Raw genomic sequence first — 576,716 nt, forward strand, 5'->3', positions numbered from 1 at the left:
AAATTGGTGAGCAAACAGATCTGTTGGTCACTGCAGGATTTTAAGCCATCGGTTTTGGAGACCTTGTCTAGCTCACAATAAGGAAGAGAAGTATGTTCTCATTTGGCAACTCATCCTCTCTCAGTGAAGTCTCTACTTCCTGACATCGTGTATGTAGAACTGTACGCTGCTTCTCCTTTTCCCCAGATCCTTTGAAATGGTCCCTTTTACGCTCATCTGGCAAGAGAAAGAGGCCTATGGCTGAGCAGTATGCATCTGAGTCATGACACTCTTAGCCTTTTGTTATCGAAATGGACTCACAGATTTTTGTTTCATTCAATGATGTCATAATTGATCACCACTCGTGTTTCTTCTGATGCTCAGTTTTCTCAGACTTAACCACCGGATGCTCCTTGAAGGTGGCTCTGGTGTCCCTTAGATATGTCTCCAACAGTTCTTGAGCACTTACATGTTTCCTGGCACAACAAAACATTCTGGGCTCACCTTGTTTTTCTGCCCCATGCCTGCAATCAGCCACCTTCCAAGGTTTTTCTTAGCGGAGACTTGTACTTAGAAATCAAGATCTGGGGCGCCTGGCAGCTCAGTCGGTTAACCGGCTGCCTTCAGCTCAGGCCATGAACCCATGATCCTCAGATTGAGCCCCGCAAGAGACTCTCTGCTCAGCAGGGGAGTCTGCTTCTCTCTCCCTCCCCCTGCTCATGCTCTCTCTCTCAAATAAAAAAATAAAATCTTAAAAAAGAAGAAGAAGAAAGAAATCAGGATCTAGCTGCTAAGTGTGCTTCGTTGTACAATAATACCATTGCTTCAATGCCCTTTCAGCGGAGACAGAATTTTGCCAAGTCCAGCCAGATGAAGGACTGGCATTGCTTTGGCTTTGCTGCCCCCTCGTGGCCACTATGAGGTATAATAGGCTGCCTCTAACTAGCCGGCAATGCCGGAGCGGGGAGAGGTCAGCGGTCCCAAGCACATCCTGATTCCCCAGCGCTCAGGCGAAGCCACAGTCTGTTTCTAATGTGCTCCCTGGGATAGTGGTGATGAGCCACATTAGGAAACCACTGAGATAGTCCAATTCTTTCATTAGACAAACAGGAGAACTATGCCCTGAGAGTTGGCAGGTCATCTGTAAGGCAGACAGCCAGGGTAGGACCCAGTAACTCAGGTCTCTAGACCCCAACACTCTTTCCACTGTGTCCTGCCTGAAGCAATCCCACCAGGCAGGCTAACCTCCAGAGACCACCTGGACTCACCTGCCAACCAGGGCGGGAATCCCTGGTTGGACTCCCATGATGATGACGCACTTTCTATCTTAAAAAGCAGCCTCTTCCCTGTTTGTGACCTTAGGAAGCTCCCACTTGTCTGGAGCCCGGACCCACCTCTCTGCATCCTCCCCTTTCGGAGCCAGTTCCATCCTCTGAAGTCCCACTGCTCCAGCTTCTGACACAGCAGAGATTGCACGGCCAAAGAAATCCGCGCTGGGAAGAAAATCGAGGAAGTGCTTCATGGCGTTGGCACCCTCTGCACACAGCGCCTCCCTGAATCCTGCAAGACAGGTGCCCTTTAGGCCCATTTCACTCAAGGGGGGTTGAGACATAGGGAAGCGGCATTGGCCTGTGCAAACTCACACATCCGTTCATGTCAAGGTGGGTGTAAACCGTGCCCTTGATTTATGAACTGAGGAACTGACTTCTGAGAATCCCAACCAGGAGCTAGTGGTGGAATCAGGGGGCCGAGTGGGCAGCCTGGGCTAGCGTTTGCTTTCTAAAATCCTTATTATGAAGAAGAGCACTCCCAGAAGAAAGTGCACAAAAAGCGAAGACACACAGCTCCATGATCTATTACACCAGCCACGTCAAGAAATAGGACGATGCCAGCAACACAAGGCCCTTTACCCCTCCTGACCACCGCCCCTGCTCTCTTTACAGTTTCTCATCTACACAAGCACCCAGCCCTGAATGGAAGTGTGCCCTTTCTAGAAATGGAATCATACTTTTGCATTCTTTTGGGTCTGACTGCGTTCACTCAACATTCACTCAATACCTACCCACAAATATTTTCCCTACTGTAGGACACTGACCTATCACAATTTTATTGGTCCTTCCATCAGTGGATGTGTGGGTTGTTTCCAGGTTATAATGAATACTAGAACTGCTATGAACAATTATGTACGTATTTCTTGGTATATGTATTTGTGTGTGTGTGTGTGTATGCATTTCTGTTGGGTTTATAAGTGTATTGATTACCTAGAGCTGCCACAACTAAGTACCACAAACTGGGTGGCTTAAAATAACAGAGAGGTATCCTCTGACAGTTTTAGAAGCTAGAAGTCTCAAACTAAGGTGTCAGCAGGTCTATGCTCCCTTTGAGACTCTAGGGAGAATCTTGCCTCTTCCCAGCTTCTGGGGGAAGCAAGGAACACCCATGTTAGAGCTCGTCGGCTTACAGCTAGGCCACTCTGACCTCTGCTTCCATTCTCACACGTTCTTCCCTTGTGTCTTCACACGATCTTCTTATAGGGACACCAGTCATATAGCATGAAGGGCTCACCCGACTCCAGTATGACCTCATCTTGATTAAGATGCTATTTCTACATTAGGTCACATATGGAGGTTTTGGGGGTTAGGACTTCAACATATCCTTCTAAGGGGACACCATTCAATCCATAATAATAGTTAAGAGTGGAACTGCTGAGTTGTCTTATCAGAGTCTGAGAAAGGACGTGAGTGTAGAGAGCTAACTGGTGCTGTGATGTCAGGAAGCAGGACTGAGGGCAGCGCTGGGACCAGGGTGAGCTAAGAGAGGTGTCAGTGATACAACATTCAAGGCAGACACTCTCAGGGCTATGTCCTTGCTGCATCATCCTCGTGCAGCTCTGAGGGAAGGAGTAGACAAAATGCGACAAGGAAGGGAGAAAGCCAACAAAGAGCTCCTTGATTGTCATTATGGGCAATCAGGGCTCAGTCCCATTGGGAGCCTCTAAAGAGCCCGGTAGACCGTGCCTCCCACTTGTCCCACAGAAAGATGGGAATGCCGGGCATTCTTCCACTAAAACTCCTGTGCCTTACTGGTTTTAAGTCGTCCCTCAGGGCACTAAAAATCTCCTGTGGGCTGCTCTGAAGCAGCTTCCATGGCACTGGAGAAAGGTCTCGGGCAGGGAAGCAGGGACACACGGGGGCTTGCAGGGGGATGCTGTCAGCACGCCAGGTTCCACGGCAGGCTCAGATGAAGTCAGGGGTATGCACTGAGGCATCGATGGTGTCTGCTACAGCCCGTGCCTTGCAATGCTCAGACCGTCCATTTGGTGCGTCGCGTCTATTCCGTTACTGGAAGTCCAGGGTAGTTGCTGGTCAGATCTCCAAAGAAAAGACTCTGAATGGGAGAGTTAGTGGAACAAGCTAGTCTCCCTTGCTACAGCTGGTCCCCGGGCCATCACTGATCCTCAGCATCTCTTTGCTTAGTCCTGCATTCTGTGGTACCCTCAGCCAGTACTTCGTTCCTGACGGCTCTGAGCAACTGTCTACCTTGGCCTTGTCGGGCTGTGGTGGCGGCAAATGCCCATTCACGGTTATCACCAGGCATGGAAATAACCGAGAGGTATCCCGAGAATTCCCCAAGGTCCATACATACTCGCCCCTGCTCTCGTTGTGCAGCCCTAGCTCCTGAGCATAATCAGGGTCAGTGACCCTGCCAGCATCAGCAGTCCCAGGTCATCCTGCCGCAGATGTCGTTTTAAAGGCAGTGGTAGATGTGCTAGAAGAAAAGTACCCCTTCTCCTGCCTTCTTGCCCACAAGCAGCAGGGACAGGCACCTCTAATTTTGCAGAGCCTGAAGTTGTAGGACAGGAAGCAAAAAGTTCCCCAGGTGGGTTGCTGGAGGGGGTCATTCCTACCTCCACTGCTCAGTTCCCAAACTCATGCGTTCTAGTTGTTGGGCACCCAGGAACAAGTAACGGCCAGTGGCTGAACGTGTATTGTTTCCTGGAAAACAGGGCTCCAACACAGAGTGTCTTTCTCAAGCTGGTGTCTTGAGTCTTTAAGAGGACAGTTCAACTCCAGCTTTAGAATAGGAACCAGTGGATCCCACTGTCATGTGTCCTTGGTCAAGTTCCCTTCTCCATGAAATAGGTCCTTTGGTCTGAGATGCTGCAATTCTATGTAGTGAAGCAAGCGTGTGCTGGGTTTTTTGGGGAATGTCTATTCTATCTTCTTGAACTGTTGTCGGGTTCCTGTATCACTGTCTTTGTCCTAATGAGCTTGAGGGTTAAGTCTTGATATCTGGTAGAGAAATCTGTTTACTTCTTCATCGGCTATGCTTCCACCATTTGCATTTTTAAATAAATGTAAAATCATCTTGTCAATTCCATAAAACTATGTTGGGCTTTTGAGTGGGATCGCATCAAATCTACAGTCCATTTTGGAAAAACTGACATCTTTACAACACTGACTCTCCTAATCCACAAACATCATATGTAGCTCCACATTTCTTTGGGTCTTCCTCAACTTCTCCCCACAGTGTTTTATATATTTCTGTGTAGAAGGCTTGCCCATCTTATGTGTCATTTATTCCTAGGTATTAGGTATTTTTGATGCCCTTAAACTGGTACCTTTTAAATTCTTAAACTTTGGCTGCATATAGATGTTGACTGTATTTTTTCTCAAGTAGACTCTATCTCTACTGTGGGGCTCGAACTCACAGCCCTGAGATTAAGAGTCGCATGCTCTACCGACTGAGCCAGCCAGGCGTCCCTGTTCAGTTGATTTTCATGTACTGATTTTTGTATCCAGCTAATGTATTCAACTCATTATTTCTAATAATGTCTGAATTCTTTTGGATTATCTAAGTACATAATGTTATCTGTGAACAAAAACTGTAATTTTTTCCCCTTTCCAATCCTCTTGCTTCACTCTACCGGTCAGGGTCTACTGTGATGTTAAGTGCTGACAGGAATCACCTTTATCTGCCTCCTAATCTAAACAGGAAAGCATCTGACCATTTATCATTAAGTATGATGCTTTCTGGAGCACCCGACTGGCTCAGTGAGTGGAGCGTGCAACTCTTGATCTCGGGCTTGTGAGTTCAAGCCCTACGCTGGGTGTAGAGATTACTTAATAAAATAAATGATGCTTTCTATAGTTCCTACTTCTAGTATTTAAATATTTAAGACCTGCTGATTGCAGCCTTGTGAGAAAGTCCCAGTCAGAAGACCCAGCTAAGCCACATCGACTACTGCTTCACACAGAGAAAAAAATGTTTGTTGTTTTAAGCTGCTAAGTTTTGAGGATCATTTGTTACACAGCAATAGCTAATGGGTGTAGAAGGGATGCATAAGCCTTCCCTCGAAGTCCAACCCAAGGAGACTGTGGCCGAAAGGGTGTGGGTTTTAGAACCGGATATGGAGGTTTTGAAGTCATCCTGCCCTTTACCTGTGCTGATCCTATTTCCTCGAGAACATCAGAACAGACTGTGTAGCTATGGATAGAATATCTGACATGGGAAATCTCAGAAATTCAGGGTATCTAGCTGCCGAACCATTGCTCCAGCTCCCCTTCGTTCTTTCTGACCGGCCTTATAAACTGTTGAGCCTCTGGATTCTGTCTCCTTGGCTGAGCCACGGTGGTGCATGGTAGGAGCTGGGCCTCTCACATCACTGGCAGCCGAGTCCACAGTGGAGGATCAATTTCACAACAAACCCACAGGCCTCACTTCAAGCCTTTTAAGTTTTTGTTGTTGCTGTTGAAAGTGAAGGCTAAGAGGTGATCTTCTCGCCCACTGTCCATGCCCTGCGATGGCCACCAGCTGCTATGTGGAGCGGGGCCCCTAAGATCAGAGGCAGCCCAGCAAGGCCAGCTTTGGATTTGGAAGCTGGGGCTGGACCTCCCAGCTACCACCCCTCTTAGCGGACAGGAGCCTCGGGAAGTGGTTTTCTCTGAGCCTGTTTTGTTCACTTGTAAAATAGAAGTCGCAAGATTTACCTCCTCAGGGTCCTTTTGCAGATTATACTGGAGCATTTGGGAAAGCAATTTGGCTATTAATAGGTATTTGATACATTAAAATAAAAAAACAAAACCTTTGTCCTGTGCCAAGGGGTCGATCGGCAGTCCACCTGGACACCGATAGAGGCTGCTGTTCCCAGCGTGAAGGGCCCAGAGCACCAGCATCGCCTGGGAGGAGGCTAGAAACCAGGAATCTCTGGCCACACCCTGGACCTACCCAGGCAGAATCTGCATGTCTGCAGGATCCCCAAGGATTCATAAAATTTGAGAGGAGTCCGAAGTTGTGCATTTCCAATAAGCTCCACACAAGTAGCAACATGTTAGAGGAGAAACGGAGAAGGGGAGGATGGATGTCGATGGTCTCGTGACAAAGGTAGGTTTGCTCGGCTTCAGGGCTCTCCCTGTTTGCTCTATCCAAGGAAGAATGGCTTGGTGTTGGCATGAAATTCAACTCCAACAAGGACTTGCTCGAGCACAGAAAAGCCAAACCACTAATCTGAATAAATAAGCATCAATTTTATTGAATCATGAATAATTTAAGACTGGTACAATCATCAGGTTTATTCTCTATGACGTGGGGCATGATCTCCAGTAGATCATTGGCAAATCCAAAAACCTCATGACAAATGAAAATTAAATAGGGAGGGTGGGAGGGAAGGAGGAAGGAAACATACCGTACACAAAATACTCAATTCCTAGTTTTCTCTTTAAAAATGGCTAGAAAAAATTCATCAAAATGCAGCACTTTAATCGATTATTTACAATTTCTATGTTACAATGAAAAAATGTACATCTTATAGGACATATTTCATAAACTGCTCCACTGGAAACAACTAGATTAAAACAGCAAACCTTCCATTTAATATCCACAAAGCTGGATTATTTTTTTTTTCCTTTTGAAGTAGATTCGCCACAATCAAATTTGAGTACACAGAATTTCGAAGTTGAAGCATCGACAGTGAAATAAAAAATGTCCCCAAGACACAACAAAGGTCTAGGCAAGTCGCATTCCTTGTCCCACCCCTCCCCCACCCCCAAACTTAAATTAAAAGATATTCCCATCTCATTTATGGCCTGTATAATTCTTGGCAGTTTGGGAAGAAGACTTTTGGCTTCCATTGGTAACTCAACATAAATGTTGCATAGAATTTCATACATTTCAAAATTAGCCTAACTGTAGAAAAAGGCAAAATGGAAGCATTTCGGACAGAGCCCTAAATGAGTACAAAGTCACTTTGTCAAAGGTGAGTGACACTAAAGTAAAATATGACTGAAATAAGAAATGTGCACATCAGACAACCCTGCTTCCCGAAACTTTAGGAAGGACACGGAGTTGTGAATCACACAAGGGCTACACTACTTGAAATCACTGGTCACTAGTTAGGCAGTACCAGGGACCGAGGTCTTGGTTCTGAGCCTGGACCCAGTGGGAGGGAAGTCTGTAGGAGGGGAGACGACAGAAAAGGTGTCAATTAAAAAAAAAAGGGGGGGTTTCAAACAATATTGGCAGGTGTCTACTCACAAGGTGACTGGGAAAACTGCCCCCAAGGAGAAGTCCATTTTACCTCCTCCCAAATTCACAGTATGAGCGTGTAAGGTCATCGTTGGGAAACAGATTGAGAAGGACCAGTCTTCAGGTTTACCAGAAGGCTCAGGGTGTGGCCCGTGGTCACAGGCTAAGTTCATGGTTTAAAATTTTTATGAAAAAACAAAACAGAACAAGACACACTCACACATCCAGATGGCTAATGAAGGCTGCACGCAAGAGAGTCTGAGTTTATGGAGATGAAAGCAAGGACAGCACGGAGAGCTTTTCCATTCACCAGCTAGTGGGACACATTTCTCCTTTTCCTCTAAGGAGGAAGAAAATGGTGTCATCCAATGTCATGCGAGCAGTTTCAGGTCAAGTTCTTGTGGTAAGTGAATGAAAAAAAAAATGTACAGAGATGCACCTTCAGAAATAGAAATGTGAAAGGTGGAATAAAAACCCTGATTGTTAACAGAGGCACCCCCACTGGGGTCCGATGAAGATTCTCTTTATAAAGCAGAAACAAACAACTTAGAGTTTTAGCACTCTCTATAAAGGAAATACCAGTATGTTGAAGACACATCCTAGCAGGGTATGCATCAGCAATGCCTTGCGGACTTGCAGCAACTTTTGCCTTTTCCTGCATCAGACAGATCACTGTCCAGGCAGAGTGTTAGCTGGAGACTGATAAGAACCTAAAAAAAAAAAAAAAAGCATCTTTTTTTTTTTTTTCCTTTTTCATTTTACCCATGGTCACGCATCCACACAAATGAGTCTTTTGGATGAGAAAAGTCACAGCAACTTGAGTCCTCCTAATGAGTAGATGACTTTTTAGCCCTCTTTGCTCTGATGGGGAAAATAAACAAAAAAACTAATGGACCCCAGGCAGGCACAACACTCGTAAATGAACACGGTTAGTACAAAACCAGTAAGGCATCGCTTTGGGAAGGTCAGCACCAAAGAGGTCAGGCAAGACTCGTCCGGACGGGGACCGGGGCTTCTGAAAGGGAGCGGACTCCGGCCCCTTGTGGAGTTGTGTCACGTTGGTTCTGAGGAAAGTGCAAGTCTTGTGCGAGGTGACCTCAGCACCCCACCTGAGGTTGGGGCTGGCACGCCTGAGGTGTTGATGTGCGTTCTGAAGCCTCGAGGACGAGAAGGAAAGGCAAGGTCCCCGCTCACCCGCGCGTGGAGGATGGGGTCCTGGTCCACTAGAAAGGACGCGACCCGCCCCGCCCCCCCCCCCCCCCAAGCAGGGCGCGGCGAGGTGTAAAACCGTGAGGATGGACAACTGAACAACCAGAACTCAGCAGGACCAAACCGAAACTCAACTCCTGCGGTTCTTTCTTTCACCAAAGGACTGATTCTGACCAAAGGTGGGGGGGCGGGCGGGGGGGGGGGGGAGAAAAAAATCTTCAAAATCAAAGAGAAAAGGGGGGAAACTCAACCTCATTTGCAAGGGGGTAACCAGTTCTCCAAACAGACCAATTCTCACTGTCCACAGTGTTTGCAGAAAGAAAAACCTGATTCATTGAGACAGGAGGGGGAAGCAGACACGGGCCGTCTGCATCGTGGCCACATCCGCTCGCGCACGTCCCACTCACGCTCAGGATCGACTGGAGGCTGACGGGTCTGGAAGGTGGGGCTGCACGGGCACAGGCAAAAATACCTCTCGGGTAAGGAGAGCACCACTTACGAAGCACAACAAAACAGCGAGCGCGCTTCGCGTTTCCCTGCGGTGTCCCTGCGTCGCAGCTGCGCAGTCAGCCGAGCGGGACCCAGCGGCGCCCGCCCCGTTAGCACCAGCTGTCTGGGCGGCCGGCTGCGGGGAGGCGCGGGGGCGCGGAGGCAGGTGCGGGCTGCTGGCGGCAAGACCCAGGCCCAGGGGGGAGGCGGTGTTGCCCGCATTTCCAGCGTGGCCCCAGTCTCTTCCGCTCTGGGTAGCTCGCCGCAGGATGCTGTTTGGTTTCAGAAGCTTCCAAGCGCGTTCTGGGTTTGTTTTCTTTAGAACCTTTTCATTTCGACGGTGACGATCGTTTCCCGAGAAGTACCTTCAGTGTCTTAGGGAGGTCACGGCAACAAGGCAAACGATGATGAAAATAAACAAGAAGGTAGTGCAGGCAGGTCTCCCTGTGGAAGGGAACGGTGCCAAGGCGGCTGGCCTGGGAGGCCCGCACCCAGGTCGAGGCTGGAGGAGGAGGGGTCTGGGCATCCCTGCAGCTCTCGCGCCGCGGCCGGGGGGCTGGCTCAGGAAGGTGCGGGGCACGCAGGTGGGGCAGGGCAGGGAGGGGGGAGGCGGGCAGGCTCCACGGCTGGCCCCTGTCACAGAGTCGACTCCAGGGACGAGTCCAGGATGTCGTCGTGATGGCTGTTGCTGTTGGAGTCGCTGTCGTAGCTCTGGGGGCTGGAGTAGTTGGCCGCCTCCTGCAGCCTCATCAGCATGTTCATCTGGGGAGAGAGGAAGAGCGTGAGCGGCTTTCAGCCTGGCAGCCGTCCACCTCTGGCCTTTTCCAAGCTTGCGCTACGTCCTCCAGACGCACCCCGGGTTGCAGCCCACAGCGGAGGCCATAGACAAAACAAAAAAACAAAACAAGAAAACCAACTGTGGACTCCGGTCCAGGCTTCCAGGGTTCCAGTCCTGTCTCTACCACTTACGAGCCGCATAACCTTGGGTAAGTTACTTAACCTTTTTGGGTCTCAGCTTCTTCCTCGTCCACATGAGAACCATTGTACCTGTCCTACGACGTTGTGGGTATGGATTGAGTGAATATATGCCAAGCACAGAAAAAATAGGAAGTCTTCTAGGAATACAGAATTTATTCTTTATTTGCAAGTGACACAGATTACCCCTTACCCAAGCACAGCCTGCAGACGGCGTAGAGATGCCAGTCAAGCTGGCTCGGCCCCGCTGACATCTGAAGCACACGGCTCCCCCTTTGGGGAGCACCAAGCCCGCGGGTATGTCTGACTCTGGCCAGAGGGCAGCCTGGAGCCGGCTGTGCTCCCACTCCTGCCGAGGCCACCATGGGGAGGTAAAGGACAGCAGCAGTTACAAGCAGAGCCATGAAGCACAGAGGGGCCTGAATTCCAAGGCAGGAAACTCCGGGCAAATTACCCACCATACCTGAGCCCCCAGGTCCTCATGTGCAGAGCAGAGAGAACAAGAGCACCTGTATCTCACAGGGTTGAAGGAGGCGATGAAAGGACAGGATGTGCATTAGACCCTCAGAAGAGGGCTTGGCGTGTAGGAAGTGCTCAATAAATGAGATCTGCTATCATCATCATCATTTGACTTTAAGAGTTTAAAGAGTGTTCTGAGACCTTCCCAGTCTACAGTCTATTGGTTATTTGTCTGCGAGTGAAAGGGAGAACTAGGAACTAATTTTACTTGCAACTTTAAATTCTGTCTTTTATATTTTACATAGCAAGTAAGTTAGAAAGTAGGGTCTCTCTGAGCTGAGGCCAAGACATGATGCAGCTGGGCATGGAATCCAGCTGCTTCCTAGCCAGCTGCCCCTCGGGATGCCTTGCGGTCTCCTTGGGTGAGCCAGGGCGCAGAACCACCATCAGCCGTGCCTATTGGTGTAGCCATGACTGGGGAAGAGGTGGAGCTGAAGTACAAGGGGCAATCCTTGGCAGCCGCGATTATTCACTCATCAAACAGCCCCAGTGTATTTACAGTGTGTGTTCTCGAACAAAAATGAGTCAGTCCTGTTCTCCTGGAGGTCTCGGTCTCATGAGAGAGAGAGAGACCAGTTAACAAGAGACCTCGGGCCCTGGGGAGGGAGAAACACAAGTATCTATTTGATAGTGGGGGTACCTGAGCTGGCACAGCTCACTTCGGGGTACCTGGGGCTGGAGGGAGAGTTTTGTGTAACTATTCCAAGAGCTCCAGGTTTCACCTAAATGCCCTTATGTTTAGTCAGTGACACAAATACTCCCGGGTAAGAGAAGAGGGTCTGGAGATGAGGGAGCCATGCTTTCCTCTAGAGATCTCCTAAATTCTATTTTTATGTAAGGAAAGAGCTCATGAGCTTGCAACCACAGAAACATCTCCACGACTCTGGCTTTAGCCATAATTCATGTTAGACATGGCGTTTTCAAGTCTGGTCCTTTCTTCTGCAGAACCATTGTTGTAAACACTGTACATTAGGTTGTACATAGTAACATAACAACTCCCATTTAAAATACAGTTCCTATTTATAAGAAAGCTCAACAGGACCCCAGCTCCTTCCTGCCAGTGAGGAGGATGGCAGACAAGCCAAAGCAGCGATGATGATGATGATGATGATTTTTATCTAGCAAATCAATTAGTCATCAGGGAAAGAACAAGTCAGCTGTCTTTTAATTCTGCTGCATCCCTCATGAATATGTTCTTTCATTAAGTAATGCAAGTCATATTTTCTGCTGTGTTTTTCCTCTTGCCTTAGCTGCCAAGGGAGCTCAAGGGTAAATTGAAGGCATGATAATGGTCACTTAAGTATGGGAGGCTCTGGGGTATGTGCATCCACTTTCTTTAATAGAGCTTCTGATTTATTAGGTCTAATCTTGCAGTATAACTGTATATGGGTCTTGGGTAGGCAGAGAACACTATAATTATAGTGTTATCGTCCCTGGTCCAGGTTCTTCTCAAAGGGCCTTTATTTGCTTTCGCAATGGTGGGGGTAAATAAGAAGCTCAGGCAGTTACACAGACTTAACTCAGGTCGCTGGCCTTGGGACCCGTATTCAGGCTTCCCTGTCCTCTGAGAGTCCCTCGTGCCCTGAAACCTCTCCCTGCGTGTGCATCTGATCAGTCAGTTTGGGCTTCTGCTCCTTCACAATCTCCGCCTTTGCTCTGGCACTAGTGGGAGAGATGAATGGGGCAGGACAGTACGTGATAAAGTTGGTACTCTAATCAGAGGACAAAGAGTGGGACGGGGGCGTTTAGGTTGGGAAAAATCACATTCGTAACCTTTTATCTTATACCGGAACAAATTTCAGAGGGTTAAAGGCCATAGTGAAAAACTGACCCCATGGGAGATAACGCTGCCAAAGTGCGACTAACCTTGGGGTGGGTCCAGCCTTCCAAAGAGAGACCCTGGCTCAGTCACGTCTCTATTCCCAGCATGCCTTGCGTCATGCCCAATATACAGTAAGTGCTCAGTAAATGCTGAGCTGCTCTGAGAGCAGAGACTTACCAGTGGGTCTCCTTCAGCATCGCTGGGGGGCATCTGCTTGCTCGCAGACCCTTCCCGAGGCATGGAGTAGCCGTCGAAGCCGACATCCTCAGGCCGGAGCTGCAGCAGGGGAGGCCACTCGTGTTGCTGTGGGCTGGCTGCCCAGGGGTAGGTGTCCATCACCCACTTGGCGGGATCCTCCCAGGGGGCCCGCCTTCCATAGAGCTGAAAACAGGCAAAGAAGGAATAGTCTGGGACTGGCCCGAGACCTCCTCTGCAGCCCTGGTTGTGCAGCCTTCGGAAACTTCCTCAAGCCCAGCATCATGCCTTCCCTGATGGAGTAACTGCACTTCCAGAATTCTAAGGAAGGAAGCCACCCGAGGTACCCACAGCTTGATGTGCCAAGACTGAAGGCAACGTGACCTAAGGGTCAAAGGTGCTGGCTTTGGAGTCATCATCTGACCTGGGTCCCCATCTTCGCTCTGCCATGGTCTCACCGAGTCACCCTAAACTCTACGCTTTGCTGATCCAATCTGAAAAGTAGCCGCTTGCGGGGAGGGACCCCAACCGCATGATTTGAAGCATGTGCCAATTTCTGTGGGGTAAATACTCCTCCTATGGCCGATCTTAAACCACCAATATGGTAGCACTGAACTTGGGAGTTGGAAGGAGGTGCTGACCCTCGGCTCACATGAGTCGGCTCTAGTATCCCATTGGGTGAACCCCTGAAGATGACCTCCGACACCGATCGTGCGCCGGGCATCAACACCACAGTGGAGTGGTGCCCTGGTTCAATAAAACCCCATCTCCTGAAGCAGCTCAGACTCTCAGAGCCCCTCACAGCAGTGCTGGTCACCCTGTTAACCGAGGTTACACACGGGTATTGGAATTTTAAGTCTTTCAACTATTATCCTTCAAAACTGCCCGGAACAACTGACGGGAAACTATGTTATCACTTAATTTAAGGCCTTTTTTTAAGACTTCACTATTTAATGATAAGATTATTATAGTGGATTTTACCAGCAATGTCAAGAAATCTATTCTCTCTTCCAAGGACAGAAACCGGGCCGCTGCCCGTCCCCAGGTGGGGCTCTGCATAGGATACAGTCTTCATCTTCATCATACCGTCTGCATCTTCTCTCTGTTAATGCCACCACGGCTGCCCCATCTTACAGCTGATGGTGGGTCAGCAGCGTTTTACAAATACTGCGCAGAACTGCCATGTGACTCCAAGGGGGAGCAGGACTGCCTGAGTCTCCCAGATGAGGGGGACAAGCCCAGGGAGGAGAGGCAGAAGAACAGGAACCCAAGTCTGTCCGCCTCCACGCACCACTGAGTCTGAGACGTGGAAGGTGTGCTTGCCCAGCACTGGGGAGTACCCCTTCGACAGGGGACCATGGGGTACACAGACCAAAGACTCCTGAACCACCACGTCTGCAGGGCAGCTCCCTCCGCCCTCCCACAACTCCTACAGGAGAGAGGGGAGAGAGGACTTGCTACCAGAACAGAGCTGAGCTCTGACTGACCAGATCACACCTATCCAGGTCCTAGGCTGCCCCAGCTGGAAGGAACTGGAGTCCCCTGGCCTTGTTTACTGGATGGGGTCGTTGGGGTCTAAACAGGAAGGCCAGCCGTGAAAGGTTATGGAGTGGAGCTGGATTCAAACCCGGGACCTCAGCTTCCTTGTCTGGGCCTTTCTTCCCCTCTCCGCCCCTCCTGACCGAGTCCACCTGGTATCAGCAAGAGACAAGAGCCATGACTCAGCCAAAACCAGAGTAGGGAGAGGCAGACCAGGCTATTCACCAGACAAGGGTGTGTCAGCTGGGTGATTCACGGGGGCCTACGGTACCTCTGACCTTGACGTCTGATTTGTCGGGGAAGCCACCCACCCTGCCCGCATGGCCCAGGGGCTTACCCGTCCCTCCCCATTAGTGACTAGCTCTTCCTGTGCTCAAGACACGCACAGCCTCCTGTGACCTCACTGCTTTCTCAGACGCCTGCACCCCTCCCGTCTAGCACCCTGACCCTGTCTGTCGCTAAATCTTCCTTCACCTGGGGCAGCGGTGAGTCTTGGGCCTGAGGATTCAGTCTGGTGTTCTAAAGGCTGTTCCTGGTCCGAGCGAGAAGGGATGACGTGAAGGTGAGGGCATGTGCACGTGTGTGCAAGCCAGGGAGGGAGGGAGCACACAAGCATTTGGGGCATATTCAGAACTGAAGAAGGCTGCTCTCCATCAGAAACATTCCTGCAATTTTAGAAGCTTCTCCCTCCAGAGGGAGGTTTGGGCCACATTTCCCAAGCCAGGCCTCATGCGTGAGGCTTACTTCCGGAGCCAGTCTGGAAGAGGAGAGGCTCAGGGCTGCAGAGCAAGAGGCTGGGATGTGGAGCTCATCCAGTCCTTAGACATAATATGGCCCAGAGGTTTTCAAATACTTGCTCTTCCCCTGACCCTACCACTGAATAGCCTGAGGACCTTCTGGGCTCCACAGAAGCCAGCCGGAGAAAATACTCTTCTAGTCTAAGCTGCTCAGATCACAGACAGGGAACCTACAGACAGGAGACTTGCCCAGGGTCTCAGAGCAGGTTGGGTCATCCGATAAATGGCCCAACGCTCTTCCCCGCCCACCAGGAGAACACAGGTCCTTTGAGTTGCTCTATAGACTTCAGACACTTTGGCAAATGTTTACAATGATGGCTCCAGAGGGGAGCAGGACTGGGAACTGAGTCATAAGATAAATGTACATTGGGCGCTTGTGAACGTCATCTGCAAGAACAGAAAATATTTTTACAAGCTTCCGCGCTTGCCACTAGACATGTTCAAGACCAGGTGATGAATGGTTGGGTCAGGACTATGGCAGGCAAAGGAATTACCATAAAAGCTCCTCGGCCCCACTGCAGCAGAGCCCTGAGGCAGCTCTGGGAAGCAGCAGAGACAGCTGGACAGAGAGACAGGCAGACGGGACATTCACCTTCCCCTATGGCTCAGGAGCTGTGGGCTGAGCCAACAGGAACAAATACCGGGGCCTCTGTGAGCCTCCTGACTCCACAGAATGTGCGGAGCCACCGGGAGGCCATGCTTGCCTGCTCTGAACCACAGTCCCCTCACGGCCACTCGCTCCCCTCACAGGGTCCCGTAAGGAGTGGCCTCACACAGCATTCAGCACACAGTTAGCAGGGACTCAGGGTAACACAGGGGGAGTGGGGAATCGAACTTTTTTTTTCTTTTTTTTTAAACAGAGGAATCCTTTTGTTAAATGAGATCTTCTGTAGAAAACCACCCTATGAAACACAATACTTCGTTCCCTGAACCACCTGAGGCTTCTGGAAGTTAGGGGGTCCTGAGGACAGCTTGAAAATCCCAGAAGTAACGGAGGGGTCAGCCAGACCTGGCCCCAATGCTGGCTCATCACACCCCAGTGAGTGACCTTGGGTAACAGTAAAAACTCTTGTGAGCCTGGTTTCCTCGTTTATGAGGTACTCTTTGAGCTGTTAGAACTAAAAGAGATCGTGCACATCAGGCCCCTCACAGGGCCCAGCAAGTAGCAGACCCTCAATCAACGTCAGCAGACTTTCCTTCAAAACCAGGGGCCTGAAGAACACACCAGGTTTCCTCAGGAATCAGTAGATTCTGGGGGTTTTCCTGGGCTCCTCAGGATGATGAGGTCACAGGTTTGGAGCAAGGTGGCTCACTTTTGAGCAACTTGGTAAAATGCTAATTCTGCTGCCTCCCCACCCCCACTTGCTCCCACACTCTTGAAGGATGGTCTTTCAAATGACCTCACAGCGCAGGGAAGCAATGACTTATTTTTGCTTCACGCTGAACTGGTAAGTCCCATGAGATGGTGGTATGTCTCTGTTCCCTGCCCCAGACGGAACGTTCTATAGCCATCCCCAAATCCTCCGTGCTCTTGGTGGGAAAGAGCCCCAGGAAGGGCATTTGGACTCCACCTTTATGGCCGTGCCCAGAAGGCTTTCTTTGAAATTCAAGTCGAAAGGAGCAGGGTCCTGGCATGTCCATCCTGGGTGAGGACCGACAGGGGGCCAGCTGATATGTGTAGTTCAAGGCTGGAGTACTCCTTGTGTCTCCCCACTCATGGTTTGTGCTTCACTGCGCAAGGGAGGCCAGCCCTTAACCAACAGAGCCCATGGGTTCTTCCAAGCACGCCCTGAGGTCACTGCCTATCCCTCATCACAAAATACATTTGGAGCAAAGAAGCAGCAGATGAACAAGTGAGAGGAGAGGCAGAAATAAGAGGAAATGGCGCACTTCCTCTAATTCCCTTACTTCTTTTGAGCAGCATGGGGGTCCCCCGGAGGTGCCGGGCATAGCACAGCCCCAGGAAAGCCACTGAAGGAGAACGGAGGAGGGGGCTTCTGAAATGAAACCGACTTCAAGAATCCAGCATGTGGGAGATGCCTCCACTGGCCCAAGAAAACAGGAATGACTGCACAGCTCCTTGGGTTTGCGGCACGGACAGATCATCTGATTAAAGACTAAACTAGGGTCCGCTGACCCAGGTCAGTGAATTTATCTACCTAGGGAGATCCTACTGCAAAGATCTGAAATCCCTCACACCTTGCTTTACGAAAGCCACGTGACACAGGAGAAAGGCTGCCGTCAGTGACCGGTCTTTGCGTGTGACTAACCAATGATTTGGGGCTGACCAAGGGACTGCCTATCTGCTTGCTAGTCTGCCTTCAGGTGCACCTCGATTGCCCCAAGGCGGCCTGCATTTGTGGGACAGCCGTGCTCCAGCTCGGTGAGGCAGGAGCTGCAAGAGGCACGGTACGTTCCTTTCCCAGTTCTTGCCGTCCCGGCAGCCTCTGAAACCACAGGCCGCTGCACGGCACCAAGCGGCTACACATCCACCAGGGGCAGCGACACACACACTGCGGCCCCGAACGGGCTGTACCCCATACACGCACGTGGGTGTGCCCCCTCCCGTGCCCTCCACCGGCCCACAGCAGCCTCCTGGGTCTCCAGCTGCCCAGCGTGGAGGAAGCCAAGGAGCCCTTGGGAACCCGGCTGGTTCCTGGACTCTTCAGCTGTGCCTGATGCCTGCTCATTACTCAGTGTACGTGCTGCAAGCCTAGAAACTTCTACAGCCGCCTCCAGACTCAACCGTGTCACTGGTGCAAGCTCCAATTTAATGCTAAGCCCGCCCTAGCACTCAAGGCTGGGCTGAATGAGAAGTGAAGGATGCTGCCTTCCAGCCCCTGCAGCGTAGGGGCTTGCAGCCCCGGGGGCCCCAGGGTCGTGGGGGGAGGCAGAGTGGGCGGGTGAGGGTATCTGGGTGGCAGGTAGTGAGTGCTATGGGGCCGAGGCCTCAGAACCTGGAATTCGAGTTAGGGGACTGGACTCCAATCTCAGCTTCTTCAAGTGTCCTTTTTATGACCTTGGGCAACCCACTTACTCTCTCTGAGCCTTAATTTTCCCCTCCTGAAAAATGGAGACCAAAAAAAAAAAAAAAACCCACCTCTGCTCAAGTCCCAGGACTAAAGCAGGCTTGAGTCAAAGAGCAGAGAGGAGACTACTTCGCAAACTGCACGCTTCCATTTCTTGTGCGCTCGCTGTGCTGGGCGCTTTATGGCCATGACTGCATTTAACCCTCGCAGTAACTGCTTGTGGTAGAGGATGGTCATTCTCCTCTTCTATCAGCCAGGGCACTAGGGCACAGAGAGGCTGAACAACTTGCCTGGGGTCACACATGAACAGTGGCGGAGCCAAGATATGCAGCTAAGTCGTCCTACTCTGTGCCAGACTGATGGCCTCCCCCATGAGGGGCTGTCACCCCATGTCAGTCAGACGTCTAAAGGAGGAGATACAGACAACTCATCGGGTCACCAGAACAGTTCCCCCGTCCCGCCCCCAATTCTGAGGAGGCCTGTGGCAAGCACGCTCCTCACCTGGAGTCCTTCTCTGACGGCTTCCAGGAGATAGGGGATAATCGAGTAGTTCCACAAGTCGGTGAACCACACCCTGGAGCCATCCACATCGATGGGGCATGACAGGAAGAGCCGGGGGCCTGGGGACCACAGGGAAAGTCCATCAGAGCTGAAACTGGGGGGTTAAGAGAAGCCACGGTCTGAACAAACCCCACAGGAGGGACCCTGTGATTTTCTGAATGACAGCAGAAGTACCGCTTCCCTGGGATCTCTCTCCCCTCCCAGGAAGTCACCCAAAAGAGAGGAGAGGCTTTATGGAGAGAGATGTTCACTGCAGTAGGATGAACCCTGACCGCTGGAAACAGAAGTGCACTCAGTGTCCGAGAAGAGAAATGGTTACGCAAACGATGGTACAGCCACTTTGATTACTCTGCAGCCTTTGGGAAGGACTGTGAAAATGGAGTAGCAACACAGATGCTCAGGGGACAATGTGAAATAAAAAAAATGAGCATCCTGTGTGCACGCTGTATTTGCAACTACACAAACCTACATGTCTGGACAAGGACAGAAAACAGAAGTTCAAATTAACATTCTGTTAAGATGGTGGGATGATCAGCAGTCTTTTTTTCTCTGAACCCTAAGCTTTGGGAACATTGATAGCATTTTATTTTTAAAGTGGAGCCAATGTGGCCAGATGGCTTGCGCTTAGGGGAGCCCTGCGCTGGGGGCTCTTCACAGAGCCGGCAGTTTTTGCATCAGCCTGGGCTGGATGCATCGCTCTGCAGCTGATCAGCCCTGGTCCGCTGTGCAAAGATGAGGACAAGGACACAGCACCAGATGCAGATGACTGGCAGTCCGGGGGTCTGCCCTGGGCTGTGATGGTCCCGGTGTCCCCTTCTCACCCGTGTGGACAGTGCAGCATCCAGCTGACTTGTGCCTGCCAGGTGCTGTCCCGGCCAGGGCCCCAAGGACACGTGTCTGAGGCGGCCAGAACTCCAGGAGCAGTGCCTGTCCCCTGCCTGGCCTCCCACCTACCTATGGTGACGTCTGAGGAGCTGTGAGCCTCCAGGAAGCGGTTGAGGTGATGCCAGACCTTGGGAATCCAGTCGATGATTTTTACCAGCTCCACATTCCGCACTCGCCCACTGATCTCTGTTTCCATGAGCTTCCGCCTTAGGAACCGGCCGAGAAAGCCCTTCACGGGCTCTGTGTGGTTGGCACAAAGCACCCACCTGGAGGAGAGTCAGCAATACTTTTCGGTGATGATGACTGATAAAAACGATGCCAGCCTCCCCAGTCAAAGCTCATTAGATCTGGAGTTACTAGGACAGGCCCTATAGTGCACCCAATTCGTTGTGGCGGCCCTGTGACAGAGCTACGACAGCCATCCCCATTTCACAGATGGGAATGCTGAGGCACAGACAGGTTGTACAACTTATCCAAGATCAAACAGCTCTTTAATATAGAAGGGCTAAATCAGGACGAGGATGGTCCATCTCCAGAGTCTGAGCTCTAACCACTGGGCCTGCTGCCTCTTGTGCCATAAGTCAGGCTGTGGCTGGCCTCTGGAGCTGTAACAAAGACTAAGACGCAGGCCCTGTTCCCCAGAAGCACACGGTCTAGTGGAGGAAGTAGATAAGCAAACAGAGGAATGAGATGTGACAAACCCCAGGGAATCAGAGAAGCCTCCCAGAGGACGAGATGTCTGAGACCAGGAGGGGGCTGGGGTCAGGGTGGAGACCAGGCTGCCGCATCTGCAAAGGCGCATGGGGTGGTCGGGGAACCTGCCAGAGATTCAGTGTGACCAGTGTAATTCAGTGTTCGGACCTGCCAACCTACAGAGTCTGATTCCATTGTGGAGGCCATGGGGAGCCCCTGAAGGAGTTTAAGCATGAGGGTTTTCTGGTCAGATCTGAATTCTAGAACGCTCACTCAGCTGCCACTGGCACAGCAGATGGCCTTCAGGGAGCCGAGCTGCGGGCAGGCGCTGTGGTTGCAGTGACGGTGTGCTGGGAGCCGTGGGGGGGGGGGGGGCAGGAGGAGAAAGCACGGACGAGACAGGACAGCCTGGATGCAGAGGCGGCCATGATCTCGGGCCTGGGGGAGTCGCCATTTCTGATGATCACAGTTCGGGTCTGCTCTCAATAGATTTCCCTCAGAGATGTCTGCAGATGGCCAGTGGAAGAGCGCCAGGGACCTACCCCAGAGTGGCTTCTCAGCCGCATCCCAGGGCCTGGGGGGCGGTGGGGGGGGGGTTGCAGTCACCTGGGAGGTGGCGCAGGGCAGAGGACATCCAGCCATGGCAAGGCCAGCAGCAACGGGACCTTGCACGACCGAGCTGGACAGTGCCTCCCACATCCCAGCAGTGACCGCACCCCGGTACAGGGCCAGGGCAGAGGGACTCCCAGCAGCTGGAGTGCAAAGGCCCACAGCTCTGAGGGGACACTCATAAGCAAGAGCTTGCACTGCTCATGATCATCACTTGGGGCGGAGAGATGCATCACCGGGGACGTGAGGGGGATGGGCAAGCCCAGAGCCGCGGCCCTGACACGGCTACCCCAGGGCGGAGACTCAGGGAGACCTGGGCTTCCGTCTCAGCTCTGCCACCGACCGGCCAGGTGACCCCGCGTGAATCAGTTCTCTCAGCCTCCCCGCCCCCAGTTGCAAGATAAAGCTAGCTAACTCCTTGAGGCTGTCGTGGGAGTGAAATGAGTTACGCCGGGGCAAACGCTCAGCACGACGGCCAACATGGGCGCCCGAACAGCCGTGCCTTACCTGAAGTTGTGATGAAGCTGCAGATTGGGAGTAGATGAGGTAGCCTGGTTCATTGTGCCGATTATGTAAGGGCTGTGGGGACAGGAAGGAAGAGAAGGCCCTGTGAGTCAAAGGCAAGCCAGGGAAGGTGCTCACGGAAGCCCGTGGCACCGGCAGGTGCAGGCAGATGGCTGCTTGCCTCCCCCGCCCCCCACGCGGAGCCCGGGCTGTGTGGGCACCGTGCCCGTGCAGCACACATCCCGTGGCCACCGTCCTCTGGGGGCCATGGGGTTGGGAGCTGCCCTTTACCATTTATGGTCCTTGCAGTTGAGCAGCCCATTGAAGATCTCGCCCAGGGAGCTGACGTGATGCAGGTTGTCGAGGATGATGACGAGGGGCAGGTCCACAGCGTTGTTCTCGCTGGTGCACTGGTCAGCAAGGTTGGACAGGTACTGGCGCAATTCCTGGGGAGGCCGGGGGAAGAATAAGTGGGTGAATGCACCCCAATAAAGATGCACATGCTCAGAGCCTTCACTTTGCCCAGGTCAACACAGGCGGAAAGGCCTTTCAGTAGGCCATGTGGTGAACCTGTATTGAGTGCCCATCTGCTACACAACATCATCCGGAGGGGGTCAGGAGATGTAGGGTGGGCAGGGGGTGAGGAAGGCCTGGGTCCTGCCTCTTGGAAGGCACTAGGTAACAGAAAACCTGCCTGGGGCAGGAGCACGGCACTGTGGGGTGCTGAGGCATCGTTCTGCATCCCTGTTCTAATCACTTGTCTACAAGTGCTGTCATTTTTCTTGATATTGCTTATTATGCCCACCTTGCAGTAAGCTCCCAAGGGCGGGTGCCTTATACACCTCTGTACTTCCGCAGCACCTGCGTGAGAGCCACTTATACAGAAGCCCTCGATGAATCGACACAGCAAAGGACCGCCCCCCGCCCCCCGCCCCCCACCCCTGCACAGGCTTGCACCGCTCATCAGTGCCATCACAGCCAGCCAACAGTGCAGGGCAGAGGGGTCAGCATGCAGAGGGGGCCCTGGAAGGTCTGGACTGAACTGTGGAGAAGAGGTCGGGGATTGGCTTGTGTTGGAACTAGGATGCAGCCCAGCCCGGCTGGGGTGAGGGATGTGTGTCAGAAGACGAGGGATAATGGTGCCAAAGAGGAAAGGCCGAAACGGTGAGCGGAGGACCGGCCAGGGACCACAATGCCTGCCTGCTAGTGTTACCATCATAGCAATGGTGGTCAGGGACTTAGAGCTTCACACACACAATCTCTGTAGCCCTATGGGAACCTTCTTGGGTGGGCACTGGGATTATCTCCGTTTTACCAATGAGGAGGCTAGGGCACATCAAAATCAGGTGCCTGGCTCCAGACTCGGGGACTGCCGCAGTGCGGGTTCTTTATCACATCAGACGGTCCTAGGCGCTAGCCTGAGAGCTCACAGGGTGATGCTCCCTCCACCTCCTACAAACACATACACGGGCCTCCCTCTTGAGTCAAAGTGTGGCTTGCTAACATCAGAAAAAGCCCCATTTTTAAGTTACTAGTAATTTCTTTTTCCTTTAGCCCCTTCCCACCAGGGATTCGTGGTCTCAGGCACCTGAGAAGGACAGAGTTTCCAGAGCCTTCCTTCCCCTGCTGAGGCTTGTGGGGTATGGTTGGTGAGCTGTACTCTGCAGAGGGTGCTGGTCAAGGGGAACGTGAGAGGGGGATGAAATCTAGCCTGGGCTCGATCCCCAGCCACATGCCTAGGGTCCTTCTCTCACTGGTCCTGGAAGAGGGTGCCTTCCCTTAGTAGGCTCACACACAGAGACTCTGGGTACCGGCACCCTGACGACTTCTCTCTAGTTCTAGCCCAACATCAAAATCACCCAGCTAACTGAATGGCGCAGATTCCGGCCTGCCAAACTTACTGAAAGCCGTCATCTGGGAATGAGATCCAGGAATCTGTATCTTTGAGCATGCCAGGTGATTCATAAGGCAGAAGAGTCATTTCCCAATCGCTTCTGACTCACCAGTCCCCTTGCTCAGGGCCAGCCCGAGCGAATCACCCATCACCTCCCACTGCGTGAACAGTGAACAGGTTTGAGAAACCACTTCACGATCTTCGCCCGGGACCAGGTCCAGACGTCTCCATCAGTCCCCATGAAGCAGGACTGAGCCTGTTTGCTGGCTCTGGAGTCCAAGACGCTGACTTAAGCCCTAGTCCACTGCTCTGTACCATCCAAGGGCTCCTAGGCACATGGCCACCTGCCTCGAGCCTCAGGTCCCTTCTCTGTGACAGGAGAGTAGCCACGACCTCTCTCTTGAGGGTACTATCGTGAGGTGGCCAGTTTGTTGGTCATGGGCAAGCAGTCTGTGATGTGAGCTGATATTATGAGTGTCAGCACTGTTCCTCAAGAGGACGTTTGATTTGGGAGAAAAAGAGCAGCAAGTAGGCACACGACAAATTCTTGGTAAACTAAAATGGATGCTTCTGGGGTGATCCTAAAGGACTCCTAGCACTGAGCATCACAGCCAGCTCAGAGCGGGCAATGAGAAATGAACCAGCTCGCCTAACAGATGGCACTCCTCTGCCATCCAGTGAGTTCCTCACTGGAAGTTTTGGGTTCAAGCCTTCCCTTCTGCTACCCCATCCTGACTTCCGCCACCAGGCTTTCACAAGCCCAAGGGAGAACACCCGGGCAACACTGCTTTCCCATTAGGGCGGTGGTGGCCTCGACAGTCCTGAAAGGGCCACACAGCACCCCCTGGCTGGGTGGCAGTCTCCAAATGACCTCCTCACCTTGCTGGACTTGTGGTCCACGTTGAAGGTGGCGATGACACCATCCGTCAGCTCCCGTCCCTCCCGCAGCACCAAGTACTCGGACAGCCGGTTGGCCAAGTAGGTTTTCCCGGTGCCGCTGGGGCCAGAGAGGATGATCCGCCGGTGCTCCACCAGCAGGGAAACGTAGCGCTGCAGGATGGGCTTGGGGATCAGGGACTCGAACACCAGGGAGTCCAGGCTGTTCTCCGCGAGCCCTGTGTTGGAGAGGGACAGGAAGGGTCTGAAGCCCTGTGGAATGGGTAGCTCTGCGCTTGCCACCTGGGTCTGCCTGGCTCTTTCCACGGCGGCCACTCATCTGAGACGGCTGCCCACCCGGGTACACGGGAGGCTGAGCGCAGGCAGCCACTGCAGCCTGCTCACGAGCACGGTGTGGTCTAGCACCTGGCTCAGCCGGCTAGCCCAGACTCAGACTCCACTCTAACACCCGCCGGGCCCGAGGGCCCTGTCTGTCCTCTGCAGAGTTCCTAAGACTCTGGGCTCTGCTTGTCTGTCTGGATTTGCCGTGCTGCTGGTGTCTGCCCAGCCCAAACCTGAGTCTCCCGTGTCTGCCAAGACCCTGGGGTTGCCTGTCACCCTGTTGTCTCTTGTGCCCTGTGCCACCGCTGCCCACACTCAGATATGCCACAGAGGTGGCCACGCTTTCATCCTGAAAGCAAAGAAATGCCATTTGATTCAGGTATGTGATGACTGGTAGGCGAAAGCTGAGATGCTATCCACCCAGACCTCTGAGCCTCAACAATGTCAAGAGGAAACGTATCTTTCCTCTTTCCTACGTGGGACAGCTCCACCCATCAGGGCTGTTGGGTTTTTTTTTTTTTTTAAGATTTTATTTATTTATTTGAGAGCACGAGAGCAAGAGAGAAAGCATGAGCAGAGGGGAGGAGCAGAGAGAGAAGCAAACTCCCCGCTGAGCAGGGAGCAAGACACAGGGCTCGATCCCAGGATCCCGGGATCATGATCTGAGCTCAAGGCAGCCACTTAACTGACTGAGCCACCCAGGCACCCCAGGGCCGTTGGCTATCTACTTTTATTTTATTTTTAAAGATTTATTTATTCATTTGTAGTGAGAGAGAGAAAGAGAGCGTGTGCAGGAGCAGGGGGAAAGGCAGAGGGAGAGAAGCAGACTCCCCACTGAGGGTGGAGCCTGACGTGAGGCTCAACCCCGAGACCCTGAGATCATGGCCTGAGGCAAAATCAAGACTCAGATGCTTAACCTACTGAGCCACCCAGGGTCGTTGGCTTTTTAAAAACTATTTTCTTGTGGGCGCCTGGGTGGCTCAGATGGTTAAGCATCTGCCTTCGGCTCAGGTCATGATCCCGGGGTCCTGGGATCGAGTCCCACGTCGGGCTCCCTGCTGAGCGGGGAGCCTGCTTCTCCCTCTGCCTTTCTCTCTCTCTCTCTCTCTCTGTCTCTCATGAATAAATGCATAAATAAATCTTTAAAAAAAAAACAAAACTATTTTCTTGATATCATTCTCAAGAGAAGATCCACCCAAGGTTACTTGTCTAAAACCTAAAGTAACTCTGTTAAAACTCACCTTAAGAAAACTAGTGTATGTAGGTAAAAAATATATTGAAGAGCATTTAGTCTACTTTTTTTTTAAGATTTCATCTTTAAGTAATCTCTACCCTCAATGTGGGGCTCGAACTTACAAGCGCGAGATCAAAGTCACATGCTCTACTGAGCCAGCCAGGCACCCCCATTTATTCTATTTTATAACAGTATCTTCCTTTTACATAATTATTCACTGCAAACAGACCCCACAAATGCACTTATATGCTTGTTTCTAATCCCCCCCCCCCAACCGAGAATGGCCCCTACATGCAGGAGACTATTCCAGAATGACCATGATGAAGGTTTCTAAAGGACTTATCTTTCGGGTACAGGCCTAAGACTCTCCTGGTACTGAGCTCAGTGTAGCCTACACTGGTTGAAACTCGATGCGAAGTGCGGAATGCAGGGTCTCTCGTCTAAACTTAGTAACGAGGAAAAAACCCACAAAAACATCTCTCTCTACATATACGCTGCTCTTTTGGTCTTTTGCCCTAAAACCCCCTGGGAATGACTATTCTGCAGATGAACTCACTGCAGGACACGCATTCAGCATTCCCGCTAAAGCCAGTTTGGGGTAGGTTCCCGTCACTTGCACCCAAGGCCACGTGTGTGCTTGCTGGTAAGATAGGCTGTGTGTGAGGCTTGAGCAGTCACGTCAGGCCCGTCAATGGCAGAGCAAGGTGTGGATTCCTGCTCCTAAGGAATGGTGGGGTGCTTATGGAAAACCTCCCAACCAGGAAACAAAGCTTGCATCAAACAACCCCAAAAGTGCCCTGTTAAAACTACAGTCAAAAGCTGTGAGTTACAGGGAAGTAAGATGGGACAACCTGAAGGGTGAGCTTCGCACAGTGTTTATTAATCTATTCTTTGGCGGCGGGAGGTTCATAAAATAGAGGGAAAAAAGGGCTTTTGCAGTCAAATACGTTGGTGTCAGACTGGATTCAATAGCCTTCTTACTGACCGGAGTCAGCGTATCCGAGGCTGGAGTTAGTGCACCCAGCACCCGTACACTCCTTGTCTTCCTGTCCCCTGAACACAAATGGGTCTAATGAGGCAGTTTTCTAGACTTATTTGGCCAGGATTCTCCCCCCACAAGAATACTTTGTGGGCCTAGTGTTCCCTGGAACACACTTCGGCCTGGGGCCCAGCATCCCTAGGGGATGAGGCACCTGGAAGGGCCAGCAGCGCCGTGCGTGGGCACGCGTGGCCCTCGAGCACATCGCAGCTCCCACCTGTAGAACGGGACCACGTCCAAGGCCGGCTGGCAAGAGCAACCCGTGGGTATCGGCGGAGCCCCGTTTCAACAGGGCTATTAAGATTCCAACACCTCAGAGTCATAAGGCTTAATGGGACCTTTTGTTATAGAACTTCAGCAATAAACTAAAATTGTTTGCTTCCGGTGGTGTGGAAAAAGCTAAAGGCCATTGAACTTGCTTAGGTAAGAAGGACTGTGGTTGCAGAGGTAGAGAAACCTACCCACACACACGTGCAAACAAAACTGTGGCCATGGTTTCTGACGCCAAGTCACAAAACAAAAACTGCAAGTCCTGAAAACTCCGACCTCCACCGTCGGCCAAATTACCTTTGACGGTCACAGAGATGGTCGTGTTCTCGCCAACCAGATAGCCACAGGGAAGAAGCTCGGGGGTCTCGGAGGTGTTGCTGCGCTTGATTTCCCCAATGCTGTAGCCCAGAACACTATCTGAATTCAGCCCCAGCTGACTCACGGGGTCGACGTGGATGATGTATTCCTGGGAAGAATAAAATCAAGACCCCGTCAAAGATGTGGCTAGAAATCTGCCCATGACTCATGTTTTCCTTGGGTGATTTATTATCATCTTCTCTCTCAGTTGATGCCTGGGTTGAAACCGAGCTGTGGAACAAGGAGGGGGAAGAGCTTTCTATGGGGATGATGACCAAGTATCACAGGCCTCTTCAAGTACAGATTTATTTGGTTAGTGATGTGGAGGGAGCCTAACACAATCGTGAACGTTTAGTCTGGATGAACCAGGCAAGGAAAAGTTAGACTGCTTTTCTTAAATTCAGCTGAAGTCCTGAAGACACCAGGGCCTGTGAATAGTGCTGGAAAATTCATGAGAAAGTAATTCGGACAAGAAATCTTCCCTTGGCTCACAGCAAACTATACACTTATGATAAAAGGAGCAAATCCCAGGGCTGCAAGAAAAAAGCAGCTTTTGGTCTTTAAACAGGAAAAACTGTGTTTAATTTGGAAAGTATGCCCTCTGAGGTGAGTGACCAAAAGGTTTTAGGTCAGTGAACCTGCACCGAAGGTCCGTGGACGAGGAGGTAGCTGGATGATGACTGACGTGGAATATCAAGAACAGGCCTCTCTACCTTTAATGGTCTCACTTCCTCACACGTGACGCCCCACAGGCTCTTTTCAGCCCAAACTGTTGTCTTTTTAATCTAAGATTAAACTGCCCTTCAGCAGAGTTCAGGTTTTGGCTCTAGGAAGCAGGATTTGTCTGCCCTCAGCCATTCACATCCCTTGGCCAGTCACATTTCCACAGCCTGCCAAGATGGGGAAGATCTTTGGCCAGAGAACAGAACACAGGGCTTCCTGTGGGTGAAGCCACCTGAATCTAGATGCTAGAAAGAGACCAGAGTGGACTGGGTAAGTCAGGTTTTAAAGTCAGACCAACTCAACTAGACCAACGTGGTTGTGTTCTAGCTCCATGATCTTGGGCAAGTGAGCTGACCCTTGCTTTCCTCCTCTTTAAGTGGGAAAATAATAGGACCTTCCTCACAGGCCTGGAAATAAATTGGGGTAACGTTAGCATGGTCTCTGGCACCAAAAATGCAGGCTACCAATAATGCTTAGGGGATATGATTAATGAACGCTTATGATTGCTGATTCCCTTCAGGACAGTAGGAAAAAAAAAAGGTACAAAAAGCTTCTTCCAAACCACCTTGTGCTTGCAGGTTCTCCTCAGTACTCATGAGTTATTTCTCCCGTGACAAACATCCACACTCACTCCAGTGATGTGACTAGAACAAATACGAAAATAACTATGCCATCATCTTTGACTCTGGACATTGATCAGATGTTAATGTCACAAGAAGCACAAATCATAGACTGTGAAGTGTTGGCCAGGATGCTGGGCAAGTCAGATCAAATCCCCCAGAAATGAAGAATGGAAATTTGAGGTCTTAGCCCTGGCCACAGGGCACTCATTCAAAGTATATTCAATAGGACACAATTCTAAGGTGAAGAGAGAATTTGGATATTAGCAGTTCACCATGCGAGGCTCAAATAACTGCTTGAGGCCAGGGAAATGACTCTCACTGGCTGGCCAACCACTGCCAAGGGTAGCCAGGAACAGGCTGGCCAATCACCAGTCTGTTCTCACCATCCCCGTTACCGGAGTGCCCAGAGACAAGTACCAGCAACACAAGGGTGGGGGCAGACCCAAGCAGTGGCCACGTTCAGGACACAAACCGCCCCTTCCCTCCCAGAGCTCAGGCCCCCACTTCAGGCAGACAACCGTAGCCGTCCTCTTAAGACACTTACTTTGAACAGTCGTCTAACCACCCCATCGAGCACATCCCACTTCGTCTTGCCACTAACTCCAATGCAGCCAATAAGAAAGAGGTGTGGTCTGGAATCCTAAGGGTAAGGAAATGTACGCAGGTGAAAAACAGGCGGATCTTTTCTGACACAGTTTAGCAAGGACTCAGATTGCCTTAGGACTCCACCAGTGGTTTGAGAGGGGGAATAAAAGTCCTATTTGTTATTAACACCAAATACAACGTAGATGGAATACAATAGTCTTAAAAACTTTCCCTGCTCTCTTGCAAAAACAGTAGTCCATGGGTCAGGAAGAGAGGATCTCCTCTCTGGAATCTAGAACCTTCTACTACAGGTGTGCCTTGTATAGTGCATAGATCACATGCCTTGCCTGGAATGCTCTCCCCTCTCCTGTCTGCCATCTCTCCCTTTCCAAACCTTGCTTGCAAACTCACCTCTTCCAGGAAGCCTTCAATGATTAACCCACCAGGCGCAGAGCTCACATTGCTTCACCAGTTCTGTACATAACTGATATATTATCATATTCTGTACTTGTTTATTTTTAGGTATTTATGTCTTATTTGTATATCAAGTTTATCTCCTTGCTAGATCTTAAACTCCTTCAGAATAGAATATGCTCAATTATTTTCTTTTTTAAATAATGTTTATTGCTTTTCTGCTAATTAAAAGTTAAAACATACTCAAATCAGAAAACAAGTAAAACTCTGCAAAGTTCACAAAAAATACTTTTTCTACTGCTTTTGAATTTCACCCACAGGGCTCTCTGCACAGGGGGGGTTAACTAATCACAATGATTAAAGAAAAATTAATAGAATATTCCATTTGGTCGCATTTTAAAATCTTAGCTCTGACATGCTCAGAAGAATACAGAATTAGGAGAGTGGCAGCAGGCAGTGGGGGTGTATGTGGCAGTTAAGCAAAATCAGCAGAGAAAAGAGCACCAGTTTTATGGTGAGAAGATCTGGCCTCACCAGTTGCCTTATAACCTCAAGTAAATGATGCTTGGCGCTAGGTTTCAGTTGTAAAATGGAGGTAACAACGTCTGGTCGACCAATTTCATCTGGATGCCATAGTGATCCAGAACAACAGAGTTTTTATTTTTTTTATTTTTTTTTTTATTTTTTTAAAGATTTTATTTATTTGAGAGAGAGAGAATGGGAGACAGAGAGCATGAGAGGGAGGAGGGTCAGAGGGAGAAGCAGACTCCCCGCCGAGCAGGGAGCCCGATGCGGGACTCGATCCCGGGACTCCAGGATCATGACCTGAGCCGAAGGCAGTCGCTTAACCAACTGAGCCACCCAGGCGCCCCAGAACAACAGAGTTTTTAAAAGGGACTCAAACTTCTGTAAAATGTAGAATCTACCTGCTCCTGTTGAGGATCATTGGGTTAATGCACATCCCCAGATATCACCTGAATTTTTTGTAAGAATGTTCTAAGAATGAATTTTCCCTGATAGTCCTATCACGCCACTACTTAAGCTCTGAAAACAGACTTCCTTATATTTCTTTTTATATGTAAAAGACACATATTTTTAGGTTAGATGAGGAGATAATCACTGGCAGCTCCAAACTCTGGGCCTCCCCACCTTCCACAAGACTAGAGAGCCAGCCACACAGTGGAATCCTCTAGCAAAGAGAGTCTGGCTGCAGACAGCTCTGCTGTGGTGGGCACGGCAGGGTTCCCTGGCACTCCTAGGCGACAAACAGCGTGTCGGCAAGGATGCTGAGAAACAACAAACAAAGAGCTGAAGAAGGACTTGAAATAACCCCTCGTGAAATCTTCCTCCGCTTATTTGAGAGATGGTTGTTAGAGCATCATGTGGATTCAATCAATGGCCAAAAATCAACTCTGTCAACCCCCATCCCCTACCCCCAAAATAGTCCCTAGTGTGGGTGTGGCCTCCTCAGGCTCTGGAAGAGAACAGGAACCACTCAGAAAACTCAAGATTCCTCAGTCTTGGGGAGTCGGGACGCCCCACCGGCTTCACGTCAGCCACCTGTGTGGCTCGGCCCCGTCGGTGTCCCACCTTGTCCGCGGTCTCTGAACACTGGACAAGACTGGTGCTCTTGGTCAGCTGCATTTGGTCAGCTTGCTTCTGTGCCTTCTGCGCTAACTGTGCTTAGCTGCCCCTGAAGGGCTTTCGGAACACATCAAATTCAGAAAAGCCGTTTCTGACCGATGTTAGTGTTTAGTTAGTTCTGTGCAAGGGCGACATGGGAGTATCTTTAGTACTCTTTATTAGACTTTCCAAACGCGAGAGGGAGGAGGGAAGGGCCGTTTGCTTACTTTAATCGTGTCAAAATGCTGCTGGGGATCGTGGTGGTTAGTTAAGGAAAGTGTTAGTAGTACCTCCGAATCACCTTTGGTGCTGAGGTGATACGCTCTGACGATGCCATCTCTACACTAGGTAGGGACAAGCAGAGCAGGGAAAGGGATCCGACTAACCTCCTTCCACTTCATTTCCTCCTGAAAGCTGACAACTATCTTAACATGCCTGCCTCCTTCCTTCCGAGCCGAGCATTCACCAGTGTCATCCAGCAACATGTCTGCGAATGGAAAACATCAACAGCCTTAGGCACATGGGGACAGCAAAGCCGGCTTCCCGACACCCCCGCTGCTTGTTGGCACGGCAGCGGGACAAACCAGGTGTCGGGGTGCAGGGAAGTGGGGTGGGGGAAGGGGAGAGGGCAGAATGGAGAATGCAACCACAGAAACCAATGGTGGACCAACCAGAGAACCAGCAGGCTGACGATGCACTTTGCCAAATGGAAGTGCGAGGCAGAGGCTCAACCAAAACAATAGCAACGCAGCGTCATGGGTAAGAAATCAAAGTGTCAGCCTCAATATGCTTACAAAGAAAACCTACGTCATGTTCGCTCATGATGGTGCTGGCCAGGAATCCATCTTGAAGGCAGGAAGACCACAGACCAAGCCATTGCCCCAAAGGGGACCTGCTACTATGGGGTTTCTATGCAGCATTCGGCTGTAGGTCAGCCTCTTAAAATGGATCAAACAGAACTCAGCATGGTGGACAAGAGGATCCAAGCTAATGGCCTGGAGAACTGGGGGCACTGGAGCAAAGCATGACAGCAGTCTAACGGCTGAGCTCATGTCGGTAGCAGACGCACGCCCAGACACACACACACACCCCAAGTGCACGCACGCCTGTTGCCTCGCCATTTGACCTTTTCATCTGCTTCTCTTGGGACTCCTGCGCGGAGAGTGGAGTGCCGGCTGCAGGCCCTGGCCTGCCCGCAGCCCCGGGATGCCACTCACCCAGGCTGGTTGACTCCGTGAGGTTCAGGCTGTGCTGGGAGAGGCCCATGGACTGCCTAGGGGAGGCCGAGAGGGACACCTGGGAGGGCGCCCGGCTGCAGCCACTGCCTTGAGACTCGGACTTCAGCCGGTCGTTCTCAGCTTTCAGCTTCTCTATTTCACTCTGCAAAGAGTAAGGGAGAGGCTCGCTCACCAGGTGGATGGAACACGAACAAGCATCTTCTGGAGGAGGGACGGGATAGTCCCGTGCAGGGATCAGGCGGGAATCCAAGCCGAGGCCCGGCCAGCCACACCATCGGCGAGGTCCGGCCGCGCTGGCTGTTCTCGCGTGCACACAAGACCCTGTCTGGCGGGGCATCTCCCTTCAGTCCTCTCCTTGTGGACAGATGGCCTTTGAAGACCTCAGAAATGCTTCCCAGAGCCTGTTGCCTGAGTCTTTTTTTTTTTTTTTAAAGATTTTATTTATTTATTCATGAGAGATAGAGAGAGAGGCAGAGGCAGAGGGAGAAGCAGGCTCCCCGCGGAGCAGGGAGCCTGATGTGGGACTCGATCCCAGGACCCTGGGATCATGACCTGAGCTGAAGGCAGACACTTAACCGACTGAGCCACCCAGGCGTCCCTGTTGCCTGAGTCTTAACTGAGAAAGAGTCTTACCATCCGAGAGGTTCGCGAGACTCTGGGCTTGACAGGTTTCTTTCCCGTAGGGCTTAGAGCCTTTAGGAGCTCCTCTGCACGGTGGACCTGAGAGGAGGCGCAGAGCGTGCAGCAGTCCTACACACAGCTGAGCCTGGAGCTCTCCTTTCAGAGCCTCTCACGGAACAAGCACTCTATGGAACCTCCTTTGGGAAATGTTGGTTCTCCAGTGACGGCCCATTTGGCAGAGCCCACAGGGCTCTTTCATCTCTACACTTCTACAGGGAAAAACCTACCATGTGCACAGCATCGGGGCTGCATCCAGAGAAAGGGATGCCCAAAAAAGAACAGCCAGAAGACCCAAACGCCTTCTAGTCCAGGGTGGTAGGTGAGAATACCTCTAGAGGAATTCAGATGAGGGCACTAACTCACAGATGCAGGACCTGGAGAAGCTTTGTAGAGGGGGAGGCTAATCCTTGAGGGAAGGATCCAGTTCGGCTGTGCAGAAGGCTCTCCCCGCAGAGGGAACACAAGGACTATGACACAGAAATTCCTGGCGCCGGCAAAGGGAGCGGTCAGGGGCTCCCTCTGGCTGATGAGTCTGGGAAGTGGAACTGCAAGTGGGTGGGTGGCAGATTCCGAGTACAAAGGATCCCACAGAAGCCCTCGGCAGGGTGGGGGGGTGGGAACCATGGTACGCGGAGCCACTGGAAGTCACACCACGGGGGGAGGCATGGTTCTGTCTAGGCTTTGAAAAGATTCGTCTCTGAGCAATATCTGAGAGGGCATGAGAAGAGAAGGAGCCTTGCTCCTCTGGAAAAGAAAGAGCAAAAAAGAGAGGAGGAGAGAAAGAGGCTCGCAAAGCAGAGGGCTGACACTTTCTGTGGACCCGGGGGCGTGGCGGACAGCAGTGCTCCTTCCCGGACAGCCTGGGGCTCGGCCCGTGCTCCGGGGCTCACCTGCATCCTGTTCATGGCCTCCCGGAGCTGGTCAAGCTGGTGTGCGGAGCTGAGGGCTTCTAGGCGGATGTCTGTCAGCTTCATCTCCTTGTCTCGCAGCTCATTTCGGAGCTGCATGACCGTCTCGGCTTCACTATCAATGCACTCTGAAATGCTAGGGAAGGAGAGGTATTAACTGATGAGAGCAGCTCTGAGATCATTTCCCTTCAGTCCTCCACTGACCACCGGCCCATGTCCACCAGCAGGTTTGTTCGGCAGTCACCCTGTCTAACCAGCCGGCCGGGGCTTCCCGGAGGCGATAACACCAAAGCTCCTGAAATTCACAGACCATATTGCTTCTCTATGCTCTTTCTTTGCAGAGCTCAGGCGATCAGAATGGCTTTGGTGTACCTTCAGCAAAATTCCAATAATCTGGGATAAACAGGAGTCGGCAAAAGGGAGTAGTAACCTTCGGGGTTTGAAACCAATCCCCCCATCCCCATGTGTACACAGTTGGGCCCCTGTAATGACACCGCATGGCCCTTGAGATCTAAACCCACTCAGAGAAGGAGGGTCAACTGTCTGTTTTAAAGATTAGACACTCTAAGGTCAAATAGCTGAGGGGTGATTTTTATTTGCCCCAAAGTGAAAGTAACCAAAAGATTCTCGTGGAAGGAGTTAGTCTATTTTGGGTTACATTCTAAAACTCAATCTTTTAAAAGTGTCTTAAGAGAGCAACATTCTTTCCTTCCCCCCACTTGCCCAGACTGCTTAAATAAGCTCATGGCAAGGAAGAGAAGCATCTCAGATCATCAGAAAGCAGACAGGAGGATATGACACAAAAGTCCCAGTTTTATGTGAAAACTGAACAGTTGTGTGGGGCTTGATGTCTTTCCAACTGCATGCCAGATCGGGGGACCCCAGGGCCCCGTGGAGTCCCTCTGTCTTAAGCGGTGGTCCATCTAGGCTGGGTTCCTTCTGTGATTAGTTAGGTTTGCTGTTCAGATACCTGACAAGGCAGCATTAAATGGAAGATCAGAAAAGTCATGATGAATCGCCATGTTAGAAAAGAGGGCTCTCTAAAAAAAAAAAAAAAAAAAAATTAAAACAAAAAAAAAGGGTCTATTGATTTCAAAGATCATTGGATCCAGGGTTAGGGGTGATCCAGAATGAGTAGCTTTCACATTTCTTGGACTGAAGATAGAAAAAAAGGAAAAGAAAAAAAAAAACCCCACGTTCATAAAGTTACAAAGCTGAGGTTGATTATCTCCGAAAGACATGGTGAACATGTGGTCTCTGCAGAAATAATCGTGTAGCCCACTCTCCAAGACCAAATCCTGGATTTGAGGCCAAAAAAAGCCTGACCTGTAAAACTGGTTGAGGGTGTGGAAATGTTCATTGCCAGAGGGAAACCATTTATAATTGTTAAAAGAGATGTAATTGTATTTTGGGGGCAGAAAGGACTAGAAGAAAAGTTTAACACCTGAATGGCCAAATCTTTTCTGTTGTTATTTTCTCGACCTGCACCTGAATGGTTTTCATTTGAGAGATGCAAAGAGAGGAAAACTACCTCTGATTTTTAAAAGTGGTTAACAGCCAAGGAAGTTTCTTGGCTTCAAAATCTTCTAAAACCTCTAACAAACTCCTAAAAATGTTACAATTATTCCCACCCTATGCCTGTGAGAAACTGAGGCTAAAAGATCTGGGATAAGAGGCTAGAAAATATCTTTAGACTTCAGATCCTCCTATTGCTTCTTGGCCTTTTGCCTAAGATCAAATGTAGACTTCAGATCCTCTTCTCCCCACCCCCCCACCCCTGTGCTTTGACTAGCCTAAGGTTTGTAAGGTTTAACTATATGGTCATGCCTTTTCTGGTTTGCCAAGGTTTGCAGAGGGAGCTCGCAAACACTGGCTTCTTCTTCAGAGAGGAGTATGGTTTCCTGGTTTAAATGGAGTGTAAAGTCTGAACCAAATTCCATCGTGACACTCCAATCTTTGCTAAACCGCGCCCTGCATGGACCTCAGAGGCTCCAGTTCACTGCAGGGAATTGTTGGCTTCGATTCACACCATCAGTCTGGTGTGTCTGGCCCTCTGCGGCAGGCGTCTTGCCCCAGTCTCCTTCACAGGGTCTGTACCTTCCCCCTAGAAAGCTTTCACAGCAAGAGAGACAAGACTTCTTCAGCACCTGCTTTGTGGGATATATTACATGGGCTACTTCGCAAAACCTGGCCAGTGACTTTACAAAGAGAAGCAAACTAAGATAAGGCTTGTGTTGAGAATAAGTGCACCAAGAGTACTATGCTCCCCCAAAATAGCCCAGTTCTCAGAAACACTCAACTGCAAGATGACATGGGAGGAATATCCTACTCAACAGAGATGACGTTGAAAATTAAATTCTTTAAGATTTAATTTTCTAGCAATCTCTCCACCCAATATGGGCTCTAACTCAGAACTCTGAGATCAAGAGTCTGGCAGAATCCACCGACTGAGCCAGCCAGGTGCCCCAAAATTAAGTTCTTCTGCAACAGTCCCAGCTAAGTTTTAGTCTCTAACCCTAGTGCCCAAGGCAGCACCTTTTCCCTTGGTTCCTTCTACACTAGCCTTCCGTTAGGTCTGATAATTTGGTTGCGCTTAACAGGTTACCCCCTGCATGGCTGCTGGCTGTTCCAGGACCAGGGTTCTCGGCATCACTTCCGGTGTCTAATCACACTGGCTGATACGTAATAGGTGCTCAGCAAATGCTTACTGAATACATGAACAACTGTGCCAGGTATCTGATGTATATTATTTAATTTACTCCATCGTGGAGATGTATTACAATTATCCCCTTTTAACAGAGGATCATAGGGGAAGGGAGGAAAAAATGAAACAAGATGAAACCAGAGAGGGAGACAAACCATAAGAGACTCTTAATCTCAGGAAACAAACTGAGGGTTGCTGGAGTGGTGGGGGTGGGAGGGATGGGGGCGCTGGGTGATGGACACTGCGGGGGGGTATGTGCTATGGTGAGCACTGTGAACTGTGTAAGACTGATGAATCACAGACCTGTACCTCTGAAACAAATAATACATTATATGTTTAAAAAAAAGAAAAGAAAAGAAAAAGAAGATAATAGGAAGGGAAAAATGAAGGCCGGGAATCAGAGGGGGTGATGAACCATGAGAGACTATGGACTCTGAGAAACAAACTGAGGGTTCTAGAGGGGAGGGGGGTGGGGGGATGGGTTAGCCTGGTGATGGGTATTAAAGAGGGCACGTATTGCATGGAGCACTGGGTGTTATACACAAACAATGAATCATGGAACACTACATCAAAAACTAATGATGTAATGTATGGTGACTAACATAATAAAATAAATTTAAAAAAACCCCAAAAAACAATTATCCCCTTTTAAAAAGGGGGAGGCTGAGCCCTAGAGAGATTAACGTGACCATTAAAAAAATCAGGATAACAGAACTGGGATAGAATCTGGTGGGTCTCCCAAGTCTAGAGTCCATGCTCCTGAACTATATCCAGCAGGCACTCAATACATGCTCATCCACTTCATGGACTACTTACTGAAGCAACGTGATGCAGATTTTTTCCGACTCAGTCCCTAACATGTTACTCCCATATTTCCACTGTCTCGGCCAGATGCAGGGCTGGTGGCATACCTAATTTTCAACGCCTCAAGTGTGGGAAACACTGCCTTCCCATACCACCATTCTTTTCGCCCACAGGGTAGGAACTTTTCTGGACCCCTGACCCCCTCTGCCTTGGGTTTCTTCTTTGAACTTCCTCTCACATCTAGATTTGTACATTCTTACAAACCCTCCAAAGTTGGAAAGAAGCATTTGCTCTCTGCCCACACTCTGGAAAACCAGACCCAAAACAAACACCTCCGGTGCGCCTGGATGCTGTGGAACGCCAGAGAAGGGCAGCAGCGCCCAGAGTCTGCCCCGCCCAATCCCTACGGGGAGAGCGGGCTTGGAGGCAGCATTCTCTCGATGGCCACCGGGAATGCTGCACAGCCAAGTGCACCATCCACTCTCCCTCATCCTCGCCGGCTGCCCGGCAGCACTTGGCCCAGCTACCGCCCCCCTCCCAGCAGTTTCTTTTCTCGGCTCCCAGGTTCCTCCCACCTCTGCCCATCCCGTTGGCTGTTCTCCTTGCTCTTTCGAGCACCCAGAGCTCAGTTGTTGGCCCTCTGGCTCCTCTCCATCTCTATCCAGCCCTGTGGAGAATCCTCCAGGTTCCCAGCTTTCAGGACCACCCACGAGCCCATGTCTCCCAGATCTATACCTGCAGGAGTCCCAGGCTGGCTGGTGCCTCCACATGGATGTCTCCTGAGCAGCTTGGACTTAACAGTCAAGCCAGAGCTCCTGAAGCCTGCCCTGCCCTGCCCATGCCTCCTACCCTTTCCAGACACATACCCAGGTACGCAAGTTACAAATCTAGGAACACTCAAGGATTATTCTTCTCTTTCCCGCACACCTGACATCACCACGTGCTGTCAACTTTCTTCTAGAACACATCTTAAAGCCACCCAGGACTCACTACTACTCTGAGTTACCATTTGTTTCACCTAATCTTTGAATGTCTGCAAATCCCACAGGAGCTACCCCCATGTAGCTCATACTGTATTTTTTTGGGTGGCGGTGGTGGTAGGGACAAAGAACAAAGAACTAATAACTTGAGGAACTCTACAGGTCAGGTGGTGACATGTGCCATGGTGAAAAACAGAGCATGGGTCAAGGGGGTGACGGGGAGTGTTGGCTGTGGTGGGGGTGTTATTTTATGCAAGGTGTGCAGGCAAGGCATCAGTGAGAAGGAAACATCGAGCAGGGACCTGAAGAGAGAGACTATCTAGGGGAAGAGTGTACCAGGCAGAGGGCACGGAAAGGGCAAAGGCCCGGGGGTGTGTGACTGGAGTGTTCAAAGGACAGAAAAGAGGCCAGAGTGGGATGGACGGCGGGAGAGCGCTATTAGCCTTTTATGTGGTTGCCATACTTTTGCTCCCCCGAATTCCTTATCTGCAGAAAGGAGACTGATCTTTGTGAAACATGAATTCAGATGATCTCACACTCCTGCTTAAAACTCTCCAATGCATGGGGCACCTGGCTGGCTCAGTCAGTGGAGCGTGTGGCTCTTGATCCTGGGGATCATGAGTTTGAACCCCACACTGGATGCAAAGATTACTTAAGTAAACTGAGAAGAAAAAAAAAAACCTCTCCATGGGGTGCCTGAGTAGCTCAGTCTGTTAAGTATCCACCTCTTGATGTTGGCTCAGATCACGATCTCTCAGGGTCGTGAGATCGAGCCCAGCATCGGTCTCCGTGCTCAGAGGGGAGTCTGCCTGGGATTCTCTCTCCCTCTCCCTCTGCCCCTCTACCTCCACCCCTTGCTGTCTCTCTCTCTCTCTCTCTCTCAAATAAATCTTAAAAACAAAACAAAACAAAACCTCTCTCCAATGGCTGATAACCCATCACACATAGAAGCAGATGCAAATTTATTTTGACTTCAAAGCCTCCCAAATTCTGGTCCTGCCTGCCTCCATGGCCTCCTTTCCTACCACTTTTTTACTTCCCATCATGCAGCAGCCACGCTCGCCACCGGCCAACCCTCTTTCCCAGACACACCCAGCCTGTCTCCACCTTAGGCTCCTTGAGATCTGGGGGTCAGGAAGGCTGCAGGGAGCCTATTTCCTTTCCCTCCTGGGTGCGGAGATTTCACTTCTTTCCTTGTGGGTGGGAGGGCCCTGCGCAGTGGACTGTGGGAAGAGGGGACATGTGTCTCCCCAGGCCTGGCCCATAAAACTCTCCTGCACACTCTCTTCCCTCCCCCCACCCACCTGCTGGCTGGACACAGAGTACTCAGCAGAGAACTCCGGTCCTGTGGGATGGCTGGTGCACAAGATGGAAGGAGCCTTCCATGGCAGGCCGCCTGCTCACTGACGAGGAGTATCTGTGCTGGGTTCAGAGTGAACCAGAGATAAACAGTCCTATGTCAAGCCACTGAGCTCTGGGACTGTGTATGTTACAGCAGTCAGTGCTATGGACCAGAACTAACCAGTGGTCCCTCTTATCATGCAGATCTCAGCTGGAATGTCACCTCCTTTCCTGACCACCCTGTCCACAGTTGCTGCCAAGTACTCTGTATCCCAACATACTATTTTAATTCCCAGCATAAACCCTTAGCTGATTGTTTTCTAGTTTATTCAGATTTGTTTCATGTCTGCCTTTTGCCCGGGGTCTACCAGAATTGGAACTTCATCCATCTGGTACACTGTTGTACCCGGTGCCTGGCCTGGAGCGGGAACAGAAGCTCAGAAGTGAAATGAGCTATAGTGCGTTGTCCCCACTGGTCCCTAATCCCCAGGGGTGGGACTCCGGTTAACATCGGCTTTGGTCTCTGCAGCACATCTAGAGCAGAGCCCTGCTCACGTGGGTTGTTACATCCAACGTTTAAATCCACAAATAAAGAATAGGGGAGGAGTTCCTTTTTCTCCTGGTCAGAGAAACTGAGATGCTCTGGGATGATGGATTGCATACGTCACAGGCAACCTTTCCCTTATTTACCTCTCAGGCTCCCTGTAGGTCAAACAGGACTCACACTCTCGGGTATTTATGTAATTCTTTACACAGGAGCACAGACTTGGGGTGGCCACTGCAGGGATGCACTGCCGTCCCATCCTCCGTGTCCCCCCACCCACCCTGGTTTGCGCCTCACCCATAATGAAGTACACGAACCTGCGGCCATCCTCTTACCAGGGTGCTCCTCAAGAGGAGAGGAGCTGCTAATCTAATGAAGTGAAATGGAGACCCCCCAACAGAGCCATGCTTCATGGGTGGGTGGGGTTGCTGAGAAGTCGAGGCTCTCTGCTGTTTCCGGTCTCCCACTTCCTGTCTTCTGTGGTGTCCAGGCAGTTGGTGCGCTGCAAAGACGCAGCTGAGCCCCTCGTCCACACTGCCCGCACCCATCCCGAAAGTCGGCCTTGGGAGACGTGTGCAGCTGCTGTCTTCAGCAGGGTGGCCTGCTGCTTAAGTGGACTTAGGGACAGCTCCCTACACCTGGCCTCCTGAGACTGAAGGAGAAGAGGAAGGAGGTCCTTCATGCACAGTATCTGCCTGGGCCCTCACAAGAATCCACGGAAGGAGATGTAATTAATCTCACTTTCACCCATGATGAAACTGAGGCATCTACAGACACCCACTTTCTTGTCCAACCCCAGCCACAGTGGCTGTCTTCCGGCCACTGTCTCATCTCACTAAGTGTCCCTGCAAAGCACTTGAGCTGCCGTTCTTCTTTCCCTCTTGGCCTGGTATACCATGGCCTCTCAGGGAATTCGGTCCTATGGGGCAGCCCCAATCTTTCTCACAGCTGCAGGGAGCTGGCTGTGCCGCCCTCTGAGCTGACACCTGGGTCCCCACCTGTCGATCTCAAGCCATTCCTGATGCGCTCCTGCCTCCAGAGTCTGGGCTTTCTGTTTTCAGATGGGGCACAGGACTGTCTCCCTACACCCCTGATGGAGCAATGATCAGTGGGTGCTCACTGGAAATCATGGGAGGTTGGCTGGGCAAGAGAAGAGGACTTTTGCCATCTGCATACCTAGTTGCCAAGGGGAATAGCACCTAAGCCAATGTCCCGTGAGCAAACACCTGTCTCACTTAACAGAAGCAGCTGTGTTCCCAAAGAGCTCTTTACAGACGGACTCGTTTAAAATTTACTGGGGAGTCCCTGGTGATGAATCATTTTACCAAATAGAGAACCCTTTGGTAAAGAGAATTATCACTGAGTCTTCTCCATTTTTTAAACTTCCAATTGCTGAGTGCTGACCTCAGAGAAAGAATCACCACCAAATTTTGATCAGAGAAGAATGGTGAAATCTCTTTAAGTCCTATCACAAAATGAACTAAAATTTCAGCAAAAACTGTTAACATTCACAACACTATCTTCCCCCTCTCAGCAAGATGGTTGTAGCTCTTTCACATCCATTTATCTTGTCTGATCCTTAGGATAGGATAAGTAGCCAACAATCATTATCCGAGTTTGACAAATAAAAAAATGGAAACAGAGGGGTTAAGCACTTGCCCATGGCCACTCAGTGACACCATCAGAACAATGTAAGATTCCTTTCTCTTTCAACCTCTCCAGTCCTAAAACACTGGAAGAACATGCCCAGTCCTATGAAAGCATGATGTACAAAACTCCAAGGAGAAAATGAATGGTTAACAGGACACCTATCCATTCCTATTTGGGAGGGTTCCTGGGGGCCAAAGGCATCGTCTGACCCACGTGTGTCCCTGACAGACAGACTTACAGGGAGTTGGAGTGAGAGCCCCTCAACAGTGGCGTGGAACCTGTGGAACCGTTGTGTGGTAGCTTTGGTGAGGAAGGCAACGAAGAATCGGTCATCTCCTCGATGTCTGAATGAGAGGACGCAGACTTGGGGGACTTCTTCTTCCCGAAGGCTTGCTTGAAGGAGCTGCGTAACTGAACATACAAGACTGTCAGCCAGGCAGGGGCGGCAACCAACACTCAGGCCTTGGCAAAACAGAGACATGCAGACAAAAGAGCAATTAATTCTCCCATGTTCCCCCCCCCACCACCACCAATGACAAAGGTTCCCAACAGCTCTCTTGAATCAGTGCAGTAAGGGAAGAAGAGTTATCTGGTGCTGACAGCTCAAAGGACTGGACCTGTGGGTGACATTCCATGCCTACTCCTGCTTCGAGGCTAGATGCCAACAGCAAGACAGAGCCTGGCTCAGCAGATGGATGGCGGGAGGATGAGGTTACACAGCAACAAAGCAGGATGCTCAGACATGGTGACGGATGCAGAGGAGATTAGTCATATCAATGGATGGGTTAGCTTGGTATCTGATATTAACGTTGGTCTTGCTTACCTCATTGACCTGCCAGGGCAAACGCAAGCAAAAATGGGGAAGGGGAAGGAAAAAAGACAATTTTTAACAGAGAAAGCCAGTGACAGGGAAAGCCTTGGACTTTTCAGACATAACATGGCCAATAGTAAACACCACACATAGAGGAGGTTGCCGGTAGGAACACGAATCTTCCAGAGCATTAGAGGCATCTGCCTTCACTATGAAAGGAAAGGAATAGCGCTTCTGGAAGTCCCTACAATCTGAGCTCTTCCAGCTTCTTTGGCTGAAATGACTGCCCCCAACCTTCCTGTGGTTCTCACCCTTTTGTCTCTTAAGGCCTTAACTTTGTTTTTTTTGGCATGTCTGTGTCTTCTTTTCTGAGAGAGAATAGCTTCACTTCTGAGCTAGTCCCAACACGGCTGTAGAGCCTTCGGAGAGATCTACTTAGGAGTTCCTGCTGTCCTTGGGTACACATAAGATGATAGAATAAGCAGGGACTTAGCCGTCTCACTTGTTACTCAAAAAAAGTAGGCATTTGTAAGAAATGTATTAACTATATTGGGAAAAAGGAACTGGCATATCACAAATTCCCCAAATCATGAGCTGGATCTGAAAACTCTAATGAGAACATAAAGAATTCAAGTACAGGGTCTTCTCTGAAAGCCACAATAAGCACGTATATTTCTAGACCAAAAAAATTAAGTTTTGTCTTGAAAAAAGGTCTTTTAAAAAGTAATTTCTGTTTTACTAAATCTTTCTTTCCTTCTGAAAACATCCTGGAGGTTTTCTTAGCCATTAAGAAATTCTGAAACAGGCCATTCTGAACTAGTTAATGGGATTTTTTTTTTTTTTTAACCCATCGGCATTACATCCATAAGGAATGGCATGTCCCAGTGTGGCTGATCGAGATCCCATTTCCTACTTTTCATCAAATTTCCAGGTACAGAAACAGAAGGATCTGGCACACAAACCATCAACCTAAAGCCTCTGGTAAAGGGCCAACTGGAAGAGGAGATTACAAGGATTAGACAGAATTAAGTTTTGAGATCACCTGAAAAATGCCCATTATCCAACTTCCCCAATTCTACCGATAACCAAGACCCGTCCTAATGCAAGTAAGTAAGTTTTAGTTCTTGAATTGGAGAATGGATCAACACTGTTTTTCATAGAAAATAATTCTCTCTCATCACTTTGATAATCAAGTCAGACCATATTTTACCAAGAGTATATTAGAAACAGCAACATATGTTAATCCTATTTAAGGCATAGCGAATGAGTTGACTAAAAGCCATTAGTAACAAAGAAAAAACTTCATCAGAATGATGAGAGGGTCACACTGAACTGGCCTTATAGTCTTCTAGTGCAAGTCGTCAGTAATTGAAATTACTCAAACCTCAAGTGCTCTATTACTAGACCTCGCCACCCATCCAAGATAACACAAAATGAGGGAGAAGTGTATGGAATGAATGAGGACATTGAAGCTACTATGGAAACACGATGTTGTCAGCACTGAAGGATGGGGCCCTGTGAGCACTAGCCCACTCCAGATCAACCTGGAATATCCCTGCACTGAAGACAGGGAGCAGCAAATGTCAATCAGAGCTCCACAGCCTCGACACCACTAAAAAATGGGTGGGTACAAGGGTGCCTGGCTGGCTCGGTCAGTGCAGCATGTGACTCTTGATCTCAGGGTCGTGAGTTCAAGTCCCACACTGAGCATAGAACCTACTTAAAAAAAACTGGGTGGGTGGGTATAATATTCCCAGGAGAATGGGAAAATACTGCTCAAGACACCACTGTACAGAAATTCAAGTGGCTCACTGGGATTATGGAAACATGGAGAAATAATGCATTGGAGACCAGCTCTACTAAACTTGCCATTTTGAAGTACAATGCACCAGTTTAAAACCTTTCACTAACTCCTAATATCTACATCATAAAGCTTTTACTTACAGGACATGGTCAAAAATTGTTCAAAGAAAATTGGTTTCATGCTATCATATGGAATTGTGTGAAGAAACAGATAAGGATTATGGATAATGATGGGATAACTAGCAATACACACTCCAAAAAAATAAATAAATAAACAAGAAGAAACCACTGAAGAGTAATTTTGCTCTAGTACCTGGAACTCTGTGGCTAACGTTATGAGGAGGATGAAATGACACGTATATGAAATGAAAGATGAGTATGTCACAGAAAGTCTCATGAAACGGAAAAACTCCAAGATGGTGGTACTTTCGTTAAGTCCTGGTACTTGAGCAGCTGAGCACAACACTGAGTTTAGTGGAAACCTATCCGTAAGCTTCTGTGGATCCACTCCCAAAGGTCTATGCTTTGGGGGGAGACACACTGGTCTGTTAGTACCCACAAGGTCTCTGGATGCCTACTCACCCAATTCTTTCTCTTCTTCTTCCTGGCGTCACTCTCCATGTTGCTGCCCACGCTGGAGTGGCTGGTAGTGCTGTTGATGCTGGAGACACTATCAGAGGAGTGCTGTCTGCGGATGCGGAGGTCTGTAGACTGCGAGGTACCGCTTCCTGGGGACCCAAGGCAGGAGATCAGCGGCTGCCACCTTCAGCCCACTCCTCTGTTCCAGGGAATGACTCTCACAGCTAAATCTGCACCCCTGAGGACCGCTAGGTATTTCCCATTCAACATCACCTTCTGCTCTCAGCTGCTGGTTTTAAGATCCTTGAGCAGGTACACGTTAGGCCCTCTTCAGTCAATTAAACCAGGGCCCAATTTTAGCCACTCCACCAAAAAGAAGTCAGGGGAGGCTTCGAGAGAGAATTCCCAACCCCCCCCCCCCCCCCGCCAGCTCTCTTAAGCTTGAGACAGGCACCGATTAGGTCTCTGAACGGTGGCAGTCACCTGTGTTGTCTGGGCATCCCCCCCCCGGCCCCACTCTGTTCTGTACGCTCCTGCCTCACTAGCCTTCTCTTGGCCCCTTGGCAATGCCGAGCCCGTCTCATCTCAGGGCCTTAACGTGGGTGAGCCCCTCCTCGCTTACTCGGGCTGGCCAAATCTCGCTAATCCCTCCCATTTCAACTCTGTCGTCGCGTTTCAGGAGGCCTGATATCTGAAATAACGGTGATGCCCAATAAAGGGTATGGCCAGTTTCCTGCGCAAGCACAGAACAAAACCCGTAGCCTACTCTTTAAGAACACGGGCTGCAGAGTCAGAGAGACCTGGGTTCTAGCCCCACTTCTCTATCTTATTACCCTGCGACCTCTGGATGAGACTCTCACTCCCACAACCCAGTGTTCTCCTCAGTCCCCTGTGGAGAGGACCAGCACTGCACTCAGAAGGTGGTGTTGGAAGGAAAATGAGATCATGAATAATTTACAACACGGAGCAGAGTGCTTAGGACAGTGAGAGTCCCGTAAATGCTGGCTGTCACTGTGACTTCTATCATCACGAGGTGTATCCCACTACAGCGGGAGGGCTCTCGTCCTCACAGCCCCATTTGGCCCCCCGGGGAAGATACACAAGCACGAAGCAATTGACTCAGAAATACTTCCCTGGACGAACATGAGATGCTCGTTTCAGGTTGGGCTGCATCCACATGTAAATATCAGAGCCTGATAAATCAGGGCACAGGTGAAATTAAGTGAAACACTTTTGATACTTTGCCAATAGACAGATTTCCTTCCGTTTTGGAGATACATTGGGGAAGAGGCTGAGCTTCCTAGGGGCCTGGATTATGGACTGAAAGCGTCTGCCTCCCAGGACCCGTCCGACTGACACGGACACGCACCCCGGGACAGGGAGGCTGCACCCCATGTTGTCAGGGGAGGGTTCCTAAGGGCAGGCAGGTGGGGCTGGAGACTGCCCCTCTTTCTTTTACCTTTGCAGTTGAGCTCCGGTGTGTTAATGACCCCATTAATGGCAGCCTGGGCGGCTGCGTTCTGTTTCTTCAGCAGCTCGATGGTTTTTCTTAACTCATTCAGTTCTGAATCCTGAGGAACAGCAAGAAATACTGGTCATCCTACAATCACCCTGTACAGAGTTCAAATGAAGCGCAACTCGGTTTCAGCATGGCAGTGTAGGCAACAAAGGAGTTCCACAAAAGCTCTTTCCCATGCGTTAGGTTGGATCAATTTTCAGCGGGCATAGAAGCATACAAAAGCAGCAGAAATAGGGGTGCCTGGGTGGCTCGGTTGGTTAGGCGTCTGCCTTGGCTTGGGTCATGATCTCAGAGTCCTGGGATCGAGCCGCGTGTGGGGCTCCCTGCTCAGCAGGGAGTCTGCTTTTCTCTCTGCCCCTCCTTCCTGCTTGTTCTCTCCCTCCCTCTCTCTCAAATAAATAAAATCTTAAAAAAAAAAAAAAAAAAGGCAGCAGAAATAGGGCTGTGAGATGTGGAGGGTTGCTGCCACTCCACCACCCCACCCCCATCCGGGCCGTATTTGCACTCAACAGGGTGCAATTCTTTATGATTCGACTCCAAGAGTTCAAATACACTAAAATCTATACCGTTCTCTGGGGCAAGAGGGAGTCTGATTTGGAGGTTTGCTGTTAATTCTAAGCAGGGAGGAATGCTTTACCTTTTGCTCAGCTGTCATGGTCAAACTCTGGAGCCTGATTGTCATGTTTCCAAGACTCTGTTCAAAGGCTGCCACCAGGTGAGCCTGGAGGAGGAAAGACACAGCCTTAGTTAGATTACCTTGCAAGGCAAGAGGGCCCAATGGGTGCTGGGTCTTAAAGGCTGAAATCCTCACTGGGGCCATGTGGGTTAGCTTCCGTCTACTTCTTCAGCCCCTGGAGCCCCACTCCCCACCTCTCTTTGAGATCCAGTCACTCCAGCTTATCACGTCCTTAAAGATCCTGTGCTTCTTCCCGCCTTAGGTCCTTTATACCTGCCTTCCCCTCTGCCTGGAATGCTCTTCCCCCACTACCTCCCTGTCTGATTTTTATACATCCTTCTCAACAGATCTCAGCTCGTGGGTGCCTGGGTGGCTCAGTTGGTTAAGCGACTGCCTTCGGCTCAGGTCATGATCCTGGAGTCCCGGGATCGAGTCCCGCATCAGGCTCCCTGCTCAGCAGGGAGTCTGCTTCTCCCTCTGACCCTCCCCCCTCTCATGCTCTCTCTCTCAAATAAATAAATAAAATCTTAAAAAAAAAAAAAAATCTGATTTAAGAGATCTCAGCTCGTATCTTCATGACACCCCCAGATGGGCTGGTTCCCTCGTGTGCACTCGCAAAAGCATGTGGGCTGCTGGTCTATGTGCATTTTGGTGCCATAGAGACACAGGTACTCTTGCGACTGCTGCCTCACGTCTGTCTCCTCTGCTTCCCTGTGCTTTGTTCACCAAGTGCCAAGCTCACAGGAGAGGCTCATGTCGAGCATGTTTGTAGAAGGGATGAACAAAGTGGCTGGCATATTTTGCTTGTTCTAATCCTGGTTAATAAAAAGCCACTGAAAGGCCCATCTGCTACCTCCTTGGAGAAACCTTCCCCTGTTCCTCCAGGGAGTTAGGACTTTCCCCCAAGGCCCCTCTGTACTTTTATACACCTCTGTTAGAACACATCAGACACCACTATTTCATATAGTACTAAAACATCTTGAAAAATGCTGCCAATTGTAATTAAAATATGCATCCCACTTTCAGAGATGTTAAAAATGTGGGGGAAAAACATGTATCTTAGAATTGAGAAACGGGATGGTTTTCTGTCTGCCCCTTTCTCTGCAACCCTCTTCAAGGACAAGATGCAACCTCATGTCCTAACATGAAGCCTTTTTCTTCCTCTGCAGAGCAGCAGGTGATGCATTGGTTGGTTGACTGAGGGTCCTGATAATATGGTTAAAATCAAGAATAAAGAATGGACAAGAGAGCTAATCCTACTGGACTGCAGTTTCTCCATCTTAAAATGGGTGCAGTATCTACTTTCCTCCCAGGGTTATTGTGAGCATTAATTAAGTGAAACAATACAGGTGAATATAGGTCTATAAACATAGGAATGAACGGACACTGTGGGGAAAGGAAAGGAAGAGGTTTGGGCTTGAGAAAGTGACAAAAGATAGGATGAGAACACAGGTGGGGAGAGATCAAGAAAGGGTTCTAGGAGAGGGGTGGGCAGATACAGGATAAAGAGAAGAGCCAGCAGAGGAAATGGGAGTCTTGGGAGGAAGAAGTGAGATCTGATCGTGTGGTATGTAACATTCTAGAAGAAAAGACGACTGATGTACTCAGTGAAGAATCAAAGTAATGGAACAACCAGGGGGCAGGTGGGGCATTGTCCTGGGTTGTGAGGGGGGTCAGCGGACATTTGAACTTAAAGAGGAGAGATCGGAGAAGTGAGTCAGAGGCCTGTCACTAGACTCCATCATACCAGAACAGTTGAGGGTAAGACGTCTCTAGCATAAACTATTGGGTCTTTCTTCCAACAGCTGTAGGAGTTAGCAGGGAGCAGGACCTCTTGTAATAGAAATGTTAAGTGGACTGCCCAGTTTCTTTCTGAATGCATTCTCTAGCCCTATTAAAAACAGGAAAATGCTGTTGCATTTTGAAATCAAGAGATATGCTTTAATTTAGTTTGCCTAGGAGAATATGGTAGAACCAAAGCCAATCAGTTCAAGACAGTTTACATAGAGGATGAAGGAAAAAGGGCCAGGGCAAGGATGTTGAAAAGAATTACTGCTAACCTTGCATTTCAAAGGAACGCCACGGTCAAATTTAAATGACCGAATTTCCATTTATTTCAATTCTTTGATTGCCACCCAGGATTCTATTTGTAGGCACTCATACTTTCTATTTGCTTAAAAACAAAACCTGATCCCAAGAAGACTGCCATCAAGAAAGTGTTTTTACAACCTCAAGAAGAAGCCACGTTTGCGCTGAAGAACCAGAGGTTCGCATTTTGCTGTCGAGAGAAAGGACTGACTTTGGGTCACGAGCAACTGTGAAAACACAGGCTGAGAGGCTGGAGCCTGGTTCAGAGCCACACAGCAGACTTCTTACCAAGTGCCATTCTTACATTCCCAGGAAAACAAACACGAATGGTATAAAAACACCCAGAGAAGGTGGCTTTGAGTAGTTTGTCCTAGAAAAACAAACACAGCTTGGCCTGGGAGGAAGATGGCAGACAATAAAACACGTTAGCGAGGCCAGTGGTGTGTGGTAAGACTAAATATTTACTTTCAAACAATACTGGATTCAGTGGCTTTGGTGAGGAGCAAAACATACTTTTGGAATAATAATAATAATATAAGGGATCTCACTCAGACTCTTCTGGAACAGAGGATAAAGTTCCAAATGGCCCAATGTAAGGTCCTTGGGGCAGCACCAGGTCACTGGAGGATTGAACCCCTGTTTTTTGATAAGTAAACTAATGACTATTTTTTGAGTAAAAGGGCACCAAAGGACAGACAGCGGTAATTTTTTTTTTGATTTTTTTTTATTCTTATATTATCCCCATACATTACATCATTAGTTTTAGATGAAGTGTTCCATGATTCACTGTTTGTGCACAACACCCAGTGCTCCATGCAGAATGTGCCCTCCCCAATACCCACCACCAGGCTAACCCATCCTCCCACCCCCCTCCCCTCTAGAACCCTCAGTTTGTTTTTCAGAGACAGCGGTAATTCTTAACTAGGGGAATAGCTCCAAACCACTTGGGATGGGGGTTGCAGTCAAACCTCCCATTTGGATTATATCCAGATTGGCTCACTGGGTCTGGGGTTGGTCTTTGATGTGAATGGTACCCAGATGAAGACGATTTATAGAAGAATACCTCTGGGGATTTTTTTTTAAAAAAAGTAAGGCCTAAGCTTTAAAATTCAGATCTTTTGATAGCATTACTGACGGTAGAAGAAGCAAAGAGAATAAAGAAGGATAATGATATCACCCTAATACAGGAGGGTGAGAAAAAATTCAAAGACTCTCAGAAATGTGAGAGAACTCAGGAGAATGAACAATAGTGAGAGAAGTTACGAGTTATTGAGCTTGTAATTAAGGTCAAGTACTGCACGAGGCACTTCATGTGCAGACTTTAAAGAGAAATGATTTCCTTCAGTTGACTCAGGCTTCAGCCAGGAACGACCTGGGCAAAAACCCCAGGTAAATGATTCATTCACGTATTGACTCAGCTTCCTGGTCCAGGGAAGACAACCTTTTGAAGTTGCTTTTCATTTTAACAGCATATTATGGGGTCGTGCAGGCTGCTTTTCCACAGGCTCACACACAAGTGTCTGGGGTCTCAGACTGGGCTGTGCGCTCCCGGCAGGACGCCTTGTCTCAGGAGCATCTCCTCACCTTCCAAAACCTCAGGCTCTGCCCTCCAAACATCAGCCCTCACCAGCTCACAGCTCTGCAGCAGGGCTACTTTGCAGACCAGAAGTCTCTGCCTCTACTCTGACCCCCTAATCTTATAACCACACCACGGTCAGGAAGCTTTGTGAAGAGCAAACCGAACCGCCTCACTGCTCTGCTTAAAACACACCAATGGGGCTCCCCTAACTTCAGTAGGAAGCCCAAACTCTCCACCTAAGAGCTGAGAGCATCTGTGATGTGTGGACATGCCCCTAGCTTTTCTTTGATGCCTCTTCCCCATATCCAAGCCACAGATTCTAATTACACACTGAGCTACTTAAGGGTTTCCAAATGCACTAAGATCTTCACCCTGAGCTTTTGCACAAATACACTTTGCACACTGGTTAGAATGCTGCCTTCCCATGCATCCTCTCCTACACAGCATCCCTCAGATGCCACCTCCTCCGGGAAGTCTTTCCTGATCTCCCCCCACACGTGAGACTGAGTGAGGTGCTCCTCCTTACATATTCCCACAACCTTCTCCCTTTCTCTCTCTCTTAACAGTTACCATGTCATAGCAAAACAGTTTTGTCTCTCTGAGGTACCAGAGAAAGCACACTAGGATGACAGTGATCGTGCTTGCTTTGCTGTTGAACCCATGGTGCCCGAGGCATAGTTGGCACTTAAACAGTTGTTGAATTCAATGCTGGTTGGCAGCACTTCCTGAACACGTAATTGTGTATATTATAATTATAGAACAGTCAGCTATTTCTTTGGAGCCTTAGATTTCTTTCTTTTTTCTCCCCCTCCCGCCCCCCCAGCTGAAGATGAAAAGTTTCGGAAAGAGGAAGAAAAGGGAAACGAACATTTCTGAGCCCTTAACACATTCCAGTACCAACCACACGACAACCCGGAGAGCCGAGGCTTACCGTCCACCGCTGCACAGAGAAGTCAGTGCAGGCTCAGGACTTAAAGACGCTGCCCGGAGCGCAGAGCCAGGAGGCACCAAGAGTGGAGGCTCACACTCACGAGGCTAAAGCCTCCCACGGGACTGCTTCCACGGTCCGCAGGGGCAGGCGGCCTTGACGTCACGGCAGAAGGGAGCAGCGGCTGCCCCCCGCCCGTGGCTAGCACCCAGTATCTGTACTCACGTTTGCGGTCAGCTGCGTGGTCAAAGCTGAAACCTTTTCCTGGGAGGCATCCAGCTCCCGCCGCAGTTTGCGAATCTAAAGGCGGCAAGGGACAGAGTTGCTTAAGGAGCCCATTCCCAGGTTGAGCGGGGCGAAGTAATGGATAATAGCGAAGGAGGAAATCCAACCAGCAAACTGTTCCTTACCTCCGACTGGCACTTTTCTTCTGGCTGTAAGGAAATCATAAGGGAAATTAGACCAGTTGAGGAACAAAGAATGGGGCAATGTAGCCTGTGGGGAACACCAGACTGGGATGCTTACAGCAGTCCTGAAGAGTTACGAGTTTCTTTCCTGGTGTATTTTTCTGGATAAACTGGTTCAGTTAATTTGACCAATCAGAAAGGCCAAATACGAACAGCATATGATTATAAGAAATCAAGAAGAATGAGAACACCACTCTGACTATTTTGGCTGTGAGGAACCCCCTTGCTCCCATGCGGAGATGAAAAGTGGTCAGGTGCTCAGCAGGAGGTGTGACGAGAGGGGCTGAGCCAAGGTCGGGATGTCCAAATATAGCAAATAAAAATACAGGTTTAAGTCCATCCCATGCTACACTGGGGACAACTCATACTAAACAATTATCAGTCATCCATCTGAATTTGTAACGTGACTGGGCATTTTATATGAGGTGTGGTGATCCTAGCAGGAGGACCACTCATGGGCCAAGCGCCCGTTTTACCCCTCCCTCTGTTCTCTCTGAGGCACTGCCCCAGGAGCAGCTGCAGGGCAGGAAGGACTCTCGAGTGAGGGAGGCTGAGAGCCCCCATCAGCCAGCCTGCTGACTCCCCGGGTTGTGAGGATCTTCCCGCTGCCCCACCTCACGGCCCCCAGTTACCTGGGACTCGGGGAGGTATGGGTGCAGCCTGCGGGCCCTCTCACTGGGAGAGTCCTCCTTACTGGGCCCTGTGTATGCGCGGACACAGCTATTTGCCAGCCAGGGACTACAAGGCTACCCCTCTCCTCCCCGAGGGGGAACCCACAGCAGGGGGAACCTTTCTTTTGTTCTCTTTGGGTTCTCATAAAAGAGGACACCCCCACATTCTGGGGCAATGTTGCAAGCGTTCCTACCTTCCGTCTACTCCCCTGCCCTCCATTTGCACTTCCCCGGGGGTGGGGCAGTGACCTGGAAGCCAGGTAGGCAAGTGAAAATCAGTAAAGACTCTTTTGTCCTTGGGTCCTAGATGTGTGTCCTAATCCAATGCTACCAGTGACAAATCCATTACTTTAAAAAATCAGCATCTGACGCTGGGGTCTACTTCTCCATTAGCTCAGAATGCAGAGTGGTAGGATTCATTACACCCCACAGACCCTACACCCATCAGCTGTGGCAGGTGGGGGGCTGGTTCCTGTCTGATCTCCCTTTGCCCCCTGCTCCCCACCCCACTGCCCTGACTCCTGATCCTGCCCAGGAGGGCCCTCCCTCCAGCTGGCTTCTAACAATAGCAACTGGTTTTTAGGAATACTGGGGCCGAATCATTTAATCCTTGCAAGAGCCCTACAGAGTAGGTTTGTATTCCTTCTGAGGCACAGAGAGGTCAGACCTTGCCTAATGTCACACAGCTGGACAATCTCCTCATCTAAGAAACGTCTTCAGGAGAACACTGGGAGATGTCCTCAGGGCTTACTCTTCCCTCTCTGGGAATATTCATCCATCCCTCTTTGTCCATCTGTGTTCATCTATTCGTGCCTACTACCACCACCTATCAAACATTTATGGATATCCTACTATGTGTCATGCACTGTGTTAAGAACCCGGGGTACAGCTGTGAGCATGACCACCAAGTTCCTCACCTCAGGTAGTAAGTGGCATTTATTGAAAGCTTACCACGTGCCAGAGACTGTTCTAAGCCCTTTCTGTTCATTATTCATTTAATCCTCATAACAACCCCGAGTAGGTACGAATACTATTCACTTACATTTTGCAAATGAGGTAACTGAGGCAAAGTGAGGTTGAATAATTTGTCCATGGTCACAGCTGTTACGAGGCAGAGCTGGGACGGGACTCAAGGTAGTCCGGCTCTACAGTCTATCACCTTAACGAGCACATTCTCCTACTCTTTTACTACAGCTACATTCTCATGGTGAGGCCTTCCGGAAATCAGGCCCCTGACTTCTGAGTCTGACCCAAAGGAGAAAGTTAATGGTGAGAACGTCATGGTGATCCAATGTTTGGAAGGCTAGCGGAGGTCTGTCAGCAGGCTGAACCATCCATACAGGATGAGCCCTGCCTCTAAACACTTGTGTCCACGGGCCTAACACCCCTTCCCCATACCTCTGCCACTGTCTGTCATTCTCCCCGCCTGTGTCTAGGGTTGGGCCCCTGGTCAAGACAGCAGCCTGGGAAATCATGTGTTTTGTATCTTACCCGCAGTTGCTGCTCTTCTGTACATCTGGGAACTCTAAGTGAGGCCGGGAGCCTCCCTCCCTTCAGCAGTTCCCCCAGGAACTCAGTGGCCGCCCCCTACCGTCCAGGAAAGCCAGTCCAATGCCAGATGTGGCCCCTAGATTTTTCTCTACTCCAAGGGTTGGCAATAAGCAGGCAGTTGTTTACCAACTACCAACGTGTGGCCTTTTCTTTCCTTTGTAATTAAAATTAAAGGCAATTTTTAGCCAGAATGAGCATTCTTGAATATCCAAGAATTAGGTATCAGGGGAAAAAACCCTATTATTATCCAATAAGGGCCTTTAAGACACTGAGCCATTAAACAGGCTCTTTGCCACAGGTTGGTGGCAGCTTAGGAAACCCCAACAATCTCTTTTTAGACAACAAATAAGAACTTGTTCGCCTTAACATTTACAAAGGTGCATGAGTTTCAGAACGCTATCATTGCCGAGAGATGAATAACAGATAAGGGACCCCACGCCCATGCTGGGAGGTAGCAGTGTAGCCAGATACGGTTTGGAATCAGCAGGTTGCGCTAGCATGGAAACATTCCAATGTTGGACTATTTTTTTCTCATAAAAGCCTACAAAAGTAACCTATATGCTCAGAGAAGGCACAGGTAAAGGAGAACATTCGATGCGGCGAATGTCAGAGGTTGTAGGCACCCCAGAGACCCCCCAGCCCCCGAGAACAAGGACAAAACTGACAGCTACCCGGAATAATGAGGCATTTGTACAAAGTCACACAGCGAGAAAAAACAAAGATGAGGCCCTGGGTCTCTGGCTCTCTAGTTAAACATGGAATTGGAGAATTATTCCTAGGTCTCTGGTAATGTGTGGATTTCTATCAACTCAGAAAGAACCATTTGAAATTTCCTGTCCACACACCCAGGGCGCCTGGGTGGCTCAGTCGGTTGGGCAACTGCCTTCGGCTCAGGTCATGATCCTGGAATCCCTGGATCGAGTCCCGCATCGGGCTCCCTGCTCGGGAGGGAGCCTGCTTCTCCCTCTGACCCTCCCCCCTCTCATGTGCTCTCTGTCTCTCTCATTCTCTCTGTCTCAAATAAATAAATAAAATCTTTTAAAAAAAAAGAAAAAAAAATTTCCTGTCCACACACCCAGAACAGGAGCTACGGAAAGGCGCCTGACTACAAGGCCTTGCAGTGGTCTGCACGAAGGCAGTATGGCCAGGAAACACCAGGGACGGCTTCCGCCATCTGAATTCTCACAGCGGGAGAAGCTCAAGCTCTCTCCCTCTGAGGCTGGCTGATGCACGCCAGCCCCTGTTTTTCACTCTTCTGAGAAGAATCTACCCTCTCTGTGTTGGCAGGAAACTCTGGGAACTCCACTGGGAAAACAAGGGGCTCGGGCACAGCAATGTCTGCCCTAGATGCTCTGCACCAACCCTGTGAAGGTAGAGTCTCAGAACCCTAGGTGTCCTTGAGCGCCTCTGGTTTCCTCCTTCAGAAGCAGGCTCCTTTCTCCACCTACATCTCACCCTTGGGGCTTAGCCCAGAGCCCGGCACAGACTGCGGGCCAGTAAATCCTGTTCAAGAAGTCAACCTGGGTTTGAAAGTACCATCTTGGCATCCATGTCACAGATTTCCCCTCTTGAAGAAAGGACTTAATGTATGGACTAACTGACAGAAAGTCATCTCTCTATGCTTTCTCAGTAGACAAAGGCTTCAATAATCTCTAAGAAATGAAAAAGTGAGGGTTCTGTGATGACATTTCAGACAAGATGACTGGCTGAGGAACGAGGTGTTCTGGATGGGGAGGGGCAAGGTGGGTAGGAGCAGAAGAGATCATTTCAAGGTCCTTCAAGTCAGACCATGTCAGCAATCCCTGAAGTCTGTTTGCTCGTTATAGGCCTGAGAAAGAACAGTCAGGCCCTGGTCTCTTTCACTTGATTCCGGGATGGCCTTTAGCTTCTAAGGGGCCATATAGTTTGTCCTGCTACATATATATATAGCCCAGGAACCTGGCATTACCAAAAAGTGAATTACTAAAGCATCTGTCCTCCATGGAATTAAGGGCTAAAGAATTTCCAATTCTCAATTAAGAAAATGATTTTTTTCCAATAGGAATTCCCAAAGTAAAGTTTTTAAGATAAACAGTTACACATATAGCTATAAAAAGGCAAGCGCCCCTGAATAAATCCAGAACCATATTTGCTATACATGGCTTTTGTTCCATAGACGACTCATTGATGAGAGCCCACACTAATAAGAGCCAACGTCTGCTCTGTGCTGTGTGTACACCATATTCAGTGCTTCACATGCATTTTCTTATTGCATTCAAGCCTATTTTTTGAACATCTACTAGTGCTAGGCTTTGTCGTAGGTGCTTGGAATAAAAACAGAAAAAGTCCTTGTCCTCAAAGACTTTATATTGTAGTGAAATGTCATCTTCCTAACACTGAATCCTCACTACAACTCCACAAGGTAGGGGCTGCTATTCTTTCTACTTGACAGGTAAAGAAACTGAGGCAGACAGAAGTTGTTCAAGGCCTTTCTTTTCTAAGGCTACCAGCAGGTGGCCAAGGCTTCTTACACATTCTAACTAGTTACCACCCAAAGCACAATGCCACTTTAACAAAGGAGTCAGTTCCTGATTTACTGGTTGATACATTATAATCAAAAGCTCTTTGTGAAATTTCAAATCTTGTTCCCTAATTAATCGAGCCCCTTACAATGGACATACTTTCTCTAGGAGAAGCAATTTTATTTTACATTTTATTCTTGACACACTTGATAAAGGAGCCCCAGTTCTCATGGTCATAGCCACAGAGCATTGATTTATACTCACTGTAGAATAAATCGATGACGTGCTGGAAACCAAGGAGAGCGAGGATCCGTGAACTATTAAAAAAAAAAAAAAGGTGAATTGCACAGCTGGCTACTATGGAGACAAAAAGGGAGAGAGGAGGAGAAACTCAGCACTATGGGATACTACCAGGTAACTTAATCTCACCTTGACCCACCTTTTCCTGATTTGGCGATAGGTCAGAGTCAAATAAGGAATAATTTGCTAAGGGAGTCTCTTTTCCTTTACCTCTTTTTTTCCCCTACAACCTCTACGTACTTTTTTCCCCTATGAAAATAATACATGATTACTAAATAAAAATTTTCAAGGACAGGAAAGTGTTAGGAAAACATATTCACTGCCACAGCCCACATGACTCATAATTCTATTACCCACAGGCAGCCTGTGACATGTTCCACCCCAGCACATTTTACTCCTTTCTTTTATTCTCCTGTATTCCTCTAGAGTTGCGACTGCGTTGCATATATGTTTTATGCCCCGCTAGCATCTGTCACGTGTGTTGCAAAGATGAGCCCATTATTGTGAACAAGGAGGCTGGCTGTTGGCCACAGTCAACTTATTCTAGATGAACATGTCATGGAACACTTGTTTAGAAAACATTATCTACTGAAATAGAGATTCTTATTTTGATTTCTACCATGTGTACAAAATGACAAGTGGTGTCCTCTTTTCTGTTTCTGACTGGTTCTTTTAACTTAGAACCATCTTCATACCCTCTTTGCACCCCTTCCTGCCCCCAGCCAGTGGAGATATTTTATTATTTTTCTGTAATTTTAAATCGTGGTCTTTTCTAGGACTAAGTATTCTGACTTGTCTTTCTGGAAACCAAATTCTTTAATGACATTTTCCTAGTTATCTCTTGACAACTTTTTGAAAGACAAAAATGTGCCTGTGGAGACATCAGAGGCGCTTAATTGGGCACAGCTTTCCTGACCACAAGTTGAACACTCTACCCCCCACACTAGCTATCCCCTGTGGTCTGAGAGTGGGAGGCTTGGGAATAACTTTCCACGTGCACCAAACGGCTTACACTTACCACCCAAGAAGTGAACTCAACTTGAATGAGCTTTGGGCAGAAGCTACCTGCCCACGAGCTATCTGACGAACAGCTCAGCCCACCACCCAGGTGCCTCCACACTGTCTTCCCATAAACCTCCTGACCTGCTCTTCCTTTATGTGCTCCTATCCCATTCTGAATCCTGCACTCCTCTCTCAAGCATGCCCTGCCTAGCACTTGGCCTCCTCAGAGTCTCTCCCTGTACTGTTCCCTTTGTTTAGGACGCTTCTCGTTTCTGCCTGTCCAAATCACCGGGATCAGCTTAAACAACGCCTCTCCATGGAGCCTTTCCTCGGTTCCCTTCCTACCTGCACTGGATGCACTTCCTCCCTCTCTGAACCCACCCAGTTCTTGACTTGCCTGTCTGGCCCTCTTCTCTCCTGGAAGGTGCCTGCTCTTCTGAGGCTATCGCTACACCATCACTCACAACCATCTTCCTTAGCAATGCCAGGGTTCTAGATCTTTTCCTCCATTCTTCTGCCATCCATGACCTCTCTGGCCCACGCCCCGTAAGAAATCAGTTTATGGCATTAATGGCCAATAATGGCTTTCCATGTTAATACGCAGACACATTAGCAGACGCCTCTCATGCCCCAACCGAGTGGCCTAATGTTCTAAAGGGGTAAGTTACTTTAGCCCCATGACACGGCCAGTAGGGGCAGATTATACTGGAAGCCAACTGGGGGAAGAGATGTGGCTAACATGCAGCTACCCTCCAGCTACACCTTTCCATCACATCACCTGCTCAGCCGGCAGAGGGCTGCCACATGGAACTAGGCTGCTGGAAAGTGGAAGTTTGTCTCTTCTACCTCTCCAGCTCATACGCACAAACTTACGGACACTGCCCTCAGCAATATCCCGGTGCAAACCCGGGGACGCAGGCGAAGAGCGCATCTGGCAGGCTTCGGTGGAGGTAGTTCTTTTTCTCTGTAATTAACCCCTCTCACTCGGTGAATAGCAACAGCAAGGCTGTGGTCCAAAGAAAGATTCCTTGATTTCCAGTGTCAACTCCAAACTGAATGTGGCTTGCCTGAACCATTGCAGTGGGCCTTGCTCCAAGTGAGCTGAACCAAATCAGAACGTGGGTTTTGTGGCTTGCATACTTCTGGACAGCAAAAGGCACACAAGCCTTACAAAGCCAGAACGGCAAAGCACACCATGCGTTTTCCGCCCTATACGTATACCTCTAAAATTGTGAAGCTATGAGGAATCACAGAGACTTGTCTAGGCCATCTCTGCACCTGAGGCATCTGAAATCCAGAGAGGTTAAATGGTCTGCTTAAGGTCACACGACGTTCAGGAACAGGATCTGCTGACCAGAAGTATGGAGACTGTTTTGCCCTTGAGAGACCTGATTTAAGGGTTTCTGGGTTGTTTTTGTTGTTGTTGTTTTTGTTGTTTTGTTGAAGCCTTTTGGTATGTTTTAAAATGGTTTACCCAGCCCCTCGTCCAATCTACACAGACACAAAGCTGGAACCAAATGAGCAAAAAATTGCATGTTTGAGAAAAACATGTTTTCACCCCTAAGGTACAGGTGATTAGACATACATGCTCTAGACAGAATGAAACAACTGGGCATCTTCCAGCCAATAAAGCAACCAAAGGCCTCTGATGGCACACGTGGCATCTCACATATACCTTCAGCTTCATACTCATCAACGCACTTTCTCATGTATGCTATTGTTGGAAGTGATCCTCATCACTTCAGAAAATTTATAGGTAATATTCCCAGACAGGGCAGGGGTTTGTACCACTAATACACAAGAGAGTAAATTAAGACCAGAGAGGCTAAGTGAAGCGGCCAGGCACACACAGCTGGTTAGGAGCAGAGAATGTGCATCTGGGCACGTATCCTAGTTCTTCTCCACTGCCGGTACTATCAGAGGTACTAGAAGTAAAGGACCTCCCTCTGAACCAGCAAAGGAAGCAGAACTGAAAACAGAGAACACACTGAGGAAGGATCTGAGTCCGCCTCACACAGGTAAGAAAGCCCAACAAGGCAGAACCAAATGTCAAGGTAGGACTGAATAGGAAAACAGAGGGCTGACAGTCAAGAGTTTAGGACTGAGTCCTGGCTGCACGAAGTCCCCAAGGCACTTCTTTGGTCTCAGTTTTGCCATAAACAAAACAGGGATGTAACGGCCCTTGGGGAGAAGGAGAAAACAAAACATGACAATTTTAAGAATGGCTACCATTGACTGACTACTTACCATAACCTCTTTCAAAGTCATTTTGCATTAGATGCTTTCCGGGGATTTATCTCACCTAATCTTCACTTCAATCCTCTGAAGCAGGCACAATTATTTTCTACCTTTTAGTGAACAGGAAATAGGCTGAGCAGGGTCAGGTCCCTTTCCCCAAGTCTCTTTGCTAGCAGTAGACATGCCAGGATTTCAATCACAAGTATAACTCAGGGCCTAGAAACCCAAGTGAGTTGCAGATTTATTTATTAATAAGCTGCTCTGTTCCTATGGATTCCATATGAACTGCTTAAGATTGCACTAGCAATTAGGGATGATTGGTAAAGTCCCTGGGCAAAGACATCCATTTTCAAAATGCCTCAAGCATCTCCCTAAATGTATGCTATTAAAGTTGACTCTAAGATTGCATAATGTATCTGATGGAAATTAATTTACCTGAAATAACTTTGAAAGGTTGCATCTGGGCCATGCCTGTACCTAATCTACATATTTATGACTCCCACTTCCTTCAAAATGGAAAGTGCTAATTAAATCCCACAAAAATCTCACCCGAGTACTTGTGCTAATTCTTCTTAAATTTCTATCCTGCTTTCTGGCGTACAACATACCTAACTGACTCTTATAAGGAGGTTCTGTTTTGTCCAAACATGAGATGTGAAATTTTCCCCGTTTCAATAACCCTGGGAGTTAGAAATTCAAAAGGGGGGGGCGGGGAAGCCTTCACCCAATGGAATTAAAAACACCTAATTGCACGAGCTCTATTTTGTTTTTGTGATGTAATAGCCCTGGAAGGAATAAAAGCAATTTGATGCAACATTCCCAAAAGATGAAAATGTTATGTGTTCACAGTATATCGACAGCAGTCCCTACCCTCGACCCCCCAAATTTGATTTTTACCTCTGCCCTTTAGTTCCACGTCACCATGAATCATTAGGGTTTACAGAAGTCTAGACACTGCTTGTGGGCAAGCACTTTTAATCAACATCACTTTGACATCCCAGATATTCCACAGTGGTGCTGCCTGACAGCTTGGTTCCAGATGGAATAAATAAAAGCTCTCTGATGATGATACTGTAATGGTCCCGGATCTTTATGAGGCGAAGTGTGCTTGTTTGGACAAGTTTCAGTCCTGAACACGGTTCACTCAGGTACACACATGACAGAGAAGATGAATATGGCCCAGGACACACTCCATATGGGAGTCGTCACCAGGCGGGCTGGGGAATGCTCTGTGGCCATGCTTGGCTAGCTCACGGACTAGAAAAAAGTTCAAGACCAACTGCCTACACCTTCACCTTCGGGTCAATGTATCCACCACTATGACCGCCCAGGGTGGTTACAGCACGCATTTCTAGCTCTTAAATCCAGAAGAACACTCTTGGTAACTCTGGCTCCATCCCTCCTTAATCCTGTGTCCCAGCAGGTTCCATATGTGGATTTGCAGACTTGCTCACTGTAGCTCACTGGGTGAAAGTGACACATAAATCAGGGTGAAGGGAGTGACGTCGCTAGGAAGATGGACCAGGGGGCAAGTGCCCTGTAACTAACCCCTTTACCCTTTTTATAAGCAAGTACACTGGGCAAAAGCAGAAGCCTTTATTCTGTTTCTTTCCCTCTCAGCTTGTGTAGGGATTTCTTAAACAAGACAAGTTTGGGGGCACCTGGGTGGCTCAGTCAGTTAAGCGTCTGCCTTCAGCTCAGGTCATGATCCTCGAGTCCCGGATTTGAGCCCCGCATCGGGCTCCTTGCTCAGCAAGGAGCCTGCTACTCCCTTGGCCTGCCACTCCCCCTGCTTGTGCTCACTTTCTCTCTTGCTCTCGCTCTCTCTCAAATAAATAACTAAAATCTTCAAAAAAAATAAAATAAAACAAGACAAATTTGTTCTCTCCTTCCAGGAGGCAGCTGGGCTTCTATTTCCCCACTCTCACAGGTGCTGGGAGCAGAGGGAAGCACCCAGTACTCCCTCCCACATTCTCCCCCATTCTCGTCTGTCACTGGCAATAAGGCACAACTAGGGCTATGCCCATAGCCCGGGCTCCAATTGCTCTGAGAGTCCCCATCCCCTGGCTGGGGAGTCCCAGCTGCCAGGACATCACTGTTGATGCTGAGTCTACAGGCTAGGACATGTAATGACATTACCTGGTGAACGAACATTTATATCTGTGCCTGAATTCTCGTAATTCCAGGAGCTGGGTACTATTACCATTCTCATTTTGTCGGTAAAAAAAAAAACCAGAGATGGGGCGCCTGGGTGGCTCAGTCGTTATGCGTCTGCCTTCGGCTCAGGTCATGATCCCAGGGTCCTGGGATCGAGCCCCGCATCGGGCTCCTTGCTCCGCGGGAAGCCTGCTTCTCCCTCTCCCACGCCCCTTGCTTGTGTTCCCTCTCTCACTGTGTCTCTCTCTGCCAAAAAATGAATAAAATCTTTAAAAAAAAAAGAAAAAAAAAACAGAGGCACAGGGAGGTGAAGTAACTCGTCTAAGATCATATATCGAAGAAGGGGGGAACTGGAATTCAAACCCTGGTAGTGTTACTCCATATGCTTAACCACTAGTCAATGAGTACTGACTCCAACGTCCTAGCGTTCCCAACTTCGGGAAGCAGTTTCGGGGGTGGGGCTGTCCCTCCACAGCGTTTTGACCGCTTGCTTCCCTAGCTCCCACCCTGAGTGAAGGAACAAAGGGAAAGAGAGATGAACCAAATTAGGAAGAGGGCTGGCAACGATGCCCACAGCTACTTTCTCCCAATATTCTGATTAAAATGAGCAAAACAGAAAAATCCAACCCCAAATATTCACAATTAGTGAGCAAAGAAGGAAAAGGGCATACCTGAAGGAAAAGGATGTAACTGAATAAACTTAAAAAACCTGGTGCTTGAGAAATAGAAAATTCTGGAGTGGAGAGGCCGGCTGCCCACAGGCCCCCAGAGCTACACGGGTAGGTTAGCACAGGGAAATGAACTAACTTTCCAGAAACTCAGTCTGCCAAGATGGTGAGCCAGCAGCTGAACCTCAAGATGGAGGCACATGCCAAGAAGCTGTGGCCCAAGTCCAAGAGGGAGAAGCCTAGAGTGGAACTCGGTCAGCTCCAAGTTCACTCATGTTTCTTCAGCAGCCTCTTCCCCCTACAAGGTGAATGAAGAGCCAGACCCTGCTATTCAGAGTTCCCCAGCCCCAACCCCCAGAGTGAGTGAGAGAGGTAGAAACACTTACAGGTGGGCTCTTGGGTCGTGAACTCGGTAGGGAGGGCCATTAAGACACTGCGTAACTTGAGACGGCAACCCTCCTTGCTTACCTTCTTCAAATCCATCCCGGAAGGAGCCCGAGCGGCTCATGGTTCTGCTCTTCTCATCCAGGGACATGGAGCTATTCCGGAATCGGCTGTCGGTGTATGGGTCATACTGCCCATCGGCATTGGAGAGGCTGTGGGTCCTCAGCATGGTTGGGTTGGACAAGCTCATCTGGGTAACAGTGGTGGGACTCGCTGGAAAAAAAGAAAGGGAACTGAAAGGCTGGAAATTCATGTCTCTGTTCAAATCCTGGACGGGGATGACAATGGGACTGATTAGTATCGGCCATATCTGTCCCTGCCAACTTCTCTCCCTTGTCCGTTTTCTAGAAGGTTGTCACATCAGCGTTTGAATAACACACTGAGAGCTAAAAATAAGGGAGGCAAGGTGGGCCATTTCCAAAGCAAGGCTCTAGGCCTCAGCTTTCCAACTTGGCACGTTCTGACAAGCTAGTGTCACCTTCCAGGCATGAGCTAATTACTCCCTGGACTCATCTGGAACAACTCCCTTTAAAGCCAAAGCCCAAAATAGTCCAACTGGGCTTTTGATCAGATGGGAAGCATTTGTGCATGACAAGAAACTCTTGCCTCAAAGAGTTACGGCTGGGAAAGAACAATATGAACACAGGTCTCACTGCCTCCAGGGGGGCATGCTTGTAATGGCACCTAAAGAGCTTCAGGGCAAAGGGGCACAACCACCTTGGCCCAAACAGGCTTTTTTATTAAAACCCTATCCATTTCGGGGTGCCTGGGTGGCTCAGTCGTTAAGTGTCTGCCTTCGGCTCAGGTCATGATCCCGGGGTTCCTGGGATGGAGCCCTGCATCGGGCTCCCTGCTCGGCGGGAAGCCTGCTTCTCCCTCTCCCACTCCCCCTGCTTGTGTTCCCTCTTTGGCTCTCTCTCTGTCAAATAAATAAATAAAATCTTAAAAACAAAACAAACAAAACCCCTGTCCACTCCAATAATATAAAGTATTTCCAAAGTATCTACTCAATTAAAAGGGAAAAGTTAAGCCTTACTTGATTACAAGCCACACACCTGTCCTTAAAGATATTGTGAATGATAAACATATCATTCACAATATTCAGAAAAGGCCGCCTTTCTAAAGAGCAAGACGAGAGTGGACAAGATTTTTTTTCCCCCTCTATCAGTCTTTGAAAGCTCAGCTCCCATCCTTCCTGGTAATTCTAGCCAGAATGGATCTTCCCTTTTTCTAACTATATATTATACTTGCTACCTGATCATAGTCAGTTTTTACATGGTTTCATATAAAGCTTTGGATTGTTCTCTTCTACCCTGTTTATGAGTCTGTGTGGGTGTGTTTGTCTCTCTGAAAAAGAATCCATTAACATGTCAGCAGGGGCTGTCTTACAAATTCTTTTCCTTTCCCCACTGTGCCAGTCAAAGCATTATGTCAGTAGTAGGCATTTCCAAGAATACTTGTTCACTCAAAATCGTATCTTTATTTTCCAGCTTAGTAGAGCAATGCAGAGGACCAAACTCGGGATATGCTGCCACTTCTTCAGATATAAACCTATGTCTTCAGAGGTCTTAGAAACAATACATTCTTCTCAAAAATGGAATGGTTTGCTCTTTGCTATGAGCCTACCTACATCAACCACATAAATAAATTACTGATTAGAATAACAAAACCTTTTCTCTTTTCTCATTCTTTTGCTCTCAACTGCGTATAATCAAACTACATTGCTGAGGGCTGATCAATATGGAGAGTGATGTGACCGCATGGCAATGACCACACGCCTCCTTCAAAATACAAGATTAATCTCCGCCCCACGGAGCTGATCCCCACAGCTAATTATCAGTGGCTACTCACCAAGCTGGGAAAAGTTGAATCTTGTTCCGGAGGGAGACGTTACACTGGAGCCAGAGGAAAAAGGGGAATTGGCAGCGGGGTCCTGCAGGCCTCCTGCAGAGTGGGACCGTAACCATTCTTTTGCGTCTTCTTGGGTGCGAAGCTGGGAGGTGGGAGTATACCTGGATAGACAGAAATTACGCTGGGATTAACTATGAACGACGCTTATGAAAATGAACTCCGGGGAGCTGATGATAAATAGACAAAAAAGAAAATACAGATCCAAAGATTATTATTAAAAAAAAAAAAATCACATCACTACACATCCTGAAACTTATGAAGTTTCTCCAAACCCTTTTTTGCTACTTGGCTGCCTTTGGGGAAAACTGCAATTCTTTTCAGTGTGAAGGGAATACATAAAGGGAGCAAGATCGGTAAATGCTCAAAGGAGCCGTCCCTGGGCGTATCTGTAACATGTTGATTCATGATAGTGTCATTTCAAAGCCCCCACCTTGACAGGACTGAAGCAACAAAAGGAGCTGCCGTCAGAGCTTCGAGGAAGTTTTAATTAGATAGCTCGTGGCATCTGCATTCTCGAGCGCACGTTAAGCGGGCGCAAGTCCCAGTGTATCCGAAACCAGCATGACGGAAGGCGTGAGGACACCGATGCTTAGGTTTGCTGCAGTGTGGCATCAGCACGTCTCCGTAACAGGAACCCCAAATCACTGGGTGCCACAGAAGTCATGGGGTCCACCTCCTCATTTATTAGGTCACGTTATCTGGTAATGGTGTATTCAATGTCTCCAATGTGCTGGGTGCCTTCAGAAACATCTCGTCAACACCTCCCACCCACCCAGCAATGCAGATGCTATTATTCCCGTTTCACATTCAAAGAAGTTGGGGGGGGGGGAGTTGCCTCAAATCACGAGCTGAGATTTCAATCCATTTTATGTCTGATTCCAAAATCCATGCTATTCTCATCATGCCCGCAGGCAGCATCTCAAATTTCTGAAGCGCCCAGCGGCCAGAGTACCTTTGGACTTAGACACAGATTACCGTGGGGCGACTACTGATTATGGAACCAGAGGGATTCTTTTGACTCAAGAAAAAGAGTCGCTGGTGTCTTGGCATTGCACATGAATGTGTAGGGAGGGAGGGAGCTAGAAGGGAGAGACAGAGTGAGAGGGCGCAAAAAAAGGTTTCTCCCTTAATGTTTCTGCTATAGGTGATGGACATACAATTTTCTAGGTCACATCAATTGCACAAAGAGAGCCTAGCACATATCTCTATTCTGAAATTTTAAAAAACAATTTTAAAAAGCCAGAGCTACATCATTTTGATAGACTAGAACTACTGAAAAAAATATGTATCTATAACTTCAAAATGTTCCCATTTAGAGGGGCTAGCTTCCTAAATAGTTACTATTTAGAGGCAACAGCGGGGCATTAATGTCAAACTCATCTTGAGAGTGGCCATGATCTAAGTATTAGCTTGGGTGCTGACAAGAAGCCCTCACAGGCACGAAGAAAACTTAAGCACAAAAGGCCCTGCCACCTCCCCTCCTCCATGGCCTCAGTGCTGAACTTCCTCCCGCAGGACGTCTGATGGAGGATTTTCAATACTTTTATTCTTAGATTCTCAGAATTGGCTTTCCTCGAGTTCCTACTGAAAGGCAGCATTGATACCTACCTCCCATTACTGCTCAAAATGCTCTCAGCCTTAAGAGCTGCAGGTTATTAGCTACAGACATACATGACAGCAATGAAACATTTCATTCCAAGTCCTTTTTTTTTTTTTGGTGAAAGCACTTAATGCTTAGTGCAGGGTGAAGCAAATGCTACGAAGAACGAGGTGTTTAAAGAGCAGGAGAAATGACAGCCGCAACCATCATCCAGTAGGACCATGGGGCAGGCATTAGAACTGGAGTCCCTCCGGTTGGCAAAGTGAAGGAGATGGCGCGAGCAACGGGGACTTACGGCATCTTGCTTAACCAGGACTTGCACCAAAAATGAGCCACGACTTACGATGAATGGAAGGACATTCCCTCCTGGTAGGCTTTTCTTTACACCAAAGCCAATCACACCCATGTCTTGTCAAGGACCGAAAATTGACACGTTTTTCAATGAGAATATTTAGGAAGGGCCAAGCATCTGCCTTTAGTAATTTTCTGTGGCCCGAAAAGTTAAATATTTTCCAATGTGGGGGGAGGTATTTCTCTCCTTTGTTCATGTCCTGGCTAACCAATGTGCTCTAAGTCACGTCCTTTCTTTTGGGAAGACGGCCGTGAGCAGAATGGTCAGGGTGAAGAGCTCGTCGACTGAACCCGCTGGTCCCACGAGTAGCAGTCACTGCTCTCTGGGCTTGCCCAGGGATGTTCTTCATGAGATGGTTTGCGCCACAGTAAGCCTGAAAAAGCACAGCCCCTGCCCAAGCAAAAAAGCCAACAGATGGAGCGATGAGAATGAGAGGGGGCCGGGGGAAGCCCCCGTTTCAGAGGGTCCTGCTGCGGTGGCCAAAGCGGGGACCCCAGCCCAGCCCAGCCCGAACCCCCACCAGCCATGAGAGTCACGCAGCCAAGCCCCAAAGCCACACCAGATGGCACGGATGGAAGGAGGAAACGCAGATACCTGAGTCCTTTTTTAGGCAAAGTGTTCCTATCAAGGTGCGGGTCACTGTAGGAAAGTTAAAACAAAAATGAGAACTTCAGAGAAGCACAGGGAAAGCAGGCAAGGGAAGGAGGGAAAGGCTAAGGAGGGGCCGGAGATCTGCAGCAAGAGACTCACGGCACCAGGGAGGGCTCCCTTATATCCAGCTGCGCATGCAACACATCCACATCCACGGAAAACAAGAGAAACCTGATCCTGGGCCTGGCTGACACCACCGCATACCTTACTCCGAGGCACCAGGAGGCCTGAGCTGTCCACTGGGCCCCAACTCTTCCTCCTTTGCCATAGGTGCCAAGCAAAACTCAGGGGTTGCCCCAGGTCAAAGCAGCGCCCACACCTTCTGCTGCCCAGTCACCCAGCCTTGTACCAGCACCACTGCTTCTCAGAGAGAGAGATGCCAGGTTCCCTGCACCCCTACCTCTGGCCCACCCCCAAATGCCATTGACGAGGACTTCCCGTGAGAGAAGGGACTTGCTGGAGGGTGTCAAGAGGCCAGCAGTTCTGCATATTTGGAATTCATCTGTAACAACATGAATTCCAGGTCCCTCTTACTTTGCTGTAGCTCGGAGCTGAGCCCTGGGCCCGAATCGGGGCATGTTACGACTTGCTGGCTGATAAAGTCAAGGCATTTGGATTTCCAAAGAATAAGGGTTTAAAGGCTTGGTCTGTGAATCTGACAAAAACAAAGTTTTTGCTGTTGACGGGGTGAAGAGGATTTTCATTAATTTTTTTTTCTAGCATGAAACAACATCTGGTTATTATGTTTGGCCAAGCTGTGGCTCCCCCACAAACCGGAGGTCAGTGTCCATCTCTGAGGCCCACCCACAGGGCAGCTAGGGGCAAGCAAGCCTCTTAGTCTGTAGAGCCTCAACCCTCCACATCCTTTTTCATTATCATTACAGGAAACGGGCACACAGAACACAACAGCCTGCAAGACGCAACAGCCAAACTGCAGGAAAGGACTTTGGAAGGGAAGAGAGCCAGCTGCGTGGGGAGTAGGGGTGGGGGAGACAAAGGTGAGGGCTGTGCCGCACAGTGGGTGGTAGATCATTTCTGGGCTGGGAGGGAGAGGGGAGAGAGAACGGAGAAAGGATGGGAAGCCGGGGAGCTGGGAAGCGGGAACATGCCACAGGAAGGCAGAGATGCAAGTGAGGGCGTCTGCCGCCCCAGGTCAAGCAGCTGAGCTTCCTTCCCAAGCTGGGGAGGGACGGGCCGGCCTGACTCTACCGCTTCCAGGGCTGGCGTGGACAGTGGGGCAGACCCTCATTGGCATGTCTGGGGTCACAGGGTACATCAGAGCCACGAACACAAGCGGAAGCCTCAGGCCAACAGCCTCACACAAGACGTCTAGCTTGACACAGATGGGCAGAGGAACCCGGAGGCTCGGTGGGGTCCCCAGCCTACAATGTCATTACCTGTCCTGTTTCCTGGGCAGAGTACTTCTGCAGAACTTAGGGCTAGCAGCAGGGGAAGAGAGAGGGCTAGAAGTCCAGGCAGGTAGAAAATAAGAGAAGGAACATTAGATGGGAAGAAAGGAGAGGGGTCGTTACACACACAGTGATTAGAACATTTTTCTCAGTCCCAGTGCAGATCCCAGCGTTCTCGCCTACGTGGAGAAACACGACACACAGCACGCTGCAGTGAAATCCGGGGCTCTGAGGCTGCTTTGAGTTTCCTGATCACTCTGGCTGGCAGCCCTTCGGTAGGAGGGTGTCTGCCATGATGCCCACCAAGTCCACCCTGCTGCCTACAATGCTTCCTGCCCCCCACTCTGCCTGCACAAGGACAAGGGGAGGGGAAACAAGCAGCTGATGAGCGCACAGGATAAAATGGAAGGACCTCCAAGGAGGAATGCCATTTCAAAAGGGAGCATTAAACCTGCCCCCCAGAGACTGCCGGCAGCTCTAAGCACTGAGAATAACCACGATGGAAAAGGTAACAGGAAGGAGAGCCGAGCTGAATTCCATCCCGACCTGGCTTCCCCACGGAAAGACAGCAGTGGTTGGAAAGAGCGCCATCTCCCAGGCAAAGGTGAACGGACATCTGGGATCCCTAACATAAACCCTCTGACTTGCGGAAGGGTGTCCTCGGAGAGATGCGAGTGCACGGCACCAACCTTTCCGACAGCGTGGTCTTCACGCTGTTGGTTCGGACGAAGGGTGTCAGGGAGTCGTCTTTAGAGGAGGTGATGAGGCCCGTGGAGGAATTGTGACTCAGCCCCCCTCCACTGCTGAGGGAGATGTCAATGGACTCGCAGCTGGTGTGGAGGCTGCTGACGGACTGGAAGCCCAGGCCGTCCTTGCTGACCGCGGACGAGCTGCTGGGGTTGGTGCCCCAGGTGAGGCTGTTGGAAGGGCCCGAGTGGGCTGAGCTGGGGCTGGAGGCTAGAGGAGACTGGTTGATATCCAGATTCTTACTGTAGAGAGGACTGCTGCTCCCACTGCTCAGGACGCCGCTGCCTGAGGGGGACTCTAAGTTACCTTGCTGGGTCGAGGTGGCATGAGGATTGGAGATCACCACTGAGTTTTTCATGGTTTCTGCTGTGGCAATGGGCACTTGCTTGGTAGGCTTCCCACCAAAGAGTCTGTGAAGAGACAAAGGGTTGTGCAGGTTGAACAGCCAGCGACGAGGGGCGCCGAGCCGTTAAAGTATGAAATGGCTAATGGTGCTCCACTGGGAAAAGCCACCATGCAGGGGGCCTGGACACCAGTGTATCACAAGGCTCTAGCTTCAAGTTCTAGGCTGTAGCCGAAACCCCAAGGGCAACACGAAATAATGTTCTATAGGCCTAGCCATGATGGTCCCAGATCTTGCTTCCCTTTATTTCCAAAAATCGGGTAACTAGAAAACTGTCCCGGCCCGGGAAACATCTAGAGGAAAAAGAGCTGTCTTAGCCGTCTTTGTATCCGAGACCCTGGACACAAAGCAGTACTCAGTTTATGACAGTTCAATTCCAAAGGTTTTGGTTGCTTTGGTCTCTAAGGATGACATGAACAATCAAGAACACGAGTCTAGACCTGGATGGGGCCTGGGAGAAGTATCTTCACGGATTTCTCCTCAAGTGAACGCCCATATGAAAGATAGGAGGCTAGTCCTACCCAAGGATCTACAGAGAAATCTTGCTGGAGTCATGAGATGTAAGATCAGACACACTGGGTCTTGGAGACAGAAATGTCATTCCATGTCATCCCCCCTGCTGATGACCAAAAATGTGCCATCTGAAACACTGGGAATGGCACATGTGTGTCTCTCTTCCTTTGGCAACAGGACTCTCTATGAAGAATGGCAGAACTGTCTTAAAGTCCAAGGACCGGTACATGCTCTAGGAATGCAAGTAATTCCAGCCACCAAACCCTCGTGGAATGTGCATCTCTGCAGTGACAAAACTACTACATATCTTGAGAGGCAGGTTGCCTTGCACCCAGCTACTCCACGGCATGAGTCTGATTTTTGTTCTCTCCTGGGAGTCCTTAAAAATCCCAATTATTGTAAGAACAAACATACATACACATAATCAATCCTCACTACAGTATCTGGTGACAGATTAGAAAACAATCTTTTTTGCCTGATGACAACCAGAGAATGATCTAGATATCTTCTGGTAGGATCTTGGCTTTGGCGTGCTTACATACTTCCAGTTAACAGGAACCTCACTACTTCTAAGGGTAACTCATTCCATTGTCAAGCGCTTCTAATCACTAGAAAACCAAAATCTGATCTATCTTCTTTACTTTTTCTCATTGCCCCTAATTCTCCTCCAGGTAACTACACAGAAAAAGCCCAATCTTTTGTCTGCTAGTCCTTCAAATCATTTGAGGAGAGCTATCACTTGATCTAAGATTTCTCTTCTCTGTACTAATGCACAAAGAGGAAATTGAGAACACCTCTTAATGATTTAGGAAAAATGTAATTAACAGGAATTGGCTGAAAGTTGTTCAATGTCAAGACTAAGAATCTGCATGCATTTTCATGTATTCTATCACGGTAGCCTAAGGGTCCAGTAAAATACCTTTGTAGTTACTAAAGGAAATCTATAATACCAACGAGTGAATATTACATATAATACTTGAGGCAAAAAGCAGAGAAAATTTTCATTTACAAGGCAACCTGTTAAAACAACAAAGAGCAGCCCAACAGGACCTTCCCCTGAAAAAATAATCATTACTGAAATTCTAATAATCAAGTCTAGACAAAGAACAGGGAACTGCTTCATTACACATTTCACATGACATGCTTCTTCTGAAGTCTTTTCAAACATTCCTATTCACCCCCAAATATGTACATGGGGGCACATAATCTTTATTTTTCACTACTTAATTTTCTATCCAGTACTTATACTCTTTCCTAGTTGATAAGCCATTTCCTGGGAAGGTAAGATAAGCTCTGTCCTACACAGTTGCAGTTTGAGGATGGTCCAGCAGATATGATAATGAGATAATATGAGCAAGCAAAAGCTTATACATTTAGAAAGGAACTGTTTAAAAAATAACACTGTTTTCACATAAAAATTTCCATTCAGTGTGGAAATGCGGGAAAATGCCTTTTTAAGGGAGTAAGAAATCAACTTCTCTTTTTCAGAAACACTCCTGCTTTAAAAGCTTTTTTTTTAAGAAAGCTAAAATTTCAGAAACAAATTTGGAATTAAGCATGCAGTATAAAAAAGTATGTGGCAGGGGGGATACTAGGCTGGTTGAGAGAAGAAGGATCTGGCTGAGCTCACGGTCTGGCATAATGATGAAGAATCTCAGCCACAGAATTAATAAGACAAGAGGAGGGGAGGAAGATCTTCTGCCTTCCCCTCATATACCCACCTGGGGTCTAGGGGGATTATTAAGATCTCATCTTGGAGGGTGGCCAGCTTTGACTGAGCACCTACTATGGGCCAGATATGGCTATGTAGGTTAATCTTCACGTGAAATCTCAGGTAGGTGTTCCCATTTTACAGATGAGGAAGCCGAAACAGAATTGTTAAGAAAGGATACATGGTGGCTAATTAAGGTGGACTCAGGATTCGAACCCAGGATGACCGATTCAGACACTTAGGTTTTTCCTCCCTGTGTGGGGAAATAATCAGCAGACTACAAAATCGCTGGCAGGCTCTGACTAAACAGAAGTGGAGAAACACAGAGGCTGTTTTCACCGAGGAACAAAAAAAAATGATTCACTCGGGACGCCATTCCACGTACTCCAGCTCTGCTCAGCACCATCGACCCGCTTACCTGCGGAGCGTGGGAGAGGCCACGTCGGGGTACTTGGCGCCTGGCTGGAGCGTCGCCTGAGCCGCACCAGACACAGGCTGGGCTGCCGGGTTCACCTTCACCGAGTTACAGGAAGCCACACTCTCGTTGTCAGACGAGATGCCTTTCTCCTTATCCGTCTGGTTGACCAGACCGGGCAGAGAGCTGCCCAGGGCCGTTTTGGAAGGCTCCCTCAGCTTGGGCACCGGCAGGCCCGCGGACTTACTGCTGATGTTGGAATCGATGCTGCTGGTGCTAGACCTGTTCCCGGCCCCGTTGCGGCTGGTGGACTTACTGGGCCTTGGCAAACTCCGGTACTGCAAGTTGGTCCGGGAGCTGAGAGCCAGGTACCCATCGTCCTGGTTCTGGGCCCCATCCATGCTCGTCTTCCGGCCAGCGGACCGACCGACGAGTGCGGATGACTTGGGGATCTTGCCCAGTGTGGCTGACCTGCTGGTGATGGTAGCCCCGCTGGCTGTGATCATGGCCAGCCCAGCGGCCGAGCCGCTCTGCTTCTTGAACCCAAAACTGTTGGCGTTGGCAGTGGGGGTCCTGGAACTGCTGGAGAGGGGCTTTTTGGACTCGTCACCGCTGCTGCGGCCTGCGTCTGATGGGGAGCGCCTCACCTGGGAGGCTTTGGGAGACAGTCTTCCTTTCTCAGACACCTTTGCATCATCTGTTTTTCCTAAGGGAGAAAGCAGTGAGGTTAGCATGCACACCAAGAAGCGTACAGCCCCATCTGCTTACAATCCTCCCCTCCTCCAAAGAACTGGTTCACTTTTTCCTTGGGGAAAGCTGTAGCCTTTTTATAAAGATAATCGAGCCTACTACTGTCACCGTGAGCCTTCTAGGAGATGTCAATGATTCTACACATTTGCAAAGCAGCCTAAATTTACCCAGAACAAAGTGAAGCCAGCCAATCACTGATATGTCTGGGCAAGAGATCCTGCCTTCTACTGACCTTTCCTCCCTGTCCATTAAAAGGCTCTCCTTAACATTTTCAGGGGGCACCTCTGCCTTCCTGCAAAAACACTACCCTTGTTTACCCACATCCCTAAATCATGGGCAACACAAACTGGACATAAAGGCAGCTCGTAAACTCATGCTCTTGAGCAGCTTACACGCGGGTGTGTTGGCTCTTCCCTAGTGCCTGGTTAAACCCATTCCGTACACCTCGGCAGCTGAACCATCTTCGGAGTTTGAGGCTTGCACACTTACCTATTTCCACTTGGGAAAAGGTAGGGATGTGAACCTTTCCGAAGGCTAGTTATTAGCAGAGTCTAAACTCAAAGAAGAAATACCTGAGCACTGATGGGGACTGAAGCTCTTGCTCGAGTGACTGCAGGTTTTGGATTTCAGATGGACAAATGAGATGCAAGGCAGCGCAGCCTCTTACTCACCAGTTCCTGGGGTCTTGAGCGGGCCTGCTGGGGCAGCCGCCTTCGTCCTCGGCATGGTGATGCCCACCTGCGCGGTCATGCCTCGCCGCCACGAGCCCGTCTGGGAGATGACCGGATTCTTCTTGCCCGACGTGCTTTTGTCAGACTCGTCAGACACGTCCGAGGGATTCCGTCTCCACTTAGACCCAGGCTCCATCTTTATGCCGCTGTCTGAGCCTCCGTCTGACTTCTTGACATCATCGCCCGACCACAGGGAACCCCTCTCCACCTGCGAATGCTTCTCAGCGTCGGTCTGTGGATGAGACGCTGAATTAGGCCTTCCAGAATCCCAGGCCTGGAGCCGCTCAGCCCAGAGCGAGAATGCCAATACAATGACAGATGACTACTTGAAAGTGTCCGGGCCTTTACAGTCTGGTTATCTTGCTAGAAAGCCTGATTTTTTTTTTTTTTGGCTGGAGGAAAGTACAGAATATAACTATGTCCTAGAAGGGAGTGACGAAGGAGAGTGGGACGGGCTGAGAGGGAAAGGGGGACAGAGCCCCATGGAGGAGAAACGTGAGCAGACAGAGACGGGACGAGAATTCAGCGACCAACTCTCTGTCACTTGGCAACAAACGCCTCTAACTCCAGAGACCTCTCTTCAACCAGCATGCAGCCTCCTGGCCTGTTTCCCTTTGTTCTGCCGTCTTCCTATCACTCCACTAGCAGCGAGATCTTTGACTACAGCACAGCGCCACAGCCTAACACGCAGACGGAGCAGGCGAGGGCGGCTGCTAGTTCCACGCGGATCAGGGAGAGAGAGAGGGGCCGGGGGAAAACAAATCCTCAAAAGCCAGAGGTGCCTGCTCCCGCCCGGCTCCATTTATATGCCACTGCTTCGCTCCTCTTGTGGGATTTGGTTCAGACAAGGGATATAATTAGCTAGCTTTCTTTGGAAGAGCCCTGACCCGCTGACCATGGAACCCAGGAGGGGACAGAAGCGTGATGTTAATGATCCACCGCAGTGAAAAGGCACAAAGCTAACCAGAAGGCTTTGGGGGCTTCCCTAGGGGGCCGGGGCCGGCCCAAGAGGATGCCAGTAGGGAGAAACAGTGCAGTGAATGCGGGTGGGAGTTAGCAACACTTTAGGGCGGCCACACTGAGTGACAAGGCCTGTGTTGGCTATGCTTAACTACCAACAGTGGGCAACACCAGCAGGGCAGGAAATCCGAATGATTACCCAGCAAGAATCTGGCCTAATGCCTTTCATCCAAGAGCAGTAGTGGTATCGATGCTTTCCTCTGTGGATACACCGCTGTATGGGACAAAGCTGAATACAGACAAGCAGCTCCAGTTAAGTCACCTCTCGGTCACCACCACGGCCTCTCTCTCCCCCCTCAACCCCGCACCCCCCCCCCCCCCCCCAAACTCCAGTCCTCCATCACGGCAACCTGACGGTGCCTTCACTTGTTCAGTCATTCCTCAAACACATACTGAGTTCCCTCCGGGGACCAGGCACCAGAACAGGAGGGGGACAAAAGACTCACTCCCTGACTGCGGGCATCCCCCCGTTCAGCTGTGGCAAGGGACACAGACGGGGTGTTCCTGCATCTGAACACAGAGCAGGAGCTCCATCAAGGCTTGACGAGTAAAGGAGGGAACCAACGAACACATGCTTTTCAAGCTACAGCACGGGCTTCAACAAAACGATCTCTGATTCTGACCACTCTCTGGTTAAGGAGCGTCACGACAGTACATAGTATTGCCTTCATTTCAGTTTTATAGATGAGCGGAGACTAAAGTTACCCACTCCCTGTCCCAACTACTCCAGCCCGTGTTCCTTCCTCTAAACACTTCCAGTAGATTCCTTCAACCAGACCTCCTCAAAGCCCGCCATTTGCCAGGCGCCATGGAAGGTCTGAGGATCTGCGGGTCTGATTAAGTCCCATCCCTCCTGGAGTTTACGATCCAGTGACAGAGGCAGAGGTTGAAAAAATAAATACAAATAAATGAGCAATTATGAATTATGAAGATTTTATAAGAAAAAGGACAAGGAGTAAGAGAAAAAAATACGCTGATGTAATTTAGCTGATGAGGAGGAGGATGGGGGACGGTGGTCAGGTAAGTCCCCTTTGAAGAAGTAACCTGAAGAGTGAGAACAAACTTACTGAGAAGAGTTTAGGGAAGAGCATTCCAGGCAGGGGGAAGAGCACATGCAAAGGTCCTGAGGCAGGAAAGAGATTGCCTTTAGAAGCATTCAATCTGCAGGTATTACCTGGGTGCCACCATATGCCAGGCAAACTCATGGGGCCTGGGACCCCACTGTAGTAAATGAATAAGAACAAATACAAGTCATTAACTTCCTGGAGTTTATGTTCAAGTATATTCTGACACATTCTAACATACTCCAGGAGATACTGAAAACTTAGCACTTAACTACATTCTGGGTTACTATATTAGTTATTCTTTGCATGCTCCCATACCTTATTCTCCCTAATCAAATTGTAGTCATGCTAAGAGTAGTAGCAGTGACAACTACATTTATTAAGCACTTACTATGTGCTAGGCACTGGGCCAAAGTGCTTTTCATTTATTATTTAATTTAATCCTCACCAAGAATCCATGAGGAAGTTACAGTTCATATTTCAATTTTACATATGAAAACTAAGGCACAGAGTAGAAAAGAAAATTGCCCAAGACCACACAGTGAGGAAATGGAGATCCAAGGATTCTAGGGAGTCTCAAAGGCAGAGCCCAGATTTTAACCACTATGCCACACTGCCTTCCTGGAGAATAAGTCCAAGGACATGAGACATTTCTGCAGGCCTAGCAGCACCTCACACAATTCCTACACCCAGTAGATTCTCCTTCTGTTCCCCAACTCCAGCACTGAAGCAGCTCTAGCCTACCCTCTGGGTGTGACCCCTAGAACTCTGATCCTAGAGTCCTGGGATCGAGTCCCACATCAGGCTCCCTGCTTGGTGGGCAGTCTGCTTCTCCCTCTCCCTCTGTCCCTACCCCCTCAGCTCGTGCTCTCTCACTCTCTCTCACTCTCAAATGAATAAATAAAATCTTTAAAACAAAAAAAGATGAAAAATTCCCAGCCTCTCTGTTCCCAGAGCTGACAAGTGAAGGGTAGCAGGGCAGCTGCCTGGGGAGGTATAAAGAGCTGTATCCTTCCCTTGGCTCCTCATGCCTTCATCAGTTGTTCTCATTTCAAATGGCACCTAATTTTGGCAAGATTTTCCTATTGCCCCTAACTGGAAGTCCACTTACTCATTCAACATCCCAGAGGGAAGGTAGGGAAACAACCAAACATAGGTGGGGAGAAGGCCTGAAATTTTGGAGGGTTCACCACTGAGGGCCCAGGTTGCTCAGGGACCACAGAAGGGAGGCTGATCTGAGAGTGAGAGGGTGGAACCAAGGTGGGCCACGTGGCCTGATGTGCTGGGGAGAACACGGGCTTGGAGTTTGAGTTCAGGTACTGGGTGCTCCCTCCTTTGGAGGGAGTGGGTTACCTCCTCTAAGGTCATGACCTGTGCATAAAATGGAGATGCAACAGACAGAGGAGTCTTAGAGGGTAGATAGTTGTCACTAAATGTGGAGGGACTCACACAGTGGCTCTTTTGTCACCAACTCTCCCACCTCTGAAAACCTCCAACACTTGGTTGTCTTTATTCCATTTTTGTCCTGCATGAGGGTGAACAAGGTACTCGTCTTTCCTGCTCTTGGGCCACAAGCCAGGACGCTACCCTCTTCACGCCCACATCCTCTGCTGATCAAGATGCTGAACTGGCTCAAGTTGCAACTGCAGTCATCACAGAAGTAATTATCAGCATCAGCATTATCTCCTGCCACTTCTCTTGCTAGGTCGGCACCGTGTCCTTCTGCATATATTATTAGCTCATCTAATCCTCTGAGCTTGTACTATTATCCATATTTTACAGACCAGGAAAGTACAGGCAAGTAACTTGCCTATAGTCATAAGCAGCAGCACCTAGCAGGTGGGCAGAAGGGGCATCCCTCCCTGCTCCCAGCCAAACCCTATCCCTGCATCCAGACCAACATCCAGAGAACAGCTAGAGAGCTCCAGGCTCACTCGAGGCCTCACACAGGACAGGGATCCTTGCCACAGAATTCAGAATTTTATTTCCTTGAGTAGCAAAAATTAAACTCACATGGAATTATCTTCCTCCTCTCGTATATTAAAACTTCACAGGCAGTGAAAATGAAAGGAATTTTGATACAGGCTTCTCTGTATCTTGGCACCTGGAATGGAACCTTCCACAGACTGAGAGGAAATACTGAATGACCAAGGACATGAATGGACAGATGATTACGTGGGGGAGAGAGATGTGTTTGTTACAAGTCCTCTGCCCTAAAAATAAAATGCTGCAAAATATAAAATGAATTGTAAGATATATTAAGAACACAAACTTTGGTTACTGACATGAATGGAGGGAGGGAGGCAGGGGGACAGGTAATCCAGAGGAAGGAAGGAAAGAAGGAAAAGGAAAAAAAAAAAAGAAAACTCCTGAGTACCTACCAAGAATGAAATACCACGAGAGCACATTCAGATAAAGTATTTCCATGTCACTACCACATTCCTCCTTTGAGACGAGTCTAACTGCTGTGATTTTACGGACCAGGAGGCAGAGGCTTGAAGAGGCTGGTTAGCTTATCCGAGGATGCCACAGAACCAGGAGCTCAACCCCTTCTCCCTGACCCCGCAACCTGGTTTGGCTGCCCAACTGGACTCACCAGTCCTCATGGAGGAAGTCCGTCGAAAGGCTGTCAGACCTCAAGCCAGGAGATTCTCTGCCCAGCTTGGGAGCAGTGATAGGAGGCCTGGTGCCAGACACCTGGGCATGTGCATCCCGCCGAGGGCACCCTCAGTGCCCCTCCATATCCTTGAGGAGATCAGTCACTCACAGACAAAGGGGGCTCTCATCTCTCAAGGACAGCTCCCCTGTGATCTGCTTGGCTAACAAGGCTGCTCCTTGGGCTTCTGGACCACAACTTCCCTGTTCCTTGGATGGATTTCCTTTTAGCAGTTCCTCAGCAGCTTTTCCAACAGCAAACCTGGCCAGGCAACCTGTCCTCAACCTGCTTTCCCGGCAGACGTGCTGAGCTGCGGCTTCCTGCCTCTCCCTGCCTCGCCTGGGATACTGCGCACTCCCCGTTCGATGGGGGAAGCCAGGCTGTGACAGAAACCTGAACGAGCCCCGGGGAATGATGGCAGCGCACATCTTCCCGTTGCCTGGTGCTGCTCTGAGAGGAGTAATGGCCCTTGGCTTTCCTCAGAGTGGGATGAGGGGAGGAGGGGACGAGGCTGCAATTTACGCTGATTCAAATATTTGGAGATACTCCCTGGACAGGAACAAAGGGATGCCAGAGAAACCACCTCCCTGGGAATCTTTGTAACTATTGGTGCAAGTCCGCATTTATTGTATTCCAAGACCTACTGGCTTAGTTTTTATTTAAATATTTTAAACTCAGGCAGTTTTATAGCAAAACAAACAAACCAACCAACCCAAAAAACAAAAACAAAACAAACCAACCCAACAAATATTAAACCCCTTCCATCCCTTGAAATTAACCTTCTGAAACTGATCAAAAAACATGTTTGTGTCGTATTCGTGAACTTTTTCTGATGTGACATTTTCTAGACAAAGGCAAAGAGCTGGTCAAAGAGGAGGGGGCACTGGCCTTAACCAAATCTGAGTCTATCAGACGAAATCATTTGTAAATCCCCGATGCTTACTCTGTATCAATACGGAAAACAGATGCCAATCCCACCTTTGTGGGAGGGAAACAAAGACAAGAGATTCTTCTATCAGTGTTTTGTTGGCTCAACCTGCATCTTAAAAGCAAGACTACCTCCAAAAGTAGACAAAAGAGAAACCTATTGATATTCATCTCTCCCTCCCTCCCCCACCCTCTTTCTCCCTCTTTCTCCACAAGCCGCCCCCCTCAACCTGTCTGTCCCTCTCCTCTTGGTTCCCCACCTCTGTATCTAAGGAGAGTCTAAGAGCTTGTTATTGTTACCCTGAAATTAAAAAGACTCTCAGAAAAAAAAAAAATTAGTGTCCACGAGGAAAGGAAAAAAGTTGGCAGGGGGTAGGCGGCAGGGACACAGGCTGGCTGTGTTTCTAACTTTTGTCTAAACACTGATCAAACAGTGATCACTCTCAAGCAGCGTGGCTTACGTATGTTTTTTTTTTTAATTACCCTTTTAAAATGGGGTATAGCATTCATATATCACATGCACAATGTTAAGTATATAGCCTGAATACGTCTTATAAAATTAACCTACTTCCATAACTACCACTCAGATCAAGATATAGAATATTATCAGCACCCCCAACACCTTGTGCCTCCTTCATTTGGGTTGTTTTTTTTTTCACCACTACCATCACAATTCAACACTCACTCAAAAATAATTAGAAATTCTGGAGAAAGTGCAAATTCAAGAAATCACAGGCAATCCCAGAGGCGACACCCAACATATTTCCTCAGGCAGTCAACGTCCACATTTCTGTGGGACACAAGTACTCCCACACTCTGACACGTTCTTTATTTAGCCCTGTCTTCAAAAAAAAAAAAAAAAAACTTTTGAAAGCATAGAAATTTCCAAAGAACCTCCTGTCTCGCAGAGAAACAAGTGAGAAAGGAAGCTGGCGTGGAAGGGAGTGAAGGAAGGGGACAAGTGTCAGTTCTGCCCTCCCCCAGGCTCCTCTGGGAGACTGTGTCCCAATCAGAGCTTCACGTAGTTTCACTGGAGGCAGCGGCCCCCACCGGTGGGAAGGACCCATCATGAAAAAGATCCCAGGCCACATAAGCCAGGGCCACCAGAGCTGGCCAGTCCTTGCACAAGTCAGTCCCAACTTGGGGACTGGCTATGAGGATGGCACCTCACTCTTCTCCTAGCAAAATGGGATTGCTAGAACCAACCCCTCTGCCCACGAAGGAGCGCTGCGAAGGTGAGTGAAAGCACCCACATGAAACCACTTTGGAAGCAAAAGAAGGGAGAGCACAGTATCCAAGACATACCGTCTCAGAGTTTTAAAGTAGGGGTTGAAAACTCAAGCACCCTGGGGTCTGACAGGTATATTGAAGGGGGCAGCTGGTCAGGAGCAGTTGGGGCACGCTGAGACAAGGGCTCCCTGTCTGAAGGGGGCAGACACTTGGACGCCTGTTGATTGTTGCCACGTGGAGAATATAGGCTCAAGAAAGCAACATATTCTGATCTTTAAGCGAAACCAGAATCTCATTTTCATGTGAAATAATGCAATTTTTAAAATTTGACATGGAATCAGGGGCGCCTGAGTGGCTCAGTCAGTTAAGCATCTGCCTTCGGCTCAGATCGTGATCCCAGGGTCTTGGGATCGAGCGCCATGTTGGACTCTCTGCTCAGCGGGGAGTCTGCTTCTCCCTCTCCCTGCTGCGACCCCCCTGCTTTTACACTCTCTGTCAAATAAATAAATAAAATCTTTAAAATAAATAAATAAATAAAGATAGATAGATATAAAACTTGACATGGAATCTGGTTTAAAAGAAGGGGATACCATAAGCCAACGGACAAATATCAGCATGAGGACGTGACTTTCAGACCAACAGTTCCCAACCTCTGGTCAGGAGCTATTGGTCTTCCAGGCCAAGGCTGTCAATGTTTGCTCCCACCCCATCACTTTGGGGAGATCGGCATGTACCCTAGACAGAGGTGGCTCGCTGTGGCTAGGAGAGGACACACACTCCAGGCTAAGAATGACCAAATGAGTCCAGCATCCTCTTTAAAACAAACCAAAAACAGATTCTGAAATGCAAGTCCAGGAAGGAAATAGGTTTTTATCAAGACCTTCACAGACAATGGTGAGGCCTCCCCATTCCCGTTTCTAGTGCCCCATTGCCTGACCCCCCTTTCTCTGCAGGTGGAGGCCAGGGCTAGTGAGATAAGAACACAGGCAGTGAGCAGGTGATCAGGCCTCATCTCATGGACCTGGGGATGCTGCTCACCCCAATGGCCCCCCTGGTCCTCAAGCCCGAGGCTCCCTGCTGGCAGGGGCTGCGGGAGGAGGCTGTTGCTTACCTGCACATCCAGGTTTTTGCGAGAGGAGGCAGGTGTGTTGGCATAGGAACTGATGGAGGAGCTGGTGTTGATGTCATCGGTGCTGAGGTTGTCTATGGTGTCGCTGATCCCGCTGCTGACGGAGCTGCTGTCATCCCAGCTGCCGAGACAAACACATCCTGAGCACCCAAACCTCATGCTGGGTCAGCTCAGGCCAACAATACAGACAAGCGCATTCCAGCCCCGAAGGCGCCTGTGTCAGAAAGCCCCAGACGAAGCTCTTTTGCCTCTTTTGCCTCTAACGTGACTCACCTCCAGGGCACCGTCTATCCTTGCTGCTCTGGATTGGCAGCTGGGGGAAGTGGCTGAGACGGACCGTCCCCCACATGGAGCGTGCTGTCCTGAGCAGAGGGAGCTGAAGACCCTACCTGCCTCCTACCCCATCCTCAACTCCATCTTGGCAACTCTGCGGAAGCCAATGGCTACTTCGCAGACCTAGTGGCAGAGGAAGAGCGGTGGGCTTGGGGACTACTGCTGGAAGCAGAGAGAGTCAAGAGTGGCACTCTCCCCGGGGTCAGAGTGCAAAGATGAGCTGCTCTACGAATTCTCTGGACTTCACTCCTGGAGTGAAATGCCAAGGGAAGGAAAGCCCCAGAAGTCAGCAGACACCTGTCGATTCGACTAGCGCTTCTAACTCTAATAGCATCCCAGCATACATTGAAAATAGAGTTCATTTCCCAGCCCACAAATCCACTGAGGCCACGCCTACCGCTCAAGTCCAACCTCCAAGCAATGGTTCTTCTTTCTCCTCATCATGTCCCACCGCCACCAAGACTTTTAACCCATCCCCTGGTCCTACGGCGTCTACCTGCAAAATGTATCCGCGCGTGCCCAGCCCTCCACCTCTCCTGCTGTCTGCACTTCCAGCTGGTCTCAGCTCTGCCTGGGCGACTGCGAAGAGGCCGCTGGGCTCTGTGCCCCACTTCTCCCTAACAGTTCGTTCTCCTCACGGCAGCCAGGACCATCATTCTGAAACATGAATCACATCCTATGGCTCCACCGCTTACTACCCCTCCAGGGGCTTCTCAGGCACTTAAAGCCCCACACTCCTTCCTCTGGTGCTCAAGAGCCTCTGATCCGGCCTCCCTCTCCAGTCCTGCCTCGGGCCCACCTCTTCATCGCTCACTGGCTCCAGTCGCATGTGCTTCTTCTATGCCAACAGGGTTCTTGTGTTCAAGACTCTACAGTTGTTGTCCCTCTTCCTGGACACGCCCCTGCCTCCTTGTTAAGCGTCACCTCCTCAGAAAGGCCTCCCCTGGTCCCTGGGCCTACAGTGCTTGCGTCCCACACCCCAACCAAGCCTGCCGTATTTTCTCATTTGTTTGGTTGCAGGGTGGCGGGCACAGAGCAGGTGCTCAGTAAACACTTGTGAATTTAAACTCATGGGAGTGAGAAGTCGAGTGAACTACAAAGTAAGCATCCAATATAAATGTAATCTGATCTACTTGATATAGTGGAAAAAGGTGAGTATTCTTGTTTTCCTATTGTACAGGTGGAGACACTGAGGCTTAGAAAGGTAAGAAAGGTGGGGTGCCCAGGTGGCTCAGTTGGTTGGGCACCTGACTCTTGTTTCGGCTCAGGTCGCAGTCTTGGGGTCATGGGATCTGGCCCAGGGTCGGGCTCCTCACTCAGTCAGAACAGAGTCAGCTTGAGATTCTTCCCACCTCACTCTCCCTCTGCTCCCCTCCCCACCTCACTCACGTGTGTGCTCTCTCTCCAAAATAAAATCTTTGAAAGAAAAAAGAAAGGCAGGCAGGCAGGCAAGGTTGCACTAGGCCAGACAGCCAGTAAAAGATGGAACAGCACCTGGATCCAGCCGTTCTGACTCCAGAGCCACCTTCTTTACTGTGATGCCAAATGGCTTTCCGCCATGTCAGCCTTCAGGGCACACCAGATTGGGACATGGCTCACTTTCTCCGGAGGAGGCTGAGGCTCGGAGGGTCTTATCCACAGGCCATCTCCGCACTCCCACCTCCACCTGCAAGGCGATGCTGCAGCAAGGTCAGCCTCACCCCTTTGTGAGCCATGTCCCCTCTACCTCCAGGCGCATAGTACATGCTTATCCAACCCCTCCGGGCTGAACTCCTATGCAGAGGAAAGACAGGACAAGCTCCCACAACAAGTTACCACCATCTGTGGCCTCTGAGCTCGGCCTCCTTCTCCCAGCTCATTCTTTGACAAGCCACAACTCCTAGGCCTCAGTTTCTTTATGGGGGACACGTGGATGATACCACTAGGCTGGCAACCATGTTAAGCTCCACTGGAGAGAGCATGACCCAACAGATGAAAAAGGACCCAAATCGGCTCTCATGATGATTAAAAAAAAAAAAAAAAAAGTCACAGGAGTCTTTAATTTCATCTGCTCTCTGGGGTTAGCAATTTAATATATCTAAAATTTCCTATAATCCAGTGAAGAAGAAAGAGGATTGAAGAGAGGAGTGTGGCTGGCAGGGAGAAGGCGGGAAGTTAGTAACAGATGCCCATGAATCCAAGCCCCGGAGTTTTTGCTTTGAAATTGTACCCGCTCCTCCCGTATGGCCTTTCAACACCAAGCTGTTATTCCAGAAGGGCATGTGGCGCTTATTGTAAACGTGATGCTTCCCACATCGGTGCCCGCAGCATCTTGGGGCTGCCCTGACTGAGCTGGCCCGGAAAGGGAGAAGCCAGGGGCTGCCGCCACAGAAGGCGGGCGTGGGGACCCCAGGGATGAGGATGCAGTGACACAGAGGGCAGCCCGGGCTGAGCAAGAAGCTCTCTTTGTGCCAGAGACCAGCCGTCCCTGCATATGGAGAACCAGCCATGTCTCCCTCCCTTCTGGATCTCTTGGGATACTGGCAAGTCCGTTTGGATGTAAAAATCAGTTACTTCCAACTTGTCCTTTCCCCCAAATTCAGGCTGTAAGGGATCACGAGCCACCAAGATCAGAGTCAGTGAGTTCCAAGATGGGACTTGAAGGTAAAGTCCTTGCAGGAGCTGCCCTGGGATAACGGTGCTGCCCTAACAAGGGGACGTGGGGGCTAGACGCTGGCTCTTCTGGGCCCCTCTCAGATACTCACGGCATCCATAAACTTCTGAAGAGCTGTCAAGTGCCGGAATGATCTCTTCTAACTTGGCCTAAAGACGGCACTCCCCCAGCCTGCATGACCACACAGGAGATGCGGAGAAGAACAAAGCACACCTCTGGAAGAGATGCAGATGGAGCCTGAACCTCCAGGGGCCACTTCACCCTCACCTGCCCGAGAAGGCAGCTAGCACAGAGGGAAGCAGAGTCGAGAGGAATGACTGTCACATGAGCGCCTCTATCCAGCCATACCTGAGGCTCTGGGGAGACAGAAGCACCCCCTGGGTGGCTGGAAGTGAGAATTAATAAATTCCTTTCTTTTGTTCAAAACTAGTTTGCTTCAGTTTCTGTCACTTGGTATATTCATGCTACCGAACTGGGAACTGCCATTTGTTTGTAAAATGACTCCAGACATGTGGCTGAAGAGTCAGACAGGAAAAATGTAGAAAGCATGCAGAATTCGTTCAGGCAGGAAGAACATTAGTTGCATCAAATCAAGTGGCAAAGGCAATTAGGTACAACCTGCACCCGGGGTGCCAAAGTCCACTGACCCAGGTCCGGGTAAGCAATGTCGAAAGGGCTTACAGAAATGGATTACAACGGAAATGTGAAAGGAACACAGAGGATCTGTGTTTGCTGCATGGTGAAATGAGATGCCAGCTAAGAGGCTCAAAGGACCCAGGGTACACAGAGGAAAGAACTACAGTGTATTCAGCTATGGCTCTGGAACAATCATTCTGAAATACGATGTGACCATCCCTGCGTCTTGCTCTTGAACCCGTACGGTGGTTCGGAGCCCACTGGAGATGACAAACCTATTCCCCTTCATTGGGAGCAGATGACTTTAAATCCTTGGGAAGGTTTAAAAAGAGGAGGGGAGCTGAGGGAGTAAATCACAATATGAATGCTTAAGTACAGGATGAAATCTTTGTGATCACTGGGATAATCTCTGTATATTTATAATACTTAAAAGAATATGGGGCATATTAAAAGAATCTAAATAAAAACAGTCCTCTGATTTCCATTTTAAATGACTCCTCATTTCTGGTTTGAGATTTTTAAGATGAAAGGTTTAAGGACTGGGGGTCAGCCTGTAAAAAAAGAATTACAGTGTTTGAGAAAACTTAATTTATGACATTTTAACTTTAGTTTATTTGATTTGCAAGAGTTAAGTGCTTAGAAAGATTTTGCTTGTTAGGCTGGTAAGTCCACCCTGTCAGATGTTTGAAGAACTTGAGGAAACCAGGCATGTTGAACTTATGAGTCTAAAATATTTAAGGAAACTTAATTATCCAAGTTTCCAAACAGTACTAATTGTCAAAATTCAATTTGTTCAATCTAAATTAACAAAGTACTAATCAAATAACAAGTGGAAATCATCTTAATTTATACAAAAACACTTGGTTTATAGGTGAGATTTATAAGAAAACCTAGGTTTAAAAATCAAAGCTTTAGTAAATTGAAGAGTAAAACCTAATGAATTCTAAGACGTTCCTTTTGAGCACGAGAGCACTCCTTAGACATTTAGAAAACTATTATGGTAGAATTCGTTTTGTGAATGAATGAATGATTTTTATATGGGTGACCAGAAGAATAAATGAACCCAAGAGAGCACACCTCCTCTTTTTACTAGTTTTCCCCCACTCCAGTTCACCTTTGCTCTACATTTTAAGACTTCCAAAGCTACTCCACAAGTGCTCCCCAAATCTCACTGTATCCGACATCCTGGGGAGAGGAGCAGAGCAGAACCCCAGGCCCTCCTCCTGCCTCATGGGCTGTATTATAGGAAATTCAGAAGAACATGGGATACAGAGCCTGGCTGGTTTCCCTTTTTTTTTTTCACGACAGCATATCATGTTTATGCCCTATAAATTCTTTGGCAGAGACAGCTAGAGAAATGGCAAGAAGATGCTTCGAACGCATCAATGCAAACACACCGCTTCGCAGGCAGATCAGGCGTGCACCTTTCTCTCTACTCAATGAAACGCCTGCCACTGGCCGTCAAACAATGGCACAACAGGAGTGACAAGTGATTGGAACGGAAAACAACCTTCACCTATTTGTAGCCAATGGGTGGCTGGAAGGAACTCCATCAAACATTTGCCCTTGTTCTTCAAGACTCTTAAACTCACGATCTTTGGATCCTGAGCCAGGGACCTTGGATTCATTTGTTCACCTTACCCAGTCAGTCAGCGCCCTCTACGTGTCAGTCATCGTGCAAGGCAGTATGAATGTGGTGATGACCCCCAGGTGTTCCTACCCTCGACAGCAAGGCCAGGGGATGTGAAAGGCAAACACAGAGCCCAGACACAAACGGAAATGTAATGCAGGGAGATGAGCAAAGAGAAACTGCACCAACTAGCAACTGCACGGGTTCCAGACATTTCTACAGCCTTTGGTACCCCCCCCTCGAGCCACCAGCCGGATGCCAGCACAGGTAATAGTGACAGTCTGCAGTGTGCCAGATCCCAGGCCCACCAACGCTCTCTGCTGTTCCACACTCTCCTTCGAGGCATGGAAGTGGTGACATCAAGGGGCCAGAAGAGCCAGGCCGTGACCCCAGCCCTCCCCAGAACTACTTCCTGTTTGAGTCTGGAGACCTCATTTTCTCTCTAGGTCCCAGACGTCTGTAGAATGAGGGAGCTAGATGCAGCCATCCCGGAGGTTGCTTTCTAACTGACATCCTAGGAGTTTAAGCTCATAGAAAAGTTGGTACAGAGGCAAATGGGCATATGAAGGTCCCTACGGGTCTCAGAGCATCTCCTCCCAGTCAGTAAAAACTGCCCAAAAGGTAACTGGACTTTCTAGTCTTTGGGTTTCTTCATTGCTAATTTCACCCCTCCAAATATTTTTTTAAGCCCACACAATCTTTTAAATACTTGGAATAGGTGCCAATATCTCATACACGGGAGATAATCAGCTAGCCCTGAGTAGCAGCGGCCCTTTTTGGACAGAGACACGCTTTCCCATTTGACACAATCCCCACCTGAACCTCTTCACTCACCTGGCTGGCCCTGCAATTTGAATTTGCAGACCCTCCTATAGGGGCAACAATCCAAGTCACAATATAGAGTTTGCATTAGACCGCACTATTTATCCACAAAGGAATAGAATGCTATCTTACCTAATATTTATAGCCACCACTGAAGGTGTTTACCAAAAGCCAGGTACTGTACTAGGCACATTACATGTATTTTTCCACTTTCATTTTCCACTGGATAAAACAGAGGCTTAGGGCCCAGAGGTCATCAGAAGGGTGGTTTTCAAACCAGACTCCATGCAACCTTCTAGTTCATCCAAAATCGAGTACATATAGATCGGCTTGGAAATCTGTCTCCTAGCAGGTCAAATCACAAAAGAACCTCCACCAGCTGACAGCAGCCAAGTGCATCAAGAAGAGACCTCATTTTGACCACAACCATGGTTAGTCTACTTGCCTGTTTGTCTACTACCTCTTTTTTTTTTTTCCAATTATTTATTTATTTGACAGAGAGAGAGAGCAGGAGCAGGGGGAGCGGCAGGCAGAGGGAGAGGGAGAAGCAGGCTCCCCACAGAGCAGGGAACCCAATGCAAGGCTCGATCCTAGGACCCTGGGATCATGACCTGAGCCGAAGGCAGACGCTTAACTGACTGAGCCACCCAGGCACCCGTCTACTACTTCTTGAAAGACAGATGTGAAGAGAAAAGATTCTCCAAAAGTGATCAGAAAATCCACTCAAAAATGGAAATGCCCATAAGCAGGAGGATCCTGTTTCAGTCTTACAAGACATGCTGACATCACTGTGTCAGGAATTCAAATGCCACTCAGAAGGTTTAAAGCACAGTTTTAACAGCCAAACAAACACAAGCTATCTGCTACGAAGAACGCAGGTGAAAGCATCATAAATTATCTTAGCCCCTCACACTCCTTGTTTTCCTCCCTGTTGTGGGGAGTGCGCATTCCACAGAACCAAGGAGAGAAACGTGCCTTCACCCGTGCACCCCCTCCCCGAAAAACCACCTCTAATCTGGACACATTTTTAATATCAAGCTCTTCCAGGGAGTACCCAGAATGCAGCAGGAATTTGTAATGGTCCTGAATTAATGTGATTTCATATTTATAACTTCATCTCCCATGAAGCAAAAAAGCAAAATGGAATCCCAAGGTTAGGGGGATGATTAAACGGATTTTTCCACTAGGATTTACACACCCATGCGTGAGGAATCCTGCGTTTCAGCAAAAGACTCCAGCTCTGAGGAGTTACTGAAGGGTCCAGAGGGTCATTACACTCTTCAAACGGACTCCCTGTGAGATAATGTTGTTTACTCAAGGGAAAGACGTGCTAACCAATGTTGTAAAAAAAAAAAAAAAAATCAATCACTGTTGTTGCAGATACATATTCGTTCTCTGCTCAGTGATAAGCCACAGCAGGTTAGCTGGGAGGAACTACTGTAACTATGGTTCTTAAAAGCAGTCTTCACAAGCAGCAGCTGCTAACACCCTACCCCCAAACCGCAAAGCCTGGTCCACTTCCAGAAGGCCCTTCTTGCCCTCAGGAGCAGCCCGGGCCAGCCCCGCTCTCTGCCTCTCTCCTGGTGGCTGAACGCACGCTACAGAGCCACCAAGGCTGTGTCCGGGCCTTACCTGCTTACTTTTCCAGTTCCGCCCCAGAATCACAGCAGAGCTCACTTTCAAGGCCCCGTGCCCCCCGCCAGACAGCTGTATTCAGTTGCAAAAGCCCAGACTGGTGGAACTCGTTTTCTGGCTATTGTTCAAGGCAATTGTTCCCGTGAAACCCCAGGGCCCGAGCGGAATGAGATCCTTTGGTGTGGATGAGTGAGCAAGCCCAACTGTAGGCTTAGCAGTAACCCCTGGGGAAGGGAAAGGGTTTGGCTACCTTCATTTCCCACCAGACAGGTATGTTAACTATTTCCCTCCCAGGAGGTATTCTCAAGAGCATCACCTCCTCCAGCCACTGCTGGGGTCTATTAAGAAAATCCACCTTCAAAGACTGCAAGAGCACTCCTGCAGAACCCCACCTTTCCTTGTCTATCTGGGAATGATAATAATAGAACAGCCAACTTTAAATGAAGTTCAAAGTGGTGCTAGACCTCATGCTAATTACATGCATTATTTCAGTTAATCCTCACAACTCTATGACACAAATAACACTTACTGATGGCTTACGTATGTGCCAGGCCCTGTTACTTACATTTTCTCTGGGTACCATGAGATAGGTACTAACATGATACTGATTTTAGAGGTGAGACAACTAAGGCCTGGAAAGAAGTCCCAAAGGTCATACAACTAAGAAATGCTGAGGCTGGGGTTCAAACACAGGTCCCAGAGTGTGTAACCAGCTGTTTGTTTATTTATCTGATGCACTTTACTCCATGCATATCATATGTACTGTATGGGCTTCAATGTTTTCCACACCAAAAAAAAAAAAAAAAGAGTTACTCAAAAAAAGCCATAAGCAAGCCTCCTCTCTCTAGATTTCACCCTCTGAGATCAGCCTCCATGGTCTGCAAAATGGCCCAGAACTTGAGTTTGAATGAAAGTAAGGGCAGGGCGCCTGGGTGGCTCAGTCGTTAAGCGTCTGCCTTCAGCTCAGGTCATGATCTCAGGGTCCTGGGATTGAGTCCCGCATCGGGCTCCCGGCTCGGCAGGAAGCCTGCTTCTCCCTCGCCCACTCCCCCTGCTTGTGTTCCTGCTCTCGCTCTCTCTCTCTCTGTCAAATAAATAAATAAATAAAATCTTAAAAAAAAAAAAGAAAGTAAGTAAGGGCAGACACAAATCCCAGGGAATGCAGTCTCCTCTAGCAGTGGGCCAGGGGACCACAAAGCCCGGGAGGCTCCAGAGGGAGGCAGCACAGCCCTAGAGAGAAGAGTAAAATCGATTTATTTGAACCTTGGCTCTACCATTGACTTGGTCAGAGCACCTCCCCCCACCCGCACCCCCCAGGAGAGCCAGGCTTCCTCTCCTGCGATAGGGTGCTAACACCAGGCCTCAGGAGCCTCTCGTGGGGGGCCCAAACCAGATCTGCAGGCACTCCGGAGATAACCAGCTCCTGTCCGCTGCAGTACAGAAGCCCAGGAGCCGGGGAGAGCCACAGGCCCACATTACAAAACTGATGATGAAGTTCTAGGGCAAGAACTTGCTGCTTCTCGCTGCCAGCGTCCCAGGGGAGAAGCAGCCTCTATAGACGGTGCCAGGTGCAAGGCCGATAGTTTGGGGTGGAGAGAGACAGAAACAAGAGCCCCATAAAGAGGGCTCCCAGGGGATTTAGCAGCATTCAGAATGCCAGGGGTTGAGTTTCACCCTACAGCACCTTTGTCCCATTTTGGTAACTCATTCCTTTAACAAGTAGGTGGTCCCCAGAGTAAGCGTGAAATTCCTCCCTTTGGCTCCAGGGGCTGGGTCGGGCTGGAAAGCCCAGAAGGATGCCTTATGGCCTCATTGTTACAAGAGGCACCAGCGTGTCTGCTGACCTCAGCTACACAAAGCCCTCTCTCCTTCAAGGCTCCTCCAGAGAGGGCTGCTGATACTCGGTCCACTGCCGGTCAGCTTTGGCCAAAAGACCTCCTCAACAAACCCGTCCTGGTGTTCTCTTTACCTGAAGATATGTATACCCTGAACACGAACAGAATTCAGCACATCATATATAGCTAAGGCAAATCACAGCAAACACACAAGGTGACAACTTTATAGTGAGATTCAGGCACCCTCAGTTAGTAAACACACGTTACTCCACACACTACTATTACCCTACAAAGCACAAACTATTAATGTTCCCTTTTCATAAATGTGGAAACCGAGGCTTCCAGAGGCTAGGCAGTTTGCCCAAGATGCCAGAGCTAATAAATGGAGCTGGACTGGAACCTAGATCTGCCCGATTCTAAAACTCAAGTTCGTCTTAACCACATTAATCCAACTTAAGAGCAGAGGGAAGGATACTTTTTTAAAAAAGATTTTATTTATTTGGGGGGGGGCACATGAGGGGCAGAAGAAGAGGGAGAAACAGACTCCCCGCTGAGGAGGGAGCCTGATGTGGGGCTCAATCCCAGGACCCTGAGATCATGACCTGAGCCGAAGGCAGACAACTGACTGAGCCACCCAGGCACCCAGGAAAGGATACTTTTAAGTAGATCCCAGTCATATAAGAACTTACAACTCCCACATGTTATCCTAAAAGCCCAGGACACTTTTTAATGCAATCAAATTATTCCTAAAACATCTCCAAGTAGGTGAAGAAAGGTGGGAAGGGGCAAATTCCAGACAGGGCATTGGCTGGCTGCCTTAGGTCTAGAGTAGGTGGAGGGGGGATGTGGAATCCCACCATTCCCATTACCTACCCAGACACACACACACACGCACTCTCTCTCTCTCTCACTCTCTCAGTTCCCAATGCATCTTAGAGGTCTGGGGCAGCTGAGAGAGATGGCTGTACCCCCAAACCAATCCAGCCTCATTTCGCAGTTTGTCAGGGGCCTGCCCTTAAAAGCTACCCCTTCTGGGGCAACGGGGAAGGGAAGAGAACTCAGGTCAAGAAACAACCACTGGCTGGTTCAGTCAGAAGAGCGTGCGACTCTTGATCTCAAGGTCATGAGTTCGAGCCCCACATTGGGTATAGAGATAACTGAAAATAAAAATAAACTAAAAAAACAAAAACCAGAACAAAACCCACAAAACCAGAAACAACCACTCAAAATCAGCTTTGCAACCCAACAGCAGTTCAGCCCTAGCTAATTAGCCAACCCCAGCACACATGTGAGCAGCTAGTGCCAAGCTTGGGTCAGCATTAACATGCCGGGTGTACCACCTCTCCCTCCAGGACTCAGTAAATCCAGCCTCTCAGGAGGCCCCCTGAGAGCTCCAGGGCACAGTCCCAGCAGCCCAAGGCCAGCTCCAAGGCCATCAGCTGTCCCAGGTTTGACTTCCACTTAGGCTCCTGCCCCGCTGAACCAGGTACAAGCACAAATCCAATCACAGATCCATCCACCAGCCTGGAAGCCTCAGAAAGAGCAGAAAACTGCCAGGTAGGTCTTGCTGCAAAGCAGAGCTGCTTAAGAGCCGCCCCCCCCCCCCCCGCCCTGCCCAAAAATAAGCAGAATCTGGAAAGCCCAGACAGGCCATGCTTGCCAGTATCCTGTGCACTTCAGTGAGTCCTCTGCAACAAAAAGTGTCCTTCCTCCAGCTGAACCCACGTTTCAACTTGTAGATAAAGCCATTCCGACAGCCATCTGCCAAGCCCAACACGGAAGGCAGAGTGGTGGGTAAACCTAGGTTCCCATGCCGGCTCTGCCTCTTATTAGCCGTGTGACCTTGAGCAAGTTATTGAACCTCTCTTAGTTCCCACGGCCTCACCTCCAAATTGAGGATAATGTTGCTGGCTTTGCAAAGAACATGAAATGAGACAATGTCTGCTAGGTGCTTGGCTAGCAGTAGGTGATAATGAACATTTGTTTTCTCTTCCTCTTGTCTGGCTTAAAAATAGAAATGTTTCTCTTTGGGCAGCTTTATAGCAGCCCTAGCTAACAAGAAAAAATACTCATACTTAAATCTCCCATGCTATCTCTGCTGGAACCCAGTTTCCAGAAAAAAAACCCACCCAGTAATTTGCAGTATTAGTAAATACAACCGCAAGTTCACCCGGCTTCTTAGATTCCAAACAAAACCTCCAACTCCAAGTCATTTTCATGAGGGCCCTCCAAACCACTAGCAGCCCTTGCCGGGGCCCACACTGCCTCTCTCCAGCTCTCCCCCCCCCCACCTCCCCCAAACTGAAAGGTCTTCCCCCAAAAGCCCGGAGTAAGGATCTAAGACAGCTGGGTGGTCAATACCCAGTTTTTCAGTCTCAACAGCCTAACCTGATAAGATGGTCTGGAAAAGATTGACATTACCCAAATGTCCAGGTGGACCAAGGACATTTGGGCCATGCTCCAGCTTCCTCCAGAACTCTCAAGGTTAGAGTGAAAGGAGCTGGGGGTGGCAGGGTAAAGGATGCTGAAGTCCTGACCAGCGGCTCCCCCACCACCAAGCCCACGGGGGATTTTGGCAGCGGCACCCGTGGTTGCTCCGCTGGCCTTCCAGTATCATCCGAGGAACGACAAGGCAGGACACGCAGCACACCCCACCCCAGGCCCCAGAAATTTTAAGAAATCATCCTACCTGGTAAGGTTTCCAGGCCAGAGCATTTCACTACATTGTGGTCCTTAGAGAAAGCGGACAAAGAAGCCGGATGAATCTCACAGTGGCAACTCGTCAGCCAGCCAGCTGAGCCAGCCCACGTTGGGCCAGGGAAACCCGGGCACCCAGCAGCTCTGCTACTAAAGGACCAGTCAGACAGGGATCACTCTTCCCCAGCCCAGGAAAGAAATCTGATCCGCCAACAAAATTAACCCCTTAAGTGCTGAAGGAGCGAGAGGTCAGGCCCGACTGCTAGTATCAAGTCAGCTGTGAAAAGTTTCAGCGAAGCAAAAGCGAACACCAAACTCTGAAACCGCTACCGTAAAGCACCTAGTAGGAGAGCCCTCACGATGGTCCCAGGGGAATCTGCAACCATGGGTCACGCTGAATAAAATCTAAACGTGAAAAAACATTTAAAATCCCCATGGACTGGGCCAAAATGTTGGAAAAAATCCTTTCAGCCAAAAGTGCTACTATTAACAATGACACACAAAAAAATCACTGATAACCTGTCTTAGCTTATTCTATTGACAATTGAAAGCAAAGCATTTGATTGAAATGATTAGCCTACAGAGATAACTTCTGAACCTGAAAGGGAAAAGATACCTATCTCTACAATGAACAATGACGTACATAATTTCTGGTGATGTCAATTTTGATACAGTGCCAACAAAAATACACATTAATTCCTGATGCTTTTTTTTTTTTTTTTTTTTAAGGAAGTTCACTCTACGCATCACTACTGTAAACATTACGGTACAAAGGCTGGGAGGGGAGGTGGGATGGGAGAGAGTCCCAGTTCTGGGTTGGGAAGGGGTTGCACCGACTAATCCCTATTAAAACCTGTAATCAAGGAATTCAGAAGGAACTATGTAAACAGATGCTGTGAACAATGAACAACTGTTTTCCTCTTGAAAATTCAAAAGCAAAATTATGTTATAGCCACAAGCTTTTATTTTAAAATGAAGAAGGATTAAGATGCTCTCCAAAACCCCAACTCCCTCTCCAAAAATCCTACCAGTTGGCTCCTGGCAACTTTCAAAGACTTTCTCTGAGAAAGGCTCCCCCCCACCCCCCCGCCTGGCTTGGGCTACCTCTCCAGAAGGATGGGGGCGTAGGGGATCGCGTGTGTGTGCTGGGGGTGGGGTAGGGGAGGAAGTAATGACTGGCTCCAAGCAGGGTCTTGTGTGGTCAGTTTGCTCAGCAAACAGAAGCCTTTCAAAGGGGGAATGAACAGCCAGTCCTCCCCCAACCAAGAAGGAGGGAATAAAAAGGTCAGCTCAGAGAGGAAACAGGGTCTAGTGGGGCTTCCCAGGTGAATGTAAAGGCAAACGTGCCCAGGAGCAGAGATTGTAATCTGGAAGGAGTCCCAGCTGAAGTTAATCATTCACATCTCATCCCTCAGGGCCCTCCCTCACTTGAAAAAATGCTTAGAGCATCTGCAGTGGGGAGTGGGAGGCAGAGGCCAAGGGGGAGTGGAGGGTGAATTTGGGGAGGCAGTGTGGCTCAGATTTATTAAGACAAAAAGTCAGAATGGATCCAAACTCTGTCTGACAAAGATGTTTTAAACCATTCCACATACCTTCTGCACTGTCCCTGGAACTGAATGTATCTTTATAACATGACCTGAGACTCTGGCTGACCTCTGTGTTAATTTGGGTAGAACTGGATGGTGACTATATACAGGGAGACCTATAGATATGGATATGGCTGTGTATAGACACACACATACACATATAAAAATTTTTCCCTGTTTGCTATACTTGTTCCTTGTCCTTGTTTTAGGCAAATACAATATGTAAAAATCCAGATTAACCACCAGCATAAATTAAGGGCTGCCTATCCATTCATTTAGTCATTCATTCAACTAACTGATATTTATTCAGCACTTGGTATATGCCAAATCACTGTTCTAACTGCTGAGGATACAACAGTCAAAAAAAAAAAAAAATATATATATATATATATATATATATATAGTCAAAGAATTCCCTATATTAATGGAACTTAGCTTTTAGTGGTAAAACCATAAAATAAATGAGACTAAATGTAAATTATATAGTATATTAGGGATAAATGCTAAGAAGAAATAGTAATAGAGGGAAGAGGATGTGATTGGAGGGGGGGCGGTTGTCTGAAATTTTTCTTAGAGTGGTTGGGGAAGGCCTGCTGAGGGGATGATTGTTACTACAGACCTGGATGAAGTATGGAAGTTGGTTATATGACTATCTGGGGGTAAAGAGCCTTCCAAGAGAGGAAATGGTCAGTGCAAAGGTCCTGAGACAGGATACAACTTGCACTTTCATTCCAAGAACCCAGAGCCTGGTGTGGTTAGAGCAAAGAGAACAGTGAAACAAGGGAAACCTAGGAGGAGGTCAGGTCAGAGAGGCAAGGGGTAAAGGGAGGGAAAAGGGTGCTTAAGGAGAGCCTGGTGAGTTGCTGTAAGCATCTTGGCTTTTTCTCTCAGAGAGGAAAATATTTACAAGGGCAAAGTTTATTGCACAAGACAATGTGCTTGGGGGCGGGTGGGGGGATGTCTCAGTTCTCCTTCTGTGGTTAAAAGAATCATATCTTCAACACGAAACACTCTGAATTCTTTGTAGCTAGAGGTTCAAATTTAGCTAGGGCTTTCCCATGCTATGAAAGATAACAATCAGTGTGGCTAAGAGATCCAACAACAGAGGGAGGGGAAAACATGGAAGGTAGGCCAACCAACTCCCTGAGAGCAGATGCCCTTTGATGCTTTCCAAAGAGCCAGTCTTCCCCTGTCATTTCTGACCCTGACTTCTAAACAGGCCAAATTCCAAAGACCTTCTAGAATTCATAGCATTTTTCTCCATAGGAACAATGTTATCAATCATATTAAGGTTCCCAGGTCAATTCATAGAGCCATGTTGTAAACCAAAAGGGAGCTGATAAACTCTGCCCAGGTACCAAAGAGTAGAAGGAAATACTATTCTTGGGCTACGGTATGTACTTAGAGAAAACAGAATACCGCTGAAGTAAATCTAAAAAGATGTTCACTTGTGTCTAATGAGTACTTTATTAAAACAACAGTAATAAAAATACATTGCTCTTTCTCCTCCAACATCATCAGTTTCTCCCTTTTTATGGACTCTTTCCCATTGGCCAATTCACCAAACAAAACAAAATCTTCTTTAACCCCATGTCCCTGTTCCCCTCTGTAACCATGCTAGTCTTTGCTCCATGTTATAGCAAAACATATTGAAGGAGAGCTCTCAGTACTCCAACTCCTGTGGCCTGTTCTCTCTTCAATCAGACTTGAGTCCCCACCACTCCAATGAAAAAATGTTTTGTTTCTCCCAAGAGCATCGATGGTTTAATTGTTGCCAAAGCCAATGGTCTTGATCCTATTTGAGTTTTCATAAGCACCTAGCATGGTGGGCAGCTTCCTCTTTGACTGGGTCTCTTGTTGGGTTCCCCCTCCCGTATCAGCACCGAGTTTCTTCCTCACTCACTGCCTGTACCTCAGTCTCCTTTGCTTGCCCTCTTCCTCTCCTCTCCAGACCTCCAGGGTCCTGGGCCTCCATCCCCTCTCTTCTCTACCTTGTCTTTTCCTAGGGGATCGCGCCCAGGGCTTCAAATACTAGACACAGACGGGCAACTTTCAAGTTTGTTTCTCTAGCCTGCTCCTCTTTGGGTACTTGACGCATCTCAAATCTACCGCACCTTGTACAAAACTCTTGCTTCTAACTTCCAGCTTGTCTGCACTCCCTCTCCCAAAGTCCTCCTGTCTCAGCCGATGTACAACTATCCTCAGCCATCCTCAGTTCTCTCTTCCCTTACTGCCTCCATTATAATCCATTAACATGTCCTTTAGGCTATACCTCCCCAATATACCATGAACCTGGTCATCACTCAGTATCTACAGGAAGATGGCTTTGGTCCAAGCCACCACCATCTCTCTTCCAACAGCCACCTCCCTGGCCATTCAGCCTTCCCTCTTGCCCTGCTGGGCTCCATCCTCCACACAGCAACAACAATCATCTTTTTCACGTGTACATCACATTGGGCTACCTTCTGCCCAAAACCCTCCAATAGTCTCCCAGGGAACTTGGAATAAAATCCAAATTCGTTTAGAAGGTTCTATATAATCTGGTTCCTGCCCACTCCCTCCGCCACTCTGCCCCTCTCCTTCATTATGTTCAAATACAAGATCTGGGCCCTCGAATGTACCAGCCTCTTTCCCTTTCATAGGCCCTGTGCTGGGGTTCCTTCTGCCTGGAATGCCCTTCCCCATCTCTCCCCATGGCTGCCTCCTTTTGGTTCAGGTCTTGATTGGGATGTCACCTCCTCAGCGATATCTCCCTAGACTCTGGCGCAGTTACTTTCTACCCCATGATACTTCCTGGCACTTACCAGTCAGCACATTATCTTCTTTACTGGGGAGGGGTGTTTGTATTTTACAAAAAAATAAGTAAGCTCCTTGAGGACAGAAGGGCTGTCTGCTTTTGTTCTGAGTGATCTCCTCCCAGTGCCAATGGTACCACTGATGTGGCCTTGGACCAACTGGGTACAGGAAGACAAAGCAGAACTGAACATTCTGTGCAGTCACCTGGGGACTCTTGGTACTTTCAAGGACTTTAGCTTCATGGTTCTTAATCTTTTATTTGGCCAAAGACCCATCTAAGAATCTGATAGAGGGGAGCCTGAGTAGCGCAGTCGGTTAAGCATCTGACTGTTAGTTTCAGTTCAGGTCTGATCTCTGGGTCGTGAGATCAAGCCCCATGTTGGGCTCCACGCTCAGCACAGAGTCTGCTTGATTTTCTCTCTCCCTCTGCCGCTTCCCCGCTCTAAAAGAAATAAATAAATCTTAAAGGAAAAAAAAAAAGAATCTGATATAAGCTCAGGTCTGCCTCCCTGTAACAAAAATGCATACAGACAACATTTTGCACACAATTTCAGGGGATTCACTGACCCCCTAAAGCCTGTCCATAAACCCCAGGTTAAGGGCAGCTGCTTCTGAGTTTTATGGCACTGACTTCACACAAGGTCTAGTCCCACATTTATATTATGATTGTTTCCTTCTTTCAGGAGCCAGTCTCAGATGCATCTGGGTCACTTTCTATTGGCTTGCTAATAACAAAACAAAAAGAGAAGGAAGGCAGGCTCTTCTGGATGGATGAAAAAGAATGGGAAGAGGTTAAGAGATCCGTGCCAACAAGAAGCATCTCATTCCTGCTGTGGAGTTTTACCAAGTGTGATCTGCACTAGATGATGGGAAGCAGAGAAATATCCCCGGGGGCTTTAGCGCAGCCTTCGAAGTCCAGGAATTAATACGAGGGAGTTTGTGATTGTAACAAAAATCATAAGAAACCAGGTAAAGCTTTGGGGTAGAAAATGAACAACATTCAACAAATAGCCACTGAGTATCTAACCTGCACCAGACCAGACACTGGGAAAAAAAGAGGGCAAGTAAAAGAAAATGCCCCAGCTCTGATGGGGCCACTTACTGGGAGGAGACAAACAAGGACAATTATTCTGGATGTTATGGTAAAAGCGATGAAGGAAATAAACAGGGTGCTGGGAAACGGAGGTACAGGAGGCCCCTCCTTGAAACAAAGCGGTCAGGAAGCGCATTTCCGGAAGTGATATTTAAGCTAAGATGTGAAAGATGAGAGGGAGCCAGCCAGCCATCAGAAGAGAGAAGCCAGGTGTTCCAGGAAGAGCGGATGTCAAGTGCAAAGGCCAGAGGGAGAGGAGAGCTGTGTGTCTGAGGAACTGAAGGGTGGCTACCATGTTTTGAGAGTGGGTGGGGAGGTGTTAACGGAAAAGAAAGCTCATCCCCTGGGGAACTCCAAACCCATTAGTATCAAGTGATCCCCGTGAGGCGTCCATAAAGAACTTTGGGGATGGAATCAGTGTGCCTCTGGCCCTCCAGCCTTCTCTCTCCACTTCCTCAATTCCTTTCCGGGGCACAGGATCTGTAGCATACATGGGAAATCCACCTTTCCTGTTGAGATGCTTGTGCAGAATCTCTGCTTCCATTGCTCCTGGCCCAGCTTACTCTCTGCCTTTAAACACACTGTGGGTCCTGTCCTCCAGTCTTCTTACAAAGACGGTGAGCTGCATTTCAGCTTCAAATCTTTTGTCTTGTGAGCTTGTAGTTTCTGTTACCTTCAACTGGTTAATTCTTGGGATCATCTGGGGCCTACACTTGTGGGTCCTCACACACAAAAGCAAACCTACTCCTCCATCTTTAAATAAAAGGCTTGGTTCATCAGGAAGAGTATACAATCTGTTCTCAGTGTTTACTCCCCACCCATTTCAAATCTAAAACCCAAAGCTTGTTAACAAACCTTGGACAGGGGAGCCTGGAGAATGTGAACATGGGTGTCGTCAGCATCTTCGGCCTAAAATCAAAATGCAGACTTTGCATCCTCAATCCAACATCAGAGATGCCTTCTCTAACAGCATGTCTGTCAGTCAACTACAAATCCATTCCAAAATGGCAGCTTTTCCAACAAAGGACATCTGAGGCCAAAGTTATTTTCAATGACAACAACAATTTGGATTTACAGACTTTATTGCCTGTTAATCTCATCTAATTCTCACAACTATGCTAATATGTATATTAGAGAAAAATAAGCTGGAACTCAGAAAATTTACTCATAGTCATAGAGCTGCTAAGAGACAGATTGAAGACCACGCCTTCAGATGCTAAATCTTGTTTGACTTCTATGACACCACACTGCTTAAGGTAATGACCACCTCCAATAGATGCCAACAGATTCCACCAACACATTTAGTGGGCCAGGGCCATCGACAGGTTATCTTAAGGTCCTTTAGCTGCTTCTAAAACTTCTGGGCTTGGTCCAATCTGGATTTACTCTTTTACCAAAATCTGTGATATCATGGCTTCTACTATATTTCCAGTTGGCTGTTCTCTTTAAGATACTGGCTGGATGTTGACATTTATGTGCCAGGCACTGTGCTGGGGAAACAGTGGTAAGCAAAAGAGAGGAGGTCTCTCCCATTATCCTCATGAAGCCCGTAGTCTGGTATGTGTGGGAGTGTCAGGCAGTCAAATAAAAACCATACACATTTCACTGCAAACCATGAGGCATGCCATGAAAGTGAAAGCTGTGAGAGCACCTGATAGGGGAGAAGAGAAGATTCTTATTCATAATGTCAGAAAAATGTGTGCCTAGGCTCCCTGTACCAGAATGGTGGAAGTTGACCATCTGTGAAAATGTCCACATTTGTGCCTAGATTGAGCTTTCTGCCTTGCAAAATCTAGATTATCCCATCAAACCCCATCCAAACACCCTTGGCTAATGACAGCAGCTACAAAGTTTCCTGTGTCATTGTGTCCATGGCCGATAGGAGTAAGAGCAGATCAGAAAGTTAGTGTGTCTGGTGTTTAGGAAACAGTTTAAAGCTAAGGCCTTCCTCCAACTTTGATAATAAACGTGGTTATTTAGAAGAAAATATGAGGGACGCCTGGGGGCTCAGTCGGTTAAGCATCTGCCTTCAGCTCAGGATCTCGGGGTCCTGGGATCGAGCCCCACATCATGGGGCTCCCTGCTCAGCGAGGAGTCCACTTCACCCTCTCCCTCTGTCCCTCCCCTCCCCTCCACTCTTGTTCTCTCTCTCTCAAACAAATAAACTCTTTAAAATAAATAAAAATTAGAATTAAATTTAAAAAGAAGAAAATATGAAAAACAGAAGCCCAAAGAGGCAAATCCATGCAGCCATTTGTTCATTTAAGAAACAGAAAAACGAAAGGAAATTTAAAATCATATCATTGGCTATAAGGAATTGTATTTATGTAATGGAGTTATAGGTGCATGGGGAGAATCCTAAGAGTTCAAATATTTATTTTTGCAGCTACAAGATTATCTCTATTAGAATGGATGGGTAATGAATAAAAGTATTTCCCAAGTCACCCTTTGGCTTTTTCTAACGTGGCTCCGGCTACAAGGACATCCTTGAATGTGCCCATGGCAGGAGGAGATAATGAGGGAGAGGGGTAGGCAGGCCTGGGAACAAGACTGGAGAGGAAACATGGAGGTACTAATCATGGGCAACCTTGAGCGGAGTGTGATGTGAGCCAGCAGCCTTTGACCGTAGCAGCTCTCACACTGTGGAGGGGACTGCAGAGCAGTGGAGAAAACACCAAACGAGAGCTGGGCTGGACCAAATCACTTCCTGACTATAGCACTCAGACTGCTTGTCTGTTCAATGAGCTGGCTGCCACCCCAAGACCACCCCAGAGGTTCTCTAACCCCCCTCCAAGCACCTACGCTTTATAAGTCCAGATCCCTGTTGCCCACTAAAATTCCCTTTCAAAAGAAAATTCATTTGCCTTATGAATTTGACCGATGTCCCATCTGTCCCCTGCTGGGGACAACAGCCCTTGAACTTTACTGCAGACCTTCTAGGTGTCAGGTGTTTTATCAAGTGATGTAAATACCTCATCCCGCAGAACCCTTCCAACACCACCATGAAGTAGTAGTCCCTTGTAAGGAAACCTGTTCTATACGTTAGCTTTGGTATTTCATTGTTTCCTTTGTGAGTTTATAGGGGCTATAAAATAGGTTCACAAAACCTTCCACAATCTCTAAACCACAATCTTGTCTAAGTCAAAAGAAAAAAAAAGTTAGTTTGGCAAAGAGCCCAGCTCATTCTAGGTATTTGCCTAGTCGTGACACTAGCTGAAAAGTTACAGACTGGTTAAGAATTAAACTCCTTCTGTTTGACCACTAATTTCTAAGAGAAAAACTGTCCTGAATGAGGGAAGAAAATAAAACAGAGTGACTGGCGCATAGTAACTGCTTACAAATTTTGCTATGGGTATTGAAAACCAACTGTATGCCAAGGGTCATACAGTGCTGATATCAAAACTCACAATAGCCCAGTGAAGATAGATTTCATTATGTCCAACTCACAGATGATCTACAACTCCAAGAGGTTAAGTCAGTGGCTCAAGGTCACATAGCTAATAAGGGCTAAAGAACAAGTCTGCCTGATTCATAAGTCGGTATCCTTTTTGGATTTTTTTTTTAAGATTTTTATTTATTTATTTATTGACAGAGAGAGAGAGAGTACAAACAGGGGGAGCGGCAGGCAGAGGGAGAGGGAGAAGCAGGCTCCCCACTGAGCAGGGAGCCTGATGTGGGGCTCGATCCCAGGACCCTGAGATCATGACCTGAGCTGAAGGCAGATGCTTAACCAATTGGGCCACCCAGGCGCCCCTGGATTTTTTTTTTAAAGCTCTCATTTTCACTGAGTTCTTATCATGGAGGTTACTGTGCTAAATTCTCCGGTCTTGTTTAATCCTTCTGCCATTCCCTATGTAATAGCTATTATCATCCCCAGTATACATGAGGATATTAAGAAGCAGTGGGCTAAGTAACTTGCCCAAGGCCACACTGCTGGTAAGAATCCTAAGCTGAGTCCATGACTGAAACCACCTTAATCATCTCTGAATTTCTGCCTTGCGCCAAGTATCTGGCACAATGGGGACAATTTCCACGATCTCACCAAAAGCCACTTAACTGGTGGAGCATTAAGCACGCACTGACAACCTTTACCCCTTGGTTTCCTTCCCTTCCTCTTTCTGTCTCTACAGGTGTAGGTGACTCCATGGGTAGGTAACATCACAGTTACTCCTAGTTCTTACTTTCATTTAAGTTCAGAGCAAAAGATAAAAACTCTCATTCAGTTCAGAGCCTAGTGCAAACTGATGCGACAGTCGTAGGTTCAGCTGCAGGCAGCTAGCTGGACTTAAACAGAAACTCCATTCTTCAGCCAACCTTCTCTCTCAAACATGGTACCAGGAACAATGGAGTATGGATACAGAAAGTGTATGAATGGTTCAGGGCAGCCCTGTCACCAGTAGCCAGAACATACTTGAGACTATGTTCTTCTTCAGTGCCTCAAGAGCATCATCTGCACACACAAATGTCAGAATTATTAGGAAAATATAGAATACGGGCTTTATTTGCAGCCCAAGCTAGTGTGCATACATTTAGCTCCAAGAATAGTCTTTGCATTGTTGTTTATAAGAACAAAAGGAGTGGAATATCGTGAACATCCATCAGGAGGGAAGGAGTTAATCCAATTGTGGTTCCTCTATAGAACAGAATACCACGTGGCCATTAAACCTGATATTGATAATCCTGATATAAAGATGCTCATGCTGCCAGGTCAAAATACAAAAGTAAATTTTAAAACACTTCTCGTTTTTTTAGAGGCTGTGTAGTGTAGCTGTTACAATTAAGGACTATAGAGGCATGCTCCCTGGCTCTGCCACTTCTGGCTGGCTGACTCTGGACATATTCCTCAAGCAGTGTACATATCTGTTTCATCATCTGTACAATGGGTTCTTACTCCTAGAGTCACTGGAAAAATGGAATCAGTGTACATCAAGAGCTTAGATCAGTGCCTGGCTCATAGCAAGTACTCAAGAAATTTTTGATCCTTTAAAAAATAAAACATGTAAGTGCTAACATGAACAGGAAATTGTCTGGAAGGCACCAAGGTGCTAACAGTGGTCACTACATCCTATGATATGACCTTTTACTTTTTCCCCTGTTTGCTTATCTGTATTTTCTATTTTTCCATAATAAAACAGAAGCTTAGTTTTTTTTTCTTTAATAAGAAAGAAACTCACATTTAATTTTTTAAAAAAAATCCTAAGCTTTCATGAGAAACAGAAACCTCACCCAAATCTCTGTGTTTTTTTTTTTTTGTTTTTTTTTTTTTTAATTTGAGACAGAGAGACTGAGAGACAGAGAGCATGAGAAAGAGAGAGCACATGAGAGGGGGGAGGGTCAGAGGGAGAAGTAGACTCCCCGCTGAGCAGGGAGCCTGATGCAGGACTCTATCCCGGGACTCCAGGATCATGACCTGAGCCGAAGGCAGCCGCCCAACCAACTGAGCCACTCAGGCGCCCCCAAATCTCTGTTTTAAAAAAGCTGTGAATCAGGCCAGGTAATGCAAAACCTGGAGTCTGGGGAAACTACATGGTATTTCCCGGTCCTTTTCTAGTTTGGTGCCCTAAAAGCAAGAAAGAATTTGCACCCTAGCACCTTGGCCCTGAATATGCACAGGCAGGGCTGGGGAGAGGAAGAGAGCAGAGAGACGGGGGAAAGCCAGATTTCATTCGTAGCAATCCACTTAGTTTAAAATGTCAGGAAGTTTAGCGGATTAAGGGTATTACGGCCGTTATTCATAAAGGTGTTTTGTTAGAACTTCCAAATAGCAATCTGGTGAAATAAGACTTGCACAGCCTTAAATGAAAGCCTGTTACAGTACTTAAAGTTTCCTAGAGAAGAAAAAAGACCCCCAGGTATTAATTTACCTAAAGAGCAGCCGCCTGGAAGATACTGTAATGTATCCTATGTAGCCAAGCTATAAAATAGGTTATCCGTCACAGAGCTAGGAGGTTGGAGCCCAGATCACGCAGGGGTAGAGCTGCAATTAGCAGGAATGAGAGGCACGTCTGCATTCTGAGAAGAGCCGCAGCTGTACCCGTATTATAGACTTGCGTCCCTTAGAAAATCCAAGGACATTCAAAGCTGCTGGAGGAATCCAAGAGGCAGAAAGCGTGTTTGATTTAAAAATTCACAACATTTTTTAAAAAGCGGCAGATGCACTTATCTCACAAGTGCATCTGGGATGGGACTGTCGTAGCAAACTCTAGGGAGAAAATAAACAGAGACTCCCTTCCGGAGCCCCCAGCAGCACGGCACGCCCTGCTAAGTCAATCGATGTAAGACCTCAGTCTTCCAGACATGGGGCAAACAGTCTTGTCCATGAGGCTCTAAATCACATGTCTGAGAAAAATTCCATTTTCCCCCACTGCTTCTTATGAGATCGTAGGAGGTACCGAGAGACAAGACTCCTTCACAATCAGGGGCAGGGGAGAGGTTTTACAGAGCGTAGGAAAGGGTTTGGTCTGGAGATATGCAGACCTGGGGGTGAATTCTGGCTCTTTAAAGAAGAGGAGCGGTGTGACATGGAGCTCATCCACCTGTCCCGGCAGTTTCCTCATTTGGCCTCAGTACTGAGAATACGATGGTGATAGGGCAAGTCCTTGCCCTCAAGATGCTCAGAGTATAGATGAAGGGAGGAGAGAGCAGGCATTTATAATACCATGTGTTTGGCGCTATGATAAGGAAAAGTTCAGGAGACGACATAAGCAAAGAAGAGGGTCACCCAATCTGGTCTTGGGGATTGGGGTGGTGAGGGAAGGCTTCCTGGAGGAGGTAACATTTAATGTGGGATCTGAAGAATCAAAGCCATGCTGTGGGTGGGATGGGATAAAGGTGGGAAAAAAAGCATTTTATGTAGAGGGCACCTCTGCAAAGTTATGAAGCAAGAGAGAGGACACTTTTGGGGGAATAACAAGTAGTTCAGCGTGGCTGGAGAGAGGGAAAGAAGGGCTAAGAAATAATGGAACCAGATCTCACAGTAAGCCCAGTAATGGAGTTTGAACTTTATCCTGAGGGAGACCAGGGAGCTCGGATGCATTCGCTCCTTCTGGAAAAGCCTCGGGACCCAGGGATGCAGGCGTACCAAAGGAAAATGACCTCAGCTCTGTTGCCCAGGTCAGAAATTCCCCCTACTGTTTGCATTTTATCTCATTCCTTTGACAACCTCAGCATTTTTCAAATTATTACATCTATCCCATGGAAAGCTCCAAGTCACACCACTATCACAGAGTTCATCTGCTGTAGGTTCTAGAGTCTCAGACACCACTGATCTCAACAAGCACCTACCTCCATGCAATTTATTTTCAATCATCAGACCCCAAATCTTAAGCAGGTGGCTATCTGGTAAACTGAAGTGACCCTAGAAGTTCAGATTTTTTTTTTTTAAAGACGTTTATTTATTTATTTATTTGAGAGAGAGAACACAGAGGGAGAGGGAGAAGCAGACTCCCCACCGAGCAGAGACCCCGATATGGGACTTGATCCCAGGACCCTGGGATCATGACCCAAGCCGAAGGCAGATGTCCAACCAATTGAGCCACTCAGGCGCCCCTAGAAGTTCAGATCTAAAAAGAAAATTTAGGGGCCGCTTGGCTCAGCTCCCTCATTTAATGAGTGAGTTCAGGAGGAGAGCAAGTTCCTTGCATGAGGTCACAGAGTTCAGTAGTAGATCCAAAGTTAGACCTCAGATTTCCAATCCCTGACTCATGCTTTTGTTCTGCTCCCCGCTCCCTGCCGCATCTTTCTCCATTTAGACCAGGGATGCCAAATTCCCAACCCAGTGTCAGAGAGGTCTCATACACACCTGTGCAGCCATGGGGGGACATGAAATCTCATTTGCCAGTAAACACACCCGGGAAGGAACGGAAAAGATGGTTGAACAGGATAGAAATGATAAGAAGGGAAGCTAGTTAGGGTGATCTTATCCACTAAAAAAAAAAAAAAAGCAGTAACATCACAGCAGTTGAAGAAAAGAATCAATTCCATTTACGCCAAGTGCTTTAAGGTAATGAAAAGTGCTTCCAGCATTACCCTATTTCAAAACATTTATCAGATGCCAGGGAAATTAAGCATGTGCAGGCATACACACCATTCTGTGCAAACGGTTTATCTAGCAAAATAACCAGGGGGAAGAACAGATCTGAGGAACTTCAATTTTCAAAGGCCAAGTGGATCAAAGACAGCAGCAGAAAAAGAAATACTAAATTTAGTCATCCCCCACGCCGGGTAGTTTTTTTCCAGGTCTGAGTCGGCTGTTGCACGGACACAGCCATGGTGTGAATGATCTTCATCTGAGCCCCGCTTTATCTTTGCCTGAGCAGAGTCCAAAGGGTCAAGCTGGAGGTGCTGATCGCAAGCATGCTGTGCTTGTGTCCCTGAAATGTCTGTTGGCTGTCGGGGGGTGGGGGTGCAGCGCAGAGAAAGCTCTGGAAGTTTTTGGACCTCGAGAAATAGCTGAGGAAAGGATAATAAAGGTGAGAGAGAAAAAGAGAGCAAAAAGACAGACACGCGCCCATTTTAGCGAAAATGAAAATTCACTATGAGAGAAACATTGAAAATGTCAATAAAAATGTAAATAGAAAGGTCTAGTAATGGAAAAGCCGAGTGACTGATTTAAGCTGAAACTACAGGGGCTGAGAATTCTGATACGCATGGGCTCCTCTCCCTCGACTCCTCCACAAAACAGGGTTCCTGCGTTGAATGGTCGTACAGGACATGCACAAGGCGTAAAGCGTCACGATGCTCTTGTCCCGTTTTGTGGACATAAAATCTTTGGACAAATTCTGAACAGCACCGTGAAACAAAGGTGCGGGGCTGGGTGTAACAGGCAGTTGTTCTGATGCTGGCTGATCTCGGGAGATGGTCACAGCAGCAGGGCTGGCTGGCAATAGCTCTGGCCCCGTGCTCCGTGTTCCTGCAGCAGCTGCTGCCCGGCGGGCTCACACCCCAGGCTCAGTGGACAGAAACGTTCACTCCGACCTACCTGTCAAAGGAGAACTGATTCCTTCAAGGACTGGCTTTTGTCCTCCAGCCAACCTGTCAAACCTATCTTTCTCCTGGTGACCACGGATACCCTGCTGGCTAAATTTAGACTGTGAGAGCATTTTCAAATCTGTCATTTCACTCCAGAAAAGGGCAGAACAGTTTCTTCCATGAAAATGATATGGCCATCCCAATCAATGGGGGGAGAAGAGGCTAGGCCCCATGGCGGCTCTCAGGTTCTCTCATCTTCACCCTACATCTCCGGGAGAAATTCCTTCCCCACGTCCTGGGTATACGGACCGTGAGCCTCATTTTAAGGACTTCTGGGAAAGGAAGTGCTGCCATTTTACTTAATGACCGAATTCTTCTGTTTCAGAAAGCTCATCGCTACGAAGTCCTTATACCAATACCTTCCGGGAGACAAGAAGAAAATGATCTTTGGAGACCGGGGTACCAGCCTCAGCCACACCTCTAGTTGTGTGCAAATTATTTCACCTTTTTGCACCTCAGTCCCCTCATCTGTAAAATGAGAATACCTCACTGGGTGGTCAACTAAATGAGCAAATTTGGGGGAAGTCCCTGGCTCGTGGTGAGTCTCACACCAATGGCGGTCGCTGTTACTACTGTTCTGACCACTGCTACTGCTGCAGTTATTATTTTATTTTTTTATTATTTATTTATTTTTTTTAGAGAGCGAGCAAGCGAGAAACAGCATGAGAGGGGAGAGGGTCAGAGGGAGAAGCAGGCTCCCCGCTGAGCCGGGAGCCCGATGTGGGACTCGATCCCAGGACCCTGGGATCATGACCTGAGCCGAAGGCAGACGCCTAACCATCTGAGCCACCCAGGTGCCCTACTGCTGCAGTTATAACCTCAGTTTCTCCGGCTGTCTGGCCTCAAGCACGCTCACCTCTCTGAGCCACACGGTAGTTTCCCAACTGAAAAGTAAAGGTCGCGCTGACTTCGCCGGAAGAAGCCCTGCAGGGTGAAATGAGGTAAAATCCTGGGAGCATTTCACCCACTCCCAGGCACAGGAGAAGTGGTCAAAAACGTCAGTTCCCTTTGCCTGTGTTCCTCTCCTTATTGAAAACTTCTCTTGTTCCACATGGGAACCATTTCCCCTGTTCTGTTGTTAAAGAATGATTCAAAAGTAAGCAGAACCACTTGGGACTGAAATCATTCACAAACATTTACTGAGTTTCTAGTACGTGATGCTTACTTCCCATGTCCTGGCTTTTAAAGTGTTCGGACAGACGGACAGGGTCTCTGTTGTCAGAGAGCTTAGCATCTAGTGAGACTAAATCAGGAGACGCTCCTGTTCCTGCCCTGCCCCGGAGCTGAATCTTCCTTCGGAATAATAGCTACCATTTATTGGCCTTATCACACATAGGCCCCACACCTACCCCACGGAGAAGGGCCTCTGTTATCTAAATTCATTCTCTATAAGTCATTTGGTTAGTAAGCGGCTGAGCTGAGATTTGGTTATTCCAGCCAAATTATTTGGGGAAAAGTCTATTCCAGAGTCTCTGTTCTTCACCACTGTGCTATATTGCCTCAGGTTCAAGATCTTGCATCAAAAGAAGCACGAAAAGAAAAAGAAAGGCAGATGAGAAATTCTGACTCCCCAGAGCCCATCTGGTGGCTTCTGGAACAAGAGCCATGGCCAGTGCCGGGCAGGACCGTGGCTAATGCTTGGAATTTGAAAAGCAACCCAGCGGATCCAGAAGCTATCTTCCTTCAGCACCACCTCACAGGGAGGGACTGGAAGGCACAGGCAGGGAGAGGGAATTTGGGAGAATAACAAGGCCTCGCCTCTCAGGGAAGGAGGGTCTGAAAGAATTAACTGTAACCTGATTAGAACATCAAAATGGCCCAGCATTTGAGCCCAAGGCTTCATGTTCCAGTATGTTCCACCATTTCCTCAGTGGCAGCAGGGGTGCTCTGGCCAGAGCCCTGCATTTGCAATGCTGCCCGGCTCCAAGGGGTGCAGCAAGCTCCACGGGAGGGGAAAGGCTAAGACTTCTGTGCCCATTTCACAGAAGGAGAAACTGAAACACAAAGAAGGTGTGGATTGCATGAGAAACGTGGATTCTGAAACTCAAGGTTCTATCTTCAGGACCTTGCAGCCCAGTAGGCTCCCCCTTTGACACACAACACAGAAGGTACAAATTCAGCCTTTCCAGGTGCCATGGAGGGGCTGTAGGGTCAGTGCAAGAACAACAGCCACTGGGAATTCTAGGTGAGCTTCTGGATGGCCTACACGTGTGTCCACCATTGGAGTTCAAAGAGCCCTGGTGTTTCAGAACCAACTTTCAAGGATTCCTGGGGTTCGCCAACAAGCATGGCTGCCAACTCACTCAGACTAGACAGAATTCTAGGTGTTTTCTTTTCAAATTTTCCTTAATGCCGCACAAGCTCCTCCATGCCCTCCAGTGGCCTCTAGATATTATTATTAACAATATGACAAAACCAGAAGCTAACAGAATGGCTGCTTTCCTCATGAAGAATGGGAGCCTTGGATCCCAATAATTCAAGATGGCTGGTGACAAGTGAGGGCTTTGTTCTCATCCCTGGCTTTCAGAGGCTAGTGAGAGTCTGCTTCACATCCATAGCCCTGGATCATTTATTTGAGAGAGAGAGTACGCAAGCAGGGGGAGGCGCAAAGGGAGAGGGAGAGGAGAAGCAGACTCCTTGCTGAGCGCAGAGTCCACCACGGGGCTCAATCCCAGGACCCTGAGATCACGACCTGAGCTGAAACCAAGAGTCAGATGCTCAACCAACTGAGCCACCCAGGAGCCCCAGGAAGAGAATATGGGCAGGTAGGTGGGCATGAACCCCACACCTCTCCTACCAGTAGGGCCTGGTGGCCTCCTTAGAGTCAACAAGCAGAAGCGGGTGTGATTCTTTTACCAGTTGGACTTAAGTGCAGTTAACTTAAAGATGGCAGAAGTGGGTATAGATAGAGTAGGAGAGACAATGTCCCACATCTTGTACTTTGAGTCACTTGACCCCTGGGAATGGCTAGGGGACAAAGTATAATCATTGGAGATAATGGAGCAGCTTATGTTAGAGGGTCAGACAATTGGGTCCTAGTCCTGCTTGCCATGTGACTCCAGACAAATGACCTAGTCTCTCTGGGTCAGTTACATCATCTAACTTGAGGATGGTGGTGATAGTTTTCCCCTCATAGATGGGTATGCAGATGAAATGGAACAGCAATACAGATCTTGTTTGAATCCAGGCCCATCAATTCCTAGTTCTATCTTCCCAACTCTGAAATCGAATCCAGCAGGTTGTGATGTATACTAAGGCACTGCATATTTCGAGCACCTGGCACAGGGGAGGGGAGGAAGGCACTTGTTCTTTTCCACTCTCCATGACCTCAGAACCCCAACTCTCTTCTCCCTGACCTCCCTCCTGCTTGGGTACTTGCTAGAGGGTTTGTTGCTTAGGGCAGAAAGCATTTCTCCAGCCTCACTTCCTCCCAGCTCATAGGACAGCTGCTCCCACCCTGGTTTACAACCCATTTATGGTGGGACACTCCAGTCCTTCGGTGTTTGTGTAGTGTTTAATCATTAGGAGGTGCCCAGCTCTAACACCATGAGCTGCAGAGCATCTGCGAATAAGTCAGCTATTTGCCTCAGTGCCTCAGTGCCTCAGTGTCTGTTTTCAGGAGGCTTCTCTTGAAGGACACGGGAATAACCTCTGACGCAGCCCGGAGCCGGGAGAGGTACTTCTGAAGGGCCTGGTGGGCCATGGCTACCAGAGGTGAGCCTTTACTGTCAGACGGAAGCACCTACCAGCCTGGAAAACACAGTCAGCTTTCAGAGATAGGACTTCCTTGCCCAGAGATGAAACCTCTAGGCTCTCCTCTTTCTCTCGTCGTTTCCCTCCCTGCCACGCCTGGACGGCTCTTTCTCCTCCTCACCACTCACAAATCCCAGGTGTTTCCCAAGATGCACCTCAAAGTTGCCTCCTCCAGGAAGCCTTCTCAGTCTGCCCTCTGCCCTAGCATGCTCATTCTGACCTCCGAACCAGAAGGCACGGACCTTCCGCTGTCTGCACTACCCCTTCCCTCAGTTGCCCATGACCCGGTCTTTGAGATAAGGGGGAGAGCTTTGGTATTTTTAAGGAAGGCTCCACCCCAGATCCCTGTGTCCCCACGGCACTGATAGAGCACCCCATACACAGTAAGTTTCCGGCAAGTGCCGCGTCAGACAGAGGGACAGCCACACCCAAGTCATCTCAGCCAGACTTGCTTCTGATCCTCACTGAAGACCTACTCTGTGCCATCCACTCTGCTAAGGGTGAAACCAGCGCCGAGAGTGAGAAAAACAAGGGTGCTCATAATGAAAAAGCTGGGGAGACATGACTCATCTGGCCCAAACTGGGGTTCAGTTCAACAAGTGTTGACTGAGGACTACTATGTGCCGGACACCATATTATTAGGTCCAAAAACCCAGTGATAAATAAGATAACCCCTGCTTTCAAATTTAGCATAGAGAAAATAGAAAAAAAGAAAGTCAAGATTTTGCTAGAAGTTGAAGGATTGTATGGGGTCCTTTGGGAGCACCAAGGAAGGAAACTTACAAAGTCTGAGATGCCCAGCTGGGTGACATCAGAACTGAATGCTGACAGAAGCCTATGTGTTAGCCTGGCAAAGCAGGGCAAGGACATTCCATGGGCAGAGAGCCTCAGAACACCGTGGCGTATGCTGGAGACAGCTAAAAGTTTGGCGTGTGGATGATGATGATGTGGGCAGTGAGGCCGGTGTGGCAGCAAGGGTCAAGGCTGGGGGGACCTCTGGAGGCTGGCACTCTGTCCTGTCTGCGATGTGGGGCCCCAAAAGATTTTAAGAAGGCAAGTGATGCACACGGTCAGATCGCTGTGTCTACGTGGGGGACCATGTGCCGAGGAAGAGGAGAGTGACAGCACAGCAGAGGGACAGCGCCAGGAACCACAGCACCAGAGAATATGCCAGGAAGTGGGGGGATGAGGGACAGAGAAAGAGTCCCAGCGCTCTGGCTCCGGCGCTGGTGGAGCTCAAATCTGAAATCTGGGAGCTGACCTCAGTGGCACCAGAGTGGCTGAGTCATTAGCATGACAAGTGCTGCCTGTGTCCCCTACAGACTTCCTGCAGGGACATTCAAGGCCAGGGCCCGCATTAGCCCCACCAGCTTGCTGGCTTTGCTCTCTAGCCCTTTATTCCAGATCATTAAGAGCACAGCCCTCTGGGAGGCTACCTCGGGCCTCTGTTTAAAGTGAGAAGCAAGGACATTTAATTGCCTTGGCTAGACACCCCGCTTGACTCCCCTCTCCCCTCCCCCCGCCATCCCCCCTGCCCGCTCAGTACCCCAGACCCTCCCACAACAGCTTCATCATCCCACAGCATGTGTCTTGAAACAAAATCAGAACCTGATCCAAGGCCCTCCTCAAATTATGGCTCTGATCTTTACTTCCAAAAGCGAGTGGGAATTATAGCTTGGCTCCAAGAGATGTTCAAATCCACAGGGTCATAAACCCTTTCAAGTTTTGTTTCAAGACCTTTGCTGGGGATTTTCACAGGTTTGCACCTCTGATGTTGTTACACGGTGGTTAGTCTGCTGGTTCCAAAGAGTGGGACCTCCTGCCAGGATGCGGAGCGTGTACTACTTCAGCTCCTGCCACTTACCCATTGGGGTCTCAGGCCTTAAATGGCATCTTCTGCTTTTTCTCCTGACAGAGTATCCCAAGTACAGGAGAAGTAGGGGGACCAGAGCTGGGTGAGGAGAATCACAAAGAGAAGGGTATGCTGAGGGATAGAGGTACACGTGGCCGCAGTGCTGGACCTGGGGCTAGCAGGACCCATACTTCCATCCTGGCTCCTAAGTTTAGGCACCTGCACCTTTCTGTGCCTCGTTTTCCTCATCTATGCATTCTAATTCTGTGCTACATAAAACTTGCTGCCATCCATCAAGGGCGTGTACTGGGCTGACACTGTCCCCGCATCACCCTCATTCACACTTCAGCAGCTCCATGAAGTGGGCTCATTATTTTTTAATTTTCAGATGAGGACACAGGGGCTCAGGATGGCTAAGTTAACCAACCTCTCATGCAGCTGAGAAGTCACATAGCTGAGAAGTAGAAAAGCTGGAGTCTGAACGTGTCAGGGGGGGGTCAAAGTTTGAAATCATTTTTCCAAAAAAGGTAGGAGACTGGGTCAAACCATTCAGTCTCCCACAGGAGAAGCTCCTGGACACCAACAAACCCATTTTTTGAAGGCAGGCTGGGGCCATGGCTAACTTCTTTTGAGGACTGGATGAGGACTGAGTATAAGCCAGAGCACCCAGGTGAATTCTGTGCCATCCATGAGTTGTTTACTGCTGCCAGTGCCTGACTGGCAAGTGCCCTGGTCTGGCTGGGCAGTGTCTTCTCCTGTTGGGCGGCGCCTGTATCACATGGGTTTACATATTTTGCACATTAACCCTGCACCACAGAGCTGGATAGTCATTCGCCCATTCACGGTGCACATAATGAGCAGCCCTCTGAGACAGGCACTGTGCTAGGAAAGAGAGTCCCCTGCAAACAGAAGTGACTTAGTTTGCTTTACTGATGCTTATGGTCGAATGGGGAGTCATAATACACAAATAAAACTACGGGATGTGGGGCGCCTGGGTGGCTCAGTTGGTTAAGCGACTGCCTTCGGCTCAGGTCATGATCCTGGAATCCCTGGATCGAGTCCACATCGGGCTCCCTGCTCGGCGGGGAGTCTGCTTCTCCCTCTGACCCTCCCCCCTCTCATGTGCTCTCTCTCATTCTCTCTCTCTCAAATAAATAAATAAAATCTTTTAAAAAATAAAAAATAAATAAAACTACGGGATGTGAAACAGACTCAATGCTCTAAAAGACACTAACAGCTGAGACCTTGTTAGATAGAGTGGTTGGGGACAGCATCTCTGAGAGGAGGGTGATGTGTGAGTTGACCCCTGAAAGACAGGGTGAGTCAGCCTTGTGAAGGCAAAGGGAGAGGGGTGGGGGGCACAGCCAAGGAGAGGAAACAGCATATGCAAAGGGTTTGGCAAATTCAAGGCCCTGGATGGAGGCATGAGTCAAGGAGAAGAAAGTGGGAGCAGGTGGGGCCAGAGAGATGGGCAGGCACTAGAACATGTCCTACCTTGGAGGCCATAGTAAAGAGTCTGGGTTTTATTCTACGTGCAGTGGGAGTCCACTGAGGTAAAGTTTTAGGTGGGGGGCAGAGGGGATCTGACATATGTGTTAAAGAAGATCACAGTGGCTAGAGAATGTACCACACAAAAGGCCACAGAGGAGACAATGAGCCCAGTCAGGAGGCCACAGTGGGAGCTCAATGAGAGATAAGGGCAGCCTGGACCCATGGGATGGCAGATGTGGGGGAATGGGGGAGGGAAAGAGAGAGAGAGAGAGAGAAGGAAGCAGAGAGATTTGAGAGATCACTTGGAGGGACTATGCCCAAGACTTGCCAATGGACGGGATGGAAAAGGAGAGGGAACCTAAGTTTTCAGCCAGACTTATTAATCCTTAGGATAATGTTAATTAAATATATAGCAACCATCTGCTACAGTATATGTCAGGCTCTGCAAAGCCTGGGAATGCCAAGAAGAGTAAGATATTCTTCTGGTTCCTCTCTCTTAATTTAGCAGAGGAAACCACACTCCATGTACCATATATTTCTTAAGTAGGCTCTATGTCCGACATGGGGCTCAAACTCATGACCCTAAGATCAAGAGTTGCATGCTCTACTGACTGAGCCTGCCAGGCGCCCCAAAGGAGACCACATACCAAAGGCATGTTACGTGCTACCAAAGGTGAGGGGGAGACCCTGGATAAATGAGAGATCCCCAGAGGACCCTGCTGGGGTTAGGGAAGAGGGAATAGGGAAGGGAGGCTTCTCAGGGAAGGCTGGAGCCGGTCTTAAAGCATGAATGAAAGTTACTTGGGTAGGAAGTCTGGAGGTTATTTTTTTTTTTTTTTGAGGTGGGGAAAGAGAGAGAGAGAGATGGAGAAGGGCAGAGGGAGAGGGAGAGAGAGAATCTTAAGCACTCTTCATGCCCACGCAGAGCCAACTCGGGGCTCAATCTCACAACCCTGAGATCATGACCTGAGGTGAAATCAAGAGTCAGATGCTTAACCAACTGGGTCACCAGGTACCCCCTGGAGGTTATTCCTGATTATTCCGGGAGAGAGCTGGATTCTTGGACTAACTGTCATTGGCACACCCCCACACCCAGCCCCCTTTTAGAGATAGGCATCATGATGTCCTAGAGAGAATATTGGCTTTGAAGTCTGACAGACCTGGGTTGGAATTCAAGACTGCCTGTGTACCCCTGGGCAAGTTGCTTAGACTCACTGACCCAGACTCCTCATCTGTGAAATGGGGCTAACTCCTGTCCTGTTGGGTCCTTGGGACATTAAAGCAAATACAGAAACCATCTGAGAGAATACCTGGAACACAACAGGTGCTCAAGAAGGGGAGCTGTGGCTGCTAATGAGACTCAGAGCACAGACTGCAGCCTCCCAAGGAACCTCCATCCCAGGGATGCCCAGAGCTCTTGTGAATTGCTTCCACACTGGCCATGGAGAAATGGATCCCTTCTCCCCACAGGAATGCCTACGGTACAAGGCAGAGGGTGCCTGGAGTCCACCCTCATCTGCCCCACAGTACTCAGCCAGCCAAGCCAGCTCTGGCTAACTGGAGGACACCCAAAGGGGCTCCTGTGCTCCCCTCTAGTACACCTGAGCACCCAGTATGAGGCGACAAGCCAGACCCCTTCCAAACCCAAGCGCCCTGTGGTTCTGCCGCACATCTTCCTCGGCCGCATGCTCATGGCTTACCCACAATGCACATCAAGACAGCCCAAAGCAGCGGCCAGAGAAGACGGTTTTTTCAAGCCTCATGTCGCCACTGGTAGGGCTATGAGTCCCTGTCCCCAAATCTCAGGGGAAGCTAAGGAGAGGCGGGGGTCTGAGCCCACCGAGCCATGCAACCACCTCATTTCCCTCAGCCCCCTTTCATCTCTGCCACACAACCTTGCAACATCCCTCAAAGTGTCAGAGTCTCCCTTCAGATCTCATTTCAGGCAATTTTACAGTGCTGAGCACCACAGATTAATGAGGGAGATAAATCAGAGTGCACAGTGGACGAGGGGAAACAAGAGGGCTGCGGCGGAGCAGACAAAGCCCGCCTCCTCTCTGGGTAATAGTGAGACATAGCAAAGCCCCGGGGGTCTGCGGCGGAGGCCGCTCCCCAGGGAGGGCGGCTGAAGGCAGACCTTGAGTCCAGGTGTGATCAATGCGACAATGGCAACTCGGAAGACTCTGCTGGAGGTTCTGACACTGAAGTAGTGAAATGCTCTCCAGGGGAAAATAATACACCCGCAGCTTCAGGAGGCCCTAAAATCCTCCTTTCTTTAGGAGGGACTGGCCTGGCCTGATGTTGAGCTGCACTCTGGGCACCCCTCTCACTGAGCCTCCAGAGTGGGGGAAATGAGACCTGGGAAAAAGACGGTCTTCAAGGTCAGCTGTCCAGAGGCTGTCACCTTTGCAAGAACCTAGACTGGTGCTAGGCACTGAGAAGATGCCCCGCAATTACTCATGTAGCTCCAAGTGACGTTCACCTTCTGAAGGGCTGGAAAGCGAGCCTTTGAACAGAGGAGGAGGCTGACACAAGGACTGAAAGCAAAGGTTTTGTGCTCAGAGAGACCCGCATTCAAATTCTAACTTTGCCCCGTATGGCACCGTGCCTACGGCAAAGGAATGTCACCTTTTGGAGCCTGTTCCCTTATATGTCAAACCCATAGTCTTCTTGTATGAACCCACTCCAAGTGCTGTTCAGCTCTCCAGGACGCTGGTGTACCTTGCGAAGCCTGCCAACTGAATGAGAAATCACAGCATAGGGAAGTCCCTCCAAGTCCCCGACACTGCCTGTTCCCAAGGCTGACTGCCCCCTCTCTGGAAGGCAGCTCCCACTCTTTGTGCAGATTTAGGGAACAATGTACATCCAAGTCTAATTAAATCCTAAGTCAAAACACCCACCCAAACAAATATAATTCACTATTTATCAGTCACTTGGGATTTTATCTCAATGAAAATAAGACTACAATCCCATAAGCTTCGACTCCTAATATAATTTTGGTGATACTCCAAGTTAGAGCAAAATCCGTTGCAATGTAGGACAGCAGAATTCCTCCAGACCATCAGAAAGGTCCACGGCCCACGACTCTCATCCACAGCCCTGTCCACCCCGTATCCCCCCTCTGGAAGATTTCATTCTAGTCCTTCAACTTTGGACGTTCCTCTGGACCCACCTCAGCAACAGCTACCCTCCCTCTCCCCCTCCTCTAAGTGCATAGCAGCTTAGAACAGGCCTAGCTTTGAAGTGCAGTGAAGACAGATGCCTTGAGGCTTTCACTCCTCCGGAAGAGGTCTGCTAGCAGAAATGGGGGCCCTCTCAGTCCACTGGATCTGCACACACCAGAGGCCTTGGGCAAGAGCCACACTCTGCAATCGATGCACCATCGTACGATGACACCTGTCATCATGAGCATCAGAGATGAAAAGTTCCTGGGATCCCTGCCTGTGTGGATGAGCTACATTCACGAGTCATTTTGTGAACGCTGCCCTTCAAGTGACAAACACGAACAATGACTCATAAGAGAGCTTGGGGACATTAGAATCAGCCGGTCTGAGCGCACGCAAAGAACTGGGCGTAGGTAGGAGAAGCATCTTGCCCAAGATGTTCAGCGGTGGCCAAGCCAGATCTAGGACAAGGTCTCCTGGTTCCTAGTGCACTCCTTCCCTTCCTACATGGGCTCTAGTCATCATCATCACCAAAGAGATAATGTACTTTCATTAGAGTTGCTTTCTCAAGTTCATCCTTTCCAAACTCACACTGAGATGACCCTGTTCCCTGAAGCCTGGAGGACAGAGTGGTCAGTGGGCCACTAACAATCTCCCTGGCTTCAGTTCCCTCTGGTGAAGGGAGAGGGCTGCAACTGGTGACTCTGAAGTTCTCCTTCGCCCCAGTTTTGCTCTGTAAGCTCTATTCAACGTGGACTGGCTTGGGAGAGGTGGGTCTGGGGAAAATATTCACATGCAAGGTAACCTTGAATAAAAACCCTGGGCTGGCACAGCCGTCCAGCGTGACCAGTGTAAAGGTGACACTGTAACCAGACACACTTCACTGGCCAATGTGAGGGCTGCCTTATCCACGGGGCTTATTTAAATCAGCTGTTGCATTTCAGTAACAGAAGTCAAGGCTAGGTTGCTCTTCAAAAATGATAAAGGACATTAAAGGAAACAAAAAGAAAATCTCAAACAGATGATAAGATGAGAGGGCCTCTTTTGACACTTGGGTAATGTTTATGAAGGATCTTCCAAATCATCACCGGCAGGAAAAGAAACCTCCCACATTCTATTATGATAAGTTTAGGAAGACATTTAGCCCCCAGGGATACTCCTGGTCCTTCTTGCTCCCATACCACATGGTGAGAGTCTCTATGGCACCCTGCACAGTGAGTTATGATGGCTTATTTGGCCTCTCACCCTTCCATGTGATTGCAAGCTTCTTGAGAACAGGGAGCAGGGACTATGTCCTACTCATCTTTGGATCCCCAGGGCCTGGTGCATAGTAGGTGCTCAGTAAGTATCAAATAATCATCAGCATTTTCCATCAGCTGTCACATAGCAAAACACAGTCCAAATACTTTGTTGAAATGCACCTGAGTACTCGCTTCGGCCACACATATACTAAAACTGGAAACACAAATGACCGATAGCATTGGTTACAATGCCTTAAGCAACTCAGTTATCATATTCCTCATCTGCTCGTTCTTCCCAACCCAGAGGAGCTACTGAAGGCCATCAGTCTTACTGGGTGCCACAGTGCCTGGCAATGCATAGGTATAAATATGACGAACTGCATGATACAGAATTGGTTAAATAATGGGGAGGAGATGGTATTAAGCTAGGGCTATCACTCCATGTAATAAAACAGTGATAGTCACTAGTACAGTTCACCATATATTTTCTGTTCTCATAAGCACATGGTAGAATTCTACTTCTAGTCACCTTTGAATTTAAGCGTAGCCATGTGACATCTTTCGGCCAACAACAAATCAGTGGAAGTTACATGGGCCATTTCTGGACAGAAGCTTTAAGAGACAGTGTGTGGCTCACCACATTCTCCTTCTCTTTGCTATGGTTTGCCAGTGCTTTAAATGGCTAGTGCTCTGGCACCCTGGGTCCTAGAGTGACGATGATGTACAACATAGACTCCTACTGAGCGGCAATGGCCAGACAGTGAGGAGGGTGTTTTGGAGTTGTTTGTTACACAGCATAAATGATCCTACGCTGACTAATGCAAAGACTTGCCCAGGTACCTGGATTAAAACACATGATGCCATTTTCTGTTACAGGGGACAGATGCAGTCAGATTCTGACTTGGGGTTGGAGGCCTAAGCTTTGGGTTGCTAAGGCAGTTAAGCCCAGGAAAAGGTGCCCCATTTAGGCTTTTCTCTTTGACCTCCCATTCTTGCTTTCATATTGCTAAATGTCTTCTCATACTTGGAACAACCATTAAGTCTACAAATTACCTGTAAACAGCTACTGGAAAGGCACCAGTTTTGGGAAATATACTTTGGGAGAATGGCCGTGCTCCCCACTCCAACACACACACACACACACACACACACAGAGTCAGCTAGCTGTGCTTCTACTGTAGTGTAACCTGGAACACAGTTACAAATCATATTCCAAAGTTACAAAGTTGGGCAACACTGGGGAGCAAGATTCTCATGGGGTCACTATCCTGCCTTTTTTTTTTTTTTAAGTGAAAACACTGCATGCATGTGAAATGATACTCCACAGACTATTCACTCTCTTCTCTGCACAACCCCTCTGGGAGAATTCCTTTGTGGCTTAAAGTGCAGATGGTTTGCTTCCTGTCAGCACCACCCTCCTGTTCAGCACAGGTGGCCCCCTGCCCACTCATTCCACAAGCAGCAGCTCTTACTTAAAAAAGAAGCCAGTGGTACCAGCAGCAAAGAGGCCTTTGGGAAAAGCCAATGCAGTAATTACTACCCTGTTACCACGGAAATAGAGATTTGCCTCTAAGGCTCCTTTTATGAGCTTTCAGATGAATGGAACTCTCACTCTCTCCTACTGTGTCTCCCTTTGCTGTCCACAAGCAGGAGAGAAGGGGGAGAGGGACAGAAGGGAAAAGCAGTGAGGATCATGGATGTTGGGTGTTGTGCTGGAGGCATCTTCTTGTCCCAAAAAGACGAGTATAATGCAGAACTAAGAAAATGAGCAGGGGCATTCGTAGGTATAACAGGCAGTCAAAAGGGGGAAGGCAAGGACAGTGAAGGAGGGAAGATGGGAGACAGAGAAAGAGATGGAGGCGAGGGAGAGATCAGCCAGCTGGTCAACCCAAGCAAAAAAAGATAAAGGCAGAAGGGAGGGGGGAAAGCAAGACAAAGTTCATTTCACTTAGGCTGGTAGGAAGCTCAGTGCTGAACTACCACTAAAATGTGCAACCGCAGAGGACCATATGGTAAGTTTATCTGTATTCTTGGCTCTCTTCCTCTCTGACGTGTCATATTCTCACTTACCTCCCCACCCTCCACGGTCCTAATGCTTCACTGCTTTTACAATTGTTCTTCTAGTATATGTGGTTACTCTACACTGTTATGGAAAGAAGAGGGCTTAATTACTAGTTAATTAATTAATATAAAGAAAAGAGGGGCACTTGGGTGGCTCAGTTAAGTGTCCAACTCTTGATTTCAGCTCAGGTCATGATCTCAGCGTTGTGGGATCAAGCCGAAGTCTGCTTGGGATTCTCCCTCTGCCTCTCCCTCTGCCCCTCCCCCCACTCACACTCTAAATAAATAAATACAATCTTTTTCTTTTAAAATTTTATTTATTCATTTGAGAAAGAGAGAGAGGGAGAGAGCATAAGCAGGGGGAGCGGCAGAGGGAGAGGGAGAAGCAGGCACCCCGCCAAGCAGGGAGCCCAAAACGGGGCTCGATCCCAGGACCGTGGCATCATGACCCAAGCTGAAGGCAGACGCTTAACTGACTGAGCCACCCAGGTGCCCCTAAAAAATAAAATCTTAAAAAAAAGAGAGAGAGAGAATCGTGGAGAGACAGAACCCAGATTGCTCCGAATGGCTTCCAGGACAGAGGAATACTCAGACTCTTTTATCTTTGCTTGGTACCTTACAAAACACTTTCACCACCTTCACCTCGAGTATTCATCACAATGGTCCTGGGAGACAGGTGTGAGTACTGCCCTTATGTTATAAACAAAAACCTCAAAACTCAGAGAGTTCAGGGACTTGCGTGAGAGTGAGGACAGGAACCAGGGTCTCATGACTGCCAACCCTGCCTCTTCCTTTCACTCCACAGCTGCCTTTTGAAATGTAACTAGGTGATTTCTATAAAGTCCTGTCCAAAAGCACTTCCTACAATGATGGAAATGTTCTGTCTACACTGTTGGGTAGGGTGGCCACAAACCACATGCAACTTGAAAGCCCTTGAAATGTGTGGCTAGTGTGACGAAGAAACCCAACTTTTAATTTTTGTTAATTTCACATTTCAATGGCCACACTTCATTAGTGGCTCTTATATTGGGCAGTGCCGAGCTATACTCTCTCACTCCCAGCACATGATTGTAGGGGAAATGTGGTTCAAATACTGACACCTAGAGATGGCATGAAGTGAAATTAGTGGTAAAAGAAGGAAAAAGTCCCCCTTGCCTTACTCGTGAAGAACTCACAATGCAGGGCAGACACAGAGGAGAGACAGCGAGTAGAGAGGGAGGGAGGATTGGGGGAGCTCCTTAAATTATGGTCCAGCCATGGAGGCTTGTTGATCCCTAAACTCTGGGTAGAGAAACTCCAGCAATGCCTCAGGGACCACAGAGTGGTTAGCCAGGACCAGGAAAGGGAATTTTACAAATGACTGCAGAATCCCTGCAGATTCTGGGGGCCCCCGGATTTCTTGGATCACTAAAGGGAAGCATCGGTCCTCACCTGGGATCTTGAAATTGTGGATTCCTCCCCCTAGCCAACAACACAAGTTTAGAAGAGATCAGAATTAAAAAATGAGCACCGCTGGTCCAAACCCGCAAGGAGGCCATGGAGCAAACTGGCTCAGTTTTTGTATAAGAAAGGGCCTTTTCCTTGAGGTCTGAGACCAGTGATGGGAAAAGGGGTGAGGGCAAGCCCATCTGCTGTGTCCAGGGGCCAAAAGCCTGGGTTGAGGGGAGAGGAGTCATAAAATATCCCCCTTTCCCTCTTTTTTTTTTTTTTAAAGACTATTTATTTGAGAAAGAGAGAGAGAGAGAGAGAAAGAGCGCGAGAGAAAGAGAGCGAGCACGAGTCGGGGGAGGAGCAGAGGGAGAAGGAGAAGCAGGCTCCCTGCTGAGCTCGGAGCCTGACTTGGGACTCTATCTCAGGACCCTGAGATCATGACCTGAGCCGAAATCAAGAGTCAGATGCTCAAGGGGGCGCCTGGGTGGCTCAATCAGTTAAGCATTTGCCTTCAGCTCGGATCATGATCCCAGGGTCCTGGGATTGAGTCCCGCATTGGGCTCCCTGCTCAGCGGGGAGCCTGCTTCTCCCTTTCCCTCTGCCTGCCACTCTCCCTGCTTGTGCTCTCAGGCTCTCTCTCTGTCAAATAAATAAATAAAATCTTAAAAAAAAAAAAAAAAAAGAGTCAGACGCTCAATCCACTGAGCCATCCGGGTGCCCCGTGTGCTTGCATTTTTAGTGACTAGGGGCTCATTTAAAGAGAGGACACCAGGATAAGGGCCCGGAGCCAGGGAATGGAAGAATCTCTGCACTGAGGGTTCCCTAAAGAGGCAGTTACATGAGGTGGTTAGAGCATCAGGACGGTCTGGCAGGCCTGGGTTTCAATTCCAGTTTGGACACCTGCCAGGTGTGTATGTAGCCTGCTGCATATTTACTGACCTGACCCTCTCAGGACACCACTGCTATGTCTATGAAACCAGGATGATACCTCCTCTCAAAGGCTCAGGGTTAGGAGGAAACAACATCATATCTGTAAGGTGTTTGGCACAGTTCCTGGCATATAGCAATCCATTGGGAAATGGTGACTATTACTGTTTTTATTTTCTGGTCTGTATTAGTTGTCTATCGCTGCTGTAACAAATTATTATAAACACGGCAGCAAAAAACAACACAAATGCACTATCAGATCTGTGAGGCAGAAATCCAAACTGAGTCTCATGGACTGAAAGCATGTGTGGTGGCAGGGCCGTACTCACTTGGGTGGCTCAAGGGGAGTGTCCGTTCCCTTTGCCTTTTCTCCTTTGGAGAGGCCACGGCCATGGGCGCGCTTTGGCTGCGGCCCCACCCTCCGTCTTCAAGGCCAGCAGGGCAAGTGGGGTCCTTACAGCCCATCGCTCTGCCTCATCTCCCACCCACCTCTTCTACTTTTAAGGACCTGGTTATCACACTGGCCCACCAGGATAGTCCAGGCTAATCTCTCTATCCAAAAATCGGCTGATAAGCAACTGCAGTTCCTCCCGGCCATGTGGTGTAACATATCCACAGGTTCTGGGGGATTAGGCTGTGGACCCTGTGGAGCCATTACCCTGTCTACCCTCTCTCTACCAGGGGCTTGGAAGGGAGGGCAAGGGATTGGTTCCCATTGGTGCTTCCTCTCATCTGCACACCCCAGCAGGGGCTCGGTCGAAGAAACACCTGGGTTGGGGACCTACTACTTGGTAAGGGCTCTCACGAATTTCATCTGCTGGCTGGGGACCTCTGGCCTGGATTCAACTCCTCTCTGCAGGTCAGGCCTGAATTGGTGAATACACTGCTTGGTGCCAGGAGGCCGCCTTGTTGCATACAAATCACAAAGCCCAGCAGTGCCCTGGGCTCTTGGACATCTTGTGGCACTCCCGGTGAGGAGGAGGATTGGGCTTGGCAGGCTGGTGAAATACCAGGTTGCATAGTTACATCCTCACACCGTGGGACTCTCAATTCAAGCTGAAACTGGGACAGCTCTGAGCACCAGGGTCTGGGCCCCAACCACAGACGGTAAAGCTTGTACAGTGACTCTGAATCCTCATTTTCAAAGTGCAATCTCAATACCTAAAACATTCAGAGCTTGGAGGGCAATGAAAACCCTGTAAGAAGAAGGAACAGAAACACTTTCCTGCTTGGCTTCTTGGCATGACATCAGAGGGCCCCTGTCATTTGGTTCAAGTCTCAGGCTGACGTTTTACTGCACTGCATTCTCGCTGCACTATTTTTATTACCACTTCAGTTAATAAGGGCCACTGGAGGTCAATAAATATTCTAATGGTGTAGAAGAAAGTAACCAAGTCATTCCAAAGCCCTCCTCCCGACCTAACTGTGCACGACGGGCCTGAATTCTGTCCTTGCGCCCTCAGTGACACTTGCATGACCGGGGGATGCCATTTAGAAGCAGCCTGGAACTGCACGTCGGTGACGTCAGCGAGGGCTGCAAACAGCAGGGCAGTGCTGTGGAGGGACAGAGAGAGCTCCTTGGGAATGGAAGCTTTCCCAGACCTGAGCTTTACACTTTGAAAGCACTCAGCTCTCAGGAGTTCAAGAACTTTTGATGGGTCCTGAGGGGACAGCATGCAGGAACTGGCAGGAGTTTAGCAAACCATCTGACGGTCTGTGAGGCCGGCCTCCTGGCTCCCTGGGGCACTCCATGCCGAACCTCTCTGTATTTGCCTGTTATCTGGGGCCAGTGACTTGGAACAAGCCACCTCCGTTTGTCCCTTTTGATCCTGTCCCCTCAGCTGGCTGGCTCTAGTTCACTGGAAGGGGCCACTGATGACTATCAGGTAAAAACTGGAGCCCAGGGGTGGCAATCCTGAAGAGTGACAGCAGATCAAGGGCAGACTTGGCATTGTGGATTGACTATCATCCTTTCTTATTTCTCAGATGCTGGCTGGTGACATACAGGACTCTCAGACTGACATGGTCCCTATCTCCCAGGCTCCAAAGGTACCTATTCCTATCAATTCCTTTTAATAGCCCTGAAGATATCCCAGCCACATCCTGTTGCTAACAGCCACGGTTTGTGTGCTAGGTCAGCGTCCTTCAGGGCCTTCCCCTGGAAGAGCTCTAGCTCCTGAGCTGCACCGCTGAGATTAATGATTTTCCTGTGGGTATGGTGAGGTGATCTGCTCTCTTACGCTCCTCTTCTCTTGGCTGACGTCTAACCAGGCCTCATCCCTCAGTACTTTTCCTATTTCCTTCGTAGCACGCATGCAGTCTGCGGCCTATGCGTGAACCCTAAGGACTGGGCTGTCTTTTTATAAAGAACTTCCGGGAAATATCTCAGCTCTGGGACCTTCTTTTTTCAGCTTAAAAGGGAAGAATTCTGGAAAGGTGCTGCATTTTTTTGTCGGTATTTTTTTCACTTGTCTAATTTAAATAATTTAAAGAACATATTTCTCATTATAGGGACAAGAATAGGATTACCTTGTCTGCAGCCATTTGCATACTACCTTAAAAAAAAAAAATACCTGCACACCATCTGTGATATTCTCCTTTGATATTTCACATTAAATTGTCTCACGCCAACACTATTCTTTACCCGAAACAATATTTGTAAAATCTTGGGTTTGATGTACTAGTTATACATTTTTTAATATAATTAAAATGTAAAAGAAATATTTCCCTGTCTACTATCTAAAATTATTTCCGGGCGCCTGGGTGGCCCAGTGGTTAAGCATCTGCCTTCAGCTCAGGTCATGATCCCAGGGTCCTGGGATCGAGTCCCGCATTGGGCTTCCTGCTCAGCAGGATGTCTGCTTCTCCCTGGGGTGCTTGGGAGGCTCAGTCGTTAAGCGTCTGCCTTCGGCTCAGGTCATGGTCCCAGGGTCCTGGGATCGAGCCCCGCATCGGGCTCCCTGCTCAGCAGGAAGCCTGCTTCTCCCTCTGCCACTCCCCCTGCTTGTGTTCCCTCTCTCGCTATCTCTCTCTGTCAAATAAATAAATAAAATCTTAAAAAAAATACATAAAATTATTTCCTATACCACTACTGTTTGCCTCCCACTTTGGGAAATACTCATCTAGAATATAACAGTTTTTGGAAGAGATTTGCATGAAGAACTTTACAGCAACAAATCTACTACAATTTCAACTTAGCCAAAGATGAAGCATTTCTATGGTCTGTTTACAGTAACTTTAGAGATGAATGAAGTTTAACATATTCTAGAACAATGGAAAATATCTCACTGCCTACAGATCAAAACTTGTATGAAATAGGAGATTTATAAGCATTATTAGATCCTAACTTAAAAAAAAAAAGCCACCTGAATTCTATCTTTAAAAGCTGGTCAGTTATCCTTTCAGTCTTAAATGATCACATCTGAGCATTCCAGTCTTGGGAGAACCAGAAGACATTGCTGTCCAATTGGTCCCATCAAAGAGGCTGAGCTGGACAATATAACAAACACTATCCATCTTTCCAGCCCCCACCCCCAGTCCTCCACCTCCAAAAGCAGGAACAAGCTCAGCTGTGATCTATAATAATTCCATTAACCCTGCAATGAAGCATTAAATTAAACTGCCTAGCACAGATTCTTCTTTTGCTATAAGGGAAAATGTACCTTGTAAAGCCTGAATTTCATGCTAATAGATTAACTAACCAGCTACATGTTTACAGGAGAATACAAATAAGCAAAATAACTAGGCAAATTGTGAAATCTCCAGTGGGGTGTTACAACAACAGACTTTCTCCCTGATAATATTTCCTCTGAAGAGTTTAGTTATAGAGCGTTCCAGCCTTAGAAAGAGCAGTTCTCCGGGGCGCCTGGGTGTCTCAGGGCTTGTGTCTTTCTCTCAGGTCATGATCTCAGGGTTGTGAGATCGAGCCCCATGTTGGGCTCCATCCTGGGCGTGCAGCCTGCTTGAGATTCTCCCTCTCCCTCTGCCCCTCCCCACCCTCCCTCTCTAAAAAAAAAAAATAAATAAAAATAAATAAAAAATTAAAAAAGAGGGGCGCCTGGGTGGCTCAGACGATTAAGCGTCTGCCTTCGGCTCAGGTCATGATCCTCGGGTCCTGGGATCGAGCCCCGCATCGGGCTCCCTGCTCTGCGGGGAGCCTGCTTCTCCCTCTCCCTCTGCCTGCCGCTCCCCCTGCTTGTGCTCTCTCTCTCTCTGTCAAATAAAAAACAAAAAAATCTTAAAAAAAAATTTAAAAAGAGCAGTCTTAAAAAAAAGAAAGAGCAGTTCTTAAGTGGTTCACCTTTCTATGGAATTCTCAAACCAATACTTTTAAACAAATTAATTACAGGAAGAAAGCTGACTTGAGCTGACACTGTGGTGAAGAGCCTTTGTCACCTCTGGCATAAATCACCACCCTGGGCCCTGGGAGACTCTGAGAAGGGCAAATTCAAGTTCGTGGCAGAGCCTGGGCCAGCTTCCAGGTTTCTGACAACTAATTCGGTGTTCTCCACACCAGCACAGTCTTCTCAGTCTTCCCAGAGAAAAGATGAAGATTCCTCTTGAGCAAATTCCATTCCTGGGGGTAACTTCAGCGTGCCCTAGTCAGCGTGCCCTAGTTCTCTTAAGCCAGAGAACCACAGACATCACTTAGCTCTTTGTAAAAACTATATCCAGCTAAGAGAACAGCAAGAAGCTGGCTTTGCGCTGCAAATATGTGGCTTTCTGGCCCATGAGGATTAGCACCCAAAAAGGTATGGTGACTTCAAGCACACACATCTAAATGCCATGTTCTGTCTCATCAACACACATGGGGAAAGAGGTCAAGTATACCAGCAAAATAATTCAACAGTCAGATCATTAAAGGGTATTGAAATCTAGAAATACAGCACATCAGAGCTGGAAGGGATCTGGGAAGTCATATAGTCTGAACCCCTTCTTTAATAGATTGCTCAAGGCCATAGAATCCGTTTGTGCCAGAGTAAGGATTACCCAATAGCCCTCTAGACTGTAATGTTCTCTGAAGCTCTTTTCATCTCTGACGTGGGCTGTAATGAAGACCAGTCAAGTGCTGTCATGTCAGGTCCTCAGCATGTGCTGTATAAACTACATCCTTAAGCCTTGCTTCCCAGTGCCAGGCCACAGGAGACCCACAGTGAAGCCTGCTCAGCCAAGGCCAGGAGCACTCCCTTGGGCACCCAGGCCTTCTGTGCATCACCAGGGACTGTGTTCCCAAGTCCAGTACCTAGAAAGCTGGCTAACAGAGGAAGTAAAGCAGATCCCTGGGGCCCGGGGAATCGACAAAGATACAGGTAGCAACAGTCAAAACAACATCCCAAATTACGCAAGCCTGAATTCCCTCTATTCTTGCTGTCAGAAGCGCCACCCTAACCAGAAGCAGGACTCAAGAACCCTTTGGCAGCGCTCTCCTACCTGCTGAGCCAGCTCCTGACCCCAGGTGTGGCGTCAAGGCCTCTCACCCCCTGCGTGGGTCACGGCAGTGCCCATCGTTCTCAGTATCATACCCTCACTTCTCAGGCCACTCTGAAATGAGTTCTGCACCTGGTCAGTCTCAAGCAGAGCAAACTTACCTGTCAGCATCGCCAAGGCCCAGGGAGGTATTTCTTTGCAGGGTCTCCCGCACCACAGCCATCCCATCGGGGAGCCGGTTCAGGCGACGAGTGTAGAGGCCAAGTCCACCATCGGTCATGTACCTTCAACAGGAGCAGAGGATGATGCAAAAATACGGTCAAGAGCAATTCATGTACAGTCTTGTTGTTCACATCTAGGAGCCCTGCATGGCCATCTTGTGCTCTAAGGGGGAAGGAACTGAGGCTTTCCCGAGGCTCTGTCACTAATCACAGCCCAGGGATAACTCCGCTGTTAATTCAACCCAAAGGATCACCCACTTGCTAGCAAAAATAGAACTCGGCTTAATTAACCCAAACTCACAGGAATCTATGAAGCAGAAGGGAACTAGTGAATAACACTAACCGTCAGATGTATTCATGACATTCTTTTTAATTTGGCAATTATACAAGCAGGTGTTTTACCTAAGTAATGGGAGTAGAACTGACAATCATTAGCAAAGCATAGGGAAAAAAAATATGACAGAACAGTGCAATGGAGAAAGTACGCAAGCTTTTAAAAGAGGATGGAAAGGAAAGACAGAGGCCAGATGAGCCACCTTTGTCATCACGGGCAAGTTGCTTCTCTGGGTCCTGGGTCTTTCATCTGAACTATGGGAATATCACAGCCTTCCTGCATCCTCAAGGCAGACATGAGAATTAGCCAGATAAGGCATATGAAGGTGCTCTGCAATTTGTGTAAGACCCTATACACGGAAGACATTATTAGGGGTGTCATTATCTTGAAGTATCTCCAATGGTGAATTTCACCTTTGATATCGATGCTTTAAGAGGGTTGTCACAAAACTCTCCAAACAACACTCACGCTAATTTACTCTGCCAGATTTCTTGGTGAGTCCACAAAGCTATCTTCCAATGGAGTCGGTGTTATCAGGGGAGGGGGTACCCCTGGAGCTTCTTCTGTATAGATAGCCATCCGTTACCCAGACCAGTTCCTGAGAGCTTTGCCACCAGCAGGGGGTAGTTCAGGTACAAAGCAGCTTTACCTCATCTACCCTGCCTCCTTCCAAAATCCCATAAGGGAGACTGCTTGTGCCATCACCCCCATCTTCAGAGGAGGACAGGAAGGCAAGACAAAAGATGGGCAGAGCAAGAAACCAAACTCGGTTCCCTTGAATTCTCACACGGGCTCCATCAGATAGACCTGCAAGGTGTCTGAAGATGCAGGTGTCTCACATTTCAAGTGAAATGACATTTATTTAAAAGATTTTATTTATTTATTTGACAGAGAGAGACACAGTGAGAGAGGGAACATAAGCAGGGGAAGTGGGAGAGGGAGAAGAAGGCTTCCTGCCGAGCAGGGAGCCCGATGTGGGGCTCGATCCCAGGACCCTGGGACCATAACCTGAGCTGAAGGCAGAAGCCCAATGACTGAGCCACCCAGGCACCCCTGAAATGACATTTATTAAGAAGACCCATGAGTGGTGATTTTCCTGAGACAGTCCGCTGAGCTACATCACACAAAATGTTTCACTGCATTTAGTATTTTAGCTTTAGAATATATGAAGTAGATTTTGAGGGTTGTCAATTCTGGACTTTCTTCTACTTCGAGTTTGGGTCCTTTCTGGGATGTATTCTTAGAAAGATGGAATTACAGGATGCTGTGGAGGTTGCCCATGACCAGTACGTTTCAGTTAGGGGCAGAGAAGACAGTTCTCACTGGCGCATCTGGGGTAAGAAGAAGTTTCCATATGCGTCAAAAGAATTCTCCTTTAGGGCAGCTTCCAGGACACCACATCTAAACGGAACTTCTCTGATGTCCCCTCCCGCCCCTCATGACATTAATGATCAGAGGCAATGCAATGCCAACATGATGTAAAATCTGTTGGAGCAGTCAAACCAGTTGGGTGTGGTTGTACCAACAAAATGACAACAGATGAGACTGAGTTTTTCACTCCACTGTGTCATATGAAAAACAAAGCAAAGGGGCGCCTGGGTGGCTCAGTCTTTAAGCACCTGCCTTCAGCTCAGGTTATGGTCCCGGGGTCCTGGGATCGAGCCCCGCATCGGGCTCCCTGCTCAGCGGGAAGCCTGCTTCTCCCTCTCCCACTCCCCCTGCTTGTGTTCCCCACTCTCTCTAGGTCTCTATCTGTCAAATAAATAAATAAAATCGTAAAAAAGAAAACAAACACTGTAAATATACTAAAAACCACTGCATTATATACTTTAAAAGGGTGAATTTTATGAATTGTATGTCAATAAAACAACAAAAAAGAGGGATTACAGCTACAGTTTAATAATTATTTGTGTAATTACTTTTTAGTGCTTATCTCCTACACTCTATGGTAAATTCCTTGAGGACAAGGGCTATTTGTACTTTGTTGAAATCTATATCCCATGTGCCTGACACATAGTAAGTGCTCATGACAAATTGTTTGTGTTGCATGAAGACCAAAGACACAGGCATAGAATGGGGTTTAGCAAAAACTTTTGGGGAGGACACTGATTACAGGTTAGCTTTCCTCTCTTTATTTTTTAAAGATTTTATTTTTTTAAGTAATCTCTACATCCAACCTGGGGGTCAAACTCACAACCCAAGATAAAGAGTTGCATGTTCTAACGAACGAGCCAGCCAGGTGCCCCTTCCTCTTTTTTTTTTTTTTTAATCAATTCTTTTTTTCTTTTGAAAGTTTATTTACTTATTTATTTATTTGGTAATCTCTACCCCCAGTGTGGGGCTTGATCTCACAACCCTGAGATCAAGAGTTGCAGGCGCCACTGACTGAGCCAGCCAGGCGCCCCACGTTTTCCTTCCTCTTAATTGCCGGCAAACATGACACCTAAGATATATGGAAAGGCAAACTGAACTGTTTATCTGCCGGTCTACCCACCCATCTGTCCACCCAACCAGCCACCCATTTGGTGTAACCCAGGTTCCAGTGGTGGGCTCCGTGTACATATCCTACAGCCAGCACGAGGAGAAAAAAGCACCCACCTAGATCAAAATGCAGTGACTTCGCCAGAGGCTGGAGTTTCTAGCTCAAATGTCCTTTCAAGGAGAATTCAGGGGAAGCTCTTCAAAACTCAATCTGCTGCACCATTAAGCAAGGCAGTTAATTTTGATTTTAGCAAAGCCCACCCAGCTATATACACGAAAACTTTTCAACTGCGGGGATCTTGTCAAAGGACAAACAAATTCATTTTCACATTCATTTCCCCGCTGGATTTTTATAGCTGGTGAAACAACACTCACAGTTGGGCAATTACACGCACCCAGGCGTGTAGATAAGGCCCCCAGGTACACAGCGTCCGCCTTCTGCAGAGGCGCGGGGCAGGGCCTGGTCCACAGACGAATGCTGAGACGCGCTGCAGCCCCCAACCCACTAACACCCGAGCACGACGTGGTTCTGTCAAAAATGAAAACCCACACCGGTGGGAGGGCCCTGGAGAGATGGGACTGCATGTGTTACCTCGGCCTATTGACTGCTACGGGGAATTCTGATTTCGTTCAGGCCAAGAGGAAAGGCAAGATAAATCAGATCCTCTGCCTTTGCAAATGGCACAGAGAACTAAAGAGCCTGGGAGTTGAATGCAACTAATCTGACTGTGACCCAGCTTTGCTGCAAATCTATTTCATTTTTTTATTTTTTTATTTTATTTATTTATTTATTTTTTAAATTTATTTATTAGAGAGAGAGAGAGAGTGAGAGAGAGAGCACAAGAGGGGGAAGGGTTAGAGGGAGAAGCAGACTCCCCGCCCAGCAGGAGCCCGACGTGGGACTCGATCCCGGGACTCCGGGATCATGACCTGAGCCGAAGGCAGTCGCCCAACCAACTGAGCCACCCAGGCGCCCTATTTCATTTTTAAAAAAAATATTTTATTTATTTGAGAGAGAGAGAGAGAGAGACAGCATGAGAGGGAAGAAGGTCAGAGGGTGAAGCAGTCTTCCTGCTGAGCAAGGAGCCCAACGTGGGGCTCGATCCCAGGACCCTGGGATCATGACCTGAGCCAAAGGCAGACACCTAACAACTGAGCCCCCCATTCGCTGTGTGTGAGAGGGGTAAGGTAAGGAGGGTAAGGGATTGGGGGTGGGGTGGGGAGAAATGGTGAGGAAATGGGGAATTTACATCTTTTCCCAGACATTTGCAAACCACACATATCCGATCATATATAGTTTTTATAACATTCTTAAAAATAAGTTCTATTTTATGTCCTCTCACTAGGAGACAGCTGTCACTACAACCAGGCTCACACTCAACAATCTAATGTAAAATATTTATTTTTAAATTATTACCCACTGATTCCAACAGCCTCATTTACAAAACGCTCCCTATATGTTTTTAAATAACTCTTCTACTCTCAATGAAAAATAAAATTTTGGTTTGACACAGATTTGTGTAGGAACTAGCTACTGAATATATTAATATAGACTGCCTTCATCAAGTTAATCCCTTAAGAAAGCTAATTTACAGGTGAAGCAGTCACTGGTGCGTCCACCTGAATCAGCGGCCCTTGTCCAGCAGGGCTGAGAAGGCTTGTGTTCTGGATGGTGGGGGTGGGGGCAGGGGAGCCAAGGCCATGCCCCATCTTTGGGAGCTTTAGCAAGGCTCACACAGGGTTAGCTTGAGGTCACAAGAAAGGAAGCAGCAGATCCAGGGACTGGATCCTCTAGCACCAACACTGTAGGGTTCCTTCTCCTTGGGGAAATAAATAACTAGTGCTGGAGCCTAATGATGTGTCAGTAACATCCTAATGTTTGCTTGGTGGGGTCCTGACTAAGCCACCAAGCCGCTCAACAATGTCCACATTACCATCTCAAGTTCCGCAGTGATGGGTGCAGGGGCCCTGCCTCCGCCTTCCACAGCCTCCCTGGAGGCCCCCCAATGGAGCCTGGGCTAACGACACAAGGTGTGTGTGTGTGGAGGGAGTGCGTTTCTTTTCAAGGCTGGGGCACCATGGGCTGGCCCACGAGCATAAGAGTTAGCATCAGGGCTCTCTTGTCAGAAAGACCTGGATTCAAATGTCTCCTCTGCCCCTTGCTGGCTCGGGGACCTTGGGTGCATCATTATTAATAAGAACTAATGGTTATGGAGGCTACCTGGGTACTGTGCTAAGTGCTACCCATAAGTCATGACACTGTACCTTCAAGGCTCTCATCAAGTGTATTATCTGTTTTTCAGATGAGGACAATGAAATTGTGGTCAGGATCACAGTGCAGGTAGGTGGGTTCAAACCCCAGCTTTGTGTCACACTTTTTGGTGTAATTCCTTTGGGTTTCATTTCCTCAGCTACAGGGTGGGCAAAACTACAGGTTAACCTCACAGGGCTGCAGTGGGCACGGCCGTATACAAAGTCCAGGGCCTGGGAGCACTTCAAACGTGTTAGCTGCTGTGACCATCAGCAGCAACTGCCCGTATCACAGAGCAGTGACTGTGCGTCCCCTCCTCACTTTTTAATCGCACAACTAGTAGGTACCAGGCTCTGTACTAGGCTGGGGTTACAGGGGTGGAAAGACCTAGTTCCTGCCCTGGTGAAGCTCAAAATCTACAGGGGACTCCGACATTGAACAGATAATTCCACTGTGACATGAAGAGCGTGAGTATTGCAGATGGATGTAGGACAGGCTCAGAGCACCCTGGGGGAGAGTCATAGAGGAGCTATGTAAGCTGGCCTTTAAAGGGTGCATAGGAGTTTGCCAGCCACAGGAGAAGGATCCATCTAGGCACATGGGTATCATGTACAAATGCAGGGAGAAATGGAGAGGAAGGTTCAGTTAGGAGGATGGGAAGTAGATCACTGTGGCTAGAGCATCAGGAATAGACAGGAGCAAGGTGGCACGGGGACCGGGGCTCACTCGGGGAGCCAGGTGGGTTGAGACCTCTGACTTTGAGCCAAGGAAGCTAGCTACAAAGGTACTAAGCAAATGACTAGCAGGCTCTGGTTTCTGTGTCAAAGAGAACACTGACATTTCAAGACTTCTATCATTTAATACTCCAGTTGGGGTGAGCATTTTTTCATCAGAAATTCCTTCTACAGACTTTTCAAAATGCACCACTTGTCTGAATCCTCTCTGTGTCATCTCAGACCTTTGGGGGAATGACCAGACTTGTAGGGTAGACTCACCATCCCTCAGGCCAGGAGAGATCTGTGAACACCACATGCCTATTATGAAGAACTTCCTAGACAAAATAGGTGCATTCTATGTAACTGACACTAGCTATGAAAAAGCTTTGGAATCTAATAGGACCTGTTAGAACAAATACACCAGATTTTGAATCCAACGTTTCGCCAATAGATCTCTTCTTTAAACGTAATGAGACAACAATGTGAAACAAGTGAAACTGGCTTTGTGAATCACCTTCAGAAGGAGGGGAAGGTGGCTCCTCGTGCCCAGAGTTCACAGTTCAACGTAGCTTGTGTTAGTAACACAAACTGACTTCCACAAAAGAAATCACCTTCTTTTAAGGACTGGGGGAGCAGGGAGTGGACGGGAAGGGAAGAAATACATACTGACCTCATCAGTCTCCGTGCATGTCTAATAGAGCATGGCATGAAAAGACAAAACAGAACAACAACAGAAACACTCAAATGCAAGAAATGAAAGTAGTACAAAACGGGGGGTGGGGGGTGGGAATCAAGCCTAGGTGATTCTTTTTTCTTCAAAGCCATGTCAACCTGTCTATATGATTTGGATAAACTTTTGATTTAAATGTGAAGATAGCAAAGAAAATGGAATACAAGAAAAAAATATATATACACACACACACATATATGTATAATTCCTTGCCAATAGCAATATAACTAGATAAGCATATATGTCAACACATACTTTGTTGCATACGGTTAAAGGAAAATGCTGTGGGCTGATGAAAAGTACCTGCAGATGAGCATCTCCCCAGTGTCCAGGACCCCAACAACGTATGTTTTCCCCAGCACCCCTCTGCCTCACAGCAATGCTGTACAGCATGTACTCTCTAGGTTTATTAGCATGTAAATTGAGTTTCTGGACAAACCCGTACAAGAGGATGCCTTTAGTTTAGGGCCTCTTAGAAGTCAGATGAATGAACTTCACTGGGTCACAGAAGGACAAACCGACAAGCCAGTCTAACAAAGCTGCCTACACCCTTTTGAAGAAAGCTGATCTCTAGGACCCAAAAGAAGCTGTTCCATTTGACTTAAGGGAAGAAGGGAAAACATTTGCATGCAAAAATAGGATGCGGGGGAGGGGAGTGGGTTTAAATTTTCAGGGCTAATTTTAAAACTGTAGTATTAAAATTTATTTATTTATTTTTATTTTTATTTTTTTAAAAGATTTTATTTATTTATTTGACAGACAGAGACACAGCAAGAGAGGGAATACAAGCAGGGGGAGTGGGAGAGGGAGAAGCAGGCTTCCCGTGGAGCAGGGAGCCCGATGCGGGGCTCGATCCCAGGACCCTGGGATCATGACCTGAGCCGAAGGCAGGCACTTAATAACTGAGCCACCCAGGCGCCCCTGTAGTATTAAAATTTAAGCAAAGACTTAAGATTCTACTAAGAAAACATTTGGAAACCACTCTGTCCTCAAAGTTTTTAGGCACCAAAGCTGAGGCAAATATGGTATATTTCATGTACCCACCACCACCCTACTCACACCCTCCACCCCAATGACAACTACAGAGACACATCACCGAGTGACTCTAATACCCTCCTCATGGCATATCTTTAATATTTTATTATTCTTTTATTTTTTAAAGATTTAAAAATTTTTAAGTCATCTCTACACCCAACATGGGGCTTGAACTTACAACCCTGAGATCAAGGGTCGCATGCTCTCCTGACCAAGTCAGCCAGGCGCCCCTATCTTTAATATTTTAAAATCAAATAAAGGTGAGCTCTAATCAAAGCACATGGTGCAGCTTCTTCTCTATTATGGGTCATCTCAAACTACCACACAAGGAAACAAGGCCAACAGCCACCTTTGGAGAAAGTCTAAGGTTTGCATGTCTTTCTCAGTTAGGGTTCTCTGCAACAACAGGACTTTATAATTAATCTGGGCTAGACAACACAAGTAATCCAGAAGCATTTCTTTGGCTTTCATGGCTTTTGGGGAACTCCTCCAATGACTCTGCTGGCAAAGACAAAGGGGAGATGTGGACCCAGAAAATCCAAGCCATTTCCTACCTTTCTACTTGATGCAGAGTTGGGGTACCTTTTAGCACCGTTCCCCACGGGAATGTGTTGTACGTTGCTGGCTCTTCAAGACATCACCAAGATGGTACATCCGTCTTTTTAGTAGGATGTGGGAGTTCACTTCTCATCTCCAGCAAAATCTTGCCTTATTCATTCAAGCCTGGTGCAGCCACCGGAGGCCGTACCATGAGCCACCTTGGCTCAGAGCACAGAACACGGCCATGAGCCGCCAACTGGGAATCCCCACAGCTCAACGGGCGCTAGCCCCTTCCCTGGCTTGTCTGCATTTCACTTCCATTGCACCGAGTCCTGGTTGTAAGGCGAGCCGGATGACTGGGCAGACCCGGCTGATCCTGATACTCTGATCCTTGCTGCGGCAGGAAGTCAAGCTTGCTGCAGAAGTAAACCGGGCTCCGGAGGCCTGGAGTCTGCTCTGGCTAGCCTAGTCACCAGAGCATGCCTCTCTGGGGAGCACTATGAAGACGTTGCTAAGCTAGTCAGACAGGAGCTCAGCTTCAGCAGGCCACGGGGACAGAGGAAGGAGCAGGAAAAGGCAGGCCTGAGTAAAGGAGGAGACAAAGGGTCCCAGGGGTCCCCTTTAAGCCTCACCAGAAGAAATGGGTACCACAGATTTTATTTCCTAAAGCTAGGTGCTGCAAAGCTGCTGGAAGAGAACAGAAGGCACAGTGGGGAGGTTCTTGCAACAAAACTCAACACACGCCTCGAGACCCCACTTGCCACTCATAATAGGGGCCATGGACCAGCAGCTTCACCATCACCTGGCAACTTTTAAGAACTGCAGTATCCCAGGGGGCACCTGGCTGGCTTCGTTGGTGTAGCTTGCAACTCTCGATCTCAGGGTTGTGAGTTCAAGCCCCACATTGGGTGTAAAGATTACTTTAAAAAAAAAAAAAAAAAAAAGAACTGCAGTATCCCAGACCTCCTGAATCAGACTCCCCAGGTTCAGTAAGACCCCCAGGTGGTTCTACTGCACATTACAGAATGGGAAGCACTGGTCTCAGGCAGCGGTCTCTGCAGTGAGGAACATAAGACGACCGACCCATAGGAGCAAAAACTAAGGTGCTTCTATTTGTATGTGTTTCTTATCATGTCCCTTTTAATTCCTATGTTTTGTGCAGGTTTTATACTGTATGCAATATTTCAGTGACGCGAACATACATTTTAAAAACAAACACAATAGATAATGCAGGAACAAGCTCTTTTTTTTACACAATCAAAAACAGGTTCGAGACCACGATCCAAAGCAGAAATTCCTAAATCTTACGTTATGGACCCCAATCTTACATATGTGTAAAATGTGCACCCACTCGAGTCAGCTCAAAGGCCCCTGCCAGGCCCCATGTGAGCAGTCCCTCTGACTTAGCGCAGAAGGGGATCCTGGCTGAATCAGTCCCTTTAGCATATTCTGCAAGTTTTCACATAGCAAGACTTCTGCTGTGTTTGCTATCAACTGACTCAGCAGGGGCACGTGGCATGGCTGTAACTCACACGTCACCCTGAATTTTAGCACACGGACTCGAGCTCACCACTGCCGTGGGTTTGTGCTTGCTCTCACCAAACTCCTAGCAGGAGTGATTCATTAAGTGGGAAAATGCTTGCAGGGTGAAAAACATGCTGCCAAGATCCTTGTGTCTTCTGCAAAATGCAGTGTGAATATTCACAGGTTCCACAAAATTCATCTAGCACGAATTTCCAGGGTATTTTGGTTTAGCTTACCTAGGATGCTGACACGTATAAACTCCATAAACATTTTAAAGTAAAAAAATCCATAATTTGCTAATAAAATACATTCGATCCCACAGAGCCAGGGATTATAACAGTGGATTTGTCACCCCTATTTAAGTAAATACACATATGTAAAATTTTCACTATAATCCCTAACGATGCTTGTTTAAAATGGGAGTTGGCAGGGCATCTTTCTGAAGAAAGGCTGCACACTTTGGAAATCTGACAGTCCCCTGTGTCTGGAATCTGGTCTGGCCTGAATTATCTTTATTGTGGTGCAACTGTCAGTGTGGGATTGCAGCAAGTATTTCTAGCACTGGCAGGAAGCTTTTTGTCCACCTACTGAAAGATGAAACACACTCTCACACACAAGAGACAGTCCTCTAGACAAAGCCCCTTTAAGCTCTTTCTTGGAACGAAACAGATGGTGAGAGGAGACTGACTTATATCCAGGAATTCTCCAACCTTAAAATACACCTGAATCATCTGGGGACCTTAAGACAATGCAGATTCCAAGGCCCCAGCTTCACAGATGCAGGACGTCATTCGTGGGACCCAAACCTTGCATTTTAAAATAGACTTTTTTTTTTTAAGATTTTATTTATTTATTTCACAGAGAGATAGCGAGAGCAGGAACACAAGCAGGGGGAGTGGGAGAGGGAGAAGCAGGCTTCCCGCTGAGCAGGGAGACCGATGCAGGGCTCTATCCCAGGACCCTGGGATCATGACCTGAGCTGAAGGCAGACGCTTAATGACTGAGCCACCCAGGCGCCCCAAGACTTTTTTTTTTAAAGAACATTTTGCGGTTCACAGAGAACTTGCACAGAAAGCAGAGTTCCCACAAACCCCCTTTCCTCTGCTACCACTTTCCCTATTATTAACACTTCATATTAGTGTGGTCCACTTGTTATAACTGATGCACCAATACTGATGGATTATTATTAACCAAACTCCAGAGTTTGCATTAGGGCCCACTCTGTGTTGTATAGTTCTATAGGCTTTGACAAACACATATCATGTATCCTCCATTATGGTATCATACAAGAATAGTGTTACTGCCCCCCAGTGTCCCGTGTTCCCCTATTCATCCCTTACCCTGAACCTGCATTTTTAACAGATATGTAAGTAATTCTCCTGCAGGTAGTCAGGGTCAGACAGTGAGAAATGCTGCCTTAAAACTTGAGGCTTGGACGGAGGGAACTGTGAGCTAGACGGTCCTCAGTTTCCCTAAGAGTTAAAGAGTCACTGCAATGTGACTACAGTATAATCGTAATTTACATTTCAAATCCTAATAGCTAGTCGGACCCTCAATATTAAGGGGACAGTGTCCATGTTAACAGTACCTGGTCCCTAATGGCCACTCCATGTCAGATCAAAGCTTGATAAGAGTTGTTAGAACTCCAAGCCTCTACTGAAGTACCAATTAACTCCTGGCCTTGGACTTACAGGTCTGCGTCACTGTGTAACTGTGGAAGCCCAGGCTGGGAGGGGACGTGAGAGGACAGTACCAGGCATGCTGAATACAGGGGATCATGGGCAATATGTGGGTTATGGGAGGTGCCATAATCCCATGCCCCTACCCTGCAAAGCCTTCTGCTTTGCCTAAAGAATCCTTCCCCCCAGGCACTTCTTATACATGGAGGCATGCCTGCGAATCCTTTGGACACTGCTATATTTTATCATTCTTACGATTTTTTTCTTTTTTTTTTTTAAAGATTTTATTTATTTATTTGACAGAGAGAGACACAGCGAGAGAGGGAATACAAGCAGGGGGAATGGGAGAGGGAGAAGCAGGCTTCCCGCGGGGCAGGCAGCCCGATGCGGGGCTTGATCCCAGGACCCTGGGATCACGACCTGAGCCAAAGGCAGACGCTTAACGACTGAGCCACCCAGGTGCCCCTCTTTTTTCTTTTTTAAAGATGTATTTGAGAGAGAGAGAGCGCGCATGCTTGCACATGAGCAGGGGGTGGGGCAGAGGGAGAGAATCTCAAGCAGACTCCCGGCTGAGTGTGGAGCCCAACGTGGGGCTTGATCTCACGACCCTGAGATCATGACCTGAGCCGAAATTAAGAGTCGGACACTTATCCGACTGAGCCACCCAGGCGCCCCATCATCCTTGTGATTTCTGATATGACTCCCCAACCCCGAAGTGCTCTACGATGCAAGTTCACTTTTCACATTAGGTCAGAGGAATTTATGTTGGCATTCGGGATTGTGTGATCCCTTCTGAAGATGACTAGAACCTCAGGGCGGAATCAGACATCCAGTGTCTCCTTCTCTTCTGGTTTCACAAGACAGCCCCAGATCATAACCACAGTCATTACCAGACCAGGGAGAGGCCAGCTGGCGCTTTGGTTCAGGTCTGCGCAAGTTTTGCCGTTTTATCTAGCCTGCAGCTGAAAGCAATGTCAGGGTGCCCTGAGAATAGACGGAGGAAGAAAGTAACCAACTTGTCAGTGGGAGACAGACCCCTTCTGCAGATGGAGGCATGAAGCAGGCCTGGGGAACGCCACCCAACATCCGCAAACAACTTGGTTTCTGGCAGCAGCTGGGGGCTGCAGGAAGCATTGCACCCAAGTCCTGTGCAGGCTGTTGGTCTAGAGATGGCCCCCATTTTGCGGTGTTGGCCTGTGTGAGACACATTTAGGCAGCCCCTACTGCAAGGCAGGCCCTGGCCTGGGTGCTAGGGATGGGAGAATCAGACTTGGTCCTTGGCCCTGAGGGGCTGAGTGCAGACATGCGGATGTTTGCATGGGGTTCAGCAAAGGCCTGAGCAGCGAGAGGGGCCGAAAAGACTTCTGAGAGTAAGCACTATGCAAGGGGCATCCCGATGGATGAGGTGTTTGCCAGGCAGCCTGGAGTAGGGGCACGGAAATTAGATCGTGCATAGAGATACACATGTGCAAATACAAAGGATCGAAAAATGTACAGTGAATCCATTGTGTGGCCTCAGATGGTAAAGTTCTACCAGGTAGCATTTTCATTAAAAAAAAAAAAATCATTATTCTGGGGGCACCTGGGTGGCTCAGTCCGTTCAGCGTCCGACTATTGATTTCAGCTTAGGTCATGCTTCAGGGTCCTGAGATCCCTCCAGTCAGTGTGGAGCCTACTTAAGATTCTCCCTCTTCCTCTCTCTCTTCCCTCTCCCTCTCCCTCTGCCCCTCCCCGCTCCTCTCTCTCTCTCCCCCTCTAAAAAAAGAAATCATTATTCTGGGCATTCATTCTAGATGGGATTCAGTAAATGTATTCCAATTCAAAGAAACAGATCTGCAGGGCCTCTGGCTTCAAGGGTAGGGATTAAGCCAAAACTGGGTCACCACAGGATGCTCAAATTACCTGCCACTAAATCCAGCAAGACCAGGAGACACAACAGCTGACACACAGATGCCTGGCCCCGTTCACTTTTCCATGTATTCATGTGCACCAGGTCACCTTCAGACACAGCACTCAGGCAGCTGGGAACACTGTCCTCTGTGGGCATGGGCCCATCTCGGGGACAGGGCGGGAGTTTGAAAGTGTATATTTCATGTTACAGAGTCACCATTTTAAACAAACAAATAAAAACACCCACTGTTTTTTGTAATCTATTGTGTAAAGGTTGACAAAATCCTGGTGGGGAGGTGCATGAGTGGCTCAGTTGGTTAAGTATCCAACTCTCAGTTCTGGCTCAGGTCATGATTTCAGGATCCTGAGATCCAGCCCCATGTCGGGCTCCGCACTCAGCAGGGAGTCTGCTTGAGATTCTCTCCCCCCACATACACACACACACACACACACACACACACACACACACACTGCACTCTCTAAAATAAATAAATAAATCTTTTAAAAAAAATCCTGGTTGGTGCAGAACTGTTAAAGATAAAATGATTCTCACACCTATTCTTACCCTTGCCACACCCCCTTTTCAAAAAATCAAAGTGTGAGGTCTTTATACTAATCAGGAAGGGATTAAAACAAAGCTTGCAAAACAGCCATTTTTCCTCCTAGAGCTCAGACTCTGGACTACCTAAGCAGCAGGCCCTCCATATTAAGAGACTCTCCAAAAATGTATGGCGCCTCCTCAGAAGGGGCATAGGCTCTATTCCTGCGGGAGGGAGGAGGCTATGGTTGTGAGTGCAGAGAGGCCCACCTGTGCTTCAGCCAGGTCCAGCTGATCTCACAGCTGCCTCTCTGGGTCCCAGCACCCCCAACAGCTGCACTGCATAACTCTGGTAAAATAAGTTATGGTGGAAATTCTGAAAATCTTAAAAATGCAACAAAATCCTAAAGTGAAAAGGCATTCTATGCAAACCAACGTCCACTGGAAAAGGAAAATCAGCCCAGCCTCTAGCTGGGCACATCCTGAGTAACACCTGAGACCTTTTCAGGTAAACCGGAAAAAAATGCCCTTTTTCTACCAAGGCCAGTAAAAGTGTGTCCTACTCCAAGAAGTGCCTGTGGGGGCTGACATGGTACAAATCCCAAAAAACAGATGATGCGCTTCTCAGTGACTAAACACTGTGCTCATCTGCCCTGACATGGGGCGTCCTCAGTCCGAATGCTCTGCCTCACCCAGCACGTTAGCGCTAAAACACAGAATGCCTTTGAAGACTATGCCCCCTACCTCCCACTTAGGATAAGGTCGCACCTCTCAAACTTCACCTTAAATGTAACTGAACATTACACAACATACCAAAAATAGGCAGGCTCACAGGACTATGGGATATTAGATCTGGGGGGAGAGTGGGTGATTCTCGAAGATAAATGACTCGATCTAATGATGTTTCTGATGTAGAACTGAGATTCACTGAGTTTAAGTGATGTGTGCAGGGACGTACAACTAGAAAGTAGACACTGATGGTTGGTTTCATTGTAATGCGGTGTTGGGTTCAGTAAATTCACTGGGCTCAACAAATTTGTCTTTCATGATAAAATAGAAGCTTGACTCCTTTATTTTACATTTTACTATAACTGCCTATCTATCTCCTTGTGCTCCAGCCTCTCACCCACCAAGTTCAATAAAGGTAAGATCATTGTTACTGTCACTATTATTTTAGGACCGGCATTTTTGCTTCGATAGCCCTACTCCCTAGAACTGTGCCCAGAACTCTTGAGATAGGCACCTAAAAATGTTTTTGGTGGACTGAGTGAAAGAATAAACAACCACCAAAGAGTATGATTGCTTTTATGTCTAACATGCGTGAAGCATTCGGGGAAGAGAAAGAAAAATAAAACATTCTCTTGCATCTGTTCAGAGATAAGCCAGACACTATTAATAGTGGGCTATGTAACCCTAAAGGCTCCAAGGAGGACTCCCAGGAAGATGGGGGCCTTCCAGGCAGAGGCGGCGAGGAAGAAAATGCACAGAGGGAGGAGTCACAGGTCCCATCCGAGAGACAGTAGGGCTTGAGCAGAGTCCCCCATGGAGGGAACACTGTCAGGTCCATACGGGGTGGCATCCCAGACCCAAGCTGACTGTAGTCTCGTTGCCCGTGGCTACATTCCGCACCGTCCATGATTTTTAAAAAGGGAGCAAAAAACAAAACCAGTAGAGCAGGGAGTTCAGTGTGAAAGGCAAAAACCGTGTTTCCCCCCAGAATTTTGACATGTATGGGCCTGGACGGGGCCACAGGCACGTTCACAGGAGGGACAGGCGTGGCATACACTGTTGACAAGCACGACTCCCGCGTAGCGAGGCGGCTGCTGGAGGCCCCATGTAAGGTGGGCATGACACGCCGCAAGCCAAGTGGCCAACGGGCTGGCCTGCGGCAAAGAGCAGCCCGGGGCGGGGTGAACTGGGGGTGGCAGCTGAAGCCCCCCGGCAGGAAGGCAGGCTAAGAGGGAGCCGAAATACAGGCCAGCGACCTGCAGACTAGGAATCGCGCAGAAGCTGTTGCCTACAGGATCCTCAGGCTACCTTCCATCAGTGCCGTAGGAACCACGGGACGAACAGTGGCCGCTGCCACAGAGACAGAAGAACGGGGCCCCTGACTTCTTCTCACTCGTTTCCACTTGCACGAGAACGGGACCTGGATCAGCTGCAGTAGTCACTCAAATGGGGCAGGGGCAAAGCTAGATTCCCTAGACCCTGCTGCCTAGTGAGAGTGAGCATATCCAGCATTATCACACTGGTATGGTTTCAAAACCTACTGTTTTCCTTAGATCACTACAGATAGCAACAGTCACTAACATCTCGGCCGGGCGGCACACCCCGGGTGTATGGCGATTCTCAAGAGCCACAGTGCCCTCGGCCTCCAAACCCCTACATCATCCAGATCAGAGCCTGGGGCAGGGGAAGGAGGCGTGCACGATTTCTGTGTTTATTAGAATGGGGTGTGGGGGAGAAAATTTGCAGAAGAAACAACTTCAGTACTATTACCCCAAGGCTGGTGTGTGGAAACCTGGCTGGCCAAAGAGACCTCTTCCTCCGCAAGCCAACGCCCAGCCCCTCAGTTTCTTCTACGGAAACCTGGGCGTCCTGGGTCTTACTCCTGGAAGAACTCTGAAAGGTCTCCCCTCTCAGCTCCTCACCTCATGCCCGAATCTCTTCTCCAACACGTGGACACAGTTTTCTACATCCTGCTTGATTATGCTCAGGAACAGGAGGCTCATGCCTTTGCAAAAGGGTCCAGTTACTCTTTTGCAGGTCTCATTTCCAGCATATTTTTTTCCTAACACTGAATGAATGGTCACCTTGGTGTGTAGCAAATGGAAACTCTAAGTCCCACTTCTACCTACAGTTCAAGCTTGGTCCTCTGGAATCTACTGCTTTTCTAAGTATTTCCCATGCCAAGAATATCTAGTTTCTACAAACATTTCCATTCTGTTTTGGGTTTTGAACCCTTAGCCTTCCCGGTTACCGTTCCCTAAACAAACCTCTGCCTGATTCGGAACCCCTTAAAACTGGTCACCGAGAACAAAGCAGGCACCGTCTCTACCTAGCGGCTACTCTGTTGCTTCCCACATTACTATTCTCTTAATCCAGTCGAAGGTTAGGATTATACAGAGCTCTCTAACACTTAGAAAGATCTTGGGGGTCTCAGAGCCTAAAGCCCAGCCAATGGCAGCACCAAAGGGAAGAGGTTTGGATCCAAAGGCAGAGTGCTCAAGCTTCCCTAAATTGGCTGTACCCTTTAGCAGCTGTATGGCCTTGGACAGGTGACTTCTCTCATTTCCACTGGCTTGCCAAAGGCTGGACTCCCACTGACTTCTCTGTTTGCACGTCCATAAAATGGGGATAACAACATGTTATAGGCCCTCTAGGATTTCTCTAAGAATTCAAAGAGATAATACCTGAAAAAGCACTCCACGAACACTGGCTCCCATTAGTACTATGAATAATTACTATTAATAGCAGTCCTGCTATTACCACCTTCTTCCTTTCTCCCTTCATACCACACCCATCACTAAGCATATACAGCAGGTCTGGAAGAAGAAGTTAAGAAATGTAGGAATAAAAAGACAGAATCCCTCTGCTCAAGGATATTCTGGTCTAGGAAACAGTTGTACAAACAAAGCAAAGGACCTGAGAGGAAGGTATTACCTTCCCGGGAGGTATCACCAGGTGCTCGGGTGGCCAGGGAAGGCCACCTTGCTTTAGCAGACTTTTAAAGGACTATGGCAGGTGGGTGGGGATGGAGGCAGAGGAATCTGTAGACAGATGGATACATGCAAAGGCACAGAGGCATAGTGCCCACATCAAGGAAAATGCCAGTGGTCCAAGTCAGGCCTCGCATGCAAGTTAGGGAGAGGGGTGGACAGTGAAGAAGGAGGAGATGACAGGAAATGAGGCTGGGCAAATGGATCACTCATTAGCTGCCCAAATGTAAACAAGGGCCTACTATGTGCCATGCTCTGTGCTAGGCACAAGAGACATTTAGTAAGATAGACAAGGTCTGTGCCTCCGCAAAGCTTACAGTCCAGGGTGGGGACCATGGAGGGCCTTGTATGCCATGCCAGGCACTAGAGGGGGTAAGAAGTGGCAGACCGTACCTTCCAGAGATGACCACAGCAACATCTCCCATCCCACAGGCTCTTCTTCAAGGTGACCTTGCCACCTTCCCACTGAGAAAGACATCTATGTTCCCTTCCCTCCTCTTGAATCTGGAGGACTAGGACTGCTTTGACCAATACAGTACGGTCAATATGGTGGAAGTGACTCCCAAGGGTAGTGCATAAAAGATGATGCAGCTTGGCTTTGCTTTGCTGTACCACTTGCCCCTGGAGCCCTAAGCATCCAGGGTCAGAAGTCTGCCAATCACGTCGTGAGGAAGCTAAGCCACATGGACAGGCCATGTTTGTCCTAGCCTTCAAGTCATCCCAGCCCAAATGCCAGACGTGTGAGGGAACAAGCTTTGGGATGACATGGCTCCCCGCTATCAAACCGGCTCCAGCCCTGAGGCCTCCCAGCCGAGGCTCCAGACGTGGCGGAGCACAGACAAGCCACCTCCACTGGAACTTGCGCCAGTTCCTGATGCAGAGACCCTGTGAGCATAATAAAACAGTGGATTCAAACAGCTAGATTTTGGAAATATTTGTCTTACAGCAACAGAAACGAACCCACCGAGTCTCCCCAGCAGGCAATGTGGAGCCATTGAGGAGTTCTATGCAGGCGGCAATGTAGTCAGATACGTGCTCTAGAAAGATTCTTCTCACTCAAGTGTAGCATAAATTTGTTGGACGGGCCTTGAGGTCAGAGGTAAGGAAAGCAACGAAGGGATGCATGGGGAGAAACAGGAGCTGTGAAGCCACAGAGAACCACGGCGTGGGCTACTGCAGAGAGAACCCACCACACTCAGCCACTGGTGGTCCAGGAGCGAGGAACTGAACAGTCCGAGATGCTTTCCAGGTTCCGGTTGTGGAAGGGAATGGATGTGGAAACAGAGGAGGAGAAACAGGGTCGGGGAAGAAGTGGAGTTAGATTTCCGACATGTTTACACGGCTCGAGTGAAAAGCCTGGAACACCGCGGCTGCCTTCCTGCTCTGCAGTCAGGCTGTGTGCCTCGAGTCTAGGCTCCCGAGTTCACCAGCTCGGTGACCTTGGGTGTGTTACCCATGCCCTTGGGGGTCCCACCTCCTCATCAGGGATGGGAAGAAGAGCACATGGACTAAAGCGAGGGTGAAATGAGATAATGCATAGAAAGTGCTGTACACAGTGCCTGGCATTCAGAAATTCTCCATAAGTGGGCTGCTCTTGTTATCACAATGACCATGATTATTTTTTTTAAAGATTTTATTTATTTGAAAGAGAGAAAGAGAGAGAGCATGAGCAAGGGGAGAGCAAAAGGCAGAGGGAGAGGGAGAAGCAGGCTCCCCGCTGAGCAGAGAACCCGATGAGGGGCTCGATCCCAGGACCTCGGGATCATGATGTGAGCCGAAGGCAGACGCTTAACCACCTGAGCCACCCAGGCGCTCCACAATGATCATGATTATTAACTGTTACGCATACTGGGTCAGAGGCTAGACGGGCTCTTCATACCCAGAGGGCCCGGCAGCAAGGCAGTGAATGAAAGTTGTTCCCAAGGAACATCACACACATCTCTGGTGAATAGTTTATTCAAATGTAAAGTCTGTGTTAACTTCTAAAATAGCTACACAGCCTGCCAAGGAGGAAGCCAGTGTGTGAGCTGTCCCCCGTCTTTGTCCTCCTTCCTCTCTCCCAACTCAACGGTTGAGTGCTTTTAATTAACAACTCCCACAGAGTAAGGCAAAAGTCCCTCGATTAATAAAGCTCTACCTTGCCGTGCGTGGTTCTGAGGTCTCCGGGTGGCACGGAGTTTGTAATTGTGTGTTTTGTTTGGGTTTGCTGTGGGTGGGGGGCCACAGGAGGAGAATTTCCTGGGAGGAATTCACATATCACACTGACAAAGGCTGGAGAAGGTAGGTGAGTGAAACACCCACTTGGGTGAGCTCTAACAGCAGGAAGCCATAGAGTGGCAAGGCACTTCGAGAAATCACGGTGCAAAACGGACTCCAGCTCTGCCCTTCCTGCCTCTGACCACCTCCTCAGTCCTCCTTTTCCAAAGCACACAGAACAAGTTTTGCCCCCATTCACTTTCTGCCCAGGCACCTGGGGAATGTTGACACAAATGTTTCCAATGCTTCAGCAGGGGCCTGTGACACTGAATAGAAATGAAACACATAATAATGCTTTGGAGGCAAAGAAAGGTATCTATCTGCCTTCACCCCTGCCCCAGCCAGCTCCACGGTTCTTGCTCGAGCATTCACCAAGTATCTACAAGTTCCCATGCAACTCAGCCCTCTAAGCTTGACCCTCCTGAACCCCATCTTCCATCTCTTTCTCACTTCCTGACATGCACAGGGTGGGTACTTGGGGCTTCCAATGCCCAGAGGGTGCCCACGTTTCTTTTTTGGTCTTGCTTTCCGTCTGTTCAGAGCATGGGATCCAGCCACAATGAAAAGCCATACTACAGAGTTCTTGGAACACAGGCTTTGAATTCAGCCTGATCAAATACTTGGTTCCAGTAGTGACTACCCATGTGTTCTGCTTCAAGACACTTAACCTCTCTGAGCTTGGTCTCCCTCACTGTAGAAAGAGGATGAAAAACGGCCTCCCTCTCAAAGCACTGATGTGAAGAGTAAGTGAGACAATGCATGGAAAGAGCTCAACACAGTGCCCAGCACATAAAAGAGCCACAAATACAGTCTAGCTTTTATGAATTTCTGTTCCACTGCTGCAGGGTTGGCAAATAGACCCATGCTAGTGGGCACTGTGAGGCGACTTCGCTGTCCTGCCCCCTTCTCTGCAGAGCCAACACCACATTTATTCTGTCCTGTTTCTGACAACTTGAGTTGACTTTGCCCTTTAAACTTCGCTGCTCAAGTACGTGAGATTTTTCATTTCAAAACAGATGACTGGGTGGTTCCAAGCTCCACGCTCTGGGAACGGGGATCTGGACCATGTGACACGGCAGAGACCACAGATGCCCTTCTCCCACTTGTCCCAAGATCAAGAAGTGAATGCAGGCTTGATTTGTAGCTGGAAGACTCTGGAGACAGACTTGAGCCTCTCCTTAGACTTGGAATCTTATTTCAGTTTGGGGTCTCAAAAATCATCAGCCCTCTAGCCCAGAAGTGTTCGTGCCAGGGCATCAGTCTCACCCCGAAGTTATTGGAGGATTAAGAGAAAAGGTCAAACCCTCCATTTCTCAGGGAGGTTTCTTATCAGGACCCTGGGGAGTCTAGAAGGGATGCTCGGATCCTTCCAAGGCATGCAACCTTGATTTGTGGTCATATCCCAGGCAGGACGCATTAGCCTTGAGTCCTCACAGATGTTTCTATAAGCTGATGTGTTGCTCTTTGTCTCTGGGCCACAGGTAGCTGCCTCCTGCCCCCAGATGACTCACTCCCACTGATCCTACAAGGCCTGCTTGCAGACTGTGATGGTTAATTTATATGTCAGCCTGGCTGGGCCATGATACCAGATATTGGGGCAAACACTAGACTAGACGTTGCTGTGAAGGTACTTTTTAGAGGAGGATGAACATGGAAGGCAGTAGACTTCCAATAAAGCAGATTACCCTCCATAATGGCGGTACACCTCATCCGCGCAGTTGAAAAAAAGAGAAATAAAGAGAAATAAAGGCTGATATTCCGCAAGGAGGAGGAATTTCTGCCTCTAGGCTGCCTTGGGACTTGAACTGCCACATCAACTTTTCTTCTGGAGAACACTAATACAGAGATCAACTCCGACACAGCGAGCAGAAATGTGATCACTGCACTCAAGAATAAGAAACGGCAGGAGATCATCTTAGTGAATATTCTTAGTAGGGAAAAAAAACGAGTAAGGCAAATAAATGCAGCTAGTCTGAGAAGGCTAAAGGGAACTCCCATTCTGTGTGTCCAACACTTTACACACACACTCTCTCTTTTTCTTTCCCACCACATACCTAAAAAGTAGGCTACTATCTAACACATGGCAAGAGGCTCAGGAAAGGAAGCAAACCTCCGAGGTCACACAGCTGGCAAGCAAAGAGTATGAAATCAGGTCCTCCGAGTCCAAAGTCTGAAGTTTCTTCCATCATACCATGCCTCCAGAGGAGCGGGATGAGAGGATCTCGAATTCCCAAGGAAATGTCAGTTCCTTATCTTGATCTGAGTAAAGGCACATATGCCGCCCCCCGCCCCCCCCCGTTTTTTTTGAGTCTTTCAACATGGGCTTACTGTCTCAGGGCCAAAATACTCCCAAACTCTCATCCAAATGTTTCTTTTCATATTCACCTCAACTCGAACTTCGTCTTCTCCAACCTCACCATCATAAATCTATTGAGCCACTCTGTAGCTGCTGGCCCTGGAAAACGAACTGGGAAGGGTATTTTCAGTGATCTATATGCTTTAAGATAAAAATAAACATGGACTGGGTTTTCTAAATGAGAGCCACATAAAAGCCTAACAGGAAACCGAGGGGACCTTTGGGTCTATCTGTGACTCCTGGCTGCTCTCCATTCAGGGTACAGCAAAGAGGGGGGTCCTGAAGGTGCAGGACCAAATATCCAACTATAGCAAAGCAACAAAGATGCCAAAGTCACACTGAAATTCCAGCACACAAAGGGAAAGAAATGACAAGATATTAGGCCATCTTTTCCATCTCTTCCATGGGCTTAAAACAATTAAGTAACAAGATCCTCTCGGGTCTTCGTTTTCCTTAATAGTAAAAGGAAAATATCATATAAAGCCCGAGTTTGGGGAATACATAAGACTCAGCAATTCAAAGAGTGCTCTACATGTTAGCTCTATTCCCTGGCATCTTCTGAGAGCTACAGAGTTGGAATACATTTTTCTTGTATGTGTAAGTACCCCTCGGTGAATGTGAGCTCATGGGTCCTAGGTTTACCCTGAGAAGGACCTACAAGGATCAAAAGTGAGTCCCCCAAATATGGAGTACCCAATGGTCCAGCCCTGAGAACAAATCTTGCTGGTCTACCCCAGAGCACAACTCAGGGAGGGGGCACTTGCTAAATATTTGTCAGCTTGAGAAAACAGTCTCTCCTTAGTGCTGAATAAAGTGTCCGAGGCAGAAGTTCCCTTGGTTAAACACCTGGGGTCAATCTGAGTAATACCTAAATATGCCGCTGCGTGTTTTGTTGATGCTGCTTACGAACGAAGAGCCTTGCGAAGGGCGGGAAGTCTGTTCTGACGAGACAGCAGACAGTCCAGATAGTGGGAAGGAAAGGAAGGAGTGCCTTGCTCGGCCTGATTCATCTCAGCAGGGTGCTCTCACCTGGCACACTGGTTGTCGGCTGGAGTGTTTAGGGGTATTCACATTTCCCATGTGAATATCAATTATGGTCTCGCCCCAAACCCCATGAATCATGAGACGTCTCCCTGGGGTTTGAGGATGCATAAGGGTGGAAGAGAATGAAACACAGTGAACACTTTCACCCTGCACCTGAACTAGGTATTGTATGTACATCATATCCCACTGAACCTTAGCAGTAGCATCGCTACTAAGAGGACGATCTGGAAGGATCCACAATGCCCAGACACCCTACCAGCATTCTTCATGCCTTACCTCGTTCAATCCATGGCAGCTCTGGGGCATGATGATTCTCATTTGCAGATGAGAAAAGCTGGCTTCCCAGGCGGATAAAGTGAGAGCATAAAAGACTCCTATAGGACCTGCTCTATTCTCAGATCCAACTTGGGAGCCCTCACATTTCGCTTCTCAATGCTAACACTGATCACCACTTGCCTTGGGTTAGAATTAAGTGCTGACCAACAGGGCACTCTCCCCCACTGGGCCCTGAGCTATCTCAGGGCAAGGATTGGAAGGCTGTGGGGCTGGCATTTTCCTAAAGTCCCCAGAGGAGCATTATGTAGGCTGCCACATTATCTGCTTAAACACTCAGCCAGCCCTGTTTTGGAGCTGGCTTGGAGGCTGATGCAACGTGAGGGCCCTGGGTGGGTGCCCACATGTAAGAGGGAAATCTGGGATGGAGGGTGCTGAGGACAAACGTCAACTCTTTCCCAGCCAAACCTGGAAGTTGTCCTGGCGCCTTTATGCCCTTTGCCCCACTAGCCCCCAGGGCAGGCTGAGTTCAATGTGAAGTCTCTCTGACCCTTGTGATTGTCTGGACTTACCCAGAGCCCTGTCACTGCTCTCTGTGGACTCTCACAGCTTCTGACCGGAGCCCACCCCTTCCTGTCTTCAATCTCCAATCCATCATAAAAACATACCCATGCCCATATGTCATCATGCCCTTGCTCTTGACCTTGGTCTGGCTGCTTATCTTTTTTTTTGTTGTTTTTAAAGATTTTATTTATTTATTTGACAGAGAGAGAGATAGCCAGAGAGGGAACACAAGCAGGGGGAGTGGGAGAGGGAGAAGCAGGCTTCCCGCCGAGCAGGGAGCCCGATGCGGGACTCGATCCCAGGACCCTGGGATCATGACCTGAGCCGAAGGCAGACGCTTAACGACTGAGCCACCCAGGCGCCCTGGCTGCTTGTTTATCTTACAAGACCCAGCTCACATGTCCAGAAGGTGCTGCAGGTGCTAGGCGCTGTGGTGGTGAACGTCCTCTGGGTGCCGGTGTGCCATCTCAGGGAAGCCCCACGACACCGCTATGGGAGGGGCACGGGGAAACGAACAAGCTGCTCAAGGACACACATTGACAAGCGGTGGAGCCAGCTACGGAATCCAGGCGGGACTCCACCGCCCACACTCTGCCTGCTGCCCCTACCTCACAGGCTACTCTGTATTCTCCATTAGCGGTCCCCACAGGACCCCCTGCTTCCCCACTGCTCTCCAGGGCTCTCCGTCTAATGACCTCTGCATTTCCCTGTGCCATGAGCTTCCCTCCATGATGGTAGGATCTATGGGACTGGGTCTTGTTCATTTTTCTTGACCTCAGTGCCTTTAGCATAGTCTCTAATACAGAATAAACTCAATAAACACATTCAAATGGAATTTTACTGCCTTTTACCCAGAGCCTCCTCAGAAAGCAGGCCAATGGGGGCTTTCCAGTTTCCAACTCCATGAGAGCCCATGCTTTGGGAAGCTCTGGGACCTGTGGAGAGAGCAGGTGGTCAGAGCCCCTCCAAGGACCCTTCAAGAGGTCTGAGGTTGGGCTTTCTCCTCCCAAAGCACCCATTTTTGTTCCCTTTTCCCTCTCCTTCCCTGCGGGAAGCTGGAGGTAGGGAAGTGGGGGAAGTTGGAAGAGATTCAAATCCCAAAGCAAGCTAGGAAATTCTCAAGAAGTCAGGGCTTGGTTTCTTGAGAAGACAAGACACCCCTTTTCCCTCTCTTCCCCATAAATTACCAGGTCAACATTTGCTATGAGTTATGAGTGGCAGTCTAGGCTGCCCTTGCCAAAGTTGGACCACACGTCATTGCATGGAGCTGTTCCCAGTAAATCTTTCTGTAATCCTGGTCTCTGCCCGCTCAATCTATCGTCACCCACAGTGGTTGAAGTAGGCTTGGGAATGCTGGGGAATTTCTCCACTTTTAGCCTGTTGTCACCTTGACTGTTCTTTCTTCTCGATAAAACTGCCTACCCAGCTGCCGATAAGGGCTGATGGATTTCCTACACTCAGTAAATCAAGGGTGTCGAAGGCGCACAGAAGAAGTACACAGCGGATGCCTCCCCTGCCATCAGCGACATCTGATATTGGTAGCCAGAGCCATCAATCTGTCAAATGGCCCCTGTCAGATGACCTCACAACCACGCGGGGAAAACTGTCACTTGTTCTGTAACACTTGGGGAAATTAATCCTGCCCCCCCGCACCACACTCTGTGTTCGCTTACTCTAAAGAGAGCTTCTTATGAAAACTCTAAAGAGAGCTTCTTATGAAAACAAGGGTCACTGGACTTGCCTGGGATATTTAACACCAGGGAAAGTATCAGACAGGGAAAAGTATTTATGGTTTCTGTGAATTCATATACCATAAAAAAAAAAAACAAAACAAACAAACCTGTCAGCGAGGAAATGCTGAAGGAAGCAGAGAGGAATGGAAAGACCCCTACAATAGGACCTGGCCCAGCTCCATCAATAGCCCACAGGGCTCCTCTGGGGCTTGTGGCTTCAGGCTGGAGCTCTTTGTGTATATAGGTGCGTCCATGCGCATTAAGATGGCAGTGCACTGGGGGCTACTGACTTGCCCAGGGCCTTAAAGATTGATCTGCCCACAGAGCTGAGTCTTTACGTTTCCAAGACAGTGTGACCCTTCTAACGCCAGCAGGACCTGCCCAGTGGCTGACCGGCAACCTGGTCTTCCCAAGCCTTCTAAGAGCCTTACGAAGCAAGATCATGGCAGAGGGACCAAACTGGAGAAACGAGAGTCCATCCTTTTCACATCCCAGAGGTGCCTGCCACACCCCGCCATGACCCAGGGCCTTTGAGGACAGCCCCACTTAAAATCATTTATCTTGGCCCCAGGGCGCCTTTTGGCTATAAGGAGTAGTTCGGCTTCCCCTCCTACCAGTTTGCCAGGAACAACAGCCCTGCAAGGTCACTTCAGGTCTGGCCTGGAGAGGCCATGAGAAACATTTACCAGATAAGCAAGGGCCTCACGCTCCTGCTGCCACCTTTTTGACCCATGGTGCTATCTGCTGTGATCTACACTGACCTGGTGAGAAGGATCTCCCCCCATCTGCCCACGATGGTCAATGAGGAAGGAAGAGAAGAACAGGGGTACCTCCGTCTCCACGACCCCCATGGCACATGGCCTTCATGTTCTGGGCGGTCTCCCTTTTCCTGTACTGTCAGCGTCCGGCTCACCGTGACAGAGGTGGTCAAAGTTGTGGGATAATCAGGCGGCACAAGACAAGGCCAAGGAGAGGACAGACTACATGGCTGGGCCTTAAGCTCAAGGGGCTTCCCTCTTTAGCACACATTCACTTAGGGGCAGGTGACTGGGCTTGCTTCGCTGACGATCAGTTGTAGCATCCATTCAACAAATATTTACCGACTACTTACTACAGAATAGGTGTCGTGTCAGCCCATGAAGATACGGGAACATCTAAGACAGATCTGACTCTAACCTTGAAGAGCTTGGAATAGGTATGGCTCTGTACCTTCTTCACAGTGAACACACTGAAACTGTCTAAAAAATATTCTGTATGGGTGCCTTGTTTGATTTTATACACACACACCTATTTATAATAATTCCAGTGTAGTGCTGTCAGCACTATTAAGGGTAAGTCAAGTCCAGAGGAAAGAATCACCACCTCTGCTTGGATGGAATCACAGAAAGCTTCTGGGAGGAGGTGACCTGACAGCAGTGATGGAGAAAGCAATCTAAGCACAGGTGTTGCACATGCAAATGATGTGTGCGAGCATGAAACACCTGTTACAGATGAAACGCTGGTCTTCCTAACCCCCGCCAATTCGTACGTTTGTATGTGGTTCACATGTTGGATGACCTCTGGGAGACAAGTGGGTTTAATGAGGTCATGAAAAGGGCGGGACCCCCATGATGGGATTAGCATCCTCATAAGAGGAAGACATACCAGAGCCTCTTCTGTCTGCCATGTGAGGACATAGCAAGCCAGGAAGGGGGTGCTCACCAGAACCCAGCCAGGCTGGCGCTCCGCTCTTGGACTTCTAGCCCCCAGAACGGTGAGAAATAAATGTCTGGTTTAAGTCCCCCCATCTATGGTATTTTGTTAGAGCAGTCTGAGCTAGGACACGCTCTGATGGACTTACGGAGCTACAAGTAATTTGGCAGGGGTGGGTTCCTCTGCTTCTGAAGAACTGAGTCCTCCAGTAGGCACCAGTCATGTACACTACCTGTTGATGGAGAAATCCCCGACACCTAACAGGGAAGACCGTAGCCATTGCGAGGCCAGCTCTGAAGACTACCTAACTCACATCCCTGCTTTCTCTCCCCTACCACACTACTGGTCAAGCCACATTTGAAAGACAAACCATCTGCTACATTTGCCCCGTCCTCAGCCCTGAATAACACCAGCCCTGAGTCCTAAACCAATAGAAAACAGAATTAAAAGCAATCAAAACCACAGCGTCCCAGCCTATATTGGCCACTAGATGGAGCTATGCATCGCACCAAAAAGACCAGAGGTGAAGCTGATTTTCTCCAAGTTCTGCATATAGAAACTTGAGTTTCATAGCTGGAGAAAGCAAATTATATAAGCCCAAGGTCCTGAGAGGGTAGGCATGGAGAACAGACCATGCACAAAGAGTCATTCAATACCTACTTGTGGTCTCTGAGTTTAGAAAAATAATGGGCACATCATGCCTTCCAGGAGCTCCACCTCTGATGGAAGACAGAGTGAATGACAGTTCTTGAGCACCCTGGACTCTGCCAAGCACTTTTCAAGTTCTACTGCTAAGTCCCAAAGGTTAAGAACTTGTCCCAGTTCACTTGGCAGAGCCAGGATTAAATCTCAACTCAGTTTGCCTTTTAAGACTGTTTGCTCTCCTCAACACCAGCCAGCCTCTCTCAAACACTTCCCACACCAAGTGAAAAGTTCACATGTAAGGTTGGGTGTGAACCAAGGCCACCAGAAACACACGGACAGAGATAACTCGGGCTGGGGACTTCAGGAGGGCATCACAGAGGAGGTATTTCTTTTATTATTATTTTTTAGGAGGTGTCTGTTTTTTGGATCAGTCAGATGGTACTGAATGGCAGGTAGCCCAGAGCAGTGGGAAATGTGGGGCATGTGAAGTAGGATGTGGCCAGGGTTAGGGCAGGGAGGGCAGCTGATGAAAAGACCATAAAGAGCCTCCCATGTTCAGTTGAGATCTGTTCCCCCAAGACATGGGAAGCCATCAAAAGTTCTTGGAAAAATTTCTGACGTTACATTTAAATGATCATTTTTTTTTCCAAGAAGGGATGTATACTTTGGAACGTGATACAACTCAGTGCCTCCTTTGAAAAGAAATAAATCATCTTTCCAAACATATGGATGCTAAGTCTGTCCCTTTAATTTTATTCTATACCATATGGCACTTTGAATTTTTAGAAGATCAGTAAACGGATTGACTTCACAGATCAAAACTTAGCAAGAGACATCTTCGTCTGTTATTTTCATTTCTTTTCCATTAAGGACAGCCAAAGCCCAATTTATCAGTCTAATAAAAGGAAGTGGTAAGGTCCGGCAACAACTTGTAAAGTACTTAGACATGCCTAGTACCTACTAAGTGCAATGGAAAAGTTTAATACACACTCCAAAAGACAAAAGGCATTTGTTACTAGGTTCTTAGCAAAACTCAATGGAAATAAGGTAATTTCAGGCGCACCTTAGGGAGAACTGAATGATGCACACAGGTGCACGTGCGCACATAGCCAGTGGAGACAATGAACTAGAGACAGCAAAAAACAGCTGCTGTATACCAAGCTGGGGTACAGTGTGTCATTAAAAAAAAAAAAAAAGTCACAGGCTTTCAGAAACCAGAACTTAACTTCCATGTCAGGCATTCTAAATAAACTCACTGTAAACTTTCACAAAAACTCTCCTTAAAGAGTACTCAAAGGGATTTACATATTACTCATACATCAAGGCTGTTCCCACTAAGCCAAATAAGCATTTGGATGAAAACTTGAATCATCTCACTGTTTCCAAGTGTCTGGATGTTTGAGGTTGATAAGACATCTAGACCTTGTCTGAAACTCTGTCTTCATCAGATATTTGCCATTAATCAGATACAACCTCAAAGAGAAATATCTAATTGTCGAAGGTTAAAGACCATAGTAATTGCAGTGCTGTAAGGCTTAAGGGAGTGAAGTGATGGACCTAATGTCACAGAGCTTGCAAGGGGCAGAGCAGGGCTCCAGCACCGCCTGATATCTCAGTCTGTTTTCTACCACATCAATGGTTTCAGCGAAATGACTTATTTAGCAGATACTGAAGCACAGAGCAAGAGCCCAGTCCTTCAATACCTACATGTTGTCATGTGTGTAAGAGGAAAAAGGAGTGAGTACAAAGGACGTGAAAGCTGCCCTGAACTCAGCATATGAAGGCAAACTGGTAACGTGGCCCCGAGCAGAAACTCACACGCATTTCCATACAGTGGAGTCCTACTTAACTCGTGTTCCAGAGTGTTACAACTAAAAGGAGCATTCGAGGCCATTTCGACTCCCCCCTCCTCATTTTGAAGGTAAAGTTCTACATTAAAAGAAATGGGGAAGAAAAAGCAGACCAGAGTTCTCCAGTTTCAATAATTGGGTGGTTTGCTTACATTTCCGCACTTTTATCTACACTTGCTCCGAGTGTATCTCACTTGCTCAAAGTGTAAGCTTCCCGAAGCAGGAACTGGAATGTAAACATTTGTGCTGTTTCACAGGGATAAAGGTTATGGCTTAAGAGCTAAAAGAAAAAAAACTGCGAATGTCTCACAGGGACATCACTAAGGTTCAGTGGATGGTGTTTCAATGTCTCCACCTTGTGGAAATGGTCAATACTGCATCAAGATCAGACACTGACCACCTATTGAGGATTAAGACTGACTTGACAGTAAAATTAAGTATTATAAGATAAAAAAAAATCTCAAAGTAACTCAAAAATATTTTGGTAGCATATTACAGTGGGAATGGCTGGTAATAATCTTGAGGCCATGCTGGATACCAAAAGTCTTCTAAATAAATAAAAAGGCAATTTAATCTTAGTAATAGGTGTGACTATTTTTTGTGCTTATGGAAAACCAGAAACACAAAATGATGCTCTCAGTTGCCCAGATCATTTCTAGTCCATTAGCGTTCCCAGCCATTCTGGAAAGTAGAAATTTGTTACATTGTAAGGGTTTGGTGGCTCTTGTCTTCCAAAGTTTCACTCACCAAGATGGTTCTAAAAGTGACAGGCAGAAAGCCAAAGAACCTTTATAGCTGAGGTTTTCATTGAATAAAAGAACATGCCTACTCAGGTAAAACTAAGCAAAAGTAATTTTGAAATAAACTCCAGCAGTTGGTGCTAAGAAGCAATAAAATATTGGGCAAGATGGTGTAAAAACTCCAGCAGTTGGTGCTAAGAAGCAATAAAATATTGGGCAAGATGGTGTAGTGCTAAGAAGCAATAAAATATTGGGCAAGATGCTCTGGCTTTGAAGCCATGAACCCTGGGCTCTGCCTCCTAATCACTTGCCATTTGGGACCTTGGGCAAGTTATTTAACCCTTCAGAGCCTCAGTTTACTCATCCATAAAATGGGAATTATGATATCACCTGCTTGCTGTGAGAACAGAACGAGGTTATGCATATAAAGCCCTGGCCCAGCGCTCAGCACACAGTGGGAGCACATTAGCTATTATTAAAATTATGAAAGTACTGACTCACCCATGGGGGTCCTGATCACTCTGTTCGTGGAAAGGAGCAGTATGATTATTCTGCCCGATTTCTATTATCTGCAATTTTGTCTGCTAGCATGGGAGAGGAGGAAAAGACCATGGGGGAACTTCCGTACAAGTGAGGCTAACAGATGGAGAAGTCTCAGGCAAGCGAAATAAACAGAGGCACCTTCTGTTTACACTGTGATCTGGAAGTGCAGCTAAAACCAGGCAGCCATGCCTCGCGCCACACACAGCCGCAATGCGGCTTAGACACCATCCCACCGCTCCCCCGAATTTCACATGTGAGTAAATGGATCACAGGGAGGCTGGGTTTGTTCCTTCATCTATCGAGGCACATGTTCATTTATTTAGCACGATGTCTAAGCCCCTGTACCTAGGGGGCACTGGGGATAAGGTGGCGAACAAGCCAGCCAATGTTCCTGCTTCGTGGTGCTTATTGTGGGGTAAGCAGGAGGGGGCCGGAAGTCCATAAAATATAAACACATCATCAGGATAATTTCAAATAGTAATAAGCTTTCAAAGGAGCCTAAGACGATGATGGAGAGGACGAGGGCATGGGGCAGGCCACATAACTACTTCAAGCTGAATGGTCAAGGAGGGCTCCTCCAAGGAGAGGCCAGTGGAGCAACAAGGAAGAACCAGCCATGCCGAGATCAAAGACCAGAAAGATCAGAATGGAGGCTGACAGTGCACAGCCCGGGAGGTAGTGAAGAGCTTAATGAGACTGAGGAAGAAAAGGGGCAGCCACAGCCGAGGAAGCAAGGCGGGTGGAGAACGAGGAGCTGGGAGAGGAAGGTGAGGGCCAAATCCGATAGGACCAGGGAGCGCAGGCTGAAGAGTCTGGATTCCATCTTAAGTGCAAGGCTCGGTTTAAAGGACCAACACAATAGGTTTGTTACCAGCTGTCGCTCTGGCCGCTGCTGGAGCCTTCTAGACCTCCCAGCAAGTTCCTGGCTAAGTCTGGACTGCAGCCCACGTCTGGTGACTCTCAGCCCAGAAGGTGCCCCTGCACACCACACAGCCTTTGACAGAGCAGAAGGTGAACTAGACAGTTTGATCTCCATCAGAGAACTTAAACAAAGCCCTACGAGAGAGACACCGGCTGCCAAGCTGCCTCCCGTTCTTCGAAGAGAGAGAAGCCCCAGGTACTCACCCGCTGGTGATGTCATCCGTCCGGATGTTCTTGCTCAGAACATCCCCATCACTCATGTAGCCGGGGGCATCCATGCTGATGCCTTCCAGGTCCATCTCGTCTCCTGCCTTGTCTGAGATGTCCACGTGGCACACGCTGTTTCCCCTGGAGGCGAGCTGCCTCCGCAGAGGGGCAGAGTACACGTAGCGGCCCGACTCGGTGTTGATGAACCGGCTGGCATTGGCTCGAGGGGGGTACCCGTTGCCCATAGAGGGGGCATCTCCCGCTTGAAGCCGAGGGCTGGACTGGCCGAGTCTCCAGGACAGGGGAGTGGGTCTGCCGCTCAAGCTGAGGATACTGCGCCCGCTTATCTCCGTGGTGACGTTGCTGTCAAATGTGGTTTCCAATGTGCTGAAAACATAAAACCAGCCTTGGCTTAGACAGACCCTCATGTGCTTAGTATCCCTTTGCAGTTTATATGTTATGTTCTTTAAATATTTTTTTTAGGATTATGAAATATTTCCTATATACAAAATAGGATCAAATAATAGCCACTGATGTGCCACACGGCGTGTTTCCTCTGTGAGAAATGAGAAGACGGAGCTGCAGAGTATAGAACACTCTGGAAAGCCCGGAAGAGACTTTCTCCCTAAAACATGGTATAGGATACCCACTACCAATTCCTCTCGTTAAATGATTTTAACTTTTAGCATCTTTTTTCCAACCCAAGAAAGGAAAGAGGAAATGCCGAAATGATAACGAGGGGGCGTAACGTACCCGCAGGTACACACCTTCTCGCACACTGTGTCACAGCTCCCCTTTCTGCTCCGGAGCTCCCAATGTCACCTGTCACATGCTCAGCTCCCATGAGACCAAGCAGGTGGGGAGAGCCCTCTTTCCCCAACACTTTTGCTTCTCCCACATTTTCTCCAAAAGACAGCTAAACTTTGGGGGGCAAAAGGCTGAGAGTAGTATATACCCAGGCTTGAGGTCCAGAATAAACTAAATTACAAGGATCTGAACCTGCCAGGCAACTGAGCTCATCCCTGGCCATTGGAAAGACTCCTGCGTCCACTCTTTCTGGCCCTGCAGTTGTTGTGGCCCAAGCAAGCTGGTTAGTGTATCTCCGCAGAGCACACTGGGGTGTTCCGACTAAGCAGAGAGGCTCTTTCCTGCAGAAAAGCCATCGAAGGGCTCCCTGATGTCATCATGACCATCCTAGCCCACACCAAGAAAGCCACTGAACAGTCATGTCCCCCAGCGAGTCAGTGTCGGTGATCAGGGTGGAAAGAGGATGTTTCATACTTGATCACAGAGTCCCAGGGCCTAGCAGCTGGCTCCATGCTATTACACAGCTGAAGGTTTGGTGGGGGGGCACCCCACTACCACCCCCTAAGTTGACTGTCCTCTGGAAGAACCAATTTGGTGCCTCAACTGCTTTATTGTTTCCCTTCGATCCTAGAAACAGCCTTACTATCCTCATACTGGGGACCTCTAAGGATCAGGCCCCTGTCTTATTTAAGATAGAACCCAGAGTGCTTCACCCCAATCTGCCAAAGCCGCCAGGAATGGGGAAGCCCTACTGTCTCCTTGTTCTATTCATTTATCAAAGAGACTGAAATCAGAGAACAGGAGACTCCTTGGGAGTTCACTGGGGTAACTAGGACTCTGTCTTCATTATCAAAGCCCAGCATAAACCTTAAAGCTTGGTTCTGCCAAAATCCACTAATGGCGTGTCTGAGGGTTGCATCCTCTTCAACTTCTTGCTCAACAATGAAAACAACCTGATGAATGTTTCCAATGTAATCCTAGATTTCATCCAACTAACTCATAGTTTAAACATGATCATAAGTTTTTATAAATATTTCCTTACGTGTTTTATACATGGGCATGACTAACAACATTACAGAGTGTTGTGTATCAGAAGACTGGGTAGGAATTCAAGTTATTCACTTTATCACACAGGTCAAATATAGTTCACCTGCTCATTTTCAGAGCACAATACAGGCTTGGAAAATGCAAGTAAAGCGAAATCTAAATGGAACTGGTCCACAACATCTTCTGTTGAATGGATTTAGCAACCATCTGCTTTGGGGAGGAACCAGTCTACACTCATTTTCACTCCTTATATTTCTCTTCTGCACATCGCATGGCCCTCCCTGTGAGTTCCAGCACATTTGGGGAGCGAAGTTATTTATTCCATTATTAGCCAAGTCGCTTTGCATTGGCATGAACACACACAGGAGAAGCTGCATGAAAATCAAGTTGCTGCAATTTGGTGAAGAAATTCACACGGCAGATACCTGTGTGTGACCTGAGTCCCCCGTAAACTAGACATGGTCTCCTCCAAATTCTGCCGCAGGTCGGCGATGTTCTTCACGGTCCGCAGTCGCCGAGCCTCGGGGTCTTCCCCTGGAAAGATGAAGGTTAAGACTTTTAATTCTCTGATTGACCGGGAGCTCCGTGAAACACACCATGTTCCACGCTCACCAGGGGCGCTTAAGGATTTGAGAACAAATGGATGGATGTAAGCCCAAAGGAAGTTGTTAAATCCAAGGAGAGAAGTCTTTCTTTACCCTCCAGGTCCCTCCTGAAACAGGTAAACTCTAGCTTGTAGGAGAAGCAAGGCACCTAGTCTGAGGGGTAAATACATTTTCAAATGGTCTCCAACAAAGACACACACAAGTTAGGTCTGAGCACTCCCCGCGAATCATCTTCTGCCCACGCAAAAGCAGGTGAGGCACTGTATCTTCTCATCCACTGGTGATAACACGCTGCTCTCTACCAGCCCTACTTCATAAATGGGACTTGCACAGTGGCTAACCGATCTTTACTTATTAATCACAAATACTTCTACAGAGTGAGGTCTGCCTCATTCTGTTAGATTTACTGTGACATCTCAAATTCTGGTTCCTCTAACTCATTGGCTATGGGATTGGGGGGAAGGCGCTGACCCACTCTAGCCTTCAGATTCCAGAGTATTAAAATGAGGATAGTGACAGTACCGACCTCATAGGACAGCTGCAGGGACTAAATGGGATGGGGCCTGGAGACCCCTGAGCATAATGCCCACCTCAAGCACTGACTCATGCCTGCCGGCGCTGCAGGGAGGGAAGCCGTCAAGAGGATCGAGGGCTTCTCTTTGGGTGACAAGAGACTTCCATTCTCGGGGCAAGATTTTCTGCAGGACACCTGGCCAGGCAGAGGTGAAGCAGGCACAAACATACCAGGAAAAATAGGCCACACACAAGCTGGGAAACCACGTGCCCTCAAGAGTAGCCTTGCTCTGGGTTCTCTGGCTATCCTGCTTTGTTTGGGCTGAGATGGCGCAGAGGAGATGGGGCATCACTACGGGGATGATGAAAGGAAGCAAGTGTCTTTCCTCAGAGAAATTCCAGGGAGGGCTGAGAAGACCGCAGAACCACCATCAAGGCTTTTTTTTTTTTTTTAATTCATTTTTTAAAATTTTATTTTATTATGTCAGTCACCACTCATTACATCATTAGTTTTTGATGTAGTGTTCCATGATTCATTGTTTGCGTATAACACCCAGTGCTCCATGCAGAACATGCCCTCTTTAATACCCATCACCAGGCTAACCCATCCCCCCCCCTCCCCTCTAGAACCCTCAGTTTGTTTCTCAGAGTCCATAGTCTCTCATGGTTCATCTCCCCCTCCGATTTCCCCCTCTTCATTCTTCCCTTCCTGCTATCTTCTTCTTCTTTTTTTTTTTTTTTAACATATAATGTATTATTTGTTTCAGAGGTACAGGTCTGTGATTCATCAGTCTCACACAATTCACAGCGCTCACCATAGCACATACCCTCCCCGATGTCCATCACCCAGCCACCCCATCCCTCCCACCCCGCACCACTCCAGCAACCCTCAGTTTGTTTCCTGAGATTAAGAATTCCTCATATCAGTGAGATCATATGATACATGTCTTTCTCTGATTGACTTACTTCGCTCAGCATAATACCCTCTAGTTCCATCCACATTGTTGCAAATGGCAAGATTTCTTTTTTTGATGGCTGCATAATATTCCATTGTGTATATACATATATACACACACACACACACACACATATAAACACACACATATATATATACACATATATATACCACATCTTCTTTATCCATTCATCTGTTGATGGACATCTAGGCTCTTTCCAAAGTTTGGCTATTGTGGACATTGCTGCTATAAACATTGGGGTGCACGTGCCCCTTCGGATCCCTACATTTCATCAAGGCTCTTTAAAAGCCTGTGACTATCTCATGCATCGAGCAATATTTTTAAAGAAATCTCCACACAGAACACAGCACACATGGGCAGCAGCGAAGAGGATTTACATCAGACACTAAGGAGAACTCCCAGCAGTCATCATTAATAAGGTAATAGGCAGCTAAGAAATGTTATAGCAGTGACTTTCTTTCTGAGACAGAATGGCTTCCACAGGTTGTTCCTGACATGGTGGTGCCTGGAGGCTGGCAGATGGACCGAATGATAGATGTGTGATTTTAGGGAGGAAATTGGCTCTAGCCAACTCTCTTGTCCTTGAAAATGCCAAGTGTTTTCAATTTTCTCCCCCTTTTGAACCAAGAGAAAGTTGGAAGGCGATTTTCTCTTATCTGAAAAGTGGTCCAGCTTGCATTTCCCACCCAATTCTTTAAAAATACATACATGTATGTGTTTTGAAAGGAAAGCAGTGATGAATGTTTACTTACCTCCCCTGAGTGGTGCTGGAAGAATGTAACTGCATCTTTCTCCTGGGGCCAACAGGTAAATATCTTTTGTTGCCAGTTTGGCCATATTCTATGTAAGAAGGCCAAAAAGGAACTGACCCTTTGGACAGGTCTAGGCCCTGCAGTACACATTTATCAAAGCTAAATCTAGGTACATGTTTTCAAATTAATTAATCACATGCCAAAGTATAATAATTATACTTATTTCTCGAAATCTCTCCTAATTGACATGTTCGCCTGCTTACTTTCCTTTAGAAAGTCAAAGATCTTTGACATGGGATGGTATCTCACCCTTACTCTTAGTAACCGTCACACAAATCTATAGATGCCTGAGATGTATCTCTTGTCCAAAAATGTTTGGTCAGTGTCCAGTTAAAAAAGCACAGACTATCTGCATTTCGACAGATAAAGGCTTGAATCCTGGCACTGCTGCTGATTAGCAACTTGACTTTGAGTAGGTCACTTATCTTTCTGAATGCCAAATGTAAAATGGGGATGAAAACCTTCTCTGAGGGGTGCCTGGGTGGCTCAGTCGTTAAGCATCTGCCTTTGGCTCAGGTTGTGATCCCAGGGTCCTGGGATCGAGCCCCGCATCGGACTCCCTGCTCTGTAGGAAGCCTGCTTCTCCCTCTCCCACTCCCCCTGCTTATGTTCCCTCTCTCGCTGTGTCTCTCTCTGTCAAATAAATAAAATCTTAAAAAAAAAAAAAAAAAAAAGAGGGGCGCCTGGGTGGCTCAGCCGTTAAGCGTCTGCCTTCGGCTCAGGTCATGATCCCAGGTCCTGGGATCGAGCCCCACATCGGGCTCCCTGCTCCACGGGAAGCCTGCTTCTCCCTCTCCCACTCCCCCTGCTTGTGTTCCCTCTCTCACTGTGTCTCTCTCTGTCAAATAAATAAATAAAATCTTTAAAAAAAAAAAAAAAAGAAAGAAAGAAAGAAAGAAAACCCTCTCTGAAAGGGTTGGTCGGAAGATCAAATGAAGATGCATATGATAAGCCTGGCACAAAATAAGGGCTTGTTGGATTTGGGTTTTCTGTTTCCCCCCAAGGTGGGGTGTATGCAGGGGGGTTTCTTCTGGGAAATGTCTGCTCCCCTCAGAGCTCTACACATACCAGATTCCAAGAGCAATGCAGAAGGGCAAACCAGGACCCCACCTGCCTTGCTTGGGTGATCACATTCTGAATTGCCAATTCTACCTCCTCAGATGATGTAAGACTCCCCTACCAACTCACAACCTAAACAAAATAAGAACACAGCCATGCTCTCGTGGAAAGAGAGGCTCCTTCTGCTCATATACAGAGATGTTAAGCTATCCTGTGGCTCTCTGCAGCTCTCCTATATTTGCAAGGTCAGCCTCCCTCAGGCCACTGGTCATGATGGAGAGAACACCACATTCTGATCAAGTACAGCTGAGTCTGGAGGATGTCAGGGTGTTACAAGAGGAACATGGAAGGAACCTGGGATTTTTATTTGGGGGAAGGAGGTTTAAGGAAGAACCTGTTGTATGACAGAGAATGGAAATTATCTGTGGGCTACAGGAGATGGATTATATCCAGTGATTAGAAACGAAAGAATAAAGAATTCTGTTACTAGTTAGAGTCAACAAAAAATGGAAGGGCTGCCTTACGGAGAAGTAACTTCCTGTCACAAATATCCAAGCAGAGACTGAAAGACATTTCATCAGTGATGGAGAGAGGGATTCATGGATTGGGTAATAAACAGGTGTGTGTGCTCCCTTCTAACTCTACAACCCAAGACGCAGGTCTCAGCTGTAATGCTATGCTAATGACAAAGCACCATGGGAAAATCCACCCAATTCCCCACCTAAGGAGAGGAAGAACAAAGCAATTGGTCAAATAGTCTCCTAAATGTCCATTGTCCATTTCCTTTTTCTTTTTTTCCAAGAGAGAAAGCGAGTGTGGAGCCCAACGCAGGGCTTGATCTCGTGACCCTGAGATCATGACCTGAGCCAAAATCAAGAGTCGGACACTCAAGTGACTAAGCCACCCAGGTGCCCCCTAAATATCTATTTCTAAATACACTTACTATTCATTATCATTTCAAGGGATCAGCTATGGATAAGTTAATTTAACCTTGCACTACTATTCATTATCTCCCTAATTCACAGTATAGTCACACATTTGATTTCCACTGCTTGAATGTAAAGACAATCCACTCTGATTAAGCAACTCCCATCAGCAAAAGAAAGAAAAAGGAAGGAAGGAAGGAAGGAAGGAAGGAAGGAAGGAAGGAAGGAAGGAAGGAAGGAAGGAAGGAAGCAGGGGGAGGACGGACAAAATTCCCATCAGCAACCCATGCCATCAGACTTCACGAAAACCAGAGTGCTTGATCAGGCAAGCCTGGTTGCACAGGTCTGTCCCCCACACCAACTACAGCATCTCAGGCTCCCTGAGCTCTTCCTTGGCTGTACAGGCTTGATGCAGAGGAGACACATGGAGAAAGAGAAAAACTGGTGAAAGATCATAGGCTGTAATCTGTCACTCTGAAATTTAAGTGTGATGTGGAATGTTCTCTAGCTGCTTTTGCTTTTCAAACGTGAATTTTGCTGAGCCTTGGTGTCTGACATGAATCCACGCTACTCCACGGGACACACATCTGATACATGCCGGGCCCTTGGAGTGCTGGCCCGGCTCCTTTGATGTGTGCACATAAGAACACGGTCTGGAATGCGTGTGGAGACCTGAGCAGTCACTGAATGCCACGCCCTTCTCATAGCGGGCTCTTTAGCTGGGCTATCCGTGTCCTCATCTGCAAGGGGGCTACAGAGCTTGGTGAGAAGGAAGCACAAAATCAATCCCAAATGTGGGGCCCTGAGCCATGGCAAGATGGATCACTTCAAAATGGCTTCAATACACTGCCCCATCACTGTGCCCAGCCAGCAGAACCAGAAGGAAATAGTTAAATCGCTCAGATCCTCTGAAATTAATATTCAGAGTTAATGGTGAGATGGGTACGATTCCATCACGTGGGCTGCAGACCAATGCCACAGCTGTAATGTGGCTATTAAAATGCTGTGGTCATGGATATTTAGTCTAATAAATGGATTTTAAACATGGATTCAATTTTTAACCCAACTCTGGAAGTGGTAAGATATGCGAAGAATAATACAACCACAGCTAAATATGTGGTTTACCACTTACTTCCCTGATTAGAAGTTGCTGGAAGAGAGGGCACAGAATTGGGGAACAGGGAAGACAGACAGAGGAGGGGGTAACTCTGAATGCACTGAAGTAGGAATCCTAACTCATATCTAACTTTTCTCCTTTAAGAATGTGACAGTGTAACATTGATAAATCAGTATCTGTGGCCTTAACTACATGACACTGTGGATTTTATGTTTTCACATAACATAATACCCTTTTAATCATCATCGGCTAGGTTATACTTAAATAAAATTTAGGTTTGCTCGTTTGTTTCTTTTTGGTAAAAGAAGCATGCTGTATTCTTTCTGATTAATGGAGGATGCTAAGAATGCATTTTCAATCGGTGCTTCCATACAGGAAAGAAAAAAAGACAGTATTTTATAGCTCCAGATCTTGTTTGAAAGTGACTTTATCTGAAGAGTGAACAAGGAGGTTCAAGGTTAAGTGTCAGAGCACCCAGACCCCCTACATGAGTGAAATGGAATATTTATTAAAATAGGATCTGCCAATAAGTAAGAGACTTATTTACAATTCTGGGGACAAGGGAGTAGATTGTGTGAGAGAGGACTGAGAAGAAAGAGAAGAAGGAAAATAATAAAATAATAAAAAAGAAAATAAGTTTGTTTAGCTCATCCATCAATGCAACAGTAAAGCAACTTTGAGTCAAGCTGGGTTTGTGCCCTTCCAGCAGGTGGTCATACGGGAGGCCTCATCACCAGCAGACACAGACTATCTGGGGGCTCCGTACTCACCAGTGAGTTCTTCCAGAGCAGGCTGTCCACTCTTGGTGTAGTGGCTGGGCTCCATGCTCACACCCGCGGAGCTGGATTCAGCAGTAACATTCCCTTCGGTGTCTGTCTGGGACCTTCACACACAAACCAAAGCAGACACACTTGTCACGAACAGTAGCTACCACATCTGGACCACTGTGGTCTGACCACAGCACCCACCACCCACAAGAAGCTTTAGAACAGAGCAGACCAGCAGACTGACTCTAAATAATTCATCAGCACATGTGGAGCAATGTCCTAGAAAGAGAGAGAACCACCGAACTGTAAAAGATGAAATATTCATTGCCCAAATGGAGGGTCTGCAATCCCTCACTGGGGAATGCTTCTCTGAATCCCCATCAGGGAGCTAGGTCTAGCCAGAAAAATGCTGGAGAGTACCGCGTGGTTTTGATCATTTAACCTCTGCCAAAGAGCAACTTCTAAATACTCAGCAATGCCAGCAAGTCAAGCATAAAGAGGACTCCATTAACAGCCCCACGGCCCTCCCCAAATCTTCCTGACATGGCTCTCTCTGAAAAGGTGACTATAAAACCAGTCAGGAGTGGGTGCCAAGCAGGTGTGTTTGCCCTCCACATCTCTGATTCAGAGCTCAGATCTTCTGAGATGAAAGGTCTCATTGATCATTATTTCAACACTTGGCTGAAATCTGTACTTCCCCAAACCTTCTCTGTGCCCTCATTTGTCAAGCAAATCAAGGCAACTGCTTCGTGCAATGTGTTCTAGCCACAACTACTGCTGACTTAGGCATGGCATGCGAATGCGTAATTGCACTCAGATGCATAACCCTGGGTGTAGCATTATTAATTCATTAGCATCCTGAGCTCATTCAACCAGATTTCACTCTCTGTGAAGAAAGTGGTTGCCAAGAATGTGAACTGTCTTAAATGTGGGGGACGTACTGAGAAACCTCGTCATCTATTCTGCCCCGCCTTTGCCCTCCAAATGAAGCCATCAGTTCCAAATGCCTGCAATCTCCAACCGTCAAGCATATTTGGATTCCCACTGCTCCTCTTGACCCCCTGGCCAGAGTCCAAGCTCTCATCATCTCTGCCCTATAAGCACTGTGTAAACAGGTACACTGCCTTTAGCCTGGAGGTTACAAATGGCAGCCAAGTATTAGAACCAGCCCATGGATTCTTACTGGTCTGTGTAGTATTTTAACACTTTTTGAATTCATTTCAACATTTTAAAACTGGGAGATTTTGCAAGAAATATCTGGATTTCTGCCTTGTCCCTTTCTCTTCTTTTTCTTTCAGTAAAAACAAGAAAGTCAATCAGGACCTTGCCACCTGCTGGTGCCAAGGGATGGTTGCTCCCTCCAGAGAGGCCTAGTCCCTCTGCCCCAGTCCCATTACCTCGAGCCGCTGATTTAGGTTACCTTTTAGGTCTGAATCAGGCACCTGAATCTGCGCTCTCTATTCGAGACCGCTTGTAGGTCTGGTCTCCTCCCCACACCATCCTCCACTGATTTTTGTAATGTGATCACATCACTCTGATGAAAGGCCTCTGATAGTTTCCATTGCCCACAGAGAAAGTTAAGTCCTTACTGTGGAAGACAATGCCCGAAGTGGGGATTCTTCATTTATCTCCAGCCCTGTCTCCTGCCAGTCCTGCCCTGTGTTCCACCCGTGTCTTCTCTCCATTCCGAGATCACATCATGCCCTTAGCAGTTTTGTCTTTGTAGTTACGGTGATCTGTGCCCGGAGGCTCTTTTCCTCTTTCTTCCTCACTTTGCTCCCCATTTGCCTTTAACATGCAGTTCACACGTCATCTTGGCCAGGAAGCCTCCCTGGGCGGTGCTAGCGGATGGCTCTACCTATGTGTTTTGACAGCGCTCTTACTCGCCTGACGCCGATGTATTACAATGGGATCTAATTAATACATCTTCCCTCAACCAGAGAGCTCTCTGAAAGCAAAGACTGGCTTTTTTGATACGTACATACAAGAACCCGAGCTGATCAAGTTCACGTGTAGAGCAGACACTTAGGCAGGGTGCGGTGAACAGACAAATGAGAAATTTTTAAGTCTAGAAAGATGCCGGGTACGGGAAGGAGCATTAGACTCGGAGTCTGAACCCTCTGAGCTGTAGGAGTGCAGCTGGCTGGAGGTAGCCATGCACATCTGAGAAGTCACTTCATACCTCGGACCCTCAGGGCCCCCCATCTGTGCAGCAGGGCTTACAACAGCGACCTCCCCTGATAGGATATAGAAGCATCCAGTAGAGCTTCAAGTGGTAGATATACAGTGTTACTTCTGAATTGATAAACAATTCATTCAGAGTGATTTTAAAAGATGATTTATCTTTCTTTTATGCCTTGGTAACATCACTAACATGGACAGATTCTGGGGCTGGGGGGAGCACTGCAAATTATCTGCAGTGAGCCATGAACTTGATCGAATTTTAGAGCACAAGGGGAGTTTAACCCATTTTTAAAAATCCCCTCATTTCACCCAGTCTCCTCACTCTACAGATGAGGACAATGCAGTTCAGAGAGACGCAGTGGTTCAGAGAGTCAAGACTGTTTCATGCTTAAGAACTCGGTCCCTCTAGTTAGACAGACTTGGGTTTAAACACCAGCTCTTCTAGCTATTAGCTCTGGACTTGGTGCAAGTTAGTTAATTACTCTAAGCCTCAGTTTGCTCACCTACAGAATGGGGATTTCAAAAGTAGCTAGCTCATGGAGTCTTGGGGATGATTATATGGGCTAAGGCACAAAAAGCCCTTAGCTGGGTCTCTGCACATACTTGGTGCATATTCTCCATGGCTGTCCTTGCAGGCAGGGCCCAAGACCACACAGGGAGTCACAAGCTAATAAAAGACAGAGCCCAGGCGTCCCGATGCCCATCCTGGTTCACCTGACAAGGAAAGGCACATCAGAGGGGCCAGAAGGACATCGTACGGGGTGAACGTGAAAATGAAAATGCAGTTTGACAGATAGCGTGACATTTTCTCGTTCCTCCTATTTGTCAGACATTTGCTCTTTCATTAGGAGTTTTCCTCTCATAGAAAAGCTTGAAATTTTAAAAGAGGTTAAATGTTTTACAATCTTTCCAGTGACTCCAGAAAAAAAGAAAGAGGGAGTGAAATTGATGGTGACCAAAGACCATCCTATATTTTCATTTCGAAAATGCAAATCAAGAATCTTTGAGCAGGAGCTTGAATATGCGTGACCTCAAGACTATTAATGTTATTGGAATGATAAAAATTTCATGGGGAGCAATTCAGTTGCCTCCATGGTTCAGTGAACAACTGAATTCAAAGCCCTGCAAGGAGACTCTGCATGGAGTGCTGAGTCATTCATTCTCTAAGCCCTGGCACTCTTCTCCAACGGTTAGCTGAGCTGATGACTTGATGGAATAAAGAGATGACCTCCTCCCAATTAAAAAGCCCGGGCTTGACCCCTGCTGACGGGGAGGGTGAGCAGAAGAGAAGGAAAGAGGGACGAGGAGAGGCCTGGCATTCCCTCACTGGCTGGCCCTGCCTGGTTTTGCTCTGAATCACTCAGGCCAGTCTTTCCAGCCGCTGTGGGCAGGGATGGTAACAAAGCCTCCCAGAGTACCACTCGGGCAGGGAGAGAGGGGATATCCAATTCTCTGGGGAACCATATAAACACAGGAAGCTGAAGGTGTGGGTATGAGTCTATGCACATGAACAGGGTTGTAAATACACGTGGGCATACGCACACTAGCATTTTGTAAAGGAATAAGAACTTGTCTCCATACTTGTGACTATCCATGTATGTCCATGCCTATGGGTGCATGAGTGTGTGTATCGTGTATATGTGTCTATACTTAGGGCAGAAGCTGTACAATAAGTGCCTGGAACATGGCATTCGATCTTTGGGCCCCTTTTGCTATGCAGGGGGTATTATTAACATTCGGCTGTGCAGACTGGCCAAAGGTACTACACATCTTAAGTATACGATCAAGCTGAGCACTATGAGCAAAGCTTTGGGCCTCCCTTAAAAGCAGCGCTAGGGGTGCTTCCATCTGCTGGAGAGGACTCGTCAGCACGTGTCAAGTGCCACCAAGAGCCAGCAACCTCCGTGCCGCAAAGGTGTGCGGAGCAGGCTGAGACACACGAGGACTTTGCGGGCCACCTGGCTCCACGTTCTCTCCCGTGGTCCCATGGATGTGCCGTTAAGAGACGAAGAGGGACCGGGGGACGGGACGGAGTCAGACAAGCAAACCTCCAGGCTTGTCTCAATATAATCTGGTTCTTTTTGTTCTTCTAGAACCGGTCCCTTCCTCCCGTTCCCGCTCTCCTCTCAAGAGTCTAGTACACAGCAAGGACTGAAAAAATACTTAATACATGTGACGTAGTAAGAAACCATGAGTGTCTGGAAGTTCAGGATAAACCCCTCTGTGAAAAGAAGCCTCAGGTATTCAGCAAGGTGATTTCCGTGGTTTTCATTTTTTGAAGTATGTTCAGGATCCGTTAGGACTGACGCTGGGGCCTATCGTGTCCAGCGACACCGAACCACCCACCAGGTCTCCTCGTGCTGCAGCTGCTTCAGTAAATGCCCCCCTGGGGCCCCACATGCCTGGCAAACTCCTCCTCATCCTGGGGGCAGCTCGAATTTTGCTTCCTCTCTTCAGCTTTCTCTCCCCGTCCCCGCCCAAGCCATGCCGGGCTAACTGGTCCCTCCAGCACACGTGCACAGCTCCATCAGCAGCTGGTCAAAGGGTACCTCAGCTGCTAGCCTTCCTGCTCCCGGAAGGCAGGCCCGATTCCTGCCCTCAAAGACCTAGAATCTACCAGAGAGGCTCCCTGGCCCATGGCCCAGCACGGGCGGGCAGGCGGCCACACCTACCTGTACAGGAAAGGTGCGACGGTGGCCGTGTTGGGGTGGTTGTATTGCTGCTGGGGCTGAGGTAGCTGGACACTGACGGTATTGCTTCCTGTGGTCTGGGTGGTCCCGACGGACCCGCTGACAGTCTGGCTGCTGATGCTGTGGTTCAGGGTGGTCCCTCCGGGGCCTTTGCCTTCTGAGGACGCCAGGCTGGAGGAGGAACTGGAGTGTCTGCCGTCCAGCTGGGGCTTCTGCTGGGGGAGCCCCGAGCTCGGCTTCCCACCCCGGCTCCGCTCCACCTCCTTGGAAGGCGCAGGGGCACTTGGGGACTTCCCGGGCATGCTCTTCATTCCTGGTTTTGGTATTCCACTGTGGGAAGGGGCTGTAGCCTCCTTCTTGGCACTGTTGAGCTTTCCCCCTTTGGGGATGAAGCTGGCGATCTTGGAGGACTTTTTTGGCATCTCGGTCACCACCGCCCCACTGGGGTCTTCCTTCGGCCCCTCTTTGAGGTCCGGCCTTTCCGTCACAGAGGCTCTCTTGGCGAGGTCCTTGCTTTTCTCCTTTTCCTTCTCCCGCTGTTGTTTCTCCTTTTCTTTCTCATTGGCTTTCGGGGAACTCTTCTTGTTGGTCAGCGCCCGGCTAAAAGTTCTCTGGGCGATGCCCTTGAGCGCAATCTTGGGGCTGTTGGAAGCGGGACCCGCCGTGGACAGCGAGCGACCGGTGGCCTCCATCTCTTCGCTCTCTTCAAAGCTGGGCAGAATCTCGAGCCGCTCGCAGCTCGTGTCCCGCGACCCCGGGCCCTCGCCTGCCTTGGAAGCCCCTTTGCTGTTGAAAAGCTTGAGTTTTTCCAGCATGGACTTCTGATTGTTGGGGGCTGGCTTCATGGCTTCAGCTGGGGGCCTGGGGGCCTCGGGCACGGGCTGCTTGACCGAGAGCATAGACGACGTGGCGCTGTGCTTCACGCTGACCGACTTACTGCGCCAGGGCTTGGAGGCTGCGCCGGGCTGTGGGATAGCTGAGGAGGTGCTGCTGTTAGCGGGGCTGGAACTGCAGCCGCTCTCCAGAGGAGCAGGTGCATTTTCGCTCATTCCGGGGTGGGCGGAGGCTGGGCTCGCCAATGGCTCTGCAGAGATGGGGAGGAGAAGGAAAGCCGAATTATGCCTATGGACCTGCAATGCCGGTGAGGGAGGGTGGGCCATGGTTCCACGGCCCATCACTCTCCACCCAAATGCCAGATGGCGCCACCACCCGCCTGGTGCATTACCTGTGCTTCCAATTTCAGATCCTACCTGCCAACCGCTCTCCATCACACACCGTTCACATTCGCCGGCACATTCCGGGATATGCCGTGCAAATGCACACTGATCTTAACACCAACATGCGCAAAGCACAATTAAGCATACATTTACGGAAACACAAACTAGCAAAAACCTCCATCACCACTATGGTGTGTAGGAAAGATGTAGGAAATGCCTACTGTTTTAAATTATTCAACCCACAACCCAAGTTCCCAGTTATGCGAAATAACTGGGAATTAGCCGACTTTAAGAAAATGTAGGAGAGACATTAAAACAGGACGAAAAAAAAAAATAGAAAAAGAAAGAAAGAGAAACCAAGCATGATCTTTACAGAAGAATAATTACCCGAGAAAGTCGCTAGGTCCTATCAAAGCATATACATTTTTCTGTGCTGACACTCTGAAAGAGATACAAACATGATGCAGGCAAGACTTAAAAAAGATTTTTTAGCTTCAGAGTATCACCCGCACATGGCTGCACCGTAGGCATGAAAACACACAGGTTATCACAAAGTCAAGGCTTCCCCCTTGGCGCTCGCTCGGGGAGCATTTCCCCAGCCAGACTCTCTTCTCAGAATAAGCCTCAAGATATTTCCAAACTGAGAATCGGAGTGATTCTGAGAAGGGCGGGTTCCACACTGGACTTGTGCTCGCCACCAAGGGGGCCCATACCCCAGGAATGAGGACCGTGACGCCCTCCTCCGGGAGCTCTCAGAACCACGCCACTCTGTTGCCCGCATTACGGTAGCTGTCAGAAAGTGGCCGGGAGGGCACGTCACGGCTGAGCCCGGTGCCACGCCACCCATACCCCACGCCCGCCCACTGCACGGGACAGACGGGACGCGGCACTTCAGCCCCCAAAGGGCACATCCGCGTCTGCAAAGTCACCCTGACATGACTTACCTGGCAGCAGCTACTTTCTCCCGCAATGGTTCCCCAGGAAAAATTCTCCAACCAGAGAGGCTGCCCTTCCAATTGTCACAAGTGTTTTCAGTTAAACTGCTCATGTTTCTAATTAGCTTTTGTCATCCGCAACTGCTCCAGTACCCAGAAGCCTGGCGGGATTAACGGCTGCTGCTTCTGCCTTTTTTTTTTTTTTTTTTAATACCTATGTTCCGCTGCCTTCTAGCAACAGAGTAAACTGTGTATAGAGCGGCGTTTTATGATTTAAAAGTCAACGGCCACCGAAGCTGAGCGCAGGCAGCCCCTGTGTGGGGCAGGAGCACCGAGCCCCGAGAACTCCCAGCGGAGGAACTGCTTCCTTCCACTCACTCCCAGTTGCTCCGGGGAAGCCACAGCTCCAGGGTGATCCAAAGCAGACCTCCCAATGTTTTAAAACACATACATCTTCCTGACTTACTGGGGATTTGGGTTTGGAGCGGGGGGTGCTGCCCAATCCTCCCTAACAAAACTCACGGGGCGTTGTTGGATCTTTTCCTGGGGAGAGCTGGAGACTGGCCGGGAGACAGGCTCACGAACCCACCCACACAGCTGGCCTTTCAGAGGGTCTCCACAGGCCGGACGCTGCTTACAGAGGGCCTCCTGGTATCAGGAGGTGCAGTGCTAGGCGCGCCGTGAAGAGGGGCTCAGTGCCCCTTTTTTATGAGTCGGGAAATGGAGGCTCAAGGGAGGGCTAATAACTGACCCGAAATCACATAGCTAGACGTGGACGTAGCTGGGACTTGAACCCAGGGCTCCTGACACAGTGCTCTCGGGACTGCATCATCACAGCTACCTCTTTTGATGAAGGGTATATTCAAACAAGAGCCACTTGAGAGTGCTTTTGAGGCATCAACTTTTCCGTTGCTTAGGTGTGTTCAAGGCATCCTTGGTGGGGCGCAAGCCAACCCAGCCATCGGAAGGGAGGCAGCCTATGTGTAGAGGTTGGCTCTCTGGAGGAAATACTTGTGACCTCCGATCCCGAGTTCCACTTCTCTTAGGACAACCGTCTTTCCCTTTACCTGGGCTCAGATCTGGGGCAAAAGTATTCACTCACTTGTTCATTCAATATCTCCACTCATGTCAATATTCACTCATTCAATGCATATGTAAGACATTTTTCTCTATACCTGGGCTACGCCGATGTGAAACAGGAAGGCCCCTGCCTTCATGGAGTTTACATTCCAGCAGAGAGGAACAAATGGTAATTAACGTAGTGAATGAATTTTATCATTTGTTAGAAAATAAGCGCTACAGGATGTAATGAACACTGGGTATTCTATAAGACCGATGAATCACTGACCTCTACCTCTGAAACTAATAACACATTATATGTTAATTAATTGAATTTAAATTTTTAAAAATGAGGAAATAAAGAAAGTAAGTGCTAACGTAAGTGCTAAAGTCTTTGGGGGCAGGTTGTAACAATGGACACTGTTACAAGAACCACATGACATTCAGAGGTGCACCCCGCTTTCCTAAAGAAGTCTTGGGCACATTCCACTGAGCGTAAGTACACGGGTCAGGGTGACTTCTCTGCGCCCACACATTCCTTGGAACTTCTATAAAGCCTACTTGAAATGGTTTTGACAAATGCCCCTACCTAGCACGTCTGTGTATTTTTAACACTAACATACACAGCTAGAAATTAACCAACGACCATCTAGCTCAACGAGTTACACAGACACCTGGCTCGGATACGTAAAATATACAGAGCAAGCTGAGGCTGTGTGTCTCCTTCAGACGCAAGGTGCAGGGCAGCGGGGAAAGGGCTCTCACGATGTAGGCATGACATATACTCACACTGTCGCTTCTCAGGCTGTGCCAAAATGGCTCCCAGAAACTCCTACTTGTCTTTTAAACCCCTGCTCAAATGCCCTCTCTGTCACAGTGAGACTCTAAAGCTGAATGAATCACTTGGTTTACATCACATGGCATTTTCCCCTACTCTGTATTTCCCTAGGACATTGTTCATACCTCCTCATAAACAGATTTGAGAGGGCTACTTACTTACATTAGGCACTGGGAATCCAGGAGAATAAAATAGAGCTCCTGCCCTCTAGGAACTCACTGTCCAAAGGGGCAACAGGCCTCCAAGAGAGCAGAGAACAATGTAAGGGACTGTAGAGGGATGCACAAAGTACCATGAGGCCTAAGGGTTGGGACCCATTAATTCTCCCATTTGGGAAACCTTCACAGAGCCAATGACCTTTGAATTGTCGTGCCATGTTTCTGGTATAGGCTGGCTGGCTATCCATTGCCCCCCGCCCCCCGCCTCATCTTTGTGCCCTATAGCTTTCCAGAGCATAGAAACACTCGTGGCTTTGGAATTGTAGGTTGGTAGTTTGGGCTTTTGCAATTCACATTTAAGGCAACAGAGACACAGACTTCTGATTAGTCATTAGAGTTTTATTAAAACTTTTTAGCCTAAACTCCGGCAAAAACAAAAAACAAAATCAGGGCTCAGGGCCTCAGATTTTCTACTTGGCATTTAGCCTGGGCTCCCCTGTTATGGAATCATGGGGACATTTCAAGGCTATTCGTCATAGCTATAAAAGGTAGAGATGATCTGAATGTGGTTTCCAGAACAGGAGTTTCCTGAGTAGGGCAACAGGGCATGAGAGCACCTGAGGATAAGACCATCTATACTTTGTACTTATGTCATGGCTAGAAATCCCCTTAATAGTGAAGGGGGCTCCAGGTCATGAGTGGTCTTGACATGTCCTGTCATTCTGAAGGTAACACATAAGTGACCTTGGCCGAAGTGGCTGTTTGGGGCCTGTTCTTCTTTCTTTGGAAAGCAGTCATTTCTAATGCCAGGATTTTGTGATTCCTAGCATGAGACTGTCCTTACCTTGCTTCAGAGATAGTGAAATAAATACAAAAGAGACGTGGGTAGGTGAGCCAAGCCTTAAGCCTCGTTACCAGCCAACGGTGTGACCTTAGATATGCCATTTTTCCCCTCTGGGCCTTAGTCGCCCCATTTGTAAGAAACAGGATGAGCTATTTCTCTAGAATCTTTTCAGCTCCACTTCCATTCAAAGCTCAGTGAGTCTCCGAGAGGCCCAGTGCGGTTGGGGCCAGAGAACGCAGCCCTCACTAAGTTCTGTCCTTATTCTGGGCTGACATACAGGTGTTTCTTTACCTTCAAGCATTCTGCCTCCACGGTTCTCTTAAGATGTTTACTTGTAAATGTCAGAGAAAACTGGCTGGGTCAAGGAAGAGTCAGCCTTGAATGAGGAGCTTGTGAATTCAGAAATGCTGGTATTCTATGAAAACAAGCCTGGGGGAGGGAAAGTGGGAGAGTTCTTTAAAATTAAGAGCACTTCTCTCCCTAATAAGGAACAGCTCTAGTTTCTGTTCTCAAGTATACAAACCTTTGTTAGAGCAAAGGAATCTAAGAGGGAGAAAAGAGGAAAGCATAAGAAAATGTTCTGAACATCAGTATTTCTCCAGCAAGGGTATGTGGGCCCCTGAAGTAGGTAAGACTCTTTTCAGGGCATATGGGTGAATATTTTTAAAAAATTTTTTATTTAAATGCAATTTTATTAACATACACTGTATTATTCGGAGGTGGATGAGTGTTTTTATATTTTAAAAGTCATATATTTTATTGCAATATTAGAAGAGATAACTGGCACATATATAAATTAACTGTTTCATGGATATTTGATAGAGATTTAAAATTTGAGTCGACTTAACGAAAATATAAGACAAAAAAAGTTCAGATTTGGCTAAACTCACGCAAGTTTGTGAAAGACTTAAGTTGGGGAGACGCTTTTCCATTAAATCAAGAAGTACTTATTTTCTATATAAAATATGTAATAAATGTTTTATAAATACCTATTTATATTAAATCTGTTCTTTTGGAAAATGTGATCAATGAAATAGAAATCAAAGCAGAAGGCCCAAATAAGGACTAGGTTCAAAACGAATCTGAAATGGCTCCTTCTTAGAGTTTTATTTGCGTGGATTTGTTTAGCACGGCATTTTGCTGAGAACAGCCAGCACTGGCCACACGACCACGCCTTGTTTAGCCAAAGATAATTTTAAAAATAATGGCTTTAACAAGTTTTGACGACTAAGCAGAAAGAATGACACATTACATCACACCCAATAAACATCCAAATATCCACATGCAAAACTGAAAATTATCAAGGCATACTCTTATTATATGCAATTAACTCTAATATATCCTACCCTAAGCCATTTTTTAAATGCCTATCACAGAGCCCCTGAACAGATTTTATGCCCTAGAGGAGATTGCGCCCTGCAACCTAAATGTCTCTGTTCTAAAAGACCAGCTTCCAAGGTTCACCCACCACCAACTGACAAACCACCACAAGAAGGAAAAGTCTCATTTGAAACATGGAAGACAGGATGTCTTTGAAGAAGAGAAAAGGCTTTTTTTTTTTTTTTTTTTTTTTTAAGGGTTTAAGGAGAACATTAATCCTCCTGTGGGGAGGGGGAAAGTTTGGTTTTTCTGGCAACCAGCCTTAACCTTCCCTGACAGGAACCAAAATACTTTCTAAATGAAAATACTGTCTAAGGCAGATAAATAAGCATTTCTTCCTCTCTCCCTCAGAGAGGGCCGATACGGGCCCCCAGTCCCTTCTGTCCCCAGCCTCCCAGTTAGGGAGACGTTGGTGGTCTGGTCCTCATGCCAGCAGGGGCACAGGGAATGTCTTCTAGACTGGTTGATCCCAGCTCCTGTCACCCCCACTGTGATTTTAAACCTGCCCTGGGGAGGTTTCCCGCCTAAATCCTCTCAGTACTCTTCAGGAAAAGACCTGATAATTGGGTCTGCGAAAATGTTTGCAATTTCCTATAATTTGTCAAGGTGTCCATCTTGAGCGTTTTTTTTTTCCTTTTTTTTTTTGAAAGTGCATGGACTCTAACCACACAGGCTAGAGATGGTTTGCAGAGTTGCTCAGGTCAATTTCTCTACAACTCTGTTAGGCAGTTACCAGACCACAGAGGGGCACAGGAACCTCACTCAATCCACTAAGTGGTTCTGAAGGATTCCTTGAACCTGGCTGGGGAGCATTCTCAGCACTGCTGTGATCAAGGTTTAATATTAAGGGCATGGGCTTAAACATAGTTTTCTGTCCAATACTTCTTGCAGAGGATCATTGCAGATACAGAAAGAGAGAGAAGAGGGGCATGAGAACCACCAAGGAAAGTGGGTAGGAAAGGGCCAGGGCATAGAGTAAGAGGAAGCCGTTGTTGGGACCCATACTCTAAGAACCTTCTCGTGTCTACAATTCCATAGGCTCTGAGAACATCCAATTTAGAATAAGGATGATGATCTACATAAACAAATAGTTTTAGAAAGTTGCTCTATTAATGCAATCCCTATCAAATGCCCAATGATGATTTTTGCAGAAATAGAACAATCCGTCCAAAAATTCATATAGGATCTTAAAGGAGCCAAAACAATCTTAACAAAAGAACAAAGAGGTCTCACACTTCCTGATTTCAAAACTTACTACAAAGCCACAGTAATCAAATCAGTGTGGTACTGGCATAAGGACAGACATATAGACCAATGGATTAGACTGGAGAGCCCAGAAATAAGCCTGTGTATATATGGTCAAATGATTTTCACTATTATTCAATAAAGTCAGGACAGCCTTTTCAACAAATGGTGCTGGGAAAACAATATCCACATGCAAAAAAAAAAAAAAAAAGTTGTATTCTTACCTTATACCATATAAAAAATTAACTCAAAATGGATCAAAGACCTAAATGTAAGAGCTAAAGTTATAAAACTCTTAGAAGAAAACTTGGTACAAAATCTCCATGACACTGGATTTGGCAATGATCTCTTGGATGTGACAGCAAAATCATCGGCAAAAAAAAAAGTCAGACAAAATGGATTTCATCAAAATGGTGCATCAAAGGACACTGTTAGGGTGCCTGGATGGCTCAGTCAGTTAAGCGTCTGACTCTTGATCTCAGCTCAGGTCTTGATCTCAGGGTCTTGAACTCAAGCCCCATGTTGGGCTCCACGTTGGGCGTGGAGCCTACTTAAAACAAAACTAATTATGAGGGTGCCTGGGTGGCTCAGTCAGTTAAGCGTCCAACTCTTGGTTTCAGTTCAGGTCGTGATCTCAGGGTCCTAGGATCAAGCCCTATGTCAGGCTCTGCACTCAGCATGGAGTTTGCTTGAGATTCTCTCCTTGTCCTCTGCCCTTCCCCCCACTCACACACTCTCTCTCTAAAATAAATAAATAAAATTTTTTAAAAAAGAAAAAAGGACACTATTAACAGTGAAAAGGAAATCTACAGAATGGGAGAAAATACTTGCACATCATCTGTCTGATAAGGAATTGATAGCCAGAATATATCAAGCACTTCTATAACTTGAAAACAACACCACAATAGTTTGATGGAAAAATGGGCAAATGGACATTTCTCCAAAGAAGATATGCAAATGGCCAATATGCACATGGAAAGATGTTTAGTATCACTAATCATTAGGGAATGCAAGTCAGAACTACAGTAAGATACCACTTCGTACCCATTAGGATGGCTATTATTAAAAACAACAACAACAAACAACAACAACAACAACAAAACCCAGAAAGAGTCCTTGTAGAAGGTATGGAGAAATTAGAACCCTTGTGCACTACTGTGAGGATGTAAGAAGGTACAGCCATTGTGGAAAACAAAATGGCAGTTCCTCAAAAAAATCAAACATAAAATATGATCCAGCAATTCCACTTCTAGGCATATACCCAAAAGAAATGAAAGCAGGGACTTGAACAGATATTGGTACACCTATGTTCATGGTGGCATTATTCACAATAGCCAAAAGGTAGAAGCGATCCAAGGGTCCATCAGTGGATAAACAATGGACAATAGAGACAGAAAGTAGAAGGATGACTGCCAGGAGCTGAGGGGAGGAGGGAATGAGTCCATAGTTTCAGCTAGGGAAGATGGAAAGTTCTGGAGATGGTGGTGATGGTTGCACAACAGTGTGAGTGTACTTAATGTCATGGCACCATACATTTTTAAAATAGTTAAAACGGCAAATACCATACTAGGTATATTTTACCACAGTGAAAAAAATCAGGTTGTATTTGGCCACAGTGACACAGAATTCTGACCATCGTTGCCTAAACTTTATTCTCAGTTCTTAGCATGGGACTGGCACACACGAAAGGCTCAAGAAATGTTTGCTAAATTAAAGAAAAAGCATCTCTGTTAGTTTGATGGTTAACAAATCACATGAGGGTCACCTGGGTGGCTCAGTCGGTTAAGTGTCTGCCTTCGGCCCAGGTCATGATCCCAGCATCCTGGGATCGAGCCCAGGATGAGGCTCCCTGCTCAGCAGGGAGCCTGCTTCTCCCTTTCTCTCTGCCTGCCTGTCTGCCTACTTGTGATCTCTCTCTCTCTCTAATAAATAAATAAAACCTTAAAAAAAATCACATGATTATATAGTTTAGAATATTACTTTATTAGTATTATTTTAGCTGGAAGAAACCATTTCTGCTTCAAAGGAATAGCAATACAGTTGGCAAGCAAAATTACACCACTTAAATTCTTCCTCCCAACTCTGGCCTCACCAACTCTCTGGTCTGGCTGTTTGCTCTGATCGGCATGCCACACCGCCCGCCGCCCCCCCAACCCTCACCCCCCACCATACCCAACCTTAGCCTCCAGTTTACCTTCCACACCTTCCATTCCAGGAACTCTCCTGAATCCCCAAACCAGAGGCCATCCCTTTTAATTTGAAGAGCCTTAAGACTGTTGAGGCTTCTCTGGGGTCCCTGGCACTCGTCAGCCGGCACTGAGCTTACTTAGGAGAATGGCTGATGCGCTAGTAGGTGCCCAGAGATGGTTGGTGGAAAAACCAACAAACAAATAAAAACTGTTACCCACGCTCAATCCCTCCACAGGGCTCAAAATTAAAATCAGGTGTGACTGGCTTTAGCATCTTGCCTAATTATGCTAGTTGTTCCCTTTAAAGCTAAGTGAACCGACTAGAAACTTCAGTGATGCTTTCGGTGTTTTTTTCTTCTACGTGTGGTGGAAATTTTGCTGTAACGGGTCACCGAGAAGGTCACGTCCACATACTCCAGTGTCCTGTAAGGGTGTGGCCAGGAAGAAATGTGCAGAATGCAGAAGTGCATCATCCTGCTAGCCTGCAGCCAGCTCTTTTCTGTGTGAGCCACGGAGTTCCCGGTCTTCCTCAGTGACTTTTTCACCCCAGAGGAAGGGGAAGAAGGGGCCCTCCACAGCTGGAGCAATTACAGCTGGTTTTTAATATATGCTCTTTAATATATGACAAAGCAATTCCTTTCCTTCAGTGGCTTATTTTGGATAAAACAGAATGACAGGAGGGGTAATGAGATCATTTGTTTCTCTCCTGGCCGTGAAAAAAATAAAGTACCCTCGTTTCTCTCCTGGTAGTGGACGAAAATAACAAAGTACCATTTTCCTACACAGTGTTCCCTATACCGTCTCCAGTTTTATAAGGTACATTTTCTAATCATGCTTAATGCCATCAAGAGCTGGTAAAGCTAAACAAACGTTAACTTACTGGAAATGTTAGTATACGGTTGCACTTATGTTCGACCTTGTAGTAACGTCTTAAAAAGAGAATTAGTAAAATCTCTCTCCCTCCCCCATGCACTTGCTACACCAAAAGGTGTCCTATAGGTATTTTGAAAATCCTCCCAACTCAGCTGGATGAGGAGACAAATCATTTGCTGACATTTGCAGGAAGATGCCTTTAAAAATAAAAAGTGTTCCATGGGGCGCCTGGGTGGCTCAGTCATTAAGTGTCTGCCTTCGGCTCAGGTCATGATCCAGGGTCCTGGGATCGAGCCCCGCATCGGGCTCCTGGGCAGCGGGAAGCCTGCTTCTCCCTCTCCCACTCCCCCTGCTTGTGTTCCCTCTCTTGCTGTCCCTCACTCTGTCAAAAAAATAATAAAATCTTTAAAAAAAAAAAGAAAATAAATAAAAAGTGTTCCTTTTCTTCATCTTTCATTTCTTGAAGGCGCATCACCCTCACAATACCCCCTTCCTCTCTCTTGAACTATTTGTTCGAAATCCCAAGCAATAGGTTTCAGGAGAAAGCTTTTGTTTTAATTGGTCAAACCATTTCTCTATCTTGTACCATATATGGCTATAAGAAAGCACAAAACTGGACATAGAAAACTTTCTCCCTTGTTTCATGAGTGTATGAAATTTCACAGAGAGATTATAAATAGTTTACAAGGGGCAAATCTTATTCTTGCAAGAGGTCACTGTCCACAGCCAACAGCTCTTTGGCAGAGCATAATGGTTATATGCTATTGTAAATATATTCCTCTAAGATAGAGTTAGTTAAGGAATTCTGCAGGCTTTCTCCCCTAAGTTACCAGCCCAATCTTCCTTTCTCTTGGGGCAAAAGATGGATACTCCAAAATAGGAGCCTCCAAACCAGTGTTAAACCAGAATGCTTTCCAATGAACAATGTAAACAGGCATTAATAAAGAGAAGGGGTTCCAAGGTCAGGTAAATTTGGAAAACAACACTAAACAGTGGTCAGTTTCCTTGCCTTGCAGGACTTCTAAGAAGCTTTATTAAGCTTATTTGCACTGGGAATATCCAAAATGATAATGGAAGAGTACGATTCCTAAATGTATTTTTGCCATAAACTGATTTTATGGGGTAGTTTAAGGTAAGAGCTTATCATGGTATGCATTTTGGTAAACACTGTCTTAATGGAGGTGGCAGAAAATGGGCACCTCACTTAAATCAGATAAGATAGCTGTCCAACAGGTAACAATCACTAAACAGAAAAGGTATACAAGGGAGAAGGGAGAAGTTATACCCCCTTTTCCCCTGTGAAGTTATAATCTTATAGATTGCAGAATGCTTTCATGATATGCATTCCGAGCATTAAATATCCTTAACGTGTGTCTTCTCCCTTTTATTTCTTTTTTTTTATTTTTTTATTTTTTATTTTTATTTTTTTTTAAAGATTTTATTTATTTATTTGAGACAGAGAGAATGAGAGAGAGAGAGCACATGAGAGGGGGGAGGGTCAGAGGGAGAAGCAGGCTCCCTGCTGAGCAGGGAGCCCGATGCGGGACTCGATCCAGGGACTCCAGGATCATGACCTGAGCCGAAAGCAGTCGCTTAACCAACTGAGCCACCCAGGCGCCCTCTTCTCCCTTTTATTTCAATAAGATTAGTCTAAGGCTCTGCACTAAAGCCAAAAAGACCACATGACAACAGGAAGCAGGAATAATGGCTGCACAGTGGCATGCCTAAAAAGATTTCTATCAACAATAGGCTCACCATGACACAGTCCTGGGACATGGCAGCTATGAAAATGGCTGTGATCTTGGCCTGTATTAAATACAAGAATGATATTCAGAACAAGGGCGGTGAGGATCTTGCCCTGTGGCGCCCAGCTCAGACCACAGCTAGAATGGTGAAATCGTCAGGATTTTGGACCTGGGAAGAGATCTGCTACTTTAAGTCACTCATTTCCCAGAAAGGGAACAAAGCTCTGGGCAGGTAATGACTTCTCCAAGGTCTCGCAGTCAATCAGTGAACAGCATAGCTGTGACTGAACTCAGGGCTCTGAAGCTGGTTAAACAAAGTAGCTTTGCCAGCCCTGCTCCCACACCTGGCCATTCGGAATCTCATCCCATTCGGGATGGACCCGAGCAGCTGGAGCCTTAACTAGCTCCTCGGGTGACTGCCATCCACATGAACTTGGAAAACAAGGGACTGAAGAGTGTGAAATCTCCTACCACACACTGAGAAACTGCAGTTTTCCCAGGAATAAGGGGTAGAATCTGAGGAGGACCGTAAACCACCTTCAACAAGGAGAGGCTGAAAATGACTGAGACATTCAACTTGGACAAGAGAGGACTTGGAAGAAGGCAAAAGTGACAGAACTCTTATTACCAAGGTGGCTGGCTTTTCCCTTGGATTTTTCTGCCCACTGACCCTGCACAGCAGCAAAAAAAGGGTTAAATCTACACTTGCCAGGGCAGGCCCCCAACTCAGGTCTGCTCTGAAGGAGAGTATATGGTCTGTGAAAGGCCAAGGACCCTTTACAGCACTGAGGGTGCAGGGCCCTGAAGGTCCACGGAGCAGCTTAGGGGCCAGCCGGAGGCGGTGGGGAGCGCATGCTGATAACAACTATGGAAAGGGGGAATTGAGCCAACCTGTTTTTATATGTTCTCTGCTCTACTTCTACCAGAGCAGCTCTCTTGACATGTAAGATTTTATTTAACAAAAGGTTTCCATGGGGGGAAAAACCCTCCAACAATATTAATAATCATATATTAATAACCGCCAGCAATGGGCGCCTGGGTGGCTCAGTTGGTTAAGCGACTGCCTTCAGCTCAGGTCATGATCCTGGAGTCCCTGGATCGAGTCCCGCATCAGGCTCCCTGTTCGGCAGGGAGTCTGCTTCTCCCTCTGACCCTCCTCCCTCTCATGCTCTCTCTCTCTATCTCATTCTCTCTCTCTCAAATAAATAAATAAAATCTTTAAAAAATAAATAAATAAATAACAGCCAGCATTTACGGAGCTTACACTTTGCGCCAGATGCTGTGTCAGAAAGCATTCTAATATACCCTCTTTTTTATTTGCAGGATACATCCAATGAGGTAGGTAATAATGATTCCATTTCACCAATGAGGAAATGGAGGTGCCAGGCTTTGGTAGGTTACCCGAGATCAAACACATTACTGCCAAGCACCTTTATTTCGAAGTCCACATAGGTCAGCGGCACGCCTAGTGACCCTACCCCAAGAAGAGACAATAAACTGACTCTCAACATACACACTCCTTTCTTGGTACAAGATACGGTATTTTCATCAAGTCTTCTGCCAACTGCTTGCAGAGACTCTACAGCAAAGTTCTCTGACCTATCGCTTCTTCTCTGAGAAAGCAATTTTTTTCCCCTCCAGAAAGTTCTTTTCAAAACTGGGAACGTCCAACAACGGAGCAATAATTTGAGTATGGTTTTTGTTCTTTGAAACTTAGGATGCTGGCAAAATGTAATCTTTCTGCTGTTATTTTTTCTGCCAATCAAAATCAGAAGCCAACCAAAGAACTAGCTTATTGTATTTCTCTGGGGGAATCAATGCAGAAACGGAGAGCTGAATTGGACTATTATTCACCATCTATGATTGTATTATGCCAAATGTGCAGAAACAGAAGGAAAAAAGCAGTCATTTATCCTGATTCTGCCAAGTATGCAGACACTTGGTATCAGATAGATCAAATAACTTCAGGGCTTCACGGATGTCAAGGATCCACACAGACTTCTGAGCCTTTTCGCCTGACGGTTGTCTTCTTAATGAAAAGACAGAATTTTTCTTCTGAAACAAATGAAACACGCGGAGGTAGAAAACGTCCCCAGAGGCTGCTCACTGGCTTTACTCACCCAAATCAGGAAGCGATTTCCTCTAGGTGTCTGTTCTGTTTTATACAACAGCCCTGGCTGTGACAAGCTGGGGGGTAGATTAAATTTTTGTAACTAGAGCGCTCATTCAGATGAATCCTAGTAACCCTTCTGTAAGGCTAAGACATCGTTTAAAAACAAGATAATCCTGATGAGGTGGATAAGAATGCCAAGGTAAAGGTCTTATTCTGCTCTGTGCTCGTGGTCCCACCTTTAGAATTCTGCAATCACAGAACTTGGCGGATGGGTTCCAGTCCAGCTTAACAGCTTGGTAACCCGGAGTTACTTACTTAGTCTAGCTGAGCTTCAGCTGGTACTCCTAAGTACAGATAAAGCCAACACCAATAACTGCCGTTTGCTGATGCCAACCATGCACCAGTCACCACACTAAGCACTTTAAAGCCATTTAATAAATCCACTTAATGATTTCGTTAGTTCACACACAAGCATCTTAGGAAGTGGATTTACCGCAGCTCAGAGATGTTATTATGGCTAGGAAATGGCAGAGCTAGAATTTAAACACTGAAGTCTGTGCTCTTAATCCACAGATGCCACTAAATGAAAATGGGGACCAAAGCTTGCTCTCTTCATCACGAGGTACAGAGGAAGGACAGAAGAGTATCCTGCAGACAGCTGAGCAGAAAGATGCAGCTTCCTCCCCCTGCTCATACTGGGCTTTCTCAAGTGAGGTAGAGCTGTGCCAAATATTGGTGGAATTGTTGTCTTCCACAGGTAGAGGGGGACCAGGGGACACCCCAAAAGCCCTATCCGACCTAGCTCCATAGAAGAAGAGAGAACTGCCCTTCCGAGGCCCTGTGTGTCCTAAAGCTCCCACCTTCAGGTCCCCAGGGTCCCACCCAGGCTGACTGCAGATTGTGGGCAAGCTCTCCCTTGTTTCTCTCTAAACTATGGCCGGGTGCAAGGCAGGCTTTGGCCCGCTGGCCTGGTCCACCTCACCAGGCTTGCTGGAGGCAGCCCAGTGAACACATAGCTCTCACTGTCTGGCGAGATGACTCACATACTCCTGGCAACATCTGCTCTGTTTCTGTAAGACTCAAAGGGCTCTTCACATGAATGACAGTGAAGAGAGACTCAAGGAGCTTCTTACCCGACTGCAGGGCTAGGAGATATAATGGGGAAACCAGGCCGCTCACGGACCGGCTTGGAGGTTTTAATGCACACTTACACATGCCAAAGCTTATGAAATGTTGTTCCAGGGGATCTCTGTCATCTTGAATAATGAATTCTGGAGGTACCGTAACCAGGGATATGATTGGGGCTCAAAGTTATTTGGCGATGTTTCTCCTTGGAATCCTAAAACCACCACAACATTTAGTGTTTGTGCCTCCATCCATCCTATCCCATCCCATCCCATCCCATTCAACAGTTTTGACACTTCTGTTCCAGGTACCTTCCTAGGTGCCAGAGATACAGCTGGCAAGGAATATAAGAGGTTCTTTATGCCTTCAAGAGTTCTAAGTCTTGTGGATGAGACCAACCATAGAGCTAAAGTAACAACAAAGTATGAAACCGTTGGGATAAGGGAATGTTTATGGAACAGTGGATAACAAAGGGGGTTACCTAACCCAGTGTGGGAGCAAGGGGGGATCAAGAAAGTCATTCAAGCCAGGTTTTACCACCCCTGCCCAGACCTTTTAGAACTTGATTATTTACAAAGTATTAAAAGGAAATAAAGTGTCTAGGCACCCAGACCTAGTGATTAAAATCAAGCTCAGAAGGACAAAATATATAGATTCTACACTTGATCAGGGTAATATCTGGTCAGCCAAATGCATTTGCAATACTAATCATAACCAGGGATTCTGGGGGCATATCCATTGCATCCAGTCATAATGAAAAATGGGCTATATAACTCAATCAGAATGTTATTCTTCCCTGCTCACCCAGCATGCACATACTCTTCATTCAGCGCACGTACTGAATCTGTTTCCACAATGAGGGATCCCTTACAAGTCATCTCCTGGTCTGGGCTAGAAAGAACAGGCATGCAGACTTGACTCTTTCATGCTTTTCCAAATTTTGCTGACAAGCCAAAAGCAAAGCTGATGTTTTCAAATAATATCAATCAGAGCACTGATCTAGTCACTTCCAGCTGTCAATCCAGACACAAGTTCAACGCAAAGGGCTGAACTTCCTCTATTAAGAGACACATATCACAGTAACGAAAAAGTAAATGAGTGACAGAGACCCAAATGCAATTTTATATTCCCAATTTGGGACCTAAAGGAGGAAATAAAGGCAGGAATAGACAATCAGCATTAGCCCCACACTGACTAGGACTGAGTGGGGCAGCCAGGTTCTTTTCCTGAATCTTCGCAAACACCCCCGAGGAGGGTGGTACCAAGCCTATTTTACAGAATCGTATACTCAGGCTCAGGGAGGCTGAATCACTGGCCTGATATCACACAGCTGGTGAATGCAAAGGTGAGATTCAAGCCGAGGTCTGTCCAACATGGAGGTTAAAGCTTGCTGCCTTAGCCTCATTCTCCTCTGTAAGAATTAATAGACCCAGGGGACCAAAGCTGTCAGGGGCGGTGGGGGGAGGATTGTGGAATGAGAAGGGGGTAGCAGAATACTTCTGGAAGCCACTGTTAGGGTAGTAAGAGCACCAGAGTTTCTGTTAGGATGGGAGAGATGCCTCTGGTAGGATAATTCCTTGAACAACTACTTGGGGAACCTGTGCACCTACCTTGTAGAACAAGGGACAAACTGCCTGATTACATGAAAAAGAGAGAAAAGAGGTCAAGGAAGTGCATGGGACAAGCAAGCGAGGGGACGTGATATGCAACATTCCCTCCCTGTGACATCACAATAAGCCCTCACCAAAGTTACTAAAAGGTAGGAAATGCTTGCTGTGAGTGAATGTGTCTTGGAAGCCAGCAAGGAAGTAGGAAGTAGTACTTAGGATGCTGGGGTGGAATGGAGACAACCCTTACAAAGAGCAGCTGGGGGAGAGCAGCCTATGCGAATCTGGAGGTGGAGTCCAGACTGTTCCGTCAGATCTCCCAAGAGCAGGAAGCTCTTTGTGAATATCCGGCCTGGTCGGTGCAATCCAGGACCAGCTACAATCTCTTAGCTACACCAGTTTCTGCATCCGGGGCCAGCCCTGCAGCTCTCCCTCTGGGCCTTAGTTAGCTCTCCCCTGCCTCTCACAGGACGGCCGCTTCCCTAAGCTATTTCCCCTGTGAGGGTAACGGCCCAACTCAGCCTCTTCTCATCTCCCCATCCTCTGCCTTTCATAGGTCTTAGCCCTTTGTGCTTACTGCTAGCCCGGTACAGACTTAGCTCACTTTAAGTACTCCTCCTCTGGTACAGAGGTCACCAAACTAGGGCCTGAAGGCTAAATTTGGCCCACCATCTACTTTTGTAAGTACAGTTTTATTGGAACACAACCATGCTCATTCATTTACATATTGTCTATGGCCACTTTCTCACTACAATGGCAGAACTGAGTAACTGCAACAGAAACTCCATGGCCGATGGCCTGCAAAGCCCAAAATATTTACCATCTGGCCATGTAAGGGAGAATTTGCTGAGCCTTGCTCCAGAATATTAATTCCTTGAGGCCAGAGGCTCTGTTTCATCTTTTTATCTCCAGTACCTGATACAGGATAAATGTTGCTTAAGTGGGTGAATGCTTGCATGGCAGATAAACATCATGAAGTCAAGAACCTAAAGGAGTGGTTACTGCAAAGGTGCTAATTAAAAAACTTTAAACCACTAAAAAAAGATATTCTAGTAAACTGTATTTTCTAGGTAAGTCAGTTAATAGCAACAAGATTTTTCATGTTTTAATGCACATTGATTTGGTTTTTTTTTTCTTCAAATGTAGGTTATTCCATTTCTCTTCCTTAGTAAACTTGGGTCCAATTGAAAACCTTTTGTGATGGCGTCAGGGTGCACTTCTGAATATTAGTATCCACTCCTGAAAACCACAGACACAGCTCTAGATGTTATCTGGAAATAGCATAATTTGTCTTCCGGTTAAATGCTGGAAGTTACTGCTTTTGGGCACATACACCAAAAATATCACCTTAATTCCTTATTTGCTCTTCCTATTTCAATCATTAAATATGATTAATCATTAATAACTTATTGAGCATATACTGTGTAAAAGTCACTGTGCTAAGTACTTTATTTGCATTGCCTAATTTAATTGTTCACAATAACCCTAAGAAGTAAATACTGACACATCCCCATTTTATAGATGAGAAAATTGAGGCTTGGAAAGATTAAGTAGCTTGTCCATTATCAAATGACAGGTTGGCTCTGTTGGCTCCAGTGTCTGAACTGTAAACAATTACTCTATGGCTCATCCACATATTCATTTATTCAACCTACCGACAAATATTTATCTTAAGTCTCTGTTTACCAAGTTCTGTGATGGACATAGAGAGGAGAGAATAAGGCTCAGTCCCTGACCTCAAGGAGCCCATCTGCTAGTGAGGGACTGGCAAGATAACCACGGAGCATGATGAGGACAACCAGAGAAGAAGAGCAAGTTGCTGTAGGCACTCGAAGAAGGAGTTTCAAACTCAGTCTCCGGAGTCAGGAAAGGCTTTGTAGAGGAAACAAAGTCTAATGTGAAACATAACAAAAGATCCATCAGAAATGCGGTGGGAAGGAGGAGGAATGAGGAGCATGCAGGGCATTTCCAACAGAGGGCAGCACTGACTGCATTTGAGAGAGAAGGCCCCTGCAGGGACCTGCTCCTATGCCTGCCCTCTGGAAGGAGCTGCGTGGGAAAGCAGGCCACGCTCACAGGGGTTTCCTAGGCCACGGTGATGAGACTTCACCCTCTGAAGGGTCCAACAGGGAGCAGAAATGGTAATTAGGTGTTCCACGGTCCACGTTCTATGGGTTCATTTGACTCTAAGTTCTTCCTTCTCCACAAAAGTCATTTTCTTCTTTAGGAAAATCAGATAACTTCTGACTGGGGATTCCACACCCCGTCCCCACATCCCCCACCACCACTCAAAACTAAGCCCTTGATGGACTCCACGAAACCTTAATGGCTGGTGGAAAGTCAAAACTCAGTAAGTGGGTACCAAATGAATGTGTTGGATTGGTGCAGCAAAGCTGTGTATCATCTTTGAGTTAAAATGAATTATTAACTGGAGGCAGTCAGCTACCAAGCTTTGGAGACAGAGGAATCAGAAAAAATGATTTTAACAGCTGATACGAGGGGTCCTCTTGGAAGCTCTGGTTAAGAAATGCCTTGCATATAGGCCACTCCAAGTATGGAAGGTGAGGCTCTGCCAGGGCCTGGTCTGGAAGGAGGTAAGAAAACAGATTAAACTACTCTGGATAAAAGAAAGGGAGAGGGTGAGGAGAAGTGACAGCTGAACAATACGGTAGGAGGCAGGAATCTTAAAAACAAAAGGTGGCCTCTGAGAAATTCTCAGTGGCAGGGAAGCTGAAGGACTCTTAAGAATAGGAACGTCCAATATTCAATGTTAAGCAGTTTGCACTGCAACACTGTAACCCCTCCATGGCCTTAAACCTTCAGGAAAAATCTATGCCCTAAGCTTTATGTCTACTCTTTTGAAGAGAGAATGAATTGGAGCAGTTGCTGTGGGTAAGAGAGGGATACTGCACGTAGAAGGATAAGATACATGATCTATAAGCTCAAGTATTTCAGCACAACAGGAGGAAAAACTGACCAACAGTAATGTAACCCCATCCTCACCCCAACAAAACAAAATGAGCAAAACAAAACACTCCCAGAAAGATATGAAAGCACACTGGGTCTTCTTCCACCTGTTAGTTGGTGGATCAATTTCATTTGCCTCTCAGTGGTAGGCTGGTGAATGTCTAACAACTGATTCTCAGAAGGAAAACAAGAAAAGTTCTCATTACAGAGTTTGCTGATTTCTGTGGTGTAAATACTCCCACCACGGAAGATTTCAAACTACCAACATGGTGTCAGCAGTCTTGGGGGAACTCCTCAACATTTTTAAATTGGCTCTCATGAGCCAGGACACACTGGCTCAGTCCATGCTGGCTCAGGGAGTCCACAGCTGATATCTAGGTTAAAGACAGTTTCCAAGGATTAAGTCCTTGTTCCGGCTTTGACAAGAACAAGTTTTATCCAGAGTTACATTAGCTTTTAGAGACTGGGCAATACTTATAGGAGAGTAGGGAAGGCAAAGTGATGAGAAAGGCAGAAAATGGGCACCATCCATCAGGGAGCCATCGAATGATCAATGTTGATCAGAGCTGAAAAGAAACACGGGGTGGGGAGGGGAGGGGGATGTGGGGGGTAGCACCTGGCTGGCTTAGCAGGGAGAGTGACTCTTGATCTCAGGGTCCTGAGTCGTGAGTTCAAGCCCCACGTTGGGCATGGAGCCTACTTCAAAACAAGAAAAACACTCAGGTCAGTTCGATGCCCCTGCTGAAAGAGGAGGAATCTGAGACCCAGAGAGCATGATTCCTACTCAAGATCACTCTTGGAATTAGCAGCAGACCTAGAACTTGATCAGGGCCTGTCATCCTCCTTCTTGTCTCAACACACCCCTCTCAGGGAAAGGCAGGCGTGAGCGCAGCTTGCACCTGGGCAGGGCACGCAGAGGCTTACCATTTTGAGAACTCCTGACTCTCTCTGTATGAAGGGCAAGAGCTCTGCCAGACGTCTGCGTGAGCTTCAGAAAACCAGCCAGAGACCCAGCCGAAAGGAAGAGAAGGCCCAAGTGGGGTGCGCCAGCAGCAAGGGAGTGAGCGGACCGACTTCTCCAAGAATTCCCAGTGGTTGGACGCAGTGGGTGGAAGGGACACCCCCTGATCCTGAAAGGGTCCCCCACTCCCACGCTGATCAGTGGGAACTAGGAGGGGCAGCAAAGGGAGGTCCTTGTGTGTTCTTCCTAACCCCCCAGACACAAAATGTACCAGGCCATGCCTCCCTCTCATTGAGAAGATCAAATTAGGCATCCGAAATGTTTTTCAAATGATTTCTGGCCTGGTTATGTTACAGAAAACAGGGCCGGGTGATTCAAACCTGCTGTCAATACAGAGTGCAGGGAAGAAAAATGCCAGCTATTCCGAAGCTGTCCGGCCGGAGTCCTGGAGGGGCTACTTTCGTGACCATGCTGGTGCACAGAAACCAGCCAACTTCCAGAGCAGGAGTTAAACCAAATAAACCTGAAGGGTATCAGTTTAGAAGGAGAGTCTTAAAATAGCAGCCAGGAATGCATGGATTCCCTGGGATAACTCCCATTACATGCCCTGTCCCCGCCTTTAGTCAAACTGTGCACTGGAAATGTCCGTCTCAACTAGTTTCTCTCTTAGTTGGCAGTAAGTGTTCAGCTCACAGAACTCAGCGTGGAGGCAAACATGCTGGGCGCCAATGACCAACAAAGGGATCCTCCCTGGAAGGGTGCGGAGGGTACCTAGAGAAATAAGACATAGTCCGGGTCTCCAGGAAACTTACTCAAGGGTTAGAAAGAGACATTCCCCCCAGGGCTATGTTCCCAAGGGTGAGGATTTCCAGTGAGATTAATGGGATGGTCCTTCGGGAAGATGGGCATCACATGTGGTGTGGACTCTGCAGGATGCATTCATTCACCTAATCAGTGTCTACTCGGAGCCAGGTTATGAGGACACAAAGATCAGTGACCAGTCTTGTGGGGTGGATAAGGAGTCAGGCATCCTAAAAAGTTAGATTTAAACACTTTTTTTTGTTTGTTTCCTTTAACATTTCAGGAACCAGCAGCATGGACATTAAAGCCAAAATGTGTTTAACGTGGAATATAAACATTTGCTCAAAGTTGCAGGTGTTTGAAAGCAAAGCAGCCTTTTTCAAGAGATACAGAAATGCATGAGAATCACTTTTTTGTACTTTTTCTACAAGTGAAGAGGCAAAAATGTCCTAGAATCCAGATAAAAATTCCATCTCCGCTTTTTAAATTCCAATAACATTGGCCCTTGCTCCTCTTGCTTTTTTTTGACAGTTCATTAATTTTAATTTAATGAGGTAAAGTTAAAAGAATTACTACCAAACACAGACATCTTGCTTAAAAATTAGACCGGAAGCACCAAAAGAAGTCACTCAGTTGAGATCTAATCTAGCAGAAGCTCAATGATGGAATCCCCGCCATCAATCGTCCCACCAGTTAGAACAGCCACCCTGGCTGTACAAAGTTACCATGCGTGCTCACAAAGGTAGGGCTGCCTTTGGCTACCAGACACGGAAACTCACTGGGACTTTCCAGTGGCCCAGGACTTCATCACCACAGAGCTCTGTCAGGCTCCCTGCGCCCACAGATAAACCTGCCACTGGATCTGATGTCCCTTCCCTTTTTACCAGAAGCCCACCAGGTCCACAAAGCCCCTTGGACAGAACTTTGTGAGCTCTGCCTCCAGACTAGGATTGTGCCTGAAAATTGGTTTGTGCCATGACTGGCCTGTAGAGGTACACTAGGTCATTACAAGGACTCGGGGGAGGGCGTGGGTAGGGGTAGATGGGGGGCAGGGCGGGGGTTGGGGGTGGGTGGTATCCCCACACGCCCAAGCAATTCCTCTACGCCAACTGGATGTCCTCCAATTCAACTCAATTCTGACACCATCTACCTAGAGCTGCCATGAGATCCCACGGGTTAAGGGCTCAGTCCCATAAGACTGTCCCCCCCCCAATCCCTGACACTCCAGACACCAGTTGAAAGCACCAGTTAACACCTGTGCTTCTGAACAACTGGCTATAGATTGGAGGTACCCAAGACCCCTCCTTGGGTTGGATTAATTTGCTAGAGCAGCTCACACAACTCAGAGAAACTTTTTACTTAGATTACTGGACTATTAGAACAGGACATAACTCAGGAAGAGCCAGATGGAACAAATGCATAGGGAAAGGCAGGGGGAAGGGCATGGCGCTTCCATGACACCACTCTCCCCACATCTCCACATGTACACCAACCTCTAAGCTATCTAAAGCTTGTCCTTTATTTTTTTTTTAAGATTTTTTATTTATTTGTGTGTGAGGGGGAGAGAGAGCGAGAGCGCATAAGCAGGGGGAGTGGGAGAGGGAGAAGCAGGCTCCCCGCTGAACGAGGAGCCTGATGTGAGGACTCAATCCCAGGACCCTGAGATCATGACCTGAGCTTAAGGCAGACGCTTCACCGACTGAGCCACCCAGGCGTCCCTGTCCTTTCGGTTTTTATGGAGACTTCATTACTTAGGCGTGATTGATGACATCATTGGCCACTGGTGATTGAACTCAGTCTCCAGCCCCGCTTTCCTCCCCTGAGGTCAGGGGTGGGACTAGAAGTCCCAACCCTTCAGTCACATCACCAGTTCCCATCCTTGGGTGTGGTGCCAGCCACTTCATTAGCATAAAGAATGACACCGTGATCACACTCATCACTTAAGAAGTTCCAAGAGTTTTAGGAGCTCTGTGCTGGAAATGGCCCAAATACATATATATTTCTTATTATAAATCATAATACTCTAGGCATCCACTGTCCAAGGCCAATTTGCAATTGTTCAAGGGTTCTCTGAATGACATGACTGGGCAGAACACTAAACAGATTCAGGAGACCTGGGTTCTAATCCCATTTCGGCTACCATTCACTCTTTCAAGGGTTTATTGGACATGACAGCATGCTCCCCGCCCTCACAGAACTCTGTCTAGCACCGATTTGTGGGGTAGAATTGAGAAAGTCATTTTGCCTCAGATGGACACATACACATACTTCACTTCCATTTCCTTGATCATGCCATGCTCTTCCTTACCATCTAGTCTTGGCTCATGCTATTCTGTCTAGAATACTCTTTCTTCTGTGTAGTTAATTCAGCACTCATCTGGCACTTGCTGGTTTGGTCATTGCTGCACTGATTTGCAGATAAGTTTTGCAAATAACTCCTGACACAAAAAGGAGCTCAATGATAAGTGAATTTAGTCAAAGCTGAATTGTATGATCATACGATTTTTTTTTTTTTAAGTGAGATGTGGTAGAAACCAAACTTTTTTTTTAAGATTTTATTTATTTGAGAGAGAGAGAGAGAGCAGCACGAGCAGGGGGGAGGGGTAGAGGGAGAGCTGAAGGCAGACGCTTAACCGACTGAGCCACCCAGGTGCCCCTATCATATGATGGTTAAAAGCAAAATACCAGCTTTGGAATCATGTAGATCCTCATTCAAATCTCAACTCTGGCCTTATCAGCGGCATGATGTAAGCAATTTATTTAACTCTGAGCCTCAGTTTATGCATCTGTAAAATGGAGAAGGTACCACTGACACTCCCTGGTGTGAGGGATTAAATGAGGCCAGCATGCAAAGTACCCCAAATAACTCCAGGCCCAAACGAATACCTAATAACCAGCAGGTACCATTACCATCATTTCATTGTCACAATGTCCCTTTCTGTTCACTGTCCATCCCCTGACCTCCATGAAATAAGTAGGCCCTAAAGTTATTTAAAAGGCAGGCTTTTGTAACATCTGCTTCTTAACACACTACAGGCTTTACGATAACAATGAAGAGGAGGAGGACGATAATAGTAACTATTACTTCCTCCAGTGTCACTGATTTGTGACCCTTTGACCGGCCTTTGTTTTCAAAAGCCCCAATGAGAAGTAGGAGAAGAAACAGACCAGCTCAAGCCTGCTCCTGAAGAATGTACTTCCCAGAAATTCCACAGGATCTCCTAAACCACAAACCATGAAAAACTGCAAGACATTTTACAACCAGGAATCTCATCCTTGCCCCCTGGGAATCTGCTTGCTGAGGGTATGGAAAGCCATTTCGGTGCATTAGATCAATTGACAAAGCAAAGTTACAAATCTTTTTATCTGGATCAAAGGCGAAAAGATAAATACCTTAGCTGTTATACTTAAAATTCCTAGGCCAGCACCAAAGGCTCTCTACACTGTTGTTCCAGAGGGACTGGACAGAGTAGGGCGATCTACTACCTGCTCAAAGCTCTGTCTACTGCTTTGGGCTCTCCTGGAACCGGGTTCCCAGAAAAAAGGGGTACATTCTTTATCCCCAGGATTATACTACCTGACCTGGAATAAAGTTATAAAGATGCAAGGAAAGGAGGACCAGAAATTCTCTTCGTTGCTACCCTTGAGGCAAAGGCAACACCCTTACTGTATCAAGGGGAAACTGAGGCCCAGGGAAGGGTAGGTACTTAAGCATCCACGCTATGTGGTAGGAACAGAGCTAGGGTCAGAATATCTACTTGGATATGGCAGGAAAGCAAACTATTGTTTAAAAAAACACTTTACTGAGATATAATTCACATACTGTAACGTTCACCCATTTAAAGTGTATGACTCAATACTTTTTAGTATATTCATGAAGTTGTGCCACCATCACCACGATCTAATTTTAAAACAATTTATTGCAACAAAAAAACTCTGTGGCCATTGGCAGTCACTTGTCATACCCCTCTCTGCAGGCCCACCCTGACCCCTAACTCTGGTAACCACTACTTCGCTTTCTGTCACTACAGATTGGTCTAATCTGGATATTTCATATAAATGGAATCAAGCAACATTTGGTCTTTCATGATGAGGAAGCCATTTTTAAATGACTTTTTTTTTCCCCCCAAAGTAGGCTCCACACTCAGCATGGGGCCCAATGCAGGGCTTGAACTCATGACCCTGAGATCAAGACCTGAGCTGAGACCAAGAGTTGGATGCTTAACTGACTGAGCCACCCAGGTGCCCCTAAATAACAGGCTTCATTCAGAGATACTGTTAAATACTGTAGCCACTAGCCACGTGTGACCATTTAAATTAAGTAAAATTGAATACATTAAGATTTCAGTTCCTCATTCTCATCAGCCACATTTCAAGCGTTTTACAGCCCCATGTAGCTAGTAGCTAGCATATCAGCAAGATATAGAATATGACCATCACTGAAGAAAGGGCTATGGGACAGTGCTGACCTAAAGGATACAGAGGCATTTGTAATTAACTACAGACTTGCTCTCTGGGAAATGTCTGGTCCTCCAGGTCTTGGGAAGCTACCTTCTCAGATGGGAGAGTGACAGAACAGCTTAAAGAAGGAGAAGGGAGGGGCGCCTTCCACCCAGGTCAGGATCCCAGAGTACGTCTCCCTCTCCCTCTGCCCTTCCCCTCCACTCATGCTCTCTCTCTCTCTCTCTCTCTCAAATGGTCTTAAAAAAAAAAAAAAAAGGAGAAGGGAGAGAGTAAGCAGTGGGCCAAGAAGAGCCAACTCCCTCTTCCCCTCCTTCCTACCCCCACCTCAGTGTGACTCCCAGTGCCTGGGGAGCTCCTGCCACCCAGACCTGAAAGCTCTCTGTTTAGTTAAGCTCATCCAAAAGGCAGATATGCCAAAGCCTTTGGAAGCACTTCAAGGAATCCAGCTTCAACCTCAGCTGTTTGATGATTTCTGAAGCGTTTCATGCCAGAGGGTGATCTGAGGGTCTCCTTAATGAGACTGAACAGTCCTGGTCAGTTTCTGGCCAGCAGTGGCTACTTTGGCTGCCAAGATGTGACCACTAAGGCTGACCAACACCCCAAGGCCAGAGCCATGGCATCTTGGTATGCTCAGACAGAAGGGAGCTCAGAAATTGCCACACTCCGGGTTGGCACCCCACCCTTTTCCTTGGACTATTCGTTAGTTCAGCTACAACGTCTTTCCTTTTATTGTCCAAAGATGCTCCAGTCGCCACCCCCAGGAGTGGGGCAGCAGGTTATTTTAAACTGTGGGTTTGAATGCATTAAGAAGATCAGAGAACGCAGACTGAAGGATGATGGACAAACAAAAGGAAAAATGGAATCACATTCAGGAAAAAAAAATCCTTTACTAATCAAAGGGGCCTTTGTTCCAAAACACTGTGCAAAAACCATCAATCATGACCTTTTACATTGCTTTAGGAGTATAATTAAATTGGCTAATATCCTTTTGTTTAAAAAAAGCCTTTTGTTCAAAACCCTGCTGAAAGATGTATCTTCCTTCTTCTACTCTAGTAACCAATTTATGGAAAATAAAAATGGCAACCTAACAAATGCTTCTTCCATTATGTTTGCTTGTCTAAATCAGTACTTTTTATCCTGAATTCCCCTCCCCCAATGAGTGGCTGTGGGGGGATTTTGAGAATCAATAGGTTACCCATTTCTAAGATAACCACGCTATGACTAGTGTTCATTTGCTAGAAGCTGTTCTTTTAGTGAAGGTCACTCTGGGTTTCTTGGTCCCTTTGGTTTTCAAAAACATCCTTTACCATGGTTTATCCACGAGAGACATAGCTAAGCAAGATGTGGTTATAGGGGCATGTTAGACTTTTGATCTGAAGCAAAAGACCAGGAGTAGAGAACTGGCTCCTTGGGGTTCTGCGTCCAGCTGCCGTGGTTACTCTGTTCGTGAGAAGTCATTTTAGACTATGCACACTCATGACTTAATTCATGCATTTGACATACATGACATACATAATTCAGGGTTTTTTCCCCATATGTTTCAACTCATATAATCCTCACAGTAACTGCATGAGGTCAGTGCTACTCTCACTTCCATTTTAGAGCCAAGGAATTGGAAGTTCAGAGATGTTAAACTCACACCATTGAAGTCACATGGCCATCAAATGAATTGCTGGGAACAGATCCCTGGCGTCCTGAACCCCAGTATGGCCTTCAGACCTTCATCACACAACTTGTACCCGTTAGCACAGAAAAGAAAAAGCGGAAGAACATGGATATCTGAAGGCCAAGGACCCCAGAGACCTGAGAACGGGCTGACAGAGAGCTAGCCCTATTCTGCAGGATGCTACTGTCACAGGCAGTTCCTAGCTTGGCCACAGGGGGCCTCAGAGAGCAACGGGGCTCGTGTGCGCTATTCAGAGACCTTGTGGGGCTGGAGTAAGCAATGATCCTTCAGCCATTCACCCCACTGAGAGTTGGTAGAGCTGCATACCCCCATACTTGTAGGAAATGACAAGTGTGTCTTGGCCTATCTTTTATGAATGAGCTCAGAGTATGAGTCTCATTTCCATGGAATTCCATGAAAATGGACTATTACCCTGGCAAGTAAAATCAATCCATCAATAATACATATGCACTGGGTCGAGCTTTTTTTACTGTGGTAGGTTGATTGCAAACACTGCCTGAGTGCCCACCATCTCGGTATCACACCACTCTGCAATGTGGCTCTGAGCTCATCCCTCAATGTACCTAGCCAGGCCGTGTGACTTGCTCTGGCCAACAGAATTCAGCAAAGAGAACCAATTATCTCTTTCCAGAGCTTGGGCTTCAAAGGGCTGTGCACTTAGCCCTCTGTCTCAGAACTCATTCACCATGAAGACAGCCTGGACTGGCCTGCTGGAGGATCAAAGATAGGGTAGAGAAGCGGGGACATCTCTGCTGAGATGTCCAGCGTCCAGCAGACACCCAGATGACCGCAGATGCGTGAGCCAACCCAGCTGAGATCACCCGAGCCTGGCATACCTCAGCAGAACTGTCCCGTCAACCTGTAGGCTTGTGTATAGATGGCTGTTATTTCAAACCATAATTTTTAGGGCCTGGGGAGATAGAGGTCAGTAAGTCACAACCTGCTTCACCAACTTTCTCAAGCCTGGAAGATCCAGAAAAAGGCTAGCTCCCACAAGTTTCACTATTATTTACAATTTCCTGGGCAGTAACAGGTTTGAAGCAGTTCTGGGGAAAATAGTCACTGTTTCTGATTGGAGGGTGGGTAGACCACATTGGCTCAGAACATGGCTAAAAGAACTTAAGCTTGGCGTCAGGTGATATGGGTAGGCATCTGCGCCCTAGCACATAATGTCCAATGTGGAAAAGTCACTCTCCTGCAGAGGTGCTCACTGGTATGGACTCCAGACCAGATAAATTTCATATGAGGCAAAGTGATCCTGGCCCCCTAAGGAGTGTTATTACCAAAGGGCCAGAACCTCATCCGTATATGAAGAATGCAAGAAAATGAGCATCTCTGGTGCACAGAAATCTTTACAAGCGGGGCCCAGTTTCTTCCCTATAAGGTCTAAACATTTCCTCTCTTCTATGGGCTGTCCCCTGCCTTTCCTTAATGAATGCTGCCCCCTACAGCATGTACGTAAAATAGATTTATAGAAATAATTCTTCCTTAAGATATTTATATCTGGCTCTTCTCAGGAGAGGACGAGGGAAAGAATCCCAGTGTTAAATGGCTGAAACCATCCATGAATAACTTCCCACCCAGGAGCCACGGCAGCTTTTACCTGGCCAGAAATCCTTCCCTGTGGCCTCCTTGATGGCCTCAGAGTATGAGCTGGGCAAGTTCTAGACAACTCATCTGAAGTTAGAGGAGAAATCTTCCCCAACTATGTGAATGGAGGAAAGGAAGTCATCACAAACTGTACACAGGCCAGTATCTACATAAAATGCAACTTCTTTTGTTCAGCACAGAGGTGAACCCTAGAATGAAAGCAGCACCATCTGGAATAAGGCACATTTTTGGAGTGAATGAATACCTGCAAAGGAACTAATCCAAAGGTGAGCCTCTGGGAACTCTAATCAACTATGAGGGATAGGTGTCATTACCAGGCCTTTCCAGAACCCAGTAAAATCATACCAACTCTACCCTTTGCCTAGGATAATCAAATCATCTATCTGCAAGGGATTTTAGAGGAAATCTATCCCAGTCTACTTGCTAATATAGGAAACCCCACCTTTAGTAACTTCCGTGAGTGATGATCCAGCCTCTGTTTCTGTTTCTGTGAAGCTCAGGAAACTCCCTACTCCCATGAGGCCCCGTTCAACGGTGAGAAGACAAAGGTGAATAAGTTCTTTTTTTAAATATGCAGGGAAATTTAGAGTCCCTGTTATTTTTTAGTTCTCCTCTCTGTGACCGGGGGGGGGGGGGGGGGGGAGGGAGGGAGAGAGAGAGAGAGAGAGAGAGAGAGAGAAAGCTGGCCCAGGATATAGATTTCTTTTTTAAAAAAATTTTTTTAAAAGATTTTATTTATCTATTTGACAGAGAGAGACACAGTGAGAGAGGGAACACAAGCAGGGGGAGTGGGAAAATGAGAAGCAGGCTTCCCGCTGAGCAGGGAGCCTGATGCAGGGCTTGATCCGAGGACCCTGGGATCATGACCTGAGCCGAAGGCAGACGCTTAACGACTGAGCCACCCAGGCGCCCCAAGATTTCTATTTCTAAAAGGAAACTGATCTCTGTCTATAAAACTCTTTCCTAGACATCCTTTGCTTCTCACCACTGTGTGAGAGAGTGGGTGTTCTGTGCACAGGGGACCCCTGAAGATTTTGTCTCTGGGTCTCACCCCGATGAGCTTCTACCTCATCCACAGAACTGGCTTCATCTCTCCTTTATGCTTCCTCATAGCACCTAATCTTCTTCTTAAAGGCAGTTAATACAAAAGCTCATGAGATCATTTGTGGTTTCCTATCAGTCTCTGACATCAGACTCTAAGTGCCATGAGGGCAAAGATGATGATCGATGATCGATTTTTTCGCTTTTGAGTATTTAACGACTAGCATGATGCTGAAGATATAGAAGGCACCCAATAACGTGCTAAATAGATGAAAGACTGAGTTCCAAGTACAAGAATGCATAATAAGAAGGCAGACTCACATATTCCTAGCAGAATTTTTTTTGCAGCAAAAATCAACCAGTGCCTTCATAGATCCTTATTCTCAGGGCTAAACCATATTCTTAAATCCGCCAGCTGGTGGCTGCTGAAGGGAGGGGGTGGACGGCCCTGCGGAGATGATTTTAGCTCAGGCCTGCTGTCAGTTCTTCACGATGCCGCGTGAATCTGATCATGCCCACAACGTAGGTTTTCTTCCACCCACATGCATTCTCTCAAACCGAGGAAACAAATGTGGGGAGACCCTGCCTGGGAGAGAACATTTGGACAATCTCAAGTCATCATCCTCCCCAACAGAGTGCCCTGAGAATGTCAGGCTGGAAATCAAGCGTACCCAGAGACACCATATACACAACATGGGCAGTAGGGGGCAGCAGAGACCCAATGTCTGGACTGTCCTGAGCCAAAGTTTTTTTTTTAACTGCTTTACCCATGATGAGTTATTATAGGTCATTGATTCCCCACTCCGTTTCACATTTCATAAAAATGCTGTGATTCTCTCATTTTGAAAAAGGCAAAGGGAGCATTAGGTGTTGAGGGGCCTTCTTTACCTTTGCTCTTAGGACGGAAGTAGGCCAGGTCACCTATTTCCGTCAGCAGCTAGTATCTGTGGAATATCCACAAAGTTCGGGGAGCCTTGCTGATCACATGAATCAGCATGGCTGCAGCTAAGAATTCATGACAGGAGCTCCTAGGACACTAAGAATGCAAACTGTGACCACAGGGCCTTGACACAAACCACTGCAGCATGACCATTAACAGCCCAATGCCTGCAGATGGCCTGTGCATCACTCTTACCCTGATGTGGCTGTCTTGTGACTGTTATCTTGGAAACAAATATTCTCTATGGGACCCTCTCATTTGTCATTCTCATCAGGAGAAGACAGGTTCCCTGGAGTATGTGTTATGTGTTGGTATCCTGACAAAATACATACTGACAGAATGGTGAAGGCAGGCTATAGTGGAGAAGCATGCATTTTATCCATTAGGTTCATTGAAGCCTGAGAATGCCAAGTCCTCAACACAGAGAGGAGCCATGCACGCATGCACAGGCAACTCCCTGTCGAGTTGTTGCAGCTACACTAGCTGTCAAGTTTTATTGTTCAGGAGCTCTCCCCTTGTTCTGACCAGCATTCTGATCTTGTCCATTTGAACAGAGCAGTCTTCGTTCTGTGCGCTGTGAATAGGGGCCATATGCGCTCAGAAAATAGGTAATTCCGTTTATCCCAAAACATATGTACCTTCCGTGCTAATAAACTCTGTCAAATACTTAAATATTTAAAACACCGTTGACATGAGTGACAACTAAACCCTGACCACAGACGACACCTGGGTAAAAATGATGAAAGCCCTCAGAAACATAAATACTTTCCCCTACCAATGATCCTTGAAATTAGATTGAATTCATGTACATGTGACGCTTCCCACGTAACAGATGGAAGCCAAAGAAATGTTGAGATTCATCCCCTGAAGATCGGATGAACATCAACGAGGCATTTTCTATTCCTGACACAAACCAATCAAGTAGATATTTCAGCTTCTGAAATAGTTTGTTTTCTCTCTCCTTTTCTCTACTCCTTCTTCCTCTTACAATAAGCCAGGTTTATTGTATTTTAGAAACAGGATATACAGCACAGCCAGAAGCTCACACATTGGCTTTGAAACACATCCATATGTAGAAGAAAGCAAACACGGTTATTTCCTTCTTAGTCCTGTGAGAAAGGTGGCCTTAGCATTAAAGGTTATTAGTCTCCTACATTAGAAGGATTGATGCATCTCCTCCTCCGAAGGCTCTTCTGAATTACACAGATCAAGAAAATGGCTCCCAAAGGTGGCCAGAGAGACTGTATCAGATACCACTTCTTTCACCTTCATGTCTGACTTCAATTTAATGCCACAGGTTAAGGACAACAGCTAGGATGGAGTATGGCTAGGAAGCTTTACTAGTGTTCATCCTGCCTCTGAATAGGATAGCGCTCTTCTAAAGTAACATCAGGCTCTTCAAGTGCCAAGCAGAGAGAGAGCCAGAAGGTGACTGTCCAATCAGAGAAAGGGTGCGCTGACTTTCCCCTTCAAGCACTTCCCTGCATCGCATGACCTCTGCTACCATATCTAGACCGCACAGCGATGCTCCCTTTTTCATATTTCCAGGCTAAATATGAGATCAAAATCCTTTTCCTTGTTTTCTATTAGCTCAGTTGAAATGAAGTAATATTGAAATTTAAAAAAAAATTACAATAAGAAGGGCGCCTGGGTAGTTAAGCGCCTGACTCTTGATTTTGGCTCAGGTCACGATCTCAGGGTCGTGAGACAGAGCCCTATGTCGGGCTCCGCACTGGGCGGGGAGCCTAAGATTCCCCCTCTCCCTCTGCCCCTTCCCTCCCCAAACTCTCTAAAAAAAAAAAGTTACAATAAGAATTTCACTGAAGATTAGTGAGGCAACAGAATGAAACCAAAAGAAGATACAAAGACCTATGCAAGTAGGTAAGTCTACTCAGTATAAGGTACTGGCTCTGAGAATAATTTTAAATATAGTTACAACAAAACAAATTTAAGTGGTTTCCTATTTACTGAGCTCCTGCTGTATGCCAGGCATTAGTCTGGGTATCTTACTACATTAACTCCATTCCCCATAACAACACACTCCAAAGTGGTTGCTGAGAACAGAAGGACAATTGGAAGGCAGCATGCCCTTTCAAAGGTGACCCAGAAGGCCTCCTAGGAGAGGGGTTCTCAGACTTTAATGCTCTAAGAATATCAGGGGTACAAAATGTAGATTTCCAGGCTCTCATTCAGAAGTCTGACTTAGAAGGGCTAGGTTTACAAAGCCTCGGGATTTGTGTTTCTAGCAATTACTGCAAAGGATGCTGGTGTCGATGGTCCGTTAATCACACCTTGAGAAACAACAGTCCAGAGTCTAGAGTGTACTGTCCCACCAGATCGTGGGACTTAAGCTGCACAATTTAGACTTAACAGAGACCTACCATGCTGTCCCCTCTTGGATTGTACATGGGCAATTTGCAGATACTGTGTCGGAGTGGAACAATGTTACTGTTTGAGGCATTATTTGGGAGACCCAAAACCACGTGTCTTAGGACTTTCCATCTGTTCAATTAGACAATGTCAATACTTTGCTTAAAACAAAAGGAAACTGGTGTGAAATGAAAACTAAAAAAATGAAACTTGCCTTTCTGCAGAAGCCATTAACCTCCACCTGCCGACTTGTGAAAGGACACCATTAACAGACAGCAAATGAACTGACTATACAGTATTTTGAAAAATCAGAACTTGGGCAATTTTTTCACACTGTGCAAATGAAACCCACAATGTCAATAAACTCCAGCTATCAGGAAACAGTAAGTCATAATATTTCATAGTGATGTCCACACTCAGTAGAGGCAACAAGGACAGAACTAATGAATTGTGCTATATAAAAAATTAGAATATTTCACATCTGACTCTACCATCATTTGGGCTAGGGCAGCCTGATGCCACCTCACAGATAGATAAACTCAATGTCTGAGAGGTGAGCTGACCTACTGTTGGAAAAGGATTAACAAAATCTTTTCCCCTTCTGCATGAGAATTTAGCCTTCGGTTAACCTTGTAACTCTGTTCCCCTGGAAACTTGATAAAGATAGAATGTCAGCTATGTTACTAAGCAACACTGCTCATGGTAAAAATGACCCTTGATAGTTAAACCACATCTGGACTGGGAAGAGCTATAAATGAAGTATAAATACCTCTTGGGGGACACCATCATTTTGGGTTTCGCCAAGTACTGACTACTAATCAGGCCTAATCCTTGCGGGAACCCTAGGAGTTACGCATACGGTGCTTTTACAAGAGATGCTGGCTCCCATGGGGTGTGTGCTTTTAAGCTACAGCAACTCTTGCACCTGCTTTGTGTGAGTCTTGTACCCTCACACCTCAGTGGTCCCTTAAGTGGGAGGGGGTAGCCACAGCACCTGGATGACTATGGGGACCGCTGTAAACAGGACCATCTCTATGGAAGAGAGACACTTTCCTGCCCTGCCAGCCAGCTGCGATTCCTGTCTATATCCTGAGCAGGACAGTGCCAAATGTGGCTTATGATGGTCCTCTGAGAGGGACCCTGAGCAGATGCCCTGGTGAGCACTGCACTTGCCCCAAAAGCCACACTTGTGGGAAGTGGCAAGGCCAGACCTCAAACACAGTTGTCTGCTTCAGTGTAAACACTTTCTCTTTAATTGTCGGCCCCTCAACATTTCCTCCCCAGATAACCATATTCTGGCCCAAGAGACCAGTGCAACTTCGCAAACACTTGCTAGGCTATTTTTTCCTTCTAGTGCCACGTGTGAGGTCCCTAAATTTGGTAGCTTTTAATTCACCCTGCCTACCTAACTTCAATGGCTGATCTAACAGTTCACTGAATTCCATTTCCAGATGATCCCCCAGAGACTCCTTTAAATCCAGCGATACGTCCTTGGTTCAAATCTTTAAGCTGCCTTTTTAAGCCCTCAGACAATTATGGCTTCTGCTTGGAGGCTCAAGGCAACCTCACAGCCAATTGCCAGACAGAGATGATTACCACCTACCGAGCATGGACAGGCACCCGAGCTGTCCTTGGCCCAGGATAACAGCTCTGGAATGGCAGGGGTCTCCGGATGGCCTAGGGAGGCCCTACCCCACCACTGAAATGATCTTGTAGAAATTTCCCCTCTCTAGGTCCTCCATAGGACATGAGTTTATTAACATAGTGACCCCAGCAGATGTCCTGTCAGATTAACACCTGGACCCAAACAATAGGATGAGTTGATCCTTCCCAGCCTTCCCCTCTCTTTCCCTCTGCAAAAATCTGGAGCTGGACATCACTGCAAATGCTATCACTCCTTTCAAGTCCTCCTGGAGCCTTGCTGGCTAAGACCATCTTTTTCCTCACGACTTAGAGCATATCTCTCTTCTAGGACTTGTGAGCATCGCCCCACCCCTGAGGCCAACAGCGCAGGAAAGCAGGCTGTGTCTCAAGTTCCCTCAGTCATGACGACAAGCCCGATGCCGGACATAAGGAGGGACAAAATGAACAAATGAGAGAAACAACCGGAAACGGAGGCACCCAACCATATTCTTTTTTGTGTGACTTGGACCACTGCATTAATCCCACCTGTGATTTTGGGTCACAATCCTGGCTTAATGGTGGGCCACGGGCAACTTCTTCAAGATTACCTCTCCCAGTCATTAACTCAGATAAATAACTTGCTTCACCAACCATAAAGTGACAAGTTTACAGAGATTCTAAATCTAAAGCTCCGATGTTACCCAGACAGGACATAGTGCTGAACGCTATAAAACTCTGTCTCCACCCACGTCTGGCTCTTCTTTTCTACCCATGACAGGCTGGAGTGAACAAGAGGAAGAAAGTGACACAGGATGAGGACCGGGGGAGGGAACCTCTCAGAAAGTGCTGATGGGGTTCCCACTAGCCAAGGCCAAAGGGTCGGAGAAAACAAGCATTCGCACCTCACAGTGGCTTGGTGACAGATGACCTCAGACTCACTTTACAGAAGGGGAAACTGAGGCCTGGAGAAATTAAGCATATTGAGTGAGGCCACGCTAGTTGGCAGGCAGCTTGCTCTCAAACCCAAGTGCTTTCTGTACTATGCCAAGGTCACTAGTTGTAACTTATAGCAAAGTGTCAGTAAAAAGGGCCAGTTTTTAAGCAAATGATCTTGTTCTTTCAGCTTCTTATTTTGCCTCATTTCAAAGACAGAGTATTTTTTGCCCAAGAGAGTGAAAACAGACGCGGTGTCAAGTGTGTAGGGACACTAGCCTCTCACACATTGTTGATGGGAACAGACATAGGTGTAACCTTCTGGAAGGAAAATTTGGCAATGTTAAAACAGCTGTAACATGTGTATACCCTTTATGCAGCAATTCCACTGAGATGGTGTATACATGCAAAAAAAAGACATGAGGATGTTACTATCAGTGCTACTTAAAATAGCAAAAAATTAGAGGTAACCGAAATGAAAGTCGTTACAAATATGAAGGTAAATTCATGTAATGGAGTACTCTGCAACTATTGTAAAGAGAGAAAAACCTATAAAGGGGCTGGCCATGATTTGTTGATCTCATTTGTGTGAGTGTGAATGTACAGAGCTCCTGTAAGAATTAAATTATTACTTATAAAGCCCTTAGAATAGTACTCAGCAAACACTAGGAAAAATTTATCAAAATGTGATAGTATATGCATAAAGAAAGTACAGAGGAATATAAACTAAGTGATAAACAGTGGCTCATTCTGAGAGGCGGGGATTATGTAGAGTTCCTTTCTTTCAATACATTTGTGTTGTTTGACAGTTTTTTACAGGATGATTTATATCATGAAAATATAATAAAGATACGCTTTCTCCAAAATGAAGAAAACCCTGTCACTCAGGAGAGAACATCTTCCATTTGCACAGAATTTAGTTTAGGAATACTAAACATTTCAAATTCACATGATGGACCAAACACTTTAGAAATGTAGATTTCTGGCAGCGCTAACCCATTCAGAGGATGTAAGTGAGGGGACGGAAGGAAAAGATAATGTCACGAATGTTGAACACGACAGCTATTTCCTCTCCCTGAAAATCTGGGATTCTGCTCTGGAGCCCGAGGGCCACTCGGAGCCAAAAGAGGAAGTGAGGAGCATTCATGCTTCCAAGCCATCCCTCGACAGATGTTTCGCGGGGGATCCTGCTCATCACATCCTGCAGGCCAGGTAAAAGGCTGTGCCTGACGGCCGCCTGCAAAAGCAAGAGGATGAAGCCTAAGACAAATCTAACCACGCCAGGGACGACTACACAACAACTAGCAGGTTTTCCTAAAGGCTAAGTATCTGTAGACTTTCCTACAAACCTCATAGGCAAAATCTGAGATGTGAGTCTTCGGGAAAACGAATAGGTTATGTTACTGTACAGGGACATTCCTGGGTTTTATACATCAACCATGTACTTGGGCACCTCATGGAACGAGCTAATAAAGTGAGTGTGCCCCTAGGTTTTTTCTCACCGTGAAGTATTTTATATATCTATTACCTTTCTTCTGTTTTCACATCTCAGTTGACTGTTCCGTGTGATCAGAACTAAATTTTAAATTTGGTCAAGGCAGGAGGGCATTTGCCTCTTTGGGCGTGATTTTGAGAGGAATCTTTCAGTATTTGCTCACAAAGAATTAAGTGCTCCCGGGCTTTGGAAAAGTTGCCTGTTATAAAATTCCCTTTTACTCCTCTTTATCCTTTTGAAAAAATCAGGACTCAGTGTTGAAATATTTTTGTCATTTTTTGACAGAATACTCAATTTCTCATTCCCCTTACTGGTGTGATTAGATTATATCCTAGAAGGAGAATTCTGGCCCATCGGGTCACATACACAACCGTATGAATTGGTTTACCTGAGAGTGAAGTGGCAGCACACGATGCTATCAGGGCTTGGCTGACTCACAAGAAAGCTTCTAGAAGGACAGGTCATGAGATCACATGATGGACTTTAACTCATCTGAAAGCAGTCCATACCTCCACTACAGCACGAACCACACGCTGAGCTACAATTTATCTGCTCACTAGTACACATCTCTCCAAGACGTCTCAAGATGAGGAATGCTTTCTTTTTTTAAAGATTTTATTTATTTTTTTGACAGAGAGAGACATAGCGAGAGCAGGAACACAAGCAGGGGGAGTGGGAGAGGGGAAGCAGGCTTCCCGCGGAGCAGGGAGCCCGATGCGGGGCTCGATCCCAGGACTCCGGGATCATGACCTGAGCCGAAGGCAGACGCCTAAGGACTGAACCACCCGGGCGCCCGAGGGATGCTTTCTTATGCATCCAAGAACCTGTTGTGCCTCCCACATGGCCAGGTGCTAGAGCTACTTCTCTCCCCACATACTGTATGTTGCTTGGATCTGGCTACCTCATAAGCAGCAATCAAGATCAGATTCAGCGGAGGACAGAGGGACGGTGAGCAAGGAGGAGTAAATATAAAAGCCCCTGAAGGTAAAATTGAACTGTCCCTTTACCTCCAGATGGTGGTAAAGCGTTACTATAAAAAATACCTGGGTCTGCCCCATGCCTGCTTTGCCTAAGCTCTCCAGGATTGAGAGGGGGAAATGAATCTACTTCGGTGCGCCTGGAAACCCGGTCAGTTATTTTTATCCTTTCAAAAGCGAATCCTCAGCAGATTTTCTGAGAGTCACAGCTCACAAAATATTCTCACACTACCTCAGTCGATCCTCACTGTAGACTTCCCAGGGCACAGGACAGAGCCAGAGTTCAAATCCAGGAGTCGAACCTCGATATGAATTCCAGGGCTCAATTACCGGGGGGGGCGGGGGGGGTGTAAGTAAATCTCAGCTCCATTTACCTATAAAACTGGGTTAATAATATTTACCACACAGAATGTTTGTGAAGATCAATAACATAGTGACAATCAAAGTCCCTGGCAAATAACACCTGCTCAATAAATAAGTCTGACTTCTCTTTCTTCCGACCCCACGGTCCTTCCCTGGGGCAATGCCTCCATTAGAATTCGCAGCGCTGTCCTTTGACAGGTGTGTGGCTCCCTGGCTGCTCGGTATGCACATGACAGCCCGGGCCCAGGACAGGGGCAGACTGGTGGTCATCCCAGCACCTGGTGGGCTGCCTGAGTGGCCCTGTATCTGTGCTAGGCTCTGGGACAACGTTCCAGCTGCCAACCCTTCATCCTCCCCTATCAGTTCTATCCACGAGGAGCTTTTCTTTCTTTTCTCAGTCTTTTGGATATTGGTCTCACATCCATCCTTCAGACTTTTTTGTGACAACTTCTCCCCAGATGACCATGGGACAAGGACGGAATGGCCCAGGAGAGGGCTCTGCACAGGTTGCCCCCCACATCCTCTTAGCTCCCCCGTCTTGCTCAACCTGCACGTCTCCAGCCTTCAATGGGCAAGGCTTTGAGCATTTCTTTTCTGCTTGCAGGAAAAGCATAGTATTAATCATGGTTCTGGACCCAACGTGCCTGGGTTCAGGTCCAACTCTACATCTCACCGTCTCTGGTGTGGCCTCAGCAAGTATTTAACCTCTCTTTGCCTGAGTTTCATCCTTTGTAAGATGAGGATAACAACATAGCTTGTTGGGGGATTCAATGAGGCATACAGTAGGTACTCAATAAAATGTAGCTCTTACTTATTTATATAAAACACCTTTCTATATATATAGTGTGTGTGTGTGTGTGTGTGTAAATATATTGTGAAATTAGTTCCAGAAGAATATACATAGGACGGTTTATATTAGTATCCTTCAGGGAGCATGTAAAGGAGAACTTTTATTTGATATGTACTTGCAATTTAGACACACTTTTTAAAAAGAAACACTCTTGAAAAGAACACATTTTTGAAAACATGCTTGGGTATGGTTGAAGAAAAGAAAAGGAGGGGAGGGGAAAAGGGGGAAAGAAAGAAGAAGAAAAATGATTTTTCTTTTTTTTTTTTTTTTAAAGATTTTATTTATTTATTTGACAGAGACAGAGACAGCGAGAGCAGGAACACAAGCAGGGGGAGTGGGAGAGGGAGAAGCAGGCTTCCTGCTGAGCCAGGAGCCCGATGTGGGACTCGATCCCAGGACCCTGGGATCATGACCTGAGCCGAAGGCAGTTGCTTAACCAACTGAGCCACCCAGGCACCCGAAAAATGATTTTCTTAAGGCAGAAGCCAAGGGCTGATCACAAAGAATCTTGACTGGTTGAGACATCCTACTGTTAGCCCAGAGTTCCCAACACCCTGTAGGCAAAACCTTCTGCCATATATATGTCAACCATACAAAAATTTCCTTCATATTTTCTCAAGTATTGTAGGTGGGGGTAGGGCAGAAACCCAGCTCCAAGTCATCCTCGGCTAAAGGGGTAGGTCAGGGAGGCTCTGACCTCATTCACAGTGGGAGGGCTGTCCAGGCTCCTGGAGCACTTCAGGGAGTGCGAGGCAGCTCTCTTGGGTCTCGGGAGAGTAAGAGGCACATCTAGGACAAATCCTACCAGGTAGAAAATGCTTTCAAGAGATCTGAGCATGTCCCCCCACCAAGAAGTCTAGACCCCTTTGCCTGGGAGGAATGCAGGAGGACTCTGCCTCCTACTGTAGAATCTTCTAAGCTGACTCCGTTTTCTCCAATGTCCCACAGGACACAGACTGAAGCGAGCAAAGGTTTGTTTCACTACCTTCTATGTAATAGCCCCCCCACAGTGCTACTCATCTTTTCCCCCCATCCTAAAATCTCAGGGCTATGTATAGCAAACAGTCATATCCTCTTTTGGTAAAAGTTACATCATCAGAACACCAAGAATAATGTTGTATATTCCTTATACGTAGCCAAGATATTCATCTGGCCGACCCACATGTCTTTTTCAAAGGGTGAAAACCCCCTTCTTTTTAACTCCCCGCGTATTACTTTTGATGGGTAAAAATCTTATCAGTTCACACAATGCACCCTCCAAGAAGCTTGCATTTCTGGAAAACCATCTACCATACAGAGCACATTCTATGAAAGTTTATTTTCAAATTGTAAATGCTAGATCGCTTCTCTCTGTAATCAGGTAGTCTTCTGGGCCCCCACTGAAACAAATACAGGTATTCCTGCTAGCAACTATGAACATATTTCCCCCACTTTATTAATGCCTCTGCTAACAAAGTTCCTGCCAGCCAAGTATATCCTGTGGCCCATGCCCACCATCCTATTTGCACCCCGCTCCCAACTCTGACCGAACTCACCCAAAGCAACTGGATCTGCTGTAAAGGAAGATGCCAAAAAGGACCATCAAGAAGTTGACTTACCTTTCTCGTGGCTGCTTGGTGGTGGTGGTGGTGGAAGTGGGGAAGTGACTGGTTTGGACTTGTCATAGTTGTTAAAGCTCTGGCTGCGTCGGTTGTTAGCAGTTGCTGACCCTCCACGTGTTTTGGCTTCGCTGCCTGCAGCAGATATCCTTGCGGTAGGACCTGGAAGCCTAAAATGCAAAAGCAACAGAATAATGATTCAGTCTCAGGAGAACAGCTGTGTCTCAGAAGAAGGAACTGCAACCATGCAGGAGGTAAAGGAAACCATTCAAGACATTGGGTCTGTGGAGGTTTGCCAATCAAAAGATTTAGTGGAACCACTACAAACATCTAGGCTACTAATGACCCCAGCAAAGTCCAACAGCAAAACTTGAGTTTTCCTTTGAGCAAAGAGAAATTCTGAAGTAAAACTAAATAAATATGTTTGCTGATTAAAAATATAAAGTCCATCTTCCTTTTTTTCTTGGATGAGTAATTTTACTTTACTTTTCTTTTTTCTTTTTTTAAAAGATTTTATTTATTTGACAGAGAGAGACACAGCAAGAGAGGGAACACAAGCAGGGGGAGTGGGAGAGGGAGAAGCAGGCTTCCCGCTGCGCAGGGAGCCCGATGTGGGGCTCGATCCCAGAATTCTGGGATCATGACCTGAGCCGAAGGCAGACGCCCAACGACTGAGCCACCCAGGCGCCCCTAATTTTACTTTTCAATAGGGCCAAACCATGTCAACTCTAATTCTATAAAGTGTGGAACATAAAGGCCAATTAAGACTCTAAGCTTTTTGGGGGGCCTGGGTGGCTCAGTCATTACGTGTCTGTCTTCAGCTCGGGTCATGATCCCAGGGTCCTGGGATCGAGCCCCGCATCAGGCTCCCTCCTCGGCGGGTGTCTCCTTCTCCCTCTCCCACTCCCCCTGCTTGTGTTCCTGCTCTTGCTATCTCTCTCTCTGTCAAATAAATAAATATTAAAAAAAAAAAAAAGACTCTAAGCTTTTTTACCTTACTATGTGTGCATCTCTTTTGGTAGGTATTAATATGGTGTTTGTCATAATCTGGGGTTGTTGTGTCAAGAAAATGATGTAATTTATAATGGTCAGAAAGAGACCTGCTAGCACTCAGACCCCAATACAACTACAATGAAAAAAACTTATGGCCTGGATGAAAACATGTGTTGAAACATACATTTTCCTTCAACACCTGACAACTTGTCTCCATAGGCATTACTTAGAGGCTGAAGCTCAGCTTCTCTGCACAGTAGATGGATAAAATCATACGTTCTTTCTGTAGAACGAGCAGGAAACTATTAACCTAAAGACAAACATACACTTTCTCTTTAAGTAAAGTAACTCAGTTGGGGTGGTTTGGGAAATAAAGTTAGCAGACATCTTTGTAATATGTCTAAAGATATTATGGCCTCCTCCCCCAAGAGTTAAGGGGAAGACTCCCCAGATCAGAACTTTGGTTCAGAGACTACTAAGCAGGCTGTTTCTAATCATTAAAAGTTTAAAGATGAATAAATAATGAGATAGTTCTATATTTCAGCTAAAACCCACTTAACTGTTTAAAAACCACTGGAACTTCCTCTGACTAGCATTAGATCTAGTGATAAGTCTGAACTTTCAACTCATAAAGCTTTAAACTTTCTCTCCCCATGCAAATCTGTGAGCACCAAAGAGGCCTGCAGTCTGGAAGCATTTTACATATAAGCAGGCAATCACTTTAAACTTTTTCTTGCTGGCTGAGCAAGAAAGATGGTTTGTAAACAGAGAACATGAGCTGGTGTGAGAGCACTGTAAAATTTATACAGTTAAGAAGAAGGTGGCCCAATTCCCTGACTGGGAACTAGGAGAGAAGGAAGGGGGTGAGTTCGCCCCCCCAGGTGGCAGAGGCAAGTGCACTTTCCACTGCACTAGGAGGATTCGCCCCTCTGTTAATTTACCCCATCTTGTCTGGAGAAAATATTCACCCCATAAAGACAGACACAGAGTGGGCTATTGGGTAGTTGTACCAGGGTGTATATTTAGGTACCAGATGTGGCCAGCACAACTGAATAAGGAGGTCTAGCAATGGGATCTTGGTACCTCTTGGTTCTGCTTTGAATACAAACAGCATCCAGCAAGCCCTCCAAGTCATTTTTAGCGGAGTACTCCCAGCTAATGGTAGAGCTTCTGCAGGGGCAGACATGGAGTCCTTTGGGCTGGACTCCTTTAACCCAGCCTTAGTCTACAGGAGTCTTCATGCCTACAGACAGGCCTGGAAAAGGATTATAGACTTGTTCCCAGATGATATCACAGCAACTGTATGAAGTGGCACAGGGTAAAAGGTCGTAGCATTCTACTTCAGTAGGGAATTTGCAAGGAGTAGGGAAGCAAAAAGCAAGAACAAGGGAAAACATACATTCCTTTCAGAGCTGCTGAAGAGCTCCCACTGCCCTGACCCAGGGCTGGACCACAGACTTTTCAGGGCAGTCGGGGGCTTTATAGAAAGAAGATTGATCAAAGCGTCGGATGGGATGAGTACAACCTTGAATTGCATAGGCTGATTAAAAATATAAAGTTCATCTTCCTTTTTCTCTTGGATGAGTAGTGTGGGATAATGGATAAAATATGGGCTTTTTCCATACACATGACACTGGACCAGTATTATAATCTAAGATTCATGTTCCATATCAGATAACTTTGGAATAATAATCAACTACCCAATAGGATAGTTGCTCATTTGGAACGGGACTTAATGTCTGGCCTATTCTAAGTACTCAATGCATGTGAGTTCCCCTTCCCATCCTCTCTGCTGAGCATAAATTCATAAATGACTTCGGCATTGTAATAAAGGAAACAGGCTTTGGTACCAAAAAGAATCAAACAAATAATGAAGGAAATTGAGGATCTAGATGTAAGTATCAGAAGACAGCAGACAAAAATCAACATATAAAAGTCTGAGATCTACATTTTCAAAGAGGCAAGCCAGGCTTTGGCAGACGGTGCTCATTCCCCTAAGAAACATTCCAGAAGAGAAACTGCTTCATCCAAGTACCTGTGACTGAGACCTTATACTTAGGGTACCTCTGAGCCATCCGTAGGCCCCAATCCCCAGAGTGAAACATTCTGGTCTTGGATCAACTAAGACAGTTCTGGTTTCCCCGTGGGTGGTCATCATCAGATTCTCTACACTGAGTCAGGACCTGGAGGTGCACCTTTGATGGGAGCAGCATAGCCTTCAAGTGGCTGCAGGGTTGTGCCAAGTTTCCTAGGACATGGAGAAGGAGTTCTTGAAGGCCTTGAAGGCAGCTGACATGAAAAAGAATGTGAGCCGGGGGCTTAGGGTCTGTGTTACTGTGAACTAGGGGATACTCTGCTTTTCCACTCTAACTCTGCTCCCAGCCTCCCTAACGAATGCCTCATTGCTGGAGGGCAGGACAACGTCCAGATTCATACTGTGGCATACAAGGCCCTCTCTACTCTGGCCCTGCCTGCCTCTTTAGCCTTGTTTCCTCCCAGCCTGGACTTTCTTTTTTAAACTTTCTCCGTGTATCCATGTATTTCTGCATGTATCCCCTAGTTCACATGCAAATCTGTGAGCACCAAAGAGGTCTGCAGTCTGGAAGCATTTTAGGCATCAAAAGCCACCCCAAAGTTCAAGCCAATTCATGTCACCTTCTACTCCCATCACTGTTAAACCCTAGTTAGGAGGGCTCCTTGAACTTGACCAAATGGAAAGACTGGGTGGAGACCAAGTAATTTCTTCCAAGTTTCAGAGGGTGTCTAGGACAACACGATGCTTTAAAACTTGGGTTTTGGGGCACCTGGGTGGCTCAGTTGGTTAAGCATCTGCCTTCGGCTCAGGTCATGATCCCAGGGTCCTGGGATCGAGCCCTGCATTGGGCTCCCTGCTCAGCGGGGAGCCTGCTTCTCCCTCTCCCTCTGCTGCTCCCCCTGCTTGTGCTCTCTCTCTCAAATAAATAAATAAAATCTTAAAAAAAAAAAAAAAAAACTTGGGTTTTTTTGTGAATGGGCTTGAATAGTTGCTTACTCCAAAGCAAGAAGCCCCCCACCATCTCTCTGAAATTTTCAGCAAAGTCCGCCTCACATACAAAGGCCATGAATGAATGTGTGGTGGGGTAGGAAGTAAGGAAAAAGGCTTGTTTGGATCCACCCATGAGGGAACCAAAATATTCTTTGGGATAGGGAGTCAATCCTCCCGAATTAATTCAGAATGAATTAGAAGATTTCAAATGTAGCATTTCAAAGACAAAGATGACCTTGAGGACCTAAGGTACATGAGCAATCGTGGAGAAGGCACCGGATTTTCTGCAAATTGAAGAAGAGTTTTCTATGACCTGAATGATTATGTTCCCCCACCCCAAATTCCTATGTGGAAATCTTTATGCCCAGTGTGATGGCATTAGGAGGTGGGGCCTTTGGGAGGTGATTAGGTCATTACACAGAACCCTCGTGAATGACGTTAACACCCTTATAAAAGACAGTGCAGAATGCTAGGTAGCCCCTTCCACCCTATGAGGACAGAGTGAGAAGTCAGCCATCTGCCCAGAACCCGACTAGGCTGGCATCCTGATCATGGACTTCCAGCTTCGAGAAATGTGAGCAATAAATTTCTGTTGTTTCAGTCACTGAGTCTGTGGTATTTTACTATGGCAGCCCAAAAAGAGTGAGGCAGGGTTCTAGTTCAATCTCATCTAGATCTTAAGGGGCTGATTGATCCCAGATGACATCTAAATTACACATGTATTGATAAAAGAATATGCAAAGGTCAGAAGTAATTCAAAGAAGAAAAATGATCATCTTGGAAGTTGGTGGGATGGCCAGGGAAGGTTCTAAATAGATGTGACCCCAGGGCAAGATGTGGCATGTGGAACGGAAATGTGAGTGGAGGGCAAGAGGGTACGGAGTCATGGTGAGAGGCACACATCTCCTGCAGAGGAAGGAAGCGCTGGTGTGTGCTGGGGAGTGGGGAACAGGCTGGGAGGAAACAAGGCTAGAGAAGCAGGCAAGGCCAGAGTAGAGAGGGCCTTGTATGCCACAGTATGAATCTGGACGTTGTCCTGCCCTCCAGCAATGAGGCATTTGTTAGGGAGGCTGGGAGCAGAGTTAGAGTGGAAAAGCAGAGTATCCCCTAGTTCACAGTAACACAGACCCTAAGCCCCCGGCTCACATTCTCAAGTTCATTACTGTTAACATCCTTGTGCATCCCAAGAACTTCTATCAAGTCCCAGCCTGGAAACAGCTGCTGCCTGCACATTAGCATCCGTCTCTGCAAAGAGTTGGGTCTTGGTCATGTGGAACAGGGGGCGGGGGTCGGGGCATGTCAAGTCAACCCTGCATCATTTATGGTGCCATAAAGTTCCAAGGACTCCTTTGCAAGAACAACTCTACTTCTCAAGTCATTCCAAGTCATTCCATGTTCCAAACATAGTTACAAAATGACAGAGGACACAGATGGGTTCTTCGAAACATACACATGTTGCTTTCCAAAAAAAAAAAAAGTAAGTTTAAAGGAAGTGGTGTAAAAAAGAGGCAGGAGAGAAATCCTGCCGCTGTTGGAGGCATGGTTGATTTCTTCAACATGTGCAGAGCCAAGCAGGCAGGGTAGTAAACGGTCATTCTTGGCACATAACCTGTGACTAGATCCTAGCTCCACGCACTGAGTGCACTGATGGGAAGAAAGCCGTTCTTCCCTGCAAAGCTACTTGAAACTTGGGGAGAAGGTGGGTGCACACGCTTGGGACCTCAGGTGGAAGGTATTGTGATCGGAGATTTTTTTTTGCCAGAGGAGACCATTAAATGCTAAACCTCTCATCTCATAGCCTCTGCTTTACAGCAGCTGGACAAAGAGGACAGAAATATTAGCCCCACCGCTTCCTCTCCGCAAGATGGTTGTGTAGGTCAATTCTGTAGGTCTTTGCTAGAGGTGGCCTGGTGGCCCCAGCTGGCCCAGATCAACCCCAAACACCAACATCACTGTCCCTGCTAGTTATGGTGCGCTCATTATGGACCAGACCGGAGAGGACTTTACTTGATCCACATAACACTCTGAATGTGGCAGTAAGGAAACATGGGCTCCTGGCAAATAAATAATTAGCCCAGGCGACGTGGTGAGGGGTGAAGAGGGGCTTTCACTAGGTTTGACTAGCTGCACTCATAGCCACCATGCTTCTGCGCATCTGCAGATGGAATATGCCTACCAACCTGGGAGCCGCCAGGGTTGCCAAGGGACAATAGTTGTAGTCGAAGGCAGAAGTTCATGCAAACCCTTCACCCCTGTGATGATGCCCCCTATAAGCCTCTTCCCCGCATCCAGACTCAAGGGTGAGGCTTCCCACCCTGTTGGATATCTCTGGTGCCTATCGAGATGTTGGGCTCTGGCCAGTGTTGCATCAATGTTTGTACTTGAATAAGATCTATTTCCAGAGCTCTGGGAGAAGTGCCTTACTCCGTCAGCAGGGGTAAGTCTATTTCTTCTGGCAGCTGACTTTACTGTTACATTTGGTGATGCCTGGATTAGCTAAAATGCTTATCAGAATTGTGCTCAAGGCTGGGGGTGGGAAAGGGAGGGGGGCAGGAAAGCGCAAAGAAGAGTATTAGGCAAATAATGAAACAAACAAAAATGTATCCAAAAGAAACTCTAGGTGGGGGATGTGACCCTGAAAGAAAGCCACACCTTGGCTTTCCATCAGCTTGGAAGCCCTGTACCCAGCACACCCTGGGGGAGAGGCAGACATGGCCTCACCCTTCAGTCCTTCCTCTCTTCCCACTGCCTCCTTCCATCATCCGGGGACTGATAACAAATCATGCTCGGGATGGGCATGTGCCTCAAGCAGATATTTTCCCAGCAAGCGCCTGTTTGTTTTATCTTCTAGAATGGAGCACATCGTGGGAACAAACACTAGATTTCAGGTTCCCTCCAAGCTCACTCTCCTCCTTTCCTTTTGTCCGTGAAAGTATTTCAATCTACAGTGGAACTGGAGGATAGGAAATGGAGAATCTCATGCACATGCCCTCAGAAGAACGGCATGTAAGAACGGAGAGGCTGATGGCCCATCAATGTCTGATTTACGGAATATAGAAACTTATCTCCTGACCACGCACATCTGCCAAGAATCCCTCTCCATCCTCAAACCAATGAAATTACTGCTTGGACTCTGGCTGAACCCTCACATGCCCCCTTGCACTGCGGTCCATCATTATAACACGCCCCAAACCCTCAATAGACTCACTTTTTTCTTGCTCTGGCATGCATTTCCCAAATTACAATTCCTCTGCTATTCCCAAATAAACTCAATTTGAGTTTGGTAATTTCAGCTTACCTCAGTTTACATCCTTATTTAGGTTGACACCTATATAGGGACATCTGCACAATGCTCGAAAACTGGGAACCCCGTTTGCCAGGGCAGTCGGTGTCTGAGTTGCACCCTGTGTTATTTTTCAGGAAAAGTGGGCACTCTCTAGCATGGTGTTATGAACTGCGTGTTTATGTCCTCCCTGCCCCCGCCCCAATTCATGTGTCATAACCCTAATCCCCAGATGATGGTATCTGGAAATGCGGCTTAGGGGAGAGACTTAGGTCACAAGGTTAAAGACCTCACAGTGGGATTAGTGCCTTATAACAAGAGAAGGATGGGGCTTGCATCCTCTCTCACTGCTCTCCATGTGAGGACAGAGCAAGAACACAGTCATCCGGAAACCAGGAACAGGGTCCTCATTAGAACCCGACTGAGCTGGCATCTTGACCTTCGACTTCCCAGCCTCCAGACCCGTAAGGAAAACATTTCTGTTGTTTAAGTCACCCAGTTTATGGTGATTTGTTCTAGCAGCCCAAACTGACAGAGACACAGGATTATGAGAAGCACTGATGAATGTGGGTTCCCTCCCGTCCCCCGGAACCAAGTCTGGGTAATATGTGGACTTGTTCTACAGAGAGGCAACTGCCCTGTGGCTCCTCCCCAACAGCCAGGCAGATCCCGGGTTGGGTCTCCCTATGTGTAACCTTTTAGAAAAGAAAAAGAAAGCTTTGGCTAGAAAAGGCACCTAGAGCTTGACATAGTGGGGCAGCAGGCTGACGTTCGGTACATATTTGTCACATGAATACAGATACAAATGTGGTGTGGGCCTCCCTTTAGCGTTAAGTGAGAATTCAATGAAAAGTAAATGAAGCGATTTCACCCCAGCATCGGGTTCTGTTGGGATGCTACAAGGGGAGGCAAAAGACCGAGAGTAATGGTTGAAATCTTAGATTTTTAAAAGCAGCCTCGACAACCCCTTAAGTACCAGATTTCAAGGGGGAGGAAGAGAGGAGGAGTGTAAGACAGTGGTTAAGGTGAGGGTTCTGGAGTTAGATCACCTGGGCTCAAATCCTGGATTTTTCCACTTTCTGTGTCACCTTGGGTAACTTACCTAACTTCCTCTATTTTAGTTTTCTCATCTGTAAAATGGGGATAATAACATGACCTGCTGCATGAAGACTGATGTGAGGATTAAATAAGAGAATGCATTTAAATTGGAGCATAACGAGCATTCAGTAAATGTTAGTTCTTGCTACTTTTAAAAGAACAGTAGATCGCAAAGATGTGACCTGCATTTTCCATACCCTGGGATGGGTCCTCATAGGAGGCAGTAGATGACAAACTCTGTGTCAAGAGAACTAGTTAGTGAGCAAGGCTGGTTTTTATTTGTAGGTAACTGAGGCAATCCCTCCAAGGTACAAAAGAGCATCCAGAAACAAAAATGAGACATAGCTGCCTTGTGGCCTTGTCTCCTCTGACCATTTGGATTCATTCATGCTTCAGGTCTTTATAATTCAAAAGAAAACCAATGCCACGTTAGTAATTTTAGCAATAACGGCAACAATAAAAAGCACCACACACACAAAGGAGATGCAGGCAAGGTGGGATCAGGGTCAAGCCACAGCAGGGAGCCAAACGCATCATAAAACCACTATAAAATCCACCAAGAAACTTACCTCTCCCTAAATCAGAAAGGATTTTGATGACCGAGCAATCAAAGCCCAAATCAATGAATGCAGAAGCAGTATGGACATCTTCACCTCACATACACTCTGACACACACATACACACTCCTTTTCAATGACTCCTCCCCCACCCAGACACTCTCAAAACTTTCCAACATTGGGTCATCAGCCAAAGCATGTTTGGTTTTCTCAAACTGCAAACATGAAACGGGGAGAGGGACCAAAAGGAAACTTAGCCAGAGCAAAGGGATCAATGAGTTGGGTTGAAACCATGCTTTGCAGGACACAGAGAAAAATCTAACCTAGAAATCTTTTTCTGACCCAGAGTGAAGCGGATGATTTTGCTTTGAGATGAGTCCTTGGATGATGCACTGCATGACGGGAAAGAAAAAAAGTGGAAGAGATGAGTGAGGGGAGAGAAGATACGTTAGACACACACATGACTAACAGGAGTCTATGATAACGGGGAGGCGCCTGGCTTGGTTGGTTCTAACAGAAGGACTAAAACCTGGTGTTCGGGGCTTGCGCCAGCATTTCACACTGATAATCAAGGATCTAAACCATTACCTTTGGGACTCTGGTTACCAAAGACAAAATGTGGGATAGAAATACAATGGAACTAAGCCAGTGATGCCATTTTACTATTCTTAAATTTACAGCCAGAGTGTAAGCATGGTATATTAGATCCCTAGAACCTGAGAATAAGATTGTCCTTCAGAAGTAAAATTAGAAAGGATCAGTATATAATGTGGGAAACCAGTCATCTGCCGAAGTAACCCAATCTGGGCCAGATAAAGAATGAGGGAGGACATACAGCAACGCCAAAGGCCAATCCATGTCACCACAGTACAGAGTCAGGAGGCCATGATGGTAGGAATCACTCTGGAATAAACGGATCTAAAAACCTGGCTTAAGTAAGTTTGACTCTTCTCTAGGTAAAGCACCTGTTTTTTCTTACTGGGAGATGGGTGTCCTGACTGGAACATCTGGTTCTCTTAAGAAAACACACGCCTACCATGGAAATGGGTGCCTCGAGCTAGCATAGCTGAGTGACACAAGCCTGGTATTACTCAACGCATGTTCCTTGGAATCCTATATGCAGTGAGAAGCCCTACGAAGTAAGTTCTGCGGCTCAGTTTGAGGAATGCTTTCTACGGCCTCTTCTGAAGACTCACAGCACATACGTGTTCTTCTCTCAGGCTCCCTCATCTCAATAAATAGCACCATTTACCACTGCTCACGCCAGGAATCTAGGCTTTATCTGTGATGCTCTCCCTCACTCCAGCCAGTCGATCTACTCACAGTCCTGTTGGCTCAACCTGGTGAAGTGGTCCATCAACAAATCTGCTCCAGCCCTTGGCCCAAGCCACAGTCATCTGGAGGACCACAAAAGCCTCTTACCTGGGGTCCTTCCTTCCATCTCTACACCTTCATAGTCTTATTATCCAGAAGGGGGCTAAGAAGATTTTTTTTTGAAACCATAAATCAAGTCTCTCTCCTGCTCAAGACACCCCAGCAGCTTCCTGTTACCTATAAAATGAAATGCAAACTCTTCACCCAGTTTAGCTAGCACACTGTGACTGGACCCCAGGGCCACGGCACTAGGCAACTCCAGGGACCACCAGTCATACTGTCTTCCAGGTAGACAGAGGCTTTGCTTACAGGTACCTTACCATTTTCCAACTCCCCTCACCCACTGAACTCCAGCCACACCAGCCTTCTTTTTGGTCCTCCAACCTGCCAAGCTTACTCTAATACCACAGGGCCTTTGCACCAGCTGCAACCTCTGGCTGATCTATTCTACACCTAAACTTTGCGTGGCTTGCTCCAGGTCATTCCTATCTCCGCTCTGGTGTCACGTCCCCAGAGAGAATTTCCTATCAGTCCAACCTAAGTTATCAACCTAATCCTTCTGAATCCCATCATCTTACTATAATACCAGTATGTGATAGTTCTCTTCCCTATTTGCCGGCCTCCTCCAGGAAAATACAAAGAGTGGGCACACTGGTGGTCTCATTCATCCATGAACTCCAAGTGCCTAGAACAGTGTCTGGCACATGGAAGGCATTCAAACACTAACTAAATAAATGAATGCATTTTTGGCAGATTCAAGGACCCGAGTAGACCTGTAATAACAGTTCTAACAACTCAACCCAGATTATTTACCAACTTTTCCCCCTGTGGAACTCTTCCCCTACAAGTTACCATCCAGGGAATAAGCACTCTGTAGACAGTGTGGGAAATGATATCCTGGTCATTCAATCACCTAGGGCCATCAGGGGCCTCGGATCAGAGAATGGCTCGCACGCAGGTGCTTCTTCAGGTCAGGGTGCAGAGGCTCGCTGCCCGGCTGTCTGTTCCTCATTACTAGTCCAGGCATTTCTGCTAGCCTACAAATTTCCATAATGTCAATTGGATATAATGAGATAATTAATTAGGGCATCTGGTTTACAGCACACCCATCACTGCTGGTTTTAACACCATCACAAATGGGAAGTAGCACTTCTCAGGGGAAGGAAGAAGCTGTAACCATCTATAAGGCACCTGTTTTGTCTGGACTGTTTTGTGCTTTGTCCAATTACAATGGGCTTCTGAGGGTACGAACGTGTGCGAGAAGCCCTGTGATTATTAACACTGGTGCTTTGGGGGACTGGAAAGGAAAAGCCATTACTCTTTAGCACATATTAAGTGAAATCAAGCAATCAATCTAATTAGTGACGTTTAGATGATTTGGTAACTAAAGGTTTACAGCTTCAAGCAACAATTATTGTGGACTTTTCTTTAGAATTTTACTACGAGTCAAACGCTTTCTAGCTCCTGATCCCCTCCCTTTCCCTCCACCCATTAAAATGAATGTTCTACAAGGCGATCTTCTGCAGAGTCGTTGAGGGATGCAACTATTCCCATTATAACACAGTAGATGGTAACTACCCTGGCGCTCTGCGTGCTTATCATTCCACACCGAGAGCCCCACTGGCAGGCATCAGCCCCTCTGCGAGTGTCAGCAACAGTGAAGCCCTAATCCCACAAAACGGAGGACCACGGCTGAGGCCCCTATCAACTCTCCAAGGCTAACAAAACCCAGTCCCCGGTCCTCTCATGGAAGGTGGCTGCTCCCTTCCTTGCTAAGCATTTCCCGTCTTCTGCGCTCCTGATATTCCTCTTCTGGTGAAGCAGAGGCATCCACGGCAGAACTTTCACCTCCACTAAGTAGAATGACTCAACACATAGAACACCGAACGCCCAGCTTATAGGCAAAACACGGCAAAACCAGGCTGGAGTCTATTTTCGGGGCTGTTTAGTGCATCATAGGCCGGCATCAAGGCAAGAGTAGTTAGGCAGCTCTGGCTGCCGGCCATTCTGACCTGTAAGAGCACACATCTCCACCAGGCAGGCACTGGAGGCAGCCCCGCTGCATCCATTTCAAGGCCATGCTAACCCCCCCCCCCCCCACTACCAGTAGCCCTCAGCACTGCAGAGGCCCAAACCAGAACACACTGGGCCTCGGCTACGGCTGGGCCCGGCGTGGAGGATGCCCCGTGAACCACGGAATTACCAGTCGGCGAGGCGCCCCCACCTGGACTGCATCTCAGCTTGGGCTTTTGACTGCTGATGTGGCACCGGCTGCAGAGGCTGGCCCGGGGCTTGGGGGGCGGCGGGCACCTGCTGCTGAGGAGCGCCAGCCTGGCACTGGGAGGGGGCCGCGGCCGCCTGGGCCCCGGCGGGCGGCGGCGGCGGCGGCGCGGACAGGTGCTGCCTCTGGGGCTGCTGCTGTTGCTGCTTGTAGCGGGAGAGGCTGAAGAAGAGGCCCAGGATGGCCTTGAGGTTGCCGTTCCGGATTTCTGCAAGACAGTGAGGAGATTCTTTTAGACAAGGGGCCCCAGCTCGGGGGCCCATTCTTGCTCGCGAGCTTCATCTCTCTAGGACCGGACGCGGTTCCTGAACACCTCCCTGCGACCACAGTCAGTGGACGGCGGGGCGTCGGCCACAGAGAAATTCGCGGCTTCTCCGCCACCGGGGTTAGAGCGGATACATGAGGCAAGCTGCAGCCGGATGTCTGGCGAGTGCCGGGAGGAAACTCTCAGCAAGGGCGCAACCAAAAAAAGTCAGACTCCCGAGCAAGACCGTGCTTGTTCTCAGGCGAAGCAAGCAATCCGGGACAGAGGTGCACTCCGGCGCCGGGCGGCGGAGGGGGAGCCTCACCGGTCTCCACTTGGCAGCGGAGTCCACGCTCTGTGCCTCCAGCCGCTTTGTGCATATGCCAAGGGGCTCCTACCCAACTCCGAAATCCTCACTTTGCTCTGCCCAACCATCCTTCCCTCAAACACGTGGCTCTGTGTCTCCCTTGTCTACTAAATCACTCATTTGGGATGGGTGTGGGGATCGGCTATAGGACTTGCTTTCAAAAGAACTCACACAAAAATTCTGTATTAAGAACAAAAAATGAGAACAGAGTGGGGGGTAAGAAAATTTTTATTCCCCAAACAGAATTTTTTAGGTGTTAAAATGCATTTGCCTCAAGGCATGCATAAAAAGCTGCCGAGAAGGAATAAAATATTTATTCACAGGCAGAGGCTATGGATCGAGGGTGTTGCTCCTTGGGGAATCCTTCCTTTTATGTTCTTTTAACACCAGATTCGAAGGCCGGGGCCTGAACCGATCCTGAGGGTGAAGGAATAGGGCCACCCAGCCTGAGGGACAGGAAGAAGGAATCTTGGGGGCTCCCTCTGCTTTGCTTCCACCTGAAGCTGAATTTCCTTCTCTCAACTGGCTACGGGGTCAGAAGGAGTGGGATGGAGGAAGGGGAGCATCTCCTGTGTGGGAAATGCACACGTCCTGGTTAGCCCCAGGTCGGGAAGAGACTTCGGATATAGGAGCAAGAGTTTCCTGCAGGACCCATTACCGGGCAGAGGGTATGCATGAGGTCCTTTCAGAAACAAGCCCCATTCCCTGCATGCCTGCCGGTGTCCTGGGCGTGATCTGACTAGGCCAGCCTGAATGACTGCCAGGCCCTGAAGAAATGGAGATCACAACTGACAACACAAATGTGGGTTCCAGTCTGTACTCCAGCACATGCTTTCTCTGCAACTCTGGGTAAGTCACTTGATCTCTCTGGGCCTCACTGGCAATACTGACACAGCTTCCCCATCATACAACGTTATCCTGCAGATCCAGTAAGAGCCTATCTGTGAAAGCACACCGTGAACAGTGAAGGCCTTCCCTGCTCTTCGTTACAAATAACCATAGCCCCCAGACTCCCGTATGAGATTCCCATAAGGTCCAGGTTCGTGCCTTAGAAATGGTTTTTACTGCAATCATCTTATGACTTATCATGCAAACCATGATGCTTCTGAGAGTGAAAGGGGTGAGCTTTTAATTAAGCCAGGTGGTCAGGTGTGAGCTAGGACTGGCCCAGACAAAGGATGCTTATTAACCATCTTGGGCAATATGGAGAGCAGAGAAAGCCTCAAAGTGCTGGCTGAGGCCCCCAGTTTCTGGAGGTAGTAGGTCAGCTTTAACCCTTCAGCTCTCCTTCCTTCTCCAGCCTACGGAAACCAAAAAAGCAGCACACACACCCCTGTGGCTTGTTCTGTGTCTGCTTCTAAATGTTCTTACAAGCACATCAGGGTCACAGAATGGGAGGTTTGGATGGGAGGAGTCAGGTGCATGAAGTGACATGCCCGTAGTCACCCAGTTGGGCACTGGTGGGAGTTGGGGACAGAATCAAAAGCTGGCATGCAGGTTTGCACTTGTTAAGGAACTTGGGAAACCATTTCCCCCTCAAAATTGAAGTCACGGGAGGGAGAAAGTAGGGCTAATCATGGGGATTGGCGAAATCTATGTAAGATTTATTTTTAGTGCCTTTGATAGTTTTCAGGTTATACTGTTTATAAGAACAAGGACTACTACTAATTAGTATGTATCAGGTTAAGATCTTGATGAGCATGATCTCATTCAATCTCTACAACCTGGGAAGTGAGTATTAAGGTCCCTTTTTCAAAGAAAAACAGCAGCCCAGGACAGTTTTATGACCTCTCCAAGGGAATACATGACAGAGCTGGGATTTGGGATTTGAATCTAGGTTTTTCCATCTCAAAGCCCGGTCTCCCCACACTGTATAACTTGGTTTTACTTGTCTACCCATCACGTGTGGTAAATTTAAAAGCACAACCAGATGATGTTTTATTTATTAAGCTAGCTGGTGGGCATATAAGTAGTCTTTATTCTTCTGTAAGTATTCTATGATTATGGAATGTTTGGCACATTCCATAATACATTTTCTGGAACCACGTAAGAACAACAAAAAAGGGAGGAACTAAAAATTCAGCACACCCAGGGGTGGATGGGTTGTCCCCTGCAAGAGGCAGGCATGTCCACATCAGCACCTCCTGGCAGGCCAGCCCAAGTCAGGGCAAACAGAGACAGCTTTGTCCTATTCTCTACCCACCATGGTTGGTGAGTCCCTTACTGTTCATAACTCAGCACCAGTCCCTAAAACATCTTTTTCTCTGTCAAAGAGCACAGTCTTCCCACACATATACTACTTCTTAGCAGGTAGTATTTTTAGTATAAAGATCACTGACTTTTTGAGCCAGAAAGACCGGGGTTTGAATCTCGACAGTTCATCACTTATAGACTGAATTTTCAGAAGACTCAACCTCTCGGGGCCTCCATTTTCTTCTTTAAAATGGGCATATGCCAAACTGCACCTTTCCCACAGGCTTGTTATGAGAATTAAGTGAATGTTGAATGAGAAAATGAGTGCAAAGCACCCAGGACACTGCCTGATTCTACTTTCCATTTTGGTTCAGAAAATATGGCCACTCTACCTACAGTCTCCTCAGAACTCACCACAGGGCTCTGCCCTTAAAGGAAGACTAAGAAGCTGTCCATTCTCCCTGCTCCTCCCCCCGCTCATGCTGCAGTCACAGGCATCTAGAAGGATATTAATCAGGAATGATCTCATATTAGACAAAAGTCAATGGCGAGCTTCTCATTTGGGGGTTTTGTTTGTTTGTTTGAGAGAGAGAGCACGTATGCACATGCACATGCTGGGACGGGGGAAGGCAGAGGGAGAGAGAATCTCAAGCAGACTCTCCATGCCCAGCATGGAGCCTGAAACAGGGCTTGAGCTCATGACCCTAAGATCACAACCTGAGCCCAAATCAAGAGTTGGGACACTAAACCACCCAGGTGCCCCCCGTTTCTTTTTTAAACAGCTTTACCCAAGTGTAATTTGCACTCAGAAAACTAAGCGTATAATAATTTTCAGTCAATTCAGTAAATTGTAATCTTAGACTATTTCCATCACCCTAAATAGAGTCCTCATGCTCATCTGCAGTCAGTCCCCAAACCCATTCCCAGGCAATATGGAATCTGCTTTCTATTTCTACAAGGTGTGTCTCTTCTGGACATTTCCTGTAAGTGGAACCATGTAATATATAGTCTTTTGCATGTGGCTTCTTTCACGCAGCAGGTTTTTGGGGTGGCCCATGTTAGAGCATTTATCGTTAATTTCTCTGTGTTGCTGAGTAATACCCCATTGTATGGATACACCACATCTTGTGTACCCACTCCCCAGGTGGTGGACGTCTGGACTGTTTAATTTTCTTTGCAGAGCACAAAAACTGGAGAGTGGTAGATGCTCTGGTTGGGGTTGGAAGCCACACAGTTTATGCCACGGGTGGTCTACAACAGACAGGACCCAAAATAGCTAAAACTGTATTCTTTCCACATTTCCAAGAGGCATGTGTCTGTGTTCCACGAGGCCTGGTAAGCGGGCGGCACCGACAGACTAACAACAAAATCAATCGGCCCACAAGAATGTTTCCTTCATGACATTTCCCAAGGTTTGGAAAAACAGTATCATTTTATGCCCGATCAACTATCCTTACTCTTGAGTTCTAGAAAAAGAAAAAAAAAGAAAAACAAAAACAAAAAACAAAACAATGCAGACCTAGCTAGAACGGACACTACCTGCTGGTATCTACACCTGCCTGAGAACCCTGACTGCATTTCTCTGCTTGTGGCCACGCCCATGTCCCATGAACATGCTACAGAGGCCATTTTTCAATTTCCATTAGAATTCAGTATTGCCGGGACTCTTAATTCCCTCGGGTTCTGACTGATTTCTTTGCTCCCCCTGGCTGGTACGAATGTGCACAGATGCTGTATGGGATGCTGGGCATGAAGGATAGGAAAAACAGAGTTCTTTTCTTTCAGCATTACTTAAGAGAAACCTCAGGTCTGGTTTACTAAGGCATAAACACTGGAATAATCTAATACACAGAAATCTGCTTTGTAAGGAAGAAGGGACCGGGAGCCAGCTCAGACCAGACTGCAGAGTCAGAACTCCTATCCAGTTCCCTTAACCCACAGCGCTGTCCGGCTCACCCGGCGGATTCAGGACTGTGGATTCTGTGGCATTGTTCCTCCAGATGAGCCGTCTGCATAACCTACATTCAGCACAGCACTTCCCACCCCATTCCCGCAGCCCTTCTGGGTCCTGCTCATCACGCCAGTCAAAGGCTGGACCCACGGGGGAAGTGGGACAGATGAGGGGGTGGGAGAGCCTACAGGGCCCCCTCTGGAGAGTAACAGAATCAGGTCCACTCACTGCCAAACAGGTGATGTGGGTAGGAGGAAATGGAAATAATCCACCAGCTGCTTTTCTCCTAATGATCCAGAAAGACCTTCTGCTCTCTGGCTCAGAATAAAAGAGGAACAAGCTCAGCATCTAGGTTTCTGGCCAAACCAGGTCTGAGCTCATCAAGTCAGCAACCAACTTCACTCCAAAAGCATATACCCCTTCCTGGAGGCACCTGGAAGGATCTTCCTTGTCTCTGTCCCCCCCAGTCTTCAAGGTTGATGAAGAGCTGGTCTTCGCTCCTGTCATACTACCTATGTCTCCTCTTCTGTCCAGATTTCCCACTACCTTCCTTTCCTGTCTGGTGAATGCCAATTTATCCTGTCAAACCCCGCAGAAACACCGCTGCCTCTGTCAAGCCCCCTGACTGCCCCAGGCAAAGCTAGTCACTGCCTCTCTTTGTCACCACTGTGTACTTACCAGTAGCCCAGCTCTCTTATTAACGGAAACTAAAGCTAATTTTGTATGACTGATACTATGCCTGGTCTACAGGATGTGCCCAGCAAATGTTTGCTGAACTAAATAGGCTATGCCTCACCCCCCAGACCTTCACTTCTCCATTACAGGAGGATGGGCTCAGGGCCAGGTGTTCTGAAACTCCCAAGGATAAAAGCCATCCTTCCTCACGGGACAGGTTTACAGATGGTTGTGACTGGTGGAGTGTGTGTCGGGGAGGGGTCTTGAAAATCACCCAGGTTAGGGTGAGGCCCAAGCTCCCAAGACACCGGATGGGTCCAACTGTCTGGAACACAAGAGGGTGGGAAGGCCTAATCCAGGGGAAGTGTCCCAAACCAGGAGAGTCTCCATGGGGCTCCCCTGGGCCCGCAGCCTCTACCCTGGAACAAAGGCTCTCTGTGGTCCTCCATCGGGCAGGTTGGGGCAGGGCACGATCTGCTGCAATGTCTCAGTGACAGGTGCATACACCCTCCACCCTCCCGGGGTTCCAAACCCTGCTTTAGTCACTGGAAAAGGGCGGAGAAGTACCTATGGGGCTTTCCAACCACTGATGTTTTTCATCAGAGGAGGAGCCTCAGGGCACTCAATCATCTTCAAAAGGAAAACAAAAAGCATTAAAACATTATTTCCTTAAACACAATGATGCTTTTCTAGTAATTATGCAGGTGGTTAGAAGTGTGAGGAGTGGGGAGTGGCAGAAAATACCAGGCCTCTGAAACAGATATGAGCAACTTAGCCATGGCTGACCTTGTGGGCCTCCCTTTTCCCTCGTGGGACTTAATATCTCTGGGCCTTGGTTTCCTCCTCTGTATGATGGGGATAATACGAATACTGATCTCAAAGGGTTGGGGGGATTAAATAAGATACAAAACATGTACAGCACTTAGTTCGTGACTGATACATGGGTTCTCCATAAATGGCTTCTATTTCTACAATTTAACAGTATGTCAAATGAGAGGTTTCTTGTAACCCTGAAATTGAATAAAGTGAATAAAGCCCATTTGAGGATAAAAGTCTCTAAGTATCTTTCCTCTGTAAGCTCAAGGAGTTGACAAAAGTTGGGGCCAGTCACCTTCCCACAAGACTGCACTAGTCCAGAATCCGTCCTCCCACTGAACACCATCATCATCCCCCAACCTCAAAAGTCAAGGTGAGAAGATCTAGAGGACTCTTTCTGCCATCTTTCTGGGCCACTGTAATGGGATTTCCCATGAATTCCACATGAATGTCCTGGAAGATGCTCTCAAGAGCATTAAGAATGTTGAAAAGAGAGGCAAACGCCAGGTTCTTAGTAGACCCTGCTCCAGAGGTGCGCTCTCTCAAAGGTCATGCTTCAAAAAATGATCCTCCATTTTCTGACTGTGATGATGAAGCACGGTTACATTGGCGATTTTGAAATCACCGATGGTCACAGAGCTAGGAAAATTGTTGCGAACCTCAGGTGCAGGTTAAACAAGTGTGGAGTGAAGAGCCCCAGATTTGATGTATAACTTAAAGATTTAGAAAAAATGGCAGAATAATCTGCTCCTGTCCACCAGTCTGGTTTCATTGTATGGACAAACTCAGCTGGCATCATGGACCATGAAGAAGCAAGGTGAAGATACACAGGAGGGAAAATCCTGGGATTTCTTTTCTAGGGATGTAATACACGTGTGCAAATAAAATGCCTCAATGGACAAAAGAGCAAAAAAACAACAGAAAATCTAGATGAGAAACTGTCACAGAGTGGGGGAGGGTGGTAATGTCTGATGATCACTGAGACTGGATATTTCCTCCCCTCATCAAGGAAAAGAAGGTGAGGTCCTTGCGCTCCTTGAAGACAAAGGAGTAGAGGCGCCAAGAGAATCACTCCAAGTCGGGTGCTGGCATTCCAGTCCCTGGTTGGACATCCACGCAGCATGGACTTGGCAGATCTGCCTCTTGGCCACCTAAGTCTGAGAGGAAAGAGCTAGAGAGAAACTGTATGGTGGGGGCTTCCAGGTGACAGAAGGACTGTTCTACCTACTCCAAGTGGAAGATGGAGCCCACACATTCCTGCCAGTGTATAATGCAGGGATGAGGAGACTGAGGTCTACGGTCTCACTAGGACCACCTTATGTGGGGACTACGAGGGGCCTGAATTGGGGGACTGGATATAAATGCTACCCACTGAGGGCGAGCCAGAATTGCTGGACAATCTCACGAAAGACTACTAACATCCTGGGAGCAGCATGGGAGCAAGTCCGTGATCCAGAGGGCATGCAGAGATTGTCGCTTGGGGACAGCAATAATTATGGGTCCCTAAGAAGAGGGCAGCAACTTCACCAGCAGCAGAATTTGCCTGCTCTATCAGCCCCAGTCCTAGAGGCTCAGGCAAAGGAAGGAGGGGAGGAGAAGAAGTCATTAGGCCCCCATCTCTCTTCAATCTTCTTCGTTTTTTGGGGGTTTTTTTTTTGAAAGAGAGAGCGAGTGTGTAGGTGGGATGGGGGTGGTGGTGGAGGGTGGAAGGGATGGGCAGAGAAATGCGGGGCTCAATCTCACAACTTTGTGATCATGACCTTGAGCCGAAATAAGAGTCGGATGTTTAACCGACTGAGCCACCCAGCCGCCCCCTTCCTTCAATCTTCTAAAGCCACTTGCTCTGGGGCATGTGGGTAAAAAAGAGCTTTGAGCAGAATCTGAAAGTGAAGTTTAAAAAGAAACAAGACCAAAACTAAAAGACTAAAAGATCTTTGCAAATGTCTTATCAGATAAAGGATTGGTATCCAAAATCTATAAAGAACTGATCAAACTCAACACCCAAAACCCACAAAATCCAGTCAAGAAATGGACAGAAGACATGAACAGACATTTCTCCAAAGAAGACATCCAAATGGCCAACAGACTCTTGAAAAAAATCCCTAACATCACTTGGCCTCAGGGAAATACAAACCAAAACCACAATGAGATACCACCTCACAACAGTCAGAATGGCAAAATTTAACCACTCAGGAAACGGCAGATGTTGGTGAGGATGCGGAGAAAGGGGAACCCTCTTACATTGTTGGTGAGAATGCAAACTGGTACAGCCACTCCGGAAAACAGTATGGAGATTCCTCAAAGAGTTAAAATAGAAAGACCCTATGACCCAGCAATTGCACTACTAGATATTTATTCAAAGGATACAAACATAGTGATTCAAAGGGGCACCTGCACCCCAATATTTAGGGCAGCAATGTCCACAGTAGCCAAACTATGGAAAGAGCCCAGATGTCTGTCAATAGATGAATGGATAAAGAAGATGTGGTATGTATATATGATATATATATATATATATACACCATATATATATAATGGAATATTACTCAGCCACCAACATAATGAAATCTTGCCATTTTAGTGATGTAGATGGAACTAGAGGGTATTATGCTAGGTGAAAAATCAGTCAGAGAAAGACAAATACCATATGATTTCACTCATGTGGAATTTAAGAAACAAAACAAATGAACATAGGGGAAGGGAAGGAAAGATAAAATAAGATAAAAACAGAGAGAGAGGCAAACCATAAGAGACTCTTAACTCTAGGAAACAAACAGGGTTGCTGGAGGGGAGGTCGGTGGGGAGGATGGGGTAATTGGGTGATGGGTATTAAGGAGGGCACGTGATGGAATGAGCACTGGGTGTTACATGCAAGTGATGAATCAGTAAATTCTACCCCGAAATTAATAATACACTATATGTTAATTGAATTTAAATAAAAAAAAAAAACCCAACACAAGACCATCATAAGCATTAACATAAAACTGTTCTAAGAACGAACCATGACTGACGAGTTATGTATTCTGGCCAAGATATCAGGAAGTGGGTCTCAACTCAGCAGGAAAAATGGGGATGGGGGGTTGGAGGCAGTTACTGAAACCACCATGAAGCCACTTCACAGGTATGCCCCAATGACAGACACCTCAACACACTGGTTCAGCAGGCTCTTCAATGCTCAGAGACCCCCAAGGGCCACATCCTAACACAGACACGGCTGGAGCTGAGTGTCTGCATGATTGATAGGCCTCTGGGCTGCACGACATCTTCTGAGACGGTGTTCTGGCCAATGAAGTTCTAAATCCTTCCTGGTTTCTTTCACCTGTAGGTGACATGCCTTGATTTTATCCATCTGCTGTCCCAAAAGACACCACGAACACGTGCTCTGAAATCACACAGACCTGGGTTCAGCTCTGGTTCTGCCACTCACTAGCTACAGGCTTTGAGGATGTCACTTGTAACCTCTTTAAGCCAAGCTTTTGTCATCTGTAAATTCAGGCAATTATAAATTCCCACTTCAGCTGTGGATGCTGGAGCTGCTTCACATAAAAGCCCTTTTACTTATTTATTCAACAAGTAGTTACTGAATAATCTATGCCTTAAGGTATAAAGAGGATGGGGTAGGTGCTGGGGGACAAACGAGGCAGAAGGCAGGATAATGTGTAGACGGCAGAGTGGCCAGGTGTCACCTCCAGGCCATGTGGGATGAAGCTGAGCTACATAGAGTCCACATCCCCTAGAGCCCTTTCTGCTGAGCACGACTCTGTGCAAGTCCCTGCTGATGCTCTGCTGGTGGGCACAGGCCTGGCACCCAACTACTTCCAGAAACCAGGAGGAGCCTGTGCCTGCCACCCACCAGCCAGCACAACGACGCTCTACCAGAAGGAAATGATGTTCCTTGGAATGGGAATTTGCATCTCCCCACCCATCCTTGGAAGCCCCACACCAACCCCCACCATGCCCCAGCAAGGTGCGTTCCGTAGGTCATTCAGCCCAGATCTCATCCCCATGGCGGAGGGCCCATCCCTCAGGGCAAAGAGATCCTCCAAGGACCCCCCTCTCAGAGCAGGGGTTAGGGCTGACCAGCCGACAGCAGCCATGGAGACCTCCCGAAGCACTGTGTCCACCCCTGGGACAGGCCCAGCATCTGAGAGGTCGCGTTCAGACACGACATGACACGAGACACCCACGAGGCATCAACAGTAGCCACCCGCCCCTAATACTGTTCACACAGCCAGGAAAACCAAGCTTTCACCGCGTAGCAGGACAAAGGCAAGGAACAGGCCCCCAGCAGACCACATGTGCAAACTTACCTGTTCCACTGGGCTGTTACCTTCCTCACTGTCCCCCCTCCTCTCCACCCTGACCACCGGAGTCGATGCTAATAGGCATCTTTTCAACAAGCAACCTTGCTCGGGAAAGGTGGTGTCGTCTGAGGCCCAAACCGCTTTACCTGTTCTGGGAAAACTGGAGGCAGGTGCAGCCTAATGAGTCTGGGAGGCTGCCGGGGTCTGTGGCAGCTTCTGAGCTGGTATTTACAAACAGGAGAGAGCGCAAAAGATTCCAGGGTGAGACGTTGCCTGAGGCGGCTGAGAATTCGGACCAGCCGTCTCCAGACCAAGACTTAATTGAATAGCAAACCACCAGCACATGCTAATGTGCTAATTAGCCACCCAATTGGAGTTAATTAAAAACTAATCAGGATGTCAAAATGTAGCCTCTCATTAATAGATCACGTGTTTTCTTGTTTCTTTTTTTGAGCTAGGAAAAGTGCTGCTTCTTTTAAGAAAAGTAAGAAATAAGGATTCGGCATTTTTCCCTGGGAACGGTGCAGTTTAAATATGTGCTGTGGCTAAGTGTTCTCTCTCCCACAGATAAGGCCCGGCTTGATGATTAACTGAATTGCTAGCCGGGTGAATCAAATCAGCATTGTTTGATTAAGCCCTCCTCCAGAGAAGCAGCCCCAACTCCAGTACTCCCTCCTCGGCGGTGTCTAGCAGACATTGGCCGGCATGGTTGAATCTACATTCCTGGAGTGACTTTTTAGGTGTCAAAAAGTTGGCATCCTCAAGTCTACACAGGCCTTGAGCTGCCTCAAAACCAGGAGGAAAACAAAGCCAGAAGCACGCACCCAGCACCCTGGGCTTAACTGTATTAAAGTCAACAGTAGGTAACAGGTGGGCATTTCTAACCATGAAAAGGCAGCTTCATGACAAGGGCTCTGACTCACCTTCTGCAGACAGTCCCTGGATGTTTATTCCCTTCGCTGCCAGGAAATTCAAGCAGGCATCTATGTTTTCAATCTAGGGAAAAAAAACAACAACAACGACATACACTCAGTTTTCAGCCTTCTCCAGAGCCATCTTTTATCAGGAACAAAGGGTGATGTCAGAGAGAGGGTTCACTGTGCATTTGCTAAGGTTCGCAACGAGGAGAACGACGTGCAAGCAGCAGATGGATGGGTGGATGGGTGCAGGTCAGGACTCTTTGTCTGTACTTGCATAAGCACAAGTTACCTAATATCCCAACCACACAATTCCAGAAGTCGAGGCCCTGGCTTGCTCATGGCTGCCAAAAATAACCAGAGTGGAATGAGAGCGCCTATGTGCAGCACTGTCCCTAGAGCTACCCTGAAAATTTGAGCAGCTGGGGACGAAGGGACAGTAGACCCACCCGTCCGCCAGCAGCTGGGAGAGAGTTCCAGCACCAGGGAGGCATGCCGGCCAATGTGTAAACAGTGAATGGAGTTTCAGCAGGGCTCTGGGCCACGCTTACTCACGAGAGTCTCAGGACGGCAGGCATTGCCGATGATGAGGGAGGGCTGCGACCGCAGTGAGCCCCTCTGTCCTTTGTGTTCTCTGTGATAAGAAGGAACCCACCTGCCAGAGTCTGGGAGGCCTCCCAGGCTTGCCAGGGCTGATGCCACGGCCAAGGGCAAGCAAACGTCCAGCCCTCGGGAAAGAACAATTAGGTCATTCCCAAAGGTCTGATTTGACTTCACTTGTCAGGGCTAATGATTTTTTGGTCTACAGGAAAGTGTTCAGGCTCAATTAATGTCAATGGTGACCATAAATAAAAGAAACTGCTTTTGACTTGGCACAAGGATCTTTGAATTTCACACAGTTTGCATTTCACAGTGGAAGACGCCCCCTACCCCCCACCCGACTTCCTACGCTCCTACGCTCCGTCAGCATTCTTATACATTCAAACGGGTGTTTAACCCATAGGGTTTATCTTGAATAAATGACTGTTTTTCACAGTGTCCATGTGACTGTTCTCCTTCCCTCCTCCCCAAGTGATCTTTCTGAAGGCGACTTCATAGCCACGGAGTGATACATCTACAGTGTAAGAGCTCTAATTTGAGTAGAGTCTGGCTCCAAGGCAGTCTTCCTGAAATGCATGTCCTTCTTGCCCCATGTCTGGCATTTTCCTTCTCTGTTCCCAGTCTTCAGACCTTCCAAACACGAAATTAAGCTACGGGGGCAGCTGAATAAAACTGCACTCTTCTCAGACTCCACTCCACCCTGAGCCCGAGGCTGTTCCTTCCTTGCACTTTTTAGCACGGTTTCCCATCTCTCTCCCAGCCTCCAGTTCACCCTCAAAGATCCTCGTCTGGGAGACTTTTTTTTTTTTCATCTCTAGGAAAAGGGGCAAAATGCAATTTCCTGCAAACTAAGTAAATGCTGATGTTATGGGTTATGCCTGCCACCATTGCAGAAAATCGTTTCTTATAAAGGGGGAGGGAAAGCGAGATTGCTTTTAACCCTTCCTTCCAAGCCAGGACTGACGATGACAAGCAGGTGCCACCATCATGGAGGGTGGGGGCGGGGGCGGTGAGATAGAAGGAAGAGAATGGCGGGGAGGGGCCCTGTGGAAGGTGTTTTGAAGCAATCTGCTTACATTTTATGTAATCAAAATTAGATCTCTAAATGCTATTTCCCCGTTACAAAATCCCGCTTTTGAGAAAAGTATCAGTCCTCATTTCCGCAACTGTAAACAATGGTAATGTACCAAAAGCACACAAAAGGATCTGCTGCCCCCACCGAGAGGCACTAATATTTTAATCATGACAAAATTACAAAATCCTGCGACCCCTTTTTCCTTTGAAAAATCCTATCCTGCTTTTCCAGTGTATCTTGCACATGGCTGATAAGTGAAGTTTTGGCAATTATGTCCCCGTGAGAATTGAGATAAAGAAAAAGCCCTTTGGGGCCAGGAATCTGTTAATGTAAAATCAGAAATAGTACACTTGGTATCTACCCTGGCAAGCGTCATGGAGGTGTGCTGACGTGGGTAGGTTAAGTTTTTTCAACAACAGAGCAGTAGCGTAGCATTGATTTAAAAAAAAAAAAAAAAAAGACACCCACCAAGGTAATCAAGAAAAGCACTGCTCACTCTACTACAACATTGTAACTCTATAGATATTTCCTTCCAAGGAACATAAAACACATTTACTTGGCACATTCATGGAGCATTCAATGCATAAAGTATCATTTAAAGTACATGGTAATTTCTTCCCGCAAGGCTAGCCCTTGGTCCATTTCAATTCGGCCATCTACTGGGCTTTCTTTTAATGTTAAATTCTATTACAGGAATGAATAATTATAAATAGGTTACCTGGATGACTTCTTCCTCCTGTTGCTTTTTTATTTTTTTTTTATCTTTTTTTTTTTTTTGACAGAGAGCGAGACAGCGAGAGAGGGAACACAAGCAGCGGGAGTGGGAGAGGGAGAAGCAGGCTTCCTGCCGAGCAGGGAGCCCGATGCTGGGCTCGATCCCAGGGTCCTGAGATCACAATCTCCCGAGCCACCCAGGTGCCCCTCCTGTGTCTTTTTAAAATCCCTATCATTCTTTCAAAGAATTTCAAGATCAATTCTCCACAGGGCAGGGACAGTGCAGGAGAAGGGGTAATAATGTTGCCACACCCAAGGGACATCTGGCAACACTCTGTGTTCTCACAATGTGGGGAATGCCACTAACATCTAGTGGGTAGAGGCCAAGGATGTTGCTGAACATCCTACAGTGCATATAACGATGAAAAATCCCACCCAAAGGGTCAGTAGTACCAAGCCTGAGAAACCTGTGATTCTTTTTATCAATCAATATAATTGGGTAGATGTCTGCTGTGTTGCAGACGCTGTGCTGGATTCTTCTGACCATGTGGGAGCAGAGTCCTCCTCCCTGTGCAGGAGCCCACACTTCCATAACCTTTCTCTCTTGGGTCCACACACCCCAACTCCCAGCCATGTCAGGGAAAATCAGAGCATGTAGGACAAAGGAAGCATCGGGATCTTCCTTCCTTAGGTGGAGAGAGAAGGCCTAGGGGCACCAAGAATGCTTTCTCCTAAAGAGGAGATAAAGCAGGGAGCAGTATCTGGATGGTTGGGGTGCACTCCTGGAGTATGTTAAAACTAAAAATAAGAACTTGGGTCATCATTTAAAAGACAATTCATAAGCCCATCAAGCGCCTTGAATTTTTTTTCCCTCTACTATGATTTCTCTGCTTAAAGGAGTTCAAAAAACTTTCCTCAAGCCTCAAATCCACTCTTTAATGATGTTCCGTTAAGGTTAAAAATCACTCCTGACAAGGCTGCTGAGACCCACGCTCTTTTCATCTGCACCCCGGGAAGAGAGCAGGGCTGGGAAGCAGAATAGGGTCAGATGTGGATTCCAACCTCCTGGCTTCACTTGGAATGAGATCAGAAGGGGAGAATGTTTCTTTGATCCAGCCTCTCTTGTGACTGAAATTCACCTTAATGTTTTCTTCCAAGTACCATACAGGTAAACAACCAGTCCCTCCCCCTGCACCGCTGAAACTGCAAACTGCCACCACACTGGGTGAGGGGACTGGCCCGGGCACTCATTACAGCACAAGGATGTCCTCGTGCCCATTGTTAATGAGCCCTGTGGCTCATGTGCTCTCCAGACACACAGTGTGAGAGGCGGATCTGATTAAAGCTGGGAATGCAGAGTGATGGGAAAGGCAAAGTATGTAAATACGACCAAAGTCGTTCATTAACACATAGCAGCCAATATAAACTACTTTCCAAAATTAGCTGGCAAAAATCTGTGCAAAGCCTGACATTCCAATGTTGCCGAGGGGGGCGGGAGCCGCACTTTGAGCCGGGGGAGAAGGCTGTTGGAGTTGTTGCTGCCATAGAAATGGGTCCGAGAGCTCTGGGAAGGAGTTCCTGGAGTTTTAGCTGGGCTGGAGGTAGAAAGCCCAGAAGTGGGACCAGAACGTGGCTTGCAGACCCTGGGAGCAGGACGGGGCTGGCTGCAGGCGTGCATGGAGGCAGGGGACAAACCAAGACCAAGACGCACTTGCGCAGCCTTCCCTTTGGGGCCACACATGGCCTCCGCCATGTGCCATCCGTGACGATCCAGGAGAGAAAGGCTACAGTGGAGGCTCCCTCCCAGTCTCAGCTGGGATCTCCATCACAAAGTTGGATAGTTGCCTCAGCAATCTCTGAACTTGGGACTTGCAGGGCAACTTCCGCGGACTGTGTGTGTTGTAGTCTTTGCTTCCCGAGTCCAAGAGCACATCTCCACTCAGGATAACCAGGGAGCAAGGAAAATCAAAACAAATGCCAAACAACTGGAAAGAGAAGGGGGAGGGATGGGAGGCAAATGGAAAACTTCACATTTCAACCATGATTAAGGCTGGACTGGGTCTCATGATAAAGTAAAATATGCAAACCTCGGAAGAACACTGTATATCTCCTCTGTAGCTTAGAGACTGATCAAATACCATCTGTTGTGGCAGTTGTCATGGCAGCATTTTTCTCTGAATACCAGGGTAGCTGAGTGCAAAGCGCATGAAAATGATTAATGCAAACGAAGACCATCTCTCTGGGCACTACCTGGCCCAAGGCGAAGATGGGGCTCCGGGCGTGCAGGTAAACGGGGCACTAGTTTTCATGAGTTAAGGGTTTCTCACTGGGCCCCTTGGAGATCTCCATCCTGGGAGGAGAGGCAAACAGCTGTTGCATTAAAGTCAGGCATGTTTACAGCCATTTTTTAAAAGTCATGAAATACCCAGAGCCTAGGGAATAGTAGACCGGGACCCCAGACAAGGCTGAGTAAGAACTTGGAAGTTCTGGGCACTTTAAAAGCACAGTGCAGCTTCTCCAGGAGCTCATACATCAGCTCAAACAACTTCCTTCCAGGAGTGTGAACCTCACACCTGATGCTGCTACTTGTCAACAAAAATAATCATTCATCCATTCATTATCCATTCCTTGACGCCTACCTACTGAACACCTAATTGGGTATACAGTGGTGAGTAATCCCTGACCTCACAGCAGGGGACAGTTTAGCATAGAGAACTGGGCATTAAGTCAATAATGCACAAGGAAGTACAGACAACATCTGTCATGCACTAGAAGACCTCATCTAGCCAGAGGATTGGGGAGGGGGGGTTGGGTTAAAAAAAAAAATTTAAGAAAAGGTTTTTTTTAAAGATTTTATTTATTTATTTGCCAGAGAGCAAGAGAGAGAGAGAGAGAGAAAGACAGCAAGCACAAGCAGGGGGAGTGGCAGGCAGAGGGAGAAGCAGGCTCCCCCCTGAGCAAGGAGCTCGATGCGGGACTCGATCCCAGGACCCTGAGATCATGACCTGAGCCGAAGGCAGATGCTTACCCGACTGAGCCACCCAGGTGCCCCTGAATAAAAATTTCCTAAGGAAGAGATAGCATGTAGGTTCAAAGAGACAGGGCTTTTTGTCCATCTGCTCACTGATGCAGCCCCAGGCACCTAGAACAGTGAGCAGCACATCAGAGATACTCAAGATTTGCTGACTGAAGGGGAATTTGAGCTGAGACCTAAGAGTTAGCTGGACACTGAGAGTGGGGAGACAAACTATACCAAACCTAGTAAACCTAAGGCTTAAGAGATTCCATGCAGGATGCTGCATACCACGTTCTGGTAACCAAAAGAGAATCAGAATGGCTGGAGGCCAGCAGGCAGGGGAGAAGAGCTAGGAGACAGGACACTGAGCAAGAGTAGAGGGCTGGCCGCACAGGGCCACATTCAAGAGCTCGCAGGAGAGAGAAGACAGGGGTCTTCCCAAATCTTAGGGAAGCCTTCAACTGTACTATCTCCCCAACCATTACTGGGGCAATAGCAGCCAGGCCAAGCCCTTCCAGTCTGAAAGCTTGAGGATGGGCTATTTTGTGTCTAGGATGGCTCAACCGGTGTCCTTGAAGTGGGAGCTTCAGTGACACCTGGGCTGGGCATGGAGACAGGGAGGGATGGGAAGGGGAGGTCAGCATCTGTGGTCACACGTACTAGGAAGGTCGGCTTCCTAACCAACAGGCCTCCATGCCTTTCGGACACTCCTTTCCTCTGCCCCTTTCCAAAAATAAAAATAGAAAAGAGGAAGAGAAAAAAAAAAAAAAGGAAATCCAATCATGAAACCAAACCAAAAAGCAAAATGAACTTTGGGGAAATGCTTCTCCTAAATGCCTGTCTCCATCTGCGTTGTCTCTTTCCTCTGCATTCCTAGGTCATGACCTGATGCAGGATTTGTCCAGCTGAATTTTATTTGGACACCTCTATCAGTGCTGGAGCCCAGCATCATCCATGATCACATGGCTCAGGGGCCACAGTGTGGTCCTGGAGACACAGTCCCATGGGACTGAGCTGGTGGGGTTTGGCCATTATGATTTTCATTTTCGGAGACCCCAGAAATGAGGGAACTATATGGTGGCACTTCTAATTCTCTTAGGTGGGGAGATATTCAAGAGCATCTCCCCCTGTGAACCCTGAAGTTGCCGCTTGTTTGGCTGATGCATGTAGCCATCCTAGCCCAAAAGCAGAAGGGGCTCCACCCCTTATGTCCCATCTTTGGCCATTCAGCACATCAGCTCTAGCTTTTTTGGCAGCTTTGAAATAGAAAGTTGAAGAATGTAGGACTCGGGCTAGATGGGGTTTCAGTCTGTTTCTCTTGCTGCTTTAATGCCTTGCCCAGATCCTTCCTTTAATTTGGCAATGTTATCCATCTTATTGTATATAACATAACTTCAGCTTTCCAAGATGTTGTCAAGAGTTCCTTAAAAAAAAAAAAGAAAGGCTTTACAGGAGTCTCTCTGCTGTTACAGCAAATGGGTAAGTCCATATGGATAAAAAAAATTCTCTCTAGAGAAGAAAAAAAAAATTGAAAACAAGAATCTTAAATTCCTCCAGTGACTATCTTTCTCCACTTTGCTTCCAAATGCTTAGAATTCTTCATTTTCCTATTATATTCTGACTTCTCAATTTTTCCCTCGAGACAAAGAGAAATCTGGAAAGGGAGGTGTAGCTAAAGTTCTAGAAATCAGTCCTGACTCTGGCAGCTCCCATAATGAACCCTTAGAGTTGAGCTCTGCGAGTGTCCCCAGGTAGAGAGGAGGGGGACAGTTCCACGGGGGATCAGCACGGTCGGAAAGGCCCAGCGGCTGCCCCCGTGCACGTTCGTCCAGTGTACCATAGCTAACATCATCTCCCCACTCCAGTTTCACAGTCATGCTGCCTCGCTTCGTAGTCCTCCCCACAGAGGGACTGTTCCAAGGTGAGGCCTCCAAGTTAGGAGCTGGACACAAATGCTAGAGGGGAGTGACTGGAGCTAAGGAGTGGTATTTAGGGACATAACACAGGCTTTGGAGTCAGACAAATCTGGGTTCCAATCCTGATTCTGCCATTGGCGAAATGAGGAGGAAACTAAGTTTCCTCAGTGGCCTGACCTGTCGAATGGGCACACTGCAACACCTGTGTCACAGGGTGGGGCTGTGTGGTCATTCTGAGAGAGGAGGTACGTGTGGTGCTCAGTAAGTGCCTCGTAACTGGCAGTGTCTGTCACTATGTTGTAATTTTTGACATGACGTCTCTGGGCTATACTTCTAAAGCCACGATATACCCCAAGCTGTGTCTGGAGTTGGCCCCTGGCAAAGCAGAGTTTGACAAGCTTACCTGGGCCGCCTTCCATCTGCCCCTGGCTCTCCCCTCAAGCCCGGCTATCCGGGACTCTGGGTCCTCTCCATCACCTAACGTTCGGCCTCTGTCTGAGCAAGCCCACTCTCGAAAAGACGGCGGTAAACTAATTCACACCAGGGCAGAAGGACTGCTGCTGGCTTCCCCTGCGTTACCTCTCCCACTGGTACCTGTATTCCGTCACAATTATTAGATGACAGTTATCTGTCAGAAGAACCCGGGCTCTGGACTCCTCTGCACTGGATTCTGGTTCCCTCACAGACTATCCACGAGACCCTAGCCAAATGAGTTACCTGCTTCAAGTCTCAACTTCTTCATCTAGAACGCAGGAATGTATAGAACTATCTCAACAGAGGTACTGAGGCAGAGATGGGTTAACCTGGGTCAAGGGTCTGGAACCTTACCTACCAGAGCTTTAAAAGACTCTTCATGCAATTCTATAGTGGCAGAATATTAGAGATCACCGGCCTCTCCAGAAAGTGAAGGATCATTTTGGAGTTTGCGAGACACTCAGAGGCTCACTACATTGCATGACACTCGTATGGTCTCTCTATGAATGGGTTCCTTGTTGCTAGAATTCATTTCGACGCTGTTAGGATCAGCACTTTCTGTCCCAAAAGATTTCTGGTCAAAGTCTCCTTTACTAAGTTACATTAAAAAAACCCTAAGACTGCAGACAAATAGTTTTGTTAAGAGGGAGCAATGATCTTTTGCGGAAAACCCTGGCTTTTCCTACAGAGAAGGGTACAAACTCAGACGCCAACTTCAACAACGAAGTCCTGCCTTCTGGACCTCAAACATGTGGCTGCCTCTTGAGCCAACAGAGAAGTGCAGTACCGTGGACACGTGCTAGGGAATTTCACTCAGGAACTAAAACTTGGTAGCCTCATTCGTTCTTTGATGAATAATGACTATTTACTCTCTTGCAGCTTCTGCTCCAGGGGAAGGGGAAACAGAGGTGACAAGACAGCGTGGTCCTTCCTCACGTGGCAGACAGCCTTCTACACAAAAGCAGACTTGAAGCAAATATCTCCCCACTAAACATAGATCCCAAACGTGGGAAAGGTTGACTTACACCTATCAACTCACCAACTCAAAAGCCTGACATGGACTCACTATGCTCTTTTCAGTCTGGTTCTTTTTGTATCTTGGCCATATCTACATCCTTAAGCCACAAAGTCTTCAAGAGGCAGAAGAGAAACATAATATAAAACAAAACAGCAGATCCTTGATACACTCCATGAGTATAGCAAATCCTCCGTTTTGGAAGTACCACTAGGATAGGTCATTTTACCCACAGAGCAAATACATATACAGGAACAGTGTAACGGGACCCTTTGCAGATGAAGGCCAAGAGCCAGACGTGCCCCCCAGTTTGGTGGCCAGTTCCCTCATAACAGCCTGTGAGTACAGTTTTGTGATTCAGTCAATTCACCATTATCTGTAGCTATGGTTCTTCTGGGCTGCTCTTGAGCGGTCAGCCCATGGATTTTAACCCTGCAATTCCAAGGAAGAACACTGCAAGAAACACCCTGGCAGCATCAGTAAGCAGGAAAGCAAAGCCATGCAGAGGACCTTAATGCACAGTTCAGAATCCTGCAAGGCTTTGCCCTCCCACTGGTGAAGGCTGGGATGAAGGCATCTGCTCTATCATCCTGTGCCTGCAAACATCACCCTGTCGTGTTCTTTTCTGTGGGAGATGGAATTCAAAACTTGCCCTTCCCTTTCCACTCCAATTCCAGATGTTGCTAGCAATTAGTGCATCATTATTATATGCCAGGCACACTCCTAGCACCTTTCATATACATTATCTCAATCTATTGTTTTTTTAATCTCGAAAAGCTGTTAGTAGATATGGCAACAGAGCACAGCTGGATTCTAGATTGCTGGCAATGATTCATATATAAATGGGGAGATTTTGCAAGTAGTACACAAAATATACCAAGACACTAGATTTGACTAATGGTTTCAAATTCTAAAATTTGTGATCTAAGCAAAAAGCTACATGCCAACCAATCAGAAGTCATATGGTATCAAAAATTAAGAATACTATGAATAATTAAAATAATTCTCCACTCTCCTTACTGCCATAGGCAGAATGTCAGAGGCACCAAGTCCGCTGGAAGAAGAGAACAGACTAGACAAGGAAGGTTTCTATTACAGGATATCCTTGAGCTTTCCAAGGCTACAAGATATCTAATGCATCTGGGAAGAAGTAGTGACAATTTTTAACTTGTCATATAATGCTAATCTCTGTTACTATTTCTGTCCTTGTCAAGTATTCAGTTGAACCAGATAAGACTGCAATTTTTTGGAGGTAAAAAACGGTTAAATATTGGCCATTTCATATGATTTTACCTATATTATTAGGAAGATATGCCCCCCCTAAAGGCTAAAATTAAACTGTTGGGTGACTATAAAAATAGAGCGCTTTAGAGTTATTCATAAATAAAGCATCAGTACATCTGAAACTCAGAATAAAATTTCTGCAAGTCTCTCTGAAGGGAGTCACAAGACAGAGGGAAAACATCAAGTCAAAGGAAACACCCCATCTGCAGGCTAACCCCTTAAAAGACCCTCTGCTTTAGTTAGAGCTTCCACTGCAGGATCTCCTTAGAGAAGCAGGATGGGGCCCGGAAAAGGCTCTAATTCCCAGTTGATTTCTCTCAAAATCTCCCAGGAAAAGGAACTAGGCATCCTTCACAACAGTGAAGAGAATCCAGGCTGCCTGGATTTCCTCCTCTCGTCTTCCTGCTCCTTCAGAGGAAAGTGTGAGAAAGAAGAGATTTTGCCACCCACTCCCAACAGCTGCATCGTGACTGGAGCCATTACTGAGAGGAAATTTTACCCTCCCAAAGAGAGACGGGATCAGAGTGGATGTCTGTGGATTTCTGAGCTCCTTGGCTATCTTTGGGTAAGGTCCTTGATTTCCCTGAGCCTCAGTTTGCCTTTCAGAAAAATGGGCATAATTATCCCTTTCTCGAAAGCCTTACAGAGACCTTCCAAGAAACTAATTTTTTTTATTTACATGCTTAGAAAACACGAAGCACTGGGATAACTTCTTTTGCATACATTATTATTTCAGTTTATTTTCACCAGTAGATGAGGTAGACCTATCACCATTTTCCAGATGGGGAAAGGGAGGCTCTAAAGTTATTCAATACATGGTAGAGTTGAAATCAGAACACTTAATGGAAAGAGGTTTAAAGCTGTGAAGCCCTCTACAAACATGGACTGTTAACAACCAAATGGCAAGAGCTTCACTACCGTTCCTGACCACACTGTTTGGTCACCTCCCCTACCCTGGGACTTCGGCTGTGTGACCAGGCCAGTCATCAGTCCCTCCAAACCAAATCTCATCTTCATATCAAAAGGACGAAGGACACTTCACAGAGGAGGGAGGTGACTTTCCACACATTCTTTTGTACATGTTTTGTGGGAGATATTTATGTTTCTTTTCTAGTGTTTGAAAGCTTCAGGAGCAGAAATTATTAATAAAAACACTTATAGGCAGTGTTTCGAAGTCAAAATGCTCCCCAAACAAGGATCTTTCAAACGCCCATATACCAGGGCTTAGGATCCCTGAGGAAGTTCATGACACTCCTAAGAATACAATAGTTTGGGGATCATAAACCTCAAATGTGTGTAAGGGGCAGGCAGGTAACAAATGAATAACAAAATCTGCACATAAGACAATAGGGAATGGTGGGGAATAGGACAAACGCAGCCCACATCCATCTCTCAGGGGCAGTTGCTACCTGGGTTTAGCCAATTTTGGCCTGAGGAGTGCCAACCCAGCACTGGCAGATCAAGGAAAGGGAAAGAGAAAAGGAAAGGAAAAGGGAAAGGAAAGGAAAGGAAAAAGAAAAGGAAAAAGGAAAGGAAAAAGGAAAGGGGAAAGGAGAGGAAAAAGGAAAGGAAAGGAAAAAGGAAAGGAAAGGAAAAAGAGAGAGAGAGAAATAAAGAAAGAGAAAGAAAGAAAGAAAGAAAGAAAGAAGAAAAAGCTGGAAGATCAATTTTTATTAAGTACACTGATTTTCATCTAACTATCAGCATCAATTCAGTTTCTTTTTTGTTTTAAAAGGTCTTCTGGGACCTGACCTCAGCTTGTTGGCAACCGTCCTCCTCCCTTCGCTGAGATTGAGCACATAGGCGTTCACCTCCTGACCAGTCCCCAACACACAGATGCCACAGGCCAACCATGCTTTAACCAAGTGCAAATAGGAAGTCCTTGCTCAGTTTTGCTTCATGGAAAAAAACAACAACCAAAAAAACCCAGAAAACAAACACACATACAAAAACACCCCTTTGAAGCTAGGCTGAAACATAAGAACTGCATGAAGACATACGCAAGGAGGTGGGTCCAAGCATGAGGCCCAGATGGCTGTTCTATAAACCACAATCTACATGGTTATAAATCACCAGTTGATCTCTCTTTTAGCTCAAGAAAATGTGTAGCTATTCTCCCTCCACATATCCTCACATTCGCTAAGTTCTTTAACCTTACTGAGCACCACGTTGCCACTCACAGTGCCTCAGTCCCCAGGCAGGTGTGCTGAGCATTTCTTTAGTAAATATTCACCGAGCATCTACCAGGTGCCAGGCCATATGGACAGATGCAACAGCGTCCTCAAAGACGTTATCGTCTACTGGGATACAGGCAGTAAAGCACAAGGTGCTAAAGGATTATCGCTTCCATTTTTCAATAGAGGAAACCAAGGGTCACTCAGGTTAAGTGAGCTAGAAGGGACAGAGAACGTGTGTGCAGACTCCAAGACCATGGCCATGCGCACGATTCAGATCTGATCCATTCAGAGCTTACTACCATTTTCAGACAAAGCATCTTAGCCTTTCCAAGAAAGCATAATGACTGGCTCATTCAAAATCCTTAAATTTAAATAAACCCTTTAGAGATACCATTAATTTTTAAAATTTTAAACAACTTTGCAAGCTAATTTACGTTTACATGTATGATTGCACAGGCAGAGCCCTAAAGAGGTTTTTTGTACTTGGCTTAAAGACAACTGTTGGCCAAGTGTGGTCACCAGACCAGCAGCATCAGCATGGCACCCAAGATTTGCTCGTTTAAAAATGCAAATACTCCAGCTCCACCCCAGGCCTCCTGAATCAGCGGCTCTGGGGATGGGGCCCAGCACTGTTGGGACAAGCCCTCCAGGTGACTCTCCTGCGAGCTCAGGCTGGGGCGGCTCTGCCCTGGGAGGCTTTGCCAAACCAAACGCTACTTCCCTCATCAATGAAAATAATCTGCTTGGGGCGGCGGGTGGGGGTGGGGGGGTCTTTTCCGCATGCCTTCATAACTAAGTTAAAATATAAAATTGTGAGAGAGAAGATTGGAGAGAATTTCTTGGCTTAGAACAACTCAAGTTTCTTTACACCATTTAAAAATACAAAATACATATTACATATCTGACATAATGAGATTTGACTTGCAACATTCACCCCCACTCTCTGGGCAGTTCCTGGACAGTTAGGCCATTAATTGTTTAAGCTCATTCATCTAAAAAACATGAGCACTTCCAATGTACTTAGCCCCATGCCAGGTGCTGGGAATATGGAGATTTTTATTGAACCAAAAGACGAAAAACACGCTATACATACTACAAAGCTTGGATGTTATTAAACAAAATATGATAAACATCTCAAAATGTGTTTAAACGTCATATTAGTTACAAAACAAACCCGCATTAGTTGGGGAACATAGTACCTACTCCTAAGTGTAGGTCCGAAAAGAGGTCAGGAGTCCCTGGAGCCCAACTTGTAATGGGCACCTGTGACTCCCGTGTCAGCTGAGTGTCTGAAGCCATCACGATGTGGCCGTGCCGTGCCAGCAACTAAATGTGGGGCTCCGTTCTCCCCCTGCTTCCCTACAGTGACTTGCTTTGAATTTAGCACAAAGGTGGCAAACTCCGTTCTGAAGTCTTCTGACAATGGAAACAGACTTCCAGCCAACTCGGAAACCTGAGGGGCTTGTAGTAGCCAAATGAGCCTCTGCTAGAAACTCAGACAGCAAACTGTCTAATACAGCAAGAATTATTTTGGTTGAATCCCAGAGAGTATTAGTTTCCCGCTTCTGCTGTAACAAGGGACTAAAATTTAGTGGCCTAAAGCAACCTAAAATTCTCTTAAGAGTTCCAGAGGAAAATCAGTCTCGGAGAACTACAATAAATGAGTAGGTCAGCTGTATCTGTTCTGGAGGCTCTAGGGGAGAATCGGTTTCCTTCTCTTCTCTAGCTTCTAGAGGCCACCTGCGTGCCTTGGTTCATGGCCCCTTCTAACCTCTTCAGAGCCAGAGAACAGCATCTTCCAGTCTCTTGCCTCCCACTCCCACCCTGCTCCCGTAGTCACATGTCCTCACTCACCTTCTTGCCGCCCTGAGAAGGATTCTGGTGATCATACCGGGCCTGCCCAGATAATCCAGGATAATCTTCCTGTCTCAAAACCCTTCACTTAATCACGCCTGCACAGTCCCTTTTATTAGGTAAGACAACATACTCACACAAGTTCCTAAGATTAGTAGTATGTGGACACCTTTGGGGGTCCGCTGTTCAGCCTACCACACTGGGTGCCTACTTTGAGTACGATAAAGCCGTTCAATGCACAATAGTTAGGATATACAGGACTCGTAAGCAGAGATAGGAACAAACATCTAATGTGCTCTCTCCATGAACCAGGACAATACCAGGTGCTTATTATGCCATCGCTCATTCATCCCTGGCAGCAACCCTAGGAGGCAGCTTCTATTACAATCCCCCTTTCACAGAGGAGGGCAGGCTCAGATTTAGGAAACTGCCCAGCACACATGGTCCGGGATGGGAGACCCAGGGCTGCCTGATTCCAATCCTCTTCTTCAAACCAAATCTTCTCATGAAGGAAGGCCTCTCCCCCAGGCTCCGCCCACACCTACAGGAGGGCCAGGATTACAAATGTAATTTTTGTACCTCCATGTCCCAGTCCATCTTTTCTCTTCTTTAGTCAGTTTCCTTAGATGTAGAATAGCCTAACAGTTAAGGGAACAGACTTTAGAGCCAGGTTTCCAGGGTTCAAGTCCCAGCTTGTCCCTTCTTTGCTGTGTGACCTCATGCTTGTTACTAACCCTCTCTGTTTCCTCATCTGTGAAATGGGAATAAAGGTCACTGCTCTCATAGGGTTTTACAAAGATAAAATCCATCAATGCAGATGTCTAAAACATTGCCCGGTTAGAAGTATATATGATACATGTTTGCTACTCTTACGTAAGAACACAGACAGAATCTGGGACAAAGGCAATAACCCAGGCTCTACAGCAGGAGGCTTAAGAGAAGGAGAGATTCTCTAACATGACTCACATTTAGCCCCTGGCAGAGCACAGCAAATGGCAGCAGGGTCTAAGTTCTCCACACCATTCAGTGGAATGAACAAGATCTATTTCTCATTCTACAAAAATAAAAGGAGCTAAAACATGTAAAGCACTTACCACTTATTTTTTTAGATTTTGATTGATTGATTGATTTAGAGAGAGAGAGCCTGAGCATGGGGGAAGGACAGAGGGAGGGAAGCAGACTCCCCGCTGAGCAGGGACCCTGGGATCATGACCTCCACCCAAGGCAGACGCCTAACCAAACTGAGCCACGCAGGCACCCCAAGCACTTACCATTTTTATTATCAATCCTAATAATCTCTGGTGGTTGTAAGGATGCCTAAAAATGCTTACCTCAAGTGACATAAAAGAATTCAATAAACCAAAAGTTAACTGCACGGTCCTGCAGTCTTCTAGATAAACCAAGAAAAAAAGGAATTAAAAGAAGGAAAGATACTTCTAGGATAATGCTAAAGAGCTTCCAGTAGCCATAAATAAGGATCTGACAAGGTATGTTACAATCCTTTAGTCACATGGATAAGTCGAGGCCAGCTCCTTTCTTGGTCTTTCCATCCATCCATCCACCCATCCACCCAACATTTGTTAAATACCTACTAGATGCCAATCATCTAAGTGTATCCTAAGTTAGGATACTCAGGTGAAAGACATGGCATCTCCTTCAAGAAGACAATTCAACAACAACCACAGGGAGTGCTAGGAGAAATGCAGGCATGGAATACCAGGAGACACAAAAGACAACAGGCACCTAATTATCTCAATTACTTGAGATAACAATTGACCTGAAGATTAAAGGTCCCATTATCCAGGTGGGACAATCATCAGTTTTTCCAGGCAGTCTGGACAGCACGTAGCTGAGTACAAAGACAGGAGTATACAGCCTCTTTGGGGGCACCCAAGTTCCAGTATGCCTGGGGTATGGAGTGTGAGTGGCCGAGTGGCAAGAAATGACGGTAACTGGACTGTGAAGGAACTTCTATTGCGTGCTCAAGAGTATGGAAAGGAAAAGGGGTAGCCCACGATGGTTTAAATAGATGTGACCGAAGAGACAGAGAGCTAGACGTGGATGTTGCCTCCACGTTGAAAGAGATCACTGGCCAGAACATAAGCAGTGGCAATGGATGTGCCATTGAGTGGTAAGTGGTGGATGCTGCATGCTGATCTTGGCCCTGGACTCTTCCTACTTTGCTTTAAATTCTAAGTGGCCTGTGGACTTTTCCTCATTCCTTCTTGGTTCTGTAACATGTGTGTGCCCTTAGGGTGGTGTAAAAATAGGCCCAGGGGCCCAGGGAAGAGGCAACTCAGCTGCCCAAGGATCTCAGACACTCCCTAGGCATGTGGCCTGCTTTCTCTCAGCTGTTGGGAGGGCTCAAGGTCACTGGGCCTGGAAACCTGATTCTGTTGCAGATGGCCTTCCCTTGGCCCAGGAAGCTCTGTGGAGAACACAGTGGGAGGTACCTGGCACCAGGGCTGTCCAAGGCCATCTCAAGAGGCTGCCTCTCACTAGGGGTCCCTCCTCATTTTCAGCTCCTGAGGTTCCATCAACAGGTCAACTCAGGCCCTTTCCAGAAATAATCTCCTCTCTTCTGCTGATTCTGCTATATCCACAAATGAAAAATTAGAGTAGGGAATGGGGAGGTGGAGACTATTTTTATTATACCCCTTCTCTGTCACAGAGGTGGACACCATAGGCTCTTAAAACTAGATAGACTTGGGTTCGAGTTCTAACTCCACTTCCTAGTTGAGTAATCTGGGACAAAAAAAAGACCTTGTAAAGCCTCAGTCCTCATGTGCAATTTTTTTGGGAGGGGAAAGAAAAGGGATTCTGCTCATGGAATGTAAGTTTGAAAAACACTGCCTGGACCTTGTCTGTGTCTACTTGCAAACTCCTATTGTTTTGGGAACTCAGGAGCTACCATGTCCACGGGGACCTCTGAAAGGACAGGGTGGGGGAGCAGAGCTGTGCCCTAAGCAGCAGGGGCACTGAACTTTGGGTCTGTGGAGCCCTGGGGGACACATGGGCTGGCCTCTGGGATCCACAATCTGCTGAGGTATATGCAAAATTCTGGGGTGTGTGTGGTCTGGGGAGGAGAGGGCCTTAGCTTTCCTCAGATTTCCAGAGGGTTTCATGTCCCCAGCACATGAACTGTGTGCACAAATCATCATTGTCATAGAAACAGCCATGTATCAAGTGCTGTTCCTATGCTAGGAGCATGGGGGTAATGAGCTCACCTACCTGAAAGGGCTGTTGGGAGGATGGAGGGAAAGGATGACTGGGCAGCACTTAGCCTGGCACCTGGCACCAGGCAAACACTTGACAGGCTCTCACTGTATTTTATCATCTTAATCAGTACTACCCATGATTATCCCTTTCGTTGCCTCATTAGTACTATCAAAACTTTATGAGCTATGTGTTATCAACCCCACTTTCCAGAAAAGGAAATAGAGCCTTCAAAAGGTTAAATAATCAGCTCAAGGCCACAGAATAGCAGAGAAGGAACTTGAACTCAGGCTGCAAGATTCTCAAGCCCAGTTGGCCCTCCGTCTAGAAGCTCTACGGGAAGGGGGTGCCTGGGTGGCTCAGTCTGTTAAGCGTCTGACTCTTGGTTTGACTCTTGGTTTCAGCTCAGGTCATGATCTCAGGGTCGTGAGCCTGAGCCCCACATCGGGCTCCTCACTCAGTGCAGAGTCAGCTTGGCATTCTTTCGCCCTTCCTCTCTCCCCTTTTGCTCCTCCCCCTTGCTTGTACACTCTCTCTCTCTCTCTCTAAAAATAAATAAATAAAATCTTTAAAATAAAAAATGGAAGCACCAAGGGAAGAAGGCAGAGCTCTTGGAGTGCTCTGAGGCCCCAGATGACCCCGGGCCTGAGATCAGTGACCAGAGGGATAAACAGGCCTGGGGCTTTCCACTGAAAGAGCCAGCAGGCCTTGCTAACTTTGCACCTCTCCTCATGGACAACAGAAAGCCAAGCCCTATACAATAATAATGATAAAAAAAGAAAACCATCCCCTGCAGCAGCCATTCCTAGGCTCCAAAGTGAGGCAATGTCTTGGAGCCCAGGGGTCTGAGGAGAGGCAGTGCCCTCGGGCCAGGCTCCAGGCAATGTTTCTCCTTCCAAACTAATGCATAACTCTGCTGAATACAGCACTTGAAAGCCAAAAAGATGCCCCTGGGTTGCCATGGCAATGCTAAACAGACAAAACATTTTAACCAGCTCTGACGCACGCAAACAAAATTATTCAAGGGCCAAATGGATGGCCTGGTGGGTGAGAGGGGGAAGGGAGCATTTCTACAGCTCCATCTCCAAGGCCATTGCCCCCAAAAGTGTGGAGGTCAGCCTGAAACTGCCCAAAGGACTCCTTCAACACAAGCTAAGGCCAGCTGGCTAGGGAAAGGCAAGTCCCTGCCATGCCTCTCTGCCTCGTGCCCACAGTCACGGTCCCATACTACAAGGGCCCCCAGAGGGTCACAGTATATGCTGATGGTTCTGGCTCTGCCTCACCCTGGGGACAGCTCTCCACCACGTGGGCCCAAAGCAGCGTCGAGAGGGTGGGATGTGCCCATAAGCATGAATGGGCTCACAGACTTTATGGCACTGTGCAGGTAAAAGTCAGAGCAAATAATAAACCCATGAACTACCATTTCCCACCAGGTAGCATTTTCAGTTCCCAGATCCCACGACTGAACTTCCCTCTCCAGGGCTGGATGACCATGGGTATTTTCCTTTAAAAATACTTCACTCCAGGGCCCAGTGGGGGGTTGCTCCCCAAAATGCAGTGATCTGGGGAGTGATGATGAATGCAGAAGATTTGTCCTAGACCCGAAGACTGCCATGCCTATGGGGTCTGCTGTATTCTGGGCTCTTCATGCCCTACTCCTCACCGCAGGAGAGGAGTCTCACCAGATACAGCTTATGGCACCTCGGGAGGATCATAAGCAAATGCTGCAAAACCTTCCTTTGCAGGGTCCCTGACAAGCTTTACTTCACATTTTCCAGGAATGTGAATCCTCTTCCACCCATCATTCCCCTGTGGTGAACCCTCTCGCCTTCCAGACTCACTCCCTAGAAGTTACTCTTAGACCTCCCTCGTTCTCTGTGGCAATGGGCCCCCACTGTGCCATGTGCACACAGCTGCACGGCTATTCTCTGCTCTCCTGCCCACCCATCACGGAGCTCCTGGAGGGCAGGGACGCCATCTTGTTCACCTGAGCATTCACGTGGCCCATCCAGTGGCCAGCACTGGTCAGCACTCTACGAAGGTTTGCTGATCGATCGGCGGGCTCAAAGGGACAACGCCACACCCATCACGTCTGTGCATCAGTGCCCCTCGGATTTTTCTAGTCCCAATGCCGGAGCTATCTGCTCTCACTTCCCCAGCCTACTGGAAAGGAACATTTGAAGCAGAGCCCAGAGTGCAGGAATTTGAGACCTGAGCTGCTGAGCAACCTGGTGGATTGGGAGAAGTGTGGGGGCTGGGCCTCCTACCCACAAAAATCAAAGCTCTTGGTCCTACTCGCAGATTAGCTGATGGACTGAACTTGCCCCTTGAAAACTGGAACAGCACCCATTCCTCCTGCTCTAAACCAGGATTGCTTTTTTTTTTTTTTTAAGATTTTATTTATTTATTTGACAGAGACAGAGATAGCAAGAGCAGGAACACAAGCAGGGGGAGTGGGAGAGGGAGAAGTAGGCTTCCCGCTGAGCAGGGAGCCCGATGTGGGACTCTATCCCAGGACACTGGGACCATGACCTGAGCCGAAGGCAGACGCTTAATGACTGAGCCACTCAGCTGCCCCCAGGATTGCCTTTCTTTGGTTCCATTCTTCAAGGCTCCTGAAGAGGCTGTGTTTTCTTAGGGAGTGAGCACATTGACTCTGTTGATTATTTTCAAGGGAGGCGCAGTTACCTTCCGAACAGGTGCACTCCCCACGTTCTCACCTCATTGTGGGTCATCTTCCTCTTGCCAACATGGTGTTCCCCACATGTCTTTCTCTCTGTCTCCCCCAAATAGGCAATTTGTAGCAAGCAACAGCAAATCTTTATCATGGGCTGCCCGAAATAAAGCCTAGTTGGGAGCCTAATCTTCTAGGAATCTAGAAATGGTGGCTCACCCACTGTGTCGTATTCCCAAAGTATGCTTCCCATGAGTAGAAATGCATGAGCTCTGTATATGCTCATACAGGTGCGTAAACGCACACACACACACGGGGGTCCTAGTAGACAGAACAACACTTGTGCTTGTCCAAGAAGGACTTCCTGTGTGCTCTTGGTGAGGTTCCGTCTTATGGATTTGTCACAGTTTGTGATATAGGGCTAACGACAATGGCCCTGTTGTCTTTATCATCTTATTTCCTACCGAATGGAATGACTGTGGTGGAGGTTTTCACATTTTCCTGGCCTCACATCCTGTACGCTGAATATTCTCTGCTACGTTTACCACCAGACCGTGTCTGCCTCCCCGCCCCTAAGCTGGAACTAATTATCATAGACAATTATAGGATTTTATATTCCTGTATTCTTAAAAAAAAAACCTCACAGGCCATGAAAAAAAAAAAAGAAAACAATACTTTCACAGCTGAAAGAGTTAGAGAAACCACAAAATTACATTGGTGCCATGGTAGCATTTATAAATAACATTTGGCGTACAGAACTAAATTTGCACCGAAGAATCTGAGGCGGCGTTATTATTTTATAATCTTGAAAAGTGGACTTTCACACCGCCAACAGAAAGCGCAGAAAATACAAAAGTGCCAAAGAGAATAAAAGGTTCATTACCTTCCAATGTCAGGTCTCTGTATGCATTATAATGGGCTGGGACAAATGCATCCGTATCTGTCTCAAAGGGAATGACTGCATCTCTTTCATGTGAAGATATGACTGCCTGTGTAAAATGCTTGCACTAAATTAAGTCTTCTATCTTCCAAATTTTCTCAATTATTAATACTCTAGACAGCTGCCGTCGTAGTGCTAGCAAAAATAGCAGCCAAGCTTTTGAGAAGTCAAAGCAGCCATGGGATTCTGCATGGGGACTTTCCTACGGAAGAGGGGTTGCTCTCCGGATCAAACAAAAAGAAACAAAATCCCCAGTGAAATGACCAAAAAAAAGAGAAACTTGTTTCACAATGTAAACTGAAGAAGGACTCCCCACCACCCATACTCCTCTTCAGAATAAAAAAATGTGTCTTTATGCATGCAAAAGAAAAAGGTTATCTGTCCAACTCACTGGGATAACAAACACTTGGAAAACCTGAAAGGGGGCGCCTGGGTGGCTCAGTTGGTTAAGCGACTGCCTTCGGCTCAGGTCATGATCCTGGAATCCCTGGATCGAGTCCCGCATCGGGCTCCCTGCTCGGCAGGGAGCCTGCTTCTGCCTCTGACCCTCCCCCCTCTCATGTGCTCTCTCTCATTCTCTCTGTCTCAAATAAATAAAATCTTAAAAAAAAAAAAAAAAAAAAAAAACTGAAAGGGAAAACCAAGGAATGCCAATCGCTTTGTTATATTCGGAATGACACTATTAAATGTGTCAACTCAAAGGGAGTATGGGGAGGTCAGAAAAAACAGATTATGCCTTTTTCTTAAGTTTCTGGAAGGAAATTAATGTCCTGCAAAAATAAAAAGTTATCCTGAAGTTGCCACACTTGTATTTTAAATGCATAATAGCATCATCTTAACAGTCTGATATATACATACTTGGTGTAAAGATTGTTTGGAAAGCCTTTTGAAGGGAAAAACCAGGTACTCAGAGCATTGCAATTTAATGTTTTCTGAACTAAGCAGTGATCATGAATTTTAATTCAAAGATCATGCACAGGACATACAACAAGAACAGATGTTAAAAGATTCATTTTTTTAAAAAAAGCTTTAATATCAGAGCTTAAGCATATGACACCAGAGAGAATATCGCTTGTCAAGGTTAAGAATGGTCTGGATATGATTATACATTTCACATCTCCTGTCACCATTGTGATTTCACATCATTCTAACCTTTAAAGGCAATCAGACCACATGCCCCGATTTCTGAGCAAAATACCATGACCTCATCCGTGCCTCAGCACCACATACAGAGATCGTAGTGTGTCTTTGAGAAAGCAGAATGAGTCACAATGGTCCAAATTCTCAACAAGTGTATGTTTCCACCAGGTCTGCATAATTTGTTTCTGAAAGAAAGGGCAGTGTTTCATGTTCCCTGTCACACCATCTACGTAAAAAATCACGGCCACTTTTTAGTAAATACCAACAAATGTCAGAGAAGCTGACGGCAGCTACTTGGAAATAGCTGTTAGTTTATTAATATAATCCCCTAGGGGAAAGCTTATGGTGGGAATGTTTTCAAGATGGCCAGTATCATTGAGAGACAGGGCTTCCTTCTCTCACACAAATACTCACACCAGCCATGTACCACTTACCATTTGTGATCTGTTCTTTGGACAGCCATTGATGTCTTCAATCTTTTCATTTGCTGCAAAAGGAAACACAAGTCAGAAAAATAAACAATCACCCCAGATACTTTGAGTAGTGATGTTCAGGACCCTTGAGGCCAACCAAGTGCTAAGGCCCATCCTGGGGTCTGTCCAATCAGTGCAGCCATGTGAAATGCTGAGACGCAGCTCGCAAGCTTCAGGACTTACTCATCGGGCCGCCGTCCTCCAGGGACAGCTGGGGCAAGGTCGTCAGCATCTAAAGCAGAGACAACTGCACTGACGACAGTCTTGGAGCGATGGGGCATCACAGAGATGTGTGGAGACTGAGAAATAGACCGGGCTGTGATGAGGTTTTAGGCTCTTTGAAAGGCTACTATGACCTCCCCACAGAAGATGGGACGGTTTGGAGTGGATCAGTCCAGCTGTAGCTCCACTCGGCACAAAAGGCATAGATGAAAGCATCTCACCTCATCTTTTTCTTAATTTTTTTTTAAAAAATTTAATTCCAGTGTAAAGTAGTGTTATATTAGTTTCAGGTGTACAATATAGTGATTCAACACTTCCGTACATCACCTGGTGCTCATCACAGCAAGTGCCCTCCTTAATCCCCATCACCTATTTCCTCCCTACCCCCCACCCATCTCCCCTCTGGTGACCATCAGTGTGTTCTCTATAGTTAAGAGTCTGGTTTTTGGTCTGTCTCTTGTTTTTTCCCTTTGTTTTTTTCTTAAATTCCAGAAGTGAAATCACATGATACTTGTCTTTCTGACTTATTTCGCTTGACATTATATTCTCTAGCTCCATCCAAGTCGTTGCAAATGGCAAGACTTCATTCTTTGAATAATATCACACACACACATATACACATCTTCTTTAGCCATTCATGTATCAATAAAGACTTGGGCTGCTTCCATATCTTGGCTATTATAAATAATGCCGCCATAAAGAGGGGTGCATGTATCCCTTTGAATTAGTGTTTTTGTATTCTTTGTGTAAATACCCAGTAATGGAATCACTAGATCATATGGTAATTCTATTTTTAACTTTTTGAGGATCGTCCATACTGTTTTCCATGGTGGCTGCACCAATTTGCATTCCCACCAACAGGGCACAAGTGTTCCTTTTTCTCCAAATCCTCACCAACACTTGTTTCTGGTGTTTTTGATATTAGCCATTCTGACAGGTGTGAGGTGATCTCACTGTGGTTTTGATTTGCATTCCCTGATGAGTTGAGCATCATTTCATGCGTCTCTTGGCGGTCTCACCTCATCTTTAGCCAGAAATGCTAATATTGCTTAATACCAATAGGATTACTAATAATCCTATTCCCAAAGTGGTAACACACAGAGAAAATGGGAGAGTGAGACTTAAAAGTGGCTCATCCAAGACCACACAGTAAGTCCAAGTTAGGTCTGAAACACACTCTTGGGGTCATAATAGCACCTAGCTCCTTGGAGAAGTGGGAGAAAGAGGTTGTGTTGAATTAACTGGAAATCAATACAAGTGACAAGGAAGAAAGGCCCAGGTGCTCACGGTGAAGTACGGAGGAATCCCTACAAGACACAGCCTAAGTTATCTACGTGGGGTAGAGGGGCTGAGTTTGCCACAGCAGTACCACAAAAACACAATATATGTAGAGGTTAGGGCACTGGCTTTGGAGGCAAAGATACTGCAGTTTGAATCTCAGCTCTATAGCTTCTTAGCTGTGTGATCTTAGCCATATCACTCAATCTCTCTGTGCCAGTTTCTTTGTCTATAAGATGGAGCTAATACTACCTACTTTAGAGGAAGAGCTGTGGGAAATAGATTATAGGATGGCAAGGAAATGCTTCGCACCATGCCTAGCACCCAGTGAGCGCTCTATTAATTTCCTTTCTGATGTCTCCATCAGAGTTAAGCCCAGAAACTCAGCTAGGAGTCCATGGTCAAGAACTAAGGATCTGCCCCATATATATATATATATATATAAAGGAAGCCTTTATAAGCTTCCTTTCCAGTCCCCTGATCTTCCACCCTCAGCCCCCACCCCTGGATGGAAAAAGCACCTTCAGGTCTCTGTTCACTCAGCACCATGTACCTACCTCTACTTTGCTATTAATTATCTAAGGTATAACTCCTTTCCTTGTCTCCCCCACTATGCTGTTTACAGCCTGGCAGACATGCAGATTTGGGTTTTCACATTTGTGTCCTCAGGGCTCAAGAACTGCTTACAAAATGATTAAAAAAAACCCAAAACCCTCTTACACAGATTTTAATGAATAGGATGCCAAAAACTTCCATGAAAAGATATTAAAAACCATCTGAAAAGAATAATAGAATCAAAGTGTCCCAAGCCTCTATTTTACAACACCTGAATCTAAGTATACCACACCATTACCTCAACTGGGCTTATTTTTTCTCTAGTGTTTCTACCTTGCCAGAGAAGGGAGAAATAAGACACAAGCTAGTGGTAAGAAACTGTTTAAAAATCCAGTCACTATGAGACGGTCTAGTTAGTATACATTCAGTCTAATCTACACCCTTAGAATTTGCCCAGAGTAATAGATACTCAGCCTTATGCCCCACCTTGGAAGATGTCAATATTCAGAGATCCAACTCTTAAGAACACTAGGATAGACATTTTAGGAAGCCTTTCAACCTGCTTCCCTTACTCCCAAAAGAGGTGCCAGAGAGCCTTTAAAAAGCCCATAAGAAATCCCCGTGGATGAGATGACCCATGGATATTTGTTCTTTAGTTCACTAGAAAATACCAGAATTATAATCAGCCAGAATAGACCACTAGCATGTAAACTCCAGAACAAACTTTATCACTTGTTCTTTCCTACTGTAACCCCAGAGCTGAGGATAGTGCCTAAAACACAGTAGCCCCTCAAATATTTGTTGAGAGGAACTAAGGAATGAGTATCCTGAACATTTCAAAGAACCAAGGTTTTATGCCTATTTTGAGGCAGTTGTCCTTTCACTTGTCAATATAGACATACTGAAGATGGAAAAAAAAAAAAAGATCCTTGAAAAATGGCACTTCTTCAAACAAGGGAAATGATATCAGGCCTGCACTCAGACCTTGGGTTTTGATATACAACACTGGAGAATAAGTATGTGGGCTTTTGAGAATCCAGGCCACTCAAGGTATCCTCCAACTGGATACTCATGATGGCCAAAGTCGTAAGTCATTAGATTCCAATCGATACCCAATGCAGCATGAGGTCACTAGTGCTCATTAAAGTGAAGGATGAATAACTGTGATCCTAAGAAATCATTTTAAAGATTCTTTATATACCATCTGGATTAAAAACAACAACCAAAAAACCCAAAGGGTTTATCTCTCTACTTCCTTTTCATGGTCAGTCACCAAACCACAGTCAGGTACTACCTGAATTCAAGTATCACGGCTCCCATAAGCTTCTTGCCATTTTACAACATTCGAAATAAACCAATGGAGTGGAGCCTATGGATGATGACTCTAAAGATATATGGGAAGAGATAAATCAAATGCCGAAACCCAAACTCAAATGCTTAATAAAAATGCAAAACAAATCTTGAGCCTCCAAGTTTCCAATTTCATGTAATTTAAATACTTCTCCTTTGCTTAAATTCTCAAGAATTTCTATGGCTGTCATAAATACTTAGAGCAGTAACAGCGGCTCTGATTCTGCTGATAAGAAGGAAGAAGAGCTTGGTCTTCTGAGCTGAATTTATTAACTTGTGGTAGGGGGTCTTTGGCTGCAAACCAAAAGCAGATAACCAAAAAAGCAAAGGCATTTGTCCCCAAAGTCCTCAACTATGATTAAAACTGGCATCCCTAAGTGCCCGTGCTAATTTATTTATTCCAGCATGTTCAAGACATTCTCAGCAGTAACCTGCCTGCACACGAGGTGACAAGTTAGTAATTGGAAAGCTTTTTAAGTAAGAAGAGTGGCACCAAGCTCCTTGCTTTCCAAAGGACTTCTTTTAAAGGCGGAGAGCATTTCAGCAGCCCATGCATCTCTCCATAGGGCAGCTGGTAGCCCTGCCAAAGGGAAGAGAGAGAAACTGGCTGCCCAGAAAGGCAGAGGACTTACCCAAAGACACACAACGGTAGTAGGTCATCAATGGAAGGAGGGCTGAATTCCTGGTTATGCTCAGAGGCAGCCCAATGGCAGTGGAAAAGGCGCTGCTATCGGCTCTCTTCACCTCTAACGGGAAAGCTCTTACCCTGTCCTCTGTCCTTGCTTCCTCCTTCTCTCCAATCCTCTTTCTTTCATCCTGTTTCCCTCCTTCTCTCTATTCTTTCCTCCCTGCCTCCCACCCCTTCTCTCCTTCCAACCCCTTCTGGCATTTTCCCTGAGTGACAGCAATGTAAGCAGAAGGAGGGAGGCCTGTCTCTCCCTCTTGATTCATGCTGTTTATCCTGGCCTCATAAACCTTTCTAATAGCTCATGGCGATGGCACCATGATGGGCTGGCAGGCAACTGCCGGCTTTGGGCAGCTCATGACTTAAGAAGATAATCACACTAATAAGAGGCTGAATGGAGACTGGACCCTCGGTCACGAAAGGCAGCAGCAAAAGGTCCACTTCCGCCCAACAGGCAGAAGGCGATGGAAGAAAAGTGTGGGCCCCAAATCATCCCACTATCTGAGAAGCCCAGCTCCTGGGGTAGACACACGGACTCTAGAATTGATCTCTCTGGGGTAGGTGAAGACTCTGGAACCAGTGTCTGCGCATAACACTTAAGGCTTTCCTTCAAGCCACACTTCTGATCATGGCACTCCCCAATGTGAAAAATCAGCTCTTCAACCACTAGCCCAGAATTCATTGCCCTGCGCCTGGTAGCCTCAGGCCTGGTAGCCCTGCCTTATTTTGCCTTGTTGCCCCTCTCACTCTTACCCTCCAAGCCTCTCTGCACACTATTTCCTCTGTCAGGAATGTCCTTCTGACTGCTTCACCTAGACAACTCTAAGTTTGAGATCTTGGCTTAAAGGTAAATTCCTCAAGGAACCCTTCCTTGATTCCACCCCCTACCCCCATCATGGGTCAGGTCTCACAACACTGTGGTCTTCAATCATTATGTACTATACTTCTCCCAGGCCTCCCAGGCGTTGTTCCCCACAGGGACAATCTCCCTGACTCCAAGTTTCAATGGGCCTTCATTTGGGGGTGTTCTTTTCTCTAACTACTTCGAAATAACTTCAAATGGGGGGTACCTGGCTCAGTCAGTTGGGCATCTGACTCTTGATTTTGGCTCAGGTCATGATCACAGGGTCGTGAGACTGAGCCCCGCGTCAGGCTCCATGCTAAGCGTGGAGTCTGCTTGAGATTCTATCTGTCCCTCTGCCCCTCTCCCTGCTCACGCTCTCTAAAAGTAAATAAATAAAATCCTTGAGAAAAGAAAGAAAGAAAGGAAAGAAAGGAAAGGAAAGGAAAGGAAAGGAAAGGAAAGGAAAGGAAAGGAAAGGAAAGAAAGAAAGAAAGAAAGAAAGAAAGAAAGAAAGAAAGAAAGAAAGAAAGAAAGAAAGAAAGAAGGAAGGAAGGAAGGAAGGAAGGAAGGAAGGAAGGAAGGAAGGAAGGAAGGAAGGAAGGAAGGAAGGAAGGAAGGAAGAAAGAAAGAAAGAAAGACCGAACGAACTTCAAGTGGACAGAAAAGTCACCGGAATTCCCACACACCATTCTTTCTCATTTTCTCCCCCCTTGTCTCTGTACAGGTATACAGATTTTTTTCCGAATCCTTTTAGTGTGGACTACATAGATTGTTTCCTCTGCCCCTTAGACTTCATATGCATTTACAAAAAACAGGGAGATTATCTCACGGTACAATTATAAAATCCAAAAAACTTAACATTGATATAATCCCAATTTTGGCAATATACTAAAAAATGTCCTTTATGGCACTTTATTCCCCTACATAGGATCCAGTCCAGGATCTTATAGTACATTTGTTGTCACATCTCTTTAATCTCCTTCATTCTGGAACAATTTCTCAGCCTTGGTCTTTCATAGAGCTGACATTTTTGAACAATACAGGCCAGTTTGTTTTTGTTTTTAAATAGAATGTTCCACAATTTGAGTTGGTCTAAGATTCCTTGTGATTAGTTTCAGGTTTTCCATCCCTGCCTGGAATTCAACATAAGTGATGCTATGTTCTTCTCGGGGTATCACATCAGCAAGCACATGATATCCATCTACCCCTTGCCAGTGATCAAATTTTGATCTCTGGTCGTGAAGTGGATTCTCCCCTGTGTGGATACATTTCCCCTTGCAACAATAAGCAATCAGTGAAGAGACACTCTGAGACCATGCAAATTGCTTGCTCCTCAAACTTTCTCCTCCAGATGTCAGCATCCATTACTTCTTGCCTTAACTAATCTTTACCATCATGGTTGCAACTCACTCTTTATTTGTTTCCCAAAACAGTGGAGTCCTTTCTTCTTCACTGATAGATGTATCTATCTGTCAGTGTAGACTCGTAGATTCCTATTTTATTCCATAATTATAATCCACTACTGTTCTCAATTTTGAAGCTCTTGTGGTCTCAGATTATGGTCATTCTTTGTAGCCATGGAGGGCAGAACTAGTATTTATAAGGAGATACTACCAAGGGCTGGGGGGCAGAGTTTGACCTAGTGAAAGAAAATCTTTGGAAGGATTCCAACTCTCTATCATTAGAACTAGCTGACGGGGGGGGGGGGGGGGCGCGGGTAGGAATAAGCTGCCCGTCACAGGAAGTATTTAACAGTCTGTTGACTGTTCTTCATAAAAGAAATTCATGCATCAGGTTGGGGCTTTAGAGGTCCCTTCCAAACCTTGAGACCTGCAACAAGAATCCTGGAAAGGAGGAGAGTGTGACATCCAGTTTAGAGGCATGTTCAGAAAAATAGAAACTGCAGAGAAGGGCACACATCCAGGCCACCTGTGGGAAACAATCCAACCAGGCCTGCAGAAGCAGGAGCTGCAGTGAATCAAAGTCTAATCCCTGATCCTCTCGGGTTTTCTTGAACATCATTGCTCGCCAGCCACCATGTTAAATGCTCTATATGAGCCAGAAAGAAGGACAACTCAGACCCAGGCCCAATACAGAAGCCAGTGGAATGATAGAGGAGGGTCCCTCCAGCTCTGTGTGGGGAGCTAGGAAAGATATGGACTTTTCCAGATGAATGGGGGCTCACCAGCCAAAGAACAACCGCAATACTAAAATTCTGTCCAGCACATGATGGACTCCAATTCTGGGAAAATTTTAGATAGACCGATAGAAACACACATACATATATATGTGTATGTTAAATACATGTACACATATAAATGTACCTTTTTACATTTTATTTTAAAGGACACACATGTGGGAAAAAGCATGGGCTTCAGAGTAAAGCATACAATTGGTCAGTAGTTCGACAGCCCGGTCAGAAACGTTGCTCCCTCTCCCTCACCAAGAGATCTGTATTCACAAGATTCGCTAAGATTAAATGCTCTGAACCGGCTGACAAACAATCTAGAGAAGAAGTCACACAGGGACTCCTGCATGTCACTACCTTTTCAGCTCCTCATTTTCTGGGTCTCTGTTCTCCACAATCAGAGCAGAGGGTGTGAGCCCAGCACAGTCAAGGGCAGAGATAGAGGTGCTAACACCTGGCTTGACTTGTAGAGTCCCCAGCAGGAGCAAGCTTCTCTTGGAGGGCTGAAGGAAGGCAAGTTGGGAGCCTCAGGGGCAGTCAGGCACTGGTACTAACTTGAGGCCCTGCTATCAGTCCAGTAGCTCAGGCCCAGAGAGGCTACTGTCTAGGGAGGTTCATGTCCTCCAAACAGATTCAGGGAAGCATCCTACTGAGCAAGGATAAAAACTGTACTAGCTTATATTCTGTAGCACTGTGCTTAGTAAATTCATGATATACATGCTACCATTCATCTACTCTGAGCCCATGACAGAATGAATTTATCATGATACACTGTAACGTGGATACCAAGGCCTTGTCACCTTCGTACTCGTATCTTTCTAGGAAGTAGCTACCGAGTGTTATCCGAGAACACTTTACTTCCCAAACATAGGTCATGTTTGCTACCTACCTTGCATTTCCTAAGACTGCCACAAAATTCAGAGCGTGCCCATTTTAAAGACAGGGAAACAGAGGCAGCAGAGGAAAGGGACTCTGAGGTCCCACGGTTGGGAGCAATGAAGCTGGGATGAGAGCAAGGCCTCTCGGTTCCATCCTTTCCCACTTGCTCTCTTGCTCCCAGTGCGGAGAGCTGAGAAGGTCCTGGTAGAACTACTACACAGCCCCAAGATTCAGCCATAGTGGCACCTCATGTGACCCAACTGATGGAGAGGTCAAAACTCAGCTCAAGTGCAAGTGCTCTCTTCTGTGAAGACCTCAGCAAGAAGATGCTACTCCTTCTTCCAAGGTTCCAGGCCTTGCGCAATTGTCTCTTTATTCCTAGCTTGGAGCACAATGCTGGCACACAGTCAGCGCTCAGCAAATGCTTACTGAACTGAAGTGAATGGAGCCAGATCCTTGCACTGGGTTTCGTGTCTCTGGATCGACAGGGGGCATAATAGAGCAGGGCAAAGAACAGAGGTTTTAGAAGCAAACTAACCCAAACTAAAATCCCCTCCAGACTAGTTGTGTGATATTGAGCTACTGAGGACACACTGAGCCTCAGTTTCTGCAGGTGTAAAATGGGGCGAATATCCCCTACTTCATAAGGATGTTGAGGAAATGGAGAGAAACTCGTAAGATTGGCAGCAGTGACAAAGAGCAGGAGGAAGAGAAATCGGTTCCAGTCCAAGATGACTACATAGGCGGAAGGAAGGGGCAGAGGGTGGAGTAGGCAAAATGGGGGAAGGGGAGTGGGAGACATGGGCTTCTAGTTACAGAATGAATCAGTCACAAGCATAGGGAATTTAGTCAATGGTACTGTAAGAGTGTTGCATGGTGACAGATGGAGGCTACCTTTATGGTGAGCATAGCATAATGTATAGAGTTGTTGAGTCACTATGTTGTACACCCGAAACTAATGTAACATTGGGTGTCAACCATACTCAGAAAAGTTTGAGAAAAAAAGTGGGAGGAGGAAGAGGATGAAAGGGAAGAAGCATAGCAGACAGACTTCTAGGTCACCCCCAATGATATTCCCGCTTACTTCAAACCCTTGTACAATCTCCTCCCGTGGGGTGTGACAGAACCTAGGATTTGCTTCTAACCAACAATACAAGGCAAAGGTGATGGGATGTCACTCCCACAATCATGTTACATTGCAGAAGATTATAACTTGCTAGCCAAGTTGCTCTAGAAACTTTCTCCCTTGCTGGCATTGAAGAAATCAATCCAAGCAACCACACTGGGAGACCCACACGGCAAGGAACGGAGAGGGGCTTCTAAGAGCGAAGCCTTCCAGCCAACAGTCAGTGAGAAATCAGGACTCACCTCTTCTACCTGCAAGGAAATGAATCTGCCAACACCAAGTGAACCTGGCCCCCTCCCCAGTCAAGCCTCCACAAGAGGACTCAGCCTGGGCCAACATCTTGACTGCAGCCCTGCAGAGATACCAGCTAAGTCGGGCCTGCACTTCCCACACCCAGAAACCATGAGATAATACACACATGGCAATGTGTTACACAGCAGTAGACAACCAACACACGGCAGGAAGGAAGAAGGAGTGGAAGAAGGGGGAACCAGCGCAAGCCAGTCTTAAGAAATCAATCTTAGGGGGCGCCTGGGTGGCTCAGTCGTTAAGCATCTGCCTTCGGCTCAGGTCATGGTCCCAGGGTCCTGTGATCGAGCCCCGCATCGGGCTCCCTGCTTAGCGGGAGGCCTGCTTCTCCCTCTCCCACTCCCCCTGCTTGTGTTCCCTCTCTCGCTGTCTATCAAATAAATAATTTTTAAAAATTAAAAAAAAATCAATCTTAGGATAGCAGGGGAGCTTGTAACTGAGTGGCAGCATCAGTCCAAAAGTTCCCAGCTAAAGCCAGCTTGCCTGTGTTTTCAGGTATAATCTCCGCAGATGTGAGCGGAACTACGACTATTCTTTTATAGCCACTCTTCTCAGACTTGAAAGATAAACAACTTTCCCACAACAATGCACACCCAAGGGGCTTCTGTCCTTATGCCTTTTCCTTTGGCGTGAGGCAGCCACCGAAGCACAATCAGCCTAACGGCATCTAACTGACCTGCCTCCTCAGCCCGAGTTCTCAGGCAGGGCTGCGGGGGGCACTTCCGGTCAGCCTTGAGGCTCAAGGCAGAGCTGTGCCCACCTGCCTTCCCGGGATGAACCCGCTCTTCCTGGCACGCAGCCCCAGCTCCCTTCCCCTAGTATTAAAACCAGAACCAACCCTCTGCACAGCTTGATCCTTTGCCTTCTCAGACCCAATTAGAGTTGGCAGGACTAAACCAGTCTTGTGGTACCTTTTGTTTGTTTGTTTTTGGTAAATATTTCCAAAGTAATCCACAAAAAAAGTACCATCAGAGGGGTTGGGGGGCGGGAAGAACCAGAAATACAGGGGGCAAGAAAGGGGCAGAGAGCCCTCCTCAGACCACCAGGACCCCCTCCAGCCCTCCTTCTCTGAGCATCAAGCGGGTCATCGTAGCAGGAAAATCAAGCTGGTACCCACGCTTCCCCAAGCACGACACATTATCAAGTGAATTGTTCACACGTGCGACAGAAACACTGTATTCTTCTGGGAGATTTTGGTGTTCTGTGCCCCTTGTCCAGCTCATCCCCTTCCGAGTCTGCACTGTGAGTCCTCAATCCCCAACATAAAACCCGCTCTTACCCACAACCTGGATAATCTGAGCCAGGAGGACGCCGTCTGTCACATCTTGCTGGAGGTCCTTGATGAGACGTTTGTGGCCCGATTTGGCTAAATAGTGATTGGCCCAGTCCGTATAGATCTGCAAAAAAGCAAAGCGGCAACTTGAGGAACCTACTCAGACCCCGTCCCTGAGTCGGAGGCAGCTGCTGGGGCCTGCGTAGCAGCCACCGTCCCCGCCAGCGCGCCGTCCTGGGCCAGCCGCAGCCATTAACATGCAGAGCCTTGTGCGGAGGGGCCTTTCAGCTACCCAGAGTGGGGCTTTTGCCTATTGAGAGATCTGCCATGGAGGCGCGGGGAAAAGCTAAAGAAAGCTTCAAAGCATGCAAAGGCCTGAATGGGACGGGGACACAGAACTAAACAGTCTGCTCCAGACGGCTTTGAGAGGCGGTGGCTCTAAATGCAAGAGAAGCCTCCCCCTACCCCGCCGCCGCCACCCCACCCCTTCCCATCTTTTTTCTCTTTATTGAGAAAACGTATGGGGAGGTTACCACCCAACAGGCATCTTTTAATGGGCCATTTCAGGGTAAGGAGGGCTATTGAGTTAGCGAAGCTCTCAGGAGCCTGGGTCCCTTGTAAAGAAGCCAAGTACGCCAACACAGAGCCCTTCAATTACTCGTGTGTGAGTGGCGTTATTGACCACCTTGCAATCAGCTCAAATGTAATTGGTTTAATTTAAAAGCCTCATTTCCACTGTTGGGATTCTGTGACTAATAATAATTTTAAAAACCCAGCAAATTCCAACATATTTAAACACAGCATTGGTGCGCACAGCAGCCGAAAGGCAGGGGCTGGGTCACCCATGGGATCAGGAAAACAGACCCCCCCCTGCTCTTCTCTGTCCCCACAAGAGAATCTTTTCTTTCAAAACAGGCCTATAAGCACAAGAAAACTCACCTGAAAACATTCTCCCTAACTGAAATAAGCCAAATAACAAAAAAAATTAGAAACCTCACCAATTTTGAGTGCTAGGTTCCACGACAGATTTGCGAGTCTGTGGAGGGACATGCAGACCCCATATATCGGCACCTTTCTCCCCCCTACAGTGATATGAACAAGTGATGGCTCAAAGAGAATAGTCCACCTCGACTGGTCCATATATTAGTAGCGACAAGTTCATATACTAAGTCATATGAGGTCTCCAGCTGGTGTGCTCTGAGATCTTGTGTGTGACTCCCAGAGCAGTGGGAGCCCTACCCTCACCCCGGCTCTCCTCCACTCTGTGCTTCCAACAGGCCCAGAGTAATCTCACACAATGGGGCACTGCCCCTCGAGGCTCACAGAATGGGGACAGCAGGCCAGGGCCTGGACTCACAAAGTAGGACCCTTCTGGGACGCTGCACCCCTGGCTATGCCACCTGGGACGGTGAGAGCCCCCTCCCAAGATGGGGGAAGGTAGAGCTGCACTTCCTACTTCATCAAGAGCTGGGAACAGACTCCCATCTCCTCCCAGTCCCAACCTCGAATCTTGGTCTTCCACTGCAGAGACCCACAGCTGAAGAGGGACACCGCAGGATAGGGCTATTCCACACTGCGCTCCAAGGTATCTAATCCTTAAATCCATGTTACTTGCCTCCCTAGGATTCCCAAGCACAATCATTTTCAATTTTGTAAGCACTGAGAAAGCTAAGGAAGTGGGGCACCATTGGTCATTAAATGGCCAATCCTAAATGCTAAGGATCATTATATTAATGTTAAGAGGGAGAAAAAAAACATTAAAAGGAAAAAAGGCAGACCTGAGTTCAAGCCCCAGTTCTGCAGTTTCCATAGGGTAGGGATTTGGATCTGTTTTGAAGGTGCCCACAGCATTAGCATATTAGTTCTCGATATGTATCTGTGGGTGAATGGATGCAGGACTTCAGGCAAGCTATTTAACGTCACTGAGGCTAGTTTTTCTTATCTGTGAAATGGGATCAATACCATCTACTTGTCAGTTTTATGAGGACTGAGTGATAAGACATTTGAAAAAAGAGGGGGCACCTGGGTGGCTTAGTCAGTTGAGTGCCTGACCTGATTTCGGCTCAGTCATGATCTCAGGGTTGTGGGATTGAGCCCCAGGTCAGGCTCCGTGCTCAGTCTGCTTGTCCCTCTCCCTCTGCTCCTTTCCCCCCAAATAAATAAATAAAATGTTTAAAAAAAATGGAAAAAAAGGGCCTTAGGCAGAGTAGGAACTTAATAAATAACCAACATATACTGCCGCCTACATGCCCGACACTGGTATAAACATTTTGCACATATTCGTTTATTTAATCCACATTCCATGAGGTAGATATTATTATCTGTCTATTTTTTCAGAGGAGAAATTTTGAAATGTAGAGAGGTAAAGTAGTAACTTGTCCAAAGCCATAAGTAAGTGGCAGAGCCAGGATTTGAACCCATTTGGGCTCTAGAATCCCTTAAGACATTCTACCATGCTGCTTCTCTGAATACAAATACAAGTTATTCAAATCATTTCCCTCCTCCATGATACCCTCCAATGGACTCTAGGCTCATTCTTCTACTCAGTTATGTTCTCACTGACAGATTTTAAAAATAAATAAAAACCCCAAACCTAGTTCTATCCCTTGCTGTCTGAATGCCCTTGGGCAAGTTACTCAACTTTTGCGAGCTTCAATTTATTCAGCTGTAAAATGGGCATAAGGACTACTTCAGAAGGTGGTCGTGAAGACTCAGTGAAGCCCCTGGCCTGACCCACAATGGGGCTCAGGAAGTGGGGGCAGTGGAGTGGGATGGTAAAGAGGGGAGCTCTGGAATCAACATACTTGCTTTAAATCTTAGCTGCCACAATGCCAATTACCTCTGTACCCTTTGACCTGGCATCCTTGTTTATAAGATGGGGATAATACTACCTACATCATCAGACTATTATGAAGATGAAATGAGCTCATATATATAGAAGGACACAGAAGCAGCCACCATGCTTAGTCTTCCTGGAGCAGAGCTCTAATCCTATCACCTACTCAAAAAATCATCAACGGCACCACACTTCCCACTGAATTAAAGTCAGACTTTTTACACTGCTATTCAAGGCAGTCTGATCCACCCACTCTGCCCCAGACCCTGTCCAACCCTTGTGGGGAAGGCAGTATATGTGGAAGTTAAGAGGATGGGCTTTGGAAATGACCAAGTCAAGTTGGCCCTTGGCTCTGGGCAAGTGAATTTCTATGAACATTTCTGTATCTCAGTTTTACCTTCCATAAAATGGCGATTATACCAAATGTCTTAGAAAACAGCCTGGTAGTCCATGACCCAGGCCAAACCCAGCTGACCATATGTTTTTGTAAACAAAGCTCTATTGGAACACAGCCACATTCACTTGTCATCTTTAGCTGCTCTCCTGCCACAGTGGCATGGTTGAGTAGTTGTGACAGAGAGCTTTTGGCTCACAAAGCTTCAAGTACTTACCATCCAGCTCTTTGAGAAAAGATTGGCCAGTCTATTATAAGGACTGAATGAGATAATAGGCCTACCATGCCAAAGGCTCAGTAGTAATAATTATGATCACCTTCAGGAAAAACTCAACCTCACACTTGCCCATCTCTGAATTCATGCCACCGTGTCTGCCTGAGTACCTCCACCTGGGGTCACCCAGCAAGGCTCAGTTCCTAGGTCAGTCCCTCCAAGAAGTCACTCTGGATTTCCCAGCTGCATCCCGAGCTGCACATGATGCTGAGATTGTAGATAACGGTGAAAGTGGCACCACCTTCCCACCCTTCCCACCAGATGTGGGCAGAGACCAAGTCCCACCCATCTCTGCTGCTCAGTAGTACCTCCCAAGGTGGGGACACACGGCAGTTGGTAAGTATGTGGTTGCCAGGTTGAGCTGAACAGAGGGAAAGCGGGCAAACCTCTGGGAAACTGATTACAGTTGAGATAAATAAGAATGTAGGCTCTCAGCGAATCCTCAAACCAGTATCTCAAATCTCTTTATTGATTCAAAGAGGAAGGGACAGAGAAAATAAATCACTCCATGGCTCAAGCTCATTAATCAGGACCCATCCAACAAGAATGGGACCCATCCAACAATTAATTATCTGGAGTTTCCCCCCGTCACCCCCCCCCCCCAGCTCTCAACTTTTTAATGAAGTCACAAGAAAACACATTTATTGTAAGAATCCGTTTTCAGGGGCCATGCTAAGCCTGGACATAAGTCAGCCTCATCTCTCTCACTTACTCCTTCAGTAGCTCATGCAATAAGTGCCATTCTTTCAAGGGGTACCCTTGGAAAATCAACTCACAATATCTGCAGTCAAAGGCTCCATCGTATTTGGCAACTCGCAAAAATGCCGCAGTGAGTGTTTCAAAGATACCAAGCAAGGGCTAAAGCATGCAGAGCTTCCTGTCCAAGCTTCGGGGTCCCAGAATCAACTGCTCTTCCAGAGCCTCATGGTCCCCACAGTTCTAGACTCTGGGGTCTGTTGATCCTCCTACCCTGGAGCCCACTGATCCTTGTTCTGTGAACTTCTAGTAGCAACGGACAAGAACAAGAACCCCATAGGAGGAAAGAATACAAGCACCGTTCCCACCTCCAGCTCCAACCCCGACCATTCCAGAGCAAAGTTCTAGAACAACTTCCCACGAGTGTGTGAGGTTTCCTTCATCTATCGGATTCCTTCATCTATCTGCCTCACTCCCCACCCCCTCTAACAGGGGAATCAGTGCTCCAGGAGCCCTCGGTGAGGGAGAGAAGCTGCTGTCAAAGGCGTGAAGAGATAAAAGGGGGAAGGAAGGCGACGACAGCTGAGGAGTGAATTCGGTTTGATTTACTTATTACCCCTGACAGAATTTCAAGGACTGCGTCATTTGTTTGCTTATAACTGCACATCATTCCGTATCACAGAGGCTGCAATCAAAGAGGGAAAATTTTGACAGATCAATTGAAGTAAGAAACCTGATTATTAGTTGTAACAAGAAAACCGATAATAATTGCACTCTGCTAAATCAACGGGGAGAAGAATGTTGCTAAATTTACACTGCAATTAACCCTCAAGGAAGGGGTGGGGGTAGCATTCTAAAAAACCCAAGAACAATTTCACAAAGCGACTGCGCCGGAAGTTGGTGCCATTCACAACTCGGCCATAAATCCAGACCCATATGCCAGACAGCCGGATGGATCCCAAAGGCAGTGGATGGCCTGAGGATAGCCTTTCCAGGAGAAAGAGAATAAAATAGATCTCTTAGAAGGAAGTGCCAGTGTGGAGATTAAAGTAAACCCGTCATGTAGCCTCGGAGGTGCTTTGCAGTCAATCCATTGTAAAGGAAATGCTACCGTTTGGCCTCCGTTCAAGAGGTGTGGTTCCAGGCTTCGGCCATGACATCAACCAGTATTCCCACGACTAGGCGGTATGTGGTTCAATGGCTTAGTTCCGATGGCTCTGAAGTCTAAAACTGATACTGCCACAACATATGGAGTGTTCCCCCAGTACCTGAACGCCGCAAAGAACGGTTATTCAATTACTAACAATTTTTTAGAAAATCAAAATGCACCATCTGTTCTCAAGGGCAAAGCTGGACGCACATTCACTGCTGCATGTCCGGCATCTTGCAGGGAGCATGGCACCTACCTCAGCAGCCTCAGGTCCACATAACCTTTTAACCGCAGGGGATGAGTGAGGGGCATCAAAGTAGCTGCTGGCTTTTTCTCCCACTCCCCTCTCTCAACGGAGACCGCCGCCTTGTTAAAACCACTGCGAAGCAACCACTCATATAGGGGAAATGGTGTCCCTGACACAGTGGAGAAAGAGGTGGAGCACAGAGAACTCAATCCTTTTTTTTCTTTGGAGATTTATTTATTTATTTATTTGACAGAGAGACACAGCGAGAGAGGGAACACAAGTAGGGGGAGTGGGAGAGGGAGAAGCAGGCTCACTGCCGAGCAGGGAGCCCAGTGCGGGGCTCGATCCCAGGACCTGGGATCATGACCTGAGCCGAAGGCAGACGCTTAACGACTGAGCCACCCAGGCGCCCTGAGAACTCAATCTTTTGCTCAAGATCACACAGCACGGCAGGGGCTGGGCTGGGCCGGGACACCAGCCCCGCTCCCTGGCTTCTGTGGAGAAGAGTCCAGTTCTGCTCAGCATCCTCAATGCTCATGACATGCCCACCCTGAATGGCAAGGACTCTCCTTCCACCCTCATCCTTGCCATCTGGTGCATTACTCAGGTCATTTGTGGTTTTTCCATCAACCGCAGTAATCACAAGGGCAGCGTGTCTGTAGTCTCCTGAGTTGGCAAGGACCAGGGCAGAGATCTGGCTCTGCCTCTTACCATCTGGGTGGCCTTGGTGAGTCATGCCCCACTGAGCATCTATGTCCCTCACTTGCGCGGCGGGGATATACAGGGTTGCTTCATGAACTAAATGAGAGCATGTATGTAAGTGGTTAACCCAGTGTCTGGCACATAGCATGAAATAAGTGGTGGTTATTAATATTCAAATTAATAAACACTGGGCTATCTAAGTTTGGGGGAATAAGTCATCCTAGATTACTGAGAGTTTATACTTCTGAGAGCCACACATATTTAGCTATTCCATTGAGAATCTTTCCTACATGGATTATCATGCTCCCTGCTTTTTAAATTAACCCAATTTTACTTATTCTTGATGGCCCACAGACATTACTATGAGTAATAGTGTTTTGATGCATATAAGGATGCCCTTAGGGCCTGTTGAGCTTTCCTTAAAAGATCCCAGAAGCCTTTAAAATTGGGTATAAAGTTACTGTTCAAGCAAGAAGTCTCTTCACGGTGAAGAGACTTCTCCATCAACAAATATACATGAGTAGAAGGATTCTGTGGCACACCTTTGAGCTGCTCCAAGGTTCAGTAGGCTTTTTGGCCCATCTCCACACAGGTAAGCCTGCCAGAAAGCTGGGCTCCAGAAGCACAGAGTGAGACATGACCAGGTTCTACATTCCCCACCTGAGCAGAATGGTACTGCCAGTTCAACTCTCAACATACATGTAACATTTTTGTAGCATGGATAACATGAACTTCTTTATACCAAGGAATATACATCCTTCTCTGGAGCCAGAAGATGGGAGCACTGGGAGGGGGGAACCCACTGCTGGATTTCATTACTTAGGATTTCCATCTTCCTCCACATCCTGGCACCATCCTTACTCCTACTTGAACTCTGAATATCAGGTCAAGATAAATTGCTTCTGAGCCACATGCATACCTTGATGCATTAAGCCAACACTGAGCACCCACCTGTGCTGGGTTCTGTTCGTGCTGTAGTCTTGTGTAGGATAATAACGCCCATCAGTTAAATGTCTACAACGAATCAAGTAAAAGAACACCTTCTAGAATCAGACCACTTTCGTTCCAACCATGCCTTGACCACTTCCTGGCAGAGTTCTCCTGGGCAAAATACTTAAAACTATCCGAGCTAAATTTCCTCATCTGTAAAATGGATCAACCACCTATTCAGGTTATTCTGAGATTGAAATGAGACAATTTAACAATGCCTGGCACATAGTACGTATGTTGGCCATGATTCCAATTACCACGAAGACGGTCACCTACAGTGTGAGCTTTGCAAACAACGACTCCTTTCATGCCCCACTTACTTGAGAGGAAGCTCTCGTCTCCCCCACTCTACAGATGAGAAAGTTGAGGCTTTGAGAGCTGAAATGACACTCCCAATGTTACAGGAAATGGATGCAGGGTTTAAAAGCAGTGACTCTGGCTCCCAGGAACGCTGGACTGCTACGGAGAGGCCCCCACAGGAACCACAATCCAGAGAAGGTCACATGTGCTGGCAACGTGGGAAAAGAGCAAGGCTTACCCCATCTTAGCCATTACAATGTCACCCTCTCCTGCCCCTGGGAACAGAGCTGGTTGCTTGCCACTCGGACCCACAGAGCTAAGAGGGGGGCTGACACTTTCCCATGTCACCCAAGCACAAAGCAAACATGATTTCACAGCAGTGTCATGACGGTGAAAACTGAAATGCTAGTGTAACACGTTACCATCGCGTGGCTGTCTCTGAATCGGGAAATGCTCAGAGTAGGGTGTCCCTGTTCTTCCAGTCTGGAGGAGGGCAAGGCTGGCCTGGGACCCTGTGCAGCAGATCCAAGGGCCAGGCCTGGGAACAGCCCCACAGCCATACAATGGTGGCATTGTCTGTCAGGAGCACGGCAGGCCACGGGTGGGTGCGTACAACGGCTCCAGAGGTTTCGAAACGGTGGCTTCAGAAAAATAAATGAGGCTGGTGAATGTGCTGGGAGGGACTGGGGAGATCTCAGGGAGGAGCGCACAGGTTCCTGCTTATCCCGCTCCATGGAGTAACGCCTAGGATCCCCTTGCTTGCCACTCTGTTCTCCTGGAACAGGAGATGCTCTGCACCACACTTCACAGGACATGGGGCACTTTCCCCTTCACTTCCTCACCTGATCACGACCCCCTACTGTGAGAGGGCACGTGTTTCTGTTGAGGGCCTACTGGGTGCCTGTGATCTCATCTACACTCTCTCCCCACTGGAGGGGCAGCTCCCAGAGGACAGGAATTCTGTTTCACTCACTGTATTTTCCCAAACATCCAGTAGAGTGCCTAGCATGCGGTAGGCGCTTACTATTTGAATAAGTGAATGATCATTCCGTATCATGTACTGGAAAACAGAAGCTCTAGAAGGTGAAGTCATACAGCTAATAGTAGGGGACACCCCACTTGACCCAGGAAGCCTGGCCCCACAGCTACGACGTCTCACAACAGCAAAATGTGTATCCAAATCTCCCCTGGGCCTCCCTGGAAAGTCAAATGAGGCCACCTAAGGATCAAGACCGGAATGCTTACTGGGCGTGACAGAGCCAAATCAGGTCCCCTCTGCGGTACTTCCTCTCACCCAAGGCAGCCTCAGGAGCAGGGTCAGAACCACATTCAACCACTAGCCTGGTGGCTCCCAGAAAGCCCAGGGTCTGAGCCCACCAGAAAGTTCCCCGGCATTTTCTCTCCCTTCCTACACTCATGAGTTACTAACTACACACGCTCTTCCACTGTGGCTATGAGGGGGCTCAGACCCTTCCCGGAGGCTGCAGCAACTACCACAAACACCCTTGTTGACAGCAAAGCTCCCAAAACTCCACAGGAGCTGTTCAGAGATGCCTGGCAGGGCAGCCGCACCGGAGGGGCTAACGACCACCTCAGTGAGGATTCGGGCCTCTCTCCAGTCTGTTCATAAATGGACCTTTTATGTAGCAGCCTCCATCTGCCCTCTAAGCCTCCACAGTCCCCTCATCTGCAGACCGCAGGTAACGGGACACCAGAGACAGTGCTTCTCGCCGCCCCCATCCAGCCCAAAGGCTTCAGCTCCGCTCAGTAGGCACAGGCCCCCCAGGACTTTCAGACCCACCAGGGCTGGCCAAGACCTTGGAGTCCTGCATGACCTCTCACACCTCCATTTCCTCCTCACAGGACTGAGTGGATAGTGAGCGGATAGGGGACCTCAAGAACCCCACACATGTTTGGACACAGAGCACACCGAGGCTCTGTGACCATGGGCAAACCACCTCTCTCCGAGCCTCCGCTTCCGCTTCTGGAAAATGGACTCTTCACCTGTTACCCAATGTACGGACTATTGTTATCTACTGTGAGAACGGACGTGTTTCTAACATGCTTATCACAGTACCTGACACACAGGTGGTGCCTTTAAATGTTTGTTCCCTTTCCTGCCTCGTCTCCATGACCCCAACTACAAATCCCTCTGGTCCACTGCTTACACCACAGGCTCCATGCCATGCTAACCCTCAGTCCCTGCTGGTGGGTTGGGTTTTGCTGGTCAGGCATGTCCTACCTCATCCCCTCCACTTAGCAGGATGATCCCTTCTCCTAGAAACCAAACCCGACTGCCAGCCTTCTTAGAAATCCTGGGGTCCTCACACTTCAAACATCCCGTGTGCCAGCTCCCCAAACCCTACGCTCTATGCGCACATAGTCCTCTCTGCTAGCAGGGCCATCACTCCCCCACTGCCTGGCAAATGCCTATTCGGGATCCTAAAACCCGGCCCAGGGTCAATCCCTGTAGAGCCATCCCCAACCCACTTTTCACCCTAAACACAAGTTATTGGTCCCTTCTTCTTGGATCCAAAAGCACTTTGCACATGTTTTTTATGATGGCTTTTATAACTATCTATTCACCTTTCTCCAGTCAGGAGCTTCCCTAAGTTTTATACATCTTCGAAACATTAGCACAATGCCTGACACACCACAGGGGTTTCGTAAACAGGCACATATTGACTTAATGGAGGGTAAATGGGCAGATGAATGGAAGCAAAATGAAGGGACAGACTCGTGATTGTTCAGATGGGTGGACATATGGATGGGTGGGTGGGAGAAAAGATAGGTGAATGATTATATGGGGAGACGAATGGACAGATGGATAGGTACAATGGATGAATAAATCTGTTCCCCTTCACTGTCTAGGTTATGAAGTCCCATGAAATCACCATAGTGCTTCTGGTAGCTTTTCGACCAGTCAGAGCACAAGGCGCAGAATGGACACTGGTAGGGGACATTCTGCTGAGACAATTTCCAGGAGCATGGTAGCAGGACCCACTTGACGGGGGCATTTAAGTGCTATTTAACAATATACAAATATGCACACACAAAACACATCATGGTTCAGTACAGTAGGCTCGTACAGGCTCGGGAGAGTTGAGGGCTCAATTTTAGGGGAATTTGCAAGCTGGTTGTTAAAAACAGCCCTTATTTATAAGGAAATATCAGAAAGAGAAATTAGGAAAACGGTATCATTTACAATTGCATCAAAAAGAATAAAATACTTAGGAATAAATTTAACCACCAAAGTGAAAAGACATGTATACCGAAAACTACAAGACATTATTGAAAAAAATTGAAAGAGAGGGGTGCCTGAGTGGCTCAGTCAGTTAAGCGTCTGACTCTTGGTTTTGGCTCAGGTCATGATCTCAGGGTTGTGGGATCCAGCCCGCATAGGGCTCCTCAATGGGCATGGAGTCTGCTTGAGATTCTTTCCCCCGCCCTTTTCCTCCCCATCTGCTCTTCCCTGCACCTTGCGCTCTCTCTAAAATAAATAAATAAAATCTTAAGTAATTGAAAAAGACACAAATGGAAGATATTCCATGCTCATGGATTGGAAAGATACTTTTAAAATATCCATACTACCCAAAGCAATATACACATTCAATGCAATTGCTATCAAAATTCAAGTGACGTTTGTCACAGAACTAGAACAATGCTAAAATTTGTATGGAACCACACAAGACCCTGAATAGCCAAAGCACTCTTGAGAAAGAATAAAGCTGGAGGCATCACACAGTCTGATTTCAAACTGTATCACAAAGATAGAATAATCAAAACAGTATGGTACTGGCATAAAAACAAACATTTGACAGCCATAAGCAAAAGGATGAAACTGGCAACCAGTGTCACACCAGACAAAAAGGACCTCAAAATGGATTAAAGACTTGAACATAAGACCTGAAACCATAAAGTCCTAGGAGAAAACAAGGAACTAAGCTCCTTGCCATAAGTCTTGGCAATGATTTATTGAATCGGACACCAAAAGCAAAGGCAACAAAAGGAAAAACAAACGCAGACTCACAGAGAACTGGGTTGGTGGTTGCCAGAGGTAAGGGGAAAGGGGGTAAAAAGGTGAAGGAGGATCAAGAAATACAAACTTCCACTTAAATAAGTCATGAGATGTAAGGTACATCGTGAGGAATAGTCAATAAATACTGTATTAACTTTGTGTATGGTGTCGGATCACTAGACTTACTGCGGTGATCCTTTTGCAATGTATACAAACACTGAATCACTATGTTGTCCACCTGAAACAAATATTGTATGTGAATTACACGTCAATAAAAAAATAAACAAGTGGACTACATTAAACTAAAAGGCTTCTGCACAAAGAAAACCATCAACAAAAAGGCAACTTACTGAATGGGAGAAAATTTTTGTTAACAAATCATGCATCTCTTAAGGGGCTAATATCCAAAATCTGTTAAGAACTCATAAACCTCAATAACAAAAAAAAATGAATTTGAATAAATACCAGGCAGAAGATCTGAATAGATGTTTTTCCAAAGACGACATACAGATGGCCAACAGGTACTTGAAAAGATGTTTATCATCATTAACCAACAGGGGAATGCAAATCAAAACTACAATGAGAGTTCACCTCAGACCTGTTAGAACAGCGTTTATCAAAACACAAGAAATAGTAAGTGCTGGTGAGGATGTGGAGAAAAGGGAACACTTGTGCACTGTTGGTGGGAAGGTAAATTGGTGCAGCCACTGTGGAAAACAGCATGAAGATTCCTCAAAAAATTAAAAATTGAATTACCACATGACCCAGCAATTCCACATCTGGGTATCTATCTGGACAAAACAAAAACACTAACTTGAAATGATATATGCACCCCCATGTTCACTTCAGCATGATTTACAGTAGCCAAGATATGGAAACAAGCTAAGTGTCCATCATTGGATAAACGGGTAAAGAAACGGTGATACAAACATAGTATTATTCAGCAACAAAAAAGAATGAAATCTTGCCATTTGTTATATAATATGGATGGACCTCGAGGGCATTATTCTAAGTAAAATAGGTCAGACAGAGAAAGACAAGTACCAGATCATCTCTCTCTCCTATATGTGGAATCTTTTTTTTTTTAAGATTTTATTTATTTATTTGAGAGAGAGAGACACAGCGAGAGAGGGAACACAAGCAGTGGGAGTGGGAGAGGGAGAAGCAGGCTTCCTGCGGAGCAGGGAGCCCGATGCGGGGCTCAATCCCAGGACTCTGGGATCATGACCTGAGCCAAAGGCAGACGCTTAACGACTGAGCCACCCAGGCGCCCCTCCTATATGTGGAATCTTAAACAAGCTCATAGAAAGAATTGACTGGTGTTTGTCAGAGATTCCGGCGGGGGGGGGGGGGGGGGGGGATGTAGCTTAACTTAGAAAGCTGAACAGTTTGAAAAACATTTAAAATTGTTTAATTAAAATTCCTTTTCTAATTTTACTGAGATTTAATTGACATACCACAACTTGCATATACTTGAAGTGTGCAACTGGATGATTTCTAACCTATATACACCATGAAACCATCGCTACAATCAAGTTAACAAACATTTCTCCCAACCCCAAGAACTTCCTTGCAACCCTTTATAATCTACCCCCCAACTCTATTGCAGTTGCAAAGCTAACACTGATCTGCTTTATGTCATTACAGATTCATTTGGGCTTTCTAGAACTGTACAGGTTTTTGAAAAATTATGTAAAACAAGTAAATTTCCTAAAGGTGGCACTACTCAAAACTCATCACTTCTTATTTTATGACATTTTGCTCTTGTATATGCTCTTGCAGTTATTTACATCTATTAGATCTGAGGGAAGGAAACAGTATATAATGGTGTACTACAGTACATCTCTTACCAACTCTATTCAGAGGGGACATGTTCGTAGATTAAAGTCAGCCTTGGTAGAAGGAGTTACCCCAAACATCACCAAGTGCTACGCAGCAGGATTTTTTCCTTGGAAAATCAATTGTTAAATGCCACTGGGCATACGCAGGTGAGACTTGGGAGAAAATGAGTTTACTTATTTCCACCCTACCTCCCCCAAGGAGGTTTCTTTGTTATGCAGAAGAATGAGCCAGAGGATGCAAATGTAGGGGAGTAGAGACTGAGCTGAAATGCTTTGCAAAAGAAAAAGGGAATTCAAGAAGGGGAAGAGAGAAGATTTGGAAGCCAGGAGACTGGGAAGTTGCTATGCTGTGGCATGGGAGGAGGAAGAAGCCGGGGAAGCAGAACTCAGGAGGCATTTCATGAAGCTGTACACAATCAAAAAGCTCCCCTCTGAAATCTTCAATAAAATCTATACTCTTACCGGTGCTTTCTAGGGCAAGTGGAATCATTCAGAGGAAGGCCAAGAGGTGCCAAGTCCTGCCTCCCAGGGGGTGAAGGGACAGGACAGAGTGAGCTGCAGCCAAGGTTAGGTTACTCCTGGGAAAGAGAGTGAGGAGGTTTATCCACAGGGCCAAGTGGGTAAGCGGTGAGGTCATGGGGTTCCTTTGCAGCACCTCATGGGGAATTGGTCATGGGCCACCTGCTCAAGGAATACTGGCTGAAAGGCTCTCTTGGCTGCCTCATCCCTCCTCTCGCACAGGCCTCCTGGGTTGCGGTGAAGGTCTCCCTAACATTTATGGTACACAGTTACCTAGCTCTTCCTGGCCCCCCCGCACTGACTCCACTCCCCCCACCCCTGCTGAAGGTGTCCCAACTGGCCTGCTTGCTCACAATGGTCTCCCAACTCCCCCTTCCCAGATATCGGGCCTGATGGGGTCTCAGCCTGACCCAGGTGCTCAAAACTCACCTGACTCTGTTCCATTCCATCAGGCTTGCTAGGTCCTGGGCATGCAGCTTTGCCAGGGACCACCTGGTGAGAGTCACTGTTCCTAGCTAACATTTACATCGCCAATGGAATCCTCAATGCTTTAAAGGCCAGAGATGAGGTGAGTTAATGTAATCACTCTGGCAAACTTGAGAAAGTGCCTTTTATTTTTTTTAATGGTAAAAAGTTTTTTTGTTTTCATTTGGGTTTCTTAGGGCCAATCCTGGACCACTGCAGGTGAGTGGCTATTTAACCTGGAGATTCTTATTAAAATTCACAACACCCAATACAAACCATGTTCATGCTTGTTGATGATTTAAGGATGCCCCCTTACCCAGGAAGCCCGAGTAGTGGGTGACAGTTTAGGGATTAATCCTGGGTCAGGTTTCTTGAGAAGATTACAGAGCAGCCTGATTTATCTGGGAGAAGCTATCCAGGGAGGACCTCAAGCATGGGGTATGGGCAGTCTCCTTTGCTGCAGGAGGGGCTGTGACTGAAGGCAGAGCAAAAGCAAGGTGGTGAGGTCCTCCTTTAGTTTCACCTAGAAAAAGAGGGAGGTGGAAGACCTTGGGTAGGGGCCCTGGGAAGTAAATAGAGCAGGTCTCCTTATCCTCCCCCACCCACCCTGCCACCAAGCAGGTTTATGGTTAACTCATTAAGGATAACTTCCAAGAATGTCTCTGTATTTTGTGACAAGGAGAAAATGTTGTACAGTGGTTGCAAGTGTAAAGTCAGATCAAACCGTTGTGGAAAACAAGACAATGGGCCCCAAATGGAGCGCTTATACTAAGCCCCACATCACCAAACTGCAACTTAATTACAATTTTGCCTCTCCCAGAAAAGGCATCTTAAACCAGCCAGTCAGAAATCACCTGATCAGCACTAGTTAGATAATCTGCCCGATAAACTTCCTTGATCCCACTCCCTTCTGCCTATAAAAGTCATTTTGTAAAGCTCCTGTGGGACCCTTTCCATCTGCCAGATTGGACACAGTCTGATTCTAATCAATTTTTTGTTCAAATGAGCTCTTAAGATGTTTAATGGCCCCAGGTGATCTTTTAACACCCTGGCTTCACCTCTTAACGTATACAGATCCAGGTTTAAGTCACTTAAATTCAAGCTCAGTTTCTTCATCTGTAAAATGGAGATCATCATAGTACCTAACATAAACTTAGACTAAGGATCAAAGGAGGAAAAAAAAAAAATGAAGCACCTGTGAGCACACACAGGCACTCAGTGAAGAGTAAAGAAGGCCCAGGTACTCAAAGTCACCGGGCCCAGGGGAGCCTGAGAAGGTCTGACATCCTCATAGATGGTCAGAGCTACATCCCACTGGGCAGGGTGCTGGCCAAGTCAGTACTGTGCCATTTGTGGGAAAGATACACAGGCTTTAAAATATCTGGAGGCTGGCAGTTCCCAGCAGTGACTGACATTGCCCTGCCCTACTCTTTCCCTTCTCAGCAACTGCATGGCCAAGAGACTTGGCCACAGTAGAAATGGCCGTTATGCCTCGGGCCCTTCTCCAAGCCCAGATGTCAGAGCACTCAGGCCTGGGGCATGTCAGGTTTCTGGTGTTTTGTATTTTTATAATAGGCCTTTACTAGCAAGACTACCAGATACCAAACTGGCACCCAGGAAAGAAGGGGCGTCTCCCCTACCCCGGGGGGACAACCTGGCCCAGAGCACAAAGATACTTTTTATTCTATAAAGTCCTGGAAGAAAGCCCCGACTGATTCATCTCAAGATGAATAAAGTTCTAATGACAACAGCAGGGCCCCTGGCCTCCCATCTGCAGGGCTTACAAATGGTAAAGCTCTTTCATGGACACCATCTCATCTGAGCCACACCCCGTTATTCCCATTTTACAGATGGGGAAAGGGAGAGCTCAGCGGGACAAAATTTAGCATCAGCCCTGCAGCCCAGGTACTCAAAATCAGCCCAGCCACCTCGGGGGTCACACAGAAGTTATAAAAACCAGGCCAGGTCACTGGATGGCCAGGACAGGAAGTTCTAGGACGAAACTGGAGAGTCTTCTCTTCCAGAGAAAATAGAAATTGGAAGTCGGTGTCTATCCAGATGCAGCAGGAGACGGAGATCCCCGTGCAGTCTGTGAGATGTTTCATCAAAGCTCGGAACCACATACCGTAGCTTCCTCTACTGAAATGTCTATTTTTAACATCCTACCTCAAAAGGAATCTCTTCCACAGGACAGGGAGTCTAGATCCTGGAGCTTAAAAATAATAATAATCCAAAGACATCCCCTTAATCGCGCTTCGCCTGCATAGTGTTAGACATCTAAAGCAAAAGACACACCAGTGCCCAGTATCCCAGCGGCTTTCCACCTTTTATGGGCCAACACGCCGGAGGAGGGAGGCAACAAGAGGATGAAAATATTCAGAGGGCTCAGTTGAGTGGTTCACCTGGAAAATGGTCTCAAAAATGCATCAAAAGGTAGCTTTTTGCAGTGAGTTTTCCTACATCATTTATACCACCCATACACCGTGCATATTCTTGCAGGTAAGGGCAATACAGAATATCTGCTCACCTAAGCAAATATTTTGGGGGCTTAAACATTTTACAGTGAACCACTCCAAAGTCAGTTATACACAGCAATCACTGAACAAAGAGGAGAAATACACTCCAGCCTGTAAAATAAACCCTTCCTAAAGCTTGTAACATGAATGGTGCCCAGGACGTTGGGGTCGGGGCAGGGAGAGAAGATAAATTACCTTGTATTTTGCAAACTAAGCAACCACATCACAGTGACCATTGTCAAACCAGAGTGCCATGCCACCACAAGCATCAGGACTGCCATTAGCCCCAGGGTTATATGGACCCCAGGGCTGAAGGTGAAGGAGGCATAAAGGAAAAGAAATCTTGCCTTTTGGCTCTGTGTGGCAAGCTCCCACACCGATTCCCCAGAGTGAGGGGCAAGCCGCAGAGGCAGCTACTAGCTAGCTTGAAAGATCCCCAGAGGGTAGCCCCGGCCAGGGGTGGGAAAGGTCAGCAGCGCCCTTCCTGGGCCTCATGGGACAAGAAGAGACTTCAAGTCGCCCCAGAATAAATCCTTTCTACAGTAAAGCCCTCTAGAATACGCCCCCTTATAGCTCTGCAAACCCTTCAGAGGTCAATCTTTCTCCCCATTTGCACCTGCTGAGGCCCACGGTTGAGAAAACACACCACACCTGCTGGCTTAAGCAATTGTATTTTTTTAAGGCCATCAACAACTTCCAGACAAATCCTGTCTACCTGCTCTAAAAATACACCACTGGGCCCTCCCGAGGTGGCGGCAAGCTCAGCGAACATTTGACAACTGAAAGGCCCCCGCGGAGCCCTTGTGGTCCCGCCCGGCAGAGAAAACAACCTGGAGCCGTGTACGTCTACACCAGCCTGATTCAAACAAACTCCATCGTCCCTCCCCAGAGACCCAGCCAGCGTCCACCAAGGTTGCTCACCACTTTGTAATGGTCGCAGGAGTCCCGACTCTGGCCCCGGGCAGGAACCCACAAGTTGATGCTTATAGGCATGGCTCGACCCTCGGCTGCGCAGTCTGGGGAGGCACCAGCCTGCACCCTCTCCGGGCGTCTAGTTCAAAGTGCTGTGGAGGCGTGTGAAGCCTCGAAGGTTAATTTTAGCTGAAGTCACGCTCCCGCTGTGGTCAGATTCTCTTCCACAGGCCACCTCCCGAAGAGCGGCAGCTTATGTTACCCCAGCCCGCTGGGCGGCCCTCTGGCCCTCAGCCCTGACTGTAGAGTGCTGTGATTCTCCCCCTTCCAGCTCCCCCCACCAACTCCTCCTCGCCCTCCAAAATAACCTGACTCTCGGTGCTTACATTTTCACGACACGCTCGAGGGAAATAAATCACGGTTCCTTTGGCTGTCCCAGGCAAACAAACCTGGGGGACGGCTCCCCGCTAGCCCGTGCTTGGCAAAGGCCAAGCGAGGAAGCTTGAGACCGCGGGGCTGCGCAAGGCTCCCTTCAGCCAGGCAGTGGCTGGGGCCACACAGGAGCAGAAGCCTGACGTGCTTTCATCTTCTCAAGTGGGGTTTTGACAACCTCTGTCTGTGCGTGGTGCCTACACATGTCTCATCTTTTGCCTGACACTCTCTCTCAGAGGAAGGAACAACAGTGCTTGTCCTCCCATTTCTCTGAAAGGCTGATGAAGGAGAGGAATCTGCATATTTCCACCCCAAAGTCTCACTCCTGCAAAGCAAGACGGTGTGAGCCTTCATTGGACCTTGCCGAGGTTTTGAAAAGGCTATCTGGTTACCCACACGGCCGTGGGTTCCAGATCTCAGTGAGTGGACCCATGTAGACACAGGAAGAAGGTCACTAGAAGCAGCCCATTCAGGCCTAGCATCTTGCCATGGTCGGTGATCGGGACCTGGCAACTCAGTGGACTGGTCTGTACAAGGGTTGGTTGCCTGCCTGAGGGAATTCCGGTCTGCTCCTGAGATGGCCTTTCTCCATGTGGACAGGACCATGGAAAGGCTATGGAACAATTAAATCCAAAGTGGACTCCTGTGATCTCCCAACAAATCCCACAGCAAGCAAGACGCTGGTGTGCAGTGTTTGAAATAGGCGTTACCACCACACCCAGAAACTGCTCCGTGTAGGATGCAAAGGAATGTCTTTGCCCCACCTGACGTCTACCTGTTTCACTTCCCTGGCATCCTTGGCCTCTCCTTCATAACACTCATTATGCTTGTGAGGATTTCATTCAAGTATTTACTGAGCATGTACTCTGTAGTAGGTACTTTTCTAGACTTGGAGGACTGAACAGTAAATAAGAAGGTACTCTCATGTCGCTTTAATTCTATTGAGGATGAGGGGTGGGGGAAAGAGAGACAAAATGGCAATAAACTAACAAGCAAGCTAATACTAGAGAATGATAAATACTATGAAGAAAATGCGATAGAGAATGTAGCAAGGGGTGGAAGGATACTATGGTAGGGAAATGAAGAATGGCTCTCTAAGGAGGTGATATTTAAATAGAGACCTAACTGGTAAGAAGAGGACAACCATGCAAAGACGAAGGGCAGTGGTTCTCCCAAAGCAGTATCAGCATCACATGGGGACCTGTTAGACATTCAGTTTCTCAGGACTCACTCCAGACCTCCTGAATCCAAAACTCTGAGGGTGGGCTCCAGCAGTCTGGGTTTGAACAAACTCCCTGGATGATTCTCATATACACTACAGCTTGGGACCCACTGATCTAAGGGAAGAACATTCCAGGTGGAGGGCTCTATAAACAACAGGGATCTATGGTTTTCCTTACTGCTAGAAGGCCCAGCCATGAGCCCAGGGCCTACCACATGGTAGGAATCCAATATATAATTCTGACTGCTTACGAGGCTTTAAGTCCCAGCTCCTAGAACCCAGATAAAAATCACAGAAAGGTATACATTGCAAAAATATTATATTCAGGGGCACCTGGGTGGCACAGTCGGTTAAGTGTCTGACTCTTGGTTTTGGCTCAGGTCATGATCTCAGGGTCGTGAGATCAAGCCCCATGTAGGGCTCTGCGCTCAGTGCAGCGTCTGTTTGAAATTCTTTCTCCCTCTGCCCCTCCTGCTCCTGCCCTTTCTAAAATAAATCTTTTTTTCCCCAAAATGTTATATTCATAAAACTTCAGCAAAAGCACCCACAAAGGAAGCAAAGCAGGTCATTTTGAATCCAGGTGGCCAGTGGGAAGCTTTCTGTAGTGCCTGAAACTGCCCGCCGCTGAGACTGACTTTTCACAATCTAATAAAACTTGGCATCACCAAGTTGGCAATTAGATTTCCTGCAAAAGGCTAAATGCGGTGGCCTTCTGCTTCCTGATTCTGAAACTCAGTAAGAAAGGCATTAGTGTGTGGCAGCTGGGATAATCATTTAATTGATCTTTTCCACCCACAGAAGCCTCCCTTCCCTGCTCCAACTCACTGAATTGTAAATCAATGTCACCTTCATTGTGAGCATGAAAAGGGAGGAAAAAACACAGCTCTCCCCAAACCAAATTGGAGTCAATTTCCTAATGGGGCCTTGGTGAGACTCTAAATGGGTGCTGCCATTTCTCCCCCTCTGGCCTCCTCCTGGGCCACCCACACAGCTCCATCAGGGCCAGTGGCAGCTCCCGTGACATGCAAAGCAGGAAACAAGGGGCTTCCTATGGTAGGATCTCCATAACATAAAGGGCTTGGATTCTGTTGTCAGTCAGACCATATTCAGATCCCCAAGCTGGACAATATTTTGGAAGCATCTAGAAGGGTGTTGGGAATGGAGGAAGGGGTCTATAAATATTTATTTTCCTTTTCCTCATTATTGCTGTGTATAATTTCATTCACTGATCTAGCAAGTACTTATAGTGCCTATGTACGATGCACCCTTACTGGGGGATATAGAGCAATGAGCCTAACAGACATGGAGCTTACTGTCTTGAGGGAGTGACAGACATGAATCATAGAAGGATGTCAAATACAGACATAAAAAGATGTCAGAGGGGAATTGTGACAAATGCTATAAAGATGAGTACATGGCACCATGAGCCCATAATGGGATTATTCAACCTATCTAGCTTATTAAAATACAGATGCCCAGGCCCCAAGTGAGACTCTAAATCAACCTGGGGACATGGGTCCTGGCACAGGTGTGTTTAACAAGCTTCACAGAGGTTTCTCAGTGTTGGAGTTGGGGTTACAGACAAGCAAGCGGTGGGGGGGGGGGGGGGGCGGGTAGGCCGGAATGATCCAAGTGGTAATTGATCAGAGTTGGAAACACTATATAAATTATAAGGTAAGTTTATAAACTAAATGATAATATACTTTACCAGTATAAACTATATACTGATCTCTATAGTATGTATGAACTACTGTTTAGTTTATCTTGATGCAATATTTGTAGATACGTGTATATACATGGATTAGTATACACACATTTATTTCCTTGTTCTGCCAACTGAAAAGGTCTAAAAACAATAACACCCTAGTAGCAACAAGCACACTCAGTGCCCATATCTTGGTTTCTAATATCATTCTCCAATATAAGGAACCAGGGATCCTCAGAGAAACTGCTGATTCTTGGACTAAGACAGGAAATATTCAAGACGGGTCTGGAGCAGTTACAGTCTCCCACAGAGTAAGGATGTGTGACCACACCAAAGCACACTGATGGGAGTGCGTCAAGGAAACACAGGAGCTAACGAAAGAGCCCCCCGTGGCCAAAGCTAGAACAATGTGAGCAACAAAGTAGTATTGGATTAAAACCCAAAGTATGAAACGAATATCCATGAGTCCATACTGGTATGTTAAGTGACTGAATAAATAAATAAATGGGGAGAATAAAAAAACTCCTGTGCAAAAAGAATTCCAAATCATGTATGCAGATATTCTGTTCTCAAGGAAGTGGAGTGTGAACGGGCCGCTCCTTCCGTATGGGCTGCACAGAGAAGAGTATGGAAAGGGGGCAATGAGTAATTTTATAGGAGTGAAACCTGACGAGCTCCAGGTCAGCCAGATGGTCTGGATGAACCTCACCATGGGTAAGTCATGTGGATGGCATGTGACCCTGATAGGGTACGATGAAAATGGCATGTGGTTCTCCCCTCCAAAACCCACAGTCCCGGTCTACTCATGAGAAAAGCATGAGACAAATCTCAGTGGGGGGAGGGGAGCATTCTATAAAATACCCAACCAGTACTCCACACACAGCTGTCAAGGGCATCAAAACGAGGGACGTTTGAGAAATGGCCACAACCAACAGGAACCTAAGGAGGTAGGACACCTAAACCTAATGTAGCATCCCGGATGGGATCTTGGAACAAATTTCCTTAGATTTAATAAAAAACCTAAGGAAATCTGAGTAAAGCATACACTTTATGATAATTTTTAAGTATTGGTTCATTAATTGGGGCAAATGTACCACAGTAGAAGTTGTTAACAGGAGGAGAAACCAGAGGTGGAGAGAATGGGGAGCTCTCTGTACTATCTTCACACCTTCTCTGACAATTTCAATCTACTATAAAATTACAAGTCTCCTTGCAAGGACAAAACACAAATCTCCACAACTGATGATAGCATGCAGCCAGGTCTGAACACTGAACTCTTAAATACCCACTGGGTAGTATGTGGATTGGGCCATTTCAAGGGCAGAATGCCTTGCCTGAAGTCCAACGTGAGGTCACGAAATTCAGGAACAGCATGCACTTGTATACACACACACACACACACACACACACAACACATGGATATATGTATAAAGTCTATACTCTAGTGACCCGGTACCAGAAGCTCTTCCATCTTGGGTGAGGCTCCTGGAATGCTCATTAGTAACTGTGAAGGATAAAAGGGCTTAACAAAAGAGAAGCCATTCAAAACTCCAGGTTTGGCTTTGATCCTTTCAAAGGAGCCATGAAAAGAACTATTTATGCCCGAGGAATAAGGGTTGGGAATCTTCCAGTTAACAACCCAGAGCCCGATCTCAAAAGATCCTATTTGTTCTTAAAGATTTTGCATTTGATTCTTCCTCACCTTGAAGAGAAGAAATCAAAATGCCTGAGGCTCCCCCAAATTAACCAGATCAAAAGTGATCGGAGACACTGCAATTAATAAAGTAAGTTAGACAACACCAGATTCCAAGAGCTTTAGTAGAGTAAAAAATGTCTCCAAAATGAATTTAATTCTCAATGGCCCATGGTCTGAAGATTTTTCAGGAACATTTTTTAAATCCTCCATGTGCTTGGAAATGTAAGCCAGCTTTTACCAGCAATAGGTGGCAGCATTTCTGTTCTCTAGGCCACATTCTACATAATTTACTATTAATAGACAATTAGAATACAAGGGTTGTTTTCAAGGTCCTACCACCTCCTTTGTTTTCCATTAAAGGATAAACTTTCTCTACAAATTGCTTTTACCAGAGACAAAAATCACATCTTTTGGGGGGGGGGGGGAACAACAAAAGAAAAAAATAAAGTGACAAATTAATTTCCCCAAACATAATAAAACTAATTTCATCATCTTGTCCCGGCCATCTGCTTCGTAGATACCAATCTAACTGCATTTTCTACTGCCCGATAACTTGCTTAATTCAGTTAGCTCCTGTGACCCTGCTTTTGTGAACAGTTCTCCGTGAGACCTTCCCCTGGTGACTTCTATCCCAGGAACTGGCTAGCCAGGAGCCTTTCTCTCAGGGAGGCCCCTTTCTAGCTGCCTGTCCATCCGTGAATGAAGTTTTAAAGAAGCCAGCTATGATGGATTGGGTTGGGTAATGGGTACCACGGAGCACCTCCTGCGTGTCAGGCACAAAGCCCTTTATTGGCACTTGTTGCATTGAATCCTCACCATCTCAGACTTGGTTTCTCTGACTGGTCCCACTGTACTCCTGAGAAATCAGAGGTCCATCGAGGTTAAAACACTTGCTTAAGGTCTCAAAACCAACCCTGTCTGACCCAGCAGTCTAAGCCTTGGGCCCCTATTCAGGTAACTCAGCGCGGCAGAGAGAGCTGCTTCTAAGCCTGGGTTTCAACAGAAGCACCAAGTTAAGTGTGAGACGAATGTGCAAAACGCAGGATTTCAAGGGAATATCGGAAAGCCAGCTTCAAGACGTTTCCTGCTCTATCAGATGGAGGATATAAAAAGAGAGGAAAGTGTCGTAGAGAGGATTTTTTTGAGAGGAGGGTGTCATTGGAGAACGCTGTGCTGTAAACACATCCTCTATGCACCTGCTCAAACCTGGGCTTTAATGGGGTCATGGGGGGTCTTGAGATGAACATTCCTGCCATGGTGCAGGATGCTATGGTCTGAGATCTGCCTCCTGTCCTGAGAATCTTGAGGGAGAGAAAGGGCATGGCTGATGGTTCCAGTGGTGGAGCCAGAAACCATTACAGGCTGGGACTGGTCTGTAGCACCTGTTAGGGCAAGAAAATTGAGTGTCTCCTTGGAGAGACTGCACACTGGGGTTCATCTCAGGTCCTAGAAAGGGGCCCTTGAAGTGCCCCACAAAAGAAAACCACAGCGTTCAACAGAGCGGGGAACCAGCTTAGGAAAGTACCATCCCAGTAGGCATCTTTCTCCATGCATAGCTCCCTGGGAATAGAGGGCGAAGGCCAACTGTTTTCACCCTCCCTCTGCAGGGTCCTGATCAGAATTCAAGTTTGGCGCTTTGATTAGTATTACGGGGAAGGATATTCTAATTCCTCATTTGAGACTATCTTTGCAAATTATTGTGACCATAGGGCTTTCTATGAATGAGCAGAAAGGCCATGGGCCGGGAGAGCCTTAGTTCCATGGCAGGAAAAAAACCCAAGGGGCTTTGTCCATAATCCACACACCACACTCACCCAAATTGTTGCTTACGGGAGTATAGTCTCAATTCTCGCTGCCTGTCAGAATCCCCTGGGGAGCTTTTAAAAAACACAGATGTCTAGGCCCCACCTTTGAAGAGTGATTCAGTAGGTTTGAATGACCCACACAGCTGCCTTTTTTTTTTTTTCCTTTTCAAAGTTTTCTAGAGAATTCTAATGCCCAGGCAGGGGTGAGAACGATCAGATCATGTTCTACATATAGATAACATGGGTAATCATCTCTGGAGGGAGGAAGGGGGAGCATTTCATCAGCATCTAAGTTACTTCTTAATGTTTAGATAATTGATATTATACGGTGAATGGGGCAGCACGGTCACTAAATATGTGCCACCAAGGAGAGCCTCAGCATTGCTCTTTCTGGTCTCTCCCAAGTCTTAGCATACAGTGGCAGACAAAAGCAATATGAGAATATTAAAAATCAATTCCCACCTCCTCTCCAGAAAGGAATCTTCATTTTATAGGTTAGAGAACTGAGATTCACAGACGCTATTAGCCTCAGGTCCGGCAGTGACCAAGAAGCAAGGCTGACATTCAGCCCAGGCCTTCTGCTTTCCAAGAGCAGGTTCTCAACCACAGCACCTTCGTCTTTCTATGAATTGTCATTAACGTAGAGATCAAGACATTCCCCTCCCCGGCCCCAGGCCTGATCCTGTTTCACAGTTCAAGTTCAAGAAGGGGCAGGTACTTGAGAAGAAGGGAATTTGATGACAGCAGAGGTGACTGAACTTCAACATCAAGGCCACTAGGAAACAGGCATCACGCACTATGTGGTATCCCTCTGATGGAGAAACAGAATTCAGGAAGGGAATATTTTCCAATGAGAAGTATACTGGAGAATTCAGCCATCTACAAAATGCGTTAGATTATAAAGCCCGAAGGGATCTTGCCTCACATTTCAGGGCCTTGTTTCTTTTCACAGAAGGGTGTGGGAAAGAGGCTGTGTGAAGATGGCACGCTGTAATCACTGAGGCAAATTCAGCATGAATGAATTTTTAAAAATTGCCCGTGCAATCAACTACCAAGCGCCGAGTGAGCAAGACATCAGGGGACAAAACGAACAAATAAAAACCCTCTGTAGGGACATTCCAGGTGCAGAAATCAGACACACATGGTTTCGTGGAAATTACCCAGGCTTTGATTCCAGGCAGGAGTCAGTTTGAATTCCGGCTCTGTCACTTACCAACTGACCTGGTGACTCTGGGTAAGCCATTTAGCCTTTGGAAAATCCCCACAGCCAGAACACAGGAGTCCTTCAAGATTTCGTTGCACATCTTTCTTAAGAACCTAGACCAACCTGGTTACATATTTCAAATAAATGAAAAGAGACAGCCCGATAAGGAAAGGCGGCTTCACGGAACATGAAAATTTAATGTCAGTGACAGTCAGGTTTGGCCCTAGTCAATAGGAAGCATAAATAGCTGTCACCTAATGGCCAGGTCCTCTTGAAAATGGGTTATTCATCTGAGCCCATCTCCCAGGGGACAGCTGCAAATACCATCAATAGTGGTACTAAGCAACGGCCTTATTTATAGCCAAGGAACAGATTCCAAAGATAGAAGAGGTCATGGAGGCTGCACCCCCTTCTCCAAACTCCCAGATTCCTAGACGGCTGAGAGGTGAGGCGGGAGAACAGGTCTTACAGGATTGTCTGAAGAGAGTGGGAAGACTGTCAATAAAAGGGAGACAAACTGAAAAGGAGAGCTTTGAAAAGAAGCCACAAAAGGAGGAGATGTAGATGGTGCTCCCTATGCCTGGTGCTGCTCAATCAGCCACCACCCATCAGTGAGACTGCCCCATCTCTCAGCTAATACCTAACATTTGGTAAGTAGAAGATTTCTCAAAATCTCTCAGCATGCATCCAGGGTCAAGTGAGGGCCATTCAGGTCCCTTGGCCACACCTGCCATGAAAGCATTCTCTGATGCCCACAGAATCAAGACCCAAATCCTTGACTTGACTCTCAAGAGCTGCTGCTTCCATAGATGCCCCTAACTGCCCACTCATTCCCTTCACCTCAGCCCAATGACATTACTGGCAATTGCTCATAGAGAACCACCTCTTTCCAGCCTCAGGGCTTCACTCCTACGGTGAGAATGCATAGTCTCCACAAATGGGGATCCTGTGTATTTCTCAAAGAGCAGTTGGTTCAAATACCACTCTTCCCCAACCCCCCATTTTCCCTTGAGCTTTTCATCCATGTACTTAAGTGTCTTCATTCCTATTTTCCATTTTAAGGTCTCTGAGGGCAGGATCTATGATCATTACCTCCATATCCCCTTGCAGTTTGGTGCCCACTCAAGTGCCAAGAAGTGTTTCTTGGATGGATGGATGGAAAGAAGGACAGAAAGGAGAATGGATGGATGTGATGGGTTACAGAGAACCAGCAGGGAACACATCCACAATGTCACTGTCATCCAGGACAGCCAGCAAATGGAATGTCCTGGTTATCACAATATTCTGATGAATACAGTGCTCCTCCCACAACATCATTCCAGGTTTGACCACGGATAACTATCTCAAGACTGGAATAAAATCTACCTTGCATTTCAAATGGAAGAGACAAAATTGCCTTTGACTAACGAATCACAAAGCACTTGGATAAGTCAGGGTTAGGAATCTCCCGATTGCTGCCGTACTGTGTGGTGTGTGAGACGGATGGTCTGCAGAGTTGGTGAAAACATAATTGAAAATACATAATTTTTCTATATTCCTTTCCTCAGTGGAGTCTTATAAAGCTTGTATGAACATTGTATACTTTTAACTATATGACACTACAAATCAGAGGCACAGGGACACACACACACACACACACACACACACACACACACTGCAGGAGGTCTGGCTCTTCCCACTCTGACTCAATGAGCAGACCCGAATTCAGAAAGTAGTAGAAGTCACTATGCACACCACCCAGAGATCACATTCTAACATCACTCTCCTGTGTCCTCCTTAATCCCAGCCCTCCCGACCTTCAAGCTCTCCTTACCCTGGGCCAAATGTTCCTAGGACCCACAGCCCAGGACTACTTCCCAAAGCCACCAGCCACCGATGGGGCGAGGAGGAGAAAACACATGTCCAACAACTCAGGCCACTATTTTTTTTACCTTGGCTCCTATGTGCTCACAGGTAGAACTGGTTCTGTGGCACACAGCTTCTCTGTCACGAAAGCAGGAGAAGAGCAAGGGGCTTCGCTGGCTGGGACAGTATCCTCCAGGCCTGGGGAACTGCCAAGGATTCCCAGCAGTGCCCTCCCACGAGCAACGGGCCTGTGTCACGGCGTTCTGCTTTCTCTCAATTGTAGGCAGTATCTCAATTAATCCTCCCATCTTAGGAGGCAGGCATTGCACAGAGGAGAAAACTGACACTCTGGAGGGGTAAGTGACTCATGTCAGCTGCACGGGATTTGAACCCCTCTCTGTGCTCATCATTAAGATATGCTCCCACTATTTCGGCAGATAACTGGGAAGGCTGCAGCATTCCATGCTGCTATGTGCTCTCGTGCTCGGCCACTGTCCCCCACTGAGTAGCTGTGGCAGTCTCTGCAGCTAGAGAGGGACGTGAAAGGTGAGCTGCAATTCACCAGAGGAAACATACCCCTGCTTGATTCCCAAGGCAAAGCTGACCCACTCGGTGTGATCAGAGGCTCCGTCCGAGTTAAGCAGATGCACTGGTGGTGATTCCCTTGCATATAGTTTTGATATATGGCACCAGGCTCGATACGCCCACCTGCGAGTTTTTCGGTGCCAAGAATGAACAGAAGGGAATGCACTGCAGAAATATTAACCTTGGCAGTCTCCTGCCACAGTAAACCTCTGGTTGAGTTTTAATGAAATCTTGCACAAGAGCAGAAACATCTGTATCGCTGGTAAAAATAAAGCCCAGCCTGGAACACATGACCTTCTTTATACAAGGACGTGACAGATCTGGAGAGGAAGAGAAAGGAAGCCTTTCTCTGTGATCAAAATGACTGCTTATGACAAAGAGAGAGGACAGGGCTCCTCACCTCCACCTGTGTCCTCTCATGAGGCTCACGGGCTGCTTGCCAGTGAAGACATATTCTAAGTTGCTGCAACTTGGGCCTTCCTAGCGGGCTTATTTGTGTGGGAGAGCAGAAGTCCTGCAAACTGCTGTCCCCACTGGCTCTTTCTTGTCCCCACAAAACCATTCTCCAGGATGAATAAACACCAACATACTACTTTGAGCCTGACCAGCACAATGAGGTATAATTGCTTTAAATAACCTAAATTAATCATCCAGCCAAGCCAAAATTAAGAGCATGGACACTGTCTCATATAAAACATGTAACAAGGAGAAGCCACAGGTGGTCAGGGGGAGGCCTCAGCCATCACAGAGTAAATATCACTGTGTAAGTAGGGAGTGAGGCATCTTCTGCTAAGTGGCTTTTCTAAAAAACAAACAGCACAGGGCCTCCTGAAACCCAGACTCAAGTGAATCCCCTTGCCCAATCTCCCTCCTCCTCAATACACAAATGTCCTGTACAAGCCCCACGCCAAGTTTCCCCAAAACCCCAGGATGAAGACCCCCTTCACCCCTAAGGAAGCCATCCAGCACTACCTTAAAAGCTCTTCCTTCCACCAAGTTGAATTTTGGTCTTGGTTTGGTGAAGAGAACCCCAGAGATTAATCCTTCCAGCCCTTCTGCATCATGTCTCCTCCACAACTCTTTATATAATAAAAGTGTTTCGCTTTCCTGTAAATACTCTTCATAGAACAAAGCTTTGGTTCTCTCACTCCCTGGCTGTTCTTCTCCAAACAGGGTGATGATGAATAACGATCACAATGGTGATGATTAAAATAAAAGCAATGGGGGCGCCTGGATGGCTCAGTCGGTTAAGCGACTGCCTTCGGCTCAGGTCATGATCCCAGGGTCCTGGGATCGAGTCCCACATCGGGCTCCTGGCTCAGCGGGGAGCCTGCTTCTCCCTCTGACCCTCCCCCCTCTCATGCTCTTTCTCTCTCTCTCTCTAATAAATAAATAAATAAAATCTTAAAAAAAAAAAAATAAAAGCAATGATATGAGCTCTTCTTCATTAAGCACGTACTATGTGGCATACACTATACTATGCATTTTCTAGGCACATCTAATTAAATCCTCACAGCAACCCTGGGAGTTCAGGACTATCATTCTGTTCATGTTACACCTTGGAGATATCAAAGCTTACGTGTGACTGAACTTGCCCAGGGTCACAGAGCTAGTAAGTGATGGTGTTGGTGTTTGAACTGAGACTTACTCCAGAGACTGCCCTCTTCATCACCCTGCAGAACAGGGGCCTAGTCCAACTCAGCCACATCCTGCCGAAATGGTCCCCCATATGGTCAGCCCGCTTCATCGTACACGGGGCTATCAATGCCCATCTGCCTGACACCGTCCTTGTTCTGGTGGAAGCCCAAACTGCCTTCCTCTAACTGGGAAGACACCGATCTTGAACATCCATGCTGGCGCTCTTTGCCTGAGTAGAAGCATGAAAGAGGGTCCAGCAAACAGAAGTGGCGGGCAGCGAAGACAAAATGTCTATCGTTTAACAGTCTGGAGAGATGCTGGGCCAGGAGAAGACCCAGCAAAGAAAGAGGTGTCAGGGCGTGCAGAAAGGCTCATCCCTGTGGCAGAAGAGGGCTGGCAAAGGAAGCTGCTTTACAGGAGACCCCAGGCAGGTAGCAGGGAGAGGGGCTGCTCTGCCTTCTCACGGGCTCACTCTGTGCCCACCAGTTTTCACTCCCCACGCCAGGACAGGACCCTGCTGTTGCCAAGCTGGTTGGACTAAGTCACAGACAGTAAAAATGACCTGTCTGGCTGCCATATCCCTGATCAAAGTGGACTCATTTCAAAGGCGAGCTGTCAGCAACTAGGGAGATTGCAATCAGACAAGGAAAAATAAACGATAAGGTTACCTCAGGGGTTAAAAAAAAAAAAAAAAAAAAAACCTCCCTGAAAAAATAAAGTTCTCTTTTGTGCTTCTGAAATTCTTAGTTCTCATAACTACATGAGGAAACACAGACACTAATTAAGGAATATGTTTGGGTCCTGCCTGGGTGACACCCTAATGTTCACTTGGCTTCATTCATGCTTTGTCTCAGGTGGGGAAATTTTCCGAAGCTGTGAGCTTAAATAGCTTACTCAACACTAGCGATCAGGCTGGGATCCCAGTGTGTGGAGATCCCAACTTTTGTCCCACACACCCTCTTGTGTTCATCACAGTGCAGTGAAAGCACAAAAGTTTCCAAAGGGCACACATACACACACACACAAATGCACGTATACAGACACACACACACACACACACAGACATCTGTTCTCCTTCCTTTTCACTCTCTTGAAAAAAGACAAGGAATCTCCAAGCCACCAAGCTAGAGTCACACTAAACTTAAACCTCTGGAGGGTTGGGTTTCAGATCACTTCAGGGCCTGGATTTTCAGAGTAAAACAATTTGGTCAGGAAAGGACTTAACTGGACAGGTCTCAGGATATCTCTGTAGAAATGGGAAGAAGAGGGGCCGCCTGGGCGGCTCAGTGGGTTAAGCATCTGCCTTCGGCTCAGGTCATGATCCCAGGGCCCTGGGACCAAGTCCTGCGTCAGGCTCCCTGCTCAGCGGGAGGCCTGCTTCTCCCTCTGCCTGCCACCCGCCTGCTTGTGCTCTCTCTCTCTCTGTCAAATAAATAAATAAAGCCTTTAAAAAATTAAAAAAAAAAAAAAGAAATGGGAAGAAGAATTACTTTACATGAGTTACGATGGGGAAAATGGAAATTTTCCTTGCTTCTCAAGCCCTGGGGACTTGCTACCACCTATAAAACCTACAGATGGGCCTAGGAGGGGGCAGCTTTGCCTGGAAACCAACTGGGGTCCTCTTTTTCCCTTTGTGAAGCTGTGAGCAGCCCCCAAGTGCTGGAACATCCAGAGGACACACACAAGCCAGGCTTGTCAGAAGTGGGCCCAGTGCCACTCTCTGCACCGAACTGCCAGTGAGGAAAGCGTGCTTGATTCTGCCCCGGGGCGGGGGCGGGGGAATGGATTTAGTCTAGCTGGGGGGAGGACGGAGGTGCAGCAGGGGTGGGGGTGGGGGACACTAGAAAACCATTGCTAACGTCACATCTGCATTAATCAAACAAAGTGTGTCAATTTAGTAAAAGATGAGGGGCTCCCTTGGGCTCCGGGAAGCTGCCAAGTTAGGCTCTTTTATCCAAGTTTGAGGCCCTGGGCTGAAACCCAGGGGCAGGCAGTTAAAACAATTTCTCCATCAAATTACTCTCCTGAAAAGGAGCATGTTCCAGCCTCCCCTTGACTGCTGAAAGTCACATGGGTCCCCACAAAGTAGAGGCTTTCCGGGCTCTGGTGCCCTTGCCAAAACACGTGGAATAAGGCGAGGAGAAGACAAAGGAAGGGGTCTGAACAGCACCCACACACCTGCTCTCTTCTTGCTACTGGTGCTGCTGCTGCAGCTGGGACTCTGTTCCCTTCCCAGTTTGCAGAAGCTCTGTAGGAGAAACAGCCAACACCGGGCTGTCCTGGCAGAGGCAGGCGACAGACTTTCCCAAGCTCCGGGGATTCCCTGGGCCGCCTGCGCCCCACATCAGCACAGCCGATGGCCTGGCCAGTGGCGGCCCAGCACCTAAGGTGACCAGTCTTGGCAGGCACCAGATTCACCGCAGAGGACCGCCGATTCCAAATCGCACACCGTCTGCCCACACGGAGACCCACTGGGTGGCTTGCTCCGCTCGCCTGGGCGGGCTGGCTGCTTCGTAGCAGGGTTTTGGTGACAGGGACACAACGGTCTGAGCATTTACAGAACCGATGCAGTGAAGATCTATAATCTGGAATGCCCTCTCTATTCTTCCTCACCTTTCTAGATCCTATAAAAATGTTCTCTACTGGCAGGTTCCCCTCTCCCCACTGCCCAGGGGGCTTAGGATCCCTGGGCTCCTTGAAAGTATGCCAGGAGAGTCTCTGAGAGTTCCCATGTGCGTCAGAATGCTTTCAATCAACCACCAGGAAGAGGACAAGGGCTAGTACCTCTGCCATAGAGTAGGCCAAGAATAATTGCTAAAGTGGACTCCTGCCACTCTCCTGCGAAAACCTTCAAGAGCATCCCATTACCCTCAAGATGAAATCCCAACTACTCCTGAGCCCTTGGCAAAGTCTTTCAGGGCTCAACCTGTGCTCACCTCTCTGCCTTAAACTGCTCCCCCAACCCAGCCCCACTCCCTGAGCGCAGTAGAGGAGATGGGTGCTGAGGGGTTAAAAGAATGCCAGCTAGGGCAGTCCCAGTGTTTCAGATCTATGGATTTGGGGATTTTGCTTCCAAGAATCCATAGATTAATGGGAGGTCGTCAGGTGTACTGGAAAAGCTAACAGGCTTTGAAGTCTGTTAAACCCAGACTTCAAAATCCTCTCCACCTTGCATTTGGTAACCTCAGGCAAGTTATTTAATATCTCCGAACCTCAGTTTTTCTCTCTGTACAACAGGTGTCATGTGAAGGGAGCCGAGAGATAACGTAAGTAACGCACCCCCACAGTGCTTGGCACAGTGCAAGCTCGGGATCCCAAAGCCCCAGCACAGCCTTCCAGAGCAGAGTTACTCTAAAGCAGTGCTTGGTCCGCAGTCAGAAACAAGCCCCACCTCCTCCTCCACAGCCTCCCTCCCACCATGCCCCGCGCGCTCTCCAGTCATCCCCACACGCGCGCAAACCAGCCTCTCCTCGTGTCTCTTCCAAGCCATTTTCCCACAGCAGAGGAGACTGGCAGTGATGATTTCAAACCAGATTTATGAAAACCCATAACCAGAAGATTAAAATTCCAAATGTCATCTGGATAAGACGGGCCAGATGCTTGGAGAACTGCAAAAGCCTCCAGCTCTTTGCACTGGCAGAGAGGTGGGAGTTGCCAAGAAGCTCATGTCGGAGGGTTTCACTCGGTGGAGAAGGGAGTGCACATTGTCTATGACAGAAAAAAAGAGACACATTTTAAGTGGACTGAGTGGATACGCTGCACCTGCTAGATGAACTCAAACACCATCAACCGGTGTTTGGTGTGGGCTCTTATTCACCGGGAGGTAACAGTGTTCCAGGCTTGGCTCACCAGCCCTTCTCCTGGGTGGGTTTGGAATGCATATCTGTCTACCCTAAGGCCCGTGCCAGGGACCAGAGGGAGGGAATCAGACCAGGACCACTAGGAGAGAAAAGCCCTAGAGGGTAAATCATTAGGACCAGGTTCACACCAACTGGCTTCAGCTGGAGCCACCTCCCACAGATCCCAAAAAGCTGAAAGGGAAGGTGAAAATTGCTTCCAGAACTCCTACCATATGCATGCCCACACAAGGCTTCACCAAGTCCTGACAACAGCCTGATAAGAGTCAGCGCTGTCATCCCTCCTCTGTATGGGAGGAGACCAGACTCGGAGAAGATAAGCAAGTCGCTCTAGCTCTTTTTTTTTTTTTTAATTTTATTTATTTGAGAGAGAGTATGAACTGGTGGGGGGAGGGGCAGAGGCAGAAGGAGAAGCAGACTCCCCGCTGAGCAGGGAGCCCGATGCGGGCCTTGATCCCAGGACCCTGGGATCATGACCTGAGCTGGAGGCAGACGCTTAACTGACCGAGCCACCCAGGTGCCCCAAGTCGCCCTAGTTCTATAAGCTCCAAACACAAAGTGGCAGAGTAGGAATTTGAACCAGGTATTTTTTTTTAAGATTTATTTATTTATTTGAGAGAGAGAGAGAGAGAACGCACATGAGTGGGAGGGGCAGAGGGAGAGGAAGAGAGAATCTCAAGCTGACTCCGTGCTGAGCGTGGAGCCCACAAGGGGCTTGATCTCAGGACCCTGAGATCATGACCCCAGTTGAAACCAAGAGTCAGACACTTAACCGATGGCACCACCCAGGCGCCCCTAGTATCTCTGAATAGAAAATTCATCCTTTGTCCTAGAATTGGCTTCTTTCCACCAGAACTGCCACAGCTCACTGTCCATTCCCACAGATGTTGGCCTGCTCCCACTGACTCCCATGACCAGAGCAGCTCAGGTAGTAAGATAAATCATCAACATCATTGTCAAAGCATTTAAAAAAAAAAAATAGCACTAAAAAGAAAGCGAGACAATGATTTGTGTCGGAAAGTTGACCCTCAGCCATAGTCTAAGATTAAAACTATCAGTGAATAAAGGAAAAATGCTTTTTAAAAGTCATCTGCTTCACCGACCAAACTGAAAGACTAAAATCACCCGGGATTCAGGAATCGTTAGTCAAAGAGCTCACCCTCTTGGAACACCAAGGAGGAAGAAGGGCAAGAATGTGCTGGAACATCTCATCTACCGCTCTCCTCCCTAGCTGCTCTCTGCCCCTGGCCTTTTCCTGAGTCACTCAGGCCTACATCCTGCTACATCCATCTGCACACCTCCGTCACATCATTCCCCTGCTGTCAAACCTCCAGGGATGCCTCTCATCCTCTGAGATCAAGTTCAGAATCCATAGCCTGGCACTCATGGCTCAGTCGCGCCCCCACCCTCCCTGCCCTCCACAGACAGGCAGTGTGGCTTTGTGATGGGCACACGGGCCTTAGCATCAGGCTGACCTGGGTTTAGCATCAAGGCTTGCTGCCTACCAGCCATGGGACCTTGGGTGCCTTCCTAAGGCTCTCTGCGGCAAAAATGGGAAGACATCACTTTCAGAGGGAGAATTGAGATACCACACATAAAATGTGTTCAGTATAATGCATGGAACCTAGTGAGTGTTCAAGAAAAAGGACATGGGAGATTTTTAAGCCTTCATGCTGAAAGACAAGTTGGTAGCGTTGTAGTGCTCCATCTCTGACGGCCCCTGACCAAGAGCCTCTCTACCATATCCCCCTACGTTCCCAGACCAGAATTTTGCAAGCTCCAGATCAAGCCAATATGATTCTTTCCTTCCCGAGACCCACTGGTAGTCGCTGCTTGCTATCACATGTCTGAGAGTCGCACACTTACCCCAGCTAGTTGTCTGCCATATCTCCCCATGGGTAACCTTGTCTATTGGCACACAGCATTCACACCTACCCCCTCCTATGCTCTCCTTCACTTCCATATTGCAGTCTGGATGCACGTCCCAGACTCCCTTGCAGCTGGGCTTCTGTGTGTGATTTAGGTCTGAAAAGCAGGAGAGACGCAGAGGGGGGCTGGCAAGCAAACTGCAACAGATGGGAGTGACTGTGGAAGCCAGATCCGGGTTCCAGCGTGCGGTCATCAGCTTCATGAGAGTCAGAGGTGGGTGGGCAGGGGCACCCAGGCAGAACAGTGCCCACGTCACCAGGCCCTCTAGATCTCAGCTGTGGTGGTGTGACCTCAAAACCAAGAGCATAACTGCATCCTCTTAACTTCTGTCCTTCCAACAATTTTGTATGTCACCGATTCCCTGTATTTTTTTTTAAGATATTATTTATCTATTTGACAGAGAGAGACAGTGAGAGAGGGAACACAAGCAGGGGGAGCTGGAGAGGGAGAAGCAGACTCCCTGCTGAGCAGCGAGCCTGATGTGGGGCTAGATCCCAGGACCCTGGGATCATGACCTGAGCCAAAGGCAGACACTTAACGACTGAGCCACCCAGGCGCCCCAGCCAATTCCCTGTATTAAATCCCTTCCTGCTCAAGTTACCTAGAATGGTTCCAAGTTCCTGAACTGACCCCAACTGAGTAAGTCCTCAATTTGCTCAGCATCTCCAGCTCAGTAACTACATATATCACATTATTTCTTATGGAATTTAGGGCTCAGCCCTGGTCTTAGGAGCTGCTCACTTCAGGAGTCCATCCAGGGCCCAGATTTATCTCAACCTTGGAAACTGCCTCTATGCCAACAGGCACCATAGCGCCTGTCAAAGCCACTGGTCTGTGGGACTTACAATGAGTGTGTGTATTACCCAACAGTTCCCATGGCCAAGGAGGGCTCGGAGCATCTACAGAATCGTGTGCTGGGAAAGGAAATAGCCACCATTTGTCCCAGAGCAAACCTGGATGACAAAACCAGACCTGTCGCAGGGACAGATTTTACCACACTTCTGAGATGGCTAACTTAACATTTCATGTTAGACAAAAACTTTCTGACCACTCTGTGCCCTTCAATACTTCCTCCTCCTTTCTCTGGTCTATCTTCCTTTCCTCTCTGGTCAACAAGACTTCGATTTCCTTTCTCATCCTGTTTCACAAAGTGTGGTAGAAAAACCATGGTGGCATGCTTTGCAAGAGTTTAGAATGCATGCTGGTAAACATCGTATTTTAATAGCTACACATCTATTTCTAGGATTACATTCCATTATGCCAATGATACTGCTTTTGCATTTATAGGTGGAATATATAGTTTCCTCTTTAAATGAATTTCCTTAAATTAAGTAGTCAACTTGAAGGAAACCAATCAAGCAATATAAAAGGTAGACAAATATGGCAAAAAATATGAGTATGGTGTAAGATGATGTTTGGGTAACACAGACTTAAATCTTACAAATATATTTTCTGGGGAATTTCAAATATCTGATCTACTTGCTTTATCAGGATAGTATGAGATAGCTCTGAGAATGTTCCCAATTCATTTTAAATAATGTTCTGTCCCACTTTTCTTTGGGGGGGGCTCTTAAAGGAAGACTGTCAGATGGAGTTAAGGATTCTGATAGCCATTTGCAGACTGCGGCACTGGACATGTGAGTCAACCCCACTTGCTTCAGTCCTGTGCCCGGGAAAGGAGCTAGTGAACATGCCTGCTTACTCCAGAGGGTACTGAGTGGGGCAGAAGGAAGCAGCTACCCCTTCTAAATTAAATCATTCATTTCAATGGTGGTTTTTAGTTGAATTTATTTATCTAAATGCAGTGTGTGTGTGTGTGTGTGTGTGTGTATTCCTAGAGTTGGTGGAAGGAGAAAGATTTGCAATAAATTATTCAAATAAATGCTAACTGGGAAAAATGTTAGTATCTGGATATACTCTTTTTAAAAATACTTGTTTATTTTGAGTCCTTGTAAACATTCATAAACATAAAATGATCCCAAGGCTAGAATAAACAGCCTAACTCCCTTCCTTCCAGTGTAGAGAGGGGGTAAGTAGTTTCTGGGCAATTCTCAGAATCACGGGCATCTCCTGTTCTAACCAGATGTGACCGAACAGAGGGGAGACTCCCCACACTGAAGATGTAACAGGGGTGGCCACAAAGGGTCAGGTGCCCTTAGTGGGATGTAAATGCATGAGCTCTCTTCTCAGGATCTGGCTTCCAAAGAAGTCGGGGAACAATAGCTGTGTTAGCATGCAGTTAGCACCAAATATAAGTAGTACTAGGCCATGGCTGACTTCCTTAGCCACAGGGCTATGGCTGCAAAGCTAAGTAACTTCAGGATGCAGACTCACAATTATGAGAGGGAAAGGAAGTGGGTGATTTTTCTCTCCAGCCATCCCATGAAGATGCTACTGGCACCGAGGGTCCCCCCAAACTCAGCATACGAGGGCATAAGGGAAAAGGCTAGAAACAATGCCAAGGAAGCAACTCATTATCAACAGAGGATAAGACCAAATTCCCTATGGATCCACCACGGTCATTTTTAGCAGAGATGTCACAAAGCACAGCCTAGAATATGTCTAATGTAGGAAAATGTCTTCTGGAGAAACAGTTGTTCTACTCACTATAAATAACACCTTGGCTCACAATGTTTTCTGGAGGGTGAGGCCACACCTGCTACATAAAGCAATTGCGTTGGGTTGTTCAGCAGCCACAAATCCTGTCCACAAAACCAGGATCTCAGCGAGTATGCAAGAAACACAGTTTAAGAAAGACACCTCAGTTCAATATAACCAACGTAACAACAGTGTACTTGGTGTAGGATCCTAACAGTTAGTGAGGGGGAGGAAGCCTTGCTGGCTTGAGTGAGGTAAGAAGGAAGGCTCCTTACCACTCCAGACACAGGTGTTCGATTTCTAAAGACTCTGCTCAAGTAGTTCTTCTGTTTGTTCAGGCATTCATTCAGTTGACAAATATTTATTGGGCCCTACCTTTGGACCAGATATTGTACTAGGTACCAGGAATTCAGTAGAAAATCAGACATGTCCCTGAAGTTATGGAACTTATCGACAAGTTGAGTGAGATGGATGGTAAGTTAATAGATTTGTAAAGGACAATTTCAGTGCATGTGGTGTGTTATGAGGGAAAGGCAGAGAGTGATGTGAGGTTGTGGCTGAGTGGGGGGTCAGGGAGACTTCAATGAGGATACAGTGAGAAGGAAGCATCATGTAAAAAGCTGGGTGAGAATATTCGGGGCAAAGAAACAGCCAAGACAAAGGCTTGGAGGTGGCAAAGAGCAAGAAATTGTGAAAAGAACATAAAGGAGTTCTGGGTGCCTGCCCTCACAGAAAAAAGGGTAATGTGGGATAATATCAGGTGTCAGGTAGGGGCCAGATGATGTGGGACCTCCCAAGCCATGATGGGGGTGTTGAGTTTAGTCAACATACAATGGCCAGTCCCGGGAAGGCTTAAATGGGGACCAACATGATCTAAGTTTTCTAAAGGTCACTGTGGCCACCTGTAGGAAGAATGGATGGAGGGTTGGGGGCAGGAGTGGAAACAGGGAGCCTAGGTACTTGGCTAGTGGAATAATCCAGGTGCAAGAGGCTGGGGCCAAGTGATGGTAGTGGAGACCTAAGAAAGTGAGGAAAAGCAACCAGTAAAGACTAGGCACACTTCAGCACTGAATCAAAACTTCCTGAAGGAATAAATTATAACTTGGCTGGAATTTTACCTGATTTGGTTGGCTTTCCTAAAATCAATCATCATGAAAGTGAAACGGAATGTACATATAGCCACTAGCTCTAAAACAGAGATGGACAACAGGTATCTTCGAATGTAACAATAATTGCTATATAAAATATGATTGAAGACGGGACACCTGGTTGGCTCAGTCGGTTGGGTGTCTGCTTTTGGCTCAGGTCATGATCCCAGGGTCCTGGGATTGAGTCCTGCATTGGACTCCCTGCTCCTTGGGAGCCTGCTTCTCCCTCTGACCCTCCTCCTTCTCATGCTCTCTGTCTCTCATTAAAATAAAATAAAAAAAAAAAACTGTAATTAGAGAAAAGGAAAAAGTAAGTTGGCTTGCCATTTGATCCAAGGAATAGGAAGTGGCCGCTCAAAATGTGGAGCCAGGGGCACCTGGGTGGCTCAGTTGGCTAAACGGCTACCTTCTGCTCAGGTCATGATCCCAGGGTCCTAGGATCGAGTCCTGCATTGGGCTCCCTGCTCCTTGGGAGCCTGCTTCTCCCTCTGCCTGCTGCTCCCCCTGCTTGTGCTCTGTCTCTCTCTCTCTCTCTGACAAATAAAATCTTTAAAGAATATATGCATTAAGACAAGCTCGGGGCAGCATCTCCATCCTTATTAAAGAAAAGCGGCTCGCTCAAAAATAAGCATCAAGCGCATCCCGTCTTCCTCTGCCTATCCCCTGCCCCCATAATCCAAGCCCATTCCACCTTTGTGGTTTCAAAGTTAAGAGCCCAAAACCTCCCCAGAACAAACTGTAACTTCCAAGGAGGAATGTGCTCCAGCATTACGCTTCAGTAAACCCAGAAGGCATGCTGAGATAAGAGTATTAAAGGTACCTATTAATGAAGCTGGAAGTCCTGAATAAAGAAGAGAAGTCCCAAAGGGAGACATAAACCAGAGCCTGCATCCCGGCAGAGACTGAGTCCATAGCTGCTGGCAAGCTTGCAGAGAAGGCCTTTGCTTCCCAGCTTCCTCAAAGAGCAGCAGAGGGGTGGCAGCAGGGAGGAGGGGAGGCTTTATTTACTCCATCCTTCTGGAAGCCTGAGGTGCATGCCAGACAGACAGTAGAACTTGAGTCTTCAGTGGTCCTGGAAAATGGTTCTTGGTTAAAGGGAGTGCTGTCCCCCACAGCAGACCACAGTGTTGCGCTTGGCACCAAGAAGGGACCATGCTTCCCACAGCTTAGAACCAGATCCCCCCTGGCAGTAAGGGCTTGGGCTTCCATAAGAAGTTACGGAGGAAAGGGGAGAGGCTAAGGGATGGATGGCAGACAGGAATGTCAGGACATAGGCGTTCCTAAAGCCTGTGACCTGGACCTAAGTATGGGTGTGTTAGGGAGCCAGGCAGAAAGGGAGGCTCTCCCTTCATTCTCTGAATTGAATCACCTCCCACCACCACTCAGGTATAGGAATTAGCCATGCCTGTGAAGAACAGGTACCCCCACCCCATGCCCACAGCAGTCCTTCCCTCATGAGGGCCCAGCGGCAGGGCTCTACAGAGATAGCAGAAGATGGACACCTGCAAAGCATCTCCTATGGGCTCAGCACTGTGTCAGCATCTCTGCTCACCTAAGGCCTCTACAGAACTCCACTAGAAATCTTAGGCGGGAAGGACTGACAATCTCCATACTAGAGGAGAGTCAGTGAGGCCCAGAGCCATGTTACTGGTGCACAGCAGAGCTGGAATCTGAAGGAGTCCATCCCAAGTCCCATATGCTTTCCACACCTACTGAGCACCACCCTCAGCTCTGCTCTTCCCAGCCGGACTCTCCTCCAGGAGGCCTGGGTGCCTGCTCTCTGGATGGATACAGCCCAGGCTTCTAATGCAACCCCTCAGCTTGCCCCAAACCCTTACCTAGCTTAAGAAAGGTGACGAGTCACAGATGTCCTCACTTGGGAACTCTTTCTAAGGGAAGGAAAGAACTCCAGAGCACCCCAACTCTGCTACTGTGTGTATCCACCAACAGCAATGGGATGGGGTCTCTCTCCTCGCAGATGAAGATGGTCCTTTGAGAAGTTCCAGGCACAGCTTCTTCCTGCCCAGCGCTGGGCCTGGAGACCTGCCATGTCATGGGCTCTGCACCTGGGCTGGGAAGGGAACTTGGCGGGCTTGGCATGTATAGGCTGTAGCTGATTGGTGTATGCAGTGTGTGGGGTGGGGTGGGGTGGGGTGGGAAGGCAAGGGGAGGGGTTCCTTTGCCGTGCCCTCTTCATCTGGCAGTTGCTGAGATGGTAATGGTTAACCCAGGAGGGGTGCCCCATCCTCCTCTGGTGTCCTCGGTGTAAGTGACATCAACCCCTGCAGGCCTGGTCTACAACCAGGGCCTGGCACAGTTCCTAGCAGTGAGTGGTTAAGAGTATAGATTTTTCAGGCCAGATTGATCTGGGTTCAATAGTGTGGCTCCCCTTCTCACTAACGATGGGACTCAGGGTAAGTTACTATCTTGGGGGATTTCGTATCCTTATGTACACAGCAGGAATAATTATAGTACTGACGTCATGGGGCTGTGGTGCAGAGTAAATGCGGTGATGTGTGTAAGGCACGGAACGGTGCTTGCCACCTAGCAAGTGCTCAGTACCTGTTAACTCATAGAAAAGATAAACTCTTTTTAAACAAGCAGCAGCAGATCCAACCCTAATGCCCTTCCTTTTGCAAAGAGAGAAAGAAAGGAACAACTTAAGCACCAACCTGGTGGTGGACGCCGTGTGGACCGCCGCACAAGCCTAGTATCCTCACCCCTTGGAAGGCAGTACAAGATCGGGCCGTTGACTCAGGGCCTCCTAGACAGGCAGGTGCCTCCATATGCACGGCCTCTAGTCTACTCAACAATCCTGCTAAGCCAGAATCATTCCTACAGAGGAGGAATCTGAAGCTGAGAGAAGTCAGATAACTTGCCCAAGGTCACACAGCCAGTGCGAGGCTGGGATTCGCACCATGACGAGAGCAACATTTTGTAGTCCTTATACTGAGCCAGGTGTTGTTCTGAGACCTTTATGTATATTAACCCATTTAATCCTCACTCAGCACACAGAGAGGTACTGTGATTATCTCTATTTCACAGATGAGAATAACTGAGGCCCAGACGGATTAAGCAAGGTACACGGTGAACATCTGGGGTGCAATGGAAACCAAGGCAGGCTGGCTCCAGAGGCCTTGCTTTAACCATTGTCCTAAGTGCCCTAACTACCTCTCAAACAAAGAAACAAACAACAATAAGCCAAAACACCAAAAACCAGCCCTTGTTCTGTTCACTGCACTATCCTGCCCCTAAGAAATGAAACCTCGTGGGTGCTGAGGACACTTTTCTAATATGAGACAACTGTGTTGGAATAAAAAATGCACTGGGCTGGAAGTCAGGAGACTTTGGGTTGTGACCTTAAGCAAATCACTTTCCCTCTCTGGATTTCAGTTGGCCCAAGTATAAAAGGATTGGTTTGGACTAGAATTTTGCACTGAAAACTTACAGCTTTAACAGTATATGGCTCTCTGAAATGGGCCTTCCCCCTTCCTGAGGAAGACCATGAGGTCCATGGAAACGTGGGCTGAGGTTGCTGACAGGCCCTTCCCAGAGCAGCCAAAGCACGTCTAATGGAAGGAGCCGGCATGCGGCTGGGTGTATGAGGGCCGGCCCACAAGTGAGCATCTGAGCCTGGGAGATCCTGGGCAATTTACCAGGCCCTTGGTTTTTCCCCTTTGGCAAAGCCAGGGAAATAACTTGCCTTAGTGGGTTGCTTTGAGGTCATAAAAATGGTCATAAAGCATTTTCCCAGATTCGAAGTCCGAGTTTGCAAAATGCTCTTGAACTCAGCCATGGGAAGAGTAATCAGAGAAGAAGTCGGGACTTTGCAGGATTCCCAGAAAGCAGTCTGAGAATGTGAAGAATCTTCATTACTTCTCCATGCTTCTTACAGCGAGGGTCCGGTCCAGAGAGAAGAAAAAAGGCCCTAATACTGATTCAAAGCAACTGAGAAGATATTCAAAATAGTACCGTGCTGTTTAGTATACTTATATGCTATCCTGTGTTCCAAAGTCTGCACCTCTCCCGTTGGACAGTAAATTCTCAGGGGATATGAAATTTGTCCGCCTCTAATCAAGACCTGATGAGTTCCTGATTCATTTCCAAGGTGAGATGAGTACGCCTCCCAGTACATCACCTCGCCTAAATCTCTTCTCTTTCTTCAGTGCCTTGATTCAAGTCAAGTCAACAAAGATGCATTGAACATGTAGTATGGGCCAGGCAGTATGCCATTTGTATGTTCTGGCTACAATGAAGTCTGAAAATAGCGTCAATATCTTAGACCTGGAGCTAGGTGTGAGCATGGGGGGATCAAACCTTCCCTATAAAGGTCGGAGAAGGTCAAAGAATGATCTTGGGGTTTCAACTACTTGCTTAAAGTCTGTTTATGTTAATCATTATGCATTCACGTGATATTTATTTACATAAATTGTTACTACACAAGAATGAGTGATTTACTTATTCAATGATTATTTCTTCGGCCGCTACTTTTTTTTTTTTTTATAGATTTTACTTATTTGAGAGAGAGAGAGAGCATGAGCAGGGGTGGAGCAGAAGGAGAGGGAGAAGCCAACTCCCCACTGAGCAGGCAGCCTGATGCAGCGCTAGATCCGGGGGCTCTGGAACTATGACCTCAGCGGAAGGCAGATACCCAACAATCCCGCCTCAACTGAATGAACCACCCAGGCGCCCCTTGACAGCTACTCCTTATTAGGCATTTGCTGACAGTCCTGAGAGGTTCAAAGAAGAAAACTGGCATATTCCTTATTTTATCGGAAGTCTAATTCCAGAGATGTGCTATTACCAATTTTAAACTAGATTAATGGCATCTCTTCCTTAATTTATTTATTTAGTCCACATATATTAGGTACGTATCTTGTGCCTGGTAGTGGAGTCACATTTAAAAACAGTCAAGCATGATTCTTGCCTTCACGGAGGCCAGCAATCTGATGAAGGAGACAGCTGATTACTGTGAGAGGCGTTTGAAGAAGAAAACAAGGGACTGAGATTTTGGAAGGATACCTACACGAGACAGAAGGATGGGTCAGGGAAAGTCTCTATGAAGGAGCTCCACTAGGTTGAGTACCAATGGATAGGAAAGAGCCAGTCATGTGAAAAGTGGGAAGAGCACTTGAGTCAAGGGAATGGCACAGGTGCACTCCCCTAGGAAAGACTTAGTAAGTTCAAGGCAAGACGGTGCAGCCGGAGGTCAGTGAGAAACCAAAGAGGATACAGAAGAGAGAGGAGGTGTGTGGGAAAAGGATGAATCGAGGATTCTAGTGAGGAATTATGCTCTGGCTTGAGCAGCTGCTAAACGGCAGGACCCTTTGCTGCCATGGTTCTCAACCAGCAGTCATTTTGGAAATTCACAGAGACACTTTTGATTGTCACCACTAGAGGTTGCTACTAAATATTCTATAATGGGTAGAAGCCATGGATGCTGCTCAACATCCCACAATGCCCGAGACCCCAATGACAAATAATTATTGGGCCCCAAATGGCCATAGTGCTGAGGCTGAGAAAGCCTGGCTTACAGAAGTGCAAAGAGCGAGGTGGGGAGACGGTCTGAGGGGTTACTTAGCACCACATCTGGGACATATTAAATTTGAAATATTCATGTTAAATTGTCCTTGGAACCACACTGCTCAGAATGGAGAAAGTAAAAAAGCGAGACCGGTATCCTGGTTCCTTTGAGGAGAAGAGAGTGAGTCTTCTCTCTCTCTGAGCTAAGAAAACCAGGTGGTCTTACTCATAATCCTCTCTCCTGCTAACTTGTGAAAGAAATTTCATAAAATCAAGAAAATGTGAGCCTTTACACTTGCCATTCGCCCAACTGCAACCCTTCCTTTCTCCTGCTCCAAATTCTGCTCATTCTCCAAGCCCAGCACCAAGTTCTAGATTTGTAAGGCTTCCCTAAGGACACCCATCCTGGCTGTGTCCAGAGTCTGAGAAGTCCCAATTTTTCAGTCCTTGCTATGTGCCAGCCCCTCTCTAGGTATACCATCATGTTATCACGTACATAGCTCTAAGATTTCTGACATCCTTGGCAGGAAAAGATTCCACCAACCTTCCAGATACAGAAACTGAAGCTCAGACAAGTTAAGTAATGACTTGCACCAAGTTCTTGCACCAAGTAATGACTTGCACCAGAATCAATGCACTATACAGGCTGCCTCCCTCTGATCTCCTGCAGCACTTAAGCTACACCCTTTGGAAGATCCCTAGGTCCTGCTTCAGACCATAGCATGCACTGTTTCCCTGTGCATGCAGGTAGCTGGCACATAGTTCTTGCTCAGGAAGTTGTAGAAGTGTGTTCCCCCTGTGTTAGTCTGGCCTCCCCAGCTGTTCGGTTAAGAGCCTGATGGCAGGGAGCATGTTGAGGAAATTCTCCCCTTTTCTCTCTTTCCCAAGATCCCATTTGGATTCCCTGAAGAAGGAAGCACCATCAGCATTTTTGGCTTCTCTCTCCACCCCCACAGGAGATGCAGTGTCTAATCTGACCTTGCAGAGATCAGTACTCTTAAGGGGCCCCAACTTCCCGGGGGGTTCAAAGGCAGGAATTAGGCTCCCTGCAGTCTCCTTTACTTGTGGGGTGCAGGCATCTCTGGTACCCTTTTCCTCTCTGTTTAGCCTCTCCACCTGGGAGTCCAGGGGGCAGGTTACACCAGTTTGACCATGTGATCCACTCATGGGAGAGAAGGCAGGAAGCCTTCCTTTGGACTCAGGCCTAAGTCATGTTCTTTCGAATTTATCAGAAGTCCTGGAGTTGGGGAATTACAAGGTGCTTACCAAAAAGGTGCTTCAGCGGGTGAATAAAGGGAACTTGTCTCTGTCCCGAGGAAGGAGAAGGGATGAGGGCACAGTCTGGATTTATGTTGCATTCCCATCCCCCTGCATAGCTTGGACCACAGTTTAGATAAGCATTCAATAAAACCTGAAAGATGATAGAAATAACCTCCAGCATGGTCCTGCCAAACCAACCCGTCATGTCTCATTCCCCTGTCTTTCCAACCTGCTCCCCCCGAGTCTTGACTCCTCTCAGTGACAAGTGCTGTAGTCCAAATTTCCAGGCTAGAAGTCTCCGGAATCTTTCAACTCCCCTTTTTGTTTGTGGGCCCCTGACAATCAGTTGGCCAGCCCTGTCAATCCCGCCTCCACAAGAGCACTCCTGCCCAAAGAATGCCTTTTCCATGCCAACACCTTAGCTTTGACTTACTTTGTCTAGAGAAGCCCACCAAAGCATAAACCGTGGGATGAAAAGCTATGGCATCTCCATCATCTTTGCATTCCTTAGAACTGAACACAGCACCTGGGACACACCAAATGTTGACAAGCTGGAGCAACTGGAAAACCACCATTCCAACAGTCAGGCCAGGAAATTCAAAGGACAGGTGGAGTGGGCTGCAGTGTTTCTTCTTCCTAATGCAACATTAACTATCAGAATCAATCAGAAGCCACACTCCTCTGCTGCCCGAGCACAGCTATACCTCACATCTAGAACAGGGTGAATTAACTCCACCTTCAGTCAGTAACTACCAGTCTGGGACACACAGTAAAAGCCCCAGATAGCTGCGCCGCATGATAGCTTGACTTCCAATATAAAGGGCCTGGTTATTTGCTCCAGACTTCGGTCCAGAACCTCAGTTTCTGATGACAGTAAGTAAAGATCTCGTGTTGTGTGTCTGTATGTGTGCATGCATGAAGGAGGTTGGAGGGGAAGGAAGGGGAGACAGGGAAATGACCACCCCCTCCTCCTTGGAAGATGCAAGGTGGATCTCCACATCCCCGGGGCCCAGTCGACCTGGGGAGCCACCCAGGAGCCACCACAGTGGGAAGCTCTGTGCCACCGTCTTACACATCCCACATAGCTACAAACCCGGAAACACTCTAGCGTTGGATCTGGGTTGGACCTCTACTGCCAGGGAGCCAGACTGCACCCTGGACTGACACCCAGGAACCCCTGCAAGCTACTGCTCAGACTCACTCGAGGTATTTCATTAAACCTTCCAGTGAACAACCCAGCATTTTAGGTGATTCAACTTCGTATTATGTTGAAAAATCAGAATGGGGATGTTAGAATTGACCCATTAACTGAACACATAGTGTGCGCCCGGTGCTGTTAGGGTGGGGAATGCAAAGATGATGGAGCATCGATTGCTGTCTGCCCCCACCCCCAACCACTCTCTCACCTGCCTACCAGGGCTTATGCTTTAACAGGTGCCTGCAGAGAGTCAAGGTAATCTGAAAGCAAGAGGGTGGCATGGGAAATGGGATTCTTTATCCACGATGGCTACCATAAAGTCATAATCAATAGGGTTTAGCTCCTGAAATCTCTTGGAACTGCACCATATATGGCCTGGAAACTCCAACTGTCTCCTTGAAGAAGCCTATTTCAGTCATACATCAATCTCCATTTTCTTAGAGGAAACTTCCAGGAATTAAGTAAAAGGATAATGCACCAGACTCTGAATTCCTAGCATTAGCTAATGATATTCATGCTCTTTTTCTTTTTTGACCAGCTTGCTGTCCAAGAATGTCCATAAATAGAACTTTTCTCCTCCTTACCTGGTGTAAGGTAGGAAGGCAGCCATCCTTTACTGAGTGAAAAGTATCTCGGAGAGGAGGGAGAGAAGAGAGTATATAGCATGTATTCAGGAAATGCAATGGAGGAAAAACCTAGTGGTCCCCAAATTGTCCTGGGTCAGAAATTGATTTATTCAAAAGGGGACCCCCTTAAACCACAATATGGCTCAATGTGCAATAGGGCCTAAACAGGGAGGCAGTAAGACAACTCCTAAGGACTGAAAACTACCGTGTCTACAGCTCCCCACTCCTCCCCAAACGGCAGCCTGACGTTACTTTGCGGAGAGAACATTTACTACCGCAGTTAGCACTTAAAAAAAAAAAAAAAAAGCCAACTTACGCAATAAACTCAGTTCATTTAATTTCAAAACATGAACTCACTGCTATCTCAGGAAATATCACCTTAGTCTTTAGATTAAATGTTAGCCCAAGTCTAGGAGGCATTCAACAGTGAGAAAGTAAGTACTTTAGCTGGCTTCTCCAGGCTCGTTTCACCAAAACAAGTTTCATACAAAGATTAGCCAAGTACCGGGGTAATGGGATATGGCAGGGTTATGTCATCTGTGGCCCATTTCCAAAGAAACATGGCTTTTCCAGGTGGAATTCTAAGTGCTCCCTTCTTGTTCTGTATAATCTCTGTTATCCCAGTTTGCAGGGTGGATAACAGCAGATGCATTAAAACCAGTTACAGGCCAGGAGACCTTGGGCAGGTCATTTCATTTCTCTGGGTCCCTGCTTCCCCCATTGTGAAATGGATTGTTGGGGGCCACTGGTCATGGGCCTCCTCCTGATCTAACTTTCCAAGATTGTTAGTCCTGGACTGGACTATCTAACTCTTTCTGTGGCTGCCCGGCACGAAGACCCCCATCTGAGCTTTGAGTCCAACATTCAAACACCATGAGTCTTACTTTCTATGAGTATGGATGGAAGCAGCTATTTGGCAGATCAAGTCAGCTCACCTCCCAAGTGCACTGCGTAGCTAAATTTCCAACCTTCCAATTTCTAACATTAATGCATCCACCTTGCATATCCCTAACCCCTTCCCAGGCACAGTGAAAGGTACAAAAAAGAACAGTTTTTGCCCTTGGTGATAGTGATGATGATGGTAATGGGTTTTTATTGACAGCTTGTGAGGTGTCAGGTCCTACACTGAATGCTTTACTTGCCTCACCTCATTTAATTCTCACAAAAACCCTATTACAAATGCATAACAGATGAGGGAACTGACACATAAAGAGATTAAACGACTCACCCAAGATTTCACAGCTAGAAGGTAGCAGAACCCCGGATGTGAATCTAGGCCTGTCTGACACCATACTATCTTTTTAGCCAAGCTCTGTATTTGGAATAAGCACGTTTAAAAGCATCTCACTGCCCAGGACAGGCCTGGTTTATGCCTATATCCCACTGCAATTATTGATAGCACCCCCTTTAACTCTCAGAAGTATCCTGGCTTAGATAATAAAGGATACAGGCACATACTTACAATGCCTCCCCGAGGAGTGATAGTAATGATTATAGTCATGTCACATTTGCAGGGAAGCCTTCCTCAACCACCCTATATTAAATAGTGACCTCTCCCAGACTCCCTATCCTTCTTACCCTGCTGTATTTTTCTCCATAGCACCCAGCACCATAGAAAAGGAATATGTATTTTATCATCTGATTCCTTCACTAAAATACAGGTATCCCCTACTTCTAGAAGGTTCCTGTTATGCTACTTTATTTTTATGAAACACCTACATTAGTACCTGTTTTCACTAACCAAGAAAATATTTGAAGAGGATTTTCACTTTCACGAAAAAAGGCAAAAAGGGAAAACAGCACTCTGCATTTGTTTTTGGGTTTTGTTTGTTTGTTTGTTTGTTTTTTGGACAGCCACATGCAGAAGAATGAAACTGGACCATTTCCTTCTGCATTTGTTTTGCAGGGAGCCCTCACAGAGGCAGTGCCTATCCCTAGCGGCAAGTGGCGCCGCCAAGCTCCGTACCTGGGAACTACACTCAGCATCTCAGCATCAAGCCCCATAGCTTTGAACTGTGTCTGGGAGCGTCTGTGCTCTATCTCGATTTATTTTGTGTGTCTACTAGCAAGATGTGTCCTAAGGTATCAGAATAGCCTAAGAGAGGTCGTCTTTTGGGTCAGGGAACACTCAAAAAAAAATTCCATACAAATTAATGACAGCTGCTTCTTCACTTTACATCATTTTGCTGTAAGAAAGGTTTCATTGGAACACCCTACTTGCAGATAGAGCAGGGAGCCTGTATAAATTCCATGCGAGCAAAAATTTCTTTTTGTTTAGAAGCGGCTCCCCCAGGATGTAGTAAACGTTTCATCATTAATGACATCAACACTTGTTGAATGAATGAATGTATCATCATCATCATAACAAAAGCTAACATTTTTTTTTTTTAATATTTTATTTATTTGACAGAGAGAGAGACAGCGAGAGCAGGAACACAAGCAGGGGGAGTGGGAGAGGGAGAAGCAGGCTTCCCGCCGAGCAGGGAGCCCGATGTGGGACTCGATCCCGGGACTCCGGGATCATGACCTGAGCCGAAGGCAGACGCCCAACGACTGAGCCACCCAGGCGCCCCAAAAGCTAACATTTATTGAGCACTTGCTATACGCTGCGTGCCGCTCAAAAGACATATATTTTATCAAACAACCCCAAGAAGCCCCAGTTTGGAACAGTTATCACGACCATGAAGAAACAGCCTCAGAGAGAGGAGTTAGTTAGTACTTGCTAAGGGGCACACTGAGGTCGGTAGTTGAGCTAGGAGGGGCCGGAGTATGTGTACTCCTAACCTCTCCTCTGGCAACACACGTAAGCGGCTCCGGATTTAGGGCAGTGTGGGACCCAAGGCGGACTAGTACTATTGCCTGTCCGATGCCGGGAGGTGGTGTGGTCAGGCAGGCTTCACAGAAGAAAGGGGACTGGCTTTGAGCTTTGGAAGACAGGACAGTACCTGGACAGAGGGGAGAAGCGTTTAGTCCCAGGAAGCAGTGAAAGCAGAAAATCACAGGGCTGACCATGCTGATTGGAATGAACAACTTCTATCTGGAGGCGCTGCACAGTAAGATTTAAAACACTGCTGGCACCTAGAGGGCCTTGTATGCCATGGAGGAGTCAGACTTCATTCACTAGTGAGCAGGATTCCACAAAAGGTTTCCGACCAGGAATGACTTAGTCTGCAGTCCCAATTCCAGAAACTTCATAACAGTGCCAGAGAAGCTGATAGGAACTACAGCTGAGGACCAAGGCTCACCCCTGGACCCTCTGCAGACACGGCACACGCCAGAGCTGATAAAATCCCTGTTCGAAGCACCTGCCTTCCTACAGATTTGTTTGTGCTTAGGGTCCTACCATGTTCCCTGTGAGCACGCAGTCCTCTCACTATGACAAAGACCACGTCTAATGCAGGTGCTTACTTCTGTCCCACACCACGGCGTCATGACCATGTGTGGTTAGGATCTTTGGTGGCGAGGACAATCCTTTCCTACCTCCCAGTCTTCCTAAATATTTCCATCACACTTTCTTGTTTCCCTGTTTAAACAATCTCTGCCAACTCATTCTAACCCCTCATCTCGTTTCATGGCCTCTCAGCCTCCCTGGGTGCATCTCCTATGACATCACATCTGCAACGTCTGCGTCAAAAAGAACAAGCCCTGCGAAGAGCCCGTGTGTCACCAGCCAGGAGCATGATGCAGTCTGGTCCACGCGTCCTGGACAAGCTGACAACCCGAGAGACCTAAAGAAAAGCTTAGCCACACACACCTTCTGGGTGGTTGGCAACATATGACAGAAGCCAGGCACAAAACCAAATATATATATATATATATATATATATATATTTTTTTTTTTTTGCCGAGTCCACACAAGTAATGTAAGAATGCTGCATCACCAGAGGGACGAATTATAAATCTCTATGTCTCTATTAACATAAAAATGAAGGAAACCCTGTTACCTCAAAATGTCATCTAAAGGAAGCCACTTATTACTTTTAGGGTTTTTCTTTCTTCCCTTCCCTATATTGAATTCTTTATTTTCCCAGTAATTAACCAGAGTCAAACCTTCCTTACATGCTTTGGTTTCAATTCTGAAAAGTGTATCAAGGCTATGATGGCTCATTACCCACAGCAGAAATGCATATGGAAACATTCCTATATATTTCAACCTGGTTTCTCCAGGAAAGGATGGAGTTTCTTCCCTTGAGATGTTTGTAATTAACAGAAAATGGACATGATTTCAGTACCTGGGAGATTGGTAAAATCTATGCCGGTCATAATTAATGGAAAGCAAGAGAAAGTTCTAGAAGTCCCTGAGAGTGGAAATGACTGATATTTTTCAGCAGAAGAGGGGAGTACCTCCAGATGAGTGGTAAACGAACTTTCTTCAGAAAAAAAAAACCTAGAAGTTGTTAAGAGGAGAATCAGTTTATGCAGAGAAAGATGAGGAAAAGCTGTAGGACCACAGTATGGTAAACACAGAACCGGGGAGCTCAGGACCTGCAGAGTCCATAGATAGGATCCTTGCCTTGGGGAGGGAGCAATGTAACTGCAGAAAGCCAGCCAGGGCCCTTTAACCCACTGACCTCTTTTAATCTGCTTGTTAGCCTGGCTTCAGATGGGCCCAGGGGGTCTTTGACCAACCTCTGGGGGGGAAAGGTCAAAGGTCAGAGGCACATTCCCTGATCATCATTATTCTCAATTATTCTTCATTCTGAGCCACTTTCTTCTTCATTTGAGGAAGGGCCCCATTAAGTGTTTTCCAGGACACTGAAGGGCAATGACCCAACCCAGGCCTGCTCACTGTGTTCCCTTTCCTTTCCTCCTCAATCACAGCATCTCCCTGAGCAAAGGGGGTGCTCAGGGGGTAGCAACTCACAGAGAGAAAGACCCAGCCCTGTACAGTACAGGGATACTCATATATCATATACTGAGCTCAGCAGAAGACCCTGCCGCTCTCCAGGATGTACCCAGGCTATTAAAATAGAGGAGTTCAAAGCACAGCCTTTGCCATCAGACAAAGCAGAGCTTCTAGCAGTTTCTATTCCTGGAAACTTAGGAAAGTCACTTAACTCTCTGAGCCTTAACGTCCTCATCTGAATAATGGGGCTAATAATTGTTTCTACTTCACCGGTTTATGGAGAGGATGAAGTGGAATAAAGTGTAAAGTAAAGGCTCAGCATATGTTAGCTAGTAATAGGATTATTTTTAGCAGTACTATTTTTTATCTTTCCTTGATAAATATAATGTATGGTCATGGGCAAAATCTAGAATATAAGGAAATACAACCCCGCCCCCCCAAAAAAATCCCTGGTAATCTCCCCCCAGAGCTCAGTACTGTTAACACTGGGAATATTTCCGTTGTGTCTTTTCTTCATGCATGGAGACATGCAACACTACTGGGTCATCTTTTAATCCTAAGAGTGACCATGCGCTGCCTGTCAACTACACTTCCTTCCAGTTCTCACCGTAAGAGGCTATGTACCTGGCCTCAGTCACATGATAGCAATTCCTGCGCAGAGCTAGGACTGCAGTCTCTCTGGCTGGGACACTTAGCTCTGTGTCCTGGGACAGGTAAGGCTGCAGGGGTTGCTGCTCTCAGGCCCTTTTCCCTCCCCATTCTTTGGCTCTGCTGCTTCTCAGATAATAAGCTGCTCCAGAAGGGGCCATATTGCCTCTCCTTGCCCTGCCTGAGCTGGAAGAATCTAAAAGAAGGGAACCAAGGGCTGATAAGGATGTCAGAACCACCCATGTCAGGCTCTGGGGGTGTGCCCCAAGCTTACCCTTCCCAGTGGGTGTTTTAGGCCTGAGCAATCAGCCCCTCTCATTTCCGTCAAAGGCCTGGTTGACCCTGTCGGGTCGGATTTGGACAGAAGTCGGATTCGCTGACTACCGCCTTCTAGCCTAGGTGGGCAGGTGCATTTCTGACATTCCCCTGCAGAGATAACACACAAAGATTCAAGTTTTGCCTCTAATTACTCTTGGCCTTATTTTGATCCAATTAGCCTTAAAACCGAAGATAAAGTAAAAACCTTTGGTTCCATTATTCAATCAGAACAGTGAATTTTCAAGCTGTGGATTAACTGACTTCATGTTTACTGAACTGCATCAGTGATAAAAGTTTCGACACTCACCTCTGGCCCCACGCTGCATTCTGGGATAGTTATTCACACACAATTGACTTCCAAGATGTTCCCAGAGAGCTCGTTCCTACTGAGAGCCACTCATGATTCAAAGGTAAGAAAGTTTATCTTCCCCAAGCTCATTAGAGGACCAAACCATTCACCCAACAGCACAATGGAGAGAAAATAAGAATAAGAATAAACAACAGCTGTTCCCAGTACGGACACGCCTGTTTCAGATTCTGCTGGATCCTGTTTCTGTAGTCTCATTTCATCTTTTCACAACCTGGGAAAGAGGAAAACTGATTCAAAGACTGGTAAGTGACCAGGCTGGAATTCGAACCAAGGATCATCGCAGAGCAAAGCCTTTCCCGAGGAGCACAGCCTCCCACCACCACCCGGCTCTGTGCACAGTAAGTACCCAATAATCGATAATCAGTAAATCGCCCAGTCAGTCGGTGACCAAACAAAAGGCAAACTAATGATGTATCGACGAATGGTGTGGCCATGCTTTCCGGGATTCTGCAGAAGAGCTGAGGCCCATGCATGAGGACAGCCGAGGCTACGTGAGTGTGGAGATGCAATCAATCACCTTTCCTGCCTGGGGCCTGGGGGCAGTGGGGTGCACAAGCACAGTAGCTGCTGCGTCCCCAGTGCTTCCTGGTCCTTGGAGTTCCTCTGGCCCCTCCCCCACCCAATAGGGGAGTACTCTGCTGGACCACAACTACCCTTGGGTGGTCCTCCCAGTTAATTTGAAAAGTGAGACCCAGGTCTAAAGACTCAGACAGACCCAATAAAGGCTGACCTTTGACCCACACTGGGGAAAGCTCCCTCCGTAGGGTAAAATGGCAGCCACATTGAAGCAATGAGGACATCCCAGCCCTTACCACAGCCACCTGCCACCAAGCTCTGTCCCCTGGGATGCTCCACATTTTCCTTGTCTGCCAAGTCATTCTTTTTCTTTTCTTTTTTTTCCTTAGAAGCATCTAGGTCTGGCAGCCCGGCGCTAGCTAGTCCACACCAGGACCCACCTTTCCCCGTGCTACATTCTAGAATGGCATCTCAGGTGTAGCCTGGAAAGAAAAGGTGTGAAACTCTGGGCTCTCCCACAACAGTCTGGTTGGAGAAAGATTCCAGGAAAGGATTAGGCAAATGCAGTCCTGACATAGCACAGCAAAGGTGCATAACGTCTGCTAATGTTACAGCACATTAAAAGAAGCTGTAAAATAGTAGCTTTCAGTTAGACAGGCCAAACATAACACAAGAAGTATGAAAAGCAAGGTGCCATTTTTCGAACAAATAAGTTCATTATATGAAGAATCAGCTGAGGTTGTTTTTGCATCTTGTTATCCAATGCAGTGCCTGTGACTTTTTTGGGAGCATCTTTAAAGAGCACAGTCAGTATGAATTCCAGCTTATTAATGATACCTATTCCTTACTGAGCTCTTATTATGTGCCAGGAAAATTTCAAATATGGTTTCTTATCCTCACACCAGCAATACAAGGTGAGAACTTGCCCCATTTTACTCAGAAGGACGCTGACATCCAAGAGGGTAGCTAACTTGGCCAGAGCGCTGGCTGACTTCAGTGCAGAATTAGGGTCCCCTTGAAACCATCAGATAAAAAGCAAATCACAAAAGCAAAACCCAGAGAAGAGCCTTCTGATTACATTTTCTCCTTGGGCTGGAGTCAGGCTTCCTGGGGCAGAGTGGAAAAGGCTGCTCTCCTAAGCCCTCCCAGGAGTGACGGGCGGTTATTTTTGAAAACGGAGGAGGGAAAAAGTACCTGCAGCCTAGATGGTTCTTGCATGCTAGAAAGAAAACCAAGCCATTGTGAGAGGCGGGAGAACAGGACTCGATGCGTATTCAAGCTGGGCTCACGTTTTTCTTCTCCCCCAAACAAGCCAAACGGCAACAGAGATCAACACCCGCGGGCATCCCCAAGTATCCCAACACAATGGGGGCGGGGGTGCAGACCACGCTGACCCCGGACGGCGGTGAGGGCGGCCGTGAGGGCGCAGACGTACTCGCAGGACGCAATCCCCAGCATGTGCAACCCAGGAGATTCCCAAGAATTTGTAGGTGGAAAGGACTGGGAGAAATTGCGGCCCATTCCCACCCCCCTTCAATCGTTCACACACACATACACACATCGACTTTTCCTGGTTTAAAACGAGGAAACACCAAGTACGAAATGCATTTCAGGCGCTTTCCATCATGGGAAGACAATTCCCAAAGGGGACGGGGAGCAGGGTGGGGGATAAAAACTGGAACAGGGCCCCCCGGGAGTGAGGGGGTCTGCAGTCCACCTTACCAGCTTCATGGTGGTGTTATTTTGTTCCCAGCGCCACAGCATCACGCTCATCTTACTTCAGGGCGAGGAGGGAAGGGGGGTTGGAAAAAGGAGAAAAAGGGGGAGGGGGCCGAAGCACCTGCCCGCGCGCCCGGCAGGTCGGGCCGTCCCGTCCCGTCTTCGCCTCCGCCCCGGCCCCTCCGGGCATCCCCGGCGCCCGCGGCCGCCTCGCCCCCGCCCCGGCCGCCGCCGCGCGCACGGGGGATGGAGGGGGGAGGAACCCTGCCCGGAGCCCGGCGCCCGCGCTGCCCGGCTCGCGTGCCTCCCCCGCTCGCTCCCCGCCGGCCTCCCCGCCTCCGCCAAATCAAACAACTCCCCCTGCGTCCGAGCGCCCGCGCCTCGCAGCGCGGAGGCCGCTGGGGCCGCGACAGGGGTGGGGGCGGGAGTCGGGGCCGCGGGACTCCCCGCCCCCTCGCCGGCCCGCGGGCCGCTCCGCGAGGCCCCCGGCGCTCGGGTGGGCCTGTTAGCCCCCGCGGTGGGGGTGCGGGGTTGGGGCAAGACAGTTGGAGGGGGAGGTACTTAACTCTTTCGGGGAGGGCGCGGGTAGGCGGGGCAGCCTTCGGCACAAACGGGGGGGGACGAGGCGGGGAGCGGGGGGCCCGCGGGGGCGCAGTCTGTGGCTCGCGGGTCCTCAGCCCGGACACGGCCCGCACCTCTCTCACGCGTGCTCGGCTCCGTGTGCATTTGCTCTCGGCACCGAACTCACCCAAGTTGTCTGACAGTAGCCACCCCGGGATCACCCCCTCCCCACCAGCTGAAACTGTGACTGGGATGGATGCACCATCACCATCACGTCCAACCCACCGCGCGCGCGCGCACACGCGCGCACACACACACACGCATACACACACAGTCGCCCACACCCTGCCCCGGCCACCGCCGGTCCCCAGCAACATGTATTTCCTGCTACGTGAAGGACGGGGCTCGAGTGTTTTCAAACACACCTGGCCGCTGCCACAGAAAGGACATCCACGGCCCTCGGGGAGGAGGAGGGGGCAGGCGATGACAGGGGAGGCAGACGGGGGAAGAGGCTGGGTAGCCCTTGTTTCCTCTTCTGCCTGCCCCACCTGCCACAGGCTCTTTCTCTGGGCCTGCCCCTCTACCTTGTGTCTTCCTCTGAGATGGGGCGGGGGGGGGGGGGGGGGGTAGCTAGGGAGCTCCTCACCTCCCAGTCCAAGCCTTGGCAGCGTCCCCGGCAACTTTCGGTACCCTGAAAAGGCTCAGGAATCAAGGTGCGATGGCCCGGGCTACCCAGACCTCAGGGCTTGTCAGATTCGGGAGGCGGTGACATTTTAGGATAAATACCTGGCTGTGCCCTGCTGACAGAGAGCTATGATGAGAATTCATGGAATTGTTTTATTACACATTCACCTCAGTAGTCAAAACTGTTCAAAGTGAGGGGAGGTGGTAACATGGGTCCTAACCTTTTAAAAGTGATCTTCCAAACATGCCAATTAGATCAAAATGTTGCTCTGCCTAAAGCTTTCAGGATTTGGTTTCCCTTCACAGATGAAAAGTCCCAACTCTTTTTATGGCCTACAACTTCACCCCCCACTCTCTTCCTTTTGCCTCCTGTGCTCCAGGCACCGCGGCGGTCTTTCTTTTTCTCAAACACATTGAAATCCTTCCCACCTCAGGACCTTGGCACCTGATAGTGCCTCTCCCTGGGTCACTGTTCCCCCTAGACCTGCCTATGCCTCATTTCTCATGTCACCTCCTCAAAGAGCCCTTTGACTTCTTATGTAGTGACCCTCTCCTTCCCATATTCTTCTGTTATTCTTGTCTTCCCTTTGTTCTGTTCACTGTGTGAACGTAGCTAACTTATATTCTTGTTTATTGTCTGCCTTGTCCCACTGGGCTATAAATTCCATGAAAGCAGGGGCCTTGTCTGTTTTTTTCCCCCATGGTAACCCCAAGTGCCTGGAACAGTGTGTGGCACAGAGTGGGAGCTCAGGAGATGTTTCCCAAATGAAAGTGTGTTGACAATGTCCTAATTTCCTGCAGCTTCCTCTGCAACAGGACAGAGCCAGACCAGGAACGCACATCCCACATCCTGCCTGAGCCCTGACTGAGACTGAGTGACTGCAGAAGACCCTGTTATGTGCATCTCCATGCATATTTCTGGAGAGTGAAACATAAGCAGGGATATTTGCTGCTTAAAGGGAAGGGGTACCTCCTAGGGAAACACAGAAGGAGGGCAGCATATGTCATGTGAGAAAGCATATTCCATATTAAAGTATATTCTTGCATTTGGAAAACAAAACTTTTAAATAACTATTTTTTTCCTCTGATAATAAAGCTGGACAAAATCTTATTGGCCAAGAGAGCAAAACACGAGTTATCTATCACAGCTGTGTTAAGCCAGGGGTCGTGGTGCTGGGTGGGAGGATGTGCAGTCCAGAAACCTCCCGGTTGTAGTGAAAATACTGTGAGACCGGGCATTTGTGCATTTTCTGGGGAAGCATCTATAGGTTTATCACATTCTCTATGATACCCCAAAACACGAAAAACTACACATCCACAGAAAGTCACTGAATGAACAATTAGTTCCCCATCAAAATCTCTGCTGGTCAAAGATGGAAAATACCACTCATGGTACAAGGCAGAAGCAGGGGGTGGGAGTAGAGAGGGTAATGAGTTTTCATTAAAAAGAATGAATCCTGTGGCTTTCAGATCTCACACACTTCAGACCAGAGGTATGCTAACTCATGGAGCAAACATCCGTTGAACATCTACCCTATGCATGTACCCAGGGCTGTGCTGGATACTGAGAATCAGAGAGGCACATACACCCACCATTGCAGTGCAATGTGACAGGTGCTACAAAGGAGGGCCATATGGCGTACTTCTGGGCCATAAAGAAAAAAAAAAACTATAACCAAGATTGGGAAGCATGGAATAACTTCACAGAGGTGACACCGATCAGCATCTGGAAGGAAGAAGGCAGGTCCGACAAGAGGAGGAAAGCACCCCAGGAAGGTGGAACAGCACGTGCAAGGGTATAGAGAGGTGGAAACGCTTGGCAGGTATCGTGTGGTCAGAAGGAGGAGATTATGGGGCAGGAAATGGGGCTATTTGTAAGGCTGGAGCAGGTTAGGTCCCTGTAAAGGGGATCCTACCCTTCATCCTTATAAACCAGGGAATGATCTGACTGACTCCCCATTTTAGGAGGACCTCTCTAGTAACAGCAAGAAGGCAAGTTTGAAAAGGTGGAGGCTGGAGGGAGGGAGACCAGTTAGAAGGCTGTTGAAATCATGCAGGGGATAGAGAATGAGGACCTGGATAAGGAGAGGTGTAGAGAAAGGGACACCGGCAATCCGTTGATGCAGTGGGTGGCTCCCAGGGGTCATGGCTTTGAGTTCACCCAAGCAGGTGTCAGGACCGTGCAGATGCACTTGAAACAGAAGCACCTCCTAAAGACCTCCTACATCTTGGAGAGCTATTCATCATGCCCCAAGCTGCCTCTCCCAGCACCTTTCTTCTCCTTCCTCCTATTTCTGTGATCTTCCACCAAGTCCTTTGATGGGAATTAAGGGAAAGAGATCAGCCCATGCTGACCACATGGGACAAAGTGGTGGGAACAATGCTTGTGAAGGTCTGCCCTGAATGTGTGGTCTTCTTCCTCCTAACAATGGGCCTCTTCTTTCAGCTCCTGGCTTTCTGACCCATTCCTTAGACCTGCCTGTTCAGTGCTGACCCTTGCAGACAGTGCCCCCTAGCTTAGCCCAGCTCCCTGGTCATGACCTCTCTTGTACTCTCATGGCAGCCACAAGGTAGGGCCCTAGGTCCCAGTATTGTGCAACCCTTGGTGGCACTGACACCCCCTCCCCACCAGAGGCTGGATCTGCCCTTTGCTGACAGTGTCTTGCTCCAGACCTTCCCATCCCCAGCACCCAAGGGATGTGCCCCACATCCCTCAGCACTTGCTTCCTTCCGTGTCTGTCTTCCCTACTCTTAGACTTCTCTGAATTCTCAGCACCTCCCCAGGTAGGGGAGGCATGTGGTAAGTATCTTCTGAATGAAAGCTGGAGTGTCTCTCTTGTTCCTCAAGGCAGAAGGAAGAGGGTGAAGAGATTCAGACCAAAAAGCAGGGTTTGAGGCCTGGCAGCCGCATCCCCAAAACCTGTTCATTCACAGACCTCCTTTCCCTCACCTCTCAAATGGTGATCTGTAAAGTTCCTTTTCTCTCCTACATTCTGCAAGTCCAGGCCTTGTCTGATAAACTAATTTGTGTCCAGCTGTTAAAGGCTTAATGTGTTTCCCAGATAACGTATTCCAGCTTAACAGGGGTCTTCCACTCCCTCAGCCAAAGCAGTGACTAATGGGGAGAAGTTCAGACACTGCGGGGGCCAGCCCGGGGAACATCAGACAAAATGGGCTCTCTAGACTTCCCCGAACGTGGGCTGAAGCCTTTCCACCCACACAGGACAGGCGTCAGCTTTTACACGGCACGAGGATGACAAAGGAAAGAGCAGGAGCAGTGTGCCACCCCAGAGGTAGGGAATAAGCTAATAGCTTAACATAGGGAGCTCATTATTTTTCCCCCCAAATAACTGGGCTTGAATAATAAAATAGCACAGAAGAGTTTGGCATCATCTGACAGAGGAAAATCCTAGCCCTATTAGCAGCTATTTATTAAGTATGGCACAGGGCACCTTTCAATTACTCATCACAGTAATGCTAAGAAAAGTGATTTCCCCCATTTTGCAGATAATGGCTCAGAGAGGGAGAGTGACTGGCTCTGTTAAATCAGCTCCGAAACCGCCAAACAGGAGCATCCCTGGAGTAGGCCTGCCTGCCCCCTACCTCTGTTGTGTTCATGGTATTGTCATACTACACACAGGAAAGGAAGTCTCAGAAATGCCATCTCTGAGAGGATGAAGACCTTCTGCAAACAGACATTTTGGCAAGTGGCTTTAAGGCTTATTTGAAGTCTCCTTCCCTTTCTGGGAGGGCCTGGAAATCTTGGATATGGAGGAAGACAGATAAAAATAAAAGACTCTTGGAAGGTACACAGCTGGCAGGCTTTTCAGGAATTGAGAGTCAAATTTACATAAAGCACTAATCCTTCCTGAAGCAGAAAGCTGGGACCAGGAGGGTGAGCCCCCGAGAGGTACCCTCTCCCCTCCACCAGCCTTGGAGGGGAATGAGCCCCCTGTCAAAAGGTCACTGGGAACATTGGGGTCTGCGGGGGGTCCAAGGCGATTGGAGGGTTTGAAAGTAAGATGTATGGCTTTCAGGAGGGCAGACACAATGTCATACTGACAAGCCCACAAATGAATGAATACGCCCCTAGAAAAGGCTGGGCTGGGCTGGGCTAGGCTAGCAAAGGGTTTCTCTCCCTCCCCCACCCCTTTTCTTTTTTTGTGAAATAAAGAATTATGTAAAGGCATCTCGCCTTCAGTGTGTTCCCTGACCTCGGTTTAATTTGTTGCTTTCTGGCTACCCCCCACAATTCACTTTCTTCCTTCCAGTGTTGGGGGGTCAGGGTCTGAGTGGGGCAGTGTCTCCCATGGCCCCTGCCTGTATCCCTGTGGGCTGCTCACTCACTCTGCCTTGCACACTTTTGCTCAGGCTGCTCCCTCAGCATGGAAGTGCTTTTCCTTCCATTCTCTGCCAAATGATATCATGTAGGTCAGGATCCAAAGCAAAATTAACTTAGTTGGTGAACTTGTCTTCGAACCCTTCCCTTTGAGAACGCCTTCTCCTCTCCTCTGGGGTCCCCAGCTCTTTGTTTCCGGCTTCTCGCCAGCCTTTGGAATCCTCCATCTCCTTCTGCAGTTAGGGGTGGGTACACTCACTGGCTGTTTTAAGTGTTAGTATTGATATGAGTATTATTACCAATGGATTATAAATTGCTTAGGAACAGGTACTCCGTCTTCTTCATCTCTGTACATTCAGAACAGTGTTTGGCTTATTGTTGGTATTATCAAACGGAATGAATATATTCAGGTCAGGACTATAGGGGGCTTAAAGTTCATCCAGTCCCCCTGACCCTCATAATTGTCCAGGAAACTCTGGGTCCCCTCTATAGGACACCTTCCGCTACAGTGCGTGGAGTGCACTATAAAGAAACCCAACTGAGTTGGGAGGCTGGAAACAGGGCACGACAGCATCTCGGGCAGGCTCTCAGAAATCCATGGTGACCTGGCCAGACTAAAGATACACCTGCTTGCTGGGAATCTGGATACTGGACATTTCCTTTTAAATCCTACTAGAAAAAGAACTTTTGGAGAGTGAGGATTATGTCTTATTTTCCCCTATAGCCTCCCAAACACTGCCAAACATAGAAGGAGTTTAGGGCAAAAACTAAATTTCAGGAAGAATGAATGAATAATTAAAGACCAACTTTAAAGCTCTGGGGAAAGAAGCTTTTGGCTTATACAAAGCAGCCAAACTGGTCCCAAGCAGCCTAGGACACAGTTTGGAAGAGCAGGCATGCTTTTCCCTCAGACCCCAGGGTTGCCAGGTACCCCTGGTATTTATTTGCTGTATTCAACATCTCAGGCCCAGGGGCTCCTCCTCCAGCTCCCCGCCCCCCACTACTTCAATGAAGCAGATAAGGGTGGAAATTGTGCAATCTTTGGGTGACCTCTGACCCCCCCCTTTGAAGGACCGGCCCTCACTCCTCCCTCTTCCTCCTACCCTCTGAGGGGTTGCATCTCCTGCTCGGACCCCAGTGAGGTGTCAGGGCATGGAGACTGCAGACATTTGTGGAGGTAGCTTGAAGACCAGTTTAGGCCTATCCAGCCCACTCAGTTGGGCTAGGGGTCATGTGAGGTGAAATAAAAACTGTTCAAAGCAAAAAATAAAAAAAATGAAAAATGAAAAAAAGTTTTCAAAAATCCTGCCACAGAACTTAGGGCACAGAAATATGGATAGCTATTGTCAAAGCACTTAAGGATGTTAAATGGTTTCTAATTTTTGTTTTCTGTTCTGGTTTTGCGACCGAATGATTCAGAGACACGGTCTGGAATGGAGTCGTCCTCAAACTCTCGCGGGGTTGCGTTGGTTTGTTTTGTTTTCGGTGGTTGTGGTTTGGTCGGGGACAGGGTGGTGTGGTTTTGTTTACTTTATTTTCCCTGTGGGATCAGCCCTTTCATTCTGGGCCAGTTCTGGTCACCAGGGATTAAGGTTAGCAATTTAAGAGGCAGCATCTTTCCCAAGGGGCTGTGGTCTACACTTCTGGGGCACTGTTGAGGAACTCAGCACCTCCCTAATAAACTTGTGCTGTAGGAAATTCCAGTGCTTTTCATGATTAAGAGATGAAAGGAACACACATGCCCTCGAAGTGGGTTAAATATTATTCCCCAGTGGTGGCTCTGGAGGCTTTTCCCTTGGAACAAAGGCAGCAGGTAAATTGATTCCACTTTTGTTAGGCATCTTGATTTCACAGGAGATTGCCACACACACACACACACACACACCCCTCTGAGGGCCTCCTCCTTTCCCCCGGCCCAGCAGAGGGTACCTGTGACGAATGCCACTAGGGTGACGCTCAGGGCTGGCACTGTGGGTCTGGTGCACATAAGATGAGGGTAAACAGGAGGAACCAGATGTCCGAGATGCACCGGCCGAGATAGTGTGTGTACACAAACACCCTCTATTCCAAAGTCAACAAGGACAACCCGGGAAATCCCAGAATGAGGGCGCCGTTGTTTAGCAAAGGAAAACTCTCAGCACTGCTAACGACTGGCTTTTGGCTTCTGTGCAGGCCCATGAAACGGCTGCCGTTGATCAAACGGCCTTGGCCCTTCTGGGCATTTCTCGGATCCTAGCACACAACTAGCAGAGCGGTTCTTCCCAGCCGGCGCCCTTCCTCCCTGCACATGCTCCAGTCAGATGTGGACACAGAGAACTTGCGACCACCTAGTTTCACGTTTGTCAAAGCACTTCCACGTCGGTTGCCCAGGAGGGCATTCTTAGAACCATTCTGTGTACTAAGCTGGTTGGTGGCATGATCCCATTTTCCGAGGAGCACAGAGAGGTTAAATGAGCTGTCCAAAGTTGCACAGCGGCTTAATGAGTCTTAGACCTACGGGCTCCGACCTAAACACCCTCTCCATGGGTTCTCAAGACACGTGGACTTCACATAGTATTTGGTTATTAACAACAGTAATAGCAGCAACAGGACCTAATACTTCCATAAGTGCATCTTCTGGGCCGTGTGCCATTCTGAGAGGTCTGCATGTAAAATCTCATTGAATCATCATAGTAACCTTGTACTACCGGTGTCAAAATTACATTTCACACGGGGGAAACCAGGCACAGGAAAGTTAAATAACTTGCCCAAGGTCACAGAGCTAGTAAGTGACACTGCTTGGATTTAAACACTGTTTAGCTGCAGAATCAACATTCTTTTTTTTGAAGATCTTACGTATTTCTTTGACAGAGAGAGACACAGTGAGAGAGGGAACACAAGCAGGGGGAGTGGGAGAGGGAGAAGCAGGCTTCCCGCGGAGCAGGGAGCCCGATGCGGGGCTCCATCCCAGGACCCTGGGACCGTGACCTGAGCTGAAGGCAGATGCTTAACGACTGAGCCACCCAGGCGCCCCGAGAATCGACATTCTTTACCTTGTTGTTCTGTCTCTCTGTGTAGTGACATCATAATCATAAGGTGAGCCCAAGGTCAAAAGTAAAATAAATACACTTCACTGAAAGGGTTTTTACAAATAATAGGTGCCATGCCCAGTTAGTGGGGTCTTTTTTTTTTTTGCTTGTTGTTTGGTTTGGTTTGGTTTTAATGATTGCTGCCACTACGAACTTCCATCAAATGCATGAATTCTTTCTCAGATCGTGCAATTGTAGATAGTATTTTAAATACCTCTGTGACCTGCAGCAAGTTGTAAACCTCTCTGCATCTCAGCCTCCTCTTCGTAAAATGGGTAGGAACATACTTACTTCTAAGGATTATTTTGAAAATCAGGTGAGATACTGCCTATGAAGGCCCTTGAAAAACCATAAATTCCTAGAACTAGTTTCCCAAAATTAATTGACAGGAAACAGACCAGAGTATGTTCAACAGCCTTACCTATGTGTCCTCACTGTAGGACTTTTGGGACACTTACATATGCCAGGGAGCACCCTGGAGCTCTAAGCAGGCAACAGGAAATGGAGTAACTCCCAAATTTACTTGACTGCAGAGCCCTTTGGGTAGAGCACTTCTTAATAAGCTACTACTCCAAGGAACCCACTTCGGGATTGGTATCCCACAGGGTGGAACCGGGATGTATTTCCTAGCAGGTTCCCCTCCTCAGCAATATTCAAAGCAGCCTGAGTCCGTCTGAAGCCACCCTTAGATCTGCTCCCCTAATTTTGAGACCCTGCAGCAGGAGACTTAAGCCCCACTTCTATCATTATAACTAACAGGCCAAAGACCACAGGATCTGAGTGATGAGACAATGGGGGCCTTGGGGCTCTAACATGACAAGAGAACTCAGATGACCCCACTCCTGTGTCCTACACACAATCTGGTTCTCTCAGGCAGGCTCCTGTGGAGTCGCACTGAAAGCCAGGCATTCAGAATGTGTGGCTGGCCCCTGACACAAACCCGAGATTTGAAGGATGGCCTTACTGATAATGAATCCCCATCCTTCCAGCATGGAGCAGATGGGAAGGAATAACAATGGGATTGGCTCTACACAGGGGGCACAATGGGAGGAGGACGTGTGCCTTTGCTCTGACACTGCGGTCCTACAGAGGTAGGCGTGGAGTGTCTGAAATAGCCATCATCTTATTCTGATAATAAGGATCACTAACATTTACTGATCATTTGCATACTTAGCATATCCCAGACACTAAGCTATTTATATAAATCACCATCTTTAATCCTCACAATAACTCTCTGAAAGTAGTACCATCCCCAGTATCCAGAACAGGTTAACAGAAGCACAGAGCTGTTAGGTAAATTACCTATGGTCATGCAGCTCATAATGGTGGAATTCCAGCATGGGTTTGTCTGAATCCATAGCCTTGTAGCCATGGTCCTAGGCCTTATAGGTCTTCTAGAGCAGTGGTTCTCAAAGTGCGGTCCCTGGTCCTACAGTATCAGCAACACCCGGGAACTTGTTACATATGGAAATTCTTGGACACCACCACAGACCTACTGAAAGAGGAACTCTGGTAGGACCCAGCAGTCTGTGCTTTATTGTTGTTGTCTTATAAGGCCTGCAGCTCGTTCTGATGCCCACTAAAGCTTGAGACCTACTGCTCCAGGGGAAAGAGCTTTGTACCCAGGCAGTGGCCTCTCACTTGAGAAAGCCCCAGAATGAGTCACCTGGCCCATTATCCAGTAGCGTCACCCAGCAACAAGCAGGGCACAGAGGGGCAGGGTGCAGGGCCAGTAGTTATTCCAGGAAGAAAAAGTAATAGGCCTGGCATTGCAGGGCAGTAGGGCCAAGACCGAACAGGAGGGAGAGCTGAGGTCCAGGGTGAAGGTGGGAAAGGCCAGCATGAGGCACACCTGCATGGAAGATGCCAGGCCATTTCCATCCCACGTCCTCCCCTCCCTCTTCACAGGGCCACAAGGTTCACGGAGGGCTGGGCAGGCCTTCCTGATCCCCGAGTTCTCTCCCTCCCCGGGCGCACACCCCCACTTGGCAAGGCCCCCACCAAGAGGGTCTCCTGCCTCTGCCTGAACCCCTGCAGTGATGGAGAGCTCACTGCCCCCAAGGCAGTTCTTCTTCCTTCTGTGGAGATGTCTGCGTGTTTCCTTGCGCTCTTCCCCACCATTCCTCCCTGCGCCCCACCGAGGCCACCCTGAACTAGCCTGCCTCAGGGCGGCCCTTCAGATATTTGACAGTGCCCATGCTTCCCGGGTCTTCTCTTGTCCAGCACAAAGGCCTTGGAATAACATTAGGCAAGCTGAGCAGCTGGCCCTGGGCTGCCAGCCTGGCCACACCGTCCTCAAGGAGGGACCCAGGGAAGGGGGCGCTGACTGCCTTTCCTGATCTTCTTCCTGAGGAGGGCATGGAAAGCATCAGCCTGTCCTTCAGAGAGTTCCTTGAGAAAGCAGAGGCAGGGGGGCCATGTTTCTCCAAGACCCACTTGCTGTGCAGTGAGGGAGGCGCATCCTGGACTGGGAAGTTCCTCCGCACATGCCCAATCTGCAGAACCCGGAGGGGCCCCGCCCCCTGGCATGTCCCCCTCCTTCCTGGGACTGTCAGGGTTCCACCATCCCCACTGGAACCCATGGCTCCTAGAGGGGGTAAACCTCAGGCTGTGTCAAGGCCCCGCCGTCTCTCTGCGGTTGGCAGGGACTGACCGCTCTGCAGGGAAGAGATAGCGACGGGTCGTCTGATGGGTCTGTTTTCATTGGACAGACTTGTAGTTATCTTCCCCGAGGAAGCCAAGGGTGGCGGGGCTGGGTTGGGAACTTGGAGATCTGGGCTACAGGCCCTCAAGGTCCCAGTGCAAGCTCCCAGTGCATCCTCCAGAGACAAACTGCTTGAATTCAGAGTCTGGTCCACCCTGGCTCTCTGTGTGACCTGGGGCGAGTTATGTAACTTCTTTGTGTCTTATGACCTCATCTGTTTGTTCATGGAAGTGATAACGGTGCCAGCCTCTCCACAGTGAAGCATGTGAAACATGCATGAACATGGGGCACGGTAGTGGGCACCCGATCCAAGCTCATTGGGTGTTTATTGCTCCTATTGGTCTACTGTTTTATACAACTTGGTTAGGGGTCAAGTTATACATGACTAGAGCCTTTCTAACTTTACAAAGACTTTGTTCTCTTGTTTGATTACAATAACTCATGAGATGGCAACGTCAAGATGTACCATGACCATTGTATATGTGAAAATACTGAAGCCCAGAAAGGTCAAGTGACTAGTCCAAGGTCACACAGCAGTCCTATCAACGGATCCCAGACCATCTGACCTCCTGCCTTGGGCTCCTGAGACCTGGCTATGGTGGACAGTTTGATTTATACTACCATTGCATTTCTTCTCATATCATACGGCTGTCTTATTTTCTAAAATCAAGAGCTGGACATGTGATCTTGGACATAAAACCCCCAGTCTGGACAGTACACAGGCTCCCCTGTCCCGCACCTCCCAGTTTCTATCCTAAGGGGCATGCAAGGAAGAGATTCCTCTGTGTCTTCACCCCCGGACCTGGCTCCTAGGCCAGGACTCGTCTAGTCCCTGCCTGGTGTGTAAGTGTACAACCAGGCTCACTGCCCAATCCAAGGCTCACTGTCTGACCCTGAGCCAGCACTTGAAGGTGCACGGTATCAAGTCCTCCTGGAGACCCCCACAGGATGCCCCCTGCAGTGCACCTCCTGAGTAGCCCCCTGCAATGCCCCCGGGAAGGGGCCTACACTCACTTTTGCAGTGATGCTGATCCAAGCCCACTTCTCCTAAGGCTTCTGGACGGGAGCAAGGCAGGGTGGGAATGTGGGGTTGGGAGAGTGTAAACCTGACTGCCCCAGATGCACTCCTCTAGCTTGCCAATGCCAAAGCCCTTAGAAGGAGATTCTGGGAGATTTGTGCCTGGGGCTGGGAGTCGCCATGCTCTATTCAGTGTCTCCAGAAATACCAGATTTTTTCCACCATGTCCCATCTGGGCCCGATAAGCACCATCCCTTCAGTGTCTGCACTAAGTGGTTTGCAGGCTGTCTTGGCTGTGTGTCCCTGGGAAGGACAATTTATCTCAGTGTTCTTCCCCTGGCTCTAAGAGATGCTTCTCTCCCTCCTCAAGAGATATTAGGCATGGGCTCCACTGAGCACTTATCATCCAGGGAAGCTCCAATGACATCAGTTTCCTGAGAGCTGGACAGTTCCCCTCACTTCAAAGCCTGACTTTGCTCCCCCTCCTCCCCTGGTCCTCCCCACACCCACGTCCACACTTGGATTCATCCTGCAGACCCCGACAGCACATGGAAGTGGGTTCTCACAGTCCTCAGTGTCACTCAGAGCGCAGCTTGGTGCCGTTATCAGACACAGCCAACGGGGCGGAAAATGTATAAAGAGGGCCGCCTTGTTGCAGATGAGTGGAATGGCAGGGGTGGAAAACTAGCTACAGGGCAGAACTGTTCTTACATTTATTAATGTATGCAACAAATGTTTCTGAATGACCACTAAGTGCCCTGTTCTTTTCTGGGTGTCAGGGAGACAGAGTGTTGAACAAGACAAAAGATTACACACAAGGGCAGCAAAACCGACAGGCAAGGAAATGTAGAGTAAGTACCAGAAGAAGTACAGCCAGGCGAGGGAGAGAATGTGCCTGGGGGTGCGGGGGGTGGTGAGTACTATAGAAAGGCAGCTCAGAGAGGCTTCTCCGAGGAGGCACCTGCCAGCAGAGATGCAAACGAAGCAAGTGAGCCCCGTAGCAGACCTGAGGGGCCAGCATCAGGGGCAGAGGGATAGGAGAGCAAGGGCCCTGAGCAGAACCCAGTCAGGGCGCTGCTCAAGGACAGTGAGAGCACTGCTGAAGCCAGAGCAGAGAGAGCAGGACAGACGGGGAGAGCAGATGATCTGGAGAGGAAAGTCGTGGCCAGCACACGTAACGCAGGACTCTGCACACGCCAGCCCTTCATGTGTTCCTGTCGGCCCGTGAGCCAAGAACAGTGACGACACGTTGAAAGGGTTGGAAGAAAAAGGAGATAGAAATGAAGACCGCGATGAAGACAACGAAGGAGAAGAAGATGATGGCGATGTGACAGACTCCTATGTGGCCCGCCAAACCTGAAATATTTACCACCTGGCCCTTGACAGAAGAGGTCTGCTTGTTCCCCAGTACAGGGGCCTGAAGGACAGTGAGCCACCCCGGTTTTATTTCCAGCGTCACAGGAAGCCACCACCGGCGGGGGCCGTTCTGAGCAAGGATGTGGCACAGCCCAAGGTAAGCGTGTCAGCGCTCACTTGGGGGCCCCTGTCGGGGGCGGTCGTAGGGTCGGGCACCCGATGCAGGCAGGAGTTACTATCCCGCACAGTAGTGAGAGGACAGTGGCTCTGTCTGCGGTGGGGCAGTGGCTGTCAAAAGAAGGGGCTGATTTTGAGACACATCAGCAGAGTTCGCACACTGGATACGGGCTGTGAGGGAGGGAGAGGAGCGAAGGACGACTCTTAGCCTTTGAGGCAGAACAACTAACCAAGTGCGCGTTGGCGCCATTTCCTGATGTGCAGAAGACTAAGGGAGGGGCAGCCGGCGGGATGGGTTTGGGAAATCAAGAGTTCTAGTTTGGCCATGACCGGGCCGAGATGATGAGTCGACATCAAAGTGCAGACATTTGTATATACTTTTATAGGCACACGCATGTTCAAAACGCACACACGTATAACATAAAGGATGATGATGTCACTGATGCTATTGGAGAAACAGAAAGAAAGCAAGAATGCATGGAAGACGTCCTCTGACGTGTGAAGTATTCGATATTCATTCCCACAACAATCTGTAAGGAAGAGTCTCTCCATTTGTCTCTCCCACTTTACTAATGAGAAAACTAGGGCTGAAATTTTCCCAAAGTTGCACATGGAGCTGGATAGCGGGAGAGCCCGGAGATGAAACCAGGAGTCCCCCGTTCCTAAACCCACATGTACCAAACAGCACAGCACATCCATGCCCACTCAGGGATGCAGCCATCCTTTCTTGGCGCCTGTATTTGGGCATTTTTATTTGGGCCACGTAATGGACAAACCGAGTCCTTCTGGTTTCCTGGAATTGATTCTATAGACCAGACACAATAAAATGTTCTTGTTTCCTACCTCTGAATTTAGCAACATGGAATAAACACATTTTTGCTACAATATTTTTTCTTATTCGGTCCTTCTTAAATTATGAAGTGATACATGCTTATTAATTGAAATAAAAAATATGGAAAAATAGGAAGGGAGGAAATTAGTAATGTCCCCAGCCCTTAAGTATTGCCATGACTGAATATTTCTGGGACTTTTTAGAGGCCACACGTGACCTATTGTATAGTTACCGTTTCTGGGGTTCAGAACTGTGGGCTCAGAGAGGGAAGAGGACCCTAAAGGAACCAACGAACTACATGACAGGAGGAGCCAGGTAAGAATAAAAATGTCTGACATTTATTAAAACAACATGTAGGTATGTGTCAAAAATCATGCTACGTGCTCTAACTGCATAACCTTATGTAATTCTACATCCCATTTTACAGTTGAAGAAACTGAGGCTTTCATCACTCCCAAGCAGCAGAATTGAGACTTTAACCTGGGGGTAATGAATCCCAGAGCAGGAGTTCTTCAATCTCATGTCATTCCATGCCTAGGGACAATTAATGCCTACCAGAAGGCGAAAACAAATATTGTTTGTTTGTTTGTTTTACCTAAGGTTTGAGTGTAATTTTAGAATTTGCATCAACTTTGGATTCAGCTAACACATGCCATCACATCACCGACCTCAACAAAGATCTCTTGAACAAATAAATAAAAACTAAAATCTGATAAATCCAGAACAAAAGAAGGAGAGGAAGACAGAATAAAGTGGGGCAACCCAGGATAGACTAATTGATTCAGCCACTCACTAAGTATTTATTGAGCACCTACTACGTGCCTAGCACTGAACAAGACAGTGGGGACCAGTGGTGAACATGAGACTAAAATCCTGGCCGCCTGGTGGATTTTAGTGGATGGATCACCGTGGTTGGCTAAATCTGGGGAAATACTCAGAGTGGCTTCCCCTCAGCCCCTAGAGGTCTGCCTTATTTCACTCTGGTGCACGTGGTCGCCCTGTGCCAACCAACTTGTTCTAAAAAGCAAAGAACTGGGCGCCTGGGTGGCTCAGTCATTAAGTGTCAGCCTTCGGCTCAGGTCATGATCCCAGGGTCCTGGGATCGAGTCCCTCATCAGGCTCCTTGCTCAGTGAGGAGCCTGCTTCTCCCTCTGCCCCTCCCCCTGCTTGTGTTCCCTTTCTCACTGTTTCTCTCTCTGTCAAATAAATAAAATCTTTAAAAAATAAAATAAAATAAAAATAAAAAGCAAAGAACTTCAGGAATACAAAAACCTAATTACAGGGTGCTTCTATTTTATTCTTTAAATCAAACCTTGTCTAACTTGTGCTTCCATGTCATCTCTTACTAGCTTATTTCTGCTCAATTTCCAACCAGGCCCACTAACTGGAATTTTTTAACCTGAGGCTATGGCCCTCCAGGGTCTCCATGGATAAGAGGATGTTATAGAGATATATTTTCTGCAGAGGGTCAAGGGGCACGAAGGAGAGCAAGGGTCCATTGCTTCTATCAGATTTTCAAAGGAGTACATAAGCTCAAAAAAGCAAAAATCTACGGCTCTAATCTTTTTCCACTTCAGTGGTATTTCCCATAGTCTGTGAATGTTGATTCTTTCCCCCTGTAACAGTCTCTCCGAGGGCTGAGACTGAGTGGCATTTGGGGTTTGCTTGCAGAAACTATGCGAGTGCAGCATTGGTATTTTTCCAGGCACGGCATAAAACGGAACTTAATTCATTCACTTCCACATTGACACAAGGGGGAATGTTCCAATTCCTCAGCCGCTGAGAGAGGCGATGTCCCCCACCAGGCTTCACACAACCCTCTTCCACTTGATTATTATTTGAGTCTCACCCCTGGCCCCAGCTCCACACTGCAGGTCTACACCGTTTCCCTGAGTACACACAGTCTTAGACTCCTTCAGGCCAAAGAAAATAACACTGTTCTGATAGTCGAAGGCAAGAACAGGCTTCCTAAGCAGGTTGTTCATCTGCCAGAATTCCTGCTCACTATGCTTATTCTTGAACTCCAGATATCAATCACCATCTCTATAGGGTAGAGAAATGGAACAGAAAATACAGATGGTCTCCTGTTAGTTCATTTTGTTGAAAGCAAGTAGCACATTCAAGTGGAACATTTAAGAGTCAAGGTCTTTATGAGTACTCATTCCTTCATTGCCTCAAAAAATATGTATCAAGTGTCTCCTGTGCTCCAGACACTTCCAAAGTGCTGAGGATACAACCATGGACAAGACCGAATTGGTTCCCACCCTCCTGGAGTGTATGGCTTCGTGCAGGAAATGAGGCATCACAAATAAATAGAAATGTGTTGAGAGCTAGGATGATAAATATGAATTGCTACTGGGGACATGTAACAAAAGACCCTACATAGTATCACAGTGTTGAACAACAAGGAAGACGTCCCTGCTGAAGTAACAGATATGCTGCAGCCTGGATAGAAGTTGCTGAGGCCAGGGTGCATGGAAGAAGAAGAGATTAAGAGCCCTTGAGGCTTGTGCAAAGGTCCCGAGGCCAAAACTGGTACAGCGTATTAGGGGAACTGGGAGAAAGCCTCTGTAGCTAGAGCACAAAGTGGAGCCACAAATGGCTGGAAACGAGGCTAGAAAAGAAATAAGGGTTCTGTACAGATAGAGCCTTGATTGTCCTTGTGGGGATTTGGGTCCTAATCCCGACAGCAATGCGGAATCATGGAAAAGTACAGAGGAGGTGTATGCAACATGATTAGATCTGAGGTTTGGTTTGGTTTTGTTTTAAAGCTTTTATTTTCAAGTCATCTCCATACCCAATGTGGGGCCTCAACTCGCGACCCCAAGATCAGGAGTCACATGCTCCCCTGACTGAGCCAGCCAGGCGCCCCTAGATCTGAGGTTTTAAAAGATCATTCTGACCACAGTGTGGAGAGTGGACCAGGGATGGGCAAGACCATACATGAGGAACCAGTTTCAGAGGCTTTTCCAGTAGACCTGGGGAGAGAGGCTGGGGGTTTGAACCAGGGTGAAGGTGGTGGACATGAAGAGAAGTAGACTTCCTAGGAGAAAACAGGGAGCATGAGCCCACCGACTTGATGGTGGGTTAGATGTGGAGGTGAGGAGGAGGGCAGGATTAGTCCTCTCATCAATCATTTCTGCTTGTCTCCAAAGCATTTCCAGACACTCCTTCTGACCCTGCCTCCAAGAGATGGCTCTCTGAATGGACACTGCTGTTGGGGCGATAGCATGCCAGGGATAAATCTGAAAGGAGCCACAAATTCACGAGGCTCCAGGGACACTGGTCATTGTTATGTGCATCGAAGGGGCCACAGCTGTCCCCACCTGGAGCCTTTGTGCCGGTAATTCTACTGCCTGCATCGGGATCCCCTGGTCTTCCCATGGTTGGTGCTTCAGATCTAACATTATGGTCTAACATCACCCCCAATTGCTCTTGAACGCATTGCCCTGCTTTACTGCCTTCATAGCACTTGCCACTCTGAAATAAACTTCTTAATGCATTTGCTTCCATGTGTGGTGTCTGTATCTCCCCACAAAAAGGTGAATTCCATGACAACAGAAACTGTTCTTCTTGTTTCTCCGTGCCTAGAACAGTGCCTGGTGCACAGCAGGTGCTAGGGAAAAGAAGATGAAGGAGTAAACGACTCCCCAAAGTCCAAAGGCCCCCCCTGAGTGTCCTCTCCCTGGGCCCTGTGGACATCCTTGGCTCCCAGCCTTGGCATCGACTGAGCAGCTCCTGGGCTCAGGTGCCCCACGAGCCCTTGCAGACTCACTCTGAACCTCCACCTGAACCCAGGGCTCAGGTGAGTAACGGTTCTCCAAGAAACAGCACTCTTATGGGAGTTTCCTTTGCTTTGTTTCCCAAGAACTGCCAGGGCTGGTATTTTTCCAAATTCCACACCTTGGGGCACGAAGCAAACTCCATAGGACCCCGGGATGGAATTATGTACTCCCGCACATGACTAAAAGAGCTCACAAGCAAACATTGCTGGTGCTGCTGATTCATGACTATTTCTTTTTCTAGTTTTCCCTACAGATCTCAGGGCCAAAGTCAACTGCATTTGTAGTTCATAGCTGGTTTTTTTTAACCCAGGCTATTAGACAGGATTCGGTTCTCCTAGCTAAATTCCTTCTTGGAAATGGCTCTTAATTCTTCTCTCTTGGGGCTCCTGGGTGGCTCAGTCATTAAGCGTCTGCCTTCAGCTCAGGTCACGATCCCAGGGTCCTGAGATCGAGTCCCACATCGGGCTCCCTGCTCAGTGGGAAGCCTGCTTCTCCCTCTGCCTGCCGCTCCCCCCGGCTTGTGCTCTCTCTCTCCAGCAAATAAATAAAATCTTTAAAAAAAAATTATTCTCTTACTCTTCTAATTTTATTTTTGAAAAGATGCTTCCTAACATGAAGATAGGGACTGCATTCAGCAGAGGAGAAAGGAACAGGACATGGTAAGGCCCAGCCAGGCTCCTGCAGAGCCTACCAAAGGGACGAGTCAATGCCGAGTCACCATGAACAGTCAGTTCTCAGAGCTTGTGAGTCAGTGGCTGCTGGGCATGGGGCTTCTGGTGCCTTCCACATGCCTGAAATCTCCCCCGACGCCAGAAGGGTAATGACTAACAACAGACATCGCTGTCCAGTGATGAGTTCACCTGAAATCATAACATGGTGCCTGTAGGATAAGATGAGCTGTCATCTGACAAATCTTCCGTGTGGCCCTGGGGGTTGAGTTGAGATGGGACAAAGGATGGGGTCCTACAACCGCTGGGTCAGGCTGGGTACCTTTCTCCAACCTGCCTCTCATGGCAACAGTGTCTAGGTTCACACACTGGCAGATGTGCTGAGGCCGCTGGTGAAATAAAGGCAAAACTCTGTGGTAAAATCCTAATTCACATGCTGGAAGTCTCACTGAATGGGGAATATTTTTCTCTTAGAAATTGCCTTTCATGGGGCTCCTGGTGGCTCGGTCGTTAAGGGTCTGCCTTCGGCTCAGGTCATGATCCCAGGGTCCTGGGATCGAGCCCCGCATCGGGCTCCCTACTTTTCCCTCTCGCTCTGCCCCTCCTCTGCTCGTGCACTCTCTCTCTTTCTCTTTCTCTCTGTCAAATGAATAAGTAAAATCTTAAAAAACAACAACAGAAATTGCCTTTCAGGAAATAGAGGCAAATGGTAAGATAAACTTTTGGGGGGGAATTAATAAAATTCAACTTTGAGGGACGTTACGGGAGCCTGAGCTCAAGAGAACAGCAGTGCCATTTGTAGGCCAGCTTGCCATTCCCGAGCATTTTTATCTGCTCTGCATCACTGCTGATCTGCGCCTTCTGCGTCTGGACCCCCAAATGGTAGTAGCAGTGATTTTTTTGTTGAAACCTCACTGTGTGACGAGCACTTTATATATGCTATGTTATTTTATTCAGTTCACATCAAAACCCCTTTAGGTGCATGTCCATTATTGCCTGTATTTTACAAATCAGGAAACTGAGGAATTAGACATGAAGCGACTTGCCCAAGAAAATCAGGCTCTTGGGGTGCCTGGGTGGCTCAGTCGTTAAGCATCTGCCTTCGGCTCAGGTCATGATCCCAGGGTCCTGGGTTTGAGCCCTGCATCGGGATCCCTGCTCGGCGGGAAGCCTGCCTCTCCCTCTCCCACTCTCCCTGCTTGTGTTCCCTCTCTCGCTGTGTCTCTCTGTCAAATAAATAAATAAAACTTAAAAAAAAAAAAAAAAAAGGACCATCTAGCTCTTAAGTACTGCATGTGGGAACCACCCCCTTCCTAGACACCAGAAGCCCCGCTCTCATCTGCTGCCGGCCTCTGTTCAATCAAAGGATCCATTTATTCTGTTTACAAGGTCAGAAAAGTGTAGTTGATTGGTTTTTATTTTTTTTCCCCAGAAAGGCTTTCACCAACTATTTTTTACAACGCCGAATTAAATAATCCCCAAGCCTCCGTCTCTTGTTATCAGTGAGAGTGTTGCGTGACACTGACTCCAAAGTATCTTCCAGGTCCAAAGTTTATGATTTTATTCTGATTCATCACACAAAGCATCTCCTTCCTCTCAAGGGGGGAACAATCTTAATAGGCTCTTTAGAATACATAACAGCAATTCTCCGTAGACAGTGGATTCCTACAAAATCCCCAGAGGGGGTCATTAATTAAGATCGACACTCTCCTGGGCAGGGAGAGTGTTGAGAAGGTGGGCAGAAGAGGCGGCTCTGCCTTCCTGGGAAAATCTTGCTCCCACTCTGGCAGCCGGCTGGGTCTACTCACGGGTGACTAGCAGCCGTGCCAATCCCTGGATGCATGGGATTAGGACCACTAACCTGTATGTGTGTGTGAGGGGAACCCTTAGGCCCCCAGGTCTGCCACCTATTTGCCCTGCAGCGAAGTAGAGAGGGTTCCGCGGACTCCAAGCTGGAGCCCACCCACCAAGGACGCTTCCCACCCGCCCATCCTGCCCTGCCCAGGCCTGGGCCTTTCCTCAGTCATCAGCCCTTGCTGAGCACTTGGCTGACGGCGTGGCAGCATAGTTGCTCTGAGGAGTTGGCATGAGTGAGAAAGGGTCCCTGACCCTCACTGCCTCTCGTAAGAGTCACTTCACTTTCTACCATGGCCACTGTCTCCTGCTCGCATGGCCCACTCCACACTTCCTCTCACTCACTGGGCTCCCCTCCTCTAGCTCCTCCCGCCCCCTCTATTCCTCACAGACCCCCACTGTTCCCCCACCTGAGAGAGCTCCTCCTCACACATTTCCCTCAGAGGCCTCGCCTCACCCTTCTGGTCTCAGTTCCAATGCCCCCCCACCCCGCCCCCACCTTAGAGAGGCCTTCTCTGGCCTTCCTTCTCTCTGCCACTTCACTCAGTTTTATTCTCCTCACCCTCACCGTGACTTGAAATGATTTTCCTTATGTATCACTGCTTGTCTCCACGGTGCTAAAATATAAGTTCCAGGAAGGCAAGAAGCCCCTCATCTCGTTCACTGTTGTGTCCCCCCGTGCCTCGAACGGAAGAGTAGGTGCTCAATAAAGTGCGCAAATTCCTCACTCATCAGGTGGAGGGCAGGCTTTTATAGCACAAGGCTTCCGTGACGATGAGGGACCGTGGATTTTCAGGGTTTGTCAAGACTAGGTCCCGATAACAGCGAGTTTAAAAATTCTTACTGCCATCAAGAGAGGCAGCATAGACCAGGCCTCAAGTCTGCAGGCCCCGGAGTGTGAACGGAGTCCTCACAACTACGTAGCTTTTGGCCTGCAGCAAGTGATTGAACCTCTCTTAGCCACAGTTTCCTCATCTGCACAGGAGAGATAATAATGGTACTAACTCCTTGGCCCCTGTGCGGATTACATAAAACGATCCACGGGAAGTGTTCAGCAGACCCTCTAGCGCATATTGCGCCCTCCGTAAAGGTAAGCTATTACTATGCACCAGAGAGAGGGCCCCACAAGTTCTGTTACTATACTCCCCCCTGCACACCCTATAGCCTGCAAAGCACTTTTCCATAAATCCTCCCATTCGTGCTTCTGAAACCCTGCTGAGGGCCAGGAATTACCCACTCTTCAGGCTCAGAGCTGCTTGCCTGAGAGCCCACAGCTAGAGGGATCTCCCAGAGCAGAGGACAGAAGGCCTCTGATTCAGGAATCCAAACTCTCCTCTTGTCACCACACTACGCTCGCTTTCTCTCCCAACGTACAGCCCCAGACAGAATCTGAAGACATCGTTAGGCCCCATGTGGAGAAACCATGCTTGCTGCTTGAGGATCCCTGCTCAAAATAAATGGAAGCCTGAGGCCTCTGCACACTCACTGAGGCCAACTGTGTCTCTCCCAAGCCCGCTCCCCTTCTAGGCCAGTTGAGGGTTTGGCAGAGTCACAAAGGCAGATGGAACCACTGGAGCAGGCCCAAAGTTCTGGTGCTCTCCCAGCTTCAAGGCACATCAAAACTACCCGGTGTTTGTGGGGGCAGGTCAGAGCGGGGCAGTGAAGAGGTGGTTGGAGGCCTTGCCAATGACTTCCAGCAGGTGTGGCATATTCGCTGAGCCTATGGATCAGCCAGGCCTCGCGGCCCCTCCTACTCTGCCCCCCTGCCCTGCCTAAGCCCCTGGCCCTTGTCCTCAGAAAGGTTTTCAAAGGTGCCCTGACTAGCCCTTGGCAGCTCTTCCAGCACCAGGGACAACTCAGCAAAGAGACTCCGGGCCTGAAGTCCAAGGAATCCAAGGAGCCGGACACAAATGAGGTGAGGGGGAAAACAGACTGCACTTACCAAAAAGAAACTGGCACCCTGTTCAGTCTTTTCAGCTCCCAGCGGGAGCAGATTTGTTGTGACTAATGCATCAGGCTTTAAATAGCTTCAAGCGGCATACTGATTAGCCCAAGGCGCATCGGAGGCAAGTGCAAAGTATCTCCCAAAGTGCAAAGTTCCGGAGAAAGAAAAGACTGCCACTCTGGGAAACAGCTCACCTGCCGGCGGAAGCCCACCCAGTTTAATTCCCGAATAAAGCAGCAGGCACAAGGAGCTGCAGGGATCAGGAAATCACAGGGAGCCAGTCAGATTCGATGGGAGAGATTTTCGGTTGGGTCCTGCCATCCTCCCCCTCCCAAACCCTTCATGATTGTTCCCTGCCTACAGTCTACTAGGACCCTTATGAACTGGTCCTCTACTGGGTTGAATGGTGTCTCATCAAAATCCCCTCTCCTCCTGGAACCTCAGGAAGTGACCTTATTTGGAAATAAGATGTAATCAGTTAAAATGAGTTCATCATGGATTAGGGTAGGCCCTAAATCCAATGACTAGTGTCCTCATAACAGGACCACGTGAAGACACAGAGACACCCCAAGAGAATGCCATGTGAAAACGAGGACAGCATTCAGAGCACCACGTTTACATGCCAAGGATCGCCAGCAACCTCCAGTAGCTAGGAGAGAGGCATGAAGCAGATTCTCCCTCAGAAGGAAGGATCCTGGAGGAACCCTCCAGAAAGAACCAACCATACTAATGCCCTGATTTTGGACTCCTAGCCTCCAAAACTAAGAGAGAATACATTTCTATTGTTTGAAGTCACCTGTTGTGGGTTTTTTGGGGTTTTTTTTATGGCAGCCCTGGGAACCTAACACAGGTCCCAAGTACATGTCAAGCCCTAGTCCCATCAAAGTCACCCTCCTCACACTCCCTGTATAAGAGGTAGCTGTTACATATTTTTAAAAAAGCGACAGAGTTCAGGTCTCATCTTTGCCTTGTCGGCCGCCATGTGACTTTGGGCAAACCAATTCACTTCTCTTATTTTCAGTTGTCTAATCTATACCATGAAGACAACAGAAGGGTAGTTGTGGGAATTTGAATGAGAAAATATGAGTTGAATAAGAGGGAGGCTAGATCAGCCACAGAATATCTCTTGGGGAAGGCATTACATTTGTTTGGAAAATAGAGCCAAATAAACCTCCTTGCAGGAGGGTTTAGATCAAGAAACTAGGGGGCCCTGTCGACTAACATGATGTATTGGTGGTGTATAAGTTGAGTGGTAAAAGCTGGCGGATGAAGAGTGAGAAAGGTAACATTCACAGGGAAGAGTCCAGGAGATAAAAAGGGCCAATAAGAGTGAGACTGAGGGAAGGTGGGAGCAACACCTCTCCACACCATGATGTGACTAGGGAGTTGGGGGGGGGGGGGTGGAATAGAAACATCTAATGGATTTTTCCAGTTATTTGTGATGACGTGTACAAGATAAGCCCATTCCCCCCATCTCTTCTACAAAATATGCAGTGAACTCTAAATTGGAAACCAACAGTTTTATGGTCATGGATTCTTTGGGTTTGAATTTGGAGAGGTACTGAGTTTGGAGGCTGGGTTGTCATGGGGGTAAAGTGAGGAGAGCCCACACCAACACATGAGCTGGAGAACCAGGGGCCTGGGGGCATTTGGTTTACCCACACATGCAAATAGGCAGCGTATTGAGGGCACTTTATGAGCATAACACATAAACATTTGCTTCAGCCTCAGTCCTCCCCTTCCTGACCATGACTTACTCCTGCCTAAGTTTGGGGTGACTTCTCCCCTTCCGCTACCACTTCTTCAGCTATTTGAATCCTACCCATCCTTCAAGCATCACCCACCTCCTGCTTGAAGCCTTCACCCACCTTCCGAGCTGGAGAGGGACGATCGTCCATCTCCCAGCTTTCTGCAGCGTGTATTTCCATGCAACAGGTACCATATTCTTTCTGGAGTTAGAGCTAAGCAATAAAAAAACAAGACAAAAAGTCCTGCAGAGGCAGACAAGGGAAGATGAACTCTGAACAAAGAGAAAGACCCAGAAGGGAGTGGGGGCAGGGGAGAAGCTGGGAGGAGGGAATGCTGAAAAGCTCCAATGGCCAACTTCATTCACAGTCACTGTATCAGGGTGGGGCGGCGGGGCCAGTGGGGAAAGGTGATACCTCTGGCAGGCCCTTTTGTGAAGCTGAAATTCAAGCATTTCCCCTGAGTCTCGAGTGTCATTGTGGGGCACCCTGAAAACAACTACTACACAGGTAACTGGTTTCTTGGTAGCTCTCTAGAGCCATGTGGGCACAAATTACCAAAACTTCCACCTGCTAAGCTTTCTCCCCACCCTCACTCAGAGCAAATAAATACACCCACCAAGGCCTGAGATGGACATTAATCTCAAAGGTCGGGCAGGTGAAATGCTCTGACCTACCCACCAAGGGCTCTGTGACAGAGTTCCCCATGGCCTGGAATGAGGAAGTAACTCCCATTTACCTGTTCAACCAGGAGGAAGGAGACAACCAGAGACTTGCTCCCCACCCACCCTTGCCCTCGGAATCTGCCCTGGGGCCCAGGCTACTGAGCTGCTGGGAGCTGGGTATATAGGAACAAAAAATACCTGTTTGCTGTTCTCAGGAAGGTCCTCGGTCAGGGGGAGACAAACGAGCAGGCAAGTGCCATGCAGTGTGGGGAGTGCAAGGAGAGAGTAGCCCAAGAGTTACAGTAACTCAGGAATTACCCGCCTGGGCTATGCTGTACTTCAAAGGGTGAAAAGGAATTATGTCCACAACTCACTACTACCACAAACCCATAAACTGGCTGTTAGATTCATCATCTTTCTAAACATTAAAATATAAGGAAATGTATGATTTAGGGCAGCAGGAAGAACCTATGACAATCAGGGGAAGAAACCTGGAAAGGGTTATCCAAGGAGAGGGAACAGAATATGCAAAGGTCCAGAGGTAAAGTCATGGTTGCCCTATAGACACCATTCTAGTAAGTTTTTGTGGAATACTCAGTGAGGTAGCAACTATAACAATTCCAGAGGTTGGGTGGCTTAAACAACAGACATTTAATTCTCACAGTTCTGGAGGCTGCGTGCCAGCATGGTGGGGTTCTTGGTGAGGGCTCTCCTCTTGGTTGATGGATGGCTGTTTTCTCACTGTATCTTCACATGGTGGAGAGCACAGGCTCTGGTCCCTTTATCTCCTTATAAGGACACTAATGCCATCGTGGGGCTCCACCCTCATGACCTTATCTAAACCTAATTATCTCCAAAGGCCCCACTTCCTAATACCATCACATTGGGGATTAAGGCTTTCTACACCTGAATGGGGGGGGGGGGTGCTGAGGTGCAAACATTCAGTCCATAGATTGAATTTGCAGTAATTGACCTTAAGGACTGTGAGAATAATCACTCTTTGTCCAAGACACACTAAGGAGAAATTCTATCTCAGTATTAATAATCTAGAGTTGGAAACAATGTTAAGTGCCCAATGGTCAGGGATGGGTGAAATAAATTACCTGCATACAACTAAATACTAGTAAAAGCGACTGGGTATAAACAATATTAATCACATAGAAAGATGTCCATGATGTATGAAGTTTTTAAAAATGTAGGTCAGAAAATACATAGATGTTAATCAGTAGGAAAAAAAGACTGGCAAAAAATAACTCACCAAAATATTCACAACTCTTATCTCTGAGGTGAGGTTACAAGTAATTTTTTTTTTAAATGACTCATATTCTTTTTTTTCTTTTTAAGACTTTATTCATTTGACAGAGAGAGACAGTGAGAGAGGGAACACAGACAGGGAGAGTGAGAGAGGGAGAAGCAGGCTTCCTGCCGAGCAAGGAGCCCGATGCGGGGCTCGATCCCAGGACCCTGGGACCATGACCTGAGCCAAAGGCAGACGCCCAACCATCTGAGGCACCCAGGTGCCCCTAAGTAATTTTTAACTGTTCTTTTACCTATCCATATGTTCTAAAATTTGTACAATAAACATGTAAGATTTTTGAAATAAGAAAGGAAGGGGTGTGTGTGTGTGTACGTGTGTGAGAGTGATTATGTATTTACTGCCAGACAGGACCAGGGAAATGTGAGAAAGAGCCTAAGTATGACCCTGCAGGTCAGAATGGGTGAACAGGCACTCAGCCCAGGCTCCCTGCAGCCACTCCCATTGTGGGCTGTGACCTGAATCCCTTCACATTCTCTTCTCAAAAGTCACACTCAATCAGCCCCAACCATCCTCTTAAATAATCATTTTCAATGGCATGGCCACATTTACCTTCTAAGATGGAAATGTAATTAGTTCTTGGAGTTGAAAGTTCCTTTTGGGGCACCTGGGTGGCTCAGTCAGTTGGGTGTCTGACTTCGGCTCGGGCCATGATCTCGGGGTTCCCTGGGATTGAGCCCCATGTAGAGCTCAGCACTCAGCGGGGATTCTGCTTGTCCCTCTCTCTCTCTCTCTCCTTCTGCTCCTACCCTTGCTTGTGCATGTGTGCTCTCTCTCTCAAATAAATAAATAAAATCTTTTAAAACAAAGTTCCTATTAAAAATATTTAATAGGGGAGCCTGGGTGGCTCAGTTGGTTAAGTGTCTGCCTTCGGCTCTGGTCATGATTTCAGAGTCCTGGGATCGAGCCCCGCATCATTGGGCTCTCTGCTCAGCAGGGAGCCTGCTTCTCCCTCTCCCTTCACTGCTACCCCTGCTTGTTTTTGCTCTCCCTCCCTCTGTCAAATAAATAAATAAATAAATAAAATCTTTAAAAAAATCTTTTAAAAAAATGTAATAACTGGGGTGCTTGAGTGGCTCAGTCAGTTAAGCATCCGACTCTTGACTTCAGCTCAGGTCATGTTCTCAGGGTCTTGAGATCAAGCCCCGTATCAGGCTCCCTGCCCAGTGCAGAGCCTGCTTAAGATTCTCTCTTGCCTCTTCCTCTGCCCCTCCCCTCCAACTCTCTCTAAAATAAATAAATAAATAAAAATGTTTAATAATTATTTGTCAGCAAATCAGCATTGATAGATGTGACTGTTGGCCTATTGTGGGGGGGCGGTGAGGAAATGGGAATATGAAAGAAGAACTCAAGGGGAGGCAGAAGGTGGTTGTAGACTTTGAAGATCCCCTGAGGTCAGAGAGCCAAGGATAAAGTCCTTTGCCTTTACAAGTGAAGAGCTAGGCTAGGAGTCAACCACGTAAGGCATATCTAAAAAGGCAGCACGTAGAATAGAGTGACAGCTGAGGTTTATTACTTTATTCATCCAATCCTGCCCTATTCCACACTCTGAAGCTATAATGTGAGCACAACGCAGTTCTAACCTTCATGGAGCTTACCTTCTGTTGGAGAGAAAGATGGAAAACAAAAGCATGTGGGCTATGAGATAGGCAGTGATAAGTGCTGTGAACATGGGAAGTGAACAGAGACCATTGCAGTGCTATTTTAGATGGGTTGGTCAAGGAAGAGCCCAGACAAGAAAGAGGTGAAGGAGCAAGCTCTGTGTTCACCTGTGGAAAAGTATTCAAGACTGTGGGAACAGCAACAAAGTCCCTGAGCTGCGAGTGTGATCGGAACACTTAAAAATAGCAAGGAGGCCTGAGTGTTGGAACGGAGTGAGGTCTGGGAAATGCTCTGGTGGCGTTCTTCTCCAGCAACCAGGTGGGGTCCCTCTGGATATGGGTGTCTCATGCCCTGCCACCATCCTAGGTATCAGACCCAAAGAAGCTGCTTTTTCTGCACCACTGCCTCTAGTCTCAGGGGGAACGAATCCCCAAAAACCTGGCTTTGGTGACTAGCAGTATAGGGTGATGGTGAAGGGCTCAGGCTGTGAAGCCAGACACCTGTGGGTCACAGTCCCAGCTCTCTCACATCCCAGCTGCGTGTCCCTGAGCAAGCTGCTTAGCTGATAGGAAGCCCAGGGGTGTGCTGGTACATTGGATCTCCTGGGGTGGAGGGTGCAGGACATGGAGAAATGCCTCGGTTTGTAGCATTTGCCCATTTCTGTGGTGTAAATACCTCCACTGTGGCCAATGTCAGCTAGCAACATGAAATCACTGAACAGGGAATTAGGAAGAGACACATACAATTGGCTCTCGAGAGCCAGGACCAACCAGCTCTAGCACATCACCAGCTCAGTTTCTTCATCTTTAAAATGGATTTCAGCTCATAGAGTACTTGGTGAGAATGAGATGAGGTGTATAGAAAAAGCACTTAGCCTAATGCAGGGCCCACAGTTAATGCTCCAGAAGTGAGAGCTATAATTCTGACTCAATAAGGATGTTGGATTCTGGTCTGGCAATTGCATGCAGAAATGAATTCTCATAGGAGAGAGCAAAGGGTCACCAGGAGGGCTGGGGCCTTATTCTGACTCAGTCTCTGCCTCCTGTGTGACTTTGGGCAAGTTGCTTTTCCTCTCAGTCTGAATTGAGGGACAGAGCTAGTTATAAAGTTCCTTCCAGACTGGACGTTTTGCAACTTCGTACTTTGGGGACTGTTCTAGAAGCACCCCTGGAAAGAGTGGGTGGTTACAGGTTACCAAGGCAACATTAAGGGTGGGATGGAATTCCCTGGATTCTCGCCAATAAAATCTACCTGGACAGAGGTGGCAAATGCGTGCAGAGTCTAGGAAAGCAAGCCTGAGTGAGTTCTTTCTTGGCAAAGACCAAAGAACTGTTCAAAAAGTCAAGAGAAAAACACCTGAACAAGAAAGAGAGAGACATATATATGATGGGGGGGGGGACGGGGAAGAGATCTAAGTATTTTGAGGATTAATAGCGTCTCAGAAAATGTCTTTAATAAACATTTTTTTTTATTTTTTCTTAAGATTTATTTATTTGGGGGGAGGAGGGGCAGAGGGAGAGATGGCAGAGAAGGAGACTCCCTGCTGAGCGCAGAGTCTGCCACGGGGCTCCAACTCGGGACCCCAAAATAAAGACCTGAGCCGAAACCAAGAGTCGTAAGCTTAACCCACCGAGCCATCCTGGCGCCCCTAATAGACATTTCAGAAAGGAAGGCAACGTCTGCCAAACCTTTAATGTCAAGAGAGAGAACAGAATTCAGAAAGGAGCTGTAGCTAAAATGCTGGCAAAGAGGGGGCAAGGCAGGTGAGGAGGACGAGGGCCTCTGAGACCGTCACCACCAGGCACGGGCAAGGGAGCAAGACGTTGGCTAGGGAGACCAAGTAACGCCAACTTCGCGCAACTGCAAACCAAATCTGCACAGCTCAGTTCTTTGTGCCTCCAACGTCCTCATTAGAATCCCTCTGAAGCACATCAGACTGTAATTTTCAGGAGTCAAGAACAAAGCTTCCTGTAGCCTTTGGCTCGTACGGACCATCGGCAGGAACGAAGCCTGTGACACAGCCCCCTCAAAGCCACAGACATGAGGCAGGCCTGCCCGCAGATGACAAACGGCCCTCAAAGATTCTGTGGACTTTGCACTTTTCTTCGTCAAAGTCTCCGGACTAGCCCACATCTCTTCTCTGGGGGACGAATGAGTATCAAGTCTGAGTGCTGTGATCCCAGCAATTGCTTTCACTGGCTATTGTGGCTTGGAACTCAATTTTCCTCCCCAAATAAGTAGTTCTCTCAAGCAGCCCGAGAACGCACAGCTCTTCCCGGTTGCGACAAGGAGGTAACTTAACTGAATTTCCATCTCGGGAATCCCTGTTCTAACATTTTTGGGTCAGCTATTGTTCCCCTAAGGAGCTTAATTCTGACGCCTTGACACCCAGGGAAATGAAAGCGCGCATTTCATTCTGACTGAAGCGAAGCCCTGACAGGTGAGCTTAATTACTGGCTGCCTCCAACTCCTAATCAACCGGCTTCCAACGGAAAGAATAAAGTCATAATAAAACCTAATGACACTCTAGTCAGACTGGGAACCAGGCGGCAGCAGCCGGTGACTTGCAGTGGTGAAGCAAGACGCTCAAAAGAGGTGGGGACGCCCCTGGGACAGGGGCTCCCCCCCCCACTCTCACATGTGGGTGTCCTCATTTTAATGAGGACACCAGGAGTCCCAGGCCCGTGGAGTCAGGAACCATAAATGCTGCGTTAACTCTGTCTATAAACGATGATCAACCATAGCCTTTAAGCTTATTAAAAATAAGCCGAGAAATGAATCAATCATTGTCAAATGCTCAGTGTGATGTGGCTTCTAAAAATATGAGTCCATCTGAAATTCTAAGAGCATCTTAACAGCGGATGGCTACACAATCTGTTGGCGAAATGTAAAAGAGTAAAAGAAACCTCAGCACCGTCCAGAAATGACACTCTCTGACAGTTAAGAGTCTCTGGGTTTCGATCCCATCCTTGGCCAGCCTTGTAGTTTGGTCGAGTTCTGCCCCGTCTCGGCCCGTCAATATCCTTGATCCTGTTCACGTGTAGCGTGGTCTTCCAGCATCGTGACCTGCCTTGGAGTCCAGCTGAGAGATGCCCTCACTCTCCCGCAAGCCTGCTTTTCCTGGGTCTGCACCTCTCTGTAGACGGGGTACTCAGCCCTCCGAGGAGGACGAAAGCCATCATCCACGAGTGCTTCTCGTGGACCCCCGAACTGCATGTTTTAGCCACGCACCACAGTTAGTACTCTCAGCAATGCTCCCTCCTCTACCCCCCACATGGACCCTGTGCCAGGTGCCGTGCCGGACAACAGGCAGACCTGGAGGAGGAGCTCGTAGTGTAAGTGTGATTATACCCAATTTATAAGTTAGCAAAAGGAGGCTCAGGAAAGGCCAATCGGAGGGAAGTAACGGAGGTGGGATTCAAACCCAACCCGAGTTGTTTCGCTCCAGCTGTCCAGGTACATTTCTTTTTCCTGCCTCCCTGACTCCTTGAAGATAGGGCCCGGGTCTCCTGTGCCTGACTGTCTTTCCCACAGATGCTCCATAACCAAGGCTGGCTTAATTGAACTCGACAACCCTCGGCTACCAGTCTGTAAAATGTGGGTGAGCAGGTCTGTGTCACCATGTCCTGCGGCTGATGCAAGAGCCCAGGGCACACGCAGGCCTTTGAACAAGTCAGGCAGCAAGCTCATGGGACTTGGAGGCACTTGGCTCCACAGGAAATGCAATCTCCCTGGTTCCACCGCTCCACTGGGCAGCACTGCCCGGGGCCGCAGAGTAGCCTCCTCTACAGAAGAACCATCCCCCACAAAGCCTCCAGAAGGTCCCGCTCCCTGCCTGGCAGATCGCATAAGTGCTACGCTCAACTGCCCGTGGGCTTGGATTTCCTGGGCTATGCACAGCCTCCCTATCGCCCGGTCAGTGGGCCCTGGGGGGGACTCCCAGGTCTCCACCTGAGCAGAGAGCCCTTGGTTTCTGGCTCCTTCCTGGCATGGGAAATTAGTGCTGAGGGAAAGTATTATGTGAATAGTCTACACCAACCCCACTGCATTTTCAGTCTTAAAAAACAACTTGAAACCAGATCAATACCACTGCCTGGAGACAGTCAGGGCGAAGCAAAGTGGGTCGGGAACAGGACAAAAGTGGATTTGCCTCAATCCGAGGGCAGCTTGCACGGAGATTCAGCTCTTGCCCTAGGTCCTGTGCACTCCTGGCTATTTGGCGGGCTTGCTTTTTGCAGCTCTTGCTGACTGCTATCCTGTCTGAGAATGGCACAGTGTGATGGAAGGTGATGAATTTGAGTCCTCTATCTGTGCTGTGTGACTTCAAACTACAGACTCAACCTCGTCGAGCCTCAAGTTTCACGTCTATGAGCTGGGTGTAATTATTCCTGCCCCAAAGTGTTACTGGAAGGTAAAATAATATGAGTGATGGCATAGTAAGTGTTCAATAAAAGGTAGATAAAAATGATAATCATCACAATGGCTTTTTTAAGAGGAGAAAGCATGATGGGAGCCTCGCTTTACCAACCTTAACCTGCAGCCGCTCCGTCAGGAGTACAGGTAGTGGGGGGCATCCTAGGAGGTGAATATGACTGACACTGTGCATAGGGTAACAGGAGGGGAATGGAAGCAGGATTCCTAGAAGAGGAACAGAGGGGGCATGTGGCAAAGGGGTTAGATAAATCAGAAGAATGTGGAAATCAGATGAAATATGAATAAAAAAGAAGTAAATCCATTTCTAATTTTGCTATCTACAACTACTTATTAAATCCACCCTCTTGTGACTAATCGTCCTTCCATGCCCTTCCAGCATCCTCCTAGTTAACGACAGTAAACACACTCCATAAATAAAAAGTGCAGTCGAGAGGTAATTAATGCTGAGCCATCTAATTCCGAATTTCAAATCATGCTCTACTTACATTAAAATAAGATTGCAGGCATGTGTGACAATCAATTTTACTCTAGTTTAAAAAAACATACACACACAAACCGAAGTCAGTTATTTAGGGAGAGCTTCGGGAAGCATGGCTGCAACTGGCTTCCATATGTCGCCCAAATATGTAGAGTGTCTCCCGTGTGCCTGTCAGGATGTGGCACTTGTCACTGCCTTGTCTTTGGTAAAGACACACACTTGAGGATGTGCAAAGGACAAAGATGTATCCTAGGATCGGGCTTGACCCAGGACGGCAGAGAGCTAGCCGTGCAGGAGGGTGTGAAGCGAGCCAAGGCTGCAGTTTCTAGAATTCTATTTCTTACTAACTCTATGTCTCGGACGAGACACTTCTCTTTTCTCTGTCTCACGGTCCCCACTTCCTAATCTGTAAAATGGGCGTAATATTTTAAGATAACCATGTTGGTGAGTGACCCTGGAAACTGCAAGTTTCTGCCGCTGTGAGTGGTTATTATCAGCCCTGACCTGGTCCAAATGTTACCCAGGGCTTTCTGTGATGGCCAGCTGTATTCAGGTGGCCTGAATGTCATACCTTTCCAGTGTCAAAGCCAAGGTGAAGGAGGAAGACAACCAGTAGGGAGGCAGGTGCGTGCAGGGCTAACCTAGGGAAAAAGTCCAGAGCTAACTGATCCATTAGGCACAGTGCTTAGGGCCCACAATATTTGTAGAACCCATGGAAGAGTTTTAATTTTTTTTTTTTTTTGTAATCAGAAGAAACAATGAATACAATCCAGCCTGGATTATACTTGTTTTATACCAATGCAGTCATTAAATAACTTTTCAATATATATATATATTTTTTAATGGAGGAAGGGATCCACAAAGGCAGAAGTGCCCAGGGCCCATGAAAGTCATAATGTGGCCCTGACCAAGTCTGTGGCTAATGAATGCAGCCGGCTTTCCTTGCTGCCCTTTCCAGAGCCCAGATTTGTTCCTCTGGGTGTGATGTCTGTTCCTAGACAGCTGAGTCCTCCAGAGACAATACCAGGAGTTAATGCCAATTCCAGGTCAAGGAATGAGTGAGATTTCCTGACAGCATGGCAGGCTGGAAGGGGCAATTCTTGAAGGGGGGTCGGGGGAGTCGATCCTGGGTACCTCTGGAATCATGCCTTGTATACCAGTGTCCAGCCTCACTACTGGACTGACTCCTCCTCCAGGTGGAGGTATTTACTCCTCCCACTGTTGGTGGGAGTACGACCTGGTACAAACTTTCCGGAGAATCATTTGGCAGTGTTTAGCAACATCTGAAAGTATGTACTTTGACCCAACAATTCCGCTTCCAGGAATCCGTCTCACAGTCCTTCCTGTGCAACCATGCAAAGATAAAGGTGTAGTGAACACGTTGTTCATGATGGTAAAAACCCAGAACAGCCACAATGTCTGCCAGGGGGGCAATAGCCAATACAGTGTGTAGAGCTGACAGCCATACGAGAGACTGTAATCTGGAAGTTAAAGAGAGAGCATTTGATCTCTGTGTCAAGAGATGGTGAAGAGTGAAAAAAGATCTTTGTGAATATGGAGGGATTCCAAGCAGGGGCAGAGAGATGTATTCGAATATGCTGGGTTTTGTACAAAAATTTTTGGAATGATGCGCAAGTAAGTATTCACAGAGGTGATTGCTAGAAGGGTGGGAAAGAGGTTGGTGGGAGGGCAAGGCCTTGGCAGAGTGAGGCTGGCAGGGGTGCATTTCAGGGGGTCTCTGGCAAAGTGTGTCATTGGGATCCTCTCCTCTATTCAGTGAAGCCTGGGGCTCACCCCTCGTTTAGGCCTTCATTCCAGGTCTCTTTCCGGAAGGTCTTGCATTCTTAGATGGTGTAAAGACAAGCAAGCAAAAAGTCTGAGCTGAAAAGCAAGCTCCCCACTTCACTAACTGAATAGCAATCTCTGGAAGCCTCAGTATCTTCATCTGTAATAGGGGAACGACTACCCTACTGCTTTAAGGAAGAAATGAGACAGTATCTGTGAAAACATTCAACACAATGTCTAGCACATATTAGATACTCAGTAAACACCAACTGCCTCTGAAGCCAGTGGAAGGGAGGGGGAGGCTATGTGCAGGGGAGCACATCACAACTGCAAGAGGACTCTTAGGGCCTGAGGACGGGGATGGCCCTAGCCTGACCCAAGCCCTCCACTGTTAGGGGGCAACCAGACACTCCAGGCCTCCTAGGCTGGATCAGTCCAGATAGCTGCCATAGCAGGACAGCGAGAAGCCTCTGGGATGGCCGCCTGCCCCAGGGGCCTTTGTCTGTCAGCAGGAAGCAATGAGCTGGTACTTCGTGATCAGGTCCAGGTACTATCTCACTCCCGGGGCTGAGTCCAGCCCTTCCCGGTGGTCTCATTTTGGAGTGCTGTGTCTTATCACTCATTCAGACTCAGAATTTTGTCCTTGGGGGGAAACCTAGCCACAGGCTCCATTCCCAGAGCCAAGAACTGCAGGCTCTAGGCATTCTCCACCTGCAGCTGCCTTAGGGTGAGGAGGCCTCAGGCAAGGCCCAGGAGGAGAAAAGGCCTGGGGCATGTGGCCAGGACTGAAGACCTCAGCGTGTCCTCAACCCTAAAGATATGCTGGGCCAGCAAGAGGGAGGACCCACGTCCAGTCCTGCTCCTGTCTCCCTGCTCGGCTTGGGTGGTCCATGGTCCCTCCCAACAGCATCGGGGGGAGATGCTAGGCCTGACGCCTGACTCACAAGTTCAGGTACAGCGATATCGCTTTCAGCAGCAACCTCATAACCACCACCTCCTCCACCTCTCCAGCCTTCCCACTTGCAAAGTGCTTTGATGTTTATAAAGTCCTTCATGGGAGCCTCACAATGCCCTTGTGCACAGATGTGGATTTTCATCACATTTTAGGCAAGAAACAGACTCCTACAAGTTCAGTAGTTTATCTGCAATGACTCAGGGGTGTGGAACCAGAACCTAGGTCACACGACCCCTCTCTCAGGACTCCTTCTCCTGAACCTCGCTGTCTGGCCCTCTAGATCTCAGCTTTGTCCTCTGTCCTGTGAGCAGGTTAAATTGGGTCTTTACTTCCCAGGATGCCCTGAGCTCTGTGGCCTTGAATGAGAGTGCGGAAGTCCTTATGCATGTGCTACCGCAACACGCCACTAGGTGGCAACAGCAGCTACGGCTTTCCCAGGGCAGCGGCCGAGGCAGAGGGGAACCGGGGTTGGCGGGCACCTCGCAAGGTTCAGCGCTCCAGAGCTGCCTCTTCTACTCCACACACGGATGCGTCTGGACAAAGGCAGGGGCGGCTTCTTGATTCCCTGCCTGTCTGGGCACCAAGAGCAAAGGATGTATGCTCCCACCATCTAGAGACAGGCAGGGCTGACTCCAGTAGGGGGGAACCAGCAATAGTAATCTTCCTGGTACCCCCAGAGCAAGGGCGCATCAACTGGCAGCCACCTGGCCCTACCCGGAGCGCCTCACATGGAGGGTGGCGCGCACCTTCACTCAAGCCACACCTGCACTCTTGCTGATCCTAGACCTACGTGACGACCACTTGTGGAATTAATTCTCTGCTCACAGCAGCTGTCTATTGGGCTATGCCTCTGTGCCAGACCTCGTGTTAAATGCCTTGCACTTGCCTCCTTCAATTCGCACAAGATTTCTATGGGGCCAGGTACGAGTACCACCCATGTTTTACAGATGGGAAGACAGAGGCTGAAAGAGGGTAAGTAACCTGCCCAGAGGCGTCCGAGGTAGGAAGTGGTAAGTCAGAATTTGACCCTACCATCTATAGGACTTGCAAGCTCACGCTCTTCCAAAAGACTTTGGTTGGGCCGGAGTACAAGGGCCTTGGGAGGGGTAAGTGGGAGAAGACAAACTGTAAAGGGAGGTGTGCCATCCAGGGATGATGTGCCATCCAAGCACATCCAGGGATGATGTGCCATCCAAGACTGATTCCAGTCTTGGAAAATGGTGTCATTCGCATGGAAACCTCTCGCGATCTCCTGCCCCAGTCTGACACCCCTCGTGCCAGGTCAGCTGGTCGCTGTTGGAAACAGCACAGGACCAAGGTTAGGAGCATGGGCTCAGGGCCAGACTGCCTGGCTTACTAGCTAGGTGACCCTGAATGTGACCCTGAGCTCTTTGCATCGGTTTCCTCATCTGCAAATGTGATAATAAGAGTGTCCACCCTGTATGATTTTTGTGAGGATCAGAGGAGATGATATATATATATATATCACCATATACATACCATATATATGGTATGTATATAGTAAATATATGTAGTAGAAATACAGCAAGTATATATATAAGCAATAAGCACTTGCTACTATTCATGACTGGGCTACCAAAGCAAGTGTGGTCTGTTGCTTGGTTCTCTGGTCATGCTCCTCCCTCCACATCTTCTAGAACATCAGTGACTCTCCTTCCCTGAATGCCTCTCATGTTTTCTGACCTCTGTGCCTCTCCCCATCATGTTCTCTCTACTTGGTATGCCACTTACCCTAGTTCTTTTGAACAAACCCCTCCAAATTTCAGGCCCACCACAAATTAGTACAGTCTGCCTTTTAATTAGTTCCTTAAGAATTTTATTGTCCCTAGATGCATGCAGGCATCCCTCCCCGAATTTCACACAGTACTTTGTTCATAGTAGGTGCCCCCAAAAGTGTGCAGTGTGAATAACACCCTTGCCGAGGGCTGAATGGCTGCAAGGTGTGCCTGCTTGGAGGACTTTCCTTCTTCTCCAAGGACAGGATAAAGCATTTTCCTCTCCATTGTCCTCTTCAGATCCACTATGAAACTTGAATTCGTGGGCGCCTGGGTGGCTCAGTCGTTGAGCGTCTGCCTTCGGCTCAGGTCATGATCCCAGGATGCTGGGATCGAGTCCCATATCGGGCTCCCTGCTCAGCGGGGAGCCTGCTTCTCCTTCTCCCTCTGTCTACCACTCTGCCTACTTGTGCTCTCTGTCAAATAAATAAATAAATAAATAATCTTAAAAAAAAACAAAAAAAACAAACTTGAATCCGTGACAGCTGACTTTTGCGCACAAAGGTAAAACCTAAGGCCTCAGAAGGTCCTCAATCCTCTCAAGTCTGGGAGAGCTACCAGCCCTTCTTCCCTCTTCACAGGGAGAAAGAGAGCATTCTTTTCCTAGGACACTGTCAATCCCTTTGACCCTGACTGACTAGTCATGGCCCTCACTGACTCAAGCAAAAGAAAGGTGTAGCCGAGAACTGGACATTCCACTTCCTAAAGGGGCAAGCAGTTGACCAGGTGTAAGACAACTGGGAGTGGTGGGGCCTGTGGCAAATAGAAAACACTACCTAAAGTCATTCAAACAATTTTTAAAACACTGTGACAAATGAACAAATGTATCCACAGACATAGTTTAGCCTGAGGGCCGTCAGCGTGAACTTTACCTTAAACATTTGCCACTGACCCTCAAAATAGAGGGATCCTGCTCTGTCACTTCCTAGCTGTGTGACCTAGGACATCTTACCCTCTATTTACCCATTTTCTCATCGTTAAAAATGGGAATAAAAGGAGAGCCTACCTCGTGGGGTTGCCATGGTGATTAAATGAAAACCTAAGTGGACTAGCAGAGAATCTGATGTATGTTGATGTTCAATAAATGACTTTAAATTTTCCTGACCAAGTGGGACAATTATAAGTGAAGAGGGTAAGATTTGTGTATGTTTCTAAGGACACTGTACCTCCTGGCATTAGCTGTGTGTTCTCTCAGCTCCTGCCTCTCCCAGCTACCGACAGATATCACTGTGTGGCCCAGGGGCTGGACCCTAACTGGCCAAGCTCTGAGGGTGGTTCTGGGCTCCAGCACACAGCTCTGCACTGCGCTAGGCAGCCAGGTATTACAGCAGCAGAAGACTTCCATCTGCAGGAGTTCCAGCACCTTTGAAGAGCTGTCATAAAGCCCATGCACTAAAAGCTACGTGAACTCCACTATGGGGGAGAGACTCATCACAGCGGCCAGGAATGTCCTCCCTGGTCTCCTCTAACAAACAAGCCCCATCTGCCAACTTTACCCACCACGCCTAGGGACAGGGTATCAGGTTTCGGTGTCTATGTTCGCTGTGAACACCTTATCCCCACTTGAAAACTCTGCCACGTGTTCCCCACTAGGAAAAGCCACCATCCACTTCTCCTGGTCTCCATACTTCTTCCTCCAGAACCAAACAGATGGGGTTGTCTTTTCATCTCCTGGATGGGCCTCTCCCACATCTGTCACCCACATTTAAGATCTACATCTCTAAAGCTGGAAATCCAGCCCAGACAAGGCTGACAGACTCCGGATGGCTCCTCAGCAGACATACATCTAGGGGCCCCTATTCTCTGCCTGACCCTGGACCAGAGGACATGGAAACCATAACTGGTGCCCAAACCTTTATTTTAGCCCTCTTTATACCCCATGAAGTTCTATATTATACATTCTCACCTTCCCAAACATCAGGGTGCATCGGACAGAAATTTACCTCTTCCTTATGGTCCAAGAAGCATCAAAACCATCATTAATTGCTCCAAGGACTGATAAAACCATGGATTTTTTGGTCCCCTCTTCCTTTGCTATCAAGCTGTCAGCGGTTTTACTATGCTCTGTTGACTGGGCTGTCAGAGCACCTACTTATCCCAACCCTCCCAATCAGCTGCTTTGGACCTGCTTAGGTCTGAGCAATCAGATAATGACCAGTCAGAGCCACCACTCAGAGGGCACGGTATGTGTGTCAGAACTCCCTGCTAAGGGCGTTCTAAGAGCAATTTCACTGGACCCTCCCAACACCCTGGGAGGTAGAAACTCTTATCCCCGTTTTTCAGAGGAGGAAACTAAGCTTAGAGTTTAAGCGTCTTGCACAGGAAGGAGCAAGGATGGTTCTTGAATCCAGTCTCTTTAACCCCAGAGCCTGTGATCATAATACACCACTTTCCACCATGTTACCCTGCTTTGGAATTACCTGTTGGACAGTCGGGCCCCTTTCCTCCCTCCTCTTTCCCTCCCCTCCTCCTTGAAATGATGTGATTCGTGCACACTTTCCCCAGCAGGCTGTAAGGCCCATGAAAGCATGAATTCTGTCCTTCTTGTTCACCCTGTACTGCCCTCTCCCTCCCCATGCTGCCAAGCACTCGACTGGGCACATAGAAGAGGCTTAATAAATAGAATCACTCCCTTCTTCCTTTCTTTCCCTCATATTTTCTTGTCTCTGTACTCACGATTGCCCTTAAAATCAGGCTCTGGATTGCCTTACTAGAAATTTTCAGTCTCCTTCCAGCGGCTGGGGCGCTAGGGTGCCCCAACTAAGACCGGGAATCATGGGGGATGCTGTCCCCTGTTCTCCCTTCAAGAGCCCCTCTCAACATCCATCCATTCATGGTGTCAAGCAGATGCCCCAAGGAGCTCCAGCGAAGACCCCAATGGTGTTGTCTTGGGCTCCATGGCTGGGGAAAGCAGGTTGGCAAAGTGATTATGAGTGTGGACACCTGGTCCAAATCCCAGCTCTGCCACCAGCTAGTTCTCTGATCCTTAGCAAGTCAATTATAAAGAGTAACTCTCAGTTATCCCTTCTGCAAAATGGACATAATTATAATTTCCTTATAAGTTTATTATGAGCAAGACAGGAGAAATCTTATATATTAAAAAAAAACCTCAGCCCATGGCAGGCATTTGACAAATTATGGTTATTGAATTTGAAACTGACTTCAAATCAATCAAGATTTTATTTAGCACATACCTAGCACAGATGCTAGGTGCCCCAGGAGACCCAAGCCTAAAGAACAGATACTCCCTGAGAAGGATTAGAATATGTCCCTGGGTGTTCAATGCTGAGAAGTATTCTCACGGAAGCTCAGCAGATCGAGTTCTATTAAACATGCCGGGTAAGGCTTTGCTCTCGTCTTTTGACCTTCCACTTGGGCAAAGCTCCAGACCCTGGGATAGCCAGGGAGGTCCTCCTAACTGTACCCCATGTCCACCAGTCCTGGAATCCAGGGAGAGGTGGGCTAGAAGGCAGACTGACAGTGAGTAGCTCCAGTTTGCCTAAAAGGAAGCTATTTTTAATCCTTGCAGCAGTGGAAACTGCATATATTAACATAATCTCAACCTCACCAACTACTTCCAGTTTTTCATTTTTTTAAAACAGGCTTCATGACCAAAAAGCCATGCTCAGTCTGTGTTTGGAGCTTGCTGATATGAAGAGAGAGAGGGATATGGTCCCTGCCGCACCCTAGGAACGGACAACAGGTTTGAAAATGGCACCCCTCCTCCCCCACAGACCTCTCTCTGTCCGTTGAGCTGCCTTGGGCCTAAGGCTCTCTGGAAGACCCTCTGTTCCTGAAGGCGGGTGCTGCTGGCTGGACAGTGCTGGCAGGTCAGGCCGCTGTGGCCCCCAAGTTGGGCAGATGGCAGCAGATGGGCAGGTGGCCACCCCCTGTACTCCAGCTCCTTCCTCCCCACAATGTCAGCCTCCTGGCAGGCTCCATGTGTTCTCCCATCCCTGCAGGTTATTTTTAACCATGGGGGAAAAAAAAGTGAGGCTATTTCTCTGCATTCTACCCTGAAACAAGTCACACTAGCTCCCTCAAAAAAAGCACCCAACAGATGGTTCTGGTCCTCTGTGCTCGGAGAAACAGCAAGCCTCCTGGGCTGTTGTCAGTTATTAAAATTTCATGCATTGCGCAGAAGTCATGGCTTGAAACTCCTTGGCCCAGAATGGCATAGAGGTTAGGAGTTGGAGTCCTGCCTCTGATTTTGGCTATATGACTCTAAGCACAAGCAAGTGACCTAGCCTTGCTGTGCCTCTGTTTCCTCCCATGTAAAATGGGGGTGATAACAATGTTTATTTTACAGAATGGCTGGGAGGATTAATCAATCCAGTGCCTGGCACACAGTCGTTGTTCTCTAAGTAGTGACTAGAACTATTATTACCTCTGATGTAAATCTTTGTGGGGCTGGAAAAGAATCCTACAGGGCCCTATCGAGGATATCGAGGATTCCAGGGGAGAGGGCAGCTCCCAGGGCAACATTAACCCCCCAGTACCCCGTGAAGCTAGCAGAGAGAGTCAGGGAGAGCAGGCAGGGGCCCAGGCTCAGCTCACTGCCACCCGGCAACCAGTGGCACCAGGCTTAGTCCCAACGTCCATGGAGAAGTCTTAGGTCTTTTAGAGGGGTTCAGAGTGGGATAGGCCAACAAGGGCAGCTTACATTTAGCGAACACTTACTAGGTGCAGGTCCTGGGATCAGCACGCCATAGGACTTCCCTGATTTAGTCCTCTCAACACTATAAGGAAGGTACTATCATTATCCCCATTTTGCAAATGAGAAAACTAAGGTCACACGGTAAGTAAGCACAAGGCCAGGACCCAACTCTGGCCCAGCCAATGGGAGCACCCATGCTTATAATGATTCTGCACCACCAAGGTGGGACTGGGTGGGGGAGCTGCTTTCCACACCGCCAGGCTGACAGGAGGATGGTGGGCCTGACCCCGCCCTTCCATGGCAGATCTGGCTGAGTGCACGGTTCGTGACTTTACTGGGGATCCGGGTCCAAGGCCTCTGGATTCCAGGTACTGCTGGTGTGAAGCGCAAGCAGACTCCAGCTCTCTCCCTCTACATTTGTTAGGGGAGTGGGGGAATGTGTAAATCTCTCCTGTCCCGGCCCAGCTCACGGGGGTTCATCCCCACCTCCATTAGCCAAACTTCTGGAAGTCTGTCGAAATGCCAACGCGGCACCTGGAAGGAGGGACACTTAGTAACCCAGCATTGGCCGTACACGCTAGAGCATGAGTGGCTTTGCGTCAGACCGAGTGCGAGTAGGAAGGAAGGAAACGCAAGAGGTTCAAGAGGAAGGGACCCGAGGCAGTCACGTGTGGAGGTGGCACGCCCTGATGGAAGGTGCTGGCTGACACAAGGCTTCTCAAAGCTGACCCACTGGGGTCCCCTTCTTGCATGCCGTCCTCCCTGCACCGAAGCCGATGATCTTACTCACGCTGTGGCATCTGTGTCTGGCACTGATTTATTCTATTCCTCCTTTTAAATATCACATTTATGTTTTAACACAGGCGTTAAAGAAATCGCTACCTTGCCTCCACCGGCCAGGGGGTAACTTCACCGATAACACCGCCAGGAAATTGGCTCCTATAAAAAAAACCGTAGCTTCCTGTAGGAGTCTGCAGAGCCCCTCCTCCTTATTCCTTCCTCAACATGAGACGCCAAGCCCTGTGCTCATTCGCCCTTTGATGGGCTTGGATCTACTCGCTCCTCTTCAGCCTCCATGCCCACCCCATTCCAGGCCTTGGGGGAAGCCCCATCTATAAAACGGGGCTGACAGCAGTTCCTTCCTTATAAGACTGTTGCAATCATTAAATAAGATAATACATGTAAAAGTCTTAGAATAGTACCTAGCCCATAGTTAGCTCTCATCAAATCTCGGCCATCACCACCACCACCAATAGTGGTCCTGGGATCACCAACAATCCCCAGTCAGGCCCGCCTCCAGCCTCTATCCCTTTCGGTGTCCTGAGGTGAATCCCTTGTATGGTATTTTCAGCCTGCCTTCCCCTATTCGGAATCCCATCACGGTTCCCACTTTCTGGGACTGGGACCAAATGTCCCTGACTGTCTCCAAGGCCCTCATGCTCCAGCCTCCAGCCTGCCATGTGCCATCACTTTCCCGTCCGTACGCAGTCAGAGCAGGTCTCCTCATGCCATCCCTCACGGCATGACTCTTCCTGTCCTCAGAAAACCTTCTCTCCTCCTTCCCTGTATCAAAGATCCTTTATCCTCTTTAAGAAAAGGGCGCCTGGGTGGCTCAGTTGGTTAAGCGACTGCCTTCGGCTCGGGTCATGATCCTGGAGTCCCGGGATCGAGTCCTGCATCGGGCTCCCTGCTCGGCGGGGAGTCTGCTTCTCCCTCTGACCCTCCTCCCTCTCACGCTCTCTGTCTCTCATTCTCTCTCTCGCAAATAAATAAAATCTTAAAAAAAAAAAAAAAAAGAAAAGAGGTAAGGTCGGAACGCAGTTCTTGTCCCGTATCCCCTCGTCTTCCGTTCTGAAGCTGGGGACGGCTGGTGCCAGGTGGCCCCATGCCCACTGTGTGGTGGGGGGGGGCAGCTTACGTCCTTAGTGGAAACCTTGAAGGTGAGCTAGGCACATGGGTGATAGCAAAGCACGGACTTGGAGCTGCTCTTGAGCTCAAAAGCTGGTACTACCATTCACCAGCCGCTTGACTTCGATCAAACCAACCACCTTCTCCAGCTCCTGTTACTCCTCTGCAAAACAGATCTAAGGCCTAATGCCAGAGGGTAGTCGGGGCACCTAACCTGACGTTGGGAAAGAAGCCCCACCACGGTGCTGAGCACAGCAAGTGCTCAGTAAAGGGTAGCTCCCTTCTCCGCCCCTTCAATGAACAACCACGAACAATAACGGGTTGTTGATTCTTACCCTATCAGAAACCAGAGTGCCGCCTGAAGGAGCAATTTAATCCACCTGCTCCCACAGGAGGGGGACGTGGTCGGTGGAAGTCGGCCTTCTCCTGTGAGAGGCCCACCTTCAGCCTCTCCCCGGAAATGCCCCCTCTTCTCAAAGCTGCTTTTGTCCTCAAGACAATAAAACTAGCATCCATGCCAACAACATAATTGTGCAGGCATCAGTTAACAAAAAGGTTCAAGAGGGTAATAAAAACGCCCACAGCTCAGACTTCAAGCCCGGCGAAGGAAGAGTGAATGTGTGAGGCGCATAAATTCTCAGAATCCTAAAGGATGCTCTCTCTCCCCGCCTCCCGGGAGGCTGGGCAGGACAAGGCTCAACACAAATAGGCATGCCGGGATCTCCAGGAGACACCCGGCCCGCCACGGGACGAGGAGGGCCTGCTGGCGGCCCGACCCCGGAGAGGCATCCGGCTGAGAGCTGGAGACACAGTCCGCTGAACACTAGTCCCTCCTCAGAGCCCTCCTGGCTCTGCCTCTTTCGGCTGGTCACCTAACCTCTCTGAGCTTCATTCTCCACCTGATAATTACTACCTCGCAAGGTTGTTATGATAAAAAGAAGACCCTCTTAATAGCTGCCCACTTCTGGGGCATCTGCTATGTGCCAAGGTCCATGCTAAGCACTTTATGGGAATGATGTCTTTTCATCCTCTCAACCATGCCGTGAGGCTCCATTTTACAGAGAGGTTAAGTACTTACCTGAGGTCACAGAGTAGAGACAGGGTTTGAACCCAGGCCTGTTTGAATCCCCAGCCCACGCTCTTGCTCACTGTGCTTTGCCAACAGTAAACACCATATAAACCTCTGGTATCACAGTTAGTCACCTGAGACAGAAGGAAAATGCTACAAAAGACTGACAATAATGCCCAGAGATCTCAGTAGAGCCAGAGAACTAGCGTGCTGGGGAGGTTGGTATGGAGGGGCATGGAGCAGGCATGGGACCCAAGCATTCCTGCCCACCCCCCATCTCTCTCCTCTCCTTCATCTCTTACCTCCACTTGCCGACACACACGCATGTTCCGTCTAGAACCCACGTTGTGCGCAGTACCAGTTCACATTCATCATCCTACTTGGAACCTCACATTGGTCCCTAGAGGCAAGGCATATCGTTTCCATCTTATAAATGAGAAAAACCGGGGCTCAGAGAGGTTGAATGACGTGCCCAGGGCCACACAGCCAGTCAGTCCTGTGACATGGCCCAGCACGTCAGTTTGGATCCTCTACCTCCAAGGCCCATTCTCTGTGTTTGTCCAGACCTGCAGGTGTGGGTGAGATGTCCTCCTGGGATTTCAGAGCCCCTCTGTGACTCCCTCCACCCACCCACTGTGTTTATGGTTTGCTAAATCATGGCTGCTCTTTTGTTCACTCCCCTACTGGCCTGTATATTCCTTTGAGGGCAGAGATCATGTCTGGCTCATCCACCATTAAATCAACAGGGCTCAGCCAGTGTGGAATCAGGTGCTCAGCGCAGAGTCACCAACTGGAAATGCACCTCAAAGCTTCCTTTCTCACCGTGGGAGTTGGGGGGAAAGAGATACAGCTCCTGGGAGCAGGGGTGAATCATAAAAACAATGGGACAAGGCCTGTCTTGAAAGGTGCTGCATGTTATGTCTGGGAAGTGGGATGTGGATAGCGGGGCCAGGACAGGTGGATAGTGGGACCAGGAAAGGCTTCTTCTCCCATGCCCAGCTTGGTGGCATCTCAGGAAACCTAGCTGAGTCCTAGTGACCCCACACCCATATGGCTCCCTTGGCTCGGGTTGTCACATTTAGCAACTGAAAACAGAAGATATCCAGTTAAATTGGAATTTCAGATAAACAACCAATAATTCTTTAAGTGTGTCCCATGACATACCAAACGGACCAATACCTTGGTTCAGGCTTTATCGTTAATACTTGTTACATACTTAAACATTTATCTGAAATTCCAACTTATCTAGCAGCCCCACCTGTGGGTGCCCTAAGTTGTTGGGAGGGCTGTTATTTCTCCAAAGGTGCTGAGAACGATGCCCCTGAGAACCAAGGGGACACTGGAAAGGGCCAACCACAGTCCCCAGGGTCTAAGGAGCAGGGCCTGGCCCAGAGAGAGATGAGCAGGGAAAAGGCCGAGGGCGGGCCATGGCCTAGGGAGCGGGGGTTCATGCGCTCTTCCTGGCATGGGGAGGAATGTGGAGCCCGCCCCAGCTGCTCCCCATTAAGCAGAACTGGCATTTCAGAGCACGTCAGAGGCGCTGGCTCCCAGCCCTGGAAGTCAGCATCTGGCCTCTGAGCCAGCGCGGCCTGCCCAGCCCCAGCCCTCTCACCTCAGTGGACCCTGACGGAGGGCCCCACCAGGCCCATTGTCATCCTGCCCGGCCTCAATGGGGCCATTCAGGGGCTTTGCAACAGGCCCCTCTGGAGGGCACTTCCTCCTCCCCCTCTGGAGTGCCCTGGGCCACAGCCTTCGCCTGTGTGGGTGGGGGGTCTGGCTGTGGTGAAAGCAGCCGGCAGCCAGGGCGACATTACTGAAAGCCGGATTGTTGACAGAGGGCACGGAACAGAGTCCCCCCATGTCACGGGACTCTGGGGCGCTCTGCCCACACTGTGCCCCCTCACCCCACCCGAGGCGGCCCCACTTCTGAGTGGTCCGCACCTGAGGACAGAGCAGCAAGGCCTCTCCTACTTTCACTGAGAAACCGAGGTGAGTCGTTGGAGCCAGATAAAGCGAGTTCAAGCCCAGGCTTTGCCAGGTCCTCGCTGTGCAGATCAGGCAAGTTGCTTCACCTCTCTGGGCCTTTCTTTCTCCATCTGTAAAATGAGACTAATGATATCTACCTCCTAAGGTGCAGATGGAAGGGGATAATTCACAGAAGCATGGAGTCTGATGCAGAGCTGCTGAATAAACATTCCCTTCCCCTCTTTCCCTTCTTATCTCTAGCTCTTCCTGATCCACAGAAGACCCCAGAAAATGTGCTCTCCCGTGACCAGCAGATCCAAAGCCCACGGATGGGGATATCTTGGTTCAGACTTTATCAAGAGGACACTGGCCCTTTGCAGACCTGGGACTCCAGCCGAGGCCCCTCTTAGCTCACCCGGTGCACCTTTTGCCAGCCCGCTCCGGCATCCTGAGTATCTCGTATCCACTTTGCACTTCCAGATCTCCTGCCCCAGGTTGCTCGTAAGCTCTGACTTCTGAACAAGCACACAGAGCAACAGATGCCGAACTCTCTGGGCACTGTCAAGCAACTTAAAGGCAGCCAGCTTGGGCCTTAAACAGAGGACAAAGGGACACACACTCTGGGTTCATGACCGCTCAGCAGGCGTCCTGGCTAACCCTTCCCGGTGGCCGACATCCCAATGTACTGCCCACCCTGTGTGGCCACGCCAGCCGCGGGGGGCGGGGAGAAGGGCCAGGGCTCCCTGGTCACCGGAGCCCTCTGCCATCTGCTCACCACATATTCAATCCAAAATATGCTGCCCTGTCATCTCTGAATTCTGCACGTATGCATTCAAACCTCAGCTCCTCTCACTCTAGGACCCCGTTCTCGCCTGCCCCACTCACCCAGCTCCCCCTTCTCTTCATCATCCACTTTGATCTTTTACTCCGGACCAGCCTTGTCAGAGCAGGGGCTGCAGACCATCCTCTGCACGTCTGCGTGGTCTTGCCTGTCAAAAATACAAATGCATGGACGGGCCTTGCCCAGATCTGCAAAATCAGAGGCTCTGAGGCCGGGGGGCCCAGGATTCTGCCCATTTAACAAGTACCCAGGCAATGCTGCTATATACTGAAGTTCAAGGATCACTGTCGTGGAGCAAAAGAGGATGCCTGGCATCTCTCTCTGGCCCCATAGGACCTTTCTTTGCACACTCCCTTTCCTGTTAATGACTATTACAAAGAATGCATTAATTGGTTTCCTTATTGCCAAATTACACTAATACAACTGAGCACTGCCATCTCATTTCTCAATTGCATTCCACCTTGGACTTACTTGAGAGGTTTCTATCCATACACTAGGGTACAGCAAAAAATAGACACACACACGCCCGAGACCTAACATTTATGGAGAACTCATCACATGCCAGGCGCTTGCCACATTCTTCATATAATTTGTGGCACTGAATGCTCAGAGCAGCCCTGGGAGGTCACTAATCTCATGGCCCTAGAGCAGATGAGGAGGCAGGGGCAAATCTAGCAACTCATCTAAGGCCGTATCCTGTGTGGACAGAGCCAGACTCCAAACCCTGGTCTGTGTGGCTGGGACCACCTGCTCTTACCCACCTCATTCTCCTGCCTTTTTTGAGGGAGCAGATCTCAAATCCAGGAAATCGCGCCCCTAAGTGGCCTCAGGATCCGCTGCAGAACCCTAAGAACTACAGCTGCCAAAGCCTCACCCCGGGCCTGCATCTGTGAGGGAGACGTCTGGACATGCGTACTGTTTTAATAATGCCACATGTTCCTGGCAAAGAGCCAACGGATATGTGCCTGGGTCACGCAGCTTGTTAAAGTAGGGTCTAGAAGGGGAACTAAGTTTCTTGACTCCAAAAACAGTGCTCCTTCGGCCTCCCCACATTGCCTGCCTCAATGCTAGGGTGCTGCCAGGGCTCAAAATAGATTTCCTACGGCCTCTCAAAGAGCATCTGGACACACACTCGCACACACACGCAAGCGTGCCTGTGCACACACATCTTCATGCACACACATGCATTCCCACGCGTACACGCATCCAGGCATGCACACACAGAGCCCTTCTTGGCGTCAGGCTCATCGTCTTCCAGGCACAGGGCAGTTTCCCTGTCCCCATTCAGGGCCAGGTCTGGACTTGAGGGTGGCTGGGGATGCCCTCCTCCATGGGGCTGGGATGGGATTATGTGGGATGAGGCTAGAGGAGCTGGGGATGAGGGAGAAAGCTACCTTCCTTCCTCCTGCAGACCCCCAAGAGGTCACCAAGCCTCTTCTTCCTCCTGCAGTGGCCCAGGCCTGACTGAGATGAGTGTGCACAAGGACGGGCAGTTTCCACGGCACCAGTGACCAGGGGAGCAGCTTTTAAATAGCCCTGCTTTACATAGACGGCAGCAAAAAATCTCCAACATCAGATTAGACAATAATTTCACCGACAGCCTGATTCAGAGGCTCAGCTAATCTGCTCCACTCTTATCAATGGGCTTTGCCCACACCAATACATAACCGCAGCATGATTGAAAGAACTGCGTCCACAGGCAGGCAGATTGCCTGGGCACAGCACCTGCCCATTGCGAAGGCTTCCCTAGGCAGAGCGGGAGGGCCCAGCACGGCCGCTGCAGCGAGCCCCTCCCCTTGGTCCTCGGCGGCATCCTGCCTTCTTCCCCACCACTGCTGGAATCATGCAATGCAATCTTCAAGCACAATTCAAGGAGAAAGGGAAGGAGACTTCAAAACAGCAAGGGATTGTGGGAGTCGGGCTCCGTACAGCTGTGGGAGTGGCTGTCCTCCTTTTGCTGAAGGGGCTAGAAAGGATCTCACAGCCCATCTGTGAGAAGGGCTGGGATGGAACTGCCTTTAGCTCCTGGAAGATGCCATCTCAACCAGCCCAGAGCACACCCAGCAGGGTGGAGAGCTGCAGGCCTCTAATCCTGAGCTCCCACGTCAGAGACTAGATCTCCCCTCCTTCTGCAGTTACCCAGAGAGATTACGGCCTCCTAACATGCTGACCAAACAGCTGCAAAGCCCAGTGCACAGGTAAATGAGATGTAAGAAATGGAGTGGGCATGGATTCTAGAAGTCTCTTTTATGATACCCTCCTCCTCTAGGGCTGCCCTGTCTATCCCTGCCATCCCTAATCACAGGGTAAAATAATTAGAGGCGATGGGGTCTGTGCCTCCAGACAGAGGTGGTAACTGAGTACTTTATAGGAAGGGGGCTTCTCTTAAGTACTACTTCTGAAGGGCTAAGGGCATAAGTGCCCCTGTGCTTCTTAAACTTTAATTTACCTATGACCTGGGGTTCTTGTTAAAGTGCAAATCTAATTCAGAAGGCTTGGGATGACGCCCAAGATTCTGCATTTCTACCAAGCTTCCAGGTGAGGCCATTACTACTGGTCCACAGACCATACCTTTACCAACAAAGGTTAAAGCACAAAAAGAGGAAGGAAGGAAGGAAGGAAGGAAGGAAGGAAGGAAGGAAGGAAGGAAGGAAGGAAGGAAGGAAGGAAGGAGGGAGGGAGGGAGGGAGGGAGGGAGGGAGGGAGGGAGGGAAGGAAGGAAGGAAAGGAGGGAAGGAAGGAAAGAAGGAAGGAGGGAAGGAAGGAAGGGAGGGAGGGAGGGAAGGAAGGAAGGAAGGAAGGAAGGAAGGAAGGAAGGAAGGAAGGAGGGAAGGAAGGAGGGAAGGAAGGAAGGAAGGAAGGAAGGAGGGAAGGAAGGAAGGAGGGAAGGAAGGAAAGAAGGAAGGAGGGAAGGAAGGAAGGAAGGAAGGAGGGAAGGAAGGAAGGAAGGAGGGAGGGAAGGAGGGAAGGAAGGAAGGAGGGAAGGAAGGAAAGAAGGAAGGAGGGAAGGAAGGAAGGAAGGAAGGAGGGAAGGAAGGAAGGAAGGAAGGAAGGAAGGAAGGAAGGAAGGAAGGAGGGAAGGAAGGAAGGAAGGAAGGAAGGAGGGAAGGAAGGAAGGAAGGAAGGAAGGAAGGAAGGACGGAGGGAAGGAGGGAAGGGAAGAAGGAGGGAAGGAAGGAAGGAAGGAGGGAAGGAAGGAGGGAAGGAAGGAAGGAAGGAGGGAAGGAAGGAAGGAAGGAAAGGAGGGAAGGAGGGAGGGAAGGGAGACAGAAGGGAATTGGAAGACAAAATGAAACAAGTGCATGTTGGCAAACCCAATTCTTACCCCCACATTCTACTGTGGGCATCTCAGAGCCAGCCCTAAGCTTGCATAAAGTAAGAGTCTGTTCAGAGGGTAAGAATTCCCCAACCTGAGCAAAACTATTACCCTTTCCCAGCCAACCTAACTCACCCACATCTTTGTGTTAAGACACTGACATTTGTGCTAAGACACTCACCCACCCTTTGCACTAAGAGCCCCCATAAAGAAGCAAAACTGCCAAAAGGATGATAGTTTGACCAATTAGTATCTTAAGGGACACAATGTAGATTTCTCAGTGGGGTCTGTAAGAAATAGTATAAGAGCCCTAGGCTGGGAATCATACCTGGATGCTAGTCCCAGCTCCACCTGAAATCTTGCCCGAGTCCCGTCACTTATTCACTAAACATTTAGTAAGCACTTACCATGTGCTGAGGATACAGCTGTGAACAAGCTGAACAAATCCCTTGTTCTCATGAAGCTGAAAGTCTAGCAGAGGAAAGCATATAATAAACACATAACATGCCAGAAGACTGCTCTGATTCTGGACAAAAATAAAGCAAGGTAAGGAGATAGATATCAAAGGAAAGCTGCTGTTTTATATAGGGTGGTCAGAAAGGGTCCCTTTGATAAAGTGACATCTGAGCAGAGACCAAAGGTAAGGGAGTGACCCATGTGAATATCTGGGAAGACATTTCAGGCAGAAAGAACAGTAAGTACAAAGGCCCTGAGGCTCAGCTTTCTCATCTATAAAATAAAGGGCTAAGAAAACAGGGTCTTTGTGATATAGCTCTAAGGTTCCCAAGTCTGCCCATCAAGAGCAGGAGAGGCTTTGGCGGTTGGGGGAAATGACCTGTCCTGTGTGCCTGGGTCAGGGTGGTGAAACCAAGAGGACACCTTCCCAGTCTCTTCCATTTTTAATAGTCCTATACATCTCTCTTTCCAGCTCTGTTTCGAGGAGCAAACTACCATTTGTTTTTAAGAAACAAAAATAATCTGCCCTGTTAAGGGTGAGATATTTTAAAACCACTGAATGGATTTTTCCTTCCCTGCTCTTTTATATTTTTTTATTTTTTATTTTTATTAATACATCTCCTCTCCTTCCAGTTCTAAAATAAGCACCCTGTCTGCCCATACACGAATCCAAAGGCAACACACTGCAGATGGCGTGGGCCTGGGGAGAGCCAGATGGAGGTCGCTTGGAAGGCACTAGATCTGGAGAATCCACCAAGGCAGCCTGGCCAGGCTGGCCTCACCCAGGGTCTGCTTCCTCTGAATCCAGGTGACGAGACGCTCTTAAAAACAGCAGTGGAATGTGGTGAGAGTTGGCATTTGCAAATGACAAATTTCTGACCGAATTCCAGTTCTTTGGAATGGAAAACCAGCAGCTTCCTGTTACAAAATGTACCAACAGTTCATGCCTAATACATGGGTGTGGGCAATTCATATATTTCGAATCTAAATTTGGCTAAAAATATAACAAAGCTGGCATATTTTTAGCCAGGTAAACATTTCTAGGGACTAGGTCAAATTTATATTGGTTTCTGCTCTGCAATCCAGAGAAGGAATGATTCTAAATGAGCGAGAAGCAGGGACCAAAGGGGAAAGTCACACAGGCCACCAGGCAGTTGGGAGTCACTGATTCTTGGTGACCGTGTCCAATTTGGGAGTGCTTCCCAGGCTAAATGGTTTGCCCCTTCCCATTAGAGAGGCAGCACCTTTTAAAGAATGAAGAAGGCCCACGCTGCTTTATAAGGCAAGCCTTACTTGGGTTTTACTACCTCTCACTCTGGAGAGCTGTAAGCACATCACTTGCCCCCTGCGTGCCCTCAGCTGTCCGTGTCTCTCCTCCCCACCCTCAGCCTAGAGTTGGGTTTCGTTAGAAGCAGCACAGAGGGAGGCCCGTGCAATGGGTGAAGATTCAGGCCCTGCAGATTCTGCCTGAGTTACAGGCCTGGCTCTTCCGCTTAGAGGTGGGGGAACTTGGGCAAGTTGCCGAGGCTCGGCAGGCCGTAATTCACCTGTAGAGTGGAGACAATCACTAAAGTGCCCACCTCAAAGGTTATTGCTTTTGTGATGAGGACGTTGGAAAATCCACAGAAGATGCTTAGGAGACTGCCCAGTGCATAGTGAGTGCTCAGTAAATAACAGCATCTACCCCACACCAGGCATTTGGACCCATGCTAATTGCTTTAATCCGCATGACCCATTGAAATGCTAAACTTTCTCTGGGGAAACTGAGGTTTGGTGGGTCTGCCTTGTCTAAGCTGCAGTTTAACAACTATTTATTGAGCCTACAGTGTCCCAGGCCCCACACTAGCATGGGGGAAGCTAGGCGCCTGGGTGATACATGGGGAGCGAATATTTTAACCCGGGTCTCTCTGACTTCTAGCTTGGGGGGTGGAGGGGGCCTAAGAGGCTGGACAGAAAGAGTGGGGACATGAAATCAGAGTGTCCGTACTGACTCCATGTGGTCCTGGTCAAGTGATTGACCTCCTCTGAGCCTCACACATAACATGGATGAAATGCCACCAGTCTTACCACATTGTCGTGAGGCTTAAATAAGATGATGTATGTAAAGTGTCTGGCCCGTGGGAGGTGTTCAGCAGTGGTCTCTTGCTACAATGACACCATCCACACAGAGGGCTGGTTTTCTCGTCCATTGAGCCAAATGCAAATCTTTCTAATAGGCAGGGATTAAGAGTACTTTACTACTTGGTAGAAGGAGGGGAAAAGAACATATGGTAGGGCTGGATCCACTTCTCTAAACCATCAGGCCATTCAGAGTGGACCCTCTGGCCACCATGAGTGGGGTGGAAAGAATACTGGAGCCAGAAGATGGGAGGCCTCAGTTCCAGTTTTGTTCTGCCCTCATTGCTGGGTGACTGTGGGCAAGTCACACCCCTCTCTGGGCCACAGTTTCCCCATCCGCAACAGAGCTGTGAGAATAGGTGGCCCCCGAGGGCTACACTGGCTCACATGTCTCGAGAGTCTAGTCCGGAGAGGCGCAGATCACTAAGCAGACATCCCAAGTAAGCCCGGTTATTCTAAATCTGGTTTTGTCACCTAAATAGTGCTGTTTTCCCCCAAGAGCTGCCTTCTTCTGTCCAGAGACAGTTAACGACCAAAGTTCCCACACCAGAAGGTCTAACAGCTCTGGAACACTTGTGGCCCACACATTTTGACGTAAACATGCGTCACTCCCAGGTCTGAAAAGAATCAAAGCAAATCAGCATGAAATGGGGCCTGTCTGCTGAGCTGTAGCCAAGCGGCCTGTGGCAGGAGGACAGGAAGAGAAGTCTCTCAGCTGTTAAGCACATGGACCCCGCTGGGCCCCCCAGCACAGGGGTGACCTGGGGGGCGGCAGCCACGGCTGTGAGAGAATAAGATCGTGCCCAGATTGCAGCAGGATGTGGGCAAAAGCCAACGGGGCTCCCTGTTCTATAAACGTGGAGCCTCCAGAGACAGGCTGGGACAGGCCCAGGAGGCCAAGGCTGGGAAAGTGGGGAACAGGCCCCAAGGAGAAGAGGGTTTGGACATGTGGTTGTCTAAAGCTACACCTCAGTACAGGACTCAGGCCCTCCTCCAATTACTGGCAGAAGAAGACAGTGGCTAAGAGGTCTTGGAATTAGAGAGACCCAGGTTGGAATCCTGTCACTGTCTGTGGCACCTGTGTGGCCTGAATAAGTTCCACGCCCCACCCCCAGGCGGTCTCCCTAGTGACTCCTCATTTTTCTTCTTACTGGTAAAACAGGATCAATAGCGGCTCATAAAGTTCGTGTGAGGATTGAATGAGATTATGTATGGAAATGGAACATAAATGATTGCTGTCATCATCATTCCTGGAAGGCTGTCCCATCCTGGGACTCTCTAAACCCTCCCCTTTTCTTCACCAGCTAAAATCCTTCAGAACCCTTGTCAGTCCCCCTTCCAAAGCTGGTGTGTGTGTGTGTGTATCTATGTGTGTGTCTCTGTGTGTGTGTGTGTCTGTGTGTGTCTGCCTGCCAAAGCCCTCCAAAGCCCACGGTGTTCTCTCCCCCTCAACCCCTCCAGCCGATCGAACAGTCATTGTCACATCCTGACAGATCTTCCACTGGAGCAGCCAGACCATTTAGACATTATAAACAGCCTTACATAAGGGAATCTGCCTCCTCCTACCCAGCCAGCCCAGGCGCGCTTCCCTAAGACCCGGTGTTGGAGAGCTTGGATGCTGGCCTCAGCCAAGGTTCAGGTCGCCCTCTCTGTGTCTCCTACACTTGGCCACCCACCATCTCGTGACCTTCTCAGTTCACATGCCAGGAGGGAGTTCTGCAGAACACATGGCTTAGCCATGGCTTCATGAGCACAGCTGGTGCTCCATATCTACTTACTCCTGTTTTTCAATTCTTTCTTTCATCTTCCCCCTCCCATCCCTCTTTTCATCTGCAAATTATAACTAGGAACCTACTATGTGCTGACCCAGTCTTAGCAGAGATCAAAAGAGACACATCCCTGATCTCATGGAAGCCATGGTCTGGCTAAAGAAGCCATCACAGGCCAAGCTGTGGGGGCTATAGAGCAGACTATGGAAGCACAGAGGAGAAATACTACCATGGTGATGGTGGAAGGCTTCCTGGAGGAGGTGACACAAAGCCTGAGCTTGAATGGGTAAAGGATGGGGAGGATTTAGCCAGGCAAAGGAGAACTAAGTAGTGGGGACAGGAAGAGCGTTGAAGCAGAGAAAGGAGCTTGCTTCTACTCATACTCCTCACCTTCTCACTGCCTAGATGAGTAGGACTCAACCAGGGCTTTTAATATTTTTTTTAATTTCCTCATTAAAAACAATTTCTTTTATACTTTCAACTTTGGAAACATCTTAGATTTTTAGAAAAGATGATCAAATCAACTTGGATCTTCATGATTCCATAAAATGTCAGCAACTATTCTCATGAAAGAACAGGAATTAAGCCAAGATTCTCACACTACACCAGAAAGGAGATAAGGAGTCCAGATCCTAAACCCAGTGAAATAAACTTGGCCAGGCTATTTATTGTCAGTGAGTACACACACACACACACACACACACACACCCATTCCTATCTTATTTATGTTCTCATGGGTACACAGTCGATTTCAAGGTGAACTGCTAATGTGTACTCTAGCCAGAACTTTGTTTTGTTTTTCAACATTTTATTTTGAAAAATTTCAAACAGAAAAGTTGAAAGAATTGCACATGTATCTTCACCTAGATTTACCAGTTGTTAACATTTTATGACACTTACTTTCTCCTCTCTGAGGATATACTAACCTTTTCCCCCCGAATTATTTGAGTTAGTTGCTGACGCCACGACACTATCTCTCTAAATATTTCAGCACGTATCTCCCAAGACAAAGGACATTTTCTTAACATAACGTCAATACTGTTTATATCGATAGAATAACATTCTCTCGTACACCATCTGAATTCAAGTATCTCCAATTGTCTCCAAAAGGAACTTCCTAGGATCTGTGGTTTTGCTCCTCCAGGTTCCAGGCAAGGATCTCTCACTGGATTTGGTCATCATAGCTCTTTGGTCTCCTTTTCTAGGGTAATTCTCCAACTACTTTTATTTTTTTTTATGACTTAATTGTATTTATTTATTTATTTATTTTATTATGTTATGTTAGTCACCATACATTACATCATTAGTTTTTGATGTAGTGTTCCATGACTCATTGTTTGCATATAATACCCAGTGCCCCATGCAATATGTGCCCTCCTTAATACCCATCACCGGGCTAACCCATTCCCCCACCCTCTCCATCTACTTTTTAAAATTTTTTGTCTTTCATGACGTTGTCAGTTTTGAAGATACCAGACCTGTTGTCTGGTATTTATTTGTTGGCAATTTATCTGATTGCCAACAAATGATTCCAAACAAATTCCCCATTTTTCCAGATTGATTGATTGATAGCACATGCATATGCACAGGGGGAGGGGCAGAGGGAGAGGGAGAGGGAGAGAATCTCAAGCAGACTCCGCACGGAGTGCTGAGTGCAGAGATCGACACAGGGCTGGATCTCACAACCTGAGATCATGACCTGAGCCAAAACCAAGAGTTGGTTACCTAACTGACTGAGCCACCCAAGCGCCCCCTCAGATTCCCCATTTTTCCCTTCCTCTCTCCAGGATCAGCCCTGCCAGCTACCCAGTGAAAACACTTAATTGGACCTTGTGGCTTCAGAGCACTTGGAACTTTACAAATCCCAGAGGGGTTTAACTGATATTATTAAGCAACTAATATTTATTTAATATTGAAAGAATATTTTCAATATTTCCAAACCTTAGGGGTGGAAGGGAGGAGTCAAATGTCATATGTACCAACCCCAAGGAAATTTTATAGCCATTTACTTTGATTTAGTATTAACAATGGCTTTTCAGGTATTTTTTTTCAAAGTGCGTTCACACTTGCTATTTAAGAACTTAAACTTTGGGGTCAAGGGGTACCTGGCTGGCTCAGTTGGTAAAGAGTAAAAATCTTGATCTCAGGGTTGTAAGTTTGAGCCCCATGTTGGGTGTAGAGATTAACTAAAAATAACAAAATCATAAAAAAAAAGAACTTTGACTTTGGGGTCAAACAGATATGGGCTCAAATTCTGGATTCAGAGTCTCGGTCCTAATAATTGCTTCTGTTAAGCTTCATAAGAACCCTTCAAAAAAGGTAGAGCGAGAATGATCCTCTCCATTTTGTAAGTCAGGTAACTGAAGCTCAAACAACAATGTTACTTGTTGAAGGTCATGCAGCAAAGCATCCAAAGAGATAGAACTAGAACCAAAGTTGCTGACTCCCAGAGCTGTCCTTTCCATTTCTCTTCAGGAAGTAGCATCTTCCTCCTCGGATATTGTGAGGATTAAATAACATGATACGTGTCTGGTGCAATGCATTATGCTAGTACAGAGGCTATGCTCAGTCAGTGTCGGTGACTGTTAGTATCGTTATTTTTACTTTGTCGCACTGCTGTGAGTAACTGATTTTGTTCAAAGGCCCCAAAAGAAGTCTGAGAGCCAGGCTCATAATTATCTTGACTTCCACCAAGGCAGGGCGGGGGTTGAAACAACCTAAAATTCACTGAAGGTATTAAGGTTTCGCTTGGAAGTAAAGACAAAATATTCTGAGGCTGTGGGGCCATTGTTTGCAAAACACAAGAGAGGGTCTGTTTTCCTTGGGAAAAGGACACTAAATCATGAGTCATTCTTTAGGTTGTGGGTGGGTGACTTGAGGTTCCTGAGAAAACTTTTGTGTCGCTCACTATTGTCGTATGTGGACTGAAACACAAAAAGCCTGACCCAGTTTTGTTCCCCAAATCCCATGACCCATTCTGCCCAAGACATTCTAGGAACACATTGTCCATCTCCTTGAACAATGGAACCAAGACACAGAGTAGCCATTGAAATTGGCCCTGAGGCAATTAGTAAAACACCGTTGGGCAGCCGGCCATGCCTTGGGGCACCTCAGTGACCAAACTGATCACAAGGCCCAGCTCCCACCATAATGATGCCAGCCGTAAGGGAAGAGGGCTTTCCTTCTGCCCTCGAAACAATAAGTAGCCATTCAGAAGCCCAACCAATGGGATTGTTCCATTCTTGGTCATAATGGCAAGGCCATTACATTGTCCAGGGGCTATAGGGCTGGCTCAAGCAAGGTCTTACAAAGAAGGCTTCCTATAAGTTTGGTTTGCAGTAGATCCCTCGGCTTGGCTGGTGCTATAGGGATGGTATATCTAGAACCAAAATGTGGAGGTTTCATTTCACAATTCTGGATATGACTCATTTAGAGGACATTGTTCTTAATTTAGTCTTGCTCCCCATTCATCTAACCAAAGCCCTGCTCTGTTCTCTGCTTCCATGGTGCTAGTCATCTGTTCTTCCATGTAATCAACTGTGCACTTGGGAGGCACTTGAGAGACATGTAGGGTGGAAAGAACGTGAGCTTCTGATGAGGCAGATCTGGTTTCCAAACTTGGCTCTGCACTTGCATAATAAAAATAGGCAATACCATGCATTCTTTGCTTATTAAGTGCCAGACACTGTGCTCAATAACCTACCTGTACCCATTTTTACTTTATAGGTGAAGACGCTATCATCTTGAGATGTGAAGTAACTTGCCCGAAGCCTGGATTCAAACCCTGGTCCGTCCCTCAGTGAAGCCTGATCTACCATGTAAAATGACCTCCGAGTGAGAACTCCCTTTGCTCTCAAGCTTCCTCATATAAAATGCATAGACTACGTTACATTTTACCCATTGCTTGCGTCTCAAATTATATGTAAACAAACATATATACAAATATATAGAACAAATATGTATATAAAGCAATAAAGAAATATGTATACATACAAAACAAATACATACACAAAATAAAGATATATATAAAGCAGCGGAGACTACCTGACACATAATAGATGCTCCAGAAATGCTCCCTTCCCTGCTGCTCACGCAGATTCTAGGAAAGAAAAATCTCTGACCTCAAGCCCAAATCTCACTGGGTGGTTCAGCTTTTTCAGACTAGCTTCTGGAGTTTCTCCAAGTCTTCATTAAAACACCTCTCTCAAGGGGTGCCTGGGTGGCTCAGTCATTAAGCATCTGCCTTCGGCTCAGGTCATGATCCCAGGGTCCTGGGATCAAGTCCCACATCGGGCTCCCTGCTCCGTAGGAAGCCTCCTTCTCCCTCTCCCACTCCCCCTGCTTGTGTTCCTGCTCTCGCTATCTCTTTCTGTCAAATAAATAAATAAAATCTTTAAAAAAAAAAACCACCTCTCTCAAGGCCACATCTCTTATGTCATAGAAGTAAGTAACATGGAACACCAAGATTTGGTGCTTCAGTCTTGGTCACAGAGGAAGAGAGTGTGAGAAGTGGGAAGCAAATCTAGCTGTTCCGAAGGCTGGAAATTGGGCTGTAATTCCTCCAGCCTGGCCTTTGATGTGTGTGCGCTTACATGTGCTCATTACTTTAAGCTGTTCCATGTGTACATATTTGTATATGTGTGTGTGTGTATGTGTATATACACATATCCAGAAGTAGACGTATTTATACACATGTATATACACACACATAATGATATCCTAAATAAGCCACCCCTCCCACCCTCAGAGTGCCTTCAGAAAATTAACCCATGGAATAAGCAATAATATGCGAAATATAAACATTCTTGCATGTTGGCGGATAACCATGCTATACATTCCCCTCTAAGAACGGAGAAAGAGAAGAAAGGGTATAACACAATAGCAGAAAAATGCACTAATCAAATCCATAATCAACTTTGATGATGGAGCAAGGATTCTAATCAAAACACAATGGGGCAAAGTGGCAACAGGTTGTAAGCTTGGAGCTGCACTCTCTTCCCAGGGGGCCTCACCTGCTCTTTCTTTTTAAACATCTAAAACACCCACAGAGGATGTCAATCACTTCTAATTACTTTTTAAAGGAATGAGTTGCAAGTTGAACACCAGGCTCCTAAAAACAGGAAATTTCAAAGTATTATATATATAATTTTTTTTCCCTACAGCTGCTTCTTAAAAATAAGCTAACCTCTCCTCAAATAGCTCATGTGCATTCCTTATCTGAAGGTCAGCCGGCCAGGGTTTCTGAACGAACGCAGAGCATGCCTCTAAAACAATTCTTTGCATATGGTCATAATTTATACCCCACGTTAACAGAGCAGATGCTATAAATGTTCACTCTTGGGGGAAGGCCCAGGTATCCCAGCACGAGGAAGGGAATTCGGGAGGGATGTGCAGCCGCAGAGCACAGGCCCCCCAGGTGGGGGAGAGCCCAGCTGTAGGTTTGGGGAGAGGTTCAGGGTGAGGGGCCCGGGGAGTTGACAATGAGGCTGCACCTAAGAGCTGTTTGCTGGCTACCTTAGGTCTTTTCACACTTGATGGACGTGGAGAGCTGGCTTGGGAGGAAAGGGTTGTCACTGGCTGAACAGAGTTGCTGCATAATAAAAGAAGCCGTGAGAACCACCTCCCTTCCCCTGTAACTACCATGTAGACTATTCTGAACCCCAAGCTAATAACAACAATCACTGTCATTTTCCCAAGAGTCTGAACCAGGTCTTTATGGATACCACCTCCCAGCTTCTCCTAAGGAGCCTGCATATGCAGAATTCTTATCCACCAGCCAGCAGGCAAAGCCAATCCTTCAACTGCGAGATGCTTTTGTTCTTCTCACCACCTTTTAAAAAGAAGATACTAGATACAGAGCCAATTACCTGTTGCATGAAAAGTGCAGCTTCCCTGTGGTGACATCATCTTCCGCTCTGTACCACAGCATGGCCCTGCCCCTCATCCTTCCCTCTCATGGTCATCTCACCTCCTCTTCTCCCCACCCAGCCAGTCCTGCCCATCTGAAGCCCAGCCTCCTCCAGGAGGCCATCTGGATTTCTCCAGCAGTTATGGCCCTTCCCTTTCTTCAGGCCCCCTAGCATATCTTTCAACCCTCTCTGTATTGTGTCCTATTGCCCTTGGTACATCAGTTACACCTCCCAACTAGGCTATAAAATCCCCAAGGCCCAGGCCATGTCTTATTGACTCTGTGCACCTGCCAGGGTAAATGATGGAGGGAGGCAACTATGAAGGCTGGGAAGACCACCAGCCTTGAAGCTAACCCAACCTGAGCTGAACTCCATTCCATCGCACCGAAGCAGGATGACCTGGAGCAAGTTACTCTATCTTGCTGAGCCTCACTCACTCTTCTAGCTCAACAGGTAGAGCTGGGGTCTTACCAGGGCCTGCAAGTAAGCTGGAAGTCTGTGGTTATCTCTCTAGAGCACAGTGGTTAAGGGCATGGATTCCAGAACCAGACTGTTCTAACTCTACTTCTGCTACTCACAAGCTTACTGACCTGGTCTTTGCCTCAGTTTCCTCATGAGCAAAATGAGAATAATAACACTTATGTCACTGGATTGTCAGAAGAACCAAAAGAGGCTTTTTATGTACTAGTCTTTAGAGCAATTCCTGGCATGTAGAAAGTGATTATATTATTTGTTTTGCCATTATTATATTATTAATTTGTCATTATTATATTATTTAACTTGCCATTATTATGTTATTTGATTGCCATTATTATATTATTATTATAGAAAATTATTGTTATAGAAAATGTCATGTCTGCTTTTAAGTGGTACTGTGAGGATGAAATAATATCATATGTAAAGAGCCAGGCACTAAACAAGTGGCTGTACCCTTCCCTCATGTTCAGGCCATGCCTGGTACTAATAGATGCTCTGTAAATTCTTGTGAACTCATTAATACCTTTTCCAAGGGCTAGAGAGATAAGCTATGCCTCTTCTCACTTACAGGCTATTAGATCCAGGTTCAACATGCCTTATCTCTTGGTTTAGCAATATAAATAGCTAATTCTATTAAGTGTTCCTTATTTGCCAGACAATGGGCTAAACACTTCACATGTTATTCTTCTTAATCCTTACAATTTGTATGGTTGCTTATGCCCATTTTTACAGATGGAAATACTAAGGCCCAGAGAGGTTAATTAACTAGGTCACCCAGCTGGTATGTGGCAAAAACGGGACACCACAGATATCTGCCTGACTTTAAAACCTCTGCTAGCGACTGCACAACCCAGCCTTCTGCCAAAAGCTCCCTGAATAAAAGGGGGAGTCAGAGGCCCCAAGATATCATCTGCCATATAACTCATCATCTGACTATCTTCCAGTGATAAATACCAGGTTTTGGATTAGGGACTACAGAAGTCAAGCCAGACACAGTCCTCAAGCCTATAATAGGGAGGCTTTCCTGGATGGTGAACAGGCACCATGTTAGAATGAAAGGAAGCCCTGTCCAAAGAAGGGAAAACCGCCTTTGCCAAGGTCACTTTGATACCAAGGTGGGGCAGTGAGAACAAGGACCCGCCGCCTGCCTCAGAGAAGAGCCCTCAGGAAGCCCAAACGTGGATAAGGAAAGAGGAGGCTGGTAAAGAGTAGGATAGTCCATCAGGAAATAGCCAATGTCCTCAGCAGTCCATCTAAACCATCCTCATGATCAGCATACAAGGTCCCACTGAGGGCAAGGCAGGTGCAATGGGGGCACGCTGGGGATGGTGGGCCAAGAGTAAGAGAGGGAAACGAAGCCTTGAGGGACCAGGACCCTGCCAGCCCCTTTAGCAACAGCTGGAAAATGTTTTTTCAGAAAACAGGGGACTGCAAGTCTTCCAACAACGTTTGTTAAATACAGGGTCAAATGGGCAAAGGCAGAACAGCTGCCTGGGTAGAAACAATCCCATGTCTACGTTCTCTCTCATTCCTCAGGTCCTCCTCATCAGGCTGGAAGGGTGTGTGTCACATCCCAGAGTCCCTGCTCTGGCCTCCCACATACCACCCAACATACCTCATAAGCCCCACCTCCAAGGATGGAGAGGAAAACCTCACAAGAAGGTACCCCTGAGCTCATTCTCATTTTGGAGCCCGCTGGGCCAATCCTGTGGCTCACAGCAGAAAAAGAGAACAGAGGGCAGAACCCTAGCGGAGCCAGGCCCCCCGGAGCATAGGGGAAAATCTTGCCTTCCTCCCACATGCCATCACTCAGACCTGTCAGCTTCCAAAAATGTTTAGCTAGTGCAGCAGTGAGGGGCATGCTTATCAGCCTGGTGTGGGAGCTTAATCTGCTTTGAGGGCCTTCTCCAGCCCAGAGTTCCAAAAGTCTGCTTACAATTAGCTCCCAGCTCCAGTTCCTCCATCGGAAAGGCTAGCAATGTGTCGAGTTCTAGCCTCTGATCAGAGAAAGCTCCAGGAGAAGGTGGACACAGTGTCAGCAGAGAGGAAAGTGCCAACAAGGTCAGCTGGTCTGTTGCCACTTCCCTGACACCAGCCCCAAACCACCTCCCCCTCTGGCTTCCCACCTCTCCTGACCGGGACAGTCACATCCGTCAGGTCAGCCTGTCCCCAAAAGTCCCTGCTGACTGACTGCCAAGAAAATACAGCATGCCCCTGCTCCCTCCTACCAGATTGGGGGTGGGGGGAGGAGCAGGGAGGGCAGGAGGCCAAAAGAACCTGATTGGCCCTTGCTGATTTCCTTAAAAGAGATTGCGCGGCCTGGGCCTGTCACCCAGCCGAATCGGGTGATGCAGGCTCTGTCTGGAAAGGTAAAAGTCACCAATTCTCTTCAAGCCCAAGCCATCCCCTACCCCCACACCCAGTCACCCGGGCTACCAGCGCCGGGATCTACTCCCCAGGAAGGAGGAGCTTAGCTTCGGGCAGCTATTTGGAGGCAGCCGCCCCCACCCCCACCCCCGCCGCAACCGCCAGCCAAGACGCTAGGAGTCTCCGGCTGCCTGGCTCAGCCGGTGCACCGGGCAATGCTACGGCAGGCAGTCCCAGCACAGCGCCTGGAATCCTGTCGGCCCAAGGCACGGGCAGGGGCAGGCCATCGTCAAGCCGAAGGGAGCAGGTCGATTGCAACCCCCAGACCCCTCTGCCTAGGTCTTGCTGCCAGGCCTGGGGGCGTCGAGCCCAAGGAGGCCTCGGGCCATTCCTTGGCAGAGACAGAATCTCTGCAGAACCGACAGCCAGCCAGCCGTTGCCGCAGACACTGCCTTCTTGAGGCCAAGCTCTCAACATGCAGGACCTGACATTACCAGAGCTGCCCGTTTTTTGTTTTTTTGCCTTTGTGTGTGTGTGTGTGTGTGTGTGTGTGAACACGCTACCCGTGCCCCCAGAAGGAAGCTGCGGGCGCGCCCACAGCCGGGTCTCTCCGAGCTCCTTCAGGCAAACCTCCGGCACCCGGCCACACCCACCGGCCAGCCCACTCTCCCCGCGCATCCCCAGGTCTGCCAGCCTAAGTGGAATGGCTCCCTTCGCCCACCGGGCAGCCCTTTCCCCCATCCAACCAAGCCACCTTCCCCCCAAGAAGTATTCACCCACCCTCCCAGAACAGTGCCCCGGCACACAGCGCCTCTCACCTGGGTATCGAACCCGTTTTCCACCGAGCCGCTCTTCCGCAGCGGGAGCCCCTCCCCCGCCGGCTCCTGCGGCCCCTGGGATTTCAGGGGGATCTGGCTAGGGTAGGTAGTCTTGCTCACCTCCACCTTGCTTCCCAACTTGAGGTAGCAGGGCTGGGGGCCGGCCCGGGCTGGGGGCACGTGCAGGATGGGCGCGGCGCTGTGCACGGGTTTGGGCAGTCCCGACTTCATTTTGGAGGCGACCAGGATGGCCGGCATCTTCTCCCGGGGCTTCGGCTTTCCCAGCACGTCCCTGGCAGCGGCGGCGGAGGCAACCGCTAAAGGCAGCGCGGGTAGCAGAGCAGGCGCCGGGCCTCGGCCCGCGAGGCGCCCACCACCAGCGGAGGAAAAAAAAAAAACCCGGGTCGGGGAGCTCGCAGCAAGCCCGCGAGCGCGCCTTCGGGGTGCGGGATGGAGCAGAGGACTGGTCGTGGAGCTCAGCTGGTCCCACCTGGACTGATGCTGCAGCCGGGTTTCACGCCCCTCCTGGGCGGCCTGTTCAAGGGATGTGGGCGTTCAGGGGCTGTTCCCTCTTGCGATTCTCCTCCTGGGAACCCGATGCTTGGACGCCCATATTAACTTGTCACTGCATCTCCGAAGTGAGGAGGCCCCTTTGGAAGAGGAACGGCGGGGACGCGCGCCTCCCGCTCCGGGAGGCTGCGGGTGTGAGCGGGCGAGGGTAGGAGCGAGCAGCAGGGGGGTTGGGAAGGAGCGAGCAGAGGAGGACGGAGAAGGAGAACGCACGGAGCCCAAGACGCCTCCACCAAGAGGCAGCTGTTGCCCCGATCTCGAGCACCGCAGTGTCACCCGCGACGCAGAGGCGCGGCGACAGCCCCCGAAAGGTCTCTCTAGGCGTGACAGTCACCACGGCTTAGGAGTCCCCCGGACAGATAGCACCTTAGCGCCAGCAGGTCTGCACATGCTCCGTGAGCTAAAGCGCAGGAAGGCTGTGGCCGTGGGGCGCGGGCACCCGGACGCGCGGCTGGCTGGCTGGGCAGAGCTGCGCTCGCGAGCGGCGGCCCCGCTTCCCCGGGAGGCTGCGCTGGCTACGGGGCTCGGAGCAGGGGAGGACAGGCTGCGGCCCGCGCGGCTGCGGCGCGCGCTGACAGCCCGGGCCGCCCCGGCGCGCCCATTGGTCCGTGGAGGGCCAATCAGCGCCTGCAGTTCTCTCTGCAAAGGGGGCGTGGCCTCAACTCCCGGGCCGCGGTCGAAACTCTGGGGCCGCGCTTGGCCGCCAAGTACAAAGCCGGCTGGTGGCCGCTCTGCGGCACTGCTCTTGCCGCGCGCTTCCCAGCGAGCCGATACTCCCGCGTCCCCGAAACCTTCTTTTTGAAAAATGCCCTTTCGAATGCAAAGGCCCGCCTTGGGGCCCCGCGGGCAAGACTCGGGGGGGAGTTTGTTTCCTTTTTTCAAATTGTTCTGGTCACCTTAACGGTTTGAATCTTCCGGAATCGCGCCCGCCGCCCTGCGGCCCCCCATCTGGACTGGGCAGGGCTGTTCCTCGTCTCCTGCGTTGAGGACTCGCCAGCCATTTCTCCTCTTTTCTGCCAGCACTTCCAGGCGGGCTGGGGGGGCCTCCGAAGAGCTTCCTCTGCAGCTTTCAAAGGCTGCCCTTTTCGTTTAACTCTTTGAAGTATTTATAGGCAAATACAGTACCCGGAGAAGCCTCCCGCCCCGAGTCCGCTCCCGCTTGCAACCTACCGCGTACTCTGTCATTAGAGTGGCCAGAGGAAGCCAGGGGAGGCTCCATGACCCTGGCTGGCTCAGGCTAACCCTTGCTGCGTTTCTCGTAGGAGCCCCTCCCTGTCCGCGCCTTGGACGCACTGGCCCCACAGGTTCCTCGACTTTAATGCGTCCGAGGATTTCTCGCTTCTCAGTTGCTCTTTGGGTTCCTCGCTGACGCAGAGTCTATGAGAATTGGAGAGCAAGATCCAAACAGGCCCAAACCCTCGCGGTTCATGGATGAGGAGCCCCCACCCTGGAGAATAGCCTGGATTTAAACTAGGCGAGTTCTTTCATCAGACATGCATCCTTACAAGGCTTCGGTTTTCACTTGGAGTAAAGGAGGAGGTTTGACTACATTTATATCATGTGCTGTTGTTTGGATTAAATGAGACGGTTTAGCTGTCTAATTAAATGACGGTTAAGCATAAGTACCTGTCAGTGTAAGGGGTCCATAGATGTTGGGCATTATTATCCCTGTTATTAAATTACTGCTACTCCCCTCCCCAGTCATCTCTGCTTATAAGCTGTTTGTCTTTTTTCTCTGTCTCTAAGATAACAGGTTTTCCCTGTATGTCCACCCTGTAGCATGATTTACAATGCTGATAGCATTGATTTATCATTATCCAGACCAAAGGAAAACTGGAAACAATCTCTGAAAGCAGCATTAAGAAATGAGAAGGTGCCTTCTTACACTGGCCTGCTCCCTCCCCCACCTTATCTTCCATCCACTCTAGATAGTGACTTTCTACTCTAGCTAGGCTGAAATACATAGTTTTATATATAATTCCAGGTATTCTCCCTCTCTCTGAAATTAAATCATACATGGTCTGTGCCACTTACTTAGCACTCAGCCCTTTGCTATCTAATGCCACCTTTTTTCATTTCATATTTATTCTCTTCTTAGAGAGTAAGCCTCATGAATTTAGGAACTGCGGTTTTAACCTTCATTCGAGTCTCTCAGCATCATATAATGCTATGGAAAGAACAGCCACCCAGATTGTTACTGCATACCCTGCGTACGTGAGTGATGATAGCACCAATCCTCCAGGAGGAGAACCTTTTAGATTCAAGTACATAGTGTCATAAGAAATGTTATACTAGAGGGGCGCCTGGGTGGCTCAGTTGGTTAAGCGACTGCCTTCAGCTCAGGTCATGATCCCAGGGTCCTGGGATCGAGTCCCGCATCGGGCTCCCTGCTCTGCGGGGAGCCTGCTTCTCCCTCTCCCACTCCCCCTGCTTGTGTTCCCTCTCTCGCTGTGTCTCTCTCTGTCAAATAAATAAATAAAATCTTTAAAAAAAAAAAAAAGAAATGTTATACTAGATTAAACCTTAGGACTCTCTTACCCAGAACTCTTGTTCATACAGCTATACCAAGAGTTATGGGAAGATATTTGCAGTCTTCAACTTTAAAGTTCACAGAGATGCTCCAAAGTAATTCCATGGCAGTGGTTCTCAAAGTATGGTTCCCAGACCAGTAGCAGTAGCCGCACCCGAACACTTGTTTGAAAACCCCACCCCGACCAACTGGACCAAAAGCTCTGGAGGTGGGGCCCGGCAATCTAGGATCAACAAGCACGTAAGTCAGTGATTGTGATGCATACTGAAGTTTGACGGCTTCCACCCTAATGAATATATACTGCACTCAGTGATCTTCCAGGGCGCCCTAAACCTTACTGTCCATAGGAATTACTGGAGCTCTTGCTAAAACACACATTCTGATTCAGTAGGTCTGGAAGAGGGCTGAGTTTCTGCTTTCAGAATAAGCTCCCACGTGATGCCCATGCTGATGGTCTGGAGAGCACATTTTGAGGAGTAAGGCGAAACATAGGTAACAAAAGGGTTTCATCTCAAGGGTCATCTGTAGTTAAGTGACTTTCTGTCACACTGAGCATCCATCTAGTTCAGCTGGAAACAGAAGCCTGATCAATTAATAATGTCTGTCATGGGTGCGGAATAGAAATAGTGATAAACGTGCTAAATATCTACCATCTTTGATCTCCTGTTTAAATTATATTTGCTGCCCAGGTCATTTTTTGGGTTCTTAGACCCTCAACTATGTGCTCATATGAAACACAGTGCATTCTTTTTGAACCTCTTCCTAATCCTCTAGGATTTGGTAAACATATGAGCATTCACCTTAACCCTTTCTGAGTTTTATAACTAAAGACTGCTAATTTGTCTTCTTTCTTGGTGGAAGATGAGTGAATCTTTTAGTCTATTTCCAATTTCTTTTCCTGCCTCCTCATCCTTTAATAATGTTATTTGCTCTTTCCTGAAACATTTTTTATCTTCCTTTATATCTTTCCTATTAATCCTCTTTTTCCTTATTTAAAGCAAAACAATTTATCTTCATAACCAGACAAAGGAGGGGAAAGCTATTTTTTCCCTGGGGCAAAAGAGGTAATTGCAAGATTCCTCCTTAAATAAGATCATCTCAAATTATAAAAATGCCCTATAAAGTTACTCCTTCCATATGTATGCTGTTAACATGAAAGAAGTCACTTTAAATCAATGTTTGGCAAGCATTGGTAGCTAAAGAAGTTACTGGTTCAGAGAAAGGCAAACTGCTTTAGAAAGGACAAACTATCTAGGTTTAAAAAAAAAATTTTTTTTAATTCAATGTACCATGGACAGCCCACCATTTAAAATCTCAATGTTGACAGCCCTTCTCTCTTCTTCTTTTGTCTAACTCTGAATTTTCCAACTTATCCACATGTCAGTGATGGGCCAGTTTGAAGCTTACCACCGAAGCTCTCTGGATCACTGAATCGTCCTGAGTTCGGACAGTTTCCTGGTTCTAAGCCATCCTCACATCAGGATGGGCCAGCTGCATTGCTTTCTGGTCCTTAACATCAGCCACTGGTGATTAGTCGAGTGTGAATTGGGCTTCAGAGCTGACCTGCAAGTGACCAGCCCCATCAACCCATCCTTCATCTGAGTGAAAGACCCTTCACTGTGCCTGACCTCCCAAGAAGATAATCCTGTGAAGAACCTGAAACATTGAAACCCGAGCCTATCACAAAAAATGGAAGGATCTTAAGAAAAAGTCAGGAGCTTCTTGAAAACCCTTGACTTTAGAAACAATGAAGGGAAATGTTGCAAATCTTTGGAATAATATAAAACATTTATGACTTTATTTGAGAGTAAATAAAATCACCCTAGTTTATTTTCAAAAACACTCTTTTCCTTAATTTTCTATGGCATGGGTTGGCAACTCATGACATATCTCAGAGATGACACAGATGCCCACATTTTGGGGGTGGCTGAATCGAGAACCTACCCGTCTCAGACTGCAAAGAAGCCAGGGTATGAATCTTAGCACAGCTCTTTAGAAAGACAGCTCACCCTGCCCCTCACTCACGTCTAACCTACCTTTTTCCAGATGGCTCTGTGTGCAGATCAATATGCACAAAGATGATCTCTGGGAGACTGGGTTTTCCCACCTGCTGAGGAGCATATATGAATGTGTGTGTGTGTGTGTGTGCAAGTGTGCCCATGTCACTCAAATAGGTAGTGGCTCTATCATTAATTCAATGAATAAACTGCTGGGAGCCATTTATGTGCCAGGCTTTGGGCATTATGACAGAGAGTAAATAAGAATAAATTCTTGTTCCCTGCTCTCAAGGTTCAAGGAATGATGCACCTGCTGCTTTCCAGCCAGAGGATCACCCTTTTTCACAACCAAAAAACTGAAAGGAGTCACAATCTAGCAAGGGAAGCACACAGAGAAATAAATGACAAGTAGTAAAACGAATACTCTAATAGAAACAGTGCAAAATAGAGTGCGATAAATGAGGTACTAAGGAGAATCAACTATCCATGAGGTTAGCAGCTACTTTGATTAATGAAACTTTCTTTTTTTCCAATGAATTGTATTCTTTATTATTAAGGGTGGTGAAAACAAAATATACACAGCCAATTCCTCACAATTTGTTACCTCTTACACTTAAAAATGAATTTTCTGTTAAAAAAATAATAAACAAATATCGATCTACCCTGAAGAATTTCAGAAAAGTTTCATATGAAAAAGGCATTGATTTGCTAATAATGGAATTTTTTTTCTCTAGCTATAATGAAACTTTCTAACCAACAAAAAACTGAAAGGTAATGGAGAGAAATCTCCTTTTCCACCATTAGTGTTGAAACTCCAAGAGAGGGGCACCTGGGTGGCTTAGTTGGTTAAGCGTCTGCCTTTGGCTCGGGTCATGATCCCAGGGTCCTGGAACCGAGCCCTCTATCAGGCTCCTTGCTCAGCGGGGAGCCTGCTTCTCCCTCTCCCACTCCCCTGCTTGTGTTCCCTCGCTCGCCATCTCTCTCTCTGTCAAATAAATAAATAGAATCTTGAAAAAAAAAAAAAAAGAAGAAGAAGAAGCGTCTGCCTTCAGCTCAGGTTATGATCTCAGGGTCCCAGGATCCAGTCCTGCATCAGGCTCCCTGCTCAGTGGGGAGTCTGCTTCTCCCTCTGCCTGCCACCCCCCGCCCACCTTCCGCTCATGCTCTCTCTAGCTCGCTCATTCTCTCTCTCAAATAAATAAATAAAATCTTTTTAAAAAAAGAAACTCTAGGGGCGCCTGGGTGGCTCAGATGGTTAAGCGTCTGCCTTTGGCTCGGGTCATGATCCCAGGGTCCTGGGATCGAGCCCCACATCAGGCTCCTGGCTAAGCAGGGAGCCTGCTTCTCCCTCTGCCTCTGCCTCTCCCCCTGCTCATGCTCTCTCTCTATCTCTGTGTCTCAAATGAATAAATAAAATCTTTAAAAAAAAAAAAACCTCTAAGAGATATGGGTCCATTCTCCTATCTTTGTAAGTGAAGTCTAGCAATATTCTTTTGTTGACATCTTGCCTCATTCCATATTCAATAAAATAATGACTAAATATTAATAAGAATAAATGTGACAGAGGAAAAACATTCTTAGACTGTGATTTCTTTTGCCTTCAGTAGTTGTGGGGAGGATGTGTGAATTAACCATAACAGTGGGAATATAAATCGCACATCACTGCCATAGTCAGGTAATATATTCAATAGACAAGTCTGAAACCCCACAATCAGCCAGTTCAGGGCTACTCAAGAAAGAGCCTCTGAGTATATGGTCTAAGAGATAACATAAATGATCATTTGGATATCCAAAGCCAGCCCAGATTCCAGGAATCAAGCTATATGGTTGTCTATGACAAGTGAGAGAGATTCAGTTTCCTGGAAGAGGTTTCACGTGAAGGGCCCCCCAAAACAGAGTAGCCAGAGCACTGTGAAGAGACCCCTGACAGGAACAGAAAAAGCAGAGCAGAGTGGCACAGGAAAACCCTTTACTTTCCCCAAAATAGCAACAAAACCCACTATGCTACCAAATGCTTGAGTGCCAAGATTTTTCTTTTGATGGGGGAGAATTATTTTTAAAAAGAGCTGAGTTTTTGAATCTGGGTTCTTTCGGAAGCAGAAGAAAGAGAATAGGGGAAAGAATGAGATTCTGAGTTTAACAGAAGCAGAAATTCAGAATCAGGAATACCATGAGAATGAAACTGCCTCCCTGCCCATCTTTACCCCACTTCCCAACTCAGTGATTTGCAGAACTCTGGGGAGGATTGTCAAACAAATTTCAATAAGAATGTCTCCTGACTTGGGGATCCTGGGTGGCTCAGTCAGTTAAATCCAATTCTTGATTTTGGCTCAGGTCATGATCTCAGGGTCGTGAGATCGAGCCCGACATTGAGCCCCTCATCAGGCTCCACGCTGAGCGTAGAGCATGCTTGGATTTTCTATCTCCCTCTCCCTCTGCCCCTCCCCTGCTCTCTCTCTCTCTCTCAGAGAAGAAGAAGAAGAAGATGAAGAAGAAGAAGGAGGAGGAGAAGGAGAAGGAGAAGAAGGGAAAAGGAAAGGAAGGGAAAAGAAAGGAAAGGAAAGGAAAGAATGACTTCTAGCAAAGAGATGGTATCAGGGAAAATATAAATAAAAGATGAATATTGAGATTGTATGTGTAGGCAAAGAGGTGAAGTAGGAGAAGAGGAAAATAAAAATGTCGGATTCTCTAGTCCATGCCACTGGCCATAGTCACATCAGTACTGGTGGCTTCATTCAAATCTTCCTATACTGTGGAGTGAGCATGACCTAGGACTATACCTACAGGTAGTAAAGGTGAAGGGGACTGAGCTGAACATGTCTGGATTATAGCTGGGTCCTACCTTTAAGCTTTTTGGTTTGCTTGTTATTTGTAATTGTCAACCCACCTTTTGACTATCACAGATTAAAAAATATATATTAACTGAAAGATCTAGTTAATTGAGTTTCAAACTGACCTTTTTAAAAATTATATTCCTTGTTTTGTATTATCCATTCTTCTTCCCACAGATTAGACCAGACGGCCAGAGTTGACCCAGTAATAATGATGATGCTGATAAGAACTATAATTTGTGAAGTTATTCTTAATATGTGCCAGGGACTGTGATAAACATTCACATACTTCAGCTCTGAGTCTCACAACAGTCCTATGAGGTGGATCATTATTGTCATTTCCACGACACAAAAGAGAAAACTGAGGCCCAGGAGGGCTCAGTATCTTACCTAAGTCCCCACAGCTAATTAAGCAGGAAAGTTGGATTTGAACCCAGGCACTCAAACTCAAGAGCCTGGACTCTCGACACCTGAGAGTATACTATCAACAGACTAGCCTTCCTAACAGTAACAGTAGAGCATTCCTATATGGTGGCCCCATCTTGCAGTTGAGGAACCAGGTGAAAGGTTTGGTAACCACCGAGATTGTGGCTGATAGTGGTCTTAATATCGAGGCAAAGAATGAGTGCCAGGCCAGTTATGGGAGCCTGTCTGCATGATGCTCAGGTTCTGAGACAGAGCTGCCTGCTGGTGTCCCTGGAAGGCAAAGACAACTGGACCAGTGGTCTTAAACAAGAAACCTAAGAATCACCAAGGGTGCCTGTTAAAGGAACAGATCCCTATGCACCCCTTCCCTCCAAAAAACCCCTAGAATGCTGAATCCGTGAATCCGCATGTTAAAGGCTCAGTCTGAATCAGCCAGTCCTCACTCTTTGCTTTGCAGGCTTGACCATCCATGAAAGTCGCCTGGGGACTTAATAAACGAAGGCTGCCCAAGCCTAACCCTGGACCGGCTAAATCAGCCTCTCTGGGAGTGGGGCCCAAACATTTGCATGTTAATAAAGCTCTCCAGGTGTAGGCAAATTAAAAAGCACCGCTTTAAGAAATGCTACAAAGGCTTTGTGCTCTCAGTGCTTTAGAGCGAGGATTATTACCTGGATAGTTCTAATCAATAACAGTCAATCTGGAAAAACTCGGGCCTTCTAGGACTTTCTGAGCTGGATTTTCCTTCCGAGAGACACATTCAGCCAGTTCAGCTGCCCCTGTAGCCCAAACGCAGCTGGGTCAGTGCCCAAATGCTGCCCCCAGGCAGTTCTGTGGATGGCATCAAACAGCCTGACTTGTTGCCCTGTGTGGGCCTCCAGGCGCTGAGCTGCGAGGCTTCCCGCCGCTCCCTCGGCCGCATTTCCTCTTTTGGTTACTGCGATCATCCTGGGAGCCTTCATGCCTACCCTCTGACTCTGCCCCAGGCACAGAGCCTAGTGAGCATCCGCTGGGAGAGGCGCTCCTGGCCAATATCTGACCCACAGGGAAGGCGAGTGGTGCCCAGGGTTCCGCGCTTTCAGAGGAGAGCTTGGGGCACAGTTAACCCTTGGAGGTCTGTGCTCATGAAAGGGTGTGCTGGCATGAAAAACCCTGGCAGTGGATAACTTAAAAAAGAAATCACTGAGAGCGTTGGTATGCATTTTGTGATTTTTTAAAAAATTTAAAACGGGGGCGCCTGGGTGGCTCAGTTGGTTAAGCGACTGCCTTCGGCTCAGGTCATGATCCTGGAGTCCCGGGATCGAGTCCCGCATCGGGCTCCCTGCTCGGCAGGGAGTCTGCTGCTCCCTCTGACCCTCCCCCCTCTCATGTGCTCTCTCTCTCTCTCATTCTCTCTCTCAAATAAATAAATAAAAAATCTTTAGGGCGCCTGGGTGGCTCAGTTGTTTAAGCGACTGCCTTCAGCTCAGGTCATGATCCTGGAGTCCTGGGATCGAGTCCCGCATCGGGCTCCCTGCTCGGCAGGGAGTCTGCTTCGTCCTCTGACCCTATCCCCTCTCATGTGTTCTCTCTCTCTCAAATAAATAAATAAAATCTTAAAAAAAAAATAAAAAAAAATAAAAAAATAAATAAAAATTTAAAACGGATTCTTGATGGGGGTATTTATCTTATTTACATGTATGTTTCACTACTACTAGAATTTGCGCATATATTTATGTGTGTTCACATATGTATAAACAAGTATGTTTATCAAGAAGGACAAGGAAGGAAGGAATCCCATCAAACTGTCAAGAGAAGTTATTTTTGAGGGACAGGTTAGGAGACCCATAATGTCTTCTTATTTATATCATTGTTTTAAAGGGTTGGAACTGTAAGTGATTTTAGCTTACTTTTCCATGGCGTTTTCTGTATATTTCAAATCAATATCTTTACTTACTCAGGTAAGTATTTATTTACTCAGGAAACACTACTTAAGCCCGACAGTGAACCAAGCACTGCGCCGAACGTTCGCGATTGGAAGTTAGCTTGCGTATCTCCCACTCGGCCGTCTGCCTTCGAAGGCAAGTGAGACGAGCCTTCTCCCAAACAAACAAAGAAGTAAATGCTTTGTTAGCTGTCAAAGATTAAAAATCCAGTCTTCATGAAAAGGTGATCTATGTATGTGTAACAAAGTCACTGAAAGCAGGGTTCTCTCCTCCTAAGAAAACCAGAACCCGTTCCTCCAGAGACCCCGCCTAATGTCCCTTCTTTCCAAGGAAGCAGCTCTTCACGGAATCCTTCTTTACAGAAGCGCCAAGACCACCCCCGAGCAGAGGGCCTAGGAAATCAGTTCTTTTCAGACTGGTGTACCGAGCTGTCTCTATAACCAGCGATGCTGAAGACGGAGTCCTCCTCCTGCTGAAAGAGACACGAAGAAAACGGGCCCCGGTACGGCTCCAATGAACTCTGCCGGGCACTTGTGAGAGGGAATTCTAGTTCGCGCTACCCTTGGCCAAGCTTAAAGCTGGTCTAAAAACTGCCAACCAAGCTGAGACCCCCATGAGGATCTTTTGCGCCCTGAGGTCCTTTGAAGTCATTAAACATAAACAGCTGTGTCGATTTCCGCTCGCTCTCCAAGCCCAAGGCAAATAAAACCTCAAAGCTCGAGATGGGTGGAAAACAGCAAAATATACAGGGATTTTCTTTTATTTTTTGGCTTAGGAAGATGTTTTACAAACAGTGAGGCAAGACACCATTAAACCTTTAAAAAAAAAACTGCCGGGCAACTTTCTCGAAGCTGCACGTTATGCAAGAATTTTAGACATTCACTGATAAATACATCAGAACGTTCTCCTCAAGGCCATCTGGACATGCTTCAAATGGGAATCTAACAAAGTTAGTCTCTCTCTAAAGACTGCATCTGAGATTGTCAATATCGTCATCCTGGCTTCCTGGTTTCCACAAAGACCATGTTTTCAACCTTTGGGATGTTGAAGGAACTCCCATTCACAATCATTTGCTTGTTAGGGTTTTATCCTTCCCACTGGGGGTGGGGGCGGAGGGGACCATGAAGGGTTGGGTCTGGAGATGGAGAATCCAGCGTTCAAAGGCATCTGGCCCGCAAAGCTGACTTCCTGCTGAGTTATCAAAGACAGGTTTTTAGACTCCCCTCCCATGACCATTTCAGCTCTTTCCTTGCCTTTGATCCTTTATTCTTGACTTTCGATCCTGTCTAGTCTCCACAACCCCATTTTCTTCTGTTTTCCCCAGAGGAGGAACTTTGGCAGAGCCCCTTTATCAATACTCCTTGTTTCCAGGTTCCTTTTTTTTTTTAATTTTTTTATTGTTATGTTAATCCCCATACATTACATCATTATTACCCACCACCAGGCTAACCCATCCTCCCACCCCCCTCCCCTCTAGAACCCTCAGTTTGTTTTTCAGAGTCCATAGTCTCTCATGGTTCGTTTGCTCCAGGTTCCTTTTTGACAGAGTGGAGTGAGGGAAAAGAAAACAGTGGGGGTGGAGTCAGGCAGTGGGTGTGAATCCAGACTTCACCCGGGATTGGCTGAGCCAGGATCACTTCGCTTCTCTCTCAGTTTGATTAACAGTAAATGGGCACGATGAAAACTATTTCACAGGGTTGTTGCAAGGATTTGAGATAATGGTGTGAGTCTAGAACCATACAGGTGTTATACTCATTCATTCATTTAAATGGTATTTTAGTGCTACTGAATGCCAGCCAACATGCTAGTCGCTGGTGATATAATATTAGTAAGAACCACAGTTCTTTCTTCATGGAGCTTATAATGTAATCAGGGAAATTGACAATAATTACATAATCACATCAGTGAATGTATAACTACTAAGTCAGGCAAGTGCTATGTTCTCAGATAAAGAACCTACACCCCTTTAGACTGTCAAGGCCCAAAGGCTTCTCTGGAGAAGTGATGTCTGGGGTGATGTTGGGGTGAGGTCTGAAAGAAGGTAGCTAGACAAGAATGGGGCTTTCATGCATGCCTGCTAGTGTCACCGGCTAGACCCCAAGAGCTGATCTTTACTCCTCACCTGCTTGTACCCACGGAAACTCTGTCCCACATTTTTCCTTAAGCTCTTCTTTCCAGCTTATCTCTTCACTCAGGCAAAAGACCCGAGGGGCCTAACATCCCGTGATAGAAACCGAAACTACCCCTCAAGCAGGAACCATTGCCTGGACGGGGGCTGTCAGCTCAGGCGGCCCAGACCCTTCTGAGCTCACCGCCCCCCCCGCGCCCCCCCGCCCCCCGACTCACGCCTGCGCAGATGGACCGCGGAGTGACCGACGGTTACCTTTACCTCAATGGAACACTAAAATCTCCACCCAAGACGGAGCACGAGCCTGCTTTACATGACATACAATGTACGTATGAGCATGTTTCCGTAAGGACCTTACGCCCGCCCCGACACAGGACGACAAGGCTCCCCTATCTAAATAGTCATCCTAGCCCTCAGTAAAAGCAACCCACTCGCCCTTGCTCGGGGAGTCACAGCTTTGGAAGTTACTCCCCATGATCTCCTTATTTGCTGCAAATCAAATTTCCTTCGTGCAACAACTCATGTGGTTTAGTTCCTATCTGTGGCTCACCAAGGAGCAAACTCACGTTAGTTGGGTTACACCAGGGTGCTTGGGGTAGCGGTTTGGGCTGGGTGTCCCCACCCCCCACACATTCTCCTTCCTTTTACCCTTAGGATAAGAGACAATGTCAAGGTTTCAGTTGCTCCTTTGGCAGCCCCTTAGTGAAGTGGAAAGAATCCTATAGATGTGCACAGACACTTAACTGGTTGTGTGATCTTGGCCGAGTTATTTAAACTCTCTGAGCCACAGTTTCCCCACCTATGTCATTATAAGACCCACCTCCTGGGACTTTGGGGGAAAGTTAAATGAGTGTCAGTGAAATAGGGCAGAGTGGTTAAAAGGATGACAACTTCGGAGTTTGCCTGAGTTTGACCACATGGGTTTGAGCTCTGCCACTTACTAGCAGTGTGACCTTGAACAAAGTACTTAACCTCTCCATGCTTCAGGTTTCTCATCTGTAAAATGGGGTTAATAACAGTACCTCCCTCACAGGGTTGAAGGAAGGATTGAATGAATTAATATGCATAAAGCACTAAATCAGTGCTTATACCTGGCCATCACTACTGCTACCATGATTAGCATTTTTCCCCCGCACACAGTAAGTGTTCAAGCCACAGCTCCTTTCCCACCTACCCTGAAGTCACCACATGACCCCTTGTTGCAGGGTCGATCTGTGTGTGGAAATTTCCATTGCTAAGACATCGAGTGAAAACCCAGAACCTAAGGCTATGAGCCTCATGGGGAACGATGCCTCTCTGAGAGGGGCTAAGGCACCATCTAGCATCCTAGGGAAGGGATCTGTGTCCCCAAAACTGTGCATCCAGAATGGACCAGGCAGGGAAGAGAAGCTAGAGAGAGGGTGCTGGAACCTCTCTGTAAACACTTTCCTCGCGATTCCACAAGCCATGAGAGGCCCAGAGAGGCCCCGCCTCTCTCATTGCAGCCTGAGCTCACACCTGGCCACTGCCCCTCACCTGGCCTCCTGCCAGACTCAGTAAAGAGGTCCACGACCAGGCTCTGAGCATGTCTGTTTCTCTGAGCATGAAGAGACATCTCTTCAGGGTGCCCTGCCATTCTTCTTCCATAGGTAGCAAATGCAGGTGCCTCCCCATCTCCACCAATGGCCTGAGGCTATCCTCTCCCGCCAAGATGCCTCTGCTGAGGAGACAGGCTTTGTTTTCAGCAACTGCCTCTTTATCTTGCTATCTTTCAGACTGTCCAAATCCACGGTCACAATCAACACATCATGGCCCAGCCACTGAGGTAATCCAGTGCTGAAAGCCACTGGGATGGCGGCAGGGTTTAGGGTGGCAATGAAACAGTTATGTGTCAGAGTCCCCATCCATCTCCTTTGATGTCTCCAAAGAGTGCTTGGAAGTCTATTGCTCCCTTTTACAGATGAAGATCCAGAGGCGCAGACAGGTAAAGTAATAATTTTCCTCCGATCACATAGCTAGGTAGCAAGAGAACTGGGATTCAAACCCCAAATTGTCTAATTCCAAATCCACACTTTCTCCATGACACCCTATTTGAGACCAGCAACCTGGGACGGAGTCCCTGACTCTGCTTCTTGTTTGCTCAAGCTGGGACAAATCACTGCCCCTGATTCGCTGTGGGCCACAGAATGGGGAGCCCGGGCCAGCTGCCTTCGCTCACACCTTCCTCCAGCAAGTGGCCGCAAGTAGGATGCAGAGGACCTGAGAAGGAAGACAGCATTTCTGTGTGCATCCTAGGGCAGGGGCCCAGGCCACAGTGCACGTGAGCTCGGTCTGGAAATAGTCTCTGAACAATCTAGAGTTTCTTTCTTTTTTTTTTTTAAGATTTTATTTATTTGACAGAGCACAAGCAGAGGGAGAGAGAGGGAGAAGCAGGCTCCCTGTTCAGCAAGGAGCCCGATGTGGGACTCGATCCCAAGACCCTGGGATCACGACCTGGGCCGAAGGCAGCCGCTCAACCGACTGAGCCACCCAGGCGTCCCCAATCTAGAGTTTCTATGTGCTCCTTTCCCTACTCCTCCCTTTCCTCACTTCTTTCACAAACACACACGCGCACGTGCGCATGCACACACTGTCCTCACGCAATTTGCATCTGGCGGGAAGGCATGCCAGCTGAGGTGCTGAAATCCGTGGAGAGTCATGATTTGGCACCTGTGGAGTACTTTTCAGCACCCTGGAATGACAGCTTATTCGTCCACACGACCCTTCCAGAAAGGTTATATCTGTGCCATCATGGAGAGAGGAAATCAGAGCAAAGCCTTAAAGTGGTTGTGGCCAAGCTGGAATTGAACTTCTCACCCCTTGCTCAGTGGGGCCTCTCACAGGTACTTCTTGCTCCTGGTTCTGCTTGTTCAAATTCCAGGTGACCTTGGAAAAGCCCCTGGTCCCTTTCAGACCTCAGTTTTCTGAGCTGCAAATAAGGGGCTTGTTCGGTGGCTCTCCATCTGGGCCGTTTAGACCCACAGGGTCTTCGAATATGGCGACGGCAATGCATCAGGCATAATAACTGCTGCCATTGATTGAAGGGCCTGAGACACATTTATTAGGTATCTCATGAATATCTCCAATTCTTAAAACAAACCTGCACGGTAGGAATGGCCATCCCATTTTATAGATGAAAACACTGATCTTCAGAGAGATGAAGACTTGCCCCAAATCGCATAGTGAGAGGTAGAGCTGGGATTTGAACCTAGGCTCATTTGTGCAAATATGACACCTACTGCTTCCGAGGGGGCTAGCCTCTCTCCTGGCTTAGATGATGGGCAGGGATGTGGGTTTCCAGGTCTCGCATGGCCGCCCCCTCGGCACTCAGCCCTGTGCCCTGTGATGAGCCGGTCCTGCACAATGGCATGGAAGGCTCTGGTGCGCTTGATGAGCAGAGTGGGCACAGGCGCTGGGTAGCTAGCGTGGCTTCTGAGGAAGGAAGGCATGGAGCCGTCTGTCCCCAGGGGCCCCAGTAATGCGTGGAAGCAAGAGTTCAGTGGGGCAAGGGGCGGGAGGCCTTTCTTATATCCCTCCCTACTCAGCACAGAGCTCCTGTCAGAACCAATTGCCATCACAGAGCTCCTGTGCCTCACAGCTCTCTTCCAAAGACACTGACCTACTTTTTGTTGTGTAGACATGGATCCCAAGCCCCTCAGCCACTGCCTCCCTACTTGAATTGGTAGAGGCCAGCGCTATCCTGATCACCTACTGGATAAAACCCCACCTTCGAGTCTGGGCTCCCACAGCCCTCACTGCCCTGCTCTGGTCCACTTCTCCAGCTGCGTCTTCTAGATTTTCTTTTGCCGCCTGCCCCAGCCATTCTTGGACACGCTGCCCCATGCATGCTGCCCCACACGGAGAGGCTGGGCGCTTCGGACGAACGTGCCACGCTCGGAAGGCAGACCGCCCATGGGCCTGTTCTACTTCTGCGCAAGCCACTCAACCAACCCGTGCCTCCGTTTCCTCATCTACAAAATGAGTACCATAGCAGCATCTATTTTGTAGGATTATTGTGAGGATGAAAACAAAAATACATGTAAAGAGTCCTTTCAAAAAGCCCCAGGACAATTCCACTGGGCAGTCAGGGTGAGAGAACTTCTAGCGTCAGACTAATCTCTGAGAGGGGGGAGAAGGCATCTTACCATGCGTACTTCAAGGCTGACGTGCGTCAGGCACAGTGCCTGGCCCAAGGCTGGCATCCTAGAAATAGATTTTTGAATGAATGGATGATTCTATTTATTTGGAAGATTAAAGGGTAAATACTCTTTGCCCCCAAGCCAGGTGACCAGTTGCTACGGAAATGCAATTTCAGCCTGAAACCAGCGGACCAGGATCCCGGCCACGAGAAGGTCCTGTTGGTTGAGGGCACCGCTATGTGAGATACTGAGCTGAACGGGGCCCTGTCCCAGTAAGTAAAGTAGATATGTAAGACTGACTCCTGGACACGCTAGGGAGAACAGACTAAATGAGCTCCACGCAACACACAAGAGAGAAGAAGACTTTCCACACGAGACAGGGTTTTGGTAAGTCAGCGTTTGGGTGTTTAGGCTTCTTGTTTTTGTGTCAGGCTTCCAAGTTTTAGGGACCATGCCAGCTTCAGACTCAAAATGGACAAACTCACTTTGTGAATCCTCACACCTAATTCCAGATGGAGATACTGGGAAGTGGTTCTGACCAGCTCTGTGGCTGGGATAGAAGTTATTCTTAGCACAATGGTGTGGGTGGCAAAGGAGGGGTTTTTTTTCCTTATGTGACTGATGTTCAATTAGGCTGCTGAAAACTGGGACAGCATTTCTATGTATGGGGGATAAGGGTGGAGCAGGGCATGACCCAGCATCTCGGTGTCATATAGCATTTTGCTTTTTCTCCTGTGGTTTACTGTCCAAGGGGGCCTCCCGTGAGGAGCTCTGAGCATCTGGAGTGTAATGGAATTCAATGAAGAAGGCCAGGTGCTAGCTTTGCATTAGTCAAGATCGATGGAAGAAAAAAAAAAAGGCAGGCCATCCAGTGTTCTTTGACAAACAGGAACCCAGAAGGAACAAAGCCTTTCAAAACACAGGACAATAAAGGACACATTTCTCTAGCTTGCACCCTGCACCCAATCAAAACCAGGACAGCTAGGCTGTATTAAACGCATATAGTGACCCAAAGTTAAGACAGGTAATGTGACAGAAAACGCCAGTGAAGTCTAGGAAGAAAAAAAAAAAAAGGCTGGGACCAAACATTTCCAATGCCCACTCTGTGGTAGGCATTGCAGATAACATCTCATTTAATCTTTGCAGGGTGGAGTACTATCATTTCCTGTTTATAGATAACAGAACTGACATACGAAGAAATGAAATAACCACTTCAGTTAGGAAGTGGCAGAACGGGGCTATGAACTTGGATCCCAGCCTCTGGAATCTCTATCCTCCCTGCTGTGGCATGTCTTGAGCAGAAGGTTCTGACTCAGCTCCCTCAGGAAGGCCACCTTCGGCTGCCAAATAACGGCAGGTGAGTGGGAGTGCACCTGGCCAAGGGAGTGCAGCAGCTGGTGGTGATCCCCCAACCAGGTGTTCTAGTTTCAGTGTGTCCCTTGGCCTTGTTCAGCTGAGAGTGAGTTCCTCACCCAAGAAGCAAGAAGCTTCTCAAGCACTGGCATTCGAGAACCCTTCGGCCATGGCCATGGAGAGCAGTAGGTCACACCTGCCTTGCTGGGGGACCCCAGAGGGGGAGGACAAGCTCCAGAGACAGTGGAGGAACTTATCAGCAGATCCCACAGGGCTGGGGGCAGGAAAGGGCCCCTTTCTAACCTAGAGAGGTACAAAGGAGAGCTTAGACAAGCTATGGTTGCTGGGGTTGCCCCTCCAAATCCATCCACATGAACCAAGTGGGTTCTAAAATCTCATTCTAAGGGAAGGAGGAGCCAGGTACCACCAGCTTGACCCCAGTGACTGAGAACATTGGAGGTGACACTGAGAGTACATGTTAGTGGCCATTTCAGGATAACAGAACGCTGGCTCTACCTCTTTGTGATCAGAGCAGAATTACTTTGACCCTTCTGAATCTCAGTTGCTTCATGTGCAAAAATGGTGATAAAACTAACATCTGTCTCCAGGGGCCTCCCAAGACGCTCTGCCAAGGCCCATGGCTATCTCTTAGCATTTCCATGGGCCTCCTTCCCACAGCTGCTATGTGCTTTGCCCCTGTGGTCTTGCTCAGAGTCCTGCCTTCAAGATCCTAGAGCCCTTCACCCAGGCATGCGAAGAGCTGCGTGTGTCTGAGTGTCTACTCCCTGGGGGTGGCTCATGGCCAATGAGGGATGCAGGCTCATGAGAACCCAGCTTGCTCGTCTTGAGGGGGGACAAATGCTGAGGTGTAACTGAAGCCCTAGAGTTCCCGGCAGGATGAGGCTGAGGCTGACACCTTGCCTGAAATCACACTTCGTCACCTGGCTTCGTCTCTGTCCCTGTCCTGCTTTTGTCCTAGGAGCATGTCTCTAATAAATCATGAATCCTCATCTTGGAATCTACTTCTGGGGAGCTGAACCTAAGATGCCACTCTGCTGGGTTCCTGTGGACATTGAACAACAGAATTACTATAAAGTGCTTAGCTCGAGGCCTGCTACACAGACAGTAATCAATAAATGGTAATTGTTCTTTAGTTTTAGATGGAACCCGATGAAATTGCCAATAATGACTATTTTTGATTAAAAAAATGGTAATTACATGGATCAACCTAATGATATTTTATAGTCCTGTCTCCCAGCATTCTCCCACCAGCTACAATGAGGATATTTTTTTCTAATGAGGACTGTCGCCGGTCCTGGTGGATTCCCAACTCAGTGCATTTTCTCCCTGTTCTATTCTGTCCTATTCCTGGCCTCAAATATCTCGCCGGTTGCTGGTGGCTGGGGCTTTACCGGGCTGGGGCTGGGCACAGACATCCTTGTTATTTCACCAGACAACCATGTGAATTGGGGCCCCACCCAATTCACCCCAAACAGGAGAAAGGGCAGGGTGTGGGTGGGGAAGAGTAATCAATATTTGTGAAGTGGAAAAGAACAGATCATAAATAGGAAAAATGTTTTTAGCTTCCCCTGAGAGCAGTATTTTGTCAATATATTTTTATTTTATCTTCCTGAAAAATTGACTTTGGTGGCTTCTTAAAGCCAGCCAGCGTGGACCACGGTGCCTTTGTGGTACATTTTAGCTTCAAACACTGGACAAATGAAGACTGCGTTCATGTCAGCATGGCGCTCCTGGCTGACAGAGGCATAAAAAGCATATGGAAAATTGTTGTTTATATTTCCTCTAGCTATCACCGCTCCAACCTCATGACGCTGGGGAAAGTTTACGGCACAAACAACCCATCCGCTATCTCACACCAAACACAGCATCTCCTCCCTTCCCATCATGAGAGCACTCTGTGGAGGTGAGAAGCATGCAGTCATGGCTTCAAACATAGAGGAAATCAAGCTCTGGGCAGAGATAGGCTGGTGGCAAGTAAGTGAAAGAGAGAACGTGAATCTGAAAACATGGGGGCAGGAGGGCACCAGATGACCTGCTTAATTGGCAAGTCCCAGCTATTAGTAAACAGGGAGCTACTGAGCATGGAGAGAAGGTGTTGGGCAGGCAGCAAAACCTGCCCTGGGAGTGAGGGGAAGTGCGGCCTGTCGTCTGGGAGCCTCGTCTGCCCTGTGACCTCAGTTTGGAGTCCATCAAGTGTACGCAGTGTGCACAGAACACTTTCCACCTGGTATAATCTGTATGCTACTCACCTGTTTATTGTCCACCCCCGTCCCTCCCCTCCTAGCAACACACATGAGCACATTTGAATATAAGCTTCAGAAGAGCAGAGATTTTTTTTTCTGATGCATCCCCAGAGCCGAGACCAACACCTGACACATGACAGGCACTCGATACGTATCTGTTGATTGAATGAATGAAATATAATTGCCTACATGGTCAATACATAAAAATGCCTGTGGGGGCAACTAATGATACTGAAGCATTAGATAAAATTTGATTCTGCTCATTATACTCTACTTACTGAGGCAGGAAAAACTCAATCCAAGTTTAGAAGCAACAATAAGGGAGTGAATCAGGAACAGTTTCTGCCTTACCAGAAAACGCCATTAATGAGAACATCCCTGTGTGGATGTTTTGTCTGCAGAGCACAGCGTATTTAGATGTTTCCAGATATTCATGTGTTTAGCATTAGGTAGCACCAAGCTAAGAGTTTTCTCAGACAAAAGCAAGCAAGAGCAACATTTGGTTGAGGAGCCAAATGACCACCTTCTCAGACATGGGTTTCCAGGGGGTACAAGTGAACTGAAGTGCCTGGTGAGTTACCTGCAAGTCACAGACTGGGGAAGGAGCTTATAGCTTTCCTTCTGGCTCAGACAAGACCTCAAGCCCCCCCAGTGAGGCCCTGAGCAGGTGTGGGGATTTCTCCCAGTGAGTCTGCGAGCACGGCTGGAGCTGTCGGGTGATCCCACTGATGTCTCTCTGGCAGGAGAGGAGCCTTACCCGAAGCCACAGAGGGCCAACAGATGTCATGCTGGCACTCTGCCATGGAATCACAGCCTATGCCTCTCGCCATCACGGCTGGCCCCATACAGAACCCTTCAGGCTACCAGGCCAGACGGTGGCAGGGGCCGAGCCGTGCGGAAAATATTCTCAGTCCCCCTCCTCAAATTGAGAGCAGAGTGCACAGGCTTTCAAGCATTTAATGGTATACTCCAACACCACTGTGCCAGTCAGACAGAAGAAGCCTTTTGGCTCAGATAAACCGAGTATTACCCTGAAATGATGGAGGGCAGGTGGGTTTTTGCCCTTTTTTGCCCTTGTCTCTATCCAGGCTATTGTATTCCCAGGAAGCCGGGGCTGGGTGGGAGTCAGTGCTGCTGGTCCTCATCACGGCTTAGGGCTGGAGCCAAGCTCACCCACGACAAGGGTGCAAGAGTGGGCTAGGTGGGTCTTCCAAGGTGGGAAAAGCCAGAGGAAGACCCAAGAAGATTGTCATATGTGGCTGGTGTGGAGGATGGGGGTGGGGCTGGACTCCCCTGGGTGGTTGTCTAGAACTGCCCTGGAGCTACTGGCCACATGTGGCAACTTCATAATTGAAATGTGGCAAGTCTGAATAGAGATGCCCTCTAAGTGTTAAATACACATTGAATTTTGAAGAGTTTTGTATGAAAAAAAAAGAATGTAAAATATCTCGATAATTTTTATAGTAATGATATCTTGAAATGAGAATACTTTGGATATGTTGGATAAATGAAGTATATTAAAGTGAATGTCATCTGTTCCTTCTTTCGTGTTGCTACTACAAAGTTTAAAACTATAGATATGGCTCATATGCTATTTCTATTGGCCAGCATTGGCCTAGAGCCTCGTGACTCTTTTTTTGGTTGTTTTGTTTTGTTTTTTTAAGATTTTTTTTTTTTGAAGTAATCTCTACACCCAACCTAGGGCTTGAACCTAAAACCCCAAGATCAAGAGCCACATGCTCTAGTGACTGAGCCAGCCAGGCATCCCTAGAGCTTTGTTATTCTAAGTGTGATTCTCCAGAACAGTAGCAGCATCCCCTGGGAGCTTGTCAGAAATGCAGATTCTCGGGCTCTACCCTAGGTCTACTGAAACAGAATTTACACTTTTAACAAAATTCCCCAGATGATTCGTTTGCACATTAAAGTTCGAGAAGCTCTGGCTTAGGTCATTCCCTAGGATGCCAGACTTAGTCACTGTGCGTGGTGGGACCAGCTTTGAGAGCTATAGCAGAACAGACCCCAAGAGAGGAACTTCTGGTCTATGCAGTGGTATGGCACTAATTTGGAAGTCATGGAATTTCGGTTCTATTCCTGGCTCTGCCTTGAAATTGCTATATGACTTGGACGAGTCATTGCCCCTGTGGGGCCATGTAGAACCTGGAGTAGAAGGCCTTCAGAGCTCCTGCAAGAGCTTTCCCTCGCACCAGCTGGTGTGACTGGAACCTCCTCCTTTTACCAAGTTTCTAAGACAAATCCCTAGGAGGGTTTCATTTTCACCTTGGCTTTTGTATCCATCCCATTCAGAACAATCGCACACGGTGGGGAACAGATACATATGTTCTAGTAAATCCTTCTGTGGGTCCTGAGAACTTTATTTTAATTAATTAATATTTTTGTTCCAGTATGTTGAGCACTTGCTACATGCTGGGAGTCATTTTTTTTTTTTTTCTAAATGCTTTACATGTGTTATCTCTTTTAATACTTGCAATGACCTCAAGAGGTAGGGCTCAGTATAACTTCTTTATATATGAGTCAATCAAAGAACAGAGAGGTCAATTCAGTTGCCCAGGATCATACAGCTGGTAGGTGGTCAGATCTGGATCTTATTTCCAGGTGAGCCCAACTCTTCATTCTTGACCCTTTGGGCTGTTCTGAAACTCCTTATATGGGTTTTCAGCCCCTGATCTGCCAGGGATGCCTGTTCTCAACCTGCCACATTTGCTTCTGGTATCCAGCCTCCAAAAGTTACCCCTGACATTGCTGACATCAAAACCCCAAAGTTACATCACCCTTGTTACTTGTCCCGTCAGCCTCCTAGCCCACACCTGGATAAGGGGCGCCAGACACAGAAGCCGGTGTGCCAGGGTCTCACTCTGTCCGGGGAGCAAGCACTCAACACAGGTCTGTTGACTGCTGCCTGGGGCTCCCAGGCTCTGGCCATGCGGTCACGACTGGCGAGGAGAGGAGAGGCCTGGAGGGGCAGCCTGAGACTGGAAGGTGGCAAAAATAGGAATGAAAAAATGGAAGTATTAAAATAGATGTAAGTGAATCAAGTCTGTGCACAGAGCCAGCTCTCTCGGTTCTTTCTGTAGCACTGGTCCGGTCCTCATAGAAGGGTCAGTCCCGTGCATCTGGCAACCATGGCCATCTCTCTGCTTCAACTCAGCGCCCACAGCACAGAAGCCTCCCGGGAAGACACTCCGTCCAGCGGCCGCGCTGACAGCCGGTATTCACACACTACGGCGAGGTTGGTTTCAGTAGATGGGCCGGGCTGATTAACTCGTCCCCAAGGAAATGATCCGAAAAGGGTTCAGGCGAAAATAGCCCCTTCCTTTTTTAAGATCCCTCTCTTCTCTCATGAATAATTTTTTCTATAAAAATAACTACATATAAGTTAATCATAGCAATGCACCAAAGCCAGAAACCCAGAGGCACGTTGGTTGGCTGACTGTGAAGGCAGTCTAGGGAGGGCCTGTCCCGCCTGATCGAGTCCTCCTCCCCAGCCACGCTGCCCCCCGTTCCTACACGGGCCCTCGGCTGCTGGAGTAGTCACAGCCTTTGCCAGCTTTGCCTGAACCCCACCCCCGACACCCCCTTTCCTCCACCTTGTGCCCTGCTTCCCAAACTGGTCCTCTCATTCCTAGTTGCAGGTTTCTTGTCTCATCTGATGATGTGTTTGCACTTGTCCCTCGGAACTGACCCATTATCTTGACTTTGGAAGGCCAACCTCACTGACTCTAATTTGCCTTGCTCCCGGAGACTCTCCCTCCCTGGCTGTTCCAGGGACCGGCCGAGGCTGACTTAGCCTGGCCTCCTCGACTCTGTCCTGGCGTTGGCCCATGACCTTTGCCCAGAGAAAGTTTGCCTTGACCAAGGGGGCCCAGAATGGACCAATGAGAGTGGCCACGTCAGGACTCTCTCTCTTTCTAGATCCCCAAAGTCTCTGGGAGCTCTTCCGGGGGGACACACAAGGCTCTCCCTTTATTGAGTTACTTCTAGCCAGGGAATACGCTTCCAGGCCTCCTCCCCTGGTCTTCCTGGGTTTTCATAGCTAGACTGACCGTGCGATTTTTCATTCGAATCGGGCTCTTTTGGCAGTGGAAGAGGATGCTATTAATAATGATGTCTGGGCAACAGGCATAAACAGGGACTGTCCCAGGCTAACCAGGGTATAAAGTACCCTTACTCAGCAATAAAGCCTGAAAATAACTATATCCCTCTGTTGTGTAATATATACCAATTACTTCTCTGTTTAGTATCGCTCAGACTGGTCCACAAAGGTACCCTTATAGCAGAGGAGAGCTCACGTGTATCCTCCCAGGTGACAGGTTCATAGTGCGAAGGGACTACCTAAAGCCTCTCAACAGCACGACTTTTCTCTGAAGTCTCAAAAGGGCATGTGAATTTTGTCATTCTACTTAATAATATATTCTTGTTTTCTCTCTTAAAAAACCACCTTTCTATTTTTTTTTTCTCAAAATTTGAACTGACATTGATGTCCACGAAGAGGCTGACCCTGTGGTTTTGTGTTCCTCCTGGTTCTACGCTGTCATCTGAAAAACAGGACATGACAACAGCCTCTCACCTAATGGGAGTAGGTGGGTGGGTAGAATGCAGCTCACACTCACCACACCTGAAGCATTTGTTGGAATGAATAAGAATTCCACAGATCAAGGTCTAGCTCAGAGTCTGGGCTTGCCTGAGCATTTGACTTTCCCCTCCACTGAGTCCTTCTGGTCCATTATGTAGGGCACACATAAGGCCAAAAATCCCCCATCAAGAGTCTTAAGGGGCTTCCTGTTCATGCACTCAAGGCCTGAGATAGGATTCTTTGCCCTCCGTGTAGAGATTCTTGAGCTTGACAACAGGCCATCTCTGTAGGAGACTCTCTCCAAATGGGAGGTGTGGGGGGGGCCCATCCCTTCTTTCATCCTGTTCCATAGTTTCTGAAGAAACCCAAGGACAGTTCTCCCAGCAGGCATACCTGCTGGAATCTGCAACAATTTCATCTGGATGGAGGATGGGGGGTAGGCTGGGGCACAGAGGCTCTAGGTCACATCTCATTAGTGAGGCCTGACCTCACTCTGTGGATAGGGTGCAGCACCCATCTTCTGTGACATCACACTCCTCCCACCTAGCCATGTCCTATACCACACACACACACACACACACACACACACACACACACACAGTCCAAGCCTCTCTTTCTTTTTTTAGGCACCTGCAGCCCTGTGCCATATCTGAGGGTTTAGTACATCTTAGGTTGAATTCCTCCCCTCCTCCACCTCATTCCTGCAGACTTACGAGTTCCCTGGAGATGAAAGGATAATTTGAAAATTAACTTCTTATTTCAGCCTTTCTCCATAGCTCCAGGGAATATCCTCAGATCAAAATGCACAGGGGCTGGAAGGTAATGATTAGGAGAGGGCATGATGGAGACTCTGGGCTGCTGGTAATGTTCTAGGCCTTGACCTGGGTGGTGGCTACACGGGTGTGTTCATTTTGAGATGATTTATTCAGCTGTCCATGTAGAATATGTGCTCTTTTCTGAATGAATGTGATACTCAATGACAATTTAAATTGAAAGACAAGGACGGAAAAAAGGAAAGGACAGGACAGGAAAGGAAAGAAAAAAGAAAAAACAAAAGAAAAGAAAAAAGACAAGGACAGGACCTAGTTTTAGCTGAGAGGGAAGCTTGTACCTGGACACTCGCTATCTGGGGGAGAAGTCTTTCGAGCTCTTGTCTGTTTCTCACGGTGTGAATACAGCCCACCGCTGTGGGAGCGTGACCAGAGCAGAGCTGTCAGTATTCCAAAGATGTGGGGCTGAAGGCCTGCACTGTCTCCCTGCTTCCAGAGAGAAAGCTGTACGAGGAGCATATTGGTCTTAGGCCTCACAATGCCCCTTCTAAGGCTCTGGGCAGATTCACACTCCTGAGATAATGAGTCAGGAGGTCCTTAGAGGAGAGGCAAAGTGGTCAGGATCGGAGCGTCTGGAGTCAGGCAGATGAAACTGTGTTCAAACCCTGGTTTCTAGCCATGTGACCTTGGGAAAGTTATATAAGCTTTCTAATCTTCAGCTTTCCCATCTGTAAAACGGGGCTAATAACAGTGCCTGCCCCATATGGTCCCTGTGGGAATTACCTGTACTGCATATAAAGACGTTAGTCCAGGGCCTGGCAAAAATATAAGCGCCCATTAAAGACTTAATGTTATAATCGAGTGCAACCCTCTCACTTTATATGAGGAAACCTCCTCATTTTATATGAGGAAACCCGGAGAAGGGAGCGTCTTGTTGAAGGTCGCAGAGCCAGGATGTGACAATGACAAGGACTAATGTGCTGCCCTTTGCCCACACTGGGGGCCCCGAGCAGGACCATGCTGCCATACTTGACTCATGAAGGCAGGACATGCAACTTGTAGACAGGGGGTTGGGGTGAGTGCAGTTTTACGGGTGGGTGGACCCCCAGGTTGAAGAGAGCTGGGTGGTTGGTGGGTACCATGACAGGAGCACTTCGCTGAGAGCCACAGCCTGAGAACAAGCAGCAGGAGAGCTCAGGGGGCAAGAGAGACTCGTCCAGTAAACATGGAGGGTCTGCATGAGGCCAGGCCAGGTGCCGGGGATGACATGCAGGACAAAAAGGGCCCTGCCTCCCTGGAGCTCAATCTGGGAGGCCGTGGGTGGACAGATGTCAGACTGTGGCGATGCCAAGAGATGGGTTAGTTATTCAAAGGAAAAGTAAAGGGAACATACGACCTGGGTGGGGTGCCTCAGAGAAATGCAGAGGGCAGAGAAGAACGTGCGGGAAGGTGCTGGGGCAGGGCGGGTGTGGCCACGAAGGCTTGGAGAATAAAGGGCTGGCGTTGCCTGAGAACAGGAAGCCAGGGGCGGAGCGTGCAAGACCTCCTGAGCCACGCTGGGAATTCTGGACTTTATCCTATGGGATGTGAGAAGCCTCCACAGGGTTTGAAGTTGGGAAGAGACATGATGAGATTTGCCTTTCAGAAAATCCTGAAGCCCTGAGAGTCAGCCCAGTCCAAAGGCACCAACTGGTGCGGTTCCGAGGGCCATGGCAGCAGGGGCCCTTAGGGACTGATGCATCTACATTTGACAGATGGGGAAACTGAGGACCAGAGTGACTTACCCAAGGTCATCAGCAACTGCGAGGCATGGCTAGGCTAGGTCTGGTTCCCAGGTCTCCAGGCGCAGTCCCGGCCGCACTTGCAGCCATGCCCCTGCCTGGCATGGCTGCCTCACTAGTTGGTGTGGAAGTCTTTCAACCTCGAATGGACCAACAGGCTCCATTAAGGAGCAGGAGCATGTCTTTCCATCTAGAGGCACCAAACAAATCTCTGCAGAATGAAGGAATTTAAGTGCATGGCCTTTTAGGGGGACCCTGGATCTTCTTCCCTTCCCTCCATTCTTCCTTTCTCCTCTTCTTCACAGTTTCCTGGAGCCTGCAGAGCCTGATGCCCCAGCCCTGGACACCTGCAGACCTGTCCAAGTCGAGATGTGGAAGGAGTGTGGCCACGGGGCCGATTCCAGCTGTGCTGCCCGAAGACTGCTTCCCTCCACCCCACTGCTGGCATCTGGAAATTCCCAAGCCTTCTGGTCCCCACTGACAGATGATATCACGGACCTTTGAAATAAGAGGAAACCTCCTACTAGGCTGGAAATTAAGGTGATGTAAAGCCAGATGGCAGAGCTTCTGAACAGAGAGGGCAGGACGAGTCATCCAAACATCCCAAGCTGAGAGGCCGGCTGGGCTTTCTGGAATGAAGGTGTTGGGGTTGTGGTGGAAGCCGGGCCTGGGCTGGTGGGGGAGGAGCTTCACGGCTGGGGCCTCCCCTGAGGGTCAGGACCAGGGTCAGCATCTGGGCCTTGCTCCCATCCCACCCCAAATCCACATTAACCAGAGGTAGCACCTTTGGCTTTTCCTGAGAGAGGTTTCTAGGTCCCAGCCCTGCCTGAGCCTGTGGTCTTACGGAGCAAAGGACTCACGATGGGAAATCAAGACTCGCTAACACCTGTGATGTGCCCGGCACTGGGCTTGGGGTCCGTGGGTTACAATGACCTTATTAGTGGCTCTTCAGCCGCAGGTACAAGACCAGCCCTGAAATGGAGAGGAGGGCTCTCCCCTTGAAAGGAATGGGTGCTCCCATAGTTGCTCCTCCTGGAAGGAGCAGGCAATGCGAGGAGTCCTAGGGACTGGAGGAGGGACACCTGTGCCCCTCGCTGGGGTGCCTGTGGGACCTGCAGTGTGGAGAGGCGGTGAGCAGCCTGGGGGGCAGTGAATGCTCTCGGCTACGTGGAAGCCATCCAGGGGCCGGGCAGCACCTTGCCGCCACTGTTAACCGTGGCGGAAACAGCCGCTCAAAGAGGCAGCAGGTTTTGGTGATAATCAGCATGTAGGCAATACTCCAGGGGCACGTCTGAGTGCCTGCCCCTCTTCTGAGAGGAGAGAGCAACCAGGACTGACCCTTGGATCGCCTCTGGGGTCTCAGAGACAGCCAGGGCTGGTGGCACCCGGGCCAGCCAAGTGGTGACATCACAGGGGCCATTAAAAACCCAGACTGTGGTGTGGGGACAGGAGGGATACCATGGAACAGAAAGGCCTCAGGACTGTCTCTGGAGCACATGTGGGCCAATGATCTGGGAAACCTCTCAGAAATGGAGGGAGAGGGGGACACGGTGACAAGGGCTGTGATAGCTGGCATGAAAAGGAAATATAATTCTATTTCAACTGCGTTCCGGCACATACAGATTACACATTACCTCACTTTTCAAGGGAAATAACACTAATTATTCCCATTTTACATATGAAGAAACTAGTACTCAGAGAAGCTATGTTAGTGATTTCTAGTTTTTAGAGTTCACAGATGAGCAAGTTAAAAAACATCGGGCGGGGGCGGTGCCTTGGTGGCTTAGTTGGTTAAGCGTCCGATTCCTGGTTTCGGCTCAGGTCGTGATGGCAGGGTCTTGAGATCAAGCCCCATGTTGGGCTCTGTGCTCAGCGGGGAGTCTGCTTCTCCCTCTCCCTCTGCCTCTCCTCCTGCTCGTGCTCTCTCTCTCACTCAGATAAATAAATAAAATCTTTTAAAAAATTTAAAAAAAATATTGGGGAGTGTACATAGGTTGGTAACTTTAATTTTCCTAAGAAATTAAAAAACCCCAAACTGCTACATTTATATAAACTATCACTTTTTGGTAAAAGAAAGGATATTTTAATGTCAAAAACCTAGAGACAATTGATCAAAATAAATGTTGATCTTTTAATAAACTTATGTTGTTGAAGGCCCAACTGAATATCCTTATTTTTCTCACCTCCCCGGGGACCTGTGAGGTGTGGCCTTACCCTTGTGCTGGTTTGTAGAGGTTGGGACCCCAGGGGCTGAGTGACTTGTCCAACCAGAAAGGGGCAGAACTCATCTCAGACTTGACTCCAAGCCTGGTCCTTCCAAATGCCCTACACAGCTGAGCTCCACAGTGGCCAGGGCAGAGGAGACCCACAGGGCTACCCAGCTGCTCTCCAGGGTGCTCCAGGGCACACCTGGGACATGTCTGACTGTCCTGCCCACAGACCTTTCCAATCGGCTCAGCCATTTGGAATCACCTAGTAACACCAACACAGAGGCTTGACTCAACTCAGCACCATACGTTTTTCACTGTACCAAGTTACAGCCCACAGAAATTCAGCCCTTGCTGGGATACAAGCAGCCAAAGAGGAAGGCAGTCCGACTCACCCTTTCCTCTTTGAGGAACACACATCACTGAGCCTGAATTCCCAAGCTGCTGCCATGAGGCTTTCTGCTTCCGGGACAACCTGCCTGGAGGTCTGAAACACAAAACTGTTCTTTCTCCCTGGCCTTCCCCATTCAACATGCTTGGAAGTGTCCCAGAACAAGTTTTTCCAAACTCCAGGGCATTCTTACTTCCTCAGAGGATCACACAATATTAGCACTACAAGGAGCTTGAAGGATTATTTAATCCATACCCCCATTTTATATATGGGGTAAAGCAGCCATTAAAACCCAGGCCTTCTAGCTTCCAGCCAGAGCCAGGCTGACACAGTTGGCAATCCACAGATAAATTTAGGTCTGAGACTGGTCCTCCCTCATCCTAGTTGTGTGACCTTGGACAGACTTTCACTTCTTCGAACCTCAGTGTTTTTATCTGACAGATGGGCAGAGTAAGGACCAGCCTCCTGGCGTTCTCACAGGGATTGATTAGACCACATATGTAAAGCCCTTCACATGTGGCTGGGCATGTTGTCCACACAGCGATCAGTACATATTTCCTTCTGGGCACTTTACTAACATCTCTAAGGCTCAATATTCCTGCCTGTTGAGTGGGGATAATGACTGGATAATAGGAGCTAATGTATGTAAAAGGTTTAGCCCAGTGCTCGGCGCATAACAAGCCCATGGGAGCAATTATTATTAGCATGTTATCATCATCAGCTCCTCCTTTCTGTCTTCCCTTCTTCCCCCTCAAGTCTCCCACTCTTTGATGAAGGTAAGTGAAAAATGCAACAAGTAACATGTACCATGAATAAGTATAACATATGGTGGGTCAGGGGCTGACAACACCAGCTTCCTCAAGGATCTGGACCTCTAGTTCCCACCTCGGGTCTGTTCCATCAGGTGTCCTAAATCCTGTGTGGAACCACAAGGCAGCCTCCTGAGGCTGTCAGCCACCTGACACATACCCCCTCCCCAGGAATTCCATTCAGATGTGCCATTGGTCTCTCGGCTGAATCCCGAAGCGGCTTCCTGACCATCTGGTCTGGAGGAAATGCTCGCTGGGCATTGACGAGAGGCTCTGGACACTGTAGGCACATGCCGTTGCAAAGGCAATTCCTGGACTTCAAACCCTCCTTTGCCCGGGACTGGCCAGTTCCTCTGGGAACCCACAGAACATTGGCCTGAAGGACCAAGGCAGGGAAGCTGTTGTTGGATCCCCTCAGACTGGTCTCCTGTTCAGGGGGATTTAGACAGACCAGAGAGCCATGAATGACAAATGATCAGGTCAGTAAGCTTCTAAAACACAAAGCCAACCTGCTCCCACCTCAAATCAGTCATTTCACACCAGGTGGTGGAAATACCCCAGACTTTGAGACCCACTCAGGTTCAAGGGCTGACTCTGCTGCTAACGGACATCGAGTGTTTCCTCGCCACTCAAAACCTTGACTTCCTCAACTGTAAAATGAGGACGATCAAAACTCTCTTTTAGAAATGCTGTGAAAATTCAACTGGAAGTTGACGATGCTCAGGACAGTGCCTGCCATGCTGTCGTTATGAATGATGATCCTTAGGCCAAGCATGTCCCTGAGACGCTCTTGCAGCCGTGCCTGACCACGCCTCCTGAAACCAGATCATTGCTATTCGAACCCTGACTCTGCCTCTCTCTGGCAAGCTGGTTAACCTTTCTGTGCCTCAGTTTCTCTCTATGTAAATGTGGATAATAAAAATGCCGACTTCAAATTTCTCAGTGTAAAATGCTTAGAACAGTACCTGGCATACAGTAAGTGCTCAATTAATGTTGCTCTTCCTATGAGAACTCAATGAATTGTCAGCAACCTGAAAGAAACTCCCAAAGTAGGAGTTTCAGGAAGCCCATTATTGTTCTTTCTGAAGACAGGTGGGCAGAAAGCCTGAGACCCCCACTTGCATGCGCTCCTTCCTCAGCAGAGGAGCCCACCTTTTTGACCAAAATTACCATTTCCAGAATGCCCGCCACGTGCCCCTTGCTGTACAGACTACCTCCAATCCTCATAGTAACCCTCTGAAATAGGCATTATTATCCCCATTTTTTAAAAAACATTTTATTTATTTATTTGAGGGAGAGAGAAACAGACTCCCTGGTGAGCAGAGAGTCCGACACGGGGCTCGATCCCAGGACCCTGAGATCATGACCTGAGCCGAAGGCAGACTCTTAACCTATTGAGCCCCTCAGGTGACCCATTATTATCCCCATTTTACAAATAAGGAAACCGAGGTTCAGAGAGGTGAAGTGACTTGTTCAAGGGAGCACAGCGGGCCGGGACAGAAGCAGGATTCAAAGATCAGTCTAATCTGGCTCCATCCCCAAGGCCGCCTTGCTTCCCTACACAGAATGGGGCTCTGTGTCCCTCATGGATGTGGGTGTGTCCAGCAGTTCTGCTGGCCTGGCTGAGGTCGTTGATATTTAAAAACTGGACGGCAGGGAAAAAAACCATAAAAACAATAAACGGTGATTCAGACTGAGTCTTTACTCAGGCAGTTACGGGAAACTGGCGGGAAGTCACAGCCTTAGTCACTTAGGAATGGCTGAGCCCCTGAGTCATGGGTAGCAGGTCACGCTGCTCAGGACAGAAGCCAGCACTGGGGTTCAGTGCCAAAAACAGGAATGAGCTCTGGTGAGGGGGGCGGGGAATCAAAGGAATGATGAACTGGGGCCGAGTGCCTTCTGTAAGTGAGGGGCCAGGCTTTTCCCGGTTCCTGAAACAACATCCAACTCCCGTGTTTGATGGTCCAGCCCCCATCTCTAGCCACCCTCTTCTGTTTAATTAGGTATCTCTCTATTCTCATTCAAACGCCCGCAGCCAGCCAGAATGATGATCTACCATGCCAGGGATGCCCCCAGTTCCTTTCCTTCCTCGAATGTCCTAGCCCCTTGCTCCAGGTGCCTCAGCTCCCCCACTCTTAGGCCCGCTGTCAATGGGGCCTCCACCGGGCCCTCCCTCCTGCCTTCAGCTCTAAATTCCCCCATTCCTCAAATATTTATGGAGAACATACCCATGTGTTAAGTTCCATGGTAGCTGCTGGAAGTACGAAGATGGATTAGACACTGTCCCCACCTCAGTGTCCATTTGAGCAGGGAGCAGGTATACACAGGTAAGTGGACAATAACCTCCCCCAAAAGAAGGGCTCTGATGTGGGGAGCACAGAGCATTTCTGGGGGGGCCCTAACCCACTCTGGGAACCAGGGAGTTTCCCTGGAGGAGGTGATGTTTGAGTTGAATCTTGAAGAGTGGGATTTAGGAGATGGTGGGTTGGGGAAAAATATAATCACTCTCAAAAAAAAAAAAAGACTTAGGCAAATAATATAAGTTTATTGTACAAAGAAGGAAACAAATGAAGAAAAAACAGAGAAGCAAAATAATAGCCCCCATAAATCCTATTAAAATTCTGGAGTAATTCCTTGTTTCTCTGTGTATTTCTTTTCTCTCTCTCTCTCTTTTAAGATTTATTTATTTGAGAAAGAGAGAGCATGAGTGTGTGGGGGGGAGGGGCAGAGGGAGAGAGAATCTCAAGCAGACTCCATGCTGAGCACCAAGCTCTATGCGGGGCTTGATCTCACAACCCTGAGATCACGACCTGAGCCGAAATCAAGAGTCGGATGCTCAACCGACTGAGCCACCCAGGCGCCCCTCTCTGTGCATAGACACACGTGTATAGACAAATACATTAAAAAAAAAAACCCAGAAGATGGTAATGTGACTTTTTTTTCATTGAACAATATATTATGGAATCTTTCCATGTCAGTAAATATCAGTCACAACTTATCTGGCCTGTTTGGCCCTTGGGGGTGCTGGCAAATTCTGCATGTGAGCCCCTAGCACTGGAGAATGTGTGCTAGCCAGTTCTCCGCAGACCCCACCCTTCCTTGCTGTCTTACAGCAACGAGATCAGCTTCTCTGTTGACATCACCTGCCTGGCCGATCCAGGCATTGGCATTCTGGCCCCCAGTCCTGAACCTTAAGTGGCTATTTGGTATTCCAGAATACAACACACCTTGATTTCCCTGGCTGCCTACTTGTGCTTCTCTTTTGACATTGCCACTTTCTACTCTGGATAGTGATTAATCATCCACAATTCACATTCGATTATACCAGGGACAACTCCTCTGCAGAGTACAAGGTGGCAGGCAGGCTGGGTGTGGTGTCACCGTGGACTGGACCCGTTTGTCTTGGAGGCTACAGGAACGTGGAGCTTCCCGCTCTACGAGGCCAACCTGAGTTGGCAGCCTTTATTGTGCCCTTCAGAGGCACTCCCTTCACTCCTGGCATGGTCAACATGCACGCACCCTCACACACACACGCACATGATCACAGGATATTCTTGTGGTCTTTACGTCTTGTGTTTTAAAGATCTAAGAAGAGTCAGGAAGCTCTCCAGACCCAACCAAATGCTGCTTTTATCCCCATAAAAAAAGAAGGTCAGCTGCTCTGGGCTGACCCACAACGAAGCAGGCCCTTACAAGATGAATAGAGTCACCAGTGGGGCACCAAGCATCCTTGTGGCCTGACCATGAAGGGACAGGCTTGGGGTGGCCTCAGTTCCCTGGGAGCTGAGGGGCCAATGACAATGATACCAGCATCAGCCTGGGCAATTGTACCCGGCAGATGCCTCCACCGCACAGAACGCATGACTTCCATATCTTCCCTGGGGTATTGGGATAACAAAGGCTATGTCCCAACGCTATTGTACAGCTGGGGAAGGCCGGAAACCAAGCTGCAGGAAACTGTTGCTATGGTTTCCTTGGGTGTAATGCCATAGAAGTCGCTTTCTGAAAAAAAAATTTTTTTTAAAGATTTCTGTTGCTTTTTTCCAGGGAGAGGTAGGGAGGGAAAGATTTATTTCAGTATTTACTATAAGCCAGGCATTGAGATAGGTTCTAAATCCTCATTGCAAACCACTAGGCTTAGTAATATTATCTCCGTTGTGCACATGAAAATCTAGAAGCACAGGGAGGCTAAGACACCTGTTCACAGAAACACAGCTGGAGGATGGCAAAGCCAGCTTTGAACTCAATATTGTCATACTCCAGTGCCTGCTTTCTTTCCAACACATATACTGGGGTTCAGGAGATCCTGCAACCCTGATTACTCTTATCACAAGGCCAGGCTCTGGAGCGGGGAGTGGGATAGAGGAGCAAGGGCACAGGGAAGGAGCTCAATCAGAAATGAGAGAGCTGAGGAACGAGGACTCTGGTTGCTTCTGACACACTAGCACTCGGTTCTCAGGGTGGGTGGAAGGATCACAGAATTTGGCATCAAAGGGCCTGAGGATAAGGTCCATTTCCCCAATTCTGAGTCTGAGTCTCGGTTCCTATTTCTGTAAAATGCTGTCATGCCATATCGGCCTCATAGAGTTGTGCGTGTTCAGTGAAATCATGCACGTCAAATGTATGGCACAGAATAAGCACTCGGTAGATGTTAGCATTCTGACTACTGTTACCGTTAGCAGTCGTGAAAACTTGTAAACTATGAATTGCTGTGCAAACATCAATTAACTTAAGGGGGTCTTGGGCAACTTTGGGGAGGGACTCTGGGGCTCTGGGAATAGCCACTCTGGGGGTGTCCTGGCCACCCAGAGTGGGCCTGACTTATTGGGGAATGAGAGGAAGCTTCCTACCATGCATCCCTCAGTGAGAACAGTGATGCCTGCATGAGTCCCGCAGGTACTTATTGAACATCTAATATGTGCTGTGTTGTGTGCCGGGATGAAGACGGGAATAGGGCCATGGCCCCACTCTCTAGGAGCTCACAGGCTGTGAAGGAGTTTGAAAAGGCGCACACACTGACTGTTCATTCATGGTGATGCCTCGGACAGGGGTCCAGAGAGGGGGAGGCACACCCTACAGGGAGTGTGAGTGCATGTGTGTGTAACGGTGGGCAGGGAAGACTTCTCTGAGAAGGGGGCATTTAAATTAAACCTCGCAAGATACATAGGAGTTTACCAAGTGAGAAGTGGGAGAGAGCTGACCGGGAAGAAGGAACAGCATCTACAAAGCTATCGGGCCATTTCGGGAGCAAGAGATCAGTTTCCCGTGCGTACGTGCGGCGAGAGTTGGGGAAGCCCGGAGGAGTGGGGAGGGTGACAGATGAAATGAGAAAGAGGGCCGAGGCCAAGTGGTGTAGGGCCTTTTGCACTGCGCTGTTGAGGCAGGAGAGGGGGGCTGCTGTGTGCTGATGTGATGGGGAGGGGTCTGTCCAGGCTCTGTGGGGGATGGGACAGAAACCTGAGCCTAAAGGAGGAGCCACCCTTGATCTGGGACTCTGATTCTCGCTAGGCACCCTGCTGAGCTCTTCCCAAGGATTCCCTACTTTAGTCCTCACCTGAACTCCACAAGGTGGTCCACCTCTTTCCCCATTTTGTAGATGAGGAAACAGGCTTGGCAAAGGTCTACACCAGATCTGAACCTAGGCAGGCTGGCTCTTTCCTCTCCTAGTGCCTTCTGCATCCTACTCTGGACAGGGAGCACATTTCAAAGAGGCCAGGAGAGAAGTGTGGTGTCTGAAGGAGGGCAGCAGGCCTGGGGGCAGGGAGGCCGAGGGTGGAAAGCTTGATGTTCCAGGCAGAGAAGTGAAGATATACCCAGGAAGCCTGACGCTCAGGAAAGCCTGGTTGTCCGTGGGACCTCAACTGCAGAAATGTCCAGCTGTCACCACATGTCCACGGAGATTCCTTTCTGGGCCTGCCCCCACTTTTCCCTGGGAGAAGGTGAGCCTGGCCTGGGACAACACCTCTGAGAACAAACTTGCAACTCCAAAGCTGCAGGAAGGGAGCAGGGGAATTCGACCTCCTGGGCTGATTGCTTGTAACGTGCCATTGAGAAAAATGGCTGCAGCCGTTCCTGCCTGTCAAGGGTGGCCCTTGGGCCCAAAGGCTGGCACCTGGAAGGGTTGTCTTCCTGGGAAAGAAGATGTATGCATGTGCACCCCTGAGAGCTTGTCCTCACATCCCTCTTGTGCAAAAGTCACCACAGAGTGGAAATGGAAATAACACCGGGGGTCCAGTGATCCTCGGGCCCGTCTCAGGAGGTTTCTAGGTAGCTCAGGGAAGAAGGGCCTTCAAGTGCTCCTGCTCAGAGGGAAGGGGGAAGGTGAGTCAGGACCAGCAGGAGAGAGGGCCGAGGAAGAGCTTGACACTGAGCCAGGAGCTCCTTCCACAGCCCAGCCCAGAGGCACTTGGCTCTGCGGCCCAGGCCTGATGACGACCAGAGCTGCTCTCCAAGTGCCCCTGCGTTGCTGTTGCTTAATTAGCTCCATCGCCATAAAAGGCTGGCTCAGCTCAGAGGAGGCACCCAGGGCCCGAGAAGCAGCAAGCTGAAGTGTCATAAAAACACAGCCCCAAGAAGGGGAAAGGGAAGGGCCGGGTAGTGAATTCAAATGGTTCTGAGTATGCTGTTGCGAACAGCTGCTGCCCACCCTGGCCTGAAAGGATGCTGGGTCTCTGCCCCTGGGCCCCCCAGCCCCCCCCCCCCCCCCCCCCGCCCAGGCCCAGCTCCTCATGGAAGGAAGGTAAGAGGTCCCCCGAGGAGAAAGACATGCGCCAAGGCTTTGGTCCATGTGCTATTTAACAAAACCAAAGACAATGAACAAAAACTTTTACCCTCCATCTAAAACCAGCTCTGAGATTTCTGGAAAACTGCCTATTGTGTCATTCAAGTTCCGCTTCTCCCCCTAATTAAGACTCTATGTGAGAAATTTCTTATAGAATTTAGTGCCAAGGAAGCTCTTCTCAGAGAAGTTGGTTTAATAAGGTGTTGAAAGAAGAGGTTTAGAATCAAACTCCCCTGGGTCTGAATCTTGGCTTGGGCACCTACTAGCTGTGTGACGTTGAGGAAATCACCTTCCTCTCTGATCTTTGTTGGTTTCCTCATCTGTTAAATGAGGATAATGATAATATCTACCTCTGAGAATTGTTAAAAGAATTGAAATTCTGTGTGTGAGGCATCCGGCACACTGCTTGCCACATAGTAGATGCTGAATAAACACAGACACACAGGAATATATTTTTAAAGCAAACATAGCCTCTGTAATGTCTTCGTCCTATAGATGGACATAACAATATTTATCATCAAGGGATTGCTGCATGCAAATGCCCTCCATGACAATGGTGCTCACTGTATTCTCAGTATTACTTCCTTGTTCTTTTCCCTCGCCTCTGTTTATGCCTCAGCTGCTCAGAGATTCTGAGCTAAATCCAATGTTTAATCCAGCTCTTGGGCTACGGTTGTTCCTCACTTCTCTAGCAATCATACCGTATGCACGTCATTTGTTGCAACCTGCCTCGAATTCCTTTTTGGGAAGGGCCAGGAGCAAATAAACATACAAATGCTCTCAACTCTACATTCTGCACCATAAGAACATTTTTCGGTCCCTCTGTCTGCCTCTCTAAGACAAATCCTCTTGCTTGGAAGGTGCCACAGCTGCTGGCAGGGAGCTGCATGGTCCCTGGTCCCTGGTCTGAGATGGAGGGCGCTCTGCCTGTATGCAGGCCCATCCTGAGACTGGCTGCTGGGGGATGTGCCAGCTCTCAGCTTCTCTTAGGCTCCTTCCCCATGCGCTCCCTCTGCCACCAGGTCTGTGCCAATAATCCCCCGTGCATCCCTCCTGCCCAAGTGCTGGTCCCAAATGCTGGTCACCATTTGCAGGGTACTGACCAGAGATTCACTAACTCCCCGAAACATCTCCAAGAGGCGAGCCTCATCATCATGCCCACCTTGCAGGTAGAAAAGTTAACACTGACAAAGGTGGAATAACTTGCTCCATCAAGGTCAGTTTAGTGAAGAGACAGAAATGGAACCCGGGGCCAACAGTGCCCCTCTGACTAGCACTGAGACCCAGGTCCACCTGCCTCACAGCTAAGGGTCAGACGGAGACCCAGGCTCTGTGCCTTTATGAAAATGAAAGACGCTGAGAAGGAAAACAAGCATGCACCAGGCTCAGGAGCTGGTGTTGAGCTGGGGACTGTGATGGGGGCTGCTCAGGGCATTGAGCTTTTCCTTTCATTGAGCACTTCCTGTGTGTCAGCCACTGCGCTAGGACCCTCCACCTGGAGTTCCCAGGACACGCAGTGCTGGTTTACCCCTCCGTGCCCTTGCCCTGCTCTTCCCTTTGCCTTGGTCTCATTCCTCCTCCTGTCCATCTCATTCCTAAATGTTCAGTCTCAGCTCAAAAACCTCCCCAGACAGCCTGCATTCCCACAGTCATCTGTGGCACCCATCACACTATGGCCTCTTGATGGCTGTCCCTCCTTCCAGGCAGTGTATTCCCTGTGGACATGGGTTGTGCTTTGTACACCCTTGTATTTCCCACACGTAGAACCATGCTAAGCTCACAGCAGCAGTGCCTAAAGCTTTGTTGACCTAAATCAGGAGTTGGCAAACTACGGCCCATGGGCCAGATCCAGCCTTTGGCCTTTTTTTGGTATGACCCCTGAGCTAAGAATGATTTTTACATTTTCACAGGGTTGTAAACAAACAAAAACGAAAATATGCAACAGAGACCAAATGTGGCCCTGCAAAAGCCCCAAATATTTACTATCTGGCCCTTTACAGAAAAAAATTGCCAACCCCTGTTCTAAACTGTTGAAACTCCATCTTGAGGGGCAGGTGGAGCAGTGGAGTTGCTAGGATGAGTGGGTTCAGTCTGACCCCCAGGAGTTTATCTGACTGTGGGAGAAGACAGGAGGCAGAAGGAACAGGGGGCATGCCAACCTGCTACCGGAGCAGGGGGTGTCAGAGAGAGATTTCATGGAGGGAGCTGAGCTCAAGGGTGAATCCGATTTCCCAAATCACCATGAATAAGAGGTATTCCCAGCCGAAGGACAGGACATAAAAGCAAGAGGAAATAAGAGGCACCCTATAAAGAAGATGATACCCAAGCAATCGCACCATCAGTCATGGAGGGATGTATCTGTGAATGTGTGTGCATGTGTCCTAGAGATGGTTCGATGCATATAATGAGTTTTTAAAGCACACACAAGTTGTTGGTGAGACAAGAGCAGAGCAAACAATCCAAAACAAGGCAGATCGAAGGAACTAGATCAGAGATACCAAACCAAGGGCATTAGCTGACCACCACCCTCTGTTATGATAGGCTTACATGCCTCTCAGCCCACGCCCCAGCCCTTTTTGCCCATTTGGAGTTGAGGCACGAGATGCAACCTACTTGCCATCTTCAGACTAGATGGAGTCCCCAGACTCTTTGAGGAGAGGAGTGGACAGGGCCGGCCTCACCAGGTAGGCTACACTAGGGCGGAGGGGAGCTGGAAGGACGTGCAGGGCTCCTCTATGAGCTGCCCTGGCATTCTAGGGGGCCGGATGAACCAGCTTGTGGCTGGAAAGTGCTTAGGCCAGGCTGTCAGGGAAGACAGGGTGTCATTATTTATCCACACAAAGTGCTCCACGGTGGTTATTTCTTTATTAATAATTTCCTGTGGGCTCAGAGGTGCCCACGGCCACAGTATCTCCTCATTGGCTGCTCCCACCCCCTTCGTGGCCCAGCTGCAGCTTCAAAGCCTGGGCCTTTCTTTGGGTGTGGAGGGATCCGGCAATTAGCGCCCGCCTCCTCCCTCCTCTGCTCAGTGAGTCAGAGAGATGCTTGGTCAGCAGCCCCTTTCTGCTGGCCTGGCCCTTGAGGACTCCATACATCCTCCGTGTGGGGCTGTGGGCAGCCTGGGGTGAGGGGTCATAGTGCCACTGCAGCTGTCTCCTTGGAATGCCATGGAAGAGTGCACACCGTCCCCTCTGCAGAGCTCCCTGAGCAATGCAAAGTCAGGCACCTCATTCCGTGGGCACTTACTAAGCTCACACTGTATAGAGTCCCAGCAGAGATACCAGGGACACCAGGCGATGAAGAAGAGAGGCCTGTGCCCTTCCTCCTGGAGCTCACGGGGAGTCCAGCAAGGCCGAAACTTGCCCAGTGAGTTCAGGGTTAGGCAAGGAGGCAGCACACTCAGACTCTGGGGGCTGAGGCTTGCTGGAGGAGGTGAGGCCCAAGCAGAGACATAACGCAGCAAGGGGAGTTAGTGGAGGTGAGAATGGGGGTGTGGGTGTACGGTACTCCAGGCAGAGGGAGCATGTGTGCAAGCAGGGGTCAGACAGAGCCTGTGTGCACATCTGAGGGACCGAGGGTCAGAGAGAGAGGGTCAGAGAGTACAAGGTGGGCATGATGAGGAGGACCTGGAGTCCCTAATCTATGTGGGCAGGAACTGAGTCACATGGGACCGTGTGGCAAGCTGAAAGCATTAGGACGTTTTCCTGAGTTTATCAGTGGTCATATGCAGGGAAGTGGTGTGATTAGATTAGTACTTTAGAGAAACTTAAAATCTGGAAGCCAAGTAGGATTCCATGTCTGACCTACTGGGCATCACCCAGCACAAGGGAGGAAGGAGTCCCACCCACTGTGGGCGATCATGGGCACCCTAAGTCCACTTGTGGGCATCTGGCCTTAACAGGATCTTGAATGACCTGGAATTTACTAAAAGAAAAGGGAACAAGAAAGGGTAGGACTCTCTAACCAAGCTCCAACCACTCAGCCAGGTTCACAGACTAAAAAGAACAATAGAACAGATCAATGAAATCTGCAGCTGCTTGCTTGAAAAGCTAAACAAAATTGACAATCTTTAGCCTGACTCCGAGTATTCAAATAAATAAAAGCAGAAATAAAGGAGGAGAAATAACAACCAACACCACAAAAATATAAAGGATTATAAGAGAATATCATGAAAGATGATATGTCAACAAATGGAATGACCTAGAAGAAATGGATAATTTCCTACAAATATATACCTTTTAAAACTGAATCAGGAAAGGGGTCCCTGGGTGGCTCAGTCATTAATCATCTGCCTTCAGCTCAGGTCATGATTCCAGGGTCCTGGGATCGAGCCCCGCATCAGGCTCCCTGCTCAGAGGGAAGCCTGCTTCTCCCTCTCCCACTCCCCCTGCTTGTGTTCCCTCTCTCACTGTGTCTCTCTCTGTCAAAAAAATAAATTTTAAAAATCTAAAAAACAAAAAAAACCCGAATCAGGAAGAAACAGAAAATCTGAACAGACCAATATGAACAGTAATTAAATTGAATCAGTAATCAAAAAACTCCCAACAAATATAAGTCCAGGACCAGATGGTTTCACAGGTGAATTCTACCAAACATTTATTTTTTTTTTTAGATTATTCTTTTTTTTAAGATTTTATTTATTTATTTTAGAAGGGGGGGAAATCGGAGGGGGAGACGAACCATGAGAGACGATGGACTCTGAAAAACAAACTGAGGGTTCCAGAGGGGAGGGGAGTGGGAGATGGGTTAGCCTGGTGATGGGTATTAAAGAGGGCACGTTCTGCATGGAGCACTGGGTGTTATGCACAAACAACGAATCATGGAACACTACATCTAAAACTAATGATGTAATGTATGGTGATTAACATAACAATAAAAAAATTTTTTAAAAATTAAAAAATCATTCACCACAATCAAGTAGGATTTATTCTAAGGATGCAAGAGTTGTTCAATATTCACAAATCAATTAACATGATATATCATGTTAGCAAGAGAAAGGAAAAAACCATATGATCATCTTCATAGATGCAGAAAAAGCATTTGACAACGTACAACATCCATTCATGATAAAATTCTCAACAAAGTAGGTTTAGAGGGGAAAATACCTCAACATAATAAAAGCCATATGTGAAAAACTGGAGCCAACATCATACTCGGTGGTGAAAAATTGAGAGCTTTCCCCCTAAGATCAGGAAAAAGACAAGAATGTTCACTCTTACCACTTTTATTCAACATAATACTAGAAGTCCTAGCTACAGCAGTCAGACAAGAAAAAGAATGAAAGTGGACCACTTTCTTATACCATACACAAAAAAAAACTCAAAATGGATTAAGACCTAAATGTGAGACCTGAAACCATAAAACCTCTAGAAGAATGCATAAGCAGTAATTTCTTTGACATTAGCTGTAGAAAAATTTTTCTAGATATGTCTCCTCACGCAAGGGAAATAAAAACAAAATTAAACTGTTAGGACTACATCAAAATAAATGCAAAATTTTGCACACTGAAGAAGACCATCAACAAAACAAAACAGGCAGCCTACTGAATGGGAGAAGATATTTGCCAATCATATTGCTGATAAGGGGCTAATATAAAAAATATATAAAAACTTATACAACTCAATACCAAAACAATGAATAATCCAATTAAAAATGGGCAGAGGAGGGGCGCCTGGGTGGCTCAGTTGGTTAAGCGACTGCCTTCGGCTCAGGTCATGATCCTGGAGTCCTGGGATCGAATCCCGCATCGGGCTCCCTGCTCGGCGGGGAGTCTGCTTCTCCCTCTGACCCTATCCCCTCTCATGCTCTCTCTATCTCATTGTCTCTCTCAAATAAATAAATAAAATCTTTAAAAAAAAAAATGGGCAGAGGAAAAAAAAAGAGTGGTATGCAACCATAAAAAAAATTTACAATTATAAGGGGCTCCAGGCTTGTTCAGTTGGTAGAGCATGTGACTCTCAATCTCAGGATTGTTAGCTCAAGCCCCACATTGGGCATAGAGCCTACCTAAAAAAAAAAAAGTAGGCAGAGGACCTGAACAGACATTTTTCCAAAGAAGACCTACATACACATGGCCAACAGACACATGAAAAGATGCTCAATAACACTAATCATAGGGAAATGCCAATCAAAACCACAATGAGATATCACCTTACACCTGTCAAAAAGGCTAAAGTCAAAAACACAAGAAATAACAAGTGCTGGCAAGGATGTGGAGAAAAGGGAGCCCTCATGCCCTGTTGGTGGGAATGCAAATTGGTACAACCACTGTGGAAAACAGTATGGAGCTTCCTCAAAAATTAGTAATAGAATTACCATGCATTCCAGGGATTCTACTACTGGGTATTTACCCAAAGAAAACAAAAACACTAATGTGAAAAGATATACACACCCCTATGTTTATAGCAGCATTGTTTACAACAGCCAAGATATGAAAGGAGCCCAAATGTCCATCCATAGATGAGTGGATAAAGATGTGATGCGTATGTATTCTACATACTGGGATATTACTCAGCCATAAAAATGAATGAGATCTTGCCATTTGCAATAACACGGATGGACCTAGAGGGTATAATGCTAAGCGAAAAAAGAAAAAAAAGGAGGGGGTGTTGAATGACCTGCAGTTTGCTAAGAGAAAAGGGAACAGGAGAGGGTAGGAGCCTCTAACCAAGCTCAAACCCCTCAGCCAGGTGCCTCTAGCCCAAAGCCCGTGCTCACAAGCACTGAACTACATCACAGGCAGGATATCACCAGTGAAGGAAGAGGAGGACGGCTATGAGCTGCATGGTGCCCAATGCCTGGCACTCAGTAGGTGATCTATATAGGGAGCACTTACATAGAACATACTGTGTGCCATGCATGGTGCTTTACATAGACTAACTCATTCTATCATCCCAAGACTCTATAAGAGAGGTGTTATTGTTATCCACATTTTACAGATGTTAACACTGAGGCCTAGAGAGGATAAGTAATCTGTCCAAGGCTACACAATACACCACTTACTATATAAGCAAGTAATGGTGAAGCCATTTTAAATAAATGAGTGAAAGAAGGAAGAAAGGGACAAGAAAGTTCACTGGGGGCTGAGGAATAGGAAATCAAGGTGAAGAATCAAGAAGGCAGTGCATGTAGGCTCTGACATGGTTGGAGCCTGTGGGACATGGGCTGTGGAGCCCACCTTGCAGATGTCTTATGCAATTCAATGGCCTTTCCTACCGAATGGCCCAGCGCAGCTTCTGACACCAAGGAGTAGCTCAATACATCGCTGCGCCTCTCTTTGCAGTGTACCTGCTGGAGCTATCCGCCTCTCTAGCTGCTGTGTATGCTGCTCACTTGTCCATCTCTCCATCCACCCACCTTCCACCTGCTTGTCCTTCATCTTACTGGTCCCCCAAGAGGATGCACGGTAGATAAAAACCCAAGGTTTCCTAATTGTCTCCCATGGGCCTGAAGTGTAGAGTGAATCACTTGATGAGAATTCTTCTCCATTACAAGTGTTCTGTCTTCCCAGAAGCCTACCTAATACCCAGGAGAGGGAGCCAGGAAGCTGGCAGCCTCACTTCCGAGTCTGCGAGCAGAGGAGTTGACAGGAAAGAGCCTGAGCTCCGGGCAGGCCCAGCTTGGGCACCTGGGCAAGGTGGCTCAGGGTCCCCCTCCTCAACTTAGCCTCAAAGTGAAAGGCTAAGTGAAAGGCCTGGAAAGAGGGGGATCTCAGGCTGGCCTGAAATGGTGTGAGAGTGCCACAGAGCTGCAGACACACGTCAGATCACTGGGCTATGGAACCCAAGGGTACTTGCTGAGGCAACCGACGGAAAGAGTGTTTCACATGGCAAGTGCAGGCCTTAGTCACATGGGATAAAAAAGTTCTTTTTTTGTACATTCTCAACCGTTTCCCTTCCTGCTCTGCCCGCTCCAGTGCTCTCCTGGCTCAGTCCTCTCTCCTGGGGGGTGTCCTCTCGGATGTGGGAAGACAGGAAGAGGGGAGACGTTCAGGGGCCCTGGGGGCCCGGCTGGGGGAACTGCGTAGGCTTTGGCTAAGATGGACTCCAAGGGCACAAGGCGGTGGATGGGAGTGCTGAAAAACAAGCCGACACCTTGAGACGTGTGACTGTGGGGTTCAAGTCTCCTTCACCATGTTTGGGAGATACAAATAAAGGACTTGAATAATGTTGAAGTTCCTTTCGGCTTCTGAAGTGTTATTTTCACCCATGACACTGCTCCAGGCCTGAAGCCTGCGGGTCTGTGTTCTTTTAACTAATCTCATAGCAAAGAAATCTAAAAAACACACACATTGACACTTGCCGAGTGAGTTCTCCCATTCCTGAGACCAGGCGCTGACCTGCCTCATTCAATCATTTCTTCATCAATTCGCCCAACAAGCTCTTATCAAGCACCCAGCAAGTTCCTCCCCCAGCCCCCCAGGCCCCCCAGCCCGAGTCCCGGGCCCTATAACTCACCAACTGAGCTGCTTCCTCATTTTCACTCTCTTTCCCCACCGCCGGGTGCCCTCAAGGCACACCCACAGGTGTCCAACTGGGGTACTCAGGCTTGAAGACATTGCCAACCTTCCATCTGTGCCCCTAGTCAGATGCCACATCGTAGTTGTTTGTTCACATGCCTGTCTTCCCTGCCTGACTTTGAGCATCTCAAGGTCAAGGGCCACGCTGTCCTGAGCCTTATATTCCCAGAACCCAGCACAGGATCTGGCACAGAGCAGGTGTCAGCGAAGAAGTATAGAATTTCAGAATATCTGTTTGGTGCCATTCCATTAGCCAGTCAATCAGAATAGGCACATCCTAGGTACAAACATGCAGTGGCTCTGAGCCCGGCCAGAGAACATGGCGGACACAGACACTCTGCCTAGGAGCTAACGGCTTCTTGGGGGCCTGACTGGCTTCTTCTAGTCTGGGGATGAGGGCATTGGGGTGGGGTTGGAGGTAGACTGGGGAAGGGCTTCTGGAGGAAGTGACATTTGAATCAAGTGGAACTCACTAGAATCAGTAGTTTTCAACACTAGTTGCATGTAAAAAAAAAAAAACATCCTGAAGACCCACATAGAAACACTGATGACAGGGCCTCATTCCCAGAAATTCTGATTCCGTTGGTCTAGGGTGAGGCCTGTACATCATCTTTTTTTAAAAAGTTATTTAATTAATTAATTATTATTTTAACCTCTCAAACGATTCTAATGTGAGAGGCCAGAGTGGAGCCTCATTAAGCAGCATGAAGGTGGAGATGGAGGTAGCTCGGTGCCGTGAGCAAGAAGAACCTTCCAGGTCAGCATATGTGAAGGTCCTGAGCTGCAAAAGAGCTCGGCATAGTCCAGGAATGCAAAGCGGCCCAGTAAGGGGACGGCGAAGACCCGGAGGGAGGCAACATCTCAGCCCAGTGGCCGCATAAGGACGCCGCAAGTTCTGCACGCTGCCTGGGAGGCTAGCGGCTACAGAGGAAAAGCACACTTTCTGGGCTGCAGGTGCAGGGCGGTCACCCCAGGTCTCCCTTGATGATAGCCATACTCCGTGGCGGCTATTTTCTGCGGCACATAGGCGGCTGGCGGAGGCTCGGTGAGGATCAGCAGTGACCAGCGGTTTCTGCAAAGGCTTACGGTGGCCATTCTACAACATCCCAGATACCGCTGGACAGGAACCTGGCTTCCATCGTATGTGTTGGGCCCCAACCTGGACCACCTGAATCAGAAACCCTGCTGGTGGGGCCAATGAAAAACAGACACGAAATATTGGAAGCCGGCTGATAGAGTGAGGAAGGCCTGTACTTTTAGAATCAGAGAGAACCAGGTTCAAATTCTAGCCCCAAGACTTTGCCATTTGAAGTTACACGGTTATTTAACATCTCAGAAAGAAGATCCAGTTTTATTTTATTTGCAAAAAGAGATTGACAGTATCTCACTTGTAGGCATGTGGGGGATTTGAGAATAACAACGTGGAGGGTCCAATTGCTTAGATGGAGGATTGTCACAGGGATGATGATGATGAAGATAGAGATGGAGATGATGCCATTTCATTCTTCGAAATTATGCTGTGATTCAAAATTGTGGAATGAAGTAATCTTCAACTATGCTTGTAATTGATCATAAATACCATATTCACATTTTACACTTCGGTTGATTAAAAAAGCTCTTTATAAGAAAAGTGATAAGAACACTCTGCCAAATGTTGCATTATTAAATTGATTCTGTCATGCTTTTCTGCTCTTCCCAGAGAAGATGATAAATACTTTTGATGGTGAGAAGTCTGAGATATATTATCCTCAGATCTATATCTTAATGAATCAGAAACCAAGAGATAATAACAGTAAGGGCAATGGAGTGTCTGTAATCTCTGACAGCTTTTATGTATATTGATTTTAATATGAGCAACAACCTTTCCAGGTAAATATTAATACCTCCATTTTACAAAAGGGCCAGTTCCTTGCATCTTTCTGGGTTTGGCTTCTGGAATGGAGCAACCGTGAGGACGAGGAGAGGCTTGTGAGCTGTGAGCAGGGGTATCAGACAGCTGCCCCCTAGATGATGCCCCATCTGCTTCATCCGTCCATTGGACCCTCTCCCCACTCCAGCCTTAGAAACAGCGTCTGCTCCAGAGGCCCAAAGGAACTGGGGGGGAGGGGGGGGAGGGGGAGAGGGGGTAATGATGAGCTGGGGAGGAAAGAGGACCCCTGCTGGTCATCTGCAGCCCAGGGAGCTCTAGGAGCCACAGGGCAGGAGCTGCTTCTTACAGCCACTCTGGAGTGGATGCAAGAATGCCTCTTGTTTTCTTGGGTTTGAGTGGTCATTGTTGTTCTCTTAACTTGGTGCTGGTCTCCACCATGGCTTTCTCTTGGCTCAGTCCCTTACTCAGCCTCACAGGCCTGGGGCTACCTCTCCCCCAGGAGCCCCCACAGGACATACAGGTGATAAGCTCCTTGGCTTTCAAGTTTCACAGTGCATTCACAAGGATCTGAATTCCAGTTCTCCTACTCACCAGCTGGGTGACGGGAGCAAGTGACTTACTTTCTCTGAGTTCTAGGTTTTTCTTCTGTGAGGGGGAGATACTCTATCCCTCATTCAACTGTTCTGAGGTTTGAATGTGAGAATGGATATAAATATATCTTCATATTACAAGCACATAGTTGGTGCTCAGGTAAATGTTCACCTATTCCGTCTCCTTCTTTGGGCAAGTGGAGGTCAACATTCTCCTCCATGGCAAGAGCTTCCTGGCATCTTGAAGCCTTCACGATGTAGCTACAGGTTCAAATACAAGCAAACTGAAGCTCAAGAATTGGGTGATGTCTGGCTCTCAGTTTCTACTGAGATTCAGAGTTCTGTAACGCACCCCTTTTCAAAGCTTGCCAGAAGCTCTAAGGTAAACTCAACTCATCTAAGGATGGCTGACTCAGTCTCCTCTGGGACACTCACCTCTTTGGTCAACCCTGTCACCATCACATTGACTTGGGGGAGGGGGTGCTTCTCTAAATGGCTCTCAATTAAACTTGAACTCAGGACCTCTCCATTAATGTCTTGCAGATCAGTCACAACCAACATGTAACATGACAACTACAGACCCAGGTATAACAACAGGGAGACACAGGCAGTGCTAAGAAACTGGCAAATCTAGTTTGTCTTCAGTTTGGAGTCCCCAGTAGCTGTCTCCCTGCCCAGCTGTCAGACCGGCATCCACGGGACAAGGAGTCAACTTTCTTTTCTTGTTCAAAAGAGCCTTCAACCAAAACAGACTAGGCTGAAGAGACTGGTCAGAGAAAGGAGTTGAGGGCCAGCAGAAGGCCATCCTTTCAAGTCTGTTCTCCTCCAATGACTGAGGTTGGTTTCACCTTTCCCTTCAAAGGGTGGTCTGGTCTCATTTCTGTATAGTCACACCTTCACCCGATGGGAGGGAAGGAAGAAGGTTACATTGCATGCAACTGGCCAGATCAGTCGGTAGTGGTGCTGTGGGCCCTGAAGGTGTGCTGGGCTCCACAGAAAGGAGTGCTGTCGTTAATTAGAGATGTCTGCCATGGGTATGGGGCCGGGAGTGGCAGCCGCATGGCACACACCTGTCATCCCTGCCCTGTAGCAGAAAACATGCATATTATGAGTCCGCACCCCTAATCTCAAAGGTGCGTGGATGTGATTATACATGAGGCCTTCTGTTCTGCCGAGAACTCTGATGGCATCTGAGCTAGAAGAGGAGGTTGGGATCAAAGGGCTGGGGAGGCTAGAAGTGCTCTGAATAATAGAAGGAGAAAATATTGGAGTTCCCACACTCATCCGAAGGAAGGAGATGAGCATAAGGACTGAGAGTGGAAAGAAAAGTGCATCTGTTGGGCGCCTGGGTGGCTCAGTTGGTTAAGCGACTGCCTTCGGCTCAGGTCATGATCCTGGAGTCCCGGGATCGAGTCCCGCATCGGGCTCCCTGCTCGGCGGGGAGTCTGCTTCTCCCTCTGCCAATCCCCCTGCTTGTGTTCCCTCTCTTGCTGTGTCTTTCTCTGTCAAATAAATAAATAAAATCTTAAAAAAGAAAAGCGCATCTGTTACCAGGCTGGTGTGGGGTTTGGTGGGGGAGGGGAGTGCTGTATGGTGAAGCAGACAATGCAAGATCTAAGCCAGTCAGGGTGGGAGGCCGGGGATCACGGGAGCAGTTGGGGGGACAGGCTTGGAGCCAGACCGCCTGAGTTCAACTCCTCAGCTCTGCTACTTCCCAGCTGTGTGATCTTGAACAAGTTTCTTAACCCCTTGGAGCCTCAGTTTTGTTTATAAATGAGACATAACAGTAGTGTCTAATCCGTAGGGTCACAGGGACAATCAGATCCGATCATGTATATACAGTGCTCAGCACAACGCCTACTCTATAATAAGCACCCCGTAAACATCAGCTTTTGTTATTTTCACTTATCACACACACACAGTACCTAACATTAAGTATGAGGTTAAGGCATTTCTGAAATACACATCCCCTCTTTGTCTCGTCAGCACATCTTTAACATGCTCTACACACAAACACATGGCTTTGCCTGAAAGGGATGGGGTTTCCAACCTGGGAAATGTGACACAGAAGCAACATGGGCACGTGGAAAACGACCATCCAACTAAGAAGGCGACAGAGTGGGACCTGAGCGGACTGTGCCAATGGCTCTCTTACCAGGACCCCAGCCAGGAATTGGCGGAAATTGGGAAGAGCTTTGGATTTCCACAGGGCCTGGAATATGTGGGCCTGGGAATTAGGAGGGCCCTGACTGGCATTGGGTCACTGGTACACGGAATCAGGCAGCAGCTCAGAGGCAGGCACAGCAGGCCGGGGAAGCTAGAGAATGCATAGCGCCCCTGCCCGTGGACCGGGGGTCTGAGTGTCTCGGGCATGGCTGAGACAGGGAGGGGCCGCTGCAGGAACCCCTCTGCGAGCCCGGGGCACAGCTTGGGCACCAGAAAGCTGCTGCATGGGAAGGAAGCTCAAGGGCAGGCTGGTCTGGAGCCACTGGGTGCCACCTGGGCAGGGTCTCATGACGTCCCTTCAGCTACTTGGCACATGGTGGTTAGCAGGAAGGACACACATGAAGCCCACTTGGAGTCTGAAAGGTTGAAAGGCAGGGGGAAGTAAAATCACCCTTCTTTCCCTGAGGACACAGGGATCTGATCTTATAGGCAATGGAGCTTGCCAATCAGTCTCTGTCAGAGAATCCCACTGCCTGGCTCCTGGGGGCCATGCCTGAAGTATGGGTGGGAAATGAGGTCTCCTTGGGAAGGCTGCCTCTTTACTCTGACATCCAGAGGGGCTCTGACAACAGCAAGTACCCTTCCGGTGTGGGATCAGCGGCCAATCCTAATCTTGTTTTTAACTGCTGTGGACAACAATCTTCTGGTCTTTGATGGTAGGCAAATTAGAAATTGAACATTTACACAATCGTTTTTTTCTATTATCTTGGCAATAAACGTGTTTTTAAAAACACATGGCAGAGGTTCTTTCTCTTCAAAAGTTTGAAAAACAATCATTTTTAAAGTGCTATACACTATAATCTAGGCCAGAGGGAGCAGATATGTATGTGGTCGCCGTGCCCCCACCCCCAGTCCCATACCCATGGCAGACATTGCTAATCAAGCACAGCACTCCTACTGCATTCCAGGCAGCTTGTGGCAATTGACTGGAGTTTGGCATATAATTAAATGTGCTTGGCTCCCTGATCATCCCTCATCTGAAAAACAGGAGAACTGGGTTCCAATCTGACCTTGGCCATTAATTAATTATATGTTCTTGTTTCCTTACCCATTACATGTCACACATCCTCCCTAACCACAAATTCTCATTTGAATCAGATGGATGAAATGAAGTAACATGAAATTAACAATGGAAGCCATCAAATACAAGTGGGGAGACCGCTCAACATTTTCACACTTGTTCTCTTATTTACCGTCATAATAACTGTCCACACCAGGCATAATGTCTTCACTTCTTTGCACATAAGGGCACAGAGACACAGCACATTGAAAGAACTTATTCCAAGTCACACAACTAGTAAGGGGACAAAGTCCAGGATCACAACCCAGGCCCATCTGGCCTTCAAACTCCTATTCTTATCATCACACCTTAGTTTCTAAAGCCCTTGGACAAGTTAAAAACACCATACAAACAAAAGATACTCATGCCTCTTATTTTATATGCTGTTTTGACTTTGAATCATGTCATCAAACCTAGGATCAAGAGTTACACTGTGGACGCCCGGGTGGCTCAGATGGTTGGGTGTTTGCCTTCGGCTCGGGTCGTGATCCCAGGCTCCTGGGATCGAGCCCTACATCGGGCTCCCTGCGCAGCGGGAAGCCTGCTTCTCCCTCTCCTACTCCCCCTGCTTGTGTTCCCTCTCTCGCTGTGTCTCTCTCTGTCAATTAAATAAATAAAATCTTAAAAAAAAAAAAAGAGTTACACTGCAATAGCAGCCAAAAAGTGGAAGTAACCCAAGTGTTCATCAGCAGATGAACGGATAAACAAAATGTGGTATATCTATACCATGGGATATTATTCAGCCTTAAAAGGGAAGGGAATTCTCACACATGCTACAATATGGATGAACCTTGAATGCATTGTGCTAAGTGAAATAGGCCAGATACAAAAGAACAAATACTATAGGATTCCACTTATATGAGGTATCTTGAGTAGTCCAATTAATAGAGACAGAAAGTAGAATGGTGATTGCCAGGGGCTAGGAGTAGGGGGGTGGGGGCAGAAAGGTTATTGTTTAATGGGTCCAGAGTATCAATTTGGAAGGATGACAAAGCTCTGGAGATGGATGGTGGTGATGGTCGCACAGCAATGTCAACGCACTTAGTACCACTGAACTGTACACTTAAAAATGGTTGAAATGGTACACTTCAGATTATGTCTATTTTACAATTTAAAGAAAGGCTGATATTGTGCAAAAGCTCCATTTTCCCTCAGTTGTTAGGGATTTACACAGAAATGGTGATGATTATGACTACTACAATGATCAGAAGGCAGCTCTCCATCCTCGGCTGGGGCTATGCCACCTTCATGCTCCTATTCATGCTCATATCAGAATTGTGTAGCAGATATATATTCAATATTGTAGTTTCTTGTTTGTTTTTTTAGAGAGACAGAGAGAGAGAGAGGTGGAGCGAGGGAGAGGCAGAGGGAGAAGGAGAGAGAGAACCCTAAGCAGGCTCCACACCCAGTGCAGACCCCGACGCGAGCCTTGATTTCACAACCCTGAGATCATGACTGAGCTGAAATCAAGAGTCGGATGCTTAACCGACTGCACCACCCAGGCGTCCCTCAATACTGTAGTTTTGTATTTAGAAAGCAAACAGAGTTACCTATTACATGTGTAATATGCCCTGTCAAAACCTTCCAGGCTGCTGGGACATGTGGCCAGAGGGTTGAGAGACCTTGAGTCCAGATGCCTGAAGCTGGAGGTGTTTGGGAACCTCTGGCTTCTGTTAGGATCTACTGTCTCCTCCCCATGCGCTTGCCTTTCTCTCTATCCCAGTGCCCTGCAGACCTCCAATTACTCCTGACCTAGCCTAGTATTACTGTCTCCCTTGGACGCCCGGGTGGCTCAGATGGTTGGGTGTTTGCCTTCGGCTCAGGTCATGATTCCAGGGTCCTGGGATTGAGCCCCACATCGGGCTCCCTGCTCAGTGGGAAGCCTGCTTCTCCCTCTCCCACTCCCCCTGCTTGTGTTCCCTCTCTCACTGATCCTTGATCCTTGCTTTCTTCCCAACCCCACCTCTTGTTGCTGCCTGGATGTCAAGTTCAAAAGCCTGTGAATCATAATGTCCAGGGCAGGAAGTGGTGAATGATAGCGATGACTCACCCCAAGCCACACCAGAAAAGGGAGCAGACGACACAGGTGGTGAGGTTGCACACAGAGGCCCCACCTGCCGGGGTGGTCCACCTTGCTCGGCCAGCCCCTGGGACGCAGTGACCCGGCCAGGTCAGCATAAAGCAAGTCTGTTTCCTCCTTTCCAGCAGGGGGGTGTGTCTGGCCTTTGCTGTGATGTTGAACCTGATATTTTCTGGGACACTGGACCTGTGTTTATTTTGCACAGCTTTGCCTGCCAAACTCATGCAGAGGAAGGGAACACAAACAGGGAAAGAGGGACGCCTGCAGTATTCTCTCCAGAACATTTTCTTTCCAAACAAGAGTTGTTTGCCTTGAAAGACTCAATCTCTTAATGGCAGACAGAGAAATTATCGATAGACTAATAACAATGACAATAATTCTCTTTTTTGGTGTAGTGCTTACTATATTCAGGTATTATACTAAGCACTTAATACAAAATAACTCATTGAAACTTCACAACAACCTTGTGAGTTAAGAACTCTATCTTATTGATGGGGAAATGGGGCTAATAAGTCACTTGCTGGGGCTACAGGGCTAGTAAGAGGTGTAGTCTGGATTTGAACTCAGGGAATTTGGTTCAGGCCTCTTGTCTTCAATGTCTCAAAGAAACTGAGCTCTAGACTAGGGATACATCCTTGATCCTACCTTCTTTCTTGCCTTAGAGGCCATATCAATCCATCAGCTTGTTCTATTGATTCTACCTCCTAAAACAGATCTCAAATGTGTTTCCATGTAGTCCAGGCCACCATCATCTCTTGCCCGAATTCCTGCAATTTCCTCTTAAGAGATCTCCCTGCTTCTGCTCTGACCACCCCCCTACCAGTCCACTTTCCATACCCACGCCAAAGTCATCTTTCATCATCAGAAATCAAAGCACGTTACCTTCCCTGACCCTGCTAACTCCCACTTAAAGCCCTTCTCCAGTAGCTTCCCACTGCACCACACCCCTTCCCGTGGCCCACAGGACCCCATCTAGTCATATCTTGTGCTCCTTTTCTCCCTTGCCCACCACCCACTGCACTGAACTGGCCTCCAACGTCTGCCAAGCTTCTTCCCAGCACCTGAACTTCACACACATTCCTCCATCTCCTGGGTTTGGTGGCTCCTTTTCATCCTGAAGATCTCTGGTTTAAAGGTCAACCCCTTATAGTCACCTTCCTTACCTACTTATACAACTAGATTCTCCTGTTCCCTTCATAATGTCACAACTTGAAAATGTACACTTTTATATATATTTTTGTTATCCATCTTACCTACTGGACTATAAGGTTCACAAGATCAGACACATGTTTATTGAAGTCACTGATACATTTCCAGAGCCAATCTTATGACAGTAGAGCATACTTGAACTGCTAAGTATGCGTTTGTAGAATGTTTTTACAGATTTCTGTCTCCCCCCAAGGCCAGCAGAGAGATGTACCTGGTTTTCTGACTCCCCAACCCTCCTCTGGCCCCAGTGGAGTGCATCTGATTGTAAATGTCAGCTCAAGTCTAATCAGTGGTATTCTGGTACATCAGCTCTCTGAGAAAAAATAATCCCTGATTTGTAGCCCTTGCTGATTTCCATGGTGTGATCACTCCCACTATAGCTGATTTCAAGCAACCAACATGATGTCAGTGAATGCAGAGCTGGAAAGAATGTGTGCGATTAGCTCTTGTGAGCCAGCAAGAGCCTGCTTCTGCACAGCGCTGGGCTCATCAGTGTTAGAGCCCATCTGATTCTCAGTAAGGGATTCAGGGACATTGACTTCCATACTCAAAGGGCTCAGCACGAAGCCTCCTCTTTGCCGGCTCCACCTCCGGCCAAGTGGCATGGACTTGGTGCCATGGCTGGTGGTTCAAAGTTTGGACTTGCAGTGTCTATAATCCAGCTCCCCTGCCTCCCAGCTACTTAGCCTGGAACAAATCACACAGCCTTCTAAGACTCACTTTCCTCGTATGTGAAGTGGAGATAAAAATGGTACCTATGTGGTTGTCATGGCGATGAAATGAGTTTCTATGTGTGAAGTGCTCACTATAGAGCAGTGGTTAAAAGCCTCAACTCAAGCCAGACAGCCTAGGTTCAAATTCTGGTTCTGCCATTTATTAGCATGTGACCTTGGGCAACTTATTTAAACTCTTGGTGCTTCAGTTTCTTAAGTTGTAAAATGGAATAATAATAGTACCTGCCTCATAGACTTGTGAAAAGTAAGTGAGTTCATAAGTGTATAATGTCTAGCAGAGTAAAAGCTGTTCTCGTTTGGGACTAAATGTCAGTAGTACATATAAAAGTCCTTAGCACAGTACCTGGCACAAAGTGCTTGATATACAGTAGTAGCTTTCATTATTAACAATACCTGATGTTGGGCTGTGTTTCCAGGTCCCCAACTATGCCCCAGATCTAATATGGGTCTCTGTCACCCAGTGCTTCTGTCTTTGATCTAATGATGTATCCAGAAAGCTGCTCCTATCTGTCACCCCAGGCTTCTCTTTCTGGGGAGATCTCATTGCTTGGACCTGTTGTTTGTCCAATCCTCTTGAGACATCCAGCTCTTCCTCCCGTCTCACTTCCTGCCTACATAGGGGCCTGGAGCCCAGGGCAGCAGATGAGCCTTGCCTGGGTGGTGAAGGACATAAACACAGTCTTTTCCCCAAGGTCCTCCCCATCTGGTCTAACCTGTCTGCTGTCACTAACTCATGTGTTCCAGGGCGCCTGGGTGGCTCAGTTGGTTAAGCGACTGCCTTCGGCTCAGGTCATGATCCTGGAGTCCCTGGATCGAGTCCCGCATCGGGCTCCCTGCTTGGCGGGGAGCCTGCTTCTCCCTCTGACCCTCCCCCCTCTCATGTATTCTCTCTCTCTCATTCTCTCTGTCTCGAATAAATAAATAAATAAATAAATAAATAAATAAATAAATAAATAAATAACTCATGTGTTCCTGGCCCTTTCAGGATATAGGGTTGGAGTGCTTTCAGACAGCCTAAGGAAGTGGGCAGCACAGGATGGTGGGAAATGGGCAACAATTCAGACATAGGCACATTTCTCTAAAATACAGAATCCACTTGAAGATCCCAGCCCTGGATGGGGCATCATCAAAAGAACACAGACATTGAAAGTTACCTTGAGTTCAAATCCTCAGCACCATACCTACCTTCTCTGAACCACACACTTTTTTGGTGCTTTTTTTGTATATTAGACGTGTAAAACAAGGGCTGCCTGCTCAGTTGTATTGAGAAGTACAAACAAACAAATCAAAAATATACTTCTGTAAGTAAGTAACTTATGTAAGTTATATGCTCAAAAAGGAGTAGCCATGATGGTAGCCTTTCTAATCTACCCTAGACTCTCCTGCTTTTTCTGACTCTAAATATTAGAAGGCCAGGTTGAGCCCGTGGCCCTACTCTATTCCACTCATACTTGTTAGAATTTCTCAGGGGTTTTTATAGTCAGATTTATATCCCCAGTCCTCACCCCCGACCCCCCACCACCAATGGCTTCCCTTCCAACTTGGAGGGAAACCCCAACCTGCAAGTCTCATCACAGTCTGGCTCCAGGCCCCCTCTCCCCCTCTCGTCAGTCACCTCTCCCTTGCTCACAGCACCTCACTCACCATAGGGACCTTCTTTCTGTTCCTCAAGCACATCAAGCTGCCTCCCATCTCAGGGGCTTGGCATTTTCTGGTCCCTCCACCAGACCAGTGCTGAGCTGGAGAGTCCAGTAGAGCACAAAGCTCCATGAAAGCAAGTGAGACGGACTCTCTCCGAGATGGGGGATGGACCTTCGCCACTGAGAACTGGCCCTATATCTCCTGCAGCCTTTCTCCCTGGAAATGCGGAGCCTCCGCACTGTCCCTCTGTGCTCTGCATTTTGTCACTTGTTTACTATTTCGAGGGAAGCTTAGCTGGAAACCGTGTGGTAAGATAACCACAGTGCAGCAAGGCCCCTGAGCCGCCGAGCTCCCATTCAGAAAAGTCTTCTCAAGGTAACCCCCCCGCCTCCCCACCAGACTCCTGACTCCTTGGAAACCGAGAAAGCAGCTGGACAATATTCCTCTCCAGCCAGTGGCCCAGAGGAGTGCGAAGCTGCCATCTGACCTTTGCAGTCCCCCCTAAAGTTCTGTCCTGTCGGGTCATCCAGGCGAGAAGCAAGAAAGTAAAGTGGCTCTGCCCAAGGGGCCTGGGGCCAGCCTGCTCTGGTTCGAGTCCCAGCTCTGCCAGCTAGGACTGTGTTACCACAGGCAAGTTATGTGAGATCTCTAAGCCTGTGTTCCTCATCTGTAAAATGGGCATAACACGGGTTCACTCCCTCACACGATTATAAATGTGCTCATATGCCTTGTGAGCTTAGACTGGTGCCCGGCACATAGTAAGCGCCCGGTAAGTGTTAGCTGTTATTGTCATGCCTCATTATCTCTGATGTCTTCCAATAACAGGGCAACCAGGATGGCAGAGTCAGATGGGAAAAGCATGAGGTTTTGATGCAAGGCACTTCTGGGTTTGAATCCCAGCTCTGCCTGTCTGCATGTCTTTGGGCAAATGGCTGCACCTCAGTTTCATCATCTGCAAAATGAGGATACCAACAACAACGTCCTGGGTACATGAGGAATATTCATGAGTGCACACATCTAAAATGTCTGGCACTTAGTAGGGGCCTAATAAATGTTAATGTTCTCCCTCTTGTCCTCCTTTACCTCCCTTTGGAGCTCGCCTCTGCATTCACAGTACTTTTTCCCCCCTGTTACTGTCACGCTGAATAAATGAATACATTAAGTTAGCACAAGCAGATACTTGAAGAATCCAGGCTGGTACATTTCCCAGGTCTCACCGCCATCCATCATGAAACATTAACAAGAGCACTTAAAGAAACACAGCGCATCAGAGACAGAGTGGAGCTCCTCCATGGTTCTGTCGTTCTGGTGCCAAGTGTCACATGTTATTAAGGCTGAGGGCAGGAGAGGCTGAGGTGAAGGGGGAGCCCAAAGCAGAGTGTGGAAACAAGGATGATGATTGCGAAGCTGCATTGTTCAGTGAGCGAGGGTTCAATGCCGGGCAGCCTTCTGCCTTCTCCAGAGCTCTGCAAATAAAAACCAATGCTTTGTAGTCTCAAAAAAGGTGGGAATGGCATAAATACTCAGCAGCAGGAAGCTAGTTAAAGAAATTATAGCCCATGCAAAGTATGAAACACTTTGCCTCCATTAGAAGGAAAGAAGTGAATTTATATGTGCTGCCATGGAAAGCTGCCAAGTGAAAAAGCAAGGTGGAGAACGCTCTGTATGGGATGGTTCCATTTATGCTAACAAAGCTCTATAGTTGGATATGGACATATATGCATGTAAATGCATGAGCTGCACACCAAACTGTTAACAGTGGTTACCTCCTGGCAGGGGGGAAGGGCATTCAGGGCAAGCATGGAGGTTGAAGTCATGCTTTTGCTTTCATACCCCATATGCTCCTGTGTTGTTGGTTGTTGTACACATGTAGTCCTTGAGAAGCTAAGGAAGAAAGAGAAAAAAAGGAAGGAGAGGAAAATCAATAATTCTCTGTCTACAAATCCAAGCGTATCCAGTTGAGGATGCTCAGCGTCTGCGGAAAGCTTCGGTCTCTCACTCATATCATGGTTGATTCAGAGAGATGTCCAGGTACACATCCCTCACTGCTGACCCTTGGCCTGTTTCCTCAGCACTCTTGCAGAGGGCCTGGGATTGGGGCTTCCTTGACCCAGACCTCTACCAGAAACCCATCCTGTGGCTCAATAGTGCCTGCTCAGGCCAGAGCGGCCCCCAGGAGGAAGCTGGTCCTAAGGGTGCTGGTACCAAGCCAAGATCCCTCCAAGCACTCCCTACCAGAGCCCCCAGCCCTGGTACAGACTCTGGATGATGGCCTCCGTGAGCTGGAATCATAGGGACACAAACTGCATTTTTCCCAGTAAGATTCATTTAATTGGTTAATATCCTAGATTCATCTTTGTCAGGTCCCTCTTTGCTCCAGGATGTTCTGTGGTCCACCATGACAACACAGTACATGGAATACAAAACAAACTCCTTACCCTGGCACCCAACGTCCTCCAGGATCCAGCCTAACTAGATACTCATCCTTCTAGGTCAGAAAGAAGACATACCCTGTTACGCTTTGTGACTCATCTTGCCAGAAATGGTTTTGAGAAACAGATGCCATCTGTCAAAGCCACCATCTGCCCTGTCTTTGCTCTGAAGGCTAAAGTGGATAACCAGCCGGGCTACCCGCCTCAATTTTTCACTTGGATCGTCCGCAGACTCTTCGGTGAAGCAGGATGGGTAATCATAACTCAAATGAGAGAACCACTTCCCACACACTGAGCTTTTTACCTTGGCCACAAGGTGCTAAGTGCTTCACATATATTAATGGCACTTCCTTCTCCGTGAAATTTCAAAGCAGTATCAAATGCTCCCTTTACAGATGAGGAAACTGAGGCCCCACAAGCGTCAGGGGAAAGGGGGTTCTTGACCTCTCAGCGGTCCTGCCTCTCAGCAGTAGTCCTCAGCAGGAGCTCACGGACAGTCAGCAGTCACCATGACCTGCTGACGTGTGTGGCGAAGGATATTCCCTTGAGCACGTCCTGCGTACATGCCACGTCACGTGTCCCACCGTGCAGTACGCGACCCGGCGTTCCCATCCCGCTGTCCCCCAGGGAAGTGCACCTGGGCCTCTCTTCCCCCGGGGGGGCCTGGCAGGTTGAAAATGCTTGAGTCAGGCCCTTACTTAATCTCTGTGCTCTTACAGGACCCTTGAGAAAAGACACCCTCCCCGATGAGCTGTGAAGAACGCCTTCCAGGGAAAGGCTCTTCAAGTGTGTCAAGAGGCTCTGTGTAGCACACCTAAGGGCCTTGCACAGCAAACCTGGTGGGATGGTTTTTGTCTCCTAAGAGCTGTCTTGAACGAAGAAGCAGATAATGGGACTCACGCTCAGTCTTGGCCATCAGAACTGCGTGACCCTGGGCAAATAGCTCTCCCACTTCAGGCCAACTTTATTGAGAAAGTTTAGGTACATAGAATAAAACGCACCCACTGGAAGGGTTCAGGTCAATGAGTTTTTGAAACGTGACACTCTAACCATCACCCCACTCAAGGTATAGACACTTCCCTCACCCTAAAGCTCCACCTTCTGCTTTTGGACACTAAGGATTAAATGTGTCTTTTCTAACATTTCACATGGATGGGATGATTCTGTAGGTAGTCTTGTTGTTTGGCTTCTATCATCCAGCGTGTTTTCTGAGATTCGTTCATGTTGGCACGTGCATTGGTAGTTCATTCCTTTTAATTGGTGGGGAGTGTTCTATTGTATGGCCCGCACAATTTGCATATCCATTACTTGTTGGATATTTGGATTGTTTCTAGTTCGGGGCTATTGTGAATAACTGCCATGCTCATAGGTAAAGAAGGCTTTGGTGTAACTCTGCATTTCCATTTCTCTTAGTTAAATGCCTAGGCAGGGAAGTTCTGGGTCACGTGCATATATATTTACCTAGGGCTGTCGTACAAAGTACCGCCAATTGGGTGGCTTAAAACAACAGCAATCTATTGTCTCGCGGTGCTGTAGGTTAGAAATCCGAAATCCAGGTGTTGGCAGGGCCCTGCTCCCTCAGAACCCTCTGGGAGAGGGGTCTTTCTTGTCTCTTCCAGCTTCTGGAAGCCCCAGCTCCAGTCCTTGGCTTGTGGCAGCAAAACTCCAGCCTCTGCCTCTATTTTCACTGGGCCATCTTCCCTCTTTGTCTGTGTCCTCCCACAGCATTCTCTTCTGTGTGTTTGGGTCTAAACTTCCCTCCTCTTATAGAAGGGCATGGGTCACATTGGATTAGGGCCACCCTAATGACCTCATCTGAACTCGAGTATGTCTGCAAAGAGCCTATTTGCAAATAAGGTCACATTCACAGGTACCAGGGGTTAGGACTTCAACATATCTTTTTGAGGGATACAATTCAACCTATAACACATGGTAAATATATGTTTCACATTGCAAGAACTGCTCAACTATTTTTTAGAGTCGTGGCCTCATTTCACATTCCCACCAGCAACATAAGAAAGTTCCAGTTGCTTCATATCCTTGTCAGCACTTGGTATTTGGCACACTTTTGTGTTTTAGTATTCCAGTGGGTACGTAGAGGTATCTCATTATGGTTTTATTTTGCATTTCCTTGATTATCAGTGATGTTGAGTGTCTTTTTATGTGCTTATTTGCCATTCAAATAAGCCATTCAAATTTTCTTTGGTCAAATATCTGTTCAAATATTTTGTCCAATTTTGAACTATATTGTTTATCTTCTTATTAAGCTGTAAGTGTTCATTTTAAAAAATTTTTATTTAAATTCAATTTAATTAACATACAGTCTATTATTATTTTCAGAGGTAGAATTTAGTGATTCATCAGTTGCATATAACACCCAGTGCTCATTCCATCACGTGCCCTCACCCAGTTACCCCATCCCCCCACCCACCACCCCTCCAGCAACCCTCAGTTTGTTTCCTAGAGTTAGGCATCTCTTATGATTTGTCTCCCTCTCTGAGTTTGTCTTATTTTATTTTTCCTTCCCTTCCCCTATGTTCATCTGTTTTGTTTCTTAGAGTTATAAATGTTCTTTACAATATATTCTCTCCAGACCATTTTAAAAATGGAGTGATAAGTCTTATTCTAAAATTCTTTAGACTGCTTTGTTTCAATCTCAGATTAAGTGGGAAAAGTGGAGGGAACATTTAACCCACTGACTACATGCAAATACTGAAATGTATTACACCCCTTAACACAGCAATCTTACTCTAGAGAATTTACCTGGAGGAAATATACAAGGATTAGTGACAAGAATGTTCCTTCTAGCACAGTGCATGTGAGAAAAACAGGAATAAACCTAAATGCCCCAAAACAGGAGGCATCCATAGTTTATAGGATAGAATGTTATGCAGCCACTAAAACAGATGCCATACAAATTAACATGGAAAGAGGTTTATAATGTTGAATGACAAAAAGGCCGGTTACAAAACATACGTGTAATATAATCCTTTAAAAGCATTCACAAGCAATGTAGAAAGATAGATAGGTAATTATTTCTAGATGGTGGAAATTTGGGTCATTTTTTATTTCCTTGTGACTTATCCATATTCTCTGATTTCTCTACACTTAGTTCATAAATGTACAAGTGTTGAGGAGTGCCTGGGTGGCTCAGTCAGTTAAGCATCTGCCTTCAGCTCAGGTCATGATCCCAGGGTCCTGGGATCGAGCCCCATGTCAGGCTTCCCTGCTCAGCGGGGAGTCTGCTTCTCCCTCTCCCTCTGCTGCTCCCCCTGCTTATACTCTCTCTCTCTCTCTCTCTCTCTCTCTCTGTGTTAAATAAATAAATAAATAAATAAATAAATAAATAAATAAATAAAATCTTAAAAAAAAGAATTGTACAAGTGTTGAGTTGTGTTACTGCCACGGTGTGTGACGTTGCCATTGTCCCCCCAAAGGCCAACCATAGCGGAATGGCAAGAGCAAACCCTGGTGATGTCTCAGGGGTCCCCATCAGCAACCGCTCTCCAGGACTGTCCTGCACATCGTAGCGCCGCCGGCAAAGCTTACCGTCCAGCCAAGCGAGGAGCCATCCTCAGTGGGGACTGAGCTACTCAGACTCACGACCCCGGGCCCCTGCCTCTGCATTACTGGGCAGTCCTGGGACATGACACAGGTGAGCCCCATCAGGCAGTGGTGTGCTGGCTGTCCAGGAAAAATAAAACCAGCCCCGATCTGGACCGTTTGCTTGTTTCTGCGGTATAAATACTCACGCGTGGGCTCACGTCCAGCTACCGATGGGACATCTTTTGAATGTGGCATTGGGAAGAGGTGTGCATAACTAACCATTACGTAGTATTTTAAATAGTATTCCCATCACAGGGAAACAACAGACGTAAATAACTTCAAGTGCATACGGAGTAGTAAAGTTATTAAGAAAGTGATTCTAGGGGCGCCTGGGTGGCTCAGTCGTTAAGCGTCTGCCTTCGGCTCGGGTCATGGTCCCAGGGTCCTGGGATCGAGCCCCGCATCGGGCTCCCTGCTCTGCGGGAAGCCTGCTTCTCCCCACCCCCTCACTCCCCCTGCTTGTGTTCCTGCTCTCGCTATCTCTCTCTGTCAAATAAATAAATAAAATCTTAAAAAAAAAAAAAAAGTGAGTCAAGTGATGAGTTTTGAGTTACTGCCTTTGTTTTTAATACAAGGCATTTCATCGGCAGGTGATCGAATTCAATTTTTAATAACGACTGTCTGGAGCAGGGAGCTCACACAATTCCCGAGGAAGGAAGCCACGGCTCCGGAAGGACCCCGCAGGCACTGGCCAGCCCCGCTCACCGCCGCAAAGCCGGCCGCCTCCCTCACATGAGCCTCGGCCCCACACACGCCCCGGGAAGCTATTAGATGGTTCAGCCTCTCAGGGTTCTCATTTTCCTGTAAAATGAGACTAATACTCTAACTCGCGGCAGTGCGGGGGGATTAACGTGAGAGTCCTGCACTGTGTCTGGCACACGACAGGCGCTCCGTGACCCTCCGATTCCAAGCATTCCCTGAAGCAGACACAGGAGGAAGAGCCAGAGCCCACCCCCACCTCCACCCACCAGGGCCCACCTCCTCGGCCCCCCTTCATGCTCCCCTTCAGGAAAGGGTGGGTCGGGAGGTCTGATTCTGCAGGCATTCCACACCTGTCAGCGGTCAGGGCTCAGCCCCCAAGAGGGACTGGCCTCAGAGACAGCAAGGTGTGCATGGGCATCCAGGTTCGAGAGCGGGAACACCTGGACGCAGGTGCTGGTGCTGCCACTTGCTTGTTGCAGACGCAAGTCATTTAACTTCGCTGCGCCTCAGTTTCCTCGTCTGTAGAAGGGGCCATGCTGCCTGCCTCCCGGTCGGAATGGCGATGGAGGATGGTGCCGGTCTGCCTGCGGTGAGGCCGGATACCAACCGTCCAGCAGAGGCTCATTTTTGTATTGCAGGTAGGTTTCTGAAGTTCCCGGCTTGGTGGGGATCGAGGGGACAGGGGCATTTCAGAGAGCAGAGGGCAGCTTTAGCCCTAGGTCTGACCCGAGGGCTGTTCCACACCCTTCCATGGTGGCACCAATTGAGGCACGGTGCCCGAGTCTCCATGCCTACTGGGAATCCAACGACAGATCCCAACTGGAATCCGCAATGGTGGACAGACACATACGTGTGCAGGCATGCGTATGCTCAGCCTCAGCCCCATCAGGGCTGTGGTTTTCCATGTGCTGAGGGCAGTTTGCTACGGGAACTGTATTGGGACTGTCCAGACCACAGACCCAGGGATAGCCAGTTACAGCAGTTCAAGTTCAAGGACCTGGAGGGAAAGCATCATCTCTTACCCTGCCTCTGCTTTGTGCAGAAGGGCCCGACCTTGCCTGGTGCCCTGCCTCCTGCTTGCAGTAGATCCTTTAGAAATTCTGGAGGCTTGGGCTGGAGGGGGGTAGTGTCCGCCTGCAGTACTTGAGGAGACATGGCCAGAGAGTAAGTTACACCTCAGTTTGAGTCCTGGCTCTGTCACACTCAAGCTGTGTGATTTTGTGCAAGTTACTTAACCTTTCTGGGCCTCATGTTCCATAGCTGTAAACTGGGGAAATCAATCATACATATCTGCTGGTGTTGTTACTAGGATTGATGATTTTATACCTGAAGCACCTAGCATCGTGCCTAGAGCATAGGTGCTATTTGAAAATTGTTGTATGATTCCTTCTAAACAGGCATCCTGTCACATTTGCCTCTGACCAGCACCCTGGCCCCTAGAATACACTCCAACATAACCCCACCCTTGTGAGCTCCCCAGGCCCTGCATCTTGACTGCACTGAGCCCACCCTCCCTTCTGCCCTCTGACCTCCGGCCAGTCTGGGGCCCATGGCACATACCCCTGCAGGGCTCCGCTCAGAGGGGGTCCTAAATCCACATCCCTACCTGCCTCGTGTGGCTGTCCCACATGGCACAAAAGACAAAAAGCAGGAGGAAGCCGGCCTGCCGGCCTCTTCTGCTCCATTTCCAACAGTCCTGATGTGCCGATTAGAATATCTGTATTAAAAAAAAAAAAACAGAGCTCCCACCCCACATCTCTTTTTTTCTCAGCCAGCTTCACTCCACCAGCCCCTCAAGGTCGGTAATAAAGACAATCGGAACGCAAACCACGTTCGCGCAAAGTCACACTCAGAGATGCTGGGCGTGCGTTTTCTGCCATTTGCTAGGGAGGCCGTTAGCATTTCTGCTGATAGGGCTGAAGCCCCCTGCCCTGGCCTCTCACTCAACCCCACTTGCAAAGCTGGAGGATCCTCTGCAAGGTGGGCAGGGCTCCAGAGAAAAGCTCTGTGTCAGGCTCTGTCATCAGTCATCAGCACCACTGCCCCTGCAACCGGCTCCATCTTAAAGGATATTGTGGCCATGTCAGAAGCTGCTCCGTCCTCGGAGTCAGCCATGGGGCAGCTTTAGCGTGTCACTTGGTTTTGCATTTCTACCTTGTCATTTACCAGCTAGGTGACTTTTGGTGAGTCGCATAACCTCTCTGGGCTTCACTCTTCCCTGTAAAATACTAATTACCTGTCCACCCAAAGAGTTGTGCTGATAATGAATGAGACATGTGTCTGAGTCATAGAGCAGGTGCGTGGTACAGAGTAAAGGCTCAATAAATGGCAGGCCCCTTTTCTTCTTGTCCCCCGCCCCACCCCCACGAGCCTGTTGATGTCCCTTATCCACTCCACCTGTAATCAGGTACCAGACCAGGGATGGTGAACATCTGGCATTCTTATCACCCCAAACTCCTACAAGGGCCTTGGCAAACATTACTAATCTATCCCTATTATGGTAGGCAGAGTATGGCTCCTCCAAGATGTCTATGTCGTAATCTCTGATTATTCTGTGAATATGTTATGTGCCATGGCAAGAGGAAATTAGCAGATGTGACTAATATCAGGATCTTGAGACAGATGATGCTGGATGATCTGAGTGGGCCCAGTGTAATCACAAAGTTCCCTCTACGTGCGAGAGGGAGACAGGAGAGCTGGTATCAGAGAGATGCAGTGTGAGAAACACTCAACTGGCCATTGAAGATGGAGGAAGGGGCCACACGCCAAGAAATATGATCAGCTGCTAGAATCTGAAATGGGCAAGAAAATGGATTCCCCTCTCCAGAGACTCCAAAAGGAATGCAGTCCTCCTGACACCTTGGTTTTAGCCCAGCGAGACCTGTGTTGGGACTTCTGACTTCCAGAATTGGAAGAGAATAAATCTGTGTGTTACAAGCCACCAAATTTCTGTAACTGGTCACAGCAGCAATAGGACACTCAGATACCCATCATCATCTTTCCCCATAATGATGTACTTGGCCTGAGAATTCTTCTCAATACAGTGCTCCAGGCAACTACCCCTGAGAAATAGCAGATGTGGCCTTCCGTCAAGCCCCCCAGCCCCCACCCCAGCCACACAAAATGCCACTAACTGGTTCATCTTGCAGTGCCCTGATTATAGTCTGCCCTAGCCTGATGGCCCATCTGTCTGGATTTGGGACCTTTTCAGGTCCCCCCCTGCTACCTACTTCCCCCTTAGGTTGAAACCCAACCGCCCCAACCATCTCTGGACCTCTTCCTGTAGGCTCAAACCCCTTAATGGCCCTAGAAAACAGAGTACTCCCTCCCAGGGCTTTATTTTCTAGTTCCAGCAAGGGCCTAGCTTCCGTGGCTGCCCTGTGACCCATAGCTGGGGGATCCTCCAAGCAAAGGAACGCACATGAATGGCTGGATCAGAAGGAATGTTAGACCACAGCCTGCCTCCTGGCTCCCACATCTCTCAGCTTCAGTACAAAGGCCTTCACCACAAGGGGTTATATTAGATGCATAAATTCATATCCACTGGCCTGTGGCCACCATAGGAACAAAGGCTTCTTGCAGCAAACCCAGCACAGAGGAATGCTTCCTATAGAGGAACAAAGGGTCTCATATAGAGATGTTTTTCTTCCACTTGTGAATGCGGGGGGAGCTACAGACAAGGACAAAACTCCCAGGGGAGGGGCACCAAAGGGGAAAAACTAATGACCTACAGTTCAAAATGCCCTGACATCAAACACCTTTTCCCCAGCATTCATTTCTGGAGTTCACCCTATGCAAATGTAAGTATACATGCATCCTTCTGTTGGTGCACAGACCGTCGCCCTCCAGGACACTCAACCCACCAAAAGACAGCCAGTGCACATCACCCAACACACCAGCCCATGGATATGTGTGTGCCCACACTCAGCCCTGCGCATCCACATGCTCATCCCTGCAATGAGAGAGCGCACCCCCAGGCATCGCAGTGCAAACACGCAGGGTGCCAATCTTCCAACTCAGGACGCTTAGACATCCATGTGTTTAACTACGTGGAGGTGGTTAAACACCAACTTTGTGGTGAGCATGTGCCCCAATATGTCACAGGGACTTGGAAGCACAGACACATCCATCCCGTGGCATACATACAATTGCATATAGGCTTGATACCTCAAAACCATGGCAATCCCACTCCACGCCCGCAAGCTCAGGCCCCCGCCAGATGGACCGCCATGCAGGATGCAACCTGGCACCCAGTTTCCAAATGTCTTAGTGAAAACAAGCAAAAGCCAAGTAAATAGAAGCAAGGGCCTTTGATGTTTTTGTTTCTCCCAGAGAACTGCCTCTTGATTCAAGGGGCTGACTGATGCAAGCTGCCCACTCTCTCACAGCGGGCAGCCACTGGGAACACAGGGCTGGTGCACAAGGGTAGCATGGTAATCATCTTCCGGGGGCCTTGGGTGCCCACGTTAACACACACACACACACACACACTCACACACACACACACACACCCCTGACTGCTTGCAGCTGCCTTTTCTTTTTAAATCTCTCATATAATACACTTTGCAATCCAGCCCCCCTCCTGCTTGGCTGGGCTAAACTATTTTGGGAATTGGCGCAGATGCTGAGAGCAAAGATATTATTCCGAGATGCTCCACAGAGATCAAAGCTGCTTAATCAAAGCCGTCAACCCAGTGCACAGCGCCTTGGCGCATCCAGAGCCCAGGTGGAGAGGAAGCAGTCAGAGCGATCAATTAGGAGTCAGGGAGAACCCAGCAGTGCAACTCCAGGTCCGACAAGAGTCGAGCCACCGCCGATTCCTGACTCCTGAGGTCATCTAAGTGCCTAGCTTCTCTCACTCACCATCTCCAGACGGAAGTCTGCCCCACACAGCCCCAGAAGGATGAGAATCTCTCTGCTTATAAAGCCCTCCAGGAAGGAAGATTTCCTAACCCTGTGCTGAACAATTCTCATGCTGAGGAAAGGGCTCTGCCTCTCAGTGCTCGTCTGATGAAACAGTCCAGAACTTTCACTGACCGGCCCGCTCCTGGGAGTGTTGCTGGGTGGGGCTGGCTTACACTGGAAGGGGGATGGTGGGAACGGGAGAGCCACCCCCAGGGGTGCAGCCCATTGTGGGAAAGTGGAGACCTCGGGGACTCCGGGGTGTTCCGAGTGGCCTCTGCACAGCACCCGAGGTCTGCAACTGAGACAACCCCTGTCCCCACCACCACTTCTGTCCCCCAACACACATAAAGTGGTCATTCGTTGATTCATTCATTCAACCAGTATTGGTGAGCACCTTCTATTTGCCACATACTGTTTTCTCTGAGAATACAGCACAAACAACTGCCCCTGGGACGCTTACATTTTAGATGGATACTGGGGGGATGGATGGGGGAGACAGGTCAGGTCATATGTAAACAAAACTGTGATATTTCGGATCTTTGTAAGTGCTAGGAAGGAAACAGACCAAGTGCTCTGAAAAACAGAGAGAGTAAGTACATGCTTGGGGATGGAAGGCTGTGTTCCTCTAGAGAGGGTGACCACAGAAGCCTCTTTGAGGAGGTGACATCTGAGCCCACACCTGAAGGGTGAGAAGAACCCGCCCTGTGAGGAGCAGAGGGAGCTGTGTTTCACGCCGTGAGTGTACATGCTGGCAGGGGCTGGAAGCCCGCTGTGTCTGCTCAGCGAGGGCTTTGCGGGTCACGGTGAGGAGTGTGTCCTTCTGCCAAGAGGCTTAACTCCCTGATCGCTGTGCGGAACAGGTTAGAAGAGAGCGAGAGTAGAAGCAGAGAGACCAGCTAAGAGGTCGCTGCAATACTCCAGACAAACGATGATGGTCACCTGGACTAGCCTCATGGCAGGAGAGGTGGCCCAAGAAGGGTGGATTTGAGATTCATTTGTAGGTAGACGTGAGCGGCTTGCTGATGGGTTGAATGTCACAGGGAAGGGGACTGGAGAAAGCTATCATCAGTCCACCTTACAAAGTCAAACCACCTGCACTCAGACATCCCAGGGCTGGGCCAGACCTTTGAGATCCCTCGTCACCCAGACTTTAAAGGGACCCCTGGCCCACCAGGAGGTCATCAGCACCTGCTTGTTTGGGATGGTGAGCAGACGAGCTACAGGGCCCATCTACCCACGGCCTGATAGACAGCAGTGATCCCAGGAGAGCCGTCCCTTGAGTGTGCTGAACCCCTGTCAGTGCCACAATGTCCCTCCACAGGGAGAACACCTGGGTGTGGGTCTTGGACTTCAACACAACCAGGTTTAGAGAATCCCCAAAGGACCAAAAGCCAATATGTCATCTTTCTTGAGCCCTATATTGGTATCCCTTAGCTCACAACCCAGCCACTTGGCTCAGAAAACGGGGCTGGCTAAAGCCTCTCTCTGTTCTCTTAGGCCTAGGGGACAGGGTAACACCATCTAAAACTCTGTTTCCCAGAGTAGGCCCTGAAATGATGGTCCCTTAAGGTGCTGCATAACAAGAGATCCTCAGGTGAGTAGGTCTGGGCAATGCTGTGTATTATAAAGTACAGTATTATATATATGTTACTTGTATTTATATATATACACACACACTACAGATACTTAGATAATACGTGTGTGTGTGTGTGTATTATAATACTATACCACAGTCTTCTCTTGGAGTTTCACAATGCATGTGCACAGGCTCTGACAAGTCCTGCAGTAAAGATACCCACTCAACTTTGTTGACTAGTACATTACCTAAACTTATTGACCAAAGCAACCTTTCTTCCCAGAACACCTACTATTAATAGCTCCGCTTCAGGAAATACCATTCCAGATGACCGAGTTATGAGATGGAATTTGTTAAATGGGTAACTTCAGCTCCAAGTCCCACTTTGCTCTGAACCACTTAGATTTTTTAAAGCCCAAATGGTGTTTTTTAATTCAATAACCTGCTTAGTGGGTTCTGTCATTTTTGTCGGCACTTCTAAACCTGGCTTCATTTACATATACACACTGATTTTGATGAACAAGCAGGAGGCCTTTAGTCACCTTTCCTCCTTCCTCTCAGCCCTGCTGAATTCAGATAAGGTCTTAGATGGAATTGAATGTCTACACTCTGTTGCCCGTTCCTAGGAGGGGATCCCATGGTTGGGCCCTTCCTCCACGTTTCCCCACTTCCTACTCCACCTTCCTGAGCACACACAAGGCTGGTTGGTCAGGGTTGGGTCCCCTGGTTCCGCTGGACAGGTAGAGATGGGCAGCAGTGGGGGGAATACGGTGCCCAGCTCTGCAGCTGGGTCTCACTCTGCCATGGCCACCTGTGAGGCATCCAGAAAATCTCTTTCTCTGAGAAGGAAGTAGGAGACCATGAAGGCCTCTATCAGCAATGGGTTTCTTTCTGCTACGTTGACATCAGCGGGCCTGTGGCACTCAGTTTCCCAGAGAAGCAACCTAAAAATACAGCAATGGAAAGTGTCCTCCCCATGCACAACCTTATTAAAAACCGGAAAACCTCTTGAAATAAATACTTCCTTTGTGGATAAAATATCTAGAAATATTTTGCCATTCTACATAGGATGCCAGTCCTAAAGTACAATTATCAGAGGAGTAAAAATAGTCATGGTGATGGCAGTGGAAGGGCCCCAGGGGCCTCTGCTCTGCGGCCTATGCTCTCCCTGTGGGGCCACCCACAGAGGGTCTGTTCCATACGCGCTGCTGGAGGCCAAACCCCCTCCAAAGCAGTGAATCTACTTCATCCTCTCCTTCATGCAACAGAACCGAAGTAGAGATGTGTCAGGGGTCCTCAAGCAAAAGCCATGTTGTTTGCACAAACGTTTTAGGCGTGGTGAGCCACCCTTCCCTTATCAAGGAATAGCGGGAGCCCTCCAGAAATCCACCAGATAAGGGCCAACTTTGTACGGATGGCAGTCTCCGCCTGCTAATGTTAGGTCTTTTCTGCGCAAGGGCCAGGACTCTCTCTCTATTTCCAGAGGGGTAGGTTAAGGCTCAAGAGATGCAATCAATCACCTCTGTACATTCAGCCACATTGATAACTATGCTGGGCCTTTGTGTCCTCGTGGGTAAAGTGTCCTTGCGGGATGAAAATAGAAACCACCTTACGTTGTTGTGAGGACACATGTACAGTGTATGTAAGTCTGCATACAAGGCATTTGGAACAATGCCTGGTACGTAGCAAGGACTCAATAAGTATTAGATAATAGTAGGATTAGTGTCATTGGTCCAAACCACATGGTTAGTAACTGGCAAAGACAGGCTTCAAAGCCTGGTCTGTCTCACTCCACCACATCTATCTTACTCTACCACATTATTGCTTCCAGAAAGTTCTGCTTTCTCAAGCCCAAGGCTTGTTTTTTTGGTTCATATGATAGAAAGCATGGCTATTGAAGTTCCCTGTGTTTTACTCATTACTGTTCAGACACTGAGAGAGAAACTGATCTCCTTCTTTCAGTCCTAGTACCAAACTTCTCAGGGAAGGAAACAATTGGCTCACCCTGAGATCACTCATGTGGGCCCAAGGGTGGGGATCCCACAGAAACCGGGTAGCTCCTGCTGAAACCGTACAGATTTATAGAAGGGGCTCCTGCAAAAGGGGGCTTAAAGCACACAATCCTATAAGTGTCCCTTACAAGTGGGTAACAATATGTATCCTCAGGATTACTGTGAGGACTTCATAAAATAACAGGTATAGAATGTTCAGTAAATAATAGCTATGCTTATTTCATCAGAAATCTGTAACTGAAATAAAAGCCAATTCGCTAGTCTAGCCTACGAAGTCTCCTGGAAATGAAGAGAACAAAACCCCCACTAGTTACAAAGGGCCCCCGATCACCTTACATGTGTCAGCTCTGGCAGGCTGGGTTGGGAAAGGGAACAGTGTCAGGGGTCATGAGCACAGAGGTAAGCTGGGACTAATGCAGAGACTGAAGGCAGACGCAAGGCCGGTAGCCAGGGAACACAGAGGCTAGAAGTCATGGCCCTTCATGTAGCCAGGAGACCAAACCCCAACTCCTAGATGGACAGAAACAGGGAGGCTTGGAAGTCCTTTCACCTGCTACCTCAAAGAAGCCTTATCTGGGAACGGATGAGCTGTGCTGGGACTATATTTGGCCCATTTGAATATTTTCAACTTCCAGTGCCAAAGCTCCCTTTTTTCAAGAGCAAATTCATTGTCGCATTTCACAGGGTATGGGTCTATACCACATGGATCTGGACCGACCAGGTCTTGTATCTTAATCCGGAAGGTGTGGGACAACCTGAAATTCCAGCATCCTTCATAGTAAGTGAAAGGCTCAAAGACTTCAAGAAAAGAACTGCTTACAGGGACTTGGATCTCTTCTTTTTCCCAGCGTGAAGCAAACAGGCAGCCTCCTGGGCTCAAGAATTGTGGGCAACAGGGCCCCTTCTCGGTGATGTGCCCCTGAGTTACAGGGGGCCTTCTGGAGAACAGAGAGCCATGGATCCAGAGCCCCTTTCCAAGGGCAAGCAAATCTCCCTCTTCCCACTGATCCTCAGGGGCAAGTCCTTGCTTCTCTCGAGGGAGACAGAGGTATTGAGAAACTGGCCTGGAGAACAGAGCCTGACCCAGATAGAAAGACGCAGATGTTCAGAAAAACAACACAAACATGTTTGATTCCTTCAAAAGCTAGCATATGTGTTGTCCACATCTATTGACCACATCCCTAATAGATGCGATCCAGGCTGGTGGAAACAGCACTCAAACAAGCTGTCCTGTATTGACTATAATTTCATGAGCATGAGGTTCAATGAGCCATTGAACTAGACATGGACCCAAAAGCTATTTGAAGCTTTGCAGTGATGCAGATGCCAATCGATGACCCAGACTGCCTCTCAGGATGCCTTCTGATCCCCAGGCTTCCTGCCAACACCCACCTGCCTGCTATCCCTAAGGTAAGATGGCCTGGATCACCAAACTACCTTTCTCACCAGTTCCACTGCCCCCCGTCTCTCTCCTCCACACTGCAGCTGGAGTAATTAGTCTAAAAAGCAAATCTGATCATGTCACTCCCCTCCTTAAACATTTCTGATGACTCTGCACTAGGCTCAGGATTAAATCCGGACCCCTTAGCTTGGCATATCTCACCTGCACGCTCTGGTCTTGCCTCCCAGTACAACCGTTATCTCTTGCCACTTCGTTGCATAACTTGTTCCAACTTTCCCCAACTCTTGCAAATTTTTCACACAGGTTGATGGAGATACTACTCTGTACTCACTAAAAGGCAACTTCATCTTCCTCCTGGGGCCATGGCTAGCAGTGATGGGTTCTGAGGCTCTAAAGGATGGCAGAGTCATAAATAGAAGGTGCCTGGGTCCCTGAATCATTGTATGGAAGAGAATATCTAGAACCACCCAGCTGGGAACACCAGTGCTGGATCTTTCGCAACAGCAAGAAACAAAGTTCTATTGTGTGACGTCACTGACACTTGGGGACATTTGTATGGTACTTGGCAAATTCTAACTAATACATGCGCATGTTCTCTTAGCCCATAGGCCTTTGTGTATGTGCGCTCTCTCCCTACAACATCTTTCTCTTTATTTTCTGCCTAGAAAATACCTAATTGTCCCTTAATGCCCTGGCCTCACCTCTTCTGGGAAGCCTACCTTGGTTCTCCAGGGTGAGTTAGGAGCCTCATCTCTGAAGTAGCCCATAATTCTGTACTTTTCTTCTACCAATGTACCTCACCCATGGACTCTTATCTCTTCACTTGTGCATCTACTCCAATAACTAGATTCTGGGCAGGGACTGTGTCTTGTTCATGTCTGCGTTCCTGGGGTCCCTTCACAGGGTAGAAGTGAGTAAATGTTTGATGAATGAATGGATAGATGGATGGAGTAGGTTAATACATAGATTTGTGAGTGGGCTGTTTCTTGGTAAGAACCTATGCATTCACACAATGCCACCTCCCTCACTTGTGTGTGTTGAGGACAACGTGGGTGCAATGAGTTGCAGTAGCCCAGACGGCGGGGAAGCCTACATAGCAAACTTGCTGGACCATGGTTGGTGTAGAAGCCCAAGCTCTGTGTTCTCTGCATGTTGTGGACACAGGTGAGAGGCAAGAGAAAGTCAGGAAGCCTTGGCGTGGTGGGCAAAGAGAAAGGAGTGTACCTTTATTAAGCATCTACTATGTGCCAGGCAATTTAAACGTATCATTTCAGTGTGTCTGTCCTCACAACAACCCTGTAAGTCTGCTGTTATTATCCCCATCTGGCAAGTAAAGAAGCAGGCTCAAAGAAGTTATGTGACTTGCCCAAGGCCACACAGCTGGTAAGTGTCAGCTGGAATCCAAGCCAGGCCTGCTGTCTTCTGAGCAGGAGCACCTCCCAGTGCATCTCTGCGGACAAAGGCAGAAGCCAGACATGCCTAGTTTCTCTAGGACACCCAGGGCCTGGGCCCTGCACAGATATGAGGCCGGCACATCAGTCCTGGTCCGAGCAAAACACTCAGAAGGCTTCCCTGGTCCCAGGCTGTTGAACATGGGCCGAAGGAGAGAGTAAAGAAACAGGGCACTTTTCCCCAGGCGCAGGCTCTGTCAGGCCGGCCTGGTGTGTATGGCTGTTCCAGACATTGCAGAAACAAACACTGGGCTGTTGGGTCAGGTTCCCCTGTTTCTCAGATGAAGGAGCCAGACTGGAGCCAGCACATTTCTCAACCCCCAGGCAACCGCTGACCAGGCCCTCCTGGGCTCGCTCTGTCTCCACTGGCCGCTGTGAATGGCGCAGCCTCTTGGCGGGCTGAGCAGCCCCCGGCCCTGCTGGCAGGTAAGGGCCCAGCATCCTGCGTGCCAGGGACCTCCCCCTCTGTCTGGGAGGATAGATCCAGGAGCTGGGCCAGGAGCCCCGGGCCCCAGTCAAGTCTTCGCTTGCCTCAACAGCCTGGCAGCTGAGCAGAGGCCCCTGAATTACTTGCTGGCAGGCAGATCGGGAAGGCAGAAGTCCTTCTGGGATGTGACTAGGAGGGGAGGGGAGTGGGGAGAGACTGGGAGGAGTCTGGGCCCCAGAATGAGCTATCTCAGTGGTCAGCATCTGCCAGGCACTCTGATGAGAAGAGAGGGCTCCTGCCCAGAGGAGCTCAGTGTCTGCAGGGGGAGATGGACACAGGGCAGACAATCTCAGCGCAGTGCCAAAGGCAGGCAGCAAACTCAGGCTGCACCACTTACCAGCTACGTGGCCTCAGTTTTCTTGTACGTGAAGTGGGACTAATAACTTCCACTTAAAAGATTCAGATGAGAAGCATAGGAGGATAAGTGCTTTGCCCATAGAGTACTTTGCTCGTAAAAATGGTGCTTGCTACAGGATCTCTGCCCTCCCAATTAGATGGATTCTGTGGAAGTCAGGGACCTGCGCTTATATTTCTTTTATAGCACCCATAGTTTCTTACTTAGTTGCCCAAGTAAGAGAGAGGTTGAATGTGTATCCCACTGGGAGAGAAACAATTGCCATTAATAATAACCTCAGGATGTGCGTCTCTCCCTCCTGAGCTTGCTCCAAGGAATCCGCCTCTTTGAACTGACCACGATGAAAACCACAAGACAGGCAACAGCAGGTGGGAAGGGCTTGGCCAGTCTAATAATCTCATAATAACGAGTCTGGATAATCTAAACTTGATAAAACCTCCTTGAATAGTCGAGGACAGACGGCAATTGTGAGAATAACTCCTATCGAGACAGCACTCTCGGATCGCAGAGATCTACCGTGAACATCATTTCATCCCGGGGAACCCAGTGAGTATGTGTTGAAGGACAGAGCCTTGCAACAGTCTCCTGATGCAAGGTACTAGGATCCTGGTTTAACCGAGAAGGAAGCCGAGGTTCCGAGAGGTGAAGGAAATTGCTAGACAAAGATGGGTCCTGTTTGATGCCAAGCCCAGTGTCCTTCACGCCACACCACACCTTCCCTACAAAGAGACTGGTAAATGGGGGGATGCCGTCGCTGGCCCTCCCCTGAGCCAGACAGGAAACCCAACCAACACAGCTGCTGTCAGGGTGCTGACCTTGGAGATGGGTCTTTGAAGCCCCATGTCAGAGTTAGTCCCTGCACCCCTACCCTGCCTGCCAGCAGGCAAGTTCCCTGGTGGGTGGGAACCGTGGAAAGACGAGAAGGGGGCCATTGGCATAGCTGGAATGCAAACAAACAATGAGGCTGGTGAAAGATTGGCCCGGGTCTCTTTTGTTGATGGAGGGTGTATAAAATATGGAAATAACAATTACACAACTGAGCTGTCTCCTGGGAAGACGATGGCTAATTAGATGTCTCACGGCACACTGGCTCTTAATCACACGGCTATCTTTACCTTCAGGTTGCAACCCCTAGCCACGAGCCAGGCGTGACGCCCAGAGAGGCTCCTGGGACTCCAGGGGTCACCGAAGCCATCACTCAGAGCACACTTTCCATGCTCTGTCCTGGGGAGGATTTGCCTTCGTCACGCACTGAATACCAGTCTCCTTAGAAACCCTAAGAGTGAAGTGCTCGAGCGTGCTCATTTGCTACATGAGCAAGTCGAGGCAAGGGGAGGTTATAGGAGCACCCTAGTCTTGGTGGGGAGGTGAAAGGTGGTCACTGCCTCCAGAAACAAAAGGAAAGATAGCCCTAAATCCATAAAGAAAGAATTGCTTTTGCTTTCTCATTACATGGGCATTTTATGGGGTGACAGAGATGACAAATCCTGGCTTATCTGAGCTGGAAAGGCCCTTGTCACAGCGTCGAGGCCAGCATTTTAGAAAGTTTTCTTTTTCCTTTTTTAGCAACGGGACCCTGGGTCAGACTGTAATCTTGTGTGGAACTGCAGTAGATAAAACAGAGCAAGGAGGAGCCGCCCTGGCAGCCCACGGGCCTGATCCAACGGCCATCGCCTCCTCCCTTCTGGCCTTGCTCTCTCCATTGTATCTTTCTGGAACCTTAGGGTTCCTTGGAATCCAGTCTGAAAACCACTGTCCTTGTTCAACTCCTGTCTCCCCTTGTTCCACATGAGAAAACAGAGATCGGGAGAAGTTAAATGGTCTGTCCAGTGTCAAAAAGCCAGTAAGCGGTAGAGGCAGAACCAGAAATCAGGCTTCCTGTTGTTCAGGTCGAGGACTTTTGGCTGGACCAGGCAGCTTTACTGCTCTAAACTACTATGCAGAGGGGTATGGATATAGATGATATAGATATGACCTAGATATCTATCATATACAGATCCAGAGAAATGAAGATAAAGATATGTCATTTTTTGAGTGTTCTTTGTGCCAGGCTATGTGGCTGTACTAGGGGCTTGAAGTTGGGGGAACATGGGCCCTATTCCTCAGGCACTCACAACAGAGCTGGGAGACAGACAGAGGCTCCCTCGCCAGCCCCACAAACCAAAAGGTGGAGGAAATCTTATCCAAAGTGCGCATGACAGCCCATGAGGAGTACAGAGTGGGAGAGAGTCCTTGTGGACTGACAGGGAGGGGTGAGAGCTTTTGAAAAGGCGGTACTTGGACCAGCAGAGCCGGGCGCATTGATAGGACCATAACAGGGGAGGCACTGAGAGCAAAGGCCGAGAGGCAGGGAAGTGCGAGGTGTGATGGCAAATACCCTGGAACCATCCAAAACAGATCAGCTCCGCCTCTGCCCTGTCCCCTTTGCTACCAAGATTTGTCCTTCCCACCCAAGCCCACCTTGCCTTGCTGGGATCTATTTGGGGGTTCAGCCTCTTCCTTTCTGAGAGGGAGAAGAGGGAGAGAACAGGAAAAAGAAAATTAATTCTCCAAGCCTGCTGTGTGTGAGTGTATGAGTGTGCGTGTGTGTGTGTGCGTGTGCGTGTGTGTGTGTGTGTACACAAGAAAAAAATACCACTGATACCAAACACTACCTGCAACTACTTCTCCCTACTTTTAGAGAAAGGCACAATTAACCTCGGGGGAGCTGCTCTAACGGAGCTTTATCATTAACATTACTATTCTTCTTATTATCATTCTAGGAAAATGCCTTGATGGCCTCTCTAGTCCCTGGCCTGGCAGGGGAAGGAGAAACACGAGAGAAGGGTAAATTGCTCTGCCTAAAATGCATCTGAGCTTTGCTCCCTGGAAGGCCCAGAGGCCAGATGGGTGAAGGCTGGGCAGTGGCACTGGGAGCGAGGGCTCAGAAACGGCGGGAGAGAGGAGGCTGACAAGGGAAGGGAAGACAGAGCCCCGACACCAGGCAGGAGGCACCCATGGACAGGGAGACAGGGAATGGCCACCTGGTTTGGGAGAAGATAGAGCTGATTTTGCTCACTTCTGTACTACCAGCAGAAGTCTGGGGCCACGAGAACTTCATGTGGGTGGCCCTGTGGAATGAGGATGGGTGATGGGGTGGCAGAGGGGCTGCTGAGAGGGAGGTCAGGAGACCGATGCACTGGGATGGAGCAGGTGAACGCCTGGGAGTGCTGGGGAAAGGCTGCTTCTCGGGGTAGTGGGGACAGGGCATGAGCTGTTTTATTTAGAGTATAGTGACAGAAGCTGCCAGAAGGCTAGAAGGCCAGGGAGTTTGTTGTTCCTGGTTATGTGTGTGCATGTTTATGTTACACACATTCATGTAAGTGTGCTCTGGAGTGCCAGTCCCTGTGTGACTGGGCGGGTGAAGGTGTGTGTGTTTGTGGGTATGGGTAAGCATGTAGGAGTGAAGAAATGCATGTGTGCGCATGTGTGTATGGGGCCCGGACTTCAGGACCCGTGAGCTCCGTGTGTACTCATGTATGCAGATGCACACGTGGCCATGTGGGTGTGGATGTGTGTCACTGGGTGTGTGCAGGACCGTGGGGCTATCTGTAAATGCATGTGTGTGTGCACAGATGTGCCGGGGGCCTGAGGCAGGCCAGGCCGCCTCTGTGATGCGCCTCCCTCCCCACGGGGCCCAGCACGGCCAGCAGGGCTCAGGGCAGCAGGGGAGAGGGGGGTGGATGTTCCCGGGCGAGCTTGCCCCAGAGCCCTGCTGCTCGCCCAGGAACATTCCCACTTTCCCATTCCTGGGAAGGAACATAATGTCCACTGGCTCCTCTCCTGCCTGGTGAGTCCAACTCCCTTGTCTTGGGCTGCAAGGCGCTTCCTGACCAGGACAGGGAGCATGCAGGGAGCCAAACCCCGGGGGCAGAGTGGGAGCGAGACACACCGGCTCCAAGAGTGTCAGCAACGGGAGGTCTTCCCGGGGTGATTAAAGGAGCCATCATTTATTGGGTGTTTGCCATGTGCCAGCCCCGTGCAGAACATTTCACAGGAATAAACTCCTTTAGGCCTCCCTACGGCCATGGTTGCCAGGGATTACCATGGTCTCGTTTGGGCAGATGAGGAAAGTGAGGCTCAGGTTAAGGAACTTGTACAAAAAGGCACAAGCAGAGCTGGGATTGGACCTGGGGTTCCCCGACTCTGGAGTCCCAGCGCTTGACCCTGCAGGCAGGACAAAGACCTCCCATCCAGCCCTGCCCCTCAGGGCACAGACAGGGAGACTGAAGCCCAGGAGGGGACCTGCTCCTTACCTGACTTCCTTCTATGCTGGGCTGTCCACTAGGAAGTCCGGGAGATGGGTGGGCTGGAACTGCGGCAAGGGACCTTAGAGACAATGGTGATCAACCTCTCCACTTGGGAAAAGGCCACATGTAAAAGGCCAGGGCACACTGATCTCTGCACAAACTGCTCCCCTTTGCTGGGACTGCCCAGGTCGGAAGTGCAGCTCCTGTGGCTTGTGGCCAGGGGACCGCACCACGGAAAGCCTTCCACTCCCATGGCCAGCGTGGCCCCCGGGCCCACGAAGCCCTAGCCCAGCACCGTAGGCAGGTGAGTCTCTTGGCCCCCAACTGATCCTATAATCTCAGCCAGCCTCGCCTTTTTCAAATATGCTTTTAGCACCTGAGTGCCTACTATGCGCCAGGCCCTACTATGTGCTGAGCCCTTTCATATCATAAATGACAGCAATTACACTTTCCATTTATTATCTCATCTCATCTCCATAACTATTATTATAAGGTTGATGTGATTCCCATTTATAATGAAAAAAAAAAAAAAACAACCCTGAGAAACAGAGAGGTTAAGTCACTTTGCCAAGGACACACAGCTTGTAAAAGTTGGAAACAGAATTTGAACTTGAGCCTGACTCCAAAGCCTGTTTTTATAATTAGATTATCACATTTTAGCCTTACGATACTCTCATGAAGTAGGGAATATTTAGCCCAGGATCAGAAACAGGGCACAGAACTGTTAGGTAACTTGCTCAAGGATACATATTGAGTAAGGAGCAGAGACAGGATAGGAACTCAGGTCTGTGGGAACATCAATGTGCTTCTACAGCCAGACATCTGAGACTGCATTTTAAGAATGTGTGGTCAGGCATGTGTGTGTGTTTGTGTGTGTCTGCCCGTATGTGTGGGTGGTGGATCTTTCCATCTTCTTCCTGCCACTCCAACTCCTCAGCTCTAGTCAAGATGGATCTCTCTCCTCTGGGTCCCAGGGAGGCCATCCTCCTCCTCACTCTACTTGTTTCTGTCCCTCTCCCAACCTAACTCTCCCCTTCTCAGATTTCTCATGGTCCTCAGACCATGTAACTCCCCTCAGAGCCTTGTTCTCTTCAGCCTGACTCGAGGTTTTTCAGCTGATTTTTCTTTGTCCAGTCCATCTCCATGTCAGATCTGGGGCTCAGTCCATCTGCATGTCAGATCTGGGGCTCCCCATTGCCACAGCTTAGCACAGGGCTAGGCCCATGGTAGAGACTCAGACCATGCTCACTGCTTCTCCTGATGATAAGGGTGAGCCTTGAGTCACCAGGGACCCATCCATCTATCCATCCATCCATCCAACCATCCATCCAACAAATACTTATTAAGTAACTACTATATCCCAGGTACAGTTCTAGGTACTTGTTTACATCAAAGAATAAAACCTATAAAACCTGCCCTTATGAGTCTTATTATCTAGGAGGGAGAGAAAGACAATGAACAATAAATAAGTAAATAAATGTTGGAAGATGATGCCTGAGAGAAAAAAATATCAGTGTAAGGGAGAATCCAGAGCCCATGGAGAAGGTGATCTTTAAGCAAGACTTGAAAGAGGGAGTGAATTAACCAGGTGGCTATCCATGAGAATATGCTCTGGGTAGAATAGACAGCAAGTACAAAGGCCCTGAGGTAGATGTGTGCCAGTATGGCTGGAGTGGAATGACCTGGGGGAGAGGGATAGAGAAGCAAGTCAGACTGTGCAGGGACTTGACAGACACTGTAAGGACTTGGACTTGGACTTTGAAGAAGAGGAGGGCTTTAGAAGCTCCTCCTCCTCCCCACCTCCACCCCAGATCTTTGTTTTGCTGCCTTTAATCATTCGGGTCTGAACCAAAGCTATCTCCTCAGGACTTTTCCGAGGACTACTTCATCTAAGTGGCACCCCGCATCTCACCATTAACTCTTTATCACAACTACCATATTTAATCTTTCTCATTGCATTTGCTGCTCTGCAAACTAGCTGATATGGGTTTTCTTGGTTCCTGGGTTTCTTTTGTGTCTTTGTCCACCGGAGTGGAAGTGGCTGGAGGCAGGGCTTGTTTAGTGTAGAATGCCCACTGCCTAGAACAGTGCCTCACAGCATCAGAGCACTGTACAAAGATGCAGCAAGTAGCCTGTCGCCCCGACCACCAGCCCAGGAACAGCCGCTGATTCCCCGTGGGCTGGTTACCAGCTCATAAACCTTGCTCCTGTTGGGAAGGCAGGTGCGCGTCTTCGGCAGAAATTCCATCCTGCCCCTCCTCCAGCTGCCACCATCCTCCTAAAATGCCCTCCTAACACCCCCTAAAATTGAATATCAGGGCTTAAACTCAAGTTACAACAAGTCAAAAGAAGCCACTGGCCAAGCTGAGCCTTCTTTTCTGTCCCTTAACTAGGTCACCAGAAATAAATAGCTCTTTTACTAGAAATTCATGGCATTGCCCTACTGGTCCAGTCATAAAGCTGTTACCCGGAGAATTCCACAAAGCAAAGGGGGACAAGAAGTAATAGAGAACCTACTAAGTGCTTGACATAGATCTCATCACTTGCGCTCCTGAACAAGCCTGCAACGTAATGTTTTTACACCTATTTTACCGACAAGGAAACTGAGGCTCAGAAGTTTAGTAACCGTCCCCATCTCAATATGATGTGATTGGTTTATGGCCAAGCCAGCGCTGTCTTGGTTCTTAGTTCTCAGTCTTAGTTCTGCCAGACCCCAGACTTCATGCTCTTTGTCCATGCCGATGCTAACCCAGCTTCAATCCAGCACAAAAATCTATTCAGTCCTCATACGGTTGTTGTGAAAGTCAAACAAGATAATACAATGAAAAGAATTAAGAGGACTGCAAAGAATTAAGAAAAGGAAAATCAGAGAAGTCAGGAACCTGTCTCAATGGGACTGGGGTTGTCTAAGAGCCGGCTTGGTACTCATGCTGGAGGAGCTGCCGTGAGCCCAGCAGTGCCCAGCAGGAGCGTCCTGCACCTCCGAGAGGCCTGTCTTCCTCACCATCCGGGGCACTTGGAACAGCCCTGGGGCCCGGCTCGCCCGCCTGGGCACTCCACAGGGAGTCTCCAGCGGCCTGCCTGCCTGCCAGACTAAACATTCCCTCTCCCAGCTCTCCCTGCTCCACGGGCCAGAGTGTCCTAGGAGAGTCTCAACAACAGAGGAGAGGGATAGTTTACACGTGTCTGTGGACACCCTTGGGAGAGAGAGAGGTGGGCATGGACCCAGGCTTCCAAACACACACACACACACACACACACAGAGGCAGAAATGGTCATCTTTGTATACTGATAAAGAGAGGTGGGCCCACACTAAACACACACACACACACACACACATATAAATACCCAGACGCCACATGCCCTGGGCTTCTGGACCCCGACAGGGACACATAGGCCTAAATGTGGACACATCCCCAGTGTGCAGGGCTATATTTTGGAAAACAGGGGAAAAGATCCTGCCAATGTTTCCACTGTGTCCTGCTTATAAAAATTTTGCAGCCAGGAGAGATGCCCCTGAGCTGTGTAGCTACGTGTGGGCTGTCAGATAAAGTGGGGATCATGAAAACAAACAGCTCAGAGCACGTGTGGGGTGGGGGGAGGCCCGCACTTTGCTGACAGGGTCGGGGCAAGGGCTGTATGGACAGCAGGATCCCCCAGTGGCTGATACAGAGGCAGCTGGAGCCTCCAGCTGATAGGCTTATGGCTTCAACTTCCTGAAAGGAAAAAAACAAAAACCTAAAAAACCCCACAAGCCTCCCCTCATGGCTGCTTTCAGAAGAGTCACTGAAATCACATTTGAAGTGCCGTGCCCAGTACATTACAGGCTCTCAATACATGAAGGCTTTAGTGTGATTAAGCTCACACCACCACAGGTAATAATGACACGAAGCATTCCATTGTCACCTTTGATGTGTCCCTTTCCGAGCGGATGCCTTTTTCTTTTTTGTATTATGTTCAGTTAGTCAACATACAGTACCTCATTAGTTTTTGATGTAGTGTTCAGCGATTCATTAGCTGGGTAGAACACCCCGTGCCCATCACAACACGAAGGGCTGATTCCTTATAGCATTGTATGTCTCAGAAATATTTGATATAACATAATATGTGTGTGTGTGTGTGTGTGTGTGAAATGCATTTGTAATAGCAATAAGAACAAAAACAACAACCAATATTTATTGAATATTCACTCAGGGCCAGGCATTGTCCTGAACACTTTACATGTATTATTTTGTTTGACTTTCACAACAACTGTATGAGGAGGTACTATGTTATACCCATTTTATACAGGAGGAAAATTTGCCAAGTGGAGTTTGGATATGACTGTAAATCCATTTAAGTGCTGAAAAACTCTGTGTGTGTGTGTGTAGTATATATTTATTGTCAAGGACGTCAGCCAGAACAGTCAAGTGGGTACTACCAATCCCAGCCTCTCAGGCAATGAACTCTGAGTCTTCCTTAGCTTGGGGCATGCAGCCAACTGGTGACTCTATTATGGTTCTCTTTTGGACATTATTTTGAGCATGAAGAGATGGTCCAGGAGGTAGTCCAGAAGTCACGAAGGAGAGGACCATGTTGGGTGTTAAAATGTTAAAAATGAGAACTTTATGGTGGCCTGAGGGGTCTTTAAGGAAAAGTTCCAAAAAACAGAGGGCACATTGGGGGCAAGTTCTGATCATAATCCGTGGCCTGGAGGGCTTGGCCATCCATTGTATAAAAGGAGCCTAGGGAAATTCCAGACAGAGGCTCTAAGGAGAACAGGAAAGCCACAGGCCCCTCCACTCAGCATGAGCTCTGCCACCTGGCCCATGGAGCTGGGTGCCTGGGGCCCCCAGGGTTCAGACGTATACCCATCAGGCCAATGGAATGTATGTTTAAAAGACAATGGGGTAGGGCGCCTGGGTGGCTCAGTTGGTTAAGCGACTGCCTTCAGCTCAGGTCATGATCCTGGAGTCCCAGGATCGAGTCCCGCATCGGGCTCCCTGCTCAGCAGGGGGTCTGCTTCTCCCTCTGCCCTCTTCCCTCTCGTGCTCTCTGTCTCTCATTCTCTCTCTCTCAAATAAATAAATAAAATCTTTAAAAAAAAGAAAAAAAAAAGACAATGGGGTACCGAGAGTGAACCCTAATGGAAACTCTGCATTTTGGGTGACAATGTACCACTCTGGTGCAGAAAGTTGATAGCAGGGAAGGCTGCCTATATGTGGGGATGCAGGGGGATACGGGGGCATATGGATTCTCTGTACTTCCTCTCATTTTTGCTATGAAAATAAAACTGCTCTAAGAATAAGCTTTATTAATTAAGGTCGGGGAGAGAGAGAGAGAGGCGTGGAGCCCAAAGACAGACATAAGCCACTCCAGGTCCAAGGGTTTCAACCGTGTTCTAGGTCACCAAGGGGTTTCTGGGCCACCAGGCCTGGGGACCGAGCGGAGAGCCACAGAGCCAGCAGCAGGGCAGTTCCACCCCCCCATCCCCCCTCCTCCCAGCCAGAGCTACCCCGTTTTTGTTTGTTTTATCAACTGGGGTTCTGCATAAACTCCAGTTGAAGAAGGATTGCGTTGCTGGGTCATGTTTTGAAGACCTCTGCTTCGGAGGTTCAAATGGGGGTGAGACCACAGCCCTCCCACTGATGTGTACAACTTGACATCTGCAGGCCCTTTTACAAAAGGGCCCCAAAGGCGGGCAGCTCACCTTTAGGCCCTAGGGCCAGGTGGGGCAGGTAGAAAGTGCTCGGTAATTATTTGTTGCATCAATAAATGGCTCATTTGAGTTTTACAGCAAATTTAAGAGGTGGGCAAGGCAATTGGGGGCAATTTTTACTCATCTTATGTCACATCTATTGAGTTGCTTACAATGGACCAGGCACTACGTTATTCGCTCCACATGAATTAATTCATTTAATCCTCATTCCTCACCTTTGAGGTAAGTAATACAATTATTGATAAAACAAGAGCACAGCAAAGTTCACTAACTTGCAAAGGTCATACAGCCCGTAAACAGCAGAGATTCCAATGCTGGCAGCTTGGCTCTTAACTACCACACAAAGTTGTTTCAACCCAGCAAAACCCAGGCTGGGAGAGTTGTAGCAAGCCCCCAAGTCCAAGGGAAGGTTGCTGGTGGGGCCCAGGCTTGGATCTCAATAACAGTTCAGATGCCCTCCCACCACATCATGACATCGTGACTACAGCCTGGGCAGGGCATGGGATGGCCAGCTCCCCACCACCTAGTAAACAATAGGACACACCAACCCTGGGAGACCAAGGGCAGCACTTTCCAGGAGATCCACCCATACCCAAGGCCTGTCTGATGCAGAAACAGGCTGGGAAAAGAAACAGGAAGACATATTCAGAACAATAATAAAAAAGAAAAATGAAAAACACATCTCTTTTCCTAAAGTCTCCCATTCCATTCACATCCTCAGCTCAGACACTGGGTGGACCTCAGTCCCTTGTGGAACTTGGCCGGCGAGGTCCCTCCAATCTGGGAAGGGGCTGGATCTGAGCCCAGAGGGAGAAGGGGGTGGTACTTAATGTCCATGCACACAGGCAGGGAGACTCAGGCTCTTACCACTGCATCCATCCATCTGTCCATCCATCCAGCCACCCAACTGATGGAACTACAAAGAATAAATGCCAACATCTGTTCTTAAACTGGGTGATCGCTGGGCTTCCTCTCTAAGACTGAAGGCCGCCATTTAAGAACTGCATGTAGGCAAGCTATGACAAAGCTCTCCAAGCGACGAGGCATTTTACCTGTGAGAGGCTGTGTTATGTACATATTATAAAGCAATAGGAGATTCCTGGGACTTTGAAGAGAGTCTATTTTCTAGAAAGCTCAGAGCCACAATTACAGCCCACATCCAGGCAGTATGTTTGAGCCTATGGCACGCATTGCCTCAGAAACAATTTCTTCATTTCCCCCCTCTTTATTTTCCTCCTTTCCTCTGACTCTCTTGATTGTATATAGGTTATTACCTTGCATTAGCTTATATATTTTAAGCTTCCGCACATCCCTTTTGGAATAAAGTTGAATCATGAAGGGAAAAAATGATGGAATTAAACTCATGCAGATGGACTAAAGAAGGGATTTATTTCAGGAACTGAGATGAGCTCCCTGGCTAAAGCCCCACATGGAGAGCTCAACATTCCCTGTTATTCTCAGCCATGTCCCTGAGGACGTCACTGCTGTCACATGAAGGATTGCCTCTTGCTGGCCAAGAGACGGCAGCCCATCAAGAAGCAACTGTCAGACCTGATTTGGGGCATCTGAAGAGGAGGCCCCCGCCTCAGTGGTCTCATTGTGAAATGGGGATTATGTTAGTTCCCAGCCGGCAGGACTGCTGGGAAGGTGAGTGGTAAGAGCTCTCTAAGGGCTAGCTGTTATTGCTGGTGGGTTTGAGTTGGCCGTGACGGAAGCCAAGTTTAAATCTTTGCACCAGAGCCCATGTGGACAGCCTGAGCAGTGCCTTCTCCCTTCCACTCAGGCTTTGAAAGTAGAGCAGGAGTAGAATCTTTGAGAACACAGAGGCTCACATGGCCAAGAATCAATTGTTCAATTAATCCTAGATATTGAACGGTAACCGCCTCCCTAGTTAAGGCTGGAGGAGGCTTGCAGGGGTCAGGTTGTTTGCTAAGTTCTCAGGGGTGTGCAGAAGTGAAGACACGGTCCCTGCCCTCAAAGAGCTCAGTATCTACCAAGGGAGACCAACCTGCAAACCACCAGCGCCAACACCAGGAGGATCGAGCTGTTCGGGGCTCCATCTTGCCTTTAGGCCTTTGCCCATGCTGTCCCCTCCACTTGGAACACCATTCCGTCCCTCCGCCCTCTCTTCAAATCTCTCTCTCTCCCCTCCACAAGTCTCTTAACTTGTGTGTCTACACACTTGTTCTTAATGTATTTTGCAATGCCCTTTTCTCCCTCCTCTCCTTTCCCTTTTGTCAACTTCAATCTTTGTCCCAATTTTATATTCAGAACTGGTTACTGTCCTTTTCGTAGTAACGCAAATGACTAAAATATGCCTGAATTTTATTAATTCATTAATCAGTTTCATGTGGTATCTACTTTTGCAAAGGCCTATGCTGGTGTGTGAGGCAGAATAATGGCCCTCTAGAAATCTCCATGACCTACTTCCCTGAACCAGGGAAGATGTTACTCTGCATGACAAAAGAAATTTTGCAGATGTGATTAAGTAAAGGATCTTTTTTTTTTTTTAAAGATTTTACTTATTTATTTGAGACAGAGAGAATGAGATACAGAGAGCATGAGAGGGAGGAGGGTCAGAGGGAGAAGCAGACTCCCCGCCGAGCAGGGAGCCTGATGCGGGACTCGATCCAGGGACTCCAGGATCATGACCTGAGCTGAAGGCAGTCGCTTAACCAACTGAGCCACCCAGGCGCCCCTAAGTAAAGGATCTTAAAATAGGGAGATAACCCTGGATTATCCAGGTGGACCCAATGTAATCACAAGGGCCCTTAAAGGTGAAAGAGAGAGGTGGGAGAGCTAGAGAGGGGAAGGAGCCCTGAAAACACAGGTCCCCATGATGGGATGGATTGCGGGCCAGCCCCCTCCCCGGCCCCCCAGAAAGGATGTGGGAAGCCTCAGGACACTGGAAAAGGCAAAGCAAGAGTCTCCCCTACCACCTCCAAAAGCCCTGTTGACATCTTGATTTTAGATCCTGGCGTCCAGAAGATAATATATTTGTGTTGCTTGAAGGCACAAAGTTAGTGGTAACTTGTTACAGTAGCAGTAGGAAACCAACGCGGCTGGCTTCAGAAGAGAGATGAAACTGTTTCTCATGGAGTTTTTATTTCCTAGTGTCAGTACAACCAGACTCTGTGTGTGCGTGTGCATGTGCATGTGCGTGTGTGTGTGATGGGACTTGCCCATATGGCATATGGACATCTTTTCTTCCCCAGATCATGGCTGACACAGGACAGGTTTCCTCAAAATAAATGGACGCTCTCCTCCTCTCTATCGAACTTTTGTGTGGAGAGGGGCTCACATGCCGAAGTGGATTTGGCCTGCACACCCCTTCCTCTGAAAAACATCAAGGGCATCATTGTGTTCACGCACTAATAAGCACCGCCAGGCGGTTGGCTTTGCTCTGCTTGTCCTTCCTTTCTGCAGTGACATCTGTGGGTCTTCAGCTGGCATCCGGGTACTGTGAGGGACAGGGCATGAGGGGGCATGAGGTGGGGGCCCAGGGAGAGGTAGTGGGCCCAAGGGCATTTTACCATTTGTAAATGTACCTCCGTTTTTACAGTTAAAACATACATCCTACAAGAAGGACCCCAGGTCTTTTATTTGATGAACGGAGCTCTGAAAAGTCCTAAAAGAGCCCATTTGCTCTGTTGGGAGGTAGAACATAGTAGAACACGGTGATGTGGAAAGGTGCCAAAAGCTGGATTTGAATACTGCCTCCTACTGGCTGTGGTCCCTGCGTTTGTTACTGTTCTTTTCCTCATCTGTGAAATGCGACAATAGGGTAGTTCTGGGTACACAGGAGACACTGCATTTCTGTGGATAGCACAGCCCCCCGAGAGAAACAGCTCTCACTACATGGTTGCTCTTGCACTTAGCCCCTGATCTAGTGTCAAAATGAAGGATGGTAAAGAGATAAGACGAAGGTTCTATGGGCAGTTCTCTTGGTGGAGGAATCTCTGCTGAAAGGCTTCCAAGAGGCATGAAATATTTTTTTCCTTTGGTTCCCTCTAGGCGTGAAGCCTCTCTTCCATGCTGTGATGAGAAGTCTGTAATCTGAGCTTCCCATCTTGCATCCTGCTCAATGGACCTGTTTACGTTCTCATCCCCCACCAGGGTTCTCAGGCCGGCCTACCCATTCACCAGAGGCTCCGAGGCTTGTAAGGGAAAGAGCTGAAGCCGTGAGTGGAGAAGTCAGCCTTTGAGGCCAAGTAGCCACTTACTCTTGCCTTTGGAGCAAGAAGTACAATCCGCTGATGGGGCAGGAAGCCTTCAGGATGGGGTCAAGTAGCAGCAGATACACTTAAATGTAGAACCTGTCATCCTTGGGCTGCAACCTCAAACGACAGTTGGCCCAGCTCTGCCTAAAAAGGCAATGCTTCCCTGCTCACCAGGTGCAGCTGCCATGCAGAACTGGTCCCCGGGCCTTGCAGAGGCAGCAGGAAAGCTAAGAAGGAATCATCCTGTTTCTGCTCTGGGCCAGGAGGGCGCCCAGTGCCAGGGGCAGACAAGGGGCGATGTGGGAAAGAAGTCGGGATTGGGCATCACACGCACCGCCCAGGGGCCCATCTGAGCAAAAGCTGAAGGGCTGTGAAGCTGGGGTCACTTCCCTGCTGTGCCCTCAGCAGGCCCCAAAGGACACAAAACAAGAGGGGGCCTCTCACCAGCGAGGAGGGGAATAGAGCCCAGCTGTGGGCAGACTTCTGCTCCCTTCCCTGGTCTGGGACGTGGGACCTGGGCCGTGGGGATGAAGGGAGTACACCGGCTAGAGCAGTGCCCCTCCAGCTGCAGGGTGTATGCTCTGAATCACTTGGGGTCTTGCTAAGATGCAGATTCTTTTTAGTGGATCTGGAGTGGGGCCTGAGGCTCTGCACTTCTAGCAAGACTCAGGTGGTGGTGGGAGGGCAGATAAGAGAGAGAAAGGTGGAAAGGACAGAGGTGCTACGGCGGTGGGGGGACTCACAGAGGAGCACTGGACACAGAACCTGGCACCCTGACCTCAGCAGCTGTGACCCCCGGGGCAGGCTGACTCTCTGAGCCTCAGTTCTCTCATCTATAAGTGAGTATTAAAGATTGAGACTTCAGGATTAGGATGAGGATTAAATAAAGCAACAAATGAGAAAGTAGCCAGCGAATTGCCTGGCCCGTGATAGTATCCAATATCCAATACATTTTGAAATAAAAAGCAAAAAAGCAAATAAGCCGGTGCAGGATCTTGACAGCCAAACAAAGGAGTCTGGCTTGTGCTGCCAAGAAGGCAGTCACAAATTATTCCCAACTCTTTAATAAAGCTAGCCAGCCCCCCTCCTTCATCTCTGCTGAACTGCCTCTGAGCAATTACGAGTACTTAAATGGAACTCAAACAGATAAAATTATAGAATTCTGAACCAGTCCTGAATGCAGACCTCTCGCTAATTCTCATTAATCTTTTGCTTTGGTCTCAATTGCTGTGATTACACAGACCCCGATTTCCTGGAATAATCGGCTGGCTCTCCCCCCTGACAGATTCCAAGATGAGCAGCAGGTTGCTGGGGACGGCACATGAACAGGGCATCCTGGGGACACAGCACCACCTGGGCCCGGGGCCGTGAATCAAACTCTAGTGAAGCTAACGAGAAATGACCCATTTTGCAGGGTCCTCAGTAGGAGCCCTCAGAAAAAGGCGGCCTCCAGAATGAACCCTTTCCAGTCAAACAAAACAGCAAAGGAGGTAGCATTGCCAGGAAGGTTCTGTCTGCGAGGCTGGGCCCTGCGCCCAACCCCCCCCCCCCCCCCCCCCCCCGCCCCTCCACTCTCTCTGCCTCACCCGCTCTCTCGGTTGCTCGGGCCTTCTGGGCTAGGCAGAGCCTCAGCCCCTTTTCATTATTCTTTTCTTTCTTAAAAATAATATTTAGAAATGACTTTGGACCCGGAAACTTAAACATTTCCACCAAGCCATTTTGTTCCCCCTGCGGTGTATTTTTTTAAGTAGAGAGAAACAAAGCCGGGTTTTTCACAAACAAAACAAGAGGGAATGATGGTAAATACACTTAAAATCAGCAATGGAGGCGTGTTCCTTTACCCTCCTCGTGAGAGAATCTTAGATGGGGCTGCGCTGGAGGGCCAGGAGTTTCTCTTGCAGGCCCAAAGATCTAGATGAGAATGGGGGAGCCGTGGGGAGCCTGGGTGGAGGCCTATCAGCATCTCCTCTGGGTGTGTTTCTCCCAAATATCCCTTGCCCTGCCTCCTCCCCTTGACCTCTCAAGAAGGCAGTGGAAGTCCTGTGTAGTGGTCAGGAACCTATCTGGGCTCACTCACTGGGACACCCTGGGGGAAGGTAATTAACTTCTCTGAGCCTTAGTGTGGTCACCAGTAAGTGGGGCTAATATTACCATATGAACCTCATGCGGCTGCTGTGAGTTTCAAAGGAGTTAATACCTGTGAGGTATTTGGAACATTGCTGGGCACAAAGCAGAGTTCAATAACTTAGTATGTCCCAAACCACCAGTAACTAGCATGCCCCCAACCTCTTGATCCCACCCGGCACACCCCAGTCCTTCCCTGGCTCCCCATCTCGGTAAACAACAACTCCATCCTTCCAGTTGCTCAAGGCCCCAAGCCTTGGAGTCATGTTTTTACTCCCCTTTTTCTCTCATACTCTACCAGCAATGCATCTGCAAATTTTATCAATTCCACGTTTAATGTACATTCAGAATCTGGCTGGTTCGGCCCACCACCAACACCCTGCTCCAAGCTAGAGTCATCTTTCCTCCCCACAATTCCAGTAACCTACACAACTCTCCCCGCCTGACCCCCTATCTCTCCTCCACACAGCCTCCAGAGTAGTCTTTTTAAAACATTTAAGTCAGATTATGTTTCTCTGCTTAAAACCCTTTTACTCAGAATAAAAGCCAAGTTTTCACTAGGGCCCAGGAGGTCCTATGGGACCTGGCCCTACCTCCTCTCTGAAGCTATCACCTCCCTCTATTCCCCTTGCTCACTGCTCCCAGCCACACTCTCTTCCTTGCTATTCCTTGAACCTGCCAAGAATACTCCTGCCTCAGGGCATTTGCACTTTCTGTTCCCTTTGCCTAGAACACTGTTCCCTGAGAAACCTTATGGCTCCCTCCTTCACTTCTTTCAGGCTCTGCTCACATGTCACCTCATCAGAGAGGTCTTCCTTGAACCTCCTGTATAAAAACCTTTCATTAAGCACTCTAACCATTTCTCTGCTTCATTTTGTTTTTTAGCTCTTATTGTGGGTTAATATTATAAATCTGGGGGATAGGTTCCTTTTTCCCCTTCTCCTTCCTCTACTTTAAGCCCTAATATAGCAGCAGCTTAATTCCTGTTCTCCATTGCTTTATTCTAAGTCTCCAGAAACATGTGTGGCACATAGTAAGTGCTTTGCAACTATTTCTTGAATAACTATCTCCCTCATTCCTGTCCCCCTCTAAGACAGTCCCAGGCTGTGCCCAGGAGGACCTGCCTACAACACAGATCATATGATGCTCCTTCACTGCTCAGGAACTACCAGTGAGCCCTTGCTGTCCACAGGGCAAAGCTGCTATTACATACAGAAGGCCTCTCGTGGGCCAGTCCCACCCGGCCTCAGGTCCCACTGTTGCCATCAGCAAGCCCCCAGCTCCTGGAGCAGCAGAGTACCGTTGTCCCCTGGGTGGTGGTCCTTCACTCGTGCTGTTCCTTCAGCTTGATCCATGTGTCAGACTATCACTGGAGTGGGTTGAATGGTGGCCCCCGAAATGATATGTCCATCCAGAGCCTGTGATGGGGACCTTTGTTTGGTAAAAAGGTCTTGGCAGATGTAATTAAGTTAAGGATCTCAAGACCAAGATCAGCCTAGATTAGGGTGAGGTCTGAGTCCAACCATGAGTGGTCCTCATGAGGGAAAATATAGAGAGAAGGCACAGAGGACAAGACTACGTGAAGACAGGCAGAGATTGAAGTGATGTGACCCCAGGCCAGGAAACATGGGAGCCACCAAGACCTGGAAGAGGCATGAGACCAACATCTCCCCAGAACCTTCGGAGGGGCAGGACTCTGCCAACACCTTGACTTTGGACTTCTGGCCTCCACCCCTGTGAGAGAATGAATTTCTGTTGTTTAAGGCACCAAGTTTGTGGTCATCTGTTATGACAGCCCCAGGAAATTAATACACTCCCTTTCAAAACTACTGTAGAGATGCAGGCCTTGCCTCCCAGTCCTGCTGGGTCTGAGGTGACCCTTCTATACTTAGATGCCCCTGCTTCCCCGGCCAGAGCTCACTGGACCAAGGATGGACAGGTGGCCCAGGCTGGGCTGGTCAGTGTCACAAGCATTGGGAAGTGTCGGTGAGGCCACAGGGCACTAGTGGGGAAAAGTCGTACAGGCTCAGAGCTGGGCTGCATGGGGTTGTGCGGGAGAAGGAAGCTGAGAGAGAGGAGCAGGACGGACACTGACCACAGAGGAGACCAGAGGTCCTGACGACTCTCTGGCTCCCACAGAGAAAGTCCTGCTCTTTGCTTCCAAAGGTTCCCTAGTATTTCTCCCATATCCATCCTCTCTCTGCCCTACTTTTCTTCGACCTGGCTTTTCCTTGAGAAGGCTGCTTTTCCTTGCAGCCAAATCAACCCTGATCTAACAGGTGAGCTCCAGTGTCACCTCTGTGAAGTCTTCCCTGACTCCACCATGTGGAGAAAGAGGCCTAGACTCATGGCTCCTTCAGCTCTGTGTCCCCGTCAAGATTCATTGTCATCATTCGTGATGCGTGCATGCCATCCTCCCTGGAGACTGGGCTCCTCTAGCCATGGAATGATCTTATTGTATGCATCCCAATTTCCCAATTACCCAATGGGGCACAGTGGCTGGTACCACAACGGATAAATAGATGAACAAAGGAATGAATGCTACTCAGCTCTGCCCTTGAACTTGGAGTCAGGTGGGGAGTGAGTCACTCATTGGGGGCATGTGATGGGGCATGCATGGGAGTGGGAGTGGGAGCAAGAAGAGCGATGGTCAGGGAGGGGGGAGGTCAGTGCTGGGGGATGCAAGGGGACGGAGACAGTGTGGAAGCAGTGGCATGGGTGATGATGACTGCTGGAACAGGCAGAAGGCAGTGCGGAGCAGGGAGGACTTCTGACTGGGGGGGTGCAGGGATTTGGGAGGAGGGAGAGGAAACACCTGCCCCTGGAGGAGGGCAGAGAGGGCCTGACTTGAACAGAAGTTCCAAGATGGGAGCTGTGATGGGGGGCATCAGTGGGGCCTGTCCTGGGGCCTCTGGCAACTCATCCACTTAGCTGACATCCAGCCAGGCTCTGTGCCCAGTGCCCACTCCACAGCGATGACAGATAGCAGAATTCAAACACCAGACTGGAGCGCTTAAGAGAACAAGACTGTATCTGCTGTTACAAGGACCAAGACATAATCAGCACATACCCAAAGCATGTGTGGAGCACTTTATAATTTCTAAAGTGCTTTCTCCATATGCATGATTACCAAGTCACATGGCAGAGCGGAAAAGTGGTGACTGTTGCTGCGGGAGCCCGAGTTCAGGTCTTGCGTCCACCATTTGGTGGCTGTACAACCTTGAGCTCATGATGACCAACTTGAGCTTCAATTTCCTCATCTGTAGAATGGTACCAATGGCTAGTGTTTATTGAACATCTAATGTGTTGAACACCTGTTGTAAGTGCTTTTATATGTATCCGCTATCTGGACCATCAAAATGACCCGATAAAATAGGTACTATCCTCACCCCCTTTTGCAGGTGTGGACACCGAGGCTCTAAGAGGCTAAGTAGCTTGCTTGAGTCACACAACTGCTCAGCTGAAAAGAGGAGATTTGAACCCCTGTATTCTGCTCCCAGAATCCATGTTCTCAGCTCACTGTAAAGACCACAGCCCTACCTCCAAGGCTTTGGGGGAATCAGATTAATAAACACACAAGTGGTTAGAGGTTAGAGGTAAATCCTGGCCATGGCTATTCTTTCATCCCGTGCTTGTGGTGGCGTCAGACGCTTTGGGTGCTTTAGCAGATACTGCAGAACCCTGGCACCACTGATGGCCCAGGCCAGTGGTCACTCACAGCAGGGACAGTGCCCCTCTGCGGGGAGAAGCCAGCACTTCTGGCCTGCTCACACGCCAGGAGCACCCCTCCAGCGACAGACATGTGAACTGGTTAATAAGCACCCCGTGGTGTCACTTCCCAAGTCAACGACTGGCATGGCGGTCCCTCCCTCGGGGTCTGTTTGGAAGCTAAGAAGTGGATCAGTTTGGAGAGAGAGGAAAAGACGAGATATTACCTGTTGAGCCTTCAGATTTTTCTGGATGCTGTCAGGAGAAGAGCTAGAGAGAAGAGAGGCACAGAGGAGCCCTCAGACAGAAGGGGAAACTCCCAGGAACGGGACAGAGGGACGGGCACCCCCCCATGTGGTTCCTCAAGCAGATCAGCCCCTCAGCCCACTTTTCACTTGACCCTCCAGAAAGACTGGCCATCAGGGGATTCTGGCAAGAGCCCCCTTGCCTCTGGAGGAGACTGCAGGGGCATTCCTTGTAACTCTGGGACATGAGCATAGAATGGAATAGAATGCGCACAAATAAGCTCCCATTGTTGAAGTAAACTGAGGCCAGGTTTCATGAGGCTGTTTTCTTTTCTTCCCACTGCCCACATGCCTCCGCTCAAAGACCATGCTTGTTTGCTTACTTATTTAATCCCAAACCCTCTGCACCTTCAAAGGGCCCCTTTGTGTCCAGGATGAAGTGGAGCATTTCTGCCTTGTGGACACGGTTTTCCAAACGAGCTTCCAAACACAGAAGAGCCCCGATTACTGACAGTAAGATAGCACTGGGATTTGGGCTGGTGGATTAAGTGAACAGGAGGCAAGAAGAAAAACAAGAGACAGGATGCATTTTCAGCAGGTTCCTCCAGACGAACAGTTTGTAATTTCATTGAAAAGGATGCTCAGGAGGAAAGAGACCAAAGAACATGGTGGGAAAAAAGCAAATTCCTGGCTCAGCTGTGTGACTTCTTCCCTTGACAAGATGGGCACGAGGGAACAGGGACAGGACACATTGAAAAGGGCTGAGACCAGGCCAGCACAATGGGGAAGGGGACTCAGTCACCTCCCAGGGAGGGCGGCTTGAGTCACAGCCCCTGGGCTGGGTCCAAAAGGTTCCCTGCCCATTTTATTCATCACTGAAGCCACAGAAACACTGGGAACAGAGGGTGTCTGGCTGGAACTGCCCGGCCAGGTCCACATGGGGAGAAGCTTTCAGAGAACACGGGTGGAGTGAAAAATCAGCACAAGAATTAAAAAAAACCAAAAAACCAAAAAAACCCCCTGGCCATTAAAGAATATATTATTCAGAACTGATCCAAGAAAATTCAGGGGGGATATTTGCACTGAGATGCACCCTGTTCCCCAGTGGTTCAGGTTCCTCTAATAAGAGGCAGGATTACCTAGTGGGCAAGAGCTTGGCCGAGGAGCCAAACCGCCTGGGAAGGAATCCCCCAGCTATGCCACCGACATGCTGGGTAACTTTGGGCAAATGCTTGACCTTTCTGTGTCCTTCGGTTTCCTGATCTGCAAATCGGGGCTGATGCTAATAAATGTACTTACTTCAGAGAGTTGTCTGTGAGGATTCAATGAGTAAATATGTCTAAAGCACCTCGAGAAGGATCTGGCATATAATAAGTAACCAACACGTGTTAGCTGTAATGACCACACAGTTTCAATAGACAATAGCTCCTGGGCGCTACAATATTCTCACAGGTGCAACAGGATAAAAGTTAAAAAGGCAAAGCAGCATGAAAGCAGGTCAGGCCAAAGAAGGATTCCAGAAGCTAGGAGACCGTCCTGCCCGGAACAAAGCTGCGGATAGCCTTACCTGCGCGCAACTCCCAAGGAGCACAGACGGCTGATCACTGTGCCAGCCACAGGTGCAATGAGAGCTCTGAGGTCCCCCTGGCATTTCCAAGTTCTCGCGGTGGCAGGACGGCCCAGTTAGACTGCAGATCGGAAGTGTGGCTGAGACTGGGGCTCTGTCCCCGCAGAGGAAATGGCACAGCCCCTCCTCGCACTGAAAAGCAGCTCTGCCCTCTGGCTGTGCCTGCCGCTGCTGTGGTTGGTGACCGGGGCCCGGCCCCCCGGGGCAGCGGAGGGCCAGAATGCAGGCACGGTCCACAACTGGAGGCCAGCAGCACTGTGGTCCCTCTGTGCGGCAGTGACATGTCTCGGACCCGCTTGCCCTTCATAGCAGAACCCCATCTCACATCCTTCGCTCAAGATAAAGGCCCCAGATTTTTCCATGCAGAGGTATCTTCAGGGGCCATGAACGGCCATTTCAGACAGACCCATGCACCCCAGCTAAACCCACAGTTCTGTGCAAACATTCCTCATGCGCCCCCGGAACCTCAATTTTTTTCAGTTAGACTGCTGCAGCTTGAGAATGAAGCTAGAATTAAGACAAAGACAAAGGGCCACTATCAGTCATTATTTCTGAAGTAACAAGCAACTAATTGGGACTTACTGTTATTAAAACCTATAGCGCAGGCAGTAATTGAACTGTGGCTAACGAGGATTTCGGCACCAGGCTCTGCGGCCACCACTCCATTCCCCTGTTTCCGGGCGGAGGGGTCTGTTGTTAGAGGAAATGAATGGCCTCTTCATAGTCCTCCAAGAGATCTTAGTCATTTCAGAGGTTTCTGCCGGGGAAGACGGTATGGCCGGGCAGCGGGGCGAGACAAGGGACAAGTGTCAGAAGCCTAGGAGCACATGGAGCTTTCTGGATGGGCTGCCATCCCTCTCAGGATGATGACATCATGCCTTTGGGAAATGGCTGCAGGGTACTGTCGAGTCAGTGGGAAAAGAGCTGAATTGGCTCCTTTATAAATAGATGTCATGAGCCCCTCTAACCTACCAGGAGCTCCAAGAGATGCATTTATACACATCAATTCATTTACTCCTCTTAACTGCCTTAGGAAGGAGGTGCCATCAGGAACTGCATCACAGAGGAGCGCTCTTGGCTCAGAGAGGTGATGTCACCCGTGGGAACTCACCTGGCCACCACACAGAGGGAAGCCAAGGTCGGAACCCAGAAGAAAGGGGAACATTCTTGCAAGCAACATGGTGATGTGAGCGGGTGTAGAGTCAGCGGGGACAGCTGGGTGTGACCATCTTCTAGCTGCCTGGTGAGCTTGTCAACTTACCCAAACATTCCATGCCTTAGTTTCTTCGTCTGGGAAGTGGGGATAATCATGCCTGTCTAGCGGGTTTGCAGTACAGACTACACAACAAACTGCATAGAAGGCACTCAGCACAGTGTCAGTGCGTGACGGATGTTCAGTAAATGCCGGCTGTTATTATAGGTGCTGTTCCAGTGCTCTCGGGAGCAGCGCTGAGTGTTGGATGAAACTCATCATCTGAGCAGAGCAGGGCTTTTGCGATAGTGGAAGCCATGGAGGTCTTCGTAGAGTGTCTGTCTGCCTCTGTCTCTTGGGAAGGGGGCAAACAAACCCAGAGGGCTGGCTCTGCTGAGGCCACTGCCCTGGCGTTCGGGGCAGCGGGAAGCTGGCCAAGCTCCCAGACAGCCTGTCTCGGGCCGGGAGCACAGAGCCGTTGCCTCACCAGCTTGTAATGAGCTGCGTCTCCATCCTGATTAGGGGAACAATCTTCACTCAGAAAGATTCAGGGGAAGGAAGTGACAGCGTCGTGGGGACAGGGCATAACCTCGCCTCCCAAGGAGGGGCTGGCTTCTGGGGAGCTGGTGACTTGAAGGTCACAGCCCAAGATGGTGCCCATCTCCAGGGAGGAGGCTGTGCAGACCCCACCGGGGCAAGTCTGGGTCAGAGTACGAGACACACCAGGGCCAGCCCAAGCCTCGGTCTGCAAGCTGGGGAGGCAGCTGCTCGCAGGCTCTGGTTTGCCAGGAAGGCAAGCAAGGAAACCAACATTCTCTGGGCACCTTCTGGGCACCAGGCCCGATGCCAGCCTTATGACATCATCACTGCCATCCACACCGTCCTATGAAAAAGAACATTTGGGCACCGTCGTTTCCAAAACTGTGGATTGCAGCCTATTACTGGGTTACAGAAACAGTTTAGTGGGTGACAAATAGCATTTTAAAAATAACATGATAAAAAAAAAACAGAAAAAAAAAAAACCAAAACCAGAAAACTTCAGAGTGCACTGCACAGAGTACGGATTAGTATTGTCTTGTGGGAGTTGTGGAAGCTGCATTTCTTTAGTGGGAGCGTGTTTGGGAACTGTGTTGTCCAGGGGATAGAAATCATGCCCATTTCATAGAACTATTGTAGGGATGGAGTGAGTTCAATCCTGTAAGTGGTTAAGGCAGTGGAGCCCGGTTTGCCAGCACCACCCATGTCCCCTTGGAGACAGTCCAGTTTCCCCGCATGCCCCATGACATCCCGAGTCTCTCTCCTGAGGGTGTTCTCTGGCTGCGGGAATACACTTAGCCCAAGCACAGGGCAGGTAAACCGTGGCCAAGTGAATACCCCAGGAGCAACTCTCAGCCTCTGAGGACTGGGGAGCTGGTGGATTAACACTTCTTCCATGCAATGATTCTGAGAATCTCCCTCCCAGTCTCTCAGAGGGTGCCCAGTGGGGCTGAGCTTCAGTGGCCCACAGAAGCACTCCCTTCCTCGTCTCCCTGCCCCTCTCTCCCTCTGCTTCCTGGGGCCCCCTCCCAAATCAACTTCTTACATCTATATCCTTGTCTGGTGTCTAATCTTATTTTGGATGAACCCAACTTAAGACAAGCAGATCTGGCACAAAGTAAGTGCTCAATAAATGTTAGTTTGTAGGAATCATGTTCATCTTGAGATAGGATCTGTGTAAATACTTGATATGCATCATCTCATTTAATCTTCCCCCGAACCCTCTAAGGTAGGAACTGTGATTGTCCCCATTGTCCAGATAAGGAAACCAAGGCTTAGAAAACTTCAGCTCCTTGATCAAGGTTACAGAGAAACCTTACACAGAAACCTACAGAAAGGGGAGAGCTCCATGCTGGACCCATGTGTGTTACCAAAGCCCTTGTTCTCGACCTCTGCACTCCACTTAATCCGCACAACCAGGCTGCCCGCTAATGCCTATTGCTTCCCCCATCTGACAGATGTGCAGATGGAAAGTTCAGGGAAGTTAAGCACCCGTTTCCCACACTAGCACTGCCAGGCTGGGACCAGCACCGGGCATTCTGTCTCCTGGCCTATGCTTCCCAGCGCCCTGGGAAGGGCAGGCATGGGAGAAGTCCCCTTCCTTGTAAACAAGACCCCGAGGTGGAAACTGGCCAGCTGTCCATTAAACTTGCAGTACAGGAGAGAGGTAGGATGCACACGAAAAGAAGGAACAGTCTTAGCAGGTTTACTGGGACTTCCAGACAGAGAGAAGTCTGTTCTCGTGCTTGTACCTCACCTTTCCAGCCTTCTGTTAAATGGGGCTGATGGTCAGGTATGAAGTGCCCTACTCACTGCTGGCTTCAACTTGCATCTTCTCATCCTTACCTCCAGCAGCTCCACCACTTCCACCAAAGTACCGGGAGTTGTATGTGCCTTCAGTCTGAGCTCCATCTGCATACAGCTCCCTGTGATTATTCACTAAACATCTGCTATGTGCTGGGCATCGTGCTAACCTCTTGGTTCTTCAACCACCTCTTCTAATAAAGTGAAATAATCTTAGTATCCTCTTCATGGGAATGTTATGAGGATTACATGAGCCAATTGTGCAAACCACATATCTAACAAAGGACCCATATCTAGCGTATTTAAGGACTCCCAATACTCCGCATTAAAAAACCAAACAATTCAATTAGAAAGTGAGCAAATGACACGAAAAGCCATTTTACCAAAGAGGATATATAGATGGAAAATAAGCACGTGAAAAGGTAGGCAACATCACTAGCTATTAGGGAAATGCAAAATAAGACCATGATGAGATACCACCATACACCTATTAGAAGAGCTAAAATAAAAAAAATAGTGGTAACAACAAATGCTGGTGAAGATGTGAAGAAACTGAATCACTCACACATTGCTGGTGGAAATGTAAAATGGTACAGCTGCTCTGGGAAACCACTGACTCTTTCTCAAAAAACCCAAGAACTGTACTCCTGGGCATTTATCCCTGAGAAATGAAGACTTATGTTCAAATAACACCTATACATGAATGTTTATAGCAGTTTTATTTGTAATAGCCCCAAACGGGAAACAACCCAGATGTCTTTCAATGGTTGAACTATGGTACATCCATACCATGGCATATTACTCAGTGACAACAAAGGAATGAACTATTGATACACACAACAACTTGGCTAGATTATGCTGAGTGAAAAAAAATCCAATCTTACAAAGTCACATACTGTGTCATTCCATTCAGATAACACCATTGAAATGAGAAAATTCTGCAGATGGAGAATCTACTAATGGTTGCCAGAAGTTAAGGATGGTAGAAGGAAGGAGGCTGGTATTTCTATAAAGGGGGAGCATAAGGGAGGTTTTTGTTGAGATAGAATAGATCTGTATCTTTTTTTAAAAGATTTTATTTATTTTACAGAGAGAGAGAGAGAACAAGTAGGGGGAGCAACAGAGGGAGAGGGAGAAGCAGGCTCCCTGCTGAGCAGGAAACCTGATGCGGGGCTTCATACCTGGAACCTGGGGTCATGACCTGAGCCGAAAGCAGACGCTTAACCTGACTGAGCCACCCAGGTGCCCCAATAAATATGTATCTTGATTGTGGTGGTGGTGACATAAATCCACACAAGTGATGAAACCACACATACCTACAAACACATCATCATAACAACGTCAATTTCCTAATTTTGATACTGTGCTACAATTATAAGATGTAAGGAGAAAACTGGGTGAAGGGTATGAGGGATGCCTCTATGTTTTTTTTAAAGATTTTATTTATTTATTGAGAGCGAGAGAGAGAAGGAGAGCATGAGCGGGGGTGGGGAGAAGCAGCAGAGGGAGAAACAGACTCATCGAAGAGCCGGGAGCCAGATGTGGGACTCCATCCCAGGACCCCAAGATCCTGACCCGAGCCAAAGGCAGATGCCCAACTGACTGAGCCACCCATGTACCCTGCAGATCTATGTTTTAAATGAGTGGTAAAGAGTTTCAATCAGTGCCTAAGTAAGTACTTAATCAATATTAGCTCTCATTGTTATTACATAATTTTCCTTATTACTGTATACAAGGCATTTCATTTAATGCTCACAATAAGTTTATGAGGAAGATTGTTTTTACCCCCATTTTGCGACTGGAATACTAAGACTTAGGCACATTAGATAACTTGTCTAAGTTTACATACCCAGAAAGACCTAGAAATTGAAGCCAAAATCCATAGACCTCCCATATACATGTGGGTACAAAGGCCAGTAAGATCAAAATCTCTGCTCTAGTCAAGTTCATAACACAGTGACTGAAGTAAGAGATATAACTCAAACCCAAGCAGAATGTCATATCTGCTGTATAAGTTCTGTGGGGGGACAGGAGCAAGAGGAATAAAAGAATTCCAACTGAAGAGATCTAGGAAGGTTTCCTGGAGGAGGTGGCATTTGGGATTGTTTTGAAAATAAGTAGGAGCTCAGTGGGCATGGAAGGGAGTAGTGGTGCAGGAAAAGGCATGTCACGAAGAAAGAACCTGATTGTTAAGGGGTGGGAGTGTTTGAAGGAGAGCAACAAGCCCAATGCATGTGACCAGAGGCAGATGCAGATTAAGGAAATGCAGAGAGCAGTCAGCGAAGATGGACTTGGAATGACAGGCTAGGGATTGGGCCTGTTCTCCCAGCTTTGGTTCACTGTAACCTCCAAAGTCTGCTGTGGACATTAAGAGGCAATGTCTACAGTACATGCGCAATGAAAACAATGTACACAACAAGGGGCCAGCTTTCTGTTCATGTTGCAACAGTCAGGCAGGGCTGCACAGGGATTCTGGGCTCCCAGGAAGTGAAGAGGTCCTGGAGGTCTATATAAGGACCTCCAGATAAAGTTTTCCAGGGTCCTTCCAAGACCAAGCCCCAGCAGATCCTGAAGGCAACCTCTGCCTCTCGGGTGTCCTAGGGCCCCACAACAGTTACCCTGGGCTTTGGAGTTTTATTTCTTAACAGTAAGTTAGGAACCCTATCACACTTGTACTTATTTATCTTCCTTCTCTGACATTAACTTCTGTGTGCTCAGGATCCAAGACTGTATGGGTCATCGTTGAACCCGGCTTGGAGTCGACCGCATAGAGGTGTCCAGATTCAGTTCCATTCCAACAATCCAGTGTTGATTTATCAGGTACCTGCTAAGCACAGACCCTGTGCTTGGGATTGGAAGTGAAAGAACAAGATGCAGTCCCTTAGCAGAGAAGAGACAACCATGGTGAACACACACCAAGCAGTGGCTGAGCCAACGGTCCAGAGGCAAAGGGACAGGAAACTACCCAAACTGACCAGTGGAGACAGTAACATCTGCGTAACTTATCTTTAAAAATGTGGAGGTGAAGCCTCATTCTCCAGGAGAACGGGCACTGCTGGTTGCGGTGTCCAGAAATTCTTAATGCAGCTAAACTGAAACATAGACCGTGCCTCCATCTCAGTAAATGTATTGCAATGGTGACGATGAGACCTGTAATTTTTTTTTTTGCTAAGGTCATGAGTGAATATTGGAAGTAAATGACCTCCATATTAAAAATGTATTAAGGAATAATACATTTTAGATCACTAGCCAAAATAGCAATGTACTTTCTGCAATCCGACTTCCAGAGCTCTAAGGTGAATCATTAGAAGAAACTAGAGTCCAAAGATGCTAGGTGGGAAACTGATGAAGTATGTCATCACTATGTCCATATTCCAGTGAAAAGAAAAGAAGCTCATGAAGAGAACTGTGACAAGGCTGACTGACAGACAGTGGGGGATGAGGGGGTGTCGACATGAGATCTTTCAAAAAGGCCTATCTTGAAGATAAGTCGACTCAGATTTTGTAGGAACTAGGTGACTTTGATGGGTAGTAGAATGAATCATAACATGTAAAACTACTTAAATAAAAATTTATTGACTAAAAAATTTTTTTATTGACTTAAAAAATTGTGGAGCTGGTATCTGGTTGGCTGTGGGTGTTTGCAGTTAGGATTGTTGCTCGAATGTTCACTTTGCTTTGCCTTTACTGGACTATTCCCGGGGCCTGGCTTAGCTGATGCTTTGGGAAAATGATTTTGAGCTGTACAGATAGCTTTTTTCAGATGTACACTCAAGCTACAGAAGGAAAAATTAGATAAAAGGAGCAGCTGAGAGGGACCTCAAAGATCCCCTGGGACACCTGCTTTCAACCTTGGTTTTCTGGAGCCTCAGGGTTCCAGGTGGGCAGGGAGACAGCTCTGGGAAAGGGGATGCTGATGGCGTGGGCTCAGGGTCTCCTGCCTCCACCAAAAGAGCTCAGTGGAACCTTTCTTGCACATTGACATTCCAAATAAGTTGGAAGAAAGTTTCCATGGTTTAAAGGTTTAAAACCCGCTAACTAGTCCTACACAGCCATCGCCATCTTCATCACCATCATCATCATCTCCACCACCACCACTATCACCACCATCATCACCATCATCACCACCACCATCTTCATCATCATCTCCAACATCACCATCATCACCACCACCACCATCACCATCATGACCACCACCACCTTCATCATCATCACCTTCATCACCATCATCACCATTACCACCACCACCTTCTTCATCATCATCACCATCATCACCACCACCGCCATCATCACCACCATCATCATCATCAACACCACCACCACCATTTCTCACAATAGCTGATTTGGAGTGTTTCGCATGTGCCAGGTGCTATTAAAAGTGCTTTGCATGCATTATCTTGTAATCCTCACAGCAACTCTAAGAGGTAGGTACCATTATTATCCCATTTTACATAGGAGAAGACTTAGACCCATGGGTTATATAATTTGGCCAAAGGACACAGATTATAAGCAATGGAGTCCAGCTTTGAGCCTATGTGACTGGCTTCTGCACCCACATGGTTTTCCACTACTGGGTACTGAGGAAGGTGGAGCCCAGAGAGAGGCAGGGAGTTGTCCCAAATCCCACAGTGTGCTCAGCAGGGACAGAGCCATTCCCCCTCAGAGCTTCTTCCTTCTGACCTGCTCCTTCCTTCTCTCCCTCTTCATCCTCAGTGTGCCTTCTAGAACTAACTCACAAGTGGTTTTAAATAGACCATCTCTTGGTTGCCAGGCATCTGTGTTCCCATTCTGGGAGCCGCTGATGGAGAGGAGCTGCAGTGGCTGGTCTGCTTCAGGCATCCCTGTTCTGAATGGGGCTGGGGCTCTCTCCCTCTTGGTCTACTGGCTTCATTTCTCACTCTCTGCTCTAGATCAAGTGGGCTTTGGGCAAGGCATTCCAGACACTTCACAGGCTGCTCTGTCTGTCCACCCACCTCTGTCTGCTCCTCTACACATACCGTAGCCATTGCAGATAAGTATATACCCTGCCCCTTTGCCAGGGCTGTTCCCTCTGTTGACAACACCCTTCCTGACTTGTTGGCCTGGCGTACTGCTCCTCATCATAACATGTAAACTACTCCTCAGATGTCCCCTCTCTAGGGTCCTGACCTCCTGCCAAGGCAGAAACAATCACAACCTCTCCAACACCCTCCCTGTAACAGCCCCTGTCACCTGGTACTCTGAGCATTGACTGACTCCACTTCCTTGATTCAAAGACAAGCAGGTGGTCCCATTTTTACTTTACTAAAATCAGGATGGTTCTGACAATCTATGCTCCTCACTAATTTGGGAGTATTTCTTGCCTCCTGAAACACTGTTGCTGAATCGATGAAGTATTTTGTAATCAGTGTCATCTTAGGATCCAGGAAACACAGGACTTCTCTTTCTCCCTCCAGACTGAGTTCACCTGGGTTGGGGTGAGCCTTGTGTCTCTGGGCCCCCAGCAGGTAGCACAGGGAGGGACAGAGGAGGGACCACTTGGTGGTGAGTTGTGGTGCTCATGGGCTGGATGGTGCCCTTTGTGTCCAGGTCGCCACGGGTTACCTTCAGGGCTTTAAACTCCAGCCATTTGCCCACTGCCCATCACGTTCATGCAACTGCCTTAGCAAGAGCAGCAGACTTCGGCAAACGTTCTAGGCCAGGAAGCCTTGCTGCGCCCGGCGGAGAAGACCTGAAGTCCATGGCACTGTGGTGATAAGGAAACTGAGGCACAGACAGTTTAAGTGACTTGCCCAAGGTCACACAGCTTTTTTTCTTATAAGGCTAATTATTACAAGGCACATGTCAGTGAATCAGCAAGATCTAGATCCAGACAGTACTACAGACATGGAAGATGTTACAAATGCTGAAGAAGAACTTATTAAAGAATGTGAAGAAATGTGGAAAGATATGGAAGAATGTCAGAAAAAATTATCACTTGTTGGAACTGAGACACTCACTGATTCAAATGCTCAGCTGTCATTATTAATTATGCAAGCGAAATGTTTGACTGCTGAACTCAATCAATGGCAGAAAGAAAGTCCTGGAATAACTCCACTGAATGAAGAAGTTCTTGTAACATTAGGCAAAGAAGAGTTCCAAAAATTGAGACATGATCTTGAATTGGTGCTCTCTACTATTCAGTCAAAGAATGAAAAGCTAAAGGAAGACTTGGAAAGGGAGCAACCGTGGTTGGATGAACAACAACAGATACTGCAATCTCTTAATGTACTACACAATGAATTGAAACATCAGGTTGTGACATTTTCTGAATCAAGAATCTTTGATGAGCTGAAAACTAAAATGCATGATATAAAAGAATATAAGGAGAAACTCTTGATTACCTTGGGTGAATTTCTGGAAGATCATTTTCCTCTGCCTGATAGAAATGTGAAAAAGAAAAAGAAAAACATTCAAGAATCAACTGCACAGCTGATAACACTGCATGAAATGTTAGAGATTCTTTTAAATAGATTATTTGATGTTCCACATGATCCATATGTCAAAATTAGTGATTCTTTTTGGCCACCTTATATTGAGCTGCTCCTTCGTAATGGAATTGCCTTGAGACATCCAGAAGATCCAACCCGAATACGATTAGAAGCCTTCCATCAGTAAAAGGATGGTCTCTTTTTTTCACACAGTACTTAATGAATCTTGTCATTCAAGGATAATAGAAACACTGAGGATTTACTTGGATAAAGAACGTTATTTGCAAATCAAAGTACATAGTCCCTCTTCCTTTTATCCATAAAATGACCTGTGCCATCTCCTATTCATTTATAAATGGTTCTTTCAATTCATTCAGTGCTTTGGTGTGTTCAACTGGATGGAAAAGAATGCAAGTAAAAATATTCTAGACTTAATCATTATAAAAGTTTTGATATACCTTCTGCAGTATTCTTTGGAAAATTCTTTGTTAATTTATAATATTGCTTATGTAATTTTTTCCTTTTGAAATTTATGACAGTTTATTTTATGCATTTTGAGTTCCATTTGGTGCTTATGTCTTTAAATTTAGGAATTATAATGGAAAGGCCATTTAATTTGCAGGTGGTTTTTAAATTGACAGTATCTGATGTAGATGGAATACATAATTTAAAAGTAGTAAATCTGTTCCATGTATACTGCCTTATTTCTAGATTTGTTAAAAATTGGAACAGAAACTAATGGATAAGGGTAGCATGAAAACTATATTTTAGTATGTATTATATACCAAGTGATATTATATATTAAACCATTCTTGATTGTTAGTTATTGTTAACAAAATTGTGTTGATAAAATTTTGTTAATTCTCCATGACCTTTCTGTCAATAAAATTCTCTTATCTAAAAAAAAAAAAAAAAAAAAAAAAAAAAAAAAGAGCAGCAGACTTCATTTCCCCCCTGTGTTAGTTTGCTACGGCTGCCATAACAAAGTACCACAGACTTGGTGGCTTGAGCAACAGAAGCTTATTTTCTCCCAATTCTGGAGGCTAGAAATCTAAGACCAAGGTGTAAGAGTTAGTTTCTTCTGAGGTGTCCTTCCATGGCTTATAGATGGCCATCTACTCCCTGTGTCTTCACATGGTCTCACCACTGTCCATGTATCTGTGTCCTAATCTCCTCTTCTTATAAGGACACCAGTCATATTAGACTAGACTCCACTCCAATGACCTCATTTTAACTTAATCACCTCTTCAAAGACCCTATCTTGGAATACAGTCACGTTCTAAGGTACTGGATGGTAGGACTTCAACATATGAATTTTGGGGGGATACAATTTGGGCCATAACACCCCCCTAAGGTTGAACAAGCTCAGTAGGAAGCATGCCAGTTGCAAAGTCTAAACTGTACTTCACCCTGTGCTCTGCCTCCACTTCCCTCTCTTAGAAGTAGCGACAACAGACCAGCCCCTCGCCCTCGGCTTCCCCGAATTTCCAAGAGAATTTTTCAGCATACCTTCTTCTGATCTCTGTTATCATCTATTTAATTCCTGGCTCCTCATCCAGGCCTTCCAACAGAAATCTCCAAAGGCAGCTGCCCGCCACATCTCTCTGAACTTCACCCCTATATATAAATTATGGGTATCTTAGAGTTGATAGGATTTTTCAAAAACAGCTTACCATTGTCCTACGCCTTGCCTATGGTACACATCACTAGTCAAACACAGTACATTTTCCTGCAGAATCTAATGCCAGGCAGCCAGCGCCAAATGCGTTAGCCTGTGAGTTGGGTCACACTTGCAGTTATGGACCTCGATGTCCTTGAAGGGACCTTCTAATCAGAAATCCTGTGGATCCTTGGGTACAACATCCATACACTAGATTGTTTGGGAGAGTTCCAAATTTATACGATTTTTACTCTCTTCAATAAAAGCAACTTTTAAAGTATTGATTAAGTAACAATGAGTGTCTGGATTCTTTTTTGGGGAAACATTTGGCCAACCCTTGGACTCTGGGCCCAACAGGTACAATTTCAATGTGGCTAGGTGACCAGGAATCTGATCTTTCTGTTAGATGGCCCAAGCCAGGGAACAAAGGAATAGAACTGGTAGGATAATCATCCACTCACTTATTCCCTTTTTTTTTTTAAAGATTTTATTTATTTATTTGACAGAGAGAGACACAATGAGAGAGGGAACACAAGCAGGGGGAGTGGGAGAGGGAGAAGCAGGCCTCCTGCTGAGCAGGGAGCCCAATGCAGGGCTCAATCCCAGGACCCTGGGACCATGACCTGAGCTGAAGGCAGACACCTAATGACTGAGCCACCCAGGCGCCCCTACTCACTTATTCCTTTCACAGACATTTACTGAGTACCTATTATATGCTTGGCACTGCTCTAAGGGATGAGGATTCACAGACAAAGGTAGCTATAGTCCTCATTGTTGACCAGGTGCTAGACCCAATAGCATTCTATCTGTATTTAATCTTTTATGGCCTCAATTTTGGTACATTTCCCTTTCTATGGCAAATATTGCTCATTGTCCACTAAAATTCATGTACTCCCTTCCATTGCACATAGTTATAGATGAGAAGGGGTCTCCCTCTCCCAGCAAGCAACTACAGTCCCCGGCCCCCTTGGCATCTAGGTTTAGCCATGTCCTTCACTGACGGAATATAAGACGTGACAAGAGTCACTTCTGGGCTGAGGCTTATATGAAGGAGGTGAGCCTTCCCTGCATTCATTTTTACTTCCATTGGCTAGATGCAGGTTACTTTAAGGCTCTAGAGAGGATGGTGAGGCCACAAGGTAGAAGGAGCCAGGGTTCCTAAATCACTGGGTGGATGATTTAGGACATCCACCCACTGTCACCAGATAGATCAGCCTTGGACTATGGTGTAAATATTGCATTGAGCCTTTATACATTTTGGAATCTTTTTGTTATAGAAACTTACATTACCCTAACCAACACAACTTTTAAGTGGAGTCAGTCTCATTGCTACACCAATTGAGACATATCTTTGCAGCTCCATTGCCTACCTTCAAGAGAGCTCTTGGATGCGGGAACCCAAAGGAAACGTCCCTCAGCCAGGAATCGGCCCTTCCTCTAACACCAGTGCCTTTAACGCAAACTATGAGGGTTTTCCATGCAAGGGGCTTAAACAGCCTGGTAAAAACAAGCTTTCAACATTTAAGAGAGAACTAACTGTAAAGCTTCCCTGAGAAATTCCCAAGCACCGCATTCCTTTGCCTGGGAAATCAATCTGGGTCCAGGACAATTTTCTAAGCAGCCAGAAACCCTTTTCTGGGTCTCCAGCCCCACTGGCTGAGGCCCCATTGCTCACTGAGGGAGCAGGCAGAGTTAAGACCACCTGGCAAAGAGAAATTAGCAAGTCATGGAAGCCCCAGCCCCACAACTGAATCAACAACATGAGTCAGAGTGCTACAGAAATAAAGAAATCCCATTCATAAATTTCCTCTCACCCCAGCTTAAGAGCTTTCGAAGTCATAAAGTCTACATACAGCCAGAAGACCTACAATTGTCCAATTAGAGGTTTTATCCAGGAAAACACACATTTTCAAAGTCACTATTTGGTCCCCATGCCAGGACGGTAGCAGGCTGGTTTGGTGTGCGGTGCCTCTGGGCTTTACATAACTTTCCACTTCGGTGAGACAAAACAGAGGACTTCTCAGAGCCTCTCACCCCCAAGGTGCAGTCCACGAGGGACCTAGAGACATCCATAGCCACCATTCCTGGGAGAACTCGGGAAAAGCTGGAATTGACCTGAACCAGATCATCTGGGAGGGGAAGAACAGCTTAGTGTTTACTACTTACTATTCTTGAGTGCCAGGTCCTGTTCTGAATACACAGCACACATTATTGCGTTTAATCTGTATTACTACCCTGCAAGGGAGGGTCTATTTTTTTCTCCACCTTTCAGATAAAGAAAGTGAGGCTCAGAGAGGTCAACTGACATGCTCAAGGTCACGTGGCTCAGTGAGTGACAAGGACCAGATCTAAACTAGGGATTCTAAAGTACTTGAACCTCTACTTCCTGTTGCCACTCATGATCCCAGGACCCTGACTCTCTCTGTCTAGCCACGTCAGCTGTGCAGAATGGACATTCAGATTCAGGCCAGAGTGCAGCATGTCATTACCAGTGGGAGCTCAGTTGAAAAGTGTGACCAATGGGGGGAGCCAGGACTGGATAGAGCCCCTAATATTTGCCAGGCACTGTCCTAACATTTTACTTAGATTATCCTGCTAAAACCTCATCATGGTTCTACAAAAGAAGTATTATTAGACCCATTTTACAAGGAAGGCTCAGAGGAGTGAAGAACTTTCTTGAAAGCCACATGGATAGGATGTGGTGGAGGGCCTACCTGCACAGAGACCTTGCTTGCTCAGGAACGTTATGCTAGACACGGAGTTTACCCACCTATGCATCAAATGGCTTTTATTCTTGGGAGAGATTTCTTTTTGTTAGCAAATGCCACCTCTACTTGGGCACATTCAATTGAGACCCTCCCCGATGGTCTGGGATATTGAGGCTTGCACATTCGTATTTACTTTTAAGCCACTTCCCGGCTGAGTAATCTTGAGAGTGTCCCTAAACCTTTCATGGGATTCGCCATGACCCTAGACTAGAGCTAGACCAGAGGTTGGCCAGTTTTTCCTTGAAAGAGCCAAAGAGTCAATATTTTAGGTTTTAGGGGCCCGGCCATCCTCTGTGTGGCCACTGCTCAGCTCTGCCACTGTATTGTGAAAGCAGCCATAGACCCTGCAGACGTAAGTGCGCGTATGGCCAGAGTTGGCCCACGGGCCTAGAAAGTATGCAGACCCACGATCTAAGGGGTCAAAGGATCCCGCAAGTAAGTGCTGAATTCCCACCGTGTAAGTGCCCCAAAGGAGAGGGAGCGCCATGCTCTGAGAGTGTACCCCCCAGGAACTGGGCTCAGGGTGGGTGGTGGCTTAGACAAGGTCACTCTGTGAGTCAGCCCAGCGCTGAGACTGGGGTCCAGGTCTCCTGCTCTCCCCTTGGGATCCTCCTGGCCCGCGTGGCCTCCCTGGCCATCGGGGAGTCTCCTGCAGAAGCAGGGCCAATCCTGCAAGCCCAGTTAGGGGCAGGGGCACCACAGGCTGCCCCGGGGAACAGCGTGGGGTTTCTGCAAAGGATGGCGGAAGCGGGGACTGGGGCCGCAGGGCTTCCACCGGCCAGCCGCTGGCTCCTGTCTCCCCGGCAGGGCCTGGCGCTCACGGCGCCTCCTGGAGAGTGTTCCGGCTGCCACCGCAGCACGCGCGCACCGGCGCTAATCGCTAATTTATGAAAATCCCCGCCCGCAGAGGCCAGGGCTCGCTGCACCGGAGCCCTCCTGAGCTGCTCTTCTCCCTTCTTGTAGCCACAAAAGGAAATGTTGGCGAGGTCTTCAGAGGAGGGGCGGTGGGTGGGGAGGGGACGCTGCTGGATTTAATAGCAGGAATACGAGTCATTTGTCTTATTGTAGAAAAGATGTGTGTTTGGACGCAGAAAATGCTCTGGATCCTTTCTTTCCTCCCCTTGCAGGCATGAAAAGCCTGGAGCAAAACAAAACGCTGCTGATTCCGAGGCTATTTTGGGCGCCTCTCACTGATTGCTTCCGAGGCCCTCGGCACACACCGCCTTCTCAAAGAACGGTTTGAGCAAATTGGAATGGGGAATGAATGAGCATCTTGCCGTCCCTGCCGCCACCGCCTCGGCCACTGCCACTGCCATCGGAGCAGAACACAGCCCCCCAAGGCCTGGCCTGGCCCCGGTCGCTCAGTTCGTCCCTGTCCCAGATGCCCCAGGCTCCGCGCCTCCTGCCCGCGCCGTGCTTGCTGGCGCCTGAGCTGGGCTGCCCGCCCCGTGCCAGGGAGCTCGTTACCAAAGGAAATAACTCCGATAAAGGGCTAAAAATAGCCTGCAACGATGGAAAACATTTTGTTGAGAGATCTGCTGACAAGAGGGGAAACAGAGCTGTGAAAAAGATAGGGGACGAAGGACGCAGAGGAAGAAGCGGGGCTGACCGTGACAGTCTGGGGAAGGCAGGCGGAGCAGGGTCGGAACCCAGGGACCAGCAGAGCCCCACGGATGGCCAGGCCCCAGCGGCCAGTCTTCGCTCTCCCTCACTGGTCCCCAGCCTCAAGGCAGGGAAACGGGGCGAGCGGGCAGTTTCCTTCCTGTAAGACGGACCCCGGAGGATGGGGTTCCGAAATGCCGCCCTGCTGGGGAAGCAGGTGCAGTACGAGGGAGAGGCTAACCAAGAACTTGGAGTTCCGTCTCTTACTAATACAGGGACCATGGATGAACCACTGACCTCTGAGCCTCAGTCTCCTCATGTGATGAATAAACACAGCATTAGACCCAGTCATAGGGCTGTGCCGGTCATACCTGCGTTCTCATTAGCAGAATGGCAGCACTGTGATCACTTGGCCTTTTACAAACATGGACTGAGGACATTTGATGAGGAAGATACAGTCCTGCTGTAAGATATTTCAAATTCCTTAGGGGACACAGCACAGAAGGGAGAGCCCTCCCTTTGGAATATAGAATCAGCACTGCTCGCCCCCAAACAGCAGAAATGAGGAGCCCCAGAACACCTTTTTGGGGCCACAGAGACATTCCTTCCAACTCTATGTACCTAGTATGCATTCTGTTCTGGAGAAAGAATAATAGAAAGGCTCAGTCGGCCCTTTGGAACAGCAGGTAAATTGATATATATCATATTGGGCACAGAAAGGACCATAAGAAAGTTAGGTTTAAGAGAGAACCACGAATACTGCCCTGGGAGCAGCAGGGAAGGCCTCCTAGAGGAGGGGACATGGGCCAAGTCTTGAAGGACGTGCAGGATCTGGCCAGGCAGAAAGGAGAAAAAGGTATTCCCACGAGAAGGAACAAACAGCATAGTGTTTCTGAAAACAATGTCTCTGGCTGGAAATGGCTGGTGTTTAAGACACAAGGACTGGTGATACTCAAGGCATTTACTAATTGCCATGGCAAGGGACCAACCAGTCAACAGATGCTGGCCACAGGGCTGGAGAAGAGGGTCCTAGAGCCCCTCTGTGTGCCTGGATCTGCCCCACTGGCTGCTGGACTATTGAGAGGTCTAGGGAGCTGTGGCAAGGGCTGGATGGTTGGAGGCTGTTGAGCAGGGAGGCACGTAGAGAGCTCAGGGCAGAAGATATCACCAACTAGTTGAGATGTGGTTACACCAATGTGTGCCAGCTAAATGTCTGCCCCTAAATGGAGGACAAAGTGGAGGGAGAGGAACTCTAAGGATGGGTACAAGGTCTCCAGAACCCACTGGGAGATAATGAGGCACACCAATGGGCAGAGATTTGGGATCTCTACTATGACTTTTGCCAAAACAAAATATAAATCTCAATATGTAACCTGTTTATATGTGGATCTCCCACTCAAGATTTCACCTAGAGGAAACATTTTGATATTAAAAAGATGACTCCTGCAACATAGTTTCTGTTCTTTGATGAGCAGATTGGACATCTGAATGGCCTCCCTCAGCCTTTGCCACCATACTGTGGAAGGATGTGTCTTAAAAGGTTCGGAGAGTCATTCTTCTTCATTCCCATGGCAACCTCCCCAGTTTAGGCCTTATCATCTCTTCTCTGGACTAGCACAATTTTCTCTTCACTGTGAGCCTTCCTCCTCCTTGTCCTGACTCCTTCAACCCATGCTCCAAGCAATGGGCAAAGTGATCTTCTAAAAATATGCACCTGGGGGCGACTGGGTGGCTCAGTCGTTAAGCGTCTGCCTTTGGCTCAGGTCATGATCCCAGGGTCCTGGGATCAAGCCCCACATCGGGCTCTCTGCTCCACGGGAAGCCTGCTTCTCCCTCTTCCACTCCCCCTGCTTGTGTTCCCTCTCTCGCTGTGTCTCTGTCAAATAAATAAATAAAATCTTTAAAAAAAATAAATAAATAAAAATATGCATCTGATCATGCCACTGCCCCCCAAGAGATCCCCCTGGTTTTCAGAAGAAAATACAACTTCCTTAGTCTGCCATCCAAGGCCCTTCATGGCCAGGTATCTCTTTAAAGTTTATCCCACGTCAACCATCCCTACCCTGTAGAGGCAGGATAGACTTCATCAAGGCAAGACTTGTGTCTGGGTCAGTTACATTAGGCAGACTCTGTCCATCCAAAGAGGGGCTAGGGGTTGTTACAGGCTGAATTATGTCTCCTAGAAACTCACCAATCTGAATCATGTCCTTATAAGACGAGGAAATTAGGACACACAGGGAGACATCAGGGGCACCATGTGAGGAATGAGTGAGAGGTCAGCTATCCATGAGCCAAGGAGTGCGGACTCTGGGGAATCCAAGTGTACCAACACCTTCATCTTAGACTTCCAGCCTCCAGAACAGAGACAAAACAAATTTTTGTTGTTTAAACCATTCAATCTCTGGTATTTTGTTATGGCAGCCCTTGAAAATTAATACTTAATACTTAAGCCTGAAGTAAAAGTAGTCAGCTTGTCACCTTGTCAGACTACCTCAGCCTGATGCCACTAAGAATTTCAATTTTAGGCACCTGGGTAGCTCAGTTGATTAAGCGTCTGCCTTTGGCTCAGGTCATGATCCCCACGTCAGGCTCCCTGCTCAGCGGGGAGCCTGCTTCTCCTGCTCCCTCTGCTGTTTCCCCCACTTGTGCTCTCTGGCTCTCTCTCGCTCTCTGTCAAATATAAATAAAATCATTTTAAAAAAGGGATTTCAATTTTATAGTTCCTATGGTCTGATTCCATGCCCAGCCGGCAGCCTTCTGAATATATTTAGCTTCCCACATTGCTGTTCTATGCGGTGTGAATTCACTGATGAAACCAACAGGAGCTTTCCAGACTCTGCAATGGTTAGATTTCTCCCTGTGTGACAGGCACAGAGAGACATGGCTCAAATCTTCCTGCAAAAAAAGGACCTGAGAGCCAGCAGCAGGGAGTGTGGTGTGCCTTCAGCCATGCCTTGCTCTGGGCAGCCCCGACCGGTGACCCAGCAAGGCAGTGAAACAAGGGCCCAGCCACTGTTGTCCAGTGCGGGACCCCTCCGGTGGCCATCTCTGCTCGGGCACTTGCTCGGTCCTGGGCCGGCAGAGGCTCTGTCCTGTCTGTAGCACAATCCAGGCTCCCCCTGCACAAGCACACTTTCTGCCCTGTCCTTCTCCAGGTGTTGCACCCTGGTTCACCATTTACACTTCTTATCCCATCTATACCTGCAGAATCTAGCCTGCAACGCCCGGCAGATCAGTGCCTTTACGTCTGGACTATCGACTGGTCTGTGGGAGGTGGTTGGGAGGAGTCGCTTCAGAGCCCTACAAGCTGAGGGTCAGGCCAAGGCTGCTGTAATCATGACAAGAGATCTATTTTGGGAGGCCTTCTGGCCGGCAGCCAGTAAGCATATCTCCTGGGGACTCTACAACCTCAGACCCTATTTCTTTCTTTCAAATGCAGTGACTATCACAGCTCTTAGCTAGCTGATCCTCTGTGGCCCTTTCCCTCCTCGGAAGGCTGAGATCTTACAGCAACCAGAGGAGCATCCGGAATACAGGGATAAGCCTACTCCTTGTGAGTCCCCCAGAGGCTGGCCCAGGGTTTGGTCCATCCGAGGGCTTGATAAAGAAATGATGGTAGCACCCAGTGGACGGCTATTAGTCATCTCTGCTTGGCCATCTCTCAGGGCAACATGCGTGTTCTCTCTGAGGCTTCTGATAAGGCCACGGAGACTGCATGAGAGTGAGAAAGAACATGCACTTTGAAAGCAGGACAGACCAGGAGTTTAATCCCAGGCCCACTCCATCCCAGCTCTGTGCTCTCGGTTACAGGGCTTACTGGTCTTGCCTTGTTGATTTTATTTATTTTTCTTTTTTTAATCTGTAAAATGGAAATAAGAACAATAATCATCTGATGGGGCACCTTCAGGATAAGTGAGAGAATGTCTGTTCTGTCACAGAGGTTTGGATCGGGCCTTATCCGCGTGAAGAGTGTGAGTTACAGCTGGGAACGCAGTAGCTATGCAATACAAGCTACTTCTCTCCCTCTTTCCTCCTTTGAGCTTTCCAGGCACTAGAGTGTGCAAATCTTTACAACAAGCTAAATATATACAAGCTAATCATATTCATGTATTTGCATAAATTAATAAGCAGTGATTATACATTGTAGCAACTTCTAAATAAAATCCCAAAATAACTATTTCAATACACCAAAACGTTAACAATGGTTATTTCTGGGTAGTGAAATTATGGGTGATTTGTACTTTCTCCCCAAATTTTCTACAATTAGTATGCATTATTTTGAAACGGGGAAAAAAAGGAAAGAAAGAACCATGAGTAAGAAGAAAGCTGTCCCACAATCCCCCATGGTGGGAAATCTATTCACTGGCCTCGGATTCTGCTGACAGTCTCTATGACTCCAAGGACCTGGTGAGTCATCAAAAGTTTGAAGTAGCTTGGAAATAGAAGATTTTACAGCGGAATGTGGCAAGGCTGCCCAAGCTTTGGGCAAGTGAGTCTGATACTTTTCCTTTTTACTCTGTGGTGCGGGATCAGAAAGGAGTGTGCTAACTTGGGGGTGTAGAGAAGGAGGGGAACCCACTCTGGCATGGATGTAGACCCCAGTTTGGGGGTTCACTCTGCCATGTGCTAGATGGGAGACCTGGGGCCAGCTACCCTGCCACCTTACCCTCACTGCCCTCAGTCTCTGTGTCTTAATTGTCACTTCCTCTGAGAAGCCTTCCTGGGCACCCCTGGTGAGAGCATGCACCCTGATCTGCTCAACCCTCCACATTACGATGGTCTCTTCATGGCCCGTCTCCTGTATAAAGCTAGGAGCAACTGAAGAGCAAGGAGCAGGCTTTACCCACAGCTGTGTCCCCTTTGCCTCTCTTGGCACCTGGTATGGAGTAGACCCTCGATAAGCATTTGCCAAATGAATGACTGAATGACTGACCCATGAGCCTGGGCAGGGCCCTGGAACGGTGGAGATGCCCACCTCCAGTCCCTGTCCTCAAGGCACTCATGCTGTGGGTGGAACTCAGTCTCCCCAGCTCAAATGACACTATGGCCAATGCCTTAAAGGGCATAAGGGAAATTAGGAGAAGAGGATTCTCCGGGGGTCGGGGGTGGGGTGGGGTGGTGTCTGTAAAGTCCTTATACAGGAGGCAGAATTTGAGCAGAGCCTGGAAAAATGAGTAGAACTTCCCCTGTGGGGACAGAAGGCAAGGTGGGCAAAGGCACAGAGTCAGGCAGGAGGGTGTGTGCAGAGAGGAAGAGGCAGGAGCAAGGTGGAGGCCAAGCATGGAGCACCTCGGGTGGGTGACCAGCAGGCCTGGTTGGCATTCTGGTGGCAGCAGGGAGCCAGACAGGTTTAGGAGTGGGGGGCTGATGGGGTCTGATTGCTTCTCACTGGACTGGCAGGATCAGGCATCTCCCACCTGTGCTCGATGATGCCAGCTTCGGCCAGCATTCTTTTGCCCGCCCATTAGGAAGGCTCAGAAAGAAGACCCGTTTGGAATCTGGTCTTGAGCAAACAATCCCTCTAATTTAAACCAGCATCTGTGAGAAGGGCCGGCCTTGGCACAGGCCCTGAGGAACATGAACACGATTAACCTCTGCCAGTTGCAACAAATTAACTGCAGAAAGGACATCCTGGGAGCAGGATCTTAAGGGCAGCCAACACTTAGAGATGAAGCCTGCCTGCCTGCCTTGCCTGAGCTGGAGGAGCAGAGCAGTGGCTTCGTTTGGGGGCCCACTGTTCCCACTAAAGAGCGTATCCTTCCCCAGGGCCTTTGCGCCTGCTGCTCCTGCAGCCTGAAACCCCTCCTCCCAATGTTGAGCATGGTTGGCCTACCTGATCTTTCAAGTCTTGGTTCAAATATTGCTTCCTTAGTCATGCCTCTCCTGGCTCCCCACTTAAAGTAGCTTTACTACCCCCCACCATCAGCTCCTAGAAGGATCCTATTTTCTGCTTTAATAATGCTTATTTTACTTTCTTGTACATTTGTTTATTTTCTCCTCCCTTGCTGGATTCCAAGTAGACTGAAACTCCATGATAGCAGGGATCTTGTCTTGCTCCCAGCTGTATTCACAGTGCCTAGCACAGTGCCCGACACTTAGTAGGTACTGAGTAAAAATGAATTGAGAAGAAGGAAGAAAGGAGAGAGAGAGAGGATGAAAGGGGGGAGAGAGAAAAGGAGGAAGAAGGGAGGGGGCTTCTAACACAATAGTTCCCAAATGACCATCCCAGCCCGCAGCCCCACTGCCCTGAGGAGATGATGAGCCCACAGAAAACCTCCAGAGCATCCCCAGGGACGATACAGGTCTGGAAGTTGGTGCTGGATGGGAAGGGGAAGATGAAGGGGACTGACATTTATTCAGCGCCTACTGTGCACCGGGCCTGGTCTGCTGAACGAAACCTTTCATTTTGCATTTTACAGGTTAGGAGACTGTAGCTTGCAATGAGTAAACACAAAATAGCTACCGTTTATTTTGCATGGGGGGTAAGTAAGCATGCTACATAGATTGTCTAGTGGATCATACCCACAAGTTTGGGAGGTATGCATGGATTACTGCTGAGATTGTATGAGCGGGGGGGGACACAGGGATATTTAGCAAACGTAGTCAATTTGCACAACTAGTCAGTGGCAAAGCCAAGATCAGAGCCCAGGTCTTTCTAACTCTTGCCTAGTGTCTTCCTTTGGCAGGAAACACCCTTCACACTCTCATGCTGCCTGTCCTGGCCCGGCCCTGTACCCCACTCTCCCAGGGAAGGAGGTGGAGGGGAGAGCTTTTCCAGGCCGTAGTTCTCAGCAGACTTTTCAGACAATCCCCAGTGCATCCGCCGGCTGCTCCTGGAGCTGATAATTAGCCTGCCACCTCCAACTGCTGAAAGCTGCTTGGGCCACCTGACTCCGTGCACATGCCAAAAGCGCCTACACACACAGACAGGTGAGGAGGGATGGGCCTTCTGGCCCTGCAGAGCAGCCAGCTCAGAAACCACCCAGGGAGGCCTCCCCAGCAGGCTGGGGTGCACGGGAGGGCCAAGGCATTGCTTTCTGTCCAGGACGGAAGGGCACAGTCCCTAGGCTCTGTTGCCCAGTGACAGACAAGTTTCTTAATCTCTCCAAGCCCCACCTTTCTCCTCTGTAAGGCTACTGTGAAGAGGGAATGAAATGACATATGCCAAGCACTGCCCAAGGTTGGCCCAGAGAGACAGCTCAGCAGAGATTGGTTTTCTCTACTAAGCAAAAGACCTGTACCAGGTGAGTTCTAAATTCAGAACTTGCCAGCAAATCCTCCTTCCTAGCTGTATGCTCAAACCTGCAACAAACATGCATGGAACCCAGGCTCCATGCCTGGCGTGTTCTGGCTGCCAGAGACAAGGCAATGAGCAAAATGGTCAAAATCCCTGACTTCAAAGCCCTTACCATCTAGTTAGGGGACTGGGGAAGGAGAGGGGACAATCAGCGAGATAAAGAAATAGATAATATGGATGGGGTGCCTGGGTGGCTCAGTCGTTAAGCGTCTGCCTTCAGCTCAGGTCATGATCCCAGGGTCCTGGGATCGAGCCCCGCATCGGGCTCCCTTCTCAGCGGGGAGCCTGCTTCTCCCTCTCCCACTCCCCCTGCTTGTGTTCCCTCTCTCGCTGTGTCTCTCTCTGTCAAATAAATAAATAAATAAAATCTTTGGAAAAAAAAAAAGAAATAGATAATATGGTATGTCAGATAATGTGCTGAGAAAGAAAAGGTACAGCTGAGGGGGTGGAGAGGAAGTAGAGCAAAGGTAGCTGGAGTTCCAGAGAAGGCAGCCAGGACGGCTCGCTGAGAAGGTGACTTCTGAGAAGTACAGGTGGTGATGAAGGTGGCCCTTGGACTTCGAGGGAGGGAGAGGTACTTTCTGGACAGTGGAGGCACCAGGCGCACACCTGAAAGAAAGGGGACTGACTGCCCTCTGAGCTCAAGTGCCAAGGCAGAGTCCTCACTAGGTTTCAGAGACCAAGCACTTCCCAAACAAAAAGTCAAGGGGACAATCATATTTTCTACAAAGCCATTTGTGGCCAGCTCTTCAAAAGGAATGATGTTGTCCCCTGTTGGTTTGGTGGTTTGCTGTTTCTGGGAGGGAAACTGTCCTTGGCAAGCTTCAGCACGCTAACATAGGTTTCCCTAAGTGATGATACTAATTAATATCATGATAAGACTTATAACAAAACCACCGTCATTTATTAAGCCCTTACCACGTGCCAGGCACAGTGCTGGAAGCTTTGATGTACACCATTACTATTTCCACTTCAGCGATGAGGAAACCGAGGCACGGAGAGATGAGCCCTTTAACCAGACTCACACAGACTGTAGGTGGGAAGCATGGAAGAGGGTGTGCCAGGCCAAGGGAACTATGGGGGCAAATGACTACAGGGACTTCTTCTCGAGCTTGCCCACTCCCACGTTCATCCACTCAACGTTGACTGAGCACCTACTATGAGGCAGGCCCTGCATCAGCCGCTGGGGTTGCAGCTGTGAAGAAGGCCCTGCCCTCAGAGAGCTCACCAGTCCGGGGGGATCAGAAAACGAAGTAAGAACCTACACTAAGTGTGATCAGCATTAGGATGGAGGGGGTGTGTGTGCAGGGAGCCCTTAACCAGGGATGAGGCAGAGGGCAGGATATGTGTACGTGGGTGAGCAGGTGGATCAGTGATAGAAGACCCCTCAGAAGAGGGGACCTTTAAGCTGAGCAGGACTGTAAGAAGGTTCCATGAGGACTTTTTTTTTTTTTTAAGAGAGGATAACACAAAAAGAGAGTCCCAGGCAGCAGGAGGAGCCCGTGTGCAGGGTCAAGGAAGAAAGTATACATGGGAGGGACTGATACCCAGCACGGCCAGAGCAGAGAGGGCCATAGTGAGATGCCCCAGGATGAGCCTGGGGATGCAGGCAGGCCCAGCTCATGAAGGGCCTTCTGATTACAGAGCAGTGGGCAAGGCCATCCCTGGGGAGGCAGAAAGCCAGAACTTACTAGTTGTGTGGTCTTGGGCAAGTTATTGAACTCTCTGGGAGGGGCTGATGAGACAAGAGAGAAGGAAACAGATGTGAGAACATTAGAGGTTAAGTAAGTCTGCAAGATGACTGCAGAGAACCATATACCTTGACCCAAAACTGCACGGAAAGCCCCAGATTGGCTCTCTGGTAGCTGAGTCTTCCTCCGGGATTACCATGTGGGACCCCCCCGGATGCCTCCCCTCCACAGCCCCGGCCCCCCAGTCCGTGTCCCAGTTGGGTCACTCGCCTGCCTTTCTTCCTTTGGCTGCGGGAAGTCCACAGTCAAAAGTGAAAAGAACCAGTTGCGCCTGGCCAAGCTGTTGCCAGAAATGGCTAAATGCTCAAGAGAAGAGAAAAAGAAGTATCTAGGAAGCTGTCAACTGGGAAATCCTGGACTGATGGAGACAAAAATATTTACTTTGCAGGGATAAATATTTCAGAAACAACCTTCCGTCGTCCAGTCTCTGGTCTGACGTCGATTTTCCCTTGCCAGGACGGCGTTCCCACTGCCTGCAGAAACGACAGCAACAGAGAGCACGGGCCCCTTTCCATAAAACACATGAAGATACCTCCGTGGTACTTGGGAAATTCTATCTCACAGGCAATAGTGAAAACGCCCAGATTTGAGTTAGACTACCTCGATTTGCTCCCAGAACCTTCCTGTGCTACTCGGGTGACCATAGACTAGTAACCATGCCTCTGCCGGCCTCAGTTTCCCTGGATCCGATACCTAGATGGAGCTTACAAATATCCTCATGACGTGACTATAAGGATGGGGTACCCACAGTAATGTCTGAGTGCTTAATAAAGTAAATCCTCTTCTGCTGCTCTTCTTCCTCTCTACCACATGAACTTCCTAGGTGACCAACAACTCAGAAATGCCTATGTCCCCAGGCAGTACTAAGACTAAGCCATTGGCCACCAGCTGCCCGGGCTCCCCAACCCTCTGGTATAGAGGAAGTTGTCACAATGAGAATGAATCTCACAACTGAGCCAAATGGTGCTCATAGAACTCAAGTTCACAGATAAATTTGAGGCTTACGGTGGTATTCAGCACCAGTCCCCTTCGGATTCAGAGAGGCCATTCATTACAGACCAGAGTCCTCCGTTTTCCTGCCTATTAACAGTTGCAAATTAAAATGACCGCCTTGGTTCGCCCTTCAACGGGGATGCAGGGCGCTGTCCTGCAGTCTCTCTTGAAGTAGCATCCAAGGACCGACATCAGAGCTCTCCAGCATGAACTGGAGCAAGCCCAGCATCTGAGGACCGACATCAGAGCCTCCTCCAGGAGGAGGAACACGAAACTACGGGTTCTTTTCCTCCAGCTGCCATGGCTGGCATTACCCTCGGGTGGAGAGAAGCAGGGAGGAAAAAGGAGATGGCCTGGGGCCGCTTCACCACAGCACCTTTGAAAAGCACATCTCACCGCGCGCTCACAAAGGCAAATGTGTTTGCACACAGACGCGGGGTATTTTAGCAGTGTACTCAAGGCGGCGAGCAGACGGAGGCCATCACTTCCCTGGCATTCACTCCTGTGGAAAAAAGGAGGGCTGTCAACGTATCATAGTCAGACCCGCCCGGAGCCCATGACAGATAGGCACGAAAGGGGTGCACAAGGCTGTGGGCTTCTCCGGCGATGAAGTAGCCCCTACTCAAGATGCTCTGACTTGGGGCGCCTGGGTGGCTCAGTCGTTAAGCGTCTGCCTTCGGCTCAGGTCATGATCCCGGGGTCCTGGGATCGAGCCCCGCATCGGGCTCTCCGCTCAGCGGGAAGCCTGCTTCTCCCTCTCCCGCTCCCCCTGCTTGTGTTCCCTCTCTCGCTGTGTCTCTCTCTGTCAAAGGAATAAATAAAATCTTTAAAAAAAAAAAAAAAAAGATGCTCTGACTTGTGGGCTTCTAGGAGCAGAGCTGAGCAAGGAATTGGTGCTTTCAAGACTAGGAATTTCGGGCAAATCAAAAATTGGGACTATGATGGAACCACTCTTGCCACTCTCACCAAAGTACCCTTGGATAAGAGGGAAGAGGGGACTTTTAATTGTGGGACAGATGGGAATTTTAGTAATTCGAAAGACTGGGGGAAATAGGAGAGTAGCCCGTCGAAGGGTTTTGGGGCCTTGTGGAGTCAAGGCAGAAGAGAGGCTTTAGGGTTTATAGACGCCGGGGTTTACATATTTGGCTGTTGGAGGATTGAGCGTATGTGATATGACTGCCGTCCAGCCCACCAATCTGCGAGGCTCTCATTTGGTGGTACATAGCATTATTATCTTTGCTTACTAGCTGTGTGGTGCTGGGCAAGTCACCAGACCTCTCTGAGCCTCAGGTTCCACCTTGGTAGAATGCTCATGAGGTACAGAAAAGGACACAGTTCGTGCTCAAACCATGGTGATTGGCTTCCTCGTGCCTTGTTCCATAGGGAATGGCAGCAAGGGAGTTGACTTAGCTCGGGATCAGAGGGCAGGACTTAGCCCACGCCCCCACCTCACTCTTCACCCCCACTCTGAGGGGAAGGGAGTTGGCTAAGTATGGTGAGCCCCCCACACAGTTGTGCTCCTTCAGATGGAAAAAAGAACACGAGGCCCCGATCACAGCTCTGCCAAGAGACTTCTTAGAAAGGCGCCGCAGCCAGCACCCTGCGGAGGGCCTGCCAGGACCAGCCTGGGTGGTGAAAATGAAATCAACAGCTAAAAACGAGGTGCTTTCTGAGGCCTCGGGGGAGAGACCCAGCATCAAGCCAGCTCAAGGTCTCGCTTTTTGAGCAGCAAGAGGCAAAGCCGCACCTTGTCTTGTGAAGATCCCCAGATATCCCTCTCCACAGTGGAAGGAAGATTCGAGAAAGCATGATGATCCCCGCCTCAACCCATTCCCCATTGAGAGCCCTCTTCCTGGGGGATTGCCACAGGCTGTCCGCGGAAATGTGTGTATGGCTCCCCCTGCAGGTAGCTATTGTCACTGCACCCACCAAGACCCCTGCCACAGAGTTGGCAGACTTCCACTAGCACATCCCCCCTGAGAGGGGTGGAGTGGGATAGAGTGAAGGACTGGCTCCTGGGACCACCAGGACCTCCATGTGGCTTCCATGTGCACAGCTGAAAACAGGGACCATCTCTAAAGAATAATGCCATTAGTAGCAGCTAGTATTTATTAAGCACTTTCTAGATGCCAAGCACTTTACCTGGTTTACCTCCCTAAACTCTCACAATCACGCTATGAGGTCATCATGATTACTATCTGCACATATTACAGAGCTCAGGGGGTGCTGAAGGCCATACATTTGGTAACTGGCAGAGCTGGGGTTAGAACCCAGGGCAGCCTGACTCCAGGGCTTGTGTTCCATCATAGTGGTGGGTCTCCCACTTCAGGGTGCATGCAAATCCCTTAGCGTGCATGTCAAAGTGCCAGTTCCAGGGCCTCCTTTCCCTAGATCTGGATTCAGAGAGTCTTGGGGAAAGCCCAGGAGTCTGCATTTTAATAAGCACATTGGTGAATTCTGAGTCACTGATTCACGGATCCTACTTCAAGATCTACTGCGAGGGCAGGGGGCTGCCTCACCATCCAAGGGCTCAAATAGCAACCAAGGTGGTCATTTTAATTTATGGTTGTTACAGGCAGAGAAATGGACTGTAATCTATAAAGGTTCCTCTGTGTCAAAAGGGGACAATGAGTAAATTCTACCCTCAGCCTCCAAATTTATCTATAAAATCTACCCAGACTGTGCTGGGACTCTGATGGTAGAGTCCTGGCCCCCCCACTCGATGATCCACCAGGAGGGCAGCCCATAAGAGGAGAGGCTGAGAAAGTAGTAGAGAGCTGGGTGGGGCCCTGCCCCAACAACTGGGCAGTTTTGGAAAAGTCACTTCTCCTCCTGGTCTTGGTTTACCCATCTAAGCAATGAGAGGACTTGAGATCTCTAAGTTTTGAAAATTCTATGTGCCCATATTCCCAGCCTTTGTATTTCTTTTGGCTTCCTACCAGTGCTTGGAGCAATCAAACTTAGCTGCCCAGTGTCTCAATTTCTGCTTTCTGATGGGTCCAGATGTTAAGTTAATTAGGGCATTGCTGTTAATAACTTCCCCAGGTAGGTAAGGCATCTTAGCAGGACCTACTCCAAGTTTTAAGGGTGATATTATTTCAGGACCCAGGGCGAACTCATTGGATTAGATCAGTGGCCAGGGAATGGAGGGATGGCCAGTGATTCCTTGACATCCCACCAATCACACCACCAAGGCATATGGTTGGCTTTGAGTGGAAACTTGATCATGAAGCAGCCTTGTCCCGCTGGCTCTGAGTGTAGCAGATCAGTATACCAGGACACAGCCTGGTCTCCAGCCCCAGAACTCTTGCTACAATGCTGAGTGAATCCCTACCAAATCTGGGCTTCCTTTCCCTCATTTGTAAATGAGGCATTGGACTTTGTTTTCCATGGTCCCTTCCTTCCTTCCTGAGTTCTGAGATTTATTATATTGGCCAGCTCTACGAAGACCTAATCCCTACTCAGACATCTTAGAATTCTATCCTGTTGCTGATTTAGTGCCCAAACCGCATTCAAGCTCCAGGGCCACCAAAACCTGAAATTGAAAAAAGGGGAGGGGGAAAACCCCCAAACCAACAGTGGTCAAAGAGGTTAAGTGAAGACTTAGCCCATGTCTCAGAAAGAAGGTGTTTATTGTAAAAGTTGTGTGTTTCCCTAAAGGACACCTGGTGCCACCGAGATGTCCCGAAAGCTTGTGCGGAACCCCCTGGGGTTACTCTGATTGTCCACAAGGCTGGCACCATCCAGGAAAAGATCTGGCCCCAAAGTGTTGGGAGTTGGGCGTGACTTGGTCAGTGTCATTCTAAATCTGCTCACTAGGAGGTGCTGTATTTCCTATAAAGGGACGTGAGGATAAATGAGACAATATAGGTAACACTTGGAACACAGTCAGAGCTCCATAAATGTCAGCTGTTGTGGTATTTTGTTATTTTGACTAGTTAGCCTGTAAAAGGATATCTGTACAATGCGTATAATACAGGTATCCCCCCGGTTTTCGGAAGTTTGCTTTACACCGCTTTGCTTTTACAAAAGACTTCCATCAGTGCCTCTTCTGGCTAACCGAAAGGAATCTGAGGGGGACTGTTGCTTTTATGAAAAAAGACAAAAGGCGAAAACAGCGTTCGGTGTATCCTTTACAGGCAGACCTTACAGAAGCATGGCTGGCCGTCAACAGCAGGAGTGGCGCCACCACGCGCCTTCCCGGGGAACTACACTCAGCATCTCAGCATCAAGCCCCATAGCTCTGAACTGTGTCTGGGAGCATCTGTGCTCTATCTCGATTTACTTTGTGTGTCTACTAGCAAGATGTGTCCTAAGGTATCAGAAAAGCTGAAGAGAGGTTATTTGGGGGCGGGGGGTCTGGGAATGCTGAGAAATTTTTCCGTATAAATTAATGGTAATTGCTTCTTTGTTTTACCCCATTTTGGCTTCAGAAAGATCTCGCAGAAATGCTTTACTTTGGGATAGCAGGGGAAACCTATATTACCACTGTGAGGGAAATGGTTGGAAGGTTACATGAAACAAAGTATAAAGGCACAAGGCTATCCCCTTTGGAGGCTAGATGCCTGCATCTCTGGATGGGGTGGCATCCAGGCCCAGGGTGAGGGCAGGAAGGAAGGGAAGATTGGAGTGAAGACATGTCAGAGACCTCAGCTCACATCTCCAAGAGCCCCCCTGTCCCACGCCTCCTCCCCCAGGGATGGCGACCTGGGGCAGTGGATAAGGTTCTCTGGTTAGGCATGGCTAGGTGCCAGACCTGACTCAGCCAGACTTACAGGCTGTGGGATCTTGGCCAAGTCTGAGACCCAAGGAGGTTAAAAGAGGGTACAGGCAGAGGTCCCACTCAATGCATTGTGTCCAAGAGGTATAAGAAGCAGAAATCTTAGGAAGAGCTTTAGCTACATGTAGGCTATGGAATTTGGCGTTCACAGCAATTGAACTCAGATCCCAGGGACTCCCCACCATATATCTGAATTAGACAAGCTGATGAAAACGATTAAGTAACTTCTGGATGCCTGGGCGCCTGGGTGGCTAGGCGTTAAGCATCTGCCTTCGGCTCAGGTCATGATCCCAGGGTCCTGGGATCAAGCCCCGCATCGGGCTCCCTGCTCGGCGGGAAGCCTGCTTCTCCCTCTCCCACTCCCCCTGCTTGTGTTCCCTCTCTCGCTATGTCTCTCTCTGTCAAATAAATAAATAAACTCTTTAAAAAAAAAAGTAACTTCTGGATGCCTGGTAAGAGTGGGTTCTCATAAGTTGTTCATTGATTTACTTTCCCTCTTTCACTAAAGGGGAAATATTCAGTCAAAATATTAGTGCAATAAAAGCAAAAGCCAGCCTCAAATGGCCTTCAGTACAGGCCTTGGATTTCTGAACCTCACCCTTATTATGCCAAGGTTGAGCCCAGCAAATACTAAGTCCAGACGATTCCTGGTTTTCCCTAAATAAGAGATGGGCCCCAGCACAGCGCCCTTTCCCTGGCCTCCCACCTGACTCCCCCATGACTGTCTCTGATGGAAACTCAGTTAGGATCATCTGCACCCAGACCTGCGTTTCACCAATAGCTGACCACACCAACCTACACTGTATTGTAATTTTGGGGAAAACCAACAATAAAAGGAAAAAACCCACACTTCCTGTCTTTTATCATCTATGAGAAATTCCTCTTCCTGACCATACAGACCCAAACAAAACTGAGGCCTGGCCGAATGTCAGAATTGGAAAGGATGGTTGAGATCAGGCAGGGAACCTGCCAGGTGCACTCAGTAGAACACTAGTCTCAGCAGGAAAAGGGGTCTGTGGTCAGAGAAGTTTGGAAAACGCTACACACATGTGCTCTCCTTCCCCTGTGCACTGCAGGTGGGCACTTGCAAGGTTCAGAGGAGTCCTGTGTAAAGACACCTGTTCAATTTTGTTTAACTCAGAGTTTCCCAAACTTATTTAACTTTGGAACTTCTTCTCCCACGCACTTTTTTTTATAGTAATACCTATTGACACAACATTTCTCCTAATGGCTCCACTTAACTCATTTCCAGTATACCCCTGCTGTCGGAGGCAACTGAGTCCAGATATCCGGAAAGCTAAAGTGAGCTACCCAAGGCCACACAGCTAATTATTCTTAATAGTAATAAAAGCCAGGATTTGCGTAATGCTTTTGAGTTTCCTATACCCTCATATTCTTTCATGGTATTTCATTTTATCCTCAGAACATAATAAGAGTTGTCAGTGTTGTTGAGGGGTGTTGAGGGTGTTCTTCAGGGCAGGAACTTTCTAGATAGGACCACAGTCAAGCTACACAGGGGCCCAGAGACACTGAGACACTGAGGCCCAGAGACCCTGATTCATGTGCCCAAGATCACACAGCTGGGAGATAGCAGAGCCAAGGTTTGAACCCAGAAAGTTTGTAAAGTCCAATTCCCAGCGCCCCCAGCCCAAGGAGGGGTTGTTTTCCTGCATGCAGGAAGCAGATGTCTGCCCTGCTGATAGCCTGGGAATATCAGGGGTTTTCTGAAGCTGTGATTAGCGATCAGATGTCTCAGGAAGCACATCCTCACTCTTTTATTCTTTTTAAGTGGGGGACATAATCAAAGGAGGCCAAACCATCAGGAAAATGGGGGCTATTTTACCACTGATTCTGAGTGAAGCAATGAAAAATAGCTTCAGCAAAGAGCTAATTAGGAAGTCAAAACTTGGAAAACCACCAAATGCAATTTTGATGAGGATGAAATTTAATAAAAGCACAGCTTCTGGTCCCCGCAGCTCCCGCAGAGCAGGCACGTGAGGGGAATGGCTAACAGAGAGGCCATTCAAGAAGCAGAGACTCCAGGTAGGACAGACAGGGGTGAAGGGTCGTCTGCCTGTCCACCCTCCAAAGAGCAGAAGGGTCCAAGGCACAGAGCAGTCTACTGAGAAGGGGGCTGTGGAGACTCACCAGAGGAGACAATACAAGAACCAGAGGCCAGAGGTTTCACAAGAAAGCAACTTCCTGTCTCCAGACTCATCTCTCATATAAAGAGTTTCTTGGGAACAGATAAGAGTGGCTTATAATTAACAGTCATGTCAACAGCTGCTTCCCAAAGGCTTGGAAATGCCTACTGCTCGTGCCTTAAGCAGCATATACGTGCTACTGTTGTCCACGCTTAGTCACCCTCGTTTCAATGCTAGTGTCAAAGAAGGTAAACATGAATCCAGATCCTCCCAGCAAGAGACAAGTTCCAATGAATGAGGCTCAAAGTAATACTCAAAATAATGCATGCTCCCACAATGCTTCACAGCTCATAAGATGCTTTCTTGGGCGTTTCCTCCTTTAGTCTACATGATAATTGTATGAGGTAGTTGTCTATCTGACATGTCATGTTCACTGCGTCCCACCTGAAGCTCAAGAACTGTGGTCCTATCTAGAAAGTTCCTGCCCTGAACTCCTATCTGACATCACATGAGAAAAAAAGGCTCAGAGAGGTTAAATGACTTGGGCAAAGGCACACACCTTATATGGATGATGTAGTAAGTGAATGTGCTTTGGATTCAGAAAGATCTGGGTTTAAATTCCAGTTTTACCCTTCCCAGCTGTGTGATCTTGGGAAAAATCTCTGTAGTGTCTCTCAGCCTTGGTCTGCTCAGCGACCACGCTGGCCACCATTTATGGAGAGTTTCCCTTGTGTCAGGCATTAGTCTAAGTGTCTGTGCTGATTGTTTGCAGAGATGGCCACCACGATTTCCTCCCATCCCTGAAGTACAAGTCACTACTCCCAGCAAGAAATGGAGCTTATTTCTCTTCTCCCTGAATCTGGGCTGGCCTTGTAACTTGTAACTTGCTTTGACTTATAGAATGTGGTGCAAGTTACTCTGTTCTAGCTCCCCTGTCTGGGCCTGAAGAGGATGGCCACTTTTGTATGCATTCTGTAGGAGTCCTGAGGCACCATATACAAACATTCTGACTGACCTGCTAGAAAGAGAGGCCCAGCGAGCCCCTAGCTGAGGTGCCAGACATTTGAGGAAGACCTCTTGGATCATCCAGCCCAAATGGAGCTGTCCCAGCCAACATTGCATGGAGGAGAGGGTTGTGCCCCCACGGAGCTCTGCCCTAATGGCAAGAATTGTGAGCAAATAAATAGTTACTGTTTTGGGTGATTTGTTTTGCAAAAGTAGACAAATAAAACAGTTCCTAATTTGTATTAATTCATTTTGTCTTCATATCTACCCCATGGAGAAACTGAGGCACAGAGAGTTTAAGTAACCTGCCCAAAGTTACACACCCAATAAATGGCAGAACTGTATTTAAACCCAGGCAGGCTAACTCCATCGTCCACGTTTGTGAGCACCATGTTATACCGCCTCTTTGTAAAAGGACATACCTCTCAGAGTCATTAAAGAGACTGTCCCTCCAGAGTGTGGTCCCACAGGTGCATCCCCTCTTCCAAGAAGAAGCTCCACATGGGCTCACATATGAACCGGACCAAGAGCCCCTCTGTAATCCTGACTAAATGCTGCCCTCCAGTGGCACCATATACAAACTGTTATAACCTCCTTTTGGCCTATGACATACCCCCAAGCTAAAGAAGGCAGTTTGAGAATCTGTCATTCCTTCAGGAACCCTCCTGACCCCACCCCATCCTTCCCATATGGAGTTGCAGTTTGGGATCTTGCTTTAGCCAGGGCTTGTCATGTTCACTGCATCCCACCTGAAGCTCAAACTGAGGTGCCTCGAGACTCCTACAGGAGAACTGGTAGAGCATTTGAGGAAAGAGAAAGCCCCTACTCAAACCATCAGCAGAAAACCGTTAGTTTTCTTTTTCCAATCCCAGCATACCAACAATTGTCCAAGAACTGCAGAGACAGCATTCAATCAAAGGGAGATGTTCATACTGAAATTGCTTTACAGCAGCTATGCTAAATCAAACACACAAACACAACATTCAACTTGCTCATCATTACCCATGGACTGTAAGGATGAGTAGAGTCTAACAGGTAAAAGTCTGGGCTCTTGGAAAGACAGACCGGGGTTCCAGTTCTGGTTCCATCATTTACTGGCTTTATCACCTTGGACAAGTCCCTTAACCTCCCTTGGCTTCAAAGTCTTCATCCACCAAATGTCTATATGGATAGCATCTCTCACAGAGTTAACCTGGGAGTAGATGAGATGACACCCGAGAACACAAGTGATTGCGAAGTCTGAATCATGTTTCCTTTGGTCATTTGCTTACTTAGTTTTAATTTTCCCCGATTAGTTTACATTATAGAAGTAATGCATGTTTGTTATATAAAATTTGGAAATTGGAAGAGAGGGAAGGAAGGAAGGAAGGAAAAAGAAAGAAAGAAAGAAGAAAGAAAGAAAGAAAAGAAAGAAAGAAAGAAAGAAAGAAAGAAAAAGAAAGAAAGAAAGAAAGAAAGAAAGAAAGAAAGAAAGAAAAAAGAAAAGAAAGATTCTGATGCATGGGTTTTAAAATCAGGGTCCATTCAGAGGAACGTGAACTTGGACAGGAAAAGTGACATACTTATTCCATCAGGCTCTAAGTCAAATGCAGCATTTCCGTCCATTATGAATACAAGCATCAAATCACAGTGAGTCTTACTATACAAGCTGTGCCATCGCCGACAGAAATCTCAGGCATTTTTTGGCCACATTTTCATCTTTGCAGGTTTTCTGAAATCCTATTTGCCTTCCTCGCTCCTTCATATATATAGTAGCTATTTGACCTCCTGCTAGATAATCCCTATTACTCGAGGTAGCAAAAAGAAGCACACACATTACTAAATTGCAAATTTGTTTTAATATTTTGATACTCGTCTTTCAATATCATTGGTGTTCTTTGAAATTCTATGTTTTATATTGCATGCATTTAAAAACATGCTGAGAGGGACCCACAGGCTCACCGAGCAGCCAAAAGGAGTTTTTGTTGCACATAAAGAGTTAAGACCCACCTGCTGTGGTGTCTCCACCCAAGCCCCCCACCCCCACCCCCACCGAACAGTTCAGATTCTCCTCCCAGTCTCTAACTGGTTACTTGTTTCATATTGTTGTGCTCAAGTTGTATAATATAATTCTGTTGCCTGCATTGTTAACCATAAACATGGTTTCATGATATTTCTTGCTATGTAATTTTTAGCGGTGACATAATAGTCCTTTTTTTTTTTCGATGCACCATAATACACCATTTCCCCTATAGTTTGCTGCCATCAGGATGGTTTGAATCTGTCACTTTTATAAATGACATGAGGATGAGCATCTTCGTGCATAAAGGATCTTCCACATTTTAGATTGTTTCCTTGGGCAAGATTCCCAGTAGTGGCAAAGTGTACATTTTCAAATCTCGGACATCCTCCCTGGCTCCCAGGAAGCAGAATGCACTGATAATCCGGAGGGAGGGAAAAGAGAGAAAGCTTTGAAAGGGGGTTGGAAAGGGAGGCTATGGAGCGAGAAAGACAAATGGGAGGACAGGGCCGCCATGGACAGGTGTGTAGGCTGTGCCCTGATCAAGGGTGTCCGACCCCGGTGATAAGCATGCGCTGAGCTCTACTCAGTTTCCGCTACAAGCCATGCTCTGGGGCTGGGGCTGGCAGCCCAGAGGGAGGCATGTTCTCCCAATGGTACCATAGCAACAGAAGCAGGCCTCCTGGAGGAATCCACCATTGCTCCCTGGGGGTGGCATCTCCTTGGGATTTCTCGGATATAAAAACCATACTCTCACAGACTCCTAGAAAGGAGGAACCACATTTTCAACCTGGGGTCCTTGGGCCTATCGTATCTGGGAAAGCAAAAATGTGGGCTCCTAGCATGTTTTACTTCCAAAGCATCTAATAAAAATTAACACTGACCCTCAATTAGGCCTTACGTGTACATCTTCTCTAGGTTGAAGGTCACACTGTCCCTTGCTGCTTAGGAACACACGGTTATAATGGATCTTGTGCTGGGCTGCCCAGATCCCAATTCAGGACAGAGGCCTTCATGTCCCCAGCTCTGGGAGCGTCAGCTGCTGTTGACGGCTCAGTCCCTCCCCAGGAACTGCACTGGCCTGAAGGAAGCCGCCTTACCCAAGCTTGCAGTCCTTGCCTGATGGATGTCAGGTCCCCAGGCCTGGTCCCCTCGCCCAGTGGAGACAGCTCTGCAGCCCCGGCACTCAAAGCTGCCTGGGGAAGGGCTGAGGCCTTTGTTTCACATCCAATCAACCTCTCTTCTCCCCACTCCTACTACTTCTGACTCCCTCACAGATGGATGGCTTGCCAAAGCAAGCCCCAACTTCCTGCATTCTCTGGGAACCCTATCTAAGACAGTTACATATCTCTATTTAATCAAAACGAGAGAAGGAATAAATTATTACAACACACATTGGTAGATAAGATTTTTTCAAAACATGGTGTTCATGAGGTAGAAAATCATTTTTTTTTTTTTGAGAGAGAGAGAGAGAGAAAGTGGGGGGAGGGGCAGAGGGAGAGGGAGAGCAAGAATCTCAAGCAGACTGCATGCTGAGCATGGAGCCCAACGTAGGCTCAATCCCACAACCCTGAGATCATGACCTGAGCCGAAATCAAGAGTCAGACGCTTGACCAACTGAGCCACCCAGACGCCCCGAGGTAGAAAATCATTTTTAGAAAGATTCTTGCTGCTGGGGTGCCTGGGTGGCTCAGCTGGTTAAGTGACTGCCTTTGGCTCAGGTCACGATCCTGAGGTCTTGGGATCGAGCCCCGCATTGGGATCCCTGCTTGGTGGGAAGCCTGCTTCTCCCTCTCCCACTCCCCCTGCTTGTGTTCCCTCTCACGCTGTCTCTCTCTCTCTGTCAATTAAATAAATAAATTTAAAAAAGAAAGAAAGAAAGAAAGATCCTTGCTGGTTAAAACAACAGCGTCTAATTCTAGTCCTCGTCTACCCCCTCGTTTTATAGCTGAGAAAACAGAATCCCAGAAGACAAGTGACTTGAGAGTCACATGGGCTATGAAAATCAGAGCTAGACCCCAAAGCCAGACTAGCAGTGCTTCTGTCCCACAAGGCTGCCTCTCCCTAGCTTTGTTCAAAGTGATCCATTATCTAGACAGAAGCTTATTCCATGAAGCCTGGTGTCTCCCGTGAAGGATCTGGCATCTCCCCTGCCCTCACTCCAACATCCAGAGAGAAATCCTAACCTGTAAGGTGGTCCTTATGTGGGCATTGGCCTCAGACACCCTGACTTCGAACCTGGCTCAGCTGCTTGCTAGCTATGTGTCTTCAGGACAGTTTGGTTACCTCACTGAGCCACACATTAAAATAAAAACCTAGATGTGGATTTTTCAGCACTTCTGGGCCCTAAGAGGGCACTACCTTAGCCTTGTTTCCTTGCTTTCCTTTAGAAAGATCCTTGCTGGTTAAAACAATAGCCCCCATCTTGTATTACCTTCTAGGCACAGAGCAAAAAGAAAGAACACTCACAGCTTTTCAGGAGGCAGTTAGATCAAATGCTCTGTCCCCTGTCTCAGTGCTGGAGGACAGAAGCCAGCCTCCCTTTCTATGGGGTGCAAGGCCCTTTGAGCCGACCAGAGGGAGTGTCTTGAGAATCTGTGCTGCCTGGCTCAGACTGGCCAGCAGAGGGCAGCACCACTCTGCCTAAAGCCCAGAGGATTTGCCACCCATTCCGGGCCTCCACCATCTGATTACTTCCCAGACTCCCAGAGACAGCTGGGTCCAGTCTCTGAACCTCTCTTTCCATGGAGCCCAGCAGCTGTGGCGTGTTTCCCCAAAAACAGAATGGCTAGACCTTCAGCTCTGCAGCAGCCAAGCTGGATTCAATTTGCCATGCCAAAGCATGCTTGAATGTGCTCTTCTGTTAAATACATCCATTTGTTACAAACAATGCAGCCTGGTGGTGGAGATTCAAACCAGACTGAGGCCACCACCACCCCAGCTCACCGTTTCCTGGGCATTTGACAACCTGGTGGCCAAAGGCTTTGCTCAACCACCCTACGGGTGGGGGGATGGAGAGAGGGAGAGACAAAGTGTACGTGTGTGTGTGTGTGTGCGCGCGCACGCTTTGTCTTCATTTGAGTCTATCGATGCTCTGGAGGCCATGAGCCTGACGGGAGGGAACCAGGAGGGTACCTGGAGTGAAGCAGGGGTGCCCCCCGCAACCTTTCTTCCTCCTTCCAGAGGGAATTTGGACAAACTCTGGAGCAGGGCCCTCACATTCCCCCTGACAGATAAGGGCCCTGCTCAGGACAGTGCAATGAACAAGTGAGAAGCACAGAGCTGGGGTGGGAGGGCATGTTGATTTCCTGTAGCTCAGATTCTAGAGATACGGGAAAGGTTTGGGGAACCTTCTAGAAAGAGGCTCTGACTGAGGGGCCTCTTGGGCTGCGCCAGGACCATGCATCCAGAGTGCTGCCTCTCTCAAGAATCCATCTGGGCAGGACTCTTTCAAGGGACAGGGCCAGCCTCCCCTCACCCCAACTACATTGTCCTGTACAGTAAGTCCATGGAGAGCATCTTACATAGCCTTGCTGAGGGCAAAGAAGGCTGCTGAAATTTGCCTTCTTTATCACTCCATTGATGCAGTGGACAAGAAGAATTTCTGCTTACACATTCATTTCACCAGCTTGAGTGGAACATACTCTCTCTCTCTCTCACACACACACACACACACACACACGCACACACAATGCAACATTAATGCTAAAGGAGTAAGCAAATTCTTCCTTGGGTAGAACTGCTGCCCAGGAGACAGCTCGGGGGAGAAAGCTACTCTAAGGCAGAAAATCCTCACAGCATGCTGGCCAATGAATGTGGTTCAGCTCTTTCAGACTACAGCGCTGAAATAATCTTTTTTTTCCACTTTCTCTCCAAAATGCCTCTAATATCCGCAAGACTGAATGATTTACGGTTCTGCCTGTCCTTCATGCCACAAAGTGCTTCCACTTAATGTCGTTCCACGGCCTTGTGACAAATGGAGCCTCTTCGTGGTTCTTTGACCCAAATGGGATTCTGGCTGGGGAGATTCTGCCCTGCTCTGGGTGGGATGGGAGGAGGCTGGGGGTGGGGTTGGCTCCTGAGCGCCGTAGCCCAGAGCCCAGTAAGGCAGACACTGGCTTCCAGGCCCCCTAGCTGTGACGGGGCTGCCCTTGGGTTTCTAAGAATTGATTCAGAGAAGCGGAAGAGGGGCAGGGTGAGGAGGTTGAACACCCAGTGGCTGTAAATGGTGAATTCCCCATAGACTCGTCACATACACCCCTCCCCTCTCCTGGCTCCATCCGTCCCTGGTTCCCAGTTACCCCAGTTGTCCCAGGCAGGGCAAAGAGAAAACCATGGGTGATAAGCACTTTTCCCCTGCCGAACCCCTGCTCTGCACCCCACAGGCTCCCAAACGGACCAGTCTTGCGCCCTCTCCAGGGGCCCGCACCACCCCAGGCTCAGGCCTGGGCCTCCATAGAGAGCAGCGCCTCATCAATTATTCACCAGCCTCCCCTCTCCTCCTCAGACAAAGAGAAGGGGAATGTGCTGGCCTCCGAAGCCCCTGGAACCCAGGGCTGTGGAGTCAGGCGGCTAAAGTCCTCTCCAGAGGAGAGAAGAGGTGGGGAGGGCCAGGAGAGGACGGGAGGGGTGGAGGGGGGCAGGGGAGGAGGAAGGCAAGGGTGGGGAAAGGCAGGAGAATCAATCTGACCTAGAATAACAATTCTATAAGTTGTGCACGCGTGAAATGCACCATTCCGACAGAACTAAAAAGCCTTCTTTTTTCCCACTGCTATTTTACCCCAGAAATGAGAGGAAGCAGGACATGGCTGAGTTTCACAGACTATTTCTTCACAGTTTCTTATTCTGTTTTGACAAGACATCTGCTTAAGCTACTAGTCTGAACCACGCAGTGTGGAGCCCGTCAGCCCCGCCAATTCTAATGTTCCGCAACACAGCACTGAGGAAGCTGACTGCTCGCACACCTGTCTGCCAGGCCCAGGGTGGGGCGGGGCCTGGGGGGCCAGAGGAACACCTGGGGGGCCAGGCCCCAGCAGCCCCCTGGGGCCTTAGCTCAGCAAGGAGGACACGCCCACTGATGGGGGAGGGCTAGGTCCTGTGACCTCTCGGAGGCTCCGCCTGGCCTCCCACCCCCTCCTCAGGGGGTAACGTTAAGGGGGTCCCCCGTGGAAGAGAGCATGTGGTCTGTCCCCCTGCAGCACGTATAGTCTGGAACCTGATCCCCAGTACAAATCAGTCTGCTCCAGGCACAGTCTTGTGTAAGTTGCAGAAAGAAAGAGAGGGGTGAGCTGCTTTAAGTCCCCGCTAGGCAGGCTTTGATTAAGCAGATGTTTCCCCCAGCACCCATTAAGTGCCAGGCCCTAAAGACGGAGCAGTGAGCACACAAACATTGTTCCTGCCCATGAGTCCTATAGATTTTAATCCTCTCTCCAGAGGCCGTGCGCACCTGCCCTCAGGCAAGTCGCCTCACCTCTGGGTCTCAGTTTCCTTATCTATGAAATAGAAATTGTGAATTGTTCATCCCAAACCCATGGATTATTGGGAGGATTTAATGATGTTTTAGGTAGGAGGGTTCTAGCAGAGTGCCTGCATTCAGTGAGTGGTTAATGAATGTGCATCCTCTTCCCTATTACAAGGAAGGGGCATGGAGGGGCTCTGGAAGGAAATTTGGAGTTTCTCAGCCATTGATTTCCTTCATGTGGCCAGTTTATTAAATGAACATCAGGAAGAGCTTTCTTCTTCTCTCTCTTCCGATACTGCCCTGTCAAATTTCCCTTCCTCGTCCTTAGACAATATCTCAAGCAGGTCCCAGAGTTTTTCTGGTTACCTTTGGGTATTTGAACAATCTCATCTTCGGGTAATAAGAAGTCTAGTGCAATCTAAATCAAAATGGCTCTTTCCCAGCTCTGTATGTGTCCTCTGTCCCTGGCTGGGGCGTGAGCTGTGGACCCAGACAGCAGAAGAGGGCAGGAAGAGGGGTTTAGTTTGCTTTCCTTGTGCTATCTCCCCTCCACTTGCCTGTTTCTGGCCCCTCCAGAACTCGGGGGGTGGGAGGAGAGGCGGAATGGGAGACTATGGGGAGAGGGCAGATTCCGATTCAGGAATGTGAGTAATGTCATGGTCATCTGGCTTAGGGAGCTCTGGATGGCAGGTGACCTGGTACTCATGGAGGCAGTTTGGGTTCCACATCCTGTGGGGTGGCCTCTCACTCCTCCTGGGAGCACGCCCTCCAGCACTCCCATGAAATTCTGGTGCTGGAGTCTTGTCTCCCTGGTAGGCAGCCCCCCCTCCACGGCAGGTCCTAAAATATGGCTCAGCCTGGCTACCACTCGCTGTCCACTTACCACACTATTGAGGAAAGGTCACACACTCTCGTGGTTCCTGCCTTCCTTGCTCTGGGGGTAGGGGCATCTCTTCTCATCAGGTGAATCCCCAAGCTCCTGGGGACACTTGTCCTTCAATCCCAAGAGACAGTACAAGGTGGAGAGAGAACATCATGAGTTTCCATGAGGACTAGCAGGCATCTGGCTGGGAATAAGATGCCAGTCTCCCTTCCTGAAGCAACCTCAAGCTCTCTGAGTGGTTCCAGAGGATCTTCCTTATGACTCAGGCTGTCTTTCTTCACCCTGGAAGTAGGAGCCCCAGGGATGGTGTTCGTCACCTCTTAGCCAGTCCAGTGAGGACAGCTCAGCCTCTGCTTTACAAAGTGTGGACACCTGGCCTCAGCTCAGGAGCCACAGACAAACCTCCAAGACTGTAAGAAATGTCCCTCTTAGTATCCTGTCATGTTCATAAAGAGAAGAACGCCTCTGGGTCCCAAAAGCTGAGACATTCACCTGCTTGGGGGCCCAGATGACCTCTGAACCCTTCTTGCTTGGGGAATCAGTAATTTGAAAGAGGTGTGGTCTTGTCTCTCATCTGTATCCCTGTCTCAGATAACAAGGAGGGTATGGAGAGAATCAGTCACCTCTACTTAACACAAATGATCACATCTTTGAGGAGCTTACACATGTTTCAACACTCTCCTTTAGAATGTGTTTAAATGTTCTATTACTCATGGTTGGCAGGTAATTGGCGAAGGGCACCCTCTTTGGTTACAGAGACAAACTATAGCCCTAGACAATATGGGTCCATGAATCCCCACTCTTCCACTACCAGTGTGGCCTTGGGACAAGGACTCGACATCTCTCTGCCTCCGTTAGTGCATCTGCAAGATGGAGACAAGATCGGGTCCCACCTCCTGGGACACAGGAGGCCACATCACTCAGAATTAAACCTGACACCCCGTATGCGCTGCAGGGATGTTTGCTGGTGGGAGTGAAAGGCGGTAACTGAATTTCCCCTTCATCTGCCTTCCCTTTGATTGCTCACGTTTGCTGTTTCAGGATTTCACCATCCTGTTACGCCCTTTCCTTAAGTTTCTTTCCTTTTTGTTCCTGGTGAGCCGCTCCTTGGAGCTACTCATTACAGCCAGCCATGAAATGGTCAAGTAACAGATGTCAGGGCTAACCTCACCCCGTGAACGGAGATGCTCAGGGAAGATCAACGCAGCCAGAGTGAGGCTCCCCAGATCTCAAACATTTCTTACAGACCCACCAAGTTGCAGACATTGAAATTTTACTCTCCAGGCTGCACTTTGCTTTGTTTTAATTAGCAAGGAATCGGAGCCCAGAAACATCTCAGAAAACCAGCCCAATCCTGTAGTGAAAGTGAGTTCTCACGCCCTTTCCTTTTTCTATTACCACCATCATTATCACTATCGTGACTAGTCCAGGAGCAACGAGGGGCAAGCCTCAGACCCTGCAGGGCGGGCTGCTCCTTCTCCCCCAGCCTCTCAGCCCCCACGTTTTCCTTAGCAAAGAGCCCCCGCGAAGGAAGAAGAAAGAAAAACCTGGGAAACCACAGAAGCGGGAGAGAAGACGGGAACAGTGGCAGGAAACCAGCAGCCTCCTGTCCATGCCTGACTGCCTGGGGGCCTGCAGAGCTAGAACACAGGACAGGCACCACTGCCAAGGGGGGACTGGGAGAGCAGTGGTGGGAGAAGGAAAAAGGCAGGGAAACCAGCTTCCACAAGGTGTCCAGAGTTTGCAGTCAGAAAAAGCAGAAGGAAGCTCTTTTCCTGTCCGAGTTGTGTGTTTCATGGTGAAGTACTTTTTTTTATTTGGCATTACATTTGGGGGGTGGGCGAGAGGGCTCAAGTGTTTCCAGCCTCTTTTGAGCCTTCCATCTGCCAGCCCTGCTTCTGGCCCTCCGCTGGGCTCCACAGATGGCTTCGCAGGCCTCGGCTACCTTAATTAGCAACCACTCTCCAACCCGAGAGTTGGCCTCCGAAGTTACAGGAGGATCACTAACCCCCAGGGAAGCACCACACCCCAGTGCAGGGCTGGGAGGCCCCATTCGGAAGTGGGCGCACAGGGACCCCCATGTCAATATCTGGGACCCCTATGGCAGCATGCAGGACACAGTCTCTGCACACCCACCCCTGATTCTTTACCCACCCTTCAGAAGGAAGGTAAAGGATAAGCTAAGCTTCTAGAATCCAGGTATTAGCTATGGCTTCAATTTCAACTGATTTCCCAGACCCTGATCTAAAAATGAGTCAGAAGTTTATGGCTAGAGGGAGCCCAGAGACTCCTCATTGTATAGATGGGGAGATGTTTGCACCTGGGGGTTAGAAAGTGAGATGTGTTAGGACTGGAGTTTCCCATCTCAAGGACAAAAATGGGGAAAAAAAGAGTCTAAAATGGTTACATTTATTTTGGGGGAACTTTAAAGAGAGAGAGAGAGAGCCCTAGCTCAAAACTTGGGAAATAAAACCTTTTCTACATTCCTCCAAGGCAATTTAAACAATAGAAAACACCTCCAAATAGCCAAGGGTGATTAACACTGGGGTTCGGACAACAGAGGGTGGTTACCACGGGAACCAGCCCCTCCTTCAGGGCATCCCCCCTCCCCCCATTCTCCTCCGAGTCAGCCCACCCTGCAGGTGGCTTTGGAGAGCCTGGGATTCTGAGCAGAGGCAGTCCAGCCGGCTCCACTGCCCAGCTGCCAGGCTGTTCTCCTACCTGCCCCCAGTGGCTCAGCCTTTGCCACCCAGGCCCCATACCCAGGGCCCCCAGCATGGGCCGCCACAGGGCTTGCATTAGTCATGACAGTCGGACCCCCACCCGTCAGTCAGTCAGTCAGTCAGGCAGGCACGCCCTCAGTATGGCCTCAGTTATGAAACAGCCAGACTTGAAAGAGGAGGAAGTCTCCGAGCTGGGGGCTCAGCCTCCTCTGTCATCTGCTCTTCAGAAACCCGTCGGGCCTTGTTAGAGACTCCAAATTAAGACCAAATGGGGATGAGATTTCTTTTCAAGAAAACATCTATTTGTTTCCATGCCTGCTTGAACACAGTTTGGTGTGGTTTCCCGGAGAAGGACTTTCCTTGGTTTTAAAACAGAGCTCCCTGGGATTCTAGGTTTCCCTGGAAGCACCTGTTGTAAAACTCCTCAGTCGGGGGAGAAGCCCAACCCACTCAGAGCTGCTCTGCTTTCAGTTAAGCATAGATTTGTATACAATAACTGCAGACAATTTTATTTGGAGGCAAACAACAGAAGAGTTCTTCTGCTTAAGAAAGGTGGAAACTATCAGATCATTTCCCCAAATGTTTAGTACCTTCAAGGAAAAATAAAGGCACTTTGACTTATTCATTCTAAGCTAAACTGACAAGAATCTGACTCCTAGCTATTCAGTGCCGGCCTCCTCGAATGAATGAGGCCTCCAAGCAGGAAGCCCATTGCAAAGGTGACAATACCCACCAGGACCTTCTTCCTTTGACCATCCACGTGGTGGTGCAGATGTCCTGTAGGAAGAAGGAACTCCGTCCCTGGAGGCCACACCCAACAGAAATGCCAGTCTTGAAACCAAACAAGGGTCTCTGAGGGAAAGGGATTAAGATAGAGCACAGACGTAGCAAACAGTTCTGTAGGCTGCCATGCCCAAACCAATGTCCCCGGAGGCAGTGTTGAGACACACATCTGCCCACCTTATGAAACCTTACAGCACTTGCCAGTTAGGGCTGGTTAGCAATGTGGCCCTCCTGGGAGCTCCCAATTATAGATGCCCACCTGGGCTTGGAGGGTTCCCGCATGCAGTAGGCACTCGAGAAAATAAATGATGGATGAGAACCACAAGGCCCAGAGCAGCTTCACTTGGGGGAAAGGGTCTGAACATGGCGACCTCTCCACCCCAAATTGGCTTCATGGCCTCCTGTGCTGAAAGCAGTGTAGAGAGGTGGAGAATCTAGCATTGACTATCATCTAGGCATGTGCTAGGTGCTCTACACAGGTGGACCCAAGTCGTCCTTGCAACCTTTCCATGAAGCAGTTGTGAGGATTCCCATTCCCGTTTCTTTGCTTTAAGTCATTTGCAAGGATTTAGGCTGAGGGAGAGGCTGGAAGATTTGCCTGTAGTCCTGCAGCTCTCAGGAGGCAGAGCCAGTCTCACTCCAGCTCTGCCTGCTCCAAAGCCAGGGTGCACCCTGCTACATTCGGTTCCCCACTCTGGCTTCCCATGTTTTCTTCCCAGTGTCTCTGGGAGGATAAGGTGGCCAGGTAAGCAGCCGGGGGGTGAGGAACTGGGAAGAGGCTGCGTAGTAAACCCCCATACTTCCAAAGAGTGGATTCTCTCCTCAACTCCAGCCATCAGCATAGACAAATGTCTCCAGTAAAACATGGCCCACACAACTCCTGACTGGCTTCGGTTTCCCACGTGTAGAATGGGGACTCCTGGGAGACAGAACCCAGCCCAAGCCTTGATGGTCACTCAAAACGTTGGGTTTCCAGCTCTGCCTAACTAGGGCCCCAGAGCTAGTGAGTGTTGGGGATGACAGATTTGAACCTGACCTTTATAGTGACGTCCATCGACACTGTCACCCCTGAAATCTGTGGCTGTCTTACATCATGGATCCCATTCTGCTCATATTGGAAACTCACAGTAGCAAGAACTTAAGAGTTAGAGGGTCTGAAGCCAAAGTTTATCTCCTTCTCACATCCCTTAAGTCACTTGGTTTAGATGGCAGCCAGCTCTGCCCACGTCACTGCTACCTTGAAGAAGTGGTAATACATTCATTCATTTATTCAATCATTTATTCAGCCACCAAACATTTATCAAGCACTTACTATATACCAGGCACAGTGCTAATCACTACACACCTACAAGACACTCGAGAAATCTTATCTGAATGAATGCATATAGTGCAAATCGTATTGCTATACTAATGTATTTAATTCACAAGATTTGGCCTGGAAAGACAAAAGACATGGTTTACATTGGAACCATACTTTTTATAAGACCATAAAGTACACTTGTGTCCATTACCATACTTGATAGATTATCCTTCAGCTCAACCTGAAAGCATGAGCCTGGAAACGCAAGAGGAAGAGGAGATGACAAATAGCATTCAGTGCTGCTGAGACGTCAGCCTCAGAGTTGGCCAAAGTAAGAGGGCAGAGGGCAAGGAATAGAAAGAAAAATAATGTTTGGTTACTACTACGAATATGTCTTTAACCCTGAACGACTCTAGCTTGGGGAGGCAGGCTCAGCTAGATTAACGGACTTGTATAAGATCACACAGCCCCAAGTGGCAAAACACCTGACTCGAAAGCCCATGGATTTTAACTCCTACAGTGGGCCAAACCTTTCTCAAAAGAAGAGCCCAAGTTGGAGAGCCTGTGCAAGTGGGATTAGGTGGGGTTTGTCGTGAGGATACAGGAAGCACAAAGAGATACGGGAGCGTGCAAGTAAACAGCGCACACAGAGACGTCTCCTCAAGAATGGCGGTGGTTGCTGCCATTTTGGCTGACGACACACGTCATCAACAGCGAAGCCATGTTTCCTGGAATGTCAGAGCTACATTTAGGAAGTACTTCCAGGAGGAAGTCCCTCTTCTAAAAGAGGCAGACTGACTACATACAAGGGAGTCATTTTTACCTCCATTCTCTAGACAAGGCAACTGTGCCTCTGGGAGGTTAATTTGCTTTCAGTCACACAGAGAGGAAATTGAGGAGTGGGGATTTGAACCCATAACTTTCTGACTTTCAAATTTCCATTACTTTACATGACCCTCTTCTGAAGATGACCGAGGACAGATGAAGGGATTCTTAGAACTTGAAATTTGGAAGAGACCATCAGCTCTCTCTAGTCGGGTGGTTCTCAAACTTGGGCGATTAGACCTGTACTTAAGCAGCTGCAGGGAAAGGGTGTTAAAGCTATTGGAGAAGACAGGGAGGTGGGTTAACTTCTCCTTAGAGGACCCAGGAAACAGGAGAGGCAGGAGAGGGAAGGTGCAGGGTTTGAGGTGAGCAGGAGGCTGAGGAAGAGCTCGTGGTCCAAGTCAGGCCACCTCCTAGCTCTGCCACTTCTAGCTCAAACCTTAGGCAAACTCCTGAATTTCCCGAGTCTGGGTTTCTAGAATGGCAGCCCTACGGCTTTTGACAAGCGTGGCTTTGCTGGTGACCCTAGCTGAATCACAGTCTCCGGGCATTTCAGTCCTTATTTCTAAAATGGGCACAGTAAGAACTGCTCCAGAGCTTGTTACAATGAAATGAGACCGTGTATATGGAGCACCTCAGCACACAGCCTGCCTGCTAGTAAATACTCGGTGAACATCAGCTGTCCTTACTCAAGGCAGAAAGCAAAGTGTATAAGAGCTCTGGAATGATCCTTCCTGAATTTCGCAGCTCCATCCCTTACTGCCTGTGGGACCCTGAACGACTTCCTTAACCCTCCGTGACTTGTTTTACTCACTCTTCAAAATGGGGAGAATGAGAGTATCTTCCTTAGAGGGTTATTATGAAGATTAAGACATGCATATAAAATGCCTCGAATTTGTGTGGCAGGTGGTGAGTATTCCTGAAAGAGCACACATTATTAGCTCCAAATGGGGTCAAAGTTACTGAGAGTTGGCCCACAGCAGGTAAGTCTGCACAGTGAGGGAGTGAGCTCCCTGTCTGTGGTGGTGCTCAGCCAGAGGCTAAAGACCATCTGTCAAGGGTCAGTGGAAGGGATTCCCATACGAGGTCAATGGTGGGCCTTGCTGACCTCCAAAACCCTGCCTGTCACTCCCATGCTGTGACTCTCAGTATGAATTAATAGAGAAGACACTGACCCATCAGTCCAACAAATCAGAAGTGGAGAAATTACTTCCTGGCTTAGTTTTAAAAATCAAAGCCCCTTTTCAGCCAAAGGCAATTACAGACTGATCCGAAGTAAGACAGAAGCATATTTCAATTGAAAAATGGCATCTTCCTAGCCGTTGCCATATGGAGCCAGGACACCAGGTGGCCCAGGGCTGAGACCAATCACAGGGTCCAATTGGAACTAAATAAAATGACCCCCTGGAGGAAATGGCTCCGCTGAGGCCCACAAATCCCCATGCCATGTCATTTTGGCATGTCCCACGTCAGCCTGGACCTCGCGCTCTGCCTGACGCCTGAGGCTCCGTCCCTTCCCTCCAGTGGGACAAAGAGATGAGGGGCCTCAGCTGTGAGTGCATCCCAGTGTAGAGAAGGAGCCCCCGGGCACAGTGGAGGAGTCCTGGCCTCAGCCTCCTGCTGTAGAGAGCCCCAGGGACAGCCGAAATCACCTGGGCACCCTGCCATGGGCTGCCGGCCCAGAGGTGGACCACGGGGCCTGGCACTTTCATCTGTATGAAAACTCTGGCCCTGCTGAATTTCAGCTCCATTTCAGGGCAGCAAAGTCTCACTACAGCCCGCTATCTCTCCTTCCCTGTATTCTGGAGCAATCTGTCTTTTTCCCCTGTTATGAGAAAGCAGGTCACATGTGTGGTGTAGAACCTGCTGGAAGGTGGAACTTTGTACTGCTGCCAAAGCAAAAAATGAGAGGACGTGGCTGATTCCCTTGTCAGCCCCCCAAACCCACCCACCACTGGCTTAGGGGCTGTGAGGGCAAGAGCGGGACAGGGTTAGAACTTCCTCTGGCGAGCTTCCCTGCATCGATACAATGTGGGCTAGCACTTAACAAAGTGTAATCTGGGTGGTGCAAAAAAGGATGCATACTTGGTATACACTGAGTTACAAGTTTCCTTCTTGCAGGACTCCCAGAACTTTCAATAAACTAAAATCCATCGGGAATCTCCAAGAAAGGGATTGGGGTGGTGTGAGCAGGTGTACTGCACATTCTCAGCCTGTCTCCGAGCGTCTTGCGGGAAACACTAGCAGAACTTGGAGAGTGGCATTTAGACCCTGACTAGCCCTGGGGGTTTGAAAAGATTCTACAACTTACCAGATGCTTAACTTATGGAGGCTCTGTTTTACCTTGTTTAATGGGAACAATTATACTGACCCTACAGAATTACCAGGAGCATTTGTAGCTAAATGCCCTAATGTATACAAAATGCTTAGTGCCGAGACTCGTCGTAATAAGTGCTCAATAAATGGTTGCGATTCTTATTGTTGATACTGTTATGATTTCACTGTGAAGGATAAACTAGAAAAGGGTCTTTGGGTGTGTCTCTAGAAAGAGTGAGGAGCAAGGAGGAGAGAAGGTGGGGAGACCTCCTGCCACCAGTCTTGGCTGCAACTTCGGGAGATGGCCCAGAGACAGGCTGCCCCTGGAGGTGGGGGACGGCAGCCACTGAAGAAGAAGGCAGGCCGCGTCCTCCATCCTCCAGCTCTGCAGCCTAACAAAGAAAGGGCTTTGGGGGCTCAGCCGGACCCTTCATGGATGGTGGCTGGGAATAGCCAATCGTGTTTACCCCCTCAGTTGCTGGGAACAATTGTCCCTCTCAGATGGTCTATTGTCTCCAGTAACACAGGCACATAACTCCCATTGGCGCTGATGGGATTATGCATTCCTATCGGGCAAGAAACAGAGCCCAGGCTTGGATAAGGGATGCGGGTGCAGTGGGTCCCCCTTGGCGGCCTATCTCAATGTAGCCATTCGTTTGATTATCAGCTGAACACAGTGAGGCCTCTTTCAAGAGAACTATTCAACCCTGAGCATTTGTAGCCTGGTTGCTTCTTGATAACTTTTCATGGAGTAGACTAATTGCATCAAATTTGGGATGCAGTAAAAAGACCTCAAAATGCCAAAGACATTAAATCTTGAGTCAAAATGGCAGCTGATAATGGCTTTCCAAATGGCTGTGTTGTGTCAGTAGTCTTCAATCTTTTTGCTCCCATCCCCTACACAAGAATGTTGAAAACCCATTTGTGAATTGTTAGACTGAGTATCAAAAAGTTGTCATCATGCATGTACACAGTTTACTTTGTGTTAATGGAAAGGAGAAAACAGTATACGTTTTATAAGATGGAAGAGAAGTAGGTATAATTGGAATAAATACTTCAGGTTGTGATTTTTAAAAAGTAACTGAACAACCTTCACAGAATAAAGCACATCAAATAGGAAAGAGCACACATAAATTTTATCCATGGATTTTACCAATATAGCTTGAAAGAAAACGGTAGTCTTGAAAAACATCCAAGTACCTTGAGCATCAATATCACCAACCTATACTGCTTTGTGTGTTCTGGATTCAAGGCATCTCAACACAAGCTCAAAGACTTTATTTCCAGCCCTATGCTTTGCCTATAACAGGAATATGCACAATTCAGGGAAAGATAGGAAGCTCATTAAAGATGACTTACTCCAAGCTAATATTTCAACTTATCCCTTCGTTTGACACCTCAGGTGGTTTGAAATCCAAGGGCAAAACATCCTAGTAAGATTTGGGATGAGAGGGGTCTACTTTTTGTCAAGTGGGAGAGGAGCCTCTGGGAACCCTTCTGGGTAGGTCTCCTTGGGCAGATCAGTCTTGGGAGAGTAGAAAAACAAGCTGAGTATCTGGAAATTGATGCCCTTCAAACTATTCATGCATACTTAGCCCTGGAAAAATCTTCCCCCCAGCCTGAAGACAAACTATCTCAATGAGACTCAATGAGACTCCAATGAGCTCGGAGAAACTTGCGACTTTTCAGAGTAAGGCTGCCTGGGTATCACAGAGACTTAAAGACTGGGGGGAGAGAGGAAACAGATGAAAATGACACAGGGCTCTTGCATTACATTTTTTTATTCATATATTTAGCAAACATTGACTAATACCCTCTGTCTGTCAGGCATTGTTCTAGATGTCGAAAATACTGTGTTGAACAAGTCAAAATCACTGATATAATGGCCTTAATTTCTAGTGGAAAGAAATTTTTTTAAAGATTTATTTATTTATTTGAGAGAGAGAGAGAGCACGAGCAAGAGGGGCAGAGGGAGAGGGAGAGAGACTCTCCCTTCCTACTCGGGGCTCAATCTCAAGATACTGAGATCACGACCTGAGCCGAAACCAAGAGTTGGATGCTTAACCAACTGCATCACCCAGGTGCCCCGGAAAGATACATTTTTTTTTTAAAGCTACACAATGTCAGTTTCTTAGTTGGGATTTTACACTACAGTTTTGCAAGTTTTGACCACTGGGGGAAACTGGATAAAGGGTAAACAAGATCTCCCTGTATTATTTCTTACAGCAGCATCTGAACTATTTCAAAATAAAAAGTTTAATAGAAAATGGTAGACATTAAATAAATAAAACACAAACCGACATACACTATCATGAAGCATAAAAGTATAAATAAGAAAGCTGTCATTTGAAAATAAAACAGAAGACTGCACTAGGATAAGAGCGGTGAGCTTCCAAAGCTTGATTGGCCAGGAGAGACTGTGCAGAAAAGGTCAGAGTTAAGCTGAAAGATAGACACAAGCCATCTGGGCCAGGCCACTCTAGAGAAGTCGCAGCTTGGCTGGGTTACTGCACCTCACCTGGGCCCTTCCAATGTCAATGATATTTAAAGATATGGGAACCAAAAAGCAAAATGGGATTCTTCAATGGGCTGAGCTGCTTTCCATGTGGCATTTCTCATCAAACCTACTGCAGAGCACACGTGTTGCAGAAGGTGCAGTGAGGTAAGGGACCTGGGTCTGGGTTCTGGCCACTCCCCTGAGAAGCCTTGAAACCTTGCCAAGTTGCTCATTCCTCTGGAACTCAGGTGCTTTCCCTGCAAAATGCAACCTCCAGGCCAATTCTTTCACACACATTTTCCCTCTCAATCCACACAGCACTCCACGAGGGAGGTGCTATCATTATTTCCATATGTCCACAGACATAGAAGTAACTTGTCGAGGTCACACAGAAAATGGCAAAGCCAGGTCTTGAACCCAGGTCTATTTGACTTGAAAAAGGCATCTGGACTAGATCTGAGATAGCTGGGAGTTTGTGTCCAGAATTAGAGAAAGCCACACTGGAGATGGATAGTAAAGGTGACCATATCCAGAATTCACTTAAGAGCAGGAGGAAAAGAGGGAGTCCACTTGGTGGCTGCTGACACGTGGCACGTTCTAAAGCCCCATCCCTGAAACACTGAAATGTAACCGTCAGCCTCAATGGCCTTGCCAACAGAAGCCAAACAGCAAGAGGGGCAGGATGCTCTGGAAAGAAAGGACATTTGGGAGATGGGTCTAAATCCGGGCTATTCCATATTCCACTATCCATTTATCCACTATTTATCAGGTTGGGTGCTTTGGGAGAGTCACTTACTCTCCCTGAGTCCCCCTTTCCTCAGCTGTAAAATGGGGGTGATAAATAGACTCAATCATAGACCTGCCTCATAACGTTTTGGGAGGCTGGCTTAGACCATCAGCTGGCACAGACAAGGCAGCTTCCTCATGTTGGATGCTATTATTACTATTAATATTATATGTTGTTGTTATTGTTGCTGTTATTATCGGGTCGATGACAATTAAATAACCTCATGTGGCAGCACCCAAACCAGCATTCTGCTAAGGTTCTACGGGCTTTTTTTTTTTTTTTCTTTAACTTGGGAATTTTTATTTTATTTTTCCATTGAAAATTGAGCTAAAATTGACATAGACCATTGTATAAGTTTAAGGAGTACAATGTAATTATTTGATATCTGTATGTATTACAACATGATTACAGGGATAAGTCTAGTTAGCATATCCATCATCTAACGTAGTTACATTTTGCATGTGTGTGTGGTGAGATCTACTCTCTTAGCAGCTGTCTAATATACAATACTGCATTGTTAACTGTAGTCACCATCCTGTCCATTACATCCCCAGGATTTACTCATCTTAGAACTGGAAGTTTGGACGCTTTGACCACCTTCACTCACTCATTCCCCCATTCCTTTTCCCCCACCCCCCACTTCTGTTAACCACCAGTCTGTTCTCGATCTCTGAGTTTGGTTTCTTCAGATCCCACATATAAGTGAGATCATACGGTATTTGTCTTTGACTTATTTTACTTAGCATAATGCTCTCAAGATCCATCCATGGTGTTACAAATGGCAGGATTTCTCCTTCTTTTTTATGGCCAAATAATTTTCCTGTGTGTGTGTGTGTGTGTGTGTGTTTTGTGTACCACATTTTCTTTATCCATTCATCCATCAATAAACACTTAGGTTGTTTCCATATTGTAAATAAGGCTGCAGTGAACATGGGAGTGCAGATAACTTTTCAGGTCAGTGTCTTCATTCCCTTTGGATGAATACCCAAGAGTGGAGTCACTTAATCATATGGTAGTTCCATTTCTAATTTTTTGGGCAACTTACGTACTGTTTTCCATAGAGGCTGCACCAATTTACAACCCCACCAAGTGTCCGAGGTTTCCCTTTTCTCCACATCCTCCCCAACACTCATTATCTCTTGTCTTTTTTATAATAGCCATTTTAACAGGTGTGAGCTCATTGTGGTTTTGATTTGCATTTCCCTGGTGGTTAGTGATGTTGGTCCACTGGCTTTTTTCTTCAACACAAATGAGAAGTTGTTACTAGACCCCTAGGGACTCCTTTTAAAAATCTCCTTCCCACTATGAACCTTGCAATTTGAAAGCCACTGTCTCCTATAACAAGTCAATTTTGAATAATTAATGTTTCCATTTTTCATTAATCAAGGCTATATACGATTGCCAATCCAAACTCCTGCTCTCCAGGAAATAATAGGTTTCCGTGCTAGCCAGATATAATTCTTGTCAAAAGCAAAGACCTTTGTGCCCAAGTTCATGTCCCTACAATCTGACTAGGATGAAGGAGAAGATACCAGCTGGGCTTCGGAGAATGCTAAAAATGGCTCCCAGTAGCCAATGCCATCATCCTGAAGCCCACAGACACCAACCTAAAAATATAGGATAATCTTAGACCTCAACTTCTAGAATCCAGGTCAGGGCCAAGGCTAACGACCACATCTGGATTCTGCCACTAACTGCATATAAGACTGGGGAGAAGTCACTTGATTTTTCCATGTTTCTTCAGTTGGAATAACTTTGACCTTGGAAGGCTCATGAGGGTTAGTAGTAGGTACCAAACAAATATCAAATCTCTAATTTGTTTCCCAAACTTTAGTGAGTATTAGCACAACCTGAGGATCTTGTCAAAATGAAGATTCTTTCCATGTGTGGGTTGGGGACAGAAATTCTGCATTTGTGACATGAACCCAAGTGAGCTGATGGTACTGGTCTCTGTACTCAGAGCTTGCGTACAAGGGTCTAACACACGTTCCGGAGGGGCCTTAAAAGACAGGTCAGAGGGATTTGATCCAGGAGATCCTGGTTCTAATGCAGCCAGCATGGTGCAGTCGACAGAGAGAGGTCTTTGACATTGAACAGACCTTGATACCAGGGGACCTCTTGCCAGGTGGGTCACATTAGGGAAATTGGTTAATTTCACCAAGACTTGGTTTTCTCTTTTGGAGACTGGAGACAAAACTGCCTACACCCCATTAGATGGCTTGGAATAGTACCAGGGACCATGCACATAGAGCCCCTAACATAGGATTTGGCACATAGTAGATGCCCAGCAAAGGTTAGTCTCTACTGATTCCCTAACCATCGACTACCTGCATTTGCGACCTGAATCAGGTTACTTAACCTTTCTTGGCCTGGGGTTGGAGCCTGTAAGCTACCCTACCAGCTTTTCTGCTTCTGTTTTCCTAGTTATGGTCCTGCGTTCTAATATATCTGTGGTCACTGTCTTGGGCCTATCTGCCTAATCTAAGTACTTCCTCAAAGTAAGTACCAAGGGGTCCACACTCTTCACCTCAGAGGCACACATGTTGTGTGCTTGCCTGGGGCCCAGTTGGGCAACAAGAAGATGGATCTCCATGTTGTTGGGAGTTGAGAACCCTAATTCTCAAACCCCTGGTTTGGGCCAGTTGCACCCTAAAAGTCAAGATGGAATGGAGTTTGGCTCAGAAATGATGAGACTTGGTTATCAAAGGAGGTGGATGAAACTGCTGAGATATAATTTATTAATAAGAGATAAAGAGAATGCTAATTAGGGCAGAACTTGCAAGAAGGCAAAGCCCCAAAGTCAAACTTTAAGGAATGCTCAAATGATTACCATTTTATTTATTTATTTATTTATTTATTTATTTATTTATTTTTTAAAGATTTCATTTATTTATTTGACACAGAGAGACACAGCGAGAAAGGGAACACAAGCAGGGGGAGTGGGAGAGGGAGAAGCAGGCCTCCCGCTGAGCAGGGAGCCCGATGCGGGGCTCGATCACAGGACCTTGGGATCATAACCTGAGCCAAAGACAGACGCTTAACCACTGAGCCACCAAATATATATTTATAATATATATAAATTATGTAATGTATAATTATATATAATTTATATAATTAAACGTATATCACCCCTGCAAACGGCAAGCCACCCCTTCTCCGGGGGATGAGGCTGACTGAAATGCAGCGCTGGCTGCATCTTCCAGGGGGGGCTCTCGGCTGCCTGGGTCAGGCAGAGCTGTAGTCCCCACCTGGTCCTCACCTGGCTGTGTATTACCTGTCAGGCATGGGGGCTCCTCCTCTATGCCCTGTGCCCTTCCTTTGAGGGGCAAAGTATTGGCCGCATCTCCTGCCACTGCAGTTTGCCACAGTAGATGCTCCGGATCCTAGGACACACACCCCCCACCCCCCACCCCACCTCCCTTTTCCTTCCAGCAACCTCCTAACTGTTCTCCCTGGTTCCCATGTCACCTGCTGTTCCCACTGCAGCCTGAACGATCTTGCTAAAATGCTCATCAATCACATTCCTTGTCTGTTTGGAAAACCTCCAGTATCTCCTTGTTAACCACCCCAGTAGGAACAGCAAGGAGTTCCTGAGTCCTTGCCGTGTGCCAGGCACTGTATTAGGCACTCATTTTATATTCACAACAACCCAACAAGATAAATGTTAATCCTACTTCAAAAATGAGAAAATGGAGGTTAAAAGACGTGATGTTTCTGGGACAGTCACACAGTTCGGTTGTGGCAGAGTAAGGATTTGAACCAAGATCTGAGACGAACTTCAAAGCCTACCTTCCTAACCATTAGCCTATGCTGCCTCTGTGGCTCCTTTTTGCTACGGGGTAAGGTCACAATTTCCCCACATGGGAGTGCAGGCCTCTTGGAGTTGGCCTCACGGTACTCCACAGCCTCACCTCCCGCTGCGTCCGGCATCACACTGTTATTCCTGTAGCCCAGAGCTTTGGGCTATGCTCCTTCCCGGTCCCCTGGGCAGCATCCATGATCCCCTCTATCTCCATATTCATTCCCCCTTGCCCTCTAGCTAACCTTCCCAGAGATCTTTCCTCACCCTCCAGGCAGGTTTAGCTGGCCCCTTCCCATGCTCCCATACTTCCCTATCCTCACCTCATTGATCTCCCTCCATGAGGCACTGAGTTCCCAGGAGGCAGGCACTGTGCTCTTCACCTTGGCATCCTCAGCCCCTAGCACAGTGCCTGGCACAGAGTAGATGCTCAATAAGTGCTCACCCAAATTGTTCAACCAACATTTAGCCATGCAGAGCAGTTGGCACTGTGGATACAGCAAGGAACAGACTAGACCAGGTGTCTGTAGTTGGGAAGCTTCCAGTCTAGTGGGGGGGAATGCAAGAAACAAATAAGCAAATTGACAAACAAAATGATACCAGAGGGTGGAAAATGCTCTAAACAAACTCAAGCAGAGAGATAGAATAAGTTGTAATAGGAATGATGATCAAGGAGGGCCCACAAGATGGTGCAACGTGAATAGAGACATGAACGATGAGAAGAGACCCACAGCCAGGAGGATCAACAAGTGCAAATGTCCTGAGGCACACATTTGGCGTGCCAGAGGATAAGAAGAAGATACCTGGCAGGGATAGAGAGGAGTGAGAGAAAGCACCTGTCCCAGAGAAGGTTTCACTGTGAGGTGGCTCCAGGGGGCAATTATTAAAAGGACAAGGAGAACCTGGTTGTACTGGAGTCTGGCTTTCACCCAGCCCTGTGGTCACATGCCACACGGAGAATTCTCAGGAAGTCCCCAGGACATGCAAGGAAGCAGTTAGCTGATGACCCTCTTAGGAGGGTGAGGAAATGGTTCACACCAATGGGTTCTCAACTCTGGGGAATGTGTTGGTACAGTGTTGCTCCTCAGGGAACATTCGGCAATGTCTGGAGATAGTGTTCGTTGTCTCATCTGGGGTTAGGGGTGTGCTACCTGCATCTAGTGGATAGAGTGCAGGGATGCTGCTGAACATCCTACGATGCCCAGGACGGTCCCCCAGTGCCAAGAGTTATACTATAACCCTCACTGAAGGGCTGACAGCAACTGACTCTGGTCAGCTCTATGACTAGGCCTAGGCCAATAGCCAGCTCTGTGCCCTCACTCAAACTCACTCAAATCCACTTTTTCCCTCCCACCTCCCGCTCAAGAAACCTTCTCATGATAACAGAGAAGACCAAGCAACCCTTGCCAACCCCTCTCTGATCAAGGGAATGCCATTCATCACCACCCTGTATGGACATCAGCCCGTGACATGTAAAAATATGGTCTAAGAGAGCACTGGACTCTGAGTCCCCAGGACTGGGTATGAGTTACCCCCACACCCAGTGTCAGCTGTCTCTCTCTCTCTCTCTATTGACCATTCCAGGAGCCACTCCATTTCCCATAAGAGCATGGGAGACCCTGAAACAAAGTACCTTCCTCATTTATGTGGGGCAGCACCCTGAAGTTCGTTTGTCATATTATGGGAAGGGGTTGACCACAGTGCTGTAACGTTTAGTTGGAGAATTACATATCAGTGCCACACGTCAGTGCCAGCAGGGAGGCAGGGGACTTGGTGGAATCCAGAGCCCTTGGCTTTATTTTTTTTTAAGACTCTATTTATTTATTTGAGAGAGAGAGAAGCAGACTCCCTGCTGACGGGGGAGCCTGATGCGGGACTCAGTCTCATGACCCTGGGATCATGACCTGAGCCGAAGGCAGACATTTAACTGACTGAGCCCTTGGCCTTAAATACCCTGGAAGGTGCCCCTGGAGCCCTTGGCCTTAAATACCCTGCTTTGTAGCCTGGCTCCAACCACTAGGAGTGGCCTGCGTGCTTCTCCACCTCAGCTACCTCATTTGCGAAATGAGACTAATAACATAGTTACTCTGAATGGTCTTTTTTATATATAGTGTAAAAGAGTAAAACATTTTTATTATATATTTTTTTCTTTGAGAAAAAGAGATGTGTGATAGAGGCAATCTTCGTTTTGTAGGAGCGGGAACGGAGGCCCAGAACAAGAAGAGATGGGCTTGTTTTCTGGGTTTGAGGAGGATAGAGCAGACATCATATGCATGTATCACTGATGAGGAAACTGAGGCCAGGCCTGACCCCAGGTGAGCCTTCCCGGATGAGGCCGAGTAGCAGTTGCCAGGTGATGTCGTGTGTTATACCCCTGGCCCTGACTCTGAGCTCCACATCCTCAGGCTGAAGCCTCTCCCTGGGATGGACTCAATGGCATCTGCCTGCCTGACAGCATTTGGCTGGAACGGGGCCACGCATGCGCCTGCTTGAAACTTTGCTGCCCAGTGGGCAGAGTCTTTATATTTCTCTTTCTCATCTCTCTGGGCTCCATCACTCCCCCGGTGATTTCGTTACCTCCCACCACCTTTAGTACCATCTCTACACTGGAAACTCCCAAACTGATTATATCCTGTTGATTCCAAGGCACATTTTAATATCTTTGAAGTTGGGACGTGCCCTACTTTAATTGGCAGTGTTTTTTCATAGTCATACATACAATAACAGTGGCCTCACAGTCGGTGGTATCTTATATTTGATGAAATATGGTACATATTGACTCCAGAACACCCTCTGAATTCCAGACTCATAAATCACAATGGCTTTTCAACATCTCCCCTCGGATGGAGAATAAATACCTCAAACACATATCATAAATTGAATTCCCAACCTTCTGGCCTTCCCCATCTCAGCAACTGGTAATTCCATCCCTGCAGTCGTTCAGGCCCAAATCTGGGAGTCACCCTTGACCCCTCACTTTCTTTCCCAATCTACCTCCAATTATCAACAAGTCTTGCTGACTCACTTCAAAATAGATCCTGAATCTACCCACCTCCCACCAGTCCACCACCACCGCCTTGATCCAAGCCACGCCTGTCCCTTACCTGGATTCCAGCCATCGCCTCCGCCTGGGTCCCCATGCTGCCCTGCCCACCTGCAGTCTCTGCTCAGGGAACAGCCTGAAGGAGCCTGTGGTGAAGACAGGCCCCTCGACCTCCCCAGCTCCATGTCACCCTCACCCCCTGCCTCATTACTCTGTTTAATTTTAATTTTAATTTTTTAATTTTTTATTTTTTATTTTTAAATATTTTATTTATTGATTGATGAGAGACAGAGAGAGAGAGAGAGAGGCAGAGGGAGAAGCAGGCTCCCAAGGAGCAGGGAGCCCGATGCGGGACTCGATCCCAGGACCCTGGGATCATGACCTGAGCCGAAGGCAGACGCCTAACCATCTAAGCCACCCAGGCGCCACTCTGTTTAATTTTTAAAGTAACTTATAATTAGCTGAAATTGCACACAGTTATTGCTTTCCGCATCTATTGTCTATTTCCCCCCGCCAGAATGTGAGCCCCACGAAGGCACGGATTTTTGTCTCTCCTGTTTAGTGCCTAATCCCTGCCCTCCAGACCGGTGTCTGGCATGTAGTAGGTGCTCCATAAATATTGCTTGAATGAATTTTTTCCCACAGGATGATGCTTTTGAGGGAGCACTAAAGTCAGACCAACCTGGGTTCAAATTGTGAATCTACCGCCTCGTGGCTGTGTGACTTGGGAGATTCATCCAGACTCTCTGAGCTTGTTTCTCATCTGCATGATGGGGTTGAGAACACGACCTCTCAGGGCTGACATGATGTTCACAAAGCACCTGCGCAGTGCCTCACACGCAGGAGGTACGCCCTTGTCTTTTATTTCTAGTATTACTATTGTTATTCCAACCTCTACAGCTAGAGCTCTGGGGCTTGTCACCAAAGCCCGGCACATGTTGGTGGGCGGTGAGCTCAGCTGTGCGTGTGCATTCAGTGGGAGGGAGGGCAGGCTGGGATTCCAGTCTCTGCGATGTCATACATCAGCAGTGCAACCTCGGGGGAGCTCTCGCACCCCTCTGAGCTTCGGTGTTCTCACGCATGAAGGGGAGATAATGATCGCATCTATTTTCTACGATTGTTATGAGCATTTCTGGTGCACGCACACAGCACATGGCAAATTCTAAGCAAATATTAACTCACATCATTACCATCGAACCAGCTTCTCCCACAAACGCAGCGCTCACTCCCTGGATCCTGATGCCCAGGGCAGGGCTTTGAGCTTCACCTTAGCCTGCCTTCCTGCAGCTACACGTGGTGGAAGGAGCTTGCAATCACCTTCTTGTAGCTACAACAATCCCCAGAGAGACAACTACATGGCGCCCAGCCCTATACCGAGGGAGTCCCCACACCTGCCTCCTTGCCAGGGTGGCCAAATGCTCATGCCGGGCTCTGGTCCTCCTGCCTGTGACCGCTCTGACCACTTCCAGCAGCGACCTGGTAAGTGTGATCCTCTTGCTCCCACTAGCATTCTTTGCTGGGCTTGCTGACTTCGGCTGGAGGAAGGGCAGCGGGGAGCCTTCTGAGTTTTCCATTTAAGTATTCCCCATGACCTTCCAGCAACCTCTACGTACTCAACAAAGGAGCTAAATGGTAGAAAGCAGATCTTTTTTTCCTTCTCTCAAGAAACACTATTGTTCCACTCCAAATTATTTTCTTCACTGGAACTCCAGTGACTTAGAAGCCAAATCAGCCATTCAAAGCAGGGTGTTTGCCCCCCGGTCTCCTCACCTGACCACTGAGTGATTTGGGGAGATTAGGCACAGTGTGAGAGACCCAGGGCAATGGGTCACTGCATTCCACCCCCTGCTCCAACCCCAGGATCCCACCCTACGCCAACCGTCCTAGGGAAGCCCCATTCCTCTGTGTGGGAGGCTCCAGTGGTGACTCAAGCAGGAAAGGTTCCTACACTCCTGGGGCTTACATTCAAAGAAAGATCCAAAGACACAAACAAGGAAATTTCCATAAAGGCAAGAGCTCTGAAATAAAAGAAAAAAGGTGACGTATTAGAGAATTACTGGAGCCGGTGAGGGGTGAGGGTCTCAGCTGCCACTCTGGATCGGTTGGTCTGGGAGGGCCTCCCCGAGGAGGTGACATTTCCATATCCCTCACTCAAGTGCACACTCCCTTGAGGCCAGGGAGCCACGTGTATCCCCACACAAACCCAGTGCCCAGCGAGAACCTGGCAATCCACGCCCGTGGATTGACATCAGTGCCCACAGTGAGATGCAGCCATCTGCACACCTGAGTGCACTTAACCTTGTGACTAATTCAATAACGTCAGCTCGCGCCTTCCAAGCTTGAATCGGAGGAACAGGCTGCGGTGAAGTCTTAATGTGTCGCCAACAAAATGAGAAAAGTAAGGACAGTGTTAGGAGTTTTCATACAAAAATCTGAATTCATTTAGCATGAAGGGCTGTTGTTTATGCTGGATTAGGTTCCTTCCTCCTCGGTGTGTGTGTGCGTGTGCGTGCATGTGTGTACATGTGTATGCTAAGATTCCTTTCTTTGATGAAATAATGGTGCTAGGAAATGTTCATTTTTTAGGCTTCTTTTTTTCTTCAATATCCTTACTTGGCAAAATAAGTTTCTTCCCATTCTTAAAAAATTTTATTGGTCTCTAAAATCCAAAGACATGGAAACCACTGTTTTCCTAGTCTTTCTACTTGGCAACCTTGAGGTTAAAGGAAACAGGCTCCATTCTCGAGGGCAATGCCAAATGCTCCTGGAGGGCCTCTGCACACCTGCCAGATTCGTCCCTGGCTTGGGGCTGGGATGATGGGGCTTCAGGTCTCAGGAAGGCAGACCGTGCACGTGAGAAATACAGTCCTCTGTAGGCTGAGCAAAGGATGGAATAAAAGATGTGACCCTGTGTGCTGCCCATTCAGCAGTGCCCCTACTTTGCAAAATACTCATTATTGTTACAAATTGCAGGGGAGGGGGAAATGCCCAGAGTCCACCATGGCAGATTTATAGTGGGCTCATGCCAAAGGTCTTCCTTGAAATCATCTCCTTCTTGTTTTCTCGTTCTACCATTGCTTTTTCATCCCCTTTGCTGCTCCCTGGCCCTCTCCAAGATTAGAAAAGTGCAGCTGGGGTCGGGAGAAGGCACTAAGAGGGTGCTGTTTCCTTGATGCAAAAGTTATTAATCCCTCATGACTGTCACCAAATCACAGAGTAGTGAATAAGCGTGGTTTGTTTTCACAAAGCTCCTGGAGAATCCCCCTACCATGCCCCAACCATTTGTTAAGAGAAACAAGTGTAGCCTAATCCTCAGGACTGGGGAGGAGGGGGGGGTTCTCTCCTTGTGACCTGGTGACTCGGCATCCTCAACCCTCAGATGAAACTCAGGGAAGCCTGAGGAATTCTCCATTATAGGAGTTCTGGTGAGAGACAGACCCCACCACTCGGAAGGAACCAGCCCAGCCTGTGAATCAGGACTAAAAGTACATTTCAGCCAAGACCCTAAGACAGACAAAAAGACGGTGCATATTTTGCACAGTGCAGTAAAGTCCAAGTTGCAGAAGTTCATGATCAGTGTCTGAAAAATTCAAGAGAGTCCTGGATTTGGAGAGAGCTGCTGCAGGGGGGAGCAGGGAGCTACCTTGAGGGGGCCACCACCTCAAGCTTAGAGAATGCAGTTTTAATGTGCTGGAGAGCCTGAAGTATGTCCACTGGAGATTGGAGGCTCATTGGGCTGGTGCCTGATAGAGGCCATCTGAGAAAAATGAAAGACAAGGTAACATGGTTGTCAGCAGAGAGACAGACAGACAGACAGAGATGCTGTTGTATGGAACACAAATTAACTCTCCCTCCCCAGCAGTGGTTAAGGGGGCATGAGCCTCACAGACCTGAGACTTCTACAGAAATGCTGGCCACAGGGAACATGCTGGAACAAAGTGGTATGGTAATATACTACCACTAGCGGTGGTAGTTATAAAGGTGGGCTCTCACATCAAAGAGAAATAAACATCTGTTTTGTTTAAACTACTGGTTTTAGAGTTTCTTTGTTAAACCAAGTCACGGGCGCCTGGGTGGCTCAGTCGGGTAGGCAACTGCCTTCGGCTCAGGTCATGATCCTGGAGTCCCGCATCGGGCTCCCTGCTCGGCGGGGAGTCTGCTTCTCCCTCTGACCCTCCTCCCTCTCATGCTCTCTGTCTCTCATTCTCTCGGTCTCAAATAAATAAATAAAATCTTAAAAAAAAAAAAAAAACAAGTCACACAGGCTCATTCTGAGCCCTAATGGAGCACGTATATGAATTTTCTAAATTTTAAAAATACAAAAAAAAGTTATGTTTCTATTAAAGTTAGAATTATGTGAAATATATATACGCCCATGCAAAGACTGGAAGGACGAACTGTTATGATAAGAAAACAGGGTTATAGGAGAAATACTTTTCCCATCGAAAGTTCCTCTTGTTACCTTTATATTTTTATAGAAAAAAAACTGTCTTCCAAGAAGAAAAAAAGAAAATGTCCCTGAGACTGGATAAATTTTGATCATGTCTTTGTATCCTAAGAGGGGAATGTGTACCTGAACCCTCCTTCCGCTGTCCCTTCCACTGGGACAAATTTTTAAAAAGACAAAGACCAAAATAATAATAATAATAATAAATTAAATTAAAAATAAAAACAAAAAGACAAAGACAAGGGTGTCTGGCTGGCTCAGTTGGTAGAGCATGACTCTTGATCTCGGGGTTATGAGTTCGAGCCCCATACTGGGTGTAGAGATTACTTAAAAACAAAAAATCTTAGAAAATAAAAAATAAAAAGACAAAGGCAGAAAGGACAGGTCTGCCCCAGTGACAACTGGGAATAGGGCCATGGACACTCTCAGCATGACTCTGAGAGAGAATGAACCCTTCTTCCAGGCCAACATTTTACAATGCCCACCTAAATCTTGGCATCCCCTGACAGGGAGGTGGGGAACATTATTAGGAGAGGTGGGACCTGTCCATGGGTCACCAAGACCACCTGGACCTTAGCTCTAAGGCGTTCGTCCCAGGAATCTCTTCTTCTCTCTTCTGGTGACAAGCTGCAGATAAGCCTGGAGACCCAGGAGGACCAAGATTCCTCCTCACGGTGACCTCAGCAGGTCATCACAAACACCTAAGATTACAGATCAATGAGGGAGGAAGATAAGACCTCCTATAATGAACAGAGCACAGGAAAGTCCTCTCAAGGAAGCCTGTCCACTGGGTAAGAGGATCTGGGTTGAGGACAGGTTATTATACCATGTGTATTTCTCCTACTGGCACTTAGGGGAACCAGGTGATTCCCCCCCACCCCGCCCCCCACCGTTCTGCTCCCAGCCCACAATCCAAGAGAAGGGCCACATTGCTAAGGCTTCCTACCAGGGGACTTCTCCACCTTAACTAACTTTCTTCTCCAGCGGGGCTCCTTGTCAACACCTCTCAAAACAAGATGTACGGCTTCTGCATGACTAACAACAGACCACAGCCTTCCTCAGTCCACGCCCTCTCTTCGCTTTCACTCAGATGGAGTTTGTGGACAGGCCATGAAGGAGGCATAGCCCATACCTATTAAAGAATTTCTGCTAGAGCAGTTTGGGGTTGGCACCTGGCAAAGCCTGAGCATTTCTGAAGATCTGAAATATGGTGTAGGGAAGAGGTTCCAGCTGAGCCACTAGCTTGCTCTGTGTTCCTGGGCAAATCAATGTACCTCTCTGGGTCCTAGTTTCCCCGTGGGTGTGTGTTGGGGGGGGAGGGGGTTGGACAAGAAGATCTTTCTAGCTCTATCTTGGGATCACAGGATAACTCTGGGATGGATTCCAGGTCTGTGAAATCTACTTTGGTTTAGGACATTGCACTCTGGCTTGAATTTATGACCAAGGTGGCCATTTGAATGCCAATTTGATATTTCTTTCATGGAGAAATGAATATCATTCACAAGGTAATAACTCCTGAGCCGATTCAAACCAGGGATCAACAGGAAGAAAAAAAATTCTTTCCCCAAAGTCGCTTAAATATAATTGTGTTTATACAAACATAGATCTTATACGACTCTAAATACTGAACTCCAAATGTCTATTAGCTTAAGCCAAGGGGCCTGGTCATTACAATTCTACATGATAATTGTAGGGAGTCCAGAAGCTTCTAAGGAATAGGAAAGGGACACCAACTCCTGAAGAATTCCCTAGAGCTTCTGTGAAAATTTAGGGGTGGTGTGCTAGGGTTTCCCAATATGAAATTCAGATCTCAAAAAACAAAACAAAAAAATCCTAGGATTAGGATGGAAGCAGGATACCCTCTCTAACCTTTCCAAGTGCTAGCTCTAAGGCCTGGCCCTTTTAGACCCAGCCCCCACCAATGCTGGTGCTGACGTCAGCTCACTGTCTCCACAGCCAGCAGCCCTGGGAGCTCAGACTTGCTAGATCAATGAAAACATCAACCTTGCCAGACGTGTCTGCCCCACTCCAAGCCCACCGTGGAGCCAGAGGTTCAGGCACGCAGCTGGACCATCTGTCATTAGGCACTGCTGTTAATTGCTGTGCTAATGAACAAGGTTTGAATTGGAAGCACGAAATGCACATGCAGATCTAGACACAGGTCCGCAGTTCTGGGTCCTATCCCCTGACAGCCTGGCACAGTCTCCAGGATGCAAAGGCAAAAGTGTCTGAGTCACATCATGGGCACAGACAGTGTATAACCCAGTCAGCAGATACTTCAAATAGCAAGTGTTGAGAAGGCACTCATCCATCCATTCATCCATCTATCCACTCAACAACCACTGGCTTTATGGTGAACACTGTCAAATGCTAGGGCTCCAAAGATGACCATGACATAGTCCCTGCCCCCAGGGGATCATAGCCTAGCCGTCGAGATAGACAACTGGACAAATACAGCAAATACATTGTGACAAGTGCTAGGAGAGGTCAGCAGAGGGGCTGGGGGAACATAGAAGAGGGTTATCTAACCAGCCTGGAATATCAGGGAAGACTTACTGGAGGAGGAGAGAATGTCCGAGCCAAATCTCCAAGGAGGAGCAGAAGTTACCCAGGAAAAGAAGAGAGGAGGGTAATACAGACAGAGGGACTAGGAGGTAGGAGAGAACACTGACGTCTGAGGGAGCACAGGCAGTTGGACACGGTGGGGCACAGGGGTGTGATGGGGGAGTGCAGGGTGAAGACACTGGGGGTACAGAATGAGAGTGCTGGAGAGGGAGACAAGGTGTAGATGGTGAAAAACGCTGAAAAGCAATTACTCCACAAATCTAGATCAAGCTCTTGTACTATACAGGGGATCGGACTAGGTCAATGTCGGCCTCTGCCTTCAAGGGATAAGAGGAGCAAGGGATGTAGTGGTGGCACAGAGTGGTTTGGAAGAAGAAATGCCAACAGGCTGCATTAGTCAGAGAAGTTCTCAACGTAGGGGCTGCCAGAACCGGGCCTTCCATTTCGGGCAGAATGTGGACAGGTGAGCCAGTGTTACTAACCAGATGCTATGCATATATTGACTCATCAAATCAACAATCAACCAATGCCATGTCATGCTCCCATTTTCCAGGTGAGGAAACTGAGGCCCAGGGAGCTTAAATAGTTTGGCAGCTGGGAAGAGGTACAGCCAGAATTCCAACCTCAGGTGTGCCTGGCTCTGGAGGCTGTGCCCTCTCCATTAAACCATGCTGCTTCCCAAGGCCTTCCTGGTAGAGGGACAGCATGAGCAAGCTTGAGGGAAGATGGTGGAAGGCACACAGGAGACCAACCAGTCAAGAAAAGGAAGAGATTGGGGCCTTGGATGTATGGGCGATGGTCTTACAGAGTGACCCAGGCTTGAGCTTTGGAGTCCAACAGCCTCTGGATTACCCTCCCTTGGCCTCAGTCTCCTCACTGGAGAATGGAGACCTAACCCCTACTTCCTGTGGTTGCCATTAGCATTCAGTGAGGTAACGCAAGTAAAGTGCTTAGGACATTGCCTCTCACCCTGTGAGTCCTCAAATGTGGATGATTGATTGTGTTAATCAACAGTCATCATTATTCCCCATGATAATAATAACTACCAGTACAACTCCAGAGGTAGGTTGGGGTACGTGGAGAACGTTGAGTGCCAGCTCAGGCACATGGTCTTGATCTCACTGACATGGGGGACCGCAGGGGAAGGTTTTCAGCACAGACATGAAACAACAGGGGTTCTAGCGCATTTTCTCCTCTCCTTCAGGATGACCCAGCAATCCCCGCTTCAGAAGTTCATGGTTTTTCTCCAACATGGAAAGATTGCATCACAGTGAAGAAAGGCCCTTTTGACACCTGCAAATGCAGGCCACGTGGTGCCAGTGGAGGGCTGAATGACTGTCTGAAGCCTGGGTGCACACCACAGAGAAGGGCTCCAGGGGCTCCTGTTGAGGTCCGGGGTGTGGGGGTGCTCAGATACCCCCAGCTGGTGAGAAAGGGAAGAAGGAGAAGGCATCTCTGTGGGCCTCTTAGCCAACTCTGTGAGCCTTGTGAAGTTGGGAGGCAGCCTCATCTTGGCCCTTCATCACCTAATCAGAAACTTCTGGAGGTCACACTCCTGTAACCATAGAAACAGGTGCTCTCTGGACCACCCCTCTCCTTATTAAAAAGGATTAAGGTCTTGGGTCCCCTGGCTTGGAGATGGCTGAGGAAGGGCAGGCCTTGTGAGGGGCCCACTCTGGCTTCATGTCCAGTCTGCCCCCAACCCTCTGGATGGTCTGCAGAAGGCAGTTCTGTGGAGAATTCCAAGCTGCACAGCTGCCCCTGAGGAAGGGGACAGGGAATCTGGCATCTCTCTGGGCCCTAGCACGTCTTTGAACACTTCCACTCCCTTGTGACCTCTCTGTGAAGCAGACCTTATCTTCACTTTACAAACAGGGAAGTGTGATCCAAAGAGGGCAAATGACTTCTCTTAGCCATGCAGCTAGAAAGAGTTGGGATGGATCCAAACCCCCATCTGTCTGAACTCCAAAACCCTGGTTTAACTCCTGCTGCATTCCACCTATCAGAGCAGGGTTGGACAGATAAAAGTTGGCTAGAGCTCTTTAGAAAAAGAACCAAATGATCGTGGCCAAAGAGAAAGGAAGGATCCAGCTGACCCTCTGGTTCCAAGTCAGGCAGAAGGACAGTCCTGGTTTTGCATCTCCCTGAGTGACCCTGGCCAAGTTACTTATCCTCCCCGATTCCTGCATCCTCATCTGGAAAAATGGATCTCAGAGGACCTACTTGCAGGGTGTTTGTAAAGATCAGAAGTATGTTATTTAAGCCCTGGCCTTCAAAAAGTGCTCCTTAATGGCAGCTCTGATTAAGGTTATTAGTGCAGAGCTGCAGATAGGATGGGGGCTCCTCAAATAGCCCCACTAACATGGAAGATAAGCCAAGAATGGAACTGTGAGCTGGGCAGGGCATGAGAATCTTCTCCCTCCCTGACAACTGGCTCTTGGAAGCCATCCTTTATTGCTAAGCACTTAGGCACATTATCTAACTTCATCTTCCCAATAGCCCGGAGAGACGAGGATTGCTCTCCCATGTTACAGGTGAGGAACCAGACTCAGAGGCTGAGTGACCCGTCACACTTGAAGCCAGACAGCTCCTGCTTGTCAGGCTCCCCGGGCGCCCGCGCTCTTCCCAGCCGTACTCCCTGCTGCTCTGGTTCCCCGGCCACCCCGGACCTGGCCACCCCGGACCCCGGGCCACCCCGGACCTGTGCCCACGGTCCCCAGAAGGAAGTCTCTTCTCTGTCTTTGGTCCTCACACTCTCCTCTCCGAAGCCGAGGCCAGCAGCCACACGTGCCCCAGCCACTCTTCTGAGCCCGATGGGAACCACTGACCCCCCGATGTGAATGATCCAAGCTGCCGATTTCACTAAGACATGGGAGAAGCAGGATTCGGTCTGGAATCTGTGGGTCCCCACCCTCCCGGCCTCATCACCAAATGGTTATAGGACCCAGAGTCAGGCCTCCAGGACCCGGATGAACCAGCCAGGCAGACACATGGGCCTCTTGAAGGGATTCCCAGGCCGGCCTTCCTTCCCCCCGCTTCTCCAACAGAGCACCGCCACAGCTCCCAATGAGGGCCGAGGGAGCTGTAAAATCCCCATTTGCCACAATTAGCAGATGAGTAATGAAATGGCAGTGGCAGGTGGCAGTGGCCTCTGCTCTCTTGAGGCCCACAGCCCTGCCTCCTGTGAATGCCAGATCATGACAGGAACCGGCAGAATGGCTGGTACCCAGAGATATCCGGACACACACCGCTGGGCTCTCTTGCTCTTCCTCCTGGAAATCCAGACTGTCTTTCATGTTGCTGGGGAGCTCATGTTCTCTGCAAGAGGCCTGCACTTAGGGTCCCCAAAGACAGAGTGAAATAGGGGAGGGGAGCCCCCAAGGAGGAGAATGGAGGAAGCAAGGAAGAGGAAGGGACAGTGTTTGCAAAGACCCTGGGCCAGGAAGGAGCCGGCATGGGAACAGAAAGTGTGCGTTGTGGGTGGAGCTCAGAGTAGGGTGTGAGGATGGGGCAAGGGCTGGATGTGTGGGGCAGAGGCAGTCAGGGGAGCCCACGGGCCATGGGGAGGATTTTGCCATGCCATAGGCATCCCATGGCTTGTTCCCTTCTGCACTGGCAAGTCCTTTAAAGCTTTTCTAGATTTCAGCAACATTTTTAAATTCATCTGTGCATGGCGATACTTGCCTGGAAATGGTATGGTGTTGGCTTCTGGGCCATGGTCTGGTAAAACTGCCATGCATGTTTGTTTACAGGTGCCTGGCACGTAAGAGGGTTAGGGGCAGCATCCCCGGGGTCCCTAAAGCCCAGGGCTGCCTGAGTGGCAGGAGAGCCCAGCTCCAGGTGCCCTGCCGGAAACCTTCTGCCTTCTCAGGGCCAGCGAAGAAAGGACCTCAGGGCCCTCAGGCCCAAAGAGAGTTAAAGGAAGTCTCAGCCAGAGAGAAAGAGCTATTCCCTCAAAGTGCTTCCGTCCGGCTCAGTTCATCAAATCTGCCTTATGTAGCACAAAATAAACACAACCCTAATTAGCAGGTTCATGCTGCAGCTGAATTATCAAAAGTGCATCCCAATTCCAGCCTCAGCATCCCCAGAGAAGGCACAGCATCTCCCCAAGAGGCCTGCCAGTGTTTGTGGAATCATCACTCCTCTGGTGTTCACACAGTTTGCCTCATTTCCACCAAAGAGCTATTTGCTGAAGGACATCTCCTCCAGGTCTGATCTCTGTGCACTCCCCTGCCCTGGCCAGGTCTGGTCAGACAGGAGGCATAATATGGCACACCAACGTGCTGGGCTGGATCACAAGCTCAGGCAGGTAGAGCCAGCGAAAGCCTTCCTGGATGCCAGAACTGGAAGGGGGGTGTCCTTGCATTCCTTCCTTCATTGAGCAAATATTTATGGAGTGGCCACTATCTTTTAGGTGGTGGGAGGCAGCAGGGTGTGCTAGCCCTTGCTGGAGTTTCTAGAGCTACGTGGTCAGAGTTCAAATCCTAGCTCTCCCACCCAGTTATAACAAAATTACTTTCGCCCATTGATTCTAATTGGTTTCCTCACCCATGAAGGGTGCTGGGCATAACATGTGGGAGCCAGAGAATCCTGGTTGAGAACCACTCCTTTAGCCACTCCACCTGTTGGGTGTGTCACTGTTTCCGGGTGCAAACTTTTGCATAAGCCTGGTCAAGAGCCTCATGCTGCTGGAATTCTGGAATGACTCCCAGGCCTTTGGTGCTCAACTACCCCCTCCTTGTAGGGTTAAAAATAGTCACTTATTGGCAGGCAAGACAGACATGAATTTGGAGTGCATGATACTGGACTGAGCACCAGGCACTGGTGGGCCATTCGTGGGCACTGTTCTACTTCATCTGCTCAGCAATTTACAAGGAGACACTGAGACTGGAAGAGATTTGGTGATTGGCCCAAGGACATGCGAGCGCTCAGGATCAGAACCAGAAAGTGTTGAATTAGGGAAGAGATCCCACAGAAGAGCCCCCCCAAGGACACACTCACACCCAGAGCCCCTCCAGGCTGGTGCTCAGGTGGCTGTGCATTTCTGCAAGATGCAGCTCTGAGATGGCCATCGAATGACAGTGGCAACCGGGAAAGTAGACCGTGGGCACGGAAGAGGGAATTAGCAATGATTCCTTCTGCCGCTTTCTTACCAATCCAAATTCATTCTCCTGGGTGCCAGACACTTCTAAATACGTTAACATGTATTCTTCACACTCGCTGTCCCAGGCGAGGCGCCTACCCCGCCCCCACTTCACCTCATTTCACCGCCGAGGAAACCGACGCTTATGGATGTTAGGTAATTCGCCCAGAATCACATGGCTGGTCATGCTCAGAGCTGCTGGTCAAAACCCAAAGTCCATGGGCTTCACTGTTATTTTCTTACTCTACAAAGTCTTAAGTTTAGTGGGAGTGGAGAACCTAAGTTTCCAAACTCCCCAGTCAGCTTGTCCCATTTTAAAAACAGAAGGTGGATGTGCTCAGAAGCCCCTCAACACTTGTCCTCTGGGCCTGGCCTCAGCCTGCCCAAGGGGGCGCCTGGGTGGCTCAGCCGGGGCTAGCTGGGGCCTGCCTGGGCCACGCCGCCTGCTCTGGTCAGGGTCCTGAGTCCCAAAGCTTCCCCTCATAAAAGCAGCTGCTGCAGGGAAGGAAGGCTTCCAGAGAGCCTGGAGCTCTGCTGAGGACGGCCAACCAGCCAATCGGCCTGGGAGGCAGGAGTTCACCCCAGACAGCCTGACCTCCTCCCCAGCATCCTCTCTTCAGTGATTCCCTCCCTGGCAGTAAATGCACAGTTGATTTAGAGAGCATGTTCTAGGGTGAGATGTCAAATACACCTTCAAACCCAACATCAGAGATAAAAAGGCTAGTGAACTGCTCTCTTTGAAATGAGGAGAAAGTGGACTCTGGTCCCATCAGCAGCTTCTAGGCTGTGTGGGAGGGAGCCATAGCTGAGGGACTCTCGTCGCCTGATGGGGAGAACTGGGCCGGGTGGGTGACCAATAATTTCACCTAAAAATGTCTGTAAAAAGTAAGGTTAACAGCAATGTTAAGGCATCGTTGAGAGGATCTGATGAGAGACTGGAAGTTAAACCCTGGGAGAATGAAATCATTCTAGTTCTGAGGACAACAATCCCACCCTGGGGCTTGAAAAGGGGCAAATGAAGATTTCCCTGCTCTAGGCTCCCTACCAGACAAACACAGCAGGGACGGGCGCAGAGCATTGCAAAAACATCTTGAGGAGAAAGAATGGCCCGCAGGCCTGTGGGCCTGGATGCTGACATCAGTGCAGGTATTAGAATTTTTAAAGAAAAACTATAGGTCAGCTTCAATGATGGGGCATGGCGGGAGTGGCGTATTTGTATTCTAGAGCTATTGTAACAAGGTCCACAGACTGGGTGCCTTAAAACAACATTTATTGTCCTAACAGGTCTGGAGACCAGAAATCCCAAAGCAAGGTGTCAGCAGGCTATGCTCCCTCCAGGACTCTGGGTGGAATCCTTCCTCGCCCGTTCCCAGCTTCTGCTGGTGGCCAGCCATGCCCGCCATTCCCCGGCTCACAGCTGCCCCACTCCAATCTCTGCCTCCGTCGTCACGTGGCGGTCTGCTCCCTGTGTGTCTCTCTCTCTTCTTCTTCTTCTTTTTTTTAAAGATTTTATTTATTTATTTGACAGAGAGAGAGACAGCGAGAGAGGGAACACAAGCAGGAGGAGAGGGAGAGGGAGAAGCAGGATTCCCGCTGAGCAGGGAGCCCGATGTGGAGCTCAATCCCAGGACCCTGGGATTGTGACCTGAGCCGAAGGCAGACGCTTAACGACTGAGCCACCCAGGCACCCCTCTCTCTCTCCTCTTTTTAGAAGGACACACGTCATCTTGGGTCAAGGACGCTTTCTATTCCAATATGACCTCCTCTTAATGAGTTACATCTTATAACAATCCTACTTTCAAATAAGGTTGCATTCTGAGGTAGTGAGAGTTTAGGACTTCAGTCTATCTTTTGGGGGGATGCCATTCAACCCATAACAATTGGTCACAAAAGAAACAAAGTAATGGGAGCCTGAGAGCAGGACGTGCATACCATGTGCCTGTCCGCTGGAGCCCCCGTCTGCCTCCTGCCCAGGAACGCCCATCCATCCTCTCCACGGAGGCACCCTGATTCTGCTGCTCAGTGACGGGCACATGGCAGCCACATCAGGGTGCCGCCACTCTGGGTTGTAACTGGACAACCTGCAAGCCTTCCCCAGGGGCTACTGGGCCCCACCGAATAGTTTTCCAAACAAACAGCCACTTGAGATGATTAAGGTCATTACGCCTCCCACCTGCTCTTCAACACTACCAGGTCTCAACTTTTTTTGGTTCAGAGTAACATCCCTTCAAATACAAAAGCTGTGGATGACACACCCTAAAGGATAAAAAGACACGAAGGACCAAGAACCAAGTCGGCGACAATTACATAGTTGCTGCTGCAACAGAACCAAGTCTCACCCTTTCTATAAAAGTGCCCAACGGGGCGCCTGGGTGGCTCAGTCGGTTAAGCATCAGCCTTCCGCTCGGGTCGTGATCTCAGGGTCCTGGGATCGAACCCTACATTGGGCTCCCTGCTCAGTAGGGAGTCTGCTTCTCCCTCTCTCACTCCCCCCTGCTTGTGTTCCCTCTCCTGCAAACCTTGAAACAGAAAAATGGTTTCTGCCTGAGTTATCTAGAAATTCCAATGAGCCATTTTGCCCCATCCTAAGGAACTGAGCTTCTACTCTAAGAACCTAAAATACAATGTGAATGCATGACAGTGACCCTGTGATGCTAGCCCACCATCAGGGGATGGGACTTGCTCTTTCCTTCTTCCCCCCTCCCTCCATGCAGCCTCTCCTCCCGGCCTCCCAGACACTTGGACCATTTGGCAGTTGGCACCTTCGTACCACTTCCCAAAGCTTCCTTCCCCTCTCAGATTTCCCTCTCGCCTTCATCTCTAATTAAGTCCCAGCGTCTGCACTCAGCGGCTGCCCAAGAGAGGAAGCTGCCAGCTATGGGTTTCAGTTACGGCAAATGAAAGAGGCTATTTTCCCTGGAGACAAAGTCAGGAGTCTGCAAAGTACCACCCACCCCCTCCCCGTCGCCCCCAGCTCTCAGCATTGACCAGACATCCCCCACCTCCCTCCCACCCTCAGAGGAAGGGCACCTAAAGGTCCCAACAGAACCTCCTGGGTGGGGAGCTCCCCAGGGAACAGGGTGGTTTCCTGATGGGAAGGAAAACAGAGTTTGTCTATTTCCCTTGGAATCTGTCCAGGCCGAGCAATGTCAAAGACTGGGCTGGGGTACAAAAGGCATTAGGCAGGGCCCCCAGAGGACAGTGTGCAGAATTCTGGCCATCAGACACCAGAATGTGTTGTTCCTGGCTACATCCACTCCTATTTGGCAAATGCAGTTTTTGGATAGGACTTTGTTTTTCAGTCTGGGTTGGATGTGCAAAGTGCCCTGGGTCAGAAGGGAAAGGCTGGGCCAGATGGCAAGGCCTGAGGCTAGGGAGAGGCTGCCAGGCTCTCCAGGGCCCCAGCAAGGGCACAGGCCCCAAGGGTGGTCCCCAGGGCCCTGAGGCCTGAGGTGATGAGGGCGATGATCCCCTCCAGCATTACCTCCCAGGCCTAAACAGAAGGGTGATGGAGACTGGCAGAGAAATAGCTATTGTTTGATGAGAAGTCAACAGTGTCTGCTTCCAGAGGCTTTATGAACCAGAAAGGCTGCAAGAACCAGCTCCCACTCCCAGCCTGACACTTGTCACGCACTTGCCCTCCCTGCTCCACACCGCCAAATGCCTTCCTCACCTTTGTTTAGATAAGAGCAGCTGTACTGAGACATCACGCTCATACAATTCATCCAGTTAAAATGTACAACTCAGTGGCTTTTATACATTCAGAGTTGTGCAACCATCACCACAATCAAGTTTAGAACATTTTCACCCCCGCCAAAAACAAACACACAAACAAGTCCCTAAGCAGTTACTCCTTTCCCCCCCCCCCGCCATTCTTCCCCAACTCTGGGCAACTATGAACCTACTTTCTGTTTCTACATTTGTCTGTTCTGGGCATTTTGTGTAAGTGGAATCAGACTTTCTTCACTTTTTAAGCCCCCCTGGGACCCGGCTCAAGCATCCTGGAGCCATGGCCTGACAAGACCCACAGACTCGGAGTCAGGAAATACGGGCGCAGGGACAGGCTTTGCCATTTCCTGGCTCTGAGACCCTGACAAATCCTCCTGAACCTGTCCCTTGGCCACAAACCAAGATTAATACATTCATGCCCCATAGCCTTGCGGTGAGGACCCACCAAGACGTGGTGCGTGAACGCACACATCGTACATCATATAGCACATCATGTGCAAATAGATTCAGCACAATCCCAGCTCTTTTTGAGTTTATAAACACAAGTAAAGAGCTGGTCTTCCTACCCCGATAATTTCGAGTCTTCTGCCCCAGCGCCCACCTTTACTCTTCTGTGTTCTTTGCTCTGTGTCCCGCGGACACAGCTGCCAAGGAAAACTCAAGAGAGGGAGAGAAGAGCTGCCCACTTCTCAGTGCTCTTTGGTGAGAAAACAAAAGGATCGGTCCTCGCTGGGCAGGGCGTCACGCGAAAGGTGCTGTGCGGCGACTGAGAGTGGGACAGAACCCTGGTCCTAAGGGCCGGCTCTGTGCTCTCACCTCTGGCAGCCCAGTTAACCTGCTCTCACCTGTCTCCTCACCTGTACGATCTGGAATAAAAATAGGTACATCCTTACGAGGTGTGTGCTAGGATTACCTGAGATAGGGCTTAGCCCAGAGCCGGGCTCGTGGTCAACAAGAAATGGTGGCCACCATTGTTAGTATTATCCTGGTTGTAAGTATTACTGCCGTTATCAGAAGGTAAGTCTAGCTATTTGGTAAAGAGCACTGGGTCCCACCTCTTGATGCCTCAGCTTCCTCATGTTTAAAATAGACATATAGAGTATCAAACTCAGAGTGTAACTGTGAGGGTCAGTGGGTTCATACACACAATGTGCCTAGAGCGGGGCCTGGCAGAGACTGTGGAAGGATTAGTTACTATTACTTCCTAAAGAGGTCTTCCTCATTCCCTCCCAGACCAACAACAGCTCCTGGATATCTTCCTTTCACTTTCTCCCTGTATACCTTTCCCCGGTCTCTGTTTTCCATTTAAAGTGTCCTTCTGGTATTTTCCCAACTTGAAAATAGCCTCTGTTTTTCTGATCTAACAGTCCATTTGTACCACAGAAGTCAAGGAACTAAAACCCCTAGATAGCTCCTCCTGGAAAATGCTAATGTCCAGAGGAAGAACACCCCTGGGAAGGAGAAAAGGCCCCCAGACCCATTCCCTGGGATGGGTCCCTGCCTGTAAGATCCAGCTCATAACATTTCTGGCTGAAGGTTTTGGGTAAGATTAAGGCAATTCCAGCAAATACCAAGGGCTTAACTGTCCAGCCTCCAGAATAAAATTCCATTTCTTCCTTAGAGTTCTAGGGGCAGCAAATCAGTGGCTTAAGGGGGTAAACATTGATGAAATCCAAAGAACCAGCAAAAAAGAAGGTGGGGCAGCTGATTATCTTCCCATCTTGCCTCTGCTGATTGCATTATCATTTATCACAGCTCAGCAGGAAAAAGCTAGGAAAGGCATCCTATGATCCTGGGTTGAATAAATATCCCAACTATCAGTGCTGGGAATACAAGCCTGATTCAGCCAAATCTTAAATGCATTTGCATCTAATCCCTTTATAATCCTTCCTATGGCATGGTATAAAAGCTGAACAAGACATTCCAGCCTTCGCAGGGTGCACAGGACATGGACGCTCTCGTCTGAACTTTGGGATGTAATTATCCAAGGCTGGGTGCTCCTCTGAGAGCTTGCAGCCCCAGCACTCACACTAAAGACAGTGTCCCTGTCCCAGATGATTCTGTGGACTTATACACACACATGCACATACATGGATGAACATCAGGGGACTAAACCTCAGTCAGAGAAGGACCGAGTTGGAAGGGATCTTAAGGGTTGTCTCAGCCCCCGATTCCACCTTCATTTATTAGGACTGGGCACTGGGGTCCAGAGTAAGGACTAACTTGCCCTAATTAACGCTCTGTTCTCTTTTTGGTTTCCTCATTTGTTAAATGCAAATCATTTCCCCTATATTGTAGGGGTTATGAGGACTAAATTAGAAATGCAGTAGATTCTTAGTAATTTTACCTTCTTTACTTCCTTCCCACACTGACCTGCCATGTGATGATTCTGTTTTATTTGTTTTCTCTTGAACACTTAGCGGCAGGACCACAGTCAACCTACCAGATACGGAGGAAGCTGGGAAAGCTGTGATGTTCTCACCTTGCAGGGCACAAGTTCTCCCCCCAGGGCAGATAGTGGGACTTTGGACATTATATCCATTCATCTATTTATTTAGCCGATTCAGAGTCAGCCACTGTAATAAGCATTCAGGGATACAATAGTAATAGGAGATTGATTGAGAGAGATAGATCTTAATCAAATCATTACACTCATAATTAATTAAAATTTTGATAAACGCTGCAAAAGGCTGACAGGTGGCTGTAGTAGTTATAACAAGAGGACTCAACAGAGCCTGGGGTGGGGGATAGTCATGGAAGGCTTCCCTGAAGAAGTAACATTTCCCTCAGATATGAAGGATGATTAGGAATTTGTCTAACAATGAGTGGGGCTAGGACTAAAAGGAGTGAAGGCTGGAGAGGGCAGCTCAAGAAGTAAGAGCAACATGTGAAGCCTTGAGGAGAGTAGTTACCTGCCATATCTGAGGAAACAGGTAAGATTGGAGAGAAGTCCAAGAGGTTGGTTTTGTGCTTGAATACTTATGGTTTTGTTTCGTCTGGAGGAAGACAAAGATCAGCAGCCGCAGGGCCCTGGGGAGGAAGGACCATTGGAGGGGGAAGCCATTGAGTCAGCCCATTGATCCTGACTGATTCCTAACCCATAATTCAGACCAGGGTAGGGGTTTCTACAACTCCAGAGGAATCGGTGGGACAGTCCTAGGAAGAGATCTTTGAACCCCTGGGACTGAGCAAAGCTGGTCCACAGAGCATCCCCCACCAGTAGATGCCTATTCAAACAACACCCCTCTCCCCCACTCTTGCCTCACCCCTGGCTTTGCTATAGAAAGAAATGTACTCCTTATTTCATCAAGGACCAATCTCCCAGAACCAACATGAAATTTAGGACACTGCATATTTCCCAGCATTTTTTTGG

At 48.1% G+C, this 576,716-nt stretch overlaps 2 protein-coding genes, 2 long non-coding RNA genes and 2 other non-coding genes across 13 annotated transcripts; 3 read left to right on the forward strand and 3 right to left on the reverse strand.

Moving 5' to 3' along the window:
• Positions 1–6,487: 6,487 nt before the first annotated feature.
• Positions 6,488–399,864, reverse strand: NAV2 (neuron navigator 2). 8 transcript variants are annotated; one of them, XR_010406923.1, is made up of 40 exons: positions 398,788–399,864; positions 276,810–276,927; positions 266,056–266,108; positions 243,533–243,605; positions 232,003–232,267; positions 228,728–228,796; positions 219,449–219,618; positions 177,422–178,523; positions 172,569–172,681; positions 166,215–166,323; positions 163,933–164,322; positions 131,615–131,737; positions 83,343–83,481; positions 75,275–75,566; positions 73,857–74,559; positions 70,754–71,221; positions 70,053–70,118; positions 68,599–68,643; positions 65,993–66,153; positions 64,166–64,354; positions 57,597–57,649; positions 52,553–52,576; positions 52,368–52,442; positions 47,509–47,592; positions 46,812–46,923; positions 45,356–45,501; positions 42,398–42,570; positions 34,119–34,272; positions 32,527–32,689; positions 31,696–31,796; positions 29,232–29,327; positions 27,282–27,450; positions 24,103–24,338; positions 21,621–21,775; positions 21,333–21,404; positions 19,593–19,789; positions 18,579–18,697; positions 12,695–12,898; positions 9,212–9,963; positions 6,488–8,213 (listed from the first exon to the last, which is right to left on the reverse strand). XR_010406923.1 is itself a non-coding variant. In XM_054512011.2 (39 exons), exons 1-39 carry the CDS (start codon positions 399,043–399,045, stop codon positions 9,838–9,840), a joined length of 7,365 nt encoding a protein of 2,454 aa, XP_054367986.2. In that variant the 5' UTR covers positions 399,046–399,864; the 3' UTR covers positions 6,488–9,837. The 8 variants fall into 8 exon arrangements, 7 of the variants coding, with proteins under 7 accessions (XP_054367986.2, XP_064432807.1, XP_045749969.2 ...); XM_054512011.2 differs by having other exon boundaries at positions 6,488–9,963; XM_064576737.1 differs by lacking the exon at positions 398,788–399,864 and adding an exon at positions 333,355–333,563 and having other exon boundaries at positions 6,488–9,963.
• Positions 348,688–348,759, reverse strand: LOC123858113 (small nucleolar RNA SNORD45). Its single transcript, XR_006794070.1, has one exon. It is a non-coding gene; the product is annotated as a small nucleolar RNA SNORD45 (small nucleolar RNA).
• Positions 399,865–457,425: 57,561 nt separating the features above from the next.
• Positions 457,426–467,989, reverse strand: LOC135362251 (uncharacterized). Its single transcript, XR_010406723.1, has 3 exons — positions 467,827–467,989; positions 458,057–458,107; positions 457,426–457,689 (listed from the first exon to the last, which is right to left on the reverse strand). It is a non-coding gene; the product is annotated as an uncharacterized LOC135362251 (long non-coding RNA).
• Positions 467,990–472,600: 4,611 nt separating this feature from the next.
• Positions 472,601–504,560, forward strand: LOC129046352 (uncharacterized). Its single transcript, XR_008507480.1, has 3 exons — positions 472,601–472,866; positions 498,096–498,305; positions 503,313–504,560. It is a non-coding gene; the product is annotated as an uncharacterized LOC129046352 (long non-coding RNA).
• On the forward strand, positions 503,621–503,755 carry LOC123858123 (small nucleolar RNA SNORA1). The gene has a single exon (XR_006794079.1). It is a non-coding gene; the product is annotated as a small nucleolar RNA SNORA1 (small nucleolar RNA).
• A 1,687-nt stretch (positions 504,561–506,247) lies between the features above and the next one.
• Positions 506,248–507,936, forward strand: LOC123857302 (centromere protein K). Its single transcript, XM_045894016.3, has one exon. The coding sequence runs from the start codon at positions 506,415–506,417 to the stop codon at positions 507,228–507,230; it is 816 nt and encodes a 271-aa protein (XP_045749972.2). The 5' UTR covers positions 506,248–506,414; the 3' UTR covers positions 507,231–507,936.
• Positions 507,937–576,716: the final 68,780 nt, after the last annotated feature.

The sequence above is a fragment of the Mirounga angustirostris genome, unplaced genomic scaffold (assembly GCF_029215605.1).
Source record: "Mirounga angustirostris isolate CCGP_5_RB_7025 unplaced genomic scaffold, mMirAng1.0.hap1 SCAF_13, whole genome shotgun sequence".
Taxonomy (NCBI): Eukaryota; Metazoa; Chordata; class Mammalia; order Carnivora; family Phocidae; genus Mirounga; species Mirounga angustirostris.

Excerpts from the sequence above, each read along its gene's own strand:
- NAV2 (XM_054512011.2), bottom strand. The coding sequence starts at position 399,045 with ATGCCGGCCATCCTGGTCGCCTCCAAAATGAAGTCGGGACTGCCCAAA. Across the intron at positions 32,690-34,118 it reads AGGCCATGAACAGGATGCAG|AGTGAAATAGAGAAGCTGAA; the intron begins GTGAGCCCCGGA and ends TACTCTTTGCAG. Across the intron at positions 21,776-24,102 it reads TGGACCACAAGTCCAGCAAG|GAATTGCGCCAGTACCTGTC; the intron begins GTGAGGAGGTCA and ends CGGCCTCCCCAG.
- LOC123857302 (XM_045894016.3), top strand. The coding sequence starts at position 506,415 with ATGTCAGTGAATCAGCAAGATCTAGATCCAGACAGTACTACAGACATG.